This window comes from Homo sapiens, chromosome 8 (genome assembly GCF_000001405.40).
Source record: "Homo sapiens chromosome 8, GRCh38.p14 Primary Assembly".
NCBI classification, from domain to species: Eukaryota; Metazoa; Chordata; class Mammalia; order Primates; family Hominidae; genus Homo; species Homo sapiens.
This window is the reverse complement of record NC_000008.11, coordinates 86,296,906-86,784,492: the sequence shown is the minus strand read 5'-3', so window position 1 is coordinate 86,784,492 and position 487,587 is coordinate 86,296,906. Positions and strand designations below refer to the sequence as shown.

Genomic DNA, 487,587 nt, shown 5'->3' with positions numbered 1-487,587 from the left:
TTAGGAGTATACCTTTCACAAATTTCAAAATGGTTTGGCATTTTTTGTTTAAATTTCTTAAAATTAATTTCTAACTTTATTAAATTATAATCTGTGACAGTGATGTACGTTTTCCTTTTGGCATTTATTAATGCTTGTTTGATTTTAACATTAAAGATACTTTAAGAATCTTTTAAGATTTTTTCTTAAGATTTAAATCTTTTTCTTTAAGATTTAAATTTTTTTAAGATTCTTAAAAAAATCTTTTAGTCTTGTCTACTTGGACAAGGCAGCTAACAGTTAAGCAAAAAAAAAAAAAAGGAAGCAGAAATCATATCAGGTTTAAGTGAGGAGTGAGGAAGAAATGCAAACAAGCTGATACAGATTTCCTTGAGCGTCAATTAACTATCTCTTAAATGCAGACGATACTCCACATGTAAGGATTATATGATACAGTGCTTAATTAGGTATAAAGATAGTTCCATGAATTGAATGGCTGCTCCCCACAAAAGACATGTTTAACTTGAACTTACGAATGTTCCAGTTACTTGGAAATTGGGTCTTTGCAAATGTAGTTAAGTTAAAGATCTCAAGACATTGTCCTAAATTAGAATATGCCTTCAATCCAGTGACAAGTGTCCCTAGAATAGAGGAAACATGGGTAAGAAGGCAATTTGAAGATGGAGACAGAGACTGGAGTGATGTGTCTACTAGTCAAGAAACACAAAGGATTACTGGCACCCACCAGAAGCTAGGAGAGGCATAAAATGGTTTTGCCCTCAGAGCTTTAAGAAGGAACCAACCCTGAACTCACCTTCATTTCGGGCTTCTGGCCTCCAGACTGGGAGAAAAAATAGTTCTGTTGTTTTAAACCACCAAGTTTGTGGTAATTTGTTAATGGCAGCACTAGAAAACTGAGCTAGATAGACAATAGTAAGATAACATTGTAGAGATATAGAGAGCTGGCACACAGATCTCTAATACATGGAAATGCCGTTAAATGTTCTATTCCTTCTATTGAGATGGAAATCATTGAAGAAATGGCATTGTTCTGATACTGTGCTCGCTGAGCAACTTATTTTAAGCTTCAGTTCATTCATACTCTCTACCATTGGCCAGAGCGAAGGCTTTCCTTTTTGTGTGTATTTATGACCTTTGGTCTCTATTCCCATTTCCTTCACCTCCTATAGGCATCTATTCTAACATGTTTGATGCTTACCTTTTTATTTGCATGTGTTCTTTTAAAATATTCAGCTTTTCCTCATTTACTACTCTCTTTCAAAATTGTCTTTCCTATTTCTTGCTCTCTATTCTTCCATATCAATTTTAGAATAAGTTTATCATGCTCCTTATAAAAGATAGGTTTTGATTGGAATTTCATTGAATTTATAATTAATAAGAGAATGCACATACACATCTTTATCATATTAAGCCATCCCATTGAAGATTATTCTTTTTATTCAAATTTATTTATGATTTATTATTTATTAATTTATTATTCTCTTTTTATTCAAATTTTAAAATATACTTTAATAGAGCTTTTGAATTTTCTTCATAAATGTTTTATATATTTTTTAATATGTTTATTCCTATAAGGTCTATGAATTTTGTGGCTATTGTAAATACTTTATTTCTGGTTATATTTTCTAGATGGTCATAGTATAGAGAAATGTTATTGATTGTTAAATGTTGAGGTTCTGTCTGGCAATTTTGCATATGCATTCTGAATTTGTCTCTTGATTCTGTTGGATTTTTTTCCTGTGTAGATGTACTGGGTTGAACAGTGTTCCCCCAAAATTTATATCCACCCTCTCCCTAAGACTGTCACTCTTTTTGAAACAGGGTCTTTGCCAATGTAATTAGTGAAAATGAGGTCATAGTGGATTAAGTGGGCCTTAAATCCAATGACTAATGTCCTTATAAGAAGGCCATGTAAAGACACACAGATGAAGAATTCAGCCATGTGATAATGAAGACAGTGATTGGAGTGCTGTGTCAAGAAGCCAAGAATGTCAAGGATTCCCAGCAACCACCAACACTAGGAAAGAGGCACAGAACAGATTGCCCCTCAGAGCCTCCTGAAGGAACCCTGCTGACACCTTGACATTGGACTTCTGGTCTCATGAAATGTGAGAGAATAAATTTCTACTGTTTCAAGTCACCCAGTTTGCGGTAATTTGTTATGTCATCCCTAGGAAACTGACATACAAGTTGAGCACCCCTAATCCAAAAATCCAAAATCTGAAATGCTCCCAAATCCAAAACCTTTTGAGCACAAACATGACATAACAAGTGGAAAATTCCACACCTGACCTCACGTGACAGGTCACAGTTAAAACTTTGTTTTATGCACAAAGTTATTTAAAATATTATATAAAATAAACTTCAGACGATGTGTATAAAGTGTGTATGAAACATAAATAAATTTCTTGTCTGGACTTGGGCCCCATCTCCAAGATACCTTATTAGGTATATGCAAATATTCCAAAAAAATTAAAATCTGAAACACTTGTAGTCTCAGTCATTTTGGATGAGAGGTACTCAGCTCGTAGAAGATAATCACAATATCTGCAAATAACAGATACATCTCTCTCCTACTAATCCTTATACCTCTTTTATTCTTTGCTTTACTTATGGTATTTGCCATAACAGCCAGTATTATGTAAAACATTTGACACTGACAGTGGAAATTCTTGTCTTATTTCTGATCTTGAAGAAAATATGTCATTTTTACATTAAGTATACCTGTTGTATTAGTCCATTTTCACACTGCTGATAGACACACCTGAAACTGGGCAATTTACAAAAGAAAGAGGTGTATCGGATTTACAGTTCCTCATGGATGGGGAGGCCTCACAATCATGGTGGAAGGCAAGAAGGAGCAAGTCATGTTTTACGTGGATGGCAGCAGGCAAAGAGAGAGGTTGTGCAAGGCAACTCCCATTTTTAAAACCATCAGAGCTCATGAGACTCATTCACTATCACCAGATCAGCATGGGAAAGACCCACCCCCATAATTCAATCATCTCCCACCAAGTCTCTCCCACAACATGTGGGAATTATGGGAGCTACAAGATGAGATTTTGGTGGGGACACAGAGCCAAACCATATCATTCCACCCCTGGCCCCTCCCAAATCTCATATCTTCACATTTCAAAATGAATCATGCCTTCCCAACAGTCCCCCAAAGTCTCAACTCATTTCAGCATTAACTCATAAGTCCACAGTCCAAAGTGTCATCTGAGACAAGGCAAGTCCCTTCCACATATAAGCCTATAAAATCAAAAGCAAATTAGTTACTTCCTAGATACAATGGGGGTGCAGGCATTGGATAAATACAGCCCTTCCAAATGGGAGAAATTGGCCAAAACAAAGGGGCTACAGGCCCCATGCAAGTCTGAAATCCAGTGGGTCAGTCAAATCTTAAAGCTCCAAAATGATCTCCTTTGAGTCCATGTCTCACATCCAGGTCATGCTGATTCAAGAGGTAGGTTCCCATAGTCTCAGGAAGCTCCACCCCTGTGGCTTTGCAGGGTATAGCCCCTCTCCTGGCTACTTTCACAGCTGACATAGAGTGTCTGTGGCTTTTCCAGGTGCACAGTACAAGCTTTCAGTGGATCTACCATTCTGGGGTCTGGAGGATGGTAGCCCTCTTCTCATAGCTCCACTAGGCAGTGCCCCAGTTTGGGGGCTCTGACCCCACATTTCTCTTTAGCACTGTCCTAGCAGAGGTTCTCCATGAGGGCCCTGCCCCTGCAGCAAACTTCTGCCTGGTCGTCCAGGCATTTCCATCCATCCTTTGAAATCTAGGCAGAGATTTCCAAACCTCAATTCTTGACATCTGTGCACTCGCAGGCTCAATACCATGTGGAAGGTGCCAAGGCTTGGGAGTTGCACCCTCTTAAGCCATGGCCTAAGTTCTACATTGGCCCTTTTCAGCCATGGCTGGAGCAACTAGGACTCAGGGCACCAAGTCCTTAGGCTGCACACAGCACAGGGATCCTGGGCCCAGGCCACAAAACCACTTTTTCCTCCTAGGCCTCTGGGACTGTGATGCGAGAGGCTGTAGCAAAGGTCTCTGACATGCCCTGATGACATTTTCCTCATTGTCTTGGTGATTAACATTCAGCTCCTCATCACTTATGCAAATTTCTGCAGCCATCTTGAATTTCTCCTCAGAAAATGGGATTTTCTTTTCTATTACATGGTCAGGCTGCAAATTTTCCAAGCTTTTGTGCTCTTTCCCTTTTGAAACTGAATGCCTTTAATAGCACACAAGTCACCTCTTGAATGCTTTGCTGCTTAGAAATTTTATCCACCCAATATCCTAAATCATCTCTTTCAAGTTCAAAGTTCCACAGATTTCTAGGGCAGGGGCAAAATGCCACCAGTCTCTTTGCTAAAACATAATGAGAGTCACCTTTGCTCCAGTTCCCAACAAGTTCCTCATCTCCATCTGAGATCGCCTCAGCCTTGATTTCATTGTCCATATCATTATCAGCATTTTGGTCAAAGCCATTCAGCAAGTCTCTAGCGAATTCCAAACTTTTCCACATTTTCCTGTCTTTTACTGAGCCCTCCAAACTGTTCCAACCTCTGCCTGTTACCCAGTTCCAAAGTCGCTTCCACAGTTTTGGCTATCTTTTCAGCAGCGCCCCACTCTACTGGTATCAATGTACTGTATTAGTTCATTTTCACGCTGCTGAGAAAGACTTACCCGAGACTGGGCAATTTACAAAAGGAGGAGGTTTATTGGACTTACAGTTCCACATGTCTGGGGAGGCCTCATAATCATGGCAGAAGGCAAGGAGAAGCAAATCACATCTTATGTGGATGGAAGCAAGCACAGAGAGAGCTTGTGCAAGGCAATTCACTATCATGAGAAGAGCACAGGAAAGACCCACCCCCGTAATTCAATAATCTCCCACCAGGTCCCCTCCACAACACGTGAGAATTATGGGAGCTACAAGATAAGATTTGGGTGAAGACACAGAGCAGGTGGAATTAATAAAACGTGTTACATAATCTCTCAAAATGAAGACTTTTAAATATCTCTCATCTCATAAGGGTATTATAATAAATAGAATTTATCAAATGTGGGTTTTTTGCAATTGTTAAGATTTTTTTTTTACATTTAGTCAATTAATGGGCAAATTTAATTCTTAGAGTGTTTTTAATATTGAAACTTTACTGTATTCCTAGATAAACTATTTTTCATGATGTATTATTTTTGATACACTTTTGAATTCTGTTGATTAACATTTTATTAAGGAGTTTCACATCTGTGTTTGTAAGTAGACATTTTCTCTTGTGCTCTCTCCATCGAGTTTGAAATCAGGCTTAATCTAACGACATAAAATACGTAGGCAGATTTTGCTAATTTTTCATTTTCTAGAAGAATTTTTATGTTTGGAATAACAGTTTCTTCAAGATTTGCTAGAACTTTGGCCCAGAAGTTTCAGAAAGGGAGCCTTTGAATATGATTTCAAATTATTTACACATTTATTAGTTTATTTAATTTTTTATTTCTTTTAATTTTGTGGTCTTTTATGTTTTTTCAAGTAGGCATATGTTTCATATTAAATTTTAAATTAACTAAAGTATAATATCTTAATAGTCTATTATTAATCTGTTGTGAATGATATTTTTTCTTTTTTCATTCTGTTTTGCCTATTTACATGTTGTTTTTCTTTTTTTCTGTTTGTCAGTCTTGTCAGAGATCTCATTATGTGATCAATCATCTCAAGAATATGTCTGGAGTTTAGTTACATGTACCTATTATTTTGTATTATATTTCACAGATCTATGCCCTTAATTATTTATTTCTTGCCTGCTTATTTGGGTTTGTTCAATTCTCTATTCCTAATTTTGTAAATTGAATGTGTAGCCGGCTTGTTTTTAATCTTTGTCATTTTCTAATAAGATTTTTTAAAGCTATAAATCACCATCACCTACCTCCCTTTGTACTACTGCTGTGACTACCTCTTACAAGGCAAGGCAAAATAAAAATGGTATAATGTATCTTCCTGTGGATCTTACCTCTGGGCAGAGAATATGCCAGTCAGAGTCTGAAAATATGCAAGATATGTCCCATACCTTATTATGAACAATCAAATATTAATGTAAGGTAAAGAGGAACATGAAGTGAACAATGGAAAAGTAAGAAATAATTAGATTCACACATCCATGTTGGTATGTAAAGAAGAGAGGCACACTAGAAGTAAGATACTGATATAGTTTGGATCTGTGTCTCCACCCAAATCTCATGTCAAATTATAATCCCCATTGTTGGAGGAAGGTCCTGATGGAAGGTGATTGAATCATGGTGGCAGATTTCCCCCTTGCTGTTCTTGTGACAGAGAGTTCCCCTGAGATCTGGTTGTTTAAAAGTGTGTGGCACTGGATCCCTCCCTCTCTTCTTCCTGCTCCAGCCGTATAAGACGTGCCTGCTTCCCCTTTACCTTCTGCCATGATTGTAAGTTTCCTGAGGCTTCCCAAGCCATGCTTCCTGTACAACCTGTATAATCATGAGCCAATTAAACCTCTTTTCTTTATAGATTACCCAGTCTCAGATACTTCTTTATAGCAGTGTGAGAACCGACTAACACAGATACCAACTCTGTCTTCAGGACAGAGACCAAAATTAAGATTTTGGTCAATAGGACCCCTTTGCTCTTTAAAGATAATTCTTCTTGTTAGTACATGTTTCATTAGTTTATATATTTTCTTTTCCTCCCATTCTGTGATCACCAAGCATCTTCTGAGTCCCAGTTAAGTTCATTGTGCCCTTCCTATATTCCAGGCACTGTGCTAAGCATTGGGAAAATAATAGTGTAAAATATAAGCAAAGCGAAGTTTTATCTCGAAGTGTTAAATCTGTAATATCTCATCTAGAGTACCAGCTGGCCTTTCCTAAACATCTTATTTGTAAGAAAACATTTGAATTATCATTAATTTTTCTGTGCTTGGGTGAAAAAACTCTCTTTATATCCCTAAGCCCTATATATTTTAGAGCTAATTCATTGAGTGGGATTCTGTCCTTTATAACTTGAGTGAATGGTTGGATTTTTTAATGTGGTGGGAAATGCTAATTTTCTGACTTGGGCAGTAGATAGTTGAAGGTGCCAGTCACAAGGATAGAAAATATATAAGGAGTAATTTGGGGAAGGAAAACAAGTACAGGTTTTTACACTTGAGCCTGGGCTTTTTTGTGGAATCCAAATGGTGATATTTAGTAACAGGTCATTGGTTATATAGGTTAAGATCTTAAAAGAGATTTCAGTTTTAGAATGAGATTCAAGAGTCATACTCCAATAGACATGCTTTAAAGGCATGGAATAGATGATATTATCCAATGTGTACAGATGAGAAGAGCACAGGGCCAACATTAACTCCATCCCCTCTAAGCTGATAGTTCTAGTGCTAACCTTTATTTTCCTACAAACCTGATTCATGAGTAGTCAGTTCTTATTTATTCTGCTTTTCTTTCCTGTGCTGTCCTCCACCTTAGTCTGAAAAAAATTTATATATCTAAGCATCACCAATGTTCTTTATCTCCAATTCTATTGACTACACTCTCCAGTTTCTTTTTAGTATCCAAACTAAGTATTCTTTCCTGGCTTCCTCAGAACTACAACTCCATGGCTATTGTTTGTTTATTCTTACAATGAATCTTTATTGAGAGCCTCCTACAGGTTGAGCATCCCAATCTGAATGTCTAGAATCTGAAATGCTCCAAAATCTTAAGCCTTTTGAATACTGACATGACATTCAAAGAAAACACTCATTAGAGATTTTTGAAGTAGGCATACTGAAATGGTAAATGTAATGCATGTATTCCAAAATCTGAAAAAATCCAAAACACTTCTGGATGTGCAAGTTGGCAAACTGCAGTTACCTCAAAGACATGTTTCCCCAAGTAATAAAGAATTGAAGATTCACTTCTGATATTATGAGAGTGACACATGGCAGAGAACACAGGCTGATTGGAGATTTGATTCTCCTTTTGGAAGAATGAAACACCAACATCAGAGCACCTAAGGGAATCTGGTCAGAGGGAAAGATGGCTTAAACCTTTCCTGAATGCCTTATTGAGGTCATACACTCTATACTTCGTTTTCTGTGTGAGCCTCTCCTATTGGAAATGCTATTCTGTGTTTGTGTAGGTAAATAAAGGCAGACATGGTTTAAAACCATGAGAATCATTAGTTGTAGAGAAGCAAGATTATAATAAATTCAAAAAAATTGGTTGTAAAAATGTTTTGGATTTTAAATAGGTATACTCAACCTGTATGTGTTTAACACTCTTTTGGGTACTAAAAATACAGCAGCAAAGAAAATAAAGTCCCTGCCCTTGCAGAGCTTACATCCTCCTAATCGTTTGGTTTGCAACTTCACTTAAATGTACTTGTAACTACCTAATTTTTTTTCCTAACAATTCCTATTGCCAAATCAATTATCTCTAATATTCTAAAGCCTACCTCTTATTTTACCTTGTTTCAAAATCTCTGGACCTAAATCAAGCAAGAGCAATTAATTCTGTATAACATTTCATTCTCTGCAAACAAAAACTATGAATATTATTGTCTCCGTCAGTTTGGGCTTCTACAACAAAGTACCATAGACTGGGTGGCTTGTAAACAACAGAAATATATTTCTCACAATTCTGGAGGCCAGAAGTCTGACATCAGGGTGCCAACATGGTCAAGTTATGGTGAAGGTCATCTTCTGAGTTGCAGACTAATGACTTTTTGTTATGACCTCACATGTCAGAAAAAGAGTGAGCTACCATCTCTTTGGCTCCTTCTTATAGGGGCACTAATGCCTTTCATGATATGGCTCCATCCTCATTACCTAGTTACCTCCCAAAGGCCCCACCTCAAATACCATCACATTGGGAACTAGATTCCAACATATAAACTTTAAGACAGGAAAATATTCAGTTCATAACAATAATCATTCCTATTTTAGAAATTGAGAAAATGAGGCTTAAAGAGGTGTACTAACTTCCCTAAAGTAGCACACATATTAAGTGGAAGACCCAAGTAAGAAGCATTAAGGTTTCTGCCTCCAATCTCAGCATTTGTGCCTTTATTCTATGGTAAATAAGCTGCCCCAAAAGACATCAAACGTGTGATATCTAAACAGAATGGATTAACTCTACTCTTTGGAAATTTTCTCATATGAATATCAGAGTCATTTTATACCTTTCTCTCCCTCACACTACGTCAAAACAATCATAAATTTCTTTAAATAGTTCATAGTCTGATATCTGTCTCCTTCTGACTCCACTGACATTGACCTGGCTCATTCCTTCATTACCTCCCTCAATGCCACCTATTCATACAAACAAAACTCACCTGATCCACATCATCACTACTCTCCCTATGGTCAATCATACAAATTTTGTCACCATTCTCCTAGCTTACCCGATGTATACCTCTATTTTTTTGCTCCAGCTGATCTTTCTAGCATAACTCATTCATTAAGAAATACTTGTTGAGCCACTATTATGTGTCAGCCCTGTGTCTCAGGTGCTAGAGCTTGGATTCGACAAGTCACCATTGAAATTTATTGAATGTTTATTTTGGCACAAATGTTGTCCCACTAATCTTCCCAAAAGGGCTATGAGTTAGACAGTATCCATTGTATTTTTCTCTTCTTTATGTGAAGAAACAGATTTAAAGAGCTTATGAATTCAGAACAGAGAAAAGGTAAATTTGAGCTTTTTCTGTCTGAATCCAAAATCCTCACACTTAATCCTATTGTATTAGAGTTTTTCAGAGAAACAGAACCAATGGGATATAGGTATATACATAGATACAGACATAGAAGAGATTTATTATGAGGAATTGGTTCATGCAACTATACAGTCTGAGAAGTCCCACAATCTGCTGTCTGCAAACTGGAGGCCCAGGAAAGCCAGTTATGTCATTCTAGTCCAAACTCATAGTCCTGAGACTCAAGAGGGCAGGTAGTGTCTTGGTCTCAGCTCAAAGGCTTGAGAACTAGTAATGGTAAGGTCTGAGAAAAGGGGTAGATGGATGTCCCAGCTCATGCAGAGAGAGCAAATTTGCTGTTCCTCTGTCTTTTTCTTCTATTCAGGCCCTCAACCGATTAAATAATGCCCAATCAAATTGTGAAAGTGTAACTTCTTTACTCAGTCTATTAATTCAAATGCCAATCTCCTCCAGAAACATACTCACAAACACACCCAGGAATAATGTTTTACCAGCCATCTGCACATACCTAAATCCAGTCAAATTGACACATAAAATTAACCATTACAAATCCATGCTTGTCAACTCAGCACCCATACACAGCTCCTTAAGCCATACTTGATCTTCAAATGAAGACAGTAACAATCTACCTACCATAATACAAATATCCTGCATATAGCCAAAAACACACTAACCCCTTCCCCAGAAGAGGAGATAAAAGTTTTGAGTGGTATTTACTCTCCTCCTGATAGCCCATAATTTGACACTCTGATGTAAAATTAGTAATATTTAAATACTGTTATTAAGGTCAACACATCTTATACATGACAAGGGGATAAGAGAGGAAAGAATACAAAGATATATGCCTAATCTAGGTATATATACTCAAAAAATGAATTCATAACTTAATAAAGTGGAAATACACATAACAATTACAGTAACTGGTCATATTTGGCATTTATAACTACCTTGTTCTACTACTTATTCTGATTTCCCTTGGCCTTTAGCAAGCACCTCAGATGATCATGGTTTTTTACCTGGTGGCATGACACAAACCTTTATTCCTCAAGGCCATTCACACTCCTGCCTGGATTGGATTGCTGTAATTTTCCTTTGATTTTAATTACTAAGGTAATACTAAGAGATGCACTAAAGGATATCCTGTATGCCAGGCATACTCTTCCTTACTTCCACTTGGTGGTCAGGATCTAACACCCCAGCAAACACCGTAATTCCCTTCCTTGTCTATTGATTCAGAGGCATGAGAAGCCCAAAGTGCAGGGTGTCAGTCATAACTTCCAGTTCAATGGAATCATTGTGACTCCTGGGTGAAAGTATTCCTTCTTCTGGAACTAAAATCTCTAGGTAACAGGATTTCCCTTCACCATTGTCCTTCAGGGCTGTCCCTGAGAAGGGCTGTAGTACTGCAGCTGTCCACTTTCAGGTGGTGCCTGCATATCATACAGAGAATCATCTGTAAACAAGTCATCTCCTCTTCCTTGTCAACTGATTATATGGAACTGCCAGTGAGGCCATAGGTGCATCAGGGAGACAGAAGATAGTGTCACAGGAGTAGGGCCATGGGCACTTATAAGACCTCTCCTCCTGATACTTCTCTTCCTATGGAAGTTTTGCTCTTCCTTTAAGACATAGTTTGAATCTTGATTTCTTCAAGAAACTTTGGCTAATCAGAACTAAATTTATCTTATCACCCCAATATTCCCAGAGTACTTTTTAATAACGTTTCCTTATATAAACTGCCTTTTTATTAGTATTTTCTATGTCTACATGAGTATAACCCTAGGACATAAATTATAAGGCCCTGAAGGAAAATGATTATGCCTTTTTTATAATTATATTAGTGCAACAAGTTGAGGAATGTGTACATAAGTAGGGGGGAAGAAATAATTGAATGGAGTAGTACAACTTCCTAAAAGCTGTAGTCTTATATGCCATTAAATAAGACAGCATGCATGTATACATGTGTATGTGTATGTGTGTGTATGAAATCATCAGGAAGAGCTTTCAAGAAGCATCTGTACATCTTTAGGTGAGGAAATTTAAGTGAGTATATTTAAATCCAATCATTTTAAAATGTGTTATTAAAATAGCAGATGTAGGATATTGATTAAAAATTGAAATTATTCAGAGGAAAATATTATCCTTCAATAAATATGAAAGTTCATTATGACGCCAGGAAGAAAAAAGCATTTTAGTATCTACTTATGCCACATCATAATTGCTATGGTATGAACTAAGTATTTGTTGACAGTCACCTATGATTATACTGTTTCAAGGTTGAACAACTTTGAAAATTTTACCTTTATTCTTTGGGCTTTCCATAGTCTTTTTAAGTCAAATGTTCTTTAGAATCAGTTAATAGCTCCAGATTTACCAAAGGCAGGAAAATACACAGTTGGTATGTTTCAGAGTCTTGTCCAAGCACAGATGAGAATTTCAAGTCCGTGACAAAAGTCCTCAGAGTTGTTTTCCTTAAGGCTGTATGAATGACAAAGAAAATTCTATCCTATTATATTTTACATGCATATTGTCCCCACTCCTTAACTTTAAAGTTGAGTACAATTTATTTTCTTGCATATCTTGCAGATATGCAACATATAATTCGCCACTGAACCCTATTTTTCTTTGCACTTTCCAAACCCTTGTGTATGTAAGCACAGCCTCATACTCAAAGTTCAAGGTGACCAGGATCTCTTTTAGTAAATGTCCACTTCATGTTACATTGTCCAACATTAAGGAGTTTGCTTAATTAACAATGTTAAATCCACACCACGAATACCACCTTGGAAGTAACATTATAATATTTACTGACATGAAACCAGGTTTATGATATGTTATTATTAAATAAAAAAGCAGTATGGCATGTGCAGTTAATTCTAAATATTATATGTGTTTATCAGTAGATATCTATGTTCATATCTACCCATTTGAAAAGAGAGAAAAGATGAGAAAACTGGTTTTCACAATGCTTCTCTCTGAACAGTAGACGTTTGGGTTAGTTATAGTCCTTTCCACTTGCCTGTATTTCTAATACTTCTCACATATTTCTGCACTAAACATGCTTTTGAATGCACTTTAAATCTTTATTTAAAAAGCCATATTGCAAAGCTACCCACTTTATATTTTGTAAACAGCTATCAATTTTTTTTACATGTTAATTTAAAAGTTAGTTTCAAAGTACAGTGATGAAACAGAAGTACAAGTATATTCTTGGTTTTATGCCAGCATCTTAGAAAGGTCTGGTGTCCTGTAACCTTGTAATTGTACAATAGAAAGAGTTTACAGATATCTTTCAATAGAACCAGGTGAATACAGTGAAGAAGACACTCATTAAAGTAAGCAAATAATATCAGAATAGAGTCCTCATAATAAGTAAATACGATTTCATTCCAGTGAAAGAATAATGATTTGGAAAATAAAGCTGCATAACTCCTAACGAATTTAATAACAATAAATTCACCCTTCTCAAATTTTAAATTTTATATATAATGACCACTTGATTAAAGTTGTTTTGTTTTCTTTTGTTTTTAATTTTTAACTATTCTAGGTCTGCCCTCTAACTATTTGATATTCAAGTTCCAATTGGAACTAGTTAATGTGATTTTTATGATAGCAAGCTTTAAATATTATGGAAAAAGAACAGGAGTCTCAGTGTCAATGCAGAATTAAGAAGTATTGGAGGGGTGCAGAAAGTAGGAGGGCTTTAAGGAATACATCTCTTTGATATTGTGATGATTAATACTGAGTGTCAACTTGATTGGATTGAAGAATGCAAAGTATTGTTCCAGGATGTGTCTGTGAGGGTGTTGCCAAAGGAGGTTAACATTTGAGTCAGTGGACTGGGAGAGGCAGACCCACCCTCAATCTGGGTGGGCACCATCTAATCAGCTGCCAGGACAGCTAGAATAAAGCAAGCAGAAGAAGTTGGAAAGAACAGACTTGCTGAATCTTCCAGCCTTTATCTTTCTCCCATGCTGGATGCTTCCTGCCTTCAAACATCAAACCCCAAGTTCTTCAGCTTTTGGACTCTTAAACCTACACCAGTGGTTTGTCAGGGACTCTCTGGCTTTCAGCCACAGATTGAAGCATGCACTGTCAGCTTCCCTACTTTTGAGGTTTTGGGACTTGGACTGGCTTCCTTGCTTCTCAGCTTGCAAATGGTCTATTATGGGACTTCACCTTGTGATGGTGTGAGTCAATTCTCCTTAGTAAACTCCCCTTCATATATACATCTAGCCTATTAGTTCTGTCCCTCTAGAGAACCCTGACTAATACAGATATCATGGCACATTTTAGCTTTCCAAGAAGCTACAGGTTACTAAAGGCAGATCCAAGTAATTAGTCTCTTATTTTTGTTCTCTATTGGAAAAAGAAAATAAAACAAAACTTTCTCTTTCTTTGATGCATAAGAGCTCTGAGACTTATAGGACCTTTTCCACAAAATAGATGTGCCTCCTCCCACCTATTCACAGGTAACCACTTACTCCAGATACAAAAATATCTAAAGAGACAGATAAAGATCATACATTCTATTTAGGAAAATTAAATCTAGTAAATAGCATAAGCTCTGATTCTATTTTTTAATTAAAAATAAAAATAAGTAAACCTAGTAAATATTACATGCGTTGTCTTTCAGTGTGAATATTATCCTAAAGATCTTGAAAGACATACTAAAGTTCAGAAGAATACATTTCCCATCAATGCATGATACATAAGTCTCTGAGGAGGATGTTTGGTAACAGAGAGAGAAAAAAATGACTGTATGACAATCAAATATGGAGTCATTTAAGATCTGAAAGCTTTCATGTGGATAAACTTGGATTGTTCTATGCTCAATATTCCAACTTTTTAATGCTTTGACTACACAACAGCCCTGAATCATTTGAGAATACACCAAGAAAAAATTATGGAGTGAGCAATCCAGCTATTCTGGAGTAAAGTGAATATATATCCCTATTTTACACCAGCCAAGTTAATTTGACCAGATTTTTACCCCTGTCCCTACACCTGGGCCACTCTATGGGACTAGCAACTGACTATACCTGATTAAATTTGTGGTAATGCAAATATCCAATTTAAGAAGGCCACTCAGAGAGCCATGTAGATTCTGGAGAATTTTGTTGTACATAGTTGGGAAAGCTGTTATTGCTGTGTTGAGGATGAACACTCAAAGACATAAATATTTTCACAAAATGGGATGACTGACTCTGCAGACACAGCCTTGGTCTGCCCTCCTGCAGGATTCTCCCAGCTCTGTTCACTATTTCCATCTCTGCAGCCTGAAAGCTCTCATCCCTTAAATATAGGGCTGGAAATACAATCCCAACCCCATTGGCATTTCCTTCCTTGCAGGACAAAAGGCCTGAAGCAAAGAGTAGGAAAGAGCCTAGTACTTAACAAAATGTTAATCAATTCTAAAGCATACATATTTCATCAATTCTAAAGCATACATATTTTGCTCATATTTTAATAGCTTTAAAATTGAGTCATGTCATTTTACAGTCACTATGAACAGGGATCATGACTGCTATTGTTCATATTGTTTATATTATATCACTTCAATTGAATTATGTGCACTTGTTGGCATAAGGAATGTAATGATCTTTTACAATGTCTTAAAACATAGATGGTGATTCATCAAAATCAAACAATTATGTATGCATAAAGACACAGAAATAGAGGGGTGTTGGAAATGATTAAATAGTCATTATTGGAGAAATAACAACAAATCCAAATTTTCCTGCAAAGGAGCAACCAAGAACATTATAGCAATTAATAAAGGAAAAATCCCACAAGTGGATAAAACTATGATGCATAGTAATGCTTTTCTAACTTGAATCATCTGGGGATCATGCTAAATGTGCAGATTCTGATTCAGTAAGTTTGAGGAGGAACCAAAGATTCTGCATTTCTAATGAGCTCCCAGGTCATGCCAATGTTGTAAGGTACTGAAGAATTACCCCTCTACACCAAGCAATGCAGCTAAGGATGAGATAAATTGCCAATTTTTTTCCAAATAAATGGGGAAAAAATTTCAAAGCTCTAAGATTCTGGTGTGATCAATTCAAATTTTACATAGGACTACCATTAGTCAGAAACTTCCTGATGACTTTAAAGATAAGTTCTTACTGCTCAGCTACGTTCGCTTCAATGGAGAAAAAAAAAATGAGTAGTCAAATAGAAATGGACTGTCATTAAAATTTGTAAAATGGTTATCAGTGATAGAGCACTTTTAAATAAATACAGCTTCATAAATGCTTTTAATGGCACTAATAGTGACATTGTATTGAAAACATGCCTGTCGATAACTGTTAAGTTGAGAAATGATTCAGAAGAATAGGATTCCTTATGTAATGACATTTAAGTAATACTTCAATAAATTTATGTTTCTTATTATTTCCTTTTTAAGTATGAAGAGGAGTGATATATGATTTTTTAAAAATCTATGTGCAAGAGAGTCTAAAAGTGCTCTTCCTGTAAGTGTAAAATAAAGAGTCCAAGTGCTAAAACATTGTATCATAACCAGAAGAGGTTTTTTTTTCTTAGTTCTAAAATACACTTTTTCTCATGAATAATGGTGTCCTAGATTTGAAAAAATACATCAGAATGACAGCCAAACATCTTACCTCCACTCCTACAGACAACACACACGCACAGCATTCAAATTATACTTTGAAAGTAAATAAAAGTATAGGAAATCAACAGGAAGCAACTTAGAATGGTTTTCTATAAAAAATAAAGAAATCATCTACCCTTAAAAAAATCCTATAAATTGTTGACTGGGGAGTTCGGTAATGTTTGGATTGTATTCATTACGACACAGCCTCAACAGACAAGGACTATTAAAACATATAATCAAATAAATTGCATTGTCTTCATTATAAAGAAAGAATATATTAACGAAAAGGGAATGATCCAGAGGAAAGACAGTAAAGGGTCTCTAAGAAGAAAGAAGCCAGGACAACCCAGGAAAGGACATGTCCCGACCCCAGAAATAAGTATCCAATCCCTCTTACAAATGCGCCCCAAGCGAAGATGGATGTAATAGACATTTGATCATCCAATTCATTCTCCCTGGATTGACTGTATGCTCACCAAGCAAACGTCTGATTATAATTTGTCCTTTTATGTAATTTTACTGCGAAGAAAGAGAATTCACGTATAACAATACAAACATTCTACTGTCCCTGAAAGTTAAATATTTAAAATGATGAGTTAATAAATTAGAATTCTGGACAACACATCAGCCTCTTAGGGATTTGGTTTGGTAAGAATGCCCAGAGGATGTCACCCCAGAGCAAGCTTGAAAAATTAATTTCTGGGCCTACAGAGCTGAGAACCAGATCCAGGAATGCGATGACCTTATCAAATAATAATTCTGACCTTGTCTAAGTCACCAGCTGGCTTCCCAAGTGTGTACTTCCCTAACTGCAATAATTACTACAATTCACATAACAAAAAAAATTCAGAAAAGTTACAGACTAGGTTTTATATACCATTTTCCAACTCTTGATTTATTCCTCAGAGGCATATGTAGTTTCTTAATTAAAAGCTACTCTGTTTTCCTGCATTTCTGGCTTATTAACCAAAATATTATCAGTCCATTGGTAGATGATAAATTATTCATAATTTCTATTTGAGTCTCATAGAGGAAAAATGCAGCATAAAGTTTACTACACAATCTCATCTAGACTAAATCCATCAGTATGGACTTACCAGGGATATAGTGAGAAATTAACTAAAAATGAGGTAAATTAGATGGGTAAAATAAAGAAATAAATACAAAAGATAAACACAGCAATACTGGCTGTCAAAGATGGAAAATAACCATTTAGACAATCTAATATTGTTTTGTTTTGGTTTGGTTTTTACTTTTTAATGTATATATTTTAAAATTTCCTTTTCTTTTAATATTTTAACTTTTATTTAAGTTCAGAGGTACATGTGAAGGTTTGTTACGTAGATAAACTTGTATCATGGGGGTTTGTTGTACAGATTATTTCATCAACCAGATATTAAGCCTAGTATCCATTAGTTATTTTTCCTGATCCTCTCCCTCCTCCCACCCTCCACCCTCCACCCTCCGATAGGCCCCAGAATGTGTTGTTCCCTGATATTTTTTACATCAATTGTTTTTGGAGTACAAGTGGTTTTGATTACATGAGTGAATTATACAGTGGTGAATTCTGAGATTTTAGTGCACCCATCACCCAAGTAGTGTACGTTGTACCCAATATGTAGTTTTTTATCCCTCACCTGTCTCCCACCATCCCTGCTTCTGAGTCTCCAAAGTTCATTATATCATTCTGTATGCCTTTGTGCACTCATAGCTTAGCTCCCACTTATAAGTGAGAACATATGATATTTGGTTTTTCATTCCTGAGTTATCTCACTTAGAATAATAGCCTCCAGCTCCATCCAAGTTGCTGCAAAAGACATTACTTAATTCTTTTTTACAGCTGAGTAGTATTCCATGGTGTATATATACCACATTTTCTTTATCCACTCACCAGTTGACGGGCACTTAGGTAGGTCCATGTCTTTGCAATTGTAAATTGTGCTAGCAATCCAATATTAAACACAATGACTTCAAAATAAAACTTTCTTACATGCAAGTGAGTTGTGGTAATTGTCTAAAATCAGTGATTCTCAAACTTTAACATGAATCAGAATTACCTAGAGGGCTTGTTAAAACACAGAGTGCTGGGCCCCATCACAAAGTTTCCAACTTGGAAGGCCTGGAATAGGGCCAGAGAATTTCCATTTCTAGCAAGTATCCAGATGCTGCTGATGCTGCTGGTTGGAGGTCCATACTTTGAGAACCACTGTGTAATCACCCAAGGGGCTTTTCCTGCCTCCTGCATGAACAAAATCAGTTCACTGAGACCATGTTATTGCAGTAAAGAAAAAAGTTTAATTGACACAAGGCCAGCCATGCAGTAGATGGAGTTATTACTCAACTCCATCTCCCCAAAAGCTCAGAGGCTAGGGTTTTTATGGACAACTTGGTGGGCAAGGGGCTATGGAAAGGGTACTGCTGAATAATTGGGGATGAAATCACAGGAGTGTGGGAAATGGTCCTCGTGTGCTGAGTCCACTTCTGGGTAGGGCCACAGGACCAGCTGAGTCCATGAGTCATGAGTCCAGTGGGGTCAGTCTGAAAAACATCTCAAAAGAACAATCTTAGGTTCCACAATGTGATGTTATCTATAGGAGCAATTGGGGAAGTCACAAACATTGTGACCTCTGGCCACATGACTCCTGAGCAGAAAGGGATTATGAAAACTATGCCCACATTTTAGCAGAACTCAGGCCCCTCCCATAATCCTAATCTTGCGGCCTTTTATTAGTTTGATAAAGGTATTTTCAGCCCCTGAATAAGGAGGGGAGTAGTTTTAGGGAGAGACTATTATCATCCTTGCTTCAAAGTTAAACTATAAACTAAATTCCTCCCACAGTTACCTTGGCCTACATCCAGGAATGACCAAAGGAGGTCAGAAGCAAGATGGAGCCAACTATATCAGATTTATCTTACTGTCATCATTTTGAAAAGGTGGTTTCAACTGTTCTTATCTTTTAATGGATATTTAAATTAATATAAAAAGAAAAATTCTTACGACAGTATTTGTTAACACTAACTGCACATTGGAATCACCTAGGGAGCTTTTGAAATTTGATTTCCTGGGATGCACCCAAAACCAATTAAATGACCATTTATGAAGGGTGGTGCCCATCTTCCATGCTTTCTTCTTTCTTAATAAAAATTCAGTTTTTTGAGTTTGGGTAAAAGTGATGAGCCTACCTCTATACCTTCATGTAAGCCATCATTGAATGCTGCATTGATGAATGACTTTGAGGCTCACGAGTTCCTCATGTGCACTTACCAATCTCACTTACCATAGCATGGCAGTTAGAAACTTAGATTCTGGAGCCACACTTCAGTCCCCAACTTAACCTCTCTGTGCCTCAGATATGCCTCATCTGTAAAACGAAAATAGTAAAAGCACCTGTCTCATACAATAGGGTGAAACAGTCAGCAGCATCTGGCCAATGCCAAGTAAACACTTGGTATTATTATTATCATCTCAACTGTGGAATATTTAAGAGGCCCCTCTAGCATTATAGTAGAATCTCGGCCCCTCTTGAAGTGTCTTCCATTGATCTCTGATTGTCCCCAAAGCAGTACATCATAAACAAGACTATCTGCAGAAGTAATTTGCCTTCTTCCTTCTTGCAAGTTCCTCCCTGCTCTGACTCTCCCTTGTCCATAAAAAAAATATTGCCTAAAAAAGTGCTTACAGAAGCCTCATTTCCACCATTACAGTTGATAACCACTACACTGCCCATGCCTCCAGTATAAATGGGCTCTGGGTTCTCAAGAAAGAAAATTCACATATAGAGTTAGGCACGCTGTTCCCTGGGCTTCAGCATAGCTTTTGTGCTAGTGTCAGACAGAGCATCTTGCACAGAGCAGATTCTGTTTCTCCTGATCACCCACAGATGATCACCTTCATTCCACAGGGCTAGACCAGGAGACTTTCCTACATCTTCCCCCATTTTCCCACTTTTTTCTTTTCCTTCTAGTATTATGGAGGAGAGGAGTCAGAAGAGCTTTCTCTTAAACAAAAATCTATTCTCTCCTTAGGCATTTGAAAAAAGAAAACTTCTTATGCATCTTCTTATGCATCTGAACAGAAGCCAAGTTAACAAATACACTGTGGTACAGTTAGGGGAGGAGAAGTTGACAGACTGTCTACAGTAGTAAGAGATAGCTTAAAAGCCTGTAAAGTATTTTCTTTTGTTATCATGATAACTCATGATCATTACATCATTGCAAAAGTGCCATTAATATTATCGTTTCCATTTCATAGGAGAGAAAAATGAGGGTAAGCAAGCAAACCCTACCAATCCTGCTGATTAAAGTATTAAAAGTACTTTCTTAGAAGTGTTGAAAAATAACTGACAAACTGTGGGAAATTACCAGGCCAAAGTTGAAGAGAAAATGGGAGTCCAGAGAAGTAAACAAGCTCAGAAGATCCTTTTGCCTTGGAGGCATTTATCTAGCCACAAAAACTTGCAATTCCATTTGGATGACTTCTGTAGGGAATCAAGGTATGAACCCCAGGGATGACAGAGGATCATTAGTTAACCAGGAGCCACAATAAACTGGGATACAATAAGAATTTGCCCTGGGTGTAAGCATGAACCAAAAGTGAAGCTACTCTTGTCCAGAATTTCAGCTTAGGTTCTAATCACCAGAGTTATCCAAAGACCCTCAAGCTCTCAACTTAGTTTAAGATGATCCAAAACAGAAGTAATGTAAAAAACAAATTCCTTCTAAGGAAAAATAACTTTATTCTGTGCTTCAAATTATTCCTTCAAAGTATTGTTCAAATATGATTAACAGCATACAGATAACCAGGAGCAGCACAAAAATAACCAGAAAACTAGATTGCATGGGAAAGATTAGCAGAAAATTTAAGAAACAACATACAAAATCAGACTTACACAGACTTCAGACAGGGACTACATGCAAAAAAAGAATTAACATAACAGGGCTGACTGCTATGAAGCCATCCCCGCAAGACTGACAAGAATTGTATGCCAGGTTCTGGACAGAAATATAGATATGATTAAGCATTAATCAGGCTGCACTTTGGCTGACTTCTTTGCTGCTAAAAGTCACTTAACACTAGATTCTGACCAACTGCATCCCCAGTGTGTGCCTATAGATAGAATTTCTGACATTACGGTCATAAGACTGTTTAAAAATTGGTTTGCATTCCCATTGTTCCTATAGACAGGATCTCTGACATTAGAATCATAAGTCTTTGTTTAAGGATTGCTTAAGATGTTTTTCAGACCCTGAATGTCAGCGTCCAGTTTGAAAACTTACACAGATGGATAGAAAACTTACACAGAAGGATCAGCATGAGACTACAGCTTCTTCATCTGCCTGTCCCGTGTCTTCATCCTGCGTTCTTTGACCAATCAATGGTTTCTGCACTTCCACCCACTCCAAAGTCCTTAAAAAGTCTAACCCCAAGTTCCCTGGGGAGATGAATTTATGGTTTCCTCCAATCTCCTCATTTGGTGACCCTACAATTAAACCCGTTTCTCTGCTCCAACCTGGCATCTCAGCATATTGACTTGCTGTGTGCATGGAGTGATAAACCTATTACAGTTACAGCTATTCTCTGAAAGGCCTACTTACAAGGCTAGCTCTTGGCTGGTGTATGGGAACTTGTACCTTGGGAGGATTCCCACCATCTCTCATTGGTAAGAGTAGCTCATTGTGCCTAAACTGTTTGTGCAAACAGTATGGTTTATGCTGAACTCCGGTCCTCCTTCTGAGAGTCTGTGTATGTGCCAGGCAGAGGTTGCCCATATGATCACCCCCAATTAAAAACCCTGAGCACTGAGTTTCTAAAGAACTTCCATTGTTAGTAACATTCAACATTCATATGTGTGGTCATGACTCATTGCTATGAGAAGTGTGTCCCATGTTTCTCCACTGGGAGAAAACCCTTGGAACCTTGTTCTTGTTTTCCTCCAGACTACTCATGTACCTGTTCCCCTTTGCTGATTTTGTGGTGTATTCTTTTCCTGTAATAAGTCTTAGTCATGAGTATGACTGTATAATGAATGCCGTGACTCCTTCTAGAAAATTACTGAACCTGGAGGTGGTCTTGGGGACACTCCAACACAGACTATAAAAAAACTACACTTATAATTATAACATTTAAAAAATACAAATCTGAAGAAAGGGAAAAAGGGAAATGTAAAAAGTGACCAATGATATTTGAAAAAAGGAATAAATATTAACTTTTAATAATATTAAATTTTAAAATTTAATACTTTAAAATTTAAATTTAATAAACAAAATTAAAAACTAAAATTGCACTTGGTTTAAAAACAGAGAAGACACAGCTGAGATGAAATTTATGAACTGAATGATAGACAACTTAATTGATTTTAAAACTATTTTTATCTCAATATCCTTGAAATTGTATACGTTTTATTTTACATCAGTGTGATAAGAAAACATTTTGTCTTAGTTTGTTTCTCTTAAACTCAATGGTGTCTTAGATTTGATGAAGTTCAGTAAGTAAGAAGAAATTATCTATTAAACGTAATGGCAAAAATTGCGATTACTTTTGCGCCAAACTAATAGAATGGAGCACAAAGAGACAAAACAAAATGAAAAATAAAGAAGGAAAGTAACTAACCTAGAATTTCTTTTTTTTTTTTTTTTGAGACGGAGTCTCTCTGTGTCGCCCAGGCTGGAGTGCAGTGGCATGATCACGACTCACAGCAACCTCTGCCTCCTGGGTTCAAGCGATTCTCCTGCCTCAGCCTCTCAAGTAGCTGGGACTACAGCCACATGCCACCATGCCCGGCTAATTTTTTTGTATTTTTAGTAGAGATTGGGTTTCACCTTGTTAGCCAGGATGGTCTCGATCTCCTGACCTCGCGATTCCCCTGCCTCAGCCTCCCAATGTGCTGTGATTACAGGCGTGAGCCACTGCGCCCAGGCTAGATTTTTTTTTTTTTTAATGAGAAGAACCAAAAAAGAAAATAGAACACAGCAGGAACAATACTAGTATAGATATGGTTGGAAGTTTTCGAGAAATTATGAGAAACACTGTATGAGTTATCTATTGTTGCATAACAAAACATAGTGACTTAAACAGTGAACATTCACTATTTTACAAAGATAAGATCAGGAAGCCAGAGGTGACTTAGCTGTGTTGTTCTAGCTCAGAGCCTGTCATGAGGTTTCAGGCAAGATAGTGGCTGGGGCTGCAGTCACCTGAAGCATGACTGGGCTGCAGGATCTGCTTCCTAGGTCACTCACATGGCTGTTGACAGGAGGTTTCAATTCATCATCACATGGGCCTTTCAAGGGGGCTGCTCACAACATGGCAACCAACTTGCCTAGAGAAAATGATCCAAGAGAGGGCAGGAGTAAGATAAACAGAGGAGCCAAGACCTAATCTCAGAAGGGACTCTGCCATATTCTATTGATTGCCCAAACCAACCCTTGCAAATGTCAGAGGGAAGTGCCTAAAGGTGTGAACTCCAAGAGGCAGGGATCACTGGGAACCATTTGGAGGTTGTCTGTCACAGACACGAAGTCACAGATTTATGAAGCCCAACAGATCTCAGGAAAACCAAATCTAAGGATATGGGAGACTTGAGCAACATGATTAACAAAATTTATCTCATATATATAATTATATTCAACAAATAAACATCCATTTATATAATGTTCAAACACAGCAAAATTCTTATTTATAAATGCAAGTATGAGTGGTAAAACTACAAAGAAAAGTCAGAAAGGGATTATGATAAAAGTCAGGACAGTGGTCACTCCTGGTGGAATGGTGGGGGAGTAGATGATTGTCTGGAAGGGACAAATGAGAGCAAGTTCTTCTGGGGTGTTTTGACATTTATTTGTTGACCTTGTTAGTGGTTTCATAGATCTTTATACTTATTTGTCAGATTGAAAATTTGTTTTCTGCATTTAAATATATTACACACATACATATTACAGCTTACATTAAAGAAGACAAAGAAAGATTGAGGCTAAGAAATTATAAATGACTTACAAACATCAATGGCATTAACTTATTGAACTAGGACCTTAACCTACGCATTCTAATTCCCAAACTCTCTCCTGTGCTTTTTCCTAAAGTGAAATTGTTAAATTCTTCCCCCTAAAATCAAACTTTTTCTAGCAATCTCTGCCAGTTATTTTGCACAAAGTAGCCAAGTGGAAAACATGCTTACCTTCCCCTTGTTTTGCTTGAAGCAATTATTGAAATTCATAGTACAACTAAAGCAATTCACTCTAGGCACCAAGGAGAGGACTGTGTGAAGGCAATTACCTGGCCTTTAATACTGGACTGTCATTCCTCTCATGTATTCATGCCAACTTCCTTCTATTTTCCAGACCTATCTACACTCACAAAGCCAAAGTACCAAATTAAAACAAGATCAAACCAAATTAAAGCAAGATCAAATATTCTACCCAATTGAAATACTGATTAAAGTTAGTCTTTTAACTATAAATTAATTCCTAACTTAAAGACATACAAACAGTTAAGATAATGTGGCAGCACACAAATCAGACTGAGGAGCAGAAAATTATTAGAGAAGAAGGTGATAATTTTCTATCTTTCTATAAAGCATAACACTACAATGAAATGAAGCAGGCTGCATGAATAAAGCTGTTGGTCTGATTATACTGAATTATTTTTGTCTTTAGTATATATAATATTAAAAATGGCTATATATGGAATTCTATCTGAGAATTATTATATGGTTAAATTCAAATCCTGGCTCTCTTCCTTTGTCTTAGTAGATGGTTCCTTCTTTTATTATAACTAGAGTTTTAAGTTTTCTTTTATTAGGTCATTTGAATAAAAAACAATCATTGTAGAAGTATAATTAATTAATAACTAGTAATCTTATGTCATCTTGAGGTAATCATGCAGGGATGGCAAATCTGGAGACTGAGGCCACAACTCCTCTCCTTCCATACACAGGACAGATGTCACTGGTCTATCACATCTCAATGCTCTAAGCCAGAGTCCCAAGAATCCTTCTTAAGCACCATCCATCTATTAGAGTGAGCACAGGAGTGGACACCCACTGAATGACTATTCAAACAATTTCTTAAAGAATATGCAATGCATAATAATGTGTTGAGATACAGAATGCTACTTTACTAAAATACTACAGTGTAAGAATGTAGAGAAAAAAGCAGAAGCTTTGGAGACTTAAAGTCCTGGGTATGAATCATGGCTCTGTCATTAGCAAACCTCACCTCCTCTTTAAAAGAGTAATAATTATTGTTATCTCATTGAGTTTTGTAAAAAAAAAAAAAAAAAAAAAATCTTTTAAAGTTTGGGTACGTAGTAAGGGTTCATTAATGATGACTATTACTCTTATTATTGTGGAAAGGGCACAAGTTTTGAATCAGACAGACCTAAGTTAAAGTCCTGGCTCTCTTCCTTTGCTGTGATTTTAAATAAGTTATTCGCTCATTCCTAGTCTGTTTTATTATAGGCAAAATAAAGACAATAATAACTGCCTTCATGGGTTGTTTTGTAAGAATCAGTGCTAATATAGAAAAATTGCCTAGACATTTGTCAAACCTTAGCCAATGATATCTCTTATGTTTCTTCTAATATTGCTTATTATTATTATTATTCCCTCTCTTTCTCCCACATATATATAGATACATACATATATATATATGAATTGAGAAAATATGTGCCAAACTATTGATGGGGTGAGGATGAAGGTGGAAAGAGAGTAGAACCTGGAGACCTTTCAGTATCTACAGTATATTTCCATATTGTTTGAAATTTGTGGCTCTTGGTTTATAGCTAAAATTAAATGCAGTATTATTTACTATGTATAAAGAATTTGTCAAATATTGATTCAACCATAATAAAATAAAGCTCCAATTGACTGGGATACAGGTATAGTCTTGTAACATCGTTTTATAGTTTTCATGTTACATTTTCTCCCTCTAGGAATCTGAATTATACACATGTTATCTGCTAGGTATTGTTGGCAGCCATTTCTGTCATGTAGATTGAGAAGCAAAATAAAAAAAAAATTTACCAGATGAGAATTAGAGAAGACAGAAGCCTGTAAGTCACCCAACAGCAACATAACACTCTCCCTGGGATCCATGAGTCACTCCAATATCCCTTTAATAAATTCCCCTTTTTGGTTAATCTAATTTGAACTGGGATTATCTTATCTGAAATAAAAAGAACCTTAATTAACATAAGAATGGAAAAAGTTTCTAATATGCCTAAAATAGGTTTATCTCCAGTTTGCAAAAATTTTCTGAAAACTTACTCAATCCAGCTAGTCTTCTCTTTTTTTAAGCTGAAACCGTTACAAATTCTACAGCACAGCTTGATGCTATTACTTAGCTACCTCTTTACAAATTACCTTGCCTAGAAGTTCCTATTAAAAAGTGTTTTCAGAAAACAAAAAACAAAAAACAAAAAACACTTTTAGGAAAGTAAATATATAAAGTAAATCCTTGAATGGAAATTTTTATATAGGTTACCAAAAAAATTCTATTAAATGTTTCCCTTCCCTCCAAAAGACAGAGTCTACCTTTCTAATTTTGAACATGGTTTGAGCATATGACTTGCTTTGACAAAATGGAATATTAACAAAAGTGCTGTAAAATACATGAAAAGAACTCGGATATAGAGGCCTGATTTCTTGCTGCACATGATACCCTGAGCCCACCATGTAAAAGAACCCAAGCCAGCTGGAGAGTGCCAGGCCACATGAAAGAGAATCAGGAAGCCAGGTCAAAAGCCTGACAACCACTCGTCTGTGAGTAGTGCTGCCCTAAATTGACCAGCTGCCAGTCCCAGCTGACCTGCCTGATGGCCACGAATGCACAAGAGAACCCAGAGATTAGCCAAGCTGGTCCACAGAATTGTTAGATAAATTAAATGATTGTGCTTTTGAGGTACTAACTGTTAAGGTGATTTTTTAAAATAAAGCAATAAATAACCAACTCAGAGATTTGAGCTGTTTCCCTTAATTTGACCAAAGAGAAAACAAAGGAAATTTACTCCACAAAAAAACAAATTCTGGAGGATAAACTAAGATTTATACAAATTCAGCTCAGTCTCTTACAATTTATAGTCATCTTTCTCTTGCCTGCAATGCTCCCCTCAGTAGCCCCATGCAACTGAGTTTCTCTCTACTTCCCTTGCCAATATGAAACTTCCACCCAAGTTTCTACTCAGTGCTCAAGAATCAGCTTCTGGAAGCCTTCTGAAAACACCATGCAACAAATAAATAACTTGTGCCATATTTTGTGCTAGCCATGTGCAGTATACATACCTCCCTTATAGTTTTAATATAATTATGTATCTATACCTACCCTTTCACTCCCCACCTCCAATGGGATGTGAACTTCTCAAGTCCAGGACTCTATCTGATTAATCCAGACACAGATTAATGTCTAGCAGTAGAAAGCAATTAAAATAAATACTTTAGTGCTCACAGTACTTTATTGAATCGTAATTAATATGCAATAAAATGCATAAAACTTAAATGTAGACTTCACTATTTTGACATATATAATACATCCATTTTATCATCACTCAGATCAAGATATAGAATATTTCCACCACCCCAGAAAGTTCATTCTTGCTTCTTTCATCTCAATGTTCCCCCCATAGCCTCAACTCCACCCCATCACGTAAAGGCAACCTGTATTCTCATTTTTATCAGCAAAGATGAGCTTTATCTATTCTTTTACTTCATATAAATGAAATCATTAAGAATATATTGTTTTGTGTCTGGCTTCTTTCTCACAACAAAATGTCTTAAAGATGTTTTCCTGCTGTTGCATATATCAGTTGTCTGTTCCTTTTGATTGTTTCAAGATATTTCTTTGTATAAACAGACCACAATTTTAACTATTTTCATGATGATGAACATTTGTATTATTTCCATTTTGGAACTAATTATTTACAAAATCTGCTCTGAACATTACCATACAAGTCTTTATGTGGACCTAAGCATTCATTTCTCTTGGGTGTGTTTCTAGGAGTAGAATTGCTAAGCAACGGAACAGACACGTGTTTTACTGTATTAGAAACTGCCAGTCTCCAAAAGTGGCCGTAAGACTTACATTCCCATTTGTATAGCAATTCTGGTGGGTAGTTAGTGATATCTCATGGTTTCAATATGTGTTTGTAGAATAAGCTTGAGCTCCTCTATAATAAATACTAAGCAAATGCTTGATGAAAATGATTTTAAAATAATATCCTGATGTATCATAACAAAGAAGTTTAACAAGAAAACCTTGTTAATCAGTTAGTTATATACATGCAAATGGACCAGAATAACCTATTTTTAGTGTTCCTGCTATAAGGTGTTCAATATGTGCTAATTTTTCTTTTTAACCTATTATTCATAATTATGATGAAAATTCTATTATCAAGCATTTTCAAAGTTGTAGATCAGTATCACAAACATAGCATTTGATTAAGTATCAAGAGATTTAATTACAGAAGGGGTATACTATAAAGGAGACACGCCTATCTCCTTTATGTAGGGGAAAAGACTACAGTTTATATAAGTTGTGAGTCGCCAAAATTTACAGTTAATCAGTGCTTAAACTGGCTCTTTAGGAAACATTCTCCAATATCAAGTCCTCTATTTTCCCTGCTAGGTCAAGTTTCTCCTTCTAGTGACTCATAAAGTTCCACAAAGTTGAAATTATGTTTCAACTTTAATCCAAATAAAAAATATAGTATGTATTAAAATGCTAAGAAGAGAAAGTGAGCTCATTGTTAGAGATTTCCATAATAATATAAACATGTTTCCTTCTGGGACACTGCCTAGAGACCAAGGGATGAATGAGTTGATAGTCATAAACCCTTTAGTTACAAGTATCCTGTAAAATCACAAATAGACATAACAGAAACTTTGCATCAATTGAATTACATAATTGGTTATACCCTACAAAAAGTATGAGGTGAATAAATTAGAAAATATCTTATAAATTAATTGCAGTAATTGAGCTCAGGTATTATAGGACCCACAAGAAGAGTCACTTAAAAATTTGTTATAAAGGTTTACTATAACCATAAAATTCTCTGCATTTGTGTCCTTATGTAGGTTTAATCTACAACCAATAGGAAAAGTGTCAATTGTTTTAGAATTATACATAGTTTCAAATGCAGGCTATTTTCACTGAATATTCAGATTAAAGTATGCTTCAGGTTAAAACACATTTGCAAATATTAGGTATAATTAGGTAACTAATTTGGATGCTTTTAAACTCCTTTTCATTAATATACTTATTTATTTAACAGGACATATCATTTGCCTACATATTAAAAGGCACTGACTGCAATGACTGAAAATGGATGGATGATATTCCCCCCACCTTGATGCTTATATTGTTCATCAGCATGCCTATACCCTCCACTAAACTGTGAGCTCTTGAAAAACAGGGTGTCTCCATGGAATACTAGGCAGCTATAAAAAAGAATGAGTTCATTTCCTTTGTAGGGACATGGATGAAGCTGGAAATCATCATCCTCAGCTAACTAACACAGGAACAGAAAACCAAACACCACATGTTCTCACTCATAAGTGGGAGTTGAACAATGAGAACACATGGACACAGGGAGGGGAACATCACACACTGGGGTCTGTTGTGGGGGTGGGGGGAAAGGGGAGGGAGAGCATTAGGACAAATACCTAATGCATGCGGGGCTTAAAACCTAGATGAAGTGTTGATAGGTGCAGCAAACCACCATGGCACATGTATACCTATGTAACAAACCTGCACGTTCTGCACATGCATCCTGGAACTTAAAGTAAAATTTTTAAAAAAAGAAAAGTATTACCCAACATAATCAATTTGGAGAAGTAAAGAAAAAGTGAATTTGTAAATTTCTGTATATAATTCTGATTTCTCCCTGTATTTACAGAAAGCCCAGGAGAAAAGTTATTATAAATTCCATTATATTTTAAAAGTTAAAAAAAAAGAAAAACAGGGTGTCTCAATCTTTATATCTCTGATGCTCAATAAATAGGTTTTCAAAAGCAATAGAGCTTTGACATTAGAGTTCCAGCTTTGCTGTTTATTCGCTGTGTAACTTTGGGCGAATTACTTAATTCCTTTAAGTTTTAATTTTTATATCTGAATATTGAGGGTAATAATAAAATCTGAGAAGGTATTAAGTGAAATAACACATGTAATGTGTCTGGCCTTCAATATAATTGATGATTATGTTTACTGAATCATTTAATACTGAATTAATGCATCCACAAATCAAAAAACACAAGAATAATATGTGGCAATACATAATAAATGTCATAGGAGTAACAGAAGCAATGTTTGGAAACTTATTGACCTCCAAACTAAACTGTAGGTATTAGAGAGCCAGTATGGGACCTACCTGAGACTATTTCAAAAACGTAATTCACCTTTTTAGAAATATTAATTTGACACAATATATAAAATAGATGATGTCGTCCTATAGAAAGAAAGGCTGGTACTTTTTTAAACTGTCATGAAAGACAGGAAAAGACAGAGGATCCATTCCAGATTGAAAGACACTGAAGAGGCATGGCAGGCAAATAAAATAGAGTCAGTACTGTATTTCATTTGAGATACAATACTTCTATATCCATGAGTTCTGTATCTGCAGATTCAACCAACCACGGAGCGAAAATATTCTAAAAGATAAAAAGTAACAATACAAAAATAAAAATAATACATTTGAAAATGCAGTATAACAACTACTTACATAGCATTTACATTGTATTGGGTATTATAAGTATTCTAAAGATGATTTAAAGTATATGAAAGAATGTACATAGGTTATATGCAAATAATACAGCATTTTATATAAGAAGCTTGAGCATTCATGATTTTAGTATCTGCAGGGGTCCTGGAACCAGTCCCCTGTGGATACCAAGGAACAGAAGAACTTATCTTATATTGGATCCTAGATCAGAAACGAAAAGGGAACATTTTTGAGACAGTTGGCAAAATCTAAACAAAGTCTGTGGATTGCATGGTAGTGTTATATCAATGTTGATTTCCTGACTTGGGGGTTGAATGATGATTATATCACACTGGAATACTTGAGAGTGATGGGACATCATGTTTGCAACCTGCTCTCAGATGGTTCAGGAAAAGATTGATGATAATTGCTATACAAAAAGAGAGTGAGAGGGAGTACACAAACACAGTAAAATGTAAAATGTTATCAAACTAGAAAATCCTGATGAAGCAGATACTGATTTCTTTGTAGTGTTCTTGCAACTTTCTTGTAAATTTCAAATGATAGGCATACTTCATTTTATTGTGCTTCACAGATATCGTGTATAAATTGAAGATGTGTTGAGCAAGTCTATGGGCACTGTTTTTCCAACAGCATGTGCTAACTTTGTGTCTCTGCGTCACATTTTGGTAATTCAATATTTCAAACTTTCATTACTATTATATTTGCGATGGTAATCATGATAAGTGATCTTCGATGTAACTAATGTAATTATTTTGGGCTGCCACAAACTATGCCCATATAAGACGGTGAACTTAATTGATGAATGTATGTATTCTGACTGCTCCACCAACCTGCCATTTCCCATCTCTCTCCCTTTCCTCACGCCTCCCTATTCCCTGAGACGCAACAATATTGGTGAATTCATAACCCTGTGATGGCCTCTAAGTATTCAAGTGAATGCAAAGTCACATGTCTCTCACTTAAAATCAAAAGCTAGACATGATTAAGCTCTGTAAGGAAGGCATACAAAAAGCCAAGAAAGGAGGAAATCTAGGCCTCTTGCATCAGTTTGCCAAGTTCTGAATGCAAAAGAAAAATTATGGAAGGAAATTAAAAGTGCCACTCTAATGAACACACAAATGATAAGAAAGCAAAACAGCCTTACTCCTGATATGAAAAAAGTTTCAGTGGTCTGAATACGTCAAACCAGTCCCAGCATTCCCTTAAACCAAAGTCTAATACAGATTAAAGCCCTAACTCTCCTCAATGCAATGAAGGCTGAGAGGTGAGGAAGCTTCAGAAGAAAAGTTTGAAGCTAGCAGAACTTGGCTCATGTGGTTTAAGGAAAAAAAGCCATCTCCATACCATAAAAATGCAAGGTGTAGCCGTAACTGCTGATGTAGAATCTGCATCTTGTTATCCAGAAGATCTAGCCGAGATCACTGATGAAATTGGTCACACTAAACAATAGATTTTCAGTGGTGACAAAACAGCCTTCTATTGGAAGAAGATGCCATCTAGGACTTTCATAGATAAAGAGGAGAAATCAATGCCTGGCCTCAAAGTTTCAAAGAACTGGCTGACTCTCTTGTTAAGGGCTAATGCTGCTGGTAACTTTATGTTGAGGCCAGTGCCCATTCCCCACTCCAAAAATCCTAGGGCCCTTAAGAATTATGTTAATTCTACTCTGCCTGTGATCTACAAATGGAACAACAAAGCCTGGATGACAGCACATCTGTTTACAGCATGGTTTCCTAAATATTTGAAGCCTACCTTGAGACCTACTGACCAGAAAAAAAAAAAAAAGAGATCCCTTTCAAAATATTACTGCTCATTGACAATGCACCTGGTCACTTAAGAGCTCTAATAGAGCTGTACAAGGACATGAATGTTGTTTTCATGCCTCCTAACACAGCAGCCATTCTGTAGTCCATGCGTAGATCAAGGAATAATTTCAACATTCAAGTCTTATTATTTAAGAAATACATTTATAAGGCTATAGCTGCCATAGATAGTGACTCCTCTGATGGATCTAAGCAAAGTAAATTGGAAATCTTCTGGAAAGGATTCACCATTCTGAATGCCAATAAGAACAAGAGAGGTCAAAATATCAACATAATAGGAATTTGAAAGAAGTTGATCGCAACCCTCACGGATGACTGAGAAATTCAAGACTCAGTGGAGGAAATAACAGCAGATGGGGTGGAATTAGCAAGAGAACTAGAATTAGAAGTGGAGCCTGAAGATGTGACTGAATTGCTGCAATCTCATGATAACATTTGAACAGATAAGGAGTTGCTTCTTATAGATGAGAAAATAATAATAATAATAATGGTTACTTGAGATGGAAACTACTCCTGGTGAAGATGCTGTGGATATTGTTGAAATGACAACAGAGGGTTAAGAATATGATACAAATTTATTTGATAAAGCAGCAGCAAGGTGTGAAATGATTGACTCCAATTTTGAAAGAAGTTCTAATATGAAGTAAAATGCTATCAAACAGCATTGCATGCTACAGAAAAATCTTTTGTGGAAGGAAGAGTCAGTTGATGAGGAAAACTCCATTGCTATCTTATTTTAAGAAATTGCCACATCCCCCCAACCTTCAGCAACAGCTGCCCTGGTCAGTCAGCAGCCATCAACATTAAGGCTGCTCTCTACCAGCAAGACTCTTTAACAGCAAAAAGATTATGACTTGCAGAAGGCTCAGTGAATGCTAACTTTTTTTATCAACAGTTGTTGTTGTTGTTTTGTTTTGTTTTGAGACGGAGTCTCGTTCTGTCGCCCAGGCTGGAGTGCGGTGGCGCGATCTTGGAGTGCAGTGGGGCGACCTCGGAGTGCGGTGGGGCGATCTCTGCTCACTGCAACCTCCGCCTCCCAGGTTCAAGCGATTCTCCTGCCTCAGCCTCCGGAGTAGCTGGGACTACAGGCCCATGCCACCATGCCCGGCTAATTTTTTGTATTTTTAGTAGAGACGGGGTCAACGAAGTATTTTTTTAACTAAAATATGTACACTGGTTTTTTAGACGTAATGCCATTGCACACTAACTAGACCATAGTATAGTGTAAACATAACTTTGATATGCACTGGGACTAAAAAATTCATGTGACTCACTTTTTTGCCATGTTTTCCTTATTGTGGTGGTCTGGAACTGAACCTGAAGTATCTCTGAGGCATGCTTGCAATTTTTTTTTATTTCTAACAAGTGCATCAGTAGATTCAACCTGAGAGACATTTATACATCAGTTTCAGAACTTGTACTCAATGAAACCAGTGACTTCCTCGCCATTACAGAAAAATACGGACAACATTGCTCAAACAAGTGCTCTGCTGGATTCCTCATTGCCTCTCAGGGGTGGGCTTCTACCTCTGCCCACACATATGGGCTAGCCATCTGGATTCCATATGCATTTCTCAGGCTTCCTCTGGCCAACCCAGAAGTTATTACAATAGTGCAGCTTTCTCTAGGTGTTTAAATATGGTGGTGAAAATGGGTATAAAGAAGAAGGGATAAGGAGCTGAAGTTTTGCAAAGGAAGAATCAAAGAAACAAGTACCAAATTCATATAATAAAGATAAGGGAGAGAATTAAAGGAATGATCATGTCATGAACAAAAGGAAAGTCAGAAGAAGCTGCTAGATTGGTAGTAAGGAAGATGAATTTATTTTTAAATGAGTTGATTGTAAAGTGATTACAAGACATTCTGAATTAAATTTCCAGTAGGAACCATAAGGCTGAAACCCAACGATAAAATAGATTCTGACTTCTAAATAAAGAACTAATAATCACTCTCAAAATCTTTAAATTGCTAAATATTATATTCATCTCTCAAATTTAAGGCACCAATAAAGTTTTACCATTGTTAAATTTGAAATTTCAAATTGTCGAAAAGGAATAATATCTTTGTGTTGGGTCAAGGATTAACATATATTAACATATAGTGGCTTTTATTACTAAGGTAACCAACAGATATTATTCATAAACCAACAACCACTTTCAATAACAGATGGATGTATTTTTTTGTTAGAACTAAGAATATTCTGGTATAGCTCAGAAATTCCCACAACATTAGATTCAGATCATTGATAAATTTAGAACACAGAAAAAAATGCAGTTAAAAGCAGCTTAGCTAGAAAGCTAATTGCATATAGACAATCTTCTTTGCAAATGGCACAATTAATCTCCTTACATAACAGTAGACCATGATGTTCAATTAGCTGAAGTGCTTTCAGTTAGTTCACTAAATGATAAAAAATAAATAAATAAGCAATGATAGTCCATAATTGGAACCAAGTACTGAAACTGGCTAATCAACTTTGTTAAAAAAAAATGTAAAAGAATGAGGAAACTTCATAGTTACCCCATCCATATTCACGGAACAAATTCATCACGACCTGATTACTGTTTATAAAATTCTAACATAAGGATTTTTTTCAAAACATTTATTCTATTAGTCACAGACTAAACCAATATAGCATTCATTAGTCACAGATGCCACTAGTTATTAACAATTTCCTGAAGACATTTTTACCGTTAATATCTGTTACATTCATTGCTCATGAATTTTAAGTTAAAAGCAATGCAAATATTATAATCAGAGAAACAGCATTTCTACCTATTGAAATACTATATTTAAAATCACTTTGGTTTCAGAAATTTTTAAGTTGCATTATCTAGTCATATTATACCTGCAGATGACTGAAAAAAATCTAAATACTCTAAATTTGTCATCACATAAAATCACACTGGCAAATATTTCTAAATAATTCTATACATATTTTATGAGGGAAAACTTCCTCTAAGTATCAGTTGCTATAATTCCACTTCATAAGATCATTAGTCAATATCATCAAGAAAAATAAATATACTCAGAAATGTTCTTTGAATATTTATTTTTTGAATGCAAAGTTAACGTTTTGCTAATCCTACAATAATTAAAAGAACATAAAATCAATGCCATCAGTTTCTTTTGAGACTGATATGGTCTACATAGTATATATAAAGAAAATTGTATATGTTTCATGTTTATTGTTAATACTCAACAGTAGTTTAACAAGTCTTTGTTATGTATCTACTATATTAAGGGCACTGTGCTGGCCACATAAACTGCTAACTATTGTAATACCTTAATTCACTGGATGTTGTTTCTGATGTCTGGACCTTTCAACATCTGCCTGGAATATCTCTCATCTTTCAAAACCTGTCATGAGCATTAGCTCCTCCGCAGAGCTTTACTCCCCATTTTACAGTCCATTCACACAAAGGCAGACTTGGTCACCTGCTCTTCTCTGCTTAGGTGGCATGGCTCGCACACTGCCATTATGGAAGCTGTCTTGAGATTGTCTATAAACCTTCCATCTTTCCGTCCCAAAAGGTGAGTGTGCACAGGCAGATGCCATATTTTGGTCATCTCTGTATACCCCACAGCAGCTAGCTGAGCACCTGACACACACTAAGAAGCCAAATCTTCACTGCTCAATAGAATTATATGCTTTAATATACAGAGTATTTTAAATTTGAGTGCTTCAGAAAACACAATTTGTTTTATTCAATTGATTGGCAAATATTTGTTGAGAATTTAACTTACAGCAGGGAATTTTTGTCTGTCATCTTATTCCTTGGCTTGTGTAATCTAGCCTGTTATTCCAGCTTCCATTTTGTAGATGAGCACCTAAACCTTGTTCGCAGGTAACCAGACATTGCTAGTAACTTTTTTCTCTAAAGTCTTATAATTTTTTTTAAAAAAGCTCATAATTTACTCACCTGTTTTCCTGCCTTATTAAGTATATTCAGCGTAGTTAATTTTTCAGAACTTGGTCAGTGTTCAGGTTTGTTACCAGGTTATTATCTTCTCCTAAAAATACACAGCCCTGAACCTGAGATGGGGGAAAACTTCTGGGAGTTTCCCTTCAATTACTGTTTTAGGTTATCTACTGTAAACCAGCTATTCCCTTTATACTCGGTGGTTGCTCTTCTCTTATTGAAATAATATTCAGACTACTTGAACTTAATTCAGAAAGATCTTGGAAAATTGCCTAAATGTTTCTTTCTAGTAGACATAGGGGAAAATATAACCTTAGTTGGTTTTATAACCTTAATTTGTTTCCAATAATTTGCCAAAAACAAACAAGTCTTCAACCCTTGACCCCGTCCAGAAGCAGAGGAGACTGTGATTTGAGAATTACCAGAAGAAAGTCCTCCTCGTTCAAAATTGCCCCCAGTGGGAATGTCTGAAATTCCATCATTAAAGATTCCCTCAAAGAAAGATAGCATTTCCCAAACCTGACTCCTATTAAGTGAAAACTTTATTACAGATCCTATTTGAATAATTCATAAGAATAATACTTAAATATGTTCCAACCTGAAACTAGATATAATCTTCATTTGCTTATAATTTTTATAGAACCATAAAGCTAAAACTTGTTTGAAAATTTAACATAAAACTTAAAAATCAATAAGATTAAAACAATGCTGTCTGTAAGATGGCTAATGCTCTGCTGAAAATAAAATTACTAGTCACAACAAGAATATGGAACTGTTTGCTAATGATGATAATCTTTTTGTTTTAGCATAGCTTTATTACCATCTGATTTGTATTTTACGTGTTATATTCCTATGTGCCATCTGTATACCATCTACGGTATCTAAGACACCATTTGTTTTAAAACATACCATTATTTTATGCATGCTTCTCTCAGCCTATCCCAACTTCAGCCTGCAATGGCTACTAATAAAAAACAATGAGGCTACAACATTTGCATTCTTCCAGGGAGATTTTTTCCACTTCTCTTACACACTGCATCTACCACAGAGAATCTCTTCACTGTTAATCTAGAACTAAGAGATGGTCTATACCATCTTCTTCCTGTTATTTATTCAACAAACATTCATGGAGTACCTAGAATATGTCAAGCACTGAGCTGGGCACAGGAATCTGAAGGTGGCCAAAGCATAGTCTCTGCCTGCAGGAGCTTATGCTCTAATAGAGAAAATAGACCTGGACATGGCTGTAAAATGAGAAGTGACAAAGTAGAGATCTCTGTATGGCACAGATACAATTGCAACAAAAAGACAGGATTATAGGTATAGCTGTCCATGGTAGAAGAGAGGAACGGTAGGAGAAGGAAACACCAAGCTTAAGCTAGATAGACAAGAAGTGGAACAGCGTTGCAGGCAGGGGAACAGTACACATGAGCAAAGACATGGGTACAGGCAAGAAAAAGCAGAGAAGTTCAAGCTATTTTAAATTACTGATTATGGCAAGAGCCAAAAGAGAGGTCGGGGTTACAGATTAAACTAGAGTTAGGCAAAGGTCAATGATATAAGGCCGGGAATGTCCTGGTAAGGAGTTTATACATTTATGCTGTAGAGAAGGAGGAGTGGCTGAGGGGCTTCAGTTAGACAAACAGTCCGTTATATTGAAGAAAAATTGTTTTTATTCCCATTGTCATACACTACCTCAGCAATATGGCAACTTGGTACAAAAAAATTAAATTGTTATTGGTGAAATTCTAGTAAGCCATTTCACCCAGAATAAGCAACCCTCCTTCTTCCCTTATCTTCTTGCTGATTAGAAGAGCTCCTCTGTGGAAGACCACAAATCACAGAATTTAAAACCAGAAGAAAACAAACATTGTTTTTTCCCAACCTAGTTATTTCCAGGTTAAGGCAAGAGATTTACTTTAGTCCACAGAGCTACTAAAGTGAAAAAGAATGATCCAAAATTCATGTCCTTCATTCCAGAATTCTTTCTAGTTGTCCATTTTCCAAACTTTGAGACCTCTGATCTAGACAAAATAAAAGTAGTCATTTATAATTTTAATGCCCATGTTAATGCCACTCTATTGTCAAAAATCAGGTTGTTGGAGGTATTTTAAATCATTTTAAAGGTGCTTGAATTATTTAATAATATCTCCATCCCATTTATTCTGACCTGTGACAAATCTAAAGGGTTAAATTGTCAAAACAGACTAGCCAGAATCACAGATCTTACATAGCACCAAACTTTATTAATGATTCGTTGGCTACAAGCCGCCATCAGGAATAAACAAAACATTCATTTTGGGAAAAACCCCAAACTGTCAGACACAGCATCCAAACAAAACAGACCATTTTTCTCCTGCAGTTGGCATATTTTGGTTTTGCATTTACAAGTAATTTTTGAGCATTGTCTGCAAAAACATTTCTCACAAAAAGAAGGCAGTTTGGTTTGGGGACATCTTCGTTCCACATTCTCTTACAGAGCTTACATAGCACCTCTCTCTCCATTCTCCAGCCAGCCTGCTAAATTCCAGGCTTATTTACAATAAGCAATCTAGACAGACCAGAAATGTCCTGCTAAAAAAGTTTCATAAATAGGGACTCCCTGGTATCTTTCCACTGATAAATACTATGAGATTTATACGAAAGTCTGGTGAGGTCATTTTTTCCTCTGCAGGTCTTAGGAAGGGAAAAAATTAGTCACAGGCTGGCTGTTAACACCTTCCCTTCCTTTGGCTTAGCTTCTATGCTTATACCCAAAGTTCAAAATGTAATCAATTACAGGATTACAGGATTATCTGAAAAGTTCCTAAAATGGCCCTATACATATTTGATAATCTATTCAGAATTATTTCTGAAGCAATAATGGAACCAAAACACCCCCCACCATTTTTTAACAAAAATAAATAGCTTTGTGTTTCCAGGCCATATAAGTCAAATCATGTATTCAATTACGTTATTTATTAGGTAAGTTTATTTTTGATAAAATGGTTGAATCTAAAATTAAAACTTCTAATTTATTTTAAAAATCCATAAGGGAACTGCGATTTTGGTAATATGAAATCTAAATTAAAATGCTTTCTTCATAAATACTTAAAGGCTTTTTTCTGTATTAACTGTAATAAACGTATCTTAAAATACATAACTAGTATCTCAAGGAAATTTCCAGATTGCAAAAATACAGAGGGCAAGAAGTATTTGATGGGTTGACTTAGGCTGCCCTGGGTGTGGGTGTGTACCTTGTTGCATAAAGGCTTTGGTTTTAATTTGAAACTGCAGAAGATAAGTGCTCTCATTAAAAACAAAAACAAAAACAGAACCCCTTTAAAAAAAATCATGCGTCTTTGGTGCACTAAAAAATCTCATCCAACAGCATAGAACATCAACTTTGTCTGGGCTCCGGGCAAAGGGGAAAAAAAAGTTCTCTTTAACAAATCTTAGTCTTGTATCTTTGCCTCACACAGGTTTGGGGTCAAAAGTGACACACACACACACAGAGGCAGAGTAGAATAAGCAGATTTTTTTTTGTTTAGCCATGTGGAAATCAACCACCAGAAGAACAGAAAAAGAAAGCTTAAAAATAGTGGCCTAACATTGCAGGACCAGAGAAGGGGATTTTGAGGAGTGAATGAGTTGCTTCATATCATAAGCCCTCATGGATTTTTTTTAATCATTTCCATATTACTTTGCATAAAGTTAGACAGATAAAGATAAGTAGGTGGGTAATTAGAAGGAAAAAAAAAGAAAGAAAACAATGTGTTGTGTGATCACATTTAAACCATTCAAATCAACTATGAAGCTGTGTTTAATCCTCTACTTCTAAATTATTCACAAGATCATTTTGACTCCCTAAAGTTCATAAACAGAGTGCAAATCACCCAAGCAGAAGTATTTTGCTGCTTTTAAGCCAAAGCCCTGACTAGCTAAGGAGTTGCCTGTAGGAATTAACCAGAACAAAATCCTGATTAAACAGCTAATTGGCTTGTCTACTAAAGAAAAGGAAAACAAAGTACATTTCTCTACCTTAAGGCACAGTCATAAATACAGAGGGTTTTCAGAACCACCTCAGAGAAGATGTTTAAATCGCTGACAAAAGTCAACAAGGTGAAGCCTATAGGAGAGAACAATGAGAATGAACAAAGTTCTCGTCGGAATGAAGAAGGCTCTCACCCAAGTAATCAGTCTCAGCAAACCACAGCACAGGTATGTCCTCTACATTCCTATGCAAGCCTTGATTTTCATCATTTCTTATCTGGTAATAGCATTTAATCACTGCTACGATATATGATTGTTTAGTAGTTTTACCTGGCACCATCTGGTACATGTACTGTGTCGGGCTTATCTTCATTAATTTATATATTCTGTATGTATTTGTTCATAAAAAGAATAATAAATGTTTAGGAGACTATACTAGGATTTGGAAAAGCCAAGTAAGACTTCTCATTGCTGATTTTCACTTCTACCATCATCCAAAATGAAACCATTTCTCAAATATTAAATTGGTTACTTGATTGAGTTTCAACAAAGAACATCAAGTATCCTGGTCTTCATAAACCACATGTTAACAATAAATCTCTAGAGCAATAGGAAACCTATTGGCTCTCAATTGAGAGCGATTTTACCACTCAAGGGACATTTGGCAAATCTGGGGACACTTTCAGTTGTCATAGCTCCGGGGTGGGGATGTTACTGGCATCCAGTGGGTAAAGTCTGCAGATGCTGCTCAACATCCTATCATGTACAGGACAGCCCTCCACAACGTAGAATTATACACTACAAAATTTTAATACTGCCAAGGTGGAGGAACTTTAAACAAGCCTTTTCACAAGTTCTAAATATATTTTTCTGCAAAATGTATATGATAATTTCTGCTTTGTTATGAGAACTAGAGACAGTAATATATAAAGCACATGGTAGGTACTTTACAAGTGGCTATTATTATTATTAATAAGAATTTGTGTTTCTGTGACAGGTTTAAGTCCTAAGTGATCATTACAAGAGCAATATTTACTTAGAACTATCCACAGAATAATTTTCGTGAATTACTCACTAGAATTATCTAAAAGAGCTACAGAAGATTTTTAGAGCAGTAGTTATTTTGCCATCTGAAACAGCTGGATGAGAGATGACAAGTACAAGCAGGAGTGCTCCTCAGGGACTAGGGGAGCATAGTCCAATGGTTCGGGTTTAAATGAGCCTAGAGGATAGACAACACTGAGACTATTTAACATGGGCCGTGGAAAATCTGCCTTCCTTTTCTGATTAATGTTGACTGCTTTGCAGTAGAGAGGAGATGAGGAGGACTGTGTTAGTATTGCTTCGAGAGAGTGCCCTTGACTTCTTTCTAATTCTTATGTCAAAATAAATAATCCCACACTAAGTTATCTATATGTTTAAGAACTCATACAATGTCACAAATATTGAGCTGGTACTTTCCTTCAGCTAGTCTTGCTGTGTTTTGCTCTGGGAAAGTCACTACATCCATCTTTAACCCTTGCCTACTGTGATTATTTTCCAAGGGAGCACATAAAAACCGTTAATAGCTAATATATTATTCTCTTGGAGAACATTGTAACTAACAGCAATTACTATTTGCCAAGCAAGGTGCTAAGCCCTTTTCTAGGGCTACTGTATTTAATCCTCACAACAGTCACAGGTCCTATTACAATTTGCTCCTTACACATAGCTAGCAAATGGCAGAGCCTGGATTGGAACCAAGTCCTATCTGAATTCAGCACCTGAGAGCTAAATCACTAGGCTATACTGCTCAAAACAGGAGGGATATTAGTTGAGTCAACCCTTTAAGATACTTTGCCTGCAGGATAAACGGAAATTAGAGAGAAGGCGAAAAAAGAAGAGAAACTTCTTAAAGAGTTATCTTTCCTTTCAAAACAGGAATATTGGAGAAGTACTTAGATTAGGCACAGGTAGAGCACCCCTTAGGTATATCCCATGCCATTCCAACAGCCATAATTTGTGGATATTAATCGCGAAGTCTACTGGCATCACATTAGATTTTTTTTTTTTGTTTTTTTTGAGACAGAGTCTCATTCTGTCGCCCAGGCTGGAGTGCAGTGGTGCAATCTTGACTCGCTGCAACCTCTGTGTCCTGGGTTCAAACGATTCTCCTGCCTCAGCCTCCCGAGTAGCTGGGATTACAGGCACATGCCACCACACCCAGCTCATTTTTTTGTATTTTTAGTAGAGACGGGGTTTCACCATGTTGGCCAGGCTGGTCTCAAACTCTCGGCCTCAGGTGTTCCGCCCACCTTGTCCTTGCAAAGTGTTGGGATTACACGCATGAGCCACTGTGCTCAGCCACATTATATCTTAAAAGTCATATTTGGGCAATTATTTGCATCTGTTCTTTCCAAGAACATGTGGGTATGGGAAAAAATAGTTTATCTCCAATTTCAAATATGCTAAATGTTAAAAATGACAGAAAGTTAAAATCCTGTTTTCTTTCACGGAATTCGACCTTTCAAAATGGCATTTAAACAATAAGCCTCTGAACTATGAATAAATGATTAGAGTCTTATAAGCAAATATCTAGGAATAAATATATCAATGTATGTTGTGTTTTTTAAAGAGTCATTTAAAGAGCTCATTTACACACCAAAATGTCATGGGTAATTCTCACCTATCAATAAACAATAATTTAAGAACTGCAAATCAGTCTAATCCAAACTCTCTCTTACCCCAGAAGAAGACACTCTTCACATAAATCTACATTTGTATACACATAAAGACTATGATATAAATATTTATGAATAACATCATAACGATGCAAAAGGACTTGATTGAAGTCAGAAGGCTTTTTCACTGTTTATAAATAGTCCTGGACTTATACCTTTCTAGCTACGTTCATATAAACTAGCCACTCAATCAATTTCATATTCAATAATATAATAATATTAATAATAATAGCTGCCTTGCCTAATGTATATGGTTATTGTGAGGCTTAAGTGAAAATCAGCCAATTAATTTATTTTTTAGTTTAAAATGCTTCTATGAAACACAAGGCTTATAAATAATGTCAAAACTCTATAGCAGGCACACAAGACTCTCAGTGTCCTTCTGGTCCCTGCCTACTCTCAAGCCTCATCTACTCACCCTTTGTCCCATCCAACCACTCCTACTGTAGTCTCTCCCCACCTATGTACAGTCACGCCTTTGGCTTTTGCTAAACCTGCATCATCTGCCTGGAATATTTTCTAAGTCCTCTCCATGTGGAAAACAAAAATCTTATCTTTATAAAGTCAAGAGTCACTTTCTTTGGAATAGTTTCCTTTCTTTCCCTTCTACTCCAGTAGAATTGACCACTTCCTGTTTATGCCCCATCCTAATCCTCTACAGACATTGATTCGTCACCTACATTTTCTTGCACTTAACATTTTTGTGTGTTTGTTTCCCCTTCTAGACTGTGCATAGCTTGGGAGTCAATCTTTATGTTCTAACCTCATATCTTGTTTCACTCTGCCCCTGTAGGAACATCCTGAGGCACACACTGGCCATGTCTAGTGGGACATAACGGCATTTCAAAGGAAAGCTTAGATGATCAGACAAATGATGAGGCAGAAGCACATGAAATCATGGAGAGAAGAAAGGGAGCTTTGTGTGAATGGGACCAAACTGCCTTCTCTCCACTATTTTAAGTTCTACCACTAAAGACCTAGACTAATGCTAGGCCTATGGCAAGTAAAGACCACAATTGAAGGAATGTGAACAAGAGAAACACAGAATCCACACTGAAAAAACCAGAGGGCAGCTGTGGAGGCTGAGGTTGATTATTCAATAGTAGGCCAAGAATGCCCATTTTAAATGCAAGAATCATTTTTAGTACATCATAAACAGTCAATTTTAATGATCTGATTGACAATTAAGTGGAAAATGGTGTTATGTTTTACATTCAACTTCATTTTTATGTAAATTCATCACATACAATCTCTATGTTTTTTCTCAAAGGAAGAAAACAAAGGTGAAGAGAAATCTCTCAAAACCAAGTCAACTCCAGTCACGTCTGAAGAGCCACACACCAACATACAAGGTCAGAATGCAGTCTGAAAAAAAAAAAAAAAAAACTAAAAAGTGAAATACATATGTATCTGAAATGTGCTGTCTGATGAAATATTTGTCCTTGACTAGGTGAATTATCTAGGGTCATACTGAGGTTATTTGAAGATCTGAATATTTCAAAAACTTTATATCCTCATTCAGTAACTCATTTGTCCATGCAATAGATGCATTTTCATCACCTGACATGTGCCAGGCACTGTTCCATGGGCTGGAGGTGCAGTAATGAGCAACATGGGCAGAGTCTGAGGTTACATAGAGCTTGTAGTCTAAAGAAACACATCATAGATAAGTAAGCATATTGTGAACGATGCAATTTCAGACATTGATAAGCAATATGAAGACATTAACATGAATGTGGATTGAACACATTTAAAGGTTTAGCACTCACACCTCTGCTCCCTCCTGCTAAACTCTCTCCATTATAAGGCTCATTTACTCCTAAGGCTACCACACTCGATTCTACAGGGATGATTCTAAATCCGTATCAGGTCAATTTCTTTTTTAAGACTCAATATTTTTCAACTCATCACTAGATGTACACGACGGTATATTCTACTGCATTACAAAGAAAGCATGTCTAAAACTAAATTCCTTATCCTCTCCTACAAATACGCTCCCTCTCCTGATTTACTTCTACCCCTGGTACTATCATTCTTTCAGCCTCCCAAGCTCAAAACCTTACTCAGGTTTTATTCCTTTAACCAGGATGTCCTGTAAAGTAAATTAGTCACCAAATCTCCTTTCATAAGGACCCTGAAACCCACTTCCCTTTTTTTTTTTTTTTTGAGACGGAGTCTCGCTCTGTCGCCCAGGCTGGAGTGCAGTGACGTAATCTCGGCTCACTGCAAGCTCCACCTCCCGGGTTCAGGCCATTCTCCTGCCTCTCAGGCTCCCAGGTAGCTGGGACTACAGGTGCACACCACCAAGCCTGGCTAATTTTTTGTATTTTTAGTAGAGACGGGGTTTCACTGTGTTAGCCAGGATGGTCTCGATCTCCTGACCTCGTGATCCTCCCGCCTTGGCCTCCCAAAGTGCTGGGATTACAGGCGTGAGCCACCGCGCCCGGCCCACTTCCTTTCTTTCCGATCTCAGCAATACCATCCTGGCTCGGGCCCTTATTAGTAGCTTATGTCTGCACTACCCCCAGGCCAAGTGGTTGCTTTTGTTTAGAACTCTATGTCACCCATCTCTCCCCTTGTTACCCAGCCCAAACACTGTTAGCAGATTATTTTCCATTAACCACCACTTTGATCTCAACCTTTGCTCAAGAAGCTTAAGTGCTTGCATATTGCCTGCAGGACAAAATCTAATTTCCTCCACCTGACTTTGTAGAACTTAATGTGATCTATTCCCAGACCCCCTTTCTAGACCTTCTCTCCTACTTCTCCCCAGTAGGAACACTACCCCCTAACCAAATAAATACAAAAATGAAAGGGAAATCACTAGAACAGAATATGCTTTGTTAAATAATAAAAATAAAATTATTGCCATAAAACTAGCACAAATGTTTTGCTTTTCATCTGTTAGACAAAGTCCGTGTATGATAATTGTTAATGACTTCCTATTTGCACTAAAACAAATATTTGAACTGAGGCACAATTGAGCTTTTACTAGCCCAAATGTCTCATCTTCAAGGAACAAAAATAAGAAATGCACAAAAATTACAAGAAGATTATAAATTTAAAAACAAATCACAAGAAATGTTTCAAATACACAAATTGCTGTCAAGGAATATCCCTGCAGTCGAAGTACTGAGGCCACTATCCCAAGCAAACTAACTCAGGAACAGAAAACCAAATACCGCATGTTCTCACTTGTGGGAGCTAAACATTAAGTACACATATAAAGATGGGAACAACAGACACCAGGATCTACTTGAGGGTGGAGGATGGGAGAAGGGTGAGGCTAGAAAAACTACCTATAGGTATGCTTATTCCCTTGATGATGAAATAATCTGTATACCAAACCCCCGTGACACAAAATTTACCCATATAATAAACCTGCACATGTACTCCTGAACCTAAAAGGTTTTTTACGTTTTTAATTTTTAAATAATTCCAAATTCCAGTACCATCTTACTTTAATTTGGAAATGCTACATTAAACCTGTTGTGTAATAAAGAAAAATTTAAAAAAAGGACCGCTCTGAACAAATGGCCCCACTCTCATACTTACTTGTTTCTATTTAGGAGAAAAGGAAAGAACCTATATGAAGAAAATAATTGAATTTTACAGACATATGTAGAATAAACTTAAATAACTGGAGGGAAATATGTGTCCACTTGGGAGGATAATATTATAAAGATGTTGATTTTTTTCCTGAATTAATTTATATTTATACTTTTTACAATCTACTCTCTACCTACTTACAAGAATAAAATTTGTTTAAAAAGGGGAAGAAAATTCACTTTAGTTTTCTTGACTTTATTTACTTATTTTGAAAAACACCTCTGTTTTTTCACTATGCAGATTAGAATGTAGAGGATACTTGTTCTTACACAGACCAGGTGTTTTTGCCACTATCTTTCATCTGTACTTTTATCTCTGCCACAAAGATGGAAAACAGTATCTTCCAAATAGAAAATCAGCATTGACTTATCCGAGGAGAAAGGGGGAAAAAAAAGCAAGTGTTCTACAATATATTTTTCAACGTGAATGCAATATAATACTTCCTAACTCATGACTAAAGCTAGACTGTTCAACCGCTAGATTATGTGATTTTAAATATTTAGGATAACGTGTCACTGAAAGAGGAAAACACTTAATAATCCTAAAACTCTATCTGATCCAAACTCACATATATAAAACTTCCATAAATAGTAAGAATCATAAACCAAGAGGACATTGTAAAAAATGTGGTCTTGCCTTTTTTTTTTATCAGTAATTGAAGACCATTATTCCATCTTCAAATTTGTTTAAAAGGAGAAGACCCTTTTGTAGACTATACAACAATCTTGAATGCATACACCAAAATGTGATTAACAAATGGAAGTACCGAGGAAGAGAGAAACATTCTGATAATTCAAACTACAATTCTTTTTTTCTGAGTTACTTTGTAATAGTAATGATTTAAATCTACAGTTCTTTGCACAGAAAAATACAACCTTAATTAGCATAAAACCAAGGATTACACCTTTGAAAAGACAAGTTTATTCTTATCTTTGTCATACTTTTTTCAAAGTGTATTTGTAAGCTTAAATTTTTCATAGCTGGTAATAAAAACTCTTTTGTGGAAGTTTCATTTAACAGAGGAGCTATTTGAGTAGAAGGAAAAAGTAGTTTCATTTAAATCTGCAGACTTGGCATGTCTCCAAAGACTTTAATAGGAATAACAGTTATATTTAAGATATTTTGTCTTGAAAAAGCAAAATTATTAGTGTTTAAAGATAGCCTCTGATATGTGCTTGGTATTTTTGTGTTCACTTCAAAACATGCAGGTGCAATGTCATAAAATCTGCAGATGTTGATTTCTGATTATAGAACTCTTATCTTCTGCAGAACATGGTTTCATTTATATCTGCCATGGAAATGAAGAATGCAACATATTTTGGATTCAAATAAAGATAACTTGCTAAGGTCCTCTTTTGATTATAATCATCTTCCTTAGGCATCTATTTCATTTATATTATGTTAAATGCTTCTTTAAATAAATGTCTTGGTACCAGTAGAGGATATGTAAGTAATTTACCTAGTGGTTTACGATACTTTTAAGTGACCCTATTTGTGTAGAAATGGGTCAAAGTTGAATTCCCATTGCTAGTATGGTGTGGTAAGCCAATTAATGGCTATCCAAAGCTGTCCACACCATAATCTCTAAAATCTATTAATTTGTTAGCTTACATTGAAGAAAATTGCTAATGTTACTAAGGATCTTGCAATAGGAAGATTATCCCAGATTATTCAGGTAACCCCAATGTAATCAAGGGGTCCTTATAAGAGTTGAAGCAGGAGAGTCAAAGGCAAGAGCTGGGACAATGAAAGCAGAGTTGGATTGATGCTCTCTGGAGGTGGAGGAAGGGACCAGGACCCAAGGAGTGCTGTGACCTCTAGAAGCTGGAAAAGAAAGAAAGGATTCTCTCCTGGAGCTTCCAGGAGGAACACAGCCCGTCAGACACGTTTTAGACTTCTGACTTTCAGAACTGTAAGACAACTGACTGTGTTGCTTTAAGCCATTAAGTTTATGGTGATAGATTACAGCAGCAATGGAAAACTATAATACATACAGCTTTAAGAGAATTCCAACTTGAAATACAAAATACAACCATTTTTCTCCTGGCTAACACGGTGAAACCCCGTCTCTACTAAAAATACAAAAAATTAGCCAGGCATGGTGGTGGATGCCTGTAGTCCCAGCTACTCGGGAGGCTGAGGCAGGAGAATGGCGTGAACCCTGGAAGCGGAGCTTGCAGGGAGCCGAGATTGCGCCACTGCACTCCAGCCTGGGCAACACAGCAAGACTCTGTCTCAAAAAAAAAAAAAAAAGGCAACCATTTTAAAAATGAAATTGAGTTTTCCTACAATCACGTTGAATTCATAGTAAAGGCAGTATACCATACAAAAAAAAAAAAAAAAAAAAAAAAAAAACCACCGGCATTTGAGAATTTGACATGCCCGAATTCAAATCACAACTCTGCTACTTTCTAACTCTTTAGTTGAGGCATTTAACATCTTTGAGTGTCATTTTGCTCATGTATAAAATAAGGACAACACTGTTATCAGTGTTGGGTTGTGAGTGAGAATTAAATTAGTTAATATATGTAAAGCATTTAGCATTGAGGTTGGTAAATCCCAACCCTGATACAAGCCAGATAGCATAAATGAGGAGCATTCATGCCCTGTCTGAAGAGGTCAGAGGCTACTCAGCTCTGCTAGTCACTGTCACATGGGGATGAAGGTCAAGTTCTGCCAGGTGTTACACCTTGTCAAGACAAACTACAAACACAAATGTTAATTTGAAAGATCTCAATTTTTAAATGTTGACTTTTTTAATGTTTAAATATTCCCTTTCTTAAATCACTGGGAACACATAACTGAATTCTTACCAAATTTAGTCCACAAGACCATTCTGTGACCTCTAACCAACCACGTGGTAGACATGTAATGTTGTCTGCATTTGTAAACAGTGAAATCCCTAGACAAAATTCTGAATCTGGCAATGCGTTTAGTGATCCTGTTACTTTTCCATTCCTCTTTACTCATAATCTCCATCCCAGTCTTTGTTTTGTAAACAGACTACAAGTAGGGTGGCCTCCCTGGAACTGCTTGCCAAATAGCTTTCCACAGCCAAGACCCCTAGGTTCCAAGTCTAGCACAATTCCAGATCTACAGAGGTGCCCCCAGCCTTGCCCAGGTCCCTATCATCTCTCCAAACTGACATAGCCTGCATTTCAGCCAACTCTCACTTTGGGCGTAATCTAAAGCTAAAAACTGCTCTGGAGCTAAAACTACTCTAAAAATAATAATAAAGCTGGCCAGGCACGGTGGTTCATGCCTGTAATCCCAGTGCTTTGGGAGCCCAAGACAGGAGGATTTCCTGAGACCAGCCTGGGCAACATAGCGAGACCTGACCTCTATCCCCCCAAATTTTTTTAATTAGCTGAGCATAGTAGCACCCGCCTGTAGTTCCAGCTACTCAGGAGAATGAGGTGGGAAGATTACTTGAGCCCAGGAGTTTGTGGTTACAGTGAGCTATGGTCATGCCACTGCACTCCAGCCTGCATGACTGAAAGAAACCCTGTCTCTTAAACCATAAATAAATTAAAATATAAAATAAAGTCCAGTTTTTCAGAAAAGGTAGTGGATGTTTAAATAGGAAACCACTCTTCAGTCCTTGGCAGTAACAATTAGCATATACAATTTAATGTGTCCTATGTGGAAAAGAAAAATAACTAGGCAATCTACTGAAATTTAGTTTACAAAAAGCAGTAAAGACTTTACCGTGTACGACCAACCAGTTTGATTGACATGCATAGGAAGTACTACTATGGCTAATTTTAGTTCTGTAGTCCACTCCCTGTAACTTTCAGTCCTATTCACCAGCCAAAGGATAAGGTGGGAAGAGAGACCCTCCTACAAAATGTATATAACTTTTTATCAAAACTACTCAAGCAGATTTCTCAAAGAACTTAAAACAGAACTACCATTCTGCACCAGCAATCCCATTACTGGGTATATATCCAAAAGAAAATAAATTGTTCTACCCAAAAGACACATGCATTCTTGTATGTTCATCACTGTGATATTCACAATAGCAAAGACATGAAATCAACCTGAGTGCCCATCAACAGTGGATTGGATAAAGAAAAGGTGGCACATATATGCCATGGAATACCACACACCCATAAAAAAGAATGAAATCATGTCCTTTGCAGCAACATGGATGAAGATGGAGGCCATTATCTTAAACAAATTGACCCAAAAATAGAAAGCCAAATACCACATGTTCTCACTTATAAGTGTAAGCTAAACACTGGGTACTCATGGACATAAAGATGGGAACAATAGATTCTGCAGGCTACTAGAGGGAGGAAGGTGGGGGGAAGAGTTGAAAAACTAACTATTTCACCTTAGAGGAGATATAAAAAATAAAATAATAACAAAAAAAAAGAAAAGTTAAATGTTGGGTACTCTGCTCACTGTGTGACAGGATCATTCACATCCCAAACCTCAGCATCATGCAGTATACCCATGTAACAAACACACACATGCATCCCCTGAATCTAAAATAAAAACTGAAATTTTAAAAAAGACTCAAGCATATTTATTTCCTTCATCCAAATAGAAATAGTCTTATGTAGCCAACAATCAGAAGTATTCTTTTAAAATGATACCTGATAGGATGATAAACAAAAGAATTGAGAAATGAATAAAGTTGGTATGACATTTCTGAAAATTTAGTCTAGAAAAAAGATAAATATTACATGCTTTCTAGTTTGAGATGATGAAGAAAATTCCTAATTGTGCTGGTTTGGCAAGAGACAGAGACATAATCAGGACACCTTCAGTGGCAGGGGCTCGTTGTAAGAAAACTTATGGATAACTGGAGCTGAAAAGCCATTCAGGGGAGGCTTTCAGACTGAGACAGCCTAGGAGCTAATTACTTTTTCTCCTTTTCCCTCAGTGAATATGGCTTCATTTCTCATGAGCGCTGTGTTTTCTCTGCATATCTACTCTGGACTGCTCTCATTTCCATTTACTCATTTTTCAGTCCAAATTCCAAAGGGAGTAGTCTGACTGACTTAGATAACAACCGTTTTCCCCATTGAGCAGAGCCCTTCAGACCACCATTGAGGTTGCCAGCCAGCTGTGGACAGGCCACCCTCTTGAGATTAGGTGCCCAGCATGTGTGTGATGGGTAACCATTCCTGCATGTAATACAGCAGAAAGCTCCCTCGCTTAAAAGAGCGAAGTTTGGCATGGAAAGCATACCCTGTTTTAAATATTGAATAGAGAACAGATTCTGACCGATAAAATTACTGTCATTACGTGTTTCATAAGCTAAAAATTTAAGAGACCCTAACCAATGTGGATAGGATGGATTCTTTTCCTTTAAAAGGCCTTTTATGTTGTAGTTTGCATGATTTAAATATATTTACATAATTCAATTAAACTCTGTGCTTTTAGGCTTCTTTCTGCCAAAGAATATAGCTGACTTATGGAAAATTGCATTACGATTTTCTGGTTCCTGGGCTCTGTTAAGTAAATGGAAGTTTTTGTATCATGCCCCACATACGTCAGTGCTATGAAGACCTGAAAGAGTTAATATACATTTTCTTTTTTTAAGCAATTTATTCCAGTCTGGCTCATGGAACACTTTGTGTTTATATTGCATTTTTCTCAAATGGAGTCTTTATCTAATCCTCACAGAAATCCCCAGGACAAAAGTATTTTTCATTTTATGGATGAGGAAACTGTTACAGAAAAGAGACTTATCCAGAGTCACCTAGAGAATTAGTTATGTAGGGATTACAGGTCTCTGTTCAGTACCCAGCACTGGTAACTCATCACACTCCTTAATACCTATATATAAAATGTGTTTTCTAGATGAATTAATCTCAGTTTTAAAAAAGTCCCTGAAACCTAGCATGACATTGAGAGAGGACTGGATTCCTCCATCCTGACACAGTAACAAAACTAACTTAGATGGATCCACGTTCTTTTTCTTTTGGCGATTTGCACATTTCTTTACTTGTGATGATGTATCCTAAAGTCAAAAATCTTCCTAAATACAAAGATCCCTTCAGGACATTATAGGACTTTAAGGCTGTCTAGAGGACACCTTAGTTTTGACCCCATGCAAAGATCCTGTCCTCCCTCAGCACAGGCTCCCTTAGCACAGGCTTCTTAGATTGGCTGGAGGCTCCTGAGTACCACCAGCCAACAGAGCCTTCACTACCTCACAAAGCAGTGCATTTTGTGGTTAGACAAGTTGCTAGAATGTTTGAGGGTTTTGCGTGTTTGTTTTGTTAATTCATTGGTAAGTCTTTCTTCTGCCTTCTAGACTACATGAAATAAATCTATTTTCTTTTCTATGTAATAGCATTTCTATGAATTTGAAATAACTATTAGGTCACTAGTTAATCTTAAATACTTTACTAAAAGAGCCTAAATTCCTCACACCATTTCTCATATGAGATGGTTTCCAGAACTCTCATCCCTTCTGAGTCCTTCTCTGGATTTCTTACAGATCACATGTTTTTAATATAAAGTATGTCATTTTTCTGTTCTTCTGAATGCCATTTTAAAACCCTCTTTCAGAATCCATTTTATGTGCACTGCTGTAATGTTGTCAACTTCCTCCATGTTGTTTGACAATCTACAAAGATACAATAAAATTTCAAGTGTGATTAAAGTATTATAGTTAAAATTATTCTAAGTACACTAGATAATCCAGCAACTCTGAAATTAGCCACAAGCTGAGTCAAAAATACAACCTCAGGTGCCAGAAAATAATCATTAATCATATACTTCTTAAAACTGTTAGTCCTTAACTCCAAATGTTCATTTAGATGGAAAATAATAGTATTGTTTATGCATCTAATTGAAGTACCCAGACTTAGTCTTTATTAATGCATCTAACATCCAGTTACTCAGGTACTGGTGGCTCCTAATAAAAGGAGATTTATTTTTGAGACAGAACCCACATGTCTTTGATGTCCTAAGACCTAGAAATTTGACCAAAGTAGTACCATCCCCCACACCAAAGATTCTAACCAGTGAAGGCATTGTCAAGTCTTGTGCTTTTCATATCCATCTAAAACAAGCCAACTGAGTGTCTTTTTAATTTACAACCTTATTCCCATATTAGGTTCTTTCTTTGAATCCCTCCTGTCCAGCATTTATGTAATGTCACTGATAAAATGTGGAAGGTTAATGGATTTCCACATCACTTATTTCATCACCTGAAGAGAGAAGCAGATGTTTCACACCTGCTCGTGTCTCCATGTTGTGCTGCTACAAGGGGCCAAGGAGATTGGAAGTATATTACACAGGCTCAGTGTGAGACGCTGCCAGGCTCAGGATGGAATCAGCCTGGTGTGTGGAGAGCAAACTCTACTTATTTTTTGCACATTCAGTAAAGGCAACCACGTCAGAATACTTTGATTCCAGATTTCACTATCTGCCACAGGTACACATTCCAGGGAAGAATTTGACCAAGTGTACTGATGAGCTCTGGCAATTGCTATACAATGTGCAAAGAGCACCATTGGCAGAAAGACTTACACTATTCATTTGGGCAGCTATGAAATCTGGAATCCTGCTGTCCATGTGTGAAGCTGGGAAGAATCACAATGTGCCGTTGACAACATTTCACCCAGATGCCAGAGCAAGATTTGCCTTGTATTTTAGATTTCTCTTTCATGATGAGGATGATGCAAACACTCTGACCATCTGTTTCCACAAACAAATAACATGTTGCATGGATAAAAAGACACCCACACTGAACTATAGTTGACAGGCATTCTTTTGTTTTGAGTCCTCATGGGTTTTTTAAGTTGTTGTTCTGCTTTGAAGCCAAGAATAGGAAATAACTGGTTTCTAATCTTCATCAATAAGCTATTAATGAGGATTTATTTTGTAATTAAATGTTTATCCACAAATCAAATTAGGCTGAAATTAATTTATAAATATCCCAGGCTTGTCAAAATAGAGGCAGGATCAATTTAGAAAGGCTTGGTAATAGCTAGAGAAGATCTGGTAAGTTGCTAAGATCTACCTAGAATTAATTTTATCCAAATGTTATGGTGATAAACAAAAATTCTTATTAGGAATGGACAAAAAGAACTATTGCAGAACAGTTGGTCATTTAATTGGTACTAGCAGAAAAGTTAATACTGAAAATGCAATACATATGCTGTAGCTTGAATGAGAGATGGAGGAGGTATATGATGCAGCTTATATCCATGTGGCTTTATAAGAAATAGCCCACCAGGCACAGTGGCTCACACCAATAATCCCAGCACTTTGACAGGCGCATTGCTTGAGCCCAGGAGTTTGAAACCAGCCTGCACAACATGGCAAAACCCCATCTCGACAAAAAATACAAAAATTAACTGGGTGTGGTGGCTCATGCCTGTAGTTCCAGCGATCCGTGAGGCTGAGGTGGGAGAATCACTTGAGCCCAGGAGGTCAAGGCTGCAATGAGCTGTGATCGTACCACCGCACTCCAGCCTGGGTGACAGAGTGAGACCATGTCTCAAAACAAAAACCCATAGCCAATAAAAGCCTTTAAGAAATGTTTTACAGTACAGATTCTATTTGTTTTACATTCAGGATTTTTTTCTGATTTTTACTCATATTTCATATTCTTTATCAGTCCTAATTTTCTTTTAGGGTAAGTACTCCTAGAAACATATGTGAACACAATGATCCATAACATGTTTCTTGGTCCGGACTCCTTTGAGAAGCCCATGATAACTCCAGATCCCCTCCATGTAATAAAAGGTATATACAACATACGGCTTCAAGGATTTCAAATGAAAAATGCACTAGACATCCATGGCCAGCAATTAAGAATTTTGCTTCTAAATATCATACAGTAATTGTCCAAGTGTTTGTGGATACAAAAAAGGATTAGGCTGCCACTTTCACAGACAGCAATACAAAATGGAAATTTGTCAGAGATCTGATCTATATGATTTTTGTTTTGATTGGGTAAAGAGAAATGGAAAAATATGACTTGACCCAAACACATAAGGAAAACAGATCCTTCTCTCTTTTTTTATCAAAAGCTTGTTAGTACAAAATGACATATTGAAAGTGCAATTTTTTTTACTCTGAAATCTGTTGGATACTGATAAACTCATTAGTGTACCACATGTGCCTGTACAGAAGGGTCCCTATCCTACAACTTTCAATATTTCACCTAAACATAATCTTTATACGCAGGCTTCAAGGATGTGATTATATTGAGACCTTTGTATCCCAAGGAAATTGGAGAATTGTTTTTTCTTTCCATTTAAACATAACAAAAACATAGCTAGTACTGTGTTTTCTCTCTTCTAGCCAAAATACTATAATTCCAAAATAAAAGTAGATAGGAGATGCGTAATGAATAAAAGCGTCTTGGGAAATCCGAGAATTTAGGCTTTCTTAGTCTTAAACTTTTAAAAATTTTAAGGAGTGACTCAATTTTTTGATTTCCTTTATTCCTGAAACTTGTTCCTGAAAAGTTTAGTACCTTGAAAGATTTTTAGATGGATCTTAGAAATGTTCATATTAAAGGACTGGTATGGTGATCATCCCCTGATTTATCACTTTTGTAAATCCAAATTTTCAATACTGGGTTTGCTTATATCTTCAAACTATATGTATTACAAGAAAATAAAATGATGATTTGGGCCTCCATTTTAATATCTTAAGCACAAGACATCCAATTAAAAATGTTAGAAGCTGTGGAAAATGAATAACTATTAAATTGTATTCGTTCTTATTTTTCTTTTCCGCTTCTACATTTTCTTTTAATATTAAGTAATTTGCTTTCATTAAAATCTTCTCTATAATCCAAATATTTACCAGTAAGTTGTTTATTCTCTGGGTAAATTACAATTTAAACTATATTAATTAGAAATTGTATCTGTAGGCTTGACGGGAAGAAATTAATTTCTGTATTGAAAATAAAGCTAGTACATATTAGTTTGTATCATTTCGTCAGAAAATATTTCACAACTTAAAGATGGTCAAGCTAAAAACAAAAATTTGATTTCATAAAAATGTAGAATGCAAGTGCTAAATAATGTCAATCACATTTTTTCCTATTTTACTTTTCTGAATTTTATGATGTATCAATTTCAGCCCAAAATTATGAATACTTTAGCAAAACTGGAAATGCCTTCTGAATAATAAATTCTTATTCTCAGCTTTGTCAATATCAAAAAGAAATATATCTTATGAACTTTTATTACATAATACACCAACTTCAATTACAATCATGTGCTGCATAAAGATATTTTAGTCAATAAAAGACTGCATAAAAGAGGGTAGTCTCATAAGATTATAATAACATATTTCAAACTGTATCTTTTCTATGTTTACATACACAGACTGACCATTGTGTTAGAATGGCTTACAGTATTTATTACAGTAACATGCTGCACAGGTTTGTAGCCTAGGATCCATAGAGTATACCGTATAGCCTTGGTGTGTGGTAGGCTATAACATCAGGATTTGTATGATATAAGTACACTCTATGATGTTTGCACAACGACTAAGTCACCTAACAATGCATTTTTCAGAATATATCTCTGTCATTAAATAGCACACGACTGTATTTTTTCATTGGCCTGAAGGTGTCTACCAGTTAATTCTTCCTGCATAAAGTCCTACTTTGTTTAGCAGAAGTCCCAGGGGAGGTGTTCTTGAGAAGACTATTCTAAAAAACAAGCAGCATCTTTGTAGCTCATGTTGCCAAATATAGCTGGGTCAAGAGTGTTGTACATTCTTCTATCTATGTGAATTTTTTTTTCATAGACAAACTCTCCAAGAAAAATTCCTCTGGAGATCTGACCACAAACCCTGACCCTCAAAATGCAGCAGAACCAACTGGAACAGTGCCAGAGCAGAAGGAAATGGACCCCGGGAAAGAAGGTCCAAACAGGTGAGCATTTAATAAAACACACAACATATTTTAGAGATATTGCTCAGCCTGCCCTAAAGAGCTCAAATATCCACTCTCCCCTTTAGCTGAATATAAGGGCAGAAAAAATTCAATAGTCACATAACACAAAAAAACTGTGTCAGAACTAAAAGGTTGGTTCTGTCCAGTTCATCGTACCTCACTGGCCCAGCATGGCCACTAACCAATATCCCTAGGCAGCCATTTGGCTATAGGCCAAATCACAACAAAAATATTGCTGTTACATGTATGAGTCATTGTATCATTATGGAAACAGCCTATATATTTACTAGGCATGAATTTTAAAAAGAAATGATGAAAATTTTCCAAGCTCACAAATAAACAGCTATTCCAATTCTGTGAATATTTTATTGTTTCAAAAGATTAATTATTATTTCCTTTTATCCACTAAAGAAAGTGTGACATGCTAACCAGGAATAATTACAGAACTGGAACATCTTTATGCCACTGAAGGAACACAGCTTTATAAGTACTTCCCGTAAGAGTATTGGAAATACTGCAAAAGAGATAACAATTTAAATGTGAACCAGTAAATCTGCAATAAATCCCAACAAGGAGGTCCTTCATTTTGCCTCTTCTTGGCATGGTATTATGTACCTGCCGATCCAGTTAAAATGGCTTAACTATAATTGATATAATTGCAATATGTTTATGAAACAATAAAAGCATATTCTTATTTAATAGACAAAAAGAGTTGTCACTTATAAAGAAGTTAAAAGTACCTATTCGTCCATCCCACTCCACCCTACCCCGCCTTCTCTCTCAGCAGCACCTCTACTGTGTTAAACCATCTGCTGTTAGTAGAAGTCATCGTGATTATCTAGGACCCAGGGAATTGCTGAATGAACAATTGGCATCAGAAACAGAGAATGCCTTTTCGATAAACACAAATTTGACTATATGAAAATAAACACAAGCTCACTCTACCACATACACGCACACACATACACACGTGTGCACATAAACACAATGTTATTTGACAAAAATAAAAGTTGACATATTATTTTGGCAGAGAGATGTTTAAACTCTGAGGTAAGGACTGTAATCTAACAAGAGAACAACTAATTATTTATATTTTATCTATAACTGTTGTTGTTTACAGAATTATTTTCAGTCCTATTAGTGGATCATCATTATCTTCACTCAACAGATAAGCAACCAAGATACTGAAAGGTTAATTCATTTGCCTGTAGTAATAGGGTCAGCTCTCCTAATATTAGACTACAAAAGATTTGAATTCCCAAAGAGAACTTTTACTTCCTCACACCAATACACTCCCAGCCTTCTAAACTAATCTCCCTTTCTAGCATTAATTTTAATATGTTTATTTTTTACAATAACCCACGGCAATTGATAGATTTTCAAAGGACTGAAGTTGAAGCCATAACTAACATTTTGGGGGATAAATTCTTTTTAATCCGTATTCATTCCTAGTATTTCTTACACTCTTCTGAAATGTGGAAGTGGAAACCTTTCAATTACCCAGGGGTCAATCAGCATAGCTCAAAAACAAAAAACTTCTTGACATGACCTCTCAGGCCCTGCCTGGTCTGTCTCTCACCTGTTTTTACTTTGTCCTCTCCCAACACACAACTTTCCCACCTCTCTGCTCCAGTCACACCTGTTCTATTTCAGTCTCTTGTATTTGTCATGTTCCCTCCTGCCGCAGGCTTTTGCACATACTACTTCCTCTGCTTGTTCTATTCTTTCCTCCCCTTATCACCTAATTAACTTCTATTCATTCTTCAGATAACAATATGACCAATACTTCCTTTGTAAGGCTTTCCCTGACATTCCTAACTAGGCTATGTGCCCCTATTATAAGATCTCTTTCACAGCATTTATTGCTGATGCATTTTATATGATTATCTGCCTGAAAAATCCATCAGTCTCAATCTCTAAATTGTGTGCTTCATGATGGCAGGGGCCATGCCTGTTTTTGTTGATGATTAGTATCCCCAGTACCTACATCAATGTCTGGCACATGGTAAATATTCAATAAATATTTAACAAATGAATTGATTGATCCAAACATATTGGATTTGCTTGAACTGCTAGATTTTCAAAACTATACAGCTTCTCCAGGAGGAGAGCAAGACACAAGTGACTCTCCAAGTCTTCCCATTCCTTCCTGCTCAGAATTCTTGATAAAAGCAAGAATAATCAGTAGCATATTGCAAAGATAATGAGGAAAAAACATGAGGCTGTAAAGCTCTCAAATCCTTACTTCTCTTCTAACATGGCTTTTCATCAGTATCACTATCCTGAGATGGCAAAACTGTTAAATCCAGAAGACTTTTTTTAAGTGTTATTTTAGTTTCATGGGTACATATGCAGGTTGATTCTATAGATAAATTTCATGTTGCAAGGGTTTGATGTACATATTATTTCATCAGCCAGGTAATAAGCACAGTACACAATAGGTAGTTTTTTGACCCTCAGCCTCCTCCCTCCGGTCATCCTCAAGTAGGCTCTGATGTCTATTGTTTTCTTCAACGTGTCCTTGTGTGCTCAATGTTTAGCTACCATTGTAAGTGAGAACATGTGGTGTCTGGTTTTCTGTACCTGTGTTAGTTCACTTAGGATAATGGCCTCAAGCTCCATCTGTGTTGCTGCAAAGGACATGATTTTGTCAGAACACTTTTTAATGTCTTCCTGGCTACAACATAGATAGCAAAGTGGTTTGAGAAGTATTAACAAACTAAGTAGACCCAAGTTAGCTTAAAGTTCTTGCTTTGTTATTAGATGGTTGTTCACATGTTTTCTCAGGATTGGGTGAAAACCAGCTGCACTGAAGGAACAACTTGAAAGGGGCATTAGAAGCTCCAGTATCAGCTTTGACTAAAATTAACGGGAATCTTTAAGTTCAATACCATGTAGAACTGACCAAAGCTTTCTGTTCCAATCTCATGGGTGACAACAGTTACCATATCTAGAATCCTAGGGACAGAGTTTTTATACATTATAAGAAAATATCAATGATAAAATAATTATTGAAATTATTACTTCACAATGCTTTTGATGAGTAAAAGGTCACCTTTATATTTTCAGTTGTTAAATATCAGCATCTTCAACCTTGGGCAAGGTCAGGTTTTAAAAAGCTCTTTCTCCTAGAAAAAAATTAAGTATTTGATTGATTGCAGGAACTAAATATAGATGCTGTGTGAGTGACCAGCTGTCACCTCAATTTTTTAAATTTGGAAAATTTAAAAGAAGTTTTCTTATTGTAAGTGCAATTACTTTATCTTCTCACGTAAGCCTTGAGCTGAATAGGGATTATTATGTCTGGACTGATCAATAGGTACTGGGGAGAATGCATAGTGTGGATTTTGCTGTCTGTGTGTAAGAAGTACAGTTTGATATTATTGATTACACCCTTAGTTTCTGCTCTGTTTGGAAGATGGGCAGAAGTGAACACCAAGAGGAATAGAGACATAGAGATTACCATCTGTATCAGTTAGGGTTCTCCACAGAAATAGAACCAACAGGATATATGCATATATAGGGAAATAAATTTATTATAAGGAATTGACTCATGCGATTATGGAGGCTGAGAGTCCCAAGATCTGCAGTCAGTAAGCTAGAGACCCGGGAAAGCCAATGATATAGTTCCAGTACACGTCTGAAAGCCTGAGAACCAGAAGAGCCAATGTTATAAGTTCCAGTCCAAAAAGCCAGCAAACTTGAGACCCAAAAGGAAACAATGTTTCAGTTTGAGTCTGAAGTCAGAAAAAGACCAATGTCCAAGCTTAAACAATCAGGCAGGAGTGCCCTCTTTCTCTCAGGAGAGTCAGCTTCTTTGCTCTATGTAGGCTTTCAACTGACTGAATGAGGTTTACCCACATTAGGGAAACCATTCTGCTTTGCTCAGTCTACTGATTCAAATGTTAATATCATCCAAAATATCCTCAAAGACACAACCAGAATAATGTTTGGCCAAATATCTGGGCACGTTATGGCTCAGTCAAGTTGACACATAACATTAATCATCACGCCATCTCCATTATGTACATAAAGGAATTGAAACTGTATAGGTCCCACTCTTCACCTCCAAAAGCAAACAATTCATTATCTTGTCAAATGAAACACTTACCTTCTGAAAGACACAGGGTTCACCCCTGTGAAGTCCCACTGATGCCATTTGTCCATTACCAAGAAAAACAGCTTATTTCTGGCACTTTATCTCAGTCCAGCCTTATTTTTTAATATAAAAATATATTTTGATGGACACTAATGAATAGCAAGCAAAAGAAGATGTGTTTTGCCTGGAAATGTCAAATAGCTATGTCTGAAAAAGGAGACAGAGTTGAATGGCTGATAGGTTAAGTGGTTAAATGATGAACAAGCAGCGAGTGAGTGAAATGTTCAGTGCCTATGACTAGGGTGTGCTGCAAGACTGACTTTTACACTATAGTATATGGCTTTTCATCACCATTGTTACTCATAATACTGAGAAGGAAGGTTATTTCTATGAATAGTCTTCTTTGTTCATAATAGCAATCAGTCTCTATTTGGGTGGTTTTAAAATAGGCAATCATTTCACAGCAGGAACAATGAGAGCAGAATAGAATTCAGAATCTTATCACCACTCATAAACACTGACGTTTATTGTCTAGTAGCTAGAAAAAGCAAGAATCACTGCAGTAAAGATGCTTAAAAATCCATATGTGACTTCATAGTTGAAATAGAAAAGGAATGTCAGCTATCAAGTTTACAAAAATAAAATGCAATTTATACTTCAATAATTTATAAGCATTTTTTTTAAAAAAGGGAAACCAGCTACACACTTGCCAATTTTGTGGGATGCATAATAAAAATAATGCACTATTACTTTTAGCCCCATATTGAAATTTTCCTCTATGGTAAGCAATACTTTTATAATTAAACATTGCAAACAATTTAAACAACAGATCATCAAATCTGTTTTTATTTATTTTTTATTTCAATAGGTTTTTGGGGAACAGGTGGTGTTTGGTTACATGAGTAAGTCCTTTACTGATGATTTCTGAGATCATCCTGAGCAGAGAACACTGTACCCAATGTGTAAACTTTTATCCTTCACCCCCTTCCCACTCTTTCCCCATAGTCCCCAGAGTCCATTGTATCATTCTTATGCTTCTGCATAAGAATACTTAGCTCCTACTTATAAGTGAGAATGTACAATGTTTGGTTTTTCATTCCTGAGTTACTTCACTTAGAATAAGAGTCTCCAATTCTGGCCAGGTGCGGTGGCTCATGCCTGTAATCCCAGTGGAGACTGACCTTTGGGAGGCCAAGGTGGGTGGATCACTTGAGGTCAGCAATGTGAGACCAACCTGGCCAACATGGTGAAACCCCATCTCTACTAAAAATACAAAAATTAGCTGGGCTGGTGGCGTGCACCTCTAATCCCAGCTACTCAGGAGGCTGAGGCATGAGAATCACTTGAACCCAGGAGACAGAGGTTGCAGTGAGCCAAGATCATGCCACTGCACTTCAGCCTGGACAACAGAGCAAGACTCTGTCTCAAAAAATAATAATAATTATTATTATTACACTCTCCAATTCCATCCAAGCTGCTGAAAATGCCATTATTTTGTTCCTTTTCATGGCTGAGTAGTATTCCATTGTGTGTGTGTGTGTGTGTGTGTGTGTGTGTGTGTGTGTGTGTGTATACATATATATATATATATATATATGCCATGGAATATATATAAGTTGTGATATATATCACACTTTATTTACTCATTGATTGACAAGCATTTGGGTTGGTTCCATATTTTTGCAACAGCAAATTGTGCTGCTATAAACATGCATGCGCAAGTACCTTTTTGCTATAATGACTTCTTTTCCTCCGGGTAGATACCTAGTAGTGGGATTGCTGGATCAAATGGTAGATCTACTTTTACTTCTTTAAGGAATCTCCAAACTGTTTTCCATAGTGATTGTACTAGTTTACATTCCCACCAACAGTGTAAGTGTTCCTTTTTAACCACACCCATGCCAACATCTATTATTTTTTCATTTTTTGATTATGGCCATTATTGCAGGAGTGAGGTGGTATTGCATTGTGGTTTTGATTTGCATTTCCCTGATAATTAGTGATGTTGAGAATTTTTCCATATGCTTGTTGGCCATTTGTATATCTTCTTTTGAGAATTGTCTATTCATGTCCTTAGCCCACTTTTTAATTGGATTGCTTGTTTTTTTTCTTGCTGATGTGTTTGAGTTCCTTGCAGATTCTGGATATTAGTCCTTTGTCAGATATATAGATTGTGAAGATTTTCTCCCACTCTGTGGGTTGTCTGTTAACTCTGCTGATTATTTACTTTGCTGTGCAAAAGCTTTTTAGTTTAATTAAATCCCATCTATGTATCTTTGGTTTTGTTGCATTTGCTTTTGGGTTCTTGGTCATGAAGTCTTTTCCTAGGCCAGTGTCTAGAAGGGTTTTTCTGATGTTATTGTCTAGAATTTTTATGGTTTCAGGTCTTAGATTTAAGTCTTTGATCCATCTTGAGTTGATTTTTGTATAAGGTGAGAGACCAGGATCCAGTTTCGTTCTTCTACATGTGGCTTGCCAATTATCCCAGCACCATTTGTTGAAAAGGGTGTCCTTTCCCCACTTTACATTTTTGTTTGCTTTGTCAAAGAGCAGTTGGCTCTAAGTATTTGGCTTTATTTCTGGGTTCTCTATTCAGTTCAGTTGGTCTATATGCCTATTTTTATACCAGTAGCATGCTGTTTCGGTGACTATGACCTTATAGCATAGCTTGAAGTTGGGTAATGTGATGCCTCCAGATTTGTTTCTTTTGTTTAGCCTTGCTTTGTCTATGCAGGATCTTTTTTGGTTCCATATGAATTTTAGAATTGTTTTTTCTAGTTCTGTGAAGAATGATGGTGGTATTTTTGACAGGAATTACACTGAATTTGTAGATTGCTTTTGGCAGTGTGGTCATTTACACAATGGGATTTGTTTCCATGTTTGTGTTGTTTGTGATTTCTTTCAACAGTGTTTTGTAGTTTTCCTTGTAGAGGTCTTTTACCTCCTCATTAGGTATATTCCTACGTATTTTATTTTACTTTTTGCAGCTACTGTAAAGGGGATCGAGTTCTTGATTTGATTCTCAGCTTGGTCACTGTTGGTGTATAGCAGAGCTACTGATTTATGTACATTAATTTTGTATCCTGAAACTTTGCTTAATTCATTTACCAGTTCTAGGACCTTTATGAGTGAGTCTTTAGGGTTTTCCTCCTATAAGATTATATCATCAGCAAATAGCGACAGTCTGACTTCCTCTTTACTGATACGGATGCCCTTGTTTCTTTCTCTTGTCTGATTGCTCTGGCTATGACTTTCAGTACTATGTTAAATAGAAGTGGTGAAAGTGGACATTTTTGTCTTGTTCCACTTCTCAAGGGGAATGCTTTCAACTTTTCCCCATCTAGTATAATGTTGGCTGTGGGTTTATCATAGATGGCTTTTATTACCTTAAGGTATGTACCTTCTATGCCAGTTTTTCTGAGGGTTTTAATCATAAAGCAATTGTGGATTTTTGTCAAATGGTTTTTCTGCATCTACTGAGATGATCATGTAATTTTGTTTTTAATCCCGTTTATGTGATGTATCACATTTATTGACTTATGAATGAAAAGCCATCCCTGTATCCCTGGTATAAATCCCATTTGATCATGGTGGATTATCTTTTTGATATGGTGTTAGGTTTGGTTAGCTAGTAATTTGTTAAGGATTGTTGCATATATGTTCATCAGGGATATTGATCTGTAGTTTTTGTTGTTATTTTTATGTCCTTCCCTGGTTTGGGTGGTAGAGTGTTATTGGCTTCATATAATGATTTAAGGACAATTCCCTTTATCTCTGTCCTGTAGAATAGTGTCAATAGGATTGGTACCAACTCTTCTTTGAATGTCTGATAGGGTTCAGCTGTAAATCCATCTGATCCTGGACTTTTTTTTCTTGGCAATTTTTTTATTACCATTTTAAACTCACTGCTTGTTATTGGTCTGTTCAGAGTTTCTATTTCTTCCTGGTTTAATCTAGGAGGGTTGTATATTTCCAGGAATTTATCCATCTTCTCTAAGTTTTCTAGTTTATGTGTGTAAAGGTGTTCATAGTAGCCTTGAAAAACCTTTTGTATTTCTGTGGTATCAGTAGTAATATCTCCTGTTTTATTTCTAACTGAGCTTGTTTGAATCTTCTCTTGTCTTTTCTTGGTTCATCTCACTAATGTTCTGTGAATTTTATTTATCTTTTCAAAGAAACGGTTTTTTGTGTCATCTCTTTTGTATTTTTTTGTTTGTTTGTTTCAGGTTCATTTAGTTCTGCTCTGATCTTGGTTATTTCTTTTCTTCTGCTGGGTTTGGGGTTGTTTTTTTTCTTGTTTCTCCAGGTCCATGAGGTGTGACCTTAGATTGTCACTTTGTTCTCTTTCTGACTTTTTGATGTACGCCTTTAATGCTATGAATGTTGCTCTTCGCACCACTTTTGATATATCCCAGGGGTTTTGATAGGTTGTGTCACTATTATTGTTCAGTTCAAAGAATTTTTTAATTTTCATCTTGATTTCGTTGTTGACCCAGTGATCATTCAGGAACAGGTCATTTAATTTTCGTGTGTTTGCATGGTTTCAAGGGTTCCTTTTGGAGTTGATTTCAAATTTTATTCCACTGTGATCTGAAAGAGTACTTAATATAATTTCGATTTTCCTAAAATTACTGAGACTTGTTTTGTGGTCTATCATGTGATCTATCTTGAAGAATGTTCCAGGTGCTGATGAATAGAATGTATATTCTGCAGTTGTTGGGTAGATAAGTCCATTTGTTGTAGGGTATAGTTTAACTGCATTGTTTCTTTGTTGGTTTTCCGTCTTGATGACCTGTCTAGTTCTGTCAGTAGAGTATTAAAGTCCTCGATTTTTTTTTTTTTTTTTTTTGAGACAGAGTCTCACTCTGTCACCAGGCTGGAGTACAGTTGCACAATCTTGGCTCATGGCAACCTCCACCCCCTGGGTTCAAAAAATTCTCCAGCCTCAGTCTCCCCAGTAGCTGGGATTACAGGCACACGCCACCACGCCTGGCTAATTTTTTGTATTTTTAGTAGAGAAGATGTTTCACTATATTGGCCAGGCTGGTCTCAAACTCCTGACCTCAAGTGATCCTCCTGCCTTGGCCTCTCAAAGTGCTGAGATTACAGGCTTGAGCCACCACGCCCAGTCTAAAGTCCCCCACTATTATTGTGTTGCCGTCTATCTCATTTCTTAGGTCTAGTAGTAATTGTTTTATAAATGTAGGAGCTCCAGTCTTAGGTGTATATATATTTAGGATTGTGGTATTTTCCTCTTGGACTAGTCCTTCTACCATTATATAATGTTCCTCTTTGTCTTTTTTAACTGCTGTTGCTTTAGTTTGTTTTGTCTGATATAAGAATAGCTTTTCCTGCTCGCTTTTGGTGTCCATTTGCTGGAATATCTTTTTCCATCCCTTTACCTTAAGTTTATGTGAGTCATTATGTGTTAGGTGAGTCTCCTGAAGACACCAGACACTTTGTTGGTGAATTATTATCCATTCTGCCATTCTGTATATTTTAAGTGGAGCATTTGGCCATTTACATTCAATATTAGTACTGAGATGTGAGGTACTATGCCATTCATCATGCTATTTGTTGCCTGAATACATTGGCTTTTTTATTGTTATTGTTATATAGACCGCATGAGATTTATGCTTTAAGGAGGTTCTATTTTGGTGTATGTTGAGGTTTTATTTCAAGATTTAGAGCCCCTTTTAGCAGTTCTTTAAGTACTGGCTTGGTAGTGGGAAATTCCCTTAGCATTTGTTTGTCTGGAAAAGACTGTCTCTTTCCTTCTTTCATGATGCTTAGTTTCACTGGATACGAAATTTTTGGCTGCTAATTGTTTTGTTTAAGGAGGCTAAAAATAGGATTCCAATCCCTTCTAGCTTGAAGTGTTTCTGCTGAGAAATCTGCTGTTACTCTAGTAGGTTTTCCTTTATAAGTTACTTGATGTTTTTGCCTCAGAGCTCTTAAGATTTTTTCCTTCATCTTGACTTTAGATAACCTGACTATGTGCTAGGCGATGATATTTTTGTGATGAATTTCCCAGGTGTTCTTTGAGCTTCTTGTATTTGGATGTCTGGATCTCTGGCAAGGCCAGGGAAGTTTTCCTGAATTATTCCCTCAAATATATTCTCCAAACTTTTAGATTTCTCTTCTTCCCCAGGAACACCAATTATTCTTTGGTTTGGATGCTTAACATAGTCTCAGACTTCTTGGAGGCTTTGTTCATTTTTGTATTCTGTTTTCCTTTGTCAGAAGGGTTAATTTGAAAGCCTCGTCTTTGAGCTCTGAAGTTCTTTCTCCTGCTTGTTCGATTCTATTGCTGAGACTTTCTAGTGCATTTTGCTTTTCTCTAAGTGTGTCCTTGATTTTCAGAAGTTGTGATTTTTTAAAATTTATGTTATCTATTTCACTGAATATTTTTGTTTTTTAATTTTTTTTATTATTATTATACTTTAAGTTTTAGGGTACATGTGCACAATGTGCAGGTTAGTTACATATGTATACATGTGCCATGCTGGTGTGCTGCACCCATTAACTTGTCATTTAGCATTAGGTATATCTCTTAATGCTATCCCTCCCCCCTCCCCCCACCCCACGACAGGCCCCAGTGTGTGATGTTCCCCTTCCTGTGTCCATGTGTTCTCATTGTTTTCCTTTTATATCCTATATCATGTTTTTTATTTCTTTAAGTTGGATTTCACCTTCCTCTGGTGTCTCCTTGATTAGCTTAATAATCAACCTTCTTAATTCTTTTTCTGGCAATTCAGATTTCATCTTGGTTTAGATCCATTGCTGGTGAGCTGGTGAGATCTTTTCTGGTTCCATCTCATTTGCGTAGACTATTTCAGAGGGAAGATCTGGGATCCAAGGGCTGCTGTTCAGATTCTTTTGTACCATGGGGTGCTCCCATGATGTGGTGATTTCCCCCTTTCCCTAGGGATGGGGCTTCTTTAGGGCTGAACTGCAGTGATTGTTTTTGCCCTTCTGGGTCTGGCCACCCAGTGGAGCTACAGGACTTCAGGGTGGTACTAGGGAGTGTCTGAAAAGAGTCCTGTGATGTGATCCGTCTTCAGGTCTCTCAGCCATGGATACCAAAACCTGCTCCAGTGGAGATAGCAGGGGAATGAAGTGGACTCTGTGCAGGTCTTTGGTTGTATTTTTTTCAGTTGTGCCAATTTTGTGTTGGTTGGCTTCCAGTCAGGAGGTGGTGCTTTCAAGAGCGCATCAGCTGCAGTACTATAGGGTATAGGGAGGATGTAAACTTGCCCTAGGGTTGCCTGGTTAAGTATTCAGGTTTCTTAGGTGGTGGGCAGGGTTATAGAGCTCCCAAGATATTACGTCTTTTGTCTTCAGCAAACGGAGTGGGTAAAGAAAGACCACCAGGTGGGGGTAGGCGTAGGTGTGTCTGAGCTCAGACTCACCTCTGATGGGGTTTGCTGTGGCTGTTGTGGGGGATGGGAGTGTGGTTTCCAGGCCAAAGGAGTTATATTCCCAGGGGGATTATGGCTGCCTCTGCTGAGTCATACATGTTGCCAGGGAAGTGGGGGAAAGCAGTCACAGGCCTCACCCGCTCCCACGTAGCATGCAGTCCTAAGGGCTGGTCTCACTCCCACAGTGCCCTACCAGTAGCACTGAGTCTATTTCCAGGCAGCCAGTGACCAGGGCTGAGAACTTGCCCAGACCACTAGTCTCCTCATTGAGACAGCAAACAGACTCAGTTTTTCAGCATCTCAGGGAGCCTGCAGCAGTGATCTAGTTCCTTCAAAGGGTCTGTGGATTCTCTCAGTTTTCCTGATATGTTCCTGTGGCAGTTCTTGGAGCAAAAGTTCATTATGTGAGTCTCCATATGCTGTTCTGTCTGTCCTAGCAGGAGCTGCAAACTTTTCCTGCCTCCTATCTCCCATCTTCTCCACAATCCCCATCAATTCATTTTTAATCATTATTGCTAACATATTTCTAGCAATATGGCAAACTATATGTAGAACATTATTTGGGGTGAATATAATTTAAAATACTAGAATCTCTTGAACCTAGGAGGCAGAGGTTGCAGTGAGCTGAGATTGCACCACTGCACTCCAGCCTGGGTGACAGAGTGAGACTCCATCTCAAAAGAAAAAGAAGCCAATCTGAAAAGGGTACGCACTGTACACACTCTATGATTACAGCTATTCTGGAGAAGGCAAAACTGTGAAGACAAGAAAGAAAGAAAAACAGTGGTTGCCTGGGGCTGGGGGGTTAGGAAGACAAATAGTCAGAAAATAGAGGATTTTAGGGCAGTGAAACAACTCAGTGTGATACTATGATGATGGATACATGTCATTATAAATTTGTCCTAACTCATAGAATGTTCAACACCAAGAGTGGACCGTAATGTAAACTATGGAATTTGGGTGATAATGATGTGTCAATGCAGGTGTACCGATTGTCACAAAGGTACCACTCTCTTGGGGGATGTTGATAATGGGGAAGGTTATGCAAGGGTGGGATCAAAGGTATATGAGAAATCTGTATACCTTCAACTTAATTTTGCTGTGATCCTAAAGCTGCTCTAAACAATGAAGTATATTTTTTTAAGTCGGAAAGAATAAAATGTCTCTTCTAAAGAGGGGTGACAGACATTCAAAAAAATTTAGTTTGATTAATTTTAGAATTTCTTAAGTAAACATGCATGTTAAATATCTTTGAAAAATATGAGATTAAAACAGAATTTTTAACCTCCAAATACTAAACTTATATAGTTTTAATATTGTAAGATCAGAGATGACAGAGAGAGCATGCAATTCTGTCAATTACAAAATGAAATTGGTAATTCCACACTCATAGGATGGATGATTTTAAAATATTTATCTTCATTTATGAATGGATCAAGGATTTAAAAATTCATTTAGGATACAGTATATTTGAACATCACAGTAGCTAGTTCCTAAAGAACAGTTGTTTCAAGTTTACATAGAGTATATATAAAAGTTGACTATATACTATGCCCAAAGTGCACTGTAAAATCTCCTAGGAACTCTTTAAAAGTGCAAATGCTTGAGTTCTATCCCCAGCAATACTGATTTAATTGGTCTGGAATGGGTTCTAGGCATGAGCAGATCATAAACCTTTGTAGGTGATTCTAATGTAAATCTAGGCTGGAGAACCATTTTTCTAGAACATAAAGTAGGTCTCAGCAAATTTTAAAGATTGCCCATCATATTGAATATATTCTCTAACCACTATGCAATAAAGAAGTTAATTTTTTAAAACTAAAATTTAGAAAACATCTCCTATAGTTAAAATTTAAAACACCTTTAAGTAACTCTGAGGTCAAAACATAAATCAAAGGGAAATTGGAAATACAACAATGAAAATAATGAACATCAAACTTGAGGAATAATACATATTCTATCAGGTACTTGTTTTTGCCTTTCTGTTTCAGGAGGTTTTTCCTCTCTCCTTTTTTTCTTTTCTTTTTTCTTTTTTTAAACTAGTTAAGTTGGTTATAAAGTTCATTTGAAAAAAAACAGATGAGCAAAAGTAGCCAGAAAGCCAGGCGCAGTATCACATGCCTGTAATCCTAGCTACTTGGGAGTTTGTAGAGGGAGAATTGCCTGAGCAGAGGAGTTCAAGGCCCGCCTAGGCAACACAGCAAGACCTCATCTAAAAAAAAAAAAAAAAAAAATTAAGCCAGGAAAACCCTGAAAAATAAAACTAATAGATATAGTAGTATTCCTACCAGATATTATAACCTATTTAAACTTCTATAATTTAAAAAGTGTGATATTAGCACATGAATCAAACCATAGAACAGAATAGAAATACAGAAATATATCTAAATGCAGATAAAAATATAGTATATTAAGGTTAACATCTAAAATCTGTAGGAAAAAGGTGGATTTAAGTAAGTAGTGCTGGAGTAACTAAGTAGCCATATGGAAAAATCTAAATTTGAATTTGTCCCTTGTGCCACACACCAGAAAAAATTCCCAATGAGTCAGAGATTTAAATGTAAAATAATAAAACCATACTAATACTAGGGGAAAAATGCTAATTCTTCTACAGCCTAGAAATGTACATTATGTCCTAAAATTCAAAATTCAGAAGTAATAAAAAAGCTTAATAAACTTTACTACCTAAAAAATAAAAAAGACTTTGCATTACAAAACAAATCATAACCAAAATAAAAAAGAAAGAATCAGCAAAGTATCCAGATATGAAAATGCTCATTGCCACTTTCTCTGATGACTGATAATTTTATTTTGGGGTTGATAACGATATTTAAATTTTGTTTTGCTATTAAGGTACTTTAAAATTGTTAATGATTTAATTAAATTGATATCTTTCATCCGTTACTACCACAATTTCATTTTCTCTTTTTCAAAATTCAATACCAGAAGCACAGTGTACTTTAATTGATAGCCTAAAGTAACCAATATATCAGGTAATCCCAGAAGTAAAACAGTGATCCTGGTACTCAAAACAGTGCAATCTGAAAGTCTGGCCTTACTTCAAAAAAAGTAATTACTCATAGTACATATATAAGTATTTATTATACATAATATTTATATACTATGTATTATATGTCATATATATATATATATAGAGAGAGAGAGAGAGAGAGTGGTAAACTACCTGCTAGAGCCTCCATCTGTGCTTTGTATCCTTAAAAGTCATTAATAATGCTGCCAAAAACTAGATGTACCAAGATGAAGCAGGCTAGGATCAGAAACAGCAAGAGTGCTTTACAGGTAGGTGGTTAGACATGAGTCAGCAGACAAAAGACAAAAATTTTATGAGTGTGTGCAGTGGCCCTGAGAGAGGAGCCAGCCTATAGGCAGTTTGTGGTCCTATCAAAAATTGCTTCACTATTTATCATGGAGAGATGACAGCTCGGTTGCCTGTTGCCATAGAAAACCAGAGCTGACAGAACTTCTGAGTCTCCTTCCTTTCTTTTGGCATAGAAAGAAGGAAATTGGACAATTACTATATTGTTTCATGGTACTTAAATGAAGACTTTCAAAAAATGGGTCTTCTTGTGTTCCTAGCAAAGTGAGGAGAGCCATGTGATGATTGATTGGTTGGTTGATTGAAAGTTTTTGAAAATTACAAGAGTGAACAATCTCAGATTTCTATGACGCAGGCAGGCAAAAATCCATGAATAAAGCACATTGGGGATATTAAAACAACAGAGTTAATCTGATAACAAAAGAGACAGGAGGTAGAAAAGAGAAACAGAGGTGAACTTAAGTGCACCAAGAAGTCCTTCCTTTCGCAAAGAGCCCATGTAGCTGAGGGTTGCCATATGGAAAAGGGGGCCTAGTGATACCATATCATCTTCTTTATTCAAAAAACCTCCAATATCTAGAAGTACATATTTTGCAATACTACCAAAATAAGTTAAAATTATTTCAAATGATAGATCCAACAAAACACAGCTATAGGTCACCAGTTTACCATTTCTCCCTTGAAAGAATAGATAAGTTCTAAACAAGTTCACTGTCAAACCAGGTAATTTCATTATAAAATCTGGCATGTGGTCAACAGGAAAAACATTCATTAATGTTGTTTCCAATATAAAGCAGTTACGGAAGAAAGAACCAAAACTATATGAAGAATCACTTTTATATTTTAATTAACTTTATTGCATTTCCTTCCAGCTTATTTTCATAAGTGTTTCTTTTAGGGTTTTGTTTTATACTGTAATTTTTTAGATGTTTATATCTTAGGTATTTTTTGTCTGACAGGATTTAATAAGCAGTCTTCCGTGGTAATAGAATGTTTTTGTAGCCAACCTCTTTAATTCATTCGTAGTAGTCTAAATATGAATCAATTAGAAAAGAGGTCTGGTTGAGTCTATTTGAAAGTTAATTGGTTGATGATGGCTGGAAGAGCTGGCTAACAGGTAAAAGGGAAGCTCCCCATGGTGAGAGAATAAATGGATGACTACTGTGTTTCTTAAGATCTTCATCCTCTTGGGAGGAGGAAAGTGATTGCTCTGCCTAGGACTGGCAATTAGCAGGAGACAAGAACAAGGTGAGAGGAAAAGAGTAGAGATGGGGGTGGGGAGTGGGGGATATCTCCCTACCTGGTGGCAATAGCAGACAAAAAAGTTGAGTCATTTGAAAAAGAAAACAGATTTCCACCTAGTGGGAGATAACTTCAGGCATGGGAAATAGCAAAAGTAGTACATTGATTTACAGTGCACAGATTTTCAAGAAGCAGCACAAATACTATGTAGATAAGTTGAGAAAACCACTTACAAGCAACCTAAAAGTAAGCTAATCTGTGGTGGCCAGGTTGGAGAATGGCAGTTTACAAGAAACCCCCATACTGTCTCCTTCCTTTACAAGAAAGGAAGAGATTTGTGAGTTGGCAAACCAAGGTATGGGGCTTAACTCATTTGCCAGAGTGAAGCAATTCCCAGAGGGACTGACCATTTTATCTCAACTGTTTAGCACAGGATCTGGCACTTAATACATACTGTTGAAGGCAATCACATTGTGAATAAAACATTATGTGCTTTATTCTAGTAGATTCCTAGAAGAGGAATCACAAAGTGAAAACATATACATATTTTTTAAATTTCTGATGGAAATTTTATGAGTATAGTTTTAGCTTTAAATATTGTTCTTGTTTTAAATATAGGAATTTTTTTCAAATATGGCTGTTTTCATTAGCCATAAAATGTCTTGATCATTCTTCCTTTATGTGAAAGGTAATGTTTTCATTTATTTTTTTTAACTTTTCCAGCATCCCACAGTATCAGGACAGTTTGTTGTACAATGCGGTAAAACATAAAACTGAGAACTTAAATGTCTAATAATTCCGTACCAATAAATGTTCACCCTAACTCTGCTGAGACAAGTAACAGTCCAACAACTCGTTTTCATGCCAACAATCAGCTAGGTAAATTGCTTCTACCTAGCCTAATGATTCATTTCATTGCAGCTGTTCATATTGCAACTGTTCACCAATGCTCTTTATGTGGGCAGCAGGCTCACAGAAACAGGGCTGTTTGAGCTCAGCCAAGCGCTGGGGTTTGTAAGACATTGACAGACAATAGAGAAACAACTGTGTTACTCTATGCTAGAGGAAAACGTAGCCAGGGGACAAGTTGACAAAATAGGTACAATTAGAGGAAAAAATCCACATGCTTCCACCGGCAAATGTAACATGTGTCTGTGTGGGTACCCATTTTATCAGCTTCTACTTCTATAACAATGAATGAACCAAACAAACTTGCATCTAAGGCCACCTCCTTTGTTAGTGTGCTAATCCCCTCTAGCCTAGTCATAGACACCACTGTGGCAATTGCATCCTTTCTTTCCCACAACACCTAGCTTGTTCTCTTTGTTGGATCATTTCTATAAGCATGTAAACATGTTGCAGCATTTTCCACATTTAAACAATAGCAACAAAATGGCTCCCTGGGCTGCACATGAGTGACCAGCCACACCCTATTTCTCTATTCCCCACTACAGCAAATTTATTCGAAACAGTTACCTATATTCACTTTTTCTGCTTCCTCTACTCCCATGTTCTTCTGAATCTGTTTCAGCCAGGATTTTATTCCTTCATTCCACAGCTTCTACTGTTATGAAAGCTTTTATTGGCCAAGGCAAGAGGATCACTTAAGCCCAGGAGTTTGAGACTAGCCTGGGCAACAGAGCAAGACCCCATCTTTACAAAAATAAATAAATAAATTCTTCAGGCATGGTGGCACATGCCTGCAGTCCCAACTACTAGGAGGTCTGAGGCGAGAGGATCACTTGAGCCCAGGAAGTCGAGGCTACAGTGAGCCGTGATCATGCCACTGAACTCCAGCCTGAGTGACAGAGTGAGACCCTGACTCAAAAAAAAAAAAAAAAAAAAAATTAAGAAAAGAAAAGAAAAGAAAGAAAGTAAAGAAAAAAAGCTTTTATTGGCTTCTGTCCACTTTTCCCAAGGTCAATAATGCCCTCTACTCTGGTAACTATTGCTTCTCAGCCTTTTGGCCAAGATCAAGTGTATACTGATGGCCATTGCTCAGTTCTGCTTTATTCCACCTATCAGCAACTATTTGAAGTTGATCTCCTTCTCCTTTCTATCTTTATCTGGCTTACCAGAGCACACTCCTTTGACTGCTACCGTCCCTCACTGGCCACTCTCTTCCTCACCGTTCATTAATGACTCCTCCTCACCTCCCCAACCTCTAAACTTGAAAGGGCACAAGCACAATCCTCAGACCCCTTCTTTACCTAGATTCTTTTAGCAAGTGATTTTATTCAGTCCCATGGTTGTAAGCAACATTGATACCCTGATGGTTCCCAAATTTATATCTTCAGTTGGTATTTCTGCCCAGAACCCTGGGTTGAATTACAAACTGCCGAGTTAAAATTTCCCCTTGGAGGAATCAGATATGGCAAAATGCATGTGTCCAAAACCAACTCTTAATTTCCCTTACCTCTTTCAGACCCACTCCTCCTGCAGTTTTCCCCATCTCAGTACAAGGAATCTTCATTCTTCTCTTTGCTCAACCCAAAAATGCACCCTATTTTTTCTCTCCTACAATACAGCCAATCCAAAAGCAAATTCTGTCGGCTATTCCTTTGTGTTATATCTAGACTTTGCCGTATCTCAGATCTCCACTGCTACTCTCCTAGTTCATCTCTCTCACATAGCTATTGCAGTAGCCTTCTAACTGCTCACCTAGCTTCCAATCTTTGCCCTCATATGGTCTATATTCACCGGAGTAGCCTGGATGATCCTGTTGAAGGGCAGATCATCCCTTTCTCCTCTAGATTCTCCAGTGGTTTCCCATCTCATGCCGAGGTAAAAGCTGAAGTCCTCATGATGGCCCACAGAGCCCCATATTATCTGCCTTCAACTTGCTAACCCCCCACTGCCTCACTAACCTCAGCTCCTGCCACTGTCATTCTCTCACTCTGACTCAACCACTCTGGAACAGTCTTCCCCCAGATATCTGCATAACTCTTCCCTCACTCCTTTCAAAGCCTCTGCTCAAATGTTATTTTCCTGGAGAGGCCTTTTCTGACCACTCTGTAGAAAATACCAATACCTTTCACTCTTTGTCTTCCTTACTTTGTTTTCCTTCATAGCATTTATCATCACCTGACATATTCTATATTTTTTAAGTTTATATTATCTGTCTCTCTTTATTAAAAAGTAACATATCTTCAAATATAAAGATAGGAGTTTGTTATGCTTATTTCTATATTCCCAATTCCTAAAAGACTTTCTGGCATATAATAGGCCTATGATAAATAAATTCTGAATGAATGTTTGAATGAATGGATGGATGGATGGGAGCCTTTTAGCTTTGGAAGGAAGATAATGTTTCTTCCCATAAATGTGTGATTTTATTCTTAAATTATTAAATGTAAAATATCATCAAGTTAATATCTCTTAAGTAACTCTGAGCCTCTTCCATGAATACATTTATTTGATCAAGCTTCATGTCTGATTTTATAATATTTTTATCACAAAATATCACCAAGTCTTTTTGAATGGTTCATAGAAAATTCACAATTTAATGTACTTTTAAGCTATTTGAGGTCAAGAACAAAATTGAACCCTCAAGCTTTAACTGATTCCACAAGTACAAGAAGTAGAAGTTATGCATTTGACTTCCTCTCTACAATTGTTGGTTTCAACTGCAATTATTCTAATGACTCATATGATAACCAGATTTGGAGAAAGCACTGTAATCAGGGATTGATTGCACTAAGTGTTCACCTCCAGAGTCTAGGACACGATTTAAGACTCAAATGAAAGGAAAACAATGGTTTAAGTCTGGACTTCAGAGGGCATCAGTCCAGGCAACAAAAGTATCAGGCTGAGGGACACAGCAAGCCTTCTATTCAGGGCAAATCTAATTGGAGAAAGGTTTTACTTCCCCCAGGATTAAGATCCAACTGGTGGCCACATGAAAGAGCTCTCAAGGCTGTTGCACTTTTACCTACTTGGAGCTCAATACAGTGCTTTTCTCACACTAATGAGCGATGCATTTACTCACATGCTTTTAAAATTAGAAGCAGAGGGTATTTTTTAAAGTAATGAATGTTTTGCTTAAACCGTACCAACATGTGTTTTGAAAGGAACTGAAAATGTAACATATGGTTCATGTAGACTTAAATAGGTCTTGTTCAGACATTAATCTAAGGGGAAGAGAGGGGCTGTTTGCCTAGTTTGCCTCCTTAGGTACAGCAATCTTTACTCAATCATCAATCTGTTCTTACATCAGCACATTGGGTTTTAATGAGACCTGGAAAAGTACTTCAGTCCCTACTTTATAAATATAATTTTTAAAAGTTCACTAAAGAATATAAACTACATTATGAAAGGAATTGTGTTTTGTTTATTAACAGGTAATTTATATAAGCAACTACAATTAAATTACCACACTTACCTCACTGTCAGTGTAGGGCCTCAGTAAAGAAAGTTCTGAAGTTAACAAGTCTTCCTCATCAATGACCAGGTGAAAAGTTATCCAGGTGTTAACAGCAGCAGCAAAAAGTTTCTGTCTTGGTTTCTTCAAATGAGCATCTGGTTCTGTATCACCCACTATTCCTAGTCTGTGTCATACTATAATCCACATCATTTAAACTAACTCCATGCATTGGTGCAAATACAAATTTAGAAAGCCCAGCAACTTACTGTCTCACTGCCGACCTAAGGCCAAAGCCTGTGCTGCTATATGTAAACCACCTGCAGCTCCACCCCAGAAGGATATAACTCAGGCTATAACTCCTCTCTGAACCCCCAGCGCTCATGTCAGCCGTGTTTCTGATATCCAGCCTGTCTTTGGTATTTGGTGTGACAATGTTTTGTCTGCAGCGTCTCTTCTGCTTGCAGCCAGAGAATATTTTTGGTTTTTAGGGGCTTACATGATTATATTGGGCCCACCCAGATAATCCAGGATAATCTCCCCATGTTAAACTCTGTAACCTGCAACATTCCTTTTGCCATGTAATGTAACATATTCACAGGTTCTAGGAATAGGAGCATGGACATTTGCGGGTGGGTTGGGGGCAGCGGGGGCAGGTCGTCTGCCAGCACTTTTTTTTTACTCACACCTGAAGTTTATTTGCTCTGGAGAATTTAAATAGTTTACTGGTGCATAGTACAATTTGGACTGGTGAACACAGTAAAGGACCAAACAAAACTTAAACGATGAAAATGAAAACTTCCAAGACCTTAGGTTTAATTGGTGAAAGAAGAAAGCTGCCTGTTCACTAACAGAAATACATATGAGAATTCAACTTAAAGTGAAATATTGGCAAAGGACTTCAGCAGTTAATTAGAATTCCTAGGCAATTTGCTTCTCCCAAGATGTATTTTGGGAGGTGTGGGGAGGAGTTTATTGACTGTCAGCTTTAAATGCTTAGACATGCTAATTTACATTAATTCTAAAGCTAATTTTTCGTGCCAATCAGCCCTCTACTACAGCTTCTAATAGCAGATTTCTAGTTCGTGGGTTGCTGGTGACCTCTGAACGAAAGAGACCTACTAGCATTCTGTCATTTGATGACACAGATGTTACTTCAAAAAAAGAAAAAAATAGACGGTATTTTAAAAGTCATTAGTTGTTTGAAACTCCTAATGCATTTTTCCATTGTAACAATGTTAAAAATGACAGTCAGATGAAAAGAGAGCCTAAAGAATTCAATTTAGATTATAATTTATTTAAGACCAGTGCTGTATGAAAAGAACTATGGAATTAATCTGTGAGAAATTGTACTCTTGAGTTCCAGCTTGAAACATGACTGCTACAGTGCCCTTGACATTGTCTCAGTGTCCCTTGGTGGACCAAGTGCCAATCAGTTAGAGAGAAACCTCCAAGTCCCTGATGTAGCTCCCAAAGCCTGGGCAGAAAGTCCTTCAGAGCATTGCCTTAAGAGAAGTGGGAAAAACAAGATTTTCCATTTCCATTACAGCCATGTTTTTATCATCCCTAGTTAACAGGATAGGAAAATACAGTCTAATGAATTTTTCTTCTCTTTCTGTTCCCATCATAAACACAATCTTTAATTCAGTTGACCCTAGAACAACAAGAATTTGAACTGTGGTACCACTTATCCCTGGATTTTCTTCCTTCTCTGCCATCTGTGAGACAGCAACACGATCTCTCCTCTTCTTGCTCCTCCTCAGCCTACTCAACATGAGGACAACTGGATGCAGACCTTTCTGATGATCCACTTCCACTTAGGCAATAGTAAATATATGGTCTCTTCTTTATGATTTTAATAACATTTTCTCTTCTCTGGCTTGCTTTATTGTAAGAATGCAGTATGTAACATGTATAACATGAAATATGTACCCATCCATATGAACAAGTAAGGCTTCTGGCCAACAGTAGGCTATTAGTAGTTAAGTTTGGGAGGAGTCAAAAGTCATATGCAATTTTCAGCTACACAGGAGGTCTAGTGCCCCTAACCTCTACATCATTTATGGGCCAACTGTAATTTGCAATAAATTTTGACTGCTAGAAATAATAAGAAATATTAGTTTTTATGATATTTATTCTTTCTTATAGTGTAATTTACATGTCCACAATAGTAAATTTGAAAAATATCACAAAATAAAAGTAAAAATGACTTATAATCACTCAGATATAACACCATACTGATTCTTTGTTGAAAAATACAAATCACTGAATGAATACATTCACCGTATAAGACCCGAATGAGGCTTTACTTGGTTGTACAAGCTCCCTGGCAACATGCAATAGTCTCCCCAGCACTGGCTCCTATTGTACAGGCTGCCGAACAAAAGCATGGATTAAGTTAAGAAAAAAGAGGCACAGTAGCAATCAGTTACAACAAAGCTTGAACTCTGCTTAGAACGGCCTTTGAACAGTGTCGTTTAACACCCATAAACATGCACTCACACTGCCCTCTAGTGCCGGTCCACTAGACATCATGCAGCCACACACAATAATTGCAAAGCTGAAAAAAGATCAAAGGAAAACAATGGCTAAGGGGTAGACGGAAATGAGAAAAAGAATTATATTGTGTGCACCCAGTGAATTCCTATTCTGGGAAAAATAAATTATCATAAAGCACTTATTTTCCTCTCCTCCTCCCACTTCTGTCTTTCTTTACCAACACAATAGACAAACTCTCTTTTTTTCATTTTAACCTTGCCTGTAAGTGGAAGGAAAATAGTCCCTATAATAAAGCGATAAATAAAGAGTCCCATGTTATTATAAATATTTGGATATATGTGAAAAATTAATTAGTCTTGTTTTAAGTAGGAATCTAATTAACAGAAAAAGCACGACGCACTAAAGAAAAATGAAGATGACATTATAAATCACAAGAAAATAACAGATTATTTTTAAAATGGTGTTAGATGGTAAACTGTATGTAAAAGAAAGAAAATTGTATTTAGCTCCTTATGGCATGCCAAAAACCCAAATAGATTTCATGGATGAAGTTAAAAGTAAAATCAATTTTTAAAAATTATATAAAAATCTTCATCAAATATATGGAGACATTTCTAAGGTGGAAGAAATGACAAAGGCAAATATGAATAATTAGACTTCATCAAAATAAAAACTCTCCTATTTTAAAAAATAGAAGAAGACATGAAAAACGGAGAAAATACTTAATATATATATTAAAAGCTTACACAGAGATTTTTTTTAAAAAAGAATATGACTCCAAAACCAAAAATTCACAAGTTAGAAAAAAGTGACTTATAAGTAAATGTGCAAGCATTCATCTTGAGAGTAACCTAGAAAATGCTCACTAAAATTACATGCCAATTTTTGGCTACCAAAATAGCAGAAATGTTTTTAAAATACTACCCAATGCTAGAGAAGGGGAGATAAAATAAACATTCTCAAATGTTAATGATACTTCTTTAGAAAACCAATGAGTAGGTATCAGGATTCTTAGAAATATCTATATCCAAAAATATTCAATGCTACTATTTGGGGGAATTTATTACAGGGAAATAAATAATCTCAAATGTATAAAATCTTCATGGTCAAAGATGACATTAAAACATCTTTGTTGGAGTATCTGTATTAATACAAAATATGTTTGTTCATTACCTATAATAATATAAAATGTGTATTCATCTTAAATGCCCAATGATAGAACAATACAGAATAGCCTTAAGGAGAATTGTCCCACTAGTGGATTCTGCCATGCTGCAGAACAGATTACTGATTCATTGATCTTCCGAGCCCTCAAAAATGATAACAAGATTTGTCTGTGCAGCCAGTGCCACAAGACAGTTGCCTCTAGCCTCAAACAGCTTCATCTGTTTGCCTCTTAATGCCTTAAAAGTAGTTACTTTCCAATGTGCTATAATGTGAGGAACATGTAAAGAACTTCTTATAGCATATATTAAATGTGTTTATTAACAACCATTAAAATATTTACAAAAAGAATACAGGGCTGTCCATATCAACTAATCTCAAATATATATTTTCAAACTGATAAATAAAACAAAGACTTAAAGAATATGCACCAAAATTTTAATAATAACTTCCTTTGAATAGTAGACTTAAAACTCATATTTTTCTTTTCCTTCACCTTTTGGTATTTTCTAAGTCCCCAATAATAACTACTTATTTTTGACCATTTAAAAGTAATTTTTAAGGTCTTAAATGGTAAAATTCGTAACAAATGAGTATAAAAATACTTCAGGGGAATTGACCATTTCCCAGTAGTTATCTATTGAATTATTTACAAAATAAAATCTACCATGAGATAGTATAATAGTGATTGTCCAGTAAGAGAGCTATGTTTTAAATATATTATTGCACTGTTCGGGCTTTCACTGGGAAAGAATTTTAAAAATAATAAACAAATGCATTATTGCATGGTTATCTTTCTGTTTTTCTAATCTTTTAAATTACTTCAAGCAGTCCACAGAGAGCCTGTCTTCAAAAACTGAGTAATTATTTATCTAGATATGATGTAGAGAGGATTCTTGTTTAAGTGCAATTGAATTAGAAGATTTATGAGATGTCCTCCAAAGCTTGTCTTCTGTGCCCCACTTCACAAAAATTATGGCATATTATTGGTGTTAGAGCCCCATATTTATTTCAAGAAATACTTCAACACTGAAAGAAATTAAATTCCATAAATTCTGTAATATTACCAATGTTGACATATTTTGCTAATTTAAACTTAAAATTTTGAAGTTCCAGTTTATACTCTCTACCTGTCTGCTTGCCAAAGAGATTTTTCTAAAGCCAAGGAACAGCTGAATCTAAAAGATGGGAGGGATAGTTACTATGTGCATAAATTTTAATTGAAAGAATTATGAGCTCATAGCTGTTAAAATAGAAAATAACAGGTTCATTTGCATACCTTCCCAAAGTATAAAAAATTAAAGCATTTGTTCTAGGCTGCGGAGGCAGGGATTTTAGTGGAGCTAGGATTCAATATTTGCAATATTGTTTATATTTTAAACTATATGGACCATGATAATTATCCAGAAACTATTAAGATTGGGAATGATTCAAAAACATTCCTTCCCAGCCGGGCACAGTGGCTCACGCCTGTAATCCCAGCACTTTGGGAGGCTGAGGCTGGCAGATCATTTGAGGCCAGGAGCTCAAGACCAGCCTGGCCAACATGGCAAAACTCTGTCTCTAAATACAAAAATACAAAAATTAGCCAGCGTGGTGGCACAGTCTATAATCCCAGCTACTCACAAGGTTGAGGCATGAGAATTGCTTGAACCCGGGAGATGGAGGTTGCAGTGAGCCGAGATCATGCCACTGCACTCCAGCCTGGGTGTCAGAGCAAGACTCTGTCTCAAAAAATAAAAAATAAAACTTCTTCACCTTGGTCTACCAGTCCATCTACTTTCAGTTCAGTCCACTGGTTTTGATTCACACCATAACCTGACGATATTGGAGATGTGAGGAGAAAAGGAAGTAGAATTTAAACAATTTAATCTCGTTAATTGTAACCAAGAGACATTTTGTAAATAGAAAATAACATTAGAAAAAGTAGTCTTACTCTAAGAAAAATTTCCAGAATTTTTACCATGACTATCACTTAAATGCAACTAGTTGAAAGTATTCATTCATGGAAATGTCCTAGTGGTAAATTTCCATACGTTTAATTGAATGGTTCTTAGTATTAAAAAAATTGAAAATGGCAGGCAATATATTTTAATAATTCCTAAGATGTCACACAAATGCCTCAGATAGAGCTGAGTTTATCACTGACAAATAGAAAGGAAAAAAAGCATAAAGAGCTTCAGATGTATGCATTAGTTAACTGAATTAAACCAATTTAAAAAAAACATTGCTTCTCATACAATGTTGCTCTTAATCTGCAGTAATTAGTTTTGGAAATGCTTAGGTCTCGTTTCTTTGAAGTTGCAATAAAAAGTTATAACAATTTAGCATCTTTGTATTACTCAAACAAGAAATTGAACATGTTAAACAAAATTTTGTGGGGGTCTTGCCATTTTATTTGGCTTGATTTGGATTGAAAGCAAAAGAAGAAAGAAAGAGAGATTGGATGATAGAGGGAGGAAAGGAAGGGAGGATGGGAAGGAGAAAAAAAGTAGGAAAGGAAATAAACTGTATTTTAGATTCCAATTGTCTCTCCTCTTAGGGAGGCTAAGAAGAAAGATTAAAGAATTCACCACCTGCAGATATTGGAAATTATGAGCATTTTTCAAATACCATACTTGGACAACCCTATAAATTTGGCAAAAGGGATCTAATACAATCAGATTGAAATTCTGGGCAATTAAATTTCTATCCAAACTAACTGCAGTTTTCAGACAATGAAAAACTTGAAAGCTTTCAGCAGTTTTTCCTTTTATTGATTGTTGTGGATGTCAGGACATTGTCATGAACCACCATCATATATCATATTCAGCAAGAATCCATAAGTACCAATAAATGGCTCATTGGAAATGGTACTTATATGCAATATATTAACATTCAGTAGTCTTTTTTATGTATTATTTTTGAGAGAGAGAGACAGATGGGGTCTCACTATGTTGCCCAGGCTGGTCTCAAACTCCTCACCTCAAGCAATCCTCCATCTTGGCCTCCCAAAGTGCTGGGATTATAGGAATGAGCCACTGCACCTGGCCAACATTCAATAGTCTTGATTTTATTGTTTACTTATAAAGTTATGGCCAATTAATTTATATCTAAATTATTATTATATAAGATTATAATGAAGAAGAGTTAAAAATTCTGTTATAATTTCCAATATGACACTAAGGTGCAACAGATGGAGTTTAAAAAAGGGGTTCAAATTGTAAGGATCTTGAAAACATGCTTTCAGAAGAAAAATCCAGTTGTGGGCGTAACTTTACTATCCTTCAAAATATAAAGGTGTACTCTAATGATCACTTCCTCCATCATTGATTAATAATTGTAAGAAAACTCTCATTTGCTGAAAAAAATAAACCCAGCACCTAGGACAATAAATACATACCATATACTCCCAAATAGATGACGGGTCTCCGACTTGTTTTCTGCCTCTTAGGAGCTTATAAAGCTAAAGTTCACAATTAATGGGGAAGGGAGGAGACAGATGATCTTCATTGCCTTAGTTATAAACTTGCTTTGGTCTATGGTGATCCTGTGTTAAATTGTGAAATAGAATCTATCATGCTGGCTCTTAGAGGCCCTTGACTTCATCCTTTTAGTGCTTTTCTTACTTATTTTCAAACCTTCACCTCTCTCACGTTGAAAATCCCAACTCTTAACACCCTCTCTAACAAACTACCCCTTCCCACCAACCACCACCACCTACCTCACTCTATCATCTAAATCTGTTTCAAGATACAAAAATCTTGGTAATTTATATCTTAACACAAATTACCTACTACCTCTTCAAAAAGCAAGTTAAGCCTGATTCTAATTGTGGGATGAAAAGCTTTTTCCCTATGAAGAAATTTTAAATATCATCAAGCATGTGGAGAGGTGCTAGCGAGGGAATGGAGCAAGGAATCAAATTCCATAGGCGATTGTTTTCTCTATCTTTGTATAAAAATGTCCTTGCCCCAATTAAAGCCTCCACCAAGTACAAGGTTGAAATGTGCTTTTTATTCCACTCATTAAAGAGAATTAGCTAACCTAGACTATAAAGTCATAATAACATTCATACAAAGGTAGATTCAAATCTGTTATTTGTCCCTGATGAAAATGATACTTATATTTGGTTTTCAAAGACTATCTAAATAACAAATGACATTTAGAAGAATCTTCATTTACTAATAACTTGAATCTGCTGTATACAAATGAACAAATGAATTCATTTTCAAAGAGGGATATGATATAGAATCTGGAAACTATCGGTCACACAGCTTTATCAGATCTTTGGCAGAACACCAGAATCAATGGCTAAATGTGATTTTTGAGCACTTAGAAAATAAAAGGTTCCCAAATGTCCACCAATGATAGACTGGATTAAGAAAACGTGGCACGTATACACCATGGAATACTATACAGCCATAAAAAAGGATGAGTTCACGTCCTTTGTAGAGACATGGATGAAGCTGGAAACCATCATTCTGAGCAAACTATCGCAAGGACAGAAAACCAAACACCACATGTTCTCACTCATAGGTGGGAACTGAACAATGAGAACACTAGGACACAGGGTGGGGAACATCACATACCAGGGCCTGTCATGGGGTGGGGGGAGGAGGGAGGGATAGCATTAGGAGATATACTTAATGTAAATGATGAGTTAACAGGTGCAGCACACCAACATGGCACATGTATACATATGTAACAAACCTGCACGTTGTGCACATGTACCCTAGAACTTAAAGTATAATAAACAATTAAATAAAATAAGAAAAGGGTTCCTAGATAGCAAGTGAGTTTTGCTAAAATTTTTTTAAAGTCCAATTAATATTATTTTAGTAAATAATTTGAAAATGTCTTGTAATATCTTTCATACAGTTGGAAAAGTGTACCAGTGAATTCATAGCAAGCTGAACAATTGTGCCCACTGAATTTTAATAAATGAACCTGATCTCTAATGACATAACTACAGACTCTGTATTAAGAGTGTTAACTTGATCTCTAATGATATAACTACAGAATCTATATTTTGTATTGTGAAGATCAACAATTCTTTGCCAGGACCAAGATAAACTCATAGATTCCAAATCCATAAATAAAATAAGATAGGATAGTTAATATATCTGTGATGGAATAAAGAGTAGTAAATTGAAATAACAGAGTAAAACAAATGCAAGCAGATTTTGGAGGCAGTGCAAGGTAGCCAAATAGAAGCCTCAAGCAATCTTACTTCCTACAAGAACACCAATTGAACAACTATCCACCCAAAATATGTTATCATCCATAAGTAAGGACTTCATCTTGCCAGTTTGTTATTTGCTTTCTGGTTGATTTGTGGTCTTCTCTTCCTTCTTTCTTTCCTTCCTTCCTGTCTCTTTTTAGTGAAGGTGATCTTCTCTGGTGGTATGTTTTAATTCATTTTTTTGCATCTGTTGCATGTTTTTTGATTTGAGCTTATCATGAGGGTTGCAAATAATATACTATAACTCATTATTTTATATTCAATGATAACATTGAAAGTAAATGGACCAAACTCACCAACCAAAAGACATACTGTGGCTGAACGGATTAAAAGATACACACTTCACCTATAAAGACACACAGAGACTGAAAATAAAGAGATGGAAAAAGATATGCCATGCCATTAAAAACCAAAACGAAGCAGGAGTAGCTATGTGTATATAAGGCAAAATAAATTTCAAAACAAAATTCTAAAAAGAGTCAAAGAAGGTCTTTATATAATGATAAAGGTGTCAATTCAGCAAGAGGATATAACAATCATAGGAAAAATGGTGGATAGAAGACAGGACTAACACGCAGCTCCCACTGGATGGATAGAACAGTGTCTGGAGACACACATTATGAACTTTTGCTCCAAGAACCACTGTAGGAACATACTGGAAAAACTGGAAGAATTCACAGACCCTTTGAAAGAAGTGGCTTGTCACTGCAGATGCCAAAAACCAGCCAAAAAACCCTGAAGACAAAAGACGTAAGCTCTTGGGATCTCTATGGCCCCACTCATCACCTGAGAAACCTGAGTACTCATCCTGGCCAACTCAGGGCAAGATTATATCCCCCTTCTACTACTGCAGCTGTACTCTCTTGGAAGCACCACCTCCTGACAGGAGGCCAATCAACTCAAGCCATTACAGCAACTCATAACAGAACACCCTGCTCTAAAGAAGGAGAAAACAATAGATAACTCCACTGCCTGCAACGCCCTGGCTAATCAGAGGTCCTGAGTCCATCCACATGACAACTTGACTGCTAGCATAACCAGCATTCAAGAAAACCAGCACACCAAAAAATAACTACAACCAAGGACTCCCATAGAGTCCCTTTTACTCTCCTGCCACCTCCACCAGAGCAGGTGCTGGAATCCATGGCTGGGAGACCTGAAGATAGATCAAATCACAGGACACTTTTCAGACATTCCTCAGCACCAGCCTGGCACCCAGTAGCCCTACTGGGTGGCTGGATTCAGAAGAACAATAACAATCACTGTGGTCTAGCTCTCAGGAAGCCCCATCTCGAAGAGAAGGGGGAGAGCACCAAATCAAGGGATTACTCCATGGGACAACAGAATCTGAACAGCAGCCCTTGAGTCCAAAATCTTTCCCAAATGAGAAGGAACTAAAAAAGTAATTCTAGTAATACTATTAAATGAGGTTCTATAACACCCCCAAAAGATCACACTAGCTCTCCAGCAATGGATCCAAACCAAGATGAAATCTCTGAACTGACAGATGAAGAATTCAGAAGGTTGATTATTAAGCTACTCAAGGAGCCACCAGAGAAAGGTGAAAACCAACTTAAAGAAATTAAAAACAAAAAGGAGGATATGAATGAAAAATTCCATAGAAAGATAGATATCGTAAAGAAAAGACAATTACAACGTCTGGAAATGAAAGACACACTTAGAGAAATGCAAAATACACTGGAAGGTTTCAACAATAGAATTGAACAAGTAGAAGAATGAACTTCAGAGCTCAAAGACAAGGCCTTCGAATTAACCTGATCTGACAAAGAAAAAAATAATTTTTTAAAAAATGAACAAAGGCTCTCCCTCTCCCTCTCCCTCTCCCCCTCCCCATGGTCTCCCTCTCCCTCTCTTTCCACGGTCTCCCTCTGATGCCGAGCCGAAGCTGGACTGTACTGCTGCCATCTCGGCTCACTGCAACCTCCCTGCCTGATTCTCCTGCCGAGTGCCTGCCGAGTGCCTGCGATTGCAGGCGCCACCGCCACGCCTGACTGGTTTTCGTATTTTTTTGGTGGAGACGGGGTTTCGCTGTGTTGGCCAGGCTGGTCTCCAGCTCCTTACCGCGAGTGATCCGCCAGCCTTGGCCTCCCGAGGTGCCGGGATTGCAGACGGAGTCTCGTTCACTCAGTGCTCAATGATGCCCAGGCTGGAGTGCAGTGGCGTGATCTCGGCTCGCTACAACCACCTCCCAGCCGCCTGCCTTAGCCTCCCAAAGTGCTGAGATTGCAGCCTCTGCCCGGGCGCCACCCCGTCTGGGAAGTGAGGAGAGTCTCTGCCTGGCCGCCCATCGTCTGGGACGTGAGGAGCCCCTCTGCCTGGCTGCTCAGTCTGGAAAGTGAGGAGCGTCTCTGCCCAGCCACCATCCCATCTAGGAAGTGAGGAGCGCCTCTTCCCCGCCGCCATCCCATCTAGGAAGTGAGGAGCGTCTCTGCCCGGCCACCCATCGTCTGAGATGTGGGGAGCGCCTCTACCCCGCCGCCCCATCTGGGATGTGAGGAGTGCCTCTGCCCGGCCGCGACCCTGTCTGGGAGGTGAGGAGCGTCTCTGCCCGGCCGCCCCGTCTGAGAAGTGAGGAGACCCTATGCCTGGCAACCACCCCGTCTGAGAAGTGAGGAGTCCCGCCACCCGGCAGCCGCCCCATCTGAGAAGTGAGGAGACCCTCCGTCCGGCAGCCACCCCGTCTGGGAAGTGAGGAGCGTCTCCGCCCGGCAGCCACCCCGTCCGGGAGGGAGGTGGGGGTCAGCCCCCGCCAGGCCAGCCACCCCGTCCGGGAGGGAAGTGGGGGGGTCAGCCCCCCGCCCGGCCAGCCGCCCCATCCGGGAGGTGAGGGGCGCCTCAGCCCGGCCGCCCCTACTGGGAAGTGAGGAGCCCCTTTGCCCGGCCAGCCGCCCCATCCAGGAGGGAGGTGGGGGGGTCAGCCCCCCGCCCGGCCAGCCGCCCCGTCCGGGAGGGAGGTGGGGGGGGTCAGCCCCCCGCCCGGCCAGCCGCCCCGTCCAGGAGGGAGGTGGGGGGGTCAGCCCCCCGCCCGGCCAGCCGCCCCGTCTGGGAGGGAGGTGGGGGGGTCAGCCCCCCCGCCCGGCCAGCCGCCCCGTCCGGGAGGTGAGGGGCGCCTCTGCCCGGCCACCCCTACTGGGAAGTGAGGAGCCCCTCTGCCCGGCCACCACCCCATCTGGTAGGTGTACCCAATGGCTCATTGAGAACGGGCCATGATGACAATGGCGGTTTTGTGGAATGGAGAGGGGGGGAAGGGTGGGGAAAAGATTGAGAGGTCGGATGGTTGCCGTGTCTGTGTAGAGAGAAGTAGACATGGGAGACTTTTCATTTTGTTCTGTACTAAGAAAAATTCTTCTGCCTTGGGATCCTGTTGATCTGTGACCTTACCCCCAACCCTGTGCTCTCTGAAACATGTGCTGTGTCCACTCAGGGTTAAATGGATTAAGGGCGGCGCAAGATGTGCTTTGTTAAACAGATGCTTGAAGGCAGCATGCTCGTTAAGAGTCATCACCACTCCCTAATCTTAAGTACCCAGGGACACAAACACTGCGGAAGGCCGCAGGGTCCTCTGCCTAGGAAAACCAGAGACCTTTGTTCACTTGTTTATCTGCTGACCTTCCCTCCACTATTGTCCTATGACCCTGCCAAATCCCCCTCTGCGAGAAACACCCAAGAATAATCAATAAAAATAAATAAATAAATAAATAAATAAATAATAATAATAATAAAAAAAAATGAACAAAGTTTCCAATAAATTTGAGATTACATTAAACAACAAAACATAATTGTTGTTCCTGAGTAAGAAGAGAAATCCAAAAGTTTGGAAAACTTATATGAGGGACTAATCAAGGCAAACTTCCTTAGTCTTGCTAAATATCTAGACATCCAAATATAAGAAGCTAGAAGAACACCCAGGAAATTCATAGCAAAAAGATCAACACTTGGGCACACAGTCATCAGGTTGTCTAAACTCAAGATGAAGAAAAGCATCTTAAGAGCTATGAGGCAAAAGCATTAGGTAATCTTAAAGGAAAACCTATCAGATTAACAGCAGATTTCTCAGTAGGAACCCTGCAAGCCAGAAGGGATTGGGGTCCTGTCTTTAACCTCCTTAAACAAAACAATAATCAGCCAAGAATTTTGCATCCAGTGAAACTATGCTTCATAAATGAAGGAAAGATATAGTCTTTCCCAGACAAACAAATCCTGAGAGAATTCACCACTACCATGCCAGCACTATAAGAACTGCTAAAAGGAGCTCTAAATCTTGAAACAAAACCTCAAAATACACCAAAATGGAACATCCTTAAAGCAAAAACTTCACAGAATCTATAACAATAACACCATGAAAAAAAAAGGTATTTAGGCAACAACTAGCATGATGAATAAAACAGTACCTACCTCACATGTCAATACTAATATTGAATGTAAATGGCCTAAATGCTCCGCTTAAAAGATACAGAATGGCAGAAAGGATAAAAATCCACCAACCAAGTGTCTGCTGTCTTCAAGAGACTCATCTAACACAAAGGACTCACATAAACTTAAGGTAAAGGGGTGAAAAAAGACATTCCATGCAAATGGGCAACAAAGGCAACCAGGAGTAGCTGTTATTCTAACAGACAAAAAAGACTTTAAAGCAACACCAGTTAAGAAAGACAAAGAGGGACATTATATAATAATAAAAGGATTAGTCCAATAGGAAAATATCACAATCCTAAATATATATGTACTTAACACTGGAGCTCCCAAACTTATAAAACAATCATTAATAGACCTAAGAAATGAGACAGATGGCAACACGATATTAGTGGGGGTCTTCAATACTTTACTGACAGCCCTAGACAGGTCATCAAGACTAAAGTCAACAAAGAAACAAGGGACTTAAACTATAAACTACAACAAATGGACTTTATAGATATTTACAGAACATTCTACCCAATAACTGCAGACTATACATTCTTTTCATAAGTACGTGGACCATTCCCCAAGATTGACCACATGACAGAATACGAAACAAGTCTCAATAAATTTAAGAAAATCAAAATTATAGCAAGTGCTGTCTCAGACCACAGTGGAATAAAATTGAAAATCAATTCCAAAAGGAACCCTCGAAGCCATGCAAATACATGAAAATTAAATCACCTGTTCCTGAATGATCATTTGGTCAACAATGAAATCAAGATGAACATTAAAAAATTATTTGAACTGAACAATAATAGTGACATAACCCATCAAAACCTCTTGGATACAGCAAAAGCAGTGCCAAGAAAAAAATTCACAGCATTAAATACCTGCAACAAGAAATCTGAAAGAGCACAAAGAGACAATCTAAAGTTACACCTCAAGGAGCTAGAGAAACAAAAACAAACCAACCCACAACCCAGCAGAAGAAAAGAAATAACCAAAGTCAGAGCAGAACTAAATGAAATTGAAACAAAAAATACAAAAGAGAAATGAAACAAAAACACTGGTTATTTGAAAAGTAAACAAAATAAATACAGCATTAGCAAGATTAACCAAGAAAAGAAGAGATAAGATCCAAAGAAGCTCAACTAGAAACAAAATGGGAGATACTACAACTGATAGCAATCGGCATAGAAGGGCCATAACTTAAGGTAATAAAAGCCATCTATGACAAACCCATAGCCAACATAGTACTGAATGGGGAAAAGTTGAAAGCATTTCCCCTGAGAACTGGAATAAGACAAGAATGCCCACTCTCACCACTTCTATTCAACATAGTACTGGAAGTCTCAAGCAAAGCAATCAGAAGAGAGAAAGAAATCAATGGCATCCAAATTGATAAAGAAGAAGTCAATGTTGCTGTTTACCAATGATATGATTGTATACCTAGAAAACCCTAAACACTCATCCAAAAAGCTCCTAGATCTTATAAATGAATTCAGTAAAGTTTCAGATTACAAAATAAATGTACACAAATCAGCAGCACTGCTATACACCAACACCAACCAAGCTGAGAATGAAATCAAGAACTCAACTCCTTTTACAACAGGTGCAAAAACAAAACAAAACAAAACTTAAAATTATACCAAACCAGAATTGGAAAAAACTACTTTAAAGTTCATATGGAACCAAAAAAGAGCCTGCATTGCCAAGTCAATCCTAAGCCAAAAGAATAAAGCTGAAGGCATCACACTACCTGACTTCAAACTATACTACAAGGCTACAGTAACCAAAACAGCATGGTACTGGTACCAAAACAGAGATATAGATCAATGGAACAGAACACAGCCCTCAGAAATAACACCACACATCTACAACTACCTGATCTTTGACAAACCTGACAAAAACAAGAAATGGGGAAAGGATTCCCTATTTAATAAATGGTGCTGGGAAAACTGGCTAGCCATATGTAGAAAGCTGAAACTGGATCCCTTCCTTACACCTTATACAAAAATCAATTCAAGATGGATTAAAGTCTTACATGTTAGACCTAAAACCATAAAAACCCTAGAAGAAAACCTAGGCAATATCATTCAGGACATAGGCATGGGCAAGGACTTCATGTCTAAGACACCAAAAGCAATGGCAACAAAAGCCAAAATTGACAAATGGGATCTAAGTAAACTAAAGAGCTTCTGCACAGCAAAAGAAACTACCATCAGAGTGAATAGGCAACCTACAGAATGGGAGAAAATTTTTGCAATCTACTCATCTGACAAAGGGCTAATATCTAGAATCTACAAAGAACTTAAACAAATTTACAAGAAAAAAACAACCCCATCAAAAAGTGGGCGAAGGATATGAACAGACACTTCTCAAAAGAAGACATTTATGCAGCCAAAAACACATGAAAAAATGCTCATCATCACTGGCCATCAGAGAAATGCCAATCAAAACCACAATGAGATACCATCTCACACCAGTTAGAATGGTGATCATTAAAAAGTCAGGAAACAACAGGTGCTGGAGAGGATGTGGAGAAATAGGAACACTTTCACACTGTTGGTGGGACTGTAAACTAGTTCAACCATTGTGGAAGTCAGTGTGGCAATCCCTCAGGGATCTAGAACTAGAAATACCATTTGACCCAGCCATCCCATTACTGGGTATATGCCCAAAGGAATACAAATCATGCTGTTATAAAGACACATGCACATGTATGTTTACTGTGACACTACTCACAATAGCAAAGACTTGGAACCAACCCAAATGTCCAACAATGATAGACTGGATTAAGAAAATGTGGCACATATACACCATGGAATACTATGCAGCCATAAAAAAGGATGAGTTCATGTCCTTTGTAGAGACATGGATGAAGCTGGAAACCATCATGCTCAGCAAACTATCACAAGGACAGAAAACCAAACACCGCATGTTCTCACACAACAGGTGGGAATTGAACAATGAGAACACTTGGACACAGGAAGGGGAACATCACACACCAGGGCCTGTTGTGGGGTTGGGGGAGGTGGGAGGGATAGCATTAGGAGATATACCTAATATAAGTGACAAGTTAATGAGTGCAGCACATCAACATGGCACATGTATACATATGTAACAAACCTGCACGTTGTGCACATGTACCCTAGAACTTACAGTATAATAAAAAATAAAAATAAAAATAAAAATAAAAAAATAAAGAAATAATAAAAATAAAAAGTAAAAAAAATATATATATATAATTGGTTTGTGTGTGTGTATATATATGCATACAACACTGGAGCACCCAGATATATATAGCAAATACTATTAGAGTTAAAGAGAAAGATAGGCCCCAATACAGTAATACCTGGAGACCTCAACACCCCACTTTCAGCATTGGATATATCTTCCAGACAGAAAATCAACAAAGAAACATTGGACTTAATCTGCACTACAGACCAAACAGAACTAATGAAATTTTATGGAACAGTTCATCCAATGGCTACAGAGCACAAATTCTTCTTCTCAGCAAATGGATCATTCTCAAGGGTAGACCATATGTTAGGCCACAAAACAAGTCCTTAAAAATTGAAAAAAAAAACATGAAATTATATCAATAATCTTCTCTGACCACAATGGAATAAAACTGACAATCAATAACAAGAGGAAACTATACACACATGGAAATTAAACAAAATGCTCCTGAATGACCCATGGGTTAATAAAAAAAAAAAAGAATTTAAAAATTGCTTGAAGCAAATAATAGAAACACAACATACCAAGACCCGTGGCCTATGGTGAAATCAGTACTAAGAGGAAAGTGTATAGCAATAAGCACCTACCTAAAAAAGTAGAAAAACTTCAAGTAAACAACTATATTAAAGAACAAGAGAAGCAAGAGAAAGCAAAACCCAAAATCAGTACAGTAAAACAAATAGTCAGAGCAGAAATAAATGAAATAGAATTTTTTAAAAAAAGACCAATGAAATGAAAAGTTGGTTTTTTAAAAAAAGATAAACAAAATCAACAAACCTTTAGCAAGACTAAGAAAAAAATATATCCAAATAAATAAAATGAGAGATGAAAAAGGAGACATTACAACTGATACTGCAGAAATTCAAAGGATCATTAAAGGCTGCTGTGAGGAACTATATGCCAAGAAGTTGGAAAATCTAGAAGAAATTGATAAATTCCAGAAAGAAACTGTCTCAAAAAAATAAAATAAAATCAAGCAGGCCTGTGGTATTCTGTTTCCTACTTGGCGTCTTGAAAGGAACTCTGACAAAGAGAGTGCTTCCAGGAAAGGCAACCACAATGATAATGAAGGGGTCTCAATATCATGCTGCAGAAAAATATCCTTAGTAACATGGCATCCTGAAAAAAATTAAGGCTTATGATGGGAAAGAAATGATGATTGTCTTCAGGTAATATTTGTCCATTTTATGGAAGAGGGGTTAGATTTGTGCCGTGTAGTTTTAGAGAACAAATTAAGGATCAATGTACAAAATTTATTGAGTATCATCTTAGCTCAGGTTCACAATAAAAATCTTCCCAGTTGAGAGAAAAAGAAAACAAGTACCATGCAAAACATCTCTCTCGTGGTCCTCTCTTAGCTCCCATAAGATCCAAACTCCTTCATACCCTCACGCTTCTGTTCATTTTCATCCCATAGTACTCTCCATTTCTTAAACCCATACACCTTTTGCAATAATCTGAAGCCCTGTTTGTTTTTTGAAGGTTGCCTGATAATTCCTTTCTTATTACTCACTGTGAATGTCACACAATTCTGTAATTGTGTTTTTCATTTCGATATTGAATTATTTAAGAATAAGTAACGTGATTTACCTTCTTAACATATTTGGATATCTATTTCATAATAGGCACTCTATAAACACTTGATTTGGAACTTACCATACTACAAGGTTGTCCTATACTGTACTATGCTTCTTGGGGGCAAGGTCTTTATATCTCCAGCTCCCAGTCAAAGGCCTAATACATCAAGAAGTGTTTATTGAGTGGATGAATAATGGTGGATTTTAAAAAAATAATTGATTGAGGGGAAATTCAGATAACACACAATTAACCAAAGTGCACTTATACATTCACAGTAGCATTTAGTACATTCAGTGTTGCGCAACTGCCACCTCTGTCTAGTTCCAAAAAGTTTCCATCACTCTAAAGTAAGATCTTTTACACATTGAACAGTTTCTCCCTATTCTCTGCTCCTCCCAGTTCCTGGTATTCAACATTTGCATTTTGTCTCTATGAACTTGTCTGTTCTCGTTATCTCATATGAATGAAATCATACCATATATGGCCTTTTGTGTCTAGCTTCTTTCACTTAGCATAATGTTTTCTAGGTTCATCCATATTATAGCATGTGCCAGTACTTCATTCTTTTATATGGCTGAATAATGCTTCATTGTGTATATATTGTATGTTTATCTAATGATGGACACTTGGCTGGTGGCCACCTTTTGGCTACTGTGAATAATGCTATTATGAATATTCTATGGTTAATTTTTTGAGAAACTGCCAAACTGTTTTTTACAGTTTAATGACTGAACCATCTCATATTCCCAACAAGGTATGAGGGTTCCAGTTACTCCACAAACTCACCAACACTTATTGTCCATTTTTCTTATTATAGCCATCCTAGTGAGTGTGAAGTGGTACTCCTGGATGGTAGGTTTTAAAACACTGTGGTGTTTTGAACAATCTTTAACATCTTCAGAGATGACTTTACTATGAAGCTAATAAAGCTTAAGCTTCAGATTCTTTCAGTGAAAATTCTATGTTGAAATTAGAATTTATAATTTTCTATTGTTTTTCTTTAAAAGAGACATAAAAATTATATAAGTTCCTGGCACTACAAAACTTGAATTTTCCCTGCATACAAGCAAATACAAATATCTAGTGTTCATGAGTATAAAAGCAATATACCTTTCTCCAGCTGTGGTACTGTGATCTCTTACTTCCAATGTCACCATAGTCACACTTAAAGCCTTTATGACAAGTACCTTATCACCTGAGTCAAAAGTTTAAGAACCTAGTACCACAGATAGCACGGTAGGAACCATAGTAATCCCAGCCTCTTATCAATGCAGAACACCCTGTATTTAGGTTACTGCTAGAAAGCCAAGTACAGATTTCAGTTTCCAAAAGGATTCTTACACAGTTTTGCTTTCAATTATCTCTTCTTCTCAAATATCAAATTAAAAAGAACAGATCCATAGGGTGTCTGCAATACTTTAAGGATGTAATATCTTTTACACTGCTTTTGCAGTTTGCTTGTAGCCAATAGGATGATTCTGTCACATTCACTAAGAGAAATCAAGTTGCAAATGCAAATTTATATGACTGTTGATGTCCTCAATTTATATAAAAATCTGTGATGCACATCCCAGATCTGTACTGACTACAAATAGATCGAACGGTGAGCTCCATTAACCATGCCCATATGATTTATGAGTAAGTTTTACAGCTATGTGCTGTTATGCCCTTCAGAAACTAGGCTATTTGAATTGAATATTCAGTGTAATACAGTATGTGACAGACCATACAAATTATTTGCACAAGACATGGTAAGTAATTTGGACCGTAAAATTTGATGACAATGTTCATCAGGAGAGTAGCCTACCTCTCTGAATAGCCTTAGAAATTTATGTTATAGTACCATATGGTGTTCTTCTTTTCTACATTTTCCTCTTGAAGATTCAAAGTGTTTTCCCATGGTTTATTATTAATACATTATTCTCCTCTGTAAAATATTAGTTTACTTTACATATATGCAAACTAAGTTTGTGTCATTCAGTTTAAATATTAAAAAATTCACCTTCTGGCACATACTGCTAACATAAAACCCTAATAACTATATTCTTATTTAGTTGTGTTCCATGTATTCTAAATGTTCTCCATTTTTTAAGGAGAAGATATTCATTATAAGACTAGTTCTGCCTCTTAAAATCAAAATACTGACTATTTAAAGCTCAATAAACATTGAGTTCTAATTATTTTCACTTCTCTCTTCTGTTAGCTCAGTCATAATTTGTTTCTAACCTTCTATCACCTATCTGCATATATGACTTTTCAGTAAGATAGACTGGGCTTTAGTTCATTCATCTGAAAGGAACCTAATAAAGCCACTGAGTTTTGCGAGAATCGTTAGTGATATAGACACAGCTAGCATTCCAGAAAACTCAGGACTTTTTACCCTTCTCTCAAGAGAAGAGAAAGGATGTTTAAGCTTTGTGGGGGAGGAAGTGTGGCTCTTGCCAACATTTTACAATATAAAATTGCAAGACTCCTCTTATGAAACAATGTTTCTCAAACGTCGACGTGCATATAAATTAACTGAGGAGCTTGTGAAAACGCAGATTCTGATTCAATAGGCCTAGGAAGGGGCCCAGACAAGTGCTCAGGGGATGCCAATGTGACAGGTCTGTGGACCACTCTGAGTGACAAGGTTATAGAACTCCAGGTTCTGCATAAGTAGGTATGCTCAGCATAACTAAGCAAACAGCCTGCCCTCAGGTTAGTGAGGCCTTTTTTATGAATTAAAAATTTAATTTGGGGATAGATTTGCATGCAGTTGTAAGAAATAATACAGAAATATCCCATATACCCTTTACCCAGTTTCCCCAATTGTAACATCTTGCAAAACTATAGTACAATAATCTCACAACCAGGATATTGAAAATGATAATTCACAACCAGGATGTTGACAATGATAATCCACTGATCTTATTCATATTTCTCCAGTTTTACTTGTACTCATCCATGCGTGTGTGTTTGTGTATGGCATATTTAGTTTTGTGCAATTTTATTACATGTGCAAGCTCATGTATCCCCCCACCACAGTCAAAATACAAAATTCCATGCTGCAAAGATCCCTCATGTTGCACTGTTATAACCACACCAAAACCTGATCCTTGACAATCGCTATTCTCCATCTCTACAATTTTGTTATTTCAAAAATGTCATATAAATTGAATCACACAGTACATAGTCTTTAGAGATTGGCTTTTAATCAATATAATTCTCCAGAGATCTTTCTAAATTGTGTGTGCATCAAGAGTTTATTCCTTTTTTTTTTTTTTTGGCTTAAGTATTCCATGACATGAACTTACCACAGTTTAACCATTCACTTATTGAAAGACATCCAGGTTACTTCCAGTTTGGGGCTATTACAAATAAATCTATGAATATGTGTGCACAAGTTTTTGTGAAAACACAAAGTTTTTATTTCTCCAGGATAAATACCCAGGAGTACAATTATAGGGGTCATATGATAATTGCATGTTTAGCTTTATAAGAAACTGTCAAACTGTTTTCCAGAGTGACTGCATCATTTTACATTCCAAGCAGCAGTGTATGAGTGATCCAGTTTCTTCCCAGGCTTGCCAGCATTTGGTGTTGTCACTATTTTTATTTTAGCCATTCTGATAGATGTGTAGTTATAGCTCATTGTGGTTATAATTTGCATTTCCCAATAGCTAATGATGCGAGACACCTTTTCATTTACTTATTTGCCATCTGCATATCATCTTCCGTGAAATGTCTGTTCATGTGTTTTACCCACTTCATAATTAGATTGTTTTGGTATTTTGCTGTTGAATTTTGAGAATTCTTTATATCCTAGATACTAGACCTTTGTCAGATAGGTAGTCTGTGAATATTTTCTCCCACTCTGCAGCTTGTAGCTTGCCTTTTCATGCTTTTAACATGACAATATCTTTCACAAAGCAAAAGTTTCCCATTTTGATCAAGTGCAATCTGATTGATTTTTGCTTTCATGGACTGTATTTTTAGTGTCCAACTTAAGAACTCTTTGCCAGCCATAGATCCAGAACTTCTCCCTATTGTTTTCTAAAACATATAGTTTTATGTTCTCCACTTAAGTCCATGATCCATTTTGAGTTAATTTTTTGTATAAGGTGTAGGTTTAGGTTGAAGTTCACTTTTCTTGCCTATGGCCGTCCAGTTGCTCCAGCACCATTTGTTGAAAAGGCTATCTTTTCTCCTTTGAATTGCTCTTGCACCTTTGTCAAAAATCACTTGGTAGCTTTTTAATGGTACATGAATATCCTGCAGGTCTGTCCCTAGCAGTAGATAACCAATCAAGACTTAGGGCAGTGACCTAGTCAGTATAAATGTCTTCATGAAAATATAATTCCTTAAAAAAGAAAAGTTATTACCATCTGTTTGCATCTTAAGGAATGTTTCAATGTACAGTCAGACTACCAGTACAGTTCTCTTGCTGAGTTTCAGCAGTTATCAGCAATTTGTTTAATTTCACCTTAGTCTTTTTTGTTAACCTACTTCTAATAGACATTTCCATTATCCTTCATTTAGTGGTTTGAAGGTCAAAAATCATTTAAATTTCACCCACATACCCAGCCACCTGCTTGGATATGCTTAGTTTGGCTCTTTAGTGCATTCAGACCAACTCAGTGTATCTTCCTGGGTTTTTGTTTAGAAGAAGAAAAAGAACCAGACATTAATTTGGCACTCAGAGTATCTCTTAACTATATGCACTGCACTCTCCTTTATTTCAACATCAAACTGAATATTCATTCTCCATTCTTTCCTTATTAGGTGCTGTTAATTCTTTACCTGAAATAAAAATAATGTCTCTATCTATACTTTCAGAGAAAAAAGCTGTGTAAATATTTTCCAGTCAAGGAAGTATAATCCTGATAACCATTTACTACCCAGTCACTCTTAAAGAAGAATCTGCCCAAGAATTTTCCCAGGCAGGCACTGAACCTCCTAATTTCTAAGTGGTCAAAAACTGGGAGCCTGGTGCTCCAGGGCTCTAACAGCTGACCTCAACCACACACAGGTCACCAGAGTTTAGAACTCTGTCTTACAGTCCTGAATCCCAATGTGCAGAAGCAGGACCTTACTCCACATTTCTGTTTATTGGCACCCTGACTTCTTCCCCCTTCCCTACTCTGATTTCCTTCTGTCTGTGCTCTTTCTGGTTTCTCTAAGCCTCACATGCGATTTTGCATTATTGACTCGGACGTTCTTGGTTTCCCTCTTTCTACAAATGTCCTCCGTTTGCATTTAGAGGATTGAATTGTTTTGAATGGAACCCCTCCCTTCCAGGAGCTCTCCACACATCTCTCCTGGCATCGCTATGAAAGAAGCCAATCTCTGCATCATGTACTTCTGCTTTCATCTCCAGACCCCAGCCACACATCCTGCTATCGAGGCAATGACAAATCAACCTCAGAAACACTGATATTTGTTTTGGGGAGTTGAAGTACTTCTACAATCCCCCTGTCAAACTGGCCTCTTGCTATCCCCTGTTTCATTCCCAATTTACTCATAGCTGGAGAAGTTGCTGACCTAATTGGTCAGAAGCCAAGATATTCATCCACCCCTCTTTAGTAGTGGTTGGGATTGCTTCACCTCAAAGGCAGGAAATCAGGACTTATTTTTCTCTAGGTGTTTCCTTCTGTCATGCAGTAAGTCCATCTGGGCATGAATTACTTCTTAGAGGAAGTCCTCACTCAAGATCAGTAGGTGGGTAAGTAGGCCCACAGCCCGACCTGTGGAAATAGCATATGTCTCTTCAGCATGTGGTTCCAAAATTTAGATTCAGGGAAAGGTCAGCAGATCTACTTTAGCCTCAAGGCCTATACTAAATATCTCAATAAAACTTTTACAGAGCTCTGCATGCTACACCAAGAAAAATTTCAACTCCTTCATTTGCTTTTTCTTTTTAAACATTTTTACCTTTTACATGATATTCCTAGTGTAAAAGGAAGAAGCCACCACTGAATAGCTGACACAAAAATGGAATTTGCTGCTTTCTTAGCAAGGAAGAGTTGTGCTTGGAAGGTGAAGTCTTCCTGAGAAAAGCAAAGAGATAATCTTATCTAGGGTTTGGCAATATGGAGTTCAAAGAAAATTTATTTTCCCTGGGAAATTTTGAGACATTGCTCCATTAGCTTCTAGTGTTCAGTGTTGTCAATGAGAAATCTGAAGCCAATCTAATGTTTTTATAAGGTTGTTGTTTTTTTCCATCTCTTGAAGCTTTTAGAATTTTTCTTTTTAATTTTAGTGTTCTGAGATTTCTGACAGTGTGCCAGGTTTGAGTTTTCTCTTATTCATTTCACTCACCGCTGGTGACCTCTTTGAATCTGAAGACTTGTACATTTCTTCAGCTCTGCAGAATGTTTCCCTACAGTTTCTTTGACTGATTTATCTTCTCTTTTTCCTCTGTTCTCTCCTTTGGGAATTTATACAGGTGTTGTAACTTCTAGATCTATTCTCCATATGCTTTTCTTACCTGATGTAACTTCAGTCCTGTCTTACTTTCCTTGTGTACTTTTACACCTGTTGTCCTGTGCTACACTCTGGGAGAATTCTTCAACTCATTCTCTCCTCTGTTGTGTTCATTCGGCAGTTTAGCTAATCTCAAATCTTTTTTTGTTGTTTATTTTTGTTTTTTGGATAATCAAATTTTTTCTCTTCACGTCTCTTATCTATTCCCTTTCGCAATAATCTATCCCAATCAACATATAATAGATATACTTTCCTACCTTTATGAAGATATCAAGCTTTTTAAAAATATCATCAGCTTTGTTATTCTGTTTCTTTAGATACTGGGGTTTTTAAATTTGTTTTCTTCAGTGCTTCTCATAGTAGTGATTTTGTGCAATCGCTTGGTAATTTGGTGTTTGTGTGATCATCTTTGTACTTGATATTGCCCCTGTAACTTGTGTATATCTGTAGTGGACACAGAGCAAAGCGTAGGAGCCGTTTACCTTGGGGATAGAAGCATTTTATCAGTGTTTTTAAGAAGTATTAGCACATGGTGATAATAAAAATCAAACCAACTTTTAGTTGTTTTAGGAGTTCTTTTAAACTTCCTACAGACAATGTCCCCCATTTATTGCCTACACCTGGGGAAGATGAGTCCCACAACCTCCTCTCACTCCACCTCCCCTCCTCACCCCACAACTTGGTACGCCATTGCTGTAAATGATGTTCACTTGACCGTATTCTTTCTACACTATGAGGGAAAACCACTGTCAAGAGTAGTATAAGACCAACTCACTGTCTGGGCATAGAGTCCCCCATTCCTTTTGATTGTTGCCATCCTGCTAAGATACAGCTCTGCTTCTCTAGTCCAAATTCCCTCTCACCACCTAGAGGAAAATGCTTCTGCACTTATCAACTGAATGCAGGTTTGGTCAAAAAGAGAGCAACCTACTTCATTACTCTGAATGCAATTGGTGTGGAATCACCCCAATGGTTGACCATGGCCCCTTCTGGTCCCTTGTATTCACTTCCTCCAAGGGTAAAACTCTCTCAGAACCCTCTCACTTTGCAATGAACGTCTCCTGTGACTGTTTTGAATGATGGTTTTTTTCATTAACATCAACACTGTTCTGAGCACTTTACAACTGTGAGCATTAAATGAGCTAACATATGAACCCATATGCTTTCTAACTTTCAGAAATGTCTCAAATTTTCTGGCTTACTGGTGGCAATGTCTTGCTTTCCAGCATTGTAGAGTTTTCACAACATTTTTTTCTGTCATCTCGGGATGTATGGCATTTGGCCTAATATCTTGATCTAATTTTTCACCTGCTTCTTAAAATAGATTTACCCCTTTTTTCTTGATATGTATGTATTCCAGGTTAGTCCACTTGAGCTTCCATAATGAAATACCACTGACTGAAATATCACAGGCTTAACAAACAGAAATGTATTTTCTCACAGTTCTGGAGGCTAGGAGTCCAAGATCAAGGTGCTGTCAGACTCGGTTCTGGTGAAGCCGCCTCTCTTCCTCGTAGATGGATAGTAGATGGCTGCCTTCTTGCTGTATTTCCATATGGACTTTCCGCTGTGAATGAGATGAAAGAAAGTGCTCTTTAGTCCCTCTTCTTTTTCTTATAAGGACACCAATCCTGGCCAGACGCGGTGGCTCATGCCTGTAATCCCAACAATTTTGGAGGCCAAGGTGGGCGGATCACCTGAGGTTAGGAGTTCAAGACCAGCCTGGCCAACATGGCAAATCTCCATCTCTACTAAAAATACAAAAATTAGCCAGGCATGGTGGTGGGCAACTGTAATCCCAGCTACTTGGGAAGCTGAGACAGGAGAATTGCTCGAATCCAGGAGGCAAAGGTTGCAGTGAGCCAAGATTGTGCCACTGCACTCCAGCCTGGGTGACAGAGCAAGACTCCTTTTCAAAAAAAAAGAAAAAGAAAAAGAAAGAAAGAAAGAAAAAGGACACCAATCCTATCAATCCTATCAGATTAGGGCCTTATCCTTATGACTTCATATAACCTTAATTCCTCCCCATAGGTCGTGTCTCCAAATTCAGTCACATTAGGGGTTAGGACTACAACATATGAATTTTGGGGGAACAAAATTTAGCCCATAACACATTCTAATGAAACACGTTTTAAATAAAGAAAACATCAATAAACAAACTAATAAGGAAGAGTATAAACTAACAAATAAATAAACTAATAAATGTAAGAGTGTGTGTAAAATGAAAGAGAGGAATGTTAACTAAAAAATCTTCAAAGTGAATACAGAATATGATGAGCTTTCCTGGTGCAAAATAAGTGCACAATAAATATTAGTTGAATAAATGAATGAGATGTTCAAAATGCACCTCATAACTTCCCCAAGACACCAATTTTCAGGAACATTGTATCAAACATTCTTTGACTCTTTCAGGCTGCTACTCCACAGAGAAAAAATGGTAAAAGCAGGGTCACCCTACTTGTTAATTTTCTACTCCCAAAAAAATACCTGAAGCCATTGAGGAATTTTAAATGTTTACTGAAATTAAATATATTAGTATTATGACTATGTTTATGCTGATATGTTTATTCATTCTTTTTCCAATTGCATTTAGATTTTGGAAGGGTTGCCATTGGTTATGTGTGTTGATTTTTGTGTATATAGGCAGGTGTGTGTACATATGGGTGTATAATATAAATTCACAATCTATGAAATTTTTTTTGTTGTTACTTTAGCCTTAAAATGGTTGACTAACTTTAAACAGGGTTAGGTACCATTACATTTTTGGGACAATAGAATATGATTCACTAGTAACAAAAATAAACAACAGAGACATACCTCCAGCACTTCCAGATTAACTAAAGAAATGCTCTAGAGAGTAGACGGCTAACATGGGGTGTGGAAACAAGTGTTGGAACCATACATGCATTGCAGCATATTCTACACAGATCATGAATCACTTAGGTTAGGAAATTGTGCATCATAACATCCATATGTACATTACCATATGTACAAACTGATGTGTGCAAACAATACCATAATGCACAAGTGAAATGTGATAAACAACTCAAAATCTTCACAGCATTTAGAGGTGAATGTGAAAAGGGAGTGAAGTGAGACTTGGTTGAGTTATATCTATACTTTCCCAAATTTGCCTAAAATGTATAGGCTTTATGGTAGACTGCCACATACTTTGGCAAAAAATCATAATTTTGTGCTATTTTCACTCAGAAATGTATTCTCACCAAAAATACTCATGTATGTAAAGTGAGATTTTTTTTCAGATGTAACTTTTGAGGGCAGCTGTATGAATTTATCATTAATTATTGCCTAAACATGGCAAAAGAAAAAGGACGTGCTCCTTTCTCCCCTAAAAACTTCCCAAATTAGAATACAATACTCTTCGCCTAATTCCTGCCTGTTATTCAACAAGATAGAAATAGTGGGTTTTAAAAAAATTGAACCAACTGGGATTTTTGAGAAATAAGTCGCTGAAAAATGAATTAATTCTTAATTAAGAATTAAAAGGAATCTAGCAAAGTTTGCAAAAGAAAATAATGAACAGAAATTCAAAATACTATTTAGAGAACAAACACAAGAGTCTACATACCTGTTTCACAAAATACTTGTTAAGACAAATGGGGAGAAAATGACAAAATTTGATGGCATTACATATCTCCCTAACCAATGTTCTTAAAGATGACCAGTGAACTCTTACTTGCCCCCATCCTACTCACTTTATGTGCAGCATAAGATGCCACTGACTTCCTTTTTCAAACTCTTACCTTCCCTGATTTTTTGTGGCATTTTTCTCTTTTAGATCTGTCTCTCTAATTGCTACTTCTCAGTTCCTTTTCTTATGCTATGCCGTAAATGTCAGTAAATTCCAAGGTTGTGACTTCCCAATTTTTCTTGTTCTATGCAGGCTTTTACTGGTAATCTCATCCACTATATCATTCCCACCACATCCTCTAGACAGGTGATTTCAACCTAGTTCAATATCTACCACGCAGTCCTCCCTTCCGATTTCCAGACCTAAATTCTCAACTGCTTTCTGTACCAAATGTATTGAAAGAGACCTTGATTCTTAACTTACGACTCAAGTTTCACATTTACTAAACTGAATGTATTGCTATTTCTCTTACAACTTATGCTTCCATATGAGTTGTCCATATGTTATCATAATTATCTGCTTTGCTAACTCTGTTAGTTTCCTAAGACTGCCATAACAAATTACCACAAACTGGGTGGCTTAAAACAACAGATATTTATTTTCTCGCAGTTCTGGAGGCTAGAAGCCTGAATTCAAGGTTGGTCCTTTTGAAAGAGCTGAGGGAGAATTTTTTCCATGCTCTCTCTCCCAGCTTTTGGTGATCACCAACAATCCTTTGTGTTTTCTGACTTAGCAATGTAGTGCTCCAATTTCTGCCACTGTTGTCACATGGCATTCTCCTTGCGTCTCTTCTCTGTCTTCAACTAGGCTTTTTTAAAAAAAATTCATACTGTTCTGATTTATTCATCATCAGTGTACCTGAGAGACTCGGCAGACATAAATTAACTATATGTAAATTACTATATTCATGAGCAGATGCAAAAATAGGAAAGGCAGCGTTACTGGCTTGTAGTTGATAGGCCACTCCAGCACTTAGGCTTCTTATAAAGACCCCAGTCACTGGATTGAGGGCCCAACCTACTCCGGTATGGCTTCATCTTAACTTAAATAGTTAAATCTATAAAGACTCGATTTTAAAATAAGGTCACATTCTGAGGTTCCAGGTGGACACAAATGTTGGCAGAATATTATTCAATGTAGTACAATGACCAAACATGGAATTCCATACTCTGACATTAACCTACATATTTTAAGTTGATTATCTCCCTTCTTCAAGTCACACTTCCTCCTTACTGCAACTAATTATCTTCTTTCTTTTTTAATTATTCTTCCAAAGCATAGCTAATCATGTCCCTCTTCTGCTTAGAATTCTGCCATGGTTCCCCATCAACCTCAACTGACCATTCAAGACAAATTTTAGGTCACTTGGGATCTTACGTTAAAATGTTTGAGCCTTTATTGTATTCTATTAGGCAGCGATGAACACCCCTTTTCTAAAGCTGTTTCCTTTGCCTTGAATACCTTCCCTTTATATTATCAAAGTGCTGTCCATCCTTCATGATTCAACTAGGAAACCACCTCTGCTGTAAACTCACCGCAGATCACCACCCACTCATGTTACCATGCTCATCAAAATTAGTCATCTCTCCATGTTATACTAAAGCAGCCATCTTAAACTAGAGAATATGTTATCCCTGCGTGCACGTCAAAACTTTCTTAGAGTCCTAACAAACACAGTTTTAAAAGAACCAATTTCAAGATCCACGTCTTATAAATGTTCTCTTTCTTAAAACTAATAATATTGAGTGCAGCTGCAGACCAGGTGTTTTTCTTTCCTATCTTCCTTTTCACAGTGGACTTCCCCGCAACCCCACCACTTTACCCCAAACAACAAAAAACTTAACTCGCCTCACCCATTCCAATCTTACTAGCATTGCCCTAGAGGGTAAAAACTTCTGTAATCCTAATTGTTAATTATACAATTTTGTTGGCCTGTGCCTCTGACTGAATTTAAAGAAATAAGGAAACTACTATAGTTCTTTTCTTTTTCATCAGCTTTTTAAAAAATGAGTTTCCCTTGTACCTTTATCAAAAAAAGTCACAAATTTTATTCTAACAATAACCAATCCTTTATTCTTTCATAGAGATATATAAATAAAATTTTAGGCCATCTTTTGTGACTGACATCTGCAATCCCAGTACTTTGGGAGGCTGAGGCAGGAGCTCCTACTTAAAGACCAGCCTGGGCAACAAAGCAAGACCCCATCTCTAGAAAAAATAAATAAATTAGCAAGGCATGATGGCACACACCTTTTGCCAGCTACACAGGAGGCTGAGGTGGGAAGATTGCTTGAGCTCAGGAGTTTATGGCCTCAGTAAGCTATGATGGTGACAGAGTGAGACCCCATCTCTAGAACAGAACAAAATAGAATAGAATAGGAAGACAACTATCCAATATGAGTTTCCTCCTATGTTTATCAAAATTTGTAGAATTGGCTGGGGACAGTGGCTCACAACAGTAATCCCAGTACTTTGGGAGGCCAAGGCAGGAAGATTGCTTGAGCCCAGGAGTTTGAGACCAGCTTGAGCAACCTGGTGAAACCTCATGTCTACAGACTCACACACAAAAGAAATGCCGGCACTCTGGGAGGCCGAAGAAGGTGGATCACATGAGGTCAGGAGTTCTAGACCAACCTAGCCAACATGATGAAACCCTGTGTCTAATTTAAAAAATACAAAAATTAGCCAGGTGTGGTGGTGGACACTTGTAACCCCAGCTACTCGGGAGGCTGAGGCAGCAGAATTGCTTGAACCTGGAAGGCAGAGGTTGCAGTGAGCCGAGATTGCACCACTGCTTTCCAGCCTGGGTGACAGAGCAAGACCCTGTCTCAACAACAACAACAACAACAACAACAACAACAACAAAAAGAGAGAAAGAAAGAAATATTAGACAGGTGTGGTGTTGCACACCTGTAGTCCCAGCAACCCAAGAGACTGAGGTGGGAGGATGGCTTGAGCCCAGGGAAGTCAAGGCTGCAGTGAGCTATGATTGTACCACTGCACTCCAGCCTGGGCAGCAGAGCAAGACCCTATCTCACACACACACACAAAAGTTAAATTGTAAGATATTTTTACTGTTTACCAAAACTTTCATCATGGAATTAGGAATAATTCTTTAAAAAGCATAAAATTGGTAATATAAACAAGAAATAGCAAACAGAGCTCAGATGAAGCATAGTTACATAAGGCAAAACCATTGGTTCTTTCTTTTATCCCTTTTGGGTTTTATCTCATGATGTATGTTTCTTCCTCTCTATTTGCCTTTCCTGTTCCATAACAAAATTACCTAAAGAAAAATACATTCATGGCTTCCATATGTATATAGGCAGAGGAGAATGGCAAGGATCCTAGAAAAGAAGCTGGAGAAAGACAAGAAGATGAAATAAAATGACATCATAATGCTCCAGCTAACATAAAGACAAAAATGCATAGTAGTTAAAATATAGATATGTATTTGATATGCTTGCATTCTTTTTCATGTGAATTTCAGCATTTTAACCATGAGGTGGGTTTGCACACTACAAAGTAATATAACTAAATGGCAATTATATGGTCAATTAGGGCTTATAGATAATTCAGGGAAAGAAAAAATATTCTCCTCAGATCTTGGGACACTGGAGAGTTTGACAGTTTGAATACCTGACTTTATAGTTAATGATTCAGCAACATTCAACATAGCTTTTTATATATATTTTAAAGCACTCAGGCACATCAACTAAGGTCAAACAAATTGTTAAAAGTAGTGGGTGTATTTACTCAATAAGCATTTATTAAAACCTACGTTGTGCTGATCTTATGGAGTATGAAGAAAAGACACAGTTCCTTGCTTTGAGAATCTTACAGTCTATGATGGTGTTATACACATAAATCACTTCAAATATTCCATAATCACTGATGAACCCCAAGTTCTTATTGTCAGAACTGTATTTCTGAATGTCTCCTGAATATCACAGACAAGGTTTTATCACACAAGGTCCTACAAACACCTCAAACTGAAGATACACACACAAAAAATTTTTTCATGCCGCTACTTCATACAAACATCTGCTTCCTGAATTCCTATTTATATTGATGTCATCTTCATGAGTCTAGTCTCTTGTAATAGAAACTTAGTCATTCTTGATTTCTTCTTTGAATTATCCAAAAGCTCCAGTACAGCTCATTAGCCTATCCTCTCACTATTGCTAATTTTCCAAAGTTCAAAGCTGTCTGCTCAGGCCTTTCGTCTGCTTAATACCCTGCATTGGCTCTCTTTGCCCACTGCTTAATGTCTAAACTCCTCAATAGATCACATGGGACCATCATAACCTGACTTCACTCACCTTTCCTTTCCATACCCAACCACCATCACTCCTGCCACCCTCTGCCACCTGGCCCCCTACACACACACACATATACTCTGTTCCAATCACACCAAAATCTGCTGAACATGCCATGTTCTTTCATGCCTTTGAACATATCACTCTCCATGCCTAAAAGACAGTCTATCATTTATCTGTCAAAGATATGCTGGTCCCTTAAGACAGTGTACTTCCTCTACAAAGCCCCTCCTTGACACCCCAGGCTAAATTCAGTGTGGAGCAAAGTACTTTGCACATGTTTTTATTATTTACCATTAGCTATGGATTGACATCCTTGTTTCCCCCATTAAACTATGAACAACTATCGGGCCTGACACTGTGTAACTTATATTTCTATTTGCAGTACATAAAGTAGAAACTCAATAACTGCTTGATGGATGAATAAACTTCTAAGCACACCTTTAAGAAGGAATCAGTGAAATTATATCTATGACAACAAGTCTTAATCAGGAAAAAAGTTATTCTGGCTTTATGGACCTAGTGTCCACCTATTTCTGAACTGTTGAAGATGAATCTGAACTATGTTCACTGCCCGTTGGTCTCTACCATCCTTAAGTAGGCTTTTATATGTCCTAATGTGACATACTTGGAGATCTTGATTCTGAGACAGGACCGTTTACCTTTGAAAGAAGTATAAATTGTACCATGATAATAAGAAGGTAAGAGAGAAAAACATGGGTAGTCTGGGAACCTGTAAACATTTATAGATGTAATATATCTGTGGGCCATGTAGGGAAGGGGTTCATGGAGAGGGGCTCATACTCAATACTGAGATTTTCTTAAGTGGAATCTACAAGTTGCCCAGATGCGCTGTGAACCCCATGGGCTGCCACTTGGAGGTGAGATGGGAAGGGCAGATATGAGAAGAGTATGGATGGAGCCTACATGGGCTCATGTAGACCCAATGTCAGACATTGGAAGGAAGATAGACAGTGAGAGCTCTGAGGGAAATCTGTGAAGAAGCTCAGGTCTTGATGAAGTATCCTAATGTCTACTCTATGCTCCATGCTAGGCTGTTTGTGTATTTTCTCAGAAAGGAAGTTCATTGGCTGGGGACGGAGGCTCAAGCCTGTAATCCTAGCACTTTGGGAGGCCAGGGCAGGCAAACCACCTGAGGTCAGGAGTTCGAGACCAGCCTGGCCAACATGGTGAGACCCAGTCTCTACTAAAACTACAAAAATTAGCTAGGCGTGGTGGCATGCACCTGTAGTCCTAGCTACTTGGGAGGCTGCGGCATGAGAATTGCTTGAACCTGGGAGGCAGAGATTGCAGTGAGCCAAGATCACACCACTGCACTCCAGCCTGGGCGACAACGTGAGACTCAGTCCAAACAAACAAACAAAAAATCAAAAGGAAGTTCATTGAAGCACAGCAGCTGCATTATTTTTCTATTGCCACATAACAAATTACCACATACTTAAGTGATTTAAAACAACACCCAAAAATAAAAGTTGAAGATATAACAAATAAATAAAATTAAATTAAAAACCACCCAGCTATTAGCAAATGGGTCCAAATCAGAAGTCTGAGTGGGCTCAACCGGGTTCTTGGCTTCAGGTCTCACAAGGCTGAAATCAAGGTGTTGGCCAGGCCAGACTAGGCTCTCACTGGGAGGCTGTGGTGAAGAATTTACTTCCAAGTTCATTCAGGTTATTGGCAAAATCAGTTCCCGCAGTTGTACCTCTGAAGTCTCTGTTTTCTTGTGAACAGCTAGCCAGGAATCACTCTCAGCCTCCTAGAGGCCTCATGAAATTCTAACCAGGTGACCCTCTTCTTCACGATCAGCCATGGAGGATTTATCTCAAGTAAAATCTCCCTTGTACTTCAAATCTCTGCCTTCTTGCTGTGTCAGCAGCTGGAGAAACTCTACTTTTAAAGGCCTGGTATGATTAGATCAGGCCCACCTATATAATCTCCTTATCAACTGTGCCACATAACATGGACTACTGATGGGAATAAAACCACCATACTTATTGTCCCTGGGATTATGCAGGCACATATACCAAGGGGCAGGGAATCTTGGGGCCATCTTAGGCTTCTGCCTGCCCCACCATCTGTAGCTTTACTTGTCCTAGTGATACAATGTAATAACAGAATCACTGTCATCAAGATCCAATATGGTCAAGAGTTACCACTTGCTATTTGAGGATTCTAATTTTTTTAATAACAAATCTGTATTCCACCAGCACTATTTCCATTAAACCTAATGTTTGAATTGTGCTATTCAATTGCAAAAAAGGGGAAGTTAATAATCTTGAATATATAAGGAAGGTGAAAAGATTTAATCTTTCCCTTATATCTATTTCTTCATGGGCCCATCTCTATTGCCATTTTTTTTCTCATTTAGCCCACAAAACAAACCGCCTGCAGCTCCTGTTATAAATGAGTATGCCGATGCCCAGCTACACAACCTGGTGAAAAGAATGCGTCAAAGAACAGCCCTCTACAAGAAAAAGTTGGTAGAGGGAGATCTCTCCTCACCCGAAGCCAGCCCACAAACTGGTAAGCATTGCTCCCTCCAAGTACTGGGAAGAAAGAAGTGCTGAGGGGACCTGTGTTTTGCAGATGTTTTAGTTTGGATCTCCCAAAAGCAGACCCTGAGAAAATGATTTACGTACAGTTTATTTTGAGAGTAATCCAGGAAGGTACGAGTGGTGAGACAGAGAACAAAGTTAAGACAGTACAGATGGGTTAATAAGAGGATTACTGGCGGGGTGCAGTGGCTCACACCTGGCAGGGTGCAGTGGCTCACATCTATAATCCCAGCACTTTGGGAGACCAAGACAGGAGGATTGCTTGAGCCTAGGAATTTGAAACCAGCCTGGGCAGCATAGTGAGGCCCTATCTCTTTTTTTTAATTAAAAAAAAGAAAAAGAATAAGAGGACTACTGCTCTGCCATTGGGGCTTTATCCAGCTGAAAAACTGTGTGGCTCATACTTGAAAATTACTTGAATGGAAGAGGAGGAAACTGGTTGGTGCTGGAGCCTGATACTGTTACCTCCCCAGCACTTTCAGTAAACCTGCTAGAGGAAATCCTCCGACAGATGCAGGGAAGCCTCCTACAGGTGACCTCCAGGCTCAGGATATATGTGTAGGACACAAACAGTATCTTCTATAACAAATTTTATTGTAAATATTTAAAATACCCATGTTATGCAAAGTACATATTATAAAAACACAGGAATATTACCTGGGTATCCAAGAGAGCAAAGGACATCAACAAACCAATCAAGTAAGGGGAGGGACTATTATCAACCACGCTAATAACTACAAAAATGTGTGTATGAAAAATTAATTGGCCAGGCGTAGTGGCTCATGACTGTAATCCTAGCCCTTTGGGAGGCCGAGGCAGGCAGATCACGAGGTCAGGAGATCAAGACCATCCTGGCCAACATGGTGAAACCCTGTCTCTACTAAAATACAAAAAATCAGAAAGGCATGGTGGCACATGCCTGTAGTACCAGCTACTTGGGAGGTGAGGCAGGGGAATCGCTTGAACCCAGGAGGCAGAGGTTGCAGTGAGCCAAGATTGCGCCACTGCACTCCAGCCTGGCAACAGAGCAAGACTCCGAAAAAAAAAAAATCAATATGATAATATAGAGCACAAAAGTAATACATACTGTGATTACATCTATGTAAAATATTTATATATATACAGGAAAAGAATAGAACAAAGCTTTGTTGTTTAACATATAAATGCAAATCAAGTTGATAATTACATGGGATGGAGTTGAGATTCCTTGTAGTTCTGTATAAGAGAATGTGGGTTTTCAAAATAAACTGTGTATTGTATAACAGTTTCTTTTTAAACAGAAGAGGCTAAAAGAAATCATAGTTATTATACTTCGATAAAGATATATTGAAAAGAATATTGTGTGTGACATGTGTGAGGGTAAAGAAGCACCAAACCAAAACCTGTGGAATGATGTACGTTTGCAGTGTTTCGGATCTCTGGCTTTATTAATGCTCCAAAGTATGTGAAAATCAAGCTTGTATTTAAAATACTCTATTTGTAACACCTTTGTGACACCTTATTTGTGAGCTTTAAACCTGTTACATATTTCCAAATTTCAGTGTTTTCATTACCTGTATATTTTCATAAATGTTACTATTTTATTTTGTTTTTATTGTATACTTTAAGATATACAACATGATTTGTTTTCTTTTTTAATGTGAGAATGTCTTTATTTTATACGCTACATTTTTATTTGAGACAGTTTAAAAACTGTAAAATCCACAAATATTAAGTGTACAGCTCAATTATTTTAACATATTCTTTTTTCATTTTTTAAAATTTATTTCCTGTAATATTGGAGTTACAATGAGCTTTTAAAGCAAATTCCAGACACTATATTTCATCCATAAATATTTCAGTGTAGACAAACATTTTATTTATATATTTATTTAATCTTATTTTATTCTTTTAATGGCAGGGTCTTGCTCTGTCACCCAGGCTGGAGTGCAGTGGCACAGTCATAGCTGACTGCCGCCTCTAACTCTTGGGCTTAAATGATCCTCTTGCCTCAGCCTTCAGAGGAGCTGGGACTACAGGCGTGCACCACCATGCCTGGATAATTTTTACACATGAATAGTCTTGTTGCATCACCATCACCACCCTCCAAGATAAAGGACATTTCCCTCACTAGAGAAAACTTCCGGTCTACCCAGGTGACAAAGCCCCCTTGCCAAGGTAAACACTATCCTGAATTTTGTCATCATTTAGTAGTTTTTCCTGTTCTTTTTTTTTTTTTGTAAAAATTTATTAACATTTATTTATTTTAAAAATTGTTTTTCCTTTAATTTTTTACATTGACGTATTTTTTCTTTATACAAACACACACACAGTGAAATAAATGTCACTATTTTAAATGTCATGAAGGTTTTGTTTCATCTGTCTGTATCAAAAGAGGAAGATTCATAAACGTTCCGACTTTAAGAAATTCAAGTTTTTTGGATTTTTTTATACTTTAAGTTCTGGGATACATGTGCAGAACATGCAGGTTTGTTACATAGGTATACATGGGCTATGGTGGTTTGCTGCACCCATCATCCCATCATCTACATTAGGTATTTTTCCTAATGTTATCCCTCCCCTTGTCCCCCACCCCCCGATAGACCCCAGTGTGTGATGTTCCCCTCCCTGTGCCCATATGTTCTCATTGTTCAACTCCCACTTATGAGTGAGAACATGCGGTGTTTGGTTAAGAAATTCAAGTTTTTAACTAAACTAACTTAACCTCTTCAAATGTTTCATCTTTTTTTTTTTCCCTATGAAGCAAAGCCCACGGCTGTACCACCAGTAAAAGAAAGCGATGATAAGCCAACAGAACATTACTACAGGCTGTTGTGGTTCAAAGTCAAAAAGATGCCTTTAACAGAGTACTTAAAGCGAATTAAACTTCCAAACAGCATAGATTCATACACAGGTATTATCAAAGGGTGAATTATCATAGTGGGAGGGCTGGCTATCACCAAGAAACCCTGTGACTCAAAGTCACAGATAGCTTCTATTTTCCTTACTTCATATTCTCAATCTAACTAGGAAGCAGAATTTAAATTAAATAACCTGCAAAGGATCATTTGCCCATCTTTGGTGAAGACAAGAAATACAATATTCCTGCCTATATTTAAAAGGCAGTCCAGATCCTCTCCTGCCCCTAATTACCTTTGAAAAGAAGGCCCAAAGCACTCCGCAATATGTGCACTGACACACTCACACATCATTATAAAGTGTCAGTCTTCTTCCATGGCTTCACATTGTTGATTATTCTAATTGAACAAATCCTTTCCTGCAGCCTCCCAGAGGCAGAGAAGGGCTATGTGTGAAGGGACATGGACTACTTTAATGGGCTGACCCTCTGCCCTCCCATTCAGTGCCATACTCCTTCTGGCAGGATGTGGCCTTTCTGCCACCTGCCCTGGGCAATCAATCCTGCAACTTAACTACTGAGGAACTAAAGATCTGTGGCTGCAGTGATGTCTGTGCAAAGTCCTTCCAACTTTTCTTGAAATTCTCGTTGCCTGATCCAAATAGTACAGCTACCTGTGTGGACAGACTCAGAGGGGCCACTTCTTAAGGAGACTGGAAGGAAACTCTCCACTTTCGGAAGAGGTGATAAGATCATTTAACATCTCTTGTAAAGCCCGGAGCCTCACAGTCCAGAGGCAGAATGGTGTTGAATGTTTAATAGAGCCTCCTATGGCAAATTACTCTGTAGAGGGTAGTGCCCCAACCTCCCCAAACTAAGCAACAGAATTCTTTCTGTGTTTGTTCTATGTCATTTGGATTTCACCACTTGCTGTTTTTCCAGATCGACTCTATCTCCTGTGGCTCTTGCTTGTCACTCTTGCCTATAACTGGAACTGCTGTTTTATACCACTGCGCCTCGTCTTCCCATATCAAACCGCAGACAACATACACTACTGGCTTATTGCGGACATCATATGTGATATCATCTACCTTTATGATATGCTATTTATCCAGCCCAGACTCCAGTTTGTAAGAGGAGGAGACATAATAGTAAGTGGGGTTCGGGAAAGGCAGAAACTGAAACGTGAATAACATCTAATTGGGCTACAAAAAGTAACAGCATTGTTTTATTTAATGTTTGACTGGCTATCTGCATGGATAATTGCAAGAAGTCATGAGCAATAATAACAAGAAAACAATTATAAAACAGCCATTGAGTGTTCACAATGTGCTGGAGAACATGCATCTCCCTGTACCTTAGTTTCCTCATATTTAAAGTGAAAATAACAAAAACACCATCATAATATTGATGGAAAGATTAAATAAGTTGAGGCCTGTGAAGTGCCTAGATTGTGTCTGGTGCCTAGTGAATGAGTATTAAATGTCAGCTAGCATTATTGTTCTAGTTAACTTATTTATAATACTTCCCTTAATCCTTTCAATGACACTATGAAAAAGATGTAATTAGCCCCATTTACAAATGAGGAAACTGAGGTTTAGAGAGGGAGGTTATTTGCTCAAAGCCCAAAGCTGGATAGTAGCTGAGCCAGGATCCTAACCCAGGCCTTGCCTCTACAATCACGCAGGTTCAGGTTAGCAAGTGTTTCAGAATTTGACAATACTTGAGCCTACAAAGAGAGTGCCAAGTCTGAAATGTTGAAACTATCCACATATTTTACCTAAATAATGTTTTTTAAATAGATCAATTATCAATACCAAAAGAAGAAACCATTTAATATATAGTCCTCTGGTAATCAAGCCTCAAACAGTCTGTGAAGCAGTTGTTTTCTATCACATTACAGTCTACCGTTCACTTCAATACTTTTAAAAATAAGATAGGTATTATTTCACTCATTAGAACCTACTCAACCTTCTTAGGAGACAGCCTGGTGTTGTGAGAAAGTACTAGGCTGTAATATTTTAGGACACGGACTGTGCCTTGTTTATCTTTGTGTAGTAGGAACCAAGTGAAGTGCCTCCATGTAGTAGAGAAATCAAGCACAGGGTTTTAGGCCTGGACACTTTGGGAAAACCTAACTTACAAAGCAAAGCTTTCATGACCCTTTTTTTTCCCCAATTTTTATTTTATATTCAGGAGATACACATACAGGTTTGTTACCTGGGTATCTTGGGTGATGCTGAGGTTTGGGGTACGATTGGCCCAGGTACTGGACATAGTACCCAATAATTAGGTTTTCTGCCCTCCCCCACTTCCTCCCTGCATTCCTCCTCCCTCTAGTCATCCCCAGTTTCTATTGTTCTGATCTTTATGTCCATAAGTATCCAATGTTTCACTTATAAGTGAAAACATGCTGTATTTGTTTTTCTGTTCCTGCATTAATTTGCTTAAGATAAGGGCCTCCAGCTGCATCCATGTTCCTGCAAAGGACATGATCTCGTTCCATGGTGTATATGTGCCACATTCTCTTTATTCAGTCCCACTGTTAGTGGGTACTTAGAATGATTTCATGTCTTTGCTATTGTGAATAATGCTGCGATGAACATGCAGGTGCATGTGTCTTTTTGTTAGAAAGATTTGTCTTCTTTTGGATATATACCCAGTAATGGGATTGCTGGGTCAAATGGTAGGTCTGTTTTAAGTTTTTTGAGAAATCTCCAAGTTGATTTCCACAGTGGCTGAACTAATTTACCCTCCTACCAACAGTTTATAAGTGCTCCCTTTTCTCTGCAGCCTTTGCCAGCATCAGCTGTTTTTTGACTTTTTAGTAATAGCCATTCTGACTTGTATGAGATGGTATCTCATTGTGGTTTTGATTTGCATTCCTCTGATGATTAGTGATGTGGAGCATTTTTTCACTTGTTTTTTGGCTATTATATGGTCATGACCATTTTAATCAATATAGATTCACCGCACTGTCCAATATGGTGACCGCTAGGCAAATATGTCCATTCAAATTTAAATTTGAATTAGTTACAATTAAATACCATTAAACATTCAGGTTTCTCAGCCACATTGTTCATATTCTCAGAACTCAACAACCATGTGTCTGGTGGACAGCACAGAAGATTTCCACCATTGCAAAATATACTATTATTCAGTGTGGTAAGAGAATGAAAGAGCAATGAGCCATCCATATCTCCATCAATACAGCCAAACCACAGAGAGGTAGCCACACCCCTCACAGATATGGGCAAATCACAAGTACGTAGAACACCTCCACTGGTGTTTTGTTTTTTAATGAATATGGCATCTACAGGTCTATCTTTTTATTCTTTACTTGCCAAATTCATCACATCCTATTTCTCATGATCAAATGCAGTGCCCTTCCTAAGAAATTAGCATTCTTACCCTTAGGAGAAATTATCTTCTCCTGGATTTATTCTCAGTGTTGAGGGAAGTTTATTGTCAATCCAATCAATCTAAGAAACAGAAAAATGTGTTTTCACAAGCACAAACCCAAGTCTTATAACCACTACCCCAAGCCCCTTCCCCAGCTAACTAGAAGGAAGCTACCTTTCCAACTGTGGCCAATGTGCCATCCTCCTCCCAAGGCTCAGCAAGGGCTGCACAGAACATGTCCTCCAATATCACAATAGGAAGAGCAGACTGACTGCCTATATGGCATCTTAGGTCCATGTAGAATTTTGAAGAAGACAGTTAGGTCGCTTAATCTCCTTAATATTTTCTGTTGAATCTTCAGAAGGTCTTAAATTATCAAAAAGCTGAAAGGAATAGCTTTGAATATTTTTTTCTTCCTTAAAATAATTGTCATTTTCTGGGAAGTGTTTTCTATATTTGAAATCTTTCCTAGAAAGAAATACTAAAGGCAAAAGCCAAAGCTATGCCAAAAGTCTATTCAAAAAATTCCTTGTGCAGACTTTATAGCATTAGTTAAATCACCAGCACCATCCCCAGAGCAACCTGGCAGCTTGATGAATGGTGATGACGGTGTACAAATAAGAAGTAAACAACAACAAAAGGAACACTAATTTCAACCTCCATTAGACTCACAAGGGGGGAGAAAATCAATGTTTGACAAATGGAAAATGACAAAATCAGTAAAGGGAGACTTTTATTTTCAATTTTCTAAGAGGCTTTTGCACACAATGAAGTGTTAAAACCAAGAAAAATAACCGGTAAAAAACACACTCAACAGGCTCTATTTAAAATGCATTATCATAAGCTACAAATATAGAGCAGGAAATAATTGCTTTGTTTGTTCAAAAGAAGTTTAATGGTTTCTTTAATTTAGAGTAAGTAGCTGCAGCCTTTGAAACTTGATTACATTTTGGTAAGAAGACTATGCACATTGAGTACCCAACCTGAAGGTCTCATATTTAGCTATCCATGCTACCATTGGTAACACCACTGAATCATTCATTCAAGAGACATTTATTAAATACTTACAGTTGCTAGGTAGATACATCTACTTAATTTATTAAATAAATGCACCATAACTGGAGGATGGAAATATGAATTCCCCAAGGCCTTGAAGGAAAATAAGCAAGTAACAGACAACAGATTGAGGTGCTAACAGCTACAATAGAAACCAGGAGGCCTTACAAGTTTTTCACAGCATTTATTTATAAAATCTTGCTCCTAAAAGTGGTGCTACAAAGATAACAGAATTTTGAAACGCAGTCAAACAAAAAGTCTCTTGTATGTAATTTCCTTTATAGATAGCAGAAATTGAGTTGGAAATGACAGTGAAGATTATTTAGATAAGAGACACTCACATGCACAGCCCTTTGCTAAACCTACCAATCACAAAATTCACAGAAATCCTCAGTGTCATCTAGTTACAATGTCAATTAGGCCTTCCTTTATAATCAACTGCTTTTGGTACTTAATCCTCTCAATTGCTCTTTATAAACCAATCTGAAGAAAACCACTCCCTTCTCTGTGTTTCCTACACTTTACTCATAATTCTGTTATTTAATTGTGTTAAATATCGATTAGGCTAATTATGAAGTAGTAGAAACCAACAGTCTGGGGTCAAATTTCACTTCTGAAATTTGCTAATAGCATTAACTTGAAGAAACTAAACTTACCCTTTTATTGAATACAATCTTTTTCATCCCCCAAAATGGGAATAGTCGTACTGTTGCAGGACTTTTCCTTAGTTCAGCTAAAGACAGGGTCCTTGGCTCTCCCATGGCCATGAAAATTTAGGCTCGGAGACGGTTTGAAGGGTGACTGAAGCAGGGCTTTATTGTGTGAAAAGGTTTAAAAAGGGGGGAAACAGGGATCCTCCACAAGGTCAGAGCCCCCTGCTAGAGTGCTTGTGCCCACTGTTCGAATTCCAGGTTCCACACAGGAAGAGGAGGGACCAGGCTCCTCCCTACTGCAAATGTAGCAAACTTTCCAAGGCTCCACCTCAGTGGGCAGGCTGGTTGGAGTTTCTCCAGCAACCCCCTCCCACCTGGCTATCGCAGTACCCACCTCATAAACCTATTATGAAGATTGAATAAGACACCTAGCTCAGGGTCTGGCATATAGAAAATACACAATTGATTGTCAAATGAATTAAATGAATGGTTGTCCACACACTTCACTTTTCCCTCTTGTCTCCTATTTGTCTATGTATCTCTCTTTCTTACCTGAGGATAAGTTTCTTGAGAGTAGGGACAGTATTCGATTCACTTATTTATCTACCCTAGGAACTTAGAGTATACTCAAGAAATGTTTGAAGGAGTGAATGAATGATAATCTCAGTTCGAGGATTTTATTTCTTTGAATAATTATTTAATCTGCATTATAATTGTTTCAGGTAATATTATTTTAAAATACTTCTTCCATCTGTCCTGTGTAAAATTATGAAGTTTCTGTGAATTGTTTATCAGAAGGAGTGAATACGGGTTGCGGTGTGCGGCTTGGCGCAGGCTCACAAAGAGCTGCAGTGGCGCCCCATGCTCAGCTTTGCGGACTGAGTTGGCGGCGGCGGCACGGGGACAGCAGCGCACCCTCGCAGCCCTGCACCTGGGCCAGTCTCCTGAATATTTACACATTGCCGAATCTCCTGTGGACAAGACACCACGGAGGCCAGGACTGTTCCATGATGGGTTGAGCCTCTTCTCGTGCCTAGAGATTCCAAGAATCCTATCCATCTTTTTCACCAATATGGTTTGTGGACTGTGATGACCCAAATCTGACATCAGTTCTGGAACGTCCAGAAGATACTGAGAACAACAATTACCTTCGTCAGCAATTGAAGTGGTTGATATGTGAACTCTGCAGATTATATAACCTTCCTAAGCACCTGGATGTTTGAGATGCTAGATCAACCACTACCCATGGGTCAGAATGGGAAAATAGAAGTGACTTCAGAAGAAGAGGAAGAAGAGATGGCTGGAGATATAAAATACTTAAATCACTGTAAGATGAAGAAAGAAGAACTTATTAGTGGGAAAAAGTTGGAGGATGAAGGAATTGAAAAAGAAAATTTGGCAACATTAGAGAAAATTAGGAAGACTCAAAGTCAAGGCCATTTAAATGTGATGTGGTGTTTGGGTCAGTGCAAGTTTCAGATGGACTTATGAAAGAGCTCAGGGACGTATGCAGATCATGGAGTTATAAAACATAAAACAGGTCTGCTGGAATTTTTTTGTCCTCTTCCTGATAGAGAATTAACTCTTACATGATTTTTATCTTCTGGCAAAAGCAAAGCAATATTGCTTGAAAAGGATTTATTCAGTGGAACTCGTAAATGACAGTACATGACTGGCATGTTAAACTGCAGAAGGTCGACCCTGATAGTCTTTTGCACAATGATCTTCAGATCAAAAAAGAAAAAGAAAGCATAGAATATATTTTGTTTAACATGTCTTTTAAGAAACTGTTGTGGTTGTCAACTGGGTTGTCGTCCTAAAGTATGAATCTGTTATATATTAACTGAAGTTGCTAATGGCTACATTTTTACTGACTCATATGGGGGAACGAATGAAGAACCAAGGCCAAACACAAAACACAAAAAAACCCAGGAAAGTAGAACTTTAGGGAGGAGGCGATCTGAGAGGTAAATGGCTGAAATGCTACTGGATTTGTGTTTCTGGACCATGGCTCCTAACACCAGAAAGAAGGGCCTTTTCTGGGGTAGGAGTATTTCTTAAGAGGCCTGGGAAGAATGTTATTGCCTTGAGCTAACTGGCCTTATGAAGAGGACCTTAAACTGAATTGCCAAGTTATTAGTATTGGTATTCATAGACTTTGGAGGGTAGCAGGACAATTTTCCATTTTATCCTCCATTTGTTTGAGTGGTGTTACCTGTTCTCTCAGGAGGATATGTATTGGATGGGGGAGCACTGTGTATGGAACTTCTCACAAAACAGGGCTGTAGCTGTGCCTACACAAAAGAATTGGTCATTATGCAAATAAATGCCATCTTAGTCAGAGGCAAAGCCAGAGTGCAGTTTGGAGCTAATAAGAATCAATATAATCTAGCAAGAGCCCAACAATCCTATAATTCCATTGTACAGATGCATGAGAAAAATCGTCCCTCTGGACATGCTGCCACCTGGCCATGCTTCCTTTCCCTTTCATCTTTCTCATTGACCAATGGGCTTGGAGCATTGAGACCACACCCTATTCTGAGTTCTAGTGTGGCCCTGGTTAACTCTCCTCTGGATCAGTTGCACATCTGCCCGGTAGATGACTGGATGTGTTTAGCAGTGGTTGCCAGGATCGTGCTGATATGGCCCCAACCCCACCTCCCACCCTGCCTGTGATGTCTGAAGAAACCCTACAGAGCAAATTGGCTGTGGCCAAGAAAACATTGAGAGAATATCAGCATACAAACAACTCTGGTGTAGGTACAAGAGCAAAAAAGGAGAAAATGAAAAATGGCAGCAATCCTGAGACAACCACTTCTGGTGGTTGCCATTCACCTGAGGATATGTGCAAAGACCATGCTTTCTCCTCTACAACTGTCTGCTCATGACACCATGTTAGCTGGTGGTGTCTCTTCCCCTGGTGCCAGTCTCACTAGCATGGCGGCACCTCAGAATCATGATGCTGACATTGGTCCCAATCTCATGGATGAAACCAAGACTTTCTCATTGATCAAGAGCCCAGGACAACTCTTCAACAGCTCAATTGTCTTGCCTCTGAGTCTACATCCTTTGTCAATGGGGAGGGCCCTGCATCATCTGCTAACCTGAAGGATCTGGAGAAACAACAAAACCAAGAAATTCTGGATCAACTGGAAGAAGAAAAGAAAGCAAGCAACTGAAAGCAGGGAGCCAAAGGGAGTGGTTACAGGTTCAAATTCAGACCATAGGGATCCTCATGTCCGAGAAGGCAGAGTTATGGACAGCTCTGTATTACACTCAGCATGCTGCCAGGCAGTTTGAAGGAGAGTCAAAGGATCTGGCCAGCTGCCTGCAGTATTCCTGGCGCGTGTGGGAGAGTTGGAGTGGGCTCTCTCTGCTGTCTCTACATAGCAGAAGAAGACACAAATACAACAAAGAGTTAACCAAGGAGAGAGATGCCCTCAGGCTGGAGTTATATGAGGATCTGAAGCCACAGAACTCAGAATTAGAAGAGAAATTTGAGTCCTAGTGACAGAGAAGTCAGGAATCCAGCTCAACTTGGAGGATCTGCAAAAGAAGCTGGAGAGGCCAAGCTCCTGCTTCAATAGTCCTCAAGCCAGTGTGAACCCCCTGATGCTAACCAGCAGTTACAGCAGGCCATGGAGGAGCAGGCACAGCTGGAAGCACACCTGGGGCAGGTTATGGAGTTGCTGAAACAGCTACAGATGGAGAAAGACCAATATACTGAAAATCTGAAAGGAGGGAGGGCCATGCGGTAGCAGAGGATGCAGCCGATGTCAGAGCAGGTGCACACATTGAGGGAGGAGAAGGAGCACAGCATGACTCGGGTACAGGAGCTGGAGACCAGCTTGGCCAAACTGAGGGAACAGATCGCTGAACCCCTGCTCCTGGAGCCCCCAGCAGGGCCCTCTGAGGTGGAGCAGCAGCTATAAGTGGAGGCCGAGCACCTGCGGAAGGAGCTGGAGGGTCTGGCAGGACAGCTCCAAGCCCAGGTGCAAGACAATGAGGGCTTGAGTCTCCTGAACCGAGAGCAGGAGGAGAGGCTGCTGGAGCTAGAGCAGAAGGCTGAGCTCTGGGAGGAGCAGGTGGAGGTGCACAGGCAAACCCTGGAGACCATGCAGAATGACCTCACCACCATCAGTCATGCAGTCTTCCAGAATGGTGAGCTCAAAGAGCAGCTGGCCAAGTTGCAGACTGGCTTCATGAAGCTGAACAATGAGAACATGGAGATCACCAGCACACCACAGTCGGAGCAGCACATCAAGAAAGAGCCGAGCGAGAAGCTGGGTGAGCTGAAGGAGATGGTAGAGCTGAAGAGCCAAGAGGCTCAGAGTCTACAGCAGTAGTGAGATCAGTACCTGGGTCACCTGCAGCAGTATGTGGCCACCTATCAGCAGGTGCCCTATGAGAAGGAGCTCCACAAGCAGTTACTGCTGCAGACCCAGCTCATAGACCAGCTGCAGCAGGAGGAAGCTCAGGGCAAAGTCGTGGCCAAGATGGCCTGCCAAGGGTTGCAGGAGACCCAGGAGCACCTGGAAGCTACCAGCCAGCAGAAGTAGCAGCCACAGGCCCAGCTGACCCTCATGGCTCTCCATGGGGAAGGAGATGGACTGGACAGTGAGGAGGAGGCGCTTCCGCTCATGCCAAGCATCCCGGAGGAACTGGAGAGTCGGGAGGCCATGGTGGCATTTTTAAACTCAGCTGTGGCCAGTGCCGAGGAGGAGCAGGCATGGCCACGTGGGCAGCTGAAGGAGCAAAGGGTGAGCTGTCAGGCTGTCAGTGTCTGGCTCACCTGGTGGCCTCAGTCCAGAAGGAGCCAGAGGCAGCAGCCCTAGTCCCAGGGACTGGAGGCGATTCTGTGTGTGGGGAGGCCCACCCGGCCCTGCAGGGGGCCATGGAGAAGCTGCAGAGCCACTTTATGGAGCTCATGCAGGAGAAGGTGGACCTGAAGGAGCAGATGGAAAAACTGGAACGTCGCTGCATCCAGCTGTCTGGAGAGACAGACGTCATCAGTGAGGGGGAGGCCAGGGCATGGCAGGGGGAGCTGCACGGTGGTCAGAGGGGTCCCAGCGTCTGAACCCTGTCCTCCCGCAGGAAAGTACATCACACTGTACCAGAGCTAGAGGTCAGTGCTGAAGACGTGGCACCAGAAGGAATACATCAGCAGCCTGGCCCAGGACAAGGAGGAGATGAAGGTGAAGCTGCTGGAGCTGCTGGAGCTGCAGGAGCTGCAGGAGCTGGTGTTGCGGCTTGTGGGCAACCACAACAAGTGGCATGGCAAATTCCTGGCAGCTGCCAAGAACCCTGTTGATTAGCCCGCTCCAGGTGCCCCAGCTCCCACAGGAGCTCGGGGCTGCCAACAAACAGGGTGATCTTTGCAAGATGAGCCTCGCCCACAGCATGGAGCCTGCACAAGAAGAGGCCAGGGAGGGTTCTCCCCATGACAATCCCACTGCACAGCAGATTATGCAACTGCTTCCTGAGATGCAGAACCCCCAGGAGCACCCAGGCTTGGGCAGCAACCCCTGCATTCCATTTTTCTATCATGCTGACAAGAAATGAGGTGAAGATCACCATCATCTAAAAGCCGGCCACTGTCAGCAAAGCTTGGAGAAGTGGGGCCAGAGGCTCCATCCCCACCAGGTCCTTACCACCCCTTCCCAGTCACCCCATTATCCTTAGAGGAGCAAGGTAAGACCCCTGTGTGATGGGGGGAGACAAACAAGTGCAGACCCTTTGCCACCTTGGCCAGGGCTGAGTCCTTAATTTCTGGATGATTATGTTGTTATTTAAGAGCCAGAGGCTCATAGGGTTGATTTATTTGCAGGAGGCCTGGTGGCCTCCCTGATGGCCTGACTCACTAAGCAACTTTTCCTTCACGGGGGCTCCCATCTTCTTACTCAGAGAGGCAGCTGAGGCAGGACAATGGGGCTAAATGTAGACCAGGCAAGAGAACAGGCTGCTGGGGGTGGCTCCCCTTCCCCAGTGTACATATTCTATCTGTGTAAAATTTTGTATATTCCAGGGTAGGGCCACCCCCTGTATCATACATAGAGGAGGTTGAAGCTGGTACATGGGGAGGAGGTTCTAGTAATTATTTGGGACTGGGAAACTTCTTTATTGATAGTACGGGACAGAGAAAGGAGGCAAGGATGGGGTCATGGTGCCCTGGTGATGCAACTTCTGTTTATTTTGCTTTTTCTTTTGGAATAAATGGATTTAGCCATTTTGGTTGGGGGGGTGGGAGCAGAAAGAAGAGGTAAATACTAAGTAAATATACTAACACCTGAGTAGATCTTCTTCAAAAGCTATCTATTGGAAAAGGATTTAGGTGCAATTAGCATATCCTTCCTAAAGTAAGCCTCCCCTGAAGAAATGTCACTGGTATAATCATGAGGCTTAAAAGAGGGAGAGATAATTAAGTGGGGTGACATTTTAAAAATAAGTACCTAATTGTTACCGGTAAGCATGCTGATCCTCATAAGGCTAATGATGCCAAGTTTATTTACTGCTCTAAAGAAGATAGATTTTAAAATCACTAAATCACATTTCATTTAATCTAGCAAGTTTTAGTTGCATTTACATTTATTCAATCATAGAATCATAGACAACCTTGAAAGTAAACAGACAAATATGCTAAGAACATTCTTCCTGAGTGCAGGGTGGAGGTAGTATTTTAACTTAACTGTCTAGCACTTGATATCTATCTGGCTGTCCCATATAAACTTTGAGGGAAGTGACTGATTTTACTCTTGTGGTACATGATTTATAACACTATTTATTTGAAGCCGTATCTATGTCTACCCATGGCTCAGTAAGCCATTTTGTTTCACAGTAAAAATCATTAAATGAGCATGTCATATATTTTCTAATATATTTCTGTAAAATTTAGTACATGTATATGAGTAAAAATTATAGCCAAAAAAGTCAGTAGTGTGGGGAGTAACTAGGGAGTTGACTAACCAATCTTTAACATTGATCAAGCAGCAGTTTAAAACTTCCAGACAGCCTGAATGATAATTGTTAGAAGACGCTACTTCCATGTGTCCAAGTTATAATGCTTTGGTCAACTAATTAAGAGCCCTTAGAAAATCCTTTACTACATATAAGTGAAACATAAAAGTCCAATATTCAAATTAATTATTTTAGGTCTGAATATTAACAAATGCCACTCTAGTCATCTATCACTCGTCACACATTTATTGAACACCTACTGTGTGTTAGACACTGTGTTAGGAACTGAGGAAATAGAGGACAAAGATTGGACCCTACTGTCTTACATAGCTCAGAATGTCTAGGACAGACCAACAAAAGAAAAATGGTGGGATTTTATGTTGTGAGTCATGAAAAGGCATGCCCAGGGTGCTATAAGGCTCAGAGAAAACCATCTGACAGAGAAGACCCTTAGTCCAAATCTTGATGGATGAGTTGGAGTTACCTGCACCTTTTTCCTCCACAAGAAAAAAAGAAAAACATGTTCTGAGCTCTGGGACAGCATGGGCAAAGGCATCCCTCTGACGCATTTGAGGAAATGCTGAACAGAGTGGGTTCTGTTTCTGGGATGCTCCGGGAAGTGAGTGGAAAACAGAAAGTAGAGCTTTGTATACCCTGAAAAGGTGCTTGCACTTTTTTCCTTAAAATCATGTGGAGTTGCAGGATTTGACATAAATGAGGATTTTAAGTGATCTGATTTAGAGATCATCTGGCGGCCACTGTAGAATGGATCAAGGGGAACAAGACTAAAGGCAGAGACAGCAGTGCCAGAAAGCAGAGAATGGCCATGAGAAAATTTTAGGAAGAATGAGTAGAACTTGGCTATTGGTTGTATCAGGGCTGAGGGAGAATGTGCAGTGTAGGACCACTAAGCAGTGTAGATGAGATTGCTCATAGGATACTCGGAAGCAGGAGGAGCAGCAGTTTGGCTCAAGGAGAATGAAGAATGATGATGAATTCAGGTTTGGTGCAGTGGATCTGCTAAGTGAAGAGGACAATGGGCAGTTGCTTACCCATCAACAGCTCAAGAAAGTGATATTAGTGGAAGTAGAGATTTGGTAGCATCAACCCGCACGGTAATCTCTGAAACTATAAATGTGGGTGAGATTTCCCAGGAAGCAAGTATGATGAGAAAAGAGAAGAGAGCTAAATCCTGGGGAATGTTGACTTTTAAATGACTAGCCCAAGAATCCAAGAAAACTGAAAAGTAGGAAGTGAAGATATAAGTAAACTAAGAGTGGGATTACAGATTCTTTGAAAAGAAAAAGTTTCATGGAAAAAAATTGTCCAAAAAATTTTTAATGCTTCAGAGGTTTTATTCATCTCTCCATTTCTTTATTCATTCAGTTAATAAATATTTATTGGGCTTTTAGTATATTCTAGGCACTAGTTAAATTTAGTTGCTAAACAAAATCAAACCTGTCCTCAGATAGATTACCGTTTAATGGAGTAGACTAATTTTAAGTAAATGAGCCAAGCAGTATACGTGTCATTTCAAATCATGATGAATGCCATAACAGGATGCTAAGTGCCATAAAGGATATCCTGGGCATGATCATTAGGAGATCATTGGTGACCTTTGCACTGTTAGCCTTGATGCAATGAGAGAAGCAGGAAGAAGCCAAATTGCCACCAAATTGCCATGAGTTAAGGATGAATGTGAGGGAAGGATATAGAGTAAAGCAGGTAGGCAACTCTCTTGAGAAGCTTGATTGTGGCAAACAATAGGGCAATAGTAAGAAGAAAACTAAAGCCAAACATTTTTTGTTTTAATACCTGGGAATATGGAGGATGTTTATTGGCTGAGATTGGAAGGAACCAACCAAGAGAAACAGTTATAAATTTAAAAGTGAGAAAAAAATAATTGATGAAATTGGCTAAAATTAATGAAAATACAAATATCTTTCAGGTGGATTCAAATGAGCTAAGGAAACACTACAGGACTTCTACAAAATTTCAGGTAGGTGACAAACAATTTCAAAGTTGCTCACGTGATCTATTACCATTTTGACTTTAAATCCCATCTATAGATTTCTATAAACAAAGTTTGTACATACGAAGTTTTATTAGACAATGATAAGCCTGAAGTTTCTGCCTCTCAATAATTACCTGATATGTTTCCTTGTATGTGCAAGTGGGTAATTCAACATATAAGCCCTTATTAAGCAGACCAAAATAAGTTAGTGCCCAGATTTGAATTCTAATTTACACATCAGTAAAGGAATATGGGTTGTATACTTTGTCTTGTCTACAAAATTCTAGCCCCCAATTAATGTAGCATGATGTTGTAAAGGTTTGCAAAATTGTTTTTACTCCCGCTTCTTTCTTGTTCTCATATATTCAAAATAAAAATTATTAATAGAAGAGAAGCAATTGTTTAGATAACATGGAACGTTCCTTTCCTAAAACATAACGTTTTATTGCCCATAATTATTTTCTAAGTACTTTGTTCTCTGAGAAATAGGCAGAGGTCAGGGGTTATTTAGGTTTACCCAATTGGAGTGAACTCTAGCCTCTCACTTCAAAGACAATTCTTTAGTGGCCTCAGAGTTTGTTTAAAAATACAAATCTGGGTTTAGGTCTCAGACTATCCTTGTTGGAAATCTACAATGATTACATCCCTTTCAATTGTTTTTTTTTTAATCTCCGACTAATTTTCTTTATTAAATATTGCCACATACTTAGGCATATTCATAAAAGATCTCTATGCTGCTTTGATGAATTCTACAAAGAGGATAAATACTTTTGTAATGCCATAAAGCTTATTCCAAACTCTTACTTTCCTGAGTTTGAATAAGGACTAAATTAATTTATATATTTAATATGTGTTAGCATAATGGCATTTCAGTCAATGACAGACCACATATATGGTGATGGTCCCATAAGATTATAAGGGAGCCGAAAAATCCCTATTGCCTAGTGACATCACAGCCATCATAACATTACAGTGCAATGTGTTATTCACCTGTTTGCAGTGATGCTGGTGTAAACAAACCTACTGGGCTGCCAGTCATATAAAAGTATAGTACATACTAATATGTATGGTACATAATATTGGGGATAATGGCAATAAACAACTATATTACTAGCTTATGTATTTACTATCCTGTACTCTTTATTGTTATTTCGGAATGTACTCCTATGAATTTTTTTAAAAGTTAATTGTAAAACAGCCTCAGGCAAATCTTTCAGGAGGCATTCCAGAAGAAGGCATTGTTATTATAGGAAATGACAGCTCCACCCATGTTATGGAGCCTGAAGACCTTCCAGTGGGGCAAGATGTGGATGTGGAAGACAGTGATATTGATGATCCTGACCCTGTGTAAGCCTAGGCTAATTTGTGTGCTTGTGTCTTGGTTTTTAACAAAAAAGCTTAAAAGTAAAAATAAAAACATTTTAAAATAGAAAAAAGCTTATATAATACATATATAATGAAAATACTTTTGTATAGCTGCACAATGAGTGTTTTAAGCTAAGTGTTATTACAAAAGAGTAAAAAAGTTTTTAAAAATTCAAAAGCTTATAAAGTAAAATAGTTACAGTGAGCTAGGTTTACTTTATTATTAAAGAAAAAATTGTTAAATAAATTTAGTGTAGCCTAACTCTACAGTGTTTATAAAGTCTACAGTAGTGTACAGTAATGTCCTAGGCCTTCAGTCACTCACTACTCGCTCATTGACTCACCCAGAGCAAGTTCCAGTCCTGCAAGCTCCATTCATGGTAAGTATCCTATACAGGTGTACCATTTTTTATCTTTCGTATCATATTTTTAACTGTACCTTTTCAATGTTTAGATGTGTTTAGATGCAAAGATATTTACCATTGTGTTACAATTCCCTACAGTACTCAGTACAGTAACATGCTGTACAGTAACATACAATAATATACTGTAATATACAGAGCATGCTGTACAGTAACATGCTCCTAGGCCTGTAGCCTAGAAGCCTAGGCTTGTATGTCTATACCATACCACCTACGTGTGTAGTAGGCAATACATCTAGGTTTATGTAAGTACATGCTATGATATTCACATGATGAAATCACCTAACAATGCATTTCTCAGAATATGTCCCTGTTGTTAAGTGACAAATGACTGTATTTTTGTACCTGATCATTCACTATTAGCTTGTTAACTTCTTGTGAATAGAAACAATATCTTACTCCTATTTCAACCCCAACATGCTTTGCAAATTGTCTTGCACAGGGTTTAGTGTTGGTCAATACTTCAATTCAATTTTCTACAGTTCAATGAGAAATAAATTATCTCTGTCTACACAAATCTGTGCCAAAAATGGTCAATGATTAATGACTGTCTGCCTAGAGAAGTTGAGAGGGGAGTTGAGGAATTGAATAGAAAGCAAGCAAAAAGATCGTTATGATTTAAGCCAAAAACTGTAAGTTTTAGGGTAGCACTATGTCAACAGTGTATCTGCTTTTTTATTTTAAATACATTATTTTAATTACGTTCTGTACACTTAACTTGTTACAAAGATCGATACCTCTACAGTGAAATCAATGAGGTTTGATGATATGATGCAATTTCTAAGCCAATACTTTTAGTAAGTAATTTGTTTATAATAGCTAATCTGGTTAATTCAAACCAGAAGTCCCTATTCTTGTTCAATATCGGCAGGCTTTGAAATTGTTAGGCAATTAATTATCTCAACTCTATGCTTTTGGGGTACAAGTGGTTTTTGGTTACATGGATGAATTATATAGTGGTAAATTATGAGATTTCAGTGCACCCATCACCAGAGTAGTGTACATTGTATCCAGTATGCAGTTTTTTTGTCCCACCCCAAACACACCCCCCCTTCTGGTCTTCAAAGTCCATTATATCACTCTGTATGCCTTTGCATACTCAGAGCTTAGCTCCCACTTATAAGTGAGAACGTATAGTGTTTGGTTTTCCATTCCTGAGTTACTTCACTTAGAATAATGGCCTCCAGCTCCATCCAAGTTGCTGCAAAAGACATTGATTCCTTTTTATGTCTAAATATTATTCCATGGTGTACATATGCCAAATTTTCTTTATCCACTCATTGGTCAATGGCCACTTAGGTTAGTTCCATATTTTTGCAGTTATGAATTGGGCTGAAATAAACCTATATGTGCGTGTGTCTTTTTCATATAATGACTTCTTTTCCTTTGGGTAGATAGCCAGTAGTGGGATTGCTGGATCAAATGGTAGATCTACTTTTAGTTGTTTAAGGAATGTCCATACTGTTTTCCATAGAAGTTTTACATATTTACATTCCCACCAGCAGTGCATACACACTCCCCTTTTACCACATCCATGCCAACATCTATTGTTTTTTGGCTTTTTAATATGGCCACTTTCAGGAATAAGGTGGCATCTCATTGTGGTTTTAATTTGCATTTCCTTAATGACTAGACAGGTCACTAAAAAGCAGACAGTGTGTCTGCTTTTTTATTTTTAATACATTATTTTAATTACTGTTCTGTACAAATCTTGTTACAAAGATCGGTTGGTTCCATATTTTTTGCAATTATGAATTGGGCTGAAATAAACCTATATGTGCATGTGTCTTTTTCATATAATGACTCTTTTCCTTTTGGTAGATACCCAGTAGTGGGATTGCTGGATCAGATGGTTGATCTACAGAAATCTGTGCCAATGTGTTAATATTAAAATGGCTAATGACTAATGACTGTAATCATAGAGGAGTTGAGAGGGGAGTTGAGCAATTGAATAGAAAGCAAGTAAAAAAAATCATTATGATTTGAGCTGAAAACTATAGGTTTTAGAGTAGCACTAGACAGGTCAACAGTGTGCCTGCTTTTTCATTTTAAATACATTATTTTAATTACTGTTCTGTACACTTCTTAACTTGTTACAAAGATCAATACCTGTAGAGTAAAATCAACGAGGTTTGATGATATGATGCAATTTGGGCGGGGGGGCATTTTTTTCATGTTTTTTGGCCATTTGTATAACTTCTTTTGAAAAATATCTATTAATAGCATTTGCCAACTTTCTGAAGAGATTATTTGTTTTTTTCTTGCTGATTTGTTTGAGTTCCTTGTAGATTCTGGATACTAGTCCTTTGTCAGATGCACAGTTTGCAAATATTTCCTCCCATTCTGTGAGTTGTCTGTTTATTCTGATGATTATTTCTTTTTATATGAAGAAACATTTTTAATCAGGTCCCATTTATTTATTTTTATTTTTGTTGTATTTGCTTTTGGGGCTTTAGTCATAAATTCTTTGCCTAGGCCAATGTCCAGAAGAGTTTTTCCAAGGTTATCTTCAACAATTTTTATGGTTTCAGGTCTTAGATTTAAGTCTTTGATTTATCTTGAGTTGATTTCTGTATAAAGTGAGAGATAGGGATCTAGTTTCACTCTTCCACGTGTGGCTTGCCAGTTTTCCCAGCACCATTTATTAAACAAGATGTCCTTTCCCCAATTTATGTTTTAGTATGCTTTGTTCAATACCAGTTGGCTATAAGTATTTGACTTTATTTCTGGGTTCTCTATTCTGTTCCTTTGGTCTATGTACTACTTTTATACCAGTACCATGCTGTTTTGCTAACTATAAGTCTGGTAGTGTAATGCCTTCAGATTTGTGCTTTTTGCTTAGGGTTGCCTGGGCTGTGAGGGCTCTTTTTCAGTTCCATATGAATTTTAGAATTGTTTTTTCTAATTCTGTGAAAAAAAAGTTGGTATTTTGATGGGAATTGCATTGGATCTGTAGATTGCTTTTGGCAGTATCGTCATTTTTACAATATTGATCCTTCCAATCCATAAGCATGAGATGTGTTTCCATTTGTTTGTGTCATCTGTGATTTCTCTCAGCAGTGTTTTGTAGTTCCCTCTGTAGAGATCTTTAACCTCATTGGTTAAGTATATTCCTAGGGATTTGTTATTGTTGTTGTTTTACAGTTGTTGTAAAGGGATTGAGTTCCTGATTTGCTTCTCAGCTTGGTCATTTTTGTATGTGTATTGGTGTATAGCAGTGCTACTGATTTGTGTACATTGATTTCACAACCTGAGACTTTATTGAATTTGTTTATCAAATCTAGAAGTCTTTTGGAGATGTCTTTGTGTTTTCTAGGATACGATCATATCATCAGCGAACAGTGATATTTTGATTTCCTCTTTTTTGATGTGAATGCCCTTTATTTCTTTCTCTTGCTGGATTCCTCTGTCTAGGACTTCCTCAGCTCTCTATTTTATATGTGTGGCCTTACAATATGTTCTTAACTGCTCTTAATTGTCTTAAAATGTCTTAAAGTTTTTCATATACCCTATTAAGACCATGTAAAATTTAATAAAAATGAATAATTATTTTACACAAAAGAATTTCTTATTGTTGTTGCCATCAAGAAAGTATGAAGTATGACATTGTCATTTCATAATGACCAGGGTAACAGAAGGCCAAAATAATTTTAATACATGACAATTTTTGAAAATTTCTTAGCTATAATAATATTTTCAATACCTTCTCCCATCAGAGCTGCTGATTAATTGCAAACATTATTGATTTCTTTGCTCTCCTCTCTCAGCCTGCACAGGCTCTGATAGATACTTTTAAAGCAGTTTATTGGTAGCAAAATGGTTCGAAGTAGACAAGAGTAGAAAGCATTGAAGAGCCTAAATGAACCACAATATAATCAACTGTGAACACAGGAGAATTGGCTGAAACATAAAAATATATCACTACAATGAAAGTACAATGCTTTCAAATAAAATCAAGAATGGACTTGATTTTTAGTCGAAGAGCCCCATGTTAAAAACACTGTTAAAACGTATTTTAACATTAGCAACTATGCCCATTGTATATGTGACAGCTCAATAAAAATCCCAGTAAATGCAACGCCTAAGGAGAGATCAGATGCATGGAGGTGGAAATGAAATATGTTGGAAGAAGGCTACAAAATAGTTTTCATGGTGCTAATACGCCTTAAAAAGCCCCATGCATAGTTAATTGAAAGCAGTTTTGGATTAAACAACAAATAATATATTGTGATTGGTCAACTTTTACAGACATCAGCGTAAATCCATCCATTCCCAGAAAGGCATGTAAACACAACATATTTGTGAATGTGTTCTTTCAACAGTTGGATGTCGCATCAATAATACCATTTGATATTTGCTACCTCTTCTTTGGGTTTAATCCAATGTTTAGAGCAAATAGGATGTTAAAGGTAAGATAACTATATTTAATTGTCTTTTCCCTTATAATGGAAATATTTCTATTTCCCTATAATGGAAATCTTGAAACAATTTAAAGTATCTTAAAATGATCAATATTCTTAATTTTTCCCAAACTCTTCTCCATCTTTCTGCCCTCATCAATGCTATAATTTTTTTTAATGAATGAAGAAAAAAATGTCTACTGGTGAAAGTTGCTCCTGGTTTTTATTTCATATCTCATAACAGATGTTTTTATAATCTAAAATAGGGATGCTTTGTATTTCTAAATTTAGCTATAATTACAAATGAGTATTTTATACTTTTTGTTTTTTTCTATTTGTCCTTTTTCAGTTGCTGAATGCATGGTGTATGGGATGTAAAATTAAGGGGTTAGGTTAGATTACCCTAAATTATCTTACTCATCTTAAATTTTGTAATTCTAAAAAAAAATGTAAACATACTTTTACATCACAGACATGCTTTCACAAGTATGTGAGCACATACTTTCACATCACATTTACTTACATACTTGAATATAACTCAAATGTTTCTCAAGAGGGAATTAGTTAAATATACCAAAATATATTTATATAATTTATATAGTAGAACATTTTGTAGCTTTAAAACAAAGAAGAGGAAGCTTTTTATGTACTGATATGGAAAAAACTTCAAGATAAATTGCTAAGTAAAAAAGCTAGTTACAGAACAGTTTATAGAACAATACTACCTTCTGTATAACAGAAAAGGAAAAATATTCAATTTTTGTGTATTTACATAAACACTGAAAAGCTACAAAAAGAAACTCATCAAAGTGGTTACCTGAGATGGCAAGGGAAAGCAGGAAGGAAAATCAGGACGGATAGGGGCAAGAGTAAGAGTGAGACTGTTGGAAGCATATATTTCATATTGTTTTTGAACTATGTGAATGTATTACCTATTCAAAATGGTTATAAGACATAAATACTTTATAACTCATAGCTTCATTTGATACCTAAAAAGAATTTGAGGAGAGTCAGAAATTGAAATTTCATGTAAATCTTTAACAATAGCAACAATATATTTCCAAAAACAACCTTCTTAAAGGGATCACAAAAGACTTTATAAATTGTAGGTAATTATCTATTTTGCATCTTGGGAAGACAAGATAACATAACCTGGTAACACCAGCAGATCCTGACAACAACAACGACAATAATAGTTGCAGCTGTCTGTTGAATACACACTTGAGGCTACACACTTTGCTAAAACTTTATATTCATTATCTCACTGATTCCTCCCAACAACTTCATTTTAGAGACGAAGAAAATGAGAATTAGCATGGCGGAAAAATCTGTCCAGACACACTGCATATGAGGGGCAGTGTCTGAACTCTATCACATTTATCTAACTCCAAATTCTTTATTATAATCAGATTGACTGGGTAGGCCTCAGGCTGAAAGGGTTTTTTTTTCTCTGCTCTGATATTTAAACTTCAGAGGTTCTTTATCCCATATTTCCAAACATCTGAGACAACTCTAGAGACTTCTGGTTTGACCATGGAATGTGAGAATAAATGGAGGTGGAACACAATAATGTTCCAAGCAATCTAGTGGTCAGGCCATCCCTTATCAAATTTTCAGTCTCACATGGAAATTTCAGAAGGTACCTGCTTGGACATAAACAATTTTCAGAAATTCTCAGGTTTCTATAGATTTAGGAGTTTATCTGGCATTATGATAAAAGCTTATAAAATGCCAACTCTTCATTCCCCATCTCTGTAACCTAAAATGTCCAAAAGCCCTCTCTATCCATTAGATGTTTAAATATAGGAGATCCTGACAGTCAACATTAATCTTCTTTTCAAAGCCCCATAGTCCATTCATATAACTTATTTTTAAGGGTGTCATCTTAATGCACAATTCCCTAGGATAAATATTTATCATCTATATGTCTCCAAGTTATAAATGAGAAAACAAATGAATATACATTTTATTTTTAGTGAACACTTAAGCTAAATTTAAAATCATGCCTTTGTGCAAACTTGTATTAAGAGCACAATAAACAAATTACCACACATTTAAATTATAATCTGAGTGTTTAAGAAGTTTTTTCCTACTTAGGAACTCTGGAAAAAACAAATCATTTGTGTATATTTCTAGTTAAATAGTCATTACTATTACATATACTATTTTTAATTCTAAACGTTCTATTGCAGTCATATCTACGTTGGGCAAAATTTTGAACTAAGTAATCTCTGCAGTCCCTTCTATCTGTAAGAGTCTATGATTTGAAGCACATTAAATATATTAACTCATGTATGCACACAACCCTTTTGGGGGGCATCTTTTCTTATTGATCTCATTTTACAGATGAGGAAACCAAGACACGGAAATAGCAAGAGACTTTTCCACAGTTACACAGTAGTAAGTGGTAGAGATAGAACTGGCATTTTGCTCTGGATTCCATACTTTACTGCCTATAGAAACAAAAGAGGAAGTAGGAAGTAGGAAGTAGGAAGTAGGAGTGCATGCAGGCAGAAAAGGTTGAGATAAAAGTAGAAGCAAGCAAGAAAAAACCTTGAGGGAAATAGTAACTCTGCTTGTATCAGATGCACATAAACTCTTTGTATCTTTGAATAATGTCAAGAACGGCCAATGCTAATACTTACTGAACTTTAAATTTTGTTTAAACAAATACACATTTAATGCAATTTACTGAAAAATAATGCTAGTGTTGAGCAATAAGACTTAACATCTATTTATAACTTTAATGCATTATACTTTTCCTCTTTTATGTATGTTTTTGGAGAGTGTGACTTTAATTGTTGGGAAACAGAGTTCTACTACATGCTTTCAAAACAAAAAGGAAAACAATGTTTTTTAAGTTTCATTTTCAACAAACATTAAAAATAAGACTATAACTACAGGGTAGCAATAAAATAAAGCAAAATAAAGCTCTGGAAGTATAATACCATGCTATAAAATGTACTGTCCAGAGGAAAATATCACTAAACAGGATCTTGGTTTTTTTAAAAAGACATATGAATGAAATTATTTTCAGTAATAAAATCTATTTCATATAGTTTTATTTAAATATATATATTTAAGACTAACATGCTTTTGGATTTCTTTTGCTTTTCTATATAGTACACTTCATTTTTTGAATTTAATCATCACCTAGAGTCTATAATGGACAAAGCATATATCTACAGGTAAAGTATAACTCAGTATACTTGGGGGAAGGGGAAAAAGCAATGGTACAACATTTTAGACGGAATTTGGCAGGGATATGACCCCCCTCTTCAAAAAAAGGATATAATTTCAGCTTTGGCTATATAAAATATAGGACTATGTTCTAGAACAGATGTGGATATTTTAAGTGAAATAAGAGTATGAAAATCATATCAGATTTTAGAATACTGGACTAAGAAAATAGGACTTATTATCTGCCTCTGTCAAAACAAGTACAGAAAAACATACTCTTTTGCAAGTTAACTTTAAACCTTTCTCATGATAATTCATTCCTAATCTGAATTTCATTCGTTTGTTGTTCTAAATTTTACTTGCACCGAAACCTCTAGTTGCCATTCATCGTAGCATAAAGTCTCATGAGCTTTTCAGAGATATCCAGTTAAATTAGCATAGTGTATTTTATGGGACTTAAACTGAAGAAGTGACCTTTGAGGCATGTCTTTCACGGAGTTGACTCACAACATCTGTGAAAAGAGAGGAAGTTTTCTTTTTCTTTTTTTTTTCTTTACACTCTGTCAATCCCAGTCAAGACATTGCCATCAGAAAACATGCAATGGCACCATCACTTTGTACTGTACTAATGAGAGTTAACAGTTCACAAATCCAAAGCAAGGGGTTCGCTGGTGACTTTAAGGAAAAGAAAATGTTAAAATAGGCTGTATTTCAGAAACAACATGAATCTTACTTTGCATCTATTCTCTCTGACAGAGTTATTCGAACAACTGGATACTTGCTGTTTATTCTGCACATTAATGCCTGTGTTTATTACTGGGCTTCAAACTATGAAGGAATTGGCACTACTAGATGGGTGTATGATGGGGAAGGAAACGAGTAAGTTCTGATTTTGAAAGAAACCTTTATTGATTATTTTTAACATTCTGTTTCATTGTATGAATTTATGAGAGCCAGTGTTTTTGAAGCTGTCATAACCCATTCAATGGCTGGTAAATGCTATTTGGCCATAAAAAAGGATAAAATCATGTCATTTGCACCAAAATGGATGGGACTGAAGGTCATTATCTTAGTGAAATAAGCCAGACCCAAAACGATAAATATCACACGTTCTCACATATATGTGGGAGCTAAAAATTTTGATCACATAGAGACAGAGAGTGGAAAGATAACAGAGACTGGGAAGGGTGAGTGGTGGGGAGAGGAGCGCATAAAGAAAAGTGGATTAAAGGATACAAACATACAGTAAGAATATATTCAACGTTTGCAACAGAGTAGGGTGACTATAGTTTCAAAACATGTATTGTACTCGAGTAATAAACACCCTAAACACCCTGACTTGATCACTATGCATTGTATACATGTAACAAAATTGCATGAGTACCCCATGAATTGGTCTAAATAAAAATTTTTAAGCTGAAAAACCTCTTTAGTAAGTCAATACATTTTTAAATGAAAGAAGATAGAGAATAATAGAATAGAAAATATCAGAGTCTGATAGATAGTAGGGGAGTGTGTGTGTGTGTGTGTGTATCCTGAGTTGGCCTGTGAAATGCATTTTTTACTCTGGATCATGATCAAAAAAGTTTGAAAGCCTCTAGACAACTGAGCAGTAAGGTAACTTTTAATAACTCCGATGCCGATTGTTAGTAATGAACAATGTTAATTATTTAAAGGGCAGGTGCAGTGGCTAATTAGTTTACCAGTGAAGGGTTTTATGGGTTTATGAGTCAGCTATAACCACTAACTCAATTAAACACTTAGAGAGTAACGAGGATCATAAATTAAACTTGACAATTAGGTATGCAAGTGTCCCAGAAATAAAAAAAGATCACTTGAAAAATTTAGAACAGTAGAATCAGGACTCAGAAATGGCAACTGGGTTATTTAATAGTGAAATTTCCTTTTGGTAAAATACAAAGACCTGGCATAAAGTTGACTTCACTAACTTTCTGCTCCAGTGAAATGACATTGAACATATAATAAGGCAATGTCCAAACTGGAAAAAAAGCAGGTCCCAGCATTACTTTGAAGGGCAACTCACTGCAGCCTTGGGATGGAGAGCAATTATAGGATAGAGCAAAGAGAGGGAAAATAACTTACAAAATTACATACTACCTAGAGTGAGTTGGATATGTATAAGGGATTATAACAACCAGAACCGATTTTAAAGAATTTAAAGTCAGAAGGACCACTGATTGGGAAACACACACACACAGACACTCAATTTCCAGAAAATTTACTAAATAAATAATTCCCTTTAGAATGTGAATTATTTACTTTGATATAAACAACTAATTTATCTAAAAATTGACTAAAATACCAGCTACAGTAAAATTGCCTCAAAGTGAATATGTAATCCAACATCATTAGATGACTGTGGCTGATAGCTGTTTTTTTCAAATTAGCAAAACAATATAGGATTGCATCAGAATGCCTTCCAGAAAGTGAAGCTATTTCTCCTTTTACACCTAGACGCCTCTCTGTGGAGTTTCTAGGGACTATATCTTGTTCCCAGTGTTAAGCTCAGTGTTAAGTATATAATAATAGACAATATATAGGTATATAAAAGCAGGAAGAGAGAGGGGGAGTAAGGAAAAACGAAAGGAATGGCCAAATCTGCATTGTAACAAGAAGAAAGAAATCTCAGCTTTAGCCCATAAGAAACTTCAAGTGTGCTAGTGTTTTGGATTTCTAATTCCAGCTACATCATAGCCCAGGTAGCCAAGATACTCTCTCTAAAATGCAAGATAAATTACCTGTTGTAATTTTGTTAAGTTACTTATTATAATTATTTGTTATAAGTTTCTAAATGAATACAATTACAACAGTTTTCAGTGATTGCTGAGTTCCCTAGAAAGTAAGAAGTATCTCCAAAGGCTAAAACACAAACATATGTACCAAACCTGGAGTACAATAGAAAATGAGTGTGAGTAACCACTAAAGAACAGAAATAGAGAGAATAACTTCTAAATTAGTATAAGGGGAAAAAAAAATGAATAAGGAAATTTAAAAAGCAAACCAGTCCAAAAAAAGACACAAAGATAAGGAGTGGCAGTTTTGGGGAGAAGTACAGGAAAGGCAGGACAATAGAAGACACAACATAAGATGGTAAGGACAATTTAAAATAGATCAGTATGTTACCAGAAAGGGGTCCTGATCCAGACCCCAAGAGAGGGTTCTTGGACCTTGTGCAAGAAAGAATTTGGGGCAAGTCCATGGAATAAAGTGAAAGCAAATTTATTAAGAAAGTAAGAAATAAAAAAATAGCTACTGCATAGGCAGAGCAGTGGCATGGACTGCTTAGAATACCTACAATTATTTCTTGATTATATGCTAAACAAGGAGTGGATTATTCATGAATTTTCAGGGAAAGGGGTAGGCAATTCCCAGAATTGAGGGTTCCTCCCCTTTTTAGACTATATAGGGTAACTTCTGGATATTGCCATGGCATTTGTAAACTGTCATGGTGCTGGTGGGAGTGTCTTTTAGCATGCTAATGAATTATAATTAGCGTATAATGAGCAATGAGGATGACAAGAGTTCACTTTCATCGCCATCTTGGTTGTGGTGGATTTGGGCCAGTTTCTTTACTGAAACCTAATTTATCAGCAAGCTCTCTGTTACCTGTATCTTGTGCCAACCTCCTGTTTCATCCTGTGACTTAGGATGCTTAACCTCCTGGGAAGGCAGCCCAGTAGGTCGCAGCCTTATTTTACCCAGCCCCTTTTCAAGAGGGAGTCACTCTGGTTCAAACACCTCTGACAAATATGTGCAGTAAATTAATGTGAACTAAACTCACATGCTAATAGAGATTGTCAATTAACATTAGTCAAAATAAGCTTTAAAACAAAACCATTTTAGAGAAAAAGTTCACCATATAATGATAAAAGTTTTGATTCATGATTGTCAAAAGACAAAATTACAACAAATTTATTTTAATGATCTTAATTGGCTTTTATTTGCAATTCTAGAATCACGCAACACCTCAATTCTATAAAATAAAATGAGTGTTCTGATGAGCTGAGCAAAGGAGGTTGGCTTCATAGGCAGAAAAGGGCTGAAGAAAGCAGAAACAGAGAACAAAAACGGACTGGTCATTTCAAAGTTACTTTCCCTCTAAAGGTTAAAGTAGAGGGGACTTCCTTACCATGCTGGATAAAACTGGCTAGTTTGGGGATTTAGCTATCTCTCTTTCTCTCTCTCCTGATTTCTTGGAATGGCAGATAAACAACTTAGTTTCAGTTTGGTGACATAGAACTTCAGCATGAGTAATTCCATTTTGCTTTGGTCTGTTTGGCCTAGTGCAAGAGTTTAGTCCAAACCAATGGCCTCCTATAAATTTTATTTACTACCATCAAGATATTCCAATTCTAAATGTGTATGCACCCAATAAAATACTTACAATCATTCAAAGAAAACCATAAAGCAAAAATTGATAGAAGGAGGAGAAATTGGCCAATATATCATCAAAGTGTGAGACACCAAACATAATTATTGACAGGTCAAGTAACCAGAAACAATAAACATATAAAAGATTTGATAACCCAAATAACAAGCTTGATTTCATGGGTACAAACAGAATCTTGCACCCAAGGATTAGAAACTACCCATTTTTCTTAATCACTCACAGAAAAACTACTAAAAGTGATCATTTTCTAGGCCCAAACCTAGTTTCGATAAATTCCACAGCCTTGTTATCATACAACTCACATTCTCTGACTATAAATATTACCCCATCAGCTCTGCTCTGCTCATTTAGACTGAAGCATTCTCACTCAAAACCAAAGCTCCAACAATCCTGTTACCAACTGTCAGGGACACAGGTTGCCACCCTTGCAATGAAAATGCTTTTAAAAGCAGCCTCTTTACTTATCTTTTTAGATAATTTGCATATGTCAGTTACTAGTATACTTATCCTAATAGTTTTTTTAACATCAATTTCTCCTTCTATTGCTTCATGTTACCCTTTGATCTTGTAAGCCAAGTTTTTGCAATAATTACCTATTTTTTAACTTAACCCTTGTGATGGTCCTGGTGACCTATAAATTGAAGGTTGCTCATTAGGCCTTTGGATTTGCAAATTTTGACCTAGTTAGAATTAGGCAGCAGACTGTGGGGCATAAATGGAACACTGTGAACATTTAAAATAAGTCAAGTTTATTATGATTCCATTAATTCTCATCAGAACAGCAATTTCTATTCACATCAATAGAAGGCATTTTTATTTATATTGAGTGAATAACATCCTTCTTTAGACTGTAAAATGTGAGAAAGAATGCAAATATTTAGTTCAAAAGGAGAACACAAGTAAGTACCTAAGATTATGTGATACTTAAAAATGTTCCCAATGTATTTTTGTCCACATATATCCCAATTTTATGTATTTTCTGACATAAATTTCCCACTGTGCACAAATTTTTTAACAAATCCACAGTCCCAGTCCCTAATGTATCTTCTTTGAAAAAAAGAGAAGTAAACAAGGCATCATGGGAATTATTGACTTTAGTTGATGTAAGGAAGGAATCAGAATTACTATACCATAGTGCTAGAAAAATTTAGGTAATCCACCTTCTCAATTTTACAGATAAAGATGATGAGACTTAGGTAGATGAAAATATTTATTCAGGATGTCCTAGATACCTCATAGCTGAGATCAGACAATGGCAGAGAGAGAGAAGGAAAGGGAGGAGGGGGGAAAGGGAGAGGAAGAGGGAGGATATTTATATTACAATTCCTAGAGGGTCACCCTTGGAATATAACAAAAACAAACAAACAAACAAACAAAACAAAAAAAAAAACCCAGAGCAAAGAATCAGTGGATCAGAAGGAAGTGAAGGTCAGTGAGAAGCATGACAGGGGAGAGTTCAGAAGGAGATTCAACAGATGTGTTCACAGATACAGTCTTCCTACATTCTCATTTCAGTAAGTCTAGGTATGCATTCACTCATCCATTCCAGTCATTCAACAAATATTAGTGAATTCCTATTGTGTGCTACTAGGCCCATAAACACCTACCTTTGTAGCACTTACATTCTAATAAGACCGTTCTCCCTCATAGCCATTGCTTCCAGTAATAAGTTTACAGAAACTAGGGACTAAGATGGATTGAGGTAGTTAGGAAGGTCCACACAGAAAGATAAGTATAGAAGGGGTACTTTTAAAAATTGCATGTCCCACTACAGATTTACCACAATGGCTGAAATTTAAAAGACTGACAATACCAAGTGCTGGGATAATGACAATGCCAGGTGTTAGGATAACATGGGGTTACTGGAACTCACATATTGTTAGAGGGAATGTGAAATGATAAAACCATATTGGAAAAAGATCTGACAGTTTATTTTACAACTAAACACAACTACCCTACAACTCAAAAATTCCAATGTAGGTATTTTACCCAAAAGTAATGAAAATATATGTTCACAGAATAAAACTTGTTCAAGAATTTTCACAGAAGCTCTATTCATCAAAACCAAAAACTTGAGGCAGGCTAGGTATTCATCCATAGGTGAATAAATAAACAAACTGTGGTATAAAGATACAATGAATACTATGCAGCAATAAAAAGGAATAAATTACCAATACACAACATAAATAACTCTCAAAACCATACTGAGTAAAAGACATCTTATACGGAAGCATATATACTGTACGATTTCATTTATGTGAAATTCTAAAACAGGCAAACTTATCCACGGTAGAAAAAAATTAGAACAGGTGATTGCCTCTGGCGCATTTGAGTAAGGATTGACTGGGAAAAGAATTGAGAGAACTTTCTAAAGTGATGGCAAGGCTCTATGTCTTAACATGTGTTTTGTTACACAGGTATATGCATTTGTCAAAATTTATTAAATGATACAAAAATCAGTAGCATTTCTACACACTAACAATAAACTCTCTGAAAAGGAAATTAAGCATCAAAAAGAATAAAATATTTGGAATAAACTTAACCAAAGGGGTGTGAGACTTGTACACTGAAAACTGCAAAATGCTGATAAAAAATTAAAGTAGAAACTAATAAATTGAAAGACATCTGTATTCAAGGGCTAGAATAATTAATATTGTTAAAATGTCCCAACTACTCACAATGATCTATAAATTCAATGCAATCCCTATCAAAATCTCAATGATTTTTTTACAGGAACAGAAAAAAATCCAAAAATTTGTATGGAACCACAAAAGACCCCGAATAGCTAAAGTAATTTTGAGCAAAAAGGACAAAGCCAAAGGCATCCCACTTCCTGATTTCAAAATATATCACAGAGCTACCATAATCAAAACAGTATGAAACTGGCATAAAAACACACATATGGTCCAATGAAACAAAATAGAGAGCCCAGAAATAAATGAATACATAGATGGTCAACTGCCTGTCCAAGGGTGCTAAGGATATGCAATGAGGAAAGATAGTCTCTCCAATAAATTGTACTGGGAAAACTGGATATCCACAAACAAAAGAACAAAATAACTACCATATGACCCAGCAATGCCACTTCTGTGAATATACCCAAAGGTATTGAAATCTGTATCTCAAAGAGACATCTGCACTCCCATGTTCATTGCAGCATTGCAGCATTATTCGCAATAGCCAAAACATGGAAGGAACCTAAATTTCTCTCAACTAATGAAAGGATAAAGATAATATGGCAAATATGCACATATATAATAGAATATCATTCAGCCTTAAAATGAAAGAAATTCTGCCATTTGTGACAATATAGATAGTGCTGGGGGACATTATGCCTAGCAAAATAAACAAGACACAGAAAGAGAAATACCGTCTGACCTCATATGACCTCACTTGTATGTGGAATCTAAAAGAGTCAATTTCGTAGTAGTAGAGAGTAGGATGGGGGTTACCAGGGGCTGGAGGAAAGGGATAATGGGGAAGTGTAAGTCAAGGAGTACAAAGCTTCCATTATGCAAAATGAGTAAGTCCTAGAAATCTACTGTATGGCATAATGCCTATAGATAATACTGTACTTTCTTTAAATTCACCAAATGGTCTTACTTAACATTAGTGCCTTTTTTTTTTTTTTTTTTTTTTTTTTTTTGAGACAGGGTCTTACTCTGTCACCCCGGCTAGAGTGCAGTGGCACCATCTCAGCTCACTGTAACCTCCGCCTCCCGGGTTCAAGCGATTCTCCTGCCTCAGCCTTCCTGAGTAGCTGGGATTACAGACACCCACCACCATACCCGGCTACTTTTTGTATTTTAAGTAGACACGGGGTTTCACCATGTTGGCCAGACTGGTCTCAAACTCCCAACCTCAAGTGATCCACCCGCCTCAGCCTACCAAAGCACTGGGATTACAGGTGTGAGCCGCCATGCCCGGCCTCATTAGTGCTTTAACTGTATATTCAAAATAAAACATAACTCTAAACAAATACTGAACTCCAGTTAACATATATATTCTGAAGTACTGTTTTTAGGAGAAAGTTTCTGGCTGTCTAGAAATTATTTTGAAATACATCCAAAAAATAAGAAGGTTTTATTGATAAATAAGTGGAGGAATATGTGACGAAGCAAGCATAGTAAAATGTTAATGGTAGAATCTAGGCAGTGGGCATGTGAGTGTTCACTGTAAAATTCTTTTAATTTTTCTGTTTGTTTAAAATGTTTCATAAAAATATATTGGGGGAAATTGCATGTTATGTTTGTTTCACAGAGAAAGGCTTTCTATTTTCATACTAAATATTTTTATGGCTTTATGTCAAATCCTGCCTTACTGCTTTAAGTATGCCTAAGTATATGTGTATGTGTATATATATATATATATATATATATATATATATATATATATATCATGTGTTATACAGTTGATGCATTGTATAGCTAATAATTAGATACTTCATGTGTTAATCCAGCCAGATAGAATCTCTTTGAAAAGATCTATCTGACTGGGATGTAGATATTAGAGATGGACACACTTGACTAATTAAGCTAATCTTAGGAAATCCATAAGAGGTCATCTAATTAAATTACAAATCTTACCTTTGGTTATGCATGTCTAGGTGTAAGATGTGACTGAGAAAAGAATCCTAAAATAAATCTCAAAGCATCAGGGCAGAAAACTTCCAATTAACATAGCAGACTATTTAATATAAAAAAAATTGTTCAAGCCAAACCCTTGAGATTTGGAAAATCCATGCCAAAATTTTACATTTGATTGTTATTTTTTAAAATCATAAAAAAGAAAATGGGAGAAAGTAATTCTTATGTTTGTTCCTGTTAAAGTAGGACAAACTTTTGAGTGACTTTGGAGGGGAAGTAATCCCAACACTTATCATGGAATTGACCATGTTGGGAGAGAATCTTGTTTCTCTTCACTCTTGGGTAATGTCAGGTTTAATAAATTTCCTTAATTTAAAGAGACCCACAGGTCCAAAACCGGTGACCAAAATAAATCAGGTAATAGGAAATTATAAATTGGAATTTGAAAAGTTAAAATGCAATCCATAAAATTAATTCCAGACTTCTTCAAGGTGGTTCTCTTTGACATCAAGTTCACTATGATATTAGTAAGTCCAAGGAAGACTGCTAGAAAAAAATTATACAGTGGTAACATTTTTATTCTCTTGGCATAGTGGTTTTCAAGCCCTACCAAAGAGTTCATTATTTTTTCTGTTCCTATAACAAGGAACTAGGTTAAAAAAAAAAAAGAGTCCTATGTCCTTCAAAAGGTATTGAATTTCAAAATGAGTAATTTCTTTCTAGATCTGTTTTTATTTGAATATTAACTTCAACTGCAGTTTCTTTCTTTCTTTGTAAACCTCAACTTCTTACTATTTGAAGATCTTAAAATCTCAAACTATTTTTACAAGAAAAGACCACCCTTGTTCAAAGCTTAGTGCCCAGTTACCCAAAGTGCTAATGTTATATGTGGCATACCTAGATAAGAAATAAAAGCTCGACTAGGGCAGGATTCCGTAAAAAGTACTCCTTTTCTGTGTCTGTACAAGATGCTGAAATAGCTAGTTGGGACACACAAAATCTTAATGTCCCTCTGTAACAAAACCTGGAGACGTTCTTTATATAAATGACATTTTTAAAGGATTCAGTGGAAATGCTTGATACAGACCAAGTTATCAGAGCTATGTAGAATTACCAGATAGTATGCCTAAGTGCACAAGAATTATGAAATATATATACAGATGTCTTTGACTTCTGATGAGGTTACATCACAATAAACCTATCGGGAAAATATTGCAAGCCAAAAATGCAGTTAATACACCTAACCTACCAAACATCATAGCTTAGCCTAACCTAACTTAAATGTGCACAGAACAATTATGTTAGTCTACAGTTCAGCAAAATCATCTACCACAAAGCCTAGTTTCTAATAAATTGTTGAATATCTCATGTAATTTATTGAATACCATACTAAAAGTGAAAAGCAGAATGGTTGTATGAGTATGCAAAGTATGGTTTCTACTGAATGGATATTGCTTTTATGCCATCATAAAATCAAACCATAGTATGTTAAGGACTCTCTGGATAGCTAAGTAAATGTTATATGTTCTTTACTAATCCTTATCATATTCTTTTCTCATCCTGTTCCTATCTGGTCTGTAATGACCTCAGCCTCTTCATTTGCAATTGTTCAAGTACAGAAATTTTATCAAGTACATTTCTGAGCATACTTGATTTTCTTCAATACCAAATTTCTAGATCAGTTGCCCATTACAATCAACAGTAATTTCCCTATTAAGATGGAGCTCAGCTCTCCTCTGTCTCTGCCATGGTTTACGTATTCAATAATATAATAATATGTGGGTGAAAAATAGAAGAGATATTCATCTGTTCTGTTTTCCACTAGTAAAAACAATTGGATCTAAACTATAGAAGATTCTCTCATCTGCATAAATACATTTGATCTCTATAATATTCCCACAAATCAATAGTGTAGTAGTTTAAAAACAGCCTCAAATTTTTGCTGCTTCTCTCATTGAGAGGTGGATTCAAATGTCTCTTCCCTTGAACCTGGGTTGGCCTTAGTGACTTGACTGACAAATACAATGTGACAACTATAAGATGATATAGGGCTTCTAAGTTATAGGAAACCTGGCAGCTACCACCTGGGCTGCTATTGCTCTGGGGGAAAACAGCTCTCATGTAAAAATCCATCTACCTTAGACATCCATGCTATGAGGAAGCCCAAGCTAGTCACATTGAGAGGCTGAATGAAAAAAGATACCCAGCCACCCTCTACTGTTCCAATCTTCCCAGCTCAGGATCAGACATGTGAGGTAAGCAGCTACCTTGGGCATTCCAAAAGGACATAATGTGGAAAGGAACAGGGGAACCCAGCCAACAGTCAGAATCAAGGTTTCAGACATTTGGTTTCAATCAAATCTTTCCAGATATCTCCAGCCATTCAACTCATACCAGCTGAGGGCCCGGTCATCATGGAACATAAATGAGTCATCTCTGTTGGGCTTTGCACAAAATTCTGACCCATAAAACTATAAGCCTAATAAAAATGGTGGTTATTTAGACTACCAAATTTTGGTAACGGCTAGTAAACACCCTCCTTGGGCTTGTTTCATCATTTCACAGCATTTATTAAGAAGTTTACATTAGCACACATGCTGTTTGCCAGTGCTGTCTAGAGAAAGAAAATCTTGATTAGTAGGAAATTTGTTATAATTTAATAGTACTATATTCTCCCAAGAATAGTGGTCTTTCGATGATATAGAAAAAAAGCAAAATGTATATCTTCTGTTTTCACAGGTATCTGAGATGTTATTATTGGGCAGTTCGAACTTTAATTACCATTGGTGGCCTTCCAGAACCACAAACTTTATTTGAAATTGTTTTTCAACTCTTGAATTTTTTTTCTGGAGTTTTTGTGTTCTCCAGTTTAATTGGTCAGGTAAGCTGAGTATGAATCACTGGATACACAGTGCTGTCATTTTGAAAGACTAACAGGTCTTTGTAAACTTTATGGAGGAAAAATTAAAATCTGTCTGGTTCTTCTTTTTTTGAACTAACTTTCTTCTATTTTAATGAGTTGAAGGAGGATGTGATTAGATCAACAGTGCTTTTCCATTTTTAAGCCATTAAATCTATCAAAAGACCTGTCAGCAAATAGCATAGTTTGAACTCTCAGAGAAAGTTGTTTCTAAGTTAACTTTTTACTTGGACCCTAATGAAAACCATTAAAATCTCTTTTATTTACTTAAATTTCAAATATTGTTATAAAATCACTGGGTTATAATTGACTTCAGAGGTCATTTAAACCAGAGGCTACAAAATGCCATATAAAATAATTAATAAGTTATTGTTTCACAAATGTTTACTATAGCATCTCCTTGTATTTATTCTCAAAAAAGTCAGTCTAGTAAGAAATTAAATACATAAATTATTATATTGAAGATAGTTGGCACTTACAAAGGATAGAGCCCTTTTTTTTTTTTTTTTTTTTTGAGACAGGGTCTTGCTCTGTCACCCAAGCTGGGGAGCAGTGGCACAAACATGGCTCACTGCAGCCTCAGCCTCCTGGGCTCAAGGGATCTACCCACCCCAGCCCCCCAAGTAGCTGCAACTACAGTTGCACCCCACCACACCAAGCTAATTTTTTTTGTAGGACAGGTGGATAGTGGCCTGAATGTAGGAGCCCATGTAAGAACCTGATACAGAAGGCAGTTGGGATATGGGTTCCAGATTAGTTAGTTTACGCATGGAAGACACACTCTCAGGAGATTTGGCCACCATCTCTAACCGTGGGAGAAACAAGCAAGGCCTCAGTCAGCAAAGTCCCTGATATTAACATATCAAAACATAGAAAATAAAACAGGTTAATACAGATACACGGGGATATGGCAGTTCCAGCCTTAACATGTTAATGAAATACAGAGAGGGGTAGTAAAGTAAACTCTATGTAGAAAATATTTAGGTTTAGGAAGATGAACACTAAGAGCTAAAAATTGTTAAGTATAAAATATCATTATCTTCATGGCTGGGGAGATTATATTAACAATGAAATAGGAAGCTGGTTTGAGAGATACTAAATTCAAATCCATTTGAATATAAATAGCAAAAATCACATTATTTTATAATTTCTAGTAAAATCAACGTGAAGTTGTCATATCACAGTCAATTTTTTCTCTGTTTTACGAATGAGAAAACTCCAGTTTAAAGAGATTAAGAGGCATCCCTGATTCATACATGTAGTTCATAGGGTCGTATGGAAGAACCATATATAATAACACTGATAATAACAGTAAAATTTAACATGTATTGAGCACTTACTATGTGCAAGACGATTTTCACATCAAGACTAAAATACTATTTCTAGCACCAGTTCAATTATCTTGTTACTCATAGTGTAATCTTTGGACAAGCAGCAGCAGCAGCACTTGAGAAATTCAGAGTTCAAGCCCCACCTCAGACTAGTGAATCAGAACTTGTATTTTAACAAAATCGTCAAGTGATTCATACACACACGAATGTTTGAAAAGTGCTGTTTTATACACCACACCACATCTGCTTTTAAATTGGATTTGAGGTTCCAATAGGAACAAGAAGGAATATCAAGTCACTGAAAATGTGGTAGTAGACCACAAGAGAAAGATTGAGGCTAGAGATACAGATATGTGCCTCAAACTCTCATAGTGAATAAAAGATGCTGAGCAGGGGAACAGATAGAAATAAAAGTTTAAAAGCCTGGGACAGAAAAAAACCCTCCACTCACTCAAAATTCCCACATAGAGACTATACGATGGAACTAATCATCACTCTTTTTTTATTAAGAGACAGGGTCTGGCTCTGTGCCCAGGCTAGGGTGTAGTGGCTTAATCATAGCTCACTGTAGCCTCAAACTCCTGGGTTCAAGCAATCCTCTCACCTCAGCTTCCCAGGTAGCTGGGACTACAGGTGCGTGCCATCATGCCTGGCTAATTCTTTTCTTCATTTATTTTTTGTAGAAACAGAGTCTCACTATGTTGCCCAGGCTGGTCTTGACCTCTTGGCCTCAAGTGATTCTCCCACCTCATCTCCCAAAATGCTGAGATTACAGACATGGAGCCACTGCACCCAGCCAATCATCACATTTTAACTACAATATTCTATTTTGTGATGCAACTCACAGAAACTGACATTTTTCTTCCTCTCATACTCTCATGTACTTCCCTAGCCTGCAATCCATTATAGAATATACATCTTCCTCAACTCCTGCAACAACAAAACCCAACATTGCTGAAGGATATCACACAAACCATTCAAATTACTGTCACTACAAATTATTGGAGCCTCAACAGCAATCAATAATGCTTTTAATAGTCCTTGCTTCCCAACTTAATACTCTATTAAATCTCCCAAGCCCTCTCCTAACATACCAAGTCTCCCAGCCTTAGGTGACTAGGTAATGTAAGTTATCAGCCAAGAACAGCATGGAAAAGTGAGATCTAGGAATTGAGGTTGTTGAGGAATATTTGGAAGAGCCACTGAGGAGTAAGAGACTCAAAAAGATATATACAGTTGGACTAGCTGCATAGCTCCTCTGCAGATAGTTTTAATATGTAGAAGAATTTTTTGGCTCTAAAAATGGAAACTGAGGAGGGCATCACAATTAAAAAGAGCCATTTGAGCTAGACTCCAAAGAATGAGTCGTTTTTCCATAAGCAGAAAAGGCTCAAAAGCTACTAAAATGAATGAGCAAAGTCTTAGGAGTGTGAAAGTGAGGCCCTGGTTTTCCTCCCTAGTATAAACCCACAGTCAAAGCATATTTACAGCCACTTGCCTCCCTCTATGTGAGAGGAAGAGTCGAGCTATATATCTTTTTTGTGCTGAGACCTTAAAGATCAGCTTTTAACCTAGAGTGGGTTTTTATGGGTGAGTTATAAACATCCAAGAACTAAAACCTGACAGTTTCTTAAGAATTGTCACAGCAGTAGATGATGCTTCAGTAATTTCAGCACATTTCAACTTCTGCTGAATACTGTGCCTTAAGCATGATGAGATTTGATTTTATCTGTCTAAACAACACAAAGGGAAGTACAGAGGTTGCAATTTCATGATGAATTGAGTCTATATAGCCAGCCACACTGGATAATCTATGAAGGATGCATTCAAAGTAAGACTCACCAAAATGGACTAGCCATTCTGCCAGACAATTGCTCAACTTTTATTGCACACTCCTTGCATAAGCACAGCTGTATAATTTTTTCAATGTATACTAACATTTCTGCAGTAAAATACAAGTTTCCAAAGAAGACTATGTGTAGTCCTATGCATTACATGGCTGAATTCTCACTTGGTTTGTCCTACAGGTCTTATTGTTGTCCTTATTGGATCAGAGAGAGAATATAATTTGCCCAATATTTTATGGAAGTGGGTGATATTAGGACCCAATATCAGTATGTTTAAAATCAATCCACTGCTGAAAAGTTGTCTGGGCAAGAATAAATAAAATAAAAATGAATGAATGAATAAAATCAAGTAATCAGGGCATTAGAAGGAAGTATATCATGTGGAAAACATGTAATTTGACTTTTATTAACTCATTTCCTCTGCTGGGCGTGGAGTGACCATATTTGTGGTTTTAGATGAGAGATGTGATTGGAGCAGCTACAGCCAATCAGAACTACTTCCGCGCCTGCATGGATGACACCATTGCCTACATGAACAATTACTCCATTCCTAAACTTGTGCAAAAGCGAGTTCGGACTTGGTATGAATATACATGGGACTCTCAAAGAATGCTAGGTAAGCATGGCAGATTACCGATTAAATTCCTGTAAACCTTGTCATATGATGAAAATTCTGTAAGGTAGCAGAGACTAGTTGGATTTGAACAAAAGGTTGAAAAACAACTAAATGATCCTTAAAGCATTCGTTTAATGCTACAGGTTTTTTTTTTTTCCTGAAATATAAATATCTTACTGGTTTTGAAAACCTTGGAAGAGAAAAGGCTAAATTTTAATCAGCATCTTCTGGATGCTCGGTATTACACACATTGTCTCATATAGTCACACATACAAAAAAGGAAGTGGGAAAATTAGGCATTGTCTATCCCTTTGAAGGGTAGAAAATGGAGGCTCCTAACTGAGAAATTTGGGCGAAGACACAGAGCCAGCACACAGTCTAAATAGAACTCAGACCCGCATCTCTTCTCTTCCAAACTCTTGCTCTTACTTCAATATCACTCTCTTACCCAGAACACAGTACAGTTGACCCTTGAACAAGTGGGGGTTAACAATGCCAACCCTCACTCCACAGTCAGAAATCCACATATAACTTTTGAGGCTGGGCATGGTGGCTTACTCCTGTAATCTCAGCATTTTGGGAGGCTGAGGCAGGCAGATCACTTGAGGTCAGGAGTTCAAGACCAGCCTGGCCAACATGGCAAAACTCCATCTCTACTAGAAATACAAAAATTAGCAGAATGTGGTGATGCACCACTACACTCCAGCCTAGGCAACAGAGCCAGATTCTGTCTCAAAATAACAGAAAGAAATCCACATATAACTTTTGACTCCCCCAGAACTGAACTACTAATAGGCTACTGTTGACTGGAAGCCTTACTATTAACACAAATTTTGTATGTTATCTGTATTATATACCATATTCTTAAAATAAACTAGAGAAAAGAAAATGTTATTAAGAAAATTATAAGGAAAAGAACTATACTTACTAGTAATTAAGTGAGACTAGATCATCATAAAGGTCTTCATCCTCCTCATCTTCACTGTCGAGTAGGCTGAGGAGAAGGAGAAAAAGGAGTTGGTTTTGCTCTCAGGTGTAGCAGAGGCGGAAGAAAATTCTTGTATAAGTGGACCTGTGTAGTTCAAACACGTGTTGTTCAAGGGTCAACTGTACTAATAGAAAGCAGCAACCTTTCAGGCCACTCCCATCCTGCCTCAGGGCACACAATTGCTTCCATGAGGTGCTAAATAATTAATGGTGTCTACAACTATACCACTATACTACTGCAGTTAAAAATAATTGTTACTGAGGGATATAAAATAAGTCGAAGATAATGCACTGCTAGTTGACAATAATGAAACTCAACTTTTAGTTTGTTCTTACCATATGAAATAGGAATTAGTGCCACTAAGAAGCCAAAAATGCTCCAGAGTGCAAATTACAATGAAATTCTCAAATCACAAAGGTTCCTAAGAGCAGACAGAAACCACTGGTTATTATGGTAGGGTCTTTTCTTCACCTTTCTGACACTTTTAAGCCTCTTAAAACTCCAGCCTCGTGTTTAGAATCTCTTCCTGAATGACCAAAACAACATGCCTCTCTCTAGAACATCTGCAGCTACTTGAAGGCATCTGAAGTGGGCAGGCAGAGCAACAAAAGGAGTGGTGCCAGGCTTCTTGCCTCGCACCCCTTAGCGAAGGCAGATAATGATTCAACTCCTTGGCTTAGGAGGTAACTAGAGACAGCCCTCGGAAACAATAAACTGTGTTTATATATGAAGGATTTTCATATTTAGAATCTATATTTGAATCAAAATAGGGATGTAATACAGCAATTTCTCTCTTTTCTAAATAATATAAGAAAACATTAAAAAAAAATCAACTCTCAGAAACTCTTGGAATTCTAACCATTAAGAATAGGGAATTTTCTGGAGGGGAACAAACGTGACCCTTGGCCTACTGGAGGGTGGAGGGTGGGTAGAGGGACAGGATCAGGAAAAACGATGAATAGGTACTAAACTTAATACCTGGGTGATGAAATAATCTCTATAACAAATCCCCATGACATGAGTTTACCGTATAACAAACTTGCACATGTACCCCAGAACTTAAAATACAAGGTTTTAAAAAAAGAAAAAAAAAAGAATAGGCAATTTTGTTTACGGAACATTTTATCAGCCTGAAGCCCATCATTTAATTCACATGTAGAAAAATCTGTAATGTATTCACATTCTTCATCGAGTTAATAAGCAAGTAAATAACAATAATTTGAATTTACTCTCTTAGCACATTTTTTCTTTAGATTCCATCCCAGCTGAGCCACCTACTAATTATGCACAATGGAGCAAGTCACTTACAGCTTCTCAGGGCTTCAGTCCTTTTTGTTTTTCTTCTTTCTGCAAAGTAGGAATGAGAACATTTACCCTTGGGGTTGTCACAAGGGTCAAATAAGATAATGGGTGTGACAGAGCTCTGTAAGCTCTCCAGTGCCACATGGTGCTCATTATTATTTGCCATCCCTTGAATGCTAAGGCTGGAATCAATAGAATCAGAAAATAAGAACTAGATCCTTCAGCCATGCTAGCTTGTTCACTAGCCTTTGTGCTATGATCATTACGTTTCATAGCTAAAGTTTCAGCAAGCATAATGTTCTGGAATTATTCAGTATGTCATCCAGGGTTAAAAATACTTCTTTTATTGCATAAGCATAATAGTGTTATTGTAATAGGTATGGAGGTCCAATAGAAGTAATGAAAATATAGAATCTGATGCATCTAATTATGTATAAAAAGTGTTTGCATTTTGTTTCCTTTATTTTAAAAATTTTTCTACTTGTACCTTGGTGACTTATTTCATTAATTATTCTGCATCGGGGTTTGATGTGTTTATCTTTATAAAGATGAGTCTGATTTGCTTAAGACCCTACCAACTACGGTCCAGTTAGCCCTCGCCATTGATGTGAACTTCAGCATCATCAGCAAAGTCGACTTGTTCAAGGCAAGTGCTTTTACAATTAATAGACTCTGTATCTATTTCTCTATGGAATCTAAGCTCTTGATTTATACAGCATTTATGAGTTTTTTTGCCTTATGTTTTAACAAAGTCAAAATAACCTAGAGAAATTATGTGGAATTAAAGAGTCAAATAAATTACAGGTCTCTCTTCAGCCAACGGCTTATTCTTTAGAACCCTCTTTCTCTTCTAATTGGTGTCAAAAAAGAAGAGTTCTTCAGACTCTTCTTGCATTAATTTAAATATAATTTAAATTACATGGCTCTATGTCTTTGCTAGTACATGTATCACCTCCCATCTATAAATGTGCCTTGGCAATTCACAACAAATCAGGCTCCAGAATAGCTCTGTAATGGCCTGACAATCAGAGAATTATACCTAATCATGTCTTCTATTACAAATACTTTGGATTTAGACTCTTAAAATGGCCAAATTTTAATTTAGAAGCTTTTTGTTTCAGGAAAAAAAAATTATAACAAAGAAATTTTTAACTTTTTGAGTGTTTTAAGTATTACTACTCTTTTTGTGCATTATATCACATATAAATTTTTCTCACCTAATATTTCCTTCTGGGTATAGCATTCACCGACTCATCCATTCAATTAATTCATTCAACAAGTATTTATGAAGTTCCCACCATGTTTCAGGCACCACTTTAGCCACTGGGAATATAATAGCTGAAAACAAATACTTACTCAAGTGGAGCTTAAATTCCAGAAGAAGGGAATGAAAAATAAACGCATAAAATGTGTGGAGGTGATAACGCCATGAACAAAGTTAAGCAGGTTGTATAGGTTGTTCTCACATTGCTATTAAAAAAAAATACCTGAGACTGGGTAATTTCTAAAGAAAATATGTTTATTTGGTCATGGTTCTGCAGGCTGTACAGGAAGCACAGCAGCATCTGCTTCTGGGGAGGCTTCAGGGAGCTTTTGATCATGGCAAAGGGCAAAGCAGGGGCAGGCATCTTATATAGCAGGAGCAGGACCAAGGCAGGTGTGGTCAGTGTCACACACTTTTAAGCAGCCAGATATTATGAGAACTCACTCACTGTCATGAGGACAGTACCAAAGGGGATGGTGCTGAACCATTCATAGGAAATCCGCCCCTGTGATTTAATCACCTCCCACCAGGCTCCACGTCCAACATTGGGGATTGCAATTCGACAAAAGATTTGGTGGAGACACAGATCCCAGCCATGTCACAGGTTAAGAAGGATGAGGGTGGTACTGGCAAGAAAGGCCTCTCTGATTAAATGCATTTGAGCACTTAAGCAGAGGACTGCAAGAAGCAAGGGAGTGAGCTACGCAGATGGGAGAGGAGAGAGAGGAATGAGGACAGGAGGGAATATTACGGGAGGATGGATGACACGATGCCCTGAGCTGGAAACACACTGCAAGGAAGCCAGAGTGGCTGGAGCAAAGGCAGAGTGGTGGAAGCAAGAGTAGTCAGAGAAGAGTGAAAAAAAAGGGAGGCTGAGGCAGTCGGCAGTTAATGGAGGGGCTTGGAGGATCTGTAGACTTTATTTACTTATTTATTTATTTATTTAGAGACAGAGTCTTGCTCTGTTGTCCAGGCTGGAGTACAGTGACACAATCCCAGCCCACTGCAACCTCTGCCTCCCGGGTTCAAGTGATTCTCCTGCCTCAGCCTCCCAAGTAGCTGGGATTACAGGCATGCACCACCACACCCAGCTAATTTTTGTATTTTTAGTAGAGACGGGGTTTCGCCATGTTGGCCAGGCTGGTCTTGAACTCCTGACTTCAAGTGATCTGCCCCCCTCAGCCTCCCAAAGTGCTGGAATTACAGGCATGAGCCACTGCGCCCAGTCATCTATAGACTGTAAATTATACTCTGAGTTGCAAAGACACTGAGGCTCTTGAGCAGAAAATGACCTATTCAAGACCAGTTTGAACAGGATCTTTCCTGCTGTGTGAAGAAAAGGCCTTAGGAAGTAAATGTAGAAGGCAGGGAGGCCAAATGGAAGTTATCACAACCATCTGTGGAAGAGATGATGGTGAACAGACCCAGGGTTATTGAAGCAGAGTTTTTGAGAAGTGGCGAAATATTGGGTATATTCAAACCCAAAAAGCCCATAGTTTTTCCTGTTTGATTACATGAAGAGGGTAAGAGACAGAAAGGGACCAAAAATGACTCCAAGGATTTAGGCCTGAGGAACAAGAAGAACAAAGATATCATTTGCAAAATAGGAAACTTTAAAGTAAGTGTAGGTTGGGTGGGCTGGAAACCAACTCTTTGTTTTTGGATGTTGCTATGATTTGGATAATGGTGTCTTCTTCAAAAATCATGTGGAAACTCAATCCCTAATGCAACAGCATGAAGACATGTGGCCTTTTGGGAAGTGATTGAGTCTTGAGGGTTCCACCCTCATGAATGGGTTTAGCACCATTATAAAAGGTCTCAAGGGGAAGGAAGAACTCTCTTGCCCTCCTAGTCTTCCACTATGTAAGGACACAGTGTTCCTCCCATCTGGAGGATGCAGCAACAAGGCGCCATCTTGGAAGAAAGAGCAGCCCTCACCAGACACCAAACCTGCTAATGCCTTGATCTTGGACTTCTCGGTCTTCAGAACTGTGAGAAATAAATTTCTATTATTTATAAATTACCCAGTCTGTGGTGTCCTTTTAATATCAGCACAAAAACAGATGTGTTTGTTTGATGAGGTGACTGTTAGATTCCAGTTGAAAATTTCATGTAGGCAGTTTGGTTTATAAATCTGAGTTCGGGGGAGACGTCCAAGCTGGAGCAATCCATTTGGACCTGTCAGCATATTGGTGTATTTCAAGCCAAAGGACTCAATGTGATCACTTAAGATGTAAGTATGGAAAGAAGAAAAAATGTAATCCAGACAGAAGGATATGTCTTAAAATTATATAATCAATAATATTAGAAACAAGATGAAGAAGCAGAAGCTGTATAGTAGAATGGTTAGGCATAGTCACTCCCAGCATTAGGTTAACCCATGACTCTAAGTTATTAGAGTTAGGTCAGTATTCTAGGACTCTTTTCTTAGCTATGGCCTGTGCTAGATTTCCATCAATATTTTGATGATCATATAAAAGATGTGGTTTTCAAATTGGCAGATGACACAAAGAAAGAAGGAATATAATAAAATGTATTACAAAATTTAAAATTACTGAATACTTTGAAACAACAAGCAAAGCCAACAAGATTAACGTCAACAAGCATAAAAGTAAAATTCCAAACCTAGGTCCAAAAGGAAAATATTGCAGGCCAGGTTCCATGGCTTATGCCAGTAATCCCAGGACTTTGGGAGGTGGAGGCAGGATGATAGCTTGAGGCCAGGAGTTCAAGATCAGCCTGGGCAACATAAATTATTCTGTAATGGTGGAAGTCAGATTAATGATTGCTTCTGGTGGTGAATGGGGATGAGGAGATTGATTAGGAAGAAGCATAAGGGAACTTTGTAGGGTGATGGAAATGTTTTTTGTCTTGCCGGGGAAGGTACATAAGTGTATACATTTATCAAAATTGATCCAACTGTCCCTTAAGATCTGTATATTTCATTTTACGTAAATTATTACTCCATTTTCAAAAAAAAAAAAAAAAAGAAGAATGGCCCCAAAAGAAAATGTGTAGATGCTGAGGATGTTTAGTTGTGAGAAAAATAAATAAATTCAAGGGCAGCAGAAGTTTCATATACTAAAGTCTGTTATATGAACAAGGAATGAGACTTACTCTACATTGTTCTGCAAAATAACACTCAACTGTAAACTCCATTTCTAAGTTGCAGACACCTCTACTACATATTGATGTATTTGTATATACACACCAATATACCACGGAATACCCATCAGCCATAAAAAGGAACAAAATAATGGCATTTGCAGCAACTTGGAGTTGGAGACCATTATTCCTTTTTTTGTTGTTTTTTGTTTCTTAAACAATGTCTCGCTCTGTCACCCAGGCTGTAGTGCAGTGGCACAATCTCGGCTCACTGCAACCTGTGCCTCCCGGGTTCAAGCGATTCTCCTGCCTCAGCCTCCTGAGTAGTGCCACCATGCCCAGCTAATTTTTGTATTTTTAGCAGAGACAGGGTTTCACCATGTTGGCCAGGATGGTCTTAATCTCTTGACCTCCTGATCTGCCCATCTCAGCCTCCCAAAGTGCTGGGATTACAGGCGTGAGCCACCACGCCTGGCTGGAGACAATTATTCTAAGTGAAGTAACTCAGGAATAGAAAATCAAATATTGTATATACTCATTTATAAGTGGGAGCTAAGCTATGAGGATGCAGGGGCATAAGAATAATATAATGGACTTTGGAGACTCAGGGAGAAGGGTGGGAAGGGGGGTGAAGGATAAAAGCCTACACAATGGGTATAGTGTATACACAGTGGGTACACTGCTTCGGTGACAGGTGCACCAAAATCTCAGAAATCACCACTAAAGAACGTATCTGTGTAACCAAAAACCACTTGTTCCCCAAAAACTATTGAAATTAAATAAAAATTAAAAAGTAAATAAAAAATTTTAAAAACAAAATAGCAGACTGCCTCATACATAAGAGTAGGTATTATAAAATTTTTGTATGTTTTATTTTTAAAATCACATATACATATTTATGTGTGTACTAAGCACAATGAAAATGTATGTCTTATTATAGGTATGGTCAGAAATGTATGAAAGTCACTAAGCTAAATTATCTTAACAGTGTTTTAAAATATTATAAAACTCGTTATACCTGAATGACGAACTTAATTGAGAATAAGTGACAGTAAGTAACTCTTTTCTAAAGGAAAACAAATGCTTTAAATTAGATACCAATGACTTTTATGGGATCATCTCCTATTTGAGAAGATATCAGTTTTTTGCCTCATAGTTTTTTTGCTTTCTATATGTACTTTTTGGTACTCCACCAAATCAGCAACATCTGATTGAGAAAAAAGGTTAAATCTTCACATCTTGCTAATGTTGTGTATAACTTAGATTCATTCTTTCCTGACATTTCTGTTAAAGATACAGTTCTTTCCAGAAAGAATCCATTTACATTTATATTTCTGTTACATGAAAAAAACTTTTTTTTTTGTAAAGCCAAGTGAAATAGAAAATATGTAGGTATGGAATCTTTCTAAATTTATTTTCATAGAGGTAGTCTTAGCAATTTACACAAATTTATTTTCTTAGGAAGGAAATAGGATGAATAGTGATCCTCCACCCTACATCTCATAATTTATACCTGACTGATCCTTGCACTGCTTCTGAACCAGTCTCCTCCCTTCACTGAAAGCCACCTATGCACCCAGGGAGCTGAGTGCACAAAGGAGGGAATGGTCCAGGTGTGGGACCTAGAAGGATGCGTAGGAGCCCATGGAGTGAGGAACTAGAGGCACCTGGGTGAAAGCTCATAAGCATGTAAAAGTATTAACCTGTTTACTGAAACAGGTGATTCAGTTAAAATGAGGCTAGGAGGATGGGTCCTAATTCAATTTGACTGGTGTCTTTATAAGAAGGGGATATTTGGACACACAGAGACACCACAGGTGCAAGTGCACAGAGGAAAAGCCATGTAACGACACAGTGAGAAGGTAGCCATCTGCAAGCCAAGCAGAGAGGCCACAGAAGAAACCAGACCTGCTGATGCCTTGATCTTAAGCCTTTAGCCTCCAGAACTGTGAGAAAATAATTTCTGTTGTTTAAAGCACACACAGCCTGTATAACTTTGTTATGGCAGCCCTAACAAACTAATACACTTCCAATGAAAGCTTTGTTACTATCCCATTTTACGGAGAGCAAACAACTTACCTGACTGAGGTCATTGAGCTCTAAGCATTGGGACAGTTTGAGCACGGCTTTCTTCACACCACTCTATCATTCTTACCTTCAGTTCTCTACCAACCCTATCCGGATCACTGATAAGGTGGGAAGGAACTGGAAAAGTTTCACTAGAGTCCAAAGTCAAGCTGGCCCAGTGCGGTAGCTCATGGCTGTTATCCCAGCACTTTGGGAGGTTGAGGCAAGAGGATTGCCTGAGCCCAGGAGCTCAAAACCAGCCTGGCAACATAGTGAGACCTCATCTTTACAAATAATAGAAAATTTAGCCAGGTGCCTGTAGTCCCTACTACTCAGGAGGCCAAGGCAAGAGTATCACCTGAGCCCAGGAGGTTGAGGCTGCAGTGAGCCATGATTGTGCCTCTGTATTCCAGCCTGGGCAACAGAGCAAGACCCTGTCGCAAAAAAAAAAAAAAAAAAAAAAAGGTCAAGACCAAGGCAATCCTTTGGCGATATTCACAGACTAAGACTTGGCACATTAGATAGATACCTACAGTCACATACACTTTTCTACTTTCCTGCTAAGAAAAGGCTCTGAATCTCATGTAGGTTTTTTCTCCTCTTAATCAAAGCAGGTGGAATTAGAGTCACAGATTTTCACTAAAACTTTGCTTCAATAAATTGTGGTTAATTAGTAAGATTTGCTGCTTCAACATGGGTGATCAGAGATTTGAAATAGCTCAGAGATGAATAGTCAAATTATATATATATATTAATTTTTCACAAAAATGATTCCTCTTCCTTGCAGATTTCACGTTATTCCAGGCCCAAGCACAAGTATTAAGCTAATAAGCAGCGATTCATTTCTATGAGATGGGCAATTTCCCCTCATTTCTGATGATTTATTATTTCGATCTCGATTTTTAAATATATGTTATCATATTAAATGCTGGGGAAATCACATTTTGCCTCTACTACTGCATTACCAGAAACGGGAGAAACTTTAATAAAAGTTCTGTTGCGCCACCTAGTGGCGTGCATTAGAATCGCATCCTTTAGAAACAGCCCCCAGTTCAGTAGGAAACCAGAGACCCAGAGATACCAAAATTGAAATGTAGGTACTACAGTCCGACAAGGAAGGCACAATATGTCTATTTGCTGCTCTGGTAATTATGCAGAACCCATCCCAACAGGACACCTCACTGGGATCTTTGACTCATTGTTTGCGATTCTGTGGCAAAGAGAGCCTGCAAAGGCTGTGACTTCTGTGGACGGAAGGATGAGAAGGAAGTGTTTTGTGTGTGAGTGACAGACTGAGCCAAGAAGAGAACCGGAATGGCAGCATGCTTTCTAGCACTCACATGCAGATCCCCAGCAGTGACATCCTACTTATCTGATATGTCATCACATATTTACTCCACAGGGCCTGAAATCAGAACGTGAGAGTGAGACTACAGTGAGACTTGTGTTTCATTTCTACCAACTTTATTTTTACCCTAATGGTATTAGAAATGAAGTATTGTTGCTAGACTTTTAAAAAATATTTTGAATAGTGAGTTTATAATCTAAATGAACTCCATTCAACTATACATCCTCAGCAGTTGACCTGTCTAAAGCACTGAGCCAGACATGGAGGGCTACTGCCCAGCTACTGCAGCCATGTTGTTTCTGCCCTCTGGAGCCCTCCGATAGGGAGGGGAGATACTAAATAAATGAGATAACATACTTGGTTGTAAGGGACTCAAAACATATGAAGCACTTATATCAGTACCTGGCATATAGTAAATTACATAGTTATTATTAAATGGAGAAATAAAACTGATGCAACCATGTGGGAGTTTCTACACAGGTAAAATCAGATTCTTCCTGTGGCCCTGCCTGATCATAGAAAAATTGATTAGATCAGGGGTCCCCACCCCAGGGCCACAGATCAGTGCCAGTCGGTGGCCTGTTGGGAACCGGGCAGCAAAGAAGGAGTTGAGTGGTGGGTCAGTGAGAGCAGCTTCATCTGTATTTACAACCACTGCTCATTGCTGGCATTACCACCCAAGCTCCGCCTCCTGTCAGATCAGCAGTGGCATTAGATTCTCATAGGAGCAGAACCCTATTGTGAACTATGCATGCGGGGATCTAGGTTGCACTTGCCTTATGAGAATCTAATGCCTGGTAATTCCTCACTGTCTCCCATCACCCCCAGATGGGACTGTCTAGTTGCAGGTAAACAAGCTCAGGGCTCCCACTGATTCTACATTATGGTGAGATGTATAATCGTTTTGTTATATATTACAATGTAATAATAAATAGAAAGAAAATGCACAATAAATGTAATGTGCTTGAATCATCCCGAAACCATCCCCATAACTGCCCATCAGTGAAAAAATTGTCTTCCACAAAACTGGTCCCTGGTGCCAAAAAGACTGGGGACTGCTGGATTAGTTTCATCCTCAGAGTTCCGTCTAACTCATGACTTCCCACTTTGACCCAAACTCCTAGAAAATTAGAACTATTGCCAATTTTCAGAGAAAGTTTGACGAAGATGATTTTTACTAGTGTTGCAAATATTGACTGTAAGTTTAGGTCTAATATTACTTAGAAGTAATATTAAAAATTATGACATCACAGCACTTTGCAAATTTTTTATCACATTTGACTTTGCTGGTCCCAACAGCTACCAATCAGTATCATGCCTCGCATAGTCAATGGCATGAAGAACTGAATTCAGAATTCCCTGCCCTAGTCATATCACCTATAACTTACTTGTTTAATGAGAATGGGGTTTAAGGTAGAACAAAGCACGTCTTTTTGTAATAAGCAGGCTGAGATGGAAAAAGCCCTGAAGACCATTGCTTATACTTGGGAGTGACTTAAATTCACAGTGAGTTATAAAATACTGATGCTATCTTAAGTTCTGTTTCAAAGAAAGCAGAAATGAGCCTAGAAATGGAGAAATTCTATAGGACTAAGAGGGTACGCATTCCAAGGAAACATTTTACCAACTTTACAATTGTATTCGGAGCTTGCCATTATTAAAAGTGGAATTTCCTGGGTACAAGAACCACCATCTAACCTATGGCTCTGTTGTGAATCAAAATAACATTTCTCCCAACTCCATTCAAATCTCTAATATCCTCATTCAAATCGGTAACACAGCTATACAGCACTGAATTTCTCATTGTCCAAAATGGAATAATTTCTAACAGCTTCATTCTATATGTCAGCCCATTTTTATTTACCATCCAACATGCCCTAAACCCTGATGAGACACTAAGGATACAAGAGTGAATAATACAAACACTTTGATCTCAAGTTGCTCCAAGTGTAGATAAAAACACACACTCTGGTGATACTCTTCCTCCAATACCTACCGCATGTGTGACCTTAGAGAAAGTCGACAGGCTTCCTGGGACTCCAGTTCTTATCTAAAAGCCAGGAGTGATGACCATATATTCATTAATGCCAGGCATCAGTGGGAGGCTGGAAGAATTAAACAGGTAAGGATAAGACAGTAAAACATAGTATAAATATTATGTACTAATATAATGTTAATGTTGATACTTTCTCAGTTACTCTCACTTTATAGAAAAAAGAGACATTTACAAAGCAATCCTGTCTTTTCATACATCAGAAAATTTCCTAACTGTAAACAAAATGGAGCTGGGTTGCCGAGAGAAAAAGCCCCAGGATGTAATTCTTTTTAATCACACAATAATGAAGCAATGTATATCTCAAGAAAATAATCATTTTCTGGAGGAAAAAAAAGAATAATAATAGTTCTCAAACACATTATAAAATATAATGACATCATAATGCAAACTTTATTTCACTAGGCCTAAATCCAAATAAGAAAGATTTAGTCCTAAACCAAAGCTGCCCCAAAGCTAGTGGCATCTTTTCATAAAGTAATCATTAGGGGACAGGATCACTTAATTGGTGAAACTTAAATTCTAAGTTTTTACTATATACAGCTGCTAAATTCAGTTTGCATGACTTGATCCATGTGCTATCCAAGTATGTTAATAAAAAGTCATATTTAGATTGGTTCAAATGTTTTTCTCTGAGAAAATCCAAGCCGTCAGCTGAAAGCTATCGATGTAAGTGCTTGTGTGTATTCCTGCCAAGAAAAGTGCTAATTGTTTGCTTATCTATGTTCAGGCTTGTCTCCTAGGTTGGTCTCACGTTTCCCATTGATCCGACTTCCTTCACTGCTGCTATCTGTCCCTGAGCCCACCTAAAGGATAAAAGGGGAAAGAAGGCTAAACACATTTCTCCACAAAGGGAGACACTTATTTTCTTAAAATTTAAAATTAATAAAAATGAAAGTTGAAGTTTCATCAGTTCTCCCCAAACCCATTCTCCTTCCTCCCTCCCTAAGGTGGCCACTAAGATGACCCTCATCTGAGGATATCCCGCCACTCCTCATCTTCACCATTTTACTTTATGGTCATATAAACATAAACTGGTAGTAGTGTGTTTAGATTTTTGTAGGTGGAATCATACTGAATATATTCTATATTCAGACCACACTATTGGTTGAGTTTAATCATATATTTAAATATATATAGTTTATTTTAATCTTTATTTTCATTTTTTAGTCAATTAATTTATTTTTTTAAGACAGGGTCTCACTCTGTCACCCAGGCTAGAGAGTAATGGTGCAATCTTGGCTCACTGCAACCTCCGCCTCCCAGGTTCTAGCGATCTTGTCACTTCAGCCTCCCAAGTAGCTGGGATTACAGTCACGTGTCACCATGCCCAGCTAATTTTTGTATTTTTAGTAGAGATGGGGTTTTGCCATGTTGGCCAAGCTGGTCTCAAACTCCTGAGCTCAAGCAATCCACCCACCTCAGCCTCCAAAATCTGGGATTACAGGTGTGAGCCACCACACCCGGCCGATCTGTAGTTTATTTTAACTACTTTGTGATATTCCAATCTACAAATATTCAATATTTTATCTGCCCATAGATTGACAGTACGTTGTTTCCAATTTTTTCAGTATTGAAAAAAATATAGTCTACCCCATGGTATCCACAGGGGATTGGTTCCAGGACCCCTGAGGAAACCAAAATCTGTGGCATAGTATTTGCATATCACCTACCCACATCCTCCTGTATACTTTAACTCACTATAGATTACTTATAGTACCAAATGCAATGTAAATAGTAGTTATACCGTATTTTTCGTTTGTATTTTGTTATTGTGGTATTGCTATTTTTTTTCTGAATATTCTCCATCCACAGTTGTTTGAACCCGTGGAGGTGGAATCCATGGATACGGAGGCCAACTGTGCTGCCACATTTTTAGGATTTCCTCTCATTTGGTCTTGGGTTCTGTCTTGGGAGAGTGGCTGTACTCCAGCCTTGCCCTCACGGGGTTCCAGAGGATGAGTGGTGGCTGTTCACAGTGTGCCTTTCATGGGATACTTCTTGATCCCGGTTGGCAACCTCATGCCTAGGTGGTCGACCATGAACAGACATTTCTTTCACAGGGAATTTGTTTATATTGGCCGATGCCGTTGTGGCTTTCGTCTGACCCGTGTCCAGTTTATTCCTATAAGATAGCCACTCCCTAGGAAAACCCTCTACTGGAAAAAAAAGTTAGGTTTGGATATGTCAGTCAGGCGAGACACAGAAGCAGCAGCACAACAAAACCCATGAAGTAATAGAAGCATTTTCATTACCTACAGATCCCAGACAGAAAAGGGCAGCACGCCTCACAGGGCCAATGGGAAGGGGTAACACTCGTGCTCAACCAGTGGGGAGAGAGAGAGAATGGGCCAAAGCCTTTTTGGGATCCAGGGTGTTACCCAGGGAGGTTTCCCAGGGGAAGTTCTAACAGGTTGGTTTACAGCAAGCAGACATGAGTTCCATGGGGCCTTGCTGTGACTGACAGGTAGTTACTGTGGAATATCTGCTCGTCTACGTGGGCTCTGGGGGTCAGTGGGGCAATTCTAGTCAATTGCATCCAGCTGTACCATAGAGCGGTGGTCACCAGGAGGCAGTGGTATAAAGCAGGTATCTGGATCAACCACACTGAGGAACTGGGAAGAGGTAGAGAACTGGAAACCTTGTCAAGTGTGACTGATCCCACTTCCAGTATGAGAAAGTTAAACTTATATTCAAAATTGGTGCCAAGGCAACATAAAATTATAAGAATTTACTATACACACACATATTTGTGTGTGTGTATATATACATATATTCTGATTACTGTGGCAGTATTTCTATTTTATATGTATATAATTATATATAAATTGTATATAATTTTTATAATATATATTTTATATTATATATTATATGTACATATTATATATACATATATAATTTTTATATTATATATGTACTTATATGAAATCAGAATTACTGCCACAGGAAAACAATATTTAAAATCACTAATATTTCCCATGAATATAACTTAATATAGTTGGGAATTTTCATCAAAATACATTCTGATAGGAGTTGTTCAAGGAATAAAAATTTCATTTTTGATTTACAAATTATAATTAAAACCTTAAAAATTAGTGCCAAAAATTAAAATTATTTATATGAAAACGAATATAAGTGGGTCTTTTGAGATCTTCTATTTCTGATCATTTACAATGTAAATCTTCTCCATGGACATGAGTGACTGAGAGTTACCTTCATTGCAGAAATATTCCAGACATGTACATGTTCAAGAACTTCCAAGCATATTTCAAGTGGATTTTCTTTACCATATCAAAGACACAAATTTTCTTTAGTGGAGAAGATCCAAAAATCAATCCAAAGTCTATTTGCCTTTTTCTAAGTGAGTTTTAAATGAATCAGAATACCAATTTCTGAAGTGAAATTATTCCAAAATGATGACAGCATTTAAAGAAATTAAGCACTTGGGACATTTATTTAATTTTTAGTAAAAAAGAACCATGCCTTTTAGAAAAAAAATTATGTTTGTAATTTGCTTTAGCAAATATGGTAACCTATCAGACATAGTAGGACTAAAACAAATATAAATAAAACGTGTATACTTTGCACAAAGCAAATACATAGCAGCCAAAGAAAAGGTAAATTTCCCTCTGCATAAAAGGGGCTTTGTGCATCTTTGCAAATACAAATCATCCTCATCCTCAAATGATTCAAATTTTGTTACCCAAATGAGCACTTTCCTGGTGCTTCCCATCTCTCCCATCCCACTCCCAAGCAAAATTAACTCTCTTTATCTTATAAGTTTTATGGATATTTGTGGAATGTTTTATGACATGATTATCTTCTACCATCAATTACAGCTTTTCTGCTTACTTACAAGATCACCCCAACTAGACTTACTTTCTTTCATCTTTAATTCCTCCAAGGTTATCATACAAAGCCTTGCTCAAAACAGCTTCTCATCAGTATTTGTTAGACTGTATTAAGAAGATATGTCTTCTGGCCTTGGCCTTTTTTTCTATCCTAGAGAAGCAAAAGCTATACTTTCTGAAGTGATTTTTAAAAATTCTAACAGCACATTCATCTGAATGCTTCTCACCAATGGCTACTTGGAGATACTTCAATCATAAATTATTAGCTTGCCTTATCAGTCAAGCAACCCTGAAGTCTAAATTTCATATGGATCTAGGTCAAGTGTCTGCTACTGAAGCTGTTACAGAAAACTGGTGATTGCTAAAGGAATGATTGTCTGATCCACAAATTGGAAGCAGACCCTTTGCTTCTCCTTTCTCTGCCACTGACTCTACAATTAGTTCACAGCAAAATCATAATTCCCTCAAGGGGTGGACAGGACCACCCACAAGAGGAAAGCTGTTACATGTTAGCAGCTCTGAGAGAAAATGAAAAAATATATATTTGTTGAAAGCAAAAGATTCAAAACTACTATGTAAGTGAGTTTTTTGTAGCACCTAAAGATTTTTTTTAGCTCATATAGATATAGTTATTTAAACAGATGACAAATACAGACCTATAGCCAAACAGTGTTTCTTACACTATTAAAGTGAATATGAACAATCATTCACTCAACAGATATTGCTTTTGTATCTATTGTGTACTTTTTTTTTCCCTGCCTTAAGAAGATAATTGAGTTGGAGAAGAAAGATAGACCAGCCTGCAAGGTTAAATAATAATATCTAACAATGGTGTGAAACATGTTTTAAGAAAGAAAAATATCTAGCAAAGATTTTGATCTATGTTGGTCCTAATATACTAACAATCTATTATTAGTATATTATCATTAATAGCTATCATTAAGTACCACATTAAGTTTTTGTTATAAGTACCATTTTTATCCCCATTTTACAGGTTAGGAAACTGAGGATGAGAGGTTACGTAGCAATATGTAGTAGAGACAGGATTCACACCCAAGTCTATCTGAGCAAGATCTAAATTCTTGCCATTATACTATAGGTATTTTTTTTCTAAATTTTGAGTCATGACATGTCCATAGCCATTGGCAGTTAATATTTTTATGCTAATGCAGACAATATATATTACTGTTTATTTTCATTGAGTTTTGAATTCATTTGGAATATTGGCCTTTAGTTGTTTCTATAAGAATTATTTTTCTTTTTATATAGGGTTGTGATACACAGATGATTTATGACATGTTGCTAAGATTGAAATCCGTTCTCTATTTGCCTGGTGACTTTGTCTGCAAAAAGGTGAGTGCATGCTATTTTTCAAATGCACAACTAATAAATGCATTTGAGGATTTCGGACATAAGTCAAGAACATTGTTTAAACAAAATTTGTTCAGGGTGAATTCCATAGTATAGAAATAATTATGATATATAGCTCTGTACAGCAATAACGTGCTCTCAGAGTTCACAAAGGAACAAGACAATATGGATTTCATTACTTATATTATAGGATAGAAGTGTGGGTAGTCTGAGAAACTGCTCTGTTTAAATGTTAATTATCAATCGTCACAGCTTATTAATTTCAAATATTTAAAGTGGAGGAAAAAGTTACAGAAGCGATAGGTGGTTCAGCCTTTTTTATGTCTTCGGCAAAATATCAGTTACCTTCATTTTGCTCTCCCAAGTAGTGAATAATCAATGCCACATTTTAAAAAACTGTACTGTGCTTTTTATGATTACAAAATAATGCATGTTCATTATTTTAAAATAGAAAACACATAAAAACATAAGGACATAAATACCACCATCCAATAATAACCACTCTTCATATATTTTGGCCTATCTTTTTATACTGACTGATGGATAGATAAAGCTTGTGCTATAAAAGTGGCATCATACTGTACATATGTTCTGAAACATGTTTTGTCATGTAACAATATATCATATGAACACTATGTATTAAGTAATCTACAATATGATTTTTTAAAGCTGCATGATGTTTCAGTCTATGGATGTATCAGGATCAATTTTCAAATGTTTGCTATTATAAATAAAAAGAACATCCCCTCAGATAAATATTTTTGCATATTTCTGATCACTAACTTAAGGGAGAGGAAAGGAATGATGACCCTGGGATTTATATCATGACAGACTCAACCAAAGATAAACTCAATAATCAAAATTTAAAAAGAAAAATGAGTAGTTCAAAAAATGCAAGATGATCCAACACCTTGGTGAGTTCACAAGCGAACAAAGATGAGAGGCACTTTTATCATTTCAAAATAATGTGTTAAATGCTATGGTCAAAGCAAGCACACGCTGTTGTAAGACACAAAGGAGGGGCACCTGTCCTTCCTGGTTACGGTAAGATTTCCTAGAGAAGATGATGTCTGAGCTAAGTCTTGAAAAATGAATTGGAGTACACCAAGTAAAAGAGGAAATAGGTGTTCTGGGTAGAGGAAAGAATGTGAGCTAAGGCAAAAAGGAAGGAACTGTGTCTATAGAGGGAGTGCAGAGAACTATAATAAGGTAAATGTTAGAACAATTTTAGAATGATTTATTCCACAAAACTCAGTAAATATTTCTCAATATGATGAGCCAGAAACAGTGGAGGGCACTGAGCAAAAAAAAGATGGTTCTTGTCCTTTAGGGGCCTACCTTTCTAGTGCTGTGGTATTCAATTCACAGTGCACATCAGAATCACCTGAATGAAGACGTCTGGGCTCCACCCCTCAGTGACTGATTTGGTCTAGATGGAGGCCATATACCAGTATTATTTAAAACTCCTATATCATTCTAAAATGCAGCCAAAACTGAGAACCACTGGCTTCATGCGAGAGACAAGCTATAAACAAGTGAAATTAAGTCAATACATAATTCCAAAATGTGCTAAGTTGTATAAAGGGAAAATAGAAGTTGCCAGAAGAGTATGTAGTGGCAAAGACACTTAATTTAGATCCAGGGTTGGGAGATGGGGAGGTTATTAGGTTGTCAGGAGTGACCTTTGAAAAATCTAAAGATAAATAGTTCTTTAGTTTAAAAAAAAAATGTGGACAGGATGGCATTTTTTATGAAGACTTGGAGCCATGAGCTGAGAGGCAAGATGGAGCTTGGCATATCCAAGGAACGGAAGCAAGTGAGTGATGGAGACTGTGGTGAACGACAAAGTCAAATGGAGTATGAGGTACTTCAAGGCATCAGGTGGAGATGCCAAGTACACAGTGAAAATCAGTCTAATGAGAGAGGATGGAACTGGGGTTTACTGGGAACTGTAATATAAAGGAAGCAGACTTCAAGAAAAGCTCAAGGAAAGGTCAGAGAAGAGGGCCTTGCCTCTAACTTTGAAGAGCTCTAGTGTTTGAAGAGATCAATGAAGAAAAGTCAGAGAGAGCAACTGAGAATGAGCTTTCAGAGATGAAGGGGGAAAATGGAAGAGAGATTATGATAAAATGGGAAGCAAGAATATACAATCCCACACAAATTAGTCCAAGTTAAAAGAAGGCAGATTGGTGATATGAAATCAATTTTATTGAAATGGGAAATACAAGCCATAGTGCAGTCCAAGAACCCCTTGGGGGCAGTGGTGTACTGAAATGACATGACTTTAATGCACCACAACATGTCCTTTCATTTGGGGCCAGTAGCAACAGAGATTGAAAACTGTGATAACTCACATAAACTCTAGCACCTGTGCCCCTAAGCAGTGCAAATTTGTTTAACAAAGTATGAAATGCAGAGTAGATGCAGCCTTTTCATTTCTAATTTCTTCTTCACATCACATTCATCACTCAATAACAAAAACATCAGTGGAGACAAATAAGGCAGGAAAAGGAATTAAGTAGGTGGGAGAGTGCAGGGACCAGCCCCACAGGGTCGGTGGGCTTCTCCCTGTGTGCGGCGATGAGAGAGTGTAGAAATAAAGACACAAGACTAGGAGATAGAAGAAAAGACAGCTGGGCCCGGGGGACCACTACCACCAATGCGCGGAGACCGGTAGTGGCCCCGAATGTCTGGCTGTGCTGTTATTTATTGGATACAAAGCAAAAGGGGCAGGGTAAAGAGTGTGAGTCATCTCCAATGATAGGTAAGGTCACGTGGGTCACATGTCCACTGGACAGGGGTCCCTTCCCTGCCTAGCTGCCGAGGCAGAGAGGGAGAGGAGACAGAGAGAAAGACAGCTTATGCTATTATTTCTGCATATCAGAGACTTTTAATACTGTCACTAATTTACTACTGCTATTTAGAAGGCAGAGCTAGGTGTACAGGATGGAACATGAAGGCAGACTAGGAGCCTGACCACTGAAGCACAGCATCACAGGGAGACGGTTAGGCCTCCGGATAACTGCGGGTGAGCCTGACTGATGTCAGGTCCTCCACAAGAGGTGGAGGAGCAGAGTCTTCTCTAAACTCCCCCAGGGAAAAGGAGACTCCCTTTCCCAGTCTGCTAAGTAGCGGGTGTTGTTCCTTGACACTTTTTGCTACTGCTAGACCACGGTCCACCTGGCAACGGGCGTCTTCCCAGACGCTGGCGTCACCGTTAGACCAAGGAGCCCTTCTGGTGGCCCTGTCTGGGCATAACAGAAGGCTCGCACTCTTGTCTTCTGGTCACTTCTCACTGTGTCCCCTCAGCTCCTATGTCTGCATGGCCTGGTTTTCCCTAGGTTATGATTATAGAGCGAGGATTATTATAATATTGGAATAAAGAGTAATTGCTACAAACTCATGACTAATGATATTCATATATAATCATATCTAAGATCTATATCTGGTATAACTATTCTTATTTTATATTTTATTATACTGGAACAGCTTGTGTCCTCGGTCTCTTGCCTCGGCACCTGGGTGGCTTGCCGCCCACAGGAGAGTAGAAACAAGGAGACGCTAGAATGACAAGTCACATTTCTTTAAGAGTGGATTTACATGATAGTAGATATTGACAGAGAAGAAAGGCTGTTACTTGACAGGACTTGAGACAGCTGAAGTCAGCTTTGTTTTGCTTATCGTTTTCACAAAATATTGAAGGCAAGGGGAAGGAAAAAAATACGTTCAATTTGAGGTTATCTATATAATTTAAGAGATGACAGCATTTGGGGCCAAGTTTGCTGACCTACTTAATCCCCAGGATGGTTCAGAAATTGACTGAGTGGTAGCTTGGGCTGGTTGAAAGAGTGGGAGTTTTCTTCAGATGCTCTATGGCAGGGCAGAAATCACCTAGAGCTCTTGTTAAAGCACCAATTTCTGGGACCTCATTCCCAAAAATTCTGATTCATATTTCTGCAGTAAGAACTCTCAGTAAACTGAGAATTTGCACCTCTAAACAAGCTCCTAGTGATGCTGATGCTGCTGACCCAGGAACCACACTTTGAGTAGCACTGCTCTTTTCTGTTGGGGTGCCCTTGAGTGTCATAAAGCCCTCATGAGCCTTAGAAATAGCTTCCTACACAGAAACCCTGAAATTTTGAAGGGCGCTATCTCCAGGGGTTACCTCACTCTACATGAAGCTCTTGTTTTTTCATACTTTCTCCAAATTAGTCCACACGCTAACAACCAGAGCTTGGTTCAATCTTATTTTGCACATGCTGTCAGCCCTTATTCTCTGAGGAATGTCTACTTAATTTGAATGCTAATTAAACTTGCAGAAAAGGCTTAAATTAGCCTAGAAATATGCAAGAAATAGTGGAAGTTTTGGTTCGTTGATTATGCCAGATCTCCTTGGAAAATTATTGAAATGATCATTAAAAAATAATTAAAAGAGCTGAACTGTATTTAAGTACCCACTATGTACTTCTACCTCCAGTCAGTTGTAATAACTGCCTTTGAAAAATCATTCCAGTTCCTTGAGAATTACTTCACGCAAAGAATAAGGAATATGACCCTGTCCTCATCATTACTTCCTAAAGTATCTCTTGGAAAACTAATTTTCAGATATCTTTCCTTATTTTTTAATTCATTCATGGCTATTTCATTGGTTTTTAAGAGATCAGTTCTGATATTGGAGTCACCGTTAGATGTGGTCTGTCTTCATGTATTATATAGAGTCAGATGACATAGGTGCTGCTAGTTCTGGCGCTGTCACCTGCGAGCCTTATAAGTTTGCTCAAGACACTTAATTTTTTAAACCTCGACTGCCAATTGTTAAATAAGAGTAATGATACGTTTCCTACTTGACTTCACTCGGATTTTTGCAAGAATTAGATGAATTAATATCTATGAGATGCTTTACAGCTATAAAGTAGCATGTTCTGCTAGAACAAATATAGGAATTAAAATAAGGAGCTATGTAAATGTCAGATAATGTAATGATTTTTTAAAGTAATATGCAAAGACATGATATTGTTATTAGCATTAATAGTATGTAAATAAATATAAGATCCATCTATATTGGAATTTCTACTTTTATCTGTTTTTGAGTATAAATATATGCTTAATATTTTGCACAGGCCAGGTGCAGTGGCTCACGACTGTAATTCCAACACTTTGGGAGGCCAAGGTGGCAGGATCACATAAGTCCAGGAGTTCAAGACAAGCCTGGACAACATGGCAAAACCCTGTCTCTACAATAAATACAAAAATTAGCCAGGCATGGTGGCTTATGCCTGTGGTCCCAGCTACTCAGGAGGCTGAGGTGGGAGGATCACTTGAACCCAGGAAGCAGAGGTTGCAGTGAGCTGAGATCATGCCCACTGCACTCTAGCCTGGGGAACAGAGCAAGACCCTGTCTCAAAAAAAAAAAAAAAAAAAAACCAACCCCAAAATTTTAATTTAAAAATGTATTTTACACAATGCAAAACTTAAACGTATTTCTTGCATTGCTCAGTTAGGAGATGTGGGTTCTAGGCTTCCTTCGCTTCTAATTACCGAGTCATATAACTTTAGCTAATTGGCTAAGCCAATCTGTGCCTTTGTTTTAATTTTTGTAAAAAGGAAATAATAGTACTTACTCTACCTTCCTTATAAGAGTAATGGGGAGATAAAATAAGAATTTCAGCTTCCTGGATGTTAACTAAAAGGTGGAGTCTGATAACTTTAAACACAACCCAGCAATTATAAAGCAACAATAGTTGATGTTCAGGAAAATAAACCTAGGTGTAAGGAAAGACTTTAGAATCTCCCAGAGAATAGTTAAGTTATATTTTCCTCATTCATAAATGAGTGTTTCCTATATGTCAAGCCTGCGTTCAGCACTGCAACAAAGTAGACATTCTCTCAGCCATCTCAGAGAGTAAACTACAATCAATATTTTTTTCTTCCAAAGAATGATGTAGGCTAAATATTTTTAAAAATAAAAAATAAATCTTTTAATCTCGAGTTGATTTTAGTGTATTCTAATTCTTTCAAAGTATGGTTAATGAGAATATTTGATTAACTCAAATAACCCAGTCCCCTCCTAAGCCAAGTAAGTGAATTTATTGTATTAATGCTATTTTTTTTTATAGCTCAAGGTGATCAAGGCACTGCTCATTCAGACATGTAGGTACTACTAGCCAAATAGTTTGCCTAGTGTTATGCAATCTGGCCTATTTAGAGTTTAACAGCCTTTCTTGACCTAAGTGCCATTTAGGTCTCTTGTAAGACATCTATTCTTTTTGGAAGTTAGAGAAGATGTGTTCCAAGGGCCTCATAACCACCCACTAGTTTGGTGATTTACTTGTAAGAACTCATATAATTCAACATAAAGTTATATTTATGGCTTAAGATTTATTATAGCAAAGGATAAAATGCAAGAATAGCAAGAAAAAGATATACATGGGCAAACACGAGAGAAATCAGACACAGGCTTACTAGGTCCTATTTCTATGAGGGTCACATGGATGCATTTTTCTCTCCAGTGGACCACAGAAACATGAGCAAAATATCTCCACCGGTGGAAGCTCATATTAGTCTTGGGTCCAATGTTCTTAAATGGCGCATATAGCTGCATGACCAGACATGATTCAGACTTTCAAACTATGTACAAGGTACACATCATAAATCTTTGTGATTATATTAAATAGTGTTGACAGCCTGATACATCCTGCTATACTGGCTCAGGAATATAGAATAACACCATTAACCAGTGGCTATGTGAACATTCCAGGAGTTTAATTCTTAGGGCTTGAACAAAGATCATTGCCCTGGTCCCAAGAGTCCCCAAAGATAGGCAAGAACTGAGTAAAACAACCTGCTGCATTAATACTTTATCTCAGTATGGAATACTAATAATAACTCAAAGATCTCCTATGCCCCAATTCCCCAAATCAGACCTCAATGCCATGGGTAGATGAATAGAATTGACCTTTGAAAGGCTGCAGTCTATGCTCTTTGGCTAGACCAAGCAACTTCTTCCAAGCATAGTGGTGGTCATCAAAGCCAGGTTCGACCATGCTTAAAATCAATTACTTCCTCTACCCAGGGTCCTTCCTAAAGCAATGTGCTAACTGAAATATCTTCATGTATCCAAGGGAGGCAAACAGTACTCACGTGTTGAGAAGTATCATCTTCCTAATCATTTTCTTTCACATGATATGTTCAACCCATGTCTGTAAATACTTTAGGTCTTAAGATAATTAATTTTACACTAATGTTCTTTGCTTCCTTCATTTATATTTACTCCTCTAAAAGAATTTATATTTCTTAATTTACAGCATAATTATCAAGAATAAAGTAACTACCATTTCCTCTTTATATTTAAAATGTAGGGAGAAATTGGCAAGGAAATGTATATCATCAAGCATGGAGAAGTCCAAGTTCTTGGAGGCCCTGATGGTACTAAAGTTCTGGTTACTCTGAAAGCTGGGTCGGTGTTTGGAGAAATCAGGTATCTGAAAGATACTTCATAAATATTGAAGTCCATCATTTGTCATAAAAGAAAAGTCTTAGGTAGTAAAATAAGTTCCCGCTCAGATTTATCAAAGGTTTGATTGTGCTGAGAGCATTCGTAAAATAAGGATTTTCATATTTTTATTCATCCCTTCACCAAAGCGACCTAAGGAAAAGAACTGGGTCATTCAGCTCTTTAGTCCAGGACCTAGAGCAGTGCCTGGCGTAAAGCAGGTTCCCAGTATATGTTGAATGGATGTGCAAATGAATTAGTAAATGAGAGAAGAGGTTTGGAGGGTTCATTGTTACCAGATTGTTGGAAAACTTGAAAGCCTTGCTAACAAGGGGGTCTTGCGTAGGCTAGTGATGTGATCATAGCTGTGGGACCAAATTTCCTGAGTTTAAACTCCAGTTTCACCACTACTGGCTTTTTTCCTCTGTTACTTGTCCCCACTGTTCCTCAGTTTCCTCACCTTAATAATTAGGATAATAATAGAACATATCTTAAAGTGTTGGTAAATGAGTTAATTCACTAAAAGCACTTAGAACACTGCCTGGCATCTATTAACAACTCAATAAATATCAATTATTTTTACCATTGCTTCTTATTGGCCAGGAAAAGTTTATCCTAGAACAAGAAACTCCCCAAGAGGAAAAATATAGACAGCAAATTTAAGCATTTTGTGAGCTAAACACTTCTATATGCATTATCACATTTATTCATTATTCAACCAAAAAATATTTATGGAGTGCCTGGTACGTGCTAGATTGTCAGGTATTGCTCTTAACTCTAGGAATAAACTATATAAAAATATTAGACAAGATATGGCCCCTAACAGAGTTTATAGTCCAGTCAGGGAAAACTGATAATAAATAGTTAATTAGCTAGACAAGATGAATTCACACTGTAATAACTACTATGAAGGAAAAAGTGGTTAGAAAGTAACAGGACACAACTTAGATGCAGTGGTCAGGAATGACCTCTCTAGGGAGATAATATTTGACCTGAGATTTGAAAGAGAAAAGGATCAGCCATTCAGAATTGGGTGAAGAGCCTGATTACCAAAGGGCTAGAGGTAAAGCAAGTTTGTCTGGTCAAGGGGTAGAAAGGTCAATATGGCTGGAGTACAGTGAATAAGAACACTGGGGAGATGAAGCCAAATAGGTGAGCAAGACCCAGATAACATGGTCTTTTACGCCATGATAGGAATTTATGTCTTTTTCTAAATATGAATGAATGCCAGTAGAGGGTTTTAGGCAAAAGAATGACACACTCTGAATTATTATTTTAAAAGACGACTTCAACAGCTATGTGGAAAAGATACAGTAGAGGAGCAAGAATGAATAGAGTCCAGTTAGAAGTCAACTGTGGTGGCTCAAGTGAAAGATGATGGTGTCTGGAACTGAGATACTGGCTCATATGATGAATAGAAGAGTACCCTGTCAGGCAGTTATTAATATATTCATTTCATAACTGAGAAAATTGCTATCCCAAGATGCCAAGTACTATATCTTTCCCAGGACACCATTGCTAATGAATTATAGGGACAACATTCAAACCTGGGTCTCCACGGATCGGGGTCCAGTGATCTTTATACCACGTCACAGAAGAAATTTCCAGTCTCTAATTTCCTAGCTGCTAAGAAGTTATCTTTGTGTTCTGGAAATATGGATAATTTTAGATGACTTCATATTAGCATTGTTAGGGTTTCTTTGGAATGTTGAAACATGTTATTTCTCTGTTGTTAATGTGGCTTCTCTTTTTAATTTTTTTCTCCTTGTTTAACGACTGATTATTTGTTAAGGTGATCCTCTGAGGATCTTGCTCTTGGGCAGTGGTGGAAACACTTCTCAGAACATACGAGACCTGAGTTCTTTGCCTGTTTTCTATCATTTCCTTCCTGGGAGTCCTTGCAAAAGTGATTTAATATTTTGTGACTTAATAATCACTGTAATCTTCAAGGTCATAAAACATGCAACAGTTTAATCTGAAACACTGCAGAAATTAATTAGCTGACCTTTCCCAAGGGTTGAGTACTCCCTGAAGAATAAGCTTTATAAATACAAGTATGTTAATTGCTGATATTATCATCACAGGAGGAAATACCCTAAGAATTGAATCCAGGTGTTTCTGAGTTGCAACTGAAAGTAATCCTAGATTCCTGACAGCAGCTTCTCAAATAAATCTCCTATTACCCATTTGGTTTCTAAGGCCAAATTGAAACCAGTAGAACAGACAAACTTTAAACTTGCTCAGTAGTTTGGTTGATTCAAGTAAAAGGGAGCTTTTTGCCTTGATTCTCTTTTTGGCTGTGGTTATGGGGAAACAGGATGCATCTGCCTCTTTCCAGATACCCACAGGCTTCACAGGCCCACAGCTGTCATATGCCGCTGAAGCTCTAGTCATTTATTCCAGAGCTGGAGGTATGCCTGCCAAACATCCAGATACTGGAAAGATCTAGTAATAGTGTTTACTACTCAAAAATGCTGTGACCTTTGTTAAAATGAGCTAAATCCAGCACTATCATGTAGCCTTTAAAAGAGTTCTTTTTCCTCAGGAAAAAAAAAAATAAAGAAAAACATTAAGGGCTTTCAAGGACATTATATATTAATCCAAAAGAGCAAAACCCTGACTAAAATATAGATTAATAGCCTGTCATTGAGAAAACCCAGACCACATTTCCAATTATCATCTGAAGAGTGCAGATACCCCATTTCTAAAAGAGAGACCCAGGGTCTGCTGAGAGATGGCCTTGTGGTGGTTCCAGGTCCATCATTTTCCTTACACGTACATTTAGTCCCAAGTCTTATTCACTGAATGTATTTAACCACTTCCTGTCTGCATTCTGTTTCTGTTAAAATGTCATTTTTCTTAAAACACATCTGAGTTTTTATTCTTGTGTTGCCATTATGATTTCAATAGGATTTTCTATTGGTTTCATCTCTCTTCGGAATATCCTCCCCTGGAAATTTTTCATTCCTCCTTCAAATGCCACCTTTTTGAAGCCATCTTTAACCCCTAAAACAACTAGTTACTCTTTATTCTATGCTTCCATAGCATTTCATTCATGCATTTATTGCAGTAATTACTACTGATTTATAATTAATTTGTTCAGACAGGTCTCTCCAACAGACTGAGCTACTAAAATGTAAGAACTAGAGGCTGGGCGTGGTGGCTCACGCCTGTAATCCCAACACGTTGGGAGGCTGAGGCGGGTAGATCACAAGGCCTGGAGATCAAGACCGTCCCAGCTAACACTGTGAAACCCCATCTCTACTAAAAAAAAAAAAAAAAAAAAAAAAAAAAAAAAAAATTAGCCGAGCGTGGTGGTGGGCACCTGTAGTCCCAGCTACTCGGGAGGCTGAGGCAGGAGAATAGCATGAACCCAGGAGGCAGAGCTTGCAGTGAGCCGAGATCGCGCCACTGCGCTCCAGCCTGGGTGACAGGGCGAGACTCTGTCACAAAAAAAAAAAAAGAAAAAAAAAAGGAACTAGAATTTATCCATCTTCATATCACCAGCAGCTACGTAAACACTATATACTAAGTGGTGATTTTTACTTGTATCATGCCTCCATTCAAAAATAATTTGCAACAGCTCTTCAGCAATTTTTAATTAATTAAGTACTTAATTGTGATTTGATAGAAACAAAAGAAAATTATATTTGGGTCCCCTTATGGCATAGTGTGAAAGTGACTCAAAGAAGGCCATGTATTCCTTCTTTGCCAGGCACAGTGCCAGTCATGAGGGTACAAAGGAGAACAAGAAACAATCACTGTCCTCCAGGGCCTTAGAAGAGACTTCAATACCAGGTGATTAAATGTATGAATTGTGTCCCAGGAAGAGAGTGTGTACAGGATGCTTTGGGGACAAAGTTTTCACAAGGACCAGTGCATCCTTTGGATCTGGCAATTACTAGAGGTTATTTGGGAACCAAAAGCTGAACGTTTATCGGGCAAAATCCACCCCCGATATTTCATGTAGGTTCTTTTCTATTTTCCCTAAGTGTTGGCTGGTCTGAGAAATAAAGGAACAGAGTACAAGAGAGAGAAATTTTAAAGTTGGGTGTCCAGGGGAGACATCACATGTCACCAGGTTCCGTGATGTCCCACAAGCCACAAAACCAGCAAGTTTTTATTAGTCATTTTCAAAAGGGGAGGGAGTGTATGAACAGGGTGTGGGTCACAGAGATCACATGCTTCACAAGGTAATAGAATATCACAAGCCAAATGGAGGCAGGGCAAGATCACAGGACCACAGGACTGGGGTGAAATTAAAATTGCTAATGAAGTTTCAGGCACGCATGGTCATTGATAACATCTTATCAGGAGACAGGGTTTGAGAGCAGACAACCGGTCTGACCAAAATTTATTAGGTGGGAATTTTCTCGTCCTAATAAGCCTGGGAGTGCTATAGGAGACTGGGGCTTATTTCAACCCTACAGCTGCGACCGTAAAAGACAGCCGCCCCCAAGGTGGCCATTTTAAAGGCCTACCCTCAGGGACACATTCTCTTTCTCAGGGATGTTCCTTGCTGAGAAAAAGAACTCATCAATATTTCTCCCATTTGCTTTTGAAAGAAGAGAAATATGGCTCTGTTCCACCCGGCCCACTGGCAGTCAGAGTTTAAGGTTATCTCTCTTGTTCCCTGAACATTGCTGTTATCCTGTTCTTTTTTCAAGGTGTCCAGATTTCATATTGTTCAAACACACAAGCTCTACAACAATTTGTGCAGTTAACGCAATCATCCCAGGGTCCTGAGGCAACATACATCCTCCTCAGTTTACGAAGATGATGAGATTAAGAGATTAAAGTAAAGACAAGCATAGGAAATCACAAGGGTATTGATTGGGGAAGTGATAAGTGTCCATGAAATCTTCACAATTTATTTTCAGAGACTGCAGTAGAGACAGGCATAAGAAATTATAAAAGTATTAATTTGGGGAACTAATAAATGTCCATGAAATCTTCACAATCCACGTTCTTCTGCCATGGCTTCAGCCGGTCCCTCCGTTTGGCGTCCCTGACTTCCTGCAACAAACCTTCACTGGTCCTCAAATGATGTGTGCACACAGGTCAGTCCTATAAACCCCTACTGAGGGGTATGTAAAGGATAATTGACGTGATGCCTGTAGTGGGTTGAATGGTGTCTCCCACAAAGATAAGTCCACATCCTAATCCTAGGAACTTGTGTATGTGACCTAACTTGAAAAAAAGGGTCAGGGTCTTTGCAGATGTAATTAAGTTAAGGATCTCAAGATGAGATCATCCTGAATTATCTTGAAGGGCCCCAAGTCCAATGACAAAGAGGGTTCTTTTTCCTAAGGACACTTTTTATAAGTGTCTTTATAAAAGACATAAGAGGAGAAGACCATGTGAAGACTGAGGGTAGAAACTGAAGTATTGCAGCCATAGCCAAGAAATGCCTGGCAGCACTAGAAGCTGGAAGAGGCAAGAAAAGATTTTTCACTGGAGTCTTTAGAGGAAACACAGCCCTGCTGATATTTTGATTTTGGACTTCTGGCCTCCAGAACTGTGAGATAATAAATTTTTGTGGTTGTAGGTCAGTTGTTTTGTGATAATTTGTTATAGCAGCCCTAGGAAACTAATACAATACCAAATTATTTAAATTGTTCACTTTCAAAATTTTACTGGGGATAAACAAAACATGCTTGACACTCTACTTCACCCTACATGGACACTCCGCCTTCAACACCTGTCAATCCTACCACCAAAGAAAGTCACAAATCATTTGTATCTTATGTTCTCCACTGCCACTACTTCAGTTCATCCATCTCTCACTGGACAACTGCAGTGGCTTACTTCAAGTCACTCAAATCCAATAACCATATCCTCCACAATCAGTCTCCACTCTGCAGCCAGAGGGATCTTTTGGAAACACAGATCTGATCATATCACTGCCCTCCCACTTAAAACCATTTAATGTTTTCATGCCATTTTTAGGGATAAGAACAAAGTGATTTTCCTTACCTATGAGATCCTGTAGAGTCTAGCCCCTGCCTACCTCTCTACTTCAGGTTGCACCTGACTCGCCTTGCTCTCTTTATTTTATTTTATTTTAATTTTATTTTATTTTATTTTATTTTATTTATTTGAGATGAAGTCTCACTCTGTCGCCCAGGCTGGAGTTCAGTGGCACCATCTCGGCTGACTGCAACCTCCACTTCCCATGTTCAAGTGATTCTCCAACCTCAGTCTCCCAAGTAACTGGGATTACAGGTTTCGCCATCGTGCGCAGCTAATTTTTGTATTTTTGTAGAGACGGGGTTTCACCATGTTGGCCAGGCTAGTCTTGAACTCCTGACCTCAGGTGATCCACCTGCCTCGGCCTCCCAGAGTGCTGGATTACAGGTACAAGCCACTGCGCCTAACCATCCTTGCTCTCTTTAATCCAGACACCCATTGTCTTCCCATTCCTTGAATGCACCACACTCTATCCAGTCACAGGGAGTTTTTTGCACATTCTATTACCTCCGCCTGGATGCTTTCCCCACCCTTTTACCAAGATCTCAGCTTCTTTCAGGCCTTCCTGGATTCCCCACTATAGGGACCTCCGAGGTCTCCCTGCTGTACACTTTCATCCAATGATGTTCCTTTCTTTTGGAGCACTTATCTTTGTAACTATACATGCATTAGTGCATTTATTTCTTCAATGTTTTTCTTCCTTCCTAAATTGCAAGCACCAGAACTACCACCTATGGCTGTGCCAAATGTTCTCTGCACCAGAATGTCCAAAGAGGAACCGGGAGGGCAGGAACCCAGTTCTCACTCCACTTCTGAGCCATGAGCCCTGGCTGTTGTGCTCCCTCTCATGCACAGTTACCTTTCACTCTGTGAAAGGAGGCATTCTTCTAGCCAAGCACAGGACTGCACATGCTTAGAAAAGCCACATTGTTTTTTATTATACTTTACGTTCTGGGGTACATGTGCACAACATGCAGGTTTGTTACATAGGTATACATGTGCCATGTTGGTTTGCTGCACCCATCAACTCATTTACATTAGGTATTTCTCCTAATGCTATCCCTCCCCCAGACCCCCACCCCCGACAGGCCCCAGTGTATGATGTTCCCCTCCCTGTCTCCATGTGTTCTCGTTGTTCAACTCCCACTTATGAGTGAGAACATGTGGTGTTTGGTTTTCTTTCCTTGTGATAGTTTGCTGAGAATGATGGTTTCCAGCTTCATCCATGTCTCTGCAAAGGACATGAACTCATCCTTTTTTATGGCTGCATAGTATTCCATGGTGCATATGTGCCACATTTTCTTTTTCCAGTCTATTATTGATGGACATTTGGTTTGATTCCAAGTCTTTGCTATTGTGAACAGAGCAGCGATAAATATACGTGTGCATGAAAAGCCCCATTTTTATTGTTTGCATGAAGACACTTTACACAGGCACCAAGGGGTCCTGCTAGACACCATGTGTGGTTTGTTCTATACTCTATCCCCAGCCCTTAGGGCAGTGGCTGGTCCACATAAGTGCCTAATAAATAGTTATTGAATAAATAAGTGAATGTAATTATCTTTCTATCTTTGTGAATGTACAAATGCACATTCATTTTTGTCGTGAATATGCATATTCAGCCTTGTGCCCTTTTTGTCAGTTTTCATTATAAGAATAACACTGCTATATTTATCTTTGTAAAATTACTTTGTTTTATTTTATTTATTTGAGGTTTAATTCCCAAAAATCGGAATAAGTAGGCCAAAAGGTAGAAGCATTTCTATAACTCTTGTAATATATGGGCAGATTATTTTCCAGAAAAAAATTGAACCAATTTGCATTACAAATCACAATGTATAGCTATTTTTCTTCAGTATTACTGATATTACTTTATTATCCCCATTGCCATTGCATTTTAATAGGTTATTTTAATTTGCAGTTCTCTAAATAGTGCCTGGAAATAATAGTTCCTCCATAAATATTTGCTAAATGAATTGATTTCCTATGGGCCCATTTATTTTCATAAACGTGATCATTTACCTTCTGCATTTCTTTCATTGTTCACCATCCTTTTTTCATCACAGATAACAAGTTATTGAGTAGAATTCAGGCATTGATATATTCTTGTATGTTTTAGATATCTGGTTGCCATTCAAAACATTTAAATGCTGTCTTTTCCCCTATTACATTAGTCAAATCACCTATTTGAGAATTTCTTTCTGATATTTACTTTATATCAATGTGAAATGGCGAAATATTTTGACAAATCATCTTAAAACTCCTTTTAACCTTTAAATCATTATTGTCTATTTCTTCTGAATACTCAGTTTTTAAAATTGGAGTACCAGAGGAGACTTTTAGGTCTTTGGACTATTTTAATTCCATATTCTTACTCTTCATCAGAATAACTCAGTTATTCCTTTTTTCCTCTTTCCTAAAAAGTAGAAATAGTAGATACAATAGGAGATTAAAAGTATGAGCAGAGATAAGACTCGATTAATACTGAAAGAGAAAACTTCATTTTCATTTTTTTCATATCTCAAACCTGTAAGCACTACCTGTGTTAAGAGTACATATTTACATTTTCACTACATCCTTTTGAATATAGTCTCTTTGATTGTATAGCACCTTTTTGCTTAGCATGAAAAGTATACCTCATCTAAGTCCCACAATATCCCACTGAACAAATATACAATCAGTGTCATTGCTTAAATATTCATTCAAATATCCTCAGGATTCCTCCTAAAGTAACTTTATCCAGTGCTAAATCAAGGCTTTTTGCCACCATTTGGAAGAGCAGAGAGGAAGTAAAGATTCTGAGAGTCATACCTTGACATGTCTTATCACACCAGCCTGTTTGGGTTCCTCCCTTATTTTTCCTAATATCCAGGGGCAAATCTGTATCATTAAAACAACAGCAGTAACTTCATTGGCATCACTAGAGTTATGGTTAAAGAAAAGACCTCTTGACTTGAAGTCAGGTATTGTCTTAGATTTTAATTTCAGAGATGAAATTCTTAAATATTTGTTCTTGAACAATTCACTTAACTGATTCTGGACCTCAGTTCCTTGTCTGTAAGTATAGGTTAAGAACCTACCTCACCAGCTGGGTGCGGTGGCTCACGCCTGTAATCCCAGCACTTTGGGAGGCTCAGGTGGCGGGATCATGAGGTCAGGAAACCGAGACCATCCTGGCCAACATGGTGAAACCCTGTCTCTACTTAAAAATATATGTATATATATACAAAAATTAGCTGGGCGTGGTGGCACGTGCCGGTAATCCCAGCTACTCGGGAGGCTGAGGCAGGAGAATCGCTTAAACCAGGGAGTCGGAGGTTGCAGTGAGCCGAGATTGTGCCACCGCACTCCAGCCTGGTGACAGAGCGAGACTCCTTCTCAAAACAAACAAACAAACAAACAAACAAACAAAAAAGCTGTCTAAAGCCAGGGGCAAGCGGGAGGCTGGGCCTGCAGACATCCCTCAGCAGGTGTCCCAGTCAGGGACACACTCGCTGCCCTGCGCTTTGCATCCCTCTCAGGGTGAAGGTGACAGTGGACCCAGACCCTTCCCTGGTCTACCGACCTGAAGTGGACCAAGAGGCTGCCAAAGACAAGGCTGGCTTCCAGAGCTACGTGTCGGGTCCCCTCCTGGACCACGTCTTTACCACCGACAAGCTCATGAACATGCACCACACAGTGGATTTCGTCAGGAGCAAGCACGCCTGGTTTGGGGACTTTTCCTACAAGAAAATGAAGGTCATGGAGGCCGTGGACCTGCTGCATGGGCTGGTGGACGAATCAGACTCAGGTGTAGACTTCTCCCACTCCTTCCAAGCCTTCCAGATGGCGGAGGGCATCCGAAAGCTCACCCAGGCAAGGACTGGTTCCAGCTTGTTGGGCTTCTATGACCTAGGGAAGGTCTTGGCCCTGTTGGGGGAGCCCCAGTGGGTGATCGTTGGAGACACATTCCCCGTTGGATGCTGTCCCCAGACCTCCGTGGTTTTGTAAGTCCACTTTTCAGGACAATCCCGACCTCCAGGATCCTGGATACAGCACAAAACTGGGCATGTATTAGCTTACTGTGGGCTTGGCAGGGTCCTCATGTCCTAGGGCCATAAGGAGTACTTGTACCAGGTGATGATGTTCAACAAGTTCTCGCTCCCACTGGAGGCTTCCTACAGGATCCGATTCCACTCCTTCTGCCCCTGGCACACAGGCGGTGACTACCAGCAGTGGTGCAGCAAGCAGGACCTGGCTATGCTGCCCGGGGTCCAGGAGTTCAATTTGACCAACTTCCCTGACCTGACAGATGTGGACAAGCTGCGGCCCTACTACCAGGGGCTCATTGATAAGTACTGCCCTGGCATCCTGAGCTGGTGACGCTTCTTCCACCCCCACCACTGCTGGACGACAGGCCTGGCCCTCAGCGTGCCTAGTGAGGTCTGGCTGTGGGCAGACAGACACCATTAGGGTCCACCTCAGTGGGGAACCCCACTCGCCCCTTATAGCCACCACCTCTCATGGCCATTTGTACCTAGTGGCAATAAAGACCTCGAAGGAGAGAGAAAACAAAACAAAACAAAACACCTAGCTCACCAAAGTGATATGGTCATTACATAGGAAAATAAAGGGATTTACTTTTAAAAAAAACTTTAAAACTATAAACTTTGTACAAATATTTCACATAGTTACCTGGTTTTCACTCCAAAGAAACATTTAGTTAGGCTAGTGTATTAGTATAGGCTTCTTTGATACAGTATTTTCCAGCCAAAGTACCATAGTTAAGTATTCTTCTGGGAAACTCGAAGGAAGATAAATAAACAGAGCATGGAATAAAGAGTCCACATTATCCTTTTTCTCCTCTTTCCTTCCTTAGAAGTTATACCCAGATTCTTCATCGCTCATCCACTTCTCTAAGGCCAATTCAGTTCTGAAATCAAGACCTGCTAAGGGGAAAAGGGACTAAGCATTTTATATCTGTAATATCTAAACTCTCTAATTTTGTTAAAAATCTGTATGTGCAGACATTCCTCAAAATGTTTTACAGAAAAAAAATCTAGGCTAACATGTGTTTGCCATTCAGTACTTTTATGAATATCAAAGTATCTGCAAAGATCAAAAATCCCAGGCAGAGGTGGCCTTAGAACATCCTCTGATATTTGCCTAGCCATAAAAGTTTTGCTAGAATTTATTTTTAGTCAAGTTTTAAAGTTGCAAGGAATAAAGTGTTTCCTAATAATGTTGACAAAGATGAAAGGATATCTCAGAAAAAGTCTACACAGGTTATCTAACCTCATGTTTCCGAAATAAAACCCAGTTAGAAATTTCCTTAATGAGAACAAATATTTGGAGTTTTAATCCCTTACTCAGCATTGAATATGATGTTCTTTCCATTGATAGCATGTAGAGTTATATATATATATGGAAATAATTCTACATGAGAAAATGTATTTAGACCAGAACCTTCTTTATTTTAGGAAATATTTTCATTTCTTACAATTATTAAAGCATTAATCATTCTAAATTGCATCTGCTTAAGAAGGCTGCCTGATTGGTTTGCATCCATGTGCCACAACTTATGAGCTATGTATCTCCAGGCAAGTTACTCAACTGAGACTTCATTTCTTCATCAGTCAAAATGGAGAAACACTAATACATGACCACCTCACAAGATTGAAAATTATTATGTGTATTAAAACATAAAAAAGAACTTGGGAAAATATCTCGCTCATAGTAAGCACTCAATAATATTATCTATTGGGGAGGAGCCAAGATGGCCGAATAGGAACAGTTCCAGTCTACAGCTCCCAGCCTGAGCGACGCAGAAGACGGGTGATTTCTGCATTTCCATCTGAGGTACCGGGTTCATCTCACTAGGGAGTGCCAGACAGTGGGCACAGGTCAGTGGGTGCGCGCACCGTGCGTGAGCCAAAGCAGGGCGAGGCATTGCCTCACTCGGGAAGCGCAAGGGGTTAGGGAGTTCCCTTTCCTAATCAAAGAAAGGGGTGACGGACGGCACCTGGAAAATCGGGTCACTCCCACCCGAATACTGCGCTTTTCCGACGGGCTTAAAAAACAGCACACCACGAGATTATATCCTGCACCTGGCTCAGAGGGTCCTACGCCCACGGAGTCTCGCTGATTGCTAGCACAGCAGTCTGAGATCAAACTGCAAGGTGGCAGCGAGGCTGGGGGAGGGGCGCCCGCCATTGCCCAGGCTTGCTTAGGTAAACAAAGCAGCCCAGAAGCTCGAACTGGGTGGAGCCCACCACAGCTCAAGGAGGCCTGCCTGCCTCTGTAGGCTCCACCTCTGGGGGCAGGGCACAGACAAACAAAAAGACAGCAGTAACCTCTGCAGACTTAAATGTCCCTGTCTGACAGCTTTGAAGAGAGCAGTGGTTCTCCCAGTACGCAGCTGGAGATTTGAGAACAGGCAGACTGCCTCCTCAAGTGGGTCCCTCACCCCTGACCCCTGAGCAGCCTAACTGGGAGGCACCCTCCAGCAGGGGCACACTGACACCTCACACGGCAGGGTACTCCAACAGACCTGCAGCTGAGGGTCCTGTCTGTTAGAAGGAAAACTAACAAACAGAAAGGACATCCACACCAAAAACCCATCTGTACATCACCATCATCAAAGACCAAAAGTAGATAAAACCACAAAGATGGGGAAAAAACAGAACAGAAAAACTGGAAACTCTAAAAATCAGAGTGCCTCTCCTCCTCCAAAGGAATGCAGCTCATCACCAGCAATGGAACAAAGCTGGACGGAGAATGACTTTGACGAGCTGAGAGAAGAAGGCTTCAGACGATCAAATTACTCTGAGCTACGGGAGGACATTCAAACCAAAGGCAAAGAAGTTGAAAACTTTGAAAAAAATTTAGAAGAATGTATAACTAGAATAACCAATACAGAAAAGTGCTTAAAGGAGCTGATGGAGCTGAAAACCAAGGCTCGAGAACTACGTGAAGAATGCAGAAGCCTCAGGAGCCGATGTGATCAACTGGAAGAAAGGGTATCAGCAATGGAAGATGAAATGAATGAAATGAAGCAAGAAGGAAAGTTTAGAGAAAAAAGAATAAAAAGAAACAAGCAAAGCCTTGAAGAAATATGGGACTATGTGAAAAGACCAAATCTACGTCTGATTGGTGTACCTGAAAGTGATGGGGAGAATGGAACCAAGTTGGAAAACACTCTGCAGGATATTATCCAGGAGAATTTCCCCAATCTAGCAAGGCAGGCCAACATTCAGATTCAGGAAATACAGAGAACACCACAAAGATACTCCTCGAGAAGAGCAACTCCAAGACACATAATTGTCAGATTCACCAAAGGTGAAATGAAGGAGAAAATGTTAAGGGCAGCCAGAGAGAAAGGTCGGGTTACCCTCAAAGGGAAGCCCATCAGACTAACAGCGGATCTCTCAGCAGAAACCCTACAAGCCAGAAGAGAGTGGGGGCCAATATTCAACATTCTTAAAGAAAAGAATTTTCAACCAAGAATTTCATATCCAGCCAAACTAAGCTTCACAAGTGAAGGAGAAATAAAATACTTTACAGACAAGCAAATGCTGAGAGATTTTGTCACCACCAGGCCTGCCCTAAAAGAGCTCCTGAAGGAAGCGCTAAACATGGAAAGGAAGAACTGGTACCAGCCGCTGCAAAATCATGCCATAATGTAAAGACCATCGAGACTAGGAAGAAACTGCATCAACTAATGAGCAAAATAACCAGCTAACATCATAATGACAGGATCAAATTCACACATAACACTATTAACTTTAAATGTAAATGGACTAAATCCTCCAATTAAAAGACACAGACTGGCAAATTGGATAAAGAGTCAAGACCCATCAGTGTGCTGTATTCAGGAAACCCATCTCACATGCAGAGACACACATAGGCTCAAAATAAAGGGATGGAGGAAGATCTACCAAGCAAATGGAAAACAAAAAAAGGCAGGGGTTGCAATCCTAGTCTCTGATAAAACAGACTTGAAACCAAAAAAGATCAAAAGAGACAAAGAAGGCCATTACATAATGGTAAAGGGATCAATTCAACAAGAAGAGCTAACTATCCTAAATATATATGCACCCAATACAGGAGCACCCAGATTCATAAAGCAAGTCCTGAGTGACCTACAAAGAGACTTAGACTCCCACACAATAATAATGGGAGACTTTAACACCCCACTGTCAACATTAGACAGATCAACGAGACAGAAAGTCAACAGGGATACCCAGGAATTGAACTCAGCTCTGCACCAAGCAGACCCAATAGACATCTACAGAACTCTCCACCCCAAATCAACAGAATATACATTTTTTTCAGCACCACACCACACCTATTCCAAAATTGACCACATACTTGGAAGTAAAGCTCTCCTCAGCAAATGTAAAAGAACAGACATTATAACAAACTATCTCTCAGACCACAGTTCAATGAAACTAGAACTCAGGACTAAGAATCTCACTCAAAACCGCTCAACTACATGGAAACTGAACAACCTGCTCCTGAATGACTACTGGGTACATAACGAAATGAAGGCAGAAATAAAGATGTTCTTTGAAACCAACGAGAACAAAGACGCAACATACCAGAATCTCTGGGACTCATTCAAAGCAGTGTGTAGAGGGAAATTTATAGCACTAAATGCCCGCAAGAGAAAGCAGGAAAGATCCAAAATTGACACCCTAACATCACAATTAAAAGAACTAGAGAAGCAAGAGCAAACACATTCAAAAGCTAGCAGAAGGCGAGAAATAACTAAAATCAGAGCAGAACTGAAGGAAATAGAGACACAAAAAACCCTTCAAAAAATTAATGAATCCAGGATCTGGTTTTTTGAAAGGATCAACAAAATTGATAGACCGCTAGCAAGACTAATAAAGAAAAAAAGAGAGAAGAATCAAATAGACACAATAAAAAATGATAAAGGGGATATCACCACCGATCCCACAGAAATACAAACTACCATCAGAGAATACTACAAACACCTCTACGCAAATAAACTAGAAAATCTAGAAGAAATGGATAAATTCCTTGACACACACACTCTCCCAAGACTAAACCAGGAAGAAGTTGAATCTCTGAATAGACCAATAACAGGATCTGAAATTGTGGCAATATTCAATAGCTTAACAACCAAAAAGAGTCCAGGACCAGATGGATTCACAGCCGAATTCTACCAGAGGTACAAGGAGGAACTGGTACCATTCCTTCTGAAACTATTCCAATCAATAGAAAAAGAGGGAATCCTCTCTAACTCATTTTATGAGGCCAGCATCATTCTGATACCAAAGCCGGGCAGAGACACAAACAAAAAAGAGAATTTTAGACCAATATCCTTGATGAACATTGATGCAAAAATCCTCAATAAAATACTGGCAAACCGAATCCAGCAGCACATCAAAAAGCTTATCCACCATGATCAAGTGGGCTTCATCCCTGGGATGCAAGGCTGGTTCAATATATGCAAATCAATAAATGTAATCCAGCATATAAACAGAGCCAAAGACAAAAACCGCATGATTATCTCAATAGATGCAGAAAAGGCCTTTGACAAAATTCAACAACCTTCATGCTAAAAACTCTCAATAAATTAGGTATTGATGGGACATATTTCAAAATAATAAGAGCTATCTATGACAAACCCACAGCCAATATCATACTGAATGGGCAAAAACTGGAAGCATTCCCTTTGAAAACTGGCACAAGACAGGGATGCCCTCTCTCACCACTCCTATTCAACATAGTGTTGGAAGTTCTGGCCAGGGCAATCAGGCAGGAGAAGGAAATAAAGGGTATTCAATTAGGAAAAGAGGAAGTCAAATTGTCCCTGTTTGCAGATGACATGATTGTATATCTAGAAAACCCCATTGTCTCAGCCCAAAATCTCCTTAAGCTGATAAGCAACTTCAGCAAAGTCTCAGTATACAAAATCAATGTGCAAAAATCACAAGCATTCCTATACACCAACAACAGACAAACAGAGAGCCAAATCATGAGTGAACTCCCATTCACAATTGCTTCAAAGAGAATAAAATACCTAGGAATCCAACTTACAAGGGATGTGAAGGACCTCTTCAAGGAGAACTACAAACCGCTGCTCAAGGAAATAAAAGAGGATACAAACAAATGGAAGAACATTCCATGCTCATGGGTAGGAAGAATCAATATCGTGAAAATGGCCATACTGCCCAAGGTAATTTACAGATTCAATGCAATCCCCATCAAGCTACCAATGCGTTTCATCACAGAATTGGAAAATACTACTTTAAAGTTCATATGGAACCAAAAAAGAGCCCGCATCGCCAAGTCAATCCTAAGCCAAAAGAACAAAGCTGGAGGCATCACACTACCTGACTTCAAACTATACTACAAGGCTACAGTAACCAAAACAGCATGGTACTGGTACCAAAACAGAGATATAGATCAATGGAACAGAACAGAGCCCTCAGAAATAACGCCGCATATCTACAACTATCTGATCTTTGACAAACATGAGAAAAACAAGCAATGGGGAAAGGATTCCCTATTTAATAAATGGTGCTGGGAAAACTGGCTAGCCATATGTAGAAAGCTGAAACTGGATCCCTTCCTTACACCTTATATAAAAATCAATTCAATATGGATTAAAGACTTAAACGTTAGACCTAAAACCATCAAAACCCTAGAAGAAAACCTAGGCATTACCATTCAGGACATAGGCATGGGCAAGGACTTCAGGTCTAAAACACCAAAAGCAATGGCAACAAAAGACAAAATTGACAAATGGGATCTAATTAAACTAAAGAGCTTCTGCACGGCAAAAGAAACTACCATCAGAGTCAACAGGCAACCTACAAAATGGGAGAAAATTTTTGCAACCTACTCATCTGACAAAGGGCTAATATCCAGAATCTACAATGAACTCAAACAAATTTACAAGAAAAAAACAAACAACCCCATCAAAAAGTGGGCAAAGGACATGAACAGACACTTCTCAAAAGAAGACATTTATGCAGCCAAAAAACACATGAAAAAATGCTCACCATCACTGGCCATCAGAGAAATGCAAATCAAAACCACAATGAGATACCATCTCACACCAGTTAGAATGGCAATCATTAAAAAGTCAGAAAACAACAGGTGCTGGAGAGGATGTGGAGAAATAGGAACACTTTTACACTGTTGGTGGGACTGTAAACTAGTTCAACCATTGTGGAAGTCAGTGTGGCAATTCCTCAGGGATCTAGAACTAGAAATACCATTTGACCCAGCCATCCCATTACTGGGTATATACCCAAAGGACTATAAATCATGCTGCTATAAAGACACATGCACACGTATGTTTATTGCGGCACTATTCACAATAGCAAAGACTTGGAACCAACCCAAATGTCCAACAATGATAGACTGGATTAAGAAAATATGGCACATATACACCATGGAATACTATGCAGCCATAAAAAATGATGAATTCATGTCCTTTGTAGGGACATGGATGAAATTGGAAATAATCATTCTCAGTAAACTATCGCAAGAACAAAAAACCAAACACCGCATATTCTCACTCATAGGTGGGAATTGAACAATGAGATCACATGGACACAGGAAGGGGAACATCACACTCTGGGGACTGTTGTGTGGTGGGGGGAGGGGGGAGGGATAGCATTGGGAGATATACGTAATGCTAGATGTCGAGTTAGTGGGTGCAGCACACCAGCATGGCACATGTATACATATGTAACTAACCTGCACAATGTGCACATGTACTCTAAAACTTAAAGTATAATTAAAAAAAAATTTAAAAAAAAATATTATCTATTAATGTTACTATTACAATATTCTTAGTAGTAATAATATTTGCTAATTGGCTATCTGCATACACACTTACCCCATGCCTAGATTACAAACAGCTTGAGGGCAGGTGTTAATCATCTTTATAGCCCCAGAAGTTGGCAGAGTATCTAGCCCATTGTAGAGTATGCTATTTCTATGTACTCCTAATTTATCTTTTTCCTTTTCTTTTCCATTTATACAGTGAATTCTTTATCTTCCCTTGCATGATTGACCTTCAAAGCACAATCATCTGTACAATCTTGGATGCATCCAAAAAAGTACTTATCAAAGCCTCTCTGAGAAAGACAAATGTTTAAAACAGATTATTTGTTTCTCTGAATATTCTAAATGTATACCATTGATCATGTCTGAGCAACAAAGAGAGAGCTGGGTATCTGAAATGCATTGTACTGACCTATCTCCTTCCATCCATAAACTTACTCTTACTGAACTTTACTTGAAAGTGATTCATAGCCTTTACTGGGGGCTCTATTACAAATGCTCCTAGCAAGCTTATTGTTGTGTCTATCGCAAGAATATGAAGTTTTCTACCACTTTGCAGAATGGCCCCTTTACTAAGCCCTTCAGGAGATATTTCTGCCTGTCTTTAAGCCAACTCTGGATCCATTTTTATGGTACAGAAGGCTTACACCTAAATTTGAAGCCCCACTGTGCCAAAGTGTTCATTTTTTTATGAATTCCATTTTATGTCCCCATTCTTGTTTTTGTTTTGCTCCTACATTCAATTTATGCTCTTTTGTATTCTACTTTTCCTTGTGAGTTCTTTCTGGATACAGTAGCTCTACTAAAAAGAGCTGTGCAGGTTGTACACTGCACAACTCCAGAGGGCTCCAATCACATTACAGTTTGTATGCAATGTGTAATCTACATGTGGCAGCCCTGGACAAAGCTTGGAATGGATGACTGACCAGGGACTATCTTAATATTCTAGCTCTGTCTGAAAAAATATATAAATATATATATATATACATACACACAAATGTATATGTATATAAATGTCTGTTGCATATGCTATTTATGTATGTATGTGAAAATGTATGTGTGTATGTGTGTGTATACTTGTTCCTCACATTTACTGAGTTTTGCATATACAAGTTATCTTACACAGTCCCTGAATACACCATTTCTCCATAACATTCTCACACCTGCTTTTGTTCATTCACCCAACTTTGGCACACTAGTACTCAACTTTGGCACACTAGTACTATTTCTTCTTAAAGATAATCAGATACCTATAGTAGGTACTAAATATGGCCTTGTTTCCTACAGGAGACATTAGTAATCTGTTCAGAAACACAGTAGATGGTAGGATTATCTGGTTCCAAAGTATGTATTCTTTTCACAAAACCATACCATGCTTTAATAATTCTCCTTTTTACCCACTTCACTGTACTGAATACATGGTAGGCACTTAATAAATACTTACATGATTAGAGTGGAAATCAAAAAAGTCTTTATGTTATTGTCTAAGGTCATAGCAAATAGAGGTGGCTCTAGGATTAGAACCATTTCTTTGTTTCCTGGTCCATTGCTCTGCTCACTCTATTTTTACCTAGGGAAACAATAGCAACCTCAACTCTTTGTACTCCAGCATGGGCTCTTTCAGAAACTCTATGTGGGGCTGGGAATATTTAGGCTATTTAATGAGTGAAACTTTCCATGGGTGGAATGCTGGAGAAGCATTTTGTGGACAAGATGAAAAAAAAAAAAGATGCTATTTTAAACATTGCTGAAAGAGTTTGGGCAAAATCCATCTGGCAGACAGACTATTTCTTCCATTTAAAAACTCATCAAGCACTCCAAACGTGTAACCTGTAGGCAAGTTTAATTAAAACTTGAGAAATCTCAAAATAACCTGACATTTAAATATGTTATTTCCGTTCTATTCTCATAGTCTAACATACATATACAGATATTCTCAGGTTCAAATTAACCTCCCCAATCCCATCCAGCCTTGCATAACTACAGGATTACCCTGTGTCCATGACAACAGGAATGTGAATGAAACAGACTCATCCAATCATTGTCCTTCAAATATTAACGTCAATTTCATAGAAAGGGAAGAAGGTAGATAGAAGAAAGCTGAGTAGATGAATGAGTGAAGATATGGTTGTGACAACAGAGGACAGACAGAATGATACGTAGATACATAGATAGATGGGGTAAAATTTATTTCCCTTGTATTCTCTGACAAAGGTGGAGCTTGTCTTAAGAGTACCTTAGGAAAAGACTAAAGTTAGTGGTTTTCCACAAAGGAAAAAATTTGAAATGTGAAATCATTGAGAACATATTTAAAGATTCCAAATATATACTTTCTGCCTTAGAGGAGGAATTCCTTTTTTTTTTTTTTTTTTTTTTTTGAGACAAGGTCTCACTCTGTCACCCAGTCTGGAGTGTATTGGTGTGACCATGGCTCTTGCTGCAGCCTCAACCTCCCAGGGTCAAGTGATCCTTCTACCTCAGCCTCCCAAGTAGCTGGGACTACAGGTGTGTGCCACGATGCCCAGCTAACTTTTGTATTTTTTGTAGAGATGGGATTTTGCCATGTTGCCCAGTCTGGTCTCGAACTCCTGGGCTCCAGCAATCTGCCTGCCTCAACCTCCCAAAGTGCTGAGATTACATGCGTGAGTCACCTTGCCAGGTCTAAGTCAATTCTTAAGTGGCCTGGAGAGTCCTGGACCCTGTCATTAATGCTAGGTGCAGGTAAGTGGCCAAGTTTGAAGCCATGAGTGGCCTTACACCAGTTTCCTCCCACTTTTTTCCTTCCTTCTCTGGCTTTGGGCATTTTATATGATTCCATTTTCTTTTTCTCCCTTAGCATAATAATTATACTTATTTTTTAAAGTTTAATGGTTACTCTAAAGTTTTCAATATGCATTTTGAACTAATCTGAACCTACCATCATATAACACTATGCCACTTCACATGTGGTGCCTTACAACAGAATGTTTCCAATTCTTCCCTTTCAGCCCTTATGACATTGCTGTCTTTCATTTCACTTATCCATAGGTTATAATTACCAAACACATTACCACTTTATTAAACAGTTGTCTTTTATAACAATTAAGAATGCGAAAAAATTGTCGAGCATGGTGGCTCATGCCTGTAATCCCAGCACTTTGGGAGGCCAAGGTGGGCAGATCACCTGAGGTCAAGAGTTCGAGACCAGCCTGTCCAACATGGTGAAACCCCTCTCTACTAAAAATACAAAAATTAGCCAGGCATGGTGGTGGACACCTGTAATCCCAGCTACAGGAAGCAGAGGTTGCAGTAAGCCAAGATTGTACCATTGCACTCCAGCCTGGGTGACAACAGCAAAACTCTGTCTCAAAAAAAAAACAAAAAGGAATGACAAAATATTTTACTTTCATTTATGCCTTTTTAAATGTCCTTCCTTTCTTTGTGTAGACCTGAGTTTCTGATCTATATCATTTTCCTTCTCCCTGAAGAACTCTAAATGTTTTTTGCAGGGCAAGGCCACTGGCAATTGATTCCCTCTGTTTTTGTTTTTCTGACAATGACTTTGTTTCTTCTTTACTTTTGAAGGGTCATTTCCCTAAATATAGAATTCTAGTTGGTAGTTTTTTCTTGCAACACTTTAAATACTGTACTCCACTGTCTTTCTTGTGTGGCTTCTAATTTAAAAATCTGCTACAACTCTTATCCTTGTTTCTCTCTATCTTAGGTACTTCCCCCCTCTGGATTCTTTCAAGGTTTTGTCTTTGGTTTTCTGCAGTTGGAATATGATATGCCCAGAAGTTGGGGGTTTTTCATTTGTTTTGTTTCTTTTGGCATTTATCTTGCTTAATGTTCTCCTATCTTCCTGGATCTATGGTTTTGTATCTGACATTAATTTTGAAAAGTTCTAGGCCATTTTTTTTTTTTTTTGAGATAGGGTCTCCCTCTGTTGCCCAGGCTGGAGTGCAGTGGTGCAATCTTGGCTCACCGCAACCTCCACCCTCTGAGCTCAAGCGATTCTCCCTCCTCAGCCTCACAAGTAGCTGGTACCACAGGGCATGCCACTATGCCCGGCTAAATTTTTATATTTTTAGTGGAGATGGGGTTTGACCATGTTGCCCAGGCTGGTCTTGAACTCTGAGCTCAAGTGATCCACCCATCTCAGCCTTCCAAAGTGCTGGGATTACATATTAATCATAGTTTTAAAATATTTCCTAATAACTCCAATATCTGTGTCATATTTCGTCTATTTCTGCTGCTTATTTCTTTGGACTGTTTTTTCTTCCCTTTTAGAATTCCTTATAATTTTTTTGTTTTTTGTGGTTCAAAGCTAAAAATTATGTAACAAATAATATGGACTGAGGTAAACAGGCCTCTAGTGTGACATTTTATACTAATTTGGCTAGGACTCGGGCTGTGTTTAACATTTGGTATAGCTGTTGGTGCCAGAGGCTTCAAATTCCTTCTAGTTCCCTGTCTTTGTCTCCACTGTTGACTGGGCTTACAGAGGCTTCTCAGAGAGGGTTTGCATCTTGCTGCTGTTTCAGCTGTAATTCGTTAGTATTATATAGGAGACTTGGTGGGGGGGTAAGGTATGGAGAAGGGGAAACAATTTATAATTCTGTGATAAAGTTTCAGTTTTTTGTATTTCCCAATGCTGTGACATTCACAGGAGTTTCTTAGCTTTCCATCTCCCTTAGATAAGACAGGAAGTCTTAAAGGGGCTGCATTGGGAAAAATGTTCTTCCCTCAGGTAGCACAAAGCTCTGGTAAAGTATTTTTCTCTAAATAGTAGGCCTGCGGTATGGAGAACAAATATGCTCTGGGTATATTTCACAATGATTAATCTTCCCCTATGCCTGCCAGAGCCGAGAGGGGATCTTCCTTGGCTCTTCACCCTAAGAACCTGATGAGGTTCCTGGTGGTAAATCCCACAAAAGTGTGAGTGACTTTATAACCATGGCCCCCAAGAGTTTCTCACTCTCATGCTAGTCCACATTCAGCCTCCAACAATTTATTAAAATGAGCATTTAAGCATTCTTACCAGTTATGACTCCAGGGGCTTCTGCTGCAGTAAGCAGATATGGCTGTAGTTTTATGGATTCACCTCTCTCTCCAGATTTGGGGGCGGTAGTTTGCCCTGTGACTTCAGTTCTCTGAAGGATCTAAGAAAAGTCGTTAATTTTTCAATTGTGCAGCTTTTTCTTGTTGTAAGGACAGGAGTAATGATTTCCAGGCTCTTAACCTGTCAGAGCTAAAACCCTATATAAGTTTTTTAACAATTAACAGCCAACTGGAATCCTCCCTTTTCTGCAACAACAGAAGTTGTTCATACTGTATAACATAAATCTTCAGGCACAGGGCCCATGCAGCTTCTTATATCTCATTGCTTCCAAAGGTCAGAGTGTTTTCTCTGTCTTCTCCACCTGTAGAAACTGCTTTTGTTAATGTGATCCTTCTTTCTCAGTTTCTAACAGATTAACTCCAAGGGGTTCAATCTGTTGTGTTATCCTCTCAATGCAGATCCTATGGTGTCTTTTTTAAACATTTGAAATGTGGTTTTTCTTGTTCTGTTTTTACAAACCAATCCTTCCTTCTCAGATCACCGGTAACGACAGACTTTTTATTCATTTATCTTATTCCTTTCTGTGTTTATTCCCCCACTCTTTTTTGCTTATTTCTCAAATGCAAAATGCTCTTTTATATCCCTCCAAGACATAAAGCCCACAATTCCCTGGCATTCCAGGTGGGGAGATGTATGTGAATGACTATATTATAGAGCAGCTTATGACACTGAGGAACAAGTTGATTTTGGAGTATAGTAGGAGATGAGATTGGATTCACCTGAGGTGACCAGGGCATCATGAAGTGCTGGCTTTCACATTTGATGTTGAGAGTTGTATCAGCCAGAGCCCAGGTGGGAAACAGACACACTCAAGTGAGGCAATTGAGTAAACTTTAATAAAGAGATTACTGACAGAAGTGAGGAAAAGTCTAAGAGTACCCAACTGACATGGTTTGGCTTTGTGTCCCCACCCAAATCTTTTCTCAAATTGTAATCCCCATGTTTTGAGGGAAGGACCTGATGGGAGGTGACTGGATCATGAGGGCAGTTCCCCCCGCCACCCCCCCCGTGCTATTCTCGTGATAATGAGTGAGTTCCCAGGAGAGCTGATGGTTTTAAAGTGTGGCACTTCCTTGCTCTCTGTCTTTCCTGCTGCCATATAAGATGTGCCTTGCTTCCCAATTGCCTTCCACCATGACCGTATGTTTCCTGAGCCCTCGCCAGTGATGCAGAATTGAGTTAATTAAGCATCCTTTGTTTAGAAATTACCCAGTCTCAGGTAGTATCTTTATAGCAAGGTGAAAATGGACTACTACACCAACAAAAGGTGGCAATGCATCTCAAATTTAGCAACAGCAAAGGAACTGTTACTACAGTGAGGCCTGAATGGGAAAAGAAGAGGGTATGTTTACCAGAACTCATCAAGAGTGATGGGAATTGCACTTCTAGAAGACATCCATGTGTCAGGAGCTGTAGATTTTGGTAGAGAACTGCAGCCACTGCTAACCTAAGGCTTGGCAGGAAAATAACAGGGGAGATAAATGCTCTGATCCCACTCTCTTCCTGCTTTCTGATTTCCTATTAGTCTTTTCCAATGGCTGAGCCCAAGTGAAGTCAGAGGGCAAGCCTACAGAGGTCAGCTTCCTGGGAAACAAAGGAGCATGGGGAGAGGTGAAAAGTGGATCTGAAGGAGCAAATGAGGGATACCCAGTCCAAAAGGATTCTGCATTTCTGGAATCTGGGATGAAGGATCTGACAGGATACTGACAGCCACAAGTCCTTGATTTGTGGGACTTAGAGGTGAGAGTTAGAGAAAAAATATATTGAAAACTGAGCCATTTCTATTCCCACATCTTGACACTCTCTGCACAATCACCTGGACCCTCACCTCTAGGGAATGATTTCTGAAGCAGTATAAATACTTATAATAGTTGCTATTTTTTTAAAGAGATTTCAGTGGAGGAAAACTGAAACTGGTGGCAAAGACTCATTTTTCTCTCTTACAGCCTTCTAGCAGCAGGAGGAGGAAACCGTCGAACTGCCAATGTGGTGGCCCACGGGTTTGCCAATCTTTTAACTCTAGACAAAAAGACCCTCCAAGAAATTCTAGTGCATTATCCAGATTCTGAAAGGATCCTCATGAAGAAAGCCAGGTACAACCTTTAAAACACCATTAGAGATGGATGGAGTTGGTTTTACTTTGTAAACTCTGAGATAGGGAGAACCGTATTATGATTGTGATAAACTTGATCACAGTGAGATATGCTTAATGAACAACTATTAATGTAGGTACCCATTGAAACTACACAGGTTAGGATAAATTGCAGTTTTTTTAGTAGATTTTGCCAGAACTCTCACAGAGTTACCTAAAACAGCTTTTCTCTCTTACCCACAGAGTGCTTTTAAAGCAGAAGGCTAAGACCGCAGAAGCAACCCCTCCAAGAAAAGATCTTGCCCTCCTCTTCCCACCGAAAGAAGAGACACCCAAACTGTTTAAAACTCTCCTAGGAGGCACAGGAAAAGCAAGTCTTGCAAGACTACTCAAATTGAAGCGAGAGCAAGCAGCTCAGGTAATAAGGTGGAGTGAATGGACGGCTGTCATGGAGAAGGCCCCAGACTAAGTATATACACACAAACGCCCACTCTAATTCCATTTCAGACACTGGGATGATTTGGACTAATCTAATACTAATACTTCCTGCTTTATATATAGCACATTATTATTTAAACTGCTGAATTCCCACATATCATCACATTTAACCCTCACAGGATGTTTATAGATGGCTTTAATATGCATGTATTTATAAACAGAGTATACCCTCATTATTCATAGATTATTTGCAGATTCTATATTGGTGAATCTACTTACTATAATTTATTAGTAACTTAAAATCAATACTCATGGTGCTTTTGTGGTCATTTGTGGACAACAGCACGTGCAGGGTGGCAAAAAATTTAAGTTGCTTGATGCATACATTTTCAGCTGAGTTTGAAAAAAGAGGCACTCTCCTTTCTTGTTTCAGCTCTGATACTATAAACGAATGACCCTTGGCCGGGTGCGGTGGCTCACACCTGTAATCCCAGCACTTTGGGAGACCAAGGCGGGCGGATCACGAGGGCAGGAGATCGAGACCATTCTGACTAACACGGTGAAACCCTGTCTCTACTGAAAACACAAAAAATTAGCCGGGCATGGTGGCACACACCTGTAGTCCCAGCTACTTGGGAGGCTGAGGCAAGAGAATTGCTTGAATCCGGGAGGCAAAGGTTGTAGTGAGCCGAGATCACAACACTGCACTCCAGCCTGGGCGACAGAGCAATACTCTGTCTCAAAAAACAAACAAACAAACAAAAACAACAACAAAAAAGAGTGACACTTTTAGTGCCATGCTTTCCACATTTTTGTGCTTTTTGCATGTGTGTGATTTTGCTGCTTAAAATAGCCCCCAAGCATAGTCCTGAAATACTGTCTAGTGCTCCTAAGTGCCAAAATGCTGTGATGTGCCTTCCAGAGAAAATATGTGTGTTAGGTAAACTTCATTCAGGCATTACAGTGCTGTTTGCATGAGTTCAATATAATGAATCAATAATACCTCAAATTAATCAATTGATCAAATTAAATAGTGTATCTCTAAACAAAAACACACATGAAACAAAGTTATACATTGACCAATTGACAAAAATATTATGGCTTGAACCATAATATCTCATAGGAACCTAATGCTGTATTTCCTCCAAGAACAATGGTTCAGTACTTGCTAACTTGCTGTTTGTGGAAAATTTATAGAACAAAACTACATGAATAAAAATCAACTGTATATATACAGACATACATATGGATATATAAATAAATAACCCATTTTATCAACATTTTCACAAATATTCAATTACTATAGATCACAAATGTTTAAAGCCCAAAATAACTTTGTAAATTTCATCCAAGCTTTTCATGTTATAGATGAAGAAACTGAAAACCAGATCAAGGGATTTGGATAAGATCATAATTAGTTACAGAGCAGAAAGCTATTACTCAGGTGTTCAGACTTACAGGCCTACACTAAGCTGCCTTTCAATTCCTAAAAATGTAAAGAAACTCAAATGTTATTGTTTCTCTCTCTCTCTCTCTTTTTTTTTGGTTTCATATTTCTTTGATTCTCATAATTAGCCTATGAGGGCAGATATTGAGAAACAGACAGAGCAGGGATTCAGGTTTTCTGAACCTAGTCATTATGTTATCTCTAAAACTGTAGAAATGGGTAGCTGTGGACCTTTCAGAAAATAAGTAAAGCACATATTATAAAGTCAGTCACATACAAAAGATGAAAACTTGCATTTTCCTTTTCCACACATACAACACTGTGGTGAAAGTTAGGGATCCAGTATAAACCAAATGCTTCATTTGCATCAGCATAGAAATAATAATTTGCATAAAAAATGTATGGGAGTAAAGAAATATATAAGTAAATGTGTTAAGAATCTCAACTTTATCTGTGCACATTCATATGTCAGGCAAGCCTTTCTCAAATTGATCCCAAGCATTACCAGTAAAGAGCATAGTGTACCTTTTGCTATGAAATTTCTATAGCTAGTGCTAAACACGATAGGTACAAACATGACAGGTCAAGCACCTGTGGGACAAATGGAAAAGATCATACTAGGAAAGGGATAAGTTTCTCCCTGAGGTTCTCCCACAAGCTTAGGCAAGAGGAAAACCCTACTTTTTACAGTATTTTTATATAGTATTGGTTAATATGTTTTTATTAAAAATAAATATTTAAAATTTTATCTCTACAGAATAAGTAAATATTTAAAAAGCAAAAACAGAGTCCTGAGCACTGAGTCTAATAATTCAGAGAGTATAAGGACCAATAGGAAGAGAATTCCTTGGCAGAGACAAAAAAATGCAATTCAGACTAACATCATGAGTCAAAGGCAACAAGTCCATTCTCTAGCACACCAGAAACTTCATCAAATGATAGTCAGAAGCAAAGCAGACATGATTCCTGGATTCACTTAATTCAGACAGTCTGTCTTGGTGGTGATCTTAGCCATTGCATGCTAATCAAAATCTAATCCAATGTTTTTAATTACGATTTCAACACCAGTTCTTTGTAATTGCTCCTTCCAGAAGAAAGAAAATTCTGAAGGAGGAGAGGAAGAAGGAAAAGAAAATGAAGATAAACAAAAAGAAAATGAAGATAAACAAAAAGAAAATGAAGATAAAGGAAAAGAAAATGAAGATAAAGATAAAGGAAGAGAGCCAGAAGAGAAGCCACTGGACAGACCTGAATGTACAGCAAGTCCTATTGCAGTGGAGGAAGAACCCCACTCAGTTAGAAGGACAGTTTTACCCAGAGGGACTTCTCGTCAATCACTCATTATCAGCATGGCTCCTTCTGCTGAGGGCGGAGAAGAGGTTCTTACTATTGAAGTCAAAGAAAAGGCTAAGCAATAAATGTTTGATTATCTTTAGATGTGATATAGCTAGTTCCCAAAGTGATTGTACCTAGGATTGTAACTTAAATTAACGAGGGGAAACGACATGCTGGGACCCTTGAGAAACGAAAGGCAAATCCCTAGCTTAGTTTCTAGGACTTATCTGAGAGTGTGATTTCATGCAGTGGTAATAAGAAGATTATTAAAAGCCATCCCTATTCTCCGTTTTCATTAACTTTATGCAATTGCTATATCTTCTAATTGTATGTAGTAAGTTTCCTTTTCCTTTGGTTCTTTCCTGATGATGTCTCTTCCTTCCAGTTTTATTAGCTTGCTCTTGGCTGTGATGTGATTCACTAACCTTTTCTCTTAATTTTTATTGTGTTTAATTTCTTCTTTGGCACTCTAAAGCCTGGCTAATTGTTCTAGGTTTATGAATTTCACCTCTTACATGTAAAGGGTATAAGATTTTAATGTAATAGGTCAAAAATCAGATTATTTTCATTCAAATGAGGATGATGAGTCACTGTAATATCAAAAAATCCCCAGCAGCTGGGACTGAAGGGAAGCAGAGATCATGAAGCTTTCTGAATGAGAAGTCTGATTTTTGGAACAGTCCCCTGAAGACCAATGTTGGTCGGCAGAATTAGCAAACTGGCAAAATCACATTGCAGGAACATATTGGAAAAATTGTACCCTTTACTAAAGAAATAAACTTCAATATTTTCTCTTCTAACCAACTTAAAAGACACCAATCTACCTAACTCATCTGGCTCAAGGGACTTGGACTGGAGGATACAGGCTAAAGTGACACTTATCAGAATCTTCCTCAAGCACTTGCTGGAAAAGATATCAGATTGGAACTTCTTGTTTAAAATTAAGCTTTAGTAAAACAAAGTGATGAGGTTAGGAAGGCAGACTCTACACATGTCAGATTGACATATCCCCACAATTTCCGGAACCTACATGTATAGCTGTTTACAAAATCTCCAAGTTAATTAAGGGCACTTTAGGAAGTTGTCCTCATGAATTAGCTAGCATTAGCATAATTACCGACGTTGCATGCTGTGAGGAGGCTACAAAGGCCAGGCTGGTGTCGGAAGTAATAATACATATAGAATTCCATTCTAATAAATGCCATTAGTGTATAACATCAAGTTCTGTGTAATGAGGCTATTTCCAAGTCTCCAAAGATGGTCACTGTAACAGCACTTTGCTGAGAGGGTTTTAACAAATCATATTAGCCAAAAAGCCTACAACATAGATGCATTTAGCAAACCATGTACAAATCAATCACTATAATAAACTGCATCATTTGATAGAGTCACCGTTTTTGCATGTAGTGTTAGAGTATCACAAAATATAACAAGTTTTACTAAAGGATGGTTGGTTTTTTCAGGATTTAAGGGAATATGGACAAATTGTTAAATAGTATTTATTTGATAAATGGGAGTTTGTATGCAGAAAGAGTGAATTGCGTATAAAAAGGGTGATTTAAAAACCCAGAAACAAAAGGTAGAATAGGGCTGAAGCATCTGATAATAGGAAAAGAAAAGGACAAAAGTCCTCAACTTGTGAGCAATATGCTTTCCCTTTACACCCTGTAATTTATTCAAATGATATTAAAATACAAGACCATTGCAATTTATGCTTTTCGCCTGGCAGTTATTTTCCCCCCCAAGCTATCCTGTTTCAGATAATATCAATTTATTTCCAATCCATCAGACTAAAATCTAAGAAAATTCAAGAACTCTTTTATTGTTGATTTGGTGCCACCAAATTCTTTTTCTTTTTAAATCTTTCTAATTATCCTTTCTTTTTCAATCCCATTGCTAACACCCAGAACATATTTTCTGTTCAATGCAAATAAACATTCACTTTTTACCTATAGTCTGCTCTTGTCACTGGTCTGCCCTCTTAGTCCCTTTGCTATTGGAAAATAAAATCTTTCTAAAACCCTACTTTTGACCATGTTACTTCCCTGCTCAGTGGCTGTATTAGAGTTTTCCAGAGGGAGAAAAAAAAAATAGGGGATATATATCTATCTCAGGCCATTGGATTCAGACTGGAACTTAGACCACTGGTTCTTCTGGTTCTGATGCCTTCAGACTCAGACTAAAATTATACAACGGGCTTTCCAGGGACTCCAGTTTGTAGATGGTAGATCATGAGACTTCTTTTCCTTCATAATTTCATGAGCCAATTCCTTATAATAAATATATTTAAATATATATTATATATTACAAATATGTGTAGAGATTTATTATATATTTTAATATATATCATATAGAGATATTTATCATGTTTTTTATTTATATATTTTATATATACATGATTTATTATTAGGAATTGGCTCACACAATTGTGAAAGCTGAGATGTTCCATGATCTGCAGTCTTTAAGCTGGAGACCCAAGAGAGCTGGTGGTGTAGCTCTAGTCTGAATCCAAAGGACTGAGAATTAGGAGAGCTAATGGTAAAGGTTGCAGCCTGAGACAGGAGAAGATTAATGTCCCAGGATGAGCAACCAGGCCAAGAGAGCAAATTCTCCCTTCCTCCATATTTTTGTTCTATTCAGGCCCTCAACAAACTGTATTATGCCCACCTACATTGGGGAGGGCAACCTGCTTTACTCTGTCCACCAATTCAAATGCTGATCTCATCCACAAACATACCCAGAAATAATGTTTTACCAGCTATCTGGGCATCCTGTGGCCCCATCAAGTTGACACAAAAAACCAATCATCACAGGAACCTACTAGTCCTCCTACCAGTTAAATCCTATTTATACAAATTTAATTTCCACTACCCTAACCATATCCTCCACTTAAGTGGGTCTCCTTGCTTTTTCTCTGGAACAAATACCTGCCCTTCTTCCTCTGGCCTTTGTCGCTGCTGCCTGCCTTACTCTGGAAGGTTGTTGTCTCTCCTCCGTCACTTACCTCTGTCCTATACTTCCAACTCTGCTCACATTTTCTGTCTCCCAACTGCCTCTAAAAACATCAACCTATGATGGTTCTATCTCACGGGATTATCTTTTGTACTTTCAGGAAGTGCCACATAGTACAGCATGTCCTCTAATTTCCTCTTAATTGTAAATTATTTCTGCTTAATTATAAATTATAAGAAGGCAACTAGCTCTTGTGCTTTCTTTGCATAATGACAAAAAGCCCAGTTTTTTAAAGGGAGAGAGAATATGAGTAAGTAATTCATGGAAGAAAAACAAATAAGCAATTGACAGAGAAAAGGTGCTTGACTTCACTTGTGCTCAAAGAAATACAAATCAGAACAAAATGGAATACCACCTTATACCCATCTAACTGGAAAAATACTTGAAAGCAGATAATAGTGCCAAGTGCTGGCAAGTGTGTACACTGGCTCTACTATTTTAGCAATCTTAGCAAAATTTTGGCAGCACACCTTAGAACTCAGCAGTACCATTTCAGAGTATATATGCCAGAAAATTCTTAAGCAGGTCCATAAGAGGAAATCCATGAGGATATATAGCATTGTTTATAGTACAAAGGAATTGGAGGCAACTCTAATATCTACCTCTAGGAGAATGGGAAAAAAAATATGGTGTGTGGGAGTATAGTTGTGTTTGTAAGATGAAGTTCTATCCAGCAGTTAGAAGTAATGAATTAGATTTACATAAAGCAAAAAGGATAGATATTTTTAAAATACTAGTATAGTTTGTTTAAAAGAAAAAAGAATGAAATCTTCAGTAATACCATGCATGTATATTTCTATAAAGCTTGTCTGATAAAGACCACCAGGAACAAACTATAGTATAATACAATAAAGCCAAGTTTATTAACATGATGCAACAAATTATTCACCAGAGAAAATCTGAGTGTCCCACCAAACACAGGAAAAGACAAGGTTACTATAGGATATTCGGGATGGGGAGAGGTTAAGTGGAGTTTAAATGAAGTGATATTTTGATGGGCTCAAATTAAAGCAAGACAGTGTTTAACATCAGGCTTCAGCTAAGAAGCAAATGTGGGGCCCTGTTTCCTTGAAAACTATTACATTAAGATAAACAGAGTGTTGTGTCCAAAACTCTCTTATTTGAAGTTGTGCACCTGGATGCTTTTCTGTGTCAAAATAACTCAGACCCTCCAGGCAAAAATGGAATGTTTCAGTCTTACTGATAAAATTTCAAACAGCACTGGGTGAGGTGGCTCATGCCTGTAATCCCAGCACCTTGGGAGGCTGAGGCGGGTGGGTCACCTAAGGTCAGGAGTTTGAGACTAGCCTTGCTAATATGATAAAACCCTGTCTCTACTGAAAATACAAAAATTAGTTGGGTGTGGTGGTGGGCGCCTGTAGTACCAGCTACTTGGGAGGCTGAGGCAGGAGAATTGCCTGAACCCAGGAGGTGGAGGTTGCAGTGATCCAACATCATGCCACTGCACTCCAGCCTGGACGATACAGCGAGACTCCGTCAAAAACAAAAAACAAAAAACAAACAACAAAAAAAACCCCAGCTATTTTAAAACAAGATTTTTTTCTTAATAATATGTGAGTAGACAGGAAGCAATTATCAAACATACACACATGCACACACACAAAGTTGAGGCAAAAGAAGTCCCCCATGCTAAGTGTATTAGTCTGTTTTCATGCTAATGACAAAGACATACCCGAAACTAGAAAGAAAAAGAGGTTTCATTGACTTACAATTCCACATGGCTGGGGAGGCCTCACAATCATGGAAGAAAGCAAGGAGGAGCAAGTCACATCTTACATGGATGGCAGCAGGCAAAGAGAGAGCTTGTGCAGAGAAACTCCCATTTTTTAAACCATCAGATCTCCTGAGACTTATTCACTATCATGAGAACAGCATGAAAAACCCACCCCTGGCCAGGCGCGGTGGCTCACACCTGTAATCCCAGCACTTTGGGAGGCCGAGGTGGGCAGATCACGAGGTCAGGAGATAGAGACCATGGTGAAACTCCGTCTCTACTAAAAATACAAAAAAAATTACCCGGGCTTGGTGGCGGGTGCCTGTAGTCCCAGCTACTCAGGAGGCTGAGGCAGGAGAATGGTGTGAACCCAGGAGGCGGAGCTTGCAGTGAGCGGAGATCGCGCCACTGCACTCCAGCCTGGGCGACAGAGCAAGACTCCATCTCAAAACAAACAAACAAAAAAACCCACCCCCATGATTCAATCACCTCCAACCAGGTTCTTCTCACGATATGTGGGAATTGTGGGAGTTACAATTCAAGATGAGATATGGGTGGGGACACAGCCAAACCATATCACTAAGGTTTAGACAGGCTGAAAATAATAATAGCTAGCACTTACACAGCATTTACTGTCTACCAGATACTGCTCTAAGTGTTGTACCTCTGTTAGCTCATTTAATCTTCGTAATAGCCCCATGATGTAATTATTGTTTTTATCATCCTCACCATTTCTCAGATGAGGAAAATGAGACATCTCTTTCCCTAGGCACTGTGAATGCAAAGATTTCCCATGTCCAGATATTGGAAAGAGCTCACCACATTCCACAGAGCATACTCATACACATGTGGGGCTTTTACGTAAAGGCCATGGAAAAGATGCAGCAAGAGAAAAAGAGCACAGGCAAGCAGTGGGAGCCTGACAATCATCCCATGAGCAAGCTCCCCAAGGTGGTTACACAAGGATCTGACCAGACTCTGTCTCAGGGATTGAACCACCAAGATCTGTGCAAGGAATCTAGGCTTTGGGAGAGCTCAAAGCTATAAAATCAACAGTGGGCTTCATATACCCCTCTCTCCACATATCAAAGGCATGCTGCCTAACCAATTAGATCACTAGAAAACCTTTAGTGAAGAAACTGACTCGGAGTCGCCAGAGTTTAGCACTTTAAACACCGCATTATTCTCACTGCCCTTATCTTGGCCAAGAGTTAAAATCCAGACATCCAGGGGTCCCCAGAGATAATAGGTGAGCTTTTCCCTACTTCTTTCTTTCCCTACTACTGCTAATCCACATATATCTCTTCTCTGGACTCCCTATAGTCCATGTTCATTAATCATTTGACTAATTAATTGATGATTTATAGATACAGCAGGTCCTCAAGTAATGTAGTTACATACAATGTCGTTTTGTTATAACATGAGTGAGAAAAAAATAGATTCCTCTCTACAGCCACTGTCTGCATGGATTTTGCACGTTCTTTTCATGACTGTGTGGGTTTCTCCAGTTTTCTCCTATGTCCCAAAGAAGTGCCTGTTAGGTGGGCTGCTGTGTCTAAATGGTCCCAGTCGGAGTGAGTGTGGGAGTGTGTTTGTGTGTGTGTGTGGGTGTGTGTGTTTGTGAATGTGGGTGTGTGTGGGTATGTGTGTGTGTGTGGGCATGTGTGATTGTGTGGGTGTGTGTGAGTGTGCATGTGTGTGAGTGTGTGGGTGTGTGTGAATGCACCCTGTGATGGATGGCATCCTTTCCAGGGTCAGTTCTTACCTGTGTCCTTCACTGCTGGGATATTCTTAGGTCACCTGAGACTCTGAACTGGAATAATTGAGTAAGTAATTATCTTGTTTTAATTAATCTTTCCTAAATGTGCGTACAGCTCACACTTATTTCAATGTTTAATATTATAGGTGTCTTGGTCATTATTTTGAAGTTTGGTGATGTTTTTATGACCAGAAATATGCCATGGGAACTTAACTCTTGTTTATACTAATCAGCCTATGGTAAAATTGGTTAATGTCAAGTGAAGACTTATTATATATGAAAGTTCTTCCCAGACCAGGTCTTTCCTCACTGCCCAGGTCTGACCTCGACAATTAATCACCAGAAATACAGTGCAGCATGGGCTGGTTAAAAGAGATGTATCATGATAAGATCTGCAGAGAAAGAAGGAAGAAGCCACTCAGCAGAGGTTCTATATTTTAAATCTTAAATAGTTAAAGAAGGAAAACAATATCTCTATAAGAAGTAATTTTTTCACCCTGTGGGCACAAGTGTTTATTTCAACAAGCAATTTCCTCTGATTCACTGAAGCCATTCCAAGTGTTATTTGCTCAAAATTGATTATAATATCACCTTCTATTTCACTTTTATCTGTGGCCTCCAAAACTCAGCACAACCTATAAGCTGTCCTCTGGTCTTAAAAATGCCCAGCTCTATTTTGCATTGTCAAACTACATTAATTTGCTTTTGCTAACTAAAATGTAGTAAGTTAAAATAATCATTTATTAGCTCCTGAATCATTTATTGGTTTCTATAGATTGCCAATTTGAGCTCGTTCTTCTGGTCTTAGCTGGGCTAATTCATGCTCTATAGTCAGCTGCCGGATTGACTGGGGGCTGGCTGGTGTAGAACAGTCTCAGGACAGTCTCAGATGGGACAGCTTTTTTCTAACCACATGGTCTGTCATCCTGAAAATGGGTACACTGGGTGTGGAGACTGCACAAGGTTCTGAGAGGAGACAAAGCAGAAGTGAGCCAGGCTCTTGAGGCATAGGCTCAGAATTCACACATCATTATGTCTACACATTCTATTAGCCAAAGTAAGTCACAAAACCAGCCTAGATTAAAGGGGTAGAGAAATGAAATCCACTTCTTAATGGGGGGACAGCAAAGTCACATTGCAAAAGGAGTGGATCCAGAGGCAGCGGAAGGATTCTGGCCATTTTTCAATCTATCAAACAGAATTGTCACATAAAACACAGGACACTCAGTTAATGAATCCTTTTTTTTTTTTTTTTTTTTTTTTTTGAGATGGAGTCTCACTGTTGCTCAAGGCTGGAGTGCGGTGGCACGATCTCAGCTCACTGCAACCTCCACCTCCCGGGTTCAAGCGATTCTCCTGTCTCAGCCCCCCGAGTAGCTGGGATTACAGGCGTGTGCCATCACGCCTGGCTACTTTTTGTATTTTTAGTAGAAACGGGGTTTCACCATGTTGGCCAGGCTGGTCTCAAAGTCCTGACCTCAGGTGATCTGCTCACCTCAGCCTCCCAAAGTGCTGAGATTACAGGCGTGAGCCACCATGACCAGCCTGAATAATTTTTTAGTATAGATATGCTCCATGCCATAATTGGGACTTGCCTATATGAAAAAATATTCATTTTTGTCCAAAATTCAAATTTAACTTGACATCTTGTATTTTTGTTTGCTAAATCTGCCAACCCCACACAAGGACCACGTCAAAAATAAGCAAAACCTTTCTTTAAACAAGAGAGAACTTGGAACTAGAAATGACTTTTAAATTGCACAATTTCATCCAGGTGCAGTGGCTCACGCCTGTAATCTCAGCACTTTGGGAATTTGAGACCAGCCTGCCCAACATGGTGAAACCCCGTCTCTACTAAAAAAACAAAGAAACAAAAAGATTGGCTGGGCGTGGTAACATGTACCTGTAATCCCAGCTACTTGGAAGGATGAGACACAAGAAAAAAGAATCACTTGAACCCGGGAGGCAGAGGTTGCAGTAAGCTGAGATCGTGCCACTGCACTCCAGCCTGGGTGACAGAGCGAGACTCTGTCTCAAAAAAAAAAATTAAAACGCCAGGTCCGGTGGCTCACACCTGTAATCCCAGCACTTTGGGAGGCTGAGGGGGGTGGATCACTTGAGGTCAGGAGTTCCAAACCAGGCTGACCAACATAGCGAAACCCCTGTCTCTACTAAAACACAAAAAATTAGCCAGGCATGATGGTGCATGCCTGTAGTCCCAGCTACTCGGGAGGCTGAGGCAGGAGAATCGCTTGAACTTGGGAGGCAGAGGTTGCAGTGAGCTGACATCGCGCCACTGTACTCCAGCCTGGCGACAGAGCAAGACTCCATCTCAAAAATAAATAAATAAATAAATAAATAAATAAATAAATAAATAAATAAAATTAGCTGGGTATGGTGGCGGGTGCCTATAATCCCAGCTACTTGGGAGGCTGAGGCAGGAGAATTACTTGAACCAGGAGGCAGAGGTTGCAGTGAGCCAAGATCATGCCACTGCAATCCAGCCTGGGCAACACAGTGAGACTCTGTCTATAAACAAAGAAGGACTTAAAAAAAGAAAAATAAAATGAATTGCACAACTTCACCAATTGTAGTATTAGAATGGGCCGAAAGCTCTAAGTATACTCAAAGGAAAGGAGTAACTTGGTCCCCTCTTAACATAATATATAATAAGCTTATCGAACCTGCAGCCTGCAGGTCGTATGCAGCCCAGACAACTTTGAATGCAGCCCAACACAAATTTGTAAGCTTTCTTAAAACATTATGAGTTTTTTTGTAAATTTTTTTTTTTGGCTTATCAGCTACCATTAGTGTTAGTTTATTTTATGTGTGGCCTAAGACAATTCTTCCAATGTCACCCAGGGAAGCCAAAAGATTGAACACCCTTGATATATAAAAATCTATTTTATTTCAGTTGTATTAGATGAAAAATTGCTACACAGAAAACCAATAAGAGAAGAATCTGTACTTTTAGTAATTTGGACCTGTTCTATATTTACAATAATGCCTTTACCCACCTACGGGAATTTTTTAAATCTTTAGAAGGTGTTAATTAATCATTATGCTGTTCTGGAATTTATTATAACTAATCAGACCAAAGATACTTGAAACTGATATTTTAAGTACCATACCCACACGCTGTAGTAAAATTTGATGTTTTTCTCTATGGGTTTTTATGACTGACTGTATTTTTCCTACTATAACTTTTGTGACTAGAAGTGACGGTGCAAAGGTCAAATAAATGTGCATCATTAAGCAATGCAACCTGACATTTCTAGATAATAACTCCCTCGGATGAGGAAAGGGAGTGATACCTGAAAGGTCACAGCCCCCTTACTGTCCGTTTGCACCTCTAGTCATCTCTGCCCAATGCACACAATGATTCTGCCACAAATTTATGAGAATCCTCTCTGCTGGGAATCCTAAGCAATACAGAATTCAGCATATAGTGTATGCTAAGGGTTATTAACTGGGCTCGTGATACAGCTTCTTGCATCCAGCTTTGAATAAATCAAGCTCTGTTGTTTACACCAGAATCTTAGACTTGCAAGGGAATTTAACGATTCCTACCCCAAGTCCCATTTTACAAAACATTCGTGTTTTGTAATAAGACCCTTTGTCCAGGGCTACGCCAGAGTAAAGCAGAGTTCAAGGTCAAAAGATAACACATGCTTTTCAAACATGAAGCCCATGGAAAGGCTTGATAAAAGTAGCATCCACCTAAAGCAGGCCTTTTTCAAATAAACAAGTACATTTGCCAAGATTTTATGGGGTCAAATGATGATCAAGTCTGCCATGTTAGGACCATATTTATATTCCAAATCTGAGAGGAAAAATTCAGATTTAGCATGTCCTTCAGAAAAGGACTAACCACAGATTTCATTAAAATAGAAATATGTGTGGTCGGGCATGGTGGCTTATGCCTGTAATCCCAGCACTTTAGAAGGCTAAGGCAGGCAGATCACTTGAGGCCAGGAGTTTGAGACCCTGTCTCTATAAAAAATAAAGAAATAAAATATGTGGAAGATCAATATTGTTTGAATTTCAATATCACATTTGTAAAAGTGAATAAAGAGATTTAGTTATGAAACAAAACGGTTCATTCATACATTCATCTCCCTATACTAACAATGTTTCTCAACCCACGCTTTCTTAATCCATGCCACTGACAATGCCAATTTCTTTGCTGAAAGGCTCTTCCGCTTTCTCTACATTATAAAGCCCCATAAAACCTTTAAATCCCAGATGAAATGTCAAACCATCCATGAAGCTCTCCAAGATCTTCCCACTGCCCTGACGACTCTCCACATTGAATAGAAAATCTTCCCATTCTAAGCTTCAATATTTTCTCATATAAACTAACTTCTATCTTTATATATTCTCTAGTATATACTTCATTCATTCATTCTTTCAGTGTTTATTTAGGGAATGCCTTCTAAATGCCAAGGTATCTTCTAGGCTCTGAGGAGAAAGCAGTGAACAAACAGGCAAAAATCCCAGATTTCTTGGAACTGACATTCTAGTGGGTGAGGGAGGACAAGAAAAAAAAACAAAACAACATCAACAACAAAAAAACAACTTCCCAGGCTCCAGCAATCCTCCTACCTCACAGCCTCCTGCGTAGCTGGAACCAAAAGTGTGCTCTACCACACCCAGCTAATTTTTGTATTGAGACAGCTGATTTGGTTTGGCTGTGTCCCCATCTTGAATTGTAGTTCCCATAATCCCCACATGTCATGGGAGGGACCCAGATGGGAGGTAATTGAATCATGGGGGTGGTTACCTCCATGCTGTTCTGGTGATAGTGAGTCAGTTCTCATGAGATCTGATGATTTAGTAAGGGGCTTTTCCCCAACTTTGCTCTGCACTTCTCCGTGCTGCCACCAGGTGAAGAAGGATGTGTTTGCTTCCTCTTCCGCCATGATTGTAAGTTTCCTGAAACCTCCCCAGCTATGCTGAACTGTGAGTCAATTACACCTCTTTCCTTTATAAATTACCCAGTCTTGGGTATGCCTTTACTAGCAGCATGAGAACGGAGTAATACAATGGGTTTTCACCATGTTGCCCAGGCTGGTCTCAAACTCCTGAGCTTAACCAATCCACCCAACTTAGCCTCCCAAAGTGCCATGATTACAGGCGTAGGCCACTGCACCTGGCCAAAATAAATATAAACAGAGAAGAAAAATAAAAAGTACTAGGGAAAGAGGTACACTTTTAAATAAGGTGATCAGAAAAGGCCTCACTGAGTGATGCTTAAATAAAGACCTGAAGGAGGTGAGGGAGCAAGGTTCCCAAGTGGCTAGGGGAGGCTGGGTTTTCAAGAAGGGGCAACGGCAAGTGCAAAAGCCCTGAGCCAGGAATATGCCAGGCATATTCAAGTAAGAGCAAGAAAGCCCATGTGGTTGGAGTGAATGACAATGCAGAGATTAGTAGAAAAGAAGTTTAGAAAAGGAAAGAGCAGGAGGGGCCAGACCATCGAGACACTGAGAAGTTGGTAGGATTTGTGATTGAAGGCATGGAGGGAGACTTGTTAGAGTTGTGGTACTAAAGGGAGTGAACTGCAAAAGTGGTTGTTATTGAAAAACTGAATACTTGAAAATGCGATCAGGGAGGGTTTTTTTTAAATCAATAACGATAAGGTCTAGCATATGACCTTCAGAATGTGGGCTGAGGTTGAATAGAGAGCAGTATTATTATAAGGAGGGATAGAGAGTGATCTAATCTAATGATGCAAGATTCAAAGCCAGAGGTTTTAAAGAGGAGGGAAAAGCTCTCTGAAAGCAGAAGGGAGGATCAAGGAGGGTACCTACGCAGCCTCCAAGCCCAGGGGTAGATCAGGAAGAGGAAATTACCATCACTTGAGAGGGCAGCAGAGGAAGCAATGTTCTTCAAGAGAGGCAGGTTTTAATTAGAATTAAAAGGTGAAGGGACTATTCAGAAAAAAACATTGATATCAGAAATTTCTGCTAATGAACGACCCAGTTCTTGAGGGCAGAGTGGAAGGGTATGGGGCACTGGAGAGAAGTGGGATATGGAGTCAGAATACAGGGGTTGGAAACTAATGGTCTGGGCTTCTTGTGAGGACTGGCATGAACAGTGATCACAGGATGGTAGTGGAGAGCAATGAATGATAGCAGGATGGGCAGGAGAAGCATCTTTCCAGAAGCAGCATTCAAGGGACCCTCTTTCCTCATCACCATGGATGCCTGAAGGCACAAGAAGGGCCAGTCTTACTCCAACACAGCAGAGTCCCTCACCTTGCTCACTCTTGTTCTGTTTAACATATATACTGTCTCCTTTTCCATATTAGATCATAAGCTTTGAAGTCAGCAAGAATTTTTTTACTCTGTTTGAATTCCCCTGTTGATTGCCAGTAATAGACTACCCAATAAATATTTGTTCAAAGAAAAATTGAATACTTCTTACTGAAAGGAAGGGATGGTTGAAAAAAGCAAATTATTTCCTACTCAGACTTTTCTCTGAGAACTCCTTAAAGCTCCCCATCCTTGAAATTCTTCTGATTCCAGTCCTAGAAGACCAGGTGCTGCTATAAAACTTGGTGCTTTGTGAGCACCAATAAATGCTTTGTAAGCATCTGCTGATGAAAGACCAGAGATAGCTCTCCTTTCCCAAGCAGTAAGAAGTCACAATTCTGCTTATAATAATACTTTCCATCATTTTGGAGGAAGGAATCAACAGCCAAGCCAAAGTGTAATTCTGTATGGACATTTCAAACTACTGTGGTTTTTCTGGAGAATCTGGCCAAATGTAGTGATGATCAGGAAGTGATGTTATTTGGTGACAAGTGACAAGGGTGATGGTCTTGCTACATGCAAGGGTTTGGCATTCCTGAAGACATATTATCACCAGGTCTGAACCAGCCTCTGCACCATTAAGGAACCAACAAGATACGGGTCTACCAGACAATTTGATAGTGAGGCAGGAAAAGCTCAGAATTTGGAAACAGACCTAGAATCAGACACTTAGAAAGTATGTGACCAAACAGCTGAGTGTCTGCCAGAAGGTGACCACTATCAGCTCTGCCATCTGGCCTTCACCAAGGCAAAGCCATTGCGACTAGACCCACATTTGGTCACAGGGTTCCATGTGGAACTCTGTGGGCTTCTGAACTCATCTGTCTGCCCTAAAAAGTATGGTCCTCTGGTTTTTCAAATGCACAAATATAATCACATCATTCATTTGCTTAAATCAATTTAGTGGCATCCCATTACCCTAAGCCTCAGTCTGAACTCCCTTACCTGCCCCAAAAGGCCCTCAGGATGTAAACACCACCAACCACTCCACCTCATTTCTTTTACCACTTTCCCTCTTATACTTTATATTTCAGCAAACTCAAACTTCTGTCCACTCCTAGAACATTCAACTCTATACTTGCTGTTGGCCTGACAGCTTCATAAGTGCTTTTAACCTTCTTCACCTAGCTAACTTTCAGGTCTTAGCTTACATGGCACATCCTCAGGGAAGTGCTCCTTGCCTCTCAGATGGGTTAGGTCTCTCTCTACTGTATGTTGTTTCACGCACAGATCTCACATCTCTATAATTACTTGCTCAATGTTTTCTCTCCCCCACTAGACCATTATTTCTACAAAGGCAGCAATCGTGGCTGTCTTGGTTACCACTGGCAAAGTCCTGCCCAATGCCCATGACAAAAGCAATTAAAACATTTTTTTTAAAATTAGGTGGTTACACTATCCTTCTTAACATGATTGATAATCTCAGGCCATTCTAGCTATAAGCTAAGAATCTTTCCTTTACTGTACCCAGAAGAGTATCTTGGACCCACTCAATATCTTTTAAACAAATAAATCCCATAAAATAATATCCCCCAAATTGTTTAATTCAGTAAAATATGAAGTCAAAGGCCACCTAAAACACTATATTTTATTTTTAACTTTTCTATTGTTTTGGTCACATGTAAAGAATAAAAATGAAAACACACTACTCTGTCACATCAAGAAATAACTTTATCCAAAAGGAATTCAAATGTAAGATATATTTAGCATCAATTCATATATTAGTAACTTACACATGTATTGTCAAGTATGACATCCATAAAAGCACAAAACAGTTTCTAACACGTTCCATCAAACTTCTGGCGTACTTTATGTGTCATTTCCATGACTACTAACCACATATATAGAGACTAGGGGATACTTAGTGAAGACAGCTTTCCAGGAAGTTTACAAAATTGAAGAAAAAAAAAGTATGTCCAAATATGGCATAAGTAGCAATGGGGCCCTGAATTTACTTTGGAAAGATTGCCTAAGGCACCACTATAATGAACAGTTGTAAATCTCTGATCAGACTTCAAATTTTTCTGGTCTTAAAATTGCAATTCTAACCACAAGGTTAGGTGACTAGATTAGCTGGTATATTATTTCCTCTGTGCCAGCATCTGTAAGAAATATTACATCTATCCTGGGCACCGTCACTCCGATATATATTTGTAATAGATCTGATTATATGAGGTGTGAAAGTCAATATGGGTAATTTTTCTTTAAATGCATTTTAAGAACAAACAGCACTTAAATGAATGGTGGCACAACAGGGAAAAGGACTATTTTAATGTAAAACAATATTAAATCAGCGTATGATGAGGTTGAGTGCTGAAACTGTGAAAACTGATAATTTAGAAATTGTAAATGCTTTTATTCAAAACTGTAAAAAGGCACCAATTACCCTAGTTTGCTGGAATCACAGTTCTTATGAATAATAGCATCTACTGATGAACATGATCATGAATTAAATGTTTTAAATTTTAAAACAATTTTAAAATAGAATAATTCTGATAAAATCAGAATATAAAATAATGAAGACCAAATCCAATTGACAGTGATTACCTGTTATTTGGCTGAAGAAAACCAGGAATGCTCATAACCAGCAGTTCCCAAGCACCTTGTGCAGGTGACTCAGGGGCTGCTGTGGAGCTGGTTAAGGAGAAGGAGGATATGCCCAGTGACTGGGACCCTGCCACAGCATCAAACAGATAAGCTCACTTCTGTCTGTTTTACTGTACATTGAGAATATGTGTAAGTCATTTTTTAAAAGGCTTCTTGTGATTAAAAGAGAAAATTCTGAAAACCACAGCAACATATCTATGCTGTTTCCAAGCATACAAAGAGAATTAGAACATCTGAGACAACTATGGCTCCAAACAATCAGAAGAAGGGTTAGTTTTCTTTTCTCCTATTGATAATGTCAAAATGATGTGTCATCTATTGAGCCATACTATGGAGTAGCAGGCTACTAGTTAGATGCCTTCCCCAGTTAACAGCACATATCCAAAGGACAGCTAGCCAAGTGGGAAGGTGGTAGGTAAATGCTCATCTGGGCTAGGCAACCACCACAGCAAGCAGGTCCCCTCTCAGCCTGGCCTTGGCAATGAGCTGCTTCTGAGAAGCCACAGCTATCTGTGGTTGAGAGCTCACTCCCTTGAGGCATTGCAGAGAACAAGAGACATGGGCTGTGGGGCAGCTTTTCAATAAAACTGAGAGGCACATCAACATGGCACTGTATGTGTCCACTTAAGGATATATGATAAACATGCAATTTCAAAAGGTAAATTATTAAAGATAATTGGCCAATATATAGATATGCATAGTTTTTAGCACATAGGCCCTCAATAAAATATTAGGATCTATTCTGAAAATGTAATGTTCACTAAGTAATACGCTGTAAAAGGTAAAAGTCAGGAAAAGAAATTCAACTCTTAAAAAAAAAAAGCACATAAAATCCACCCTATCTTAATGCAGCAGTTGGAAAAGTTTTCTTTTTTCTTTCCTTTTTCTAAGTTGCAGTAGGTTTTATACCTAATAAGGTATGCTGTAGACATAGGAAATATCACATTATTAAATTGTAAAATGCAATTTTGATTAACAGATAACTGGTATCGTGAGTTTAAAAATCAGATGAAAATGGTTCTTAAAAAAAGGAGAAAATGACTAAGTGGATCTGTACAAATCAATATATGGGACCTTAGCAAGGAAAGTATAAAATTTTTTTTTAGTAAGCAGTTTTTCATTAGTTAGAAGGAAACGGAATTCTGAATTTCACCTTATATGTTTGGTCCTCTTATCTTTCCTGGACAAAACAGTCCTAACCGTTTTAACAAATCTCAATTAAAGTAATCTAATAATGTAGAATTCAGGACAACCTACCATCTGTGCATCTACAATATCCTGAAAGTCTTGCTCAGTTAATGAAAAAAAAAGCCAAATCTGACCATGTTTACAGTTTTCCACAATAAAATAAAATATCTAGAAAGGCAAATAAAAATGGCTTACTTACATGAGGTTATTTTTACTTGTTGATTGTACATTTAAAAAACTGAGTATGTGCCTTTTCCTGCTCATTCAGTACTTTTCATAAAGTCCCAAGTTGAGTGCATGCTGTTTTGTAAACCACAGTGTCTAAACTGTAGCAAAAATCAGATGCATAGACAGGTTATTTTTACCTTGCAGAAAAGCACTGTATACAGAGTTACAGGAACAAATTTGATATCATATAATTTAAGAAGCTCTCATAATCAGGTATGGACATTGGCTTATACAACATACACTGTGAATCAGGCACAGCAACCTGCAAACCACATCATCCCAACAGTTTTCCATTCTTCCTATTGACAAACACTTAAACACAGCATTTTCATCATATGAAAGTAAACAAAAACAACAACAGAATAAGCTTTCCCCACACTAATTTCTAATCCAAAGAGCTTTACTGCAATTAATGTAAATTGCTATCAATCACTGAATTGACTGGGCAAAGATGGACTTGGCACTGTCCCCCCAAAATAACCTAGAAAGAATGCTTTAAACAGATATAATCCATAGAGAAAGAGATTTACATCATAAATGCTGGGGGTAAAAAGTACGTAGAATGACAGATACACGATTTGGGGTGAGAGATGGCATTGCTCCACATAACACAAAAGAATTCTGTTGAAGTGGTCACTGCTTCTGTTGTTTCGTGGCTGGGTTCTTGGGAGGAAGGAGTTTGTATGTATTGAAGTAGCCCACCACCTGCTGGGGAATCTCTGCCAAGACACACTGAGCAAGTGCTTCTTTTGGAGCCTTGTGAAAAACAAAATAAAAGTGACTTTATTAGCAACTGAATTTTCCTGGCTTTTTCATAAAAGACTAGGGATACTTCAGCAGCCACTAAAATGAAGCAATTCTAATTCATAGGCCTGTACCTTTTCTTAGGAACCGCCCATGAAATATGGAATGAGTTAACTAGCCAATGTTACTTATGATTGCTATTACTATCCCTGCTAACATTTGTCAAGTCCTTTTTCGGTGCCAGCATTCTAACATTTGATGATTTTGTTGTTGTTGTTTTATAACTTTTAAATGTGGTTCTTTCACTTACTTGGTATTAATTTTTTTTTACTTTTTTTTACAACATTTATAGATTCATAGGAAGTTGCAAAAACAGTAAAGAAAGGTACCATGCACCCTTCACCCAGATTCCTCCAAAGGTAACATCTTGCATAACTATAGTACAGTATCAAAACCAAAACCAGGCAGCTGACACTGATACAGTTCACAGAACTTACTCTGATTTCTAGTTTTACATTACTCATTTGTGTGTGTGTGTGTGTGTATGTGTGTGTGTTTGTTTCTGTATAATTCGATGCAATTTTGTCATCTGGATAGATCTGTTTAACCACCACCACAATTGAGATACAGAACTGCCTCAACACCACAAAGATCCCTACCTAACATTACTACTTTATAATCACAACACTCCACTTCCTCCCCTTCCATTGCTGGTGGGAATGTTAAATGATATAGCCACTTTAGAAGAGTTTAACAACTGCTTTAAGAATTAAACATGCAACTACCGTATAACCCAGCAACTGTAGTCCTAGGTATTTATCCCAGAGGAATAAAAACTTATGTTTGCTCAAAAATCCATGAATAGGCTGGGTGCGGTGGCACACGGCTGTAATCCCAGCACTTAGGGAGGCCGAGGCGAGTGGATCACTTGAGGCCAGGAGTTTGAGACCAGCCTGGCCAACGTGGTAAAACCCTGTCTCTACTAAAAAATAGAAAAAAATTGCCAGGCATAGTGGTGCACACCTGTAATCCCAGCTATTCGGGAGGCTGAGGCATGAGAATCACTTGAACCCAGGAGGCGGAAGTTGCAGTACTGTACTCCAGCCTGGGTGACAGAGCAAGACTCTGTCTCAAAACAAAAACAAAACAAACAAACAACAACAACAACAAAAACCCATGCGTAAATGTTTATAGTAGCCTTATGTATCAGAGAGAAAAACAGGCAACAGCCAGCTGTCCTTCTGTGGGGTAACGGTTACACAAATGGTGGTGCATCCATACCATGGAATATGACTCAGCAATAAAAAGAAGTACTTGCAAAAACTTGGTGATTCTCGAGAGTGATGCTGAGTGGAAAAAAAGCCAATCCCAAAAGGTTGTATATTGTACGATTCCATTTATATGATATTCTTGAAATGATAAGATTATAGAAATGAAGACTATATTAGTAAGTGGTTTCCAAGGTTAAGGAAGGGCTAGAAGTAGAAAGAAGGGGATGTGGTTATAAAAGGGCAACCAGGGGGATCCTTATGATGCATCTTGATTATACCACTGTAAGTATCCTGGTTGTGATTCTGTACTATAGCTCTGCAATATGTTACTACTGGAGTAAACTGGGTAAAATAGTCTTCTAAGAGATATTCATCAAACTAAACTTCCAGCTTGAGGGGGATTTGGCATACAGTTACATAAGAGTTTTTTCCTGTTGTTACAAAGGTAAAGATAAAATACTTGAGAGAGTCACAATACTATTTTAAAACAATTTATCATATAGCCTGCAAGAAGCACATAATGAACATCCTGAAGCAACACTGCTAAACCAAATCGGAGCTCTCAAATGGACAAAGGAAAGTGTTCACACATCCTCTAACCCTGCACACCTAATCAACTGCCTGGTTGTAGATGGGCAAAGGTCTGTGTTCAGTCACTTTAGTGTTTGAGTAGGGAGGAGTGGTACTCACATTCTGGAACTGTCTGAAAGGCACAAACTGGACAATATCTCTGATGGCCACTTCGCCCAATGGGGAGCGGAGACTTCCACCATCACCATCCAGAAACTCCATGGCGCTGAAGTCAGCACCTCCAACTCCAACAATTATGATGGACATAGGCAGCCTGGAGGCATTAACTATAGCTTGTCTGGTTTCATCAAGGTCTGTGATCACACCATCAGTAATAATCAAAAGCACAAAATATTGCTGCCAGAAAAAGAAAACATGTCCCCTGAGCAAGTCAAGCAATGGCTAATGGCATCTCTGGCTTGATGAGTCATCCAGTCTTTCTTGTTCATTTTCCTTGCCAGTCTCTACCCTAGCTACCACCACATAAAATATTCTAAGCTTCTCTGATGACAAGGAAATTGACTCTTACAAAAACTGCAGGTTCATTAAAAGCGCAGCAGACCACAAAATAGGGTTGGCAAAATATATGGAAGCAGGACATCTAAATGTCAAAGATTAACCTTTCAGTAAGGCTAGGAATAAACAGTTTTAACTCAAGTATTAAATATGTCAAAGTATCTATCAAGGAGGCAAGTGGAAACTTCATTCTCAGAAGATCAAATAAATACAAAAATTATTAGAATTAGAATATTAGAATACAAAAATTTTAGAAGCTAAAATACACACAAAAAAATAGATATGGTTTAAGTGATGAAATCATCCCCCAGATTGTGTCACCTAAGATAAACCTTTTCAGAGAGCAGTAAAATGTTACATCAAGTAGTGACTCCATCTTTTGGGCCATTTAAGTCTAGAATAGGAATAAGATTTACAATATTAGTTAACATATGTTGAGTGTTTACTCTGACCCAGGCATTGTGTACTTTATATGAATTATCTAACCTTTTCAACAACAGTATGAGGTAGTTTCCCCTAACTTACTTCTGAATATGCTGAGGCTAAGAGAAATTTGGTATCCACGGTCCAATAGGTAATGGTTACCTCATTCAAATATCTTTAGTACAATAAGAAATCTTGCAACAGCATCTGATGTGGTAACTTTCCTTAAGCTTAATTTGTTATGTCTACTTCAAAAAGGTAGATGATAGGCATTTTTTTTTTTTTGGTAGAACCTATCTAAGAAAGTTAATTCCAAGGATAAAAGACTCATGAATGCCAAGTGTTGTTTTGCTGTTGTCTTATTTTTAACGATCACTAGTATAACAACAACAAAAGTTACTCCCAAACCAAGAATGACTGTGTTATTGTATCTTGCCCTGACTTTGTATTATGACAAACCAAAAACATAGAAAAATGGCACCAGGAGCTGCTACCAATCCACATTCTTCCCATTCCCTGGCCATAGAGCACTTACAGAAGCTGTCTGCTGTTGCGTGGCTGCAGCAGCAAACCTGGCCACGTGATTTATGATTGGAGAAAAATTAGTTGGTCCATAGAGTTTTATCTGAGGAAGACAAGACCGATACGCCTCTACAATGCCTTGGATTCCTAGAACAAACAAACAAATAAAAAACAGTACTAAAAATTCTCAAGCACAATGTGTTTATTCACAATACTGGCTAATTTGATTATATGTATCAACATATAGTGCTTTAAATAGTCAAAAGTTCTATAAGCAGTAGTTCCTCTAAGCTATGTATTACATAACTCCATAGGTATGATCCATTGCAAAAACCTATAAGCTCTGTCCTCCCCCAATAGAAGGGATTTACTTTCATCTCAGTCAAATTACTTATTAGTCTACGGTAGGACTGTTACATCTGTGCTTAATTTTTAATACATGTTGGGAATGTGGCTCTGATAGAAAACCATGAAAAAGGTTTCACATCATACAACTGATGATGAAAGGTAAGAAAGAGTTATTAATAAAATGAAAAATCATTTGCATATATGGCCAGAGGTTCTACAAAAATACCAGATGGCGATAAACCTAATATTAATTCTAGTTAATTAACTGATACAAGTGTTTATTCAATAAGTTAAAGGTTAATCATTGTATCACAGACTGCATTAGTTCCAAATATTCACTTCCAGGTTACTTATCCATTTTGCTGCAGAAGCACTGATGTGTTTGTTTAGGGGTACTACCCCTAGACCTGCTGGTGCATTTTATAATAGAAAGTTGGACAGGACCATTTGATTAGCTTTGACCAATGCATGTGACACCCATACCTAAGGAGATGTCTTAAGAACTACTGCCTGTTTTTTCCAGCTCTCTTGCTCCTTTCCTCTGCCGTAGGAGCAGCACATCCCAGATAAGGCTGTTCCTTCAGCCTGAGTCCCAATATAAGAAACATGGAGAGAACTCCAGCCTAGCTGCATGTAAAATGAGCAAGAAATAAACTGTTGTCATTAAAGCCACTGAGATTTAGAGATTGTTTATTACAACAGCACAACCCAGTGAAAGCTGACTGACATTGCTGGTCAAAGCACTGCTGATGAAACTTGTATCCCACACAAGCACCTGTTGAATCTGCCCTTAATATCACAGCATTTAGGATGCAGACAGGATAACAGAAATTCTAAAGAATTTCCAACAATACTTGCTGAGATCATCACAGATACTTGCCACAAAAAAAAAAAAAAAAACTTAATGTAAATCAAAACAGGTCTCTTGCTTTTAAAATGTCTAAGAGAACACAGATCAACAAAAAGGAGAAGCATATACAGTCATGTGTCACTTACCAATGGGGATAAATTCTGAGAAATGCATCGTTAGGTGATTTCATCATCGTATGAACATCATAGAGTATACTTACACAAACCTAGATGGTATAGCCTATTACTCCTAGGTTAAAAACCTGTACTGCATATTGCTATGCTGAATAATGTAGGCAATTATAGCAACTGTACCTTTTCTATGTCTTTACAGTAAAAATAAAATATTAAAATCTTATGGGCCTACTGTCATACATGTGGTCTGTCCTTGACTAAAATGTCATTTTTAGTGCATGACCATACTTGGCTTGAAAGCTTCAGGAAACCAACTCTCTTCTCTTAAAATGTAAGAGTTCCAATAAACTCCTCTTAGTTTCTTTGAATTTAGGAACAGGTAGTCTTATGAACAACCTTTGAGAACATAACTAATTCATAGGCAGGGGTGATTTTACATGCAGAAGGTCCATGTTACTAGTAGTCAGTCCAGTAGTAACAAAGGTATAAATAATTCATTTAGGGCTGGGCACGGTGGCTCATGCCTATAATCTCAGCACTTCGGGAGGCAGAGGCAGGTAGATCACAAGAGGTCAGCAGTTCTAGACCAGCCTGGCCAACATGGTGAAACCCTGTCTTTACTAAAAATACAAAAATTAGCCGAGCGTGGTGGCAGGCGCCTGTAATCCCAGCTACTCGGTTGTGGGCGGGGGGGGGGGGGGGGCGGGCTGTGGCAGGAGAATTGCTTGAACCCGGGAGGAGGAGGTTGCAGTGAGCCAAGATCGTGCCATTGCACTCCAGCCTGGGGGAAAAGAGCAAGACTTCGTCTCGAAAAAAAAAAAAAAAAAATTAATAATAATAATAATTTCTTCACAAATATCAAGAGCTTTCAATTCCTTAATTAAAACTGAATTATGCCAAAACCCTTTCTATGCATCAAAGTAACAAGTTATTTCTAAGGCATATTATTTCTAAGGCAACTAGATTCAATGATTAGTTAGGAAAAGGGGATTAAACTTCCTTGCCTTAAAATAAGGCTCTGAGCTTTTTGCTGTATAGTATCTCCTTTGTTTAAAACCAAACTGATGCTTTTTCCAGAGTGTAAACCACTTGGTGAACAGCCCAAGGATGGGCTTACATTACTCACAGAGTGACTGAACTTCTAAAATGAATTATCATATGATATGTCATCCATATTCATTTACAATAAATGAAAGCTAATTACAACAAATTCTAAAGATTATCCACTTTCATTATAAAAATGAAGCATATTTCTTAAAAAGAATAACATTCCCAGTTTCAAATGGCTAGGGAATAAAAGAGGTCACAACCAGTCACTGAAAGTGCCTCAAAGAACACTGAATTAGTATGGAAAAAGTGTTCTGGGGAAAAGAACAAAACCATATTGCAAACGGCCGCCACAAAAATTGTTCATGCTCTTCCACCTTATGAATATTGTTTAGGAAGAAAAGGAAAAAACATTTTCTTCTGTTAGAAAGCTATACATTTGTAATTGTCAAAAGGACCCTTTGCAGAAAATTAGAGTATTGTCTAGAATTTTAAATTATGCCTCTGCTCCCACACCTACCTTGCCTTCTCCAAACTCTTTAGTCTGATATATAATTTAGTGGAAGAGCTGGCATTTCTGGCTGATTGCTCAATGTGGTAAAAAAAAGAAGCAGCACTTGGATACTTGAGGTATAAGGAAAAAAGTAAAACGTGGCTGGGCATGGTGGCTCACGCCTCTAATCCCAGTACTTTGGGAGGCCAAGGCAGAAGGCAGGAAGATAGCTTGAGGTCAAGAGTTCAAGACCAGCCTGGCCAACATAGCGAGACCTTGTCTCTATTTTTTTAAATAAATAAAAGAAAAAAGTGAAATGAAAGACAAATATTTGCCTCCTGCTCTCTACACAGAGGAAAGCTGCTATAGAAGATCAATTCTTTGTTCCTTTTGCCCATCCCAGCTACTTATAGAATACTGTGTGAGCAACAAGTATTAGATGCTGGATACTTTTCTCTTCGTAGAGAGTGACTACCACTCTGAAAAAAGCTTCAAAAGATCTGTATATCAAATTACTCATTTTATTGAAGGTTTGTTTTTAAATAAATTTATATGTAAAAATACTTTTAATATATGATATTTTTACTGATCTACTCCAAAGATTGAGAATGTTTTTGTCCTATTAAAGTTCTTAAGGTAGGAGGATTTAGCTTACCACCTTCATCATCATAATACTGATTTGCCCCGTAATTACCATTACCACCCTAACCACCAACCTGGTGCAATTCTTCTACCTTATACAACAGAAAGTTAAATATGTAAGAAAATGAAACCTAGAGATGAAATTTGAGTAGTTTTAATCACAAGAAAAAAAACAAAGAACAAAGAACAAAATAACAAAGACTAGTGAGCCTTTCCATTTGAAGTCTTCATGTTTATTTTTTAACTTACCATTGCAGTAGGGATTGGATGGGTTGAAGTTCATTGGAAATTCATGTGATACCTGTCAAAGATGGACAAAGGACTGATGAGGGCTGGGCTGCTTTTCTAGGAGGCAAAGCTTTAAAATAGAGATTTCCTCTTACCTGCCACTGAGGAGGTATCTGAGCGCCAAAACCAAAAGCTGGAAACATCTTATCACTAAAAAGAAAAAAATATTTAATAAAATACTGTTTTTTCCAAAATAAAAAGCTTTATCTTTGCCCACAATAAAATCCATATGAGCTCATTTCAAAAAGTATGAAGATAAAACAAAGATTACCTATATTAACTGCCAAAGAGAATCAATGTTAATATTTGACAACTCTCATCCTAAATATTTTTCTGTGCACTGAGGAAGAAAAATGTTTCTTTCTATAGATTTTGTAGAAATGGAGTTTACATGCATGTTTTATAACCTACTCTGTTCTACTTAAATCTTGTGTATCATTTCAGTGATCAAATGAGTAAATAAATACATGAAGCCCTGAAAATCACAATTCTTTTTTTACTAATTGATGGCAAACTCATTTGGTAGCAAAACCTGACCTCAGATGATCAGAGGTTATTGGTAGCTTTTATTTATGCCACTTAATACAAACATTCATACATTAGGGAGAGGGACAGTGGACCGAATATATAACATCACATGAATAGCCACTGAGTATCCCACAAAATGGATATCCTCCCCCAGATGTCTGATAGCCAATGTTCCGCCATTATAAAACACCATAATGAACATAATTTTTCTACGAGGAATATTCCTTTCATATTTATTCTTAACAGTTAGTTTTGCACTGAAGATAGAGCCTATGCCATGTCAGAAATATTTCCCCCAGGCTGAGGTGGGAGGATTGCTTGGGTCCAGGAAGTGGAGGCTGCAGTGAACTGTGACTGCACCACTGTACTCCAGCCTGGGTGACAGAGCGAGACCCTTTCTCAAAAGAAAGAAAGACACATTTTTCCCCAGTTTGTAGTCTGTCTTCAACTTTGTTTAAAGCATCTTTCTTTTCATAGTTTTTAATATTAATGAATATGAACACAAAAAAGCTGCATGATTTTTGCCTTTGCTCTCTTGCTTAAAGGTTTTCCTCACTACAAGATTATAAACAATTCACATACACTTTCTTCTAAAACTTTAAAGTTTGCTTTTGACATTAAACTTCTAACTCATCTGGAAAGTGTTTTGAAGTAGGATATGAAGCAGGAATTGCTGCTCTCCGGCAATATCCATTCTCTCCTTTAATAATAGAACACCTGAGCTAGAGACTGCTCTTCCTAGCTTCTCTGGCCTGGATGTGATCAGATGGCTGGGATCTAGAGATGGAGATGTGAGTAGAAGTGATTTGCCAGCCACTTCTGAATCATGCCCCTAAAAGGGAATGCACATTCACTCCCTGGTCCCTTTCTTCTCTTCCCCCTGGCTGGAGAAGATGAGAACCAGAGCTATGGAACCCCGGAGGGAAGCTGTGAATTGAGAACAGCAGAACTCCCCTATCAGTTCTTAACTATTATATTTACCCCTAGCAATGTGAAGTGAAATAAACCTCTATTTTGTCAAAGCCACTTTGTTTTTGGGTGTCTATTTCAGCAGTCTGGTCTGTACTCTAATTTATACAGAATAATATCCTAAAACATGCAAGTATGAGTCAGGGATCCAAATTCAATTCTTGTCCAGTTTGACAGCTTTTACAACCCCCTCCCCTAAATTCACTTATATGCATGGGTCTATTTCTGGACTGTTTGCTTGGTTCCACTGGTCATGTCCTAATTCCATACTCTTAAGATAATTGCAATAATACTTTTAATATCTGCTAGTGAGAAATTATTAATTTTTTAATCCTATGTTATATTTGACCACCTTTCTAAGCTCTCACTACTGTCTAATAAAGTAACTTTCTATATATGTTAAATATATTTAATGATTTTTACCTTAAAACTTACTAGCCTGAAATTGGAATTGCCACCTTACTTTAGATTTCTTTGCATTTGCCTAAAAATTTCACCTCTTTAAATGCTACAGATTAATGAAAAGCCCCATCAATATGTAAATAAAATAATAATAGACAAAAGCAAGTGAAATTTTATTCTGTACTCTTAACGCTACATCAGGAAAAACACTACTAATGCAGATGTTTTCCCTATTGTTTAGTAAACCCTCAATAGGACCTATTTAAATCTTTTCAAAACCTAACCATTGATAACCATTCAGAATATTTCATAGCAATTAGATCTAGTTATCCTTCAGCACTTGTTAAAAGTCACCGTTAAAAAAATAATTTGGCAACTGCCAAGGACATAGATATGCTAAGAAATAGTTTTTATTTCTTAACATAAATAGTATTTAGTATTTATAAATAGTATTTAGTATTTAACATAAATAATATTTAGTATTTATAAACAGTATTTATAAAACATGTCATCTGGGCTTCAATCACTCATACAACTTATGCCTAATGAATAAGCCCCAAGGAAACCAGACTAAAGAAACAAGAGCCTTGCTGACATTCAGTCAGGAAGTAAGTAGCAAACTATATGTAATATAAAGCAAAGTACATGCCATATATGATAACTAATCACAGAAAGATATTAGAGATCTAAGGTAAACAGCAAGATTGCCACAAGGAGAAAAATAGAAGATAAGACGGGGGGATTTTAGGGAGAAAGCATCATCAACCTACCACCTATATCAGAGTGCTAGCCGATGAAACAAACTACCCTTTCTGGGGAATTGTGAAAACATGTATTTTAGTTTTTCCAAAGTCATACTCACGCATCATAATCTTGAATGACCAGTCCCACAGACCAGAGAGCAGTCAAATACTCATTAACGCCATTGGGGCTGATGTAATGAAGGGAGTCTGGAGACCTTGGGTCACCATTGGAGCCAGTGAAGTCCACTCCCACCTGCCAAATAACAATTGCAGCCCTTAGTAAGGAGAAGGCAGGGACACCTGTGCTTGATGTCCAGGAAAACTTCAAGAGATGGGATACAATCATGCATCCTGGCGCCTACTTCCTAACAAATGCCTACCACTATTTCCATAGACAATTAAACAAGTAAAGCCTAAATGTGAAACAACCTGATGCTTCTACTTTTCTAGATGGCTTAAATAATGAATTATTGTATCCATTACTTAAGCTTAAGGGTTGTCTTTTATAAGGTTGTCTCACTAATGCTTTCTAGTCCTTAAATTAGTTCAGGATAACCACTAGTTTGTAGGTTTGTATACATCTGCTTTCTCTCAGGAGGAAGAGATCTCATCAACAAAACTGAGAGCTTCATGATGAGCCCAGACAACCTGCCTGAGGACTCTAAGAGGACTATGCTAAACAGATTGTGAAAATTTCATTACAAAGTCAGTTTTGCAGTGAAAGAAAATATACTGCAACATGGAGGAAAAAGCCTATGCTGAAAAATTCAGTGTGTTACTTACAGTAAAATTCAGCTGACATCCTCCCATTATATAGTCAAGGAATGTGCATTCTACTGTAATCTAAAAATAAGAGAAAACTTAAAATTACAACTCTCCTACTATACAAGAGAAGCAAAAAACTCTTTGGCATATATTTTTAAAAGTCTGTAAATTGAACAGGACATGATATAAACATGGAAATTACCCCTGCATTCAGGTTTAAGATACCCCTTCCCCTATGTGCCATGAATCTGTAAAATTCTGCTTCAAGATAATTGTAGCAATGTTAAGATTAGAATACTAATGGCGAAAGATGAAATACACTCATTTTAAGTTTTAAGATATTAGTAATGAATCCAATATGTTGAGGGCTTTAAAAAGCATAGCAGTCAACATTTTAAAAAACAAAAACTCCATTCCACTTGTTCACCCTAAAAAATCTTGGCTTTTCCCCTTTACTCATAACATTTTATATTGAAAGTATGAAGAGGATAAATGCATTGGGTAAGGTCATTTCCACTAAAGAGCTGAGAAAATACTATGATGCTTTATATTTCCTAAGATAACGAAAAACTTATCCTTGTCCTTTGCAAATAAGTTGTCAAACCTTGGAAACAGGTTACTTGATTTTTTTGTTCTTCCCTACTTGATTCTTTTTGCTAAAGGTGACCAGATGCTCATGTGATTTTCAACTGCCTGAAATTCAAGTATTTGTTTAATATAAACATACTAACAGGAGAACTTGAAATATAATCTCATTATATTATAAGTAGCCAAGGCTTGGGTCGGATGCGGTGGCTCACACCTGTAATCCCAGCACTTTGGGAGGCCAAGGTGGGTGGATCACAAGGTCAGGAGTTCAAGACCAGCCTGGCCAACATGGTGAAACCCTGTCTCCACTAAAAATACAAAAATTAGCCAGGTGTAGTGGTGGGTGCCTGTAATCCCAGCTACCTGGGAGGCTGAGGCAGAGAATTGCTTGAACCCAGGAGGCAGAGGTTGCAGTGAGCCGAGATCACACCACTGCGCTCCAGCCTGGGCAACAGAGCGAGGCTCCAGCTCAAAAAGAATAAATAAATAAATAAAAATAAGTAGCCAAGGCCAACGGACCTCACACTGTTTCACACTGATAACACCTGAATTCTTGTAGCTTTTTTTCTTTTGCCTTTTTTTCTCATTTATGCATTCAAATTCAACCTGTAGGAAGAGAAGACAAAAATGTTACTTTTTATTAGCAATATTAGAAATGCCAATGTGACTTTAAATGAATGACTTTTTTTCCTTTAGAATCAAACTACCTACTGATGTAGGTCTGTTGCAAAATATAACTCTGAAACAATTACATAATATGTTAAGTATGTGGAATATTTATCAGGTAAATTTCCAACAATTAAGGCACTCCTAAAATTGCATACCTTTCAAAATATTTCTCCCAAATAAATTTTACCTCTGCAGGTAATTTCCTTGCAAATGTTCCAAGGCATAATCTTTTTTCTCTTTGCTGCATATTTTACCATAGAGTTGGGCCCTATGATATAACATGGTATAATAAAGGAAATAAAATATTACTCCTAGCTGTTACCAACATAAAGAACGAAAATATGCTGCAAAGAAAAGAAAAAAAAATAACATCATAAAACAAATATATGAAGCCCAACTCTATGGTAAAATATGCATCAAAGATCTTCTCTTTCCACTGGGAATACATGTTAAAAATTGATCTAACACCTCCTCTTGTTTATATTTCCTTCCCCCAAAAGAATGATCTTCCTTCCCCTTCCTATCCCCCTATCCATCTTTAGGGCTTGGCTCAAGTTGTTCTCCTCTGTAACTTCCACTGCTACTCTAGTCTTCTCTGATCTCTATCTACCTCTTTAAATTTCTACAACTATATGAAATTTAGTTACATACTCTGTGTTATTTTCAAGTGTCTCATTTAATTTTTTCTTCACAGTGACATTATAATCACCTCCAACTTATACCTTCAAATTCTCACTGTCTTGCCTAATAATAATATAAGAGATATTCAATAAATGCTTGATAAGTCACCTCTTCTGGTTAACACAAAGCCACTTATGTACTTCAGACAGTCATTACTAGTTTTCCAAGAATCAAACACTAAAAAATACACGTGGTATAATACAATGATGTGAAACAAAATTATGTTAAACAAATTCTTTGATGGTTCAGGATCTTGCTGGAGTCTCAGTCACAATCATAAGTATTAATTGTTGAGTATTAGAAATTAAAGAAAGGAAAAACAATAAAAAATTATTATATATTAGAGCTAAAGAAATTCCACAAACCGAATTCTCATTGAAAAAGGGCTAGATTACTTCACTTATTCATTTATACCTTCAGGCTCCATAAGTGCTCTTTGGTCCTGCTGAAGCCTGTGCTTAATGACTCTCAGGTCTGCCCCCAGCTTTCAGTATTTCATAGTCTTGAGAGGGGCAGGGTCATTCTTCTACAGCACTAGATAAGCACACTGGGGCCAACTGCCCTGCATTGGTTGCTGGATGGAACTGCTGGCCACGGAAACCAATGCCTACTTTTAAAGCTGATATTGCTCTGCCTCTTCTCTCTGTAAGTAAAGTGTGGTTCCCTCTAGTGCTTGCCTGCATTGTGTTTGCCTTGACTTCAATACGATGATACAATAGGCAAAAGGATTGGACTTCTATTCCTAATGACTGACACTGTGATCATCTTTGCTGTCCTCCATGTAGTTGGAGTCCTCATCTGGCATTAGTAACTGTTACGTGGTGTTCTGCTCAATAAAATTCATGCCCCAAGTATGAATTGTGGATTATGTGATTACTAAACATTTCGGAGCATTATGCAATATAGACTAAAAGCATAGTAAACCGTTTGATGCTATGGGAAAAAAATGAAATACAGTAATAAATACATAGCCAAACTATAAAGTATATGCAAATGCAAGGATGTAACTTACAGGTGAGCTTCTGGAGGCTTCTTTCAGTTTTGTCATGGTGGTCTGAAATGTTCCAATGAGATCATGTGACCCATCATTGTCATAATCATAACACTCCACCTGAAATTAAATATAATAAAAATATATAAAAATCAATATAGTTTTATTAAAAAGTATTGGCTGCAATAAATATAACCTATCATGAAGTGCCCTTTTAATTAAAGTAAATGAAAATGTGTACTATGCAGTCCCTACTTGGGACAGTAGGAATTAACATCCTAGAGAAGCAATATTGAAACACTTTCAAACCCCAGCTATCCTTGGGATGGGGATCTAAGATAGATCACAGGCAGATGAAAAACACAAATACTGTTTCAATTCCACATTAAGCAGTTTCCAGCTCCTCTATCATGCCTTCTATAAGTGCTGATAAAGGGCAAAATGGAGTTATATCTTCTTTCTCATCCACTTCTTTGCCTTATTACTATGCAATGGCTAAAAGCCATTATATGGAGAAAGAAAGGAAGTCAACATTCTAGAAAGCTAAAATTTATATAATTAAATCCTAGATACTTTAGAATTATGAAAAATATATTTCATTAGCTGCAATCTGGTGAGGTTGGCTTGTATTATAAGTTAGATATGATGAAGCCAGATTTGCATCATTGTGAAGATCACAACTCTTACAATGAAAGGAACAATTCCAGGCTAAGAGTACTTAGTCCACTGAGGAAGTATCCACACCGGGTCATATTTACTCTATTTCCATGTGAGACAGGGTGAGTTCTAGTCTTAGATCTGGCTCTGATTAAATGCTTTCTCTCTCTGAAAGGAGAGAGAAGAGAGGTGAGAGTATTTGAGATGCATGTAATTTCGTGACAGGTTGACAGACAGTCAAAGAGTAAATATTCACCAGAATACTAGAATATTCTTTGCAATGGGAAAAATTAGGTGGCATGAACTATTGCCAAGCAGAAGTGTTCAAGGGAAGCTGAAAATTGACTGTGATTGTGAACATTTAACACCAATGTTTTTATAGTATTTTATCTCAAAACAGATTATTTCACTTCTGCAAACATTTATTATGTACACTGTGCACATTCTCTAAATAGTCTTGTGAGGTAGACAGAGTTGGAATCCTGTTACTATGATGCCCATTTTGCAGAACTAAGACTTACAGGAATTAAATAAAAAGTCTTAGAAGACGGTATGCCTTGTGTGGTAACCAACACAGGTAAAGTAACGCTGTGCTAAGGACACTTTGAAATCCTAGAGCCTGTAATCTAAAATAAAAACTTGTAACTAAGAAGCAATTTGCATTTACCATCAGCCAATAGAGAGCTTTATCTTGCTAATATCCTTCTCAAACTTAGATTAACTGCCAAGCTAAAATACTCAGGATTTTTTATGTTTACTTGGCAAAGTGACTATTTTTCCCCTCAGTTCTATGAAATGAATGCTTATCATAACTGGAAGTCTTTCATTCCCTACTTATGTTTTCATTATTCTTCAGGAAGACTACAAATCAATCAATCAAAACAGTCAAGACCGAGAATTTCAATTTTGAGTAACAGAAAGGGATTTTATTTTTTTAAGAAAATGCTTTGCAGGCATTTTGGCCACTGACCAAGTCTGACAGTTTGACTCTTGCCCTACTCAGTATCCAATTTTTAAACCAAAAACCTTTTATATGACTCTTTAATGTGCCAAGGGAAAAGAAATTTAATAATTTCCATAATTTTTAGAGGAAGTAATATTTAGATAAGGTAGAAAACAAACTATCTTAATATTTTAATAAGTTCATGGTTTTTAAACAGACATTTTTCAATTATGGAAAACAGAACTTTACATTTTAGATTTGCAATCAGGGAACACCAATTTATATCTAAGACAAGATTAAGCTTTGACAAGGCCAAGATTTTATTTGAGTAAAGATTATGAAGGGCTAAAACGGTTCATATCTTTAGACTATTCATACGTTAAAATTTCAGGAAATGTAAATAATATTTTTAAACTAAAAATTTTGATTACTCACTATAATAAATATATAGAAAAAGCTCCCTCTTGTCCCCTTGAAGGCAGACATGATATTTATAATGCTGGCATATGTTCAGATACGGTATGAGGTAAGACAATTCGTGTCATTTAATTTCTCTCTTTTCAAGAATTCAAAGACCAGTATTATTGGCTTTTTAAACAATGGTAAGCATAACAATATATGCATATATACATATGCATATGTATATGCAAGTATATAATATATACATGTATTCATATACATTTAATGGATATATAATATACATATACACATGCATATATAGTATACATAATAAACATATGTGTAATAAATAAATAAATGTATACATATATACACATGGGCATATGTATATATGAAAGAGAATGCACACACCACACAGATACTACATTCAGTAAGGCACTCCCATTTTAGGCAAAGTGGCAGCATGCATGATTATTTTTCGTATTCACTTGATCTTAATGAAAATAATACATGCTAGAATGATAACACAACATGGCAAAGAAACTACTGAGGATTCTGACTCTATTCACTGCTCTATAACTCTTTACTATCCCTATAAGCAATTTTCGAACAGTAAGAGAATCACAAATGTATGACTTTTTGATATTGCAAAGAAATGCAGAACTAAATGAAATAAAGTCAGTGATGACGTAGCAAACCAAGTTGTGTATAGTTAAAAACAAACCAAGAAAGTTTTAAGAATGGAAGACATTCATTAGAGAAAGCTCAGAAAATCAGTTTACTTACTATAATAAAATAGCCCTGTAAGCATGCCACTGTGAGCAAAAAAGTTTAAAAGATATTGTTTTGTTGTTAACATATCATTACACACAATCAAATAGTTATGGCTTAGACATTTTCCCCTAGATTTACCTGCCTTCTGACATCTAATGATGTTTACTATTTTTAATATGAAAAGCAAAAGTCTGGATTTGGCAAAATGATAAAAAATAATTTTTATAGCTAATTTTCAACTATTTATTTCGGACCTGGATTTTCACTACTGTTTCAAATACCTTACAAATCATACTTAGATTGATTTTTAAAGTTCTTTACAAACTGGAAGCAATTTTTTATGGATCTCAGTAATGAAGCAGTTTTTTTTTTTTTTTTTTTAAGACACGGTCTCACTCCATCACCCAGGCTGGAGTGCAGTGTGAAGCAATATTGGCTTACTGAGACCTCCTCCTCCCAGGATCAAAGGATCCTCCCACCTAAGCCTCCCAAGTAGCTGGGAACACAGGTATGCGCCACCACACCCAGCTCATTTTTGTATTTTCTGTAGAGACAGTATTTTGCCATGTTGCCCAGGCTGGTCTCAAACTCCTGAGCTCAGGCAATTTGCCCGCCTCGGCCTCCCAAAGTGCTGGGATTATAGGCCTGAGCCACCATGCCCGGCAAAAATGAAGCAGTTTTTCAGTAACAATGGCACCTCTACAAAATTTTTACAAAACTTTCACTTCTGCTAATTTAATTTTTGCTTTTCTGGAAGGTAGAAATTCTTAACTCTATTATAAAAGTGAAGAATCCAGGTGAAGCTTCCTACTAATAAGCAAAATAAATAAATAAGTAAATGTGAAGAAGTGTGGTTACCTGCCCAAGATCCCTTAGCCAGTTAAAGGACTAAGTCAAAACTTGAACTGTGGTCTGACTCCAAATCTTATACTTACTCCTCATTATCCTGCCTGCTTTTACCATATTTATTATCAGAAAAAGAGAAAAACAAACCAAAAAATCCCTTTGATCGACTGAAGTCTGAACATAAAAAAGACCTCTATCTGTAATCATGTAAAGTTAATAATTCTAGTACAAAAGTTTCTTTTATGTATATGTATGTATATATTTTTCATTCTCAACACCACTCCATGAGTTTTCTTTTATTTATATTTTTACTCTTTTTTTAAATAAATGCCTATGAATAAAAACATTTAAAAAAATACTGACATCTGCTATTTGCTGTTCATACTCCACTTCCCTGATACTCTAAAACTAAAGCCTTCTAAAAGCTTTCAATTAATTACTTATCTCATTCTGAAAATAAGGAAGAAAAATGCCATCAATACTGCCCTCCCTTGCTAAGGGCAGAAGCAAGCTCTGAGTTCTTACGGTAACATCTGCTTCTATCTGCAACAGACATACCAAAGGCAAATAATGTAGTTCGAGGTTCCTATTAGCAGAGCAGAGGAATCTTATTAAAAGGAAAAAAATATTAAACTGGACATTTTATTTTTTAAAATACAGAATAAAATAGAAACGACACTGTTTGACTAAGCATTAGGTCAACAGATTAGTCAAACATGCCTACTCCTCAAACTGTGTCACTTACCAGAAGACATTTCTATTTTAGTATTCTACACACATAAAATTTAACTCTGTAGGTGTCTTACATCATTTACTTTCTTTAAATACTATCTTATGTATTAATTTTATAAAATAGGTGAACATGGGTATATTTAAGTATTTTATATATATATAATTTCAACTTACCTTAATGGTTTTGTCCATATCTCCGTAACACAGTGAGTTAAGAGAGATCTTGAAAGGCCTCCAAACAGGATTCAAGTTGTTTTTAACAACCTATAAAAATGTGGTTTCAAAAAGCTGTTAGAAAAACTTCCAGTTCATTAACATTTTGCTCCTGCCCTTCCTAGGTTCTTGCTATACTCTCACCATTCGTCCTCCACCTCTTCATCAACTCAACTATTTCCACAAAAAAACTACCTAGAACAATATTATACAACTGCTACATGAAAAATGTAATAAATTGTCCAGTTGTGATACATTCTGAGGAAAAGTAGAAAACTATTTGGAAAATATATCTACCTATTACAAGGAGCACTTAGGAACTACAGAGGATGGCTGGGCGCGGTGGCTCACACCTGTAATCCCCACACTTTGGGAGGCCGAGACGGGCAGATCATCTGAGGTCAGGAGTTTGAGACCAGCCTGGCCAACATGGTGAAAACCTGTCTCTACTAAAAAAATACAAAAATTAGCTGGGTGTGGTGGTGCATGCCTATAATCCTAGCTACTCAGGAGGCTGAGGCAGGAGAACTGCTGGAACCTGGGAGGTGGAGGTTGCCGTGAGTGGAGATCGTGCCACTGCATTCCAGCCTGGGTGACAGAGCAAGACAACGTCTCAAAAAAAAAAAAAAAAAAAACTGCGGAGGATTATTGATTTTAATAGCAATGAGGGTTTCATTGCAGGGCACAGAAGATTCAAATATGAAATAAGAAAAGGTAAATATAGAATAAGAAACTATGTTGGAATTGAATTGGAGAAATAAGTCCACATTTATAATTTAAAATTTTAATACCATATATACATACATAATAAACAGATAAACACAAATATACATATTTCTTAGCTGTGTCCACTTAAAAGGCATAAAACAATGATATCCAGTAGCAATGAGCACATTCAGCACTCAGATGTCAGTGTCTAAATACTACTACCCTCTTGCAGGAATAGGGCTTATTAAGAGACATGGCTCATACCAGCTCTGGGACAGAAAAAGTACAAGGGGAACTGAGAACATACTCTAACTTAAGAGACTGCTCAAAGATGAATGAAGTCAAAAAGAAAAACCAAGAGCCATTTTAGAGACTACGAGCTCTCTCTAGTCAAACATGGATGAATCTGAGCAGCAAAAATACAATAATGAGTTAAATACAAAGCATACACTGTTATAACAATCCATGAATTTATAATGATACTAAAAATAAAAGCAGAGAAAGAGAGAGATGAAAGAGGAATGCCTGCTAATATAACTAAAAAGGATGAAAGATTTTGAAAAATCACTATTTTACTACCCATAATACAATAATTGATTAGGCAAGGATCACCAATGGATGCTAAAACCACTGGTTGAAGTGCTAGAGAACATGTAATTCATGCAGTCTCATAGTTTCACACCACATAGCACTTATTAATTAAAAAGGGGAAAAATGAGACCTTATCATGGTGAGATCTGGCGGTCACCAGCTTAACCAAGTAGCCAAGCATGACATCATCAATGCTGGGCAGCCTGGCACCATGAGCCTCCTGAAAATGTAAAGAAAAGGAACACACATAGTGTTTTTGACAGAAATGTTTGATCTGGATCTAGTTGTGAGGAAACAGAAGAATCCAGAATGTTGGACATTCTGGTCTTGATTTTCAAGAGATTCAATGGCATCAAGGTATAAGGAAGGTAGGGAGAAGAGTCCTCTATTGGGAATATAATAGTCAAATCCAAAATTTGAGCCTTGACTGGATTCTGAACAAAACAAAGCAAAACAAAATACACACAAAACCTGTGGGACAACTGAGGAAATCTGAAGATTAATGGTATACCAAATAATGTTACATTTAGCTATGTCAAATGTTAATTTCTCAAGTATTATTGTATAGAATGTCCCTGTTCTTTAAACTACCTGCTGTAGCATTTATTTATTTATTTATTTTGAGGTGGAGTCTCGCTCAGTAGCCTGGGATGGAGTGCAGTGGTGCGATCTCAGCTCACTGCAACCTCCACCTCCTGGGTTCAAGCAATTCTTGTGCCTCAGTTTCCTGAGTAGCTGGGACTGCAGGCAAGTGCTACCACACCTGGCTAATTTTTGTATTTTTAGTAGAGACGGGGTTTCACCATGTTGGCCAGGCTGGTCTCGAGCTCCTGACCTCAAGTGATCCACCTGCCTTGGCTTCCCAAAGTGCTGGGATTACAGGCATGAGCCACCACACTTGGTCTGCTGTAGCATTTAAAGATAAGAGTTATTATATCTGTAGCTCCATTAGGATGATTTTGCAAAAGGAAAATACATGTGTGCATAAGTGTGTGTGTGTGTGTGTGTGAGAGAGAGAGAGAGAGAGAGACAGAGAGGGACAGAGATAGAGAAAGACAGAGAGCACAAGTATGTGGGAGTGTGTGTTCATTTGGTGAATCTAGGTGAGGGGTGCAGAGGAATACATTTAGTGTTCTTTATAGGACTTAAAATTTTTCAAAATAAAAATCATAAAGTACGGTAGCACCTCCTCATTGAAAGAAAAAAATATGAACATGGTGATCTTGTGTCTCTGGCTATATGTAAGTATGAACTCAGATTGATACTTTTATAAATATAAGCTTTTTAAAATTCAGATTACAATAATTTCAAAGAACACCTCCACTCTGCTTTTCAAATTCAAATATTCACCTCTGTCCGATGAACCATTAGCCAGTTTCCATCAGATGTCTGCTTGTGGAATTCCAGGTATGGGTCTGACTTTCCAAATAGATCCTACATTTAAAACAAACAACAAAAAGCATTTGTTCTCCTCTGAACCCATGAAACCATGTGTGACCATACTTTACACATGTTGGCAACCACCTGAAGTCTAACTCTATAGTATTGATAGTAAATATACATCCCATCACCTTTCTCCCTAACTTAGAAACTTACGGAAGTCTACTAGGGAGAATTATCAAAGTGCTTGTGATAAATGCTCATAATCCTGTATATCATACCCTGACTTCTCAAAAACATGACAGTTTTAAAATACAGTGGTCAAATATACCATAAAATATGTTTTTGCCTTGTTTTCACCTTTAACCATTTTCATTCACATATCACTGAGTAGTTTTATATAAATGATATCACAAACATTAGCCATACCAACTCTATGGAGACAGGGCAGTTATCAGTGAGAAAATGGATTCAGAGGGGTAAATGATTTTCCCAAGATCACATATCTAATTAATTAATGGATCCAGGCTTTAACTTCATATCTCAGCCTTCTATGTCCAAAACTCCTTCATCAAAACCACACATTTCTTTACATACACAAATGACCAGAGGTAGATATGTGGAACACATAATAGAAACACTTCAAGGGCACAAACTACATCTTCTATTTCTCCTGTAATTCACCACAGAACTCCTATACAATGCTCAAGCACACTAAATGCTCAAAAATACCGTTATCACCATCCTCAATACACACATAACCACACACATACAGAGAGATAAAATTCAGGAAAAATGTACGAATCACTCACAGAGGTTAAACTCAGGTGGTAAGACTATGGATGATTTTTTCTCATTTTCATGTATCTTCATTTTGAAATGTGCATACTCGTTAACATTTATGACTTGTTATTTTTGAAAATGAAAGGACATTTGTTAATCCCACAGGAATATATGCAGATACATCCCTGAGCTGAAGATTTCTTTAGTCCTGAATTAACTTCAGTATTAAATTAAGAACTAAAATAAAATTATTTCTCTCTTGAACACAAAGTTTAATGTCAAGCAAATAAGATATTTGGTACAGTCAAAAATATAAACACAAAGACTGTGTTTAACCTTATCTCTAAGAAGAATCTTAAGTGAATGAAATAAAAGCAGAATATCCTTGTTATTATTTTGAAGGCTAAAAACCAATACTTGTTTGAAGGTTAAGTTGCTAGTATTAGAACTAAAACAATAATTAAACTCCCTGGCTCTGATCTCCAGGATATGTTAAGTAAAAGAAGCAAAGTGGAGGAAAGTGTACATCTAGTATGCTATGTTTATGCAAGGGCTGGGGGTGGGGAACATAAATACAAATACATACATACACACATACATATGAACACATACACACACATGAGTATACATACACACAGAAAAACCCTTAGATATTTAGGAAACAGAATGATTAAATTATAAAACACAACTTTTTAAAAATTATTATCTACATGGAGGAAAGCGGAAGCAAGGTAGACCAGGAGAGATGTTAAATTTCTTAAGTACCTTGTTTTGTAGATTTTAGAGCCATGTAAATTTTTTACGTGATTATAAAACAAAATTAAATCAAAATGGTTTTTTAAAAAAGCAATCCCTAAATATCAAAAGCAAAATGAAAGTAGGTCTGTGACAGCATAACCACACAAAGGAATTATTTCTTTAAATCATAAGAATGTGACTATGTAACAAAAGTGGAATATACACACCTTAAAGACAAAAAGAACTTCAAAGAAAGCTCAAACTTTTCAGTAAAAATACTGTTAATAATATTGATATTTTTATTCTAAAACTATTAACGTTGTGTGAGACAAAACAGATAAGCAATTGTGTTAATATATTTAAAAACCAAGAGAAATGAGGTATGAATATAAAATAAGTGCCTGTAATTCTATATTTTTTTTAATTATCTCTGTTGTTTTGGAGACGTCACCCAGGCTGGAGTGTAGTGGTACGATCCCGGCTCACTGTAACCTCCCCCTCCTGGGTTCAAGCAATTCTCATGCCTCATCCTCTTGAGTAGTTGGGACTACAGGTGCATGCTACCATGACCGGCTAATTTTTGTATTTTTACTAGACACAGGGTTTCACCATGTTGGCCAGGCTGGTCTTGAACTCCTGACCTCAAGTGTTCCACCCACCTCCCAGAGTGCTGGGATTACAGGCGTGAGCCATCATGGCCGGCCAGTAATTCTATATTTGAATTGGAAATAGTTGTGTAATTTCATGATTTAGTTTTTCTTAAAAAAAAAAAAAAGTCTTTTCTGTATCTGTCCACTGAAAAGCCCTAGAAACCATGAATGACAATAACCCACAACAGTGAGTACCCCTAGCAGTGGACTGTGGTCTCTAAATACCAATTCCACCAAAATAAAGTAAGGTTCCTTTTAATCTGCCAGTCTAAGGCAGAAACTAGATAAAATAAGCTTGGGACATGGCTTATTAAAGACAAAAAGAACTTCAAAAAGAAGTTCTTTGAAGCTCTTGTCATCCCACAGAGCAAGAAATTATCCAAAGACTCCTGGAGTTGTGTTAAATGGTCTCACAAACAAGCTTAAAGGAATTCCCTCAGGCCAAAATTGGAATAACTTAAGTATCTATGAGAAGTAATCCATTACAGTTATAAATATTTAAATCTCTTACTTTACAGCAATTCTAAAACAGAACAAAACACACAAACATAAAAACTTCACTGGTCACATTTAGTGGATGCTAGGGAACCAACTTATAATTTTGAAAAATGGTAAATATGGGGGAAAAGTCAAACATTTTAACTTACTTTTCCTATATAAACTATACCACAAAGTAAATAAATACTTAATGTGGGGAAGTTTCTCTCTATAGAAAGATTCTTGCTAAGAAACAAAAGCAATGATAGAGTGACGATATCACTATTTTACAAATTTTTTTTCCTTCTTTTTTTGAGACGGAGCCTTGCTCTCTCGCCAAGCTGGAATGCAGTGGCATGATCTCGGCTCACTGCAACCTCCGCCTCCCAGGTTCAAGTGATTCTCCTGCCTCAGCCTCCCAAGTAGCTGGGACTACTGGCACGCACCACCACGCCCAGCTAATTTTTCTATTTTTAGTAGAGATGGTGTTTCACCATGTTGGCCAGGCTGATCTCAAACTCCTGACCTCAGGTAAGCCACCTACCTCGGCCTCCCAAAGTGCTGGGATTACAGGCATGAGCCACCACACCGGGCCTACAGACTCTTAATAATAAAACCAGGTAGTTATCATCAATGATCACAAACTTCCCGAAAACACACAAGTCAGTGTGAGCCTCCTGATGGAATTACATGCCACCATTGATGAAACTGTCTTGCCAACAATTAAAAATGCCAGCAGATCATACTTCTAGATTCAATTGCCAGGTTACAGAAATCAGAAAATAAAAGTAGAGAGAGAAACATGTTAAATGACACCACAGGATTTAATTAGCCATATGCAGAATATGGAAAATTCTTTTTTGAAAAAAAAAAAAGATGGAGTCTTGTAATTATAATGCACTACAGCCTTGAACTCCTGGGATCAAGCCATCTTCCTGCCTCAGTCTCCTGAGTAGCTGGGACTACAGGTGTGCATCACCTGTGCCCAACTTGAACGTGGAAACTTGTGTAGGATAAAGAAATCAGTTTTCTCCATTGAATAAATTCCACAATGGATGGAAGAATAGATACAAAGGAAGGAAGGGAGGGAGGAAAAGAAGAAAGAAATAAAAGAAAGGAAGAAATTTACAGATTTAAAAGGACGTAAGACACACTTTAAACAATTATATTTTTTAAAGTGTCTTCAGAGATACATCAACATATTGATGGATGAAATGATATGAAGTCTGGGAGGAGAGAAAGTAGATAAGGGTAGAGATTAAATGAAATTGGCCATGAGTTATAATTGTGGAAAATGGGTGATGAGAACATGAAATTTTTTAAAAAGAGTCTTCTAGTTTTGTATATATTTAAATTTTTCCACAATTAAAAAAAAAAAGTCCCCAGCCTATAGTCTAAAATGTTTTCTTTAAGTGTTTTTTTGTTGTTGTTTTTGTTTTTACTTGAGACAGAGTCTTGTTCCATTACACAGGTGAGAATGCATGATCACTGCTCACTGTAGTTTTGACCTCCTGGGCTCAAGCAATCCTCCCACCTCACATGGGATTACAGGCACATGCCACCACACCCAGCTAATTTTTGTATTTTTTGTAGAGATGGGGTTTCGCCATGTTGCCCAGGCTGGTCTCAAACTTCTGAGCTCAAGTGATCTCCCCACCTCGGCCTCCCAAAGTGCTGGGATTACAGGCATGAGCCACCATGCCTAGCCCTAAAATGTTTTCAAACTGAATTGCAAACAATGAAGAATATTGACTAGATTATAGAATTAAGTACAAAAAGCTGGGCTCAGGGGCTCACACCTGCAATCCCAACACTTTGGGAGTATGAGATGGGAGGATTGCTTGAGCCCAGGAGTTCCAGACCAGCCTAGGCAACATAGTGAGACTCTGTCTCTAAAAAAGATAGATAGATAGATAGATAGATAGATAGATAGATAGATAGATAAGATAGATAAAAGAATTATTATAATCCATGCTATATACTAAATTGTTGTGTTATTATGTATTGGCACTCATCCTTCATAAAAAAAAATTGACCTTTGAATGCAAAGAGGATAATTGACCTATAATTAATAAAGCACAGAGTTTTCACTTTTTTCCTAAAGATAATTCAACTGTATTCTTTCATGCCTTTTACAGTAACATTAATGCTTCTATTCAACTCCTCTCTTAACCTAAACAAATCCTTTGATTACATCTAGATGAAAGAGGTGAAGAGAAATGGGTTCTGCTTAAACATACAACACACACACACACATGCAAAATTTGAAAGTAACTAGTACCCTATGTGATGCTCAATGATGGAGTTCATGATATTAACTGCATTTTTATTTTCTTAAAAAAGAGGCAAAACATGACAACCTTTTTGAAATCTGCATAGTCTACCCACCTTATTATCCAGTTTTCTGGCTTCCATTTCAAACAAGACCACTCTATTATCTTTTATTTCTTCAGCTGAAATCTATGAGTAGATCAGGTAAGTGAAAGAAAATATGTTTTAGGAATTCTGATAGACACTTAAGCACTGATTTATTCTGTTATCTAATATAAAGCCTACACTAATATAAATGAATTCTAAAATGTTTCATAAGAAAATGGCATCATTAAAAAAGATCTACCATTATTTCTTTTATGTGTGTGAAATAAAGATTTTCCCAAAATATGCCCAGGTCTGCATTAAGCAATGTCTTTTGAAATGTGGTTGCCCAAATTGGATCTTCCCTATTCAAGAGAAATGTCAAAACCCCAGAAGACTGAGAATACCCTCTACACAATACTGAAGTTCCCTAAACACTGAGAAGCATGAATAAATCATACCTAGAATACTCTATACATTGATATTATCAGATCAATGTTTTTCATCCAGTGTAACTGAAAAACTCATTCTTCTTAAAAATAAGTATCAGTCTATCATGCCCTACAACAAGGAAGCTAACTACTGATAATGTTCTCTTTCCCACAAAAATCAACACCCTGAACATTCTTATGCCTTTGGAGATTTAAACTACAGCAAAACAGCTGCTCAGAGAAATGTATTTGATAATCATGATAACCTTGAAACATAGCTCTCTCAGGGAACTAGCCTTACATTCTCAGAGGGAGCTAAAGTTAAAATACTATCACTCCAGGCAGCAGTTATCTGTACAGACACTCTAGAAGATAAGGTTTACAGGCTTGGCATTATATAATGGGAAATGTGAAATACAATAAAGCATATATTCATTTGCTTAAAGCCAGTAATCAGCAATGAAAAGCCCAGGTGGAAGGATGGGCAGCAGATAGCAAGCACAAAAAATGATGGTAAAGAGTTTATAGGTTCATTGACCATGTCATAATATAACATCCTTCTGGAATAAAATCCACTAGGGAAAATTTCTGTCATGTTGAGAGGACTATGTTCCTCCAGTAGAGAACCAAACTGATACAGATTATTAAGCAGTTTCTCTCTCACGTAAGAATAGACACTTCCACAGAGAAGGGGCAGGTATCGCTAAAGGTGCACTTGACCTCTACGGGCAACTTAGAAAAACTGAAAGAAGGGATTACTACACTGCATGTTTCCCCTGGTTTGCACAATACATTTTCCATTTGTGATAACTACAAGACATGGGTGGATGGAATGCAACATTCAAGATTGAGTGACAAAGCATGGCTGTAGAATATTTCTCTGATATGGACAGTTTCGGCATGTCCTGTTATGCTAAATCTTTTGAGACAAAAGACAAATATCTTATTTTTACCGTAATGCTCCCTTTTCCTGCAGGTCTGCCAGTTTTCATCACCAGTGGTCGAGTTAGCTTCTTGCTGGAAACAATCTGTTAGAATTAGAAAGTGATACAGAGTCATTTCCCTTCAACCTAAGAATTTTTAAATGAAATAGTTTCAGCAAAAAAGACTGAGTATAAGGTTCACTTAAAGTCATTAGAAATAGAAACATTCAGTTGGTTTCTTAAAGATTTAGATCATCTACATATTTAGAGCCAGGTGCAGTGGCTCATGCCTGTAATCCCAGCACTTTGGGAGGCTGAGGCGGGCAGATTACCTGAGGTCAGGAGTTTAAGACCAGCCTGGCCAACATGGTGAAACCCCATCTCTACTAAAAATACAAAAATTAGCCAGGCATGGTGGTGGGTGCCTGTAATCCCAGCTACTCGGGATACTGAGGCAGGAGAATCACTTGAATTCAGGAGGCAGAGGTTGCAGTGAGCCAAGATCGCACTGTTGCACTCCAGCCTGGGCAACAAGAGTGAGAGTCCATCTCAAAAAAAAAAAAAAAAAATCTAAATATTTAAAACTCATTGGAAAAAACTTCTAAGGAGCCTACCCTGGCAGATACAATCTACCTACCCACTAGTTTCTTAACTTCCTATGTATGTGAAAGTTTAAATTGTTCCTTGTAATGGAAAAAGAGGACTGGATTCTCATCGCATAAACAAATCACTTAGCTGAAACCTTCTAGGTAAAAGATGGGCTTCAGAACACTCAATAAATAAGATTCAAGGCCAGGTGCAGTGGCTCACACCAATAATCCCAGCACTTTGGGAAGCTGAGGTGGGAGGATTGCTTGAGCCCACAAGTTCAAGACCAGCCTTGGCAACATGCCAAAACCTGTCTCTACAAAATAATACAAAAATTAGCCAGGTGCAGTGGCGTGTGCTTATAGTCCTAGCTACTTGGGAGGCTGAGGTGGGAGGATCACTTGAACCCGGGAGGTCAAGGCTGTAGTGAGCTGTGATTGAGCCACGACACTCCAGCCTGGGTGACTTAGTGAGACCCTGTCTCAAAAAAAAAAAAAAAAAGGATTCAATTTTTCTACTGAGACACAACTTCAATATTTAACTCCCCAAAAATGTCATATTGCTTTAAGGAATATAGTATACTTAGGTTCTTTCAAACAGATATACATCTGATGTATCTGTTTGAAAGATATATCAAATTCATAGGAATTTTAGCTACACTGGGATTTTTTTCCCCAAAAAAAGAAATACTTCCTCAATTTTTTCTTTGATATTATTTATCAAAGTTTCAGAAAACTGATCAGTTTCATATTGCTTTTGAGATACAGAAAATACCATAATCTCCAAACAATTCAACCTTGAAAAATAAACTTGTAAAAGACATATGTGAGTGACAAATGTCACATATTGAAAAAAAAATTACTCCTCCCTCCTAAAACTTTCTTCAGTCTATGCAAATGGTCATAATCTCTCCTTATGAATCAGATTAACCTAGGAGCAAAATGGGGAGCCATGAGACACGTCCCTACCCTGACCAAACTTATCATATACTGGGAAGACAGATAATTAAGCAACTATTAAAAAGTATGGTGAGAAGTACCAGATAGTAAGTACCAAGTGAGCTCAGGAAAGGATTCCAAACTAATCTAGAGGGTCAGAGAAGGTTTATCAGGGGGAATAAGGTTGAGTAAGAGCAAGCCAGGTAAAGGGGATGGTATTGGGGCATTGCGAGTCAGCAGGTGCCAGTCTCACTAGTTAGAAGATCAGAGAAGTTGCTGTTATCTTGAATGCATTTATGGCTTGAACATAACAAAACCGTAGAGAACTCTGCAGCAGCTAAAGCGGAGGTATTACTTAATAAAATGCCTCATGAAGCATCCCTTACTCAAAAGAATTAACAGGCTTTTTCATAAATACATAGTTCCTGCCCATACAAAATATAAGATGAATTCTATAATGTTCAAGCCAATCATATTAATATATAAACTGTCTTTAAAGTGATTACATGTTTTTCAACTTTAAAAATTAAATGCTGCTTACCAAAAACACCACCAAATTCATTGATTAAAATTTAGACAAAATAGAGTACAGTGGCTATTTATACTTACTTGTCCAAGGGTACATTCACATTCCCCTAAGAAGTCATCATCACTCAGCTCAATAGTTTTGTTGTCGATGTCATAAACCCCAAATTTCAATTTCTGAACCACTTCAAAGTAGTAATCAATAATAAATGTCTTGGAAAATTGGGGATTCAAGCAATTCTTAATCCTTTCTGTGCGCTCAACCTACACCCATCCGCAAAAACAAAAAAGTTTCTTCAGATCAAAGGTGCACTTGGATTTTCACATCTTTATATACTAAACATAAACATAGGCATGACAACTAAAGGAAGTTTCTATATGTGTATGAAAAATTCTACAATCAAGGACAAACTTTCACAAAAAACTCCATTAACAGATGAGATAGTGTTGTTATTTTTAACATTAAAAAAACTCTTCACATTGTTAAAAGGGTAATTCAGATTACTTTTTAGGTAAAGTATTTGACATTACCTCATACCACTGTTGACCACTTGTATTCAAAAACAACACACATAAAGGGTCTGACTTTGACCCTATATCTTTATCCAAAAGATTGGCACAGGAAACATTCAGCGCCACCTTTGTGACACACTGGGCAGCCATGTCTTGAGTTCTGAGAAAACCAATAAAAAGAGAAAGCAAGTAAAACAGTGCCTTTAAGAAGCACACTCATTCCTAACAAAAACAGGTGACTTCTTAAGACCAATTGTCACAATAGGCTTATAGAGTGAACTTGCCAGAATCAGACTGTTATATGCACCTCCTCAGGATGTGGGTGTCTATTAGCTCATTCCAATGATACTGCCTGCATCAGATTCTCTTGCTAGGATAAAATTCATTTACTGAATGACAGTAAAATACAGCTTTTAAGATGGCTAATAAGACATACTAATCTTCTTGGCCAGGCTCAGTGACTCATGCCTGTAATCCCAGCACTTTGGGAGGCTGAGGCAGAAGGATGGCTTGAGCTTAGGAATTTGAGACCATCATGGGCAAGACAGCAAGACCTCGTCTCTACTAAAAATAAAAAAAATTAGCCAAGCATGGTGGTGTGTGCCTATAATCCCAGCTACTAGGAAGGCTGAGGCAAGAGGATTGCTTGAACCCAAGAGATTGAGCCTGTAGTGAGCTATAACTGTGCCACTGCACTCCAGCCTGGGCAATAGAGACTCTGTCTAAAAAAAAAAAAAAAAAAAAAAAAATTTCTTTTTACCTTAACTATAAATTTTATCATTCAGAAAAACTCCAAGTATTATCTTGACCCTTCACTTAAAGGTATGCATAGCATTATACTACAAAACAGATTAAGTTTTATTTTTATTTGTTTATTTAACAAGACACTGAGTGGGATATTTTCTGTTTTCAAGATTTTTTGACTAAAACCAAAAGCCCCCAAAGCCCCCTTTCCCTCCACTCTACCCCCAGCTCCCAATATTTTGCAGCAGTGGTTCTCAATATTGGCTGCTTCCTGGAATCATCTGGAGGAGCTTTCAAAGCTACTGATGCAGGAGTTCCACTTAAAGAGATTTTAACTGGTTTAGGGTACAACCCTGACATCAGTTCCTTGGATGATTCTAATGTGTAGACAAGGTTGACAAGCCTACTATTCTACAGAGAGAAGGTGTGGCCCATCTTCCCTTATGACTTGCTAAGAAATATCAGAGTTAGCTTAACTTCCATAGACCCCTCCTTCCCCAGTCTCCAATCAATATATGAAAAGGACTGGGGATGGGATGGAGCATATGATAGGGGCTGGACTTGAGAAGGAATGTAGTATTGCTGGTGAGCTGCCTTCATCCATGAACCCAGGGAATGAAAGGGGCTGCAGGTGTCACCATGAAAAGGAACTAGGCATTGCATTTCCCATCTGGATGTCCACTTAGCCAGTGGAGGTTGATGGTGCTAGGGCAGGTTCTGCAGGAGGGAAGGTACCTACTACCCTAGAGCTGCTGGCAAACATCCTTGCAATGGGATAGTATTTAATGCCCTTTGCCCTCCACTTTGAGATTTAGCTGAAGTTCTAGGACCACAGAAACAAATCCACTCATTATCTTGTTATATTTAAATATGGCAGTAAGATTCCTGTGCTGTATAAAATGCCTAAGCAAATCTGAAGTAACAAAGATTATCATTAGAAGAGCCCTTTGTAATGTCAAAAAACAACTAACATCTTATTTAAAAATTTTGATAATTCTATTGAACTCTCTAAAAACAGTAGCAGTCCTCAACATATGTCAAAAATCAATACTAAGATTCCTAAATAAATAGAGACTAAGAAAAATGAAGTAGGTTGCATAGTCTTAGAAGTAGCTAGAAAACCCGTTTAAAAACAAAGCTGGCCGGGCACGGCAGCTCACACCTGTACTCCCAGCACTTTGGGAGGCCAAGGCAGGTGGATCACTTGAGGTCAGGAGTTCAAGACCGGCCTGGTCAACATGGTGAAACCTCGTCTCTACTAAAATACAAAAACTAGCTGGGTGTGGTGGCATGAGCCTGTGATCCCAGCTACTCTGGAGTCTGAGGTAGGAGGATCGCTTGAGACTGGAAGGCAGAGTTTGCAGTGAGCCAAGATCATGCCACTGCACTCCAACCTGGGTGACAGAGTGAGACCCCATCTCAAAAAAAAAACAAAACAAACAAACAAAAAATATGTATCTTATATATTTATATATGTGCCTAGTATACAGTAAGTGCTCACATTTTATTATCATTTTATCACTATCTGCCTCTAGGGTCTGATCCTATCTTATCTATCCCATGTTTCATATTTTTTTATTATTCCATTCCATGATTATCCTGATTATTCCAATCCATACTAAGGTGTTCCTTTGAATTCCTATTGCACTAATAGTAACAGATTACTGCATTACAGGAACAAGATCAAATTTGGGGTAATGCACACACCCAATTTTTTTTTTTTTGAGACGGAGTCTTGCTCTGTCGTCCAGGCTGTACTGCAGTGGCGCGATCTCAGCTCACTGTAGCCTCCGCCTCCCAGGTTCAAGCAATTCTCTGCCTCAGCCTCCCAAGTAGCTGGGATTTCAGGTGCCCGCCACCGCCCGGTTGAACCCTCCATCTGGCACTTGCTGTGTGACCACGTATAAGTAACTTCAACTTCCTGGGCCTAGATTTCCTCATCAGTAAAAATGGAGATAATGCAAGTAAATTTGTAAATCTGGCACGTGCCAGGCATACTGTTTTTTTGCATCTAATACAGAATCTGTAAAATAAATGTGAGTTGTATGATTTTTTTTTGCATAAGGTAGTTTAGAGTCTTGTAAGTTGTATGTCAGCAATATCAAGCATAATGCAGTGCCCTGTGGATGAACATAGAATGAGCAACAATAGCTAAAGCTTCCCCCAAAAAAACATGTAGAGGATTCTCTACCAGCCAGCAGAAAAGTCTTCAAATTTCCAAGGATGGGAAGAATTCAACAGAGAATGAAGACATCTACATGTGAAGTCAGTCTCACAGCAAAGAGACACCACATATCAGAAGAGCATTATTTTTTTCCCTAAAAATGCTTATACAAAAGCTACAAAAACAACATGCCAGGCACAGCTGATTATTTAACCAATTGCTGACAGTTATACTACTGCATTGCTGCCAGGAAACAAATTTCTTCTATTAGCAGCATTCCTCTCTGAAAAATGACTCTGTGCTGGTCTCAATGTTATCCTGAAACCCATTATGGCTGAATGGCAAATGGAAGAAATTACATAAACACTAGGGTCTGGAATCTTGTTAATGGTAATATTCATGAAGATACTGTTTTCATTTCCTTTTAATGTAATTATCCAGTACATGATATACAATTTTTTAAGAGAGCAATAGTATACTTTATCCACAAATCATAATGGGAGCTGGGCATATTGGCTCATACTTGTAATCCCAGCACTTTGGGAGGCTGAGGCAGTAGGATTGCTTGAGCCCAGGAGTTCAAGACCAGCCTGAGCAACAGAGACCTCATCTCTACAAAAACAAAAAATTTTAGGCTGGGCGCAGTGGCTCACACCTGTAATCCCAGCATTTCGGGAGGCCGAGGCAGGTGGATTATCCCAGGTCAGGAGTTTGAGACCAGCCTGGCCAACCTGGTGAAACCCCGTCTCTACTAAAAACACAAAAATTAGCCAGGCATGGTGGTACATGCCTGTAATCCCAGCTACTCAGGAGGCTGAGGCAGGAGAATCACTTGAACCTCAGAGGCGGAGGTTTCGGTCAGTGAGATCACGCCATTGCATTCCAACCTGGGCGACAGAGCAAGACTCCGTCTAAAAAAGAAAGAAAGAAAGAAAGAAAAATGAAAAAATTAGCCAGCCAAGGTGGCATGCACCTGTAGTCCCAGCTACTCAGTAGGCTAAGGCAGGAGGCTCACTCAAGTTCAGGAGTTCGAGGCCACAGTAAGCTATGCACTGCAGCCTGGGTGACAGAGCAAGACCCTGTCGCAAAAAAAAAAAAAAAAAAAATTATGATGAGGAAAAATAAAACAAACGTTTTATACTCTTTTAGTATGAAAGATTTGGCTGGGATAAGTCACCTGGCAAAGAATGCATGAGCAACTAAAGAAGAATTCTATGTAGTATTTTACTCCTTAAAGAGCAGGATAGAAAACACAAATAATCCCTAGGATTAGACAACAGCTTCCCTACTGTACAGATTATTACTTGTTGGACAAAATTTGATCCAAACACGTCTTCTGAAATGCAAATAATCCCTAGAAACACCAAATATATCAATAATTCTCCCAGTCACCCTAACGTTCTGAATCAATATTATAACAGAGATAAACATAAGGAGCTGAGAATTAAGACCTAATATTTAAAGTGGTACCTGATATGTGAAATTTAAGGCATCTGGTCATTCCCATGCCCTGGCTGAAAATCCTGAAGTCTTATCTACTTCCTCTTTTCCCATTCCTCCTTAAACCTACTCTTAGATTTATCCAGTAAAGATGTCATAGAGATTCTGCCTACTAGAACCCCAAATCTCTCCCAAACATGGAGATACAGCCGCTTTCCCATACCCAGAGTCACAACCCTAACTTCAGGTCTTCTGTATCTCTCACCTGCCTTATATAATAGTCTCCTAATGGGTATTCCCACTGCCATTTTCTCTCCATTCACATTATGGTTTTATCACTTCTGATTAAAAAGTGATAGTCCAATGAACTAAGCCTGGAATTCATGGCTCTGCCAACATCTACCCCTAATCTACCTGAACAGCTACCTCTGCCCACCCAAGTTCTTCAAGATCCACTTCAGGCCGGGCACGGTGGCTCACACCTGTAATCCCAGCACTTTGGGTGGGCGAGGTAGGGGGATCACTTGAGGTCAGGAGTTCAAGAACTCAGCCTGGCCAACATGGTGAAACCCTGTCTCTACTAAATATACAGAAATTAGCCAGGTGTGGTGGCAGGTGCCTGTAATCCCAGCTACTCGGGAGGCTGAGGCAGGAGAATCACTTGAACCAAGGAGGTGAAGGTTGCAGTGAGCCGAGATGGTACCACTGCACTCCAGCCTGGGCGACAGAGTGAGACTCTATCTCAAAACAAAACAAAACAAACACTTCAAATGATACTTCATTCATACAGCTGTTGCTGATACCCTGCTGATACCCCTCATGCTGTTATGGCACTGATTCTATTTTCTTTCCACTATTGTTACTTGTATTTGTGGCTCATCACTCCGTCTATATACTGTGAACTGTGGGCAGCGAACATATTTTACCACTTCCTCTTCTTCCTGAAGCATGACATCTGGCACAGGTTATTTGTAGCAGAAAGAGCAATAATGCTGGAGTCAGCGTGTGTCATTCAAATTTCTTTCCCATCACTAATTTGGATGTGTCACCTCTGCCAAATTGTCTATCTGAACTTCAATTTCCTAATTTATAAAATGGGGATATTAAAAAACCCTGACACTAGTCCTTCAATGTAAATAAGGCTAAGAGAGAAAAATAAACTTAATAAAAACCCTGACAACTGTAGGTCTGTAGCATGCTCAGCATATAATAGACACTCTATGAATTGTAGCAATTATTTTATTACTGAGTCAGGGATTTTAATTGATTGTCTCAGCATAGATGGCTTGTTATTAAGTAGTAAGACATAAAGCAGCTTTCTCATCCTTACTTATGAAAAGCTTCTTGAAACAATAATGATTTTTGGGATTTACATAAAATTAATTTGGTGAAATAGTCAGCCTTGAGTATAGATAAGGTACGCAGGTGAGGGGAGCGCAGGCTCATGTCAGTGACTCAAAATGTGTCCTAAAACAATTGTGAAGGAGAAGTCGGTGCCTATCTACAAATCCCTTTAGTAAAGTTCCTTCAGTCTTCAGCTGAAAAATGAAGAGACTGGCCTAATGTAAAAAATTCTCAGAAGTTCTTTCTGGTTCTAATACCATGATTCACTAACTGCTATTCTGCAGTACATCCTGCCTGACCGCTATTGAAAGCAAGCAAGGGCAACCCTGGGGCAGCTGGAACCGGCCCAGCAACATCAGCAAAACACACCCTAGGCAGTGTTTCTCAAATTGTGTTGCTCAGAATAGTAATAAGTGTTCCCCTACTAAAAAAAAAAAAAAAAAAAAAAAAAAAAAGCAGCGGGCGTCAGGTAATATGGCTGTAAATCCAAAGGCTGCTATGCTCCTCAGAGTTCCCAGGTCAGACTAGCAAATGTATTTATTACCAGGTTACTGTAAACCCATTATTTTGCTAAGGACAGCAGGGACATTATACAGCAACAGAAGCGCTTGTAGCTCATTATAATCAAATTGGGGAGACCCATTCATAAAACAATTACTTACTGAATACTTTCTAGGTGTTCCAAAAGTGAGGGTTGGGGGAGGCAAAAACGAAATAAATACTTAGCTACTTAGCTAACTATGTATACATAGAAATAGTATACAAGAGTATAAAATTGTGTGGTACAGACAGGGAACAATCAAAGTGCTCTTGGAGCTGAAGAAGCTCCCCAGAGATTTCTACTTTTACTGACGATTAAAACTATACTCCACTACAAAAAGAATTTGCAGTATTATTGCTACTGACTACCAGATTTCTTTTTCACCCTTACATTCAAGGGTAGACAGTAAGAAAGTGGGGAGTAGAAGAATAAGGGGAAAGAAAAGATAGTTAATAATTCCATACAACTGGACAGATTTTGTTTTTTTTTACAATTTTCAAAGTGCTTCCAAATAATATATTATCTTCTGAACCTTACAAAAACTCTGTGAGTTAGGCAGGATAATGATTACTACATGGTGGAAGGTCCATATGTCACAGGTATGACTATAATATAAGGCACTCCAGTGTCTGAATTGATTGACCCAGAATATGTTGATAATTTTCAGCACATTGTTAATCTTCAAAATAATGCATAGTATATATTAGGAAAAAAATATAAATTTCTTCAAAAAGGTTAAATTACTTACATGGGATCACAAAGCTAGTAAGTGTCACCACCACAGCATAAACCCAGGTATTTTCCCCTTTATGCCAAAATCCCTTCAGAGCACTAAAGCCTCTAATTAATAGTTAATTAGCTGTCAAGTAAAAATAGTATTAGTAAAAATAAATAAACTCCATAGATGTAAACAATTATGATTTTTCAATTAAAAACAATATCAAAAAATAGTTACTTAGTATAACAGCAATATTCTCTATTAATTTCCTTAAGTCTTGTTAATATCAAAAGTAATATTCAGCCTGACACAAATTAATAAAATAGGAACTTTAAAATTACAAGGTTAATACTGAGGCTAAAACTAGTTATATGGTTCTTAAACAAACGTAACCAGAATAACAAAAGCTTGCCAAAGAATGGAAGAACTGGAATGGTTTATATTTTATTTACCTCATAGCAGTTCCTCTTCAAGATAACCCATTAAATTGTAAATTACTTAAGGCTAAGAAAGCAAGTTCTCCTTGCTAGTGTGTCTCTACACACACAGGTCTGCCATGTGTGTAGGTGCCATTAGATCGTCTTAGAGCAGCAACATTTATTCTCAGGAATATACTGCACTTAATATCCAGACTCTGAGAGTAAAAAACTCACATTAAAAGAATTTAAACTACGCTTGTTCTGTATTTAGTAACAAAGTGATGCCCAGATGTATTTTTTTAATCACTACCACAGGATACCAGAAATGAAGATAGGGAATAATGTCAAGCATAAATATACATAAAACAAAACAAAAAAGAAACAAAAAGGAAGAATCACTGGATCAGGTGTCAAAAGAAATGGACTGGGCAGATCACCTGAGGTCAGGAGTTTGAGACCAGCCTGGTCAACATGGCAAAACCCTGTGTCTACTAAAAACACAAAAATTAGTTGGGCATGGTGCACTGTAGTCCCAGCTACCTGGAAGGCTGAGGCAGGAGAATCACTTGAACCCAGAGGTAGAGGTTGCAGTGAGCCAAGATTGCGCCACTGCACTCCAGCCTGGGTGACAAAGCAAGACTCCGTCTCAAAAAAAAAAAAAAAGAAATGCCTGGTTCTGTGTTAGTCACACCACAATGGCAGGCATTTGGGCAACTGCTGTAACTTCTCCAGGCTTCAGGTTTTTTCAGCTGTTAAATCTTTTTTTTTTTTGAGATGGACTTTCACTCTTGTCGCCCATGCTGGAGTGCAATGGAGATCTTGGCTCACTTGCAACCTCCGCCTCCTGGGTTCAAGTGATTCTCCTGCCTCAGCCTCCTGAGTTGCTGGGATTACAGGCGCTGCCATCACGCCCAGCTAATTTTTGTATTTTTAGTAGAGACGGGGTTTCACCATGTTGACCAGGCTGGTCTCGAACTCCTGACTTCAGGTAATCCGCCTGTAATCTGCCCACCTTGGCCTCCCAAAATGCTGAGATTACAGGCGTGAGCCACTGCGCCCAGCCTTCAGCTGTTAAACCTAAGAGTTGAGTCAATCCCTTTCTTTAAGTAATTCTTAAGGTCTTTTCCATTAATGTACTATAACCCTAATTTAATTACAGTGAATATGGAACTTGTTTAGGAAGTGGTACTAAAGGATTTTTTAAAATGAATAGAAAACATTAGAATATTTATAAGTACAAAAAGGAGAAATGGAAGAAAAAGGATAAAGTTTTCCAAACTCAGTCTCCATCTCTATCAAAAAAGCTATATCTGGGGCCAGGTGCGGTGGCTCACGCCTGTAATCCCAGCACTTTGGGAGGCTGAGGCGGGCGGATGGTCTGAGGTCAGTAGTTCAAGACCATCCTGGCCAACATGGTGAAACCCATCTCTACTAAAAATACAAAATTAGCTGGGCATGATGGCGCCCACCTGTAATCCCAGCTACATGGGAGGCTGAGGCAGGAGAATCGCTTGAACCAGGGAGGCGGAGGTTGCAGTGAGCCAAGATCGTGCCATTGCACTCCAGCCTGGGCAAAAAGAGCCAAATTCCATTTCAAAACAAAACAAAAAAAGCTATATCTGAAAAAAATGTATCTAGAAACTTCTCCACTAGTTAGGTACCTTTGCTCAAAATTGTTATTAAGTGCTCAGATGACTTAAATAAACAAACAAACCACAGGGCCCAGTCTATTAAGTAGATGCAGCACAATAAGGAAATAAATTTTATTAGCATCCATGAAATCTCACATTATTAAGCTCTTAGCATCTATCATGGCAGCAAAATAAATCAGCTTTTAGCCACACTTCAAAAAGTTTCCAGATTCTTAAACTATCTTGAGCAGGATCTAAATAGTGATACCATTGCTGATGCTTGGACATGCAGAACGGAGGAAAGCAGGAATTAACAGGTGTGATCACTCTAACTTCAAAAATAAAAAGTAGGTGCAGTTTTACCTTCTCTTTATCATTACAAAGTAAGCAATCAACTAAAGACCCTTCATTAATTTCTCTAAAATCCTGGTATTGTTCTATTCCATGATTCATAACTGGCTACAAAGTTTACTTAACATATGTTTCAGGTTTTACCACTTTTCTAATCCCTTGGCTACTGTATATACATTTTGGAAGTATCACTGATTGTATTTTCAAGTCCATCAATTCAACAGTTCATCATAGGTTCATTTAGTGAGGTATTAATAAAAGTTATTAATAGAAGCAGGGTTGGGCCAGGCACGGTGGCTGATGCTTATAATCCCAGTACTTTGGGAGGCTGAGGCAGGCAGATGGCTGGAGCTCAACAGCAGCCTGGACAACATGGCTAAACCCCATCTCTACCAAAAATACAAAAATTAGCCAGGTGTGGTGGGGTGTGCCTGTGGTCCCAGTCATTCTGGAGGCTGAGGTGGGATTGCTTGAGCCTGGGAGGTGGAGGTTGCAGTGAGCCGAGATCATGCCACTGCACTCCAACCTGGGTGGCAGAGTGAGGTCCCATCTCACAAATAAATAAATAAATATTTTTTTTTAAAAAAGAAGGGCTATCAGAACTTATTAGCTACCTAAGCAGAAAAAATAAAATTAAAGTTAAAAAGTTAAAAATAAGAACTTACTAACATCAGTGTTGCTAAAGTTGGTATACACCCCCTACTGCTAAATTTGACTGGCTTAAGAAAAAAAGAAGCAGTGGTGATGTCTCACTACTGTCCCACTTTATGGAACATGCATCTTGGCAAAGCTGGCTATAAAATACATGTCTACAAAGTGAATCACCGTTTACCCTCAATGAAAATCAGTGCTGCATCCCCTAGCTGAAAATCCCAAGTGTTCAGTTGAAAAGTTTTCCATTATAAGGACTAAGTAAAGCTGCTGGCCAGCTGTGCAGCAGGCAGGCTGGATCTGATATTAAGGTACACCAACCTGTGAAGACTGAAGTCTCCTGGGGTTCTCATTCCCCTCAGACCACATTAAGAATTTCCCCCCTTCTGGAATTTCCCAGATGTTGAACCAGCCACCAGAACCTCTCACCTGCCCTGGTGTCCACCATGCCCCGACTCTAAATGCATGCTTTCCAAAATTTGACTCCTTTCCTTTTCTTTGTAGGGGAGCATGTATATTTAATTGGGCAAGATGGGCACTTCACAATTCATCACCGTGTGCTCCTTTCTAGTTCACGGTGAACAAATAATCTAAAAATGCCTTCAGTTTAAAGCAGCAACAACCACAACCATGTGGTTCTCAAGGTTTAAAAAGTTTGTATATTGGGCAAAGGCTGTTGAGATGTTTATACATTTCCTGATTTCAAGAATATTCATGTCCTGGTTGCTTAACACATCGTTTCAGCTGTTTTTAATTAGGGCAAATCCCTTTATATTTCCCAATCATGAGCAGTTTAATAGTACTATTAATTCATTCAACACTTATTGAACAAATATTATAGATTGCCTACTGTGTGTCAGGCACTGTTCTAAGGTGCTGGAGAGCCAACAATAAACAAAGCAGGCCACCATCCCCATCAGGGAGAGGTTAGTTACACTGCAGGAAGGCAGACAACAATGAAGACAAATAAGTAACATATATAGTATATTAGGTGGCAGTAAGTGCTACAGGGAACAATAAAGAAGGAGAACAAGAAGTACTGAAGGTGGGGTGCAATTTTACATATTTTATAAAATTGTTTTGACAATACCATCAGGAAGTATTTGTCTTAATTTTCACTTCTTTTTAAAAAATTCTGACACATAAACATGAAAATGTGGACAGATAAGTAAGTTCCTCTTTACAGTTGCAGGTACCTCTTTTAACAGGTACTGACCGTCACCTTGAAGTCTAAAGGCGTGGTAAACTAAAAGCCAGGGAAGGTGAAATAGCCGGATAACAATGTGTCCAGAAAACCACACAGTTGCTCTGGTAATTTTCACAGGAACTAGATATAATACAACCATTTGCAAGAGACATTTCAAAATGATTTACTAAAATGAGTATGTAGTATTTCCTTCTTTTTTTTTATGAGGAAACTTACTAATATGCTATCCACCTAATTCATATTGGTAAATGTGACCATAATACTGATGAATTTTAATGTCTTTTAAAAAGTTATGATTGCATACTGCTAAGCTGTTATATTAAAAGAATAAATAGTCTCTCCAAAAAAAACCCCAATACGATTCCCACTCACAAGCAAGAACAAGAAGGGAAAATATTGGTGGGAAGGAAGCTAGATTGTAGGCTGAAGGTAATGGTGGGTACAGTAAAGGAATGCTCTAGTTAGGACTCCTGCAGGTCACTGAGTACCACCAATGGAAGTGACATTGAGTCTTGCTAAAAGATCCACCTGAAATATCATGCTTTGGTGAGCAGTGGTGGCATTATGAATCTTTGAAGGTCAAATGACATATAATCATTTTTCACATCTAACATTAACTTTTATAGTTTTGCTAACAGGCATACTTTCTAGCATAATAAATCACTGACTAAAGAACATTTGAAAGGGAGGAAAAAAGAGAAAACTCTAACAATAGTAAGAAAAAAAGCCCAGTGATAGTACCAAAAAATAAAGAAGGCAAAGGAAACAATGGATAAGCCATACCAAGAATTGATAGGGCCGGGTGTGGTGGCTCACACCTGTAACCCCAGCACTTTGGGAGGCCAAGGCAGGAGGATCACTTGAGCCCAGGAGTTCAAGACCAGCCTGGGCAACATAGTAAGATCTCATCTTTATTATAAAATAAATAAATAAGTAAATAAAAGAATTGATAGGTGTTGGAGTACAATATGAACTAGGTACCGAAACAGATGCTGCAAGGGAAATACCCAGGGCAGCAGTGATACCATCATAAAGAGCATAGAAAATAAAATATTTTAAAATGTATAATAGGTTGCCATAAACTTATATGAAAATGAAGACCATTGTCTATAAAGTGTTCACAGTTATAGGTAAAATTAGAAGAGGTGTCCAGTCATTATGCAACCCTTAATGGCAAACACTCCTTCTGTTTCTCCCGTCCTGGAGCCTCCTCTCCCTTCCTATTCTTCAGGGACTAGACCTGAAAGAAGAAATCCTGAAAGAGAACTGCAGACTTCATTGTGGGGTTTGTGCCAGGCACCTTTTGGTCTGTGGGGTCCTAAAATTCAGCTCCACCTCACATCTAGAGTCTCAAAATGATCCAGTCCCAGAGTTTGAAATTTTTCAGCCCAGAGTGGGATGTATTTTTCCAATTCATCAGCCAAAAGGAACTGACCTATTAATAATTCTCGCAAAGGCAAAAAGTGGCCCTGGGTACCACAGATCAATGACTGAGACATCTATTGTTGTCACTATAATTGCCATTATATATGTCATCTGTTTTCAGTTCCCTTTTCGTTTCCCATCCTTTGCTGTTTCCCTCTACCTATGTTCTAGGCTTGCACAAGTTCTGTTTGGCTCTGGCTGGCAGCACACACAGAGAGCTAGTTTGCTGACCCTTATTAATGACATCAGGATATATGTGGCTATATATAGCTTACCACTAACTACGTGTCAAGCACTTTGCTAAATGTTTTACAAGTAGGATCTAATTTAATTCTCATAGCAACCTTGTGACATTTTATCTCTATTTCACAAATGCAGAAACAGGCCCTAAAAGGTGAAGTATCCTGCCCAAGGTCATACAGCTAACAGCCCTCATAGCATAGATTTGAAACCTAGGTATCTGGCTTATCCCAAAGAATAATGTTCTTTTACATTAAGCAATAAAGCCTGTGCCCTAAAACCATACGGACTTGAATTCCAAACCCTAATGCCACCACTTACCAGTTGTGTAATTTGATGAATTATTCAACCTGAGTTTCCTGGAGAATGAAACAGAGTAACATCACTTTAATAAGTGCTTGGGAGCGTTAAATAACCTAACATATAAAAACTGTCTAGCACAGTTGTTGTGGGACATTGAAATCAAGTCACAATATTCAATCCCGCCCTTCCCTCTATTTGATTATCCATTATAGAGGTGGCCTCACAAAGACAACACTAAGGATATGCAAAAAGTGCAGATGATCATTAAGTGCAACATAAATGGTTGATCTGCTCGGTCCCAACGGGTTCTGGCCGTGCGCTTCCTCCACAATCCTGGTGTAGGGAACCCAAAACACTAGACAGAAGAATCTTGAAGCTGGAGGAGAAACGGGAGCTGCTAGACTACTTCTCACAATCTCCTTGTTTACCCTGAAATCAAGAGTCACCTCTTCCCACTCCATCTGCCAGCTTCTCGGGTGCTCTGAAGCGCGCGCCCCCCGCTCAACTGGGCATTGGCTTCACCACGGACGTGGTGTGGGTACCCTATCCCTCTCCCCGCGTGGTGCTGCAGCGATTTCGGGACCTGTCACCCTTCTCTGGGCCACAAGCCCGACCCTCTCCGCCCAGGGAAGGAGGGCGGATCCCAGCCTATCCCCAGCCCCAGGTGCGCGAGCGCCAGGCCCAGGCGGGGCCTTGCGGCCCGGAGCTGAGCCCCGAGCCCGGGCTCCTCCAGGAGGCGTCGGCGGTGCCTGGGTCCAGCCAGGCCGCGACCTAGCTCGGGAGCCTCCCCGCGACCTGCCGATCCCCAGCTGCGCGAAGCCCACGGAGCACTTCCAGCAGCAGGGCCCGGCGGGACCTGCCGCACGGAGCCTGCGGGCTCGGATCCTCCAGGCCAGGACTTTCCTTTTCCCCCGGGCGGTACGGTTGCTGGGCTGCTGCCTCACCGGCCCAGGAACTGGGAGACGCCCGCACTCACGTGGGAGTCTTAGAGGTGGAAGTCGAGCGACGGTGGAGAACAGGTTGGCAGCGTCCGGAGCGACGCTGGGACCGCAGGGATTCAGGAGAACCTAGGGCTGGACTGGCAGAGCAAGGGGGCGGGGAGGGGGCGGGGATGGGGCGGGTCCAGTGCGCGCCCGCCCCGCACAGCCTGCGCGAGGATCAGCCCATCCGCAGGGAGCTGACTCCGGGCTGCATGTCAGCTCCTTGCCAGTAGGCTGGCGCTTCGAGGCCATTCTGGAGGCCAGTCGCTTACTGAAAAGGCAAAACTGACTTTAAGGTAAGTGGTTTGGTGCACCAAAATAAATTCCTTAAGGATTAAATAATTTAAATATTTGAGAAAATTTATGCCATATCTGAACTGAGAAGACTGGGCGCAGTGGCTCACACCTGTAATCCAAACATTTTGGGAGGCAGAGGTGGGAGGATGGCTTGTGCCCAGGAGTTGGAGACCAGCCCCAGCCTGGGGCAAAAAAATGAGACCCCCTCCACCGCTACAAAAAGTAAAAAAAAAAATAGCTGGGCGTGGTGGCACGCGACTGTGGTCCTAGCTACACAGGAGGCTGAGGCAGAAGGATCACGGGCTCAGGCTGCAGTGCGCCATGTTCGTGCCTCTGCACTCCAGCCTGGGTGACAAACAGACCCTGTCTTAAAAAAAAAAAAAAAAGTTACCAAGACAAATTATCAACATGAAAATAGCGAAATACATCTTAGCTGTTAACCATGCTTATATGCTTATTTAGGGCATTCTTAATGTGCACACTACCAAGGACATTTTATATCCTTCATTACCTTTAATCCTCATGATTCTGTGATGTATTTGGTGCCAGTATACCCATTTTACAAATGAAAACTGCAATTGAGTAACATGAGATTTGGAAGCTAAATAATTGGCCTACTTTTCTGAAGTCACACAAATTGTAAGTAAACTAACCTCAAAGTGCAGGCTGGACTGCTTGCTACTCCATGCTGCCTGCAGCTAAACAAAACACTATGGAAAATATTGATACATGACTGCTCGATAATTTAGAACTTCTTCCCAAGGAAACAGGGACAAAATCAATAAAACACATTGGGAAAAATATTGGTCCCAAACCTGACAGAGTTAGTATCTTAAGTTCATTTATTTTTTATTTTTATTTTTTTGAGACGCAGTTTCGCTCTTGTTGCCCAAGCTGGAGTGCAATGGCGCGATCTCAGCTCACCACAACCTCCGCCTCCCGGGTTCAAGCGATTCTCCTGCCTCAGCCTCCTGAGTAGCTTGGGATTACAGGCATGTGCCACCATGCCCAGCTAATTTTGTATTTTTAGTAGAGCCAGGGCTTCTCCATGTTGGTCAGGCTAGTCTTGAACTCCCGACCTCAGATGATCCACCCACCTTGGCTTCCCAAAGTGCTGAGATTACAGGTGTGAGCCACCGTGCCTGGCCTCTTAAGTTCATTTAAATTGATAAGAAAAAAAAAAACACCCAATAGAAAAATGGGTGAAGGTTTTTTTTAATTACAGAAGAAATGGAAAGGGTATCAAATGAAGAAACACAGACATTCTTAAGTAAAAACTTTACTCTTAATCCAAGAAATGCAAACTAAACATTTTTATTTTATTTATTTTTAAGAAATGGGGTCTCACTATGTTGCTCAGGCTGGTGTTGAACTCCTGGGTTCAAGTGATCTGCCAGCCTTGGCCTCCCAGAGTGCTGGGATTACAGGTGTGAGCCACCGTGCCTGGCCTGCAAATTAAACATTTTTAAAATCGTATCAGTGCCAGTGAGGATTCATTCATTTATTCAACAAACACTATGTGCATTGCTCTAGACTTGTGAGCAAGACAGACAGGAACTTCTATCCTAGAGGACGGTTGAATCTTAAGTTAGTTGTTAAAGACAAATGAGATTTCAGCCAGCCAGAAGTGCCATGAGAAAAGTTAAGGCAGGGTGATGTGATAGAGGGACTTGAGGATAGTGTGAGCTTATTTAGACTGGGGATCTGAAAAGAGCTCTCTAAGATGGTATTTGATCTGAGATTTGAAAAATAAGCAGCAGCCAGTTATGCAAATATCTGGGGCACAGGAATGGTAGCAGGGGCAAAGATAAGAACAAACTGCCAGTGCAGAAACAAGGCCTTTGTTGCTGAAGTGTACTGGGGAGGTACTACAAGTGTTTTAGTTTTTACTAAAGGTTTCTGGCTCTATTTTTGATTCTACTTTCACATGTAAATGAAGGTTCTTAGGCACCACTAATTGGATTGCAAGTTTCAAATTTTCCAGAATATATAGTATCCATACCTAACCTTCAAAACTTTTCTTTACACTAAAATAGGGAAAGAGTAGAGGCAAGGGGATGGTTTTGTACTTTTAGTATCCAAACAGCAATCTATCATCTAAATACATAGTGCCATAGCTATTCAATGTATTTATTCATTTTCCTTAACTACAGTCTAAATCCCATTCTACTTTTGTTCTCATTCATTCACCCATTAATTTAACATGTGTTGAATTCATGTTAGATACCAAGCCTAACAAGGTTCTAGAAATAAAACACCACCTGGTGGAGAGTTAAATGCATGTTAAAATGAAAGATATTCACAAAATATTCTTTCTCCTATGTATTTTGATCCTCATATTTCTACCTTCACTCTTTCAGTCACATTTTTAATTACCTCATCCTGTCTTATAGCTTTTTTTTTTCTTTTTCTTTTTTTTTTTTTGAGAGACAGGTTCTTGCTGTCACCCAGCCAGGCTGGGATGCAGTGGTGCGAATACGATTCACCACAGCTTCAACCTCTCAGGCTTTAGCCTGAGGCGATCCTCCCACCTCAGCCAGTAGCTGGGACCTACAGGCACGAGCCACCGTGTCTGGCTAATTTTTGTACTTTTTGTAGAGATGCGGTTTCACCATGTTGCCCAGGCTGGTGTCAAACTCCTGAGCTCAAGAAATCCACTGGCCTTGGCCTCTCAAAGTGCTGGGATTACAGGCATGAGGCACCACGCCCAGCCTTAGTCTCAGAGCTTTGAATTCCATCTATATTTTCTCTCTCTTTTTTTTTTCTTTGAGACGGAGTCTAGCTCTGTCACCAGGCTGGAGTGCAGTGGTGCGATCTCGGCTCACTGCAAGCTCCACTTCCTGGGTTCACGCCATTCTCCTGACTCAGCCTCCTGAGTAGCTGGGACTACAGGCACCCGCCACCACACCCGGCTAATTTTTTGTATTTTTAGTAGAGACGGGGTTTCACTGTGTTAGCCAGGATGGTCTTGATCTCCTGACCTCGTGATCTGCCCGCTTTGGCCTCCCAAAGTGCTGGGATTACAGGCGTGAGCCACCGTGCCCGAACTTCTTTAATTTTCTTTTCTTTTTTTTTTAAAGACGGTGTCTCACTCTGTTGCCTGGACTGGAGTGCAGTGGTGTGATCACCGCTCCCTGCAACCTTGGACACTTGGGCTCAAATGATCCTCCCAGCTCATCCTCCTGAGTAGCTGGGACTACAGCATGCACCACTACATGCAGCAAATTAAAAAACAAAAACAAAAACAAAAAACAAACAACAACAAGAAAAACATGTTTTTGTAGAGACAGAGTCTCACTGTGTTGCCCAGGCTGGTCTCAAACATCCTGGGCTCAAGCTGTTCTCCCGATTTGGCCTCCCAAAATATTGGGATTACAGGTGTGAGCCACTACGCCCAGCCTATATTCTTAAGGTTATCAAACTTCCACACCTTTCCTCTGAAACTCCACACTCCAACTCTCTATGCTTTACTTGGCTGTTATATTAGTTATCAGTTGCTGTGTAACAGATTACATCAAATTTAGTGGCTTAAAACAGGAACAATCATTTATTATCTGTCATAGCTTCTGTGGTTTAGGAATTTAGAAGTGGCTTAGCTGGGTGCTTCTGGCTCATCATCTCTCTTGATGTTGCAGTCAGATATTGGCCAAGGCTGCAATCATCTGATGGCCTGACGGGCTGAAGGAGTTCTTCAGCCCAAAAGTTCAATTGTGCCAAGGCTGAGAAACCCTGCTTTAAACCGATGGGACTATACATTTAAAAAATACTAATGTCGTGAAAGACCAAGGCTGACGATTTAAAGATTTAAAGAAAGTAGAAACATAACAAATGCAAGACATTATCAAGATTTGATCTTGAATTTAGAAAAAAAAATCATTAGTATAAAGGACAGTATTGGGAATTAAACAAAATTTGTATATTAAATAATAGTATTCTGTCAATTTCAGTTTCCTGAATTTGATAATTAAACTGGGACTAAGTAAGGGAATGTCTTGTTTCTAAGACTGAAGAGTCATGATATCTGTAATCTACTCTCAAAAGGCCTTACAACAGAAAATACTAGGAATATAATATGTGTATTATAGGTAAGATATGTAAAGAAAGATAAAGCAAATGTGAGAAAAAGGTAACAATGGCTGAATCTAGCTGAAGAATATATGGGAGTTCCTGCAACTTTTCTTAGGATCTAATTTTTTTTTCAAAGCTAAAAACTTAATTACAAATTCACTCTAGCAGAGATATCAGAAACTTAATTTCACTGTTATCATGGTATCCAGTGGCATAAACATTTAGCAATGTTGAGGGGGTAGCTGCCAGTAGAAATGCATAAAATAAAAGTGATTCTGTCTTTGGGAAAAAACAGCTAGGTTTCAGAAGTTGGGAAGGAGATCTATATATTTTTAAAGATAGACTTTAAAGACATAATCCTAAAGAAATACAGCTGATTTAATGGGACTAGTGGAGGTAGCAATCATATAGTAGAAGGAGCACTGGACTCAGAGTAGAAAGACATGGATTCCTGTCTTCTAACATATCCTTGGTTAGGTTAATACATCTCTTTGAGTTACAGTTTTTTCATTTGTAAACCTGGGATACCACTTACTTCACAAGGTAGTTCGGAAGATCAATACGACTATGTATTAATTCCCTATACAGTATTAAAAGTACCATAGAAATGCAACCTAATTTTTTAAAACCATGACTCGCCTCCCTTATTACCCATAAGATTTTTCGTTAAACCCATATAGTAGGTACTCCCTTTGCAGTCTGTGTTTCCACCCACCCTGATCAGGCCTCAAGTAGGATCCAAAATTTCTTCATTTTCCCACAAAAGAATTCCACTCGAGCAAGAAATTTTATTTTACTCGAGTAAAATAAAATACTTTGCTCGAGTAAGTAAAACATCTTATTGAAGAATTTTAGGGGAGACCAGGGTTTGTTTTTGTTTCTGTTTTTTACTACACATGCCCTAGCATTCAAGGGCATCAGTATCCTTTCCAGAGGCCTCCTCCCGCTAGTTCCTCTTCCCAAAACGCTTTGCATTTTTTGTTTCTTTGCTCTGGACTCTCTCTTGAATCTACCCCCTTGAGTCGCTCAGTCGAAGAGACTGAGACTTTCCCTTCTTCATGTTGGGCAACATAATTCTTCCAATTATTTACTTCCAAAAAAGACCCACTAGTACCAAGATTCAATCTACTTTTGAAGGCAGCAGATAATTAAAATGACAATTTTTTTTCTGGCATACTTGTATTCTCGGGTCTATTTCCGAGCTTTCAGTTCTATTCTGGCGACGAATCCTTGTGCCCAAACCATGAAAGACCCCCTAGAGAGATGGAGCAGAAACAAGTCAGAGCGCCTGAAGAGAGCGCTCTCACGGCCTCAGTCCTGGACGCAGGCGCGGAAAGTCCATTAAGTCCCACCCAATCGGGGTATTTCCCACCCCCTAAGCCCGTGCACCGGAAACCATGGGGGCGGAAGAGGTGCTGGGCAGGAGGCGGAAGAGGTGCTGTGCAGGAGGCGGGCGGGCGCGGTTCTTTCCGGAAGGATTGAATCTCCTTTAGCCCCGCCCGCCTCCGTAGCTGCCTGAAGTAGTGCAGGGTCAGCCCGCAAGTTGCAGGTCATGGCGCTGGCTGCTCGACTGTGGCGCCTTCTGCCTTTCCGACGTGGAGCCGCCCCGGGGTCTCGTCTCCCTGCGGGGACTTCGGGCAGCCGCGGGCATTGCGGCCCCTGTCGATTCCGCGGCTTCGAGGTACCCCCGTGGTCCTGGCTCCCGCTCCTCACTTCCTACTCAGTGGGTTCCGGCTCCCCCTTAACTTAAGTGGTGGCGGCCCCGCGCTGCCTAAGGAATGTGGTGAACCGAGGAAAGAACTCGGGGCCACTGTGCCTGGAACGCCCGGACAGGTCCCTTCCATTTTGCAAACCTCCACTATCCTTAACTGGGGCTGTCAGAGAAGGAGTGGGGTTTGCCCCCACGCGCCCCAGAAGCTGCCTGCTACCCGCCCTTCTTGTGCGAAATGTAAAACAGGACGGGAAAGAACCTTGACCGCTGTGAAATTATTCTCCCTGTAGGCGATGACAGATACAACAGCGCTTGAGGCTGCCCCTTTCAGACTTTGAAAAGTGTGGTGTGTGATTTAAAAAGTTCTACGACTCAGAAGCAGAGATTTCATACTGTTTAGGTTTTTGTTTAAAAATGTTTATTTCTCAGTTGCCCGTTGTATCTGCATAACGTCAATGAAGGTTGTCGGCATGTTGTAGTCTCAGTTCTGGTATTTCTATTAGACTGCTCGTGGGCCTCTGTTTATTCTTGTCAGGGAATTGGAATGGCATTAATGCATATGATATATTTCACATGAACTAGGGGTTTCATTATTTTAAACTCAAATTTTTAACTGCTCAGTTAAAATCTTTCAGAATTATTATGGGACTGATGGTGGGGAGGGGTGGTTAAAATTTGGCATATTCCCCTTCCTTGGAAGTTTATAACCAAATGGGGAGGTTATAGATAATATAGGCAGAGAGATGGGAGGAGTTCTAAGTATGAAACTAGTTAGCCGTAAGTTTTCAAATTGGAACAATGATGAGTTTGAAGTCCCATTTTAGGCCTGGCCCCTTGGCTCAGCCTGTAATCCCAGCACTTTGGGAAGCCGAGGCGGAAGGATTGCTTGAGTCCAGGGGTTTGAAACCAGCCTGGGCAACACAGTGAGACCCTGTCTCTACAAAAAAATTTAAAAGTTAGCCATGTACATTTTTATATGTAGTAATTACTATATATGATAATCTTGTCTGTAAGATTCATTTTTATTATGTGTTGGTGTCTCATATTTTACTTCATACAATTTGCAATATCCATGCATTTGCAAATAAGTTGTAGCAAATAAGTTGTAGCTCTTCCTTTCCAGCAGGAGTGTGATTTTTAGATGAGCGGCGACTCCAGGGGATATCTTTTTCTCAATAAGATACGCTTTGAGATAGTTTTACTAAAGATTTTGATGAAGTAATTTTTAAGCTTCCAGTATTATGATCGATTGCTTTGGGGGTGGGAGAAAATTCATGTAATTTTTGCTTGGGGTAGCAGTACCTTCAAATTTTCAAAGTTTGTAACTCTTAACATAATTGTTTCCATAGGTAATGGGAAACCCAGGAACTTTCAAAAGAGGCCTTTTACTCTCAGCTTTGTCGTATTTGGGTTTTGAAACTTACCAGGTTATCTCTCAGGCTGCTGTGGTTCATGCCACAGCCAAAGGTAAGCATAAATTAGATATATGGAACATTTAGAGTTTTTTTGTGTGCGTACATTCAGAATTTTTATTTTAAAACAAAGAATCAGGGTAATGTTAATAATAGAAAATCCATATGGAAATATTCACAATCTGCTCAGTGAGAAATGGGAAAACAACTTCCCTGCCTAACTGCCAACCTACTGTTTGAGGAGCCAGAAGTTGACGTGAAGTTGGAAGAAGGTCACCTTTTCCAGCTAAACCCCACTCCATAGCTATGTGCATTTTTATTTGAAGTCTCCGTGACCAGAGGAAACAGTGAGAACTGAGAACCAAGATACCGTTATCAGCAAGGGTTTGGCTAAAGGGTCTGAGATGTGTAAGCACCAAGAAGGGGAAGGGAAATTGAGCAACATATGAAAAAGGGGCTGTAGGAACACAGAAAAAATAAGTCAACAATAACCTATTTCCATCCAGAGCAAAGGGACAGTGCACACATATTCATCCTCTCAAGTGTGGGCTACACTGTACATTGACTCATACTATCTCGAACATGGTCTGTTGGAAAGATTGAGACCCCCTAAGGGCACTTGGCATAGGACCACAGTGACATGGTAACAGACATAGACAAGCATGGCATGACCCTAAAGGCAACAACACACCTTTAGATAATAATCGTTCAGAAAAAAATCCCAGAGCTGAGGTTATAAATTCCAAGTTAGCTATAAACATTCTTTGGGGAATTCCTTTAAAGATATGAGTTAAAATAAAACAAAATCAACACCTAAAATCTCCTAAAGCACAAAATGGAGAAATAATGAATCTCTACCAAGAACTGATTATTTTAAGTTTCTCATTTGGATGGCTCTCCCACCAGATAGGTGGTGGGATTACTTCAAAAGTAATGAGTCTCCTACAAGGAGGAGTTGTTTGGTCCAGTGAGGGGGAACAAGCTTTCTAGAAATAACTTTCCCTTCCCTTGACTCCATTCAAAATTAGAACCCATCAACCACCATTAACTACAATGCCCATATTAGTTAATAATCCTAGATTTCAAGTACTACTACATGTAAACTATTAAAAGAAAAAAGTTCCAAAGGAAATCAATAACTTTATTATGTAGGCATATGACTTTTATGGGAAATTAAGAGTTTCCATCTGAAGGACAGAAATTGTCAAGAGGTAATGTGCAGACTTCAGGCACCACATAATATACCCTCCAATAATGAACTACATTTCTCCCTAAATTCTTCATATTGCACGCTAACCTCCCCAGCATGAAATCTTCTACTGTATAACCTCTCTTTAAACACCTCCCTCCAATCTCAATTTCCTTCTGTTTTTATTATTTGGCAAAATTACACTTAAAAAAATAAACATTTCCATCATGGGACATGTATACCTATGTAACAAACCTGCGCATTCTGCACCTGTATCCCAGAACTTAAAAAATTATGTAATTAAACCAGAGGGTAAAATAAATAAAACTCAAGTTAATTTGCCTTGTAGAGCTATATGGAAGTGAGGAAGGTGCTCTTACATAAACCCCGTCTGCCTTCCACACTCATATGTATATCTTCTTCCTGATAAGTCTGAGGTTGGGGGAACTGCGCCTTACTTTTCCTCTCCTATATCCCCTAGTGCGGCAATATTAGAACCCAAGGAAGGAAAAACTGGCAAAGTTGTCATATGCCAAGTGGCCATTGCCTCCTGAAATGAAGGTAGGTTCACTTGGTCTCTCCTAAGCAGAAGAGAATGTCCAGGAAATAAAATATTTAAAAAACCATTGAAAATCCAACAAACCCCAGCCTTGAGGTGCGCATGGAGTGCGTGGGATAAGAAAGGAATCAAGTAGCAGCATTCAGAAGCAGTCCTGGGTTCATCCTGATGAGGTCTCTCATTCAGGGAGAGGTGGCTTTCCCATGCTGGGAGGGAGGTGGAAGGAGGCATGACTTAGACATTGGTGGTGGTCTCCTTAGCAGCCTGGATGCTGTTCATCTCCATGATGCCATCCTTCCCAGATCTATCTGCACCATGTGCCTGCCTTTTAAAGGCCCATGTGATATCCTCAAAAGCCCTGCCATGGGTCTCAGGGACTTTGAAGAAGGTAAAGGTCAAGAAGGTGATGAGGAAGCTGGCGAAGATAATAAAAATACAGGCTCCTAAATAATAAGCAGCAGAGGGGAAGAGCAGTCCGACTAAGAAGTTGGAGGTATAGTTGGAGCAGCCGGCCATTGCAGTCGCAGCTGGGCGGGGGCCCTGGCTGAAGAGTTCGGCCACAATAAACCAGGAAATGGGACCTGGTCCAATTTCAAAGGCCACAAAGACCAAGATAGCCCCGATAAAGACAAAGCTCATCCCATTATACTCATCCTTTAATAACAAACAGTCATGAGCATGGAACAAAAAGCCATCCCTCCAAGGCCTATCATATGCAGGGTCCGCCTTCCTGCCCTTTGCAGCAGAAATAGGGAAACTACAGTGAAGATAGTATTAAACACACGTGCACCAATGGTGGCATAGATGGGCTCTTGAACACCTGCATCCTTGAAGATTCCTGTTGAGTAATAGAACACAACATTGATTCCAGAGAGCTGTCGAGAGAGCTGGAGCACAATGGAAATGATGATTGGCTGTTGGTAGCTGGATACTCTAAAGAACTCCAGCACGGTGACTTGCTTTTCTTGTGACATCCTTGCACTCTCATCTTGCATCTCCTGGTTGTCTTGGGATACATCCTGGGTGCCCCACAACTGCTGGAGGATCTACTTAGCATTCTCCTCTTCTTTTCTGTTAATGAGCAAAAACCTGGGACTTTCAGGGCAAAATGGAAGGGCTGCACTTTGTAGGATAGCAGGAAGGATGGTAAAGCCCAATAATACCGGCCATAGCTCTTCAGACCCAAGGATGAATTTGAATTCCAGACCAAAGATCTGGGCCACCAGAATTCTGACAATGATGCCCAGCTGGTTGAGAGTGCCAAAGGTACCCTGCAGGGCAGTAGCTGAGATCTCTCCAATGTACATGGGCATAAAACCTGTGCACAGTCCACAGAAGAGGCCAATAACCAAGCAGCCCAGGGTCAGCATTTCAACCAACTCAGCTGCTTTACACAATCCCATAAGGCAGCCACCAGAGACAGCCAACAGGTTGACGATAAGCATTGAATTGCACCTGTCAAAAAGTGGTTGATAAAGAGTCTAACGGAAAAGGAGCCAGTCATACCAACAATGGAGAATATGGCCACAGACAAGGACCAGAGGGACGTGAGCAACATCTCAGAGGGAGGGATATTTGCCTGGTCACTCAAAGTGTTATTGATAAATTCCTTTATGATCATCTCAGGAGCACTGATGACTCCCGTGTTGTAGCCAACTTGGAAAGAGCCAATTGTAGCAACTGTAATGGCAACGATCAGAGCTGGGGTGACCTTCTGTGTCCGCATGGTCCTAATCTAATTCTTTTCAAGTCTTCAATAAAGATCTAGGAGTGTGATTCCAGAGATAACTTTTTCAGGCAACAAAACCTTCAAAATGTCCTTCTCAGAAACGAGTTTTCTCCAGGTCCTCAGGAATGCTCTAAACTCTCACCATTACAGCATCTCTCAAGTTATTTTTGTTATTTTTTTTTGTTTTTTTTTTTTTTTTTTGTTTTGTTTTGTTTTGTTTTGAGACGGAGTCTTGCTCTATTGCTCAGGCTGGAGTGCAGTGGTGCGATCTCGGCTCCCTGCAACCTCTGCCTTCCAGGTTCTAGCCATTCTCCTGCCTCAGCCTCCTGAGTAGCTGGGATTATAGGCACGTATCACCATACCTAGCTAATTTTTGTATTTTTAGTAGAGACGGGGTTTCACCATGTTGGTCAGGCTGGTCTCAAACTCCTGACCTCATGATCTGGCCGCCTCGGCCTCCCAAAGTGCTGGGATTACAGGCGTGAGCCACCGCACCTGGCCTAACTTAGTTATTTTTATATAGGTAATGGAGCTAACATTGCTGTGGTCTAGATTATTTTCTGCCTTTCTCTATGTGTCTGTCTAATATCATGTATATATATTTTTTCCTAGAAATTAGAGCTGCCTCAGTGATGCTTTATTAACGGTTTATATTTTTGTAGAGCCCTTAACCTAAGAAGAATATTCTTTTACATTTTTAAAGGGTTGAGTTTGAAGAGTTGGGGGGAAGAAAAAGAACATGCTACAGAGACCATGTATGGCTCACAAAGCCTGAAATATTTTATTCTCTGGATCTTTACAGAAAAAGTTTGCTAATCCCTGCTTTATAGTGACAAAATGAAACCAATCCCGGGGTGTTATATTCTTCTTGATTTGGTTAACAAAAGGCTCTAGTACTTTGAGATAGATAGATTTTATTTACAAACAGAATGCTGCTTGGTAAGTAACAAGTTGAAAGCGAAAAAAAGAAAAATCCATCAAATTTCTTATTGGCGTAATATAGATAAGTAAACGTATATTAAAACTTGGCTGGGCATGGCGGCTCATGCCTGTAATCCCAGCACTTTGGGAGGCTGAGGTGGGAGGATCACTTGAGCCCAGGAGTTTAAGACCAGCATGGGCAAAGTGGTCTTAAACAAAGTGAGACCCCCATCTCTACAAAAATTCAAATGATTAGCTGGGTGTGTGATGCGTGCTTGTCCCAGCTACACAGGAGGCTGAGGCAGGAGGATCACTTGAGTCCAGGAGGTCAAGGTTGCAGTAAGCCATGATCTCACCACTGCACTCCAGCCTAGGCAACGGAGCAAGACCTTGTCTCAAAAAAAAAGACTTGCCAGTTAAAAAAAAATTAGTTAAACCAATTGTGAGCCAAAATTTCTGTATATTAGAGCAATATCATATGAAGAAATTAATGAGTGAAGCTTTTTTGTTTTTTACAATCCTCACTTTTTAATTATAAAGGAGAGGGTGATTGGGGAAAGAAGCAGAGATTTGATTTTGAATAGATGGTCTTATTCAACTTCTGATAGAAGAATTTGAGAACATGATCTAAAGATTGCTAGTTATCTATTGATTTCATTTATCTGTGATTATCTTTCCGTTAAAAAAGCAGATAATTGAGAAGCCCTGCACTGTTCTTTTTTTTTTTTTTTAAATGTATTTATGAAGAAGGACAAAGCAGAGAACTTGGTTTTGTTACTGGCTGAATGATTTATTTTGGCAAATACTTAAAATAATTCATCTTTTTAAAGCAACCTAGACTTTAATTCTCACAGCAGCCTTATAAAATAGTTAGGACAAGTCTTATTATCTTATCACATTATAATAATTTTTGAAAAGAAGTTCACAGAGTTAAACTTGAAAGTCAAAATGTTAGAGTGGAGATTAGAACTTATTTTTTTTTTGAGACAGGGTCTCACTCTGATGCTTAGGCCACAGTGGCATGATCACAACTCGCTGTAGCCTCTACCTCCCCGGGCCCGGGTGATTCTCCCACCTCAGCCTCACAAGTAGCTGAGACTACAGATGCACACCACCATGCCTGCCTAATTTTTGTATTTTTTGTAGAGACGAGGTTTCACCATGTTGTCTGGGCTGGTCTTGAACTCCTAGGCTCAAGCAATCCACCTGCCTCAGCCTCCCAAAGTGCTGAGATTACAGGCATTAGCCACGACACCCAGCTCCTTATCTCTATTTCTTCTTTGAATCTATCACATTTAGTTTCAGTGTATTTTGGTAGCATTATAGAAATGATTGTAAAGATGTAGTGCTTTCTGAAGTAACAAAATTCAGTACTTTGAAAGGGAAAACCAGAATTACTTTTGGCTTTATCATAGTCCATTTTTTTCTTGTTTATTTTTTTTCCAACTTTTATTTTAGATTCAGAGGGTACACGTGCAGGTTTGTCACGTGGGTAAATTATGTGTTGCTGGAATTCGGTGTACAAGTGATTTTGTCACCCAGGTAGTGAGCATTGTACCCAGTAGGTAGCTTTTTGACACTCGCCTACCTCCTGCCCTCCCCATTCTAGTAGGCCCCAGCGTCTATTGTTCTTGTCTTTGTGTCCATGTGTACTCAGTGTTTAGTGCCCAGTTAACAAGTGAAAACATGCAGTATTTGGTTTTCTGTTCCCATATTAATTTGCTTGGGATAATGGCCTGCAGCTGCATCCATGTTGCAGCAATGGATGTGATTTGGGTTTTTTTAAAAATGGCTTTATAGTATTCCATGGTGTGTATGTATCACATTTTCTTTATCCAGTTCACCATTGATGGGCATCTCAGTTGATTGCATGTGTTTGCTAATGTGAACAGTGCAGTGATGAACTTAAGGACGTGTGTGTCACTTTGGTAGAACAATTTGTTTTTCTTTGGGTATATTCTCAGTAGTGGGATTGGTGGATCAAGTAGTGGTTCTATTTTAAGTTTTTTTAAAGAAATCTCCAAACTGCTTTCTACGGTGGCTGAACTAATTTATATTCCCACCAGCAGTGTATAAGTATTCCCTTTTCTCCACAACCTCACCAGCATCTTTTTTTTTTTTAATTATTTTTTTTTGAAATTTTAAGAATAGCCATTCTAAGTGGTATGAGATGGTATCTCATTCTGGTTTTGATTTGCATTTCTGTGGTGATAGTGATGTGAAACATTTTTTCATGTTTATTGGCTGCTGCTTGTATGTCTTTTTTTGAGAAGTGTTCATGTCTTTTGCCCATTTTTTAGTGGGATTGTTTTTTGCTTGTTCAATTGTTTTAAGTTCCCTATAGATTCTGGATATTAGACCTTTGTCAGATGCATAGTTTGCAAATGTTTTCTTTCATTCAGTAGGTTGTCTGTTTAAGAAACCTGTCGATAGTTTCTTTTGCTATATAGAAGCTCTTTAGTTAGGTCCCATTTACCTATTTTTGTTTTTGTTAGAATTACTTTTGGAGACTTTGCCATGAAATCTTTGCCAGGGCCTATGTCCAGAATGGTGTTTCCTAGGTTTTCTTCTAGGTTTTTATAGTTGTAGGTCTTATATTTAAGTCTTTAATCCATTTTGAGTTGATTTTGTATATGGTGAAAGGGGTCTAGTTTCTATCTTCTGCATATGGCTAGGCAGTTATCCCAGCACCATTTATTGAATAGGGATTCTTTTCTCCATTGCTTGTTATGGTCAGCTTTTTTGAAGGTCAGATAGTTGTAGATGTGCAGCTTTATTTCTGAGTTCTCTAACCTGTTCCATGGCCTATGTGTCAGTTTTTGTACCAGTATAATGCCGTTTGGGTTACTGTCTCGTAGTATAGTTTGAAGTCAGGTAGTGTGATGCCTACAGCTTTGTTATTTTTGCTTAGGATCGCCTTGGCTATTTGGGCTCTTTTTTGGTTCCATACAAATTTTAGAGTAGTTTTTTGTAACTCTGTGAAAGATGATATTGGTAGTTTGACAGGAATAACAAATAAGAATCTGTAAATTGCTTTGGGCAGTAAGACCATTTTATCAATATTGATTCTTCCTGTCCATGAGCATGGAATGTTTTTCCATTTGTTTCTGTCATCTCTGATTTCCTTTTCATTGTGGTAAAACATCTAACTGTATTCCTAAGTATTTTATTATTTTTGTGGCTCTTATGAATGGGGTTGCGTTTTTTATTTGGCTCTCAGCTTGGGTGTTATTGGTGTATAGAAATGTACTGATTTTCATACATTGATTTTGTAACCTGCAAGTTTACTGAAGCTGTTTATTAGTTCCAGGAGCCTTTGAGCAGACTGTTTATGGGGTTTTCTAGGTAAAGAATCATATCATCTGTAAGGAGAGATGGTTTGAGTTCCTTTCTTTCTATTTGGATGCCTTTCCTTTCTTTCTCTTGACTGATTGCTTTGGCTAGGACTTCCAGTACTATATTTAAAAGGAGTGGTAAGAGTGGGCATCCTTGTCTTGTTCCATTTTTCAAGGAGAATGCTTCCAGCTTTTGCACATTCAGTTGTTGGCTGTGGGTTTGTCATAGATAGCTCTTATTATTTTGAGGTGCGTTCCTTCAGTGCTTAGTTTGTTGATGTTTTTTAAGGTAAAGCGATGTTGAATTTTATCAAAAGCCTTTTCTGTGTCTTTTGAGATGATCATGTGGTTTTTGTTTTGTTTTTAGTTCTGTTTCTGTGATGAATCCCATTTATTGATCTGCATGTTGAACCAACCTTGCATCTCAAGAATAAAGCCTACTTTTGTGGTGTATTATCTTTTCAATGTGCTGCTGGATTCAGTTTGCAAATACTTTTTTGAGGATTTTTATGTTTATATTCTTTTTTCTTTTTCTTAAGACAGGGTCTCACTCTGTCACCCATGCTGGAGTGCAGTAGTGCAATCTTGGCTCACTGCAACCTCCGCCTCCCAGGCTCAAGTGATCCTCCCACTTCCACCTCCTGAGTGGCTGGGGCTACAGTTGTATACCACTACGCCTGGGTAATTTTTTGTATTTTTTTGTAGAGTCGGGGTTTCTCCATGTTGCTCAGGGTGGTCTTAAACTCTTGAGCTCAAGCAATCGGTCCACCTCAGCTTCCCAAAGTGCTGGGATTACAGACATGAGCCACCATGCCCAGCCCATCTGCCTTCACCTGAGTTAATGACCTGAAGTTTTCCTTTTCCATTGTGTCTCTGACAAGTTTTGGTATGAGAATGATGCTGGCCTCATGGAATGAGTAGGCAGGAGTCCCTTCTCTTTGATTTTTTGGAATAATTTCAATAGGATTGGTACCAGCCCTTACTTGTGCATTAGGTTGAATTTGGCTATGACTCCATCTAGTCCAGGGCTTTTTCTGGTTGGTAGGTTTTTTTTTTTTACTACTGATTCAATTTTCGAACTTGTTATTGGACTATTACAAGGATTTCATTTCTTCCTGGTTCAATCTTGGGATGTTTCTAGGAATTTATCCATTTCTTCTGTGTTTTCTAGTTTGTATGCCTAGAGGTGTTTGTAATAGTCTCTGAGGATTTTTATTTTTGAGATGGAGTTTCACTCTTGTTGCCCAGACTGGAGTGCAATGGCACGATCTCGGCTCACTGCAGCCTCCACCTCCCGGGTTCAAGCGACTCTCATGCCTCAGCCTCCCGAGTAGCTGGGATCACAGGCATGCGCCACCACACCTCGCTAATTTTTTATATTTTCAGTAGAGACGGGATTTCTCCATGTTGGTCAGGCTGTCTCGAACTCCCCACTTCAGGTGATCTGCCTGCCTCAGCCTCCCAAAGTGCTGGGATTACAGGCATGAGCCACCGCACCTGGCCTGGTTTTTGTATTTCTCTGGTGTTAGTGTTAATATTCCCATTGTCATTCTGATTATGTTTATCTGGATCTTCTCTGTTTCTTTTTTTTTCTTTCTTTCTTTTTTTTTTTTTTTGAGATAGTGTCTTGCTCTGTTGCTCAGGCTGGAGTGCAGTGGTGCGATCTCAGCTCACTGCAGCCTCCGCCTCCCGAGTTCAAGCAATTCTCCTGCCTTGGCCTCCCAAGTAGCTGGGATTACAGGTGTGTGCCACCATGCCTGGCTAATTTTTGTATTTTTAGTGGAGACAGGGTTTCACCATGTTGGTCAGGCTGGTCTCGAACTCCTGACCTCATCATCCACCCACCTTGGCCTCCCAAAGTGCTAGGATTACAGGCATGTGCCACTGTGCCCAGCCTCTCTTTGTTTCTTGATTAATCCAGCTGGCAGTCTATAAATTTTGTTTATTCTTTTGAAGAACCAAGTTTTGGTTTCATTGATTTTTTTTGTATGGCTTTCACATCTCAATTTTGTTCAGTTCAGTTCAGCTCTTAATTTTGTTATTTTCTTCTGCTAGCTTTGGATTTGGTTTGCTCTTGTTTCTCTGCTTCCTCTAGATATTATGTTAGGTTGTCAATTTGAGATCTTTCTAACTTCTTGATACAGGCATTTAGCACCATAAACTTTCCTCTTAGCACTGCTTTAGCTGTGTCTCACAGATTCTGGGATGGTAAATCTTTGTTTTCATTAGTTTCAAAGAAGTCTTTGATTTCTGCTTTAATTTCATTGTTTACCCAGAAGTCATGCAGGAGCAAATTGTTTAATTTCCATGTAATTGTGTGGTTTTGAGAGATCTTGATATTGATTTCTATTTTTATTGAGCTGTGATCTGAGAGAGTGCTTGGTTTGATTTCAGTTTTTTTTTTTATTTTGTTCAGAATTGCTTTATGGCCAAGCATGTGGCCTATCTTAGAGTGTGTGCCGTGCTCAGGTGAGAAGAATGTACATTCTGTTGTTCTTGGGTAGGGTACCTTGTAGATGTCTGTTAATGTCCATTTGATTGTCAACTTTAGATCCTGAATATTTTTGTTAGTTTTCTGCCTTAATGATATGTGTAGCACTGTCAATGGAGTGTTGAAGTCTCTCAGTATTATGGTGTGGTTATCTAAGTCTCTTTGTAGGTCTCTAAGAACTTGTTTTATTAATCCGCGTGCTCCAATGCTAATTGTATATATATTTAGGATAGTTGTCTTCATGTTTAATTGAACTCTTTATCCTTGTGTAATGTTCTTCTTTGTCCTTTTTTATCATTGATGATTTAACATCTGTTTTCTCTGAAATAAGAATAGCAGCCCCTGCTCTTTTTTGTTTTCCATTTGCTTGATGTTTCTCCATTCCTTTTCTTTGAGCCTGTGGGCATCATTGCATGTGAGATGAGTCTCCTGAAGACAGCATACAATTGGGTTATGCATCTTTATCCAACTTGCCACTCTGTGTCATTTAAGTGGGGCATTTAGCCTGTATACATTCAAGGTCCATACTGATATGTGAGAATTTAATCCTGTCATCATGTGGTTAGCTAGTTATTATGTGAACTTGATTGTATAGTTGCTTTACAGTGTCGCTATGAACTTAAGTGTGTTTTTGTTGTGGCAAGTATTGGTCTTTCATTTCCATGTTTAGCACTCCTTTAAGGACCTCTTGTAAGGCAGATCTGATGGTAAGAAATTCCCTTAGCATTTGCTTTTCTGAAAAGGATTCTATTTCTCTTTTGCTTATAAAACTTAGTTTAGCTGGATATGAAATTCTTGGTTGGAATTTTTTTTTCTTTAAGGATGTTGAATATAGTCCCCTAGTCTCTTCTGGCTTATAAGGCTTCTGCTAAAAAGTCCACTGTTAACCTGATGGGATTCCCGTAGTAGGTGACCTCCTTCTCTCTAGCTGTCTTTAAGAGTTTTTCTTTCATATGGACCTTGGAGAATCTGATGACTATGTGTCTTGAGGATGGTTGTTTTATATACTATCTTGTAGGGGTTCTCTGCATTTCCTAAGTTTGCATGTTGTATGTGTGCATGCTGGCGAGGCAGTGGGCAGAGGCTCTGAGTGAGTGTGCACCTGTGGGGGTCCAGCTTCAAAAGTCCTCCCTTGGGAAGGTGGGGGCCACTGGCAAGTGTTTCACCAGGACAGCTGAGGCTGTGCTGCCTACGGGTGCGGCCAGGCAGGGACCCTGGGAGAGGCTGGCAGACAAGGATGTTCAGATGAGATAGGCCCCATTCCGTGCACAAGACAGCCCTGCTCTCTCCATGTCTGGCTGCTAATAAAGGCTAAGACCACCTAGAGGAGTATGGTGACCTTGGGGAATGGATACCCATGGCAATGCTGCACTGTAGCTGTTCCCATGCTAAACCCTCTGTTCTCCACAAAGACTAGAGTTCTCTCTCTGGCAGCTCTCCAGGTAGTTCTCCCTGCCATTTCAAATGTCTTGGAGGGGTCTTAGGGTCTCCTGCAGCTAGGATCTCTAAGGTCTGTGATGAGAGTGGGCCACTCCACACCAGTTTCACTTACCCTTTCCCTAGGAGCTTCTAGGTGCCAGGAATGAGTCTTGGTGCTTGGCAACCCCATGCAGGGTTCCCAGCTTCCTCCTTTTTCAGATTCAGGGTCTGTGTCCTCCCCATATCCACTCTCAATGTCTTCTTTCTGAGTATCTGTTCAGCATGTGCCAGTCTACTCGATGATGGTCTCTCTCAGTGGGAGAATGTCATGTCTTCCTGGCTGTGCCTAGTCAGCCATCTTGGCTCCTCTAGTTTTTCAAAAGTGTCTTGAGGACATAAAAAGTTACTACATATTTGTTTATTTTTATTTTTTGAGACAGAGTCTCGCTGTGTCACTGAGGGTAGAGTGTGGAGGTGCGATCTCAGCTCACTGCAACCACTGCCTCCTGGGTTCAAGTGATCCTCCCACCTCAGCCTCCCAAGTAGCTGGGATTACAGGCATGTGCCATGATGCCCAGGTAATTTTTGTATTTTTAGAAGAGATGGGGTTTTACCATGTTGGCTGGGCTGGTATTGAACCTCAAGTGATCCGCCCACCCCAAAGTCTGGAATTACAGGCATGAGCCACCACAGCCAGCTGATATTTGTTAAGTTAAAAATAACATTTTAAGGTCCTAGGCCTCTATGAGGCCTGCACAAGTTGGATGAGGCCTTCATAGCCGCAGTAGGGGAGGGTGAGGGAGTCAAATGATCACTGGTTTCTTTCACACTTCAAGAAGCTTTTGTTTTTTGAGACAGAGTCTCGCTCTGTCACCCAGGCTGAAGTGCAGTGGCATGATCACAGCTCATTGCAGCCTCGACCTCCTGGACTCAGGCAATCCTCCTGCCTCGGCCTCCCTAGTAGCTGGGACTACAGGCATGTGTCACCATGCCCAGCTAATTTTTGTATTTTTGGTAGAGACGGGGTTTTGCCATGTTGGCCAGGCTGGTCTTGAATTCCTTGCCTCAAGTGATCTGCCCACCCCGGCCTCCCAAAATGCTGGGATTACAGGCATGAGCCACTGCACCCGGCCTCAACAAGTTTTTATGCCACTTTCCAGCATTCTCTTTTCTACCTCTTAAGTGAGCTAAGCTGTGGAGTTCTGTAGTCTATTCCATTAGCAATTTCTAAATACGTAATACATTATTATTAACTATGGTTATCATGCTGTACAGCAGATCTCTAAACCTTATTCCTCCTGTCTAACTGAAACTTGGTACCATTTGACCAACATCACCCCATTCCCTCCTGCCACTCAACCCCAGCCTCTGGTAACCGCCATTCTACTCTCTACCTATGTGAGTTTGACTTTTTTAGATTCCACATATAAGTGAGATCATAGAGTGTAGGTATCCCTTATCCAAACTGCTTGGGACTAGAAGTGTTTCCGATTTTGGATTGTTTTGGATTTTGGAATATTTGCATATACCTAATGAGATGTCTTAGGAATGGGACCCAAGTCTAAACATAGAGTTTATTTATGTTGCATTTATATCTTATGCACATAACCTGAAGGTAATTTTATACAAGATTTTAAATAACTTTGTGCATGAAACAAAGTTTGTGTGCACTGAACAATCAAAAATAAAAGTGTCAGGTGTGGAATTTTCTACTTGTGGCATCATGTTGGCTCTCACAAAGTTTTGGATTTTGAAACATTTCAAATTCTGGATTTTCAGATTAGAGATGTTCAACCTATATTTGTCTTTCTGTACCTGGCTTATTTCACTTAACATCATGTCCTCCACTTCATATAATGTTCATCCACATTCTTACAAATGACACAATGACAGAATTTTCTTCTCTTTTAAAGCTAAATAATACTCCATTTGTGTATGTGTGCTACTTTTTTTGTTTAATCCATTCATCTATTAACGGGCACTTAGGTTGTTTCCTAAGGCGTGGCTATTGTGACTAATGCCTTAGTGAATGTGGCAGTACAAATATCTCTTTGACATACTGATTTCAGTTCCTTTGGATATACATCCAAAAGTGGGATTGCTGGATCATATAGTAGTTCCATTTTTAGTTTTTGAGGAACCTCCCTGTTGTATTCCATAATGCAATAGCTTTATTTTCTTAAAACAACAAAAAAATCACTTTATAATTAGTTGCTCGGCATGTTTATATAACTTGTGAGACTACAGACCATAGCCCTTGAAAAAAGATTAATTGAAAAATACAGAAACACTTTTTTTTATCCTGGAAAATGATCCATATGTTTCTATAAAAATATAACTTCGCTGGCCCTTAGAAGTTTTTCTTTGTCCTATATCTCTTCCATTTGCTGTTTTTTTTTTTTAAGGAATTGATCTTCAAATAATTCCATGCTTCAAAATTTCTGCTTAATTCTCTTTTGATCTGCTTTATGCTTATTCAAAGCCAATTTAAAAGCTCTTTCTTCCTCCATTTTCTGGAACTAAGTTATATTCTGAAGTGGGAGTTTTTTGGAAATGAGTTGAAGTTTAAGGGCATAAATATCATTGACATTTTAGTTGGATGGGATTATAGGATGACTTTTAAAATGGTTATATCTATATTTATCACCAGGTGGTACCAGATACCCACTTGTTAACAGGAACTGAAGCACTCCTGTGGGAACGTTTCATTATCTCTTTATTATTATTATTATTATTATTATTATTATTATTATTAAGGCGGAGTCTTGCTCTGTACCCCAGGCTAGAGTGCATTGGTGCGATCTCATTTCACTGCAACTTCTGCCTTCTGGGTTCCAGCGATTTCCCTGCATCAGTGTCTCAAGTAGCTGGGATCATAGGCACCTGCCACCATGACCGGCTGATTTTTGTATTTTCAGCAGAGATGGGGTTTCACCATGTTGGCCAGGATGGTCCTGAACTCCTAACCTCAGGTGATCCACCCGCCTTGGCCTCCCAAAGTGCTAGGATTGTAAGTGTGAGCCACCACGCCTGGCCTCATTACCTCCTTAAAATAGACAAAATTTAAAGCCCCAAGGTATGCTAATACATTCATAGTACTCTTTGTGCATATGAAAGCTCATGTGTAAAATGCTTAAAAGATAATCACAAGTGCCCAACTTAAAGGTTCTTTTTTATTTTTTAGTTTGTTTTTGTGTGTTTTTTAAAATTTCTTTTCTGTTTTTGTCACAGTCATTAAAGGTTCTTTATCACTTCACTTGTGTTTTCATATATATTTTCAAAATTCCTCTTTATTGATGAACCTACAGAACTGAGATCAGTGTTCCTTTGTATGTAGTTATTTGTTGTACTTCAGTGCATTTTTGGTTGCACTGTTGCTGGTACTGCTGAGACACAGTATTATTGGTATGAAAGAATTGCCTTAAACTTTGATGATGTTACTGCTACTTAGGGGCTTGAATCTAGATATTCAGATTTTCTACTTCTTAAGTCTTATATAGAGAAATCTCAGGAATATAGCTATTTATCTTGCCAGAGGAGTATTCTTGTCTTGACACTGCTCACATGGCTAGAGTACAGTCAGCTAGAAAAGTAAAAAATCAAAGTTTACTAACATATATGTAGGAGGTCACATCATTGGCATTTCTTTAAAAAATTCTAATTATTATGATCTTGCACATATCTATTTTAGGTTACATTTAAGATTTCACTATACAGTTTTAGGTGAATTAACATGTCATTTCATCTTAGAATATTTGCTTATTAAGTTGAAAATAATTTACATTAAAAGTTTAGTCTGTTTTATAGAATATGGTCTCTATGTTAGTAATGTAACTTAGTTGTAAATATTTTCAAGATAGTATAAAATGTTAGGTTAGAAAACAACTGATTTGCGGATATGTGGAGTTGTCTACAAGCTCTCACCCGAGTGCCTATGTCAGTCTGTAGTACCATAGGAAGTGTACTTTTTTCTTATAAATTGTACAGTGTTTGATTTTAGAAAAAATCATACACTGATTTTTTGCAGTGCAGACCACGAGGTCAAGACATCAAAGCCATCCTGGCCAACATGGTGAAACCCTGTCTCTACTAAAAATACAAAAAATTAGCTGGGCGTGGTGGTGCGCACCTGTAGTCTCAGCTACTCAGGAGGCTGAGGCAGGAGAATCGCTTGAACTTGGGAGGCAGAGGTTGCAGTGAGCCGACATAGTGCCGCTGCACTCCAGCCTGACGACAGAGTGAGACTCCATCTCAAATAAATAAATAAATAAATAAATTTATATATATATTTAAAGCCATTATATTATAGCTTATAGTATTTATGTAATTTGGAGCTAAGTTATTTGAGAGATTATAAAAGAATGCACACAAAAAAGATTTAGATTATTCACTAAATTTCTACTTTTTTTTTTAAAGATATGGTGTCTTGCCATCTTGCCCAAGCTGGTCTTGAACTTCTGGGGTCAAGTGATCCTTCCACCTCAGCCTCCCAAAGTGTTGGGAGTATAGGCGTGAGCTGCCATGCCTGGCTGACAATTTCTACATTTTTAATCGCATGAGTAATGTGATTTAGAATTCCTGGATCATGTTAAGGACAGTAATTAGTCTTTTTAGTAAGTCAGAGAATAATCAATGAATATATTTAAAAGTAACTTTTTTACTTATACATACTATGTACACATTCAAATATGCCAGATCAATATATTTAATATTAATTTTCTTTCACTGCTGTGACAAGCTCAGTGACTTAAACAACACAAATTTATTATCTTAGGGTTCTTTAGTTCTGTATCTTGCCGTTCAGAAGCCAAAAATGGGTCTGACTGGCTAAAATCAGCATTGGGAGAGCTGCATTCCAGAGACCCTAGGGAATATTCCCTTTCTTTGCTTTTTTCAGTGTCTGTAGGCTTTCTGCATTCTTTGGCTGAAGGTGTCTTCCTCCATGTTCAGAACCACCATCAAATCATCATTCTGATCTTGTTTCCATTGACACTCCTTCTCTGACTTTTGCCTTCCTCTTTCACTTTTCAGGACTCTTGTAATTATATTGGGCCTACCTGGGTAATCCAGGATAATTTCCTGTTTTAATATTAGCTGATTAGCAGCCTTAATTCTATCTACAGTTCACCGTTGACATGTAACCAAACATTCAGATTCCAGGGATTAAGATTGGGGCATCTTTGGGGGCCATTATTCTACCTACCATAAATATCAACTAAAGAATAAAGACTACTCCTTATCCTTTGGGTTGTTAAAACACAAACTTTGTGATTCAGCCACGTATCCGATAAAAATATAGAATAGAGTGGAAGCAAAATTTGAAAAATTAACCAGCCATATGAATATTATTAAACTTTATAACACCTAATCAGAATGAAGTGGGATTACTGAGAAAAATAATCTTTATTTAATTTTAGGGGTTTTTTTTGCCATTGTCATTTAATTTCTTAACTAGTATAATTATTACATTATGATGTTAACTTAAAAACACGATTGCATCACAAATTTCATTGTATTTTTCTTTTTGCTAATTTTTTAAAAACTAGAACTACCCCCATCCCCCCCCTTTTTTTTTTTGAGACAGAGTCTTGCTGTATCGCCCAGGCTGGAGTGCAGTGGAGCGATCATGGCTCACTGCAACCTCTGCTTCCCGGGTTCAAGCGATTCTTCTGCCTCAGCCTCCCAAGTAGCTGGGATTACAGGCGCACGCCATCACGCCCAGCTAATTTTTGTATTTTTAGTAGAGATGGGGTTTCACCATGTTGGCTAGGCTGGTCTCAATCTCCTGACGTGGTGGTCCTCCCACCTCAGCCTCCCAAAGTGCTAGGATTACAGATGTGAGCCACCGCACCCAGCCAAGAAACCCTTTTAACCTCAAGTATACTGTGATTAATTAAAGTATACCAAGTGTATACACATTGGAATCTTGGCTTAGGACTAAGTAGTACAGTACCCTTATAGAAGACAAAATTAAATGTACATGTTTCTGAATAATAATTGGAATTTCCCGAAATTCAGACTGTTTTTTTCATTAAGTAGACAGTTTTCTTAGGGCACTACACTGTCAATAATGTTTATGTATTTTGTAGTCATATATAAATTAGTTTTAAGAGTCAGTCAGAGCATAGTGTCAGTAAGTTCCAGATTTAGTGTGTAGTTAGCTTCATCTAAATTTCTGATGACAGCTCTGACCCTTTGAACAACATCTCTGTATAAAGAGAATTTATTAAAACAGTGTGGTTTGGTTCATGCAAATTACTAACATTCAGTGCTGTTTAAGTAGATGACTTTTATTTTCTACAATGGTTGGTAGTTAACAGCAGCAACAACAAAGACTGTGTAGAGCAAGCTTGTCCAACCTGCGGCCCCTAGGCCACATGGAGCCCAGGACAGCTTTGAATCTGGCCCAACACAGATAAGTAAACTTTCTTAAAATATTATGAGAGTTTTTGGAATTTTTTTAGCTCATCAGCTATCGTTAGTGTTATATTTATTGTTAGTGTTTCATATTTAGTCACTACCAGAGTAAGTTTTCTAATTTTTTATTTCCCATGATTTCAATAAATCATTTTTTATGATAGCATTATGCTTATTTCTACTTTGTTTCCATCTAGGTTCTTCCTAATTTCTGCTGTTTCATTGTAGGTCATTTCTGTATCTAATTTCATTTGCTTATATATAAAAGTGTTTAAGTTTCTTTGAATTATTGTCATCTGACTTGGGAAGACCTATTTTATTGTGTCTTTTTTCCTTTATAATCTTTGAAGTTGAAGAAATACTTGAACAAGCAGACTACCTGTATGAAAGCGGAGAAACAGAAAAACTTTATCAGTTGCTAACCCAATACAAGGAAAGGTAAGCAATGTAGGATAGGCCTAGGCTTGTGGTTTCCTCAAAATTTTTGTTATTTAACAATTAAAATGACCCTTAGTGCTTGAGGTTTTAAAAATTGATTATTGTAGTTTTTACTTCAAAATATTTCTTAGAGTTTAATTTATAATATACTATTTGTTTCTTACGTTAAATGCTGCATGTATCTCATTGATTTAGAAAAGGTGTTACTACTTTAGTGGAATGTTGAAATTTTTTTTGATTTTTCCATTTTGCTTTAGATGATACAAGATAGTTATTGAATATATGTTTATCCCTTCTAGCTATATTGTATATTTCTCATTGTTTTTCTTTTAAAGTAACTTTTTATTGGTATAGATTAAATGAATTCACTGAGATGTAGGATGTTGCATGCCACCATTGAGTGGTAACTGTGTATTACTTTAGAAGGATAGTCTTTCAGAGAAACCAAAAATACCCCCTTTTTCTATTTTTATTATTAGATTGTATGTTTAGTGTAGAATATCAGTGTGTACTCATTTTTGGGAGGAGTGTGGAGCGAGAGAAAGACTCAACCCTATGAAGTAAGTCATATGGCTAAATAGCATTTCTAGATCACTAATCTACCTCATCTCCTAAACTAAAAATATTGAGTCATTTTCATCTGCCTTTTTTAGATTTTCAAAACCAGTTTTCTCCCCAGGACCCATCAATTTTACTTTCTAAATATCTACAGGATTGATCTTTTCTTCTCCATTCTTCCCTTAGTAATTCAAGGTGGCTGGTTTGGCATTTTATTGTCATTTCATTGATAACTTGAAAAATAAGCTGTAAGGTAGTTACTCCATATTCATTGAATGATAACTATCTTAATTAAAGGAAGCTTTAGCTTCAAATTTTTTTTTATGTTAAAAAAATAAAGTTAGGATTAAAGGCAAACATTTAATAAAAAAGAATTTATTATTTATTTTATTTTATTTTATTTTTTTGAGACAGTTTTGCTCTTGTTGTCCAAGCTGGAGTGCAATGGCGCAATCTTGGCTCACTGCAACCTCTACCCTCCAGGTTCAAGCGATTCTTCTGGCTCAGCCTCCCGAGTAGCTGGGATTACAGACATGTGCCACCACACCCGGCTAATTTTGTATTTTTAGTACATGTTGATCAGGCTGGTTTTGAACTCCTGACCTCAGGTGATCTGCCCGCCTTGGCCTCCCAAAGTCCTGGGATTACAGGCGTGAGCCACTGTGCCTGGCGGAATTTAATTTTTACAATTATTTCTGTCAGTTGTGGTGGTTAATAATTTATTAACCATTTCTTATGTCATTATATGGAAATGGCAGTTCTTCAAAGAATCCAATGCTCTTACTTGAAGTAACCCATGCATCATGGCATGGTATTCAAACATAGGATTTATTTTGAGATTACATTATATTCAACCATTCATTCATTAGCAAATAATTGTCAAAAACAATTTTGTGTCAGGTGCTGTATTTGAGACTAGGGATTCAGCAGTTTTGTATTTTTAGAACATGACCCTGTCTATAAAATTTATGTATTTTATGATACTGTATGAACTACTGAGTGAGTTATTTGAAACACAGTGCCAGTGAGGCCAAACCTCAAGTTAATATGTTGAGTTTTGTAGGGCAAATGTTCAGAGAATTTGAATGCAAAGATATTTTTGAAAGAAGTATTTTAGATACTAGAGGTAAGTTAATATTTATGGATATTAGACATTTTTATAGGAAATTTTAGCAAGTAAAGGTTTTATATTAAAGAAAATAATAAATTTAGCATTATTACTAATGGCTTTTGATATCATGTTGCTAGCTTCCTAAGCTGAAAGACCATAATGTATTCATTAGTAATGTAACCCTTAACAATTTTTAAATGTGAGCTAAAATGGTTGTTTTATATTTTATTTCAAATTAGTGAAGATGCAGAGTTACTGTGGCGTTTGGCACGGGCATCACGTGATGTAGCTCAGCTTAGCAGAACCTCAGAAGAGGAGAAAAAGCTATTGGTGTATGAAGCCCTAGAGTATGCAAAAAGAGCACTAGAAAAAAATGAATCAAGTTTTGCATCTCATAAGGTGAGTTGCTTAACTAAGCTATTAACCATGTACTGAGAGGTACATTTTCTATATTTTTCTATTATCTCTGATTTACATTGGAAGAACAATTTCTCTATTTTAAGTTTTTTTTTCTTTTTATTCAATCTTATATCTTAAGGATAATTTCTCTATTTTAAAGAAGTAGGGAAGATAGTTATTTTTATAAGTTTTTCAAAAAGAAGTCTTTGTTTTTGTAAACATTTGGTCTAACTTCATATGTATTTGATAAATTACTTTTGTGAATGCTTATTTTTAAACAGGAGTTTAGTAATTTCATGAATTACCTATATCTATATTCTTAGTAGTATAAGCACTTCACAGATGTTTTCTCATTTTCCTTACGTTATATTTCTGTTTTATTTAGAGGTAGGAATATAACAGCTAGACAACTGAGACCTAGAATGACTTTTCACATGTAACTTAGCTGCTTTCAGGATTTCTTGTTGGTTCACAACAACGTTTTTCAGTAAATCGTACGGGGAGACGAGGTGGTCATTAGCCTTCTGGATTGTTGGACTTCATAGAACCCAAAGGCAGGGTGAAGTTGGACCTTGGGAAACAATTGGCTTGATTGCTCCGAGGCTTCATTAATTGTTTCTCTACTCTGCTGTTACCTGAAAATCTTTTTCATTGCAGACATTTTTTTTCTCCTTATCCTAAGTCTTGTGACTTTCCACAGCACCTGGGTTTTTGAAGTGTGGCTATTTTAGATTCATTTCTTGGGAAAGAAACTCAGGTCATCTCAGTTTGGGTCTGCCGTCCAACTGTGGCTGTGGAGACAAGGTCACAGTTGACATTGTGGCTGTTCTTACTATAACAATGCAATGTGAGAGTAGATGGAACTCCAAGAAAAGAGAATGAGAAAATAAAACATTCAATTACATATTCTTCTAAATTGATACTCAGACCATAAACATGAACCATTATCTCATTGTGTTGGTAACTTTCTTGGAAAATTCACCACTTTCTACCTTGTATTATAGTTCTCTATAAACATGTCCTATCCCTGAGGTTTTTTTGTTTTGTTTTGTTTTGTTTTAGACATAGTCTCATTCTGTTGTCCAGGCTGGAGTACAGTGGTGTGATCTTGGCTCACTGCAACCTCCATCTCCCGGGTTCAAGTGATTCTTCTGCCTCAGCCTCCCAAGTAGCTGGGATTACAGGCACATGCTACCATGCCCAGCTAATTTTTGTATTTTTAGTAGAGATAAGGTTTCACCATGTTGGCCAGGGCCTCAAACTCCTGACCTCAGGTGATCCATCCACCTCGGCCTCCCAAAGTACTGTTACAGGCGTGAGCCACTGCGCCCAACCCTATTCCTGAGTTTCTAGAGGGCCATGTCCACTTCTCTTTATATATTCCATTACATTTAATACAGTTTTTATGCTCAGTAACTTTTTGTTGGATGAGAATGACTATTGAAGAATATTATACAGTTTTACCTTGTATTGAATGGAATATTAAGAATATTATTGTTCTTACACTTTTTTAAATTTTCAGTGGTATGCAATCTGCCTTAGTGATGTTGGAGATTATGAAGGCATCAAGGCTAAAATTGCAAATGCATATATCATCAAGGAGCATTTTGAGGTACTGATGAATTATTCAAATTCATGAATTTTAAAAGTCATATTTTTCTGAATAGATTTTTGTTTTCATTATCTATTGCTGTATATCAAACCACCTATGATAACAGTGGAGTAGAGCCATGACAGTTTGTTATTTCTTTTTTTTTTTTTTTTTGAGACGGAGTTTCGCTCTTGTCATCCGGGCTAGAGTGCAATGGTGCTATCTCAGCTCACTACAACCTCCGCCTCCCGGGTTCAAGCAATTTTCCTGCCTCAGCCTCCCGAGTAGCTGGGATTACAGGGGCACACCACCACATCTGGCTAATTTTTGTGTTTTTAGTAGAGGTGTGGTTTCACCATTTTGGCCAGGCTGGTCTCAAACTCCTGACATCAGGTGATCCACCTGCCTCGGCCTTTCAAAGTGCTGGGATTATAGGTGTGAGCCACTGTGCCCAGCCGACAGTTTGTTATTTCTTGCAATTCTTTGGGTTAACTGAGCGCAGTGGCACTTCTACATTGCTTGGTATAGCTGGGGTCATTTAGACAGCTGCATTCACCTGGGCCCTCAGCTGAGACTACAGTGTCCAAGATGGCCTCTTACCTATGAGAGTTTCTCCTCACTTGTTTTTTTATCACTTAGTTGTCTAGCTCAACCTTCATTATAGCATGGTAGTCGGCTTCCAAGAATGAGTGTTCCATGGGAAAAGATCCAATGTACAAAGTTCTAGCAAGCCTCTGCTTGCATCACACTTGGTAATATCCTGTTAATCTAAACAAGTCACAAGGGCAAGCCCAGTTTCTGTGGGAGGGGAGCATTGACACAAGTTCCTGAATATGGAAAGCGTGGTCCAGTGTAACAGTCTTTAACACAATTGACACACCACTCCTTGTAGTAATAATTCTATTTAAGATTGATATCTGTGTGTATATTGTATGTGTGTTTTATTAAAAATATTTTCCCCTAAAGTTAATTATTTATAGTAAGCTGTTAGGTGCAAAGAATTGCATAGGAGTCTGTATATTTCTTAACATGGATGAACTTCATTGTCTCAAAAAAAAAAAAAAAAACTACCACAAAAATACCAGCATATTTATTTCTCTTTTGAGATTATAGGAAGGAAAAATGATGGAAACATACATAGGGATAGTGCTGAATTTGCTATTTAAATAGTTTTTCATAATTTTATGGTTTAGTGTCAATTCCTAGTTTATATAACAACTAGTGAAAAAGAATGACTGGGAGTCCAGAGACCTAGCTTTTCTTGTTCAGGTATGGATAGTAATATATACATAATAACTGACATTTTATAATGTAACAATTTACCTGTTTCACAGTTTAAAATCCTTGAAATGAGATTACATGATGTAATTGCTGGAACCTTACATTGTAGTTGGCAGTGATACTTTCTTTCTTAGTGGCACATAAACTAATGGTGTGTCATTTTTGATATTTTAGATTCAGGGAAATACAGTAATTTTCTCAGTGGCATTAGATAAATTGCTTAATTTCTCTGTGCCTCAGGATGTAGAAATACATGACATAACTTCCAAAGGGAATAATGAAGAACTGTAGAAAATACACAAATGTATACTTTCCATTTTTTTAAAAAACAGTGAAGGTTATAGATTATAAAAAACAATGTTTTATATAAGCTTTCAAATGTACATGTTTATATTTTAAATGGCAATATTTAGTATTTACATATAAAAAAGATCATTTATACTGCTTACATTTCAAATTCCATTATATATCTAAAGTGGTAACATCTTTGGATTATTTTTGAAAGACCAGTGGCAGGAAGGATTGATTATAAAAGAGTTTGCTTGAAAGTACCCCTCTCAACCCTTCTCATAAGAAAATTAAACCCTGGCCTGGGCGGCTGCCTCCACGATGCCACTGCTCATCGAGGGGCAGCGAGTGCGGCTGCCACAGTCCGCCGGGGACCTCGTCCGAGCCCACCTGCCTCTGGAGGAAACAGCCAGATGTATCAGAGGTCAGTCTGTTCAACAACTGGGACCCCAGGGCCTTCTGTATGTTCAGCAAAGAGAGCTCGCAGTGACCTCCCCAAAGGATGGCTCCGTCTCCATTTTGGGTTCTGATAATGCCACTACTTGTCACATTGGGGTCCTGTTGCACACAGGTTATGGCGCCACCTGCTTGACACATTGTGATGGAACCGACACCAAAGCTGGGGTCCCCTTGATCATGAACTCCATAAAGTCTTTTTCCGACTGCGCTCAATGTGGAAGCCTGGAAGTATACCTCGTGGGAGGCTTCAGTGATGTGGGAGGCAGTTGTCACAAAAACTCACTCATTAACTTCTTAGTGAATTTGACAGGCAAGAAGATGACATTCACTTAGTGATACTATGATTATGTGTGACAGAATTAAATGACCAGGAAGAAAACGAATAACACTTTCTAATAATATATGGCATTGCTGTCAACTTAAGACTGCAAAGATTTACAGAGCCTCCTTTCTTTTTTTTGTTTGAGACAGAGTCTCCTCTGTTGCCCAGGCTGGGGTGCAGTGGTGTGATCTCGGCTTACTGCAGCCTCTGCTTCCAGGGTTCAAGTGATTCTCCTGCCTCAGCCTCCCAAGTAGCTGGGATTACAGGCGCCCACTGCCACACCTGGCTAATTTTTATATTTTTAGTAGAGACAGCGTTTCACCATGTTGGCCAGGCTGGTCTCAAACTCCTGACCTCAAGTGATCTGCCCACCTCAGCCTCCCAAAATGCTGAGATTACAGGCATAAGCCACCGTGCCTGGCCTACAGAGCCTCCTTTCAAGATCGAGGTCCAGAGGAGCAGCTGCGTGCCGCGTGAGCTTTAGCAGGAGGACCAGTGATTAGCATTTACGATGCAAAGACAGAACAACTTCGTATAGGACTGTACTCCTGGACACCATTTCCACATGTGGATTTCTGCTTGCAGCAAGATGACAAGCAAATACTAGAGAATCTTTCCACTTCGTGTCTGGCCGAGCCACCCCACTTTGTTGAACATATTAGATCTACCTTGATGTTTTTAAAAAAAAATACTGCTCCAACTAACACACTGTTTCCTGGAAATAAAGCCCTACTCTACAAAAAAAATGAAGATGGCTTGTGGGAAAAGATCTCTTCTCCAGGAAGCTAAAAAAATAGGAATTACCAAAGAAAGCAGAACCTTCTTGGCCTGACAGAGACCATTGGTGGGGCCAGCAAGAATCCAAATTTGGAACCTACATCCATTGGGTCTTAGGTCTTCTCCTTCCTTCCTCAGTGTTTTTCAAATGACTTTCAAAATAAAACCTTATTTTGGCAAAGGCAAAAAAAAAAAAAAAAAAAAAGGAAAATTAATTAAACCCTGATCCCCCCAGGCATCCATTGTGATGAATTAACTTCCTTCCTATGCATCTAGAATGGGACTACAGTATTTCTGTATCATTCTTAGGAAATAGAAAAAAATAGTTACTTACACAATTTTTTTGTAGGGCTTAATTTTTAGTGGAACTCCCAATTGAGAAAGGTTGCTTAGAGCATAAGTTGCATATAAACATGTTAAGATACTTATTTATTTTTTACCACAACCTTATGAGTTAAGTACATGACTTTTCCATAAAAGAGAAAAAACTCAGTTGTGGTAAGAATATAGATCTTGCAACCAGTTCAAGGTCATTAAGCTGTGACTTGAATCCTGGCAGTCTGGTTTCAGAGACCATGCTCTTAACCATTACAAATATTTGAAAATGTGTACCTCACACATTACTAAACTGAAAGCAAAAGTGTGGGTTTATAGAAAAGCATAAACTAGGAAATCTTAATTTTTTCAAAAAGAGTCCTTTTAATATGAACATTAATCTGTAAGATTTCTTTAGTTGTTTTCAACAAAATAATGGATAAAAGGAGGAACAGTTTCTTTATTCTGTAGTTTATATTCACATAGTAAATATAAATTAGGGAGATTCAACATATTTTACATTGCACATAATTATTCTATTAATATTCTATAAACTGTTTATTTTTCCTTTGGTAAGTACAGATGGGGAAGTTGAACAAAATCTGCATACAAGAAGACTTTCTAAAAATAGAAAAGACTTTCTAAAATCTGCATAGAAGAGACTTTCTAAAATTACATTTTTTCTAAAAAACTAAAATGCACTTTTCTTCTTTAGGAAAGAATGACTTTTATTCAGTATTCATCTACAGTTTGCCAAGAAAGTACTTCCTTATCCATTTTTCCTTTAATTTGGAAGAAACATTAAGAGCTATAGATTAATTTGCAAGATTAATTTGCAAAATTAATCCATTTATGTATTTCATGTTTTTTCTCATCTTGATAGACACTTACTATAAATGTCTGAACCATACAAAATAGTAACATTAGTATAAGTCATTAATAGTGTTTTGAAATGAATTTAATCAAAGAATCAGGAGGAAGAAAGTTGATATTATAATGGGAGAACTGAAACACACAGTTGCATTTTTTAAAAAATCATGGCTTCTTCAGCAAACACAGTAAAGCACTTATTGGTGTTTAGAAAACAAATATGATTTATTTTTCTCATTTCTTGTTAGAAAGCAATTGAACTGAACCCTAAAGATGCTACTTCAATTCACCTTATGGGTATTTGGTAAGAAAATTTCTTTAAATATTTCAGTAGTATTTAGTGTGATATTTTGTAGTATGTATAAATATCTTCTTTTGCATATATAAAAGATATTAAATATTTTAAAATATTATCTGACAGAGCTTAGAGTGCTAAATCCATTAACTAGCCCTTGTATATATATTGTTAGAACATACTAAATTTGATTATGACCATGTTAAACATTGTTATTCAGGTCATTTAGAAACATGTACAGACTGAAAAGACTATTCTTATTTACCATGCTAAATGAAATTAGATTAATGTAACTATAGTAAAACAGTAGAATGCCCCAAGAGGGTCTTTGTATCTTCAAAGTGTGTCAGATACAGTCTTGATTAATCTGAGGAACCATATAATCTGATTTTCAGTATCTTTCTATTTTTATGTGATCTTATGTCCACTGTAGATTATTATTTTGCTGGTATGAGGCTTTATCAAAGTGTTACGTACTTGATGGTTTAAGAGTCTGTTTTGAGATAGATGGGACACTCTTTTGAGTATAGCCTGCAGAGCTGAATATTTACTGCCATCTAAGAAGGGTACCAGTGTAAACTGTCCTGTATCAAACTCTTTTAAAAGAGAAATATATTCTTCAGGATAAAGGACATATTAAGCTAACACTCATTCACTGAGGATTAATGATAATTGAGGGGCAGTCACTAAGTCAGATGCTAGTAAGCAAACCCAAATGAAATAGCAATTTCTGCCTTAAGGACTTCAGACCCTAGTCAAAGATGCAACACTTTCTTTCCTACTTATTTCTGAAAGTTGTAAAGATCTTTGGAGGTTAATCATTTGCTTTGCTGCTTTAAAAATAGATTTAAGTTGTTGGTTGCTGTTATTTATACATTTGATGTTTAGCTTTGTCATTTTTCTTGTGTAAGGTTTAACTTCTCTGAGTTTTTCTTATAAGAAAAATAGGGGAAATTATCCTATCTCATATATAATTGTTACAAGGAATAAATGAGAGAATCAACCCACTACCTGGCACAATGCACTCAGTGGTAGATGTATATTATATTACTGTTATTAGTATGACTGCTTACTATTTATATTTAATCACAAAATACACCCCCCAGCTAAAGGATCACTATGTCAATCTCTGGATTACCTAGTAGATATCATGTAAAGCACAAGTTGTTTAAACATACAGTAGAAGATTCCTTTTATAGTATTAAGATGCTTAGTTAACTTTAAGAGAAAAGAAGGTACAATTTGAATGTATAAAATTGTTTTATTTCCCTGTAGGTGCTATACATTTGCCGAAATGCCTTGGTATCAAAGAAGAATTGCTAAAATGCTGTTTGCAACTCCTCCTAGTTCCACCTATGAGAAGGTAGTATGATGTCCTTTGTTAAGTTAGTACGGATTTCTTAACCACAGCGCCATTCTACCATGTGTTCACACATGTGGAGCTCTGATTCAGTGAGGGACTTGAGCAATTTCTAATGATCCAATTCAACTGTGTTATCACAAGGCTTAACACTTATTATCCTTGACTGGTGAGTGGTTTTCTTTTTCCCCGTTAGGTGAGTGGCTGGTAATTCTGGAATACTGTCATCTAAAATGGCTCGTGGCTAAAATCTACCTTCATTTTCTGTTTGAAATCTAAACTATATTGAAGTCATAAAATAGAACAAGAAATACAGCATCTGTTACCCAGCATGTTTTAGCTGTATTACACACAATAACAGAAAAGTAAAGCAGATGCTTAAGTTGATAAAAGAAGAACACTCATTATAACTTCTATTTTAAAAAGCATATGAAAGGTTCATATTCTCTCATATTTTCAAGGCCTTTTGCTTTTCTTGTTAAAAATAAGATTTGAGAGGAATTTCTGGTTAAACTTTGGGTTTACTCATCACAAGCTTTTCAGAGTAAGAAAACAGGCAATCGAAAAAGCTGTACTTGTATTATTTACATTATAACAAGGAGCTTTTTTTTCTTTCTGGGAAGCTATAGTGTAGAAATTGATGTAAAAAATACTTAGTTGTATTCTTTACACACAGTTGAGAAATATTATTAAAATAATGCACCAATATTTTATAATGGTATTATTAAAATAATGCCCATTTGCTGGACACGGTGGCTCATGCCTGTAATGCCAGCATTTTGGAAGGCCAAGGTTGGTGGATCAGTTGAGCCTGGGAGTTTGAGACCAGCCTGGGCAACGTGGCAAAACCTCTGCAAAAAAAATACAAAAATTAGCCAGGTGTGGTGGCCTGTGCCTGTAGTCCCAGTCACTCAGCTAAGCTGAGGGAGAAGGATCACTTGAGCCTGGGAGGTCAAGGCTGCAATAAACAGTGATTGCGCTACAGCATTCCAGCCTGGGCAACAGAGTGAGACCTGGTTCTTTTTTTTTTTTTTTAAGACAGGTCATTTTAAGGACAAAAAATATAGTCAGCTCTACTTTATCAAATTAGTTATGTTTCTAGAAATCAAATGTCATTAGAGAATGCATTACAAAAACAGTAGCTTAAGTAGGACAAAAAGAGTTTCAGACTTAACATTGTATGTAGGAATTTCAATAATAATGGACTCTTAAAAATTCACTAGTACAACGAATAAATTCAGCTTTTGATTATATTTTGTTTTTACTAAAAATCACTAGTTATGATTTAAGAGAACTGTCAAAATAGCTGAGTTACACGTGATAATGTTCTTTCCTTTCTGCACATGATGTTAGTTTGGTACAAGTTCTAAACAGCAACCAAGTTATTACCAGAAGTAGTCCATATATTGTAATCTTGATGATTGAAGTGTTACGTTCACTTTGGGTGTTAACTCTCACTGTTGAAGAAGTGACCATTATTTTAAGATGATTTACTTCCTGACTTAAATATAATATAGCAGTAGATCTTTGAGACAATGCTTTTTTAATATTGTCTTCTTTAATCTTTTTTATTATGTTTGGGCTCTTTGTGTTTTTGACAGGCCTTAGGCTACTTTCACAGGGCAGAACAAGGTAAGGTATTTTTGATTACACATATTAATATAGTTAAAATTGTATGAATGCTGAATATATACTATAATAGCAATGTCTAAAGCAGTTGTTTATTCTGTTATACTTATTTTTGTGCTAGATACTGTAAAACAATTTTTAAAGTCTTTATTCAGTAAAGATCACCTGAATGAGAAATAGGCTGCTATTGAACTTAGAGCTGCAGTTCTGGAATGTCTATCATTTGATGTAATTCTGCTTCCTTTGTGAGAGCAGTCTCTGACATGGTAATTGTCTTATTCAAGACTGCACATATTGGCCAGATGTGGTGGCTAACACTTGTAATCCCAGCACTTTGGAAGGCCAAGGCAGAAGGATCACTTGAACCCAGGAGTTTGAGACCAGCCTGGGCAACATAGCGAGACCTCATCTCTACCAAAAAATAAAAATAAAAATTAGCCAGGTGTGGTAGCACACACCTGTAGTCCCAGCTACTCAGGAGGCTGAGGCAGGAAGGTCACTTGAGCCCAGGAGTTCCAGGCTACAATGAGCTGTGATTGCACCACTGCACTACAGCCTGGGCCACAGAGTGAGACTTGTCTGAAAAAAACAAAAAAAGATTATGCATCTCATTAGAGGCATTTAAATGGGAATTCTGCTATTCAGCCAGGCTAGTTCTATTGCAGATATTGTGAAAAAGAGTTTCGGGTTATGTTTGTTTTGAAAAAATGACTAGTCCTATGAAACTGCCACCAGCCCATCCTAAATTTATCCTTTTTAATATTCATACACCAAGTGGGGGAGATAAGAGACATAAGCATATGATACCAAATAGACCATAAAAACCATTGAAATATATTCTATAAAACTTAATCAGGAGAAGACATACCATGTTTATTAAATTTGAGATCCCACACATAATGGACTTGTTCATTTCATGATAACAGTTATCTTCTACAGAATTTTATCTGAATGTTTTATCTCTGTAATTCATCAATTCTGATTTATTCATTATTACCTTCACTGATACCCTCTCTTGATCATACTGTTTCACATATCATGAATATGAATCTAGGGATGACTTTTTTTAACAGATTTAAAAGTTAATTACAAAGTAAAAATATAGGACCTTAGAGACTTAAGGGTTGGGGGTGTTGAGAAAAACATGGTCCTACCCTCATGGAGCTAAAATAATCCCTGGTAACTTCAGTCATTCTTGAGTGACCTTACCTTATTTCTTTCTGGCCTATATTCAGTTCAGAGGCTCCTCTGATGCCCTTAGTATCTTTTATTTTTCCAGTGATACTTATCACTCAATACTATGAACATTTACATGTGTAAGACTGTACATTCTGAGAAGATGTGGACTTTGTCTTTTCTGGCTCACAATTGCACACTCATTACTTGGCACAATGCTTGGCAAATCTGTTGAATGACTGAGTAAATAGATGAATGATCGGATGATTGAATATACGAATATATTTAACCCCAGGACAACTTAAGTATATCAACATGGCATCACACAAATCTGCTCAAATAAAAGAAGTAAAACAATTTTGGTTAAGGAGCAAATGGAGTTAATCATTAATTGTATACAGGAAAAAGTATGCTTTGAATACAGAGGATCTCAGATTGTTAGGGGGACACTTTGTGAAGAATTAAGTTGGTGAGATAATTCCATGTTTTCATTCATAGGCTTTCTGTTTATGCTTTTCTTTCAGCCAAGAATGTTCTCCACTTTTTTTTTTGGTTTCTTGTAGCAGTTCAAAGTTTGTATATCTAGTAAAGCATTCCTTTCATTTTTATATTACATTTAGTTGTGTTCATGTTTCTCTCTTCATTATAAAGTTGAAAAAAACAGAGGTTTTGTTTCATCCTCTATGTTTAAGTATAGCTGACATCCAGTAAATGTTGATCAAATATATATATGTCATCATCATTTCATTCACTTATTCAGCCGATGTACACTGAATGTATGTTATGTTTCACACACTGTTGTAGGCACGTGGGGTACCATAGGGAACTAAAGAGATTAAAAAGAGTATTGCTGTCCTCAAATAGCATACATTCTATCGGGAGCTTCAGCTTCTCATCTATAAAATGGAGATACCTACTTACAAAGTTGTGAAAATGAGAAATGTGTATAATGCAGTGCCTAGCACATTTGTAGATGTTTATTCATTGGTAATTATTATTTTACAAATATTTGTTTGAGATATAAACAGTTGAACAAAAGAGAATTCCCATTAGTCTAATCACTTATTGACCACACAAATTTATTGAAATTTAGACCTCAGAAACAAACCTTTAAAAATAAAAGCAACACTGTTTCCTCTGAGATCATTTTTTCTTTCTTATGTGCAGTGGATCCAAACTTCTACAGCAAAAACTTACTTCTTTTAGGAAAGACATACTTGAAACTACACAACAAAAAGCTTGCTGCTTTCTGGCTAATGAAAGCCAAGGACTATCCAGCACACACAGAGGAGGATAAACAGGTAAAACATCTCCCATAAAGTAAGGCAGAAAGGTTTTGAGGCACTATTAAATGGTGAATTAAGAACTTCTTTAAAAGCATAATTTTCTAAATGCATAATATTGTTGAAAACAAGTGTGTTCATTTCAAGTGTAAATTGATTGACATTTATATTTCTATATAGGAAATAATTTAGTTACTATCACCAGGTGGATGTTACGGGTTGCCTGCTACAATGCAGAATTATTCCTGTTTGACACACATGGCAGATCGAGTTAACATTTCTAAAACATAAAAGTCATGGGATGTGTACTAAAGTGGAAGAGCTGAGAGTCTCATCTGGTCACTGTCAAGACATTTTATTGTTATAATGTCCTATCTGGTTTTTGGAAACTCTTAGAAACCCCACTTTATAAACTTAAATTTCACAAGTTAGTCTCTTAGCTCTCCTGTTTACTTATAACATGTATTTTTCCATTTTAGATACAGACAGAAGCTGCTCAGTTGCTTACAAGTTTCAGTGAGAAGAATTGAGAACTTTTCAGAGAAGATTTATGAAATAGCTAATAAACATTGCCTTTTCTTTTAATTCTAAACTTAATATATGAACTATAACTGTTCTACGGCTTTTTAAATGTTGTGACCATTTAACCGTGTAAATATAAAATATTCTAGGCTTCTTCACAAATAATAGGGTAAAATAAATAATCGCCATAAGAGTGGTAGAAATAAATCTCCATGGCTCAGGCAAAGAGATTATTTTGCATCCTGGATACCAGCAATGCAAAATGGTATGAGATTTCTAAGGATTGATCACATTGGGATGGGAGATCAAGCAAAGAAATATTTGTAGAGGAGGGGAAATGGATCTATAGGGGATATACAGGGGGATGGATTTTCAAATTGGATTGATTCTAAGTTGAAATCTTGAAGAGAAGGTGTGGTGACAGTGGTTAGGATGTTGTGGGTTCCTGACATAAAGTAGTTAAATGATATATCTTGGAGCTAACCTGTGTAAGTAAAGAACTAAGTAAGGAGATGACTAAAAATGGAGTAGTTTCCTTTTTTATTTTTTTGAGACAGAGTCTCACTTTGTTTCCCAGGCTGGTGTGCAGTGGCACAATCTCGGCCCACTGCAGCCTCCGCCTCCCGGGTTCAAGTGATTCTCCTGCCTTAGCCTCCTGAGTGGCTGGGATTACAGGGTTGTACCACCACACTCGGCTAACTTTTGTATTTTTGGTAGAGATGGGGTTTTGCCATGTTGGCTAGGCTGGTCTCAAACTCCTGGCCTCAAGTGATCTGCCCGCCTTGGCCTCCCAAATTGCTGGGATTACAGGCGTGAGCCACCGCACCTGGCCAGTTTACTTTAAATGTGGTGTAGTCTCATGGTAAACTGAATTTGTCATCAGATGCAAAGTTCTATTCCCTAATGGAATGGAAGGAACACAAAACTTAAGAGTGAAATGGAATACTAAGATGTTTTTAAATAGGCAGGACTATGCTACTCACTTGAGGCTGGAGTGCCACCACTGCAAAATCTTTTTAAGTTTTGTAAAAAGGAGCATCTTGAATCCACTTAGATAAAGACAGACTGTGTGTGTAGGTGGATTTTTCCCAAAGGATTTGGGAATTGTAATGTTACAATGAACTGTATGGATATGTTTGTCATGTACATTTTCAAACAAAAAGGAAAACTGAAAGTAGTGATCTTTGTATACCCATCTCTTAGATTCAGTGATTTTGCTATATAGGTTGTGTATCCCTTATCTGAAATACTTGGGACTAGTAGAAGCATCTTGGATTTGGGATGTTTTTCCAAATTTTGGAATACCTGCATACACACAATAAGATATCTTGGAGATGGGACCCAAGTTTAAACACAAATTCACTTGTTTCATATATACCTTATGCACATAGCTTGAAGGTAACTTTATATAACATTATTTTTAATAATTTTGTGCATTGAGACCAAGTTTGCATACCTTGAACCATCAGAAAGCAAAGGTGTCATTATCTCAGCCACTCATGTGGGTAATTTGTGGTTGGTTGATGTCACCATCATTCCTGACTGAATGTATATGCTACCAATAAGCAGTTATTTTCTTATACTTATTCATGCATAAGTACTTAACAGTAAAAAATATGACATAACTCGCACAGGAACAAGGATGGCAAAAAAAAAAATATGACACACCACTGATACAGTGAAAAAATAATGTGGTCAGGGTAGCTAGGCAACAGTAGCATCACCAGAAACCTGTATCAGCTGTTAAACGGCAACAACAATGGCAGGCTTTCAGTTTCCCACTTAATGATGCTGTATTTTAAAAGGTTATTGTATACTGTAATTTTATTTTTGTAGGTGAAGAGAAACAGAAGCAGCTGAAGGGCCAGGAAGTGGGTCTTTCTAGGGATGTGGCATTCTGCTGGATGGCTTTTTAAAATGGGTTTTTTCCTTTAGGGAGACCGAATAAACTGTGTTGTGCACCTGCATTTTGACTGTGACCTGTTATGTGAGGTCAGATGTGGAATTTTCTACCTGTAGCATCATTTTGGTGCTCAGAAAGTTTTGAATTATGGAGCACGAATTTCAGGTTTCAGATTTTTGGAAATAGGGATGTTCAACCTGTATTTATACATGTGTGTTTGTGTGTGTATAGACACATACATTTCTAAACCTTTTGAAACTGATTGCAAGCATCATAATAGTTCACCCCAAATGTGTCAGCATGCATTTTCTCAGAATAAAGACATCTTCCTAAACAAACACAAAACCATTATCACAACTGGAGAAGTTAACAGTTCTCTAACATCATCTAATATCTACCCATATTCAAATTTTCTCAAATGTCCCCAAGATGTCTCATGCTTTCTAAAATCAGGATCCAAAGATTATACATTGCATTTGATTTGTTGCTAATCTTTCCATCCACAACAGTTCCCCATCTTTTTCTTCTTGCAACATTGACTTTTTGAATAGGCCAGTCCGGTTGTCATAGATTCTCTCGCATTCCAGATTGGTCTAATTGACCACACTTTGAGAACCGCTGTTCCAACTTATTTCCAGGACTCAAATTAGTTCTATTAGATCTTTGCCTGACTTTCACATTTATCACTTACTGATTTTTCTTTTAGCCTTTTTGTTTCATTTTCTTGGCTCTTTTCATTTATATCTTCCATATCCCTTATTTTACATTTGGTTGTATCTCTTCTTCCTTAGATACTTTATAATTGCCTTCACATCTGATATGTGTTTGTCTTTTTCTCCGAATTTTTTTCCTGATTTTAGCCAGTCATTCACATCTGCATTTTGTTTGTCCAGTTCTGAGTTTTTAAGTTGCTATTTCAGATTTTTTAAATATCTAATAATTTAATTCATATTAGCATATTGTGTTAAAGTTTACTCTCCTTTTTCTCATTTTCAATTTCTCTTTAGAGTGACTTTATTTTTTTTCCCTAGGGATGTAATTTTATGTTGAGTTACCAGCAATACTAGGTCATCAAATGGGAAGAAAGGGTCTGGGTTAGTTCAAGAATATTTTCTGCTTAGTTGTTTGTTTTTTGTGAGATCAGGTATCATTCAATAATAAAGCTTTTTATGGAGGTCTTACCTCCTGATTCCTTATTAGAACTTTAAAAAATATTTTTACTTTCAAAAAATCATAGATTCACAAATTGAAAAAAAAAAAAAAAAGATCCTGTGTACCTTTCTCTCAGCCTATCCCAGTGCTAACATCTCATATAACCTGTAGTACAATAGCAAAACCTGGAAACTGACATTGGTACAGACCACAGACCTTATATTTAAATTTTACCACTTTTAAATGCTCTTGTGTGTATAGTTGTATGCAATTCTATCACATGTAGATTTTTGGTAACTGCCACCATAATCAAGATACAGACCTGTTCCGTCATCACAAAGATCCCCAGTGCTGTCCCTTTACAGTCACACCCATCTACCTCCTCCTCTCCCCCACCCATCCCTAACTCTGACAGCACTAATCTGTTCTCCATAATTTTGTTATTTCAACAATGTTATACAAATGGAATCATACAGTGAGACCCTGTGATACTTTTTTTCACTCAACATAATTCCCTTGAGACCTAAGTTCTATCAATAGTTTGTTTCTTTTTACAGTTGACTAGTATTTCATTTTATGGGCATACCATATCAACCATATGCTGAGGGGCATTTAGGTTATTCCTGATTTTTAGCTATTACAAATAAAGCTGCTATGAGCATTATATGCAGGTTTTTATGTCTACATAGATTTTATCTCTCTGGGATACATGCCCAGGAGTGTGGCTCCTGGGTCCTTTTATCTTCATTTTTCCCCTTTACTCTCTGAGGGTTAGGTTTCTTCTGCAAGACATGGTGCCTTCCCAAGATTCTGATTCTGTGCACTAAGTCTCTTCCATTTGACTTCCCAGGAGCCTGATTCCCCACGTGTCACATTGGTCCGTGACGTTTCCCCACTAAGGGTGAGACCCATTACTGAGAACAAACCCCAGGAATCCCTTACATTCTCCTTCCCGTGCAGCCCCCACCTGATTGTTCTTGTGTGGATTCCAGAGCTGACTGCTGGATTGAGATGCTTATTTCCCCACGTACATGTATATCAAAGTAAGTTGGTAGTACTCTGTGTTCTAAGTGTTATTACATACATAGGCTATATCTCTCCATTATAGATGTTTCCTTCCTTCCTTTTGAGGATATGAGTAGAATACTGATTTTGGAAAATGGCCGTGATTCTATAAGAACCTAAAAGCTCTCAATTTCTTGATGGCCAAGTTATCTCAACTGAGTTTTTAATCATGGGCTGTGTACTAGCTGTGGGTGTTGTAAAAATGGCTTCTCTCATACTCACTTTCCTCATGTATAAAATAAGCATCATTAAAGACAACCCCACCAATTTCATGGAATTGTAAGGATCAAGAGAATAATTTATGTAAAGGATTTACCATGAATACCAGTAAATACAACTACTATTATCTCTGATTTTGTTCTTGGTTGAGAATTGAGGAGAGAAATTTTGGAATATAGGAGATGTCACTTTTGGACTTAGATCAAATCCTCAGTTGACCTAAAGCTTGGCTTTTAAGGCCAACTGAGTGTTACAGGAGAACTTTTAGTTGTGTATTATTTCAACAGAGGAAGATTTTTACTTCTGCAACATCCACCACATCATCTTAGGTTCAACCAAACATTCAGACTTAATAAGTCTACAATAGGCTGTATTTGGCACCAGTCTACTCAGAAGGCTATAGGACAGGAACCACACAGCTCACCAGCAGGACAATTTTGAACCTCCTCTCAGAAGACGGTCTTCTAACAGCAATCTATGAAATGGTATCTCCCCAGGTGACAGCTCACGGTCCTCCTTAAAGGACATACAGTTACAAGAGTTTTCCACTCAGGTATGCCCAAAGCTGTGGCTTTCTGTCGTGTATCTGGAGATTTCCCAGTCCAGATGCAACTTACCAGTCAGGGTCATATTTACCAAAAGCAAAGCTGCATGGCAATAAATACAGTTGACACATACCATCCTATTTAGTTGTCAGGGTAGGAAGAGCTAGGTAGTTAACAGAAGTCATCAGGGGAAAAGGTTTTGTTAACCTTTTCATTTTCAACTACTTGGGAAGTACATGGGGGGGGCGGGACAAACAAACAAAAAAAACACTGGTAAGCTGCTTTCCCTGGAAGACAAACAACTAAACTGATCTAACAGATAGAATTGTGTTGCTTAACTGATCTAACAGACAGAATTGTATTGGGCCTGTGAGCTATTCCCTGGGCCATTTACTGGTGGTGGGGGTGGGGGAGTCACCAAAATGAAGTAGCAATATAAACCTGTCTCTGAGCCTCCCTCTTGTCTGTTTCCTCATGAACTGTGTTTTGGGCACAGAGAGTCTTGCACTCCTAATTTCTTTCGGTTAGTCCAGCACAGAACAGGAATGGGAAGGGAAGAAGGGGAGAAGGTGAGTGGGGGACCATATTTCTACAGTTTTTCTGACTGCTACTGGGTAGATAAATCAAGAGCTCTGCCTGTAGGTCTTGGATATCTATAATTGGGTATGAAAAGTGGAAGACCCTGATGAATTCTCCAAAACAAAGCTGGTTTTGTCTCTTGTAGGGTTCTGTGTAGCCTCACCTAGTGCATCGTAATTTCTTACTTGAGGGAGACCAGCACCCTGAAAACGAACTGGAAAGCTGCCTTCTTCAGTCAAATCTGCTAAATCATACCTACAATGAATGATATTCAATAACTTCTGTCATGGCAAAATTTATACAGCAGTGGTACCATTTGTAATTCTAATACTTAACTCTTTTATGGTATACGCAGTCCTTTTTGAAGGCCAGTTTCCCTCTATCACATAACCTGTCACATACATTAGAATTTTTTTTTTAATTCTTTAGGCTTGAAAATTACCAGAGTGTTCATAATAAGGATTTGGAAAAGGAGTCTATTCAACCAAGCAGATCTCTGCCTTTCTTTCGTCTTTACTATGAATTCTGAATAAAATGGAGAACACACTCTCAATATGTAGAAAAATAAAATTTTGGCAAAACAATAATTACTGTTTTTCTGTATGTACTTAGCAGTGAAATATTTATAGGCAACAGATTTTAAGAAGTCAGTTCCATGGCTATTAAAAAATGTTTAAGTTAATGAAATTTACAGTGCATATTAAAAGCATGATACAAATGGAAATTTAAAATTTTGTATTAGGAAGCCCAGTTTGCTAAAAGTAGCATTAATATCATTCACATCAGATTTTAATTTGTTACACATTTTTGTAGTTCAGCAAAGGCCCCTATGATGAAAAACAATTAAAAAGTGTTATGACAAAAATAATTATCTGTGTAAAAAGGGGGAGACCCAAAAGATTTTTCATATGGTTATTTAATTCAGTTAAATAGAACTGTTATGAATTTGAGAGGAATGAAGATATTCAAACACTAACAGAAAATCATTAGCCTTATATTAGAGCATTCAAATGCTTATGTAACTCTTCAATCCATCTGGCTTCATAAAAACCAAAATTTTGAACACAAAAAAGTGGCAGAGTTTACATTACCTTTTGTATGTTCCTAAGTATGAAATTGCATCAATTTATTATGAATTAAATTTGAAAAGCATCACAGATTTAAAAACAAAGTACAAAAGAGCCTGATTCTTTTTAATTCCACAAATACCTAGCATCTCAAAGTAACATGTAAACAAACTTCTATGCTGCTCAATGAATCCTTCCAATTTCGATAATAAACTAAATAGTATTGGATCTAGTATATGACTTTCATGTGTAAGTTATGGTTCTATCCATTACTTTAACAATATTACTGATGTAACAGAGAAAAATTTTCAACTATTGTATTTATTTAAAACAAACTGACAAGTTCAAGCACCTGTCTTCAGAAAAGCCAGCAGCATTTTTTTTTTTTTAACATACTCAAAGTAAGATTTGGCCTAAGCCCTTAATACCTTTCTGAACAGCCATGCAACTAAACACCCTCAGGAGATGTTACATAAGGGAGAGAAGAACATGGAGCAATTTGCACTTTTTCCCCTAGATAATATTAACAAGGTAAAGCAAATCCAGATCTTTATGAATGAATGGCTGTCATGTTTAATACACTTGGAGCTCTATAAAACTAGAGCCACTATCATATATGTTTATATAGATATATATGTATTTTTAATAAAGTCTCTCACTTGCTTCAAAATTTAAGGATGATCTTTTTCCTGGTCAGTCATTTCAAGGGAACAATAAATAAAGTAGAAAAGGATGAACTGTTTTGCATATTTCTGTGGAAGAACGGAAAACATACTTTGAGAGGTTCGGAAAATTCACTGTACAGAATGAACAGCTTATATACACTATCTGTGCAATTTTTCTTGGCTGGGGTATTTAAATGCAAGAGCTCCTCCAAAATAAGAAGCCACATTCATTCTTGTCCAAATCCCTCTGTCTCTTCTATTGCAAAAAGAAGTTTTTCCTTTAGTTGTTCATAACTCTTATATGGTGGTAGATCCAAGCGATTAAAACTGAACAGAAACAAAAACAAAATCAGATGTTTTCAATAAAATGAAAAAAATCTAATAGAATACTTTTCAAAGCACATAGAAATGCTGAATGGATATATGTATACTATATATGTTAAAATTTTGCCAGAAGTATTTAGAGTAATCTAAATTTAAGACTTACATATAAAAACTATTTTAACATCTCCAAGAGGAAAATGGAATTACAAATAATAAGTGTAGCAATATGGATAAAGACAAATTTAAAAAAAAAAAAAAATCCATTTTCTTTTTACTATTCCTGTTACATGTGTCATGAGTCCTCTTAACTTCTCTTAGGATAAGAGTCCATTTCTTTCATCCACTCAGTCACTCATTCATCAGTCATTTACCGAGAATTTTTTATATAACTGATAAGCTAGTGATACAGTGAAGAAAACTAAAATCCCTGTCTTCATGGAATTTACATTCTGGGGTAGAGACAGTCAATTAACAAATATATATGTTTCTTTGTCTTTTCAAATAATCTAACCACATATATAAACTCTTCTAAAATGACACTTTTTCAATCTTGCCATACTCAATTCCATTCTGGTATTAACTGATAAAAATTTTAAAATACTAAAAAATGCTTAAAATAACTATTATTTTTCAGTTTACAAAGGTGGAATAACATTTCGTTTTGTGAGGTACAGCACTGAGTAGCTAGATTAGGATTCGGGTGTTCAGGGTTTTGGTCCCTACAGTAGCAGTGACTAGTGAGATAGCCCTGAGTAAGTCAGAACCCTTCTGTACCTTCATTTTCCCATGTGGAAGGTTTCTAGAGATTATCCAGGTGCCTTCTTACCACTGTCACCACTTTCCATGTGCCCTTGACCCTCCCATGTCAGAGTCAGGAAAGAGCCTTTGAAACAAGGCATCTAAATAAAACAGTGCTGTTCTAAGACTGTATTCTTTGTATTTTAAATGAAGTTAAAGATATTAATAGCAGCAACTAAGCAGACCATATACTGCCCTCCCCTTTATACTTCAAGGTAGAGTATGATAACAAGGTCAGAAAAAAAAATTATTTTTTAATACTTCCTATACAAGACAACCAGTCACTTTCTGTTCTCTTACATCTTTCACATATAGCCTTTGCCAAATTCTGTCATTCTATCTACCAAATATTCCATTTTTTCTCCTGATTATTTATTTGGAGACAGGGTCTGGCTGTGTCGCCTAGGCTACTGTCTCGGCTCACTGCGACCTCGACCTCCCAGGCTGAAGCAATCCTCCCTCCTCCCACCTCAGTCCCTGGAGTGGCTGGGAGTACAGGCGCATGCCACCATGGCCAGCTAACTTTTGTATTTTTTTTTGTAGAGACGAAGTTTTGTCATGTTGCCCAGGCTCCTCCTCATCATTTCTACTGCCACTACATCCCTTTGTATATGCTTCCCCATCATCTCTTACCTGGACCATCAGAGAATTCTTTGGGTCTATTTGTTTTGTTTCTTTTTTACTTTTTGCTAAAAAGACATACCAGTTTATGCCACTCTTCAAAAACTTTTGCTGCTTTCGAGTTGCTATGGGTGGGGAGGGGGCTGTGGTGGGGAAAGGAAGCTTATGCTCTTTGCTGTCAACTTGTTTCATGCTCTAATCCAAGTGAGCAATCCAATTTTGCCTAGCAATCTTAGCCGTGTTCCTCTAATGAATACTTGCCTATTCTCTAACAATTCTCCCAATTCCTTCTTTCTCTCAAAAGTTTTTCCTTTCTTCACTCTTAGCCAGTGACTTCTCCTTATACTTTGAGAAAACAGAAATCAGTGGGTGGTAATTACTTTCCTTTCACAAAATTTGAAATCTATTTTAATTCTCCCTTTGACTCAAAAATCTCTCTCTCAATACACACACACACGCGCGCGCATGTGTGTATACATATGGATCTATCACTTTTATTGAAGGCAGAGGTCTTCAAATTTTGGTCACAGGACTCCTTTTCACTCTTAAAAATACTGTCAACCTTGGCTGGGAGCAGTGGCTCATGCCTATAATCCCAGCACTTTCAGAGGCCAAGGCAGGACAGCTTGAGCCCAGAGTTTAAGACCCACCTGGGACAACACAGCAAAACTTTGTCCCTACAAAAAATTAAAAAATTAGCCAGGCATAGTGGCGTGCACTGGTGGTCCCAGCTACTGAGGAGGCTATGGCAGGAGGATTGCTTGAACCCAGGAGGTTGAGGCTGCAGTGAGTTGTGTCTGTGCCACTGCACTCTAACATAGGTAACACAGCAAGACTCTATCTTGGGAAAAAAAAAATGGATTTCCAACTGCAAAGAGCTTTTATTTATATGAATTATAGCTACTGATATTTACTGGATTAGAAGTTAAAACAGAAGTTTAAAAAATATTAATTCACTTTGATATGAAAATAAACATAACATTTTAATGGGAAAAACCCAACTACTTCCAAAAAAAATAGTGGAAAGAGTGATTTTGTTTTAGTTTTGGAAATCTTTTAAATATCTGGTGTAATAGAAAACATATGGATTTTGATATCTAGTTGTACATTTAATCTATAGCCCCACACAGATAAATAGTTAGAAATGGAGATTACTCATCTTGTCAGGTAATTATGGATATTATTCTTTGATACTAAATTTGACAAGGGAATGCACAATATGGGTTTGAAATCAAGTCAAAGAACACTTTGTACTTTGTTATACAAAATCTACTGTTTCCTCTTCTTGCACTTTTTGATCTTTTTTTTGTTTTTTTTGAGACAGGGTCTTACTGTGTCACCCAGACTGGAGTGCAGTGGTGTGATCATGGATCACTGCAGCCTTGACTTCCCCGGCTCCAGTGATCCTCCCACCTCAGCCTCCAGAGTAGCTGGGACTACAGGTGTGTGCCACCACACCCGGCTAATTTTTGTATTTTTTGTAGAGATGGGGTTTCACCATGTTGCCCAGGCTGGTCTCGAACTCCTGAGCTCAAGCGATCCTCCCACCTCGGCCTTCCAAAGTGCTGGGATTACAGGTGTGAGCCACCGTGCCTGGCCTGTCTTGCACTTTGAAAATAACTTTTACCCATGCGTCATTTTGTAACATTCGTTGCAGCATTCACTGATCATTTGAAAATAATGGCTCATCAAATTATAAGGATTTTCTAAATGTTGACACATTTAATTATATAATAGAAAAAAAAATCACATTTGCTAAAATACCACTAATTGGCCGGGCATGGTGGCTCACGCCTGTAATCCCAGCACTTTGCGAGGCCAAGGCGGGCAGATCACAAGGTGAGGAGAGTTTGAGACCAGCCTGACCAACATGGTGAAACCCCATCTCTACTAAAAATACAAAATTAGCTGGGCGTGGTGGTGCGCGCCTATAATCCCAGCTACCCGAGAGGCTGAGGCAGGAGAATCGCTTGAACTTGGGAGGCAGAGGTTGCAGTGAGCCAAGATTGTGCCACTGCACTCCAGACTGGGTGACAGAGTGAGACTCCATCTCAAAAAAACAAAAAAACAAACAAAAAACCCCACTAATCTCATCGAGGAAAGTCTTAAGAAGCTGTCAAGCTCATGGTGGTAATTATCACCACCAACAAATGCCTGTTGTTTTCCTTAAAATGACAAGCTAACATCATTACTTCTCAAGAAAATGTCTGTCAAATACCTAAGTCTACATAAACTGTTGGTGGGTCATTCTTTCAAGTAAAAATAGTGTTCCATAAAAGAAAGCAAGCTAGTTCAGCTTTCAACTCAAACAACTGCCCAAAAGCTTTCCTTCAAGAAAATCATTCTCTGGTGTGCACAAGTGCTATTTCAGACTTCCTATTTTGTCACACAAATGTTAAAAAAACATATACTCAAGCATCAAGATTTAATAAAGTTAGTAATTTTTACTGCTTCATAAAGAACTTCAACGAACTTGCCTTTTTCTTTTTTTTTTTTTTCTTTAAACCTCAAGGGTATGGTGTTGAAGAATAGAGGTAGCAGTTTGGTGCCACTGCCTTGATTTGTGCTAAGGCACAAGCAGGTTCACAAACCATTGCTTTTGCACCACAAGCAGAAATTTCAAAATGATAAAAAGGCAAATAATGGCTTAGTATGAAAATAGTTTTGACCTCTTGAAAGAATCACCTATCTCTAGGATGTCATCTTTGGCCTGGGTAACCATAACAATTTTCTAACTACTCTCCCTGCATTCACCCTTGCATCCAAATCCTTCCCTATACTGTTTTCTGGCCGATTTTTCTGGGATTCATTACTTGTTATTTAAAACTCTTCAAAGCTGTCTAATTTTTCTTTGACATCTCAGTTCTTTAATTAGCCTATAACGCTGTACATAATTTAGTCCCTGCCTACATCCCCCAATTTTTTCATCTCCCTTTCTTCTGATTTACCAAGTTCCAATCACACCTATCATATTCATTTCCTTGAAAAACAATTTCTTCGGGGTCTTTGTTTACTTCAGCATTTCTGTTCAAAGAATGCTCTTTCTCTGCGTACTCCCACATCATGCTCTTTACCAAACACAATTTAAACAAATTACCCCTTCCAAGAAATCTCCTTGACCACCCAACCCAAAGTAGGTTCCCGTTAGTTGTTCTCTGTTAGAGTACTCTCATTTTTCCCTTCGAAGGACTTCCCAGGATTTGCAAATAGTTATTTGTTTATCTGTTTGTCATTTGTGCCCCACCATGGGGCACAAACTTCATAAAAAACAGGGAATACTTACATCTTACTTTATACCTAGTGGGTACACTAATACTTGTTGAATCACTGGATGCATTTCTCAAATATTTCTATTAATGAGAACATGCTAAAGTGTTCAGTTATAGAATGCTGTATTAATCTGTTCTCAAAATTGAAATTCTGACTACTTTAATGAATAAGCAGTTATACTGGATCTTACATATTTTTAAAAAAACAAAACAAAAGATTCTCTGTGGCTTTCACCTTCGTATTTAGGATTCTTGAACTTACCATGTATGGCTTCTTGGTAACCAAGTGTCTTTGCCAACTTTTTCAATGCAAAACTTTTGAGGCCCATTACTTCCTACACCAAGAAAATAAGACAAAGTTTATCTGGTCCTTTAAACTTTTTTCTTCTGACAACTGCTTAAATAATAGAACATGTTGCACAGTCATATGAATGATACAAAATAAAGAAATTCACAATGTAAGCTGCTTCTGCCTGAAGAAGAAAATTGTTGCAGAGATCCAGCAATAAGAATTAGATCATTGGGAAGAAAACTCTCTCTACAGAATGTCGCTCCCTTCACAGTCACCATAGGGAGCAAAGCAATGGCCACCTCAGCTATATGAGGACACATTCATTTTTGTCTTACAAGTGCTTTGATATTAGCCACTCATTTTTCTTTCTTCTAAATGAAGCCCTACCTACAGCACAGAAGAGTAATCTTTAGGTTCAATCAAGTCTATTGTATGTCCAAAGGCCATTATTATCACAAAATTACGTACAGAGAAATTACAGTGAAATTACATTTACCCATGAGCTCAGCAAATCCTCCTAGAGGTAAACGGCAGGTTCCAGTGACGAACTGCAATAGTCGCATTCTTACTTCATTGTCTGTCTCTTTCACAAACTGTAATGAAATTAAATGTACTTTAATATGAAATGCTAAACTATCTTCAATCATGAAAGTAGTAGACACTTGAAGAAATTAAATAACACTGAATTGGTTCAAAAGATGTGCTAAAGGTTGGGCGTGGTGGCTCACACCTGTAATCCCAGCATTTTGGGAGGCCGAAGCAGGCGGATCACGAGGTCAGGAGATCGAGATCATCCTGGCTAACATGGTGAAACCCTGTCTCTACTAAAAATACAAAAAATTAGCCGGGCGTGGTGTCGGGCGCCTGTAGTCCCAGCTACTCGAGAGGCTGAGGCAGGAGAATGGCGTGAACCCGGGAGGTGGAGCTTGTAGTGAGCCAAGATCACGCCACTGCACTCCAGCCTGGGCGACAGAGCAAGACTCTGTCTCAAAAAAAAAAAAAAAAAAAAAAAAAAAAAAAAAAAAAGATGTGCTAAAAAGAGGTTGTAGGGTTTGTCATTTATTAAGGTTGGGCACTATGCTAAGTATACTGTGAACCTCACTTCAGTTCATCCTCATGAGAACACGGAGGCTGGCCACTATTATTACTACATCCATCTTACTGGAAGGAAATACACGAGAATCTTGGAAAGGTTAAGTCATTTATGTAAGGTCATACCAACAAAAGGTGCAACCAAGATAGATGTTGTTGTTGGGTTGTAATATAATAGCTATTAAGGGTTCCTGCCAAATAGTGTGCCACTGGTTTTCATGGATTTAGTTCTCACAACAATTCTATGAGATAGGTAGAATCATTAGCATCCCCACTGTACATATAAGGAAATGGAGGCCTAGAGAGTTTAAATGATTTGTCCTTCCCAAACTGCTAAAGTGGCAGAACTAACATTTGAACTCAAGTCTAGATGAGCCCTAAACCACTGTTATTCCTCCCTGAGTCAATTACCCCTCTCCCCTTTAACCTACAGAAAACAAATGAACACCTCCCTGCTGCCACTCTTAATAGTTTGTGGTATTTTCTCCCATGAAACACCATTTTCCTAACACTTTGTGTTCTTCCTGACTAGTACCTGAAAAACCAAAGTACACATTCCTCTAAAATTATCTATTTCATTGACTGGTTATTTTCAACGACATAAATGGGTAAGGTGGTGAACTACTAATTTGATTGGTTTGAGTATAACAGAAAGCAAGGAACATAGGGAGCAGATTAAGAGTGGAAATGTATCTTAAAAATAGGGAATAAACTTTAGCTAAGGATAAGACAAAATAGCTGTGCTAATCATGACCCAAAATATTTCAGTGAAGAATTGTGCTGAGGCACATATTTCATCAGAACACAAGAAACAAGACTTATTACCAGGTCTGGCACAAACCTCATCACTTTCCCTAAAAGAAACCCAATTCAGAAAACAGAAGTATTCATTTGGATTTATATGACTCTAAGCTTAAGCTCATTAGCTATGTAGGTACAAATGTGTAAACAGAAAGCCATGGAACACCGACTGTAATGAAGCTAGTAAAAAGCCTGAAAGGGAAGATTACAAACAACGGTATGCATACTGTATATAATGCAGTTCAGATATTTTAGGCTTGAAAATGGATTTATTCCTTCCTATTTATGTATGTATTTTATAATAGGTAATAGTATAGAATGCAAAAGGCTTTTATTTAATGAAAATCAGCTTTCCTACCTTTGCCTCCAACTGCTCAGCTCCTCTATAGAACTGTTTCCAGTTTTTTCTCTGCCTTTTCAAAGATGACATATTTCCAAACATACACTTACTATACAGACAATAACTTTTTAACCAAAAAGCACCATATTATACACATTGGTTAGCATCTTCCTTCTCCCCTTAATATTGTATTGAAACATTATTCTCCAACATTTTTGTTAATTTGCATTTTTAAAAAAGGAAAGAAAAGCCGGGCATGGTGGCTCATACCTGCAATCCCAGCACTTCAGGAGGCCAAGGCAGATGGATCACTTGAGGTCAGGAGTTCAAGACCAGCCTGGCCAACATGGTGAAACCCCGTCTCTACTAAAAATGCAAAAACTAGCCGGGCATGGTGGCGCACACCCGTAATCCCAACTACTTGGAGTGGGGGTGCTGAGGCGGGAGAATCACTTGAACCTGGGAGGCAGAGGGTGCAATGAGCTGAGATCCTGTCACTGCACTCCAGCCTAGGCAATAGAGTGAGACTCTGTCTCAAAAAAAAAAAAAAAAAAAAAAAAGAAAAAAGAAAAAGAAAAAGAATGACTCCAAGGTATAGACTTATAAAGAACGGATGTATCATAGTTTATTTACTCAGTACTCTCCTGATGGACATTTAGGTTGTTTCAAGTCTCTGTTAGTATACCAATGATGTTGCATTAAATACTTTGGTATGTGCCACTTTACACACGTTGAAGTATATTTTAAGATAAATTTCTAGAAGTGTCTACATCTCTTTAAAATATCAAGCAATAAACTCACAACATACATCCTTATGAAAAGATGCAACTTTTGGAAAGTGTACTATAACACAAAACCCAGCATTACTCTTCACCTGAAAATGAAACAGTTAAGCAGAAGTAAGCCAGAAGTCCAGTCACTAAGTTGCTCAAAAGAGTCCCAATTAGTAGAGTAGTTATCTGAAGAATATCCCTGATTTGGAGATTTTAAATTCTCTAATAAACACACAAAACAAAAAGTCTATTAAAATAAAATGTTCAAGATTAGTGTGGTACACTTGGATTCCTGAGACCATCCTATTATAGTTTAAGCAAAACACACACGCTAAAAAAATACATAAATAAATGAATAAAGTCATTCTTAGACATTATCCCCTCGATCATTCTTATTCCCTAGTATGTTATTACCTCAGAGGAATTAAAGTATCTGCACTGACTCTCACTACAAACATACTTCCTCATTTACTTCTAGAATTAAGTGGAATTTAGACTACTTTGATACCACTAGAAAAAAATTGCTACGCCTACAACTATTAACATTAAACTATTACTTAAATAAGATTCTGTCACTCAACTCCTTCATTTCAGCAAGACAGTCAAAGAAGCAATAGAAAGTACTTTTAACAAGTGTTCACACTATTCGCTTAGATTTAGAATTAAAAAATTATAAACTGTGTCCAAAAGCAGTCTCAATTAAAAATAATAAGCTATTTTTAAAACCACCATTTCATTAGAAAATATGTTGAGTACTTTGTTTCAAAAAAGATAAAAGCAAATACCTGCCAAAACCAAATGATTTGCTTGCTGTTTCTTGTATAATGTCGATAAACAGTATTTCTCTGCCAATCTGCCAAGTCAACCTCCTGCATGCCACACAACATAACCTGGGAAATGAGCACAGAATCAGGCCACAATAAAGATTTAGTGAAGAGAATAATTATATGACTGAAATTTCCTAATGCAGTTATGCACATGGCAAATTATGTGAAAAGCTATATGCATGGCATATAATGATCACAATAAGCAAATATAACAAAACTGTGGCAATTTAGCATAAAGGATTCTCTGGTACTTTATTTTACCCATGTTTATTGAACTCAAACCAAAAACCGCATTTAGAGTATTCTTCAAGAAAAACAGCTATACTGAAAAGCATGTATCCTTTACCGTATGTATATATGGTATGGTGTGTGTGTGTATTTACACACACACGCACACACATCTATATATATAGATTTATATCTAAATGTGTGTGTGTATCTATTATGTATACACACATTATGTATATATGGTATGGTGTGTGTGTGTAAATACACACATACACATCTATATATATAGATTTATATCTAGATAGATAGATAGATAGATAGATAGACAGACAGACAGACAGACAGATAGATCTCCCCCAAACTGGCTATCCAAATTCATTAGTTCCAAACCTATTTCTGGTTCTCATTTTTAAAAATCTATGCTATCTTATATATTTGAAAATAAAAAAATATACTAACCTCCTATTAATAATTTATCCAGAATAATATTCTCTAGGAATATTCTACTATGTGAAATTGTCAAACAACCTCAACTTATGTATGAAATGAACATTATTTTAGGTATAGTAAAATATGTAATACTTAATCTCTTAGTTTTTTTCGTAAGTCAACTTTGAGGTATAATTTACATACAATAAAATGCACAAACTTAGGTATATAGTTCGAAGATTTTCAACAGATGTATACACCTGTGTAACCACCATTACAATCAAGATATAGAATATTTCCATCATATCCCTTTTTGTAATCAAAATCATCATCCCCTTTTTGTAATCAAAACAATCATCCTCATCTCTAGTTTTAGGTGATCAATGATTTCACCACAGATTATATTTGTCCTTTTAAGAATGTCATATATATGCATACATACATATTTTTGTGATATATAGTGTATACACATATACACACATCCTCTTTTGTTTTTCCCACTCAACATGTTTTTGAGATTCATCCATGCTGTTGTTGGAACCAGTAGTTCATATTTTCTATCACTGAATAGTATTCCATTATATGAATATACAACAATTTGCTTATCCATTCACTTGTTAATGAACATTTAGGTTACTTTCAATTTTTAGCATTGATGAATAAAATGATTAACATGTATGTATGAGTCTTTGTGTGGATATATATTTCATTTCATTTTGATAAACACCTAACAGTAGAACTGGTAGGCCATAAGGTAGATGTACATTTAACATTACAAGAAACTACCAACACTATCTCAAAGTGGTGCTTTGATTTGCATTTCCCCAATTACTAATAAGCATTTTTCAAGTATTTACTTGCCATCTGTGTATATCCTATTGGGAAGTAAGCCTTTGTCCATTTAAAAATGTTTTCTTATCTTTTTATTGAGTTACGTGAGTTTTTTTGTTAATATATTCCAGATATAAGATCTTTGTCTCAATAGTTTCTCCCAGGGTGTAGGTTGCTTTTTCACTTAATGGTATCTTTTGAAGAGCAGTTTTTAGTTTTGAAGAAGTCCAATGTATCCATATTTTTCTTTCATGGTTATTGCTTTTTGTGTTCTAAAAAACTTCTGCCTACATCAAGATTTCTCTTATGTTTTTCACTTTCACATTCAGGCTTATAATTCTTTTTAATTGTAAGCATGAATAATTATATGGGCAGAGGTAAGGTCAAAGTTAATTTTAAATATGGACTGAGGTAGGCTTATAGTTAATTTTCTTCCATATGGATATCTAGTTGATTCAACATCATTTGTTGAAAAGATATTCCCTTTCCACGTTGAAATATCTTAGTACTTTTGTTGAAAATCAATTGACAATGTAGGTGTGGATCTACTTCTGGACATTCTAGTGTTCCACCAATTTGTCTATTCTTTCACAAATACCACGCTATCTTATTTACTATGGTGTTAGAAATCTTAAAATCAGGTGATGCAAATCCTCCAAGTCTGTCCTTTCTCAAAATTGGCTTTGCTCTTCTAGGGCCTCTGTATTTCCTTCTAATTTTGAAATCAGCCTGTCACTTTCTATAAAAAAAATTCTGCTGAGATGTTCAATCTCTACATCAATTTGGAGAGAACTGACACTTTAACAATATAACATCGTATATCTCTTCATTTATTTAGGTCTTCCTTAATTTTTCTGAGCAATGTTTTCAGTTTTTAGTATAGAGGTCTTGTGTGTTTTTGGTTAAATTTGCTCATTTTTTGATGCTTTCACAAATGAAACCAAAATCTAAATTTTAAGTGTCTGTTGCTAATACATAAAAATACGATTGATTTTTAAAGTATTAACATTGTACCCATGCCTTATTAAATTCACTATTATTTCTAGTAGTTTTTTGGTGGGTTACCTAGGATTTTCTAATCTAAGCTGAAAATCATGTTTTCATCTGTGAATATAGGCAGTTTTACTTATTTCCCATCTTTATACTTCTTATTTCTGCTTTTGCCACTGGCTAGGGTATTTGGTAAAATATTGAATAGAAGTGGTAAGAGTAGACATCTTTGCCTTTTTCCCAAACTCAATGGGAAACTTTCAAAATATTACCATTTAGAATAATGCTGAGGTTTTTTGTTGTTGATGATGATTCCCTTTATCAAACTAAGAAAGTTGCCTTATATTCCTAGTGTGGTAAGAGTTTTCATAAAGAATGACTACTGTATCTTCTTAAGCATTAAACAGATGTTAACCTATAAAAGGGCGGTGTGACTATGCATAGCCATTATTGTGAATAATAGTATAAATAACCATTACTATGGTAAGAGAGGCAATGAATGACAGTAGAAGAAAGAACAACAGATTAGGTGTAAAACTCAAGACAAAGCAAAACAAGACAAAATCTGTATTTTCTCACACAGCTCTGCACTCTTAATTGATTAGCACTCTTAACTGTACTCTTAACTGATTAGCTCAGGGCAAATAATCATTAAGGGCTTCAGTCATCTTATATGTAAAAGAAAGGTATCATATGGCCTTCCCACATACAGGGCAGTATGTGAGAACATTATAAACCCTGCCAAGGGTACATAAACTGTATGTTCCTATTCTTATGCTTCTTGATCTCCCGTTTTAGTTTCATCTCCACTTCAATATAGGGCTCCCACTATAACATCCCTCTCTGAGTGCACCTCTAACATGGGCATTCTTAATTGGAGGTATGGAATATTTAGGTGTATGAATTTAGAGGATGCAAGATGTCCATCTTCAGATTAAAAATGAAGTCGATGGTTTTTAAAAAGATTAATAAATACTACTCTAAAAATGTCTTCCATGCTAATCTTCTAATATGTTTCTGTTAATTTGTGTAAGCAAACTGTTAAGGAAGATGGTAACCAGGATTAGTGACAGTCTATGTCAGTCAGGTTCAGAGTCCTGGTTTTCATATATATCGGCTTTCCATATCCAACAGCTTTCGTATCAGCAGATTCAACCAATGGTAGATTGAAAATATTTGAGAAAAAGAATAATATGACAATTAAAAAAAATAAAAAAATTAAAAATATAGTATAACAACTATTTACCATAGCATTTGCATTGCATTAGGTATTTATAAGTAATCTAGAGATGATTTAAAGTGTAAGGGAGAAGTGTGTAGGTTATATGCAAATACTATCCTATTATATACTGTAATTGTAAGGACTTGAGTGTCCATGGATTGTGGTGTCCACAGGTGCCCTACAGAACCAATCTCCCACAGATACTGAGAGATGACTGTACTTCCTAGGTTAGTCAGACTTGCCAGAAGGCTAAATCCTACATAGGAATATTACTGTATGAAATCTGAAGTGCTGTTTTTCATATGCACATTTGATTACATGAAAGAACCAAGTTTCTTAATAAAAGGCCCAAGATGGCTGCAGTTAAAATAGCACACCCAAAGCAGGCAGAGAGGAAATGCCAAGGACTATTCAAATGCCCAGCCTATGTCCTAACTTATATGGGAAAATAAGCTTTAGAAAATTCTTGATAACTAATCATTAGGGAAATGCAAATCAAAACCACAATGAGATATCCCCTCACACCCATTAGGGTGGATACTATTAAAAAAACAAGCAAAAAACCAAAACAAGAAACAGAAAATAAATGTTGGGAAAGATGTGGAGAAACTGGAATCTTTCTACATGTTTAATAGGAATGTAAAATGATGCAACTGATATAGAAAACAGTATGGTAGTTCCTCAAAAAATTAAATAGAGGATTACCATATGATCCAACAATACCACTCCTGGTACATATCCAAAAGAAACGGGATCTCAAAGAAATATGTGTACACCTGTGTTCACAGCAGCACTATTCACAACAGCCAAAAGATGGAAGCCACACAAAGGTCCCTCAAGGGACAAATGGATAATACCATGTGGTAGTGTACATAATACTCTATAATGGAGTATTATTCAGTCTAAAAAAGGAAGAAATTCTGACACATGCTACAGGACGAATGAACCTTGAGGATATTAGGCTGAGTGAAATAACCCAGTCACAGAAAGTAAAATACTGTATGATTTCACTCATAGGAGGTATCAACAGTAGTCAAACTCACAGAAACAAAGTAGAAGGGTAGTTGCCAGGGGCTGGGGAAAAGGGGGACTTGTCTAATGGACATAGAGTTTCAGTTTTGCAGGATGAAAAATTTCTGGAGATTGGATGCACAATGTGAATATATTTAACATTATTGAACACTTAAAAATAGTTAAGATGGTATATTTTAAGATATATTTTATCACATGCCTGATATACTTCTAACAAGTCTAAATACAGTTAAGACCACTAAGAACTCATGACTTAAAATTCTGATCTTTGAAGCAACTCACTACTAAACTGAAATTTCAGAATTATTAATAATGTTCCAACAACTCTTCAAGACCCCTAACAAGTGACACTGATTGATGATTTTGTGCTCATGGAATTATATGGTTCAGAGAACATAATTAAGACTCTTACCCAATGCTAGAATAAATACCACCTTGACATCAGGACAAATGAGAGGATTCAAGATTGTGCTACAGGATTTTAAAATGTGTGAACACTGTTCTGTAAAAGCACTAAATTAGTCCCTCCCCCCACTAACATTCCCTACAATAGCATAATAAAAGGGCCTAACCTCTAATTCTTTTTCATCGAAGTACTGTAGCCACTGAAGAGGAACAACTTCATTAAAACCATCAAGGAAAGCTTTGGTCTGTTCTTGTACTCCTCGAGAAAAACGCCATTCTGTCATTAAACTGAAAATAAAGATGGTATTTAAAAATAGGTAATTTATATGTGAAGTAAAATACTTAAAAACACCAAGAACTTCTATAGTTCTTTCTCTTTTTCTAAATATGCCATATATATAAACATATAAATGTGATGTGTGTGTATATGTATGAATACATATAATTTTAGAGTTAACACATTTGAGGAAATCAGTTCTAACACATTGTTAACTATTAAAAAGGATGCTTTTAAAATAAATAGGAAAGGAAAACACAGAAAAAAGAAAGAAAATAAATAGGAGGTTCTTCACTATTTAGTAAGATAGCCAAATCCTAGCACTAATTATTTCCTGTTTATATCTAGACAAATAAATCCAAATATCATGTGCCCACCGGGAAGGAACAGCTAGTCATTTAACAGGCTCTTCTTACACCAAGCATTGCCGTGACAGACCTGAGGACTCTGACTCAAAGCCTTCCACACCAGCAAGGCAAGGGATTGTCTCAGTATGTAATGACCATATGTTCACAGGCCATGTGCTGGTGTAGGTTTATGGTCTGAGAGGGCTTAAGGCTGGAGAACAGGTTCTTTACCTGCTGTTTTATTGGAAAACACGAAGATTTCCTAACTAGAATAGAAGAACTCAATTAAGATGAAAACAAAACATTCTGAAGAGACATATATAAAGCAGCTGTAAGAGCAGGGAAGTATGACAGAAAGGAAATAAGGAAGAAAATCTGTCAGTGACACAAAATCTGTAAAAGGAGATTCCAAAAGGAGATGGATCTGAAAAGAACTACCTAAAGAAGCAGCATACACCACCTCATACAGAGAAGCCACAGATTCTAGACGATGAAGAGAAAGCCAAGCTGTTCACACTCCTCCCATTTCTAACTCTTCTTTTTGCTTTCTAGAGGAAGCTGGCCTTATGCTTTTCTAAGGCTGCCTCCAAAACTTTTCTTCAATTACTAAACCCTCTTTGTCCCGTATCCTCAACTCCAACTCCAACTTTTCTTCCCATTTGTCCACAAAGGTGTTCAGACTATTCTTTTCCAAAAACCCTTCCTTTAACCCAGTGTCTCTTTTAAATTACTCTGTCCTCCCTTTACCACCACACTCATTATAAGAGTACACCTTACTCAGTGTTTTCATTTTCTCACCTTCTATTCAACCAAATTGTAAACCAAGGTAATTTTAAACCTAGCTATCACTGTAGGCGCCACTATAGCCACTAATTCTCACCATCAACTTATCCCCTTAATACGTCAATTCTGCTCTTGCTGTTTTCCCTGTACCAAAATCTCCCTCTATCGGGCAAGCTTTCATGTATCTTTTTTTTTTTTTTTTTTTTTTTTTTTTTTTTTTTTTTTAATAACATAGGGTCTCACTCGGTTGCCTGGTTCACTGCAGCCTTGACCTCCCTGGGCTTAGGTGATCTTCCCACCTCAGTCTCCATAGTGGCTGGGACTACAAGTGCACACCACCATGCCCAGCTAATTTTTTAAAAAAATTTTATTTATTTATTTATTTATTTTTGTAGAGATGAGGTTTTGCCATGTTTCTCAGGCTGGTCTTGAACTCCTGGGCTCAAGTGATCCACCCACCTCGGCCTCCCAAAGTCCTGGGATTACAGGCAGGAGCCACCAGCCTCTCATGCATCTTTTAAGACATAGTCTAATACATAATGTCCTATGAAGAACTTTCCTGACTCCTCCCAGCAGAAACAATAGCTCTCTTCCCACTTTGGATTCCAGTAGTACTTCATATATATTTCCACCATTCATTTACTTATAGATTCACTGATGGCCTATTTTGTGCACTAAAAATAAGGTATCACAACTAAACAAGAGTGTTATCATATAATTTTCAAGAGCAAGATTAAAAAACAAGACTAAAGTCTGTTATTATTTGAGACTGAAACAAAATCCTCCAAAAATTGCTGCATTCATGATTAGCTATCAATAGTATTACAGTGATAAAATGTTTGAAACAGTGCTTAACTTTACAGAAAGTGAATATACATCTTACATAGTGAAATTTTATTTAGACTGTTTTTGATATTTGAAACCACTGATAGCATTTTTTTTAACCACTTAGATTGTGGTACTTATTTTTGTTGGACTTTGTGGAAGGCTCAGGCTTAACAAATATAGAAAGTCCAGTGCCTTATGCATGATCTTTTGATGAATATATTTTCCTCAAAATATAGTGTTACTGTTTTTTTCCAACTAGCGTAATAAATGCACACTGTAGAACAAAGCAAAACAAAAATACCTAACAGAGTACAAAAGTATAAAGGAAGAAAATCAGTTATTGGTAACTTCTCTCACTCAGAGATGACTGGTTTAGCAGAAAAATAAGAAGAGGCCAAGAATGCCAAGCTAAGAAGGGTACATTAAAGTTGGTAAGCAGAGACACTAAGGGGGTAAATTTGAAAGGCCATAGCAATTTACAAGAAGGGAAAAAAGAAGGGCTGTGACATTTTACAAAAGCCACATAGCAGTATCTATTAAATACTTTTTGACCCAGTAACTTCACTTTTTAAAAATCTAGCCCACAAAACAAGTAGCAGGATGTATGGATTCATGCTTAAGGAAGTTTTCTGCTGTCTTGTTTGCAGTGGCCCAAACTGGACACAACCTAAATGATCTCTATTGACAGGAATAGCTGAAGAATATAGAAAAAAATACACCACAATGTACCTAGCTATTAAAAAATGAGTTAGATTTAACTGTACTGTCCTTAAGACAAAAAAAAGTAAGCTACGGAGTAATGTGTATAATCCAATCCCATTTTCAAAACAAATATAAAAAACAAAAAATCTGAAAGAGACAGAGATGACAGCTAGCATCTAAGAGGGTGAAAATGGTAGTACTATTCATAGAAGACATCAGTAGGAGGCAATATCTAGGAAAAATGAAAAGTTTGATTTTAGGCCCATTACATTTTAAGATGCGTCATCTGTAGTTCACGTGCTGGCAAATTACGGCCCATGGGCCTAATCATCTGGTTTTTTTGTCCAGCATTTGAGCTAAGAATAGTTTTTACATTTTAAAAAAATGATTGAAAAATATTAAAAGTATTTTGGGACATGAAAATTATACAAAATCAAATTTCAGTGTCTACAAGTGTTTTACTGGAACACAGCCACACATCTATTTATACACTGTCTATAGCTACCTTTGCACTATACCACAGAGGTGAGTAGTTGCAATAAGAAATGTGCCTGTAAGCCTAAAAAGTTTACTGCCTGGTTCTTTCCTGAAAATGTTTGGACTTACCTGGCTGGCAAATGGAAATTATTTCTAAAGTTCAGATATAACTTTAACAGAAAATTGAAGCTATGTTAGCAGAATATTTAGAGAAGCAGGTTGAAATAAAATCTTGGAAAAATGCCTACATTTAGGAAATAGGAGATTTAAAGAACTGCCATTAAAAAAGAGCAAGTGACCAGGATGGTGACACCCTGTTATCCCAGCATTTTGGGAGGCTGAGGAAAGGAGGATGACTTGAGGCCAAGAGTTTGAGACCAGCCTGGGCAATACAGTGAGACCCTATCTTTACAAAAAAAAAAAAATTGTTTTAAATTAGCTGGGAATGGTAGTATAAGCCTGTAGTCCCAGCTACTCAGGAGACTAAGGCAGAATTGCTTGAGCACAGGAGGTCAACCCTGCAGTAAGCTATGATCACGCCACTACGACGGCCTGAGCGACAGAGTGAAACTCTCTCTAAAAACAAAAATTTAAAACAAGAGAATGTAAAGAAAATCAGTATGACATAGGATCATGGAATTCAAGAAAACACTGAGTTTCAAGAAACAGGCTGTGGTGAGCACTATTTAAAAGCCTAAGTTAAAAAAGGGAAAATGACATGGAAAGGGAAATGGTAGAATGGTTACAGCAAATGGCAGTGGGAAAATGAAGCAACATATATTCTCTTTTTTCAAGAACATTGGTACTGGTGAGAAGAACTTCCCAAAGGCATGAAAAGGGGATGAAATTAAGGGTACAGAGAGAGGATTTAGTTCTGAAGTGTTCTAGAAATTAAGCTTAATAAGGTATATCACCTTACCCAATATATTCATCTTTGTTCTCCTCAGTCACCAGAATATTGGAACCTCCCAACTTCAGGTCATGTGAAGTAACTTTTCCCAAAATCTCCATGTCAACAGAAAAGTACATTTCTAAGCCACATTCTTCAATGTTGTTATCTCTGGGTGAAATAAATATATATACACTAATTAACAAAATGAAACAAAATGGGTTTCAAAAAAATGACTTATTGCAAAACAAAATCTTCAAACCTTATCCAGATAAGGGAGTTATAAAATTCAGTATCAATAGATTCCAAATCCTTAATAGTAAGTTTTTTACTTAACATACGCTTGTAGAATGGTAAAGAGAAACCAGTATCGATAAACTTTCCATGAAATAGTGCCTGCAAAGAAAAATGAAAAATTTTATTTAAAATTTGCAAAATAACAATTTCTTAGAGAACAATGATAAAAGAAAAATCATGAGACTTCACAAGTAAACAAAGCATTCAGTAAGTGAATGGCATAAATCATGAAAACTAAAATATTATATAAAATGCTAGGTATGAAAAACAAAGTTAAAACAATCTATTTTATAACACATAGCTATATAACATATATCAAAAACTGTATAGGATGATAAAAGACTTCTATTACCATACCCTGCCTCAATCTTCCTAAATGTTTTATAAATTGAATTAACCTAACTGGATAAGGAAATATAAAAGGGCCCTGTGCACCTGAAAAGGCAGCTCTCTCGTTCGTTTCTTACTCTCACTGCTGCCTGTGAGGCTTTTAGGACTAACCCCATCGTGCCTTCGCTCCTATTCACAACAGCCAACACAGAAGCCCCAGACTCCCACCAATTTTGGGGAACTAAAAAAATCCACTGAAGCTATTAATACTACCTTAGCCCCCTCATGAAGTTATGTCTTCCCTTACTCAGTTTAGATTCCATAGTCAATCATTAAAATAACTACCTTCAAGGTGGGGCGCAGTGGCTCACACTTGTAATCCCAGCACTTTGGGAGGCTGAGGCGGGTGGATCATGAGGTTAGAAGATCAAGACCATCCTGGCTAACACAGTGAAACCCCGTCCTTACTAAAAATACAAAAAATTAGCTGGGCATGGTGGCACGCGCCTGTAGTCCCAGCTATTCAGGAAGATGAGGCAGGAGAATTGCTTGAACCTGGGAGGTGGAGGCTGCAGTGAGCCAAGATCGTGCCACTGCACTCCAGCCTGGGTGACAGAGCGAGACTTTGTCTCAAAAAATAAAATAAAATAACTCCCTTCAAACTCCACCTCTGCCAGTGTATTTCTAGCAAAATCCCAAGCCTAACTAAATTCAACTCTCAGGTTACTCAATGCCTGTACCTAGGCAATGGAACATGCTAGAAATGCATAAACAACCAAGCTGACTGCTCTATGACCGACAGTTGTATTTCATCACTGGTCTGTTTCCTGGTAATCACATTTCCCTACTGCATTCACTCTCCCACTTTCCTAGATGACTATTTCATTCCTACTCTTCTTTCCTCAAATACTTCTCCCCACTCCTTATTCTGAGTTGATGATCTTACTTCCTATTTCACAGAGGAAACAGAAGCAACCAGAAGAAAACTTTTGTGTTCTACTATATCTGCTCACTACTAGCATCTGAATCCATATAATCTTATTATAGATAATCTTTCCATCACTTGGTGTGTGTGCTAAATAAATCTCCTCCTCTCTCCAACTCAAGCCCATTGCTCTCATATTCCTTATATTCTGACTTTATCAAATTCTTTATCCTCTAACTTGGTACTATAGTTTAGATGTTTGTCTCCACCAAATCTCATGTTGAAATGTGATCCCCCAGCTGGCTTCTTCATACAGAAGAATGAAACTAGAGTGCTACCTTTCATCATACACAAAAATTAACTCAAGATGGATTAAATACTTAAATGTAAGACCTAAAACTATTAAAATCCTAAAAGAAAACCTAGGAAATGCCCTCTTGATATTAGCCTTGACAAAAAAATTTCTGGCTAAGTCCAACAAAAACAAAAATTGATAAATAGGACCTAATTAAACTAAAGAGCTTCTGCACAGCAAGAGAGGGAGTAAACTAACCTACAGAATGGGAGAAAATATTCACAAACTATGGATCCAACAAAGGTCTAATATCTAGAATTCATAAGGAAAGTAAGCAAATCAACAAGAAAAAAAAACCCATTAAAAACTGGGCAAGCATAAACAGACACTTCTCAAAAGAAGATACATAAGCAGCTGCTGGGCGCAGTGGCTCACGCCTGTAATCCCAGCACTTGGGGAGGCCGAGGTTGGCGGATCACCTGAGGTTAGGAGTTCGAGACCAGCCCGGCCAACATGGTGAAACCCCATCTCTATTAAAAATACAAAAATTAGCTGAGTGTGGTGGTGCGTGCCTGTGGTCCCAGCTACTCAGGAGGTTGAGGCAAGAGAATTGCTTGAACCCAGGAGGCAGAGGTTGCAGTGAGCTGAGATCATGCCACTGCACTCCAGCCTGGGTGACAGAGCAAGACTCTTGTCTCAAAAAAAAAAAAAAAAAAAAAAGAAAAGAAAAGAAAAGAAAAGAAAAGACATATAAGCAGCCAACAAAATATATGAAAAAATGCTCAACATCACTAATCATCAGAGAAATACAAATCAAAACCACAATGAAACACCATCTCATACCAGTCAGAATGGCTTTTGTTAAAACATTAAAAAATAACAGATGTTGGCAAGGCTTCAGAAAAAAAAGAGACATATACTTTGTTCAGAATGTAAATTAGTTCAGCCACTTTGAAAAGCAGGTTGGAAATTTCTCAATGAACTAAGAGTTGAACCACCATGAGAATCAGCAATCCCATTACTGGGTATAGATATCCAGAGGAAAATAAATTGTGCTACCAAAGGACACAAGCACTGTATGTTCCCCACAGCGCTACTCACAATAGGAAAGACCTAGAATAAATCCAGGTGCCCATCAATGGTGGACTGTAAGCACCATGAAATACTATTCAGCCAAAAAAAGAATGAAATCATATCCTTTGCAACAACACAGATGCAGATGGAGGCCATTTTCCCAAGCCAACTACCAAATACTGCATGTTCTTACGTACAGGTGGGAGCTCAGCATTGGGCACACATGGACATAAATAGATGGGAAAAATAGACACCTGGGGACTACGATGGGAGGGAGAGAGGGAGGAAGGCAAGGGTTGAAAAACTACCTATTGGGTACTACGTTCACTACCTGAGCATGATGGGTTCAATCATACCCCAAATCTCAGCATCACACAATATACTTTTTTAACAAACCTGCACATGTACCCCTGATTCTAAAATTAAACCAGAAAAACAAAGAATTTTGACCTGCAACTAATAGACTAATGCCCTGGTGAGTTCTCACTCTATTAGTTCCCTACAGAGCTGGTTTTAAAAAGAGTATGGCACTTCCTCCCCACCCTTGCTTCCTCTCTCATCATGTGACTTTCATACACGCTGCTTCCCCTTGTGCCATGAGTGGAAGCAGCCTGAGGCCCTCACCAGAAGACGATGCTGGCACCATGCTTCTTGTACAGCCTGCACAGTCAAACAAACCCCTTTTCTTTATAAATTATCCAGCCTCTGGTATTCCCTTACAGCAACACAAAACAGACTAAGATACTTAGTCATCACTATCAGCAATACAAATGTTTTATTCTCCTCCCATTCTTGACTCCATAAGCATTTCCAGTTAGTGACCAATTCTCTATGATTCCTTGTTTATATTTGCTGTATCCACTCTCCCTCCATTCTCTCTTGATTTTACTCCCATCAGTCTTTCCACCCTACCACTCATGAATAACTTTCACCTTTGCAGATACAATGGTCAAATCCCAGGCTTCATCTTGCTCAGTCTATCAGTAACATATGACGGTTGACCATGTCTTCCTTCTTGAAACACACTTTCTTCTTCCCTTGTCCTCTGGGGACCACTCCTATTTGATTCTACTACCTCAGATCTTTTGTTGGTTACTTATCTCCCTGACTATAATTGTCCTTGAACAACTTCTTCATCCATACTCACTCTATAAACAATCATATTGCCTTTTAATACTCTCTATGTGCCAAGAATTCCCAAATGCCTATCTCCAAACTAAATATCCTTTCATTGCCAGACTTATACCTCCAACTATCTCTTTTACATCTCCATGTGGATGTCTACTTCAAACTTAACAAGCCAAACCTAAATATTCTGGATTTCTCCCATACCCAAAATTTGCAACCAGACAAGCTGGCCATAAATATTGTTGCCATACTTGACTCTCTCTCACACCCCTGCATCTAATCTGTCAGAAAACTGTTAGTTCTAACTTCGCAATATACCCAGAATCCAAATCACTTCTCACTTCCTCCACTGCTAGAAGACACAAGTCCAAGCCACTATTATCTTTCACCTGGATTGTTACAAATGATTTTCCTGCTTCTATCCATGTTTTCCTATGCCCCCAATTATAGTCTGTCTTCTACATACTCGTAAAGCAAGCTTAATAAAATTTAAGTCAGATCATGTTAGTTAGATCAGGTCACTCATTGCCCTACTCAACTCTTATGTGAATTTCCTAAAGGTCCCACACAGCATCTCTCAATCTCATCTCCTATTACATTCTCTCTCATATCCTCTGCTGCAATTATACTGGTCTCTTTCTCAATCAAGAATGCACTCCCACATTAGAGCCTTTGTCTTGCTGTTCCCTATGCCTAGAATAGTCTCCAAGATATCTGCATGATTCAGTCCCTAGCTTTCTTCAATTTCTGTTCATGTGTCATCCATCAGTGAGGTTTCCTCTAACCATACCATATAAAAAAAGCAACACACTCTTTCCTTCAGAATATATCTATTGATTACTCATTTCTATCTAATGGAATTTAGGTCCCTGAGAGCAGGGACTGTGTATTCTTTTCATCTCTGGAGCCTAAAACAGTGCTTGGCATTACAGTAGGCTGTCAATAAATTTTTGCTGAATGAATTAATAGATAATAAAGTGTAAATAAATACGTAAATAAATAAATACAAACACTTCCCAAAAGACAATAGTTCCATAAGGGCTTCTGCAAAGCGCTTAAAATTCCAAAAACAATCAAATACAATTATTAGATAGCTCAGATTTTCCTTTTATTGAAAAGTAGGCTGGGAGTGGTGGCTCACATTTGTAATCTGAGCACTTTGGGAGGCCGAGACAGGCGGATCACTTCAGCTCAGGAGTTTGAGACCAGCCTGGGCAACATGATGAAACCCCATCTCAACTAAAAATACAAAAAAATTAGCTGGCATGGTGGTGTGAGCCTGTAGTCTCAGCTACTTGGGAGGCTGAGGTGGGAGGATCGTTTGAGTCTGCAAGGTGGAGGTTGCAGTTAGCTGAGATCACACCACTGCACTCCAGCCTGGGCAACAGACTGTGATCCTTTCTCAAAAGAATTAAAATTTTTTCTATTAAAAATAAATAAACAAATAAAAGTAGTCATACTATAAATGGGTTTTAAATTTAAAAATGAAAGGACTTTTAAAGACTAAGTGGCTGTATAAACATAATCTTCATATTCATAATCTTGATTTTATACAGGTACTCAAAAAATATATTTTTACACTCTCCAGGGAAACTTTCTTGGTAACAAAACTTGTGAATAGCAAATATAATGCTTATCCTTTTTTTTTTTTTTAAAAGCCTTCTCTAATACATTTGTAACAAACTTAAATAAATAATAATAAAGTCAGGAACTCACCATGGCAATAAAACGACCAATGAAACAGAAGTATGAAAGATGGTCTGGATTAATGGTTGATGCTGGATTTATCTGCAGACAATAGTTGTTCTTGCCCGCATACTCAAATAAGCAATACATTGGGTTCAAAACTTCATGTGAAAGCAAGAAAAACCATTCTCTATAAGAAAATAAGTCAAGGTTATTTTTTAGCATTAATATGTGAATTTAAAAACAGATCTTAAATATATTCATATATACATCATACCTCTGCTCAACAGTCTTTAAGAACTCCACTGCCCAATTCTTTGGCCCTCTATCCAAGTTCTTCTATGATCTGGCTCTCCATTTAAGTTACCTGCTAGTTTCGATGTGGCCAAACTACAAATTCACTGATCCTCATATAGATATAACATGCTTATTTGTATGCCACACTTTTGCTTGGGTATGTCTCCTCAACTTCAATTCAGCTTAAATCCCATTTCAACAATTTTTTGAGGCAATTTCCAGTGTATTTGTATTAATATCAGTCACTGAATACTCTGTTGTAACAACCTCACAATATTAATTCATTTTTATGCACATGACTTGCCCCATCCATCAGACTGTAAGTTTCTCAAAGGCAAAAGCCATGTATTTTTTTGTATTCTTAACTCTTACAAGCACTCTAGGATGTATATACAACAGGTTTTAATATACATTTGCAGGTGATACCGAGATACACAGCACTGCTGCTATTTAACACTTTTAACTTTATTGTCATTGCATTAAAAATGAAACTAAAATTTAAAAGGTTAAATCTTTAAATGTGATAAGCAATCTCTAACCTTTTACCACCCATTTTAAAGTCCAATATGCGAAATCCAACTAGATAAAGGTATTACAAGATAAACCCAATCTCTAAAAGGTTCTTTTCAATAGCAATTTCTTCTAAAGAAGGGTTCCAAACTCAAATGCTTACAGTAATCTGTAAGTACAAGGGGATTCCTTCTCTATTCTCTAGATGGGGCTCACATTCTCTGCTTAGCCACAATCCTCCATTCCTTATATACCTGCTGAATTATTGGTTTTAAGGAAGAAGAATTTCTAGGCATATTATCGTAGTCCTCAGACAACTGGGCAGTGGTGGACACCATAGTGAAACAGAGTATATGCTAATCTACAGGGGAAACAACTCTGATTCAGCCCACTGACGCCACATGAGAAGGCAGGATTGCAGGTCGAGTGTTTTAAAGAGAAGTCAGAAATCTTCATTCTTAAGCATAATCTAATGATTTTCAAATGTCATCAAGTAATTTAAAAACTGTAAAATCACAATGAGGGCCACCTCTATGTAGGCTACATCTGGCCTGGCAGCCTGTTAATAAACGTTTTTCTAAAGGTTATAAAACACAATCACTGATACTGCCTGAAGGGTAGAGAAGGAAGTCCTCAACAAAATCAACTAGAAATAGTAAACACCAATTATTAAAACTAAGTCCAGTTGTAACATAGTAGTAGTTGAACCAAGTGACTTCCCTCTATGATGAGGCTGAAGTAAGACATACCCCAGGTAAGAGGATGGAGCAGGTCTTGTGAGAGTGTGTTTAGACACATATATAAAACTAGGAATAAACCCTCCAGATGCTTCAGATAATTTTTAGCAAACAACAGCCCAGAGAAAACTCAATCAATTCAAAAGAAGAATGGCTAAAACATGGCATCTACTCTTTTCCTCTGATGCTAGCAGAAAAGGAAGAAAAATTCCTAACTAGCAAGAGGCAGAAGAATTAACTTTCAACATATTCTTCTCAATACTCTCAAATAAACTGAAGAGACACAAGAGGTTGAAAAAATTATGAGACAACAGATGAGCTAGCAGAGCCTAAAGAAGAAAATGAAGAAAACAGTAAAACCACTAATGAAGAAAAATCACATTAGAAGCAGCAAAACGTAGGGCAGTACTGCAAACAGTGACATGAGGATAGGCTTGAGAAAAATCAAAATAAAATGGAAAAGTGCAAAGATAAAAATGATCAGAGAAAAGATGACAGACATGTAAGACTGACAAAGGAGATTCCACATACCCATGACTGATGTTCCTGAAGAAAAATGGAACAAATGGAACAGAAAAAATATTCAAAGACATAATAGAAGAAAACTTCCCTGACATTAAGGAAGATCTTAATATATTCCTAAAAAAAGATACAAAACAATCAACAGTGAAATTATTGAACTTCAGGAAAAAGGACTGTGTGGGCACCCAGAGGAAAAATAAGGTTCTTACAAGGGGCTGGCCTCACACTTCACAGTACTAACATTCAATGCTAGAAAACAGTAAAGCAATGTCTGAGTATTGGAAAAACAAGTGTGCGAGAAATTTATATCTAGTGAAATTGTTGTTTATATGTAAAAGCAACAGAGAACATTATGCAAAGACTGTAGGAATATATCAATCCTGTAAACTCTTTAATAAACCATTTGATGAATCTAGCCCACCAATACATGAATTAAATAAAAAATTTAGGAATAAAAAATCATGTTATGGAGGAACTAGCTATATTCATTAAAACTATCAAAATATAAAACTTAGACCCAAATAGTTGAGGCAAATAAGGGCTCAGATAAGAATGTAAATGTTAATAAAGACACACTGTAAAAATACCATATTTCCTCATTTCTAAGATGTACCTTTCTTATGTCTGAACATTTCTGAAATTGAGATAAACTCGTAATAGATGCAATATGAACATTTATTATGATAGGCAGTGTTTCGTTTCTGGAAAAGTTTAATGATGTTGTAAATGAGGAAATATGCTAATATAAACAAAACTCTGATAATTCCACATATATTATTACTTATCTATCCCCATCAGTTGTACTTGGTTCTGTATCTCTTTTTGCCAGTTGTGTTAAAACTGTGATTTTGTAATTCTGTACACCTCTGAAATGAGTTCAAAAAAGGAGTTGTTTCTATGAAAAGCAAGTTTGAATTCTTTAGAAAGATTTAATCAAAATGTTTTGCTAAACAATAAATTGTTGCCAAATTAGGCTGGGGCAGAACAAATAAGGGACAAAATTGAAAAATAAAAGGATTTTCCACCCATATTGCTTCACAAGTATCTACTGTTAACAATATATTTAGTGAATGTAGAAAACTTTATTCCCAAAAGAGACTCAGATTGGACTAAAAACATAAACATAAAACCAAAATATGATGTTACTTACAATAGCAAAAAATAAGAATGTATGCATGCTAATCTATTAATTATGATATTTCCATACAACAGAATATTGTACAGCCATTTTAAAAAAGAAAATATTCAGACTGAGTGCTGTGCCTCACACCTGTAATCTCAGTACTTTGGGAGACCAAGGTTGGGGGAATCTCTTGAGCTCAGGAGTTCAAGATCAGCCTGGGCAAAACTGTGAGACCCTCATTTCTACAAAAAGCTTTAAAAACTTTTTTTTTTTTTTTGACACAGCGTCTTGCTCCATCACCCAGGCTGGAGTGCAGTGGCATGATCTCAGCTCACTGCAAGCTCCGCCTCCTGGGTTCACACCATTCTCCTGCCTTACCCTCCCGAGTAGCTGGAACTACAGGCGCCCACCACCACGCCTGGCTAATTTTTTTTATTTTTAGTAGAGACGGGGTTTCACCGTGTTAGCCAGGATGGTCTCGATCTCCTGATATCATGATCCACCCGCCTTGGCCTCCCAAAGTGCTGGGATTACAGGCGTAAGCCACCACGTCCAGCCTTTAAAACTTTTTAAAAAACAAGAAGAAAAAGAAATAAACAAATTCATTCACTCACTGTATATATGCTAACATAGAAAGATGCCCACACTATATAAAAAAACAAAATCAGATCCTACATTTTGTACATTGTATGATTAACTGTTAAAAAAAGCAGCAAATATATACTATATTACACATATATACAAATTTACATATATGTAAAGATGTATAGAAAGATAACCAAGAGTAGTAATAATAATAATGGTTACCGTGTGTATTTTTGAGAAAAATTCTGGATTGTTAATTCAAAAATTTAATACAATATATTCACATATGTTTTGAAGAATACTTTCCCTGTATACAATGAGATATACTTATTTCAAGGCAGATATGTGTTTTTTATTTTACCTCGCTAGGCCACCATAATCAAGTCCTTCTTCTCCTCTAAATATTACATATAAGCGCCTCCTCAAGTCATAGGGTTTTAATGCCATAATCTAATTAAAAACAAAAACATGAATATTAAATACTCACATGCAGTACAAGTTCCTTTCAAAACAATTTAAATTTAATCTCTATTTTCAAAATAACACATTTCCTTATCTTATACAATGCTTTTAACTCAAGAGATGAATTGGTTTCTTTCACAAACTAGATGAAGACATACATATCAATCTGTTAAGCTTTTCCTGACTCACTTTCACATATAGTTGACCCGTAAACAAGATGAGTTTAAGTCAACATGGTGAATGCACAGGTCCACTTATACTTGAATTTTCTTCAGCCTCTGCCACCCCTGAGACAACAAGGCCAAGCCCTCTTCCTCCTCCTCAGCCTATTCAATGTGAAGACAATGAGAATGAGGACCTTTATGATGATCCACTTTTACTTAATGAACAGTATATGTATTTTATCTTCCTTATGATTTTCTAAAAAAATTTTCTTTTCTCTAGCTTACTTTATTATAAGAATACAGTATACAGGCCGGGTGTGGTGCCTCAGGCCTGTAATCCCAGCACTTTGGAAGGCCAAGGCAGGTGGATCACGAGGTCAGGAGATTGAGACCATCCTGGCTAACATGGTGAAACCCCGTCTCTACTAAAAAATACAAAAAGTTAGCCAGGCGTGGTGGTGGGCGCCTGTAGTCCCAGCTATTCGGGAGGCTAAGGCAGGAGAATGGTGTGAACCCGGGAGGTGGAGCTTGCAGTGAGCCGAGATCGTGCCACTGCACTCCAGCCTGGGCGACAGAGCGAGACTCTGTCTCAAAAAAAAGAATACAGTATATAATACATATATTATACAAAATATGTGTTAACTGACTCTATGTGTTAACTGACTCTTTACGTTATTGGTAAGGCTTCCAGTCAATGGTAGGTATTAGTAATTCAGTTTTGGGGTAGTCAAAAGTTATACATGGCTTTTCAACTGTGCAAGGGGTCAGCACCCCTAGCCCCTGTGTTGTTTAAGGGTCAACTATACTCTTTCCTCCTTCTAGTATTAAATGGATAGTTCTATTTTGGGTTAATGACAAGACAGGAAGAGTTTGACACAAAAGGCTTTTAAGGTTAAAAATATTATCTCCCCTACTGGTTTCCCCAAACTGTACCAAAATCTTCCAACAGGTAAATTTTTCTGACTAGCAGTACTTAGAGGCAAAAGACTTTGTTCTGCATCCTGTTTATACCACACATTCCATTTCTCAGTAGGAAAGGAACTCAGCTATAATGAGCAATTATTTATACAATGATGAATTTATTCACAGGCTAGTATAACTTAAAAACAATACGTATACCAAATTTTCATAATCTTTAATAGCTTACATCAAGGTTACTAGTAAGTAGGCTTTACTTTGGATAGAAATAAATTACATTCCACACATATGTCAGGACCAGAGCCAAGACTGGCAAGTCTGGGTTGGAGCACAGCTCACCAGCATGCCTCCTTGGAGGCAGTCGTGGGCTCAGTGCTATACATCAAATAGACCATGATTCTTCCCAAGACAGGGTAAAAAGCAAAATAAAGTCTACCATGAATTCAGATGTACATTTACTAAAATCAATCCAGAGTTTAGAAAAAGTTGACCTATTTACACTTAGTTTGCTAAGAATTTATTAACTCAAAAAAAAAAAATCAACTTGATAATAGTTTAAGTATCATGCCCAAAGTCCAATCGTAAAATTAAGCTATGGTTTGAAATTCTCTTGGGGCTCAGAGTATCATTACTCCATTTTGGCTTGTACAAAGTATAAATAAAAGTCCCTGTATGCCTGAGTACACAGCATAATTTGGTTCATCATTATAATACTAGGGGGGGAATAAGACGTCTCATTATGAAAAATTCTCCACTTCATTGGGCAAAAACTGACAATACAGTATTTGGATTATTTATCCTTAAATATTCTGCAGATGACTCATGAAAGGAAGAAATACTGCATTCATTTATTTGTTCATCAAATATTTATTGAATACCCTCTATGTGCAAAGGCACTATTCTACGTACTAGGCAGAACAGCAGTAAACCAATAGTCCCTGCTCTCATGGAGCTCACATTCTAGTAAGGAAGACAAAATACACTATGTTGGGTGGTTATGAAAAAGAATAAAGCACCATAAATGGCTGGAATGTGACTGTGAGGGAGAAGAGAAGGACTGCCATCTTAAAATAGTAGGCTCAGAGAAGGTCTCTCTGAGATCACATTTAAACAGAAACATAAAGGTGAAAATAAAGTTATTAAAGGAATTCTCAAATGGAATACAGTATCTACCAATTTAATTTTAATTTGATAGCATTATCAAAACTTTGAGGTAATAAATTCTTAGCCAAGTATTGTGTCAAAACAAGAATCAACTTGTTCCAAAAGCTGTTTAAGCTTTATTTTAGTAAATACACATCTAAATTCATGATATGTCTCTCAGTCTCAGTACCTTTACCTATAACATGGAGATACAATAAGTGCTATCTCAAAGGGATGCTGTGAGGACGAATGAAATAAAATGAGAAATGTAAGATGCCGGTGTTTTGCAAATGATAATCACTCAGTATATGGGAAGGTTTAGTGTAACTATGATTAAAATGGGCACTCAGGCCAGATGCAGTGGCTCAAGCCTGTAATCCCAGCATTTTACGAGGCCGAGGTGGGTAGATCGTTCGAGCCCAGAGGTTGAGACCAACCTGGGCAACATGGCGAAATTCCATCTCTATTTAAGAAAACAGAACAAAACAAAACAAAACAAAGGCACTCAACAAGTGGTGGTGGCAGTCATTATTATTATAGCTGTGTTCTGGGTGGTTTAAAAATCTCTAAAACCCTGACTTTCTTTAGATGCACAGAATACAATGAGACAAATGGTGTTTTATTCTGCTAAAATCCTCCTTACCTGTTGGAAGGAATCTTCAAACAATGTCTGCCGGGACACATTGATCTTTACATGACTAGGTAGTGCATTAGACTAAAAACAAAAATAATATCATAATATCATCTGAGTTATAGTATATGTATTGTATAAAGAGAAGACTAAATTATTGAGTATAAGATTTATTTACCACTATAGTACCTGGCACAAATAACGGAAGTGAGCAAGCTTCCACCTAAAGCCGCGTTCATAAGCAATTTGTGGACCACCTTTAGTTCTAAAGAAAAACAAAAATAAACCAAATTAACTCATAATAAAGTTGAATATTTAGTATTCAGTATAAAATCAGAGTGTACTAAAGTCCAACAAAATACCACAGGAAGATTTCTGCTGGGAGAGAAGGGTATACATACATGGTGGGCCAAAAGAAGCTCAAGTAATGGGGACTATTACAGCAACAGGACACACATATACACAAAGAAGGACATTGTATTTATGGCTGGATCTTTTGTTAGTGAGTTAAATGAAATATCAAAGTCTACTACAGACTATTTCAAAGAAAATCTTCGATAATCCTTAAATCTAAGGAGGACAGAGGCTCCAGACAGAAGAGACGTGGAAGGAAATTCTACCACATCCTAAGCCTAACCTAAAACCCAAACAAATATTCCTGGAGATAATAAGCAAAGCAAAATCAAATTCCTAGAAACAACATTGTCATCCAGATCACACGGTTCACGTGGTCAGTGAGAGAAAAGGCAGAGTTGGTGGCACGGCACCTAGGAATACAGGTTTTACAATATGGTTTGACTCACAGTGACAGAGCCTGGATCTCTTGCCTATTGATTGAGGGCCTGACAGGCACAAAGAACTTTCATAATGTTAAGGAACACTTTGGAACAGATGAAAAATGTTCTCTTGTGTTGTCAGGTTCAAGTGAATTCACTTACTCAAAAAGCATTTACTGAATGCATAGCTGGTACCTGGCTTTCTTCTAGACAGTGACAGCATTACTTATTAATAGGTAAAAATGCCTGTTTTGTGGAGCTTATATACTAGTGAAGGAGATAAGACAAAAAAATATAATAAATAAGTAAAGTACAAATGTCTTATCACTCCTGACCTAGAACAATAAAACAATAAAAAAGGCATTGTTAAAAGGACAAAGTATAAGGAGTGATATGAGAAGCATTTTGTGATTTTCAAAAGGGTAAAAGGAGTAGAGCTCACAGACAAAGTGACATTTGAGCAAAAACATGAAGGAGAGGGCAAAAGCCATATGGAGTTTCGGGAAAAGAGCATACCAGGCAGACGGAATAAAGGCTAAGACCCAAGGTGGAAGCTGAAGGTGTTGAAGGCACAGCTAGCGTCCAATGAAGCTAGAACACGGTGAATGAGGAGGAGCGAAAACCAAGAGGAGGTTGAAGAGATAAGAGGGGTCAGATCCTGTAAGGCCATTTAGGCTGTTGTAAAGTGTGCTTTTTACTCTTATTGAGATGGAAACCACTGAAGGGTTTTGTGCAAATAAATGACTTTTAATTAAATTTTGTTTTGGAAATTCAGTCTCTGTGCTGTATGGAGAGTAACAACATTGTACAAGGTGTGGGAAGAAAGCAGAGAGAGGACTCTGCTACCAAGCCAGGCAACAGATAATGGTAGCTTGGACCAAAATGGTGGCAATGGGGGTGGTGAGGCATAGCTGGATTCTAGATATGTTTTGAAGTTGAGGTAACTAGAATTCTTGATGGACTGTTTGTAAGGTAGGAGAGATAGAGGAGTTGTGGATGATTCTACATTTTTTTTTTTTCCTAAGATGGAGTTTCGCTCTTGTTGCCTAGGCTGGAGTGCAATGGTGCAATCTCGGCTCACTGCAACCTCTGCCTCCTGGGTTCAAGCGATTCTCCTGCCTCAGCCTCCTGAGTAGCTGGGATTACAGGCACACGCCATCACGCCCAGCTAATTTTACCATGTTGGCCAGGCTGGTCTCGAACTCCTGACCTCAGGTGATCTGCCCGCCTCGGCCTCCCAAACTGCTGGGATTATAGGCGTGAGCCACCATAACAAGGTGATTTCAAAATTTTTGACCCAAGCACCTGCTAGAGTGGAGTTATCAACTGTGACAGGGAATATCACAGGTAGAGCTGGGTTTTTGTTGTTGTTGTTATAATTTTTTTTTTTTTAGAGACTAGCTCTTGCTATGTTGCCCAGGCTGGTCTCAAACTCCTGGGCTCAAGTGATCTACCCGCCTCAACCTCCCAGAGTGCTGGGATTATAGGTGTGTGCCACCATGCCTGGCCAGAGAGCAGGTTTTACAGGACCTACCAAGAAGGAGTTACAAGTGGAGATGTCAATAAGCAGCTGAATATAGAAAGCAAAATTTCAAGTGAGAAGTCTGAGCTAAATTTGTGAGTCATTAGCAGGCACATGTTTTAAAAGCATAATACTGAGTAAGATGCATCAAGAGAATGAATGTAGTTAACAAAAAAAAAAAAAAAAAAAGAGGCTTAGGAAAAAAAGGAGGACTCGACAAAATAAAGATAGAAGAACAGAAACGCAGAGGGAAATCAAGAAAGTATGGCTCACAGCACTACTTTTGCCAGGAGAGAGAAATGTATTGTGTCAAATGTTCCTGGTAAGTCAAATCAGGCAGGACTGCAAACCAACGCCTGGATTAACAATGTGAAGATCATTGGTGCCCTTGCAAATTCAGTGTCAGGGGAACTTCCTTGGAGTTGGTTTAAAGGAGAAACTATGAACAGCAATACAGAGACAACCATGCAAGTAGCTTTCCTGTAAAGGGGAGCAATAAAAATGAACTGTGGGCTGGGTGTGATGGCTCACGCCTGTAATCCCAGCACTTTGGGAGGCCAAAGCAGGTGGATCGCCTGAGGTCAGGAGTCCGAGACCAGCCTGGCCAACATGGCGAAACCCCATCTCTACTGAAAATACAAAAATTAGCTGGGTGTGGTGGCGGGTGCCTGTAATCCCAGCTACTCAGGGGGCTGAGGCAGGAGAATCGCTTGAACCCAGGAGGTGGAGGTTGCAGTGAGCTGACATCGCATCATTGCACTCCAGCCTGGGCAACAGGAGCGAAAGTCCGTCTCAAAAAAAAAACAAAAAAATGAACTGCGATTGAACACATTGGTAAAGGGAAGAGTTGTAATTTCTTTTTTTTTTTGCTTTTTTTTTATATCTAGGAGAAATAACAGCTGATAAGAATAATTTTGTAGAGAAATAAAACCTGATAATGCAACACAAAGGTGATAACTGTTGGAGCAATTAAGTAGAAAAGTGGGGGTAGGAATCGAATGTACCAGCAGAGGGACGAGACTTTGATAATAACAATGACAGTTCATCTATAGGAACAGGAGGGAGGAGAGATGGTAGGAGACGGACAGATATGGTGGTACAACTTTGCAAAAGACCTTTTAGGATTGCTTCTATTTTCTTAGTTATGCAAAGACATGACACCTTAGAGTAAGAATGAAGGAGAGATCTGTCAACCGCTTAATTAAGGTATCTTTAAATCTGGAAAAATCATTTCACTGACCATCTCATTGCAGCAGTGTGATGTGGCAGTTAAGAGCACAGAGTCTAGACAGAGACTGACTGTCATCGTTAGAAACCAGCTCCATTACTTGCCTTATAACTTTGCACAGTTAGTTATGCTCCCTATACCTCTCCTCACTTGGTAAAGGGAAAAATAATAGTATCTACCTCAAGGGGTTATTGGAAGATAAAATGAGTTAATACCTATGAAGTACTTAGAACAATCCTCGGCACACAGTAATCACTACATAAATAGTTTACATGCTGCAAATCCATTGTCAAATGAGAGCAAAGACAGCTATACTAAGGTTTCACTTGTGTAGGTTTTCTTGAACCAAAAAGTAAAATGTTTTGCTAAACTTGAGGATAAATTAGAGACTAAATCTCATGTGCTCACTAAGCAATATTTAAAGGAGAACTTCAGGTTTTCACTCACACAGATGACTTCCCATTGCGAGGATCTTTGAATGTTGTTGTTCTTGTGTTATGATCAACAAAGTACCTTACACCTTCACGAGTATATCTAATTTCCCAGCCTTCTGGCAGGGGTTCTTCATTCTGTAAGCTAAAAGATAAAGTTAAAATCACAAGATGAACCTTTTCTAGGTACTAAAAATATCTCATTCAAGGTTGGTTGGTTCTACCTACTGATATATGCAAGACGACTTAAGGCTGCTGTATATACATACCCTTGAGTTCTTGGATCTTCCCACTGGGTTGTTTTTGTGTTATGATTCACAAAGTAAACCCTGTCTGTTGAATCCACTCTTTTTTCTGAAATATAAAGTGAGTATAATATTTAATAACTATTTAGGATCTATATATAAAATAAGGAACACATATAATTATATATAATATATATTATATATATAAAAACATATCAGGGATATATGTATCCCTTATATATTATAGAATATATTATATAGAATATAATATATATTATAGAGAATATAACATATATTATATTATAGAGAATATAATATATATTATATTATAGATAATTATGTAGAATATAATATATATTCTATAATATATAATTCTTTAATATATAATCTATTCTATATATTCTGTATATTATATATATAATACATATATATATCCCTTATAATATACATATATATATCCCTTATAATATATACATATATAATATACATATATATCCCTTATAATATATAATATATTTAATATGGATTATATATTCTATATAGTATACAGAATATATAACATTCTACAGAATATATAATATATAGAATATATAATCCATATTAAATATATTATATATTATAAGGGATATATATATGTTAAGGGACATATATAAGGGAGATATATATATATAAAATAAGGAACATATATATATATATATATATATATATATATATATGGAGAGATATATATCTCCCTTATAGATCATTAGCAAAAACAGCTTACCCCAGCCTGGTGGCAAAGGTCCATAAGGGTCATTTTCTGCAGCTAACATTGAAGCCTGATTGGAGAAAAGATTAGGGAGAGAAATAAAATAACAGTGTTTTAATATGAAAGTAGAAATAAGCCAAGCATGTGGCAGAATCACATTTTATAATAATTTTCTAAAAATATGATAAGGGGTTGGGCGCAGTGGCTCATGCCTGTAATCTCAGCACCTTGGGAGGGCAAGGTGGGAGGATTACTTAAGCCCAGGAGTTCAAGACCAGCCTGGAAGATCCTGTCTCTATAAAAAAAAATTTTTTTTTAATTAGCCAGATGTGTTGGCACATGCCTAAAGTCCCAGCTACTTGGAAGGCTGAAGTGGGAGGATCACTTGAGCCCAGGAGGTGGAGGCTACAGTGAACTGTGATCACACTACTACTGCACTCCAGCCTGCACAACAGAGCGAGAAGCTGTCTCAAAAATATATCTATATTATTATATAGACAGATAGATAGGTCCACATTATAAGGAAATATAGCAATTTCAAGACACAAAGTTCTTTGTTTTTTGAGACAGGATCTTCCTGCTCTATTACCCAGACTGGGGTGCAGTGGCGTGATCTCAGCTCACAGCAGCCTCTGCTTCCCGGGCTCAAGCAATCCTCCCACCTCAGCAACAACCGAGTAGCTAGGACTACAGATATGCGCCACCACACCCGGCTAATATTTGTATTTTTTGTAGAGACAAGGTTTTGCCATGTTTCTGAGGCTGGTCTCGAACTCCTAGGCTCAAGCGATCCACCCGCCTCAGCCTCCCACAGTGCTGGGATTACAGGTGTAAGCCACCGCTCCCAGCCAAGACACTAAGTTCATAAAATGTCACGAAGAGGAGACTATCAACTATCAAATTAATTATTAGTTTTTCGAAAATGATTTAAAAATAATACACTGGCATCAATACTTTACTCTCCCAGTCCTTCCATACTAATCTATAGAGGGAAGATGAAATGGGAGAAGAACATATAGGAAATTATGATGTTTAAATGAGGCAATATTATTTGTTTAAAAATAGAACAGTTATCACAATTTTCTTTAAAACAAATGCCCACTAATAAAACTAACACTCAACTCCAGTATCATTTATAGAAATAAACTTTTAATTAGTATCTTTTATATTTTCATACATACATAAAAACACATTTTTATGTATGCCTCCATTCTTATAACCTAGAAATATATTCTGAAGAAAATATAAGTATTCTATCAAGAATTCTATAATAATGACAAATATAAAAATCATTACCTGAAAAATAATTTCTTAAAGTATATGCATCTTGATGAATATAATCTTGTAACAGACCCAGTTAATTATACTCAATATTTATCTTCCACCTGTTCTTGAGAACCAAAACCCTGTTTTGTTGGAGGTAGAAACGTGGCCATAAAGATCATTCCATTCCCCCTTCCCTGCAGCTGAGTTGGTAGAGTGACCAATTCTGGCCAATGAGGTATAGGCAGAAGGCCATGGTGAGGGCATCCTTCGCTAAGTAAAAAAGGCAAGGGCTTGCAACAACAGAGCCATCTGCCCTTTCAATTCCTCTTTCTCTTTCTTCTTGCCTAGACTATGGATGTGAGGCCCATAGTGCAGAGTATATAAACGAAGTAACAGGCCTGAAGTGCGATATGGATGGCAGAGCAAAAGGGCAGAAAGAACCCGGGTCCTTGATGACACTACTGAGTCAATGCAGCACTTACACTTTTACCCCAGACTTGATGTTGTACTGAGATAATTAAACCTCAATGTGTTTAAGGAGATTCTATTACTTGCAAGATAACATTCTTCTGATACACATCTGTTACCTCATTCTGCCCTGTTCACCAAAGGTTTTCATGTGTACAGATAAGTCCAACCAAAAACAAAGCTATATGTATTACTTTTTATGGATGTATATAGCTATATATATTACTATATATACCACACGGTATAATTACTATATACAGCTAAATTATGGAACCTTACCACAGATTTCTGTACAAGTCATGGAAGAACCAGCAACTGAAGGCAGCAGGAAACGCTATGGAAACTAGGCTGCCCACTCCCTCCCTGCTAGCTACATATAACCAGGAGAGTAGGTCAACCTGCAAATGAGAACTTACTATTTAACCTCTGAAAAAAATGTGGTTGAAAGAGCCAGACTGCAGCAGGATTTTGGAGAAAGTTACTTACATTTTCTTTCTATGTCTCTTTCCTACTTCCTTTCTATCTGCTAGCTTCTATATTTTAGGTTTCTTCAAGTTGCCTCAAAACACTATCTGTAGTTGTCCAGTACTTAAAATTTATCTTTTCTACCTCCTATGATCACACCATTTATCAGAGGAGTTTTGTTTTGTTTTTTCCACTCCTCTCACGGATGTTTGCTTATGGCAATAAGTAAATCACCAATTGGTCAAATTTTCAGACAGCATTAGATTTTTTGGATAAAACTTTCGAGTTCTAGAAATATCTTTGATGGAGCAAAACAGATGAGTGTTGCTTCTTAGAATCTGGGAAGAGAATCAGAATAGGTAGCATACTGCAAGACTGGCTCTAAGTAAAATAATAAAGTAACTGGTTTTGTTGAAAGCAAACAAAATTTATAAAAGTGGAAGATTGAAAATTAGTAAAAATATTATTTTGTTAAGAAATGCATTTATGAAACTACCCCGTAGGATATAAAACTTAATGTATAAGTTATGTTAGTAAACTAGAATATTTTAAAATATTATAAAGTACTTATATATATCAGAAACACTATTTATTAAAGATTAACTAAAAAATATCTTGTAACACAGTCTATACCATTTCTGAAAATCACCAAAATAGATATGTGATTATGGTCAAGGGATAGCAAAAAAAAAAAAGAAAGAAACACCTGAGGGAGGAAGTTATGTTAACATCTTACAATTTGCTAATTACCGAATAGAGGTATCGTTGGTTAAACTGTTGCATAGCTCCCTGCAATTGGTTCCGCTGAGATTGCCACTGTTCAAAATTTCGGACAGATTCCATGGTAGGCCGCTGCCACGTTGTTGTTCTGGTGTTATGATCCACATAATAAACTCTTCTACGATCATCAACTCTTCTTTCCCAACTACCACAAGTAAACAATAATAAACAATAATCTCTCAATATAAGAAAATGAAAAGCAGTTATTACTTCACTCAATTTAAATATCAAGTTCAAGACATGTTAAAATAACTAAAACATATAAAACTATGAACTATTTATTTTACCTAAATTACCTTCCCATTCTACCACTAATATCTTTTTTTTCCTTTAATCACTGTAATGTTTAGTCCTGCACTACAAGAGTTTGCTTATTTTCTTTTTTTTTTAATTTTACTTTAAGTTCTGGGATACATGTGTAGAACGTGCAGGTTTGTTACACAGGTATACATGTGCCATGGTCGTTTGCTGCAGCTATCAACACATCATCTAGGTTTTAAGCCCCTTACGGGGAGGGAAAGCATTAGCCCTAATATAATTTCTAAAGACTGTCTAAAAAGAGGCCACTGAATGAACAGTTTTAGTATCATCTGGCTATCCTTTCTCCCTCTTTTTTTTTTTTTTGAGATGGCGTTTCGCTCTTGTCACCCAGGCTGAAGTGCAATGGTGTGATCTTGGCTCACTGCAACCTCTGCCTCCCAGGTTCAAGTGATTTTCCTGCCTCAGCCTCCTGGGTAGCTGGGATTACAGGCGCAGACCACCATGCCCAGCTAATTTTTTGTATTTTTAGTAAAGATGGGGGTTTCACCACGTTGGCCAGGATGGTCTCGAACTCCTGACCTCAGGTGATCCTCCCACCTCTTGGCCTCCCAAAGTGTGGGGATTACAGGCATGAGCCACCATGCCCGGCCTCTCCTTCTTTCTTTGATAAGCATTTACTGACAGTGCTTGCTGTATACCAAGCAATCTGCTCTATAGCCAATGCCCATGTTCAGAATGAGTTAACTGAACTCTTTTTATTACTTTTTTAACTCACCTTCCTGCCATTATATTGCTGCCAATTTTCTTCCTGAAACACAGGTGGACTCCATGTCATTCCACCCATGATGGCTCACTGGCATGGCATAAAAATGAATTGTCCACATTTTCAGCCTCATTTCCCTGAGATCCTACAAGGGCCTCATGTGAGAGTCTAACCAACTATTTGCTGGTTCCAAGGGTGTCATGAGTGAATTTTGTTTCCCCTTTGCCTCACAGAATACCCTTCCCTATTTCTCTACCAACCAGAATTCTACTCATCCTCCAGGATTCACTCCAACTCCCACCTGTTCTACACATGTAGGATCTATTAAACCAATTTTTGTCATTAATTTATAAAATGATTGTAAACTCCTTTCAGCAACCAATTATAAATTCCTTAAACTTATTACTAAAAATACAATGGGGTCACAAAGAGAATAATAGACGCTAAAGATGAAATTAAAGACAACCTCTGCCTAATTTTTGGACAACAGTTTCAGTGAAATAAACCCCAAGTCATGGCACTCAATGAATGGACTAAATGAATGACTATAACTTGATGATCTTGTCATAGTTAAAATGAACTTCATGGTTTGCTATATTGCAATATCGGCACCATGTTTTCCAATACGTTCTCATTTAACACTGTAGGGTCAAGGCCTGAGTGCTTTATTCCATAAAAGAGAAATATCCCATAAAAATAACATTTCTCTGCCTTGAATTTTCTAGATTTTGAATGTGTTTTAAAATGGTGGGCTTTAAATTGAATCTGGAAGGGAAATCTGAGTATGTAAGAAATATATTCCAGGTACACATAGAATGTGTGAGTAAATGAATGCAAACAGTACAATTCGACTAGCTATCAGTGCAGTTATGTAGACAGTTATGAAAGAATACAAAGGTAAAGGAAGACTCGTTTGTGAATGGCCTTGAATGACAGCCTAATAGCATGAATTTTAGTATGTAATAAAAACTTTATTAATTTAAAACCTTCTACAATTTTAGGTATAAGTTCACTCATGGCAATCTTTGTAGATCATAGTTTTGGGCCTTTAAGTCATTAAATCATTTGGGCCTTTAAGTCATTTAATATTTAAGTCATTAAATCTTATGAAATAACATAGTTTAGATCACTATCCATGGAGAACCATACATATAAACTGTCCTAAATACTACCTTTCTTTCCTTAAAAAAATTACAAAGAAGGACTGACAACTGACCAAATTTTGCAACTTCTCTCAGTAACTCATGCCAATGCTTGACAGTCTCTTGAGGAAGCCCTACAGATTATCTAATCTCATTGACTGAACATTCATTATTTATATAAGGAAATGTAAAGAAATTGAATATATGCAGAATGAAAGAATCAAATTACGCTGTACTAAATAAATTTAAAAACCACATGTGTGATAAAATATAATTACAAATGCATAAAGAGTGCTATATTACCCTGGAGGTAAAGGTTGTGGTCTCTCCCATGTGGTAGTTCGAGTATTATGATCCACATAATAGGTTCTACCATGAGGATCTTTTCTTTGTTCCCACCTTTAATAAAAATACAAAAATAACAGTAAGAGACAACACACTAGGACAATCTTAAAAATGACTCTTCCTTATAATCAGAAAAATTACAGATAAGCTTTACATTAAAAGACTATACACACACACAGCTATATATATAAAGGCTATTATATATATATACAGAAGTGTTCATTTTCTCAATTATTAGTACTTTTTTAACCTCTTAATTATTCCCTTTTTATTACAGTATTGGAAACTCAAAGTATAGTTAGCAGAAAAGGAAGAGAATACCCCACATTTTAAAAAGTTACTTACAGAATTCCAAATTATCAGAAAACAGAAATTGAATCAAGAATTAAGAAACCTCTCCCTCTCCCCTCCCCTCCCCCTCCCCCTCCCCTCCCCTCCCCCTCCCTCTCCCTCTCCCCACAGTCTCCCTCTCCCTCTCTTTCCACGCTCTCCCTCTGATGCCAAGCCGAAGCTGGACTGTACCGCTGCCATCTCGGCTCACTGCAACCTCCCTGCCTGATTCTCCCGCCTCAGCCTGCCGAGTGCCTGCGATTGCAGTCGTGCGCCGCCATGCCTGACTGGTTTTCGTATTTTTTTGGTGGAGACGGGGTTTCACTGTGTTGGCCGGGCTGGTCTCCAGCTCCTAACGGCGAGTGATCTGCCAGCCTCAGCCTCCCGAGGTGCCGGGATTGCAGACGGAGTCTCGTTCACTCAGTGCTCAATGGTGCCCAGGCTGGAGTGCAGTGGCGTGATCTCGGCTAGCTACAACCTCCACCTCCCAGCCGCCTGCCTTGGCCTCCCAAAGTGCCGAGATTGCAGCCTCTGCCCGGCCGCCACCCCGTCTGGGAAGTGAGGAGCGTCTCTGCCTGGCCGCCCATCGTCTGGGATGTGAGGAGCCCCTCTGCCCGGCTGCCCAGTCTGGGAAGTGAGGAGCGCCTCTTCCCGGCCGCCATCCTGTCCAGGAAGTGAGGAGTGTCTCTGCCTGGCCGCCCATCGTCTGAGATGTGGGGAGCGCCTCTGCCCCGCCGCCCCGTCTGGGATGTGAGGAGCGCCTCTGCCGAGCCGTGACCCAGTCTGGGAGGTGAGGAGTGTCTCTGCCCGGCCGCCCCATCTGAGAAGTGAGGAGCCCCTCTGCCTGGCAGCCGCCCCATCTGAGAAGTGAGGAGCCCCTCCGCCCGGCAGCCGCCCCGTCTGGGAAGTGAGGAGCGTCTCCGCCCGGCAGCTGCCCCGTCCGGGAGGGAGGTGGGGGGCAGCCCCATAAGCGCTAACTTAAGTTAGCGCTTATGGGGGCAGCCCCCGCCCGGCCAGCCGCCCCATCTGGGAGGGAGGTGGGGGGCAGCCCCCGCCCGGCCAGCCGCCCCGTCCGGGAGGGAGGTGGGGGGCGCCTCTGCCCAGCCGCCGCCCCGTCCGGGAGGTGGGGGGGGGGCGCCTCTGCCCGGCCGCCCCTTCTGGGAAGTGAGGAGCCCCTCTGCCCGGCCGCCACCCCGTCTGGGAAGTGTACCAAACAGCTCATTGAGAACGGGCCATGATGATGATGGCGGTTTTGTGGAATAGAAAAGGGGGAAATGTGGGGAAAAGATAGAGAAATCAGATTGTTGCTGTGTCTGTGTAGAAAGAAGTAGACATAGGAGACTCCATTTTGTTCTGTACTAAGAAAGACTCTTCTGCCTTGGGATGCTGTTGATCTATGACCTTGCCCCCAACCCTGTGCTCTCTGAAACATGTGCTGTGTCCACTCAGGGTTAAATGGATTAAGGGCAGTGCAAGATGTGCTTTGTTAAACAGATGCTTGAAGGCAGCATACTCCTTAAGAGTCATCACCACTCCCTAATCTCAAGTACCCAGGGACACAAACACTGTGGAAGGCCGCAGGGTCCTCTGCCTAGGAAAACCAGAGACCTTTGTTCACTTGTTTATCTGCTGACCTTCCCTCCACTATTGTCCTGTGACCCTGCCAAATCCCCCTCTGGGAGAAACACCCAAGAATGATCAATTAAAAAAATAAATAAATAAAATAAATAAATAAATAAAAATAAAAATTACCCTTTTTCTGACATTTGATATTTATCTAGGATTACAATAATTATGCTAATTAGTTCTAGTCTATTTTTGTCTGAATACATTTTAGGTATTCAATAAACACTAATTTTCAGTTTCCAAAAAAAAAAAAAAAATGAAGAAACCTTCAACTTAATATTAAATCCAAGGCACAAAGTGTCTATGAAATAATATACTGATTTTGCTATAATTTCAAAAGTACCCATCTAAAAGATTTTTAGCAGAAATCGCCTTAAAGAAATATGTGGTGATACTGCCCCATGAAAATTCTTTCATCTGTGTGCACAGTATCTTTTCATTGTGCATATCTATCCTAATTTTGGTTCTGGTTTTGGTAGGTCTCTGAATTTATGGAAATGACGTTTTTATCTTTTTCCTATTCTATTTTGAAGACTCTCAATCTCTTGTTTCTCCCATTCTCATTTTTTCTTCTGTGATTCCCGTTAATTTCTCTTTAGTCTTCTTAATATGGTAAAGAAGAATAATTTTTAAAAATAAAAACTGGTGGGCCGGGCGTGGTGGCTCACACCTGTAATCCCAGCACTTTGGGAGGCTAAGGAGGGTGAATCACCTGAGGTCAGGAGCTCAAGACCAGCCTGACCAACATGGAGAAACCCCATCTCTACTAAAAATCCCAAAGAAAAAAAAAAATTAGCCAGCCATGGTGGCACACACTCCTGTAATCCAAGCTACTCGGTATGCTGATGCACGATAACTGCTTGAACCCAGGAGGTAGAGGTTGCAGTGAGCCAAGATTGCACCGCACTCCAGCCTGGGTGACAGGGCAAGACTCTGTCTTAAAAATATAAAATAAAATATAAATAAATAAATAAATAAATAAATAAATAAATAAATAAATACAAACTGGTACTTCTGAGTTTAAGACACTAGTTTTCAATTTTAAAATACAATAACCAGAAAATATTTTCCTTTTTCTTAAACACAAGAACTCGAGAAGGCAGTGTTTCGGAAGCGACATGAGAGAGTATTCCTGGGGTGCTGACAATGTTCTCTTTCTTGACTTGTGTGATGGTTACAAATGTGTATTTTGTGATAAATCAGTTTCATCTATATATTTTGAAGGAAAGTACTTTTCTGTGTATGTGTGATGTTTCACAATAAAAGATTCTGTTTTTAAATGTGAGTGCTTATCAAGAAGCCCTAACTTGGAATGGTGAGTTTTGATAAGTTGTCCTGCACCAAGAGGGAGGCTCAAGGATCTCCCATAAAGAATCCAGCACTCTTTCCTTCTACCTCCCTTCCCCATCTGCAAAATTTTGAGAGAGGATCAAATAGCTTTTCCCGATTATTTGTTAATATGGTAAATTTATATTTTCAAAAAAAATTTTTTTTTTTTGAGATGGCGTCTCGCTCTGTCCCCCAGGCTGGAATGCAGTGGCGCAATCTTGGCTCATGTAAGCTCCGCCTCCCGGGTTCACACCATTCTCCTGTCTCAGCCTCCCAAGTAGCTGGGACTATAGGCGCCAGCCACCACGCCCAGCTAATTTTTTGTATTTTTAGTAGAGACGGGGTTTCACCGTGTTAGCCAGAATGGTCTCAAACTGCTGACCTCGTGATCCTTCCGCCTCGGCCTCCCAAAGTGCTGAGATTACAGGCGTGAGCCACCATGCCCGGCCTATTTTCAAATATTAAATCAATCTGGGAGAACCCCCCCAAAAAAGAACCCAATTAAATTTATTTTTTTATTAAGAGTGCTTATTTTCTTTAAATTATTTTTATACACGATAACCATATATACTGAAACTACTCCCTAGTTTGCACCCATAAACACATACATACTTAAAATGACAAATGCACACAAAAAATTTAAAAAATTGTTTAGCCTGCATCTAACAAACCTAAGTCACAAAATGCTTAAGTAGTAACCATAAAGATTCCCAAGTTCAGAACTGACTCGGGATCACAAAAATTATTAAACTTGCCTATTATATCCTACACTGGAACACTCATGATATTCAGTACTGTAAAAACTTAGATATTTCTTATAAAGCATTTCACTAAAATCAGACAATCTGAAAGTTATGATTTACTTTATTTGTTTATATAAAAAGCTCACGGGAAAGAAGGAGTTAAATATAAAATTTCATTTTAAAGGCCTGTCAGGAATATGTCTAACATGTAACAATGGGCTATTCTGTATGAAAGCTTAACTACCAAAACCAAATGAATACCTAAAAACCTGATCAAGTTTCACTTTTGCTATTTTTAGGTAATAATTCCCATAAGCAGTCCTTGAATTTTTATTGCTGTCCTACAGCAAAATTTCCTGGTTTCAACTGTTTCTTCACAAATATCCTTTACTATTTTTAATTTAGCTTTAATTTTTTATCAAAATTACATATACTTTCAGATAGTTTAAAATATACCTTCATAGCTATATAATTATATATACCTTCACATAAACAGAGTCATACAGTCTGTGAGACTTATTGCAAAAAACAACAGTACCTACTGTCTCTTTCACTTCATTTTCCACTCCCCAAGGCAACATTTTCAACTGTTTCAGTCCATTTTTTTGGTATTTACTTCTTTTACTTATTAACTTCCTTGACTTATTGTGATTTGTTTAATTTCAAACATAATGTATTGACTTTTTATTAGGAAAGGTGAAGCTGCAGGTCTCTTTCCTGCACACATACACATCTACACTTACCCTCCTCCCAACCATTCCAAATATACACATATGTTGTACCTTCCCTTACAGTTATCATTATGACTATGTAAACTCTCCCCACAGATGAGCCATGGAACATACCCCAATTTCTTTTTTTAAAAAATACTATTAGCTAGAAAAATTATCTCCACTTCCATTTGCTTATTGTCTACATTCTTATCGTTAAACCCCAAATACTTTTCCAGTTGCATAAATCTCCTCTTAAAACGTTCAAGCTCATTAGCTGTTCTATGATTGCACCTGCCTTCTGATTAGCTTCTAGTCTAGAGTGAGTGCTGTCTGAGGCCAGTTTGGGCTTTCCTTTATCATTGTGCGGCATTCCTTTCACTCCTCTCCTAGCAGACCCTCTAATTCCTGCCTCCAACGTCTTTTACTTTCACTACCCAGTTTTGGGAAAACACAAGTCCTAGTAGCTTTCTAAGAAAGAAGACATAAGAAGTGAACTTTTGGAAACCTAGGATATGCATAGAATGTATTTATTCTATGCAAACACTAAACAGTGTGGCTGGATACAGAATTATATGTTGGGCATAATTTCCTTCAGCATTTAAGGCATGGACCCACTCTCTTCCACTGTCTTCTAGCTTTTCGTGTTGATTCTAGGAAATCTGATGCCATTCTGATTATTATGAAACCTGCTTTTTCAATCGCTGAAAATATTTAGAATTTAATTGGCCCCAATGTACTAAAATTTTCACAACAAATTGTCTTAAAATAGATCTGTTTTCATTTATCATCCTGGATTTTTAGTGAGTCTTTTCAATGAAGAAATTTGTGTTTATTCTTCAATAAAGAAATTTGTGTTTGTTATTTTGTTAAGGACTTCCTCCCATTTTCTCTCTTTCTAGAACTTTTCTTATCAGACTGTCTGAACTGGTCCTTATGTGTTACTGTCTGGCAAATTTCTTTACCTTTATCAGTCAAATTTCACACTGAATTAAATTTCCAAGAGTTTTTTAGTCCTTTGAGTATTCCATTTTTATAGCATTGGGTTCTTGTTGTATGTATGTTGTATCTACTTTTATCCCTCAGAGGATATTAAAATAGTCTGTTATCTTTTGTTTTTTGAGATGGAATCTCGCTCTGTCACCCAAGCTGGACTGCAGTGGTGTGATCTCAGCTCACTGCAACCTCCGTCTCCCAGGTTCAAGCGATTCTTCTGCCTCAGCCTTCTGAGTAGCTGGGACTACAGGCGCGTGCCACCATGCCTGGCTAATTTTTGTATTTTTAGTAGAGACAGGGTTTTACCATATTGGCCAAGCTGGTCTTGAACTCCTGACCAAGTGATCTGCGTGCCCAGGCCTCCCAAAGTGCTGGGATTACAGACGGGAGCCACCGCGCCCAGCCCTAGTCTGATATCTTAAAACAGTATTTTCTAGGTTGTTTTTTTGATCTCTATCTTTCAAATTAAGAGGTTTCCCTCAGATATCTAATGAGAAGGGCACTGAAAACTGACTGGGAGTTTTATGTGCCTGGGTGGGGCTTGTGGATTGTGGATTAATTAAAGAGTGATAATAATGGGACTGTTTTGTTAGAGAACAATCTATATTAGTATTTTCAGTGTTTTGGAGAGGTCTTCAATAGAAGATACTGTTAGTCTCCTGGTTGAGGAGGTAAAATCCTGGTTGTCAATATTCTGGGATCTGTGTTGGGTGTGTATTTGAAAATTTACTTTACAACCTTCTTCACTTACTAACCTTTCAAAGGCTCACTTACGTCTGCTGATTTAGGACAGTATCTCTGACCTCCAATGTGCCTGGTGTTCCCAAGCGTCAAGTATCTCCAGTGAGAAAACCCCTAGGCAGAGCAGAAGTTCTGGCTGCAGGGAAGGGAATTAGGGTTTCTCAAACATTCAGTCCTGCCATTTACAGTGTCATCTTCACTACCACTTCCAAAGGCATCCAATGCTGCCAATGCATATTCTGAGCTTTTCCCACTGACAGGCCAGAATCCAGCTCTCTTGGGTTTGCTAAGTGAGGTGCACTTAACCATCCTCCAAATGACTGCAGCCCCCACCAACAGCTTGATGGCAACCTCATGAGAACCCCAAGTAGAAGCACCCAGCTAATGCACTTCCTGATTCTTGATGCTCAGAAACTGTGTGAGATAAATTCTGGGGTAATTTATTATATAGCAATAAATAATACACAAGGAAACGCTACAAACCATTCAAAAGAATTAAGGGAGACCTATATATTAGACCATACGCTCCACAAAGTTTGGGCCTTCAACTGTTTTGCAAATCAGTATACTAACAGCACCTAGCACAGAGCCTGCCACACAGACAAGGAGTTTAATAAATATTTGTCGATTAAATATTTGGTCAATGTGTGAATTTACTTGTACTGATGTGGAAATATGACTAAGTTTTTTTTTAAAAGCAACTGAAAAACTATATACAGTATGATTCTATTTATGAAAATATTTTATGCAAAATAATAATTTATATAGCTGCTCTCTAGCCTCTTCATCCACTTTTATCTTGTCTCATAGAACTTGTCACTATCGGACATTACTCAACGAGTTTTTTTACATAAGGCCACTGTTTGTCTTCCCACTGAAATACAAGCTTTACACAACAGGTGCTACACAACAGAGCCTTGAGCTCTCCTGCCCTGCTGCACATGCCTAGAACAAGGCTCTCAAATATTTGCTACTGGAATAATATATATAGACACCATTCTCAGTGGTGAGCTTAAGAACTATTAATATTTCTATATGACTTAAATATTGTATTTGGTCATGTCTTAATTTTGTAATCAGAAACAGTTTTAAAATTGGGGGAAAAAATAAACACAACCAAGCCCTCCATCCATACAATGGGCTATGAAGCCCTTTTCTGTTTTATCCTGAGTTAACTTCAAGTATTTCTAACTTACCATCTAACAAATATTCAGTAAGCACTTACGTTCCAAGCACAATGCTAGTCACTGATCTTTTAGATCACTTCCAGATTTCAGTGTGTTTGTTCTAAATAGAATTTGTCTTTCTCAAACTAAATTTCTTGCTACACAGAACATTATATTCAGAACTGCTTTCGGTTATCTTATTTCTAATTTTCTAAAGTGCATTTTCTAGAATGCACTTTATTAGATCTATAATGCACTAGATAAGGAGTAGGCAAATTTCTACAAAGAGCCAGACGGTAAATATCTTAGGCTTTGTGAACCAAAGGTATAATCAAGATGATTATGTAGGTACTTACATAAAAAGAGACTCCTGACCTGCTCCACCCTCTCTGCTTGTGCTGGGGCATCCCGGGTTGTGGGCATGTTGTGTACCCAGTTCCCGCTGCTGACAACATTCTCAGAACACAGAGTTCCTGGTCCACAAGGGAGCAGCCTGGCCAATTTCACTGTCTGCCCCAGGGACTCCTGAATCCCTGTGTGTGCCCTTCTCTCCTCCCCTGGCAGCTGGCCCAAGAGGTATCACCGTGCTGAGATGTCACTCCCAGGGTATGTGTCCAAGGCTTGGGACCTGGTAGCTACCAAAAGTGAGTCCCCAGAATGTGGTGGTGACCAGAGCAGGCCTTGGGCAGCAAGGGAGGAAGGTACTTTCAGGGGGAAGTGGTACAGGGGTAAAGGGGGCTGCTCTGGCTTTGTCTCCATGACTCACAGTGACAGCCTGCTAGAGCTGTACCTATAAAAGTGGTGGGCTGGATTTGGCCAGAGACCAGATAATCCCGTAGTGAAAATTCATGAACACCCCTCAACTAGGTGCAAATTACCAAATTACTGATTAATGAGAATTCTCAATAGAACTCTAATTTATAACTGCCACACTTCACCTTCAACCATAACCCTCTTCTACCTAGTGTTTAGGTATGGTCTCTCTGTCTCACTAAAACATTATATACAAATTTTCAAAACCTAGTACTGAACAAAGACTTTGCTTAAAAAAAAAAAAAGAAATGTGGAAGAATTTTGAAAAATACATTACAATAAAAATAATAAAATTTGGTGAACGACTGGGCAACTTCTGGCTTCAAACTTATATAACAGGGGTTGGCAGTAAGACTGCTTGCTGCCTTGTCATAACTACAATCCCAGAGTTAATCCTCTTTCTGTCTAGTATTGGCCAATCTCTCCCTCCACTGACCTACTGCATCAGCAGATCAACCTGTCAGTCTCTTCCATTTTACAAAACAATCTACCCCTCAGTTCTGTATGTCCTCTTGCTCACTTCTTTCAAACATTCCTCCTTCCCTTTGTCTTCACACAGAAAGAGTTTTCTACATTAGTTCACATGCTTCCAAAGAGTCCTCTATCACACTTCCTCCCCTCTCATTCACTCCCAACTCACAGCAATTTGAATACAGCTCTTATTATTTCCCTGAAACCACACTCTGTCATGGGTCAACAATAAATAAACTCTTTGTAATTAAGTTCAATGAGTGCCTTTCAGTTCTTATCTTCCTAGAATTTTTCAGTGGCTTTTGACCTTGTTAACCATTTCTTCCAGAGGCATTTACCAGCCAGAGCTTTTGCCCAATTGCTCAGTCATTCTAAATCATTTAATGTAGCACAAATTCACTTATTTAACAAATATTTATTGAGTGCCTGCTATACGGTAGGCATAGTTTTGAGCACGAAGAATATAGAAATAGACAAAATAAAATCTCCCTTCAGTCTAGTGGAGAGACAACAGATAATAACACTGTGTGTCACATAATTTAAGTGCTAGAAAAATAATAAAGGTTACATCATGCTGATTAGAAGAAGCCTACTCAAAAGAGTTCATACTCCATCTATAGTAAGTTCTACAGCAGGGAAAATTAATCTATAGTAGAAAAAATTAGAATATTGATTGCCTCAGAATCACAACTTTCTAGGGTGATATTAATGTTCTGTATCTCGATAAAGATTTGAGTTACACAGACATACGCATTTGCCAAAATTCATCATAATGGTACATTCAAGACTCGTGTTTTTCTTTCTTTGTCATCTTTATCTAAAAAAATTTTAAAACATATTGAATTCCAGTTAATGATTTGCAAGCTGAAGTGTTGAGGGGCAAAACATATTGATGTCTGCAACTCATTGAAATGCACTAAAAATCAGATGGATGAAGAGATGAAGAGATGAGATAAGGCAAGCACAATAAAGGGTCAATTGTAAAATCTAGTGGGAAGTGTATGGGTTTTCACTGCAAAATTATAATTTTCTGTACATTTGTAAATTTTCAACATAAAATGTTGGGGAAAATAAAGCAGGATACGGAAATGTGGGGAAACTGGCTTGATTTGGACAGGAGACTCAAAAAACACCTCTGGAATGAGGTAACATTTTAACAAAACCTGAGTATATTTGAGAATACATAAAAGAGCACATGCAAAGTTCTTTAGGCAAAATCGTGCTTGGCATAACACTCAAATGTTATCTCCAGGCTAGAATATTCTTCTTCAGTTCTGGAACTGTACATATAACTGCCTCCTTGGTATACGGCATGAGGTACATATATCAACTGGATGCCCTACAAAATACAGAACACTTTCTCATCACTCTCCTACCCTAAGTCCAACATTCTATCATTATTTCAGTCAAATATGCCATGACCCAGTTGCCTAATCGCTATTTAGGGGCGGGGGTGGGGGGATGGGGGGGGGATTCAGAATGTATTTTTAATCTCTCTGAAAAGTACTCAATATTAATACACTGTCCAATTTTTCACTGATGCATACTTTAGATTTTGATACACAGAATTTTTTTATTTCATCTACATATCTCTATATAAAGTGAATTAAAAAATGTGGAGAGTAAAGGGTTAACAAAAGAACTTGAAGTAGCAGTTCTCAACTTGGCTGTACATTACAATCAACAGGATTGAGGCACCCATAGTCCTATCCTGTTGTTAGCTAAATGACTCAGTAAGTTACCAAACAAAAGAAAACACAGGAACTAAGGTAAGATTTTTAAGCAAAGAGGGAAGATGATGTGGAGTTGAAAACTGCTGACTCAAAGGGTTACACAGCCTGGTGCTGTGTATGCCAGAAGAATCCACCTTGGTTCCACTCTTTTTCTATTCTATCTCCCCACAACTTATCAAGACCCATCTTATGTCAACCTAAAATATTAGCATTTACCTCACTTCAGGCTCTCTTAATTTCTCCCCTGGATTAGTGGCTTTTAAACTTTTTTTGACCACAGTTTACACAGTAAGAAGTGTGTTTTATATAAATATCTCTGTGTATACCAGATTGCTATTTATCTACTGATTTTACTTACATACACACACATACACACACACACACACACACAGAAAAACAAACTTTCAGGAAACAATGCTTATTCTTACTACATTTAACATCTTCCAATATTTCCTATTCTCGCCTATATTTCTTTATTTCATTATGTGTTCAAATGCTGGTCATAACCTATTAACGGGTTGCACTCTACAATTTGAAAAACACTAATATAGATTACTGCAAAATTCTAATACAAAGATCATAAGTGGTGACAACAAGTCTGCTGAAGCATTTATCTGGTCTCAACAGAATTAGGTTTATGTACTTACTGTTTTGAACTGGAATGCCGGCTTCCCTCATTTATAAAACAGCCTGGCTGCTATCCCAACTCCTTAACTCCTCAGCTGTCTATACCACTGCAAAAATGATCTTAATAAAAGCAAAGAGGATTATGCCACTCCCCTGCTTTACATTCTTTAATGCTTATTCGTGGTTTTCAGAAAAAACTTCCAAACCCTTCGAAATCACACAAAATTCTTCACAGGGCTGTTTTCTCTTCAGCATTATATATCTTGCTGCCTCAAATGCTGAACTCAAACTATAACAAAATAATAATTCCTGGGTTCAGCATACTCATTTTCATGGGTGCTAGGAATCTGAATGTGCAGTCGGCTCTACTGAAAATGAAATTTTCACCACTCGTGCCTCCACTATTTGCTAACTCCTCCTCTTCTTTCAGAATCCACTGACGTGTCATAGCTTTCGAAAGTATTCTTTGACGTCAACGGCGCAGGTAACTCCTCCCATTCCTTCTCTGCATGTATTCCTTGTCATGGCATCCTAAACTTACCTCTGGCATAGCTTTAATTGTACTGTATGCTGGCTGATTGTCTACTTCTCTTCCCCTCCCCCACCACTTAGACGATGAGGTTCTTGACAGTAAGAACAGCTTCTTATATGTCTTTGCCACAGTGACTGGCACATGAGAGACTAGGATAATTGACTAATTTACCAAACATGGGACACAGGACAAGAGATTTTTGAGAGGGAAAGGAAAGCTAATATAGGGTCTGAAACATTTCCAGGAAACAGAAGAGGGAAAAGTAGTTGAAAATAAGCTCAAAGAAAAGTCTGGCCTGAACATATAGATTTAATAGTTAAAATGATGGAGAGCTGGCCAGGCATGGTGGCTCACACCTGTAATCCCAGCACTTTGGGAAGCAAGGCGGGTGGATCATGAGGTCAGGAGTTCGAGACCAGCCTGACCAACATGGAAAAACCCCGTCTCTACTAAAAATACAAAAATTAGCTGGGCATAGTGGCGGGTGCCTCTAATCCCAGCCACTTGGGAGGCTAAGGCAGCAGACTCACTTGAACCTGGGAGGCGGAAGTTGCAGTGAGCCAAGATCGTGCCATTGCACTCTAGCCTGGCCAACAAGAATGAAACTCTGCTCCAAAATAATAATAATGGAGAGTGCTAGATCTACTGGGGTAAGCACACAAAGGAAGACCAAAGGCTGAAACCGTAATTAAGCAGTGGACAACATCAGACGAGCCAGTAAAGGGCACTGAGAAAAAAAAAAACAATTCCAAAAAAAAAACCAACGTACACTAACATAGTGACTGAGGTAACAAAATGAAGACAATAGTGTAGAGACATCTAGAAGTGCAGTTTCAATAGCTACAACAGTTGACATTCTGATCACTGTAAACTGTGTTGGAAAGCACGTGTCCATATATACTTTCTGACTGTACTGTATATACTGTACACGTTTACAACTGTGAATCACTAAATAAGCTTCTTGAAGGCAGAGACAATTAATCATTAATTAATATTAGTATTATCAGTGCCAAAGGTCAAAGAAATTACCGAATGGAATACACATATAGAATACTCTTTAAAGAAAATCATGGGAAGTTGAGTAATTATAATGAGAAACTTAAAAGAGATTAAGAATTACTAACCAGCAATGAAAAACTGCATTTTTAATAGAGCCAATCAGCAAGGTTTGTGACTCCCCAGCACTCAATATTAGCTGAGGAAAAGAAGAGCTATTTGCTCTCCAGTATGAGGTCTGGAAAACAGATCACCAAGGATGCCAGAGAACTGAGGATATTATATGGAGTATCATGGTCACTCTTACGAAAAGTAGAAATAAACCAAGAATCAAATTAAGAGGGTCTTGCTAATTAACATCAGGTTTTTTCTTTTCCCTTCGTACTACATATATGTCAACCAGATGAGCAATTGTTCTTAGTTTCAAAAAGTACTTGTTTTGTAGCAAGTAAATAAATAGTATGATTCAGATCCCAACTTAGATTTCAAAGTTCTGAACAATGAAAACATTTTATGCACACATTCAATAATCGTATGTTAACAGAGTTGCTACTTAAATGCAAGTCAGACATTAAAAAGCTTAACATACCCTGATGGCAAGGTTTCTGTGTTGGCATTCCCAGACTGCTGCCGTACAGGATCCATACACCCATCTGGCTGTCTTGATTTGGCTGCTTCAAAAGCAGAACTACTTCTAGAATTAGAGGTGTCAGGCTCTAATATACTTCTAGCTTCAGATTCCAATTCTGCACTGGTAGAAGGAATACATTCATTGTTTTCTGAGGAAGTCAGTATTTCTTGAACTGGAGGATCTTCAACAGTAGTACTAGTGCAATTTGGAGACAAGGCATTTTCTTCAGACACTACTGGAGTACCCGTGACAGACGCATTATCAGTTGGTGCAAATGAGGATGATTCTCCATTAACTGAGAAGGGAAAATTAATAAAATCATCTATCAAGTAATGATAAAGCAATCAATTACCTAATCAATTGACTACACTTATTCAGAGCCTAATCCAGACTAAGCAACTACAATCCATTCTCCAAACAGCAGACAAAGTAATATTTTCAAAATATGTAACATAAAATAAAATGGAGATTTTATTTTTGTTGCTCAAAATTTCAGGGATGAATATGTAAATGATAAAAATTTAAGTATGTATAATAATAACAACCTTAAGGAGAGAGGAACCAGCATTAAGATAACCAGTGTTTTCCCTCCAAATCATCAATTCTGAGAGGAAGTCTGTATGGGCCATCTAAACTCTGAAAAATGATCCCTTTCAATCGCCCTTCCCTTGTGTAAGTGGTAGCTAACATCAAACGAACTGTTTTGCCAATAGTAGGAACTGTATGATGGCATCAGTTCTTAAGATAGTACTATAGGGGTTGCAAGAACCCATTCTACACTTTTTCAAGAAATAACCCAGTACTGCAATCCAGTGACACAGTTTTCCTAATTTTCATTTTAAGTGTGATTGATCTAGTTCGACTACGTGTCACTATAAAAATGAGTCAAATTAAAACTGTAAGGGTGAATAGATTACAGAACAAAACCTACTGGAAGACCATATATCAAAGTTCTAATGGAAATGGCAGAGGGAGACATAATCACAAATTTTAGGAGAATTAATGACAAAAAGAAAACACTCAGATTAAATGCTACTGGACATGGCCAAAGAAGTACCTAAAGATGTAAGAAAGAATGGTAACAAAAGAGCTTAGAATTCATTCCAGATACAGAAAAAAAAAAAAAAAGTAAGTAGAAGAAAATGAATTTTGGTCAAAAGACCCAAAAAAAAGATCAGAATTTCCTAATGCACCTGATAAGACTCCAGAACTTACTGAAAATATAGTATCTAAGTCCTCATCCTAGACTTACTGAATCTCTAGGGGAAATCTCTAGGGAAGAACCTGGGGATCTGCATTTTTAACAAATGCATATGATTTTTTTACTCAGGAAAGCTGGAGAAACCATGAAATATACCTTTCCAAGTGTTATAAAGAAAACATGTTTAATATAAATAACATTAGAAATACCACGTACAATTTCATATCAATGAGTTTGAAATTAGCTAAACTAACTCAAGGGAAAGAAAAAAAGACAAATCAGAGCAGCAATGGAAAAGGTGATGAAAGTTCTAATATCATCCCTCCTAAAGGCTCCAGGCTCAGAAAGGTTTTTGAGAAAATTCTATGAAGCCTTTATTGGATAGATCATTCTTATGTTATTTAAGGTGTTATAACACATTAGGGGAGAAAAAGTGAAAAGGAGTGTCCTAACTTATTCTGGGAAGGTAATGTAAACTTTCAAAGCTGAAACTGAACAACAACAGAACAAGAAGACTATAGACTAACATCATGTATAAATTCAAGGATGATTTGATATTAGGAAACTACATTAGAAAATCTACTGTTAGCAGATTAAAGGATAAACGTCATATGATTATTTTCAAAACAAACCAAAAGCATTCAAGAAAATCTTGGTAAAATGCCTGATAAGAAGAATCATGAAAAATTAAGAAGTAATCTAGATTATCTATCACAAACCTACAGTCATTAATATACAATAATTGTAAAACATTTTAAGAACTTTTTTTTTTGAGAAGGTGTCTCGCTCTGTGGCCCAGACTGGAGTGCAGTGGCACAATCACAGCTCACTGCAACCTCCACCTCCCGGGTTCAAACGGTTCTCCTTCCTCAGCCCCCCAGTAGCCGGGATTACAGGCACCCGCCACCACGCCTGGTTAGTTTTCCTATTTTTTGGTAGAGATGGGCTTTCACCTTGTTGGCCAGGCCAGTCTTGAACTCCTGACCTCAAATGATCCACCCAACTTGGCCTCCCAAAGTTCTGGGATTACAGGCATGAGCCACTGTGCCCAGCCTATTGTAAGAACTTCTATTAAGATCAAGAATAAAGTAAAATCAGGGCTGGGCACAGTGGCTCACGCCTGTAATCCCAGCACTTTGGGAGGCCGAGGCGGGTGGATCACGAGGTCAGGAGTTTGAGACCACCCTGACCAACACGGTGAAACCCTGTCTCTACCAAAAAATAGGAAAATTAGCTGGGTGTGGTGGTTGTGTGCCTGTAATCCCAGCTACTCAGGAGGCTGAGGCAGAAGTATTGCTTGAATCCGGGAGGTAGAGGTTGCAGTGAGCCAGGATCACGCCACTGTACTCCAACCTGGGCAAAAGAGCAAGACTCCGTCTGAAGAAAAAAAAAAAAAAAAAAAAAAGAAAGAAAAAGAAAAAGAATAAATTAAAATCAGCAACAAAACAAGGAAGATCACAATTACCAAGCCAATTCAGTATTGATTATATTTGACAATCCATTAAGAAAAGTCATAACAACATTGGAAAGAATATGGTAAAACTCATTTGTAGTGAAAATGACAAATAGATTATTTATTTAGAATACACAAGAAAATTTTTTTAAAAACCCCATTAGAACCAATTAATTGGAGCTAAAACATTTCAGCAAAATGAACAGACACAAGATCAACAACAAGATTACTTCAAGACCTATCCGAAGAAAAAAAATTTTTTTTTTTTTGAGACAGAGTCTTGCTCTGTCACCCAGGTTGGAGTGCAGTAGCGCGATCTCAGCTCACTGAAACCTCAGCACCCCAGGTTCAAGCAATTCTCCTGCCCCAGCCTCCCAAGTAGCAGGGATTATAGGCATGCGTCACCACACCCGGCTAAATTTTTTTGCATTTTTAGGATTTCATTATGTTGCCCAGGCTGGACTCGAACTCCTGACCTCAAGTGATTCCCCAGCCTGGGCCTCCCAAAATGCTGGGATTACAGGCGTAAGCCACTGCACAACCAGCGTGAAGAAAACACTTTAAAAAACATTACTAAAAAGAATGAATACAGACATAAAATATCTCTCAATGGGAAGATTCAGTATTGTTAAAATAATAATAAACAATAAACAACTCTCCTTGAAATGCAAATGTTGGTGAGATGCAAAGCACTAGGAATTCTCATTCACTGCAGTGGGAATGCAGGAGTACAGCCACTTTGGAAGACAGTTTGGCCGTTTGTTACAAAAGTAAACATACTTTAAAAATACAACCCACCAGTCTCACTCCTCAATCCAACTGAATTGAAGACTTATATTCACGTAAGAGCCTGCACACAAATGTATATAGCAATGTTTTTCACAATTGTAAAAAACTGAAGTAACCAAGGAGCCTTTATAATAAGTGAGTATTTAGTGATAAAAAGAAATGAGAAGTCAAGCCACAAAAAACATGGAGAAACCTTAAATGCACCTTGCTAAGTGAAAGAAGCCAATCTGAAAAGGCTACCCACACTGTAGGACTCCAACTATGTAGCATCCTGGAAAGGACAAAACTATAGAGCCAGTATTTAAAAACAGCTGTTGCAAAGGGTTTGAGGGATAAACAAATGAAACAAATTTTAGAGTAGTAAAACTATTCTGTATGATACTGTAATGGTGTGTACATGACGATATGCATTTCTCAAACCCACAGAACCAGTACAATACAAAGAAGGAACATTAGTTAATATAAGGTAATGTAAACTATGGACTTTAGTTAATAACAATGTATTATTAATGGTTCATTAATTGTAACAAACATCACAGTAATGCAAAATGTTAGTAATACAAAAACTCTGAGTGGGATGGGAGGACATATGGGAACTCTCTACAATCTCCCCAGTTTTTCTGTAAATCTGAAACTGTTCTAAAATATAAAGTCTATTAATTTAAAAAAAACTCTTAGAAACAAATTATTTCTATTCAATAATTCAACAAATGTTGGTTCTTCAATACTGCTCAGAACCGCATTAAGATGCCACAATAATATTTGACTGGAGAGATTACTGTTCATATATATCAATGGTTCTTGACTAGGGAAGATTCTGCTCTCCCCACCGCCAAAGACATTTAGTAATGTCTGTAAATGCATTTGGTCATCACAACTAGGAGAAGGTAAGATATTACTGGCACCTAGTGGATACAGATCAGGAATACTGCTAAACATTCTATTAATATAATGCACAGGACAGCCCCCTACAACAAAGAATTACCTGGGCCAATATGTCAACAGTGCTGAAATTGAGAAACTCTGATACCTATGTGCCCATCCACCTGGCAGTGTGCAGCCTATGGTAGTTGCAAAATAAACATCTGTTGACAAATGGATATAAGAAAGATTGAACAGATAAAACCGAAAAAAGAAGGAAAGGAAAAGGAAAGAGGAAGGACAGGATGGTAGGCTCCTTGCTCATGCAGAAACACGGGGCAAAAAATTAAAATCTTATGTAATAGTTATGATAGCAGAAGCTTATGCAAACCATCTCATCTCCACAAGACATAAGACCACACCCACTGACTTGGGTTCTGAATGAACATCTCCCAAGCCTTACTTTCAGCCATTATGACTTCTGGGTTACAAGACATAGCTTCCTAACTTCATGTTTAATCTTTGAGAGGTTAAGTTTCACATGAACTTTATGGTATATCCATCTCAAAGCACCACGTATTTGTCCTCACCCTAAAAGTACATTCAAATAAAGAAGAAAAAAGTAGAAATACTAGAGTGAATACCATTTTTACTCCATTTTAAAACTATGACATGAGAAATGACTGCTTGCATATACACAGCAAGTTTCTTTAACATTCAGTTCACACTTGAGAGTGGATGTAGCTTTAAAGAGGGTACATCATGAGGGAGTCTTCTGGTGATGCTACAGTTCTGTACCTGGATTGAACTGGTGGTACATGAAGCCATATGTGTGACAAAACTGTATAGAAACACACACACACACATACACACACAGGTAGAAATGGTGAAATGTGAACAAGCTGTATGGGTTGTATTCATGTCAATTTCCTGATTTTGTACAAAATAGTTATACAAGATGTTAACACTGGAGGAGGCTGGTGAAGGGTGCATGGGACCTTCCCATACATTTCTTTGCAACTTTCTGTTTATTTATAATTACTTCAGAATAAAGAGCTAAGAAAAAAATATAATAAACTTGTGATATCATGTACTTCTGTCTGAAACTCACCATACTGAGCTCTGATCTACTTTATTAATAAAATAACAACTATATATTAGAAAAAGTTATTTGACACTAGAAGTTATGACCAGAGGAACAAAGTGGAACAGAATATATTTTTCTTAAATACCACTCTCCAAGGACTATTATGAATGTTTTAGATTATCTCATTTAACCTCCAAAACTGTCCTATAAGGTAGTCGCATATTATCCTCTTTTCATAAATTTTGAGGATGTTCAATTTGTCCAAGGTTACAGAGTTAACATGGCAAGTGGTTGAGCTGAGACACCACGTTACCTCCTGTCAGAAGCTAAATCTAATCTTTTTACTACATCATGACTGCCTCCCATTTTAACCTGGAATACCTGCCAATCTTCATAGCAACTAAACCGTCAGATGGATCCCCTTACTCAAGCTTCAAAAGAACAGGAGGTGGGGGAGGTGGAAGCCCTCATATATAATAATGTCTTTGACAGAAATATATCGTTTGTCTTAAACCCCTTAGTATTGACCCACAATTCCTAATCTGAAACCTCAAAGTGCCAGGTGTGTTCCAGAATTCATAACTTTCTTTGGAATTTAGAAAGGTAGCAGTGGACAACATGGTAGCTCACCCCTGTAATCCCAACAATTTGGGAAGCTGAGGTGGGATGATTGCTTGGGGCCAGGAGATTGAGACTAGCCTGGGCAATATGGCAAAACCTCATCTCTACAAAAAATCTTAATATTAGACAGGCATGGTGGCACATGCCTATAGTCCCAACTATTCAGGGGGCTAAGGCAGGAGGATCGCTTGAGCCCAGGAGGTCAGAGCTACAGTGAGCCATGATGGTGCTACTGCACTCCAGCCTGGAAGTCAGGGCAAGACCCTGTCTCAAAAAAACAAACAAACAAAGGTAATGGCATATATATTGTATATTACACTATGCCTGGAGGAGGTTTAGGGGCCACACATCGTGATTAAATACATTAATATTTCTGCAGCGAAATGTAGAGATATGCACAGTAGCCATGATAAATAAGAACCATAAATAGCCTTTCATCAGTTCTAGTCATTTTGCCATCAAATGAGTTTACCAAAAAAAAAAAAAAAAAAAAATCCTTTTGGTTTCAGAGATTTCAAGATTGTGGAACTGCAGATTAAGAGATTAAAAGCATTTAATTATGTTACACATAGAATATGCACACCCCTATCCCATCTCCAAAAACAAAAGCTAATTTTTGAAATCCTTAATTAGAAAAAGTAATGCCATCTTATACCAACACCTTAAAAGGACAGGGATTACCCACTCCTTGAAAAGATACCTGAATTCATCCTTTATTAAGTGATGAACAATCATACAAAAAGACATCAGTTAAATGGCTGCTACCAACAGAGCAGGTTCCGGAAGCCTCTGTAAACCGGCCAATAGAATGATGACAGTTAGATTGTTTTGTCAGATGTCACTAGCAATAATCAGAGGTGGTGAAAAGGCTAGGGGAATGCTGTGTGAAGCCTAGCAGTATAAAAGATGAACAGCATAGCTTTGAGATCCTATAAAAACCACACACATCAAAATGAATAGGAAGAAGGCAAAGTGCACAGAATCAACAGCCAGATAGCGGAATGTCAATTACAGTTCTTCTACTTCCTAGCTGTGCCCTCTCAGTGCCTCAGTTCCTTCATCAGAGAAAAGGAAAAATACTACCACCTATTTCAAGGAGTTACTGTGAGAGAGATAAATCAGTTAATGGATATATACTATTTAGAACATGCAGGGCACAAATATGAGCTATTATCACTATTTTTCCGATTGTCATAGATTTCCTTACAGTTACTATGAATGTCATGAGAATTATTTATGATGGAACCTTCATGTTCCTCACATCCATTTTATTTTTACCTTAAAATTTTAGGCAAGAATAAATAAGAAAGAAATGCGAGAACTGAACTTATTACCAATGGAAAGAATCTATAAAGTATCAGACAAGCTGTAGAGGTATAAATAAGATTCTATGATGAGGAAAGCCTCAATTTCGTCTCCTTTTTATATCAACATCTGAATACATCCAAATGCCAAAACATACAACTAATTAGTGGTCAATGGATACTTTCACCAATGTATTCCATCAGCTGAATATTTTAGGAATAAGATCAAAACCTCCAAATCCATATTCAAGTTGAATATCCCTTATCTAAAATGCCTGGAACCAGAAATGTTTCAGATTTTAGATATTTGTTTAAATTTTGGAATATGTGCATTTTACTTGCCAGTTTAGCATCCCTAATCCAAAAATTCAAAATCTGAAATGCTCCAACGAGCATTTCCTTTCAGCATCATGTCAATGCTCAAACAGTTTCAGATTTTGGAGCATTTCAGATTTGAGATTTTTCAGATTAGAGACACTCCACCTGTATTAGAAATAGTAGCAGTTTTAACTAGTCTGTTCTTAATTTAGAAATAATCTGAATAATCCAAGACAATATTTCCTTTTCTGCTTTGCTAATAGGAATCTCAGAGACAAATGTTCTTACCAGAAAGTAGGTGAAAATCAGAAAATACATGAACTTTGCTCATTAATTTCACCATAATTGTATCTATTCTTCTCTTTGTTTTCTAGCCACCTTAAATTAAGACTAAAAAATTCTACCTACTGTGAGTACTTGGGAAACCGTATTTTAGTCTACTTCTTTTTTTTTTTTTAAGGGGAGCATTATTAAAGAAATTAAATTTTGAAAATATCATTCATGTGTCAGTTCTCAATGTTTACAAAAACTCTCAGACAGCTCTTGGTAAACATCTCCCCAAACACCAACCTTGGGTAAAAATACACAATTAAGACTTATTACTGTCCAGGCACGGTGGCTCACGCCTGTAATCCCAGCACTTTGGGAGGCTGAGACAGGTGGATCACTTGAAGTCAGGAGTTTGAGATCAGCCTGGCCAACATGGTGAAACCCTATCTCTACTAAAAATACAAACATTAGGGGGCATGGTGGCACACACCTGTAATCCCAGCTACTCAGGAGGCTGAGGCACAAGAATCTCTTAAACCCAGGAGGCAGAAGTTGCAGTGAGCCGAAATCCTGCCACTGCCCTCTAGCCTGGGCAACAGAGTGAGACTCCATCTCAAAAAATAAAAGACTCATTATCAAAAAGATCCATCTATTTTAATGTAATTACTGAATTGCTTCTTTCCATGTTTCTAATTCTGAATACTTCCATAAATAGACAAACACAGGGAGGAACATACGCTCTTGAATAAAAAGACCAGGATTTCAACTTAATTCCCAACATGTGTGCTAATAATCTTAAACACGTCCTAAGATGTTTAAGTTTCAGGAGACTCACCTGAAAGAGTTAATATACAATGACCAAACAAAACAATTTATGAATCTTATAAATGAGTCCACTAAGGATTATAGAGGACATCTTCCTTAGGCATTCCTTCTATAATACAGTAATGCTTACTTTTGGAAAATAAACTTTCTGAGAGCTATTCAACTCGCAGTACATTTTTCCACCAAGTTAGATGCCAAGAATAATAAATTTGTATACTGAAAGATGGGATAAAAGAACCATTCATTACTCACTTTTACTTAGAAATCAATGAATTAACTAAAGTTCTTTCAGAAATATATTTTATATCATGAATTACATAGTATTTTTTGTGGCAAAGCTTAAGAATCTAGCTCTCATATAAGCACTTGCTCAGTAAAAGTTCTGACCTCTAAAATATTTTTGAAATATCTTCCTAAATAATCCAGAAAGTTACAAATTATTAGGAAAAATTTCAGGCATTGTAATTTTTAAATTCCTATCATAGACTAGAAGATTAAGAAAGACTGCACAGGCTGGGTGCAGTGGCTCATGCCTGTAATCCCAACACTTTAGGGAGGCTGAGGTGGGCAGATCACTTGAGGTCAGGAGTTCGAGACCAGCCAGTTGCCAAAAAAGTGAAACTCTGTCTCTATTAAAAATACAAAAACTTTTTAGCTGGTTGTGGTGGTGGGTGCCTGTAATCCCAGCTACTTGGGAGGCTGAGGCAGGGGAATCGCTTGAACCCAAGAGGCAGAGGTTGCAGTGAGCCGAGATCGCACCACTGCACTCCAGCCTGGGTGACAGAGCGAGACTCCGTCTCAAAAAAAAGACTACACAAAAAGGGAAGTGTAGGCATGGATGGATACATAAACTTCATTTACTTTTCCTTTAAACAAGGTGTCATAAATAGCCTTGCTTACCAGTGTCATCGGCAGGCTCAGATGCGAGTGGTTTTGGAGCTGGTGTATTTTTGGGTCTGGCAGCAACCTGAGACGGAGATGAAGGTGTGTTGTCTCCATTAACTACATACGAGCAGCATGAGTTTTGGACTAGAGTGCTTGTAGGTACATGATTATCTATTCCATTCGTGCCTTCAACAGCCAACCTTGAAAAAAAAATGCCTTATTTCAATCATTTAAGTATAATTCAACAACATTTCATGAGAATTTTCATAGGATTTACTAAATTCTCTTAAGTTTCTTTTTTGTTATTTCTTTTTTAAAATTTTTTAGATTCTATTTCCAAACAATTGAGTTTTTATGTTTCAAGTAAAATGATAGGTAAATAGAGTAATGAACAAAGATATGACATGTTTTATATTAAAGTTTTAATTACTTTTCAGTTCTAAGTGTATTCATTCTGCAGATAAAAAAATACTGAGATATACAAACATACTAAGTCAAAATAAATACGGTCTCCCACAATAATATTCAAATTGTACATTTTAAATATTTAAGCCTAATATTAATCTATTTTAAAAGCTCTGAAAGTAGTTTCAAAAAGTTCATGAAATTATATGAATCATAAAAATAAAAATCAAGTATAAACTACTGTAAACTTTTTTTTTTTTTTTTAGAGACAGGATCTCACTCTGTCACCAAGGCTGGAGTGCAGTGGCTCACTGCAGCTTCAACCTCTTAGGCTCAAGTAATCCTCCTGCCTCAGCCTCTTGATCAGCTAGGATCACAGACGTGCATCACAGTGCCCAGCTAATTTTTTAAATTTTTGTAGAGACTGGATCTCCCTTTGTTGCCCAGGCTGGTCTCAAATTCCTGGCCTCAAGCGATCCTCCCATCTTGACCCCCAAAGTGCTGGGATTATAGGTGTGAGCCATTGTACCTGGCCTGAAACTATTATAACTTTATTAAATCTTGAAAAATAAGTGAAAAACAGTCTTCAAATATTAGTTACAAATTAGCATATACTAGGCACTAAAATCATGACTACAGGATGATCAAAAAAAGCTAAATATTATACCCCAGAACTATAAAAATGTATAGTATATACATCAGCAAATAAATAACTAACAACAAAATCAAACATTTTAAGTCTTATTGGCAGTGGAAGGAGCTGGGCGATTTGGTGAGACACAGTGTTTAAAAAAAAAAAAAACAAAAAAAGTTCAAAGCAATTGGAAATTATCATGTAAGTGACCAGGAGAGCTTTTCCAAATACACAGGTCATCCCATAACTGCTCTCCACAGAGCAGCCTGAGCATTGTTTTAAAAATATAAACCAGGTCATCACGTCACTCTCCTGGTTAGCCAACAAATCTTTTGAAAATCAGCCACACCTTTATCCCATCTTCTCTCTAACCTATTTCTCTCCAAGCTCATCCTTGCTCACTTTGCAGCAGATAATCGATTTTACTGAATATCAAAAACATACTGAACAGTCTTCAAATGTTTATTACAAATTATTATATGCCAGGTGGTAAAATTATACAACTATGAAATTATCAGAAAAGGTTAAATATTATTCTCTAGAGTTAGAAGAATTTCTAGAACATAACTGTAAACAAACTTGGGGTCTCTGAAGTTGCTGTTTCCTCTGTCTGGAACATTCTTCCCTCAGAACTCTGCACAGATGGTTCATTTGTGGCTTATTAATCTTAGCTCAAATCATACCTCCTCAGAGATGATTCCTTGGCATCTCTTTTAAAAATAGGCTCCCTTCCATTCCTGTCATCTTGTCCTGTTTAAATGACTTCATAGTGCTTATCGCTATGTCTAATTAGCATATTTATGTCTTCTGTTGTTTACTATCTTTATTTATTTATTTTTTTCCCCCCGAGACGAAGTCTTGCTCTGTCGCCCAGAGCTGGAGTGCAATGGCGCGATCTCAGCTCACTGCAACCTCCGCCTCCCGGGTTCAAGCAATTCTCCTGCTTCAGACTCCTGAGTAGCTGGGATTACAGGTGCGCACCACCATGCCTGGCTCATTTTTTTTGTATTTTTAGTAGAGACGGGGTTTCACCATGTTGGCCAGGCTGGTCTCGAACTCCTGACCTCATGATCTGCCCGCTTCGGCCTCCCAAAGTACTGGGATTACAGGAATGAGCCACCATGCCCAGTCTACTATCTACCTTTATCCCATCAGAATGTAAATTTCATGGGATCAGGGCTGGTATTCTTAATACTTGGACTAATGTCTGGCATCAAACAGGCATTAAGTAACTATCTGTTGAATGAACATTAATGAATCCCACCCTCCTTTCCCTTGTTGCCTATATATTTGGAACAAGATGTGTTTAGGAAGTTTGGGCAGGTAAAGACTGAAATGATTGTGATTTGTATACCCCTCCCCAGCCAACCAGCAAGAATCAGTGATTCAGAAGTCTAGGTAAAAGAACCCATTTGAATTTCTCCCCGTACTGTAGAACTAATCTTTAATTCAAAGCGTCTTACTATGCAATTGACAACATTTGGTAGTAATTCAAGCTCCTCTATCCATCTAAATTTTTTTAAATTATATGGACATTAAATATATGTACTTAAGCCAAATATACATTCAGAAGGCATACTTATCTGTTCAAGTGGTCTAATGAGAATCACTTAACGGCAACTTAGAAGAAACGATACTAGTAACTATAGATTAATAAAAGTCACACTTTGTCATATACTAGCATGCTTTTTCAAAGGTAATGAGTCCATTTTACCACAATATATTTTTATATTTTCAGGTGTTAATTCTACTTTATTTGCTCTATTATTTTATTCCAATTTAAATTACTTCAAACAAAAAACCTCTATTAATTGTCATGAACTGTGAATGCCAGGGAGTTTCTGAAATGGTAGAATGATGTCTGAGGGAAGGCCACAATGATGTCTGAAGGAAGGCCACAATCTGTGAAGCATTTATCTTCTCATGATTTACAGGATAATGCCAATCCAGAGAGCGGTATGATACCTATTTATCCATAGTATCTGACTGTACTCATAAAATATGTCTAAATACAGATTTTAAAAAGCCATTTTCAATAAAAAAAATAAAGCACTGTATATGCTGCAACATAAATGAACCTTGAAACATGCTAAGAAAAAGAAGTCAGTCACAAAAGGTCACATATTATATGAATCCATTTATAGAAAATGGCCAGAATAGACAATCCACAGACACAGAAAAAGTAGATTCATGGGTGCAGGGAAAAATGGAGAGTGACTACTCATGTATATACATGGTTTCTCTTCAAGGTAGAATATTCTGAAATCAGACAGTAGAGAAGGTAACACAACTCTCTTAATATATTAAAAACGACTAAAATGTATACTTTTAAAAAGTGAATTTCATGATATATGTATGATATCTCAATAAAGCTGTAATTTTTTAAAAAGCTACTTTCACAAGAATTAACCAAATGACATGCTTAGACATAAGCTTCTAAACTGTGTGGCAAATTCTAAACTAAGGTAAAATATAAAACTTCTTATTCAGGAAATATGTTCCACATCATGTCGCCACCCATATTCAAATAAAATATTCTACCTGGCAGTTGTCCTTGCTGAAGGCTCTCCATTTTCATGTAAGGCATCACCATTTTCCTGTATTTCTACTGAACAACAAGAAAGAAAAAAACTAGGTTTTTATATACTTCTTGCTTATTCTTTTTCCTTGAAATTTTACAAACATATAAAGTTAGCTTACTGGTTGGAGATGAGCTGCAGTTTGTTATATTTTCTTGCTCAATCACCAATCCATCAAGCACAACTGTCAATTCACCAGTTTGTGCTATGCCATTCTTGTTTTCCAAGGAAAGTTTTAATTGTTCTTTCACTCTTTCCACTAGAAAGAAGAATATTCTAATTTAAAAGCTTTTGCCACATATAAAAATGCTTCAGAAATCAAACCTACATTTCAAGAATCACTCTAATTCAGTACTTGACATTTGGAAGGAATTCTTTGCATGCCTTTGACAACTAGTTAAGTAATTCCTCTTTCCCCCTCAATCCCACGCTTTCAATATCACCTTTAATTGCTTCTGTGCATATTATAAATTTTGGAGAACATATAAATACATTTAAATAATAAGTGTAGCAATTGTCTAAACTTGCTTTTCAGCTCAAGGTACCACAGATGACTCTTGTGGTTGAGGCAAAATTTCTGCACAAGAGTCAGATTAAGTTTGGTTTCAAATTCCAGTTCTGCTACTTATTGGCTGTGTATTGAGTAACTTATTCAAACATCTTTAAGCCTTGGTTTCTTAATTACAAAATGGAGACAATGGACTTCAAACTAAAGGGACAGTGTTGAGGACCAAATGCAAAACCATACAGACAGCCCTAGCACCACTTCTGAGGCACAGTTTATAAGTGCTCGATAAATGCTACATATTGTGACAATCGTTTATCATTTTTATATAAGGACAAATACTTCCTTCCCATTATTAGAACATCTAGTTCTTATTTAAACTCAAGGTCATTTTGCTTCAACTTCTATGTTAGACTATATATTTAGACTATGCATTAAACGATATATTAGACTTCTATATATTAGACTATATATTAATAGTCATTAGTGAGGGCTTAGAGAAATGGAGAGATGAAGGTAAAAGGATACACAGCTTCAGTTAGAAGGAATTTTTGTTTCTTGGAGATATTGCACAATGTAATGTACATAGTAAATAATGTGTTGTACATTTCAAAATTGCTAAAATTCTAAATGTTCTCATCACAAAAAAAATAAGTATTTGAGGTGAGATATGTTAATAAGTTTGGTTTAATTATTCCACATTGTATTAATTGATCATAACATCACTCCATACCCCATAAATATATACAACTATAATTTGTCAATTTATAATTTAAAAATAAAAACTAAAAGAGAAAGTTATCAGTGATCACTTTATTATTCAAACTGAGGCCAAATACTTCCATCTGATCTTCAGTGGCTTTCTGCAGTTTTTGCAATCATGGAACATTTCACGTTTTTGATGAAGTCCTTAACTTTGATCTTTCCTATATTTAACAAATTTGGGCAGGGAGGAGAGGTTCTCCATTTACCAAATGTCCAGCATAAATATGTTCACAAGTTATCTATGTACAGAAAAGACAAGACAAAAATCTAGAACTACTAATCACCGGACAGAAATTTCTTTGTGGCCAGGCCTGGTGGCTCACACCTGTAACCCCAGCACTTTGGGAGGCCGACACAGGAGGATCACTTGAGCTTAGGAGTTTGAGACCAGCAACACAGTGAGATCTAGTCTCTAAAAAATTTAAAAATTAAGGCCAGACACGGTGGCTCACGCCTCTAATCCCAGCATTTTGGGAGGTGAGGCAGGCGCATCACTTGAGCCCAGGAGTTCAAGACCAACCTGGCCAACATAGCAAGACGCTGTCTCTATTTTTTTAAAAAAATTAAAAATTAGCCAGGTGCAGTGGCATGTGCCTGTATTCCCAGCTATTCAGGAGGCTGAGATGAGAGGATCCTGTAAGCCCAGGAGTTCGAGGCTGCAGCAAGTGATGATTGCACTATTGTACTCGAGTGGGAGTAATAGAGCGAGACCCTGTCTGAAAAAAGAAAGAAGAAAAAGAAATTCTTTGCAAAAAAAAAAAAAAATGTTTAAACCATGTGATAAAAGAAGACCTTATAGAATACCCCAACCATTTGTAGCACCATAGACCTCATTTCTACTTTACATCAAAAACAAACAAACAAACAAAAAACAAACAACTAGAAAAACTAAAGGAAATACGAAAGCACACACACACAAAAACTACAAAAGCAGCCAGGCGCAGTGGCTCACGCCTGTAATCCCAGCACTTTGGGAGGCCGAGGCGGGCGGATCACAAGATCTGGAGATCAAGACCATCCTGGCCAACGTGGTGAAACCCCGTCTCTACAAAAAATACAAAAAAATTAGCTGGGCATGGTGGCAGTTGCCTGTAGTCCCAGCTACTTAGGAGGCTGACGCAGGAGAATTGCTTGAATTCGGGAGGTGGAAGTTGCAATGAGCTGAGATCGCGCCACTGCACTCCAGCCTGGGTGACAGACCAAGACTCCATCTCAAAAAAAAAAAAGAAAACTACAAAAGCACGAATTTCAGCTTTCTCTAAAAATCAATATCTGAAGAAAACTATATTGACTGACATTCAATTTCATTCTTGTCATCTCTCATGATTTCAAGTGTCTGGAATTTGGTGATTTGGCTTCTCCCTAAAATATATAGCTGTTTGAATAGATTCCTAAAGAAGAGCCTTTTAAAATCTCTTTAGTGTGTATTTCTTGGTAAATTCTTTCATTTTTGTTTATCTGTAAATGTCTGCATTCTCATCCTCAAAAGACAGACTAGTTGGGCATATAATTTTGTATTGGTAATGATCTCAACTCTTTGAAGATATTTTTCCACTATCTTCTCTTATTACTAATTCTGCAATTCTAATTCATAAATTTTTGCAAATACTCTGTTTTTCTCTACAGCTGCTTTTTAAATTTATTTGTCTTTGGTATTACGCATTTCACTATGATATGGGGAGGTAGACTAAAAAACAAAAACATTCTTTTAGTGGTAAGTGCATTGAAGGAAATGAGCAAAGCAGTGGTAAGGAGGTCTTCTTTAGGCTAGTCAGGGTTTAACCCTGACCTAGTCACCTAGTGACCTGGTCACCAGGCATGACTTTTCTCTTTGCTCTCTTGTTTGGGACAGTATGAATCTGTGGACTCATGTTTTTCATTAGTGTTCAAAAACCTGCAGCCATTCTCTCTTAAAATATATCTCCTCAAAAATCTGGTCCATTACCTATTTTTCATAAATAAAGTTTTATTTGAACACAGTCATGCTCATTCATTTACATATTCTCTATGGCTGCTTTCACGTTACAATGGCGAGTTAATAACAGAAACCATATGCGGCCTTTATGCTCAAATGTTTACAATCTGTCTCTTTATGGACAACCTCTGCTTATGGTGGCTTGTTCCCTTATGTTTATTCTCTGACGTTAGCTTAAACTAATTTTAAGCTAATTTTTACCAGTGGTTTGATGATACGTCCTAATTTTACAGTGGTTTGATGGTACGCCCAAGAGTGTAGACTAGAGGAGTTCAAGCTCAGCTCCCTTCTCTGGCTATTAGCCAAAAGCTCAGCATCATTAAATCTGCTATTGGTATGGCAGACTATTCTAATTCTGTTTCATGAGGTTTTCTTTACCCCAACCCCCTCATCTCCTGGCTTTTTTTTTTTTTTTTTTTTTTAAGAAGAACAGCCCTCTACCTTTTTGCAAAATCATCAACGCCACAAAGATTTGTTCAATCCAGGACCTAGGTATTCTGCAGTGGGAGGGTGTTTACAGTATATATTATTTCACAATTCTGAACATGGAAGATTGAGTTATAACATTTTGGATCATAAAACTGGAAGGACAATCACATAAATAATTCCCATCTACATGTGTTTGTATATGTGTGTGTCAGAGGGAAAAAGATATTATTCTGTCACAGTATAAACAAACCAACTCCGATGTATTTATCCATTCAATATTTGAGTGCCTACGGTGTGCCAGGCACTGTAGATGGGGAAGAAGCAGGACAAACCTTGACTAGCCTAAAGGAGACCTCCTTACCACTGCTTTGCTCATTTCCTTCAATGCACTTACCACTAAAAGAATGTTTTTGTTTTTTGGTTGACCTCCCCAAATGAAATGAAGTCTCTAGCAGAGCAGAGATCTTGTCCAACTAATTCAGTGATGTATCCTCAGCAACTGAGAGAAGGTAGGTGCTTAAAAAACATTTAAACTAAGTGATTAAGGTAGTCCTGTCCTAGGGGAACTTACTCTTGTAAGGCAGAAGCTGATTTTTTTGTACCTCCTAGACCTTCTTCCTTAGTGTTAATACAGCAATTTGAGACAGAACAATTTGAGTCTCTGAGGAGGTAGGTATATAACTAGGTAATCTGTTCTATAAATCATGGATTTGTTGAAAACATGTTTCACAGACTTCTATTTAGCTCAGAGCCACATTCTGAAGCCGTTTTTAAAAACTGCTCAAACAATGTATTATCTATTGCTGAGTAACAAATTATTCTGAAACTTACTGGCTAAAAATAACAATAATCACTCATTATTGCCGAGAACTCAAGAGGGGCACATCCACATCTGGCAGGTGGGTGCTGGCTGCTGAGAGGAGACCTCAGTGCCCCGCCACAGGGCTTTGTGAGAGTCTTCTCAATGGTTGCTGATTTCCCATGGTGAGTACTCCAAGAGAACAAGGCAAAACCTGAAATGCCTATATGACTAAGTCTCAGAGTTTGTACACCATCACTTCTGCCATAATCTACTGGTCACACAGATAATCTCTGACGCAGTGTGGGAGGGGACTACAGAAGGGTGTTGGAACCCAGAAGGTATGAATGCTTGAAGGCCATTTAGAGGCTGGCCAACATACTCAAAAGTATGAGAAAAACAGAATTTTTAGAAACAAAATGAACACATTAGGTTACATAGCTTGTAAGTGACAGTCTTAATAATAGCAAAGTTTTCTAAAATTCCTAAGTCTTTTCATTATATCATGCTATGAGTCAATGTTCAACAACTCACAAAGTTAAGCTCCTACTTCCTACCATGTAACAAAAAATTTCAGAATTTATTTACTTATTTATTTATAATAAATCTGTAATCCCAGCACTTTGGGAGGCTGAGGTGGGTGGATCACTTGAGGAGTTCAAGATCAGCCTAGCCAACACAGAGAAACCCTGCCTCTACTAAGAACACAAAAATTAGCCAGGCATGGTGGCACGTGCCTGCAGTCCCAGCTACTCACACAGTTAAGTAGCTAGGGTTATTCCTAAGAGCCTTGAGGGGAGGTTGAGGCAAGGAGAATCGCTTCAACCCGGGAGATGGAGGTTGCAGTGAGCCGAGATCGTGCCAGTGCACTCCAGCCTGAGAGACAGAGTGAGACCCTGTCTCAAAAAAATAAATAAATACAAATTAAAAAATAAAAAGGCTAATGATTAACTGAGAGAAAAAAATAAGAGCTCTTAGGAATTAGTGAGAAAAAAACTAAACAAACCAATAAAAAATGTACAAAGAGCATGAGACAATCATAAATGATGAAGTATGAATGACTAATAAACATCTGACCTTATTAATAATCAAAGAAATGCTTTGATAATAAAACTTCTCATTTTTTTATCTAATAATGTGGCAAATATTTACAAATGGGTGCTGTCATACGCTACGTTTGTGTATATAAATTAGTAGAACTTTTCAGAAAGGCAGCTGAACTTCCAGAAAACTTTTCATTCCCTTTTACCTCCCAGTAATTTCAATACAAAAAAATTTTCGAAAGAATAAAGAGGCACTTACATCATTGAATGTGAAAATACTGTTTATTCAAAGCTTTGACTTCAAAATATCTGAGTTTGTGTTGATAGTAAGTGAATTTATAAAACAAAATTTGTCTTAGTAAACTAAACAAATAACTAAATAAGCAAATTCACTCAGTTAATAAGGCTAAAGAGAATTATAAAATAAAACCAAATTTGACTATGCTCTGTCCAGTACCACAAATGATACATTTCTCTGCTGTATTTCCCCACCATTCAATATAAAGAGAGATTTATTCATTATAAATCATTTTGGACATAATTTACTTCGAATTGAACTTAATGGATTTCAAAATGCTTTCCTTGACAAAAACTAAGTTCTTGGTTCTATTAACACCATAAAAAATAAAATAAATAAAAAACCTCAGTCTAATTATCAGTATTTGAATGGCAGCCATCTCACTCCTCTCTGGAATATTTAAAGTGGTTCTCTCCGCCTCAAAATTGAAACACAAAGTGAAGTTCTGAATATACTCTAATGTGTATGTTAGCTATACTATTTCTATGGTTTTCACCTATGGGTATAGTGACAAAGATTCTCTCTTTAATCAAACTCTAGTCAGGGTCCTCAGGACCTTCTTGACTAGGCCTCAATCTTGGCCTAGAAAAACTGCAAACTCAGCACAAATGATTTCCTCCACAATCCCAGCACCACTACCACCATTGCACACACACTAAAAGACTTGAGCAAGCACCACCATAGTTCCTAACAGTTCAAGGCTCTTAGGGATAACCCTAACTCCCCTTAAAGCACCTGCCTGAGAAAACTTAAGGCTGCCAAAAGAATTTATTGTCTGTTGTAACCAACACCTGATGATAGGCCCCCGACTACTCTTTCTTAGAGCATTTACTAAAAACGGCTTACAATGGTAAATCCTTCCTCTGTCTCCTATAACATGTGAGTGTCTTTCTCAAGGGCCTGAAAGACATTCCTTTAAAATGCAATCATTGGGAAGGATAGGGCTTTTGTTTCCCTGTCTCTGTGGGAGGACAGAATCCTGACTTCGTTACTTGCCAGCTACCAAACACAAGGGCCTAATTGCATTTACACTGACCAAGCTTTTGTAATTTTTCATTTTCCTGACTCTACTGAGCCTCCATTGAACCCCCCACCCCCACTCCTTCATTCTCCTTTTAAAAGACCCAGTAACCTCTATACAAATCAAAGTTGAGTTCAGTTCATGCTGGAATCTCTTCCTTATTGCAAAAACATATTATTGATTAAAGTATGTTCTGACTACTCTAAACAGTGTCCAGCTTTGTTTATCTGTAACAATAGAGGGATTTTTTTTTTCCTATGTAGTTTAAGAAATAGTGAGGCTGACTGAGTGAAACATACCTCAGATATCAGTATCTCACACTGGTGACATAAGGGAAAGAAAGCTAAAAATACCACACATCTCCGCAGAGCCAAAAAATTATTTCCATAGTTTGGAATGTTGTTCAACTGACCTGAACACAGAACTGAAGTTTAACTGAGGCACAAATGATGGCTTAAATCCACAAACATTCTGAGACAATGTATTAGAGGATTAAAGGAGCAAAAGCTTTGGGAATAAACCAACTGGGCTTATACAAAACAGATGAAGGTTAAGGAGTGAAAGCTCACTAGGGCTTAAATGTGAAGAAGTGGAACAATCTCCCTAACAAGACGCAGTTAGTTGGATTCTGGGGAAAACAATACAAATAATTTATGTTAGGAGAGTCTGGGGGGTTTATTTATGTATATGTAAATAAGGTTTATTTATGGCTGTAATAACACATACCATCAAGGATGAAGAAATTAAAAAAAACTTCAAAAATAGAAAATATACCTATTCAAATAAATCACTCCCCCACCATTACCCCAAATATATCAGAAAAGATAGATGAAAAACCATGAAATATACGAGAAAACAATAGGGAGCCTTAACAAAGGAAGAAATTAGCCTTGTAAATCTGAAAAGGAACAAATGACCTCAATAACTGCAAAATCTATTCTGATATGGTAGACTATTGGGTTCCTACTATGGTAGAATGGGGGAGTGGTCAGAAACCACATATTCTTCTCCCTCTCCCTCCCGCTCCTCCTCCCTCCCCCTCTCCCTCCCCCTCTCCCGTCTCCCTCTCGTCTCCCACTTTCCACGGTCTCCCTCTGATGCTGAGCCGAGGCTGGACTGTGCTGCCGCCATCTCGGTTCACTGCAACCTCCCTGCCTGATTCTCCTGCCTCAGCCTGCCTAGTGCCTGGGATTGCAGGCGCCCGCTGCCACGCCTGACTGGTTTTTGTATTTTTTGGTGGAGACGGGGTTTCGCCGTGTTGGACGGGCTGGTCTCCAGCTCCTGACCGCGAGTGATCTGCCAGCCTGGGCCTCCCGAAGTGCCGGGATTGCAGACGGAGTCTCGCTCACTCAGTGCTCAATCTTGCCCAGGCTGGAGTGCAGTGGCGTGATCTCGGCTTGCTACAACCTCCACCTCCCAGCCGCCTGCCTTGGCCTCCCAAAGTGCCGAGATTGCAGCCTGTGCCCAGCCGCCACCCCGTCTGGGAAGTGAGGAGCGTCTCTGCCTGGCCGCCCGTCGTCTGGGATGTGAGGAGCCCCTCTGCCCGGCCGCCCAGTCTGGGAAGTGAGGAGCGCCTCTTCCTGGCCGCCATCCCGTCTAGGAAGTGAGGAGCGTGTCTGCCCGGCTGCCCATCGTCTGAGATGTGGGGAGCGCCTCTGCCCCGCCGCTCCGTCTGGGATGTGAGGAGTGCCTCTGCCCAGCTGCGACCCCGTCTGGGATCTGAGGAGTGTCTCTGCCAGACCGCCACCCCTTCTGGGAGGTGAGGAGCGTCTCTGCCGGGCTGCCCCGTCTGAGAAGTGAGGAGCCCCTCCGCCTGGCAGCCGCCCCGTCCGGGAAGTGAGGAGCGTCTCCGCCCGGCAGCCGCCCCGTCCAGGAGGTGGGGGGCAGCCCCCGCCCGGCCAGCCGCCCCATCTGGGAAGGAGGTGGGGGGCAGCCCCCACCCCGCCAGCCGCCCCATCTGGGAGGGAGGTGGGGGGCGGCCTCCGCCGGGCAGCCGCCCCATCCGGGAGGTGGGTGGGGGGGCGCCTCTGCCCGGCCGCCCCGTCTGGGAAGTGAGGAGCCCGTCTGCCTGGCCGCCACCCCGTCTGGGAGGTGTACCCAACAGCTCATTGAGAACGGGCCATGATGATGATGGGGGTTTTGTCGAATAGAAAAGGGGGAAATGTGGGGAAAAGAAAGAGAGATCAGATTGTTACGGTGTCTGTGTAGAAAGAAGTAGACATAAGAGACTCCATTTTGTTCTGTACTAAGAAAAATTCTTCTGCCTTGGGATGCTGTTAATCTATAACCTTACCCCCAACCTGGTGCTCTCTGAAACATGTGCTGTATCCACTCAGGGTTAAATGGATTAAGGGGGGTGCAAGATGTGCTTTGTTAAACAGATGCTTGAAGGCAGCATACTCGTTAAGAGTCATCACACTCCCTAATCTCAAGTACCCAGGGACACAAACACTGCGGAAGGCCGCAGGGTCCTCTGCCTAGGAAAACCACAGACCCTTGTTCACATGTTTATCTGCTGACCTTCCCTCCACTATTGTCCTATGACCCTGCCAAATCCCCCTCTCCGAGAAACACCCAAGAATGATCAATAAATACTAAAAAAAAAAAAAGAAACCACATATTCTTTATATGTTTTGTATGTCTCTTCCTAAAACTCAATAAATGTTTATTTAATGAAGAAAAGTCCCAGATCTAAGAAAGTAAGAAATACAATTTTAAGGGTTTCTAACTTTAAGCAAGTTATCAAAGCATATCAGAGGTAAAATATGCAACTTCTTGGAAGATGGGAAGCTTTGAACCAAACATATCAAAACAACAAAGTCATCTTTATTTCAAAAAGTCATAAATAAGAAAAGAGAAGTCTACTGGCTGTTAGCAAATGGGAATATAAAATTAAAAAGCAACTCAGGTCTGATTTAAAAGACTGCAGAAGTCAAAATAATAAATGCTTATGTTCTATGAAAAACTTTTAAAATCTTAGGCAAATAAAATAAGAATTATTGGCTAATATAATCTACCAAGATGTTTAAATAAATTAAGAACTATTATAAAAGAAATGATTTTGTGAAAACTAAAAATACAATGGAAAACATGAAAATTTCAAAGCAACATTGTAAGCAATAAAGAAATGAATGACTAACAGTATCAATCAAAACCAGAACACAGACCAAACAGATGACACAGTGAACTACCTAGAGGGAAAAAAAGGCAATATGATTAGATTATATCAAAAAGTGTGCCAGGGGAAACATAAAAGACAAATGGCAGCAAATCATAATGAAGGAGAAAACAAACACAGATTTCAAACTAACAATGAAGAAAATACTCAAGGAGCTTCCAGAATTGATCCTTACAAAAAAGACAACCTAGCCAAGCGTAGTGGCCTCAGAAGACTGTGGTGGGAGGATCGCTTGAGTCCAGGAGTTGGAGGCTACCGTACACTAGGATAGCACCTGTGAACAGCCACTGGCCTGGGCAACATTTAAAAAAGAAAAAAGGAAAAAAAAAACAGACAACCTGGTACCTACTGATGAAACTAAAACTCTACCTAAGAGAAATATAAAAGTAAGTAGGAAGGAAAGGAAAGTTGTTTAAAAAAAAAAAAAAGGCAGAGATAAATTCTGATTTTGCAATTCAAACACAAAAGAGTCTGATACTGCACTGACCAATACAGTAGCCAGCGGCCATGTATGGCTATTTAAATGTAAATTTAATTAAAATAAAACCAAGTTTAAAATTAAACACTTTAGTTCTACAAACCACATTTCAAATGCTCAACTGCCATACATGATGAAAGGCTACCATATTGGATAGCAGAGATACAGAATATAACCATCACTGCAGAAGTTCTGTTGGACAGCAGCCCTTACTGAATGATGCTTAAATGAAGCTAACTTTTCATTATGAAGATGGAAGAAAATTATATAAAAATATAAAACACCAGCTGGGTTGCAGTGGGTCATGCCTATAATCCCGGCACTTTCAGAGGCTGAGGCAGGCAGATCACTTGAGGTCAGGAGTTCGAGACCAGTCTGGCTAACATGGTGAAACCCCATCTCTACCAAAAAATACAAAAATGAGCCGCACATGGTGGTGCATGGTAGCACACGTCTGTAACCCCAGTTACTCAGGAGGCTGAGGTGGGAGAATTGCTTGAACCTAGGAGGCAAAGGCTGCAGTGAGCCGAGACTGCACCCCTGCACTCCAGCCTGGGTGACAGAGTGAGACTGTCTCAAGGAAAAAAATAATAATGATAAAATAAATAAATAAATAAATAAATATACATATATGAATGTGTCAGTAAAATTCAATGGCACTGGGATTATAAAAGAATATATTTTAAAAGATTAGAAATCAAGATTATGGTCAAGACAAGTGGTAATACAAAGTAGAATCCGTGTTATTATTCACAGGCTATTTTGGCACTCCCTTCTACCTTTTTCACAAGATTCTTGGTATTTTATCCTTTAAGTGGTTCTAATATAAATATCTTTCCAATAAAAGATAAATGCCTAATACACAGGACCACTGCTAATGGAAGAATGTGAAAATAAGGGTCATTTAATATATATATGGCAACCAATAAAAATAATTTAGGTTAAGAAAAAGTTGGACCACCTCTGCTTCAGTCTGATGGCATCCCACAAAATTTGTATGTTGAAACTTAATCACTACTATGATAGTATTAAAAATTAGGGTCTTTAGGAAGGGATTAAATCAAGAGGGCGCAGTCCTCACGGATGGAATTAGGGCCTTTATAAAAGGACTTGAGTGAGTGGGTGTGCCCTTTTCTGTCCCTTTTGCCATGTGAGGACAGTGTTCATCCCCTTCAGAGGATGCAGCAACAAGGTGCCATCTTGGAAACAGGAACTGGATCCTCTCCAAACTCGAACCTGCTGGCATCTTGATCTTGGACTTCCAGATCCTAGAACTGTGATGAATGTATTTATGTTCTCCATAAGTTACCTAGTCTCAGGTATTTTGTTACAGCAGAACAAATGCAGTAAGACAGTATCTACGGAAAAAATTGAATCCCTGTAACTGAATGATACTCAAAGTTTCTTCAGTTACAGTCATTACAACTAGTTTATATTTTCATTTGTGGAATTATTAATTATACCTCCACTCCATTCCAAAAAGAATTTTGGGCAAGTTTCAGTACATTTATGTTGAAAGGTAAGGATAGTTAAGTAAAAGTTACATTCTAATAGCACTTAGACAAAAATAATTGAGTATACCACAGGGCCTGCATCATTGTCAAGACACCCCGCCCCCCCACCCAAACACACACACAAAAGAAGAACGAGGAGGAAAGGAAGGGAGAGAACAGCCTGCTATATGAGTGGAACATAAAATGATAAAATGTGTACTCAGGCTAGGGTACAGCAACTGTACACAGACACAATGATAGTTCACTGCAGCCTTGAACTCTGGGCCTCAAGAGATCCTCTTGCCTCAGCCTTCTTAGTAGCTACCTTAGATATAATTTTTACACACTCTCCATAATAATTCCACCTATGTTAAAGAATGAAATATAAAAACACACTAAACAAATGTATAATTATTGAAAATACCAAGGACATGATTAGTGATAAGTTGCTTTCAGTACAGGAGACCCAGCAAAGCATACTCAGAAGATAATGAGAAGACTAGCTGAACACAGCAGTCAGGGTATGAAGATGTAAGCAGGAAATTAGACAAACTGAACTAAGACTCGGTAAGGCACTGAAACCAGGAGTTGAACTTGATCTTATAGAAAAGTGATTTTCAAACTGGTTTCAGGAGCAGGGTACCACCAGAAATTAACTCAGGAACTGCTGTGGATAACAAGAGTAAGGACATGTGAGCATGTGCATGGCTGTGTTGTTCAATACTGCTTTATGTTTTATATACAGTAAAATTTTTATATAGAATAAGATTCCATGGTAAGATTTCACTTGAATAAGCAAGTTTCTCTGTTAACATTTTTAAAAAATCTTTGGCTGTGGACTGTGGGAAGCACTGAAAAAAACACAAGTGAATAAGACAGTGTCTACTTTCAAGTTGGTCATTAATTCCACTTTGTTTGTGGTCTATAATTGTTATAAATGTTACCTCAGATTCCTACAATAACTTTCCCACTATCACTAAACCATGTCCTTTCATCCTTTAAAATTACCCTTGAGAGCCCCCACATATACTTCTGGTAACAGTCACCTGCTCCATATTGTAATCTGCCTTCAAGGACTTTTATCCTTTCTGCCATTCATTCACACCATAAACTTTTTTTAAAAAAATGTCTTGCCAGAAATCATACTGGAAGTTTTCATGCATGCTAGATCCCGGGTTCTTCCTGAAGAGCTAGATTGTCTTTCGCTGTTCTCTTCTTTCACTGCCTCAACACCTAAAAACTCAGCCTACTTTCTTTCCTCTCAGGAGATTCCTCTTTCACTACATCCCTTAAAAATCTATCCTCTGCAAATAGATGAGGAACACAGACACACTGCAGAACATCCCTCCACTGGAGCCTTATACACAAATATACACAATTCTATTCAAGGTGCTGACTATCAAACATTTTCTATATAGAGCACACCTCAGAAACATAATATCTCTATCAATAACCTTGCCCCTCAAATCAGAATTTAAGGATAGGAACAAAAAATGTTTTTAGTACTGAATATTTTTCTTCAACACTAGGATGTCATGTTTTTCTTGGGTTACTTATTTTGTTCTTGGCAGTTGTTTACTTTTTTTTTTTTTTGAGACAGTGTCTTACTCTGTCACCCAGACTTGAATGCAGTGGTATAATCTTGGCTCACTGCAACCACCACCTCCCAGGCTCAAGCGATCCTCCCACCTCAGCCTCCCAAGTAGTTGGGACTACAGGCACATGCCTGGCTAATTTTTTGTATCTTTGATAAAGCCTGGCTAATTTTTTGTATCTCTGGTAGAGATGGGGTTTCACCATGTTGCCCAGGCTGGTATCAAACTCCTGAGCTCAGGTGATCCACCTGCCTCAGCCTCCCACAGTGCCAGGATTACAGGTGTGAGCCACCACCCCTAGCCTGTTTACTTCTTTTTAAAGGTAAATATACAATAACCCCAAAATTTAAGTAGAGCTCATTCAACTGATAGCCAACTAAAACTCAGAGTCCAAGTACTAAACCAAGAGACTGAATCAAAGGCAACCAAGAATGCTATCATTTATAAAAGTATTTTTAAATTGCTTCAAGGCTGTCTTGAACCTTATTAATTTTATATTACTTCTAATCAAAATTAGGCAGCTAAGAATCAGAAAACTTATGTTTTAATCACAACCCGGAAATTACGTGTATACTCTTGACCAACTTACTTAAATTAAAATCTAATTTTAATTACTTTAAATTATTTTACTCATTTGTCTATAAAATGAACGACTAAAACTAATACCCATAAATGTCTTCTATTGTAAAAGGATTATGATACTATCATGAGATTTAATTCTTCAAATAAATTTATTTACCTTTTGTTTGGGGCTGAATTGTGTCCCCCACCAAATTCGTATGTTGAAGTTTTACTCCCCAGTACCTCAAAATGTGACGTTTTTAGAGACTCGATTTTTGAAGAGGTAATTAAGTTAAAATAATGTCATTGGGGTAGGCCCTAATCCAATGACTGGTGTCCTGATAAGGGGAAATTTGGACGCAGACACATATACAGAGGGAAGACCATGTGAAGATACAGGGAAAAGATGTCCATCTACAAGCCAAGAAGAGAGGCCTCACAATAAACCAACCCCACTGATATCTTAATCACCGACTTCCAGCCTCTGGATATGTGAGAAAATCAATTTCCATTAAGGCACCCAGTCTGTGGTATTTTGTTATGGCAGCCCTTGCAAACTAATTTACCGACTTCTTAGGTGTGCAGGATGCTACTAAAATTTCTGAAGCCATCTACTGACTGTATGAGTGTTTATTAAATTTTATTTTTCCTGAGCATATCCGTATCCTACTCAATTAAATCACAGAGATAATTTTTATATATTTATTTAGTTATTTTTTGAGAGGGAGTCTCGCTCTGTAGCCCAGGCTTGGAGTGCAGTGGCGCAATCTCAGTTCACTGCAACCTCCGTCTCCCAGTTCAAGCAATTCTCCTGCCTCAGCCTCCTGAGTAGCTGGGATTACAGGCACGTGCCACCACACTCAGCTAATTTTTGTATTTTTGGTAGACACAGGGTCTCACCATGTTGGCCAGGCTGGTCTCAAACTCTTGACCTCAGGTGATCCGCCTGCCTCAGCCTCCCAAAGTGGTGGGATTACAGGCATGAACCACTGCACACAGCCAAGGTAATTTTTAGCTTATACAATTCGTGAGGGCTTCATTTCGAAGTGTATTGACATTACAACCTTCCTAGAAGATCATTTGGCAGATAAGTGGATAGTTATCTTTATATGGAGGTTCAGTAGAGTCTAACATAACAGAATTGAAAACAATCTAGATGTCCAACAATGGGAATATGGTTAAATAATAATAATCCAGGCAAGGTACTGTATACTTATAAAATCTATTACTTCTTCCTGTATCAAGATGAATTGCATGACTCATTGAGAAAAAAAAAAATGCCATGGCATAGCAGAGAATCAAACTTACAATGCTTTAAGAAAAAGAAAAAGTTTTAAGCCAAATATATAAAAATTATTATGGTTTATACTAACTACTAATTACTAGTTCTAATTATTATAATCCATAATTATATTTTCTTAACTCATAACTCACTTATTTCCAAAAACTAGATCAAAACAGATCTTTAAGTTACATGTGGATTTGCAGAAAGAACCTTTTTAAAGATAACTTGCTATTTTCATCATCAGCATTTCATCCCTTACTTCATTCAGCAAACCTACTTTTAGGAATTAATAAGAGAATCTCTACAGAAATAAGAAGAGCAAAAATATTTACAGATTTGAGCAAGAGCCTATTTTTAGTGAACTGTTACAAGCTACTTAAGTGTCAGACAACGGGAAACTAAATAAATTGTGGTGTGAGAAATCATTACATGGTATTTAAAAATCATAAACTAGAACCCTGGTTTTTTGCGGGTTTGAGATGGAGTCTCACCCTGTCGCCCAGGCTGGGAGTGCAGTGGTGCAATCTTGGCTCACTGCAACCTCCACCTCCCGGGTTCAAGCGATTCTCCTGCCTCAGCCTCCCAAGTAGCTGGGACAACAGGCACATGCCACCACATTCAGCTAATTTTTGTACTTTTAGTAGAGGCGAGGTTTCACCATGTTGGTCAGACTGGTCTTGAACTTCTGATCTCAAGTGATCTGCCCACCCTGGCCTCCCAAAGTACTGGGATTACAGGCATGAGCCACCACCCCCAGCTAGAACCCTGGTTTTTAATATTCAGAGGATCACACATTTTGAGAATCTGATAAAAGCTATGAACCCTCTCCCCAGAATTACACATATATGTACATACCCCCATATTTTTGCATATGATAGGAGGTTTACAAATAATTAAACTCTAAACTACCTTAAAATCCCAGTCTAGAAAAAGTATCATGGAAACTTAATATTTATGGTATATTGTTAAATTTCTAGAAAGCAGAGGATAAACTAGTAGATGCAAAGCAAAAAAGAAATATGTTTGTGTCTATGAAAAACAAAAGGACAGTGACCAAATTATTAAGATTGGTTATCCTTGGATAGTAAAATTATAGAAAATTTTTATATTACTCTATAATTGTCTATCTTCTTCATGTTTTTTACAATAAACTAATTATATAATAATAAAAGAAAACTTAAGAGTTACAATTTATTTTACCCAAATAAAATTGTTAGTAGTCAAGTGACAAAATAGAGTAGGGTCATGTAATGATAATTTTCTCAAGTTTTAAAGAATATAATAATAAGCAAATAATAAATGACTGATAGTCACTGATAATAGGGTACTTGTGGATGACTGAGATTACCTTGTAAATCTGCAGAATGCAGAAAGGCCATGGTAAATATTTCCTATTTCATAAAATGCCACAAAGTTAATCAATCACAAGCAATAACTGAAGTTCTTTATGGATACAAAACTATGTTTTTGCTTTTAGGATTCAGGATATGTTCAAAGTGTCTAAAATAAACTTATAAGGAAATAAAGGTCAGAACAAAAAACTTACATTTTCTATTGTGTATCAACAGAGCTTGTTTCAAATCTATCGTTGCTTTTCCTAATAAAGCATCTGCTTTTAAAGTGCGATGGCTCCAAACTTGAAATTCCAATGTAGTCTGTGGCGTAACATTTCTGGAAGGGTAAAATTATTAACAAAAATACAGGAGTAGACGTTGTCATTCTATTAATAAGTAACAATTCCTATTAAAGCATTTATTTCAGTAATGTTTTAAAAACCGTGAATTTCATTTATTTGAGAAGAAATATTGTATGAAACAGGAAACTACTTGAATCATAAATAAAAATATTTTACTTTCAAATACATTAGGACTTTAATAACTAGATGAGGATTTTTGGAATCAGCAAGCCAAAACACCAACACAGGAGTCTTACTGAGACTTCATAGTAACACTGTTTGTATTTGAACAAATGTCTAAAGACTTACATGATACTTTTACTATACACAAATTTATGCCATTATTATTTTGAAATGCCAAAATTAAGAATGACTAATTTGCAGTCCTATTTATTTCTGTACCAAAACAGTCAGAGAAAATGGAAATAATTTGGTTTATAAAGCAAAAGCAAGCATTATTATGCATCCTCCCCTTAAAAAAAAAATTTAACCAAAAATTTCTCCATACTTTAAATTGTCGATCCACACTTTAAAAAAATCACTCATTACTTTGAAGTCATTTTACAAAACAAAAAACATATTCCAAAAAATACACTTTCTTGTGAAGATTTTCCGTCCTTTACACAAGGTACTTACACAGTTAGCTGTTCATCCCATTTTGGATTAGAAGAACTACTGGATTTTGCTGTTTTCGTAATTTCTCCATCTACAACTACTTCTGTATATATTGCTGTTCCGAACCAGTTCTTTTTTCTTTTAAGTTTGGCACTAGAAACTAACAGACAAATAATTCACTAGTGAGTATGTGTTGCCAAAAAGTAGTACTGCACACTAATCAATCAATAAGAATGGAATTGTGCTTCTTGTGCAACTAGAACTCTTCTCGTTGGCAGAATGAAGAAACAATACAAAAGGGCTACTGATAATGCTTGAGAGCCATTTGAATGTTTCTGTAACAGTTTTAGTGAGCTATCATTCACATATCATATAATTCACCCACTTAAACTGTACAATTCAATGGTTTCACTATATTCAGAGTGGCACAACCATCACCACAATCAATTTTAAAACAGTTTTGTTACCATAAAAATAAACTCCATACCATTAAGCAGTCACCCCCTTCTTTCTCCTCCCAATCAACCCTCTCCCCACCCCCATCCCTAGGCAGCCACTAACCTACTCTCTGTCTCTTTAAATTTGCCTATTCTGGACATTTCATATAGATGGAATCATATAATGTGGGTTTTTTTTGTGACTGGCTTCTTTCACTCAGCATTACATTTTTGAGGTTCATCCATATTGTAACATGCACCAGTACTCCACTCCTTTTCTTGCCAAATACCATTCTATTATATGGGTATATGACATTTTATCTATTAACTGATAAATATATGAACTGCTTCCACTTTGTGGCTATTGTGCATAAAGCTGTTATGAACATTTGTGCACAGGCTTTTTTGTGGACGTATGTTTTCATTTCTCTTGGGCATATACTTTGGAGTAGAACTCCTGGCTCATGTGATAACCCTCTGTTGAGTAACTGCCAGGCTATTTTCCAAAGTGGCTGCACCATTTTATATTCCTATCAACAATATACACTGATTTCTCCACATTCTCACCAACAACTGCATTAAAGATCAAGGGAAAAGTGTCTTCAGATTCAACATGCCCATTAACATCCCTGCCAGGTACTATTAACTTGTCTTTCTGAAATTACATAACTGTGGCACTTAAAAAAATGCTTTAATGTTTTATCTGGAAAGTTAGCTTCGAAAAGAAGTAGTATTTGCATTTTCAAATAAAAGCTTAAAAATCAAAATGTCATTATAAAAGTTAATCATAACCCCTTCCAGAAAGTGAAAATCTAATATACCTGAGATATGAAGAAATCAGGGACTATCTACTTTCTGGGCAAAATACTGATGAACAGGCAGTAAGAACAACTTATCAAGATCACCTCTATAATCAATTACCTGTGAACACCCTAGATCAGAGATGAGGAAGGGAAAAGCCTCTTTCATGTCATACACACCGGATGTTAAGGATATAAAAACAACCAAAGCTATGTAAGCTTCCATTCTATTGTGAGAGAATAATAATCTAAATAGTCACACAAATAAATCACTGAAATACAATGTGATAAATGCAAGATTCCAAGCAAATACTATATTTAAGTACCGGCAACATAGCAATTAAAGAGTGTTCAATGTTATGTCTGAACTGCTACTACCAGGGTCTTAGCAAAACTCATTTCCATCCTTCATCGTTCCAAACTGCTCTAAGTTCAGCGCCACTGGACTAATATAGAAGGCCCAGACTTGCTCTCTCCCAAGAAACTTCCCAAGATTCTTTGAATAAAAGTGCTCATATATTTCCTCAGTATATGTAAGTCTTATCCATATAGCAGAAGACTGGAAGAAGGAAAAGTCAGTATATGATGGTGTTAAAAGCAGAGGGATAGACATATCTGGGTTCATTTTTCAAATGTGCCACTTACTAAAAGCCTGACCACAGTAAGTCAATTAATTTCTCCATCCCTTACTTGAAAAATCAGAAGAACAGCAGTACCTGATTCTTAGGATTGGTGAGTGAAGGCATGCAAGGCACTATCACCATCAATGAATGTCTGGCATCCAACAATGGTAGCTGTTACTCTATTATTACTGACTATATAGTATTAACTCTTCTCTGAGTTCATTACAGATCCATCCAAAATACGTCCACTGAATACCCTTACTTGGCAAAATACTCAACAATACTAGAGGGTAAGGTAAGAAAAGAGATTTTTCAAAGATAATAATCTTTAATCTCATGAGGAATTTATAAATATGCTAGCAAAATGTACATATAAATAATGTGATTTTAAATAACTAGAAGACAACCTTATTAATTCAAAAAGTTGTTCTAGTTAGTAGAATATATAGATTTTTTTTCTCATTTAATGAGTTTCCTTTGGTGTTATACACAGAATGTCCTCCACTCTAAGGTTATATAAGTATTTTTAAACTATCAGAAAATGAGTCACCTGTGAGAGGGTAGGGAGAGTTAACTCAAAAATCCCACTCACAATAACATCCCTTCAAAAAATCTAGTAATAAACTTAAGAAATAAGTAAGAGTCACATGAAGAGAACTATAAAACTTTACCAATGGAAACAAAGGCTTAAAAAAAATGATATGATATATTCCTAGATTTGAAAAGTTTAACATTGAAATATTTCAATTAGCTCCAATTTAATACATTATTTTAAAATAAAAACACCAACTGATTGGTTTTGAGTGTTTTTGGTGGGGGCAGAGGAAAAGGAAGGGAGACTTAAATATTCAAATAAAAGCCAAAGAAAAATCAAGAACAGTAAACGTGTATTTTAAAATGCAAAGTAATAAAAGGAAATTTCTCAAAATATTTTTTTAAAAAGTACCATAAAGTGAAAATAATTAAAATGGTTTGACAGTGATGTAAAAGAGAAGTAAAGAGAAAAGCAAGATACTAATGCATAACAGTGGCATTTCAAATCAATGGGAAGATAGATGAGACCATAAATTTTGAAACATTTGAAAAGAATGAAGTCTATAATTCACACCACTCATACAAAAATAAGTGGTATATGATTTGACACTTTTACTTTAAAAAGTGAAAATGCTTTAGAAGACACAATAGCTAAAAAAAAATTATAAACATGAATACAACAGCCCATTTTTTCTTCAATCTCATCCTTTATACATCTTGCATACTCTATGCTTCTGACAGTTTCCTGTTGAAAGTCTAAAATCTAAAATATCGAAGATAATACACTTCTATATGCTACTATCCTTGAGTAGCTGGTACATTACAGTATATTACTATATGACAATAGGTAGTTTTCTGTTTGATTTTTTCCATCAGTTTTTCCGCGTTCCATGATCAATGCTCTTATTCTTACATGTTGCTGCCAATCAGATAAGGGTTAAGAACAGAAATGAGGATAAGAGTAAATATGCTAAAAATAAAAAAAAAAAATTGGCTTAGGGCAGAGAACCTCGGTTTACAGACAATAAACAGCCAGACTGCAATATTAGAGGGGTCTTAATCTGAGTACTTACTGTTTTTAAAAAGAAAAGAAAAGCCTGGGCGTGGTGGCTCAGCCTGTAATCCCAGCACTCTGGGAGGCCGAGGCAGGCGGATCACCTGTGGTCAGGAGTTCGAGACCAGCCTGGCCAACACGGTGAAACCCCGTATCTACTGAAAATACAAAAAAAAAAAAAAAAATTAGACAGGAATGCTGGCATGCACCTGTAATCTCAGCTATTTGGGAGGCTGATGCAGGAGAATCACTTGAACCCAGGAGGGGGAGGTTGCAGTGAGCCAAGATCACGCCACTGCACTCCAGCCTGGGCAACAGAGCAAGACTCCATTTCAAAAAAAAGAAAAAATCAATACAGAGGTCTTTGTAATCTAATAAAAGGAGCAACAACTTGGAGTCCTAAGACCTCAGTTGGTTTCTCATTATTAACCCAAGGCACTTAATCCCTCTGATTCTCAGTGTCCTCACTGACAAATCAGGAGTAGTAATCTTTATTGCAGAAGTTATTGTGAGATCAGTAAGACTGGTAATTTTAAGGTGACTTTTATTTTAAAAATTAGATCAACAAAACGGAAGACAAAGACAAGAAGAAAAGAAGGCACTAAAACCTGGTGCCATTTAGCACAGGTCCATGATCATTCTTTCCCAAAAGGATCACTGTATTTCAAAGGAGAGCAGCAACTGACGCTCAAAATGATAAATACTGTCATGGCATTGTTTTGGCTACTTAGACTGCCTTGGTCCACATCTATTTTCCAACTGGTTCTCCAGATTTGAGTCACCTGATAGTCTTTCAGTATGTTCTTTTTCACCTCAAATTAGCCAGATCAGGTTTTTCTTTTTCTTTTCTTTTTCTTTCTTTTTTTTTTGAGACAGAGCCTCACTTTATCCCCCAGGCTGGAATGCAGTGACGCCATCTCGGCTCACTGCAACCTCCACCTCCAGTGTTCAAGTGATTCTCATGCCTAAGCCTCCCAAGTAGCTGGGATTACAGGCATGTGCCACTATGCCCGGCTAATTTTTGTATTTTTAGTAGAGATGGGGTTTCACCATGTTGGCCAGGCCAGTCACAAACTCCTGGCCTCACGTGATCCACCTGCCTCGGCCTCCCAAAGTGCTGGGATTACAGGCATGAGCCACCGCGCCTGGCCTAGTTTTTTCTTATTTTACCTAAGAACTCTTATACATAGGTCAAGATCATTTGAAAGTTACACCTCAGGTGTACTGTCCATTGGTCCTACGCAAGTTACAATAAACTGAAAATGTAGTGAAAATAGGGCTCTAAGCTTCTTATACAGAGCAAAAGTAGAAGGAATTATGTAAGTGGTTCTTCAGTGGAGTACCTATCAGCTTCATCAGAACTGTTTCAAAAATAGATGCCCATTATTCACAGAAACCAAAATCCAAATATCCCTTATAGTTCAACCTTACAGTGAGAGAAATGCTATTTTAAATAACACTAAGATACCACTTCAGTGTCTAATTATGAACAATCCCAAAGCTTGACAACAGATTTTGGTTAGGCTTTGGGAAAACAGGCACTGTCATGTATAGCTGGTGTAGACACAAAATGGTGCAGACCCCATGGAGAGGAACTTGGCAATACCTGGCAAAATTACATGTGTCTACCCTTTGACCCAGCAATCTCATTCTAGGATCCTATCCTATTGATACATGAGCAGACATAAGAAACGACTTTTGTATGAAGTTATTTGTTGCAGCACTATTGGTAATAGCAAACAGTGGAACGCCAATGTCCAGCAAAAGGAGACTAGTTAGCTTTTTTACATCTATTCAACAGGATATGGCGCAATGATGAAAAAGAATATTCTGTTATGAAACAAACTCCAGAATAATACTGTAAAGTTAAAAAAAGCAAAGCACAGAGAAGTATGCAAGAATTAGGAGATTAAGAGGAGAGATGAGATACGTATACTGCACATGTATCTGCTTATATTTTCAAAAAGAAGCAACAGAAGGATAAAGCAAAACTAATAAAAATGTGAACCTACAGGGCAAGGGAGAGAAGTGGGAAAATGGGACCAAGTAGCCAGACCTCTCTAAATGTACCTTGGTTTTGACTCTGGGACTATGTAAATGTCTTACAAGGTTATAAAACAAAATTAAAAAAAAAACTGAAAACGATGAACTTAACTAATTATCAATTTGGTGATATAACCAAATAGAGAATTACTAAAGTACATTAAAACATGGTATTTTGATTATACGTCCTAAAGGGGGAAAACACACAAAGAAATCTTAAACTGCAATGAGTAGACCTATTGTTTTTGGTAATTTTTTAAATTACCTTTTTTTCACCTCCTTCTCCCTCTGTTTTTGGTAATTTTCATGTTATTTTGAACTGGTGTAGTAGGATAAAAACAGATATTATGATAATGTCATTTTGAATGGAGATTTTTTGATTAAGAGGAGAGAGTTACAGGCCAGGCACAGTGGCTCAATTTGGGAGGGTGGTGCAAAAGGATTGCTTGAAACAAAGAGTTCAAGACCAGCGTGGGCAACATAGTGAGACCCTGTCTCTAAAAAAATTTTTTTTTAAATTAGCCAGGCAAGGTGTTGAACATCTGCAGTCCCAACTACTTGGGAGGCTGAAGCACGAGGATCACTTCAGCCCAGTAGTTTGAGGCTACAAGGAGGTATGTTTGCGCCACCGTACTCCAGCCAGGGAGAGAAAGTGAGACCCTATCTCAAAAGAAAAAAAAAGATATGAATATAAAGTCAAATTAATTTAAATTTTGTTTCCTTTTAGTAGAAAATGGTACTTATAGACTACAGTTATTATTATGAATTGGAAATATCAGCATGAACTCAGGATGTTAAAATATTTTTTATTTTTTGCTTTCTACAAGAAACATTTCCTAGCTCTGTTAACTGAAACCTCCTAGAAATAACTAAATTCATATAATGAGTACCATGGGAATTACAGTACTGTGTAATCCCACTTAAATATTTGCCCAATGATTGAACAAATGGCTAAATGTATGTAAGAAGGCCTTTGGCATCCTGCTCCATCCTATTAATCATTTAAGGGCCAATGCAATGATACTTATTCAAAAGCCCAAATTCTCCCACCATTACAGAGGCTATATCTTCTCTTCATCCAGCATAGGTTCAATAAATATTTACTGAATAAATAATATAGTTTTGGAGGGCATCTACCTTTGAGGCTTGTTGCAACAAATATGCCATAGTATGAATCTAAAAGAAATTCTATTTCTGGAATAAGTCTGCTGAATTAGGTATTCAAAAGAAAAGTTCATCAGGGAATCACCATATTAAATATAAAAATAACTTACCAGTTACCTGTAACTGCAACCTTCCACTGTGGTTATTACTAGTATCAGACCTTGGTGAAGCAGTGGCCATGTCCCAAAATTCAGCTAAAACCTATTTTAAAAAAGGGGAATTTATTCATGTGTTAGATAAGAGTTTGTAATTTTCAAGATATTAAAACTACTTGTTTAAATCAACTAAGAAGTTCTCAAAAAGTACATGAAAATTATCAAGCCTATTACCATCCCATTAAAAGAAAACCCTAAAGTTAGTTGAAATAACAGAAAAAATGGTGAGTAGTAAGCAAAAATAAAAATAAACATTAGAATGTTGCCCTGGATATGCCTGCTACAGGAACAGACAAAGCACTGGGCCTGCTACAAGGGGAAGGAGTGAGATTCCCATACCAAGCAAAGGGCCCAAGTCAGTAGAAACTCCTAACATATGGCAGAAGCATATACGTATGTTTTAGGAAAGTACCCCAATTTAAGCCATTGGGAGTACCTAAGACGAAGAGCAACCAAGTCTGAGTCTATAATCTTAAAAATCAAATTTATATGAAAACAAGCCACCAGTCTGGGCAACAGAGCGAGACTCTGTCTCAACAACAACAAAAATCTCTATCCAGACAAGACAAAATAAAATTCACAGTCTACATGGGGTGGGAAGCCTCAAAATACAGTAAAAACTACAGGAAGAAATTGACAAATTGGCCATTGTTGTGGGTGATTTCAACACATCCCAATTAATCATAAGTCAAGCAGACAAAAAAAATAATAATGAACAAGCAGGATTTAATAACATCAACAGAACCTCATAACCAACTATCAGAAAATAAAAATTTTTCTCAGGTATTCATGAAACATGAGTGACAAACAAAAAAAATACACTGAAATATAATGAAAATCTCACTAAATTTCAAAAAATGTTCTAAGTTTCTGTCCGTAATACAATTAAGTTAAAAATCAGTAACAAAAGATAAATTTGAAAACTATAAATAGAATTTAAAAACACTTCTAAATATTTAGTGAATCAAAAGAAACCATGTTGGAAATTACAAAAAAAAAAAAAACAAACTAAGAACTGAAAAACAAAAATACCACATATAAAAATGTGTGGGAAAAGTTATACTTAGAGGCAAATTTATAGCCTTAAAGACATACTAGGAAAGGAAAGGTTGAAAACTGATGTGTTAGTAGGTCATCTGGTAAGTCTGAAAGAGAAAAATAGAACAAACCCAAAGAAAGGAGTTAATAAAGAGCAGAAACTAATGAAGTAGAAAGAAGGTAACAGAAAGGATCAACAAAGTCAGAGCTACTTCTTAGAAAACACTAAGATAAATAAATGTCTGATAAGACTAACGAAGGGGAAAAAAATGAAACAAAATAGGAAGCCCTAAAACAGACCAATGCATATAAGGACAAACCCACATAAAAGATGTAGCAATGCAGATCCATGAGAAAAGAGGGACACTTAAAGAAACCTGGAATTATCCATATGGAAAAAAAATGAAACTGGACCCCTACTGCACATCATATATAAAACCAATTCAAGATGGACCAATGACATAAATATGAAAGGGAAACAGTAGAACTTTTAGAATAAATTACAGCAGAAAACTATTGTTTTGTGTCCTCTCAGGATGGAAGGATTTCTTAAGAGACAGGGGCATACTAACCAAATAAGAAAAGTGTGAATATTCACTCCTGTAATCCCAGCACTTTGGCAGGCCAAGGCGGGTGGATCACCTGAGGTCAGGAGTTCAAGACCCGCCTGGCCAACACGGCGAAAACCTGTCTCTACTAAAAAAATACAAAAATTAGGCCGGGCGCGGTGGCTCACGCCTGTAATCCCAGCACTTTGGGAGGCCGAGACGGGCGGATCACGAGGTCAGGAGATCGAGACCATCCTGGGTAACACGGTGAAACCCCGTCTCTACTAAAAATACAAAAATTAGCCGGGCATGGTGGCGCGCGCCTGTAGTCCCAGCTACACGGGAGGCTGAGGCAGGAGAATGGCGTGAACCCGGGAGGCGGAGCTTGCAGTGAGTCGAGATCGCGCCACTGCACTCCAGCCTGGGCGACAGAGCGAAACTCCGTCTCAAAAAAAAAAAAAAAAAAAAAAAATACAAAAATTAGCCAGGCGTGGTGGTGGGCGCCTGCAGTCTCAGCTACTCAGGACGCTGAGGGAGGGAGAATTGCTTGAATCTGGGAGGTGGAGGCTGCAGTGAGCTGAGGTCACGTCACTACACTCCAGCCTGGGCAACAGAGCAAGACCCTGATTCAAAAAAAGAAAAAAAGGGTGAATATTTTGACTACACGGAAACTGAGACTTCTGTTCATCAGGACATCATAAAGAAAATGAAAAGATATGCCAGAAACTGGAATAAATTTGCGAAACAAAAAACTAATTAAAGATTAGTATTTAAACTACATATATAAGAATACTTACAAATAAGAAAAAGATAACACATTAGGCAAATAGGCAAAAGGCTTAACTGTAATTATACAGAAAAGGAGATTTCTAAGGCCAACAAACATGAAACAATGTTGAATCTCACTGCCCATCAGAGAAATACAAACCACACAGATGTCATTTTTAAATTCATTAGAATGGTAAAAACTAGGAATGTTGATAGTGCCAAATAATGGCAAAAAACATGCAACAGTGGTGGCTCTTATACACCGCTGGTAGGCGTTTTCAGATGGCAAAATCCTGTTGGAAAATAATTTGGCATTATCATTTAAAGCTAAACATTTGTATGCCCTTCAATGAGTAATTTTGAATTTTATAAAATTTTTTGTACCTGTGTACCAAGTATAAGCATTCTTCATAATAACAAAAAAATTGAAAAATACTCAGATGTCCATTGGTAGAAAAATGGTTACATAAATTAGCCTAACTCATACAATGGAGCATTATATAGTAGTGAGAACGAATGAACTACAGGTAGGGGCGGTGGCTCATGCCTGTAATTCCAGTGCTTTGGGAGGCTGAGATGCCTCCCAAAGGTGGATCCCAAGGTGGATCACTTGAGGTCAAGTTCAAGAACAGCCTGGCCAACATGGTGAAGCCTCGCCTCTACCAAAAAAAAAAAAAAAAATACAAAAATTAGCCAGGCGAGGTGGCAGGTGCCTGTAATCCCAGCTACTCAGGAGGCTGAGGCAGGAGAATTACTTAAACCCGGGAGGCAGAGGTTGCAGTGAGCTAAGATCTTGCCACTGCACTCCAGCCTGGGCAACAGAGAAAGACTCTGTCTCAAAAAAAAAAAAAAAAAAAAAAAAAAAAGAATGAATATAGCTATAAGCAATACCATGAATATATCTAAGAAAAAGAACAAGTAAGTAGAAAAGAAAAAAGACAGATGAGTTCTGAGCATTAACACCTTCTTCTCAGTTCTGTCTCCAAGATTTAACATTCTACACTGAAGTCATGAAGAAATTCTTCCAACTCCTTATGACAAAGAAGAAATGAATTATTTTGATGGTTATCATGACCTCATCTTTTGTTATTCATTTCCTTTGAAAACACCATGATTCCATGATTGAAAAAGAAATCCAGAAATGTGGGGTACTGTGGATCCTGAGCCTCAAGAGTTTGTCCAACGAACAATTACAGAAGCCCAGTAAAGAACTGCTAAGGTCCAAACAGCCAACAAATAACAAGCTGTCAGTCTTCCAAGGAGTACTCTATGAATCTTATGGAAACATTTCTGCACACAATAAAGAAACTAGTGTACAGAAATGTTTACTTGTCTATGATACAGCAATAACTACAGAGTCCAAAAATAAGTCTCCACAATTATTTTCTGGTTATAAATTTGAATTTGCCTACTGAGATATTTCTGTCTATTTTTATGTCTGCTCAAACATCTTTTATGATGTTTAAATGTTTTCCTTGAAATGTATAAAGATTTGTAAATCAGATTTTCTTCTATAATAAAATACCATATGTGCAAGCTTTAAAAAGCCTACAAACATGATTATGAAATTCAAATCAAACAATCATATTTGTGGTATTTTAAAAAGAAAAGATGGAAACAAGTTCAGGATAGCACTTACTTTAGGGGCTGGGAAAAGGTAAGAATATGGAATCAGAGAGGTTTTCACAGCTCTTTAACCATATTGGGATTGATCTAGTTCTTCAGCTGAGCAGTTGGTTCCCAAATGTTTTTTATTATTGACTTGCATATGTTACATATTATCTGGTACACTCAAATTACATGGGTTTTTTTTTTAATTTAAAGAATGTATGGAAGGCACGGAAGTAGATACAGTAAAGTATAAATCACTAACTCATCAAGTGTAATTACTGGGGCCTGTGATGCAAAAGAAGGACAGATACAGCTTTCAGACAGCATTTAGTCTTCCAAGAAAAAGACACTTCTTCCTCTAGGCAGTAAATGAGGGATTTAAGGATAGGTGAAGATATTGATTCATATGGAGGTAGATTAAACAAAAATCAAAGAACCTTATTAGGGAATTAAACAGAAAGATAACTACTGAGAATAAAGGCAAGAGGCATAGATTACTTATTTGAGAAGAATCTTAAAAGTTTACAATACTGTGCAAACTGGGGAACAGTGCCAATCAGGTAAAAAACTATTCACTTTACTACATGAAACTTTCTCTGTACCCTGATCCCCACCCCCAATCTATTTTTCTCTTTATTCTATATAAACCCTTTCATATCACCCAATCCCCAGACTCAAGAGCACATGTTCTGGTAAGCAGTAACTGCAAATTTAAACTAAAACCATGAGAGATAGTTAAAAAATGATACCATCTTGCCTTAAAAGTGAAGAGATACAGCAAATAAAATTATCAATTTCAACAATTATTCTCCGCACTTCATTTAATAAAGTTGTATGACACTTAAAAGATAAGGTACTGTCATATATTCTCCCATCTGAGCATTACAGTAACACTGTGTGAGGAGGGAGGCACTCTGTCTATCTTAGAGATGAGAAAACTGAGCCTCAGGAGTATTAGAAGTCTATAGCCATATTTTTTATGACAACGTATTACTAGGTCTACATAATTAACTATCAAAATGTATGAAGTCTGACTATTAATTATAGTCTTAGTTTTAAAAAAATTGTTAACCACTTACTATGTATCAGGAACTGCTAGACACTGGGGATACAAAGATGAGTAAGACACGATTCCCTCTTTCAAGGAGCTCATAGTCTGTGAGGAGACAACCCTGTAAACAAATAAATAGCTTTCAGTGTGATAATTCCTAAAATAGATGCAAAAGGTAAAGTACTACATCTGGGGCACACAAGAGAAAGTAGATAATCCAGCCTTCAGGGATCAAGAAAGGGATCACAGAGAAGATAACCTCTGAGAGAACTGCGTCTTGAAGTGTGTAATTCTTCAAGAGAGAATTACAGAAAGAACGGCACATCCAGAGAACTGCTTGCATAGTGGACAATGGAACATAAGGACAGTGTAACGTGATCAGGCAAACAGAGAGGGTCTAAACTGCATAGGATCCTATGGAATAGTTTATATTGTATTTAAAATATACCATGCATAGTACTTTAAAGTTTATCCTGATGGTTTCAGTGATGAGAATTGCATTTTGGAAAAATAACTTTGGAAGCTCTGGGGGTTAGATTTAAGATAGTGAGCTTATCTGAACTAGAGCATTGGCACCATGAAAGAAAAACTCAGGATACATATAAGGTCTTTGACCAGATGACTATAGGATGGCTGAGGGTTACAAAAAAACAAGAATCTGAAAAACTAAAATTTCCCACTTCATTGTCTGAGTGGATGATGGTTCCCTAACCAGGATAGAGAGAAGAGTAAGATTATTTGAATTTCATTTCCAGTTCTGCCACTTAAGAGCTGTATGACCAAGTTAACTTTTCCATGGCTCATTTCCTGTAGCAGTAGAATAGGAAAAACAAAGTCATCTATCTCATGTTACAATGTGAATTAAATGAGATAATACATGTAAAACACTTAGCACTTAGAGTATATGACACGAAGTAAAGACTCAATAAAGATGACTTATTGTTTTTATTGTGGGAGAAGGAGGTTAAATATACAAGTTTCATTTGGATATGCAGTTCAAAAGAAAATTGCTAACAACCAGGTGTAATAGACAGCTAGTTAGAGAAGCATGCAGTTGAGGAAACAGGTCCATGGAGAAGAAACATTTGGGAGTCACGGTTTATGTAAGTGGTATTAACTTCCATGGAAGACAATGGGCTTGTTCACAGTGGAGATATTTTGGAATAAATGTTGAACAGAATGAGAGAGTGCTGATCAAATTCTGCTGAGCCGTATTAATACTGTGCTTATCACAAGCCCTCAGGGACAACAATCTGCATAGTGGTATGACTTTTATCAAGTTGTCCTTGGTCCCCAGGATATGAGAAGACAGAAAAACTATATGATCAATTTAGGTTCAGCAATTTAGAAAGCAGGGTTGGCAAAAGAAAAAACAAAGTCTGAGTTTTAGGTCATAATCTATGCTCAGAGGGTATGGTCAGTAATATCTAAGCTGATTATGTTAGTCCAACCCTTTGAAAATCCCACAGAATTGTATAAAGGTTCACTATTATTCAACTGCAAAGAACAGAAAAAAGTCCTGAATGTAGATAATAAACGACATTTCCAGTACTCTTAGGTTATAGATCTATCAAATCCTCATTTAGAAGGCATATCTTAATTGCCTGCTTACTTCAAAATGTCTTTCTCAAGTCAGAAGCAAAATTGTGAAAGAAAGAAAGAGAAAGAAAGAAAGAAATCCAATTAGAATAGATCTGATTCATTCTGCACACTCTGCAGTGTTAAGACTTTGAAAAGTCAAATAAATGCTGTCACATATCTATGTGCCTGGATCAATTAACAAACATACTTATTGGCTGCCTAGTTTATAAAGTGGGTATGGCAAGGATACAGAAATGGTAGAAGACAAAGTCCTGGCTTCAATACTGAGTCTAATTTTGAAGACAACACTAATACACAAGAAAAAAACTCAGTAACAAGATAGGATGATATGTAACAGAGCAGTTTAGTTCAATAAATGTGGAACCTAAAAGGTTAGAAAGCCTGCACTTAGGCAAAGCTATTTTATCAAGCACCAAATTTAAAACTCAATGAATGTGGCAAAGATAAAAATGGATGAACCATGCAGTCTCCCCCCTCAATAGAGCAACTCCAAAGCATAAAATAAATATTTCATTAAAATGTAAACTACAAAATAGAGGACTTAATTTTAAATTAAATTATATATACGAATATAGTAATATTACTTCTACATAGAAATACTGGTCATTTCAATGAATTTATAAAATGAAAGAGTAAACAGGAGGGTGACCAACTCGTCCCAGTTTGCTCAGGAGCATCAGGTTTTAAACTTGCATCCTGGGAAACCTCTCAGTTCTGGCCAAACTGGGATTTTTGATAATCCTAGTGAACAGTGTAATGGCTCTAACTGCCTAGACAGCTCTCTTGATGTATCTCAAAGAAACTTTTCTAGTGGAATCCTGTTATAAAAATATAATTCTGTTAGATTTTTCATTTCCATGTGACCTGCAAATTCAGAAAGGAAAAACCAATTTGATAGGAACTACTCATCACTAAGGCTCAAAATCATATCACTGGAACTACATGTCAGGAGAAGGGAAGAGGGAAGAGTAAGAGGCTTTCTCAATACCCAGGGTCTTTTAGCCCTCCGAATCATTTACTTTTAACAGACTCTCTGTCCATATCATCACCACTGATCTCCCTAATCAAAGACATTTCCAACTAGTGCTACTGTTCTTCCCTGGCCCATGCCATCACCCATCATCCCCATGCCATCATACCCCAAGCCATCACAGCCTCTGCATCTATGCCAACAACTCACCCTTCCTGTATCTTGCTGATCTCCATTCCATTCACTAGCTCATATGGCCCCATCCTGAACTTGATGGGTCCTATTCTTCCCACAATCTCCCACTAGGAATCTCTACCACTGCACTCTTCCCTTAGAATTGGTCTGCTTAACTCAGGAACTACAGTCTCTCCAGCACTCTCCGGCATCCCTTCACTGTAGGGGACCTACTGGCAATGTCATTAATACTTTACATTTGCGAAGCACTTCATAGTTTCAAATTTTCACATACGTTATGTCAAGAAAACAGGCTAAGTACAATTGTTTCCAATTTTACCAGTGCCACGTTAATATCACTTTTCACTTCTATCTCCCATTGGGCTTTTCTTCCCAGGTTCTGTCTTTATTGTGCCTTTCTCTCTCCCTTCAAATAAACTTGGTGTTCTCAATGTATACATCTAACTATTTGGGAAAGAAGCTATGTGATTTCTTTTAAAGCTTTTTATATATAAATAGAGACAGGGTCTCACTATTTGCCCAGGCTAGTCTTTAACCTCTGGCCTCAAGTGATCCTCCCACCTGGGCCTCCCAAAGTGCTGGGATTACAGGCATCAACCACTGTGACCCGCCAAAAAATTAAAGCTTTCTTGTCCACACTTGACCTCTCCCTATATCACTGATTGATCCATTCATATTCAAAACACAAGAATGCCCCTCTCCTGATAACTTACAAGTGTGCTGCAGAGTAAAACAGAATAGCACTTCTGAGCTGTACCATTCCAGTGATTTGAAGAGTACTTGCAATATCTACCAGACAAATAACAAATAAACATGGAATCTACAGGTACCTTTTAGCCTCTGACTTTAATTTGGGTGTTTATTTTAAACACCCAATAAATGTGGAACCTAAAAGGTATTGAAGCCTAAAAATGCCTATCTAACCACAGAATCTAATAACTTCGACTATCTTCCCTCCATCTTTCTGTATTTTTAGTCAATTTCAAAGTTCCTTTCAGTGCACAATATATGGCCCTTTAGGAAGTATTTCTATGAGAAAAATGTATTTTTCTTCAAAAGGCCCAATTTCCTAAGTTAGTATGAATACCCAATTCTTACTATTCGTTATCACCCAATTTCAGATTTTCAACCAGAGGGAGTTAATACATTAATTTTTAATTAACGTTAATACATAGATTTTTTTCTGAGCCTTTTGGTTCTGTTTTCTCTTACTCTCTAATTTTTACATCTTCTTTTCCAGTAACATAAATCTAGTCCTTGTTTCTTGACTTTTCTTTTTCAGATATATCTCACATCTCCCCTATCATAAATGCACTCTCTTCCTATTTTTCAGCCACTTCATTTTCTTATAGAAAGTGAGTTTCTACTCAATTGTATTTTTAATTTTTAATTTTACTTTATTTTCTCTCTTTCTTTCTTTCTCTCTTTCTTCTTTCTCTCTCTCTCTCTCTCTCTCTCTTTCTTTCTTTCTTTCTTTCTTTCTTTCGAGGCAGGGTCTCACTTTTGTCGCCCAGGATAGAGTGCAGTGGCATAATCATGGCTCACTGTAGGGTCTAACTATTGGACTCCTGCTATCCTCCTGCCTGAGACTCTCAAGTAGTTGACACTACAGGCACGCACCACCATGCCTGGTTAATTTCTTTGTTTGTTTTTTGTAGAGATGGGGTCTATGTTACCCAGGCTGGTCCAGAACTCCTTAGCTCAAGTGAGCCTCCCACCCCAGACTCCCAAAGCACTGAAATATTTTTTATTTTTAAAGATTTATTCCTCTCAAACAATTACACAGAAAACTCTTCTGCTTTACAGTACATTACCTCAAAATTTACCTCTCATTAACATGTATAATGTAAGCAAAACATATTCTTACATTAAAATGCACCATACATATCACAGTTTTGAGTATGAAGCACCAAATCTTGATTTTTCTGTAGATTCCCTTTTTAATGCCAATTTTAACCATTTCTAAGCTATATGAAAGCCTTGTTCTCAAAATTATTCTATGACCCACCTACTCTAAACTATTAGTTACATAATGAATACAAATTTATTTCTCTCCCTCAAAGCAACCAACACATAAAATTCACTTTATTTACAGAAATTCAAGTCCAATAGCTAGTGAAGCTATTTAACTCAATTCTCTTTTCATTCTCATTAATTCTAATCAAGTACATTTTTGAGTACTTTAAATTCCATCTATGTCCTTGCCTTCTAAATAGCCCTGCATCACAGCAAGGCTTCAGTCACACCAGAAAATATGATCAGAGCAATTTAATGTGCTCTTCTTATCAGGGTTCTTGTCCCAATTAATGAGAAAAGTTACAATTACATACCCAAAGCAAAACTAACTAACCACCCTTTCAAGGAAAATGTGTTTCACGTACACTACTTTTGTCATTTTAGTGACAAAGCACTAAAAATACTTCCTGGCACAGAATAAATACCTAATAAATAAAATCAGCAAGACCACAGACAAATTTCTTTTTTTTTTTTTTTTTTTTGAGATGGAGTCTCACTCTGTCACCCAGGCTGAGTACAGTGGTGCGATCTCGGCTCACTGCAACCTCTGCCTCCCAGGTTCAAGTGATTCTCCTGCCTCAGCCTCCTGAGTAGCTGGGGCCACAGGTGCCCACACCCGGCTAATTTGTTTATTTTTCGTAGAGACGGGGTTTCACCATGTTGGCCAGGCTGGTCTTGAACTCCTGACCTCAAGTGATCGGCCCACCTCGGCCTCCCAAAGTGCTGGGATTACAGGAGTGAGCCACCATGCTCGGCCCATAGACATATAATTTAACCTCTTTCAGTAGCCTTTGTTAAAAAAAAACTTATGGGAAGCCATTGTTTTTGGACTAAGCTCCTGCACTAGGCCCCAAAAGACCAGACCAAGACAAAATGAAGCCACCCATGCTAAATGCCACATAATCAAACTAAAAGTTCAAGGAAGCAGACAGTTAAAGCAGACCAGCAGACCAGCTTTCCCTAAAAACAGGTAACAGTCTGACTGAGTCAACATAATAAGGAATTCCCCTCTGCTTTAATCCTTACAAAAAAGTAACCTGACATTAACCAGTCAGCTTTTTTTGTTGTTGTTTCCTCGTCCCCATCTCACAAAACCCAGTGTTCTGCCACTACCCAGCAGAAGTTCTCATTCCATATTGTAGAATGGAGACTGCCCCATTCATGGATCATGAATAAAAGCCAATTTGATCTGTAACTAAATTTGTGATAATTTTGTTTTTTGATACCTTCAAGGTAAGATTATATAAGCACTTTATGAATTATCGAGTACTATATAAATGCTAAATTATTAAGCATGAGAAAAATATTAAATAATATTAAATACGAGAAACAATTTTCAATAATGAAAGTTAAATAATGCATTTATAGAAAAATGCAGATAGTCCTGCTATATTTATCTGATTTGTATCTGTTAATTCTAAACACTGAGGTGCTTTTGAGATACTAATCCCAGCTTTTATTTTAAATAATTTCTGATGTAAATTTCTGTAAAAAGACACTACACTCGATCTTGTCTAGCATTGAGTCCTTGAAATTAAATATACCCTCCTACTTTCTGAAGTGGTATACCTACACACTGTCATCTTCTAGGATAATGCCTTCCCTCCCTTCTCCTCCCTCATTTAAACCCTCCTTTTTTGGTCATCAAACAGATTTGGGGCTCATGTACTACTTAAAATAAACAAGAGCAACAAGAAAAAGGGAGAAAAAAATTCCTTTGATGAACTCACTTCCTAAAATAATGATGTCTAAGCTTGTCACCGATTCTTCTACCCTTGCAATTTGGTTGCTGCCCTCACCACTCTACTGAAATATTTCTGTTCCCCTTCCAAGGCCAAACAGTGGCCACCTTACACCTACTTTCTCCTGGACCTGTCTGCACCATAAGACTACAATTCAATCACTCAATAAACACTGATGTGGCCTCCATTCTCTCCCTGAAAAATACTGACATAAGCCTCTAATTTAATCTTTCTAGTATATCAATTTACCATGTGAAAAAAAAAAAGGTGATCAATAATCAAAGAAACTAGGCATTAGGCATTTTAACAATTTTTTGAATGAAGTTTTCCAGTATATATATATATATATATATATATATATATATATATATGCCTTGTATATATATATGCCTAGTATATATATACATATGCCTAGTGTATATATATATGCCTAGTGTATATATATATGTGTGTATATATGTGTATATATATGTGTGTATATATGTGTGTATATATATGTGTGTGTATATATATGTGTATATATATATGTGTGTATATATATGTATATATATATATATATACACACACACACTAGGCATATTTTCAGGTAATATATTAAACACTAGAAATATAAAAGCCATATAAAATATGCTCTTTGCTCTCAGTGAGTTTAAAATTTAGTAGCAGAAACAGACACGTGACTCAATTTTAAGTTCATTGACAGAAAGGGGTGTGCAGACAGTAACTACAGAAGAACAAAAGCACCTTAATATTATTTGGAGGTAAGAGGTAAAGAGTTGTCAGGAAAGAATTCTGAGAAATGGTAACAGTTGAGATGAGTTGTGGAGGACTCCAATGCAGCAGCTGCACATACAAAAGGAAAGAAGTGGAAAGGAAAGACATGCTTTCAAGGCATTCTGTGCCCAGAGAGGTGAGATGACTAACATAAGCAGGTTAAAAAGTAGTTCTGTTAGGAAGGGTATGGGGAGAGAAATCTAAGAGACAAAACTATTAAGGCAGAAAGAAGCTATAGCATGAAGAATACCAGGAAAGCCATACAGAACCACTACATTTTCAGCAGAGAAGGAATATATGTGTATTTTAGAAAAACCCCTTTGACAGTGTTGTAAGGGTAGCCTGAAAGTAGTCTAGGCAGAAAATGGCCTGAAATTAGGGGAAAGAGAAGAAGCAGCAGAGGTATTGAGGAGCAGAATCTATAAGTGGTGGACTACTGAGATGCAGGGGTAAAAGAAGGGGATATGTTAATATGTCCCAGATTTCTGCCTAGGCCAATTACTTCTTACCATCACTACCACTACAACTCTTATCTCCAAGCCCATAATTTCTCATCCAAACTAAGCACAGCTTGCTAAATGGTCTTCCTGCCCCACTCTTCACTCCCAACCTAGATCCATCCTCTACCCAGCACAGTGATCCTTCTAAAGCAGGATACATGAAGGTAACTCTGTTTCCAACGTTCTCTCATTTTAACTACAATAAATCCAAACTCATAAATGCCTATGTGATCTGTTGCCCCACCTCTTCCTTCTCCTCTTTATCTATTCCTGACATTCCTCAACCTAATTACCCTGAATGCTGCAAAGGAGCCTTTGCATTCACTGCTCCATCCAATCAATAGTCCTTTGGCTGCCTTCTCAGTCTTAGAACTCAACTTATATATGATCTCTTCAGAAAGAATTCCTGATCACCATAGGCCAACTCTAGCACCTTGCCCTATTTTATCTGTCCTAGTAATTCTCAATTACAGACGTTCATATATTTTGTCCTCTCACTTCTATCCATACCCCCAACTCTGCAAGGTAAGATCCCTGAGGACAGAGACTATCTTATTTACCATTCTATTCCTAGAACCTACGCCAGAGTCTGGCTGGGGAAAGGCCCCCAATTAATAGTTACTGACTGAGACACAGCACAGCAAAGAGATATATTCTGGAGGCAAAGGTGTGCATGGCATCCTATGAGCAAAGCTTGAGAGTAAACTGAAAGCCAGCCATGCTGTGACAGGTACCCACTCAGGAAAGGCCTACTGCATAGGGGGCAGAACCTAGGTAACCCCAGGACTAACAGTCTGGACAGCAGGCAGGAACTATGAAAAGGGGTGAGGAAAACCAAAAGAAAACTTCAAGGAAGAATTTCAAGGAGGAGGAAACAGTGACCAACTCCACCAAGGTAAGATCAGTAAAAAGAGCAAATTGTTTACTGAACAATGTGAAAGTTACGAGGCCCTTAGCAAGAGCAATTTTCATGGAAAGGTAGGACCTGAAGCCTGTGGCTTACCAAGCAAAAAAAACCACCAGAAACTTATTTTCAGATGATTTTGACTATCAAAGAGAAACATAAGCGTAAAAGATGTTTAGAGGATTGGTTTGGTTTGGTTTTTTGTTTTTTTTTTGAGACGGAGTCTCAGTCTGTTGCCCAAGAGAAACAGAAGCGTAAAAGATATTTAGAGGATTGTGTTTTTTTTTTGTTTTTTGTTTTTTGTTTTTGAGAGGGAGTCTCACTCTGTTGCCCAGGCTGGAGTGCAGTGGCGCAATCTCAGCTCACTGCAAGCTCCACCTCCCGGGTTCACGCCATTCTCCTGCCTCAGCCTCCTGAGTAGCTGGGACTACAGGCGCCCGCCACCACGCCCGGCTAATTTTTTGTATTTTTAGTAGAGACGGGGTTTCACTTTGTTAGCCAGGATGGTCTCGATCTCCTGACCTCGTGATCCGCCCGCCTCCGCCTCCCAAAGTGCTGGGATTACAGGCGTGAGCCACTGCGCCCGCCGAGGACTGTTTTTAATGATGAAAGAGAGTATTATTTACAGGCAAGCAGAAGCTGTAGTCATTCACTGATGATGATCACTAACACAAGATCCCTGAGAAGGCAGAACTGGCTGAGATTAAACACAGGTATAGACAAAACCGCTCTTACTCTGAGATTTGGAAGAGAAAAGAATGCTTATCTTTGAAAATGTCTGGAAAGAAAGTTAAGGAAATGTTACCTAATGTCTCCAATTTTCTCGGTGAAGTAGGAGACACTCTTTGGGGCACTGGGAATACAATGGTCAATGAGAATAGACAAAATTCCCTGTTTTACCAGGTATGTGACTAAGGTAAGGAATTTGAGGCAGACAGAGGAGAAACTTGGGCCCAGCTGAGTAATGGCACCAATCCCCATAGGCAAGACTTTTCTTCCAGCTCATTTTAATAGTTCATGGTTAGAAACAATGAAACTGTTAGAGTTGTTTATAGCATAGGTTCCAGAAGAGAAAGGGGTACACTCCAACTATTATCAAACTGGTCCTGGTCATTCAAATCGATTATTTATACACACTCCCTCTCTTACCTCCATTCATTAAAATTTAGGTAGAGAAAAAAAGATGATTCTCCAGAAGAAAAGTTCACTATTCACACATATTTCTAATTCATTGCCAATTGTCCCCAATCTGGCTGCATGGCAGAATCACCTGGGGACTGTGTTGGGCATTCTAGGTGATTCTCATACAGATTTGGATACCAACGACTTCCCACATGTTTCTCCCACTACTCTTCTCCTTCATTTCTAATCATCTGTCCGCTCAGGTGTCATCTCTCCAGTTTTGAACTAGTTGCTATTTGTCTTCAGAGCACTCTAACCATGTTTTTTTCTCTATCTCTCCCGTTACACTGTTAAAGTCTTTATTATCAAGCTTCATTGTAATTCCAGCCTCTAGCCCAATGTCTGGCCCCTACTAAATAATAAATGGGCCAGTCATGGTGGCTCATACCCATAATCCTAGCACCTTGGGAGGCCAAGGTGGGTGGATTAATTGAGCCCAGGAGTTCGAGACCAGCCTAGGCAACACGGTAAAACCTTGTCTCTACAAAAAAATAGAATTATATATACCCAAAATAAAGGAAATTAAAAAAAAACAATAGCTGGGTGTGGTGGTGCATTCTTGTAGTCAAGAGGCTGAGGTAGGACAATCACTTGAGCCTGGGGAACTTGAGGCAGTGGTGAGTTGTGACGGCACCACTGCACTCTAGCCTGGGAGACAGAGCTAGACCTTGTCTCCAAAGGAAAAAAAAAAAAACTCCTCAATAAATGTGTATTAAATGAAGATACACAGATACACAATTAATAAAACAACATATTATTATGTTAACTGCTAAGACAACAATAAAAGATGGCTAGAGTGGTTAGGTTAAGAAAATACCTATATAGCATAGAACTGAAATTTTACATTAAAATATCATTAAGAAAATACTATGCAAGTGGGACAATACCCACCTACATCCTCTCCCATCTCTGCCCTAATCTAAGATTCAAGTCCATGCTCACCTCACCAATATTTCATCTCCACAGCCCAAAACAAATGCTCAATAGAAAAACGTCCAATACAAAAGTAAAGGATCTAAAATGCTAGTTTGACTTATTAAATACTCAAAGAAACAAAAGAATATAAGAGAGAAGCTTATTACACTTGGATACTCCCCGACCTTAATTAAACATTCCAAACACTTTAGAAGTCATATGCTAACCCCCAAACTATCAAACATTAGACCCCAAAAGTTTAAGGACAAGATGGCTTCTTGGAATACAACACAAATTTTCCCACAGAAACATTGTGACAAATGGTGGTAGGATACCAACACCAAGCCGTGAAAGCCCACTGGTACTGTAACAGCCAAATTGTTAATACTTTACAAGGAAAACTATCGTTCCATGGAGGTATGTCAGGGCTTCCACCAATACTTATTTGTGTGCATATACACTGTTCCTGCAAAATCAAAGCAAAATTCTGAAATAAATTGCTGAGACTAAAAAACAGTACCTAAATCCCTTTGCATGATGCCTAACACAAAACAAATTATAGCTACTTTTATCCAGAATCCCTGATATTAAACTTTTGTCATCAAAACAGCTTTATTTATCTCACTGAATACTAAATTCCAAGAATGCCAGGGCAAGTCCTCGCCACTGTATCCAGCTTGCCTCCCTCAAAGCTTGGCATACTGGAAGTGTTTAATACATATTTGCTACTGAAGAATACTTAGTGTCAACCAAATGCCCAAACAACTAAGTAAATACGAGCAGTAAAACCAAATGGCCTATTTATTCTAGATGCTCTTTTAAATGAACCATCATACTTTTCATACTGATTTTTTTCCCCTTAAAGTTATCATCAAAATGAAAAGAGTATTTGGCTGTTAGCAGTCATATAAAAAAAGAAAAAAGTGTAAAGACTCATGTAGAAAATATCCCTCCAAGAGTCATCAGTTTAGAAAACACTGTTTTAGACAACAAACAGTTCTATATTAAATGGCTGAGTGAGATGGGGCATCTAAACCTCACTCGGCCTCAGTTTTCTTATTAAATGAGAATTGGAACATAGAACATATTGATAATTTTTAGCTTAGAATTACTTCACTGAAAATAGTGCATATTTCATGAAAATATGAAATACACAGAAACCATCCATAATTATTATACCAACCTCAGAATGATTTATACAATTATTTTCCTCAAATAGACTTTTATAAAGTTGCAATCCTTGTATACAAACCATTTTATTTTCTGTTCTCCACCCCTATTTACAGTAAAAAGCTATCCATTACAAACTAGACGAAGTCGTTGGCCAACATCAGAGAACAATTTAATTTATGCTTACAGTTGTGGAAACAACCTTGCAACAATATTCTAGAAGGCCACAAGGTGGTGATGTTGCACCATAAAAAGAACCTTTAAAAAATATTAAAATAGATTACACCAACTTCCCCAAAATGAAATTGACAGCTTTCCTCCATTGCAGGAAAGGATATCAGTTACTATGTTTACTAGAAAACATTAGAAAGAAAAGACAATGTATTCATCAAACTTAGCAGCAACTATTCCAATTTTTAACCTAAGCAGCTATGGACCTTTAAAAGACAGACAAAAACATAGGGCTTTCTTTGGCATCGTTACTCTATTATGTCAACAAAAGATAAACCTAAATGGTATCAGTACAGTACTGAGAATGAGGTAGTTTTTTTCTTTTAATTTGCTATAATTTCTCAGTTTGTTATACAATATTATGTTTGCATATTATACCAAATACCAAAGATTTTACAGTAAAAAAAAATATATATATAAATATATATATGCGTGCATTTGATAAGTTTTTCCCCTTACCCTAGTGAACATCAGAAAACAGGTTTCCCACTCCTATACTGCATGTTTCTGAAGAAAATATGATTCTAAGAACATTAAAACTTGGGTTCCAAACTTACAGAATCAACATAAGTTAACATATAAAAAGAGATGTGTATATACTTGCTAGGCAGAAAGGTAAGATGATAAAGCCCAAGACTTCATACACTTAGGTGGGGCACCTGAGTGATGCAGAAAACACAGCCAGTCTTAAAACACGGAACCTGAACCAGGCCTCTGACTCCAAAATATAACAACAGCAGCAAACATTTACTGGGCTCCTATTATATGTCAGTCACTTTACAAAAAAATTATCTCTAACATTATCAATTATCCATTAGAGTCATCATTATTAGTCCCATTAACAGATAAGAAAAATTAGGTTGAAGTAAATTGCCCAGGGCCATGAAACTAGTAAGTCTGAATTTGAAGCCAGATTTCCTTGGGCTCAAAGCTAATGCTCTTTTCACTACATACGCACTGCAGAAACAAAATATAAAATAAGAAGTGCTGAGCTAACCCATGCCTTAAAATGAGAAGTTTGCTGTATCAATCTGAAGTTACTATTCTCTTATCAACTAAAGCTTACGTCAGGTGGTTTTGTGGGCTGTTAAGCTAGCCTTTGAAAATACCTTTCCTTAAGGTTAAAAGAGAAAGAACAATTAATCGTAAAAAGATAAGTGTGTAAAAGTATAAGCACATAAACAATGGAGTAGGTAAGCTGTTAGAGATCATGTTTAACACATAATTTCCACGTATTCTGGGAAAGCATTCAGGACAACATGACATTCTCACTCTATGAAGATCAAACTTCAGTATAATCTCTTATTTCAAAATGACACAAACATTTCCATAAGTAATTGGTCACTTTATTCAAACTGATATTTTAATAGTATATTTGCTTAACGACTTTTTTCCTTAAAATTCAAAAATTTTTAATATTTTGGCATTCTTGAAATACACATACTTGCTGCATTTATGAAGCAGCACAAAGCAGAGTCATGGAGCTGAGCTGAGGATGAGAGGTGATTAAGAGAATTACTCAGAAACACAGAGCTTCTTAATGGCAGGCCAAACCCAGAACTGCTGATGAGACTAGCACTCTTCTACACTGTGCTCATCATCAGGATATCATTACTCAAAGTTATGTTCACCTCAAAACATCTCCTGATTGTTTCTTAATACATTAAGAATTCTAATTTATCAGCATTTAAGCAGCCATGGAGATGTCCTAACTCTTCAATTCCAAAGTGCCAATTTTAAGTTTGAGAAGAGCACATTTTGGTAATGTAATGCAGAGAACAGTTTTCAAGTCGGACAGACCTACATGCAAACTTCAACTCTATTTGTGCATATTTAACCTGAGTCTCAGTTTTCCTGTCTGTCAAATGAGGATAATAACACCAAATTAATATAGTATTGTGAGGGTTTTTTTAAAAAAAGGTGTTAATATTAACTGTGGGAAAGTGGAACTCTTTCTAGAATCAGGAATAAGAAGGTGCCCAATAATAGTTAATTTCCTAACCCCATCCCACCCTGATCACCACCACTCTAACCACACTCTCAACTACTCTAAGGCACAAAAACTCTCAATATTTTTCTTCCATACTTCCACAACAATATAGAGAAAAGTAGGTAAAGAAAGCCCCTCACACACCTGCAGTAAGGATTAGAAATTACATTTAAGAACTTGAAAGGAATACAGTACTGCCACATTTTGTTATAAATACAAAATTTCAAGATATTTTCAAGTTATTCATGTAATAGATACACAATGTTAATTCACTATTTACAAATACTCTTCCTAAGCATTTTAAAGCATGCCATAAAGGATAAACTTTCATCAGATATTCCTCATTCTTAGAGGAAAGTATTAGAATCCAAAATACAGGGACACAATCCTTTATCCACTGACCCAAAATGCAAAAAGCTAAAAAAAAAACTGAAAGTTCATTTAGCAACAAAATCTGACCTGATGTGTGGCTATTTATTAACCTTACTTATCCACACACAAGCATTTGCCAAACAAACTACAGGCACTGCCCTAGACTTTACTGCAGTTTTATTTAACAGCATATGGAATGGATTACCTTTCCAAAATTCAAGAAAATTCTGAAATAGATCTGACATCAATGAGAAGGTATTATAGACCCAGCCTAGTGAATATGTACTGAAAACTAAGTGCCAGGTTTAAGTCACACAAGAAACCCATGAATTGGGTATATTATTCTCAGTTTACATATGATAAAACTAGGGCTTAATCTGAAGTTAACTTAAACAGTAGCACTCAGCCCATGGGTGCCAACACCCAATTCTAGGTTTGTCTTACTTTATTTAAGGCCCGAGCTCTAAATAGCCAATACGTTAATGGAAAAATTAAATCACAAAGAAAGTTTTAAAACAAGTTACAATTACCAAAATTTTTAACCTAGAAAAATGGTATTCCCAAGTATAATATATACGTTCTGTTCGGTATTCACTTGTAAACATCGACACAATATTTCACAGGGCATAGACAAAAAGAGATGGCTGTTGTTTTTCCTCAAAAGAAAGGGCTCAAAGAGACAGTGAAAACAAACAGATACAATAGGCTTCTCATGGCCAGGTGCCTTGGCTCAAGCCTGTAATCCCAGCACTCTGGAAGGCCAAGGCAGGCGGATCACTTGAGGTCAGGAGTTCGAGACCAGCCTGGCCAACATGGTGAAACCCCCATCTCTACAAAAATTAGCCAGCAGGTGTCACGTACCTATAATCCCAGCTACTTGGGAGGCTGAGGCAGGAGAATTGCGTGAACCCAGGAGATGGAGGTTGCAGTGAGCTGAGACTGCACCACTGCACTCCAGCCTGGGCAACAGAGTGAGACTCCGTCTCAGAAGAAGAAAAAAAAAACAATAGGCTCCTCAAAAAGAAATGCAAACTAATCCTTTCTACTCAAATTGAGAAAAAATAAATCATGGGTTTGGCATATTTTTGACCACAAAATTACTAACATAGCAACCTATGTTTATTTCAACCATATTTTTAGGTTTTTCCAGGAAAAAAGATCTACTCTTCTGATGACAGGATCAGATTTTGGATCCTGCTGGTCACAGGACTGAGGAGGGTTTAAGTGAAGTAGCCCGTAGGTGTCATCACTTTGGCCCTAAATAACAGTTAGAGATTAGCTTGAAATTTGTTTTGTTTCTTTCATTAATTTAAAATTCAAACCTTTTCTCATGACTTTCCAAGTCAACGCCCTTACCCTAAGCAAAAGCTTTTCCCTATAAGAGACACATCATGCCCCCAACCAACCTACTTTCTAGTCAAAAGACCAAATTCCAAATTTGACACATTTCAGTCAAAAATCTCTATTTTTAAGTGGCTTACCTTAGCTAAGTGAAAAGCAATCAGACTATTTAATAATGAATCATAACTTCTAGCTTAACTTTTAGTAGGCATTTTTTAAAAAGAATTAGCTTCACTCAAAATAATTTCTGCTTTTGTAGAAAGAAGTACGGAGGAAATGTTTTGAACAAGGAAGCCTAATGGACATCTCTTTGCAGTATCATTTCTCTTGCCTACTCCTCACTGTAATCACCCTGTATCAAGTTTCTAGAGTTTGTTTGGATCAAGTCCTTGGCAATTATCTTAGGCTGTTTTAAACATCTGGAAGGTTCAGATGTTAAGCTCTCTTTGTATTTACATTACACATGTGTACTTAAAGAATACTTGAGGGCTGGGCATGGTGGCTCATAACTTTAATCCCAGCACATTGGGAGAGAGGGCAAGGTGAGAGGATCACTTGAGTCCAGGAGTTCAAGACCAGCCTGGGAAATAAGGTAAGACCCCCATCTCTAAGAAAAATAAAAAATTAGGCAGGGCACGGTGGCTCATGGCTATAATCCATCCCAGAACTTTGGGAGGCCAAGACGGGTGAATCACTTGAGGCCAGGAGTTCGAGACCAGCCTGGCCAACATGGTAAAATCCCGTCTCTACTAAAAATACAAAAATTGGCTGGGCCTGGTGGCATGCACCTGTAATCCCAGCTACTCGGTAGGATGAGGCACAAGAATCATTTGAAACTGGGAGGGAGAGGTTGCAGTGAGCCGAGATAGCGCCACTGCACTCCAACCTGGGTGACAGTAAGACTCTGTCTTAAAATAAATAAATAAATAAATAAAAATAAAAAATTAGCTAGGTGTCGCGGCACACACCTGTACTCCCAACTACTAGGGAGGCTAAGGTGGGAGGATCGTTTGAGCCCAGGAGGTTGGTTAAGGTTGCAGTGAGCCATGATCTTGCCACTGCACTCTAGCCTTGGGTGACAGAACAAGACCTTTTCTCAAAAAAAAAAAAAAAAAAGGAATATTTTAGCTAGCTAGCTAGAAAAATGAACTCTGACAGAGCACACTAGGACCCCAAATAACCAATTCAGTTTCTACCAACAGTTCTCAAACTAATGTGCATAAAATCTCTTGAGATATTTGCAAAAAATGAAGATCCCTAAGCTCCACTCTCAAGGACCATATCAGAGATCTCAAAGGATACTCAAGAATCAACATGTTTAATAAGCATCCCAGACGACTGTTATATAAGGATTGCGCTTTGACAAACACTGGTCAATACAATATTTCATCTAATGATGGTGTTAATGATTTCTTGTTCCCAGGCTGCACAGCAAAACCATCACTAGCTGATATATTGCCAGCCATGTTAAGTCAGTATCCCAGATTTCGTGCTTACCCTTTTAGCAACTTTTTTTTTGTTTATTTGGCCAGGCCTGGTGGCTCATGCCTGTAAATCCCAGCACTATGGGAGGTCGAGGTAGGGGGGATCACTTGAGCCCAGGAATTCAAGACCAGCCTGGGCAACATCTCTACTAAAAAAAAAAAAAAACTAGCTGAGCATGTTAGTGCGTAACTGTAGTCCCAGCTACTTGTGGGGCTGAGGTGGGAGGATTGCTTGAGCCCCCGAGGTCAAGCCTGCTATGAACCATGATCACACTATTGCTCTCTAGCCTGGGAGACAGAGCTGTCGGAGACCCTGTCTCAAAAAAAAGCTGGGGGTGGAAATTTGATAAGGAGCTCTGCCCATGCCAAAACGAAGCTAGAACTGTCTTTGAGAAATGAGTAGCTCACAGCAAAGTGAATACTTGTTTGAATTTTCAACTTCATAATACTGAATTACGAGCAATAAACATGATTTAAGGGCTTACGTTCTAGCCACCATGCTTTCTGCTTTATAAACATTATTTCAATTAATCCTTACAAAAATCCATTAAGGATGGTATTCTTTACATTTTACAAAAGAAGAAACTGAGGCAATCCTGCCATTAAGCAATACTACCAGAAGTCAGGTCTGCCTGACTTTAAACTGTGACTCTTAACCTGTATGCCAAAAGTGCCTCTACCGTTAAAAACTTAAAAAGAGAAGAACAATCTAGTTTGTTTACTTCTAAGGTAAAGAATATCCTACTTTATACAAAACAGGTTCATTTAACTAATTCTCCTCCCCAGTCTAACTAAACACAGACAAAAAGTAGGACATCTTGGCAAGTTGGGGCTAATGTGTAACCACAGTATCCTAATTTCAAGTCAGGACTCAACAGTCAGCTTCCACCCAGCCCAGTCAATCAGATTTATGAGTATACTGAACAGCTATCAAAAGAACTTGTTTTCCTTGTTTCCTAAAAGGCTATCATACCTACATTCTGTTAATGCTAGGATATTTTTTAACTACCCAAATAATTTAGGGTAGGGAGGACAGCCATCAAGAAGCACCTTCATGTAACTCTATCCGTGCCCTTCTTTGTGCCCTGGCCTTTCCTATTTCTATAAATCATGTTTCTCAGTACATCCAATTACCAAACTCCTCCCCGCAACAGCCAATGTACTATTTTCAGAAATTTGCAAAGAGATTTGCATTAGGATGCAGGGGCCCGTTTTTTAGTGTACATGAAATGCTTCAAAAATGCTTCGCAGCTATGCACTAATAACCTAAATTCTTAAAATGAAATGCATTCACTACTCCACTCAGAAGCTATAATGTAATAAAAACTAAACACTCATTTTCTTCATTTCACCTTTAACCATGGCATTACTTAGCAGCCAACTTGAACTAAAAACAAACAAACAAAAAATACTGCTAAGACTAAAATAAAGCGATAGTGGATAAGGTTAAGTGATAATGCGAGAAAAACCCAGATAGCAATCAATGAATCTACCTGTTCTTGGAAAGGAGAAGCAGCACCTTATTCATTGTATTTCCATAAGAGAGGATTACCATTCCAGTCTCTAGAAGGAAAGAGAATTCTCTCCACTATAATGACACCTCTCCAAGGAAGAGTAGCTTATCCCAAGCTTTTTCAAGACACTGCAAACAGAAAATGCCATTGGGGCTTGGAGCGCGTGGGGGACAGGTTGCTCACTCTGGTCAAGGCCAGAGTGATAGTCAAGAAACCCTTCTCCCCTAGGTCTCAAATCCAATCACAAGGGCAGAGGGAATCGATCTCTGCCCATCTGTGGCCCATTTTCTGCATGGGATGCTGTCTGTTCCAATTCACGAGATCGGGTAAATCACTACTTCCAAGCAGCATGGACTCTTGGGTCCTGTACTTTGTTAGATCCCACTGCCCTCAAGCAGAAGGCAAGTCAATCCTACCCTATTATGGTGGCACACTAGGAAAAACCTCAGAGGCCACAAATGTTCTCCTCTTTTCTAACCAAGGAGAGTGCTAGGTATTCCCATTTGCGTAGTAAGCCAGATGTGCTGTCATTTGCACTTTTTAGACTCAGCTTTCCCTGTGGCATGCTCAGACTCAAAATCCAGATTTGCGGAAAGTAGTAAGCTGCCTAAGCTTCAGCTTCCAAAACAGTTTTCCGTAAGTCCTGTTTTGGTATAGTAAAGCTGATGTTATACTTAAATAAAATTTATGGTAATCTGTTACATGGGTGGCCCCAAATGGATTCACACATTTGTACCCTTGAACCTGGGCTAGATTTGTGACTTGCTTTAACCAGTATAATAAGGCAGAAATGATACTGTATCCCTTACAAGTCTAAACCTTAAGAAGATCTGGTTGCAGACCAGGCACGGTGGCTCACGCCTGTAATCCCAGCACTCTGGGAGGCCGAGGCGGACAGATCACCTGAGCTCAGGAGTTCCAGACTAGCCTGTCCAACATGGTGAAACCCCATCTCTACTAATACAAAAATTAGCTGGGCATGGTGGTGCACGCCTGTAATCCCAGCTACTCGGGAAGCTGAGGCAGGAGAATTGCTTGAACCTGGGAGGTGGAGGTTGCAGTGAGCCAAGACTGAGCCACTGCACTCCAGCCTGGGTGACAGAGTGAGACTCCCTCTCAAAAAAAAAGATCTGGTTGCTTCTGTTTTGTACTCTTGTGAGCCCTAAGCCATCAGCTACCAGGTAAGGCCAGCAACTCTGCTGGAAAGGCTACTTGGAGAGAAAAGCAGCCATTAGAGTGATCACCAGCAAAACCTGCCCAACTGAGCCCAACCCAGGAAAGCAAAACTGTAACAAAGAAAATGGTTGTTTTAAGTCACTTGGTTTAGGGCTGTTTGCTACACAGCAGTACATAACTGAAACAACACTCACCTGGTTCCTTGTGTGTTCTGCATAATTTGTTCAAACCCCAGAAAAAGGAGAGGTATAATTAATTACACTCCGCAAAATTACAACCTGAGAAGATAAAGTTCTATGCCCTTGTTAATGTTAGTGATTCCACTAAACTCCAGGTTCCAAGAGGAAAGGCTTCATATCTGTCATCTCAACACTGTACTCCCAGCACCTAGAAATATGTCTGGCACATAGTAGGTACGCCAGTATGTGCTGTGAGTGAACTGTAGATTTAAGAAATGTCAAGACGGCCAGGCGTGGTGGCTCATGCCTGTAATCCCAATACTTTGGGAGGCTGAGGCGGGCAGATCACCTGTGGTCTGGAGTTCAAGACCAGCCTGACCAACATGGAGAAACCCCGTCTCTACTAAAAATACAAAATTAGCCAGGTGTGGTGGTGCATGCCTGCAATCCCAACTACTTGGGAGGCTGAGGCAGGAGAATCTCTTGAACCCAGGAGGCGGAAGCTGCAGTGAGCCAAGATTGCGCCATTGCACTCCAGCCTGGGCAGCAAGAGGGAAACTCCGTCTCAAAAAAAAAAAGAAAAAAGAAATGTCAAGACTAAATCAACAAATGCTACTCTTCCTTATAACTTAAAAACCATGCTAGTCTTCCTTATAACTTAAAAACCATCTGACGTATGGTTTTACATTATACATTCCCTAAAAAAGTTGTTTAAATGTATGAATTGAAGCATCCACTAAGGAGGGCTTTTTAATATCTTTGGGTTTTTTTCAATGGTAGAGCTTATGATCTAATACAAAAATAATAAAATATCATGATACAGGTTGAGTATCCCTAATCCAAATATCCAAAATCTGAAATACTCCAGTGAATGTTTCTGTTGAGTAATGTAGGTGGCTCAAAGTTTCCCATTTTGGAGCATTTCAAACTTTGAATTAGGGATACCCAATCTATATATATTTTGGAAATTAGATCCTCATTTATATCCTCAAAAAATGTAAATTTTTGAAGACTAAGCTTTTATAAAAGGGAAACACAAACTTCATCTGTAAAAGCAACAGAATTAAATTCAAAATTTTCAAAAAAATAAATATCTACATTTCACCAATGTACTTTTCCAGATAAGAAATCAACTTTTGCTTTATCCTTGACAGGAGAATAACTATTCTGTGGTACAATGCTTACAAATTTAAATATCACCTACCAATAGCCACTGCAGTGAGATTACCATTTTAACACAAAGGAAAAAACTGACAAGTTTACCTCTACACGGTACAAAAGTTTAACACATTCCAAACAGGTAAATTCAAATCCTTCACATACAGCTCTTAACTAATGATGTTCCATTGTACATGAAGAGTAAGAAGTCTGGTGGGAAAAGAATACTGACATAGGAACAAAAATAAGGGTTTTAGTTGTAGTTCTAATTGTGGCCACTAACTAGCCACATACTTTGGAAATTTAACTTTTTAAACTTTTTTTTTAGCCTCAGCATATTCATCCAAAAAGCAATGATTGGCTGGAAGCGATGGCTCACGCCTGTAATTCCAGCACTTTGGAAGGCCATGGTGGGAGGGCCACGAGTCCAGGAGTTCGAGGCCAGCCTGAGGAAACACAGCAAGACCCCATCTCTATAAAAAATTTTAAAAATTTAGCTGGGTGTCATGACATACACCTGTAGTCCCAAGTACTTGGGAGGCTGAGGTCTAGGCTTCAGTTTAGCCATGACTGTGCCACTGAACTCCAGCCTGGGCAACAGAGCAAGACCCTGTCTCAAAAATAAATAAATAAAATAAAATAAAATAAAATATAAAGCAGTTATTACTTCCTAACACACCAACTTATCAGTTGTCATGAGAACCAAATGATAAATATAGTTATTATTTACAAATGTGAAATGCTATACTAACATAAGGTATAGTACAATTCTTAATGCCAGCAAAAACAATAAAATTCATCTGTGTATGTTTTTATCATTTTTCCTCCATTAAGTATTAGTAACTAGTTCCTTGGATACCACTATAAAGGGCAATTTATTGGATTTTCCAATGCTCATTATAATTGTATCATATTTTTATACAAAGAGTAAAAAACAACAGTCTTTCTAATAATTATGAAATCAAAGTTTATTAACATGTAATAACATGCTATGATTACCTATTACCAGGGAGATAATCTTACAGGTGCAGAAAAGTCAACTGTTTACCAATCGCACTACACTTTAACCGTACTAGCTAGCTACTTAATCCACCCAAAAAAAATTGAGTAGGAATCTTCATTTACATTGTGAAGTCTCCATTTTTATTTGATAAAGGCTTCCTGAAAGAAAAGAATATTCTGAAGGTATAAATGAACAGAGAAGATAAAGTTCTTTTTTTTTGAGACAGAGTCTCGCTCTGTTGCCCAGGCTGGAGTGTAGTGGCGCAATCTCGGCTCACTACAAGCTCCGCCTCCCGGGTTCACACCATCCTCCTGCCTCAGCCTCCCAATAAAGTTCTTAAAGTTTCTTATTTCACTTACATCACCTCTCTCCTCCCTACTCCCCAGCCCAAAGTGAGACATACAAAGAAAGTAACAATCCAAATGAATGATCTGATATTGCTAACTGCTCTTCTCTACCCAATTCATCCCTCAGACTCACCAGCTCTCATGCACATATTAAACAAGGAGAGTAGATACTCTGATGAAAGTCTAGGACTCGAGAATCACAAAATGTTAAAAACTAGAAGGAATCTTGTGGGATCATCTAGTCTTACTGACAAGGTCATTTAAAGGCAGTAACTATATTTAATTGATGGTAAAGCCACTGCATTATCTTCATACATGAAAGAACACCATCATTGTCAACAATCTCCTGATTCCACTTTACCCACCAGCTGAATGATGCTTCAGGCAAATCATTTAAACTCCAGGAATAGTTTATTGTGTAATATAATAGCAAATAACATTAGTCAAAATTCTCTGTAAACTGTAAACCACAACACAAATGTAATATTGTGTTTCTGTATATATACAGCATATCTCTACAGTAAGAGTTCTTATCAGTACACAGAAGAACCTGAAGGTTCTACTGTTTTAAAAAGCTCCCAGTAGGCCCGGCAGGGTGGCTTACGCTGTAATCCCAGCACTTAGGAAGGCCAAGGCAAGCTGATCACTTGAGCTCAGGAGTTCAACACGAGCCTGGGCAAAATAGTGAGACCCCATCTCTAAAAAAAAAATACAAAAATTAGCCGGGTGTGGTGGCAAGCGCCTGTAGTTCAAGCTATTCGGGAGACTGAGGCAGGAGAATCTCTTGAGCCTGGGAGGCGGAGGTTGCAATGAGCCCAGAAGGCGCCACTGCACTCCAGCCACAGGGACAGGAGTGAAAGAAATCCTGCCTCGAAAATAAAAAAAGCTCCAAGAAATTCTGAGATGAGTGTCATGGATGACTTTCAGGTGTTCCATGGACTCCCCTAAAATTATATCCACAAAGCATAGGCGCATATGGAAATTTTCCAGGCCAGCATTTTACCAAGAATTAGTAATCTCCAAAAAGTTGTAAAGTAGCACACATATGCTGAGGGTAAAGCTTCATGATCTTGCTCAAAATGGTACCACTGTTCTCCCAACCAACCTGGATCAGAATCAGTTATTTTTACTTTCATTTGCCCTCTCATCAAATTTTGGCTATTCGACTTCCTTTCTTCCTTTCCATTCGCGTGCACCACAGCTCAGATCCTCACTATCCATGACTACAACAACTGGGAGGTCTTTCTACCTCCAGGGTCTCCCTACCTCAGTTCACACTACAGACCTCTATCCCACTAATCCTTCTGAAACAAAGTGTTCAAATTGTTTCACTCCCAATTCAAAATCATCTGTGGAAGCCCCACCACCGGGTAAATCCAAGGTCATAAGTCTGGCATTAAAAACAACCCATAAACTGGTCCAAATTTTTACTTCAAGTTTTATCACCCTTTATCCTGGTACAAATAAGTTTATGTTCCACCCAAACATAATTACCTGCCTTTCCCCAAACAGGAACTCTGTGCTCTCTTAGAGATACCTCTCTGCTAGGATTACCTTTCCTGCCTATCCAAAGTCATAATCGTCCTTCAAAACCACGATTTCAGAAGCCAGGAGCTCTACAAACTAACCCTCTTATCCCTACCTTGCCAAGTAAGATCTGAGCTCTACTCTCTTTGAAGTTGACTTCTGAGAGGATTTTGGTACCATTTATGAAACTTATATATTAAAAGACAAATAAGGCATTTGTGTATAGCACTATCTACCTAATTAGTGTGAAGGCAGAAATTGCTAATCGGTTCATCTTTGTATTTCCCAAAATACCTCCCACAATTATGCAGTAAATGCTTAACAACTGTACAAGGAAGTAAAGGAAATTTCAGCCACCGTGGGGTAAACAGCAAAGATTACCATCTCTTTGAAGGCAGAAACTTTATCTGCGACATCCTGTATTATGCCGGTAGCTCATAATTATTGCTTTTCAAAACCCTGATGTAGATCTTACCAGCAGTTTCACATTTTAAGGTAAGAACTATCTGAAAATGTTGATAAGCTATGTCCCAAAGAACTATTCCACATACTTTACAATTCTCAATCTGAGTAGCTCCCAATACTTGGCCACTACACTTTCCATTTTTTAAAATACTAACCATTTATGAAAAATGATCATTTCTAGTTGCAGCTAATTTACTACTTGATGGCTAAAAACAAGTCACACAATAAAAGAACGACTTTCTTCTTTAAAAGGTGCATTTTGCTTGTATAATACACACAGATTTGGTGAGGCAGGTAAAGTGGATTTACACATAAACATGAACTCTTGTTAAAAAAAAAAAATGCAGGTAACTGTAAACCAACTATTTCAGGTAAAAACACCAAACGGGGAAAACAAAGATAATTTTGGACATGATTTTTTTTCCCACTACTATTACCAGTAACATTTTAAAGCAGAAACACAAAATCTTGTTCCACATTAACCTACACACACACAGAAAAAAATTTGTTAAACTTATCAAATAGAAAAAGAAGGCAAAATCAAGCCCCTGGAAAATATTTTATTCTGAAAGAGTAAAAATGTCAAAATTATAACAGACACTACTCTTCTTTGGTAATGAAGGTTTCATATATTTACCACAGCAGAGAAAACTCCAAATCGGCAGAGCAAAGAAAGGACTGTGAACAAGACTGATCATTTAAAGGTCGTAAAGGTAAGGAGCAAACTACAAAATTAAATTTTTTTAAAAAAAGAACACGAAGATGAAAGGAGAGTCTGTAAGTCACAGACAAGATAAGGACTGGTAAAATCTGCAAGGTCACTGGAACCTACCAGGTCACAAAAGGTGGAGGTGGGGGTTGCGCTGGGGGGGCGGGGGATGGGGAGCTGCAGAGTCGGTGAAGAACGGAGAGTGATAAAAACATGTCAGAAAAAGACGTTCCAAAGCTGGAGTCCTTGGTTTGCAACGCTGAAATTGGGGTGAAAGTCAGGGAACGGGCAATGAGTCCATGTATTTGTGTTTTCAGGGAGGTGTTAGGGAAAGGTGGAGGAAGGCGAAGAGAAGGCTAAGGAAGCCTAAGAACTGCGGCTGCAGAGTCACGGAAACACTTCGCTCCGCTCCAGGATCACTGGCACAGGCCTTTGCCAGGGCGAACTCCGGGCAAGACCCGTGACCCCACCCCAGAAAACTCCCGACTCCCGGGCTGGAGAAGGTAGCCAAGGTAGGGCGGACCGTCCCCCGACGGGTCCTAGGAGGGTCCAGCCCGGGGGCGGACGGCGCCGGGCGCCCAGCACCGCGGCCAAGGCTCAGGGCCCGTGCCCCCTCCCGCCCTGCCCATTCGCACCCCCAGCCCCGCGCCGCGCCGTCCTTACCCGGCGCGAAGCTGTCGGCTCCCGGCAGCCGGGCGGCCACGGCAGCGGCACCTCCTCCTGCGGCGGGCGCCCTCACCCTTCCGCGCCCAAGATCGCCATCTCGCAGCAGGCGCGGCGGCAGCAGCCACCCAGGCGTCGGCCCCGGCAGCCCAGGCCGCCAGCAGCCACTCGGAACCCGCACGCGGAGCTCGCCGACACCCGACCCTCCCCCCACCCCCACCCCGTCCACGCGCCACCCCCAGCCGACCCCACACCTCCCTTCCTCGGGAGCGCGCCGCGTGGCCGCGTCGCCGGCGCCGCGCCCTAAGCGCGCGCCTCCCCGCCGGCCCCGGCACCGCGCGCTACGCCGCGGCCGCCCAAAGCCTCCAACTCCGGACCCGGAATCCGCCTCCCCCGAGCATGCGCAGCGAGGGCGCTCGGATGCTGCCTTAGGAAAACTCCGCTCCTCCGGGTCTTCCGAGCAGTCTAGCGGAGGGGGACGGACAGCCAATAGTAGGGAGGGGCGGGGCCTGAACGTGTGGAAGGGGCGGGGCCGCCGCTGAGATTTGGGAAGAGGCTGCTCTAAGCTCGCGCTGGGCACTGCTAATTTGACTTTCCGGTCGGCGGCTGATCCCGGAGCAGGACTTCTTAAGGTCCGGGGGCAAAAGTAGGCTGTCCATAAATACTCCTTGACCTAGCTGGGTGACCTCGAACACATTGCAAGAGTAAATAATTGCATTTAGCCATTGGTCATACCCGAAGACTTTCAGTCCATTTTTTATTAATCAAAACGTTCATCTGTGGAAGCCCCACCACCTAGTCCTCACTCACATCAGCCCGGTGATAAAGCAGATACTTATTGACCGAGTATACGTGTCCGCACAATTAACGCACACAACAATCTGACAAAGTAGTGTCTACTGTCTGCATTTTACAGAAAAGTCAACTAGTTTAGAAAAGTACTGTTGGTTATGTGTATTGCTTTTAGAAGAAAGGCCAATGTGCAAATAGAAGTCAGTGGGACCACATTGCTTACCAGGTGACCCGGTTTCTACTTCAGAGAAGCAGAAGCCTTCAGGCATGGATTTCTACAGCTTTTGCCCAACCACCTGACCAACCCCCATAGATTATATCTACGTCCACACCCAGACTTACTAGTTTTCCTTCTATCTCGGAGGCTAGATGTCCCTGCTCCTCTCCACTGCCTGCTCCCCACTGTGGGCGGTCCTTGGCACATCTTTAACTTCACCCTCTCCACTGCCTACAACTCCTCAGCATAATCACGTTTTAAGATTAGGTCCTAAATTTTCCCTTGATTTTAAAACCTCTGGTTCTCTCTCCCCTTCCATTTTAACTGAGCTTTTTGAAAGAACTGTGTACCAAAAACAACCCCAACACTTCATGAGTGTGTACAGAATTCAACAAGTATCTCTTGACTGAACAATGCACATTCCCGCCTACCTCCATGCATTAGTTCTTGTCCTCTGGCTTCATAGTTGAAATTGGTGCACATTATATCCACAAAGATCATTCGAAAATATACATCTGTGTCATTCCACTGCTTAAAATCATTCTTTGGCTTTTCGGAGCTCTCCTGACAAAGATTAACGTGATATTCAAGGTTCCTTTGATGCTCACATGCTCTATCTCTCCTGTTATGAAAAACTCTTCACAGTGCCCCATATGTGCCCACTCATCTCTGCTTTAAACATGTACTAAGATTTTCTTCATCTTTTTGCTTTTGCTGTCTGGTCCCTTTAAATAGATGCAATAATGTGCTTACAAACACGTCCTCAGAAATTCCGTAGGTATTCCCCAGCAGGGATCTGGACTCCTTCTCCAGAATGCATGCAGGCCTCCTCTTCCTGCTCTGTGTCTCACTTTCAGCTCCCCTCATTGCTCAATTTCCTCCCCGTTCAGAAGCTCTTAGTACTCACCTAGTCCTCAAGCTGACACCCAATATTGAACCAGCCTTTTGTTATTGACTGTTTGGTTTCAAATGAACAATATTATAAATAGTATTCCATAACCATTGTTCATGTCCTTATTAACTGTCTTAGATAAATTATTAAAAGTAATAAAAAAGTATGAACAAGTTTAGCCCTTTTGAAACATATTGGCAACTACCTTCCAGAAAGAGCATAGGCTCAGGTATCACATCGCCCAGCATCAAAACACAGCTCTGCCACCCAGTGCCACATTCTGACTTTCACAGGCCCTAGGTGCTTATACCTGTGTGGGCCTCATCTTCCATAAAATAATACTACAAAATATATTTTATTACTGCATTGGTATGAAGAAAAAGATATTAACATTATACATTAAAATATTTTCTTTGACCTAAATATTCAATTTTTTGCCTTCTGATTTTAAAAGAAATTAAAACATTTTTATGGGCCCCCGAAAGTGTTATAAGCCTGAGGCACTGTGTCTACTGTGCCTAATGGATAACCTGACCCTCCTGCTGCCTATGAGCTGAGAGATTTGGCCAATTGCTTAATCTAATTGTGTCTCAACTAGAAAATTAATATAGTGCTTCCACATGTTGTATTAAAAAATATATATAAATTGCTATAAATAACACGCATAGAGCTACTTAACACATGAGCATGGCACATAATCAAGAAATGATTGTCATAATGGTTATCAATTTTCCCACAACACTACATGACAGTATGTGATTGTCCTTCTTCCATGTGCCCAAATCATCATGGTATGTTTTCATATGTGTATGTATGGTAGCTTATTGTTTGTCCTTTGTCCATTTTCTTACTGAGGTATTTCACAAAAGGGTGCTTCACACAATGTAGATATTAGTCCTTTGTAAAACTATTGATCTTTTCCATTTTTGTATTCTTCCATTGTTTTTTACTTCATACATCTTTCCCATCCTGAGATCATATAATTCATCTGTCTTTACTTTTTTCTACTTGTTTGACTATTTTACTTTTTTCATTAAATAATTTAATTTTCTTGGATTTATTTTGCAATGATAATCTAACTTTTATTCCTTTAAAAATAGCTCATGGTATTCCCCCAAACCATTTGTTTAAAAAATTGTTCTCTAACTGTAGTGGTTTTAAAATAGGTCTACAGGCCGGGCACTGTGGCTCACACCTGTAATCCCAACACTTTGAGAGCCCAAAGCAGGTGGATCACTTAAGGCCAGGTGTTTGATACCGGCCTGACCAACATGACAAACCCTGTGATATGGTTTGGCTGTGTCCCCACGCAAATCTCATCTTTTTTTTTTTTTTTTTGAGATGGAGTATTGCTCTGTCATCCAGGCTGGAGTGCAGTGGTGTGATCTTGGCTCACTGCAACCTCCACTCCTGGGTTCAAGTGATTCTCTTGCCTCAGCCTCCCGAGTAGTTGGGATTACAGGCACATGCTACCACACCTAGCTAATTTTTTTTTTAATTTTTAGTAGAGACGGGGTTTCACCATGTTGGCCAGGCTGATCTTGAACTCCTGATCTCAAGTGACCCTCCTGCCTCGACCTCCCAAAGTGCTGTGATTACAGGCATGAGCCACCATCCCTAACCCTAATCTCGTCTTGAATTGTAGTTCCCATAATATCCACGTGTTGTGGGAGGGACCCAGTGTCAGGTAATTTAATCATGGGGGCGGTTACTCTCATGCTGTTCTGGTGATAGTGAGTGAGTTCTCACAAGATCTGATGGTTTTATAAGGGGCTTTTCCCCCTTTTGCTCAGCACTTCTCCTTGCTGCCACCATGTGAAGAAGGTTGTGCTTGCCTCCCCTTCTGCCATGATTGTAAGTTTCCTGAGGCCTCCCCAGCCATGCTGAACTATGAGTCAATTAAACCTCTTTCCTTTATAAATTACCCAGTCTCAAGTATGTCTCTATTAGCAGCATGAGAACAGACTAATACACCCTGTCTGTATTATATTTCCAAGAATAATTTTTTTAAATTTCTTAATAAAATATGTCTACAAATATTTTGATACTTCTGCCCTCAGAAAGTGAAGCCTAGCCAGGCACAGTGGTTCATGCCTGTAATCCCAGGACTTTGGGAGGCCAATGTGAGAAGATTGCTTGAGCCCAGGGGTTCGAGACCAGCATGGACAACGTAGTGAGACCTCATCTCTACTAAAAATCAAAAACTTATCTGGGCATGGTGGTGTGCACCTGTAATCCCAGCTACTCTGGAGGCTGAGGTGGGAGGGTCACTTGAGCCCAGGAAGTCAAGGCTGCAGTGAGTCATGAGTGCATCATGATTGCACTCCAGCCTGGGTAACAGAGTGAGAGCAAGACTCTGTCTCAAAAATAATAAAAACAAAAAACCAGGAGGCAGAGGTTGCAGTGAGCCAAGATGGCACCACTTCACTCCATCCTAGGCAACAGAGCAAGACTCCCTCTCAAAAAAAAATAAATAAATAAAATTAAAAAAAAATAAACCAGTGAGGCCTAATTCTCTTCCAAAAGGAATGTAGGCTGTAATTAGTGACTTGTTGTTAACAGATATAGCAAAAGTGACAGTGTGTCACTTCCAAGACCAGGCCATAAAAAGGCATCATGGAGCCCCTCCCACTCTCTTTCAGATCATTCTCAGTTGCCATATGGCAAAGACACAGGAAGCTGCCCTGTGTAGAGACCCACATGGCAAGGAACTGAGACATCCTGCCAACAACCACCAGAGTCTGAGGCCTGCTGCCATCACCACGTGAGTGAGACATCTTAGAAGTGGATCCTTCAGCCTAAGTCAAGCCTTCAGATGATTGCGTCTTGACTGCAGCCTCATCAAAGACCTTGAACCAGAACCACCCAACTCAGTTACTCTCAAATGCTTAACCCATAGAAACTATAGCGGTAAAATAAGTGCTTATTGTTTTAAGTCACTAAATTTGGGAGATAATTTATATCTATCCAGAAATAGATAACAAATACACTAATCCTGTTGTTCTCAACTTGGGACCATTTCATATCCCAGGGGATTTTGGCAATGGCTTACGACATTTTTCATGGGGGTAGGTTGGATGTTCCATTGGCATCTAGTGGGTAGATGTGACAGAGGGTGCTAAACATCCTACAGTGCACAAGACAGCCCCATCACTCCACTCAAAAAACAAGGAATGATCAGGTCCAAATGGCATTAATGCTGAAGCTGAGAAACTGCCCCAACCTATTTTCCCTTGCACTTTAAAAGTTTCCTATTTCACCTGTACTTGTGAAAGAGGTGGGGTTTGCTTCACTTCCATTACTCATTTGAATGCTGCTTCACTTGTTTCTTTTTTTTTTTTCTCTTTTTCTACTTTTATTTTAGGTTCAGGGAATACCTGTGCAGGTTTGTTGCATGTGTAAATTGCGTGTCACTGAGGCTTGGTGTACAAATGATCCTATCACCCAAGTGCTTGTTACTTAGCCCTCTTTAGTATTCTCCTCATTCTCATGCTCCCCTTCTGGTCAAAGCCCAAAACTCAGATAGCATAGAGAGCAGTGCCCCTTAGGACAATCTGCACTTCCTTAAGAATTCCTTTGAAGGAGTGAAATACCAACATGAGGCAGTCCTCTCCTCTTCTGATGTTCCCCTCTCCTGTTTACCTTCCTATAAGTACCGAACAAAGTAAGTAGGTATATCAGTCTTAAGGGCTTCCCATGCCATAAGATATAACTTAAAGCAGTTATATCTTATGAAGGAAATTATTTCTTGTGATGGTCTTTTTTAAAAACTATTTTTAGTAAAGACAGGGTTTCACCAAGTTGACCAGGCTGCTCTTGAACTCCTGACCTCAGGTGATCTGCCCACCTTGGCCTCCCAAAGTGCTGGGATTACAGGAGTGAGCCACCGCACCTGGCCTTTACTGATACTCTTTGTTTTTATTTTTAAAATATTTTTATAGACACAGGGTCTCACTATTTTGCCCAGGCTGGTCTTGAACTTCAGGCCTTCCTGCCTTGGCCTCCCAAAACACTGGCATTTACAGGTATGAGCCACCATGCCTAGACTTTTTATTTTTATTTTTGCAATACTCTTTTTTAATTGACCTGAATGAGGTATTGTTTATATACACTAAACTAACCTCATTTTAATGGTACAGTTCAATAAATTTTAACAAATGAATACACCAGTGTAACTATTACCACAATCATGATACAGAACATTTCCAACACGGCAAAAAGTATTCTCAAGCCCTTCCTCCCCCCAACTACTTCTGGTCCTAGGTAACTACTTGTTTGCATTCTGTCACTGTAGAATAATTCTACTTTTTACATAATTTCATTTTTTATTTTTGAGACAGGGTCTCACTCTGTCACCCAGACTGGAGTGCCATGGCATTGACACAGCTCACAGCAGCTTCAATCTCCTGGGCTCAAGGGATTCTCCCGCTTCAGCCCCTTGAGAAACTGGGACTACAGGCATGTACCACAGGGCCCAGCTAATTCTTTAACTTTTTGTTGAGATGGGGTCTTGCCGTGTTGCCCAGGTTTGTCTCAAATTCCTGGCCTCAGGCAATCCTTCTGCCTCAGCCTCCCAAAGTGCTGGGAGTACAGGTGGGAGCCACTGCATCTCGGCCCACTTTTTCAAGAATTTGATATAAGTGGTATCATCCAGTATATACTCTGTTGTATGTGGTTTCAGCTCAGCATGTTTCAGAGATGCATTTGTAATATTCTGTGCAGTAGTTATTTCTTCTTTTCTAGTGGAGTAGTGATCCCTTGTATGGATTTGCTACAATTTGTTTATTTTTGTCCTATTCATAGATAATTGGTTTGTTTCCAGTTTTTGGCTACTATGACTAAAGATTCTATGAACATTTGGTTAAAAGTATTTTTCTTGGATAAATAATGCCTAAGAGTAAAACAGCTAGGTCATATTGTCATATATCTAACTTTATGATAAATTGCCAAACTGTTTTCCAAAGTGGTTGTACCATTTCCATTTCCACCAGTAATATATGAGAGTTCCAGTTGCTTCATTTCTTCTCCAATGTTTGGTAATCCTTCTAATTTTCAATTATTGTATTTAAATTTGCATTTTCCTAATAACTAATCATGTTGAGTATCTTTTCCTGTCCTTAAGGGGCATGTGTGTATTTGAACAGAAGTATCTGTTCAAACCTTTTGTCTACTTCAAATTGGTTTTTTCCTCTTATTACTGGGGTGTGTATATTCTGTCTTTTATACTATCCTTTGTCAGATATTGGTGTTGTGAATATTTTCTCCCAGATTATGGCTTGCTATGGCAGTCAGCCCCCAAGATGGACCCCATTGATTCTGGACTCCTGGTATGTATACACTCTTATACAGTACTTTCCCCTATTGACTGACCTATGTGACCAAGAGAAAATTGTAGAAGTGATAGTACCTGTCTTCTGAGACAACATCATAAAAGATATTGCAGCTCCCACCTTGCTGCCTTGGGGTACTCTTGCTCTAGAGAAAGACAGTGCTTTAGCAAGGATTTTGTCTTGCTGTCTTGCCTCAGACAGGAACTGAGGCCTGTTGATAAATGGACAGCAGCAATTTGCTAGCCATATGTGGCACCTTGGAAATGGATCTTCCAATCCCTCTCAAGTCTTCAGATGACTGCAATCTCACGTAACACTCTATGCCAGAAGTAGCCAGCCAAGAAATACATATATTCCAGAACTGCAAAAACTGTGAGAAATAATAAATCTGTATTATTGTTTTCGGTCACTAGGTTTTGGAGAAATTTTTATACAACAAATATACTTGCATTTTCATTTTCTTAACAATGTGTTTTGAAAAGTCAATGTTTTTATTTTGATGAAGTTCACATCATTTTGTGACATATTTAAGAAATTTTACTTTAAGACAGTGAAGATTTGTTAATACTTTTTTTCTTAAAGTTTATAGCTTTAGCTTTTACATTTGGGTCTATAATCTATTTCAAAATAATTTTTGCATATGCTGAGATGAAAGAGTCAATGTTCATTTTTTTTTTCTAAATAGATATATGGTTGTTTCAATACCATTTGTTGAAAAGACAATCCTTTCCCCATTGAATTACTTTGGAACTTTTGTGAAAACTCTGTCTATTTCTGGGCTCTCTATTCCTTCCATTGAACCATATGTCTATCCTTACACAAATATCACACTGTCTTGATTACTATAACTTTAGAAAGTCTTAAAATTGGGAAGTGTAAATTTTCCAAATTTGTTCTTTTTCAAAATGATTTTGACTCTTCCAGGTTCTTTGCATATGTTATGCTTTTTGATGCTGCAAGAGATCTTCAACAAGTTCATAGAAATATGCATATTTTGAAAAAACTATGCATGGATTTTAAAATTTTTCGCCCCCAGATGAACTCATACTAACTTGCTATAACATGTATGAGCAGGATGTATTTTGAGTCACTAAGAAGGATAAGACATCAGTTTGAAAAAAAGCCCCTATCAGAGTAGCATGAATTCTGCTAGAGTTGAAGCAAGAACAAACATCAAATTTATGGGGAAGCTTGGGTAGAACAATGGTAAAATCACTGATGCTTTATGAAAAATTTATTGGGACAATGCACCAAAGCAATCAGCAGTTTACAAATGGGTAATTCATTTTAAGAAGGGAGGAGATTATGTAAAAGATGAAGCCTGCAATGACAGACCTTCACATCAGTTTGCAAGGAAAAAACTCACCTTGTTCATAACCTCATTCAAGAGGCCTAACAATTAGTAGGAGAAACAATAGCCAACACCATAGAAAACTCAAATCTCATAGCTTACACAATCTGACTGAAAAACTAAAGTGGAGCAAACTTTTCACTCAACAGGTGCCAAAACCATTGTACCCAGATCAACTGCAAACAAGAACAGAGTTTTAATGGAAATTTTAAACAAGTAAGATGAAAATCCTGAAGCATTTCTTTCAAGAATTGTAACAGGAGATGAAACATGGCTTTACCAGTATAATCCCGAAGACAAAGTACAATCAGAGCAATGGCTACCAAGAGGTGGAAGTGGTCCAGTCAAAGCAAAAGCAGACCTGCCAAGAGCAAAGGTCGTGGGAATAGTTTTTTGGGATACTTATTTTGCTTGTTGACTTTCTGAAGAGCCAAAGAACAATAATATCTGCTTGTTTCAAGAGTGTTTTGAGAAAGTTTGCTAAAGCTTTAGCAGAAAAATTCCTGGAAAAGCTTCACCAGTCTTTTTCTACCGCAACAATGCTCCCACTCATTCTTCTCATCAAACAAGGGCAATTTTACAAGACTTTCAATGAGAAATCATTAGGCATCGACCTTACAGTCCTAATTTGGCTCTTTCTAACTTCTTTTTGTTTCCTAATCTTAAAAAATCTGCAAAGGGCTCCCATTTTTCGTCATTTAATCATGTAAAAAAGACATGGTTAAATTTCCATGAATCTCAATTTTTTTAGGGATGGATTAAATGACTGGTGTCATCACTTACAACCATGGTTGACCTCGATGGAGCTTATGTTGAGAAATAAAGTTTATATTCTTTATCTTTTAATTCAATTTTTCCATGAACATTTTGAAGTGCCTCATATTATAAATGATATTTCATTGTTAGTGGTTCATTAATAGGGTATTTAAATACAATTCTTTTTTAATATTAGTCCTGTACACTGAGATCATGTTTAAAAACCTATTAGTTCTAGTAGTATTTTATAGATTTCTTTTGATTTTCTATGTATACAATCATGTTTCTCCAAATAAAGAGTTTTATTTTTTTCCTTCCATTCTGTATGCTTTTATTTCCTTTTCTTGCCCTATTGCATGGACTAGAACATCCAGTACAATGTTGAGCAGAAGTGATGAGAAATACATCCTTACCTTGTTCCTGATTTTCAGACAAAGCATTCAGTGTTTTACCATCAAGTATACTATCTTTAGGCTTTTTGTATACGTAATTTATGAGGTTGAGGAAGTTCTCTTCTTTTCTTAGTTTGCTGAGAGCTTTTTTATATTTTTGAGATAGGGTCTCAGTCACCTAGCCTGGAGTGCTGTCACGATCATGGCTCACTGAGCCTCAGCCTCCTGGGCTCATGTGATCCTTCCACCTCAGCCTTCTGAGTACCTGGGACTACAGATGCATACCACCACATTCGGCTCATTTTTTTGTAGAGACAGGGTTTCACTATGTTGCCCTGGCTGGTCTCGAACTCCTGGACTCAAATGATCCTCTCACCACAGCCTCCCAAAGTGCTGGGATCACAGACATGAGCCACTGTGCTTGGCCTGTCAAGAGCTTTTTAATCATGAATAAATGTTACATTTGTATCAGTGCTTGGCAGTGGCGGGGCGGGGGGCGGCGTCTATTGAGATGATTTTTGTTTTTGTGTGTAGACTATTAATATGATTAATTAAGTTTTTTGATTTTCAAATGTCAAACTAACTTACATTTCTGGGATAAACCACACTTGGTCATGATGCATTCTCCCTTTTATATATTGCTGGGTTTTTATTTGCTGATGTTTTAAAGGATGTTAATGAATCCAAATTCATTAGGGATATTGATCTGTAGTTTTCTTGTAATATCTTTGTCTATATTATCACGGTGAGACTGACCTGATAAAATGAGCTTGGAAGTGTATGCTCCTTATCTATTACCTACACTAGAGTTTTCTTTTTGAGAAAGTTTAAAGTGTGAATTTAATTTCTTTTATAAATTAAAGACAGTTCACATTTTCTATTTTTTTATGCCAGTTTGGGTAATTTTGTCTTTTAAGATATTTGTCCATTTCATTTAAGTTTTCAGGTTTATTGACCCAGAGTTGTTAATCATATTTCTTTGTTATTCTTTAATATTTATAGGATTGTAGTGATGTCCCATCTTTTATTCCTAATATTTGTAATTTGTATACTCTCTGCCTTTTACATGATCAGTTTGGTTAAAGGTATTTCAATTCGATCTTTTCAAAGAAGAGCTTTGATTTCATTAATGTTATTGTTTGATTATTTTCTCTTTCATTTATTTCAGCTTTCATTTTTATTATTGCTACATTTCTACTTACGTTGGGTGTATTTGCTCTTGTTTTGCAAATAAACCCAGCTACTGGGGAAGCTGAGGTGCGAGGATTGCTTGAGCCCAGGAGGTTTAACCTGCAGTGAGCCATGACCACAACACTACACTGTGCCTGGGTGACGAGCAAGACCCTGTCTCAAAAAGTAAAAAAAAAAAAAAAAAAAAAAAAAGAAAGAAAGAAAGAAAGAAAAGAAATTTAATTGCCATTGTAACAGTTCTAAGAGGTGGGAATTTTAGTTGCTGATTATGCTATGAGAGCTCTATCCTCATGGGTGGGATTGGTGCTCTTATAAAATGGTGAATTCACACCCCTCTTACTCTCTCTTTACCCTTCCATATTCTGCCATGATATGACACAGCAAGAAGGCCCTTCCAAGATGCCAGCACCTTGATCTTAGACTTCCCAGCTTCCAGATTCACAAACCAATAAATTTCTGTTCATTATAAATTACTCAGTCTCAAGTATTCTGTTATAGCAGCACAAAATGGACAAAGACACGCACCATTTTGCTGTTGTTTCTTTCAAAATATTTGTCTATATCATTGGTTTTGAACTGTTTGATTATTGTGTGTCTTTGTGTGATTTGCTATGTATTTACACACACAGGCCCACCCCTCGAGATTTAAATAAAATTGGCTCCAACCCCTTAGCCAACAGCCCATTGGAAGTCTAGTCTCTCTCCCTCCTACAGCCTCTCTGAATTCCCAAAAACATATGTTCACATGGTCTCTTCTGGCTGTGTGAATAAGCTCCTAATTAACTTTTCCTTTCACACATACACATCCCACATGGCTGGTCTCTTCTCTGTTCTACACTAGACACAAATCTGGAGACTCTTTTTAATTTCTTCTCACCACCCTATCCCCCCAAAAAGAAAACCTCACTTATAAAAGTTGTTCTTTGTTTGTAGCATCCTCCCCACTGACAGGGGAGACAAAAGGGATTTGCATACAGCAATGCATCCAATTTAAAATTGGTCTTTAGGAGCTCCCTGCTTTCAGAAGCCCTTCAGCCAACCCATGGCCAGGAATTTCCTACCAGCTGCTTCACTCCACACACATGGTGCTGCTTCTTCTCTTCACTCTCTTTTCATATAAATTATTTTTTATTTCTTAAGCAGAGTGGTTTGCTTGTCTCTTTGTTTCATTATGTTCTTCCAAACTATGCCCCTAGGATCTTGCCTCTTACGTTCATGCAATATATTAAGAAATCTTTCTCAAGAAAATGATTTATTTCCCAAGAGAAATTCTCACAGAAAATGTCAAAATCACTTTTTTTCACCTCACGAAACAAGGATTTATTTCTAGGTCATCTGTTCTGTTCCTTTTCTTGTTCTTCTTTTTTTTTTTGTTGTTGTTGTTGTTGTTGTTGTTGTTGTTGTTTGGTTGGTTTTTGAGATAGGGTCTTGGTCTGTTGACCAGTCTGGAGTGCAGTGGTGAAAACATAGTTCACTGCAGCCTTGACTTCCTGGGCTCAAGCAAAACTCCTGCCTCAGCCTCCCGTGTAACTGGGATCACAGGCACGTGCCACCACATCCAGCTAATTTCTTTTTTAGTTTTGTAGAGACAGGGTCTTGCTTTGTCATGTGGGCTGGTCTCAAACTTCTGGCCTCAAGTAATCCTCCTGCCTTGGCCTTACAAAGTGCTGGGATTATAGGCATGAGCCACCACACCCAGCTCTTTTTTGTTTTTTTACCTGTTTGTATCACACTATTAATTACTGTAACTATATTATATAATTTAATACCTATAAGCAAGGTTGATATACCAAATGTTTAACAGCTAGTAAAGCACAACCATAAACCAATCAGAGCAAATGAACTGACCAATCACAACAGGGCACTGGGCACACACCACAGTGTATGAGCATAAGTGTGTGTTCAGGCTCTCATTACCCTCTCTTTTCAAAATTTTCTTGCTTATTCTCACATGATTATTCTTATTGGTTATATTAGTTATTTTGTCTATTTTTTTAAAAAAAAAACCTCATCAAGATGGTGTTTGGGATTGCACTGAACCTAATTTGGGAAGAACTGATATTTTACAATATTTGATTCTCTCCATTCTATTTTCCTCTGCCTTCCTTCCTCGTGATCCTGAATAAAGCAGTTAATGTTTTTGGTGGGGTTTCATGACACTGAGTGGGCCATATTCATGAGCAGAAATAGCGACAATGTGTTCAAAGGTCGGTGTACACAGCTTCCTTTGAGCAGGCCTAGATACCATTACTGTTCTTTTTTCTCTCTCTATTTTTCGCCTCCTCATAGCTCTCTTTACTTTTTCCTTTAATACAACATTAGTGATAGTCCAAGCTGTGGGAAACAGAAAATATTTGGGGATTAGTATCACCATGAAGGCCCCTAATAATAAAGTATTACTTTGCTCATCTTTGTCTTTGTCATTGTCACCTATTTATATTCCTCAGGGACCTTTCAGGAAGAAGAAGTGTCTGGACCACAGCTAGATTTAAGTATGCCTGTGTCCTGTAATACCATCTTAATTATTCCACTGTTACTTCTTTTTGTTTTTAGAGACAGGGCTGGAGTGCAGTGGTGCAGTGGCATGATCATAGCTCATTGCAGCCTCAGCCTCCTGGGCTCTCAAGGAATCCTCCCACCTCAGCCACCTGAGTAGCTGGTACCACAGTCATGCACCAGCATGCTTAGCTAATTTTTTGATTTCTTTGTAGAGGTGAGGTCTCATTATGTTGCCCAGGCTTGTCTTGAACTCTTGGACTCAAGTGATCCTCCTGACTTAGCCTGTCAAAATGCTGGGATTACAGATGTGAGCCACCATGCCTGGCTTCACTATCACTTCTAACAGTCTCTTCATTAGAGAACATAGTATTCTTGGCATTTATTTACATCCACTTGTATTTCCCCCAGCAAAATGTTATATTTTTCTTTGTATAGATCCACCAGATTAAAAATTTGGCTAGAAAAACTACATTAACTAATATTAAATCTATACTAGCACATCAATTGCTTTTTTCCAACCTCTTTCAGGATGATGTGTAATTTTTCCCTTTTTGTTCATTGACAGGTTGTGTTATATTAATAGGTTTCCTCATAATGATTTATCCTTGCATTCCTAGATTAGTCTTTTCTTGTTTATAGTGGTTTTTATATTAAACAGTCTATGGAAAGCACTTGACAGTTAGGTCATCCTCATCTGAGAGACCTCCAAGTACCTGTAGTCCTCCATCTCTGGGATTCATTTTTGCCCAATAACACCAACACTGACAACAGCTGAGCAGAGCAGTGATGAGTTCGTGACCCAAAGATGTTCATTTATAAAACCAGCCTGTTGCCTAAGACAGGGCCTGAGAGAAGAGCTTGCCAACCCTCTCCTGGAAGATGACAGTCTGGCAGTATCAGACACTCAGAATGAGATACGGAAAACAGACTGGCATGGAAACAAAGAGAGAGAAGCAATAATCAGAAGCCATGGAGTAAGAGTAAAAACAGTTAGATCGAAGTAGTGGTAAAACAGAAACAGACACTGTAGAAGCAGAGATACATTTAGCCACAAATATGGAAGAGTAGCAAAAATAGAGAGCAAAAGGTACTTGCTGTGAGGGATCATAGGACAAATGGGATTTCCATGTTGATTACTGTAGTTGTGAAGCTCTGGAGCATCAGTGCATCCTGAATGTCATTCCAGTCTTTCAGGAGACCTGGCCATATGACTGTGGAGAGACTGTGGAGAGACTAGGGAGAGATATCCCCTGTATCAGCTGAAATTACTTACATATGGCTTTTTTGCTGCCGGAAAAATACCAACCAGTAGAATTATTCTCCTAAAATGCTGCTAGATTCAATTTTTCCAGTAACTTTTTAAAAGATTTGTTTGGAGGATTTGGCTACAGCCTTCTTGTGTGTGTGCATGCACATGTACGCGCTATCTTTGTAGGCTGAATTTTGCTATGTTACCTCCTGTTTCCTTCTCTAGTGAATCCTCTATATTATCTATCTTATCAGTTCACTTTGAAGGGTTCAAGAAAATTAGTTGCAATTTATAATTTCTATTATTGCATAGCTTATCTTCACTCTTATACTTGATGAGCGTACCTCAGTTGCTGAATCCATATTTTAAAAAAATCTATAGTTTTGTAAAACTGGGTGCCAAATTCCAAATAAAAATTCAAAACTTATAAACACCGTGTTACATTTTTTTAGACTACTCTACTTTCTGAAGTATCTGGAATTTATAATATGGAAATGTTATGCTATTTCTCGTGAACAAGCTTTTAAGGTTTAGTATCATAATAGGTTTAGGAATCCAGGTGTCTCACAGATTGGTTGTGTTAATGACCGCACTTATGTCCTCCATGAAATCACAGTGTTTGTCTTATAACTTTAAAGTGCCCATCCCCCACCAAACAGTCCCCACTCTGGCCTTGGGCATGTGATTTGCTTTGGTCAATAGGATGTTACCAGGCCAGGTGCAACACAGCAGAACTCTGTCTCAAAAAAAAAGAAAAAAAAAAAAAAAGAATATCTGCCATATATAAATGTTGTCTGTGACTGGGCACCTCAAAAAGGCAGTGAGTTCACCTCATTGATTAATTACTATTTGAGCATCTCTGTGTTATCTATGTCTATTGCCACAATAATGCTTGATAACAAACCATCCCAAACTCAGTTTCTTAAAATAATAAAGTTATTTAGTTCACTAGATTTTAAACGGGGTTAGCTGGAAAGTTTTTCTGACCTAAGCTGGATGTCCTCACGTATCTGGGGCTGGCTGGCCATTGATTGATCTAGGATGGCCCTGGCTGGGATGTCAGGGGTAACTCTGCTCTCTTCCACATGCCTCTTGCATCCTTTCTGCAGGCTAGCCCAGAAGATGTTCTCATAGCATAGCAGAGGAGAATAGTGGGCAGGCCCAGTCACATAAGAGTGTAATGAAAAAGCGCATGCCCTTTTCAAGCCTCTGCTAACACCTTTTTTTTTTTTTTTTTTTTTTTTTTGACAGAATGTCACTCTGTTGCCCAGGCTGGAGTGCAGTGGTGAGACCTCTGCTCGCTACAACCTCCGTTTCCCGGGTTCAAGTGATTCTCCTACAGGCATCCGCCACCACACCTGGCTAATTTTTGTATTTTTAATAGAGTTGGAGTTTCACCATGTTGGCCAGGCTGGTCTCGAACTCCTGACCTCAGTTGATCCGCCAGCCCTGACCTCCCAAAGTGCTGGAATTACAGGTATGAACCACTGCACCTGGCCTATTCTCATGTATTTACATCTCCTTTTGTTTACTTTCATCTCAGGAAAACTTGTTTTACTATTCCAAGAGCAATAGTGGTACCAGAGAATGTTTCCTTCTAACACTGGGCTTGCCAAGAAAGAGGTCTGACTTTCTCATATATGATTATTTAGGAATTTAAGGTAGTAAAAATGTAAATAGGTTTTATATGATCAGGACTGTAAAGACAGTGGTGTTCTCTGCCTCAAATTTTCATGTGGATTTGAGCTATGGGTAAAAAGAAAAAATAATGGGCTGAGTGTGGTGGCTTACACCTGTAACTCCAGCACTTTGGGAGGCAGAGGTGGGAGGATGGCTTGAGCCCCAGGAGTTCAAGACTAGCCTGGGCAACATAGAGAGGTCCTATCTCTACAAAAACTTAGCCAGGTGTGGTGGCCCATATCTGTGCTCCCAGCTACTCAGGAGGCTGAGGCAGGAGGATTGCTTGAACCCGGGTCAAGGCTGCAGTGAGCAGTGAGCCATGATTATTGTGCCATTGTACTCCAGCCTGGGCAAGACCGTGAAAATAAAAAAAGAAAGAGAGAAAGAGAAAGGGAAAGGAAAGGAAAGGAAAGGAAAGGAAAGGAAAGGAAAGGAAAGGAAAGGAAAGGAAAGGAAAGGAAAGGAAGAAAGGAAGAAGAGGAGGGGAGGGGAGGGGGGAGGAGAGGAGAGGAGAGGAGAGGAGAGGACATATTCGGGCTTGTGAATGCTTTCAGTGATGAACTTTCTTGATGACTCAGATTGTAGAATGTCTTTTAAAGAAATTTTAGAAATATAGGATACAAGTGAAGCCCTTGCTCTTATTATATTAGGCAGATATAAGTTTCTAAAGAGAAAACATAGAGACTTCAGTTCAACTTCATATACATTTATTGATCTCCTGTTATGTACCAGACATTATACATGCAAAATCAATGAAAATTAGCCTCTGCCCTCAAGGAGCTTAGAGTTCAGAAAAGAGACAGGCAAAGAAATCATGATTTCAATATACTATGGTAAACTCAGAATGGGGTATGCACATGAAGCTTATGGTAGCTGAGGGGATGTGGAGGGGCTGGTGGGAGACTATGTCTATGACTCACAAATTTGAAAGATGAGTGATTAATTTTATTTATTTATTTATTTATTTATTTATTTATTTATTTATTTATTTTTGAGACAGAGTCTCACTCTGTCACCCAGGCTGGAGTGCAGTGGCACAATCTCAGATCACTGCAACCTCCGCCTCCTGGGTTTGAGTGACTCTTGTGCCTCAGCTTCGCAAGTAGCTGGGACTACAGGTGTCCACAACCATGCCCGGCTAATTTTTGTATTTTTGGTAGAGACAGGGTTTTGCCATGTTGGCCAGGCTGGTCTTGAACTCCTGGCCTCAAGTGATCTGTCCCTCTCAGCCTCCCAAAGTGCTGGGATTACAGCCATGAGCCACCGAACCTGGCCGAAAGATGAGTGATTTAGACAAGTAAAAGAGGGGCTTAGGTGGGAAAAGATTCCAGCAAGGAGTAATAGCATGAACAGTCACAGACTACACAGGAAACCATAGAACCTAGTGTGTCACTAGTAAGTATACTTGCCCAAATATTATCAAAGATCTAATAGGTATTTTTTGATCAGATATGCATTACTTTTTATAATAGAGTTTTGCTTTATTTTACATGTTAGGAAAATAATCTACGAACCTTCTAGTATCTTCTGAATTCCTGTAAGCTCCATGTGAACAGAGATCAAATTTATCTTATTCTCTCCTGCATTTTAGCACCCAGTACAATGTCTGGCCCTTTGTAGGGATTCAACATCTAGTTGTTAAGCAAATTACTAAATTATTGAGCTTGTTAGTCTTTGCCAAAGTCGAATATAAATTTAGCCTTTAAATTATTCTTTAAATTTACTTTTAAAGACTCATGTTCTTGAACAACTTGCCTTTCTCAAACTGTCTTCAATAAAGGATAGCTTGATACTCCCTTTTATAATTCTTCCTATTTGGGGACTCTTTTTAAAATGCAAGTTTTGGTGTTGTTTTTCTCCCTATACATCCATCTATTCGCTATTTATTCAGCATATGCTTATTAAATACTTGATTATGTGCTGGCATTGTGCTACACACCAGGAGTAGAATACTGATGAGTTAGACCTGGACTAGGCTCCACTGGAGCTTATAGCCCAGGGAAAAAAGCAGGCAGATATTCAACAAATAATTTACAAGCACATTGTTGTTGCAAAACAGAAGTGAATAGTTCTATGAGAGTTTGTAATAATTTCTTTTAGCCTTTATTCAGTATGAATTATTATCTGATCATTATATAACATGTTTACTTTATCAAGTTCTTAGCTTACATTCTCCACTTTCTGCCTTAGTATACAACATTTATAGCTAATGTGGGGCACAAAGTAAGTACACTATAAATATTACTTGAATGAAAGAATAATTACTTTCTCATACAATTTGCATTTTATCCTGTATTATTTTGATCCTGTTGAGTACAAACACCTGCACTCTTTGTGGTAAGACAAATATAAGAATTATTCCCTTGATATATCTGTCAACTGGATGAAATAATGGGAATAGTGTAGGTGATGTGTGTTGTCTAAAATTAGGTGTACAGCACTTCAGTAGAGCCTAGATCTATAGTCTATTGGCTTAATTTCTGTGTAAAGTGAGGTTATTAACCACATCTATTTGGTTATATGATTTTAATCAATAAGTATTCATTAAAAATCTATGTAAGTTTTGTAGCATATGCTGAGGGGCATTCAAAGAAGAATAAAACAAGGCTTCTGCCCTACAGAAATTCAATCTAAATGCCTGTGACAAAAGAAGAGAAATACTTTTTGCCTATTAGGGAGGAAAGTAAGCCCTGTAAGAAAAGACATTCTACAAGAAGTGATGGTTAATCTATAACAGTTCTTGAAGAATGAATAAGACTTTGCCAAATAGATGGTAAAGGGAAAGGCATGCTAGAGAGAAGACTTCAGTTCTTCATGCTAGGGAGCATGTGCAAGTGCAAGGAAGCCTGACTCCCCTTTCTAGCCTATCAACTATTTTTTCTTTTTATACTTTAAGTTCTGGATACGTGTGCAGAACGTGCAGGTTTGTTACATAGGTATACACATGCCATGGTGGTTTGCTGCGCCCATCAACCTGTCATCTACATTAGGTATTTAGGTATTTCTCATAATCCTATCCTTCCCCTAGCCTCCCACCCCCCAACAGGCCCCGGTGTATGATGCTCCCCTCCCTGTGTCCATGTGTTCTCATTGTTCAACTCTTACTTATGAGTGAGAACATGTGGTGCTTGGTTTTCTGTTCCTGTGTTAGTTTGCTGAGCAGAAATACCATCTGACCCAGCAATCCCATTACTGAGTATATACCCAAAGGATTATAAATCTTTTTACTATAAAGACACATGCACACGTATGTTTATTGCAGCACTGTTCACAATAGCAAAGACTTGGAACCAATCCAAATGCCCGTCAATGATAGACTGGATAAAGAAAATGTGGCACATATACACCATGGAATACTATGCAGCCATAAAAAAGGATAAATTCATGTTTTTTGCAGGGACATGGATGAAGCTGGAAACCATCAACTATTTTTTATTTACATTCTTGTTCACTATCGCTTCACAAGTTCTTGCTTTGTTATGCTAATTCTGTTAGATCAAGATTTACAAAATGTCTATCTTTAGCATGTCTTCAATTTAATTTCCTTTGGAAAGTGGACAAATTAGAACTACATTCTGTCCCAAAAATGAGCAATTCCAACATTCATATAAGTCAGAGGTGCCTGGGTGCGGTAGTTCACACCTGTAATCTCAGCACTTTAGGGGGCCAAGGTGGATGGATTGCTGGAGTCCAGGAGTTCAAGACCAGCCTGGGCAAAATGGCAAAACCTGTCTACCAAAAAAAAAAAAAAAAAAGCCAGGCATGGTAGCCCATGACTGTGGTCCCAACTACTTGGGAGACTGAGGCAGGAGGATTGCTTGAGCCCAGGAGGTCAAGGCTTCAGCAAACCATGATTGCTCCATTGCACTCCAGCCTGAGTGACAGAGCAAGACTGTCTCAAAAAAAAAAAAAAAAAAAAGAAAAAGGAAAAAAAAGAAAAAGTTAGAGGCATCAGAATCTTTATGGTAACTACCACCTATCACGCAGTTGGCCTGAAAAGAGTGGCCTCTTTGGTAGTTGTGGGTGGTGGCTAGACTTTACAGCTTCACTGGACCTGAATGCTGATCATTTGCTTCGTGTTCACCATCTAAGAAAATGTTCCCCCAACCACACACGTGGCTATTGTGTTTGTAGCACAGGATTACAAATTCTCCAGCCCCAATGGCTAGTCACAGGTAAGTGGAAAAACAACCCAAAGCTCACTTGACCCAATTAAATTCTCTTTCACAAGAATTCAAACTAAAAGCCATAGAGTTTGACTTAGTAATCAGTGGTGGGCTGGAGCTGTAACATCTGGTCGAGTCTGAACCAAATTGCTTCACAGCAGGGCAGGGGCTCACGTAAAGCTGAAGTTTACCCAGGAACTGAAATGACGACCCTGGTAAAAGAAGCCTGGCTACATGAAGCAGAATGAAATTCAAGTACAGAGGGATGCAGAAAAGAAATCATGTTTCCTGAAAGAAAAAAGCAGAGAAAGTAGCTTGTTTGAAGATTGTTTTCAACATTTATGAGGCCTAGTGGCAGCATTTACAGTTGGATTATGTGAGATTTCCATGTATCCTTCAAATAAATTCCCTTTTCATCTTGTCTATTGGAATGTCTTTCTCAACACCCCAGGCAAATGGTTTTGGAATGAGAAGCTGCTTAGCTATTTCAGGGAACCCTATACTCTTTGGTAGAATGACCACACCCTTGACATAACAGGTCTTAACTAGGTATTCCCATGGCTGCCTGTGCTTCCTCTACTCATGCCCACATGAATGCCTCTCAGACTGTTGACATTTTTTGTAATGCACTGAGTTTTTCTCTGCCAGTTAGCAGGCCCAGTGTTTAGATATCTTACTCAGGATGCCCTACCACCAAGTGTTCAAATAATAACATCTTAACTTCAGTTGGCAAAATATTCTGCATAGTACAGATTTAGAAGGCATTGCTGGAACATTTGTAAGAACAGACATGTTGGCCAAAATCGTTGTGCTGACACAAGGAAATCAAAAAACCAGGTTTATCATGGATGTCATCATTGTGGGGCATGTCAGCAGCATGTTCCATCCAACTCACAATAGCTAGGCAGAGTTAGGCCCTGTGTAGGATTAGGCAAGCTTGACTTGCAACAGAAAGCAACCAGTATAGTGTGGGGATGGCAGTAGAGAAAGAAGAGGAGGCTCAAAGTTAAATGGAATCTGATATCAACAACATTGAGACAATCAAGAAAAACAATCCAGCAGACCATAAATCAGTGCATGCTTGGAGGGAGCCATTATTTCAATCAAGGAGTGTCTGCTGAAAGAGGCCTATAATTTCATAGCAGCTCAGAGCTACTGGACAACATTCCTACTTCTGGCTCCTAAAGAGCCTTTTGTAGCCAAGGAGGTCTAGGACCAGTTAGAAGACTTCAGAGCTATCGTCCAATAAGGATGAATGCATTGTCTTCTAATTCTTATAGGGGGTCTGATGGGTCAGACCTCAGTGGAGCCAGTCTGGTACCTTGAAGAGGATTTCATTTTACTAAATGTCAAGGTCAGTCTCTGTTATATTACTCTGGTTTAATTTCTTCATGATACTTATCGTCATCTGAAAATTGTATTTATTTGCTTATTGTCTGTCTCCTGCCCCTTCCAGTAAAATGTAAATAAATTCCTTTAGAGCAGAGACTTTAATCTGGTTTTTCTCCCCCAGTGCTGTGTTCTCAGCATCTGGAACAATGTCTGGCTTTTCATATGTTCTCAGTAAATATTTATTGAATAAATAAACAAAAGTCCATGAACTTGGTGATACAGCCATGTACTTTGAACGGTATAAGAGTCCTGGAGATCCAGACAGTCCTTGATTAGAATGCCTACATTTTAAACATATCTGGAAAACAACTGTCCCTGACTTCCCACCCTGTCCCCACCCAAATTCTGCCCTCAATTCTGATATTGTAAATTTTCCGAGAATGAAAAATAACCGTTCTTTTGGTAAGAAGAATATGCTTGCTTCTATTGAACAAGCCTCAGCCACAACCACGTTCTCTCTCCAGCCATCTGCCGAGATGACACTTCAACTTCCTCACCCCACCCCCACCCCCATTTTGTCTCTTTCTTCTTGATAAACAAACTCCTCAGTTCTCACAGATAATAAAACATGTCTCCATCAGGGAAGTGTAAGTGAGCCTATTTTCAGGAAACAGCTGAGATTCCTCATGTACTTTGCTTTTTTGAAAAGCAGCCACTTGGCTCAATATGTATACAGCACTTGTTTACTAATTAACAAACAGCCTCCCGCTGAGTCAGTCTTCCTTCCTCTCCCAATTTCCTTTTCCATTCTTAGAAAATTGTTTGAGTGAATAAAAACTTGGTCCAGGCCAGGCGTGGCAGCTCAAGCCTCTAATCCCAACGTTGCGGGAGGCCGAGGTGGCAGGATCACTTAGCCCAGGAGTTCCAGACCAGCCAGGGCAGCATGATGTAACCCCGTCTCTACAAAAAATTAGCCAGGCTTAGTGGTCTGTAGTCCCAGCTACCCAGCCCTGGAGGCTGAGGTGGGAGGAATACTCTAGCCTGGAAGTCCAAATTGCAGTGAGTCGTGATTGCACCACTGCACTCCAGCCTGGGCAACAGAGTGAGACCCTGTCTCTAAAAAGGAAAAACGAAACAAAACAAAAACTTGGCCCAGTGTTTCTGAACATGTTATGTGACTACATTTATTATCATGGACACCACCATCCTTCAAATACATGTCTCTTTAGGTTGCATAATCAAAGTGAAAATAATATTCTATTAACAAAAGTAACTTTTGAAGACACTAAGAGGATGTATGCTTTATATGATGACTATGCACACAATCTCTTTCTTTGAAAGCAAGAAGAGTAAATTTTATTAAGTTGCAGGATAAAATAATCCGCTTTAAAATCCAGTAATAATATTTGCATTAATGGTTAATAATCATCAATAAACAAACAGATATTTATTGACCACCTGTTATAGACAGTGTACTGTAATCGTTAATCTGTATGATACAAAGAAACATAAATGTGTCCCCAGATTTATTAGATCTATTTGATAGGATAGGCTATATGTTTGTTACCAAAAAAAAAAAAAGTTAACAACAATAGAGTTTATAGGAATGAATGATGACTTCTGTCAAAAGTGGTCACTGAAGATTTCAGAGAGAAGATAGGATTTAGGATAGGCTTTGGAGATTAGGTAACAGGAAATTATAGTAAGAGCTACTTCTTGTAAACCCTGGGAAACTTGTGAAAAGATACAGCAGATTTGAGTTTTATCTATGCCCCAAATTTGGAAAGATTAGAGCTTGAGTTGGGAAGATATTTTGCAATTTAACATCCTTTAAAAATTGTTGTATCATAAAAATTACATATTTTCCCTCTGGAGATGTAATTTCTTTCAGTGATGTTTCAGTTACTATTGCTGTGTGATTGCACCAACATTTAGTAGCTTACAACACCATTCCTTATGGCCATGGATTCTGTGGGTCAGAAACAAGACCAGGGCTCAGGGGAGTGACTTGTCTCTGCTTCCCAATATCTGGAACTTCAACAAAGGAGACTTGAAAGCTGAGGGTGACCTGATCGCTGGAGTCTGGAATCACCTGGAGACAAATTGATGCTGGCTTTTCGGTGGGACCTTAATCCCTCCGGAATCACTTACCAAAGCATTTACACATAGCTTCTCCACTTGGCTTGGGCTTCCTCTTATTGTGACAGCCTCAGGTAGTTAGGCTTCTTCCACAGAAGCTCACCGGACTCCAAAGATAAGCATCCCAGCAACTAAGGCAGAAGCTATACTGCCTTTTCCCTCCTAGTCTCAAAAGTCAAGCTGCGTCACTTCTACAGTGTTGTTATAAGAGAATCACAAGTCCTACAACCAGGCCCCTCCTCATAACACTTTACTGTCCTCACCTTAATTCAGGTGAACTTTGTCCTTCATAGTGATGACGTCTTAGGCACTTACTAGTTTTTAATTTACATAAGCTATATTTTACATTCTTAACAAGCTCTCCTGGTGTCTTCCTTTTTCCTTGGTTTCTGTATCATTTTATTTTGGTTTTCTTCATGTTACTCTCTATTGTCTCCTGTTTGGTCTCATTTATGATCACGCTCCCTTCTTTTTTCAACCACCACTTCTGGGTGGATGTTCCTTGGGGCTTCATTTTTTTTTTCTGAAGACAGGGGCTCACTCCATCACCCAGGTTGTAGTGCAATGGTGCAATCACAGCTCACTGCAGCTTCGACTGGCTCAAGTGATCTTCCCATCTCACCTCAGTCTCCCAAGTAGTTGAGACCACAGGCACACACTACTCCTGGATAATTTTTTTTTTATTATTTATAGAGATGAGGTTCCCCTATGTTGCCCAGGCTGGTCTTGAACTCCTGGGCTCAAGTCATCCTCCTGCCTTGGCCTCCTTGGGGCTCCATTTTAAATTCTCTTCATCTTATAAACTCTTTAGAGCTTTAATTCTTTCTTTCCTATAACCCCTTTCCTGATAAATTAGTTCCATATATTTATTTCCACAACCACCTTGATCACTGGTAGTCTCCACTTACAAACTGTATGTTGAACCCTGTGTGCTCCTGGGTTTCAGATTCATATTTCCAAAAGCCAATTTGATATCTGTATAAGTCCTCCAGGAACCTCTACCTTCTCTCAAAGTTTAAACTCTCAAAGTTTAAAGTTTTTCCTTCTCCAGCTAGAACTATATCACTAATGACTGCTGTGGCAACCATTTTGATGACCACATCAGTTTAATTACTTTGATAAACTATTGTCACCTTGCAAATCCTCTTTGAAATGAAAAATTCATAAAAGGACTGCTAAAACTAAGAAAGCAGTTTTAAGTTTTAGTGGGCTTTATAATTTTCCATCTCTTTGAAAAAACAACATTAGTTCTATGGTATTGGAAGAAGATATTCAGAACTCCATTATGAAGAATTATTTATGACTCAACTAATTGTAAAACATACCATGATAATGTGGTCTAGGTCCAATTTTCCAGTGTATTGGTGTGTATCATATATAAGCCCTGCCCAATATGAGGTTTCTTTAGTTCAGTGTAAAAATATTTTCTCATTAGAGAGAGAAGATGGTTCCTGAAGCAGTTAGGCAAAAGTCATTACTAGTCTCTTGTCAAGATGATTCATTTTTATTTTTATGCATCTATTCATGCATAAAGGTGAGATTTAAAAACAATTAATGAATTGCTAATGAAACAGTATTCTGTAGTACTCAACAGTCAGTTTCAGATTTGGCTAATTTAGATTTAATGAGTAGAACAGGCAACTGCTAGTGAAGGTTATCTCCTGTGTGTCAAACATCAACCCATCTCCTATCGTTTTCAATATTTGATTTTTTTTCCTGTGAGACTGGAAAACGTTTTAGTCTTCAAAGATCTGATAGAGAGGAAGTTGTTGATGGGAAAATCATAGGCACAGTGGGTTCTGTTTATAGTAATATAAATGTGCACAAATTTAGACACGTGAAAGAGGATATTTGGGAAAGGTGGTTTTATCAGGTGGTGCCTTAAAAGTAATTTAGAAAGTTGATACACAACCCCGCCACTACTTAATTAGACTGGCTTAAAAAAAAAGTAATTTAGCCAAGTGTGGTGGCTCATGCCTGTAATCCAAGGCCAGAGAACTGCTTGAGAACAGGGGTTTGAGACCAGCCTGGGCAACACAGCAAGACCTTTGTCTCAACAAAAAATAAAAAAATTAGCTGGGCATAGTGGCACGTTGTTGGGAACAGGCCCCCAAATCTGGCCATAAACTAGCCATAAACAAAATCTCTGCAGCACTGTGACATGTTCATGATGGCCATGATGCCCACACTAAAGGTTGTGGGTTTACCAGAATGAGGGCAAGGAACACCTGGCATATCCAGGGCGGAAAACTGCTTAAAGGCGTTCCTAAGCCACAAACAGTAGCATGAGCAATCTGTGCCTTAAGGACATGTTCCTGCTGCAGATAACTAGCCAGACCCATCCCTTTAATTCAGCCCATCCCTTTGTTTCCTGTAAGGAATAATTTTAGTTAATATATTATCAATAGAAACAATGTTTATCACTGGCTTGCTGTCAATAAATACATGGGTAAATCTCTGTTCGAGGCTCTTAGCTCTGAAGGCTGTGAGACCCCCAATTTCCTACTCCACACGCTGTATTTTTGTGTGTGTCTTTAATTTGTCTAGTGCCACTGGGTTAGGGTGTCCACAACCAAGCTGGTCTCGGCAGCACGTGGCCCTGTGGTCCCAGCTACTCAGGAGACTAAGGCAGGAGGATCGCTTCAGCCCAGGAAGTTGAGGTTGCAGTGAGCTGTGATTGCACCATTGCCCTCCAGCTTGGACAACAGAGAAATACCTTGCCTAAAAAAAAAAAAAAAAAAAATTTGTTTTTGGAATAGTTTCAGTAGGAATGGTACCAGCTCTTCTTCTTGAATTTAATAGAAATGAGCTGTGAATCCATCTGGTCCTGGGCTTTTCTTGGTTGGCAGGCCCATTCACCACGAATTCAATTTCAGAGCTTGTTTTTGGTCTGTTCAGGGAATCCATTTTTTCCTGGTTCAGTCTTGGGAGGGTGTATGTGTCCAGGAATTTATCCATCTCTTCTAGGTTTTCTAGCTTGTGTGCATACAAGTGTTCGCAGTAGTCTTTGGTGGTCATTTGTATTTGGTGGGGTCAGTGGTAACATCCCCTTTGTCATTTCTAATTGTGCTTTTTTGCATCTTCTCTCTTTTCTTCTTTATTAGTCTAGCTAGTGGTCTATATACCTTATTAAGTTTTTCAAAAAACCAACTTCTAGATTCATTGATCTTTGAATGGTTTTTCATGTCTTGATCTCCTTCAGTTCAGCTCTGATTTTGGTTATTTCCTGTCTTGTGCTAGGTTTGGAGAAGCAACAGGAAACCAGGTGGGTTCCTGTTGCTTCTCTAGTTCTTTTAGTTGTGATGTTAAGTTGTTAATTTCAGATCATTCTAACTTTTCGATGTGGGCATTTAGTGCTATGAATTCCTCTCTTAACACTGCCTTAGCTGTGTTCCAAAGATTCTGGTATGCTGTGTCCTTGTTCTCATTAGTTTCAAAGAACTTGATTTCTGCCTTAATTTCATTATTTACCCAAAAGTCATTCAAGAGTAGGTTGTTTACTTTCCATGTAATTACATAGTTTTGAGTGATTTTTTTTAGTTTTGATTTCAATTTTTATTGCACTAAGGTCTGACAGTGTGTTTGGCATGATTGTGGTTCTTTTGCATTTAAAAGAACAAAGCTGGAGGCATCACCTTACCAACTTCTAACTATACTACAGGGCTGCAGTAAACAAAATAGCATGGTATTGGTACAAAAATAGACACATTCACCAATGGAATAGAATAGAAAGCCTGCAAATAAGGCTTCACACCTATGACCATCCGATCTTCAACAAAGCTGAAAAAACAAACAACGGGGAAAGGACTTTCTATTCAGTAAATGGTGCTAGGATAACTGTCTAGCCATATGCAGAAGATTGAAACTGGGCTCCTTCCTTATACCATATACCAAAATCAAGTCAAGATTGGTTAGAGACTTAAATGTAAAACCCCAAACTATAAACACCCTGGAAGACAACCTAGGCAATACCATTTGGGACATAGGAACTGGCAAAGATTTCATGATGAAGATGCCAAAAGCAATTGCAACAAAAGCAAAAATTAACAAACTGGATCTAATTAAACTTAAGAGCTTCTGCACAGCAAAAGAAACTATCAACAAAATAAACAGACAACCTACAGAATGGGAGAAAATATTTGCAAACTATGCATCTGACAAAGGTTTCATATCAGCACCTATAAGGAACTTAAACAAATTTACAAGAGAAAACAACCCCATTAAAAAGTGGGCAATGAACAGACACTTTTCAAAAGAAGACATACATACATCCAACAAGCATATTAAAAAACCCTTAATATCACTGATCATTAGAAAAATGAAAATCAAAACCACAATGAGATACCATCTCACACCAGTCAGAATAGCTATTATTAGAAAGCCAAAAAATAACAGATGCTGGAAAAGTTGCAGAGAAAAGAGAATGCTTATACATTTTTGATGGAGGTGTAAATTAGTTCAGCCATTGTGGAAAGCAGTGGGGTGATTCATCAAAGAGCTAAAATCAGAACCACCATTCAACCCAGCAATCCCATTATTGTGGGTATATGCCCAAAGGAATATAAATCATTCTACCATAAAGACACATGCACATGTATGTTCACTGCAGTACTATTTGCAATAGTAAAGGCATGGAATCAACCTAAATGCCCATCAATGGCAGACTGGATAAAGAAAATGTGGTACCTATACACCACAGAATGCTATGCAGCCATGCATGGTACTGGATGGAACTGGAGGCCATTGTCCTTAGCAAACTAACACAAGAACAGAAAACCAAAAACTATATGTTTTCACTTATAAGTGGGAGCTAAATGATGAGAATACATGGGCACGTAGAGGGGAACAACAGACACAGGGGCCTACTTGAGTGTGGTGGATAGGTGGAGGGAGAGGATCAGAAAAAATAACTACCGAGTGGTAGGCTTAGTGACTGGGTGATGAAATAATCTATATGACTATACAACAAACCCCTGTGACACAAGTTTACCCATATAACAAACCTGCACATGTACCCCTGAAGCTAAAATAAACGTTACTTAATAGCGAATATTCATTACATGATCAGTATACGCCAGGCATTATGAGAATAACTTTACATATATTATCACATTTAATCTACATAAAAACCCAATTTTGAAGATGACCCTATTTTAAAATGAAGAAAGTTAATCTTACAGAAGGAAAGTGAGAGTCAAAATTGGATTCTTCAATGACTTGTCTCTTTTATACCCCATGTCCAATTAAACAAATCATTTGAACTTTACCTTCAAAATATACCCAGAATTAGGCCACTTCTGATGAACCATCCTCATTTTCTGCCTGACCATTGCAATAGCCTTCCAACTGGTCTCCCTGTTTCTATTTTTTGCTTTCCTACAATGCATTTTGTATGTTGCATTCAGAAAAATAATTTTAAAATAAATTCAAGATCAGAATTCTCCAAAGGTTTTTCATCTAAAATAACATCTAAACTCTTTACCATAGTCTACAAGGCAATATTATATGGTATGTTTCATTCCTTACAGGTTCCCATGTATTACAAAGACATAAAAAAATAGATGTATTAAAGGACACACAGGTACCTTTGTCACTCAGAAGCCATTTCTCCCTACTGGCACAACACATCCCCACTCTAAACATATGCTCTTGTAACTAACATTGTTAGTCCCCTGGGAAATGTCTTGTTATATGTTTCATTTATGTCTTCAAAATAAAAAGCAATTATATATAAATGCTGTGAATATTTGTGGATTGCATTGCTGCCAACATCAGAGATTGACATGACTTCAAAGGACAGCAGAATTAGAGCAGTGGAAGCACTTAAGTAAGAGAAAAGACAAAGTAATTAACTTCTCAAATACTCCCTCTCAGATAGCATGAATACAATAAATTCTTGCATAATGAAGTATGATTTCCAGGGGTGCTCTGCATCTATTTGCTTGCCTTTTTTCTGTTCCTGTTCATAGTTCTGGAGGGACACAAGAATTAGCTGAAATCTGCAATAGTCGCAGCTGGGTCTGAGAAAGATTCTACAATGTTAAACAATTTATATTTACTCTTACATTTGAGTATAAATAGATCTAAAAATGAAATATGAAGCATAATATCAATTATTTACATTGGCAATTAGGCATATAATATAACTCTAGACATTTTAGAAGAAATAGAACATTTTTGAAAACATGAGTGAAAATTATTTTAACTTTTATATTTATTGTATTTTTCTGATAAAATATATATTCAAATGATGAACATATTGAACACATTATTTTTTATTCTTTAGATCATTGGAAATGAGAGCAAGTTGATTAGATGGTAAAAATGTGAAATAGAACCTCAAAAGAAAAAAACTTGAAAAGAAAAATGAAATAGAAATCTTAAAAAAAGCACCTGCTTAAACTTTTAAAACTAGAAATAAAGAGAGTTAGGCAGAATCCACATATTATTTGTGAAACCACACTGCAAATTCTGTATTTAATGCAGATTTAATTACTTCCAAACAATAAAAACAAGCAGGAAATTATTCCTATCAAAGTCACAGTTTATACACATTAAGAAATCTGTGTAACTTCATACTCTTTACTACATGAAGATTTTATATATATATATATATATATACATATATATATATACATATATATATGTATATATATATATATTTTTTTTTTTTTTTTGAGATAGAGTCTGACTCTGTCACCCAGGTTGGACTACAATGCCAAGATCTTGGCTCACTGTAACCTTTGCCTCTTGGGCTCAAGCTATCCTCTTGATGCAAGATTTTTTGTGACCTCTTTGTCACACTTGAGATGGGGTGCCCCATTTACTTGGCCAGCTGTGCTCAACCCCTTGTGGGAAGGAACACGTGAGTGAATGAGTATGGGCTGTTCCAGTCATTAGCAAGAGCAAGTTCTGTGTGGGGCCCATGGCGGTGCCCAGGTGGGGGTGCCTGAGACCCTGAAGCCCAGAAGACATGTTACAATGCTCTCTTAGTTCCGCTATCCATGGACAGTGGTGTGTTATCAGCTCAGTTGGCCCCTTTCCTTGTCACGTGGGGCAGCTGCCCACTGCCGCTGAGGTCAAGGGCCAGTGTGACAGCATTTTTGAGTACCTGCACTCAGTGGGTCCTGAACTCTTGTCTGGTGCCCAAGAAAAATGAGGTCACACAGGCCAATTGAAGGACAGTGAATGTGGAGAATTTTATTGAGTGATGAAAGTGGCTCTCAGTGGACAGGGGAGTTGGAAAGGGAGAGGAAGGGCAGTTAGTCTTCTCCCCAAAGTCCAGCTGGCTCGTCCTGCAAAGTCCAACCTCCTGTCTGAAGTTAAGTTGCCTCTCCTCTACATCCAGCCATCATTCCCCTCTATTGACTGAGTCTGGGGTCTTTATAGGCACAGGATGGTATGGGGGGCATGGTGGGCTATAGGTAGTTTTGGAAAAGGCAACATTCAATTGGTAAAAGGGCACTATTCAGAAAGACCCAATCAGGGGAGAGTGGGCAAACAGGAATAGAAGTTCTCACTTTGGGCTGTGAGTTCCAGGCTTTTTTGCTTGAAGGTGGGGTTTTTCCAGGGACCTGCCCCATCTGCCTCCTGCCTCTGTCACTCTCATCTCAGCCTCCCAAATAGCTGAGACTACAGGTGTGCACCACCACGCCCAGCTAATTTTTGTATTTCTTGTAGAGACAGGGTTTCACCATGTTGCCCACAATGGTCTCAAATTCATGAGTGCAAGCAATCCACCCGCCTCAGTCTTCCAGAGTGCTGGGATTACAGGCATGAGCCACCACGTCTGGCCTGCTATGTGAAGATTTAATTGCTAATAAAAACAATAATATAGAGGAGTCTCCCTTCATGCTCTTGTTTGTGGGTTCATAAATGTTTATAAATATTTGTTAAATGCTTGTTTTTTCTTCATAGAACTTATAGAATGACGTATTACCTGTAATTTGCTTATTTGCATATGATATATCTTCTGATAGATTTTAAGTTCAATGAGAGCAATAAGTTTGGTGTTTTTTTTCATTGCTGTTAATCCCCAAGTCTAAAACAATGTCTGTCTCAGAATATGGGTTCAAAAAATTTTCGTTGAATTGACAATACTAACATGTTAACGGTCTTAACCTCTAGATATGCAGCATTCCACTGAGAGGGCTGTGCAACCTCTGGGAAGATACTGGGGAAAAAATAACAAAGTTCAAATTATGATGTTTGCTAGTCTTACAACAAACATCTTAGCCTACTTTTCTAACATTATTATTAAAGACTGTAACTAACAAAACAAAAAATAAAAAAAGATAAAGATAAAGACAAAGACTGTAACTAATTCATTGTTTAGTCTTTCATTAACTGAGGAGTAACTGCATAAAGCATTGTGTTGGATAGCATGGGTTCAAGAAGAAATAAGATGTGTTGCACATTGTTATAGATAATTGTGTTAGGGTTCTCCAGAGGAATAGAACCAATGGGATATATGTATATATAAAAGGGAGTTTGTTACAGAGAATTGGCTCACACTATTACAAGGTGAAGTCCCATGATAGGCCATCTGAAGCTGGTGAAAGAGAGAAGCCAGCAGTCGCTCAGTCCAAGTCCAAAAACTCAAAACCAGAGAGGCCAACAGTGCAGCCTACAGTCTGCAGCCAAAGGCCTAAAAGCCCCTGGGAAGCCACTGGTGCAAGCCTCAGAGTCCAAAGGTTGAAGAACCTGGAGTCCGAGTATAATGGCAGGAGGAGCAGAAACAAGTGTCTGGCAAAGGAAGAAGAAAAGTAAGCCGGAAAGCTTAGCAAGGAAATTTATTCTACTTTCTTCCACCTGCTTTGTTCTAGCACCACTGGCAGCTGATTGGATGGTGTTCACCCACACTGAGCGTGGGTCTTCCTCTCCCACTCCACCAAGTCAAATGTCAGTCTCCTCTGGCAACACCCTCACAAACACACCCAGATACAATATCAGTCATCTAGGCATCCCTCAATCCAATCAAGTGGATGCCTAAAATTAACCATCACAATAGTATTAATGTCATAATTTTGCTATCCCTCTTAACTGGGTCTGTCTTGACCAGAGTATACTTCTCAACCCATTGACCTCAATCTTGGCCAGGTGATCTGCTTTAACCAATAAAATGTGAATAACAGTCATTTATGCCATTTCCGAATAGAACCATTAAGAGTCATTCTATGGCTCTGGTCTTACCCTTTTCTCTCTGCCACACAAATGGCATGACACAGAGAAGAGCTGCTTTTTCAGCCTATATCCTGGAATAAAGATGACCTGGTGCAGGGTTGAAGCTGAACTGCAAAGAGCATGTATCATTGGCAAGAAATAAACCTCTGTTCTTTTTTTATTATTATTATTTTGAGACAGAGTCTCACTCTGTCGCCTAGGCTGGAGTGCAGTGGCTTGATTTTGGCTCACTGCAACCTCCACCTCCCAGGTTCAAGCAATTCTTCTGCCTCAGCCTCCTGAGCAGCTGGGACTACAGGCAGGTGCCACCACGCCTGGCTAATATTTGTATTTTTAGTAGAAACGGGGTTTCACCATATTGGTCAGGCTGTTCTTGAACTCCTAACCTCATGATCTGCTAGCCTCAGCCTCCCAAAGTTCTGGGATTATAGGCGTGAGCCACTGCACCTGGCCAAACCTCTGTTCTTATAAAGCCATGGGTGTGCTGGAGCTGGCTTGTATGTAATTGTGCTCATCTCCTCTCAACTCTGCATTAGATGATGTCATATTAGTAGCTTAACATTGGGAAAGGTGGGAATATGTACACTATGGAAATTGGCAAATACAGTCAGTCAGGGCTTTTATTCCTGGAAAGCTTACTGTTAAATATTTATCAATATTCCAAAGTTTAAAGTCACTACTATTTTGAGTTTGTTTGTTACCATACCATAATTTAGTCTAAGCTGACTGATACACTATTTTCAGTTTATAAACCCGTGGTAGATATTATTAGGCTAAAACAGAATTATATTATCTTAAGTACTACATTAAGCCAAGAACAGGATATTATGGGTGTCAAGAACTGTGAAGGGTCTGAGATTTTAATCTACTTGCAAACTCACAAGATAGCCTGCCACAGTTTCATAAATACTGGCAGAGGACATGAGACTCCTGGATCAGAGACAAGGGACTTTATTACTCACAGGACAAAAAGCATCATGAGCATAATGTTCATGTCTGTTCCCCAGGTCAGGGGAGTAGAATGGCCCAGGTAGATGCTGCATATATAATAGGTTTGTGTCTCCACTAAGGAAACTTAAGCTTAGAAAATCTAAATAATTCCTAATGCACTATAAGCAAACCTGCCCAACTTTTGCCCTGGAAGAAGACATTATCCAAATTATATTTGACAGTAAACAAATCTACCTTCTCTTTAGAGGGAGGCACTATCTCTATCACCCAAGGATGTTTGCTATACAAACATTTGTGAAACAGAGTCCAGAGCAAGGGCCATCAGTGGCTGTTCTTACAAGCACAGAAATGTAAGAGACACATAGAGAATTGTCTTCCTAACTGCATACCATCCCTGAATAGTGACAGGAAGGTTTCCATGTCCCCCATTTTAGCATTTCCCTAGAGTATCCCCTTAAGAGTAATTTTTGGAGATAGATTTTTTCCTCTCTCCTTCTTTTCTTTGCTTTTCTGTGTCCTAGACTTTTGTTAAATCATGGAAATTAATCAATCACTGAATGTAATCAGAGAAAAACTTGAAGTGTTAATAGTGGATGATGTTTTGTTGTTCTTGTATTTATTTATTTTTAGGGTCTTGCTCTGTCACCCAGGTGGAGTGCAGTGGCACAATCATAGCTCACTATAACCTTGAACTCTTGGGCTCAAGCAATCCTCACCTCTCAGGCTCATGACTAGCTGGGACTATAGGTACACCATCATGCTTGGGTGATTTTTTTTTTTTTTTGAGATGGAGTCTTGCTCTGTCACCCAGGCTGGAGTTCAGTGGTGCGATCTCAGCTCACTGCAAGCTCCGCCTCCCGGGTTCATGCCATTCTGCTGCCTCAGCCTCCCAAGTAGCTGGAATTACAGGTGCCTGCCACTACGCCTGGCTAATTTTTTGTATTTTTAGTAGAGACAGGGTTTCACCTTGTTAGCCAGGATGGTCTCAATCTCCTGACCTCATGATCTGCCCGCCTCAGCCTCCCAAAGTGCTGGGATTACAGGCGTGAGCCACCGTGCCCAGCTTTTTTTTTTTTTTTTTTTTCTGTAGAGACAAGCTCTTGCTATGTTGCCCAGGCTGGTCATGAACTCTTTGCTTCAAGTGATTCTCCCACCTTGGCCTTCCAAAGTGCTGGGGATTACAAGTGTGAAACACTGCATCAGGCCTGCTTTTCCTCTGAGTGACACTATAACAGAGGGATAAGTAAGAGCCCAGGCTCTGCAGTAGGTCCCACCTGGGTAAAATCCCAGACTTTTCACTCACTAACCATTTAACCTTGGATAAATTTAAGAAAGATAATGCATGTGTAGTGGAAGAATCCTTGTGCAGTATTAACAGAGATAATCTACTAATACTTGCCCTGGGCTTTCACCCTCAGAATCAATATAGTGATGGAGAATTCAGCTGGGAATTAAAGAGGTATTGCTTATCTTTAAGTTTCCAAATGGACAATTAAAGTCTATGATACAGACAATAATCTGAGAGCCTGAAGACTGAGATAGAGAAACTCTACTTTAGCGGTGGAAGCCTTTGAGCACCAGAGGGGGCATTGGGATAGAGCATCCTTTGCCCATATCAAGAAGCTATGTAAAGCATCGTCCCTTCTGTGACCTCACCAGCCTCATCTCACATTGCTACCGAGCAAAGATAAGGTTAGGCTGGGCACAGTGGTTCACGCGTGTAATCCCAGCACTTTGGGAGGCCGAGGTGGGTGGATCACGAGGTCAAGAGATTGAGACCGTCCTGGCCAACATGATGAAACCCGGTCTCTAGTAAATATACAAAAAATTAGCCTGGCGTGGTGGCGGGTGCCTGTAGTCCCAGCTACTCAGGAGGCTGATTCAGGAGAATGGCATGAACCCGGGAGACGGAGCTTGCGGTGAGCCGAGATCACACCAATGCACTCCAGCCTGGGCGACAGAGTGAGACTCCGTCTCAAAAAAAAGAAAGAAAGAAAGAAAGAAAGAAAGAAAGAAAGAAAGAAAGAGAGAGAGAGAGAGAGAGAGAGAGAGAGAGAGAGAGAGAGAGAGAGAGAGAGAGAAAGAAAGAAAGAAAGAAAGAAAGAAAGAAAGAAAGAAAGAAAGAAAGAAAGAAAGAAAGAAAGAAAGAAAGAAAGGAAATAAAATTAGCCAGGCATGGTGGCGCATGCCTGTAATCCCAATACTTGGGTGATTGAGGAACGGGAGGTGGAGGTGGAGGTTGCAGTGAGTCGGGTTTGTACTGCACTCCAGCCTGGGCAACAGGGTGAGACTCCGTCTCAAAAGAAAAAAAAAAGATGAGGTCAAAGAGGAAGAGGAGCGTTTGCACTGACTGAGATTAAATTCTGAATGTACTTCTTTTAAAATCAAGTGTCTGGAATTACTTTGGGCAAATTGATGTTCTTCCTCAATTAGCAGACATAGGTACTTGTGAACTAATTTGTGTTCAAGTCTATAGAAATGAGGGAAGATAAGTTTTTTGGAGCATTTGAGAGCATTTTGACTATTCCCTTCAAATCTGCTTCCCAAGTAAGGGGATTGACACATTGTCACATAGACTGTATTAAAATAGTATGACTTATTATTACTGACAATATCATGCACATAAATTTACAAAGCCCTAGGAACAACTGAGAAGTGTTTGACATTTTTCTTGGGTGTACCTTGCTTAGTGCTTTTCCTCTTTTCTGTGATTTCAGACCTCTCACTCCCTTATTTAGTCACTCCTTCTCTCTAACATGTTAACTGGTGGATTTACTCTTCCCAGGATTATTTTTCAGTTGTAGAAGACAACCAAACACAAAAGCTCTTCACAACGAAGAAAGAATGTGCATCTAATTATGGGGTGCAAAATCTGAGACTAGCTATAGAGATATTTTTGGGGTAGACGAGAGGGCTTACTTTTCTCAAATTATATGTCAGAAGCGTCTGCCTACTTTATATTTTTCCTAAGCTGCACAGTTTTGTGCAGGATCCTCGAAGTGCTAAATCAAAAAAGAGAGTAACAGTGGAGATTTATGTTTCTCCTGGCAGAATTTAAGGAGAATTATTTCTGCCAAGTTTCCAAATTCCCCCTGCACTCCCTACCCCTTTCACAGGCCCCAAATTACACCATTTAGTGTTGATCTTTTCCAACTGTGAATAACAATAGACTTGAAGAACTATTTGTGTTTTTTTAATCATTGGTGTTTTTCTGCCTTGAGATTTGTTAAATGAAACATGTTGATACTTAGGCTGGCTCCATGGAAACCCTCATAAATGAGTCATTCTACTTTGGTCAATAGCAAGCTTAGTCATGCCACTATAGCTCCAAAAGTGGAACAGAGCTTAATCAATCTACTGTAATTCTTAAATATTAAGTTTTGGACAATATCCTTTTAAAAATAATGTATATCTCTTTGAAAAATCAGTCTTAGTTCCTTTTCCCCCCATTAATTCATCTGCTGTTTCTTATATCTTTATAGGAAGATACTTAAAACTCATCTGGATTTTTATAGATGCATTAAAAAAACTTTTTTAGTGTTATTGTCCAGATAGCCTTAATTTTGGCTTGGCTTTAATCCTAATGATCAAGCCTCCATAGATACATTTTAATCTATGTTTTTCTTCTTTTGCTAGAGGGAATTTTTATTATAATTAATTTGAATGTACTTTCAATTTTATCATATTTAGTTTGAAAAAAAATCACTTAATATTTAAAATTACCTTTGAATACATCCCTCCAAGAAATGTCTGGGAATGAATTCTCCAAATTCTATAGAAAAATAAATCTTTGGTAACCATCAATGTGAAATCTCTATACACTTTTTCAAAAAAAGTGGGATCATATAGATATGCAAATACATATTCCTAGATATATAGCCTCTAGCATATGGCAACAGACACATTAAAAAAATTGCATATAATTTGTCTTAAAAAGAACTTTCATTTGTTAAAAATAAAATCAAATGCCTTTATCCCTGGGGCTGCCTCTTAAAGATGTGCAGGCTCGCGGAAGCTGTAGTCTAGCCACTGGCGCGGCTTATTCTAATGTCCGAAAGTGAAGGCAGCATCTGTTTAGACAGGGGCTTCTTACAATGGTAAAGACACTCCGTTTTCATGGATAGATTAATTAAAAACTGCCCCTCCTACTCATCCATTCTTTCTGTTCTCTTTCCCTTCTCTATTAAATCTATAACATGCTTTTAATTAAAGTTAATGAAAATAAAATATTTTTCTTTTTCCTGAAGCCTATTTTGGGCCCTCATTTCAAGTTAAGAGGACTTGTTTGCTCCGTTGGCTTTTTAAATTTCTAGTACCACTATTTTAAACTTAAAACTTAATTTATTTCATTCTGCATACATTTCCCAATACTCTTAAATATCTGAGGACAGCATTACTATGGTTTTTAATACCATTACAAATAGGATACATACTTAGAGCTTTTTTATCTTTGTAGATTATTAACTTTTAGCCCCAAATTATTTTGTATGATGTAGATTCCATAAAACTTAGAGTTAGACTCCCATTAACTTAGAGTCAGAGTTTCAGATTCAGATGTGGAAGCTATTTAAGTAAAAAACAAAAAGAGTTATGGAGTCAAAGCATCTCAGAATGAAAAAAAAATGCCTGTGTGCCTAGGGCATGCCTAGCTTGCACAGTCTTAGTAGTGGGGAATTCTCTACCTTCAGAAAACTGACCTATGCCAGTAGGTTTCCCAAACTGGTGATAAATTGGTAAGGTCTAATATCTCTTTTATTTAAATACTTGAAGAAAACTACCATCATGCCACCTGGTTCACATTTCTGTAGGCTAAACATCCCAAATTTCTCTATAAAATATCTGATTTTGATCTGATTTATCAGCCTGGTCAATTTTCTCTATTTCATATACGTTCTAAATATGTCATAACCACGAGTGAATGCAACTCCTTCAGATATATGCTTACAAAGGGTGTGTGTAGCAGGATTGTATTCTTGCTCATTCTAGATATTAAGTGTTTTGATTCACAGATTTCATAAATCTTTTTATCAAAACTAAGGCCTGACAATTGCATTTACCAAAGATAGTAAATACAACTTCCCAGGGAATGTATTCTCCCAGAAAAAGATAAAAAGAAATTCGATAACAGTGTTAGAAAGGAGAAATATAAAATTTATCTTTCAGGGAAGTGAAATAAATTTGTAACACAAATTGTCTATTATATTTTAAAATAAGGTCCTATATAAAATTTATTCAGTAAGTTTGTTTTCAAATTCCTTCTCTGTGGATACTGAATGTCCGTGTTTATTCTGGGAGCCATGATTATGTTGAGTGATATAAGGATTGTAGCCAGGATCTTTTAACATGTATTCCCTTGAGAACCTAAGGGCAGAGATTTAATTGCTGTACTTTCTAAAATGGGGCTAATAACATTTCCAGCAATACCCATACTTGTTGTGTAGATTATTCCACTTACATATGCAACACACTTTGAAGATAAAATGCAACAGACACCCTGACTCTGGGGTAGAGGGCTAAGTAGATCTTTAATGACTGGTTTGTCAGTCAGCATGGAATAAAAAAAGGAGGTGGTACCTAGTGAACTTACAGTTCATTAGTGGTTTAAAGTAGCCCAGGGAGAGCAGAATTGGATTTTCCAATTAAATTTCCCATTTGTTGCTGTGGCCCCCCCACAACAACTTTCCTCCTTGAGTTTGAGGAAATAACTCAAAAAAGAGTTTGAACTATAAATGAAAGATTTCAGACACAACTTTAAAAAGGATATTACTAAACATTGTGTTCATTAGCATGATTTGATTGCAGTCAACAGAAATTAACCCCATTGAACTTAAGCAAAGTCAATTTATTGGAAAGATAGGAAATTTATTCAGGAAAGCTGGGCCTGAGAATGGACAAGAACTGGAGAAGCTCAGAGGACACACAACCATGGGCTCATGGCATTGAGCTGCCTTGTCAGGATGCTACTGACTCAAAGTGATGTCATTCCATTCATTTTCAGAGTCTACGTTTCCTTGCTCAAGATTCTCTTTGTTTCAGCTTGTCTGTGGTAGGAATAGGACCCTGATAAATATCCTCTAGATAGGTGGTTCTCAAGCTTTTTGGTCTTAAGAAATCTTTACACTCTTAAAGATTATTGAGGACCCCAAAGTGGGTCCTCATTCACCAATGTTGGTTGTAGCTACCTATATTATTTACTGTGTTATAAGTTAAAAGTGAGGCACTTTTTACTTTAACCTTTTATTTATTATTTGAATGAATTTTAAAATAGCAATAATAGGCCCGGCATAGTGGCTCATGCCTGTAATCCCAGTACTTTGGGAGGCCGAGATGGGCGGATCGTGAGGTCAGGAGATAGAGACCATCCTGGCCAACATGTTGAAACCCTGTCTGTACTAAAAATACAAAAATTTGCCGGGCGTGGTGGCAGGCACCTGTAGTTCCAGCTACTCGGGAGTCTGAGGCAGGAGAATCGCTTGAACCCGGGAGGCGGAGGTTGCAGTGAGTAGAGATCATGCCACTGCACTTCAGCCTGGTGACAGCAGAGCGAGATTTCATTTAAAAAAAAAAAATAAACATGTTGCATGTTAGCCTAGATAACATAGGTTTATAAAAAATAACTAATTTTCCCACCCCTCCACCCCCAAAGTGCAAAGAGTGGTATTGCATTACATTTGTACAAATCTCTGTAATGTTTGGCTAGGCAGTAGATAGCTGAATTCTCATATCTACTTCTGTACTCACTCTTGTGTAATATTTCATTTCAGTTTAAATATATGAAGAAAATTAGCTATCAAACAGATATATCATTAGAAAACAAAGCACCATTTTGATGGCCTTTTCCAGTAAAATGTGGATACATTGTGCTAAACTATATGATAGAGACAATAATCTGAAACTTGAAGCCTAGGCTAGTAAGCAATATATCTCAGTGGAAACCTCTGAGGACAAGAAGAAGGCACTAGGAGGGTGCATCTATTCCCATCACCCCAACTCATCTTCATCTTGTGTCATTCCTGGGAGAAAGATGCTGTCAAGAGGGAACTTGATAATGTTGTACTGACTGAGATTCAATTCTGAATTTATTTCCCTTAAACTCAGAAGTATCTGGAGTTGAACATGGTCACCTACAGGATTTTCCAGGTTTATATGTAAACCTATTCCAGCATGCCCACTACTCTGAGCCTTTTGATCCCTTCCTCCACTAATTTGCCATGGCAGATCTGGCATCTTTGTTTCATGTGGGCCACTGCTTTTTCTGAGCTTCCTGGAGCTATCCCTCACCCAAGGCCCTAACCAAGATATTAATCCCTGTGATAGAGGAAATTGTCCCCATATTAGCAAACTCACCCTTATTCAGTTTTATGTTCCATCTCTCTTAATGCAACGCTCTCCAGATACACTCACTTTCTCACTCTCTGCTGGGTTGATGCACTTGAGAACCTTGAACACCCAAGGTGGTTCCCGCTTGCTTGAGGAAGTTCTCTGGAGAACAGGATGGCCATGTGTTGTTATCAGTCAGTAAAAAGAATTAAACAGTTATTGGTAACAATATGTACAAATCTTTGGAAGGCTCAACATTGCTGAAACCAAATATTGAAAGGAAAAGTCTCTGATGTTCTATGCATTACAGTTTTTTGAAAGGTCATCATATCTGAAATCTCCTTCTACTTCTCTGTTTACTGTTTTTTTCTACTCTGCAATGCTGTTATGAGAACTTCTGCAAATAAACTGAGCAAACCAAATGTGTCATTTTATAAACATTCACAGCATTTTTCTTTTTGCACATTGGCCATTTTCTCCAAAACGTTATTATCAACCTTTACAAACACTTCCATTCTGGAAGAACTCCATGAACTTTTATTAGTAATGTTTAGTGAAGAAAAATGATTTAATATTCTTTTTCTCTCTCATTTTTTCCAGAGTATGTCTTTCCCTTCTTCCTCCTCCCTTTCCTTTTTATTTCTTTCCTACAGTCTCTTCTTCCTTCTCTTTTTTCTTTCTTTCCTTCATTCTTCTGTCCCTATATCTAATTTTCTGTCTTTACTTGGTTCATTGTATGGTGCAATGTGGCTATTTTTCACATATATGTATTTTCCAGAATTTTTTTCTTTTTTGGCACCATCTGTCTTTGCATCAGACAGGTATTTCTCTCATGAATTTAGGAGTTCTAGTCAGCATGCTATGGAACAGATTCAAGAGCAGAAGACTTTCCAGATTTTCAATTTTTAAATACTTTCTCAGAATATATCTCCTGGAGAAAAGTAAATCATTTATGGAGCATATGCTGGATGTTACAATTGTGAATTTTTAGTTTAAGTCAAAAGGAAGGATAAGAAAAAAATGAGGTATCTAACTTTTATCATGTAGATTTTTTTCCCCATTATTAAATAAAATCAATACCTTGTGTTTTAATGCTATGATACTGTATCAGTTTGCTAGGGCTGCCATAACTAAGTATCACAGACTGGGTGGCTTAAACGACAGAAATGTATTATTTGACAATTGCTAGAAGTCCAAAGTCATGGCATCAGTAGGGTTGGTTTCTTCTGGGGCTTCTCCCTTTGACTTGTAGATGACCACCTTCTCCCGGTGTCTTCACAGGGTCTTCCCTCTGGGTGAGTCTATGTTCTAATTGTCTCTTCTTATAAAGACACCAGTCATATTGGATTACGACCTACCCTAAAGATGTCATTTTAACTTAATTACCACTTTAAAGACCCCAACTCCAAATATGGTCACATTTTGAGGTACTGGGGGTTAAAACTTTAATATGAATTTTGAAAGGACACAATTCAACCCTTAACAGATATTTAACTACTATTTAAGAATTCCTCAGATTCTGATGAATGACAAGATTTAAATGTTATCATTTGTTATGTAACAATGTTTTAAAATTGCTCAGTAGAGGACTTCTGCTTCAAGGAAGATTAAGTAAATATACTTTTTCCTATTCCTCCCAATAAATGTAATGAAAAACCCTTGACATCATATACAAAACAAACAAGAAAACTCAAAGGCAGAGAGAAGAAGGCAGCCCAGCTAGGGATGTTGACACCCAAGAGATGACATGAAGTTAAATTCTCTAGGTTTTCTTTCTTTTTTATCTCCTAGACGAGGTGCTGGAGAAACTGGCAACCCAGAAGTCACTGGTCTCATACGTAGTTCTACAAAAAGGACACATGTACTCATATGTTCATTGTAGTGCTATTCACAATAACAAAATAATCAACTGCTCATGGGCAATCACCATTGATGGGCACCTAGGTTGATTACTGGGTGCCCATCAACAGCGGATCAAATAAAGAAAATGTGGTAATACACACTGTGGAATACTATGCAGTCACAAAAAGAACAAAATTATGTTCTTTGCAGCAACACACATACAGCTGGAGGCCTTTATCCTAAGTGAATTACTGCAGGAACAGAAAATCAAATACTGCATGTTCTCACTTATAAGTGGGAGCTAAGCACTGATGTAAAGATGGGAACAAAAAACACTGGGGACTACTACAGCAGGGAAGGAGGGAAGGAGTCAGTCATGGGCTGAAAAACTAACTATTGGGTGTTATGCTCACTACCTGGGTGATGGGATCATCCTTACTCCAATCCTCAGCATCATGAAATATACCCATGTAACAAACCTGCACACATACCCTCTGAATTTAAAATAAAATTTGAAATTATTTTTTTAAAGCCCAACTAAACCTTGTGCTCTTTAGCAAAAGGATCAGGAAAGGGGAAGCCAAACAAAGTAGAAAACTTTTAGAAAATAATCATTCGACTTCAGCCGAGCATCACAAAAACAACTGTGCTCCACCCCCATTCCACCAATAAGGGCCAAGTGGATGGCATAGACTTCCACCCTTGTCAGGCTGTAACAAGGCTCCCTAATTCTTCATACTTTGCTTGAAAGCTGGGACTTTCATGCCCTCTGGGTGGTAAAGAATTTCCCTTCTCCCTTCCTGTCAACAGAGACCAGCAGGGACACAGGACTTCCACTATGTTCCTGTGGTAATGAGGCACTTCTTACCCTCCCCACTGAGGTGGTATGGGAGGAAGTCTAGTGGACAATTAGGAGTTTAGCCACAACTCAACAGTAAGAAGGCCACTCCCCTCATGGTGTCAGTGGAAGCCACCTGGGAAGCACTAATGAAGCACCTTGCTCCTCCTAGCAAGGAGGTATCAGGAGAGGCCTAGTGGGGAGCCTGAGCTCTCATTTGCACACAGCAGTAATGAGAAGCCCCTCGCCTTCTGGGTGATGATGGAGGTTGAGTGGAAAATCTGGACTTCCATCCCTCACATGACAATGACAAGAAGGAGCCCCATCACCCATTGGAGTAATTTCAGAGTAGGCCTGCTAAAACACAAATTTAAATAAGACACAGTCTTTTTTATTTTTTGAGACAGAGTCTTGCTCTGTTGCCCAGGCTAGAGTGCAGTGGTGTGATCTCGGCTCACCGCAACCTCCGCCTCCGGGTTTAAGTGATTCTCCTGCCTTAGCCTCCCCAGTAGCTGGGATTACAGGCACCTGCCACGGCGCCTGGCTAATTTTTGTATTTTTAGTAGTGACGGGGTTATAGGATGATACCCAAAATGTCCATTTCAGTCAAAAACCAATTGTTATACCAAGAACCAGGAAGATTTCATACTGAATGCAAAAAGAAAAACCTCACATGCCAAAACTGAGATGACACACATGTCAGAATCCTCTCATGAGAATTTTAAAGCAGCCATTATGGAAATACTTCAGAAAAGCAACACAAACACACTTGAAACAAATGAAGAATAGAAAATCTCAGAAAAGAGTAGAATTCACAGCAAAAATAAAAGTTGTAAAGAAGAACCACATGGAAATTTTAAAACTAAAAATGATAAACACCAAAATAAAAAACACCTCAGTGGACAGGCTGAACAGCAGAGGTCAAAGAAAAGGATCATTGAACTTGAAGCCAGAGCAATAGATTTACATAATCTGAAAAATAGACAAACATAGGCAAAATAAATAAATAAATAAATAAAAATAAAAAGCAGAGCTACTGGGACATGTGGGACTGCAATAAAAGATCTAAATTTTGTGTCATTGCTGTTAGGGGAAAAGAAGAGAAAGGATGGGACAGAAAACATATTCAAAGAAATAATGGCTATAGATCTGTCAAATTTGGCAAAAAAAGAAAAAGAAAAAGAAAAAGAAAAAAAAGCCTAGAGATTTAAGAAACTAAGTGATCTCCAAGCAGGATAAACCCAAATAAATCTACACCAAGACTCATCATACTTAAACCTCTGAAAACTGAAAACAAAGAGAATTCTTGAAAGCAGCCAGAGAGAAATGACACATTACCTAAGGGAGAAATATTATAAAATATCCTCCAGAGGTAATGGGGAAATCAAGAAATTCTTAGATGAAGGAAAATCAAGAGAGTTTGTCACCAGCAGACCTACCCTAAAAGAAGGACTGAAGGAAGTTCCTGACACAGAAAGTAAATGATGAATATCTTGGAAACCAGGAAGAAAGAAAGAATACGGGAAGCAGCTAAAATATGGGTAAATACAATACAGGGTCTCTACATATCTAGAGGATACATTTAAGACAATTGTGTTGTCAATGGCAGAGGGCAAAGGGATATAAAGGGAGGTAGGGTTTCACTGCTTCATTCAAACTGGTAAAATGTTGACACCAGTAGACTTAGGTAGCTTACGTAAAACTTATAAGTTAATATAATATCTGTATTAGTCAAGGTTTTCCAGATGAACAGAATCAACAGATAGATGGATAGATGATAGGCAGACATAGAAATAAATAAATAGTGATCTATTTTTAGGAATCGTCTCACAAAATTATGGAGGCTAGCAAATCCAAAATTTGCAGGGTGTGCCATCAATCTAAGAGATCCAGGAAAGAGTAAAT

The 487,587-nt window shown here is 38.0% G+C and overlaps 4 protein-coding genes, 2 long non-coding RNA genes and 5 pseudogenes across 66 annotated transcripts, besides 9 other annotated features; 7 read left to right on the top strand and 4 right to left on the bottom strand.

Moving 5' to 3' along the window:
• Positions 1-518: 518 nt before the first annotated feature.
• CNGB3-AS1 (CNGB3 antisense RNA 1) lies at positions 519-21,254 on the bottom strand. Its single transcript, XR_001745726.1, has 5 exons — positions 21,228-21,254; positions 19,617-19,700; positions 18,396-18,876; positions 12,020-12,197; positions 519-620 (listed from the first exon to the last, which is right to left on the bottom strand). It is a non-coding gene; the product is annotated as a CNGB3 antisense RNA 1 (long non-coding RNA).
• CNGB3 (cyclic nucleotide gated channel subunit beta 3) lies at positions 40,859-210,314 on the top strand. Of its 2 annotated transcripts, NM_019098.5 has the most exons (18): positions 40,859-40,994; positions 44,757-44,838; positions 57,836-57,962; positions 113,395-113,549; positions 116,325-116,474; positions 117,360-117,568; positions 130,431-130,481; positions 136,606-136,692; positions 139,807-139,871; positions 140,620-140,742; positions 151,600-151,741; positions 155,415-155,574; positions 158,413-158,510; positions 172,822-172,905; positions 180,282-180,400; positions 205,241-205,387; positions 205,630-205,804; positions 208,363-210,314. In NM_019098.5, the coding sequence occupies exons 1-18, from the start codon at positions 40,866-40,868 to the stop codon at positions 208,687-208,689; spliced, it is 2,430 nt and encodes an 809-aa protein (NP_061971.3). In that variant the 5' UTR covers positions 40,859-40,865; the 3' UTR covers positions 208,690-210,314. The 2 variants fall into 2 exon arrangements, with proteins under 2 accessions (NP_061971.3, XP_011515440.1); XM_011517138.3 differs by lacking the exons at positions 40,859-40,994; positions 44,757-44,838; positions 57,836-57,962 and adding an exon at positions 90,493-90,522.
• Positions 89,825-90,470: an enhancer, noted in NCBI's record as "H3K27ac hESC enhancer chr8:87706251-87706896 (GRCh37/hg19 assembly coordinates)". NCBI's record gives its function as "activates a minimal SCP1, AML or CMV promoter by ChIP-STARR-seq in naive H9 embryonic stem cells {active_cell/tissue: H9 hESC(naive)}" and the evidence as "EXISTENCE:reporter gene assay evidence [ECO:0000049][PMID:30033119]".
• On the top strand, positions 119,667-124,127 carry UBE2Q2P10 (UBE2Q2 pseudogene 10; annotated as a pseudogene).
• GOLGA2P1 (GOLGA2 pseudogene 1) lies at positions 124,189-127,260 on the top strand (annotated as a pseudogene).
• Positions 126,688-126,859: a silencer, noted in NCBI's record as "fragment chr8:87669862-87670033 (GRCh37/hg19 assembly coordinates)". NCBI's record gives its function as "represses an EF-1alpha promoter that drives an FKBP-Casp9 reporter gene in an ReSE screen in K562 erythroleukemia cells {active_cell/tissue: K562}" and the evidence as "EXISTENCE:reporter gene assay evidence [ECO:0000049][PMID:32094911]".
• On the top strand, positions 189,897-190,927 carry MIOXP1 (myo-inositol oxygenase pseudogene 1; annotated as a pseudogene).
• Positions 191,871-192,429: an enhancer, noted in NCBI's record as "H3K27ac-H3K4me1 hESC enhancer chr8:87604292-87604850 (GRCh37/hg19 assembly coordinates)". NCBI's record gives its function as "activates a minimal SCP1, AML or CMV promoter by ChIP-STARR-seq in primed H9 embryonic stem cells {active_cell/tissue: H9 hESC(primed)}" and the evidence as "EXISTENCE:reporter gene assay evidence [ECO:0000049][PMID:30033119]".
• Positions 222,995-270,058, bottom strand: CPNE3 (copine 3). Of its 7 annotated transcripts, none has more exons than XM_047422394.1 (18): positions 269,952-270,058; positions 268,994-269,351; positions 259,496-259,616; positions 255,816-255,957; positions 255,369-255,548; positions 253,264-253,338; positions 251,913-251,984; positions 246,847-246,930; positions 244,159-244,248; positions 239,655-239,753; positions 237,812-237,898; positions 236,723-236,782; positions 236,059-236,192; positions 233,393-233,447; positions 233,259-233,310; positions 229,509-229,642; positions 228,155-228,391; positions 222,995-226,205 (listed from the first exon to the last, which is right to left on the bottom strand). In XM_047422394.1, exons 4-18 carry the CDS (start codon positions 255,945-255,947, stop codon positions 226,083-226,085), a joined length of 1,614 nt encoding a protein of 537 aa, XP_047278350.1. In that variant the 5' UTR covers positions 255,948-255,957; positions 259,496-259,616; positions 268,994-269,351; positions 269,952-270,058; the 3' UTR covers positions 222,995-226,082. The 7 variants fall into 7 exon arrangements, with proteins under 7 accessions (XP_047278350.1, XP_016869434.1, XP_047278349.1 ...); XM_017013945.3 differs by having other exon boundaries at positions 268,994-269,031; XM_047422393.1 differs by lacking the exon at positions 259,496-259,616 and having other exon boundaries at positions 268,994-269,031; positions 269,832-270,058.
• Positions 261,036-261,085: an enhancer, noted in NCBI's record as "active region_27598". NCBI's record gives its function as "activates an Ori minimal core promoter by ATAC-STARR-seq in GM12878 lymphoblastoid cells {active_cell/tissue: GM12878}" and the evidence as "EXISTENCE:reporter gene assay evidence [ECO:0000049][PMID:35858748]".
• Positions 261,106-261,205: an enhancer, noted in NCBI's record as "active region_27597". NCBI's record gives its function as "activates an Ori minimal core promoter by ATAC-STARR-seq in GM12878 lymphoblastoid cells {active_cell/tissue: GM12878}" and the evidence as "EXISTENCE:reporter gene assay evidence [ECO:0000049][PMID:35858748]".
• Positions 269,550-269,889: a silencer, noted in NCBI's record as "silent region_19343". NCBI's record gives its function as "represses an Ori minimal core promoter by ATAC-STARR-seq in GM12878 lymphoblastoid cells {active_cell/tissue: GM12878}" and the evidence as "EXISTENCE:reporter gene assay evidence [ECO:0000049][PMID:35858748]".
• Positions 270,010-270,089: a silencer, noted in NCBI's record as "silent region_19342". NCBI's record gives its function as "represses an Ori minimal core promoter by ATAC-STARR-seq in GM12878 lymphoblastoid cells {active_cell/tissue: GM12878}" and the evidence as "EXISTENCE:reporter gene assay evidence [ECO:0000049][PMID:35858748]".
• RMDN1 (regulator of microtubule dynamics 1) lies at positions 270,136-316,227 on the top strand. Of its 37 annotated transcripts, none has more exons than XR_007060734.1 (11): positions 275,807-276,043; positions 277,381-277,498; positions 295,854-295,941; positions 297,850-298,009; positions 299,532-299,621; positions 304,161-304,216; positions 305,483-305,570; positions 307,169-307,199; positions 309,540-309,673; positions 314,083-315,069; positions 315,786-316,227. XR_007060734.1 is itself a non-coding variant. In XM_047421829.1 (11 exons), the coding sequence occupies exons 1-11, from the start codon at positions 275,873-275,875 to the stop codon at positions 315,815-315,817; spliced, it is 1,080 nt and encodes a 359-aa protein (XP_047277785.1). In that variant the 5' UTR covers positions 275,807-275,872; the 3' UTR covers positions 315,818-316,227. The 37 variants fall into 37 exon arrangements, 36 of the variants coding, with proteins under 36 accessions (XP_005251005.1, NP_001304736.1, XP_047277785.1 ...); XM_047421829.1 differs by having other exon boundaries at positions 275,807-276,001; positions 309,579-309,673; positions 314,083-314,275; XM_017013518.3 differs by having other exon boundaries at positions 275,807-276,001; positions 314,083-314,275.
• Positions 275,893-276,062: an enhancer, noted in NCBI's record as "active region_27596". NCBI's record gives its function as "activates an Ori minimal core promoter by ATAC-STARR-seq in GM12878 lymphoblastoid cells {active_cell/tissue: GM12878}" and the evidence as "EXISTENCE:reporter gene assay evidence [ECO:0000049][PMID:35858748]".
• Positions 277,546-281,077, bottom strand: SLC2A3P4 (solute carrier family 2 member 3 pseudogene 4; annotated as a pseudogene).
• On the top strand, positions 301,465-302,908 carry NTAN1P2 (N-terminal asparagine amidase pseudogene 2; annotated as a pseudogene).
• WWP1 (WW domain containing E3 ubiquitin protein ligase 1) lies at positions 315,990-441,946 on the bottom strand. Of its 10 annotated transcripts, none has more exons than NM_007013.4 (25): positions 441,563-441,946; positions 415,462-415,554; positions 410,373-410,463; positions 403,629-403,767; positions 402,864-402,988; positions 386,014-386,151; positions 385,855-385,921; positions 382,290-382,474; positions 372,619-372,955; positions 359,175-359,270; positions 356,676-356,850; positions 353,742-353,796; positions 353,003-353,087; positions 352,750-352,878; positions 348,966-349,041; positions 348,789-348,860; positions 345,820-345,908; positions 341,715-341,874; positions 336,212-336,345; positions 335,980-336,120; positions 331,814-331,934; positions 326,468-326,572; positions 323,173-323,269; positions 322,647-322,719; positions 315,990-317,699 (listed from the first exon to the last, which is right to left on the bottom strand). In NM_007013.4, exons 3-25 carry the CDS (start codon positions 410,440-410,442, stop codon positions 317,600-317,602), a joined length of 2,769 nt encoding a protein of 922 aa, NP_008944.1. In that variant the 5' UTR covers positions 410,443-410,463; positions 415,462-415,554; positions 441,563-441,946; the 3' UTR covers positions 315,990-317,599. The 10 variants fall into 10 exon arrangements, with proteins under 10 accessions (NP_008944.1, XP_005250818.1, XP_024302824.1 ...); XM_005250761.5 differs by having other exon boundaries at positions 385,855-385,918; XM_024447056.2 differs by lacking the exon at positions 348,789-348,860.
• Positions 440,059-451,219, top strand: WWP1-AS1 (WWP1 antisense RNA 1). Of its 9 annotated transcripts, none has more exons than XR_007060994.1 (6): positions 440,059-440,220; positions 440,833-440,903; positions 441,217-441,411; positions 446,106-446,227; positions 448,732-448,790; positions 450,294-451,219. It is a non-coding gene; the product is annotated as a WWP1 antisense RNA 1 (long non-coding RNA). The 9 variants fall into 9 exon arrangements; XR_007060990.1 differs by having other exon boundaries at positions 449,718-451,219; XR_007060993.1 differs by having other exon boundaries at positions 448,703-448,790.
• Positions 441,396-441,855: a silencer, noted in NCBI's record as "silent region_19341". NCBI's record gives its function as "represses an Ori minimal core promoter by ATAC-STARR-seq in GM12878 lymphoblastoid cells {active_cell/tissue: GM12878}" and the evidence as "EXISTENCE:reporter gene assay evidence [ECO:0000049][PMID:35858748]".
• Positions 451,220-487,587: the final 36,368 nt, after the last annotated feature.

Bases quoted from the DNA above. Each gene is read 5' to 3' on its own strand.
- CNGB3 (NM_019098.5), top strand. From the start codon at position 40,866: ATGTTTAAATCGCTGACAAAAGTCAACAAGGTGAAGCCTATAGGAGAG. The intron at 140,743-151,599 runs GTAAGTTCTGAT...CTGTTTTCACAG, and splicing joins TATGATGGGGAAGGAAACGA to GTATCTGAGATGTTATTATT. The intron at 151,742-155,414 runs GTAAGCTGAGTA...TTGTGGTTTTAG, and splicing joins TCTCCAGTTTAATTGGTCAG to ATGAGAGATGTGATTGGAGC.
- CPNE3 (XM_047422393.1), bottom strand. From the start codon at position 255,947: ATGGCTGCCCAGTGTGTCACAAAGGTGGCGCTGAATGTTTCCTGTGCC. The intron at 251,985-253,263 runs GTAAAAATAAGA...ATCTACTCATAG, and splicing joins CAGGAAAAGGGAGCATTACG to ATTTCAGCTGAAGAAATAAA. The intron at 236,193-236,722 runs GTAAGTAACACA...GTTATTTGGCAG, and splicing joins GATGTCAGCTGAATTTTACT to GTGGGAGTGGACTTCACTGG.
- RMDN1 (XM_011517090.4), top strand. From the start codon at position 275,873: ATGGCGCTGGCTGCTCGACTGTGGCGCCTTCTGCCTTTCCGACGTGGA. The intron at 295,942-297,849 runs GTAAGCAATGTA...ATTTCAAATTAG, and splicing joins CTAACCCAATACAAGGAAAG to TGAAGATGCAGAGTTACTGT. The intron at 307,200-309,539 runs GTAAGGTATTTT...TCTTATGTGCAG, and splicing joins CTTTCACAGGGCAGAACAAG to TGGATCCAAACTTCTACAGC.
- WWP1 (NM_007013.4), bottom strand. From the start codon at position 410,442: ATGGCCACTGCTTCACCAAGGTCTGATACTAGTAATAACCACAGTGGA. The intron at 341,875-345,819 runs GTAAAATAAAAA...ATTTTCTTATAG, and splicing joins GATTATGGTGGCCTAGCGAG to AGAATGGTTTTTCTTGCTTT. The intron at 331,935-335,979 runs GTAAGGTGATAT...CTTTATTTTCAG, and splicing joins AACAAAGATGAATATATTGG to TTTAATGACAGAATGGCGTT.